The 534,487-nt window shown below is 40.8% G+C and overlaps 1 protein-coding gene, 2 long non-coding RNA genes, 1 other non-coding gene and 1 pseudogene across 10 annotated transcripts; 2 read left to right on the top strand and 3 right to left on the bottom strand.

The window, feature by feature from the left end:
- Positions 1–113,807: 113,807 nt before the first annotated feature.
- On the top strand, positions 113,808–130,732 carry LOC143686504 (uncharacterized). 2 transcript variants are annotated; one of them, XR_013177204.1, is made up of 5 exons: positions 113,808–114,117; positions 114,458–114,556; positions 123,355–123,457; positions 128,520–128,579; positions 130,182–130,732. It is a non-coding gene; the product is annotated as an uncharacterized LOC143686504 (long non-coding RNA). The 2 variants fall into 2 exon arrangements; XR_013177205.1 differs by lacking the exons at positions 113,808–114,117; positions 114,458–114,556 and adding an exon at positions 118,501–119,000.
- Positions 130,733–131,439: 707 nt separating this feature from the next.
- Positions 131,440–137,738, bottom strand: LOC143686889 (dynein light chain Tctex-type 1-like; annotated as a pseudogene).
- Positions 137,739–151,228: 13,490 nt separating this feature from the next.
- Positions 151,229–175,928, bottom strand: LOC143686505 (uncharacterized). The gene is made up of 3 exons (XR_013177206.1): positions 175,259–175,928; positions 174,194–174,434; positions 151,229–151,401 (listed from the first exon to the last, which is right to left on the bottom strand). It is a non-coding gene; the product is annotated as an uncharacterized LOC143686505 (long non-coding RNA).
- Positions 175,929–270,792: 94,864 nt separating this feature from the next.
- On the bottom strand, positions 270,793–503,121 carry LOC143689045 (uncharacterized). Of its 6 annotated transcripts, XR_013178491.1 has the most exons (6): positions 502,959–503,121; positions 499,445–499,525; positions 493,315–493,375; positions 403,043–403,188; positions 395,232–395,333; positions 301,345–301,856 (listed from the first exon to the last, which is right to left on the bottom strand). XR_013178491.1 is itself a non-coding variant. In XM_077167652.1 (4 exons), the coding sequence occupies exons 1-4, from the start codon at positions 503,021–503,023 to the stop codon at positions 270,862–270,864; spliced, it is 279 nt and encodes a 92-aa protein (XP_077023767.1). In that variant the 5' UTR covers positions 503,024–503,121; the 3' UTR covers positions 270,793–270,861. The 6 variants fall into 6 exon arrangements, 2 of the variants coding, with proteins under 2 accessions (XP_077023767.1, XP_077023765.1); XM_077167652.1 differs by lacking the exons at positions 301,345–301,856; positions 395,232–395,333; positions 403,043–403,188 and adding an exon at positions 270,793–270,933; XM_077167650.1 differs by lacking the exons at positions 395,232–395,333; positions 403,043–403,188.
- Positions 417,706–417,812, top strand: LOC143689216 (U6 spliceosomal RNA). The gene has a single exon (XR_013178675.1). It is a non-coding gene; the product is annotated as a U6 spliceosomal RNA (small nuclear RNA).
- Positions 503,122–534,487: the final 31,366 nt, after the last annotated feature.

Genomic DNA, 534,487 nt, shown 5'->3' with positions numbered 1-534,487 from the left:
ACTTGCACTGTCTCCCATGAGTTTACTTGATGGGCTTTGGGTTTGTCCATATGACTTCCTTTGGCCAGTGGCTGGTGAGCAGATGTGGCTGTGGCCTATACTCTATCCAAGCAGATGCCTTTAAGAGTCATTATGGGTTTCTGCCAGCCCTCTCTTTCCCTTTGCCTTGAGGGTGGCACATCCCACAAAGGGGTGCTTTTTCTGCCTGGATTCCAGCATAGGACACATGTTACAGTGCCATAGTGGTGGACTGCAGCCATTAATGTGTAATATGAGCAAGAAATAAGCATTGTTCTTCTAAGCCATTGAGTTTTTTGGTGCTTTTTTGTTATCAAGCCGAAACCTGACAAATACATCCAAGGATGTTCTGAAACACATGGATAGTATAGATAATATTCTCCTTAACATGGTCTTAGATTTGATTCCCATTTGTGCCACCATGGATGGGTTGGTAAAAATATCTTTGAGAATCAATTTAAGTAAAAACACTTAGTGAATTATAAAGTTTTATATTAATATTCATTAACACAGTTGAGCAGTCCTTGTGGTGATGTGGAATTTAGTTCCACTATATTTTAAAGTCCATGCACTCATGGATTGTATTTGTGTCTATTTTGCTCAAAACTATGTAGTGTGTGGCACAAAGTTGACATCAAGTAACTATTTAATGAGTGAATGGATGTTAGAAGAGGTTAGGCAATGATAAGGTGTTCTGTGAGCAGGTACATTTTTGATATGATTAGTTAAGCTAGCTTATTTATTATAGGACCTCTCAGAGATTTGAGTGCTTCAATGTGAATTATGAATCTCCAAGGTAGGGCAAGTCTAGTAGGCAGCATTTCAGAAAATTATTTGACCACAGAACTCTTTTCTTCCCAGGAACATCTCCTAGGACCAATGTTCTGAGGAACATGCTGGTGAGAGAGTGGGAACACAAGCATAGTGCTCTGCTCCTTTCCCATCTTATTCCCTGGAGTGGAACTTTACCTGGGGTCAAGAAAGGCTCATTGGAATTAGAATCTGATCTAAAACTGAGTGGTTGCATTTCTGATCATTTTTGTCTGAGAAAGGCTTCTGTGCTGCCAGGAATGTCACATTGCTAATTTTTACTTCAATTTCCTCATCTGTACAATGAGGGGGAGCATCATCCCTTCCTGTCTCATACTTTAGAACAGATGGGATTAAGCAGTAGATCAAACTCCTTAAGAAGAGGGTCTGTGGCTGATTTAACTGTGTCTCCAGCACCTAGTTCATCGGCTGGCGTTTGGTAGCCAGGGACCTGGCCACTCCGTACAACAGACGAGTCCGTATTTACCTTGGTCTACCTTAGACATGTGTTCCACTGGGGGCAGCCAACCTGTTCCTCAGAGGAGTCTGCCTGTACAGTAAGAAGTCACAAGGGATTTGGCAGACACGACTGGTTTGTAGGCTGACCACTCCGGCCCTACTTCTTTGCTAACAGCCCACACTGTGTACACCCTCCTCTGAAGCTGTGTCCTTCAGAGGGAAAGAATTAGTCATTACGAAGGCCTCATTCTCCTCGACAGTGATTGGCTCAAGTATGGAAATGTAACACATTTTGGACCCATAAGATGTGAGGGGAAATCTGCTTGGATGACTGGGAAACATGCTTTTTAATTAAAATGAAGACATCAGAGAGGTGTTGTTTCCTCCATTTGTGACATTTTCCCTTTCCTTTGCTGCTGTTGTCGTGTCCGTGCATGATGCCTGAAACTGTGGCTGCCATCTTGTCATCACCAGGAAAGACGGTGCCAGCAGGGAGGATGGGAGGGAAGGTGGGAGGTAGCTGTGTCCTTCCAGTGTCCTCTGAGGTTCTGACTTAGGCAGTCCTGGAATTGCCACACAAAACTTTTGATTTTGTGAGATAGTGAATGTCTTTATCATTCAAACCATTTTAGTTGGGCTTTCTAGCACGTGCAGTTGAAAGCTTCCTTAGAGACCAAAGGCGATTCAGAAGTGAGTAAATGTGGAAGCTATTCTCAAAGATTGCAGAGCCTAGTTGCGGAGGCAGGGAGTGAACAGTGCGTGCCAGGATGTGTGGTGGGTACATTCATGCAGTTATAAGCAAGGAGCCTGAGGAGGGCATCGGACCTGCCTACAAGGGAGGGTTGGGGAGGCTTCACAGAGGAGGGGCTGGAGGGTGGAGTGTTGAGTCAGATAGGCAGGCAGAGAAACTGGTGTACTCAAAGGCATGGTGTCCTCAAAGACATCTGCAAAGGCATGGCTTGATTAAGGTTTGATTTGCCATTACTGGATTGCAAAGGAGGCAGATGAGACAGTGAGAACAAAGTAAGAAGAAGCAGCCAGATCACAAAGGACCTCTGAAGAAACACAAGAGGATTTTCCCTGGTGGAGTAAGGGGTACATCAAGGGCTCAGGAACCAGGGAGGCCTGACTTTCCAACATTCGCAGTCAACAGCATTTACTGAATGTCTGTGGTGTGCCAGATCCCGAGGTAGGAGCTGGGAATACATTGTTGAATGCAGGACAGTAAACTCCCCGAGGGCCTAATGTCACTATAGTTTCCACTGAATCTCTCTAGCAGCTAAAACAGAGCTTGGCACCTGGGGGTGGGGGTGGGTTCCCATATTAGTTAATGGAATGAGCAAGACAGACAGAATCCTTACCCATAGGGACTTTGTTAACTGTTGCTACTGATGGTGCAGATGGGGGGGAATAGGCATTTAACACAAAGTGAAATGGAAAGTTAAATGCAATTGTGAGGAGTGTAATTAGATGGCCATATTTAGGGGCTGGAGGACCACATTCTTAGGGGAACATCACAGTCAGGAAAGACCACCCTGAGAAGGATGGTCTTTGGAAGCTTCTAGCACATAGTACATACTCAGCAGTTTAAAGTGCTGTCCAGATAAGCCCTCAGTATGGGACCATTCTGCCTCTCGGAATTCTCTTGCATGTTAATTCACTGAGACTCAACCTGAAAGCCACTGCTGCAAATAACATGTGTCAATGGATCACAACTTATTTCCTGACAACGCTGGAAAAATAAAGTATTACTTATATTTCATAGTGAATAAAACCTTTTGTGAATCTGATTGATATCAGAATCATTCCTTTCTTGGCCTCTGGCGAAAAACAAACCAACACTAAATGTTGATGTCACACACAGTCATGAACTGGATTCATGCGTTAAAAGAATCATTTAACAGGGATAAAGCAAACTGACTTCCAGAGGAGAAAATGCAAACACAGATAGGAAGTGTAGGTGGCTTGTGTTGGCCCTTTGTGCATTCAAGTGACCTTTGGGGGTTCCCCAGGCACCAAGCCCAGGATAGCAGGATGAGGAGCCTGTCTCAGCTCAAGGTCCTTTGGTAAGTTGCCCTGCTTGGACACAACCCAGGGCTACTTCCCTATGTTCTGAATCCCACTTCAGGATGACCAGTACTGGAATGAGGTTCCCTGCGTGTATCTGGAGTCTCCGTAAGAGATGAGCATTCAGAAAACACCAGCTTGGAGGACCCTTGTGCTAAACGCTGGCTACCCTGAAGGCTGTGGGCCAATTGAGTTGAAAGGAGAAGGCAACTAACATGTTTTGAATGTGAGCTACCTCTGTGCTTTATATGCTATACACTTTGACAGCCACTTAGCAACCCTTCAATGGATGTGTGCAGATGAGAAGACAGCTTTAGAGAAAGAAACTACATTGTTCAAGGTGAAAAATCTAGAAAGGGGCAATGCTGGACTTCCCACTTGCAATTTTTGTGTGCTAGAATCAGTGTGAAGAGGAGACTTGTAAGCATCTTTCCCCATATTTAATTTGAGAACATGTCTAAAATATGTCATCTCATGTTATGTTATTTCTATGAACTCTCTCAATTGTGATCTCTCTGTGGTTGGGGTTGGCTGTGCCTCTGCTGCCTCCCTCTCTCTCTCCCCAATATCTTGAGACGATGTTCTCAATCTAATGTGCTGATAGGGGAATACATGAATTTCTTAGCTTTTGATTTCAAGAAGTCATTTATCCCATAAAAGCTATCCAGAAGAGAGGCCCATAGAAGTAGAGACTCCAGATAATTGCAGGGACCTGGAAGCAAATTCTGATCAGTTGCATGTATCTCTTGGTAACTCATTTGGGCCTTTACTTCACAGAGGACACAGGCCAGGAAGTGACAGCCCTATCAGACATCTGGGCCACAAGTAATTATATAGATTGTATGGAGAGTATTTGGCTGCGATGTCATAAGCTTGTCTAGCAAATCGATTGGTCGATCTTTCAGTGAAGGTGCTGAGTCACCAAGGAAGAGGAAGATTAAGAAGGCATCTCTCAGCACTGAATGGGAGGGAACGGCCAGGCCATGGGCTTGCCTGACCTGTCCCATGGGGGTAGGGCAGTCAGAAAGGCAGCTTGCCGATGCCTCTGATAGAGTCTCCTTGGTAAAATGGCTCCAGATTTGGAGATTATGAGAACCAGAAGGCAATGTAGAAGTCAGTTTATTCAGCTGCCCACCCATATGAAAATCTATCATTGATTATTCAATGGCTTGCCCATCTCTAAGTGGAAGTACCATAGCAGCTGACAATGCCTTCTGTATTGCTGGATATCTTCAATTGTTATATTATTAGTAATAGCAACAGCTGCCATTTACTGAGTGCCTACAATGTGGGGGCAATAATAGTGTCCCTTGAATTATGAGTAAAATTGAAAGGATGTAAATTGCTCAGTCAAGCCAGCTGTGCTTGTGCTTGACTAAAATGTGCTCCTAAAATATACTGGAAAATCATGTGAAACAAACCACCGGGCTTAGGGAAGAAATGGGTCAGGGGCAATGGCACTTCAAAAACTTTTCATTAATAACATATAAAGAACAAAGCTAGGGAATAATAAAAATGGTAGTAGTTTTATAAGTTAAATGATTAAGAAATGCAGAAGTACTATAATAAAGATGGCACTTTATCTTTAAAAAGGCCTAAAGTTTGCTTGTGGAAGTGGATGTCGGAGGGTTGTGGCTTGTGAGCTATGATGAAGCAGTGCAAGGAACTGTTATCTGGAATCAGGGGAAAAGTTGTTTGTTTTAGTTTCTTGGCTACTAAAACAAATACCATACAATGGGTTGGCTTAAAGAACAGAAATTTATTGGCTCACGGTTTTGAGGCTAGAAGTCCAAAATGGAAATATTTGTGGCATTCTGGGGTTGGCTCCTGGCAATCTTCGGTCCTTGAATTTTCTGTCACTGGTAATGCACATGGTTACATCTTCTTTCTTTTCCTAGTTCCATTGACTTCCAGCCTCTGACTACTCCTCTTGGCTTTCTCTCTCTCTCTGAATTTCATTCCACTCATAAGGAGCTCCAATAATCTGAATTAAAGCCCAGCCTAATTTAGTGAGGCCAAACCTTAATGAGTAACGTCTTTAAGAGCACCTATTTGAAAGTGGGTTCACGTTCACAGGACCAGGAGTTGGGACCTGAACATACCTTTTGTGGGGGATGTGCTTCAAATCCCAACATTGTTACAACAATGTGGGTGGGTATGGCATATAACAAAACCCCTGTGTGTCTAAGTGGTAGATTTATTTTTTGTATGCTATGTGGCAGGGTCACATTTCATTATTTTTCCATGTGTGTATCCCATTATTGCAGCACCATTTGTTGAACTTTTGTTTGTTTGTTTGCTTGTTTGTTTGTTTTTTGGGAAGTACATAGACTGGGAATTGAACCCGGGTCTCCCACATGGCAGGTGAGAATTCTACCACTGCACCATTCTACCACTGAATTCTACCACTGAACCACCTCTAACTGGTAGATTTTGAGGTTCATTTGTGTAAACCCATATGGCTTGGTTCAGCTGATTACACCTAAAGTTTCTCAAAGATTAATTCATGAATAAGCAAATGAGAAATTTGCATTATGCTCAAAATGTTCTCTAATATATCAATCTTGCTGGGACAAATTCCTGTTTTCAAAATAAACATTACGGCAGAACTGGCTGTACAGGATTTGATGCAATTGCTCAATAAATGGTAGTTGTAATTGTTAGGTCCAGTATCTTTCTAAACATACTGGATAAACCCAGCAAGAAAAATGTAAGTGCGATAAACCTAGTAAGAAAAATACAAGTGATCCCATTTTACAGATGAATAAAACTGAGACTTGTAAAGGTTAAATCACTTCTTGCTAAAGGGCACAGGTGTAGGAAGAGGCAGAACTTGGTCCATTACTTCCATAAGTCTCACCCTGGGGTAGATCTCTCCTTACAATCTAACAAGTGTGGCAGAGAAAGACACAAGATGAATGCACGCTTCTGGAACATCATCTTTACCGGCTTAAGATATTGTTGCATAGAATGCAAATTTCCATGATATTTAAAGACCAGACAAATTTCAAAGATATTTCAAGTCTGTGATGTCAGGGGATATCCTTACTCTCTTCTCTGCTCTTAGGAATAATAAAGTGGAAAAAGTTGAAAAGCACTGTGATGTCCCATGCTATGTCCTGATGTGGAGCAAATCCCCATCTTTAGCCAAAAAGTTGCCTCCTTGTAATGGTGGCTATGTCTTCACGTGTCTCCCCCTGATTCTTCTCTCCAAGCTGAACTTTGGCAGTTTATAGTTTGATAATGTTCCCCACAAGTTCTAGGGTCTAGAATTGAACACACTTCCAGGCATGTCTGGGCAAACTTGGGCACAGAGGATCCTCTTGGAATCTTGACCAAAGATGGGATTAACTTTTTCAGCAGATGCCCAGTTTGCTGGCTCCTATCGATCTCGTGGCTTACTAAAGCCCCATACCATTTTTATATGAACACTTGTGCTCCTAAATGTACTGTGCTTTGGAAAATCATGTGAAATAAACCTCGGGGCTTAGGGAAGAAATGGGTCAGGGGCAATGACACTCAAAAACACCTGGTCTGCCTCCCTCATTCTGAGGTCAAATGTAGGATTTACACTTATGCCCATATATTGAGCAAGATTTTCTTGTTGATAAAGCTCTTTGAGTCCACTTTACCCCAATTTCTGGAAGACTTCAAATATTCTTAAAAGTAGAGAGAATAATAGTATTAATGGACCTCCATGAATTTATAATTTCCCTGAACTTTATCAATTATCGACTCATGGACAATCTCGTTTCATGAAAACTCTTTCATTCGACACACTCTTTCCCTAATCATTTTCCAGCAAATCCTAGACGTCTTCCAGTTCATCTGTATTTCTGTACATATCTCAAAAAGATAAGGACTCTATCTTTTTTAGAAGCATATCCTTATCAGACTTAAGTTGACTCACAATATTTCACTGATATCATCAAATATCCAGTTGGTGTTTTTTTGTTGTTGTTCAAATTAGAATTCAAAAAATGTTACTACATCTGGATATTTCTTTAAGTCTCTTTTAATTATAGGTTCCTTCTCTCTCTGCCTTTTCTTCACAATTGATTTTTTTGTTGTTGCTGTTGTTGGAAAAAAAAAAGGTTGCTTGTTTGTTAAGGTTCTCAACTTGTGGCTTTTCCCAATTGTATTCAGTGGTGTCATTTAACATTTTACTCTGTTTCCTATTTTTTTCTATAAATTAGAAGTAGAATGTAGAGGCTAAATAAGATTCAGTTTTGATATTTTGACAGGAGTACTTCATAGGTGGTCTTTGTGCATTCATAAAGAAACACATAAAGTCTACGTCTCTCATTAAGATTTTCGAATCTCATCACTGAATTCCAAAGCAAAAGTTTTCTGGACCTCCAGCTCTCTTGTCCATCTGTATTTCCCCTCTACCTTCTATCTTTCTCTTCCTTCTTTCTCCCAAATCTTTCACTGTTTCATATCTCAGTCTGCCCAGTAAATACTCCAGCTCCTGCCTTAGAGAAAACCTGGTTTCTCAAGAGGACCTGATCCCTCTGCAGCTTCTGAAGCACACGCATTCATTTCCCCAAATTTCATAGCTCCTGGACTGGGGAGATTGGCTCCCCAGTAGTTCCTCATTGCTACTTTCAGACTTTGTTTGCTCCTTACTCCTGTAATAATGCCTTCACCTTTGAAGCTCACGTCATCCTGCAAAACCCTCTCCCTCTAACTCCAACTATCCTCAGCCATCCATTCCTCATCCTTGACTGAAGACAATACTCAGGCTCAGCATCTCCTTTCACCTCACTTTTTTCATCATTGTGAATGATCCAGTGTCCATGAGAACACTGCATCCAGCATCATTGCTTCTTTGTTCCTTGACCTTGTCAATACAGTGACCTTCATCTCTGTTCCACCTCAGCTGCCACCTCCCGTATCCCTCGGGATTCTTATTCTCTGATACCTTCATGCTCCCCCCTCTGTTTTCTCACAGTCAATAGCTCTGGCCCCACTGCTTCCCCACTCACCCTAGGCCATGAGATGGGTCATCAGAACAATTTTCTCACCAATGCCCTCCCTTCCCTTGAGCCCCTACCCTTCTGTCATAACCATTCAGCGAAATTCCAAACCTTGGCCAGTACCACTGTTCCTGTGTCCTGGCTTCTGAACACTTTCAGAGGAAGCTACCCAGTCGATATTCCTCATACTTGCCTTGGCCAGGTGTCTCCCTCATTTCACTCTGTAAGTCTTCTTCAGCTTCATCAATCTCCTCACTTAATTCCCAACTCTTGTGTTTTTGCTTTTGGGAGAAGGTGGAGTCCCCACTGTCTCCTAGAGAGATTTCCCTTTGGGTCCAGTATCTCTCTGTATAAACTAAAGTCTTACCTGCATCACACCCACCCTTGCCTCTGTCATTCATGTTTTAGGGACCATCGACCATTGTTACACTGGAGACCACTCCTGCCATCTGGGGCTAAACAGAGCTTCCAGGTAACATTGGAAGGTGGGCCTAAGAGAAATGAAGGAAAGGAAGGAGAAGGAGAAAAAGAGAAAAACACTATGAAGTTTGGAAAATTGAAGGAATAAAGGAGAAAAGTGAAAGTGGTATGGAGCCCCTCCCTTGAATGTTCTGTGGGTTTTTTAAAAAAATATTTTTATTGAGATATCTTCATGTACCATTCAGTCCATCCAAAGGATACAATCAGTGGTTCACAATATCATCACATAGTTGTGAACTCATCACCATGATCATTTTTAGAACATTAGCATCACTCCAGAAAAAGAAATAAAAAGAAAAAAACGAACATACATCCCATACCCCTACCACTCTCTGAGGGTTTTTGATTTACCTCTGAATGTTCTCTCAGTGGCCTTTTCTCTCCCTGCTTTCCTCTAAGCATTGGGGGTGAATTGCCTAATCTCATTTGCCTCATAGGGAAGTTATGAAGGTGATGTTTGTATAATGCTTCATGTTTTATCCTGAACCATTGGCCCAGAGGCTCTGGCCCACAGATCCTGGTGGTCCCAGGAGTAATGGGATCTGGCATTCACACCACAGGGCCATGGGACATTAGTCATACAGAATCTTCCAGCTTCAAGTTCTTGATCCTTTGAGTGATGGGCGATCCACAGAGAAGCCTGCTAATGCATTTTATCTCTTTCTTGATATAGCTAGAGAACATCAGCCAGAAACTTCTACAATGTATGCTTATCGTTAGTGGATTTGTGCAAGTATTAAGTTGTTCATTAGTATGATCATTTGTACTTTTGGGTTTTGATTTTTTCCATTCACATGCCAATGAAAGAGACTGAGGAATCCTGAAATACAAAGTATTCTAGCTACCTGAGAGTCATATATTCAAGGACTCTTACAGCTGGGAGAAATCTTTCCCTCATTGAGACCTCTCACCACCAGCCCAAACACCCACACAACTATCCTCTGGCATACAGTTATGTCATTCAGCTTCTCTCTGCATTCTTCCACAGCAGGAAGTTCACCACCTGAATAGAATGTCTGTTTCACTATTGGGCTATAAAGTTCTCATGGCTATAAAGTTCTTCTGAGGTTATCCAGCTCTGTGATGTTGGGCAAGTCACTTCCCCTATTTGGTTGGGCCTGACATTTCCATATGAAAATTAGGCAGTTGGATGAGTTGGCCTGACCTTCTAATTCTAGACGTCTATATCCTTTGAGTCAATACCAGTTTCTTTTCATGGTTTCTGAAACACCCAGAACTATGCTGGTTTTCAACTTTGGTCAATAATTGTTCCTTCTTGTTCTCTTCTTCCTCCTCTGCCCAGTCTTTAAATATTGGTGTTCCTCAGGGTTGGTCTACTTCTCATGCTGTGTTTAATACCACCCCCATCTTCCATGCCAAGCCAGGTGATTTTATATGTTCTCACAGCTTTAAATGTTACCCCTACGTGAAAAACTTCTTAAGCATGTCTCCAGCCAGCCCCTAACTTTCATCCTGAAACCTCCATTTGGGTGTCTCATAAGTTTTCAAATTAGAATGCCCCAACTAGACACATGCTTTTCCTCTCCATCTGATTTATTTATTTATTTTTATTTCGCCATCTGATTTTTATCTAGCTTTTTTTCTTCCGTGGACAGGCACCGGGAATCGAACCCCGATCTCCAGCATGGCAGGCGAGAACTCTGCATGCTGAGCCACCATGGCCTGCCCTATCCAGCATTTAAGGTCTAGAAAAAGCTCAAGTCAGGCACTGCATCTTGTTTTTGACCTCTCCCTAACCCTTCACTTCAATCCATCAGCAGGGTTTACAGGCCCTGTTTAACCAAATATTTCTCCAGCCTGCCATTCTACTCTATCTCAACTGCCCTCAGCCTGGGACCCAGCTGCATCAGCTTCTTTCTGGGTATCAGCTGTGGATTCTGCTCCTGTCCCTCTCCTCCAGGCCATTTTCTGCGTGACATCAAGATGAGATTTGGATCATTTACCTCCCTTCCTTAAAGTGTCCTATTATGCTTAGAATAAGATCCAAATTCCTTACTACTGCCCATAATCCCCTCTGTTGTCTGATCCCCATCTCCCCCCTGAGCTTTTCTTAGACCACCGTCCTTAGGCTGAGCCTCACTGCCCTTCTCTCTGATCCTCCAACACACGGGTCCTTTCTCCCTTCCCCATTCACATAGCAGCAAGTCTGCTGACTCCAGCTGATAATGGACTGAGAGGTCTCATTTTGGGGCTGTAAAGAACATAGCCACACAGAGATATACATAACTGAGCTCACAGGCCTCTGGGGAAAGACAAACAGTACTTAATTACAGTCCTGGATTTTGCAAACCCATGGGCTAGTTGTGAAGTGTAGGTGGGATTTGTTTGCCCTCCACTGTGCTGTAGAATTTTTGAAATAGTTGCTAATATTTAAAAATCATATAAAAATCTGGATTTCTACCACTTTTGAAAAATCAGAATATTGAGCTAATCTGGTGCCCATTTCCTTGGGAAAATAGGTGGTAGGATCTGAGTTTTAGTTGCTGCTTTAGTTAAGGAATGTTTCAGTTATTTATAGCTAGTTACATATCTACCCCCAAATTTATTGGCATAAAACAACCATTTTATTATGCTCATTGATACTGTGAGTCAGGAATTTGCTCCATGATGTCTGGGGCCTGAGCTGGGAAGACTTTCCAAATGTAACTCTGACAGCTGGAGGCTGGAAGAGCTGGGACTGGTGCATGTACTTCTCAGATGGCTTCTTCACTCACATGCTTGGCTCCTGGCTGGGATGCCTTGAAGGGGGACTCATCTGGGACTGTGATCTGGGCATCCTTGTTGTCCCTCAGGGGGCTGGGCTGCCCCTCTGGTGGCATGGCAGCTGGCTCTGGGAGGGAGTGTCCTGGGAGGGAAAATTCCTTTCCTGGCCTAGCTTCTGCCATGCAGACTGTTTTCTATTCAAGGAAATGAAAATAAGACTCTACTCCTTGATGGAAAGAGTGTCAGCAAATTTGAGGCCTTTCTTAAGACCAAAATCTTTAAAGAGATTTGCTATTTTAATTTTTACCTGAGTATCAGATGTAGGGGATAGAGTTAATCAAACTCTTTGGTTAATTGTACACTTGCTCTAACACCAATTGTCCCTGCAAAGCAAAGTCCCTCTCATTCCTCTCTCTCTTTCTACATATATCTGTCTATATCTGTCTATCTATCTGTCTGTCTGTCTATCTATCTATCTATCTATCTATCTATCTATCTATCTATCTATCTATCAATCATCTATCTATACATCCATCCATCTATTTATCTATCATCCCCCATCTGTACAATGAAATGGCCTCCAGAACTGTGAGAGAATACATTTCTGTTGCATCTTTCTATCAAACTACTTTTCCTTTTGATGTCCCTTCTCTTTTGTGCATAGGTAACATTGTAACATATTTGACATTTATCTTTCTGGTTGTAGGTATTCTGGTAAAATAAATAGGATTTGGTATTCACAGAGCTTAACTTACATACATGGTATTGGTTCAGAGGCCACATTCTTTTTCCTACTTTTCTGATTTAGCCTTATTGTTAAGGTCCTATCCATGTTGTGGTGGGTACATATGGGCTGTAGCTTCCAACTGCTGCTCGGGAAACCTGTGCAAGTGTCTGTTGTGTAGTCCTGTTCTCTCCTCCTCCAGAACAGCTGCAGCATTTCCACTTTTACTAGTAAGGTGTGGTGGGGACTTATAATGCCCAACCCCACAAACTCTGGGGGTTTTCCAGTTTTACTGATATCTCATTTTAATTTTCTTTTTTTTTTCCTGATTACTCATGAATTTGAGCAGCTCTTCACATGCTTGTTGGCTTTTAGGTATCCTCTTTAGTAAATTACCTTCCATACCATTTGCCCATTTTTCCTATTGTGGTTCCTTCTTTTTCCTGTTGATTTGCAGTTCATGTGCCCTTTGGTTTGTGCCAGACTCCATCAGCCACCTCATGCACTGCATTGATGTTACTTTCTGGCCCCTAGAGGAAGGTAAGTTTGCATTCCCTGGTGGAAGAACTCTGTTGGAAGGAAGCCCAGATTTCAGCTGGGACTACCAACCCAACAGTGGTGGAAAGTGTTGTCATAGCAGGTTTTCTAGAGAAGGTATATTAGTGTCCTGCAACTTCTATAACAAATGGCCACAGATGTGGTGGCCTAAAACAACAGGAATTTATTCTCTCATAGTTTTGAAGGCCAGAAGTCCATAATCCACTTCATTGATTTCAGATGCAAAAATAATGTGTCTATAGGACCATGCTCCCTTCAAAGTTTCTAGGGGAGAATCTCTTCTTTCCCTCATCCAGCTTCTGGTGACTCCTGGCATTCTTTGACTTGCAGCTGCATCACTTCACTCTCTGCCTCCATTGCCTCTCTCTTATAATAACCCTGTGGTGGCACTGAGGACACCAGGATAACTCTTCATCTCAGAAGTCTTTAATTTAATCAAACCTGCAAGGTAACATTTGCTAGTTCCAGGGATAAGGACCTGATATCTTTGAAGGCACTATTCAGTCCACTACAGGTGATGCTCAATTTTGAGTCAAGGAGAACAAGAAAGAGAAGAAGGAAGGACATCCTAGGTAGGGGTGGAAGAGGCACCTGGAAACAATGGGGACAACTATCAGGAGTTTGACATGACTGGGGCTTAGGGCTTGAGTAAGAGAGAGGAGGGGTTGAACTGGATGGGAGGAAGGGATGAGAGATTGGAGAGTCTCAATAAGTGAATGCCTGAGCAAGTAAAGACAACAGCAGGCTCCTGTGAAGCCTATTTAAGATGGGCTTAGTAAAGGTATTTGTTTCTTTTTTTCTTTTATCGTTAGTAAAATATACATCCAAGAAATATGTAGCCTCTCAAACAGTTTTGTGAGAGTAAAGCCATCTAACGTATCTGTGAGATAAATCCCAAACTCTGTAGAGATAGAGTTGAGAGTGTCTGAAGTGTTTGTAATTCCTATCATTAAGTGTTATGGTTGGGCAGAACCTGATTTTAAAAGATTGACCTCATAGGAATTTTAGAATTTCTTTAAATATTTGGTATTGTTTAAATAAACAGATTTTTTTGTCTTTCATTTGACAAATTATTCTTTTGAGCATCTATTGTGTACTGGGTACTGTTCTAGGGATAGGGATATAAGGGTCAATGAAACAGACAGACATTCTAAAGCTTTGAAAGGTGAGACTGACAATAAAGAAATAAACATTGTTAGGTTGTGATCAGTGCAGTAGAGAAAATGAAACAATGCAGCAAAGACAAGAAGTGTTGGGCAGAGAAATGTTATTTTATAAAAGGTAGTTGGAAAGTTACAAAATATAGTGGTTAAGAAGCCAGATTTAACATTTGCAAACTAGTTGTATGACTTTGGGCAAGTTACTTAACCTCCTTGTGTTTCCATTTCCTCCTCTCTGCAAAATGAGGCATGCAGGTTTTAAAATAAGGTCACAAATTCTTTGGCACTCATTCTTTTGAGACATAGGGTCTATGAATTGGGGTGGAGTTGTGACAGAATTGACCAACAGAGTATGACAGAAGTGACACTGTGACGCTTAAGGCTAGCTCATAAGAGGCTACGTGGTTTCTACCTTATTCGAGGGGCTTAAATGAGTTAATGGATGCAAATGTGAATGAAGATTTTAAATTTAGTGAGTACAGATTAGGATTGGAGGTTGCTAGAGGAGAATTTTCTTTTTTTAAAAAATAGTTTGGTAAGATTTTGAAATTTTAATCTTTATATTTTCCTTGTCTTATATATTTGCTCCATGAAAAAAAAAATTAGGCACCCACCCTGCTTTTTTTGACTATTGTAGATAATTGGTGTTCACCCAGCTCAGTGTGGTCTACTTTCGATGTGGCTTCTTTGCTTTTAACCACTGGCAGTCTGGTGTGTCACATCCAAGGAAGTGTTTCATTAAAATAGACCCCTAGATAATTAAACAGTCAGCATGGATCAATCAACAGATATCTCTTATATCCCTCAGAAATTAATGTTTCTTTTGTACAGCATTTATTTTTGAAAAATAATATTGAAAGACATAAAAGTGTGCCCTTGACTCCAGATACTGCTCTCCAGGAAGCCCCCATTTCCCTACCAACCTTTATAGAAATGTCCTCACAAGAGTTGTCTAGAGTGGAGAGGCTGGAGGGAATTGCCTGAAAATGTAGTGCTGTGTTCCAGTAGCCATGTTTCTTGATGATGATTGAACAATGATATAGCTTTCACGATGAGACTCTGTGAATGTGAAAACCTTATGTCTGATGCTCCTTTTAGCTACTATATCAACAGAAGAGTAGAACATATGGAATAAAAATAAATAATAGGGGGAACAAATGTTAAAATACAGTTTGAAATGCTAGTGGTAAATGAAAGCAAGGGGTAAGGGGTATGGTATGTATAGTCTTTTTTTTCTCTATTATTATTTTATTTCTTTTTCTGTTGTCTTTTTACTTCTTATTCTAAATCGATGCAAATGTACTGAGAAATGATGAATATGCAACTATGTGATGATATTAAGAATTACTGATTGTATATGTAGAATGGAATGATATCTAAATGTTTTCTTAATTTTTTTTAATTAATAAAAAAAGTTAAAAAAAAAAAAGAGTTGTCTAGACTTGCTGTTGCCATTTCCCCCCCCTTTCCACTAAAACCAACTTCTGCTGTGGGAACCACTGGCCTCCATGTTGCTGAATCCAGCCATCTATTTTTCACACTCAGCCTCCATCCTCAGGTTTGCTGGTCCATCTGCATCATCTCACACAGGTGATCATTCTTTCCTTGTGGAAACACGTCTCCTTTGGTCCTCCTCCACCTCAACAGAACTATCAGCATTGTCTGGTAAATCCTTCTTGTCCTCTTATCTTTAAATGTGGCCCCAGCAGGGCCAGTCATTTGTATTTCCTTCTCTATTTCCAAACAGTTGCATAGCTTTTAATATCATTTATATGCTAATGACTCCCAAACTGTTATCTCCAATCTGATCTCCTCTGAATTCCAGACACTTCCATCCAACTGCCTCCCTAATAGGCATCTCAAATGGAACATGATCAAGACTGAACTCCGGAGTCCTCTCTCAAGGCTGCTCCTGCCCATCTCCCTTTCTTAGCAGATGACAATTCTGTGCTTCCAAGTGCTCAGCTTGGAGTTTAGAGTTATCTCTGACTTTTCTCTGGTTCCCCACATCGGATTCATTAGCAAATTCCGATGAGCCAACCCGGAAAATCCATCAAGAATCTGACCACTTCTTGCCACCATGATTGCTACCTCCTGTTCTAAGCCACCCTCATCTCTCACCTTGTCGATTGCAGTGGGCTCGTCACTCTTTTCTGTGCTGCCACTTGGTTCTCTTTGAAACCTATTCTCTGGGTGATAACTTAAAAACACACTTAAGATTGTTTCGCTCCTAAGCTTAACATCCTCCAATGACTTCCAATTTCACTAACAGCAAAATCCAAAGTTCTTATCATGGCTTTCAAGGCAGCACTTGCCATGTGCCCCTGACACCCAGTTGCACCTCTGAGCTCACCACCCACCTCCCTCCCTCTCTCACTGGGCTCAGCCACACTGGCTCCCTTGCTGCTGCCCAGGGCCTTGCCTTTATCGCTCCCTTTCTGGAATCCTCCATTTCTACCTGGCTGCTTGTCACTCACTTCATTCAGCCCTCTGTTCGAATGTCGAATGTCGCTCTTTCAGAGAGATCTCCCATGGACATACCCCTAAAAGCACCTCCTCTCCCAGCTGCCATTCTCAGCCTCTTTTTCCTGCTTTATTTTTCTTCATAGCAGTTAACAGAACCTGACATATGAATGTTTATGTGTTTGTTACCTATCTCCAGCCACTATCTTATAACTTCCCTCAGACAGGGACTGTTTTGATAATGTTTTTATTTTTAAACAGCTGCTTTCTCTGCTCTTAGAACCATGATTGGAACATAACCAGCATGCAAAAGGAATCTGCTGAGTGAACAAATAAATGAGCCAATCAATGAAAAGATTCCTCTTTGCAATAGTCAGACTTCATGGAGTATTCTTTTAGATAAAGTGTGTTAAGGAGACCTGTAAACAGCACAGAGCTTTGCAAATTCCAGTTGTTATTCTTGCTACCTGTTGGGAAGAGCTACACTACCAAGTTGAAGAATGACAGAGTCTAAGATTTGAAAGCAATCACAGAGGGCATTGAGTGCAACTCTCTCTGATGTCCCTGCAGATCCAAAGATCTCCAGATAGTTCACCATCGCCGAGGAGCTCTTGTCCCCATTCAACAGCTCAGCTCCTTTATTCTTGTTCATTGGGCTGAAATCTGCCACCTTGCATAACTTCTATTAGTTGATCTCAACTCTGCATCCGGAGCCTCAGAGCATTAGTTGAATTAGCTGGCTTCATGATAATCCTTCAAATATTGAAGATAACTGGTCCAAACTAAACGCCTCCCATTCCATCATGGGATCCATGCGTGGTATGATTTTTTTTTGGAATTCTTTTTTTTTTATTAATTAAAAAAAATTAACAAAAAACAAAACATTAAGATATCATTCCATTCTACATATACAATCAGTAATTCTTAATATCATCACATAGTTGCATATTCATCATTTCTTAGAACATTTGCATCATTTAGAAAAAGAAATAAAAAGACAACAGAAAAAGAAATAAAATGATAATAGTGAAAAAAAAGTTATACATACCATACCCCTTACCCTCGCTTTCATTTACCACTAGCATTTCAAACTAAATTTATTTTAACGTTTGTTCCCCCTATTATTTATTTTTATTCCATATGTTCTACTCATCTGTTGATAAGGTAGATAAAAGGAGCATCAGACACAAGGTTTTCACAATCACACAGTCACATTGTGAAAGCTATATCATTATACAATCATCATCAAGAAACATGGCTACTGGAACACAGCACTACATTTTCAGGCAGTTCCCTCCAGCCTCTCCACTACATCTTGAACAACAAAGTGATATCTACTTAATGCGTAAGAATAACCTCCAGGATAACCTCTTGATTCTGTTTGGAATCTCTCAGCTATTGACACTTTGTCTCATTTCACTCTTCCCCCTTTTGGTTGAGAAGGTTCTCTCAATCCCTTGATGTTAATTCTCAGCTCATTCTAGGGTTTTTCTCAGTCCCTTGATGCTGAGTCTCAGCTCATTCCGGGATCTCTGTCCCACCGTGGGATGATTTTGAGACCCTCTCCCCTCCCCTGGAGGCACACTGGAGCTTGTTCCTGTCTTCCTCCATGTATTCACTCCCCAGAAGTGAACACAGCACTTCTGTCCTGGTCTGGGTGCTTCAGAGCTCCAGTCTTTCTGGTTTTACTTGTTAAGGGTCTGCATGTCTAATAAATATTGTCGACTTGCATTAGGTATGCACTTAAACCCCTCCAGTTCTCCTTCTTTTCCTCCTCCTCCTCCCAGCTCTCTTTTTCTCTTTCTTTTCTTCCCCTCCTCCTCCTCCTCCTACTTCCTTTTCCTTTTTTCCTTCTCCTTTTTCTTCTTCTACTTCTTCAGTGAAGAAGTATTAAGTTGCAGCCAGGCCCTCTCAGCCTATTCTTGAGCAGTTTTTAAGATTGGTGGGCAAGGCCACATTAACCCCTGACAATTTTACTATGTTAGTTTCCATTCTTCCTTCTTTTCTGCTTTAAAAAGTTATGCTGCTTTGAACCTTTATCAGTCAATCATTCCATATATTTGCTTTCTCTTGGAGTCTTGAGTAGCCTGCAAACTGGACAAGCATGCTTTCCCTGTCTCCTTCTGATGACTAGACTGAAGCCTGGCCAGGCCTTTAGTAGCTCCACACAGGGTTCCACTGATGGCCCTAGGGAAGCACATCCCTCAGCCTGCAGTGATCCACCTCCCAGAGCCTCTGGCCCAACCGCAGTTCTCCAAATAACCACCAGAATATCACAGGGGACCTCGGAAGCCTTGTTGACAGCACTTCTTGCTACGTCTAGGACATCTGGGTTTTACCCCATTAAGAAAGGGAAATCTGTGCATTTGCTAAGCCTTACTTTGGTAAACCAATGCCAGCTTCCTCCATTTCCCTGCACCTCCTTTGAGGCTTCTCTTTTGAAGAAGCTCCTAGTGGGAACATCTGGTCTTGGCACTCGGGAAAGTGGTCTCAAGCATACAGTGCAGCCCAGCAACACAATGATAACAGCAAAAACAGCACTTTTTATGTGCCAAACACTGTTCTAAGTGCTTCATGTATTATTAACTCATTTAATCCTCAGAAGAACCTTAGTCAGTAGTTACTATTATTATCCCATTTTATGGATGAGAAAACTGAGGGACAGGCACACCAGGTCACCTAGCTAGCAAGGAACAGAGCTGGGGCAGTCTGCTTGCAGAGCCCAGTCTCTTTTCCCCAACTTGCTTGCTGCTCACACCTCTCCACATTCTGGCCCTGTCTTCTTCTTGCCCTTCGCTTTAGCTCAGCCTCCAGACCTCTAACATGGTGTGATGGCTACAGATATGGGCTCAGCAGTCAGGTAGAACTGAATTCAAATTTAAACTTTACTGTGGCTAGTTCCGTGACCTTGGACAAGTCATTTAAGTATTCAGTGGTCTGTTTTTCATATCTTTATTATACTGGTGATTAAATTATCCACTTTGTAGGGTGGTGATAAGGATTAAGTTGGCTCATGTGGGAAAGTTTTCTGCACACTGCCTGGTGTGCTCTGAATGCCCCTCCCCCACAGAGATACGGTTGCTGTGGCTGTTATTGGCCAAAGAGGCTGGGGGTCAATTGACTGCGGTTCCAGAGGCTCCTTCCCTGTGTAGCCATCACTTCCCCTGAGTGTCTGTCTTGATGCTGCCTTTACAGCTACTTGTGAGCTGTTTTTACTCTTCTGGAAAATCCTTGTTCCTAGGTGTTAAAGCCAATCTGACCCCCATACACTCTCTGTACAGGACCCAGGCCATTTTGCTCTGCCACCCCTGTCCTGGCTGGGTTCCCCTAGGCACTATCTCTTCTGAGAACAGTGTTTCTCTTCACCTACCCTGCCTGGTGTGCCCACACTGATGGGCTGTCCTGGCTGGGGGTGAAAAGCCCTGTGTAGAGAGAGACCTTTAGACAAGGATGTCTGGAAGCAGGGAAGGTGAGCCGCAGCCAGCCAGGGAGCTGGGGCCCAGGGCTCTCCTTTTGAGCCTGGTGGTAAAGAACTGTAGGTGAGCAAGCGACTCCCTTTCCCTCTTGAAGCCTGGTGGCATGATCTGCAAGATGATTTTTTCCTAGCTACCATTTATTTTAGGTTTTTTACAATTGTGGTAGCATATATATAACATGAGATTTCCCATTTGAATCCTTTTTTAAGTGGACACTTTGGTGGCATTAATTACATTCATAAGACTGCTACCATCATTGCCATCCATTACTAAGACTTTTTCTAGTGACCACTGAAGAGCCTATTGCATACAAGTGTGTGTTGGGGGAAGGGAGGGGCCCAAAGCACGCTGGGAAAGCCAGCCCCCAGCGCCGCCCCCAACGCCGCCCCCAGCATGACATGGAGACCACGGCACATTGTGCCCCATGCACCCCCGACGATTTTTCAGAAGCACGCTGATACTGCTCATGATGATTAAAACAGATTCACTTTCGTATGACAACACTCAACAATTTTTTCCCCATTCTGTGCTCTCTTAATAAATCAATACTGTAAATACAAATAAAATTATGAGGAAATTCTGCTGAAAAGGCATTCTCTACTTGCAAATTTGGAGAACAGCTGAAGTAGATGGCCGGGAGATGTCTTCACCTTTCACCTTCTGCAGCGTGAACAAAAGGCCTTTACAGCGTTTGTCTGCGGTTTCTGGGCTGTCAGGAGGCCGACCGTAATCCCTGTCTTCTTTGCTTCAGGACTCCTTCATTCTCCTGAGGAAGAGCGGGTCGCATTTCTGACAACTACAGTGTGCCAAGTGGTCATTTCATGGTGAACCTTGCTTCTCTCTGCTTCAAACCGAGTCACACTCAGTCTTTCCTGTCCTGGGTATGCCCCAGGCACCCGTCTCGAGGAGGCCTTCACCAGCTCTCCAGCCCACATGACCCACCCCGCTCGGGGCTCCTCCACTTCTCACTGCCCAAGGAGCTCTCTTTGCCACAGAATTAGGAAAATCAATGTCCCTCAGACAGCCCCGAGCCCCCTCCTGGCTCTCTCCTTTTGCAGAAAAGCCAATCGAAGTGACATGCCCAAAGATGGTGAGCAGGTTGGAGGCAGAGCCAGGACTGAAATAAGGTGTCTGGCACCATGAACATGTGTCCTCTCCCAAATAAATCTGTCCACTCTTGCAGATCAGGAAATAAATAGATCTCGCTGTGATCTCTTTAGATCCATAGTAGGCTTCAAGGCTTCTTACGAGTACAGAAACTTGAAGATTAAAGAGCAGCAGCACAAAAGTGTCATGATACTTTATCCTTTGTATTAGTGGGAGTATCTTTCTCTCTTTTCCTTCCTTTTCCCTCCAATTTCCAAGCTAGGTTTTCTCAAGCTCAGCACTATTGGATATTGTGTGTGTGTGTGTGTGTGTGTGTGTGTGTGTGTAGGTTGTCCTGTGCATTGTAGGATTTTAGCAGCATCCTCAGCCTCTACCTACTTATGCCAGGAGTACCCTTTACTCCGAGTTGTGAAATAATAAAAAATGTCTCCAGACCATACCAAATGTTGCCCAATTGACAACTGTTAAACTTATGCATTGAGCATCTACTATGTGTCTTTCCATTTCATTCTCCAAACTGACATTGAGAATCTACTCTGTGCTGTGTCCAATGTTCTGCTAATTGCTGGGAGGTGCTCAGTTCTCCCCTTCCAAAGCACCCTCCCTCTTCTCTCTCCGATTACAAGAAATCATGACTTTGGGGAGAATGGCTTAATAGGAAACCATAAAGTCATTCTATGCTCAGTCACCTCAGCTGCGAAGATAACACAATCAGGTTGTAGAGGCAGGGTTTTTGGAACTTCAAAGCTGAGTGAGAGGGAGTGGAACGACAGAAGCTGAGGGCCAAGGTCTTATCTGTGGCTTCAGTGTTCTCACCCTTATCAGTCCAGAAGGAGGGGACCCTGGAAAGAGAACAAGTGGAGCCAAAAGGCCAGGTTGCTTTCTTTTCCCCACCTGTCTTTACACTGAAAGGCACCTGGACATAAGGAAGAACTGATGGTAGAAAAGCAAAGTAGGAAGGCTGAATGGGTGATGGAATTCTGGGAAGTGGGTGAGCGTGGAGGGGGCAGCCTTTTCTGATTGCTATGCTGGCTCATATTGGTCTGGACTGGACACCAGGTTCTAGAACCAGGGACCCTTAGACTGAGAAGGAAGGTCTTGGCATTAGCTTTACGAGCATCACATAGATGATACCTTGCCTTAACCCCTGGGGACTTTCATGGGTGGTTGTGGAATCAAGTGCAGCTCATTTTTGAGAACTTCTGCCATAGATAATGAAGGTTGGAACCCAGTGACAATGGGAATGGAGAAGAAGAATCTAGAAGGGATGAATTTGCTGCAGTTGAGGACAAATCATTTGTAGAGTTTGAAGGAGTAGGAGGAACCGAAGGTAATAATAATCACAAGTCCTTATACATCCTTCACTATGTGCTAGGTACTGTTTGATGCACTCTCTAGAAATATTAACTAACTCCATCCTCCTAACAACTCTATAAAATAGATATTATTAAAGTTCCCATTTTACAATTAAGGAAATGGAAGCACAGATGTTCAGGTACTTGTGGGTCACACAACAGATAAGAGGCAGAAGTAAGACTTAAAACCAGATAGCCAGTTGTCACACTTGTGCTTTTAAGCATTATGCATGTAGCTCTTGGCTGAGAGAACTGGGGCGGCTAAGTAGATGGTGATGCCTGAGTAGCTGAAGCTGTGAACTTTGACATGATGACGGAGGCAGCTGAGTTCAGTGAGAAAATGAGAGGACCAAAGAACCCTTGGGACAAGCAGCAGTTAAAGGCATAAGGAAGGAGAACCAGAGAAGGAGAATGAAAAGCCATCAGAATAGAGAGCAGTGCTAGAGAGAAGTTAGGGGCAAAGTGAGTTTCAGGAAGGAAGGCAAGGTCACCAGGGGCAAAAGCTATGAAGAAGTCCACTAAGATAAGAAATGAAAAGAGGTATTGTTCTTCAGTACTTTCACGGGTTTATAATTTCTTTCTCAAGATAGGACACTCCTTGAGGTGAAGATCAGCTCTCTGTTAGGGTCACCCCTGTTTGTAGTATTGGGCATACAGAAGGCTTTCAGCAAATACCTGTGGGCTGAGTATTGTTGAGAATCCTGTGTTTGTTCTCCTTACTCACATGTTGGCATTCATTTTGTCTCCACCTGGTGAGGAGGTGATGATACTTTTCCAAGTCTGAGATGATGTTCAGCAGCCCGTAGTCACTGTACTTGGCATTGCTGATCTGGGTGGCTGGTGGAGGCAGCATCTGGGTCCTTTCTTCCTCAGTAATAGGGACAAATGTGAAAGGTATTTTATGTGGACATTAAGGACCTTCCAGGTGCCCATCTGGGTACTGGACATTTGATATTTTTACCTCAAATCCTCCAACCTGGAAAAAAGGATAAGATGGGCACATTATCTTTTTTCCAGAGGAAGGGAATGGGTGGAAATCTTGTTGCCTTGCCCAGAGCCCCACCATTAGGACCTGGAGGCTGACAATGTCCAGACTCAGGACTCCCTGACCTGTGCAGGTAAGGCCATGGAATTTAGCATCCTCTTACTTAGCAGCATCTACCTCTGAGAGTTTACTGGCATGCTGAAGGGTCCAGGTCCTTGTGACTCTAAAACCTTGCCCTGAGCTGAGCTCCTTCCCATGACCTTTTCCAGTAGCCACAGCCACACCCCTACTGTTGCCATCATTTAGGTGCAGTTGACCTTAGCTTATGATTTGTTTTCCAATCTTCTATAGAACTTCCTTTTCCAGAATCCATCCTACAAACTATAAGCTGCAGCAATACATCTAAATGCAACCCTGATTGCATTTAAGCTTCTTCAGTGGCTACCTTTTAATAATATAAGCCCAACCTGCCTCAGTACATACAACTAGGCCTTCACAATCTTATGCCTTTCACTTTTCCAGGCTTTCTTTGACTACTCACCCTTCCTATCACCCAAAGCAACCTTCTTGCACTTCCCTGAAGCCACTGGACTCTCGTTTGCACATTCTGTTTCCTAGACTTGCAAAGCCCTTCCTCCCTTTTGTCCTGGGTTACCTCATATTTGTTCTACTACCCTCAGTTTACCTCCTCCTCTAGGAAGCATTCCCAGACTTTCCCAGGCCTTATTAATGGCCTTCTTCTATTTTCCTCCTTCGAGCACCTTAGCCCTCTGGAAGTAATTGCCTCTATCACTATGTGTCACTCTGCAATCTGCTTGCCATTTTCTTCTGTTTCTCTCACTAGTGCATGTGACCTTGGAGGACAGAAGCCCATGGATATCCCCAGCTCAGCTCAGGGGCTGTATCCCTGCTGGTTCAATAAATGGTTGGACTTCAGGAGGACATCAGGAATAGCAGGTAATTGGGCTGACTGGAGTGGGGACGTCACCTGGGAAGTTGGGATAATGCTTCTCCTACGTTTACTTCTTCCCACTACTCATAAAGAAAGCACAGGGGGTTACTCACCTCTGTTTCCAGACAGTGATAATCCTCCCGGACCTGTTAGGGCCAAAGCCTTGCATTGAGCCCCATCTTTGGAGCCCAGGTTTCTTTTGGCAAAGCTGAGACAGGAAACACTTGCACTGTGAAGTTTCCCTCTATGGAATGTGTGTTCCGAAAGAAGTGAAAGCCAGATGGAAAATGTCTCTGAAGTCCTTGGCCAGGCTGGAAAGATGGGTCAATGATAGTGAAGTCCATCCCTCCTTTCTGAAAATAGTTGGCTGTGAAAGTAATCCAGGCTTGTGTGTCTGAAGCATTGTAACATTAGCAAGACTGGGGGTAGGGGCGGGGGTGTGCCTTAAAGAAAAGCAGTTGAGATAGAGTTTATCTTCTCCATTATCTGCACCTCTCTACCTCCATCTTCAAACTTAGGGAAGCAGTTCTATGCTTCCTACGATGCCTGCCTAATAGTTTTCAGACAGCAAAACCATAATAATTTGGGGGGCAATCAGGCCCCTCAACACATGCCTAAGAGGCAGCCAATGACTTATCCACCCAAAGGGCCAGCCCTGCATAAGTGGATGATACAATAGCCACAGATATTTTTAATAGAGTTGTAGCTGGTGACATCACCTGATTTGGTGCTTACAACAGCTGGTGATGAGGGAATCATTAGTCCCTCTCCACCACCCCTATTCTGTAGAAGAGAAAACTGAGGTTCAGAGAGGATGGTGACTAGTCCAAGATCACACAGCCGGTAAATAATATTCTTTCATTCTTTCATCCATTCCCTCACTGTTTATCAAGGACTTACATTGTGCCAGACACTATTTTGGCACTGCTGTGTAAGATGATGCTACGTGAGACAGACTAGGTCCCTGCCCTTCGAGGGAGCTTGCATTCTTGTCGAAGGGACGGGCACTAATAACCAAGTGACTAAATAGACAACTAGTGCTGTACGGCAAATCCAGCATTAGAACTGATGGAAAGAGCTGGGTGATGGAGGTGGTGGTAGGGTGTGTGCTACTTTGGAAAGGGTGATTAAGGAAGGCTGAGGGAGGAGTTATAGAACTCGAAGGCAGGCAATCTCATGCTCCTCTCATTACACCCTCACTGCAGAGAGTTACTGTGGGATCCGCCCCTTACCACACCACCTTCATTTTTTCCCTAAGAAGTCCCCAAGAACTTCCCATAGGAACTGATGCAACCAGAGGCATGTTGCTTGGGGGCCTGTAAAGCGAACACTTGGGTTCTTACCCATAGTGGTAGGGAATAGTTCAAGTTCAGGCCCCACCCTGTGGTGTGTCAGCAGTTGTCCTGCAAAATAAAAACATAGACCGTTTACAGACTAAGGAAACAGAAGTGTTTTATGGGCAGTCATCAAAAGCAAACAGAGCTGGGTTTCTTGATAACATGTCCAGGAACTGGGATGGTTCACCTGGACGATAGAAGGCAGAAGGGTAAACGTAACTGTCTTCAAATACTTGAAGAGCTGTCATGTAGAAGACGTGTCTGTGGCAGCTGCACAGAATGAGAATAGGGTCAGTGGGGTGAGGGGAGAGGGAAGGAAGAGGTGTCAGTGTGGTACTGAGGAAAGATTTCTCACAATTTCAACTAACTATGGAATTGGCTCACCTGGGGTAGGAATGAGCTAGTTCCCTCCATTATCAGTTGTGCGCAAGTAGGGGCTGAAGGATCCACTTCCAGGAGTTGAGTGAATTATTTGTTGATTTATTCATTAATTTAACTAGTACTTATTAAGCATCTAGTATGTGCTAGGCACAGGAATACAATGGTGAAAAAGATATACATGATCCCTACTTTCATGAAGTTTCCATTGTAGTGGACAGACATTAAACAAGTGAACAAAAAGATACAAAGATAGTTGTAGCTAGTGATGGGTGCTTAAAACACAATAAAAGAAGGGAAAGTAAAAGAATGACCGCATGCTCATGTGTGTATGTATGTGTATGTGTATGGAGTGGGTTTATATTGGTACTTTATATTGGGTAGTTAGAGAAAGGTGCTCTGAGAAGATACCATTTAAAATGAGACTGAGTGATCAGATGGCCAAAAGTCCACAGATCTGAATTTAACTTGGTGCACCTAGGAAAGGAGAAAAGGTCAGTGTGACTGGGCATAGCGACCAGAGGGATGGGACGCAAGGTGGGCAGGACAGATAGCAGCCAGATCATGTAGGTCCTTGGCCCGCATGAGACAAGTGCAAACAGGGGAGACATCTGTTTTAGGCTGAAGGTTAGACTAAACGGGTGGTTTTCAACCTTAGCTGTACATTAGAATCACTTGGGGATCCCGAGTTGGGATCCAAAGGACTAAATGAGCTCTAAGATTTCTTTCCTGTTGAAGTTTCTGTGGGATTACACAATCTGATCAAGACATCAGAGAACGTCATGGCTCACTGGAAGTTTGCTAACATATGGATGATCTACAAACCAGTTCATTTGTGTAGGTGAGTTCTAAATACATTTAACACTTCTGTGGATTGTCTTTTATGTGCCAGGCACTTAGCAAGCACAGGCGCAAAGCACTAGGCTGGGCAAATAGTAGGTACTCCATAAATAGTAACTGAATAAATGACTGGATGAAGGTGCCAGACATAATACTGGGCACTGGGGGAAAAGTAAGATGCACTTCTCTGTCTTTGCTATTTGGGAAAAGAACTGCAGTAGGATTATTTGCAAACATGTTAGAATGATAAAAGGATGGGAAATACAAGGGAAAGGGCTTTTTGTTTGTTTGGACAGTAGGGTTCCATGGGGTGTTCATGAGGAAGGCAAAAGGCAGGAACAGCGCTGTGCTCTTGGCAAAGTCTAAATTTTTTGCTTCCTAATCTGGTGGGTGCCAGCTTCTGGTTTAACAGAGGACTCTTCTTCTTGTTTCACAAGAATGGCTGAGAAAAAAGCTGGATGCTCAAGAACAAGAACTCTTAAACTTCACAGAAAGACCAAGCAGCTTGGAACCACCAACCTCCTGGGTCTCTCCTTTGGCAGGAAAACGAATGGAACCTTGGCAACTACAAGCTTTTGTGGCCTGAAGCCACAGTCAGCCTCACCACTTTCTCTCTGTATTTATTCACCCTGGAGGGGAGTTCTGGAATTGCCCCTTGTGCTGGTTTGAAAGGATTTATGTATGCTAGAAAAGCTGTTTTATCTATTTGTTTATTTTTTAAATTTTATTTTTTAATTGACAAACCAAAACAACATACAAACATGAACATTCTTAACATACAAACATTCCATACATGGAGTACCATCAATGGCTCACAATATCATCATATAGTTGTATATTCATCACCATGATCATTTTTTAGAACATTTGTATCACTCTGGAAAAAGAAATAAAAAGAAAAGGCTCATATATACCATACCCCTTACCCCTCCCTCTCATTGACCACTAGTATTTCCATCTACCCAATATATTTTAACCTTTGCTCCCCTTATTTTTTCCTATACCTCTGTTGTAGTTTGCTAGCTGCCGGAATGCAAAATACTAGAAACAGAATGGCTTTTAAAAAGGGGAATTTAATAAGTTGCTAGTTCACAGTTCTAAGGCCGAGAAAATGTCCCAATTAAAACAAGTCTATAGAAATGTCCAATCAAAGGCATCCATCCAGGGAAAGATAATTTGGTTCAAGAAGGCCAATGAAGTTCAGGGTTTCTCTCTCAAGTGAGAAGGCACATGGCGAACACAGTCAGGGTTTCTGTCTCTGCTGGAAGGGAACATGGTGAACACAGTGTCATCTGCTAGCTTTCTCTCCTGGCTTCTGGTTTCATGAAGTTCCCCGGAGGCATTTTTCTTCTTCATCTCCAAAGGTCGCTGGCTCGTGAACTCTCTGCTTCATGGTGCTGCAGCATTCTCTGCTCTCTCTGAATCTCCTTCATTCTCCAAAATGTTTCCTTTTTTATAGGATTCCAGAAACTTATCAAGACCCACCCAAATGGGTGTAGACATGTCGTCACCCAATCCAGTTTAACAATCATTCTTGACAGTATTGAATAGGTATTATTCTACATTTACGAAATGAGATTTTGATTAAAACATGGCTTTTCTAGGGTCCATACATCCTTTCAAACCAGGACAACCCCTTACCAATCCCTTTCATTTATCACTAGTATTTCAATCTACTGAATTTGTTTCAACATTTGTTCCCCCTAGTATTAATTTATTTTAATCCATATTTTTCACTCATCTGTCCAAACCATAGATAAAAGAAGCATCAGACACAAGGTTTTCACAATCACATAGTCACATTGCGAAAACTATATCACTGTACATTCATCTTCAAGAAACATGGCTACTGGAACACAGCTCTGCGGTTTCAGTCAATTCCCTCTATACTCTCTAAAACACCTTAAACTAAAAAGGGGGTATCTATATAATGCATACGAATAACCTCCAGGATAATCTCTCAACTCTGTTTGAAATCTCTCAGCCACTGTCACTTTATTTTGTCTTATTTCTCTCTTACCTCTTTCGATTGAGAAGGTTTTCTCAATCCTTGATGATGAGTCCCAGCTCATTCTAGGATTTCTGTCCCACGTTGCCAGTTTGGTTTACACCCCTGTGAGTCATGTAGAGACGGGGAGGGCAGTGAGTTCACTTGCTGTATTGGCTTAGAGAGAGAGGCCACATCTGAGCAACAAAAGAGGTTCCCTGGGGGTGACTCTTAGGCCTAATTTTAAGTAGGCTTAGCCTATCCTTTGAAGGTTTAAGTTTCATATGAACAAACCCCAAGACTGAGGGCTCGGCCTTTTGATTTGGTTGTCCCCACTGCTTGTGAGAATATGAGGAATTCTCCAAATGGGGAAGTTGAATTTTCCCCCTTTTTCACCATTCCCCCAATGGGACTTTGCAAATACCTCTTTATTTATTGTTCAAATCACTCTGGAATTTATTGGGGCATCACTCTGGATGAACCTACAAAATCTCATGCCATGTTCAAGGTTCCATGTACTTATGGTATTCAATTAACCTGTCCATATAAGTTATATTAGAAAATGCACTAGTCAAAATATAAATTTTGGGGCCATGGTGACTCAGTAGGCAGAGTTCTTGCCTGCCATGCCAGAGACCTGGGTTTGGTTCCCTGCGCCTGCCCTTGTAAAAAAAAAAAATAAAAAAATAAATAAATTTTGTACCAAATAAATATTTTTTGCTCTAGTCTGACACAGAAGTTGAAGTTTTAAAATACGAATGACCATCTATTTTCAACACCCTGCAATGTTGACATTCCTTTGTTCTTCCTCGTGCAAAAACATTTAAAAATTTTTACATTTAGTCACTATCATTGTACACTCTAGGAATTCCTAGATTATACCATTTCAGTCTTTATCATTCTTTCTTTCCTTCTGGTTTCATATGTGCCCTCAGCCCTCTTCCCTCTATCCTTCTCACATTCAGCTTCATTCAGTGTACTCACATCATTGTGCTACAGTCAGGTAGTATTGTGCTGTCCATTTCTGAATTTTTAGTCAGTCCTGTTGCACAATCTGTATCCCTTCAGCTCCAATTACCCAATGTCTAAGCTATTTCTATCTCCTGATGACCTCTGTTCTTAATTGAAATTCTCCAAGTTCATTCACTAATGTTAGCTCATATTAGTGAGCCTGTACAGTATTTGTCCTTTTGTTTCTGGCTAATCTCACTCAGTATAATGTCCTCAAGGTCCATCCATGTTGTTACATGCTTCGTGACTTTCTTTTGTTTTATAGCTGCATTAATATTCCATCGTGGATATCTATATATATATATCACAGCTTGTTTAGCCACTTATCTGTTGATGCACATTTGGGGTGTTTCCATCTCTTGGCAATTATATATAATGCTGCTATAAACATTGGTGTGCAAATGTCCAAAAAACCCATATTTTAATCCTAATCAGTCTTATTGGAGCAACGATTTCTTTTAATCTGTACTTGGTACTATAGGTTGGAAACATGATTGGGTTATCTTCATGGAGATGTGTCTCAATCAATGTGAGAATTAAACTTGATTAGTTGTGACTCCACCCATTTGGGAGGGTCTTGAATAGTTTACTGGAATCCTACAAAAGAAGAGATACTTTGGAGAAAGCTGAGATTCTGAGAGAGCAGAGAATGAAGATAGAATGACAAGAGCCATGAGGAGAACTGGCACAGCCAGAGACCTTTGGCAATGGAGAAAGAAAACTCTCCTGGGGGAGCTTTGTGAAACCAGAAACTGGAAGAGAAAGCTGACAAACTTTGCCCTGTGCCCTTCCAGCCAAAAGAGAAACCCTGAATATCATCAGCCTTCTTGAACCAAGGTATCTTTCCCTGGATGCCTTAGATTGGACATTTATATAGACTTTCTTTAATTGGCCTTTGAACTGTACCAACTTATTAAATTTCCCTTTTAAAAAGTTATTCTGCTTCTGGTATATTGCATTCTGGCAGCTAGCAAATTAGCATAACCCAAATCGAGTGAACATTTGTTAAAGAATCTAAGCTGAATGATTAACCCTTTTTCAGGGCTGAAGGAACATTTGTAAAAGGTACGGTTTTGTCCTCTGCAACTGGATTTGAACTCTTTATAAATTCCAGGGTAAGGGAAGGAGAAGGGCATGTGACTTGCTCCAATCATGGGCCAGACACTGCTAGATGTCAACATCCATTACTGCTACACCCCGGCTCTGTGAGATAAATGTTCTCTCCCTTTTAAACACAAGGAACCTCCCTGAGCTTCAGGGAAGTTAACGGACATGGCCAATTTCACATAATTTAGCAGGAATAGCCCATTTCTTATAACATCTGCACAGGGGGTTAGACACAGGCTTGAAGATGATCTTGGGTATTATTTCAAATGCTTAGTATGGTTGACAGCATTCTTACATGCTTATGCCCTAGAGTAGGGTTCTCCATCTTAGCTGCCCACTGGAGCCATTTGGGAAACAAACAAATACTGACCCCTCAGTCCCCCTCCCTGAGAAATTCTCATTTAACTGGTTGGGAAGGCATGCTAGACATTAGATATTTAGAAGATTCCCTGTTGAGGGTGGAGGCATGCTACTGGTCCCTCAGCTACAACCAGGAAGATGCAGGGACTCAAATGGAAGGGTGGAGACAGGACTGTTGGGTTGCAGAAGGCCAGTTTTGAAAGGCACCTGGGCAATCTAGGACATCCAGTCCAAGGGATAAACCAAGATCAGCATCCCAGGCCTAATATCAAGAGAGTAGGCTAGACTTCAAATGGTTGGTGATAATGAGAGAAAGAGCAGCATAACCCCAGTGAGAATCCAGTTAGGAACTGGACTTGAGGGAATGGGGGAAACCAGGAGAAGCTCCAACCACCTAAAGTAGAAAGTAGAACATTGTAGTTTAGAACAAGCTGCAGTGAGCTGAAGATTACAACTGGACTCAGTCCTAAAGAGACACTGGGATATAGATGAGACACATAACATGGATTAAGAAGAGTGACAATGATAACAATGATGGTGATGATGACTATGAAATATTTGATGCACATCAAGTACCCATAATCTGGATTGTCTCCTGTGATGTTTGAATGGTGCCCCCCAAAAGATATGCCCATGTCCTAACCCCAAGAACCTGTGAATGTGACCTCATTTTGTAAAAGGGTCTTTGCAGATGTAATTAAGTTAAGGATTTTTAGATGAGGAGATCAACCTGGATTATTTGTGTGGGCCCTAAATCCAATGATGGAACCTTATGAAAGAAAGGCAGAGAATGTTTTGAGACAGAGAGGAGAGGAGAAGGTTATATGAAGTTAGGGGAAGAGATTCAAGCGATGCAGCCACAAGCCAAGGAGTACCTGGAACCACCAGAAGCTGGAAGAGGCAGGGACAGAGCCTCCCCTTGAGTCTTTGGAGATAGCATGGCCCTATCAACACCTTTATTTTAGATGTCTGTGCTCCAGAACTGGGAGAGAATAAAATTGTTTTAAGCCACCCAGTTTGTGGCACTTTGCTGAAGTTGCCACAGGAAACTAACGACCCCCCCCCTTAAATCTTCACTGTAACCCTACATCTCACATATTCTTTCCATTTCATATAGATGAGGAAACTGAGGCTCAGAGATATTGAATGTTTTACACAGAGTTTGCAAATGTGGAGCACAAGATGAAACCCAGGGAATCTGGCTGCAGATCTGAGGAGTACTCAGGACAGTCTATGAGCTCCACCGTCACTCTAATATGGCTCTGTAGCTTCTAGGATGAATTTCAAGCCAACCTAATGGTTATGGCTGGCCCAGGACTAGGAAAAACATGGCCTGCAGGGGAAACCTGAATATTTTTGTTAACCACATGGATTGAGTCATTACAAAATGGTAGTCACTCTGCTTTAAGGTTTTGTACATATTATCTAATTGAAACCTAGCAACAAGTCTATGAGGGGTATCTTATCTCCCCCATTTTACAGATGAACAGACTGAGGATGAGAGAGGTGAAATAACTTCTCCAGGGTCATGCTTGTAAGGAGCAAGGATGCAAACCTATTGTTGAGTCCAAAGGGTGTGCTCTTGGCCCCAGTGTCATATTGCCTCTTCTACCATTCCCACTGGTGTGAAAGTAAGTGCCTTGAAGAAAAGGACAGGGTCTAAGGCTGCCCTTATATTTTCTACAGCACCCAGGACAGGGCTGGATATTGAATAGTTCCAACAAACACCTGCTAAAGAGGGCTAAGGATCTATTTGATGTGCAATATGATATCTATAGACACTAGTTTTCTTCTGTGTTTGATACCTTAATACACCTGTATATCTTAGCATAATATAGGGCTCAGCTCAATTTTCTTGTAGGAAAGAGATCTAACATTCCAGAAGTGAACACTGGTTGATCTAAAATGCTATGGAGCAAGCAGCATTGTGGGGGGATCTGTCTATCATTTAAGATCCTGATGCAGGCTTGGGCTGATGCTCCTCCTTGAGGAGGCCTTAAAGGTTGAAGCTGGGGGTATGACGAGATCTCCAAGAGACACAGAGTAGGGGTATGGTAGTTAGGTTCAGGTGTCAACTTGGCCAGGTGAATGTGCCTAGTTCTGTTGCTGTGGACATGAGCCAACAGTACCTTAACCTCATCTGCTGCTCATTACATCTGCAGTCGGCTAAGAGGCATGCCTGCTGTAATGAATGATGTTTGATTTAATTGGCTAGTGCTTAAATGAGAGAATTCAATGTAGCACAGCCCAAACAGCTCAGCATACCTCATCTCAGCATTTGCAGCTCAGCCCAGGCCTTTGGAGATACAGAAAGAAATTACCCTGGGGAAAGTTGTTGGAACCCAGAGGCCTGGAGAGAAGGCCAGCAGAGACCATCCTGTGCCTTTCAAGTGAGAAAGAACCTCACTTGAAAGTTAGCTGCCTTTCCTCGGAAGAACTAATGAAATAAATCCCCTTTTATTCAAAGCCAATCCATCTCTGGTGTGTTGCATTCAGGCAGTAGCAAACTAGAACTTATTTGGTGCCAGAGACTGGGGGGCTGCTGCAGTTTGAAAATACCAGATATGTTGGAACGGTTTTTCTGATGGATAAGGGAAGATTTTGGAGAAAACTGTGAAGAGAATGATGGAGAAGTCCTGGAGTGCTTGAAGAGACTGTTGGTGTAAATGGAACCACTGCCAATCTGGATAAAGGGAGATGCAAAAGGGACAAATTGGAGTTTGCAGAGTGAGAACCATGGAAGCTCCGGTCTGAAGCCAAGAAAACTCAGCCAGGAGAGTGAACTCACCCATATACATGGAGAGGGTGAGCTTGCCCTGAGGGCAGAGGATGAGTCTCCCATCTCATTGCAGTGGAAGAGTCGTGCCGCCTCAGGCCTTTGAGAAGGTACAGCATGCTCCTTGGGGACTGGGGAGAGCCTGGCTGCCACCACATGGAAGGGTTGAGCATGTGCCCTGGAAATGGCAGAGAGCCCAGGGGTGGCCCTGATGCCTGGAGAAAGTGGAGCTGAGAAAAAGGTGGTCTCCAAATGTCCCCCGAGTTTGACTTTGAAAGAGATAGGCCACTGCATAGGCCCTTGGAAAAGGTGGGACTGCCACTTTCTAAAACTGAAGGATAAATGATCTTCAGATTTTGAAATCCAATGGTGCTTGCCCTGCAGGTTTTCCTTCCAATTTCACCCTATGGATCCTGTCCCTCCTTTGCATATTGGCATCAGATAACTTGTTTTTGAGATTCATAGGTCCACAGCCAGAAGAGAATTTGTGCCACTTTAATATCGTTTAAGGTGATGCATATAGTTGACAAGTTGACAAGGAATGGACATATGGTAATTAGGTTCAGGTGTCAACATGGCCAGGTGAACATACCTTGTTCTGTTGCTGTGGACATGAGCCAATGGTACGTGAACCTCATCTGCTGCTCATCACATCTGCAGTCATCTAACACGTGTGCCTGCTGTAATGAATGATGTTTGATTTAATTGTCTGGTGCTTAAATGAGAGAGTTCAATGTAGCACAGCCCAAACAGTTCAGTATACTTCATCTCAGCACTCGCAGCTCAGCCCAGGTCTTTGGAGATATAGAAAGAAATCACCCTGGGGAAAGTTCTTGGAACCCAGAGGCCTGGAGAGAAGGCCAGCAGAGATCACCCTGTGCCTTCCCACAAAAGAAAGAACCTCAATTGAAAGTTAGCTGCCTTTCCTGTGAAGAACTAATGAAATAAATCCCCTTTTAATTCAAAGCCAATCCATCTCTGGTGTGTTGCAGTCAGGCAGTAGCAAACTAGAACAAGGGGGAAAGTGGAGGTGGTTGGTTTTTGGCAAATACTCAGGTGCTATCCGTGACTGGGAAATTTAGAAGAAAGAGGAACTTACAGAGCAAGCAGAGATGGGAGAGTCAGGGAGGTGGGAGGTAAGTTGATGTCACAATACAAATAGGGCAGGTGGCCTCCAGTGACAGATGCTGGAGTGCAAAGAGAAAGGAAATAGATCCAGCCTTTGAGTGGCTCTAATCAGCTCATGTATGGCTCAGAAAGTCATCTTGTCCCTAAAATGCAAATCTGTTGTCACTCCCTACTGGCAGTTCCTCAGTGGTCCACAGTTGTCTTCAGGATGAAGTAAAATACCTACTTGGCTGACAGAGCCCTGCTCAGCCTGATGCCTGCCATCTTCTCCAGTCTTATTGATCCTGGCTCTCTCCCCAAACTTTCCAGACCCCATGCTCTACAGTCCCTTGTGGTTTTTTACGGCTTCCTGGTCAACATGCCTTGGGCTCCAGCCTTTCCTCCTGGGTAAAGTTATCTCCTTGCCCTCCACTGTCTCCTTGGGCTGGCCTTGGGTAAACCTTCTTTAAAACCTACATCACTTTCTACTGTGATCGTCTGCTTCTGGGCCATGTCTGTCGGTAGATGAGCAGGCAGAGCCTGCACCTCATAACTTTTTTGTCTGCTCAGTGCCAAGTTCTGTAATTAAGCCTTGGGTTAACACAGGGCACTTGCATATGACAAGCTGGCACCTGTCAGCCCCTCTTGGGCCTGTTCTGTATTATACACACTCAGCCATCTTCAACCTTGGACAAGGTCTGTGGTACTTTTTCCTGTCTCTCCAGATCACTTTTGTAAATGAGGCAGCTCAGGATGGCCAAGGCTTAATAAAAGGCCGGGGCTAAGGGCAGGCATGTTGGGGTTGCCTCGTTCTCTCTGCTCTGACTTTCCTAATCAAATAGGGATGACATCAGCTGCTTTTTAATCATTCCCCCAACAGTGATTGGGGGCTACTATGCTGGGTGCTGGGGCTGCAAAGACATGAGAAACCTACTGCACCCTGTAAGGTCTCCCAGACTTGGGGAGGGCTCATGGGTTGTTGTGAGAATGTGAAAAATGGCAACAACGAAGATGCTTCCCTACTGAGGGTCTGCGGTGAGCTGGGCAGTGCTCAGAGCTTGCACGTTCATAAACTATCCCATGCAGAGCTTACAGTACCTGTGCGGAAGTCTTCATTTTGCAGATGAGGAAACTGAGGCTTGACGACGTTGAGTAGCTTGACCACGGGCTCCAAGCCCAAGGCTGGCATGCACTCCACCATCCTGGCTTAGCCACCGACCTCTGCTGCCTCCATGTGCAAAGCAGAGGGGGCAGCACCGTGGCTGTTGCAGAGCTGAACTCCAGACCACCAGTTCTCAGCATCTCTGCTTTGAATAGGGTCATCGCACTTGGGGTTGAGGGGACTTATGAGTCCCAACTCCTAAGTCCTAGGGGAAATATTTATCCATAAAGGCATAAACCTTCTCTCCTCTGTGTGTTTTCCCGCTCAGTTTTTCCTTACCTTGCAGCTTTGCAGCTGAGACGAATTGCCTAATATGGTTCAACAGCCCCTCCCATTCCAGGATGTCCTCTATTAGGAGAGGGGAGCTTCTCCTTGCAGGTTTACGGAGAAATGGAAGTAATTGTTCCTGGCAGTGAATGAGAAACAGGAAAAGGGAAGGGGTTGTGGAGTGGGGGAGAAGAAACAAGTTCACAGCGTGAGAGCTGGACAATTGGACTTGTTGGCTGGGAGCTGCAAATATTTAGCTAAAAAGGACTAGGAGTGTGTAGCTTATTTGTATCCAGGCACGTCCCTGCCTCTGTTGCAAAGACCTGGCAGCCAAGGACCTCGGGAGAGGCATGCAGGAGGCTAGAGGACCGCTAAAAATAAGGCAAACCATCAGAGAATTGGAACCCAACCGGCATCTGACATATAAATGCTTCCTCAAGCCTCTGTTAAGTAATGGGGCAAGTAGGAGGGGCAGAGGGGAAGAGAAGAGGCCTTGGCTGTGAGTAGAACCTGGTGGGGAACAGACAGGGTTACTGATGGGGGGGCCTGGCCTCCAGCAAGACGCTCATGCTCTGCTGTGCGTACGGATCGGGGGTGGAGTGAGTGGCATTAAGAAGGCTGCAGCAAGGAGTGGAGGGGCCCAAGAAAGGGGACACAGCAGGCTGGGATGGGGAGCTTTTGGTCCCAACAAAGTTGTGAGGGTAGAGGTGCCCGAGTGCTCCTGCGTGCTCCAGGGGAGGGGCCTGGAGGGGGACGGGCAGGGCAGGGGAGGCGGCGGTGCGGGGGAGAAGGGGGCTTTGTTAGTCCAGTGCCGACTCTGGTCAGGGACTTGCTGCTGGCCTGGAATCCAGCCCCGTCCCAGGCCGGGGAGGCAGGGTCATCAGGACTGTAGCCACCAAGGCTCAGGTTTCCCGACTTGTCCCAGGTGGCATGGCAGGTGGGATGCCAAACTCCGAAGGCCACAGACCCAGCAGGGAATGTTTCTACTTGGGTGCTCCATCCAGGCGGCTATGGGGCCCTGGGGAGAGGCCCCCAACATCATCACCAAGGCACTGCCCCTCTGCTGGGAGGACTCTTGTCCCCTTCATCCATGCAGGAACCCTGTCATCCTTGAAAAGCCACCTCTGGCATCACTTCTGCCTTGAGGGGTTGCCTATGTTCCTAGGTAGATGCAGGGGTGCGCTCCCCTGAACACACTGCAGACTCGGCTCTGAACCCCATTTCTGTCCCCATCTATTCTCAGGTCTTGGGCCAACAAGACCATGAGCCCATCCAGAGCGGGGCAGAGGGGACATTTCAACATCCCCACACCACTCTAGAGTTAATAATTCTTAAAACTGGCTAGCAGTCACCGAGCACAGGGCATGTGCTAAACATTCTGAGCGCAGCAGCTCATTCAGTCATCTATTAGAGGTAGATGCCGTGTTTCTAATTTTAGTTACTGTGATGTTTATAAATGCAGGGATCTCAGTGGCTTCACAACATTGAAGTTAATTTATTGCTCACAGGAAGTTAACAAGGGGTTTCTGATCGGGGGGTAGGTGAGGGAGGGGGCTGGAATGGATGCTACCGGCTCCCCACCCAGATCCCGTATGGGGTAGAGCCCACGCCCCAGGGCTGGGGTATCTTGCCTGGGGGGCTCTACCTCTCCCCTGCTTCCTGGGGTGGTGGGGGCGGGCCTCAGCCAATGACTGAGTGGTTCAGGCACAGAGCCTAACCCAAGGCACGAGCAGCTAACTGGGGACTCCAGCTGATGGAGGTACCGTGTTGAACACATGCTTCCAAAGTCCCCTGGGGGTCCCCAGCCTGCCGGCAGATGGGGAAAGAGAGAGAGAGGAGGCAGCCTCGGAAGTGGTACCATTGCTTCCCCCCTCATCTTCTTGGGCAAAATGGAGCAACGGGCCACACCTGGATGCAAGGGAAGCTGCACCATATGGATCAGCTGGGTGCCAGGAGGAGAGGAAAATGGGATTCGGGGCCAGCTAAGCCAGGCTCTGCAATTATACCCTGTTTTAAAGGTGAAAAAACTGAGGATTCAAGGTTGTAACCGCCAAGGTGACTAAGTCAGAACTGAACACGCAGGCGGCGGGATGCCGAGCGTGGCCGTGCGTCACCCACCCTGCCAGGTGCACCGGCCACCGTCAGGGACGGGCTTGGGTCCCGCCGGCTGTAGGGCTCAGGCACCCCGCATTTGAATTGTAAAGCAAATTATAACAAAATGTATCTCTTCTACTTCTTTCCAGGGCCCACAGAACAGAATGTTGCCCAGATTTCCAAGGACTAAGGCACATGACGCCTGTAAAGATTGGAGTAGGAGCAAAGAGACAAAATAAACAGGACCTTTGAATGGCACCACTTACTACCCCTCTAAGGCCCTTAGAATTCCCCTGGGATCTTCCTCGTGCCACCTGCTGGCCCCATATGTCACTCTCATCCCCTGCTGACCTTGCAGCATGCGCCACTCTAGCCAAAGTAACTTCTTCCTGAGTGAGAAAGGTGATGAGTTTCCAGCCTGGACTGGGCGTGAGATTGCCCACTTCGCATTCCAGGAGCTGTGTGGTGTTGAAGAAATAATTTAACCTCTGTGTGCCTCAAGATTTTAATCTGTTATAGGGGTAATAATTTCCACCTGATAGATCGGTGGTGAGGATTAAATGAATATAATCTAGGACAGTTCCTCTGCCTGGCAAGCATTATGTACATGTTCGCCATTAGTATTCTAATTCTTTAACAAGCACCTTCTGGAACAGTCCAGGGCTGAGCTGTGGGCAGGCCCTCTACCTCACCATCCTGCTGCTTCTCTCTTCCTACACGTCTTAGTTGGTCACTTCCCTCACTCTCCAGGTTAGAACTGGGTCCCTCTACTTGTCTCTGGCAGGGTCAGGATTTAAGATGAGGTGAGGGAGTCACTCCAAATTTAAAAGGGCAGGTGCCCCCAGAACCTAGTAATCAGTATGAATAATATTTTAATGCAATACTTCAAAATATGAAAATCCATGCAAAATATCTATAGTGAACAAGATAACATTTCAAATAAAGACCAGTGTTCTGTGAAGCCATACTAGAGCTGGGGTGAAGGGGAAAATGTATGCTACTGGATTTTTTGTAAGCAAACTTGTCAATAATATTTCCAGCATCTGCTGCTTTGCTGGCCTTGTTTTCAAAGGAGAGGACTGCCATGTTTGGCAGTTTCTCTTGACCAAGTGACAATCTTAAATGACTGTCAATTAACTTGAGATAAAATTACAATAAATGTTGTTTGAGAAGAAATATTTGAACATGGAATAGCATTGTGAATTTTAATATACCCACTTTCTAACAGATCAGTCCTCTTTCAACTGCATTAATGTTCTCAGGCAAAAATAAGTATTAAGAAATGTACATTTTCCTTTTGTTCTGAGCTCTAATATGGCTTGGCATGGCATTTGTCTTTGTTTCTATCTTTGATATTTTGCAAATCATGGATTTCTTGGTATTGATTTTGATTTTGAAAAACATTGCCTTACCATACTTATCTTTTTTGGGGAATTTTTTTGGGGCAAACTTTTAAATTTAGCAATTGAGGTGACTACTTCATTTTTCTCCCCCTACCACCTCCTACCCCCAGTTTTTGGTAGCATTTATCACAACTACAATTAAACAGTAATTTGTGCCATCATTTGTTTGATTTGTCCCATGTAAGATCTCTGAGGGCAGGGATAGTCTCTCCTTTGCTCTGTGCTGTTTAATGAGCCACTTCTGTGGACCACATAATGGTCCTGGCAGAGATGCCATCTCAGTAGCCACAGGATCAGTATTTGACCCATAGAAGTTATTCAATAAATGCTTATTTAAACAATATGAGGAAGTGAACGAAACCACAGACCAGACCCAGAGCAGTCCTTTTTAGAGATCTCTTCATTGCTTGGTTTAGCAAATGTCTTTTGCACTAGTGAGGGGCCAGGCTTTGTAACAACACAGAAAATACAGTCCAGTCCGAAGGAGAGTTTGTCCCTGCCTTCAAAGAGCTTTTGTGGGGTAGAGATACTGAGTTTAGGACAGAAGATCCAGCCTGAGCAAAGGCCCGGGGGCAGGAAGCAGCATGCTACCTATGTGTGGGAACCACTAACAGTCTGATATTCTTGAAACATAGAATAAGGAAATAGAGGTCAGCTTAGGGAAACCTGGAGATAGGACTGGGCAGATTCTTGCCATGCCAAGGTCTTCCATGTATTTCTGGGGATGGGTGGCTCATGTAATTCCTTCTCCAAAATGGATGGAACAGGGTTCTCAGGGCTGGTCTGCTGAATGCATAGCCAGTTGTTTTTCTGAGATGGTGAGACACATGGCCACATGTTTGGGAATAGCAGGGAGTCACTTTCTATGTCAAAGAAGAAGGGCTGGAGTTAAAACTCGGCAGAAACAAGGACATACTGCTAAAAGGGGAAGCACCACTCCCCCAACTCCAAACTCAACTGCATCCAGTTCAACTTCTCTCCCCACTTTTCCTTTGATAATGCCAGAATTATCACTCGCTGTGAAGCTGTCACTCACACCAAGTAGAGATTTAATAACTTTGATTTCCCTCTCGAAGCAATCTCCGCTGGGTCCTATCTGTAGTTTTTGGACATCTTTCCAGGAGATAGAGGGTTGTTACAAGACCCGGGCCAAATATGTGTGTTATAGCTCTTTGGTCCAAAGTCACAATTGAAGCATTGGACACCACCCCTTTGCCAAACAATTTTCGGTCCCTGAAAACGGGCTTGGAGAGCTTATCAGTCTGGTGGGGCTTCCTGTCATAACTTGGCACAGGCGTGAGGTTTATCTTTCCGGAACCTTTGGAGTTGGGAGGCCCGCAGCAATCCCTTCCCTGCGGCCTATTTCATCTCGAGATGAGCTTCGCTCACAGGGAGATGAAGAGTGCCCAGCCCGGGTTATTAAGGTTCCCTTTATCAGCTCCTCCAGCCTGCATTAAAAAGACTTTTGTGGTGGCATTCGACCCCACGAAGGAATCTGGGCCCTCTGATGGCAATTGCATCGTTATCTGAATCTGTCCAACGTAAACTCCCCAAGGGCAGCAGCTTCCCACCATTGCCTGGTTGAGTCGAGCCATTTGGCTCATACCTGCTAGGCCAAGGGGAACTCAGTTGGGCTGGGAGAGAGAAGTCCTTTCCATCTCTCCCAAGTGTGTAGTTTGGACGTAATGCCACCTGTTCCTGTTCTTTCTAGCCACATACTTTGAGTAGCTACTTGGTCACTCTGCCCCTCAGTTTTCTCTTCAGTAAAATGGAATCATTTTGCCTACATTTTGGGATCAGTGATAAGGCAGCAGACAGCTCATTGCAATATGGTTGCTGGATCGGGGTTTGGGGACATGGTACATGGTTTCTTTCTCTGTACTCCAGTCTCTGATTCTGTGTTTCAGATTAGAAAAGAAAGATCACAGTTGGGGCTCAGATTCCAATGGCAAATACTGGGCTCTAGTTTGGGTCTTTCCCATGACATTTTCTTTCAAACAGTTCATAAACACTTTTAGATATTTATATGATTTACCTCACATATATTTTGCCATTGTAAAATTCCTAATTTGTTTTGTCTTCTGGAACTTCTGGGAAAAAAAGGTAGGTGTCATCATCCTCAATTTGTCCTCTGACCACAACCTGTCTCCAAATTTGCCCAAGGCCACTTGTGGAATAGGAATCCATCAGACCTCTTGCCTGCTTATCCACTGCCCTTCTGATGCCATCTCCTGCCCAGTTCTCATCTCTTGGGGTTGACAGTGTGTTTCCATGTCCTGCAGTTGCGGCTTTGACTGGCTAGATGATCTTGGATAAATTCCTCCACCTCTCAAGTTCTGCATCTCCACTTCTGTAAAATGAGAAGCATGTATGGAATATTTTTCAATGTCTCTTTCGTCTTCTGTTGAGTTCTTTTCTCCTATTTGTATGCTCTGCTTTACCCAGTCATTGTTCAGTGTTTTAAACTGAGTTCTCTTCCAGCCTTTGTATACGCTGGACATTTAAAGTTCTCCCCTACCCACTCAAGAACACGCTTCTTTGCCTCCTTCTGTATGGTGGCTTGTTAGAGTTAAAAAAGTTTCATTAATAGGCAAAATTTAATTTTGGCTCTTATAAACTGTGACTTTTGGGATAATTCATTGTTTTCACCTCACTGGACCTTGGTTACTTCATCCTTATCATGGGAAAGCAGCCATAAACAATATGAAAACAGAGAGTGTGGTGGTGTTCCAATAAAACTTTATTTGAGGACCCTGAAATTTGAATTCCATTTAATTTTTACACGGCACATTTTTTTTTTTTTTGAACATTAAAAAGTGTAACAACCATTGTTAGCTTGGGGGCTGTACAAAAACAGGTGGCAGGGAGATTTGATCTGTGGGCTGTTGTTATCTGACCCTGTTCTAGTCTGTTCTTCCTTTCTGGTGTTCTGTCCTGGGGCTGTAAAACCTGAACTCATCCTTCCAAAACTCCTTGTATTCAGACCTTGGCCCTTGGGGCTAGAAAGAAGGTGAGACACACTGTTCTCGGCACTATTTACACAGCTCTGAACTGCTGCTGTCAACCGCACAGGGAGAGCAGAGCCTCTTGGTGGAGCTGCACCCAGACACCTGGTGTCAGTTCGCACCCAAGTTGTTCGATGCCACGTTAGGTAATTTTGCTAACAGATGTCTTGTCTACAATACTCTCATTTACATAAGCTCCCTCTGTATCCAGGAGTAAAGCTTCAAGGAGAGGATCCTGAGGTTGGCTATTAGGCCTATAAAAATTCTTACTTCCAAAAAATAAAAGAAGATAGCTGATATGGAGTATATACACTGCATACAGTTATACCCACCCTGTTTTTATCATACCCACCCCACGAGCATGAAAGCTGCATGGTTTAAAAGAAAAGATCAAAGCCTCTTTTTACTACTGAGATGCAACTTCTTAAGAAGCTTGTGTCATTGGCATTATCTCCCTTATATTATGGGAAAGTGAAGGCAGGACTTGGGTATGCCTTCCTAAGATGGGAAGGGGAGTGGGGTAGGGGAGGCCCAGACCTAGACAGGGCCATTGTCATTTCCTCTGGTAACTGCCCTCGGCTCTCTCAGTTGGGGAATTGCCAGGGACAACAAGCTCGTGGTCCGGTTGGCAAAATCCAACTAAGCTCATTAACTGGGCAGCCTTGCTGGGTCAGCTCTGTGACCAGATCTTGGAGGAGGAGAAAATGCCCTCTTGTATTTGGGGCTTCTGATTCCTCCTTAGGTGGCCGTGGAAGCCTCATTTAGGACATTTCCAGGTGGGACACTACTGCACACTTGCCTGGAGTCCAGAACTAGAGTGACCAAAGCCTTGGTTTGCCTGGAACTAAGGGGTTTCTCCAGAAGTGGGACTTTCAGTTCTAAAAACAGGAACATACTAGGAAAGCCTGGGCAGCTAGGTCCCTTTATACCATGCTGTGGGAAAATAAGGTCTACTGGGCCCTTGGGGGGACATTGGAAACCCCCCACTTTGGTCCTCCAGAGCAGGCACTGGCAGACTTTCTGTAAAGGAACAAAGAGTAAATACTTTAAGCTTTAGGGGCCATCTTGTCTCTGTTGTGATCACTCAGCTCCTACTTGATAGTACAAAAGCTGCTATAGACAATATGTCAATCAATGAGCACAGCTGCCTCTCAATAAAACTTTATTTATAAAAACAGGTGGCCCGCTGCTCTAGAAAATATTCATTTTCTTTGCTTTTCCCTCAGTGTCACACACATATATGCACACATGCTCATGCCCTTCGTGTAGGACGTGAGACAGTCTAGTGGTTATGGAAGGCTTGAATTCGGCAGTTGGATAGATCGTGACTTGAGTCTTGGCTTTGCTGCTGCTGGCTGAGTGACCTTGAGGAAATCGCTTCCCATCTCTGAGCCTTGGTTTCCTCTTCTATACAACAAGAATAATAATAGTGGTATCTGCCTGCCCGGATTGAAAAGGAGGAGACATAGACCTTAACTCTTGATAGAAGTGTCAGAGAGTATGTGACACACTTCAATCACTGCAAGAGGAGCAGCAAGGGCATCCAGAAGCTGCTGGGGTTCAATGCTGGGACAGGTGGTTTCTCCTTGGCGTGGCCTGGGTGGGGCTGTTTGCTGCAGAAGGGTGGGGATCGGGCTCTGTGTGGGGCATGTGTTTGTTTGTATCCAGGTAGATAATCTGTGGGTGTGTAACTGTCTGACGACAGATGAAGAGCGACTCTGATGCAACGAGAGCTATGTTTCCATCTGCGGCTTTAGGACTGGCAGGGTTTGAGAGATGGCCTAGCCCGATTGCTCCCTCTTCTCCTCATTCTGCAGGAGACATAAATAGAGAATGGAGAGGCTGAGTGACTAGTCTAAAGTCACAAAGCTAATTGATCTCCTGACGCCATACCCAAATGCATCCGTGACATAGAAATGGTTAGATTCTGAGCAGACTCAGTATTTGAGTTCAGACAACACCAGCTCATCACCTGGCTCTGGGTTGACAGAAGAAGTCAGGGTGAGTATTGGGAAGACAGGGGTTCGTGTTCATGGCAAAGAACTAGGCAGAGTGCCAGGCACAGCTCTCAGTAAGCATTAGTTGAATTTGAACTTACATTTTGTTTATGCTTCATTTAAAGCAAATTAAAAACCTGATGATGTAAAATTTCAACTTAAATTAAAGTTCTTAAATTTTCATTTAAATAAAAAACAAACGAACCATTTAAAATTGCATAAACTAAGGTGCGATTTCAGGGGAGATGGTATTGTGTTAAACACATCCTTAATGTGTTTCAAGTATGAGTTGGTCTATGAAAATCTTGGAGGGGTTTCAGAAGATAGAATGGACCAGAATCAGGTTTGTTGGGTAAAAGGAGGCATGTACGGTTTAGTCTGGGGTTTCCCATCATCCCAACTACAGTGCCTGATGCTTAGTGAGGTCCTGGCCTCTTCATCCCGTACCTCCAACCCCTACTATCACCACATTTTCGGTAAGCATCAGTCCCTCTGCCTGCAGGGGAGGTGTGATATCTGCTCAGTCCTACAGTGTGGGAACCTCAGCTCGCAGACAACGTGCTGCCAACTCAAACCCTTGGTACGTGCCTGGCAGATGTTTGCTTGTGTTTCCATCCAGGAGATGTCATCACTGGGCTTACCCTGAAAACAGCCAGGTCCAAGGAGTTATTAGGCTGATTTAAGAATGCTTTATTAAAAAATACTTTCAAAGTATGAGCAATACATAATCAATGCTGAAAAATGAGAACAAGAGGATTCAGATAATAAAAGAAAATAAAAATCATGCTACTCGAAGACAGCTACTCTTAAGCTCTTAATGTATATTCTTCCAGACTTTTTTTACACCACATTTGTGGTGTCAATGTATTTTTTTTAAATGAAAAGGCTTAGCCTTCCTGAGAGTCAATTTACTCTCAAGCAAAGCAGGAGCAATAACGCTCAGAGAATGATTGTTCCCTTTCAGAACCCTGCAGCCATGCTGTGATAAGGCCACGATACACGGAGGGGCCATGCATAAGCCCTCTGAAGAAATGTCCATGCTGAGCCCAGCCTTCGAATCATCCCAGCCCAGGAACCAGCCACATGAATGAAAAGCTTTCAGATGGTTCCAGCCCTCAGGTTTTGAGTCACCCTTGGCTATTCGAGACTTGCCAAAGGAGACCCCAGATATTGTGGTTCAGAGACCAGCCATCTGCACTGCCATTGGTGACCCTGGAAGCAGGGAACATAATAAAATGGCTGTCATTTTATGCTATTACATTTGGGGTGATTTGTTTCACAGCAAGGGTATCTGTAACTGGAATGCCAAGTGCTTATGTTTGAGAAACACTTCAGAGAAAACCACCATGCATGGGATCCACCCCTGCCTATTTCCTTGAGAATCTTATTCCTTCAATTATTGCCTCTCTTTTTCCTGACTCTTCAGACTCTGAGCCCATAAGCATAGTCAAGTGTTCTCCAAGGGAAAATTCCCTTCTCTTTTCTCCACCATTCTTTTTACAAATTCCAAATTTGGAAGGACTTTCATACTTCCTTTCTTGACCCAGTATGTCTGGCTTATGCTATTAAACACATTTGTGCCAAACTCATCACAAAACTCCCCCCAAAGGCCATTTCCTTCCTATTTGGCCCCTCTCACTCACTGGAACTTTCTCCTCCCTCAGCTTCCAGGTTGCTCATGTCTCCCCTGCTATTTCTCTTTCCTTACTGAGTAGTCTTTGGCAGTTTCTTTCTCTTCCAAATTCTCCCAGAATGTTCTCCTCTAGCCCCAACATTCCGTTGATTGTCTTTGTGCAGATGATTCCCAAATCTAAGCTCCAACAAGGAGTTCACATTTGAGCTCCTCACAAGATATCTCCAGTTATTGCCTCAATTTCTCAAACTGGGAACAGACAGAATTTAATGAGCTCCTTTCTTCAAAATTGTCTTCAACTCTTGGGTTGTTTTCATGGTGGTGTTAGGTATTCTGTCAGACCTTAATCTCTGGAGCCAAGGAGATCCAGGTTCAAATGATGAGTTGGACACTGAATTGATGTATGTCCTTGAGAAGGTTTCTTCACTTCTCTGAGTTCCAACTTTTCCCCTGTAAAATAGGGATAATGATGTCTTTACTGTGCAAAATTGTGAGACTCCAGTCGTTGCTCAAAAAATGTAACTATCATTATTAATATTCATGTAAAAATAATGTTACATTTTCTGATCATAATATAATACATGCTCATTTTAGAATATTTAGAATATATTGGAAAATATTTTTTTCATTCAGAGATAAGCACTATTAATATACTAGTGTACTTCGATGTCTACTATGTTTCTTTTGTTTGTATGTGTGCTGTGTGTTTAGAAAAAGGGGTTCTCTCAATGGCTTTACTATTTTCTCAGCCTCTGAAGGTGGAAGGCTGGTGTCATCCTTTACCATTTCTCTCATATCCCCATCCAACAAGTAGGGATTAGCAGGTAAATCCTGCTAATAGTAGATTAGATTTCTCTCAGATGTAGTATTTCTTCTTCAATTCCTTTACAATTTACCTGATTTTTCAATCTCCAGGGTCTTTCCCCACTCTTTATTTTTAAATCCACATGGCTGGTTTCCCCAAATTACCAAGCTAGATGTGCCAATTCCTTGCTTAAAATGCCTCTAGGTTTTTGGGATCCTTTTGCTTCTGGGATCAAGTTCAGCTTCCTCCTCTCCAGCCTCTTTTCTCACTTCACCTGTCTCCACTCCAGACATGTTCCTTGGAAGTAAGTTCCAGACTGTGCCTCGGATCTGCTGTTACCTCTGCAGAGTAAAACTCCTACTCATCCATAGCACTTTTGCCCAAACGCCAGCCCCCATGGGAAGGCTCCCTATCTCCTGAAGCCCATCAGAAAGCTGTTGCTCCCTCTGCTGTGCACTCACCTCACTCCCTTACTCCTACTCTGGTTAGAGCCTCAGCCATGTGGTTCTGGAATGTATTGTGGTGCTTGCTCTGTGTGAACTGCTTGTAGGAACCTCATCTCTAGGACCTAGAACAGGGCTCAGTAAGTATTTGTTTCATAAAAGGATTGCTGGACGGCGTGGTGTGGTATCATATAGTAAAAACAGCAAAGGATTCTATGGAAGGAGACCTGAGCTTGTATTTGGTTTCTCCATTTTTTAGCCATGTGACTTTGGGCAAATGTTGTCTCTGAGCCTTGTTTTGTCTTTGCTTTTTCCAGGGTTGTTAAGATACTTGAAAGTGATAATGGAAAAGACAGTGCTTTGAGGGGAAAAAAAGGGAATACTATGCAAGTGTTCTTTATTATGGTTATCATTAATTGAAAAATACATGACAGGTGAGTCTCAGGTGAGTCTCAGTCTGGTCTTGGACAGGATCTTGGTTGGGGATGAGAAGTTCCAGGCCAAACCCAGCCATACTGCTCCAGAGCTGTGGGCCTTCAGGGCAAGTCCTCCTCTAGTCCCTTCTGGGATAACTCTTGCCCCTCCCACTTCCCCGTGATTGTTGAGAGGCTTAGATGAGATAACGGATGTTAAACATCTGCTGTGGTTAAAGTGTCTGGAAAAGGCACTGGAGCTGCATAAATGTATGGTGGTTCCTCTGACAAAGTTGATCCTCCTGGGAGGCCCCATCTGTGGCCCTTGCTGCATCTTCAGTCGCAATGGTGCTTTGAGTTCCTAGGATTGATATTATGTCTTCTGGCTCCCAATGAGACTGTAGGCTAGTTCTTGCTTTTGGTTTCACCCCAGTTCTCTAATTACTTGATACTAAGACCTATGTCTCTGAGGAACTAGCTGCTGAATTCACATGGATCCTGCATCCAGAAGAGGAAAACACCCTACTTTACTGCTCACTCTTCTCACTGGTAATATCTTGGAAGCTTGCCCTAACCTCCCAGACAAGGTTAGCCTCTGCAGCTCTATGATCTTGTGCTTCTTCTTGCTAACTGTGCCATTTCATCACAGTTCACCTGGTTTCAGTGATTGTATTTATCACCCTCTCTCCTGGACTATATTTTGTTCATTGCTTCATTCCCACTGCCTAGCATGGTGTCTGGCATAGAGAGGATGGAAATAAATATTTGTTATATAAAGAGGTGAAAGAATGTTCTGGACTTATTTACTCCCCTCTACATCCATTGTACATTCCTACCTCTGAACCTTTGCTCCTGCTGTTTGTTTACCATCAGGGAATGTACCCTCTTCTCCTCTCTGTGCACACACACACACACACACACACACACACACACACACCCCTATTAATTGAGATAATACTTGGAAAGCAATTAGCCCAATAAACACACAGGGTAGGAATTAGCAGCTGCTACTGCCTGTCTATCCTGCTGAGCCTTTGGCCCATGTCTCCTTCATCACCTGTGTACCACTTGCAGCCTAGCACATGAGGGATAGGCTCATCAATACTCTTTCCATAAATTTATCATCTTTGGAGTCTGGTTCTATTCCTTACCTTCCTTCGTGAAGATGCAGTAGCATTTGTGGAACCATGGGATGGATGCTTTTATACCCATTTCCCAGGGGAAGCCCTGGCGGTTCAGAGGAAAGAAAAAACTTATCCACTGTGTCTGGTTCTTACTGTCTTGTGCAGGAAGCAATGTATTATCATGAGTACCCACAGGAACCATGGCTCGAACCTGGATGCTGCCCCTTCCCATACCTGGGCCTTGGAGACATTCTTTAACCTCTCTAAGCCTTGGTGTCTCTATACCTAAAAGTAGGATCAAAGGGGCAAGACCTCACAGTGTGGGTGTTTGGACCTGCCTGATCAGAAGGGTTTAGTACATTTCTGTTGCCTATTGCTATGGATTCTCCTGTCTTCTTATGAGGAGAGGCGATTGGCTTCCTCACCCTCATAAAATGGAGGTGGAGAGATTTCCCCAGCAACCTCCTGAACTTCTCTCCTCTCCCCATCATGCGCTGGGAGCTCAAGCTCCTCCTTGACATTTTGGGCACGATTGCGATTGCAGCAGGGAAGAATTGCTGTGCAGGGGACTAATTGAGATGAGTGTGTCAGCAGTGGTCTCTGCAGTGACCTCTGCATACAGGTCTGCCAAACGGCTTCTGTGTCTTCATGACCTTCCCTGGTGTAGCTCGGACAACCCGTCAAATGATTACATAGGGACCTGCCCTTTCTCCCATTGCTCAGAACCAAAACTAAAGTCCTTGCCATGATGCCAGTGTGGAGAAGCAAAGGTGCTGTTTTTGGTGTTTGATGAGCAGAGTTATTACTTTAGAAAGGCTCGATCCAGGGGACTGAAGGAGCAGGAGAGAAGAGAACCCCACCATGATTAAATTAGTCATTGAATTGTCAGAAAATGACAGTGTTGCCACAAAAGAAAAGGGATGTTGAAGTTCAGAAGATTCCTAAGGAATCTTGCTGCCCTCCCGTCTCCAGTCCCCACCCCTTTCATCAATGAATATATTCCATACACCCCCATGTTAAGAGGTTCTTGACGTCTGAAGCAGTTTTTCCAAAGGCCAACTCCTGACTTTTCAAGTTATATTCTGAGCAATAGCTGAATGTTCTTCATACCCCAGTCAGCTCTGTTTATGGCATGGAGATGGTGGACAAGGTAAGAAGCAGAGCTGAGGTTTCCTGTGAGTAGAGGGCCTGGGCTGGGCAGCTGCCCCCACTCCCCTAGTCCACTAAAGCTGTCCTCACTCAGGACACTGGTGGTCCTCCATGAGAGATGCTGTCTCTCTGCTTTCTCCCAAGTTCTGAGCATTTGACTTGCAGCTCCACTGTTCTGAAAGACTTCTGGGAGAACAATTCTGACTGGTTCTTCTCCCAGCTCTCTGCCTTTTCTCGTTTGTCCGCTACTGCCCTTCCGTTTAGGTGCTCCCTTCAGGTTCGCTTTTCACATTGCTTCTCTTTGAGCTCCAAGCATTCTCACTGGATGATCGCCCTTATTTCCTGGCTTGTCATCAGTAATTGCCGCAGGCAGAGTAAAGTCACCCTTCCCTCCAAAGCTATCTACCTCCTACTCCCCAGAATCTGTGAATATATTACCTTCCATGGCAAAAGGGACTTCATAGATGCGATCATTTTCAGGATCTTGAGATGGGGAGGTCTTTCTGGATTATCCAGTGGGGCCAGTGTCATCAAAGGGTCTTATAAGAGGGAGGTAGGAGGGTCAGAGCCAGAGAGAGCTTTAAAGATGCTGCACTGCTGGCTTTTAAGCTGGGCCAAGAATGCAGGAGGCTGCTATAAACTGGCCAAGACAGCAGGACAGATTCTTCCCTTGAGCCTCTGGGAGTGCAGCCTTGCTGACACCTTGATTTTGGCCCAGTCAGGCCCTTTTTGGCTTTCTGATCTTCAGAACTGTAAGGAATAAATGTGTTGCTTTAAGCTACTAAGATTATAACAGCAGGAACAGAGAACGAATGCAACAATGGACATAGAGGGGAAAGAACATGGGTTTGGAGGCCATGGAGTACTGGGATTGAATCCTGGCTCTCTTACTAGCTGTGGGACCAGAGGCAAGTTATGTAATCTCTATGACAATAGATGTTTTTTCTTTCTTTTTTGTGGTTTTACTTATACAATGAGGAAAATAAAGTCTATTGCAACCCAGATAAAGCTGGGTTCCTCTAGGCCCCTCTCATTACCGTGTCAGAGTCAAAATACACACCTGCATGACATCTCACAAACTTGGTCACATTCTCCCAGAAATGCCAAAGGGGATTCATTCCTAGAACCCAACAAGTCTTCTTAAAGTGCCCTTTCCCAGTCTCACTCTCGGTCACATTTTTGTCACATTTCCTCTCTCCTCACTGTGTCCTCCCTCGGTGTGCGTGCAGAACAGGATGTTATAAAATAAGACTATTTTTGCCTCTCTAACCTCAACAAGAATGAGCAATAGGCCAAGGACCCCTGTGATCACAGGGAGGTGATAGATGATATTCACAGGACTTGCAATGGGTAAGGCTGAAAACCAGGATCTTGAACCTTTACCCATCCTTAGGGAAGGGGGTCAGCAAACAATGACCCAAAGACCAGATCCAGTCTGTACCTGTTTTGTAATGGTTTTATTAGAACACAACCATATCTTCTAATAAAACATGACTGAGTTTTGAGTTTTGTCTATGTCTGCTTTTTCTTGACAATAGCAGAGTTAACTAGTTGCCACAGAAACCACTTGGTCTGAAAAGCCTAAATTATTTACCGTCTGGTCCTTTGCAGTTAAACCTGGCCAAACACTGCTTCAAGATATAAAATAATTGAGTTGACAAGGCAGAGAATGGGGACGGTTTTGGAGTACTGCATCTTCCTTCTCACCCCCTGATGATGAAAGGGGCTTAAGGGAACTATGGAAGAGTCTGATATGTATTCCCCAGAGTCTACTTCATGGCTGAGAAATCTAGATGGCCAAGGCAATGGTGTTCTCACTGCCCTGGGGTGGAGGGTGCTTCCATTAGGGTGGTGACAAAGATGCTTGAGTCTTTCTCATAGGATGGAACCGGCTGAAGCTCACATGGTCTTCCTTGAGTGGAAATGGGACCCCCAAAAGGAAGAGCACTGTGAGGTGGACCACCAAATAAGGGCTTAGGGTTGGAGTCAAAGGCAGACCCCTGGATAAAAGGTGCATGAAGGTCATTGAAAGTTCCTAGTGGGGAGTCTCCAAGAAACCTGTGGAATGCCTCTTGGGAGAAAGAGCCAACCTCCAGGTCAAGAGAGTGCCAATGCCAGATCTCAGCAGTACCAACCACAGAAGCCTGAGAACTTCTCCCCTAATTCCTCTTCACATCGGCCTAATCCAAGGTAGACCAAAAGGCAGAGGAAAAAGCCCATGGCATCCACAGTGAGCAGTGAAGGCTCAAAGGAAGGTGCGGCCAATCCCGTGTGGTTGTCAGGAGAGATAAGGTTTGAGCACTGTTTTGGAGGAGCAGGGACTGGTGACAAGGTGGATGGGAGCAGGGAAGTCTTGTCAGGCAGAGGGAGTCCTTTGAGAAAAGGCCCCAAACATCCCAGAGCCTGGGGTAGGTGAAGAACTTTGAGAAGTCCAGTGTGGATAGAGCAAAGGATTCAAGGGAGATGATGGCAGGAAAATGAACCTGTGGGGAAGGGAGGGGCCAGGTCATGAAGAGTTTGCTTGCTAGACCAGGGAGCTCAGACTTAAAAAAAAAAAAAACCCAACATTTTTAAGTGCCAGGCATTGTGCTAAGCCATTCCATCATCTCACTGAATTCTCTGATGATCAAAATGATTATAAACCTCATCTTACAGATGAGGAAACTGAGGCTAAGGTGGGTAAATTGCTGAGGGTCACAGAGTCATGAGATGGTAGAGCTGGGACTCAGACATCACAGCTTGGTTGCAATGCCTATCCTCTCAGCCCTAATCACTTCTACTGCTCATTTGCAGGGCTCAGCGAGGGAAAGGATGAGCACAGATTGGAGCAACAAACTCCAGTCCACCAACTTCATAGCAAGCACAAGTGCTTTTAGCTTTTTTTTAAATGTCAAAACTAGAACATTTTATGGCCAGACTGTGATAAGAAATGTTAGTTTATTTTAAAAAGTATCCCATTTGACCATTGAACACTAGTCACACAGAAGAGGCATAAATATATTTGGAAGAAACCATCAGGAGACTGATTTCTTTTTGTTCCTTCCTGTGTTTATCTTTCTCTTGAGCAGTAAAAACAAGTGAGATATAATATAAAATTATTTTATAAGAAAATTGCTTGTTCAAGGCAGATAGTGCATATTAAATAGCTGCAGCTGAGTGTCAAAACACCATCAATCTGAAAATTGTTGTCCAGCTCTTCAAATACTCTGAGCCTTATGTGTGAGCACTTCCTGACAATCAGGGAAAGAGAAATAGCTCTAGATATGGTGGGTCTTTAAGACTCGAGTTCTTAAAGAGCTCATTGAACCTATCTTTCTATTGCACCATCCTTCAGATAGACTTCTATCAACTCAAGATAACCTGACACTCTAAATCTTTGCAGGAACTCTATCAGGCAATTATTCCCATCTCTAAATAACATATGACACGGAAGATCTTTAATTATCACTTAGTAAAGACTTGCTGGATAAATCATTTCAAAGCATGGTGTATATTGGGAGAAAATAATGAAAAGGGTTTCAGGGGTGGGAGAAGGTTGTGATCACATTAACATAGAGAATAGTTTAGAAAATATCTTGGACAAATTTTATTCTTAATAGCTCTTTTCTTTCACTTCTAGTCACTTTATGTCTTAGTTGTCTTCTTCATGCTCTTTCAATTTTTTCTACTCCTTTCCCTTCTTCATAATTTTCCTGCCTCAGTGGGAAGAGAACATTCTTTTGAGTAGGCTTACCGTTGTCTACCCTTCCTTTGTTGAAGGTACTGGAAGAGGGCTACTTGATGGTAACGCCCATTAACAATCATGTTCATAAGAGTAGTTGCAACTTGCATTGTTGAAAGCACATTGTATATACGAACATGAGTTAAGCCTCATAACAACTCAATGAGCTAGAGTTTATAATTGTGCTTATTTTATAGTTGAGGAAACTGAAATTCAGAGTGCCTGACTTATCTAAAGACATGAAGTTAGTAAGGGGCAAAACTGGGATTCCAACCCAAGCAGCACCTGACATCACGTTTTGGTAGTGGGATTAGTGCACTGTGCAGGCCATCGATGAGCCAGCCCATACTTGCTTGCCTGGTCTGTGTCTCTGCCTCCCCCACTTTTTTTTGCCACAGAATATACATTGTCAGGCACACAGTGTGAAATGTTTCCAAATTAGAGTCCCTCCCTTTTCTCTCTTTGACAGTCTGATGTCAAAATTTCCTAGCTCCAGGAATAGCTCTTGGAAAATTCTTGCAGCAATTGTAAAAATAATTCTTGCCCTTCCTTTTCCTCTGGCTGACTGCCAAGTCTTGGGTTATAGGGCTTAGGCTCGGAGTCTAAAACAGTGGGAACCTGTGGGGCAAGTCACAGTTCAGAGCCCTAAAGGAAAGTTATTCTTTGGAGATTGGACCAGAAGGGAATAAAGTCATGTTGCTTGTATCTCCCTAGATTTTCCTCTTAGACAGAGAAGATACATGTACTCTCACTCAGTGTCTTTCTCCACATGCTCAGCAGATTTCTTGTACAAAAGCTAGTGACATTACCTGAAGTAGAAGCTGAAATCCTTTTGCTGAGGTCCCCCGCAAAGGAAAATCTCTGAGCTTTGAAGTCAGGCAGACACTACCTCTCTTTCCAGCACTGCTTTCTCATCAGCATAGTAAATTAGTGTAGTTGTGCAACCTCCCAGGGCCTCATTTTTTTCCTCTGTAAAATAGGGTGAGGTTAGTTTTCTTATAGACTTACTTAAGGTGTAAGTCAGATATCATATATCAAGTACCCAGCTGAGAGCCTAGCATTCAGCAAGCAATCAATAAATGCTCCTGTCTGTCCTTTCAATAACATCCATATCTTTCTATTCTTCCCACATTCAGATCAATAGTCTTTCTTTACATGAAGAAAGTGGTTCATGTAAAACAAGGGCTGGGATAAAGGCATGCTGGATTTATCTACTTCTACAGGCATTCCTTGTGTATCTGTAATTGTACTAACTCCTGGGAGGTGGCGTAAGGGATTGAAAATGGGAGGTGATGTACACGTGTGCGTAAAGGGTTTGTTTTCTGACCTACCCACATATAAGGGAAATAAAAAGCAAACTTTGTTGTTGTTGTTGTTAAAAACTTCATATCAAATGGACATTGTGGAAATTCTATGAATTGTGTCAATAAACGATTGCTGAGTTGTCCCCACTCAGAACGCCTCCACAATGACAGGGAATTGCTTGTAATCAAGCAACGTTCCAGCTCGATTCATCTTGTGTGTTTTTTCTGAAAGAACACTGCTGCCCAATAGAAATATCATGCGGGGCACAGAGATGCTTCTAGATTTTCAGCTGCCTTCTTAAAGAAGAAACAGGAGAGATTCATTTTAATAATGTATTTTATTTAGCCCAGAATATCAGTTCTATAGGTAATCAGTGTAAAAAAGTATTAATGAGCTATTTTACATACTTTTATTCCTACGAAGGCTTCCAAATCTGGTGTGTATTTTATAGGGACCGCACATCTCAGTGCGGACTGGCCACACCGGTTCCAGTGTTGGGCAGAGGACGTCTAGACTGTGACCTCCTCAAGGGGTGGGCTCTGTCTTTTCTTTCACTTCGCATCTAATCCAACTCCTCGGGGGGCCCCTTTTGCCTATGTGATTCTTACTACTTTTGCTGCATGGATTTGAGCTCAGTTTTCACTCCTCTTCGCAGTCTATCTTACCTCTAGCTACTTCTCTTGCCACGGCTTGAGTGAGTGACACTGTCTTCATGTCGCGAAGGTGGCTCATACGCCCTCTTTTGACCTTCCTGTTGCTGGAACTGACGAGGAACCCACTCATGATATGCGAAGTAATTAGTCTACTCAATGCCGGTATGGCTTCAGGGTCTCCCAGCAGACTTCCTTCCGTCTTGGCTGCCCCACTTAATGAGCAGACACTGAAGGATAGGAACCAGTTGAAAAGAGAGCTGCAGAGAGGGATAAAAGGTTGCGGGAGGTTGAGAAATCCGGGCACGGCGAGTCTGCAAGAGAAGGCTGGGCCGGGTGAGGTGTGCGGCCTGCGGCAGGTGTGTGAAGGGGTGTGCTGAGCGGGATGGGGACCAATTATTCTCATTAGGCAGAAGACAGGGGCTTGCTCTCTGGCAGGACAATTGAGATTAATTATGCGGTAGAGAAGAAAGGACTGTGGCATTGAACACACCTCTATCTAGTCTGCTCTGTCTGCTTACGATTTCTGTGACCTGGCACAAATTGCTTAATCTCCCCGGACTTTGGTTTCCATATCTCTAAAATGAGAATGAGGTTTCCACTTTAGAGGTTATCTTGAGTATTGAGTGGTGGAGAATGCACACAGGCCTGGGCACTGTGCTTAGATTAGATCAAAGATATAAAATAAAATGACGTTCCTTTTTCAGCCCCATGGAATTCCATGCGGAGAACTCAGGAATAATGGTAGCTAATTTATATAAAAGGGCTGTTAAATGCCAGGCTCTATTCTAAGCACTTTACAAATATTAACTTACTTCAGATTCACTTTGTAGCATAAGTGCTGTTTTATTCCAATTTTATAGATGAGGAAACTGAGTCACAGAAGCGTCATGTGGCTGACTCACTGCTGGTCTCCTAGTCAGTGAGTGAGAGGTTGGGGACTCAACTCCAGACAGTGGGGGCCCCTCTCCACCTCTCTTTGTTGCTGTGTGAATGAGCTACAGACTCGGGGGGCAGTGGCTCCCGCTAACCCAGTAGGAGTTCTCTGTCCCCGGGTGTGAATGAGCAAGGCCTGCTGGCTGATGCACAGGGCTGCATCTGGGCAAAACTCAGCATGGGTTTTCTTTCCTTCCATGGACCTGGCCGGGAAGCCTTTCCCATTAGGCAGACGTCAGTGTCCGATTGAGGGCCACCCCATTCGCTTCTGGAACCCCTGTGGAGTCTGAGTCCTGGGGACTCAGGAGACTGGGGATGATGGGGCCACTGTGGATACCACCTGGCAGGGGTGGACACTGTGTGCTGCTGGCAGATGCTAAGGGCTCTCGGACCTGAACTTTAAAACCCAGGCCCATAGACCCCGACCGCAAAACCCAAGCCCGTAGTTGGTGGCTTGTGGAACTTGCAGGAAGGAGAACATCGTCAAATGTCCTCGCCTATCTCAGAAAAGAGCTAAAGCATCTTCACAATGAGAACAAGCCTCATTTGCTAAACGTCCTGAAGGCAGGTAAACAGAGATAGCACTAAGGAAGTCAGAAGCAGGAGAAATGCCACCTGGGAAGCCAAGGGAAGAAGGAAGGAGACTTAGCATATTGGGCACCCTCTAATATTATTCCAGGTACTCTTCTCATATGACATCTTTTTAATCCTTTAGGGTAGCTATTGTTAATTCCTTCTGCTTGTTCATTTTATTAGCTGAGAAACAGACTCAGAGAGGTTATATAATCTGCTGGAAGTCACACAGCCAAAATATGGTAATCAGGATCTAAATTCAGGCCTGACTTTGATGCCTAAACTCTAATAGTCTCCACTGGGATTAGCAAACATTGCATGAGACTCCAACAAGGAAACCAGAAGGATTCAGTACCTTCAGGAAAGAGGTATTTCTTATTTTCTCCCTCCCCACGGACTCTTTGGCAGACTCAGAAATTCTCATGTAATAGGACTCTTCCTCTGATTTCAGTGTTTCCCAAATGTTTAGGGGGAACACCACTGATACTTTGATATTGTGAGGTTAGTCCCTTTTTCATTTTCTTTCCCTCCTTCTAGAGAGATTCTCAGTGTTACAAAGTAACACCTCGCCAATATTTGCTTCAGTCTTTCTCAATAAAGAGAGAAGAGGACTCAGGGACAGAGCTTTGGTTGGGCAGTGTTATCTAGCCAGATTTTAATTACACTGTCATATTTACATGGTATTTTCTATGTAAGGTGAGTGATACTGATTTTTCCATTATGATAATGGTACAGTTTACTTGTACAGTAAATTAATTAAAGACAAAAGTGACCCAATTAAAAATATTAAGCAAATGCTAATATGAGCACTACACAGACTTGTCAAAATTGGAAAGGTGATCCAGATCCAGGCCAATAGTTTCCTTTTATGGGAGGGACGAAAGCCCCAGAGAGGAGAAGTTTCTCGCTTGCCTGCCAACATCCCTTCTCATATTATCATTGGAGTAAGGTGGGCATGGGGATCGAAGACTCGGGTGATCATTTCAGCTCTGCCACCACCCTGTGCTGCCAGCAAGTCACTGACCTTCTCAGAGCTGCAGTTCCTGCTGAATTACATAGATCTCTGGTGTTCTTTAGGAGTTCCACAATCCCTCTGGGGATATTACCCACCCCATCAAAAAAAAATTGATCTCAATAATTCCAATGGGTGGTTTTGAGCTCAGGACTGGGTATGGCCGATGTGGGGGAGGGGAGGGTAGTGGGTCAGGGGTGGTTCCTATGCAGCCTCGTCAACGGAGTGATGTCAGGGTGACCAGTTCATCATCCCCACGGAATGGGTTAAAGTGACAGGTCCTTTGAACCCACAGCGGTGACTTCTTTGGGGAGTGGCATGGGAGTAACCCCTGGGACAGGTAACTTTGGCAGGCTGGCTGCATGCTTTCCCCCTCATTTTATTTCACTGATGGCTTTAGCTTTATCTGTGACTGCCAGAATGCAAGAACAATGTTGGTCACATTTGTCCTGTAAATAGTTGAAAACTGTGAGTATTCTTTGGTCAGTTTTAAAATTCTTTCAGTATTTAAGCATGCCTAATGAGAAATGTTTCTTTCTTCTTTGCCTGGGACCTGAAGTTACAATCACGCTTTATCCTACCATGGCCTTATAGCACAGGGTTCAGCAAACTTTTTCCCTAAAGAGCCAGATAGTAAATATTTCAGTCTCGGGAGGCCATAGGTCCTCTGCACACTACTCAGCTTGGCTCTGCTAGTGTGAAAGTAGCCATAGACAATACATAAATGAGTAAATGGTAGCATTCCATAAAACTTTATTTGTATAGGCAATGGGTTGAATTTGGCCTGCAGGCCATAGTTTGCCATCCCCACTACAGAATGTTTTATTTTTCTACTCTTTCCTCTCTGCTGCATGCGTGTATACACACATCCACTCACAACCTCGGCGGCTTTGTCTGAGAATGCAGCATAGTGGTTAACGAGTGCTCAGAGAGACAAGACTCTCCTGTGTACCCTACACAAGGTCCTGGGTTCTTTTAATTTTAGGTGCATGGTCCAGGGATCAAACCTAGGTCTCCCGCATGGAAGGTGAGCTCTCTACCACTGAATAACCCATGCACCCTCTACCCAGTGTCCTGTAAATCATTACATGGACCAAAAAACAAACAAAACAAAACATAACTTTCAGAACTCTTATAAGAATCAAAAGAGATACTAATGTAAAGTGCCTGGCACATGGTGAGGAATCAGTAGATATTAAGCCCACCCTTACTGCCCCCAACATAATTTAAAGTGAAAATTGTGGCCTGCCCCTCCCTCACCCATATGCCAACTATCCTGTAGAGCAGCCTTCTCTTCCCGCAGCAGCCTGGGTCATGCTGACACAATTTTTTCAGGTGTGAGTGCAGGTGTAAGTGCATCACTGCTCTTGACTTTTTGGCCTCCTGGGCTCCTCTAAGTCTTGGGTGTGGAGAAAATCAAGCAGCCTCTTCCAGGAATTCACTGGAAAAGAATTTCTAGGCAGAGTGCCTAAAAGCTACACTATGTTCTTAGAAAGCAGCTGTTGTATCTGTTAAGGATAGAAGCTGTTCCTTGAGGAAAAGCTCTGAGACTCAGAGCTCCAAGTCCATGAGTGGCCCCGTCCCCACACCTTCACGTCCGGGAGCCAGCACCGAAACAATCCCGGGAAGGAGATCCAGAGATCTGACAACCTAACAGAGCTCCAAACTGCACCCTACAGACTGGGGCCTATCCCCTCTGCCTAATCCCAGGCTAAAGGCAGTGGAAGAGGAACAGAAGGGAAGACTGGACCTCAGCAGTAAGCTGGGCTTCCCTCCTAGAACTCTGCCTCAGGAGGACTCTGTTAGCCAAGCTGAGCTCCATTCTCACCGTCTGCGTTGGGACAAGGTCTCTGCTAAGCTTGCTATCTTGGTCGCTACCATTTCCAATGTGGAGTCTTTGAAAGTTACAGATGAAACAGCTTTTGAAAATATTTTAGACTAACTCCTTTGCTTTTTAACGTAGGGGTCCAAGGCCCAGGAAGGGCATATCGTTTGCCTAAAATCATGCAGTTTTAACACTAAAGCTAGGGCTGCTGGATTTCCCAATCTGGGGCCACAGTCACAGTGAGGTATTCAATTTTTAAATTTAAGAGTCTTGTAACAAGAATTTAAGTTTCCAAAGGCTTAGAAGAAATGTTTCTCCTCTTTTAATTCATAACCAAAATGACCAACCAGACTCTACCTGTATATATCCATTTCTTTTATTCATTAATTTATTTTTCATCCATTTCACAAATATGAATTGAGTGTCTTCTGTATTTCAAGACATATAAATAAGATCTGTGTGTGTGTGTGTGTGTGTGTGTGTGTGTTGGGGGTGGAGGCGATGGTACAATAGTGATCAGTGCACAGTTTGGGTCCCACAGGAATTTATAATCTTGTGGTTTCTGGGCAGATCTCACTTGCGGTCTCTCGTTGGATTGTGGGCAGATGTCGGCTAGAGCTGCATTCTTCCGAAGGTTTAACCGGGTTAGAGGATCTGCTTCCAAGTTGGGCCACTCATCGGGCTGGCAAGCTGGTGCTGGCTGTTGGCCAAGGGCTTTGACTCTGCCCCACAAGGATGCCTGCGTGTTCTCATGGTCTAGTGGCTGGCTTTCCCCAGAGTGAGCAGTTCAGGAGTCCAGGGCGGAAACTGCAAAGTGGGGGTGGGGTGGCCAGAGGTGGTGGGAAAAGGCACGGGCCTTTTCAAGAGCCTCCCGAGTTATTCTGATGTGCACTGGGGACAGAGAACCACTGCTCTAAAGAGCATGAGCTGCATGAGGGCAAAGCTGTTTTGTTTACCATCAACCCTTTACCCAGCACAAAGCCTGGCCTATAGTAAATGTGCAAGAATTACTTGTTGAGTGAATGGATGAGACACATCCTGAGCAATGATTCAGTGATAGATCATGTCTTTCTCCTCTCCTCCTGTACCCTCTGCATCCTGAAAATCAAGGGGAAAGTTTTCTTTGAAGGGAATAATCTATCTTTCAAGGTGCAAAAATCCGAAGAACTCTCACAGCACCATGGCCAGGAAGGATTTTTTCCTTTCTCCCAATTAACTAACAGGGTACACAAGTGATCTGCCTCAGGGCCTCTGAGAAGAATAATGACAGGTGTGTGGGGTCTCTGATGCGATTATAAGTGAGCTCATGGAAAGCAATTAAGGCTACAATTTAGAAACATAAGAGGTTAATACAAGCTAGATGTTTTGGATCTGACTTTTGATATCTGGGACAGCTGACCAGTGCTAGATTCACATTACCTCCGCTTTGGATGTATCTGTGTCTGGTGCTGCCTGGGGCTTCTCTCAAGCCCTGCCAGCTGCCCCCACACCAGCTGTTTCTCAGGAGCAACCAGTGAGATACAGATTATTCCTATCCTTCTAGACCTATAGAGGTCACAGTATCAACAGCCTTGTTTTAGGAACTGTTGAGTTTAGAATTGGGCTTCCTGTTGCATTATTCTTGAGGGGATAAAGTGCTGGTCTTATCCCCTTAAGAAGGGCCCATATTGTCTAATGGCCCTCTTTTGCTAGACCTCTAGGTCCTTGAGAATTAACCATCTCCCCCTTGGATCCTGTTCTTTCCCTCATTCCTCACCCTAGAAAAAAAAAATCCCTTGGCTAACTTTGCACACATCTGCTGCTCCCGCTACCTTGGCTGCAAGGCTGCGGAATTCATAAGAATGGAGTTGTACACCGTGCATTGATGTGGCTATTTGCAGTAAATCCCTGCCCAAATACATCCTTTAGAAGCTGGGATCCCATGCTCTTCCCTAGAGAAGAACTTTCTTAGGTCTTTGACAACTGGATTGGAGCTTAATTGCATTTTCCATGTTCCCAAGGGACGTGGACCCTAACCAGGGCTTTTCTCTGGATGCTGCAGCTGTGTTCATGTGCCCCATTTCAGCTAATTGTCCCCCTAAGGGTCCACTCTGCCTTTACTCCAAGAGGCAACTGCAGTACTCTGAGGAATTGCTCATAAGTGCCTGTCTTTGTGGCCAGACTGTAATTTCTCTGAGACCTGGGGCCACAATGGTGTTTTCAGCTGTGTAGTTCCTGGCAGACAGAAGGTCTCAATTCATATTTATTAAACGATCTAATTCTTTAACGGTGGCTGTAGTCAATCCTGACTGCTCACATGGCCATCTATGCACTGGGTACCAGGGAGACAGTCAGGAGACAAAGACAAGAAAAATAGTTAAACCTAGAAAAACTCGAGGATGTATGTGTTTATGCTACCAAAAGTTTGTGTAATCACAGAAGATAGTAGAGACTGAGAACACTTATTCCTAGTTACTCAAAAGGACTCAACATTCAAGAGTTTCATATTCCAAACAGGTTCCAAAGTTTTATCAAGGCTTGAGAGCTTTTCTTTCGCATCCAGGTTCATCAAGTGATTCCTGATCCTCTTAGAGCAGCCACTTAAATGGAGACTCTTCAACGAGATTGAAAATGCCTCCCTCACAGGATCAGGAAAGGCTGGTGAGATGCATGTGGAGAATATAGCACAATGCCCAGTAGATTAATAGTCACTCAATGAATTCTCCCTTTTTTCAGGTTGATGTATATGCCTCCTACTAAGTGCCACTCCTCCCTTTGCTTGTTCATTTATTTAGGCTCTGTTACCCAAGATCCACCACTAGCCATGTAACCTTGAGCAAGTTACTTGGTCTCTCAGTTTCTCAATTTCTGTATCAGGGAAATAGGAATAATAGTGGTGTGTCCCTTGAGAGATGCAGTGAGGATTCAGCGAGATAACATATGGGCCCGATACATATTAGGCACTCTGTATTATTACTCTATAATAACTAAGCCAAATTATTTGTTAGGTACTAAGATCAGAGTATTGAATGCCTCAGAATATAAGCATGGACTAGAATGATTCATATGAGAATGGAATTAAGGGGACATATAAAGGCAAGAGAATGGATATTTTTTGAGTACCTCCAGCATGCTCAAATTCTTTACTTGAAGCCTAACAAAATGCTAATCCCTGGATAATTTCTTGAACATTCAAGATGGGATAGATGGATGGGGCAAGAGAGGTGAAAGCATGGATTTGTGGGGTTGAACTTGAGTTTTGAAGTTCATGAGAGACAGGGTCAGAACCGTGCAGATCTCTAAGGAAGAGTGAGAGGACTCTGAAAGTGGGATTGAAAAGAATTCAATCCTTCCACGTTGGCCTGGTGGGAACCGAAGATGTTTTCCCTACTTTTCTCATCAGCATTGGCTTCTGCACTTCTGTGGGGATTCCTTGAAGGAAATAATCTTATAAATCTACCTTTCCTTTACTCTGGAGATACTGTGGAACATTGTCCATCCATCACATGGAGGCTTTTATTGAAAGTTTATCAGGAGAAACTTCCTTTGGAGGTATGTTTAAGGAAAACTTCTGCCTCTCTTTCCTTCATAGATGCTGGAAAGTGCAGACTCTGACTGCCTTTCCTCTTAGTTTCTGCACCAGGAAGCTTAAAACACACATCTCAGCTCAGAGCAAACAGGAAGGACTTCATGACTGTATCATATGCAGTCTATTGAGTCTTCCATATCGTATAGTCCTTTACTGTAGTAATTTTAATTTTCCCTCTGTGTGCATTTAAAATTTATATTTAGCATTTTATATTGGATATTTTCCATTAGTATTTCTCAAATCTTGTGTGAAAGGATTTGGGTTCCAAAAAACCAAAGAAATAAATGAGCAAACTTTTGTCCCTTCTGACAGGAGGAGGCGTGGGGGAAAGAGGTGGGGCAAAGGATTCAAGGAGAGAATGGATGGATAAGGAACATGGCAGCACCTCATCACACGTGGCAGGATTGTGTCCAGGCATATCCAGGACAACTCTCCACAGTTTTTGACCCTCGCCTCAGTTTACAGAGTTCTCACTTGTGCGCATCTGTGAATTTTATCAGATAGGAGCATGGGCTTGGTTTTTCTGTTTAATTCTTTGGATTCTGCTTTTGCTTTCCATTCACTCTCTGGTACTGGTCATTTCCAGCTCCGGGTCCTCACTTTCATATTCTGTATTGGGCTTATCTTCATTCCTCCATCGTGACCCAATTCTCATTACTGGCTCATGTGTGATTACACCTCTGCCTTCACCCGTAGCTGCGGATACCCTCCTGTCCAAGGCCCTAAGGTTGGACTCCATTCCTGTCCAAACTACCTCTGGCCACATACTTAAATCCATCCCCCCTTAGCAACTGGACACCTGCTATAAAGAGGAAACTAGGAGAGAATGGCTATTTAATTAAGGGTACTTGATAGTCCTTAAGCACCTTTCCAACTCAGGTTCCTTATTAGAAGGGTGAAGAAGCCAGTACATGTATTTCTTCAGTGCAAGCCCACCATAAATATTAATTCAAAAATGATATAATCATTTAGAATTTTAGAACACTTACATATGTTTTTGTCATTTGTTTACACGTGGTAGTAGACATTTACAGTCCCTTTTCATTGACAAAGGAAACTGAGTCCCAGAGACGTTAAGGATTCACTCAAGATTAACAGAAGTAGGAAGTGACAAATAGTGCATGAGCACAGATCTTCTGAGCCTCTTAACATTCATTATATGAACACATTTGTTTAGGAAAAGAGAAATTTGGTGAGGGGGAAGGATAACCACTTTATGACTTCCTTACAATGTAAGAGTCACTGTATAGTTTCCCAAGAGTGGATATTACTTAAACATAACATTTAGAAATGGGAAAAAGTCTGCAGAGCCTCAAGCAGGGAAGGCTTGCTTAGAGGAAAAATTTCTTGCTCTTCTTTAATTATGCCATTATATATATATATATAAATCAGCATACATTATTACACGTATACCTATACTAGCAATTAAGATTGTAATCTGGATGACTACCAGAGCTTGTAATGAGATTATATACCCCTATTAAAAGCATGATCCAGTGGTGTAATAAAGAACATTTCAATTCTACTCAGTATGCTACTGGTCTTAGAGGGAGCTGCTAAAAGTCATTAAAAGACATCCTAAATTAGGAAGATCCACATGGGAATGTTTATGGTGCTTGTGAGGTTCAAAGCATGTAGAATTAAGCCTTAATTTTTTGTATCTTGTTTTTTTGTTATTGATTGGTTTTTTTTTTTATCCAATTGAGTTGTTGCAGGTTTGGAATTTTTATTCTTTTCTTTTTATATTTCTCATTATATTCCTAAAAGAAAGTACTATAATTTTTTTTTTTTTTTTTTTTTTTTTAAAGACAGAGAGAAGGAAGGAAGGATAGAAGGAAGGAAGGAAGGAAGAAAGGGAAACATTTTTAAACATTTTCTTGTTTTATTGTATTTTGTTTTTCCGTTTTTTGTTACATGGGCTGGGGCCGGGAATCGAACCGAGGTCCTCCGGCATAGCAGGCAAGCACCCTGCCCGCTGAGCCACCGCGGCCCGCCCTTATAATTTTTTTAAAATGATCATAAAAAACAGTAAAGAACTGTAGACCTCTTTGATGCATTTGAAGATACTTTTGTTATTATTATTGTCTGGATTTATTTTAATCATCATAGCACGCCAAATATTATTTGATGTTTTATAATCTAAAGATGTCAAATTGTTATAAAAAGCTTCTCAAAGTTTCATTGACATTGATCTGTTGTCTGAGAATCACTTCCCATTTTACCCTTGAATTGCTGTACAACGTCCACAAAAAAGATTCTTTGGGTGGCAAATGAAAATAAGACTGTTTCATACTGGCTGGCTAATGAAAAAAGCTAATTTTTTTTTTCTCTTTTAGTCTCATATAGTGATGTAATCTATGGGTACAACCAATTTAAGGGATAGCTATACCCAAGCTATCCAAGGGCTCTCTCTCTCTCTCTTTTTTTCATTAGAGAATTTGTGAGTTTACCAAACAATCATGTATAAAGTACAGATTCCTGTACACTATGCTACCATCAGCACCTTGCATTTTTGTGAAACATTTGTTACAATTGATGACAGCATTTTAAAAATAATTGTACTATTTTTTAATAGTAGTTGCCTTTGTTACAATTGAAAAATTATGAAAATAGTTCTATTTATCATCCACTATTTATGTTAGATTTATCTTTTCTCATATACCATCTTATTATTACCAGCTTGTATTAATATTGTATACTTGTTATAATTCATGAAAGAACCATCTTATACTTCTACTATTAAGTATAGTCCATCTACAATAGGGTTCACTGTGTTATACAGTCCTATGTTTTATATTTTAAGTTTTATTTTAGCAACATATGCAACCTAAAGCTTCTCCTTTTAACCACATTCACCTATATATTTCAGTGCTGTTGATTGTACTCACAATAATGTGCTACCATCACCACCATCCATTTCCAAACCTTTACCATCAGCCTAAATAGAAATTCTGTACAGGTTATTAACTCCCTACTCTCTAACCCTAATCTATATCTCCCAGTAGCCTATATTCTAGATTTTAACTCTATGAATGTGCTTATTATAATTAGTTCATAAAAATGGTATGAAGTATTTGTCCTTCTGTGTCTGGCTTATTTTACTCAATATTATGTCCTCAGGGTTTATCCATGTTGCTGCATGCATTAGGACTTCATGCCTTTTTATGGCTGAATAAGATTCCATTGTATGCATATTCCACATTTTGTTTATCTATATATATCGGTTGATGGACACTTGGATTCCGTCTTTCTTTTAGCAATTGTGAATAATGCCACTATGAACATTGGTGTTCAAATATCTGTTCGAAGTCCTGCTTTCAGATCTTCTGGGTATATACTTTGTAGTGGGATTGCCAGATTTTATGGCAATTCTGTACTTAGCTTCCTGTGCAACTACGAAAGTGTTTTCTACAGCAACTGCACCGTTTTAAATTCCAACGGCAGTAAATAATTGTCCTTATTTCTCTACATCTTCTCCAACACTATAGTTTTGTTTTTTTAAGTAGTGGCCATTCTATAGGTGTGCAATGATATCTTATCATGGATTTGATTTGTATTTCCCAAATAGCTGTGGAGGTTAAGCTTCTTTTCACATGTATTTTAACTGCCTGCCTCTTCTCTTTGGAGAAATGTCTTTTCACGTCTTTTGCCCGTTTGTTGATTGGGCTGTCTTTTTATTTTTTGACTCGTAGATTTCTTTATATATTCTGGATATTAAATGCATATTGGCTATGTGATTTCTGAATCTTTTCTCCCATTGAATAGGTTGACAAAGTCCTTTGGTGCACAAAATTTTTAATTTTGTGGAGCTCTCATTTATCTATTTTTTCTTTTGTTGCTTAGGTTTTAGGTCTAAGAAATCATTGCTTACCACAGGATCTTGAAGATGCATCCCTACATTTCCCTCTAGTAGTTTTATATTCCTGGCCATTACATTTAAGTTTTTTATATATTTTGAGTTAATTTTTGTATGTGCTGTGAGATAGGAGTCTTTGTTTGTTCTTTTTTATATGGATATTCACTTCTCCCAGAACCATTTGTGGAAGAGACTATTCTTTCCCGGCTAAGTAGATTTGGCAGCCTTGTCAAAATCCAATTGGCCATAGATGAAAGGGTCTATTTCTGAACATTCAATTTGATTTTATTGGTCAATGTATCTATTCTTATGCAAATATCTTGCTATTTTTACCAATGTAGCTTTATAATATGCTTTAAAGTCAGGAAGCATGGGTCTTTCAACTTCCTTCTTAATTTTTAAGATGTATTTGGCTATACAGGGCCCCTCAGCATTCCAAATAAGTTTGGTGATTGGCTTTTCCATTTCTGCAAAGTAAACTGTTAGAATTTTGATTGGGACTGTGTTGAATCTGTAAATCAATTTGGGTAGAATTGACATCTTAATGATATTTAGTCTTCCAATCCATGAACATGGAATGTCCATTCATTTATGCGGGTCTTCTTTGATTTCTTTTAGCAATATTTTGTAGTTTTCTGCCTACACATCCTTTACATCCTTGGTTAAATTTATTTTTAGATACTCAATTCTTTTAGTTGCTATTGTAAATGGATTTTCCCCCCTGATTTCCTCTTCATATTACTCATTACTAGTATATAGTAACTACTGATTTTTGCATGTTGATTTGTATCCTGCCACTTTTCTAAATTCATTTATAAGCTCTTGTAGCTTTGTTGTAGATTTTTGGAGACTTTCTATTTATAGGAACATGTCATCTGCAAATAGTGGAAGTTTTACTTCTTCCTTTCCAATTTGGATACCTTTTAATTCTTTTTCTTGCCTAATTGCTCTGGCTAGAACTTGTAGCACAATGTTGAATAACAGTGGTGACAGTAGGCATCCTTGTTTTGTTCCAGATCTTGGAAACATTTCAGTCTTTCATCATTGAACATGATGTTAGCTTGGGGGTTATCATATATGCTCTTTGTCATGCTGAGGAAGTTGCCTGCTATTTCTATTTTTCAAAATGTTTTTATGAAGAAAAGATGCTGGGTTTTGTTGAATGCCTTTTCCACATCAGTTGAGATGATAATTTGGTGTTCCCTCTTTAATTTTTTAAAATGTGGTTTATTACTTAAATTGATTTTCTTGTGTTGAACTATCCTTGCACCCCTGGTATAAAACTCACTTGATCATGGTGCATAAGTCTTTTAATGTGATGTTGGATTTGATTTTTAGGTATTTTGTTGAGGATTTTTGCATCCATATTCATAAGAAAATTGGTCTATTATTTTCTTTTCTTGTAGTATCTTTCTCTGGCTTTGGATTTAAGGTGGTGTTGGCCTCAAAGAGTGAGTTAGGTAGTATTCCCTAGTCAATTTTTTGAAAGAAGTTGAGCAGGATTGTTATTGATTCTTCTTGGAATTACTGGTAGAATTCACCTGTGAAGCCGTCTGGTCTTGGGCATTTCTTTATTGGAAGGTTTTTGATGACGAATTCAATTTCTTTACTTATAATTTGTCTGTTGAGTTCTTCTATTTCTCCTACAGTCAGTGTAGGTTGTTTGTGTTTCTAGGAATTTGTCCATTACATCTAAGTTGCTTAATTTGTAGGCACACAGTTAGTTGTTCATAGTATCCCTTATGATGCTTTGCATTTCTGTGGGGTCACTAGTAATGTCCTCCTTCCTATTCCATTTCTGATATTATTTACTTGTATCTTCTCTATTTTTTTTATCATCACAATCAACTTTTTTCCCTTTTTTTTATGGAAAATAACATATATACAAAAAAGCAATACATTTCAAAGCACAGCACCACAATTAATTGTAGAATACATTTCAGAGTTTGGCATGGGCTACAATTCCACAATTTTAAGTTTTTACTTCTAGCTGCTCTAAGATACTGGAGACCAAAAGAGATATCTGTTTAATGATTCAACAATCATATTCATTTGTTAAATCCTATCTTCTCTGTATAATTCCACCATCACCTTTGATCTTTCTATCTCTCTCTTTGGGGGTATTTGGGCTATGGCCATACTAACTTTTTCATATTGGAAGGGTCTGTCACTAATATGGGGTGGGGAGATGGGACTGAGCCACCAAAGAGATCCTTCATCAATAATCTTAGGCATATCTATTGGTAGGTTAAGCTTTTTTCTACATCTTCTCTATTTCTATTCGTTGGTCTAGCTAAGGATTTGTTGATTTTATTGATCTTCTCAAAGAAGTATTCTTTGGTTTTGATAATTCTCTCTATTGTTTTTATTCTCAATTTCATTTATTTCTGCTCTAATCTTCATTAGTTCTTTCCTTCGGTTTGCTTTGTGACTAGTTTGCTATTTTTTTTCTAGTTCTTCCACATGTGCATTTATTTGGCTTTTGATTTTAGCTCTTTCTTCTTTTTAAATTTAAATATGTAAGGCTATAAATTTCCCTCTCAGTCCTGCCATCACTGCATCCCATAAGTTTTGATATGTCATGTTCTTACTTTCATTCACCTCAAGATATTTTCTAATGGTCCATTTTATAAGGGAGAAAAATGAGGCTCAGAAAAGTTAAAAATTTTTGTCAACAGTGTCCACAATAGTAATGTTTTGAATATAGGTATTCTGATTCCCAGACCAGGACTCTTGCCACTATTCCAGACTGTTTTACTTGCTGTGGTTGTTTTCTCCATTCTGCTTTAATTAAATCATGATTGCCTGGGGCAGGCTTTCAACACAGTTTGACCCAGAAGTCCTTTAATGTTGATCTGATTTAACTCTAATTTTCAGGAAATGGTTTTTGGGTTTCTTCACTTCAGAAATCAAGGAGCTGAAAGATTGGTAGGGAAATAGGATAAAGAATGTTCATTAAGCAAAGTGACAGCAAATTTCACTATCTTCATTTTGTAGAACAACCCATTGTTTATCCAATCATCTTTTAATTAATTAGCAATTAAGGTTGCTAAGGATGTGAATATGCCTAATAATAAAGCTGGGTGAATTATTCTTGTGGTCTGAGGGAAATTTCAGTCACCTTTTTTTCTCTCTCTCTCTTAAAATCAAAGTCCATTATCTTTCCTATTATAATTTATTGTTCATTATTGCCATGAGTACTGGATATGGCAAATACCCTGGTCAAAGCATGAGACCTCTCACCCCAGCTATGCTATACATTTCCTTTGTGACCTTGAGTAATATGCTTAAACTGTCTTAGCTTAATTTTTATAATCTTAGTTGCTGGTTAAGAAGACACCAGAAATAACAAGATACTAAAAGGAGGTATAATTATTTTATCACATCTTGGGACAAAATCATAGATGCTAGAATAACAAGGACCTAACAGATTTTTATCTCCAGCATTCTCATTTTGGAGAAAACAAAACAAACAAACAAACGAACAAACAAAACCCAAACTTACAAAAAACACAAAGAAAGAAAACCAAAACTGAGTGCCAGTTTGGTTATTTGGCCACCCAAATTGACCAATATTTTGGTTAAACTGCATAGACATTTCTCTATTTTTTACCATATTTAAATAAGAGTTAAATGCATTTGTCATAGGTTAATGAAAGCAATACACCATAACAAATGAGATTAAAGTTGATCATAACATAACACAATGATCCTTACTTTCAACTACCTTTGTTCAGCAGTGTGGAACCTAACATCACCAATTAGATTATGGTATCCACCTCTGGTCTACACCAGCTAGAGGTTTTGCCATCTTCCCTCCTCATCTCCCTGCTCCAAGAACAAGCTTTTCTCAGTATCTTGTCTTGTGGTTTCCCTAAATAGGTTATCTCCCACTCTCTCAAACCTGATTTGAAAGTTTCTGGTCTCATATCTGCGTAAATGTTTGCTGTAAGTTTTCTCAAAGCTTTTTGATAATCCAGTTGGTGCTAGATAAATGCTTGCTGGGGGCAATGAATGCAAAGAAGTTGATTGCAATGTATTCAATATTATTCTAAATTCTTGCCCGCTTTTTCTGTTCTGGACATGGTCAGAATGCCTACTGACCTTAGACAGGGATTCTGGGTCTAAAATTGGTTTTCAATGCCTTTGAGACAGTCTCAGTAGAAGAACTATTAAATACCAGCTGGAAATATGTTGAAAAAATGGAGAGGAATGCTCTGTAAAATTTAAGAATTGAGTGTATTAAAATTGGGGGTACTCCTGCTCTCTATGTCTTGCCAAATTCAGTTTCTGTTTGAGATCTTCTCTCTGTTTGATATTCCAATATTTATGTTACTTAAAAGGAGAAACATTTAGTATTTTTGCACCTACAATGTGCCACATGTTGTGGTGGGCATTTTAGATGAACTACCTTATTGATCCTTGCAATGGCCTTGAGTGGCAGATGAGAGAACTCAGGCTCAGAAAGTAGAAACAACTCCAAGGTCAAAGAGAAAATAAGGAACAGAAAAGAGAGTAGAATGCATGCATGTGAGGTCTGTGTGTCTTCATTCAACTGTGACACCCCTCAAACCTACAAAATCTGAAAACTATCCCTGTGGCCTCAGTCTGCTCCGTGGCAGTGTGGGTATGCTTCTCTCCATGAGCAAGGTGGGCCTATGCACTAACATGACTCATGGGCAGCAGCAGGAAACTGGTACCTGGGAAATCATAAAAAACAGTCTGGCTTTTTGCCTTCCTCATTACTGCACCTGGGATAATTATAACAGCCCTTTGTCTGTGGAAACTGACATCAAAGATCCTGACAAAGTGTATCTCTGGTGGGAATTTTTATCCCAGGATATTATTATCCCCATTTTATGGCTGGAGAAACTGAGGTATGGGTTTGTTAAGCGGCTTGCCCAAGGTCAGCTGGTGAGTCAAGAATTGAGTCTAATTCAGTTGGACTCCCAGGCTGCAGGAAGCCCTTAAACCATAATTCTGCTCTTGGCATGAAACACCTGCCACGTTCATTACACTATTAGCATTCCCTAGGTAAAAATTAAATCCTGCCAAACTAGAGCATCTGTATTATTGTGAAGTCCCTAGAAAAGAAGGTTCTGTCTTTCTGGGAACTAGGTCACCAGATCTAGCGTTTTGTTTAAGATCCTGGAGCTTCTGGAATCACATCAGTTCAAGACTTCCTCAGCCACATAACCGTGGCCATTTCATTTCCCAGAGACATTCAGTCTTCTAGCTATTCAGAAGACATAGGCCCCTTTGCCATTGAAGCACACTGAGTTGCATGCCATCATGTAGAGAGCAAGAGCAGATGGGAAGACACTTCAGTGTGTTGGAAGAATGGGCAGGCTTTATAGCCTGTATCATTCATTCAGTGGAGTTGCGTTCAAAAAGGGGCAGCATGGTTTGTCTTGCATAGAATTTGTGTATTTGAACATTGATGAGACATGCAACTACTGAGTGGTTTAATGTGTGATTTAGTTCAGGGTTCTAGATTTTGGTTCCTAGACAGGTTATGTGACAGAAGCTTATCTTTAAGGACCAGGGCTATATAAAATCCAATTGCAGGGATTCTGGTCCCAACTAGGGAGGGAGACTGTCAGCCTCTCTCATCCCTGGTCCAAGGGAATAAGAACAGGACTGTCACAATTGACCCATGAGATGTGGAGACTTGAATGGCTGCTTGGGAAGGGGCCATCCTTATTCTACTTAGATATGAGATCCCAGATGGCGATCAAATCTTGCTGCTACCTCTAAATAGATTGTCTTTTACTTTCTTTGCCTGCAAAATTCTACTTATCCTTCAAATGTCCCCACCTCCTTGATAAGGGAGAATTAGATACTCCCTTTCCTGTGCGTTTTGTTCATCCAGCTAGTGTGGTACCTAGCACAGTGTTGTTGCCATCTATCTGTTTATTAAATCTCTGTCTTTTACAACAAGATTGTGAGCTCCTTGAGTTCAGGTAATATACATGATACTCATCAGGTCCAGAGCATAAGGAATCAGATGACCCATGTGGTCTTGACTTGGCTGAACAAGAACTGCATGGGAGATCCATGGGGCTGTCTCAGGACCTGGCCCCAGATCCGATCTTACCCAGCCGTAGCTCTAACCTGACCTCTGCTGATCCACTATTTGGCCTTTTCTGTCATTGTATCATTCAAGGTCTATACAAGTAACTGATGTCCCACAATAATTCTGTAAGTTGATGAGTGTTTCATAAAGAGGCTATTTATATGAAAGTGTGGAAAGATGCAGGGAATTCACAGGGGATGATGTAATACCCCGGAGTTAGTTTCTCTGTTCTGAATGAATGAAGGTGGCAGAGTGGTTTCAGGGTACTGGAGAAAGAGAGCATCTCTGGATAGGCATTGTGGCCTTGGGTTGAAGAACACAGCCAGCCTTTACCCAAATATTTTGACCACCTGGAAGCCAGAAGCACAAGAGAGCTGACTGATGTTGTCCATGCTGGTCAGTCTCCTGGAGCACGAGCAGGTGGAGAAGGGGGGAAGGTGGAGGTGGATGGTACAGAAGGTGCCCAGCGCTTCACCCAACCCCTGTGGTCCCACTTGGGGGAGTCCCAGCAAGAAGTCTGAGTAGAGTGAGTCAGCTGGAACTAGTCTAGATGTGTAAATTTAGGCAAGTTACTGAGAGTTACCATCTCAGAGCCTCAGTTTTCTCCTCTATAAAATGGGAGTAGATATAAACATGTCCTAGCATAGCTGTGAGCACATATTTAAAAAACACTTGTAAAATGCCCAGGAGAGTGGCCGGCATGTAATGCGGTTTGCAATTCATCAATTACTGGACTTTGATTCCTTTTTTTTGGTCATTATAAGTCACTTTATAATGCTTAGTTCTGTGCACAGATTGTTTCCCCCCTGGATTTTGAATTTTATTCTAAAGAGTGAGTGATAGAATTGAACTTGCTAGGAATATTGATGTGTGTCTCCCTTGCTGCATCTTTCCTCCACTCTCCCCCTCCCATCGTGTTAGATCAGGGCATGACTGCATGGGGAGAAGACATGTTGGTCAGCCTAAGCAGAAACCTGGTCTTGCTTTGGAGGGGATGAGTCACACAGAGCTTGATCCTGTCTTGGATATCTGCTGGCATTTCCAAACGGGAAGGGGGCCCGTCCTCACTTTTTGTTTTGAGGTTCTGGAATTTAAGTGTGCAGGGCTGCCGATTTAAATTGATCTATTTTGCTACTTGTTCACTTTTGCCTTCTAGAAAACATGTGACAAATTCACACAAACACTGGGGGTGGTGGGGCACGCATTAGACATGATTTTACACAGGGGAGCTTGCCCAAGTAACACTGCTGCTGGATTACAATGCCTAGGCTAGCCCTCTTTCTATTTCTCCTGCACTGTGCTATGGCCTTCATGTAAAACTGTCAGAAATTCTTAACCTTGGCTTAATAAATATAGGATTAAATGAGTTTACCCAGCACTGAAAAATCTGGCATAGAGCTAACTTCGAGGTGTGTATAAATCATCCAGTGAGCTGGCGAGCCTTCCATCCAGGGCCCATTGTGTATGGGAAGTGCGTTTCATTAGCTCTCCGGAGCCCCATTTATTTAACAGCTTTCTCCCAGTGTAATCTCTCCCGTCTAATGGTCTGGCGCTATGATCATAGACATCGTGGAAATGCAGGGCGATGGAAAGAGGTAGATAAGCACACTGGTTTAAATGGGGTAAGCTTCACCTCAGAATGGCCCTTTCTCATTTACTTGGAAGTTCATTTCTTCACCTGATTCATCGCTTAAGTGGTGTTTCCATTCCAAAGCCGTCATGGGCACTGCAGAGCATTTGCAGGGCTTGATGCAGCTGGATTTTGGTAACAGGCTTATTTCTCTAAGAAAGCATTTTCCCCTTTAGAACAGTAGGCTTTGAGGAGTCATTATCAATACTCAAACAGAGACCCTCAAAACCCAGGGTAAAGGGGATTAGAGTTTATGTAGCACTCAGTAAAGAAGACATTAAGGAATTTGGAAAGAATTGACTTCCATATGCTTATCTGTTCTACTCTCTCTCCCTCTCCATTGCTTCCCCACAGCCACCCCACCTCCACAATCCTCTGTCATTCACTCCAAGGACACATTTTTATTTGACCAGGTTGTAGGTGAATGCAAAAGTCCCTATTTTTCTTTTGTTGTTTATTTAATTCTATAATTGCATATATATATACACACACATTCATATATTTAAATAAAGAAGAATATTTGTGTTTACACCATCTAGCTTAAGAAATCTATCACTGTTTCCTTAGAGGGCTGCTGTTGCCCCTCCCCTTTGCCAGCCTCTCCAGCCCCTCCTGTCAATCATTCCCTTGAGTTTCTTTATAACTTTGCCACCTACTTATAGTTCCCTAAGCAATATAATGTTTAGTTTTGTCTGTGTTGGGCTTTAAATAGAATCAGATTGGCTATATTCTCCTGTGACTCATTTCTTTCTCTCAACATTGAGTTTTTGAGACCCACCCACATTAGTGGTTGTAGATGGAGATAATGCCTTTAGGATCCCAGAGGAAGATAAACTGCCATTTTTTCCTACTGGTGATGAGCATGTGGGTGGGTTTCGGTTTGTTTGTTTGTTTGTTTTGCTGATGCACAATGCTCGCATGAAGACTCAAACATGTGTCCTAATGTATATGCATAGCGGTTGCTCCAGTCTTCCTTACAGGAACACAAGCACAGAAAATGAGAATACTCTTAAATTGTGCATATGGGTTAGAGAGAACTGAGTGTGTCTTTATGAGCCCTGATGGAAAGTTCATTATGTTTTATTTATGTGAAATAATTACAATAAGAAAAATAAGTTAAAATAAAATACTTTCAAAATTTTAATAAGAAACATGAGCCCAATTTTCATAGATATAATTTCTTTATATCAGACCTTATGCCTGAAGTGGCTATACACAATTTCTGATAAGGTCTTCTTAATGGTGACCTCTTCAAATTCTTTGTGCAGATAGGTAATAAAAGATGTCATCTTTTTCAACTTTAATATTTTAGAACAATAAAGGGTCTAGTAGTTTTTTTCTTTAATTGACAGATTCATCCTTGACCAAATCAATGAACCCAGGGAACTCATCTTGTGCAGCAAGCAAACCTTAACGATAGATACAAGATTTGGGGCACTTGCTAAATACTGTGCTTAGTATTTAGCAGGTGCATATGTGCATATGTGACTTAATTTAACTTTATAACGTTCCAGGGATATAAGAATTGTTGTCCTTATTTTACAGATGAAGAGAATGGGGCTCAGAAAGATTTATCATGTGGCCTAAGATGACAGAGGAAGCAAGTTATGGGATCTAGCAGTGCATTCACATCTAGCTGCCAATAAGATCCTTTTTGCATTGGATGATGTGACCTCTCAGTGGCACTAGTCCTTTGTGAATTTCTGTGCATGTCAAACTGCAACCTTGTCCTGTTCTTTCTTCCACACACCCTGAGGTTTCAGGAACAAAATAGGAAACTGTCCCTCTTGGTCAAGTGGTCCCATCAGCTGAGGAACCAGTCAGGGAGCATGAGCTTTGGCACTTTCTCCTGTGGACATCTTTCCCATGGCCATTCTTTCTATATTAATCACTTCCTAATCCTTTTTTCCATAAAGCAAAGAAGACACCACTAAGCTTTTGGGAGGTGAGAGAACAACAAAACTCTGACTCGTTGAAGAAGGCCAAATCAGGAAATTATCTTTGCCTTTTCATCCTTTCTGAAATAACTTGGTTATCTCTTCTTCTCTTTGGTAGATATTGACTTCCCAGTTCATGTTTGGAGAGGGTCCAGGCTTGGAGAATGTGAAACATGGCACAGTGGTAGGCACTGTTTCTCTTGTAGGCAGGTGTTCCAAGACCAGGGGTCAAGGTAAGGGGATTATTCCAGGGCTTTTCATGTGCTGTCATTCTTGTCTCTGGGCCAGCTTCTCTTTTCCTCTGGTTGCAAGGACAATGTCTATGAGTGGTGATCGTGGCTTGCCTGGGATGAGGAGGTCTCTGAAAGCTCTGCCATGGCTGACTGTATACTGTGGTTTGCTTGTCCTTGCAGGGAAGAGAAGCTGAAAACTCAGCTCATAGCCCATTTGACTGAGCCTCATGCCCCAACTCTGACCTTGTCCCTCCTGGATGCCAAACCTTTCAATGACCCCCCAAAGCTACAGATAAAGTCCAAGCTCCTTATTAAGATGTATAAACCCTTTCATATCCTATCTGCTTCTCCTGCCTCATATAGTTTAAACAACTTTGTGCCTTTGCTCACACTTGATGAAGAAAGCAGCTTTTTCTCCTTCCTTGGCGTGGGGGGATTTCCCCCCCTCCCCCGCCTTGTTTGAAACCCCTCCTCTTAGGACCTCTCTCCTGACAGCCGCACTGATCTCTGCCTACTTTACACTTATATGTGAGCTCTGGGAAGTGCTTTCGTGTGTTTATTTCCAGGCCCCTTTTCCTTCTAGACTGCCGTCTTTATCTCACTCATCTCTGAATCTCCTTTCATACAATTGGCACTCAATACTTTCTTTGTGAAGTGAGTGAATGAATAACCCCGACTTTTGCAAAGTATTTTATTCACTTGAAAAATGGTTTTTCCCTTTATTATCTCAGTTTAATCTTGACGACAACCTATGTGGTGAGACTGTTTCCCTCATCCGGATATTAGAACGCTAAAGGCCAGGGAGGTGAGGGGACACTCTAAATTGACAGACCAGTGGCCTGCATATAGTTCATCACTCTGGATGAATTGAGGTCAGAATAGGGCTCTGCCTACTGAACAGGAGATGGCTTTTCTTATTTTCTGAGTGCCACAGGGGCTGAGACCGTTGGGTTTCTTTGGTTGGCTTTGGATTATTGTTATGTGCAGAAGAGTTTTGTAGTTCAGACTGTTTGGATGACCCAAATTCTTTAGCAGATATTCCAGATTCTGACCCCAATCTGGAGTTTCAGTTTTATTTTTAGCCACTCTGATTACCATACTTCAGTCCCCCTTTACATAAGCTGGAATGGGCAAACCTCTTCTATAGAAGACCAGGCACTTTATATTATAGACTTTGCGGGCCAGATGAATTCTGTTGCAATATGTCTGCTACCATACTGTGAAAGCAACCAGAGATGTAACTTAAATGAATGGGTGTGGCTGAGTTCCAATAAAAATTCATTCAAAATATAGGCAGTGGACCAGATATGACTCAAGGGTCTTAGTTCACCCCCACCAGCTATACACGTTTCCTGAAAATGCCATGCATTATTTCATTTTTCACTTCCTCTTCTGTTTCCTCCTCTCCTCTATTATCCCTTCTCACTCCCTTCCTTACTCCTTCCTTCCTTCTTCTTTTTAATGTATACTTAACAGGTATCCATTCTTGCAAATTGTCCTTAAATCACTACACTTGCCCTGTTCCTGGTCCTAAGTAATGAGTAAGGGGGGACTCCAGCAAGGAATCGCATTTTTCATAGTCTTTGCCTCAAATCAGTCTTTACTCTGCATTCTAATTTGTCCCTGACTCTTTTCCTTCTGACCTCATGATTTGTTTTTCCATTTCCAGTTTTGTCTTACTCACTCCTTAGACTCAACAGCTTGCCCCACCTTCGCAATGACGATTCTGGCTCCCCCTTTTAGTAGGGTCAGATTCAGCCCTGTCCAGCTCTGCTGCCTCAGGCCAGGTTGAGTGAATTTCCTCCTGGTTTGGTCTGGCAGTGGGACCCCCTATCTTGGTGCCCACTTTTTCACAATATTCTAGGTAGCCTTTCTGCCTGATTGTCATGGGCTTTGCCAGCAGAAATTAGATGCTCTGCTTCAGCTCCTGTGCCAAGTGCCAAGGGGATGGAGATACAAGAATGCCCTAGTTGTGCTCTTGAGAAGCCTCATCTACAGGGAAGAGATGCCCCTAGATTTAATTCTAATATAATAGGAGAAGTGGACATCACTGGGAAACTTGACTTTAGAATAGGGCCAGAGATGGCTTCAGGATTCATCTGAGTATTACTCTTCTGCTGAAGAACCTGTTATAACTATCTATTATCTCTGATAACCATTCCAAGCCCCACTGCCTCTCCTTCACTGTTCTCTGGAATCTGTCATTGATTTACCAAACAATTAAACTATACTTCTTAGTAATCCCCAATATAAACTTCTGCCTCGGGCACCCTAACCTTCTTAATCTTCATTACTATGGCATGCTGATACCTACATACAGGCTTTAGCTTATGTGGCTCCTCTTATCAAAAACACAGTGTGACGTGGGGAAGGCAGAGAGGCCTGTGCCTGATAGCCATGTCATCACTCACCAACTGCATCTGCATCAAGGAAGGTCACTTAGCCTCCCCGAATCTCAGTTTCCTTAACTATAAAATGGAGATTTAAAAATACAGCTTGCTATTTTAAAATTTTTAAGTATTTAATGAAGCATTGTATCTAAAACATTTTACCTGGTTTCTGACATTGACAAGTGTTCAGTAAATATTCACATCCACTTCTTCCTGCCCGTATGCTCTTTCTTCCTTTGTACCTATCCAAATCTTAACTACACTTCACATTTTTTCCTCCCTCATGAAGATTTCTGCAAACATTCCAGTCAATACTGACTCTGTCCTATTCTCAAGAAACTCCTGAACTCACCTAAAGGATAATATATTTAATTGTTATGGATGTTATGGGGAGGCAGTGGCTATCTTATTGCTTTATGTTCAGGCAAAATTGAGTTTACGGCCTTGTTCTGTCAGTGTGTAGCTGTGTGATCTTAGACAAGTTGCTTAATTTCTCTGAACCTCTGTTTCCTCATTGGAAAAATAGACTAATAACAATCTCCCTCTCACCTAATATAAAATCACATTTGGTCACTGTTTGTCAGAGCAACTCAGAAAACTCACCTGTTGTGATTATTCTTTACTTGTCTGTTGTCTTTCTTTTCCCACCAAAAGGTAATATTTGGCATGAGACCAGAGATTTTATGTAGCTGATGCATTGAGGAATCCTGGCTACCTAGAATATCTCATGAAATAGTTATTGAATAAAAGATAAGGTAAGACCTTCCAGGTGGGTTGTGAAGATGAATGAGATGTGGGTTGGATGACTGGCTGTTACATGGTCATCAGTGAGCTTCCAATAAGTGTGAGTTTCCATAGCACAACCACACCACCACTTATTTCTACCACCACCATAGTAGCTACTATTACTATTTTTCTAAGGAAGGTGGCGCATGTTCCCACTCTAAGGCAATAATGCCAGTTGGGAAGCTTTAACCCATCTACAGCGCAACTGACCTCCTTGAATCTGTCAAACTCTGAGAGTAAGCTGTGTAGGCCTTTGAGTGAAGACAGATATTAATAAATAAATGCACAACCCAACAAATGATGGACTAAACAACATCTGGAAGCATCAGGAGAGTCAGAAAGGTCATGATTTAATTCAGTGAGTTCCCTGCCTTCTTGGATCTCCATTCTTCATCATTCTGGAACCAATGACCATTGGATGTAATTTTGAATTTATTACCTAGGTCATTGACCAAAAGGCTGGACCCTCTTCTTGTCCTAGTTGACATCATCTTCTTTCTCTCTCTTGACTTATTCTGTACCAATGGATCAGTGTTGCTGAAAGTACATGTTGAAAACTCCTTTCATAGTCATTAGTGATTTTCTGTTGACACATCCAACAAACTATTTTCTCCAAAATTTCTGTCATTTAATCCTAGCTTTAGTTATGTGAGGTAGACAAAATACTCTCACTTTCTTGATGAAGAAACAGATGCTTGCTAATGTTTCCACAGTCAGATAGTAGTGGATCTCAGATATTTCAGACCTCAGTTCTAGGCTCCTGCCACTTCCTCAGATTCCTTAAACCAGATTCTCACAGTAAAGTCACCATCTTCTCCAAACATTTATTGAGTGTCTACTTCATGTCAGACACTGTGGTAGGTATTTGGAGAAGAAGCAAAGAATAATTAGACACAGCGCCAGCCCACCTGGCTTCCCAGTCCAGTCAGGGTGACATACAGATAATTTCACAGACTGTGATGTATGTTCTAATAAAGACAAGACAAGGTGCTATCATTGCAAAGGGAAGAGATGGGCTTCCTGATAGCTGAAAGTTCCACCTGGAGAAACTGTCACATATGAACTGACAATAACACTTGAGTAGGGAAGGAGAAGGACAGTTTGTCAGGTGGTGGAGGTGGCAAAAGACATATCAGGAATCAGAAATTGGAATATTCTGATCAGGAATCAGAAATTGGAATCATGAGCAAGCCCAGGGACATGGTCAATAGCATGTCAAGAGCATTGTATTGGTGGGCCACAGGGAAGGAAAACGTGAGAACAGAAAGATTGCCCAGGGGGACAAAGGCATAGATAACCTCCTATGTCATGCTGGGGGTGTGGACTTTACTCCTTAGGGGTTGGGTAAATTAGACTTCATCCCGTTCCCATTTCCTTTGGTGGCATCACCTAAAGAGGACTTCTCTTGCCAAACTGATCCTTGTAAGTTCGAAGGTTCACCCTTGGAAATGCTTGGTTTGCATGGGCCACGGCAGATCTGTATTCCACTATGTTATGAAGAATTTCTGCCCCACTTGCCTCCTGAGAGGACCTGTGCCAAGGAGGCCAGAACACCACACAGGCGTGTGTGCCGGATACCAGATGCCTCCGTCATTGGTAATCACACAGTCCCAGCCACTTGTGTGTCAAGGTGACAAGTTGCCGGGGCCACGATCCCAGAGAGATGCCAGAGTCCCTCAGAGTCATTGACAAAGGGTCACTCTATTCTATATCAAGTGTTCTGTGTCTAATTGAATGTGATGGTGCTGACAATCATCACAGTCCCACTTCCTTTACCTGTCAGGATGGTTGTGTTGTAACTTCAAAGCTGCCTTCCACCTGGGAACCCGGATGGAACAGCCTCTGGGGAGAGCGCTCAGCCTGTGGTTTTGTTTCCCTCAGCCTTGGCTGGAACATCCCTGAGCCAGGAGACATTTCACTGTCTGTTTTTGTGGCAAGGTTTCTCCCTGTCTTTGTTTGCTTTGGAGCACTGCAGGAGCTTTTTATGGGTATCTCAGATTAAGTCTGTCAGAGGACACCATTTTATTTTAATGACAATATGTATTGTAGAAAAAGCCCTGGATTAGAAGTCAGGAAAAGAAAGAAGAGAAAATCCAACCCTTGTATTAGACCTGCTGTTCTCCTCCCAGGCTGTGTGAGCCACAGCAAGTCACAATTCCGCCCTGAAACTCCAGGAAAGTGGGTTAGTCCCAGTGACATTGAACTCTATCAGTATCAAAGGAGGACACGTAGTGAAAGTAACTTCTAGGCAGCAAAGTCTTTTACAGATTTTCTCAATCATCACTGTTATTTGATTTGTTAAAGTGAAAATGGTTGTAATTCATGGAGGCTTTTGTACCTTCTCGAAGAAGCAGGTTTTGACTACCCCAGTCTTCATGATATTTTCTCTCTGAGCTGATATGAAGAAAGAGCTGCACTTCTTTTGAATTTAGCTGTAATACCTCTCTTATTATTTCTGTATTTGTGTATTTCAGGCATAGGGTGCAGTCCCCACAGGCACTCAGGATGTCTTTCTTTCCTTTGTGCCTGGCACAGCGCTGGGTGAAGGCACTCCAAATTATTGAGCTAAACTGAATTTCAGTTTATACCCTTTCTTGAACTAAGAAAGAGTATAGAGCACTGAGAAAGTTCATTAATTAGAATCATATTTACCTTTTTATCAACTAACATAAAAATATGTTAAGCTCAGGGCTTCGTAGTTTGGGCTGGTCATTAATGCATCTCAGTGGGATATGTTTGTTTATAGCTATTTGCTGTATATGTGGACTTTCCATTCTAAGGAAGCCAAGGAATAATCAAGAAAAGGAAATTTGTCCAGAGCCATGGGAGCATGGACTGGCAGTGCTTACCCTTAGCCCCTTCCCGTCCACATTTCCTAGTCTCCCTTGCAGATAGGGGCCACTGGGCTGAGTTCTGACCAATGGAAGTGGCCGCCAGGAAATGGTATGCATCTACCTGACCTGGCCATAAAACGTCTCGTGCAATCCTCCTTACCTCATTTTACTCATCAGGTGGTTGAAACAGGGCGTCTAGTGGAAGACCCTGAGGAAAATTTAGAGCGGGTATTGGCAAACATTCTCTATAAGGGAACAGATAGTACATATGTCAAGCTTTGCAGGCCATCCAGTCTCTGTTGTGATTACTAAACTCTACCACTGGAATCCCATTGTAATATGCAGCCCTAGACAATACATAAACCAGTGAGCATGGCTGTGATCCAATAAAACTTTATTTCCAAAAACAGGCAGTGGCTGGATTTGGCCCCCAGGCTGTAGTTTGCTGACCCTTGCCTTAGGGGATGGTGGCCTCACAGGAGGCTGGGGCCCAGCTCCCTGAGTCACTACAAGGAAAATTTCTGGCCAAACACGTGATTGACTATGACACAAGCACAAAATTAACATTTCCTTTAAGCTGCTGAGATTTTTTAATTGTTTTTTAAAGTATGCTTTTTTAAACATGGTTAATACTGAAGCTGTCTAGAATTTTTGGTTTTGTTTTGCTCTTAAGTCCCCGGTTCAGTTTACAACCAATCCTGACAACTTGCCTTCAAAACACTTTTCATATCTTCTTCTCCATCCCCACTTCCACTGCCCAAGTTTAGTCCTTTTCATTTATTGTCAATATGACCGCAGCAGCATTGGGACTGCTGTGCCTTCCTTCAACTCACTTCCTATATCAAGGCTAGGGACGTGGTTAGAGAGGTTTCAAACACAGAGGTCAAAACCCACACTGTCTCTGAACTTTGCCTCCATCCTCATGCCCTTTATGACATCTCTTGCTTGGGGCATGATGCCAGATGGGTTAAAATGTAGCTTTGGGGTCAGAAGACCCGGGTGAAATAGTAACTCTACCACCTCTAAGGATAATAGCTTTGCTTCATGTTGTCCATTTGCACCTCCAGGGTAAGTGCTCCCTTCCTCACTGGGCTGTCGTGGGGATGAACTGTGACTGTGTCTGTAAAGCACTTCCTAGTGAGATGCTTGTGCTCCTCTGCTGTCTCTTTGTTGCTTATGTGATATCCTGCAATTCCTTCTAAGGTGGCAAGAACTGGGGGTGATTTTGACCCTCAGCATACATTTGGCAATGTCTGGAGACATATTTGATTGTCACAACTATGGGGGTGCCACTGGCATTTAGGGGGTAGAGGCCAGGGACGTGGCTAAACATCCTACAATGCACAGGACAGCTCTCCCCACTGCAACAGAGAATTATCTGGCTCAAAATATTAGTAGTGCTAAGGAAGAGAAACAGTTCTAAGGAGATTTACATGAGATATCAAATTCAATACTCAAATGGGGTTTATTGCCAGTTATGGAATTTAAAATGTTTCTGGAATGTGGGGCCTTGAAGAGGGTCCTGTACTCACTGGTGTCTCCCAGGCCCCTCTCCTTGGCCAGGATGTATGTTTATGGGTATCTGTGTGCCTCTGATGGCATTTGAGTTTGTTATCCCTGGTGGACTTTTATCTCTCCCAATAGACAGTAACTTCCTCAAAGGCAGAGACCTTTTCTTTGCCAAATCTATGGCTATTTAACTGAATGACCTGTTACTCCCTGAGGAGCCATTTCCTCCCTGTGTATGTTGGGATCCAGGCTGAAGCCACCCTGCCTTCCCCATGTCCTTAGCAGGGCTCGTCCTTCTATGACGTCTTTTGGGTTTGGGGTCTGAATAGCTGTACTCTGTCTGATTACACACGGAAAGCCTCAGAGATAGAAACACCTGACTTAAGAATATCCCTATAGGGCAATGGTGTGGAGCCATTCCTGGAGAATCCTAGAAGGAAATGCAGTTTTTAAGGAAACCAGTTTCATTCTTATTGCATCCCAGGCGTTCCCTTCCCTAAGTGTAGGTGGTGACCATCCTTTTTGTTCCTAGAGTCCCTGGGCTTCTTTTTAATCAACTGCCTGCCTGACGCTTCTTTCTAATCAGCTGCCTGATGCTTGGTGGATCTATGGAGGATAACTAGGGGGACAAAACATTCTCTGGGTTACTTCCCTTATTTTTTAAATATCATTAGAGAGGAGCACTTTTTTTTCCTTTTTTTAAATAGAAGAATGTTGTGGAGTTTTTATTTAATATAGTTCAAATATTCTTGAAAAGAAGAAGCATTTCTGGGTCCAGGAGCAGGAGAGGTCTCCCTGGATTGCCTATCAAGGACAAAGGTGGATCAAGTATTGGACACTGCTTCAACTCAGAAGCTGGTGAAGGATGGCCATGGTTAAACAGAGGCAAAGAATTGGAAAGCTCCAGAACACAGGTGGTGGAACAGGAAGGGAAAGTGCAATATCATATTGGGTGTATCGCATCCTTACCACAGCTCACTCTGCTTCTTTTCTTTGAGCAACCTCAGAATAAAAGTCCAGGAAGGAAAGAGGTAGAAAACTCAGCATTTTCAGCCATCATTCCAAATTTCTTTCTTTTTTATTTTTATTTTTTATTGAGATATGTTCACATACCATATAGTCCATTCAGAGTACGCAAAACGGCTCACAATATCATCACAGAGTTGTTCATCATCACCAGGAACATTTTTAGAACATTTGCATCACTCTAGAAAAAGAAAAGAAAAAGGAAAAAACTTTTACATCCCATACCCCTGACCCCTTCCTTTCATTGACCACTAGTATTTCAATCCACCCAATTTTTTTTACCCCTTACCCCCTCTATTATTTATTTATTTATTTATTTATTTTTAAATTTTTTTTATTAATCAAAAAAAAGAAAAGAAATTAACACAACATTTAGAAATCATTCCATTCTACACATGCACTCAGTAATTCTTAGTATCATCACATAGATGTATGATCATAATTTCTTAGTACATTTGCATCGATTTAGGAAAAGAACTAGCAAAACAGCAGAAAAAGATATAGAATGTTAATATAGAGAAGAGAATTAAGATAATAATACTAATAAAATATATATATATATATAAAAAGGAAAAAGAAAAAAAACAAAAGATACAAACAAACAAACAAACAAAAAACCATATTTCAGGTGCAGCTTCATTCAGTGTTCCAACATAGTTACATTACGCTTAGGTATTATTGTGCTGTCCATTTTTGAGTTTTTGTATCTAGTCCTGTTGCACAGTCTGTATCCCTTCAGCTCCAATTACCCATTATCTTACCCTGTTTCTAACTCCTGCTGGTCTCTGTTACCAATTATATATTCCAAGCTGATTCTCGAATGTCGGTTCACATCAGTGGGACCATACAGTATTTGTCCTTTAGTTTTTGGCTAGACTCACTCAGCATAATGTTCTCTAGGCCCATCCATGTTATTACATGCTTCATAAGTTTAGTCTGTCTTAAAGCTGCATAATATTCCATCGTAGGTATACGCCACAGTTTGTTTAGCCACTCGTCTGTTGATGGACATTTTGGCTGTTTCCATCTCTTTGCAATTGTAGATAATGCTGCTATAAACACTGGTGTGCAAATGTCCGTCTGTGTCTTTGCCCTTAAGTCCTTTGAGTAGATACCTAGCAGTAGTATTGCTGGGTCATAATCCATTCTGCCATTCTATGTCTTTTGATTGGGAAATTCAGTCCATTAACTTTTAGTGTTATTACTGTTTGGATAATATTTTCCTCTACCATTTTGGCTTTTGTATTATATATATCATATCTGATTTTCCTTCTTTCTACACTTTACTCCATACCTCTCTCTTCTGTCTTTTCGAATCTGACTCTAGTGCTCCCTTTAGTATTTCTTGCAGAGCTGGTCTCTTGGTCACAAATTCTCTCAGTGACTTTTTGTCTACAAATGTTTTAATTTCTCCTTCATTTTTGAAGGACAATTTTGCTGGATATAGAAGTCTTGGTTGGCAGTTTTTCTCTTTTAGTAATTTAAATATATCATCCCACTGTCTTCTAGCTTCCATGGTTTCTGCTGAGAAATCTACACATAGTCTTATTGGGTTTCCCTTGTATGTGACAGATTGTTTTTCTCTTGCTGCTTTCAAGATCCTCTCTTTCTCTTTGACCTCTGACATTCTAACTAGTAAGTGTCTTGGAGAACGCCTACTTGGGTCTATTCTCTTTGGGGTGCGCTGCACTTCTTGGATCTGTAAATTTAGGTCTTTCACAAGAGTTGGGAAATTTTCAGTGATAATTTCTTCCATTAGTTTTTCTCCTCCTTTTCCTTTCTCTTCTCCTTCTGGGGCACCCACAACACGTATATTTGCGCGCTTCATATTGTCATTCAGTTCCCTGATCCCCTGCTCAAGTTTTACCATTCTTTTCGCTATAGTTTCTGTTTCTTTTTGGAATTCAGATGTTCCATCCTCCAGTTCACTAATTGTAGCTTCTGTCTCTTTAGATCTACCATTGTAGGTATCCATTGTTTTTTCCATTTTTTCTTCTTTGTCCTTCACTCCTATAAGTTCTGTGATTTGTTTTTTCAGATTTTCTATTTCTTCTTTTTGTTCAGCCCATGTCTTCTTCATGTCCTCCCTCAATTTATTGATTTGGTTTTTGAAGAGTTTTTCCATTTCTATTCGTATATTCAGCATTAGTTGTCTCAGCTCCTGTATCTCATTTAAACTGTTGGTTTGTTCCTTTGACTGGGCCATATCTTCAGTTTTCCGAGCGTCATCCATTATTTTCTGCTGGTGTCTGGGCATTTGATCAGATTTCCCTGGGTGTGGGACCCGGCTGGTTGAAAGGTTTTTCTGTGAAATCTCTGGGCTCTGTTTTTCTTTTCCTGCCCAGTAGGTGGCGCTCGTGGCGCTCGTCTGTCTGCGGGGCCCACCAGTAAAAGATGCTGTGGCTCCTTTAACTTGCCAATCCAAATCTCGCAGTCGGCCCGGAAACCGTGCGTGGAGGGTGTTCGCCGGCCGCCGCGGCTTGGGGGAGTGCTGGTCCAAATTGCCCAGCTGGCCCGAGATGCCAAGCGTGGCGGGAGGGCCCTGCTATCCAACGTTCCCAGTCAGACCGGGGAGCCACGTGCGTGGAGGGGACCCCAGTCGCCAGCCACCCCGGCCGGGAAAACGCACGCCCCTCGGGTATCTCACTGCAGCGGATTCTCCCTGCCAGTTCAGACGTTCCAGAATGGGTATGCTGTCTTTTTGGTCTCTGTCGTGGCTCTGGGAGCTGTTTCGTATTGTTTCTGTTTCTTTAGTTGCTTTTCTGGAGGAGGAACTAAGACCCGCGCGTCTTACTAAGCCGCCATCTTCTCCGAAGTCTAAATTCCCCTTTTTAAAAGCCATTCCGTTTCTGGTATATTGCATTCCAGCAGCTAGCAAACTAGAACAGACCTGTATGTGTGTCCATTAGGGCATCCCTCGCCCTGGCACTCTGGAGTCCTAGGCCTGGGCGTGCTCCTCCTTGTTCTGCCTTGCAGACACAGCAGGAGTGGGAACAATTCCTCTGTCCGCCTCAGCCGCCCACCGGAAGCCTATTTATTTTTTTAATCCATATATTTTTAGTCAGCTCTCCATACCCTGGATAAAAGGAGCATCAGACACAAGATTTTCACAATCACACAGTCACATTGTAAAAGCTATATCATTAGACAATCGTCTTCAAGAATCAAGGGTACTGGAATGCAGTTCAACAGCTTTAGGTATTTCCCTGGAGCCACTCCAAAACACCATAAACTAAGAAGGAATATCTATATAATGCATAAGAATAACCTCCAGGATAATCTCCCGACTCTGAAATCTCTCAGCCACTGAAACTTCACATTGTTCATTTCTCTCTTCCCCCATTCGTTCAAGAAGACTTTTTCTATCCAGTGACACTGGATCCCTGCTTATCTTGGGAGCCTGGTCCTACATTGCCAGGAAGATTTACACCCCTGGGAGTCATGTCCCATGAGGGGAGGGCAGAGAGTTCACCTGCAGAGCTGGCTTAGACAGAGAGGCCAACCAGATGTTTTTTGCTGGCTTACTGACCGACTACCACTCTGTCCCTTGTCTTTAGCCATTCTAAATGCTAGGCTCTGAATACCAAATCCAGTACTGCTGATGGCATTTACATCTGGACTTTCCAACATTGACTCTCAGTTTTCTCTGATAATCTGTAACTAGCTTACTCTTCATCTCCTTGAACTGCCTTTAGTAATAATTCCCACCCTCATCCAGGTCTCTCTGGCCCTCACCATGGACACAGCCTGTCTCTGTGAGAGTGTGTGCATGTCCTCTCACATGTGTTCTCAATAATTTTTCTACTTGCTTTCTCTCTCTAAAAAAAAAAAAAGAACCAAAGGCATGCTGAGAATGCAAACAAAACCCCTATGAGGTAGATGTCATCATCTTATTTTGTCAAATTAGGAAGCTGAGGTTTAAAGAAATAGAGTAATTGCTAATTGCACATAGTCACAAGTCTAGTGGCCAAAATGGCCATAATCTGAACTATGATCCATCTGACTCTACTCCCAGTTTTCAGTCCACAACCCTTTGCTGCCTTGAAAGGGCAAAACCACAAGCACAAGCTCAGGGACAAGGGCAGGGATGAAGCTGGGAATTCTTCAGATTTAGATATAGGTTGTCTAGCAAATTTTGAGCAAACAGCATGCAAAGAGGAGGGATTATCTTTTAGTGGTCCCGGGCTTGTGGTGTACATCTTTCTACAAGAAGAGTTAAATGGTTAGGCAAGTCCACAGTCAAAGCGCAGCAAGAGGACAAAGAATAGGAAATGAGCCACAAGGAAAAGAAAAAAATGTCAAGAGAAAAAGGCCTTTCAGGTAGCAGCAGCTGGCAAGGCAATGGATTCATCTTGAGTCAATGGGCTAACACAAGCTAGTTTCAAACAAGTGTACTGCACATGGAATTTTATCTCCCAGTTGGTTTATAAATTGGAGGCTTGCTAGTTTACTACTTATGTGTGCTGTATTAAAAATTATAATAGATAGTTTTATGTCCAACCAATGTTTATCTCTCTTAACCACACAATTTCCAGCATAGCTGAAAAGTTGAAAACAAATCTTGTAAAGCAAAACAAGTTGTTCTCATATTCATGAATGTGGGAGTGTTGTTTTTTACCCCACATCCTCACTCTTAGCTCAAGAGCTCTTATTGGATGTCCATATATTTTATTGTGCAAACTAGGACAGTTCTGAGAGCAAAGTGGAGAGCTATTGATAATTGTATCAGGATATTTGGTTTTTCTTTGATAAACAATTCTGGTAAGCCTGCTTATCGAGTTTCTAAGCACTATCAGGTTATTATGAAGCAGAACAGCTTGTAAGAAAGGACATTCCTAGGGAACATTGAGTAGTGGGAAGATGGATAGTGGACAAACAGTGTGAAATGTGATTAAAGCAGCAGAAGGAAGTGTACAGAAGACTGGGGGTCATTAAGGGAGGGAAATATGCACCATATTTTAACAGTGAAAAATTAATATTAACAATGATATATCATTACCAAAATTAAAATCACAGCCATGACTTCTCTTTAAGATGGCAAGGAAGTGTTTCCTATACTTGAGAAGGATTAAAAAAATCAACTTTAAATCTTAAAGTCTAGTGAAATGACAAAATTCAGGCCAGTGAAGTTACTTACTCAAAGGGTATAACCAGCCTTTAGCACAATGTGGGGAACTCAATGAATGCCTGTTGATAACTGAATTGATTAACACAACAGGAATTATGTTTTTTGATTTAATGTTTCCAGTTTGCCATGATTGGCCCACATTTTCTTTATCTTCTGACACACAGAGAAGCCACATTCCTGACATGTTTAGCCTTTAAGCTTTGGCTGGCAATGATGGACACTTAAGGAAACTAAGCTAGGTCTAAGGTGGCTAGAATTTAGAAAATGAAGTGTTTGGCTAATTGGGATTGTCTTTTTAGAATCTGATTCTTATCTCTCTCATTTCTCTGCCTCATTCTAGCATTCTAGGGCCTGCTGTAGAGGGAGGAATTAAACGATCAAGGCCTCCTGCTTTATCTGTGATGTCTACCTAAACCTCCCATGACCAAAGAGAACATAACTCATCCCATGATGGGAGACCAGAGTCCTTTGTATGTTCCTCTAGGTGTTCTGGGAATACTCATCACTTCTCTCATTTTTTGTTTCTTTTGATTTTCCCCATTTGGACCCCAGTGCTTCAAGTCAGGGTCCAGGTTATGTCTTTGTGTCCTGAATATCTGTTAGGTTGACACATGGGGGGATATGAAAAGCTGCTCATCCTCATCTTAGTTGATCAAGTCAACCTCTCATCTTTGACTCCTTCCTTGAACAACTCAAGCAATTGCCAAATCCTATTAATTCTGCCTCTGTATTATTCTGCCAATCTATCATCTCATCTATTCATGCTACCCCTACCCTAGCCCAGCCTATTACCACTCAACAGGGGAGGGGAAAGTGGTTAGTTTTCTTACTGGTCTCCCTGGTTTCAGACTTGTTCCCTTGGTTGCTGGTGGTAGATCAAAGAGCTTTTCCCATTACACAATGCAGCCAACAAGGTCAGAATGTAATCGCAGTGATGATGGCATTCCCCACCTAAACAAGACTTCTTATGTGCTGGGCACTGTTCAAAGTATCTGGTATGTATTCACCCATCTAACTGGCATCAAAAACTCTCTGAGGTAGGTCATTATATTTCCCCATTTTTTTCAAGAGGATACTGAAGCTTAGAGAATTGAAGAGACTGATCCAGAATCCCATTGTAAGTGGTAGAACTGAAGTTCAGAATCTTTCCTTGAAGATTTCCTTAACCCTTGGACAACTTTAAGGGGGATGGGAATTGCCCTTGGTAATTGATTAAAGAACAATAGCTGTGTGATTTAGGGCTCTACTCATTCATTCATTCACAAATGCGTTAAAGACATATTTGTTAACATTGCCAGGCAGTGCTCTATGTGCTGGCATGCAGCTCTAAATAAAAACCGTCAAGGTCCCTGGTCTTATGGGTTTTCCTTTTTCATAGAAGGAAACAGACAATAGACACATAAACAATAAATTGGATAAATTAAACTGGATGATATGATGGAGAGTAACTGGGTGGTCAGGGAAAGCCTATTGGTGGTTAAGAGCTGAATGGTAAGAAGGAGACAAGTAAGAGAAAATTGGGGAGGAGAGTCTGCAGGCAGCAAGATTCATTAGTGCAATGGTCCTGAGGTAGGAACAAGCTGGGAGTGAAACCAGCCAGGCTGAAGCATAGCGAAGAAGGGGAGTGAAGGTCAGGGAGGAAGGTCAGGTCACATAGCCCTTTGCAGGCCAAAGTAGAGTCTGGATTTTGTTCTAAGTGTGAGGAAGCCATTAGATATTTTAAGCAGAGAAGTCACATGTTGGCCTGATGGCTGTTTCTGCTCACTCTCTCTGGCAGCTGGATGGAGAATGGATTCTAAGGGGCAAGAAGCAGGCAGTGCAGGAGAGAAGTGAGAGATGTTGATGCCTTGGCCCAGAGTGGGGGAATGAAGATTTGGGAGATTTTAAATCCACCTCTGTATACAGAAAATCTCCAAAATCTTCACTCCACCCACTCTGGTCAATCATCTCTCTCATGTGTTAGTTAATCACCATCTCATCTGGCCTAGGCAAAGGTGGGGAGTTGGGAAAGCAAGTGAGCTCATGTGGCTGCTGAGGGGGCCCCAGGGTTAAGTGTCTGCTCTATGGCCCCAAGCAGGGCTGTTCACAGCTGTGGTCCCCATGCCCAGCCTGCTGCCCACTCCGGGTTATGCCAGGACCTGAGTTAGTACGCTGAGCTCTGTGTGCAGCTTTACTTTTCATTGTATCCGATTATTACCTAATAGTTGCAGAAAAGCTGGAGAATACAGAAAAAACTGAGAAAGGAAGAAAAATAATTTCCCATTATCCTACTATCCAGAGGCAAACCATTCTGTATTTGGCATATTTCATTCTGGGCTTAAATTTTTTCCTATGCATTTTTTGTATCTTTATGGAGATGCGGTTATACTGTATATGCAATATTTTTATCCCATATTTTCCCACCTGGCTTTGTATACGAAGTCCTTTCCCATCATATTAAGAATTCTTGGAGACACGCTTCTTCAGCCTACACACAACTATTGTGCACCATCTGTAGGCACCTTGGACATTAACTTAAGGCTGAGCAACCCGAACGTGAGCCTGTTCCACAGAGAATCTTCAGTCTAACAACGATATGAACATTTTTACTTCTTCTCTCTTAACTCTTTTGATCTTTATCAAGTTCTCCTTTACCTATGCATCATCGTGCTGTAAGGTATATATAAAATGTACCATAACAATGCACATCAATGTGTTTCTCTCCACATGGGTCATCCTAAAGCTGAGCAGAAATTGCTATACTCCTCTTTGAGATACAGAGATGACCACCTGGCAGAGGTAGAGATTAATATTGAAGCACAGATCTGTGCTTAGTCAAGGTGCCATTTTTTCTTTAAAAAAAGATTATCTGAACAACTATCATGTGCCACGCATGCTGTAGGGACCACTAGGCTAACTGTCAGAACTGCAGGGGACTTGGATTAGCTCCTTCTTGCCAAGGAGCTTCTGATTTCAAAAAAATTGCCATATGCAAGGTGAAGGCATTGCGGGAGAAACTCCTTGAGCTTCTTCTCATTTAGAATGTTCTCTGATACATATGTCATCCAATTTTCTTCTTACCCAAACCAGAGATTTGGTGAAAAGCCTGGGCTTTGGAGTTAGGCCACTTAGCTTCAAATTTAAGCTCCACTATTCACTTAGCCCTGGGACCTTGGGCATATTGCTTGGGCTCTCTGAGCATCAAGGTCCTCACATCTAAATGGAGATGATGATGATGTCTGCCTTGTAGACTTGTTGTGGAAATGAAATGCAATAATACAGTGACATGCTTGGGGTGAAACACTCAAAAGCATCTGCTCTCACTAGGTTGTTCTTATTCTTTCATTGGCAAAAGGGGCCATTTCCACTTATTGAATGGCACTGAGCCACAATGTGCTCCAAGGCAGTTGATCCTTCTTCTTTAATACTTTGGAAGATGGTAGATATTATGATTCCTATTTTAAAATGAGGGGATTGAGGTGCAGAGATTCTTACCACAGTGCTGCTCTGGGAAGCAAGTGCCAGGAAAAGAGATGGACAAAGAGCCAAAGACACCTCCCTGGAATAGAGAGCAGAGGCTCCATGTGTTACAGCTGCTGTTGTCCTTGCCGTCCCCAATTCCTTTCACCTATGGTGAGTGTCTTCTGGAGAATGCATGTGATGATATTGCATGCAGTGTCAGAATTTAATTTTTGTTTTTAATGGTAATAAATAATAATCATATAATCCATTCTTTTCCCCATTAACACAGTTTTGATTCAACTGTTGGCCTCTGACAGTGGGTTGAACATATCTCCTACTATCACCCCACTGATGCTTTTTTTTTTCCTAAGACTATTTTTTAAAGTGGTTTTGGCTTACAAAAACTTAAGCAGAAAATACAGTTCCCATTTACTTCTGCCTCCCCTCCCCTTCCCACAGTTTCCCTATTAATAACATCTTACATTAGGGTGGCAGAGTTGTTAGAATTGATGAACAAATATTGATACATTATGATTAACTAAGTCCATAGTTTAAATTGGGATCCACTCATTGTACTGAGTTCTATGGATTTTCACAAATGCATGATATCATCTATCTACTGTCACAGTTTCATCCAGAATACTTTCATTGCCTTAAGCACCATTTGCACCCACCTATCTCTCCATTCCTTTCTCCATCACTGAATCCATGGTGACAACTAATTTTTTTATTGTCTCTGTAGTTTCTCCTTTCCCATATATGACAAGGTTGGAGTCATTGTGTAGCATTTTTGGACCAGCTTCTTTCACTTAGCAATATGTATTTAATGTTCCTCTATGTTTGTTCATGGCTTGATAGCTCATTTATTTAATTGATGAATAATATTCCACTGTACAGATGAATCACAGATTATCACAGATTGCTCATTGTTCACCTCTGGAAGGGTATCTTGGTCACTTTCAATTTTGGGGAATGATGAATAAGGTTTTTATAAACATTTGTGCACAAATTTTTGCGTAAATACCTAAGATCGAAATTACTGGGTCATATGGTAATCCTAGGTGTAGCTTTGTAAGAAACTGCCAAACTGTCTTCCAAAGTGGCTGTACCATTTTACATTCCCACCATCAATGCACGAGAGTTCCAGTTGCCCCACATCCTCTCTAGCATTTGCCATAGACAGTATTTTGCATTTTAGCCGTTTTAATAGAAGAGCATAGTGATAGCTTATTATTGCTTTAATTTGCAATTCCCTAATGACATATTATGTTGAGCATCTTTTTATATACTTGTTTGGCATCTGTATATCTTCTTTGGTGAGGTGTCTGTTCAGCTGTTTTGCTGATATTAAATTTGTTTTCTTGATATTGAGTTTTTTTTTTAATTTTAACATTTGTTCCCCCATTATCTATTTTTATTCCATATCTTCTACTCATCTGTTGACAAGGTAGATAAAAGGAGCATCAGACACAAGGTTTCACAATCACACAGTCACATTGTGAAAACTATATCGTTATACAATCATCAAGAAACATGGCTACTGGAACACAGCTCTACATTTTCAGGCAGTTCCCTCCAGCCTTTCCATTACATCTTGAATAGCAAGGTGATATCTACTTAATGCGTAAGAACAACCTCCAAGATAACCTCTTGACTCTGGAATCTCTCTGCCATTGACACTTTGTCTCATTTCACTCTTCCCCCTTTTGGTAGAGAAGGTTTTCTGAATTCCCTGATGCTGAATCTCAGCTCATTCTAGGGTTTTTCTCAATCCCTTGATGCTGAGTCTCAGCTCATTTTAGGATTTCTGTCCCATGTTGCCAGGAAGGTCCACATTCCTGGGAGTCATGTCCCAAGTAGACAGGGGGAGGGTGGTGAGTTTGCTTGTTGTGTTGGCTGGAGAGAGAGGGCACATCTGAGCAACAAAAGAGACTCTCTTGGGGGTGACTCTTAGGCCTAATTTTAAGTAAGCTTGACCTATCCTTTGTGGGGTTAAGTTTCATATGAACAAACCCCAAGACTGGGAGCTCAGCCTATAGTTTTGGTTGTCCATATCTTGATATTGAGTTTTAAGAGTTCTTTATATATTTTGGATACAAGTCCTTTGTTAGCTATATATTTTTCAAATATTTTCTCCCATTCTGTGGTTTGTTTTTTCATTCTCTTAACAATGCCTTTTGCTGAGCATGAGTTTTTAGTTTTAATGAAGTCCAGCATCAATTTTTTCTTTCATGTAGTTTTACCTAAGAAGTTATCACCAAACCATGGTCACATAGATTTTTCTCCTTTGCTATTTTCTGGAAGTTTTATATGATTTTGCATTTTACATTTATGGATATGATCCACTGTGTTTTGACTTTTCAAAACATTTTTCTGAAAGGGGCAAAGTCTGTGTCTAGATTCTTTTTTTTTTTTTTTGCATGTGGATGTCCAGTTGTTCCAGCACTGTTCATTGAAAAGACTATCCTTTCTCTGTTGAAATGCATTTGCTCCTTGTCAAAGATCAGTTGTGTAGATTTGTTTCTGAGCTCTCCATTTTGTTCTATTGATCTATTTGTCTATTCTTTTGACAATGCCATTCTCTCTTGATCACTGTAGATTTGTAGCAAGTCTTGACGTTGGGTAGTGTCAATCCTCTTCAGTGTTTTGTTGGCTATTCTCTTTTTTTTTTTCTCTCTCTCTCCATAGTATTTTTAGAGCCAGCTTGTTGATATCTACAAAATAACTTTCTGGGACTTCGATTGGAATTGCCTTGAATCTATACATCAAGTTTGGAAAAAATAACATCTTAATAATATTGAGTTTTATTCCTGAACATGGAATATCCCTCCATTTATTTGGATCTTCCCTGATTTCTTTTGTTAGAGTTTGGCAGTTTTCTGCATACAGATCTTGCACATATTTTGTTCAATTTATACCTAAGTGTTTCTTTTTTTTGATACTAATGTAAATGGCATTGTGTTTTTAATTTCAAATTCCAATTTGAAAGGAATATAAGAAAGTAATTGACTTGTGTATTTTAACCATGTATCCTGCATCCTTGCTACAATTGCTCAATAGTTCCAGAATTTTGTGGATTTTCCATAAAGGAAATCATTTCATCTATTAGCAAAGGCAGTTTTATTTTTTCTCTCCCAGTCTGTGTATCTGTTATTTCCCTTTCTTGTCTTATTGCACCACTGGTGGTTTTCAGCTTTAATAAACTCTTCAGTACCATGGAGGTTCCCAGAGAGTACAGTGGGTCCTTAGAACCTGATCAAAGGCCAGTCTACAGTGATTTACTGAAGAGTTGAGTGTGTTTCATTTCAGTTTGGTTATGTTCACTAAACATTATTTACTATGTGAGCATACCCTTTGTGCTCATCCCACATCAAAAGCTAAGGAATTAGAGATGGAAAACTCATGATCTTTCTAGAGGGGCTTGCAGTTTAGCAAGCAAGACAGAAGCAAATTGAGAAAAATAATGTTCTTGGCTGGATATGGCATAGGGGCTGTGGTAGCACCTGGGAGAGGTGCTTATCCCCAGTTTTGCAGCCAGAGAATGCTTCCTGGAGGACATGTCTTCATCTACTCATCCATCGTGTAATGTATTAATCACAAATTAATTTATTATGTGCCAAGCTCTTGGCTAGGTGCTCAGACACAGCAGAAAACAAGAGAGATGAAGCCCCTGCCTTCATGGAGCTTCTCTTATAATCTCAGGTAATCTTGGGGAAAGCCAGAAGGAATGCCAAGAAAGAAAGTGTTGCCAAGGGAATGGTACTTAAGTAGAGAGAACAATAAAGACAAAATAATGAAATGCCTGCTTCATGTGTACAGGGAAGTAGAGAGGCTTTCAATCAATATTTGTGGATTGATAAACCAGGAATATCTGACTATTGAAGGGCCTCTGCAGCTTGCAGACAGGTAAAGGCAGAAATTTCAACTCTACTCGATGAGGTTAGAGACTTTTCTGTCTTCCCTGTGGTTATCTCTGTGCTTAGAAGAGAACTCAGCACACAGCAGGTGGTCTTGAGATTCTTCTTGAACCATCAAATGAATTAATACTGAGTAGGGCTAATATAGGTCTTTGAATGGATAATGTTAGTTCTAATTCCCTTAGAGAGAAACACAACAAAAAAAATCTTTAATAATTAATAAATCAGGGAGATGAATGCTGAATTAGATGTGATCTCAGCCACAAGCCTGACACTTTTCATTCACATCTAAAATGTACCAGATGCACCAGATAGAAATTAGTAAGGTGCAAACCCAGTTCTGGAAGCATCCCTTCCTTTGGGAAACCCCAGGATCTCTTCTTGCTTCTCACAGAGCTAACCCCCCACCTCTCTGTACTACTTCCATATAGAAATTCTTTTGTAACTATAGCTTTCCTTCTCTCTGCATCCTTATATTGTGAGCTTCTCTAGTCCATGTTCTCTTTCTTATTCAAACTTCGAATCTTTAGTGGCTAGCCTCGAATGGGAGCTTGGTAAAGATTCTGCAACACTAAACTAAATTCCACTGAGGAGCTCTCAACCTGGCAGAGAAGACAGACAAGGAAAGTGAAAATGCATGGGGAACCTGGAAGACTGTGTGGATTGGGGACAGAGGGACTGGGGACAGGGAATGAATGAATGACTGAGTTTGTCTCCCTAATCCAAGCTGTGAAAGCTCCCCAGAAGTTGCAACATTTGAGCTGGGCCTGGGAGATGAAGATTTTCCTTCATGAGGGAGCACTGGGGTGTTTATTGTACTCCTGCTGGGTTCACTGACCCTATTATCTCATCGGTCTAGGGTGTGTAGGTGCAGGATCCTGCTGGAAGTGGTGGCTCGATGTTGACATTGTCCTCACTCCACATTACTTCTGACAGCCCATTTTACAGCTGAGGATTCTGGGGCTCAGAAAAGGGAAATATACAGTGATGGCAGAGCTGGAGCAAATTGTTGAATTTTGTGGTTCTGCCCACCTCCCCACCACCCCAAATGTAGCTGCCTCTCGTTCTCTTTGTTTTTTTCCCAGCTGTGGTCTTGGAGTTTCCTGAGTGGATTTCCTTTTGGATGGAATTCAGATGGTCACACATGTTGCTTCCTTATCTACCACTGTTATTGAGGAAAAGCCAACCGGGCCCCAGGGTTTCCAAGACACCTCTGAACAGCAAGAGAAGGCTTAGTCCCCTCTAATAGTAAAGTTCCTCCCCTTTTTCTTTCTCTCTTGCTCTCTCAGGTTTGTATTAAAATTAGGCAATCCTAGACCAAAGGAGACCAGGACCCCAGCAGATGATCAAAAAGATCTGGAACGAGGAGATTAAGGATGTCATAATTTGAATCTTCTAGCCAACTGTTTTCAGGTAGCTCTCATTCCAGATATGCACCTTTGCCACATGCAAACACGTGTGCACGTGTCCACATACATGCATATACACACACATACTACGCTGCATCTGAGTTTGGTCCTGAGTTGTTCTTGGGAAGTGAATTAATATTCAAATTAAAATGCAAAGTGAATTATGCAAACAGGAAAATAAGACAGTAAGAAATGATTTCGCTAAGCGCCTCTCCCCCCTGTCCCCTTGCAGAAGTGTGTTTCACACAGAATGTCATGAGTGAAGCTCCTAGAATCTCATCAAACTCCAAACAAGAATCTTGTTTTTGAGTTTTTCCTTATCTAGCCAATAACTGCGCAGTTACTATTTGCCAGTCTGACCACTGTCATCTAACTGGAGCTCACCACAATACCGTGTAGAGTACACTTTGTCCCTGTTTTACAGATGAGGGGTCTAAAGCTCCCAGAAGTTAAGGGGCATGTCTAAGGCCACTGAGCCCTAAGGGGCAGATCTGGACTTTGTAGGCGACTCGATTTAATGCTAAATCGATATGCTCAAGACCCCATTTCTCTCCATTTTTCATTTCTGCTTCCACAGTCTTAGGCTTTTCTCCCTCTCCACGCGATGCACCCAACACTGCTGGGATAGCTTTTGGACCTCACATTTCCAGCAGGAAAGCAAGGAAATCACCCACAGAACATGAAGGAAACTTCTGTTTCCCAGAAGCTGCAGCAAATGTCTCATTAACTCTGATTGGCTCCTGTTGCCAATGACTGAGAATGGAGAAAGGACGAGGGCCTCACTTGGAAATCAGGAATCTGCTGGGATGAGGAAGGGGAGGGGGAGTTTTCCACCATGGTAACAATCACAGGCATCTGCCGTTGGGCCATCGGAAGATACCAGCTGTCAGAATACATTCTGGGAAATAGATGGGAAATTATTCATTTTGCTGTAGAGGTGAATGTAAGTCATCAGTAACATAATACCTAAGTGAACAAATTAAGCCCCTTTCTACTGATATAGTACGCTTTTCAGGTTACATAACACGTCTGCATCACTTCCCTTACTTGAGCCTCACAGTATTGCTTTGGTGTACGTTTTATTAACTCCATTTCGCATGATGAAGAAAGCAGGCTAAAGGAGGTGATGTGAGGAAGCATGTGGTGTGAACTTGAACCGAGTCCTCATACCCATCCTTCACTGGTCTGTTCATGAACACACCGACTCTCCATTGGCGAATCGTTTTCCAATAGCTCCCCACCTGTCGTCACAGACTGATTATGAGGTGACCCTCCTCTCCCCGAGAAAGGTGGCGGCCACGTCACAAGAGGGCGAGAGCACAGACCCTGGGGCCACAACACCCTGGTCCTGTTGGGGCCCGGGCTGGCTGCGCGACTCGGGGCAGGTGAGGTGATCACGCTGAACTGGGTTTCCTCACCTTGCAAAGTGGAAATAATAACACCTACCTCCCATATTTGTTGGAAGGAATAAATGAAACAGAATAAAGTGCTGGGAACAGCATGTGGCACATAGCAGTCACTCAAAGAAATGTGGTAATTTAGGGCAACCAACTATCTCAGTTTGCCCGGGGCTCAGTGAAGTTGTAGAAAAGTCCTGCAGAGAACAGAGAGTCCCCACATATCCCCTCAGGGAAGCAGGGGTTCCTGGACAACCCAGGATGAGCGACTAAACCCCATGTACTATCAAAAACTGAACATCTGAGAAGGAAATGGCCAGGAAAAAGCAAAGCTCCTATTCTTAGATTAAGAGCTTTCGTTTAGAATAAGAAATAGTAAGCCCAGGCTGGCCAAGGTTTCCTATCTAGATGCTAATGCTGGACCCCTGAGCAGATCAGGCATCCCGCAGGCATGGGGGCAGCACCTTCCAGGACTTAGCCCCGTGCGGGGAGCTTGGGTAATCGAGGCCCTGAGAGGTGCTTCTGGGCCCTAGACTGGGCGCCTGACCTCTGAGGCAGTCAGACCCTTGGCTTTGGTTAAGTCTGTTCTCCGCTCTGGGTCTCAGTGCTTTACAGTTCAAAGGTGCCTTTTCATGGCCGTATCTCATGAGATCACCATGGCAATCTGGGGAGGGCAGAGTCCTCATTACCCTCAATCACTCTACCTAATTTACAGGCGTGGGAAATGAGCCTCAGGCAGATGCAGCACGGTGCCCAAGGCCACCCAGCCAAGAAGGGGACCTGTGACTCAGGATCCATCTTCTCTCCAGGATGCCTCTCCGCTGGGCTGAACAAAAGGTCCCTTCCTGGTTCACAATCGCATCAGACTGATACACCGGTGCCCTGCTTTCAGTCCACAAGGACGAGCCATCAAGCCAATGCCTTGGGCTAAAACCTCTCGGCTAAAGGTCTTTTTGGAGCACTCCCCATTTTCTGTCTGCTGTGTCCAAGCAGCAGGGGTTCCTCCATTAGAAGAAAAAAAAAGCGTCTGACGACGGTGGAGGAAAGCAAGATGGTTTTATGGTTAGTGGCTGCTTTGGGCAGAATTGAGCAGAATGCAAGCATATTGTCTAAGACTGTGACTTGGGCAAATTTTTCATTTAGCAGAAACTTAACTGTATATTGTAAACTTTCTCTTCTCCGACACATGCATGCACACACGTGCACACACATACAGCTGATTATGATCTAAAGAATCCTCTGGAAAGGTTGGAAAGGACGTTAATTGGTTCTAAAAATACCTCCATCAACAAAAGCAACCACACGCTCGTCCAGGGTTCTGAGGAGTCAGCAGGAATACTTGCCCATGAATTCTCAGTTGCAAAGTAAACCTTTATTTCAGTACAATATATTTTATAGTGCCGTAAAAGAGGACAGTCAATAGCTCTATCTAATACTAACAGAACTAAGAAAATACTCTCCTGATTCTATATTGTTTGAAGGGCAAGAGAATACGAATATTTGTTCTTAACCAAGGGCCTGAAAAATCTTAGAAGTAGAGATTCTACTTTTACCCAAGAAAATTGAGCCTGCCACATTGAAATAGGCAGTGTCTAAATACTTTTTCCATAAAAAAAAACGTTTTCTCCCATAAAACATGGGAACCAAGGCAGAATTTCTTTGCTAGAGAATTTTGAGGTGGCTCAATTCTCCAGTTCTTCTCAATGTCAAGCCTTTGATATTCATTTATTGAACAAATACTTATTCGCAGGAAGCCAAGCTTAGGAAGGGGTTATTTCCCTTCACAGAACCCCAAGCTTTCCCTGTGGGAACTATCTAGATATACCGCCAATGCATTCGCTCCTTTCCATCTTTCCATTCCCACTGTCATGGCTCAATTCAAGACATCATTGTTCCTGGGTCTACTGGGCCAGCGTCCTGTCTCCAGATCTGCCTCTACGTGCAAGCACAGTGATCCTTCCAAAATGACCCACCTTCTAGCATAAAGCTGTTCCCAGTTCCTCGTTGCCCTGAGGATGAAGCTGTTGGTCCTGCCTTCCCTCCCTGCCTGATATCTTCCCTCTCGCTCCACTTCCCTCTCCTCTGCAGCCCTGCTGATCTCCCTTTAGCTCCTTAAAACTTTGTCCCTCTGTCGCTTCCAGGGCTTTGCACCTGCCTTTTGCAACAAAATGGTCCAGTTGTGTCCATGCTTGTGACTCATGGGTGAGCCTCAAATGGTCAAATGGAAAGACTCAACGATTGTAGCCATGAAAGAGGGGGCGGGGCAGAGATTGACGAACGAAGGCAAGTGACACTTGTTTTGCTTGCAAAGTACTTAAAGCTAACCCTCCTTCCTTCTCCCTCAAAATTATTAACTAAGTCATGTACCTGGGGTGTCCGCTGGTCTCATGTGTAGATGAGCAGAGATCCCTAATTAGGGTGACTGGATAATTTCCCACTTTTAAGGACAACAGAGAACTCTATCAGTTATCAATCAGGATAATCTCAGGCAAAGCCTGAGATAGTCCCAGGCAAAGCAAAGGGGACAATGTAAGTAGCGTGTGAGCACCCTTGCTCTCTTTTCCTCACATCTCCCTTTGGCTTCATCCTGGGTGTGTCTATCCCACGAGTGGTGACAATCATTCCAGCAGCTCCTTGTTTTCTGTGACCCCATGAGGGGTGCGCTGATTAGCCAGGTCTGGGCTGCCCGCCCACTCCAGGAGTCATGGCACCCGAGTGACAAGGACTGCGAGGGGGGTGGCACAGTCTCCCAAACTGTTAGCCCACAAGGAGGAAGAAGTTCTGGGAGTTAAGACTTTACATGCCCACACCTTTGGTAGCTGTAAGTGCAGATAGGTGGGGAGGGATAGAGTAAGCATAATGACATTACAAAAGAAACGCTGTCATTTTCAAAGGCCTCTATTAAGTGACAGAGTCTTTTGTTCCATGTGAAATGCTGCCGTGAAGGATTGTGTCACATCAGAAAACAGCAGCCCTTAATGATAGGGGACACTGGTATGTGGGTCCTCTCTGTATTATTTTTTGCAATTTTTCTGTAAATCGAAACTGTTCTAAAATAAAAAGCTTATTCAGGAAAAGCTAACAACTCATATAAACCATGTCTTAGCATTCTAGCCAACAACTCAAAGGCATATCGCACAGCTCTCAAAGAGATAGCTCTTAAGTGGCATACTTTGTCAGGGAAGGAGAGAGGGAAAGAGAGATCTCATCTCAGTCGATAGCATGCAGCACTGTTTTTGAAGAAGGTAGTAGAAATGAAGAGAACTCCTAAAATTCAGCTCAATTTGTTGGAGTTTGAGAAATGCTCTCATTTTATTCTGTATTTTGGTGGATTGCAGACAGAGACTGAGCGTTCTTTGTAAATGATCTTGTAATGGTTAACCTAAGAAGGTGTTCATTCTAAAAGACAGCACAGTCAGGGCAAAAATGATGTGAGAGACAAAGAAAGATCAGAGAAACAAAACTGACAAATGCAGGGTGAGATATCTTCCTGTGATCAAAACTGAGAACTTTCCCTTATCCACACAATTCTGGAGAAGATGAATTGGAAATGAGTAATAGAAGCATTAATTTGTTACTTATGCTGTGTAGAGTAGACTACACTTGTAAGGGATATGTTCAGAGACTTTTCTTATCTCTGAATTTTTAAATATGGAAATATTTATATATGTTTCTGTTATCTGCAAAACTACATGTATTATGACACAATGTACCACTGACAATTCCTTAGGTTAAGAACTCATGGAAAAAACTACTAGTGGCCTATTTCAGCATCCATTGTTCTTTCTCTCCTCTGTAAGAGTACCTTGATTTTTAGCTGGGCTTGTTGCTACCTGGAACAAAAGACTACAATTTATTTTTACTCCATGCCCACCCCATCCTCTTCCAACCCTTGCAGCTAGGTTTGTCAAAGTTGGAAACATACAAACAAACATTTTTATGTCTGGGCCAATGGGATGTAAGCAGGATTGTGTAGAACTTCTAGGAAGGCTGCTCAAAAGGAACTGACTCCCCTGGGAGGAGAAATCTTTTTTCTCTTCTTTTCTTCCTTCTTCTACCCTACAACCCGTATTTGATGGCTGGAGCTCCAGCAGCCATCTTGCATCAAGAGGTGCCTGAGGGGACAGAAGCCATGTCCTAGAAGGTAGAACAGAAGCTGGGAGTCTAGATTTCTGATGATACTCTGGGATCATAATACTAACCTCACGCTGCCTACTTCCAGTCTTCTTTCAGATGAGAAAAATAATAATTGTATGTTATATAAGCCACTGTTTTGTTTTGTTTTTCTGTTATATGCAATTATACCTGATTTTAACTGATAAACTCCTTTTAAAATTGGAACTGAAGTTTTGTCTCACTTTTGACGTACACTTACATAAAGAAGTAAATGTTTATTGTACACTAAGAGACACAATAAAAAGTGGTCAGTAGAGAAGCTGTAGTGAGATGCAGACCCTGGAGAGCCCTAAATTCCCTCATCATTGAAGTGACTTACTAGCCCCTGCCTGCTGCTTTCAAGGCCTGAGATACAAATTTATGCCTCCACAAAAAACTGTTTTGCAGATAAACATTAGCCTCTTTTCCTTCTGTAAAATGTAATGAGTGTTGGGTGGTCAACGGTGACTCAGTGGCAGAATTTTTGTCTGTCATGCTGGAGACCCAGGTTTGGTTCCCAGGGCCAGACCATGCAAAGAAAAAAAAAATGCAATGAGTGTTGCTGGCAGCCCACTAAGCTCTTAATGTTCATAGGCTACTCCCAAGGATGTTCATGAATTATGCTCCCAAAGGTGAGTGGTACTCTTAACAAAGGAAAGTTGGTTTTGTGCGCTAATTTGTTTAAGCCAGCTATACAATTTCTTGTAGTTACATCACTTAATCATTACATAAGCTGAATGCAAAAAGAGAGCTGATGTGTCTCTGAACTTTAAGCTAGACACTTTGAAAAGACTTGATAAAACAATTTCCTAACAAAATTGTTGCTGAATTAGGAGTACATGAGGCAACTGTAAAAGACTGGGAAAAATTCATAAGAATAGATATTGAATCTATACTCAGATTTCTTCCCAAGTGTTTTTAGGTCAATTCACTTGAGAGAAAGGCTAGAAATTTTGGACAATGCACAACAGGTATATTTTACAAAAAATATATAATTTGAACTACAATCATGCAGCCCATAATCAAAGGAAAATCAAGTATGGAAATTAAAATATTGGTGACCAAGTGAACATTTGTATGTTTTCAATTAAAATAAGAACTAGAGTTTAAGAAATTTTTCAATGAACCAACCAACTTTTGGATCCAAACATATCGAATAAAAGGGTCCATTTTTGTTCTAGTTTGCTAGCTGCCGGAATGCAATATACCAGAAACGGAATGGCTTTTAACAAGGGGAATTTAATGAGTTGCTAGTTTACAGATCTAAGGCCGAGAAAATGTCCCAATTAAAACAAGTCTATAGAAATGTCCAATCAAAGGCATCTGGGGAAAGATACCTTGGTTCAAGAAGGCCGATGAAGTTCAGGGTTTCTCTCTCATCTGGAAAGGCACATGGCGAATGCAGTCAGGGCTTCTCTCTCGGCTGGAAGGGCACATGGCAGACACGGCATCATCTGCTAGCTTACTCTCCTGGCTTCTGGTTTCATGAAGCTCCCCGGGAGGCATTTCCCTTCTTCATCTCCAAAGGTCGCTGGCTGGTGGACTCTCTGCTTTGTAGTGTTGCAGCATTCTCTGCTCTCTCTGAATCTCTCATTCTCCAAAATGTTTCCTCTTTTATAGGACTTCAGAAACTAATCAAGACCCACTCAGATGGGTGGAGACATATCATCCCCTAATCCAGTTTAACAACCGTTCTTAACTAAATCTCATCAACCAGGGAGATGATCCCATCACAGTCCCAAATACACAGCATTGAATAGAGACTATTCTACCTTTAAGAAATGGGATTTATATTAAAACATGACTTTTCTTAGGGGGCATACTTCCTTTCAAACCAGCACATTCCACCCTCTGGCCCCTAAAAAAGACATGTTTTTCCCATATACAAAATACATTAATTTCATAACAATATCAGATATCCTTAAACCTTTCAGTAGCAATACAAACAAAGTATCAAATTAGAGACAGTATAAAATCTCATCAAATCAGTTACAGGCATGGTCTGTCCTAAGGCAAAATTCTCTCCATTTACTCTGGACCTTTGAAAACTCATGACAAGTTATTTGCTGCCAGCATACAAAGAAGGAACATTCACAGGATACATAGACACATTTCCATAGGGAGGAAGGAACACAGGGGTCACTGGACCCATACAGTTTCGAAAACCCGCAGGGCAAAGTCCATTAGATTTCAAAGTCTGAGACTCATTTATCCTCAGGGCTTTAGAAAGTGGCAGTCCCACCCTTTCCAAATGCCTACGCCTGCCTCTCTCTGAATGCAACCTTGGGGGATATTGGGGAGACCACCTTTTTCTCGGCTCCACCCTCTCCAAGCATTGGGGCCGCACCCAGGCTCTCTGCCATCTCCGGGGCACACACTCAACCCCTCCATGTGGTGGCAGCCAGGCTCTCCCCAAACCCCAAGGAATGTGCTTCACTCTCTCCAAGACCTGAGGCGGCATGACTCTCCCACTGCAATGAGGTGGAAGGCCCATTCTCTGCCTTTGGGGCAAACTCACCCTCTCCACGGGCTTGGGTGGGTCCACTCTCCTGGCCCGAGGCTTCTTGACTTCAGACCTCAGCCTCCACGGTTTTGCCTCTGAAGTTATTTTTCCTCCAATGTGTCCCTTCTCTGAACCCCTCAGTCCAGACTGGCAGCGGCTCTGTTTATACAGGTCCCACAGCACTCTCGTTGGCTTTCTATGCAGTAGCCTTGGATCATGCCCATCAGACATAAGGAGTTTCCACAAATCTTTCCTGGATAACTCCATGTCCAATCCTGACTTTCTCTGAAATGGCTGGCTGGTTCCACATTTGGTTAAATCCACACTATACTCTGTAGTCTCCCTTTCTGTAGGCCCAGAATTTTCCAGGACCTCAGTTTCTGGTTTCTTTTTACTCAAGAGTTCAGTTCTCAGCTTATCTCTTTCCTTTCGCATTTCACTATAAGCTGTGAGGAGAAACCAGGCTGCACTTTCAACACTTAATTTGGAGACCTCTTCTGCTAAGTATCCAAGTTCATGGCTTTTAAAATCTGCCTTCCAGCCAAAACTACCAGTCAATTTTGCCAGATTATCTGCCATTTTAAAACAAGGATCGCCTTCCTTCCAGTCTACAATAACACAGACCTCATTTCTGTCTAGGGCCTCATCAGAGGTATCTTTAGAGTCCACATTTCTCCCAACAGTCTCTCCAAAGCATTCTAGGCCTTCTCTATCAAGCTTTTCACAACTCTTCCAGAATCTTCCCCATATCCATTTAAAAAGCCGTTCCAACATGTTTGGTATTTGCAAACTGCAGCAGCAACACCCCACTCTCCGGTACCAAAATCTGTTCTAGTTTGCTAGCTGCCGGAATGCAATATACCAGAAACGGAATGGCTTTTAACAAGGGGAATTTAATGAGTTGCTAGTTTACAGATCTAAGGCCGAGAAAATGTCCCAATTAAAACAAGTCTATAGAAATGTCCAATCAAAGGCATCTGGGGAAAGATACCTTGGTTCAAGAAGGCCGATGAAGTTCAGGGTTTCTCTCTCATCTGGAAAGGCACATGGCGAATGCAGTCAGGGCTTCTCTCTCGGCTGGAAGGGCACATGGCAGACACGGCATCATCTGCTAGCTTACTCTCCTGGCTTCTGGTTTCATGAAGCTCCCCGGGAGGCATTTCCCTTCTTCATCTCCAAAGGTCGCTGGCTGGTGGACTCTCTGCTTTGTAGTGTTGCAGCATTCTCTGCTCTCTCTGAATCTCTCATTCTCCAAAATGTTTCCTCTTTTATAGGACTTCAGAAACTAATCAAGACCCACTCAGATGGGTGGAGACATATCATCCCCTAATCCAGTTTAACAACCGTTCTTAACTAAATCTCATCAACCAGGGAGATGATCCCATCACAGTCCCAAATACACAGCATTGAATAGAGACTATTCTACCTTTAAGAAATGGGATTTATATTAAAACATGACTTTTCTTAGGGGGCATACTTCCTTTCAAACCAGCACAATTTTGTTGGTGAATTGTAGTACATTAAAAACTTTTAATTAAAAAACATTAAAAAAAACAACTTTGTCATTTTTTTCTAGCTTGCAAAAGCTCTTCTAGCTGTGGTGTATTTTTCCTGAGTGCCATTAAACTAAACATCAGTGTGTTATTTTGAGTGGCATAATGCAGAAACTTGGAGAGATTTAGAAATTTGGGGCCTGTTGGTAATGCCGTGCTACCAGTATTTTGGTATATATTGGCTGGAAATACAATTTTTACCCCCAAACAGGTCAGTTTGAGCTGATTAGGGTCAATATAGTCTGGATAATTAAGGTAAACTATAGAAGCGTGGGACGTCACCTAAATCCTGCTGCTTTTATATTTTTTATAAAATATAAAAAATTTTTTATAAAATATAAAAAATATAAAAATCCTGCTTACCATACCTGGCTCTGGATCTGATCCATTCTGTTCAAAATTTATTTTTATGGATCATGGATGCAGCAAGTCATCCAATTTGGTTTCCTCATATGCCACCTCCTTGCCCTCATTACCAGTCATTGTTCTGAGTCTCTCTTTCTTGCCAACAATGAGGAGGCCCACAGATAACATATATGTGCTTGAGTATACATCTGGATTGTTGCTGTTGCCCCTTGATATTTCCTATGTGTGTAGTGCTTGTTTGGTTTACAAGTGCTTTTACATATATTACCGCATTGGAGTCATAACAAACCTCTTTAGGTCCTCTTCATAGTTGAGAAAACTGAAAGTCAAAGCCTGGAAGTCATTTATCTGAGATATCTTAATTCGTCATTAGTAGAGCTGCTAGTTGGTTTAGGAACTTCTGATTTCAGACCCGAAGCTCTTCTCTGGAAAACCAACACACACATAAAGTATTCCAATTTTATTTGAACTGTTGGATTATCCATGCCACTGAAATTCTTTATTACTTTTTATTAATGCATATAACAAATAGTTTTATAATGGGCATTAATTGTATATCATATGCTTAGGCAATTGAATATATATACATACGCACACATAATTAAAAAGCAGGGGACCTCTCTGGGGATGTTTGGGGATTGATGTGTGACCTCAAATAAATGTTTACATATGGGGTTCACCCTTGAAAGACCCCCTACATGCTTCTTACATGCACCCCACATTGTATGTGACATGTGGAGAAATGCACATCCATTGTAGCACACTGCCGTTGGTTAATTGCACAATTATCAGTAAACAATATGATGGTGTGAACACGGGCGCTTGATAATTGCCACCATTTCCCATGGAGTGAGCGTGTATTTATTTGCCACATTATTACTGAAAAAAAAAAACAAGTGTGTGATTTTGCTGGTAACTATGTAATTAACTTGTACCTCCCTATGTTATTTTAACTGAACTGCATCTGTGACTTTTAAAGAGCTGCTGGGAACAATGCAGGGCACGCTTCACTGTTCTGTCGGTGAGAATGTGGGTATGTTGGGCATATTTGTAGTTGATTATTTTTGAGCCAACTGTTGATGTCAATTTCAATTTATTATGTGCTCGTGCCAGAGAACATGTGCTTCTATATAAAACATCTCTTCTCTCCCTCCTGGTTCTATACAAGTTCTTTCTACTGACCATATTCTCCTCATTCAAATATTTGCTGGATTTGTTCAACCAAAGCAACAGTATCTATCCTTTATAGACTTCATAAATTTTGAAGTTTATGATGCAGTTTTATAAATGTTCAATATAGCCATCCGGGAATTGGGTTTTTTTCGGGTCCCGTTTTTAAGACCTTCTGTTTTACTTGTCCCGGTGACTGAATAGTTTTGTTATTCGTTTATTTTATATGTTTGGTGCAATGCTGCTATCATATAGAACATCGGAAAACAGGAAAAAGCCTATCCCTCATTCTGTTTTATGAACTCAATGCCTGGTAACATTTTGAAATATTTCCTTTCAGCCTTTTTTTCTTACATGCTTGTGATTTTTTTTATATATATGTTGTAATCACAACAATAGGCAGAAAGTTTGATATCTTTTTTTTTCATTTAAAGTTTTATCGTATTCCTCCAAATAAGTAAAGCTAAAAACTCTGGACATAATATATAAAACAACCTAAGAAAATTCTAAGAGGTAGGAAAGAAGGTGGCAGACTGTCTAGGGACCTCAATGCATGGCAATGGATTCCCTGAATTTTCTTTTTATCTCCTTTAGCTTGGCCTGGGTGCTAAAGAAGCTGGAAATGCTAATGAGCACAGACAAAAAGAGTCCCAAGGAAAGCCTGCTTTCTCTAACCAAGGGACCAAGAAAGGGGCATTATAATAAGAAAGACAATGTTTAGACTTCCTTTGCTCTACTCCAGCTGAACTCCACAGAAGGCGCTCAGACCCACGCTACCTTGTCAATAAAGACTGAGAGAAGAGCCTTGGCTCCCACCTCTCCAATTTGCCAGGCTATGAGGAGGTGCCTCCAACCCCTCAGCAGGGTGGCATCACAGAAGGCAAAGTCGGGCTCTTGGACCTTCACCCTTGCCGGGCTCTAAGGAGGAGACCCCGCCTCCACCCTCAACCAGGGTGGTGCCAGCAGAAGCCTAGACCTGCACCCCTGTCCGGCAGTGATGAGGGGACCCCTCCCCTTCCTGAGTGTGAATGGAGGCTGAGTGGGCACCCGGACCCTCCCCTCCATCTGGTAGTGATGGGGTACTGTCTCCTTCATCCCCTAGCTCGGTGGGAGAGGAGGTCTGCTAAAATGAAAGACTCAGATAAGATGCAGAATCTCATAACTCCACTCATGACGGGTTCAATAAAATATCAATCCTACAAAGAACCAGGAAAACCTTGAATGAGAAAAGACAATCAAGAGACAACAGCAGCTTATTGACAGACAAGCTGGTATTATCTGACAAAGATTTTAAAGCACCTCTCATGAAAATGCTTCAGTATGCAATTACAAATATGTTAGAAAAAAATGAAAAATACAAAGTCTCAGTAAAGTAATAGAAGATATAAAGAAGACCAATGGAGACTGTAGAACTGAAAAATAAGGTAGCTTAGAAATAAAAGCCCATTGGTGGTCTCAAGAGCAGAATGGAGGGACATAATAAAAATCAGTGAACTTGAAGATGGAAGAGCAGAAATTACCCAATATTAACAGCAGAAAAATAATAGACTGAAATATCAAATGAACAGCCTCAGGAACCTGTGGGATTGTAACAAAAACTCTAGAGTAAAGACAGGAGAAAGAGGTTGGCTAAGAAAACATTCAAAAGAGTAATGGCTAAAGTTTCCCAAATTTGGTAAAAGAAATAAACCTACAGTTGGGATCTAAACAAATCCCAAACAGAATAAATCCCCAAATAATAAATTCATGCCAAGACACATTATAGTTAAACTTTTAAAAACTAATTGCGGTAGTTAGGTTCAGGTGTCAACTTGGCCAGGTGAAGGTGCTTAGTTCTATTGCTGTGGACATGAGCACGTAAATCTCATCTGCTGCTGATTACATCTGGCTAGGAGGCGTGCCTGCGTTTGATTTAATTGGCTGGTGCTTAAATGAGAGAGCTCAATGTAGTACAGCCGAAGCAGCTCAGCATACCTCATCTCAGCACTCACAACTCAGCCCAGGCCTTTGAAGAGGCAGAAAGGAATCACCCTGGGGAAAGTTGTTGGAACCCAGAGGTCTGGAAAGAAGGCCAGCAGAGATTGCCTTCCCATGTAAGAAAGAACACCTTTCCTCATAAGAACTATACATTTTTCACTAAATAAATCCCTTTTTATTAAAAGCCAATCCATCTCTGGTGTATTACATTCTGGCAGCTTTGGCGGACTAGAACAGCAATGGTAAAGAAAAAAAATCTTGAAGGCAATGAGAAATGACATAACTTACAGGGGAAAAATAATTCTAATAACAGCATATTTCTTATAAGAAACCAAGGAAACTAGAGGAAGTGGCATGATATTTTTCAAGTGCTGAAAAACAAGAACTTTAATCCAAAATTCTATAACCAGAGAAAGTATCTTCTGGAATGAAAGGGAAATAAAGCTGTTCCCAGATGAAGGAAAACTAAGGGAATTTGTCACCAGCCAAGGAAGTTCTCTAAAGAAAGTCCTCTAAACAGTAAGTGAATGATGAAAGAAAGAATCTTGGAACATTAGGAAGAAAAAAAACTAAGGAAACAAAGGACTTAAGGGCAAAGACACAAAACTAAGGAAAGAGTAAAAAATATGTGTAAAAACAGTAGACTTTCGTTCTCCTCTTGGGTTTTCTATGCTGTTTGATGGTTGACGCAAACATTAAAAGTGTCTGATGTGGTTCCTAGGTATATGGAGGAAATATTTAGAGCAACCGTGTTACTGATGGGGGAGGTAAAAGGAAGTAAAGGCCGGGGGTGGGACTATGTAGGTTAGCATGAGGGAGATAATTGTGGTGATGGAGCGTTTCTGTTTCTCGATTGCAGTGATACTTACAGGAATCTACATGTGACAAAATGGCATAGGACTCTGCACACACATTGCACTGATGTCAGTTTCCTGGTTTTGAGATTTACTATAGTAAGGTAAGATGTAACAATCAGGGAACACTGAGTGAAAGGTATACAAGACCTTTCTATACTATCTTTGTAAACTATAATTCTTGTAAATCTTTAATGATTTAAAAAGAAAAATGTTTAGGGAACCAAAATGAATAGTAAGTGGATAAACAAAGTTTTGTACAACTGTGCAACAGATTACTACTCAGCAACAGCTTGGATGAATTTCAAATGCATTACACTAAGAGAAAGAAGCCATACCCAAAAGGCTAATAGTGTATGAGTCACTTTATATGATGACCTGGAGAAAGCAAAACTACAGGGAGAAAATCAGATCAGTAGTTTTCCTGGTGGTGAGAGGAGAGCAGAGACTCTTGAGGGACTTAAGGGAAATTTTGGGATGATGGAAGTATTCTATGACTTGATGGTGGTGATATTTACACAACTGTACACCTTTTTCAAAACTTATAAAATTTACATAAATTGTATCTCTACAAACCTGAAAAGGAAGCATCATAATATGTTTAACCATACCTATAATGATTGGATATATATGCTGTTTTTCATTTTTCATCATTAAAAATAGTGTGCTCTTTAATACCTGGTAGTACAAATTATATTAGCTTCTCCAGGACTTAGTAGTATTTCAGCAGAGCGCATTCCCAAAGCAGATGCATCGCAGGGATGGATAGAAGAGAGTGGGGGGATAAATGTTATGAACATTTTTAAAGCCTTTGACACATAATTGCAAAATTGCTTTTCAGAAGTGTATTTTTTAACCAGCTTATAAGGCCACAAAGAGGGTATGAAAGTACTTCTTTCCCCACACTCTTGTGGGCAACAGGATTTTGCTTGCAATTGTCAGTTGGTTCCACTTGGATCAGATATCTGTTCCTGATAATTGAAGGGTTTGTATTTACTTGTGGCTTTATAATTACGACATATAGGATTAGTTGAGCAGAACTAAACCCATGCTATTTACAGTTCACTAAACATCACCTTAAACATTCACACACACATATGACAAAATACAAATACTGGTAATTATCACCCATTTTCTTTACCAGAATAAGGGTGGCATCTGTATACAGGAGAATTAGGGTGATATCTTTGTCTGATTCTGGGGTGTACCCCCTGCCCCAATATTGTTATTTTTATGTCCTCTGCCTCTCTCTTATTCTTTTTCTCCCATGTAATCTATATATCACTCTCTTCTGCATTTAAGTGACCCTCTGATTCTGGTTTGAGCTGATATACTAGGTTAACTCACAGTTTCTCATAAACTGCTCAAAATACACATTTTTGGACCTAGTCTCTTCATTGACTCTTTTTTTATAGTCATTGTAACTTCTTTTCCTATTTGACATTGTTGGGTGTGTGCAACACTTTACCCCAAGGAGATGTAGTGTTCCCTAATACTTTTATTGCATAATATGCTTGCTGCAGTAGCTTGCATTTTGAAGTGCCCTTTCTCTCATATTGCAGTGATGAGCCAAGTTTTATAACTACTCTTGACTTTTGACTGAATGTGAACAATGTCTGGGTAAGCATTACCCTAAAAATAATCCTCTGCTAATGAGAAGCCTCCTACTCTCTTTTTACTTCCTCCTTGCCCTAATAGATGGGTCAGTTTTTATTTACTTTAGCTCTTTTAGTTTTCATATCACTCTCTGAGGGAGATTCTTATAGCCTCATTTTACAAGTACACAGTACGATGGCAAAGCCCTCCCACACCAGTGCCGTTGCTGGAAATTACCCTCCAAACGAGGTGCGACCCCAGCACATTATGGACACTTGGTAGGTGGGCTTCCCCTGGGCTCAGGGGCGATCTCGGTGGCTGTTCTGCTCTGGTCTAGCCTCAACCCCAAAACCCCCCACTCCAGACATCCTTGCCACTGACGCTCTGCTGGCCCCAGCTTTCCTCTACCTGATGGCACCACTACCAGTTAGGCGGAAATTAGTTCCACGCCACCACTGAGGAATGGATGCTCTTTTCTTCTTGCCTCTTTCATCCACAAGCCCTTCTCCAGTATTACCCCCTACACAGGGTGGAGGCTGGATGTGGCAAGAGAAGCGCTGTGTCACTTCGAGAAAGACACTGCAGAAGTTCAGGGATAACAAAGAGAATGTTTTACCAGCACCATGCAGGCAAGACCCGTCTCAATCTCTCTCATCAGAACGGAGCTCCGTCCCGGCTGTCCTGTGACTTAGGCTTACCCATTTGGAAGCACCTGGTGTCAGCCCCTGACAACTGGTAACTTTTCCATTCTTCCTAAACCTAGGGCTCAATTCCCAAGTCTTTTATTTCACAATGGAAAAATGAGTTTCTTCCCAGAATTATTGGCAATGGAGCCATTAGTTCCCTCCAGTGGGCACTGCATCCCCATTTACAGGGTATCTTTGGTCCTGGGGCCCTAGAAAAATCATGAAAAAACGTATCATCATGTATTTCTGAGAGTCTGGTAATGGTCCTAAATAGCACCACAGGGGAAGAGTAATGATAATGAATAGGATTTGTTGAATGCTCCCCTTATCCTGGGTTCTGTGGCCTTTGGAAGACTGGGAAGAAGGTAAAGCCTTTATTCTCTGCTGGCAGTTGCAGGTGGATGCTTGTGTACCTGCGGATGGCAGACATGGAATTCTGCTCCTGGCTTCTGGAGGCTTACCTGAGAATTCCCTACTATTGTGCCACAGGCAGCTGAGCTCATTAAGGACATCTTCGAGAGGCTCTGGGCTTCCTCCAATAACAGAAGTTACCCCACTTCTAGTAGCATTTTCTGTGTTAGGGAAATTAACACTAGGGCTCTGGGAAAACTATATGTCAGAGGCTTGAATCAATCAAGGTACATTTATTCCTTAGCCTGAATTTCAGTCAAGATCTTTCATAATGTAGTTCCAAATCACCTTTTATGCTCCTGCCTCCCTCCACCTATCCTTTGCTTTCATTATAATGAACAACTTCCTATTTTTTGTATAAATTGTCTGAGTATTCATGTCTTCCTACTTTCACTCATGTTGTCACCTTGGTTTGTTCACCATCTGTTGAACTTCTACTTAGCTTGCAAAACCTAACTTAAATACTACCTCCCCAGAAAACGTCTCCAATCCCTCTTTTGTGGTTGAACCAAATCATTTACTTCTCCACACTCCTACAGCTCCTTTTTATTATAGGAAAATGCGCATGCATCTCTTTCAACTCATCTGTTGAGGGCAGGTGTTATGCCTTCTTCACAACGACATGTGCACTGCTCATTCTAGAATCGTTGTAATAGATTCATAATAATACTCATAGCAGTGGTGATACTGGCAGAAGCGACCATCTTGAGCACCACATACAAGGCATACCACTAAACACATTATCTAATTCTCATTTAATGAGGAGTATGAATGAATTAAGTGCTTCTAGTAAAAGAAGTCTCTGGTGGATGGTGATTCTTAAAAACGTGAAAAATAGACTTTTTAGCTATTCTGTTTATTTAACTATGGCACTCAATTTCCCCATTTAATAGGTTAAAGGGAAATTAATTTAAAACTGCTTCAAGCACCTAATAACATTCCCAAATATCTACTTTAGTGTCCCTATGAAGAACCATTTCTTCGAATAATCGTTTTCAGATCCTTGTTGCTTGATGACTTCCAGGATTCATTTCGCCAAAGAATTCACTTGAAACAGATTTACAGTACTTTGAAATTAATTAATCTCCACTTATAATCTCAGTATGGTGCCAAAATAACTTGGGAGTTTATTTTGTCATATAAAAAAGCATGAAGGAACAAAATACAGATTAGGGCGAATATCACGAATAATCTGCTCAACATAGTTCTGTAACAATTATGTAAATCTTCTGAATGGTCTTTATAATACTCAATTAACAATTTAATGAACAGGGTTATAAAGCATTTTTACCCTAGCTGAATTCAAATTCAGATTGCACTGATGAATCAAACTGTTTGCATACAGTAGTTCATCTCAGGATTATAATAACTCTGTGAAATAGGTCGCATGATTTACACTCTACAGCTGAGAAAACAAGGCAGTCTTCAGGGAAGGGCCTGGGACTTGCTTTATGTAACAAAGTTGGATTTGAACCTAGATTTCTTAACTTCCATTCATGCTTTTCCCTAATGCTCATTGAGCAGCTGTTAAGTGCCAGCATCATTCTAGGACATTGGGATACATCACTGAATAAAACACAACTCTCTGCTCTTGTGATGTTTAAATCATAAATCATCATAAACATTATAAATTCGTGTTATAATGGCTGATATCCTTATAAGTAAAGGAAACTGGACCTAAAAGAAGCCCCAGGGAGCAGCTGGAACCTGGAAGTCAACAGAATCCAGAATAGGAAGGAGAAGACATTGCTATGTGCATTGTCACGTGATGGAAAAGCCAAGGACTCCCACAGATTGCTGGCTAGCCTGAAGACACTGACCCCAGGAGGAAGCCAGTCTTCTAGCTTCTGAAACCGTGAGCCAATCAATTCCTAATGTGTTGCATTTGTTTAAATGCAGCCAGGAAGCTAAAACAATTTGTAAGTGATATTGTACATGAGAAAGTGAGGTCTATGGAAAAAATAAAATTAGAGGAACTCAGTGGGCATCAGGAGTGTTGGAAGGTTGTGTGGCTGCAGTTTTAAATTGAGTGGTTAAGGGAGAACACACAAGGCAGAGACATGTGAGTCCAAGGCTTGATGCTGGCATGAAGAACATTCTGGCACAGAGAACAGGTGCTGCAAAGGCCCTAAAGTGGGAATGTGTCTGGTTTGTGACTAAGTGATGAGGGGCAGAGAAGGAGATGCAGAGAGATAACACTGAGACCAAATCACAAGGACTCCTGTAGACCACTGTAGGACTTAAATCCAGTGCCATCCCTCCATGCTATGGGCTAGCAAGTTCATTTTCACCAGCTGCTTCATAAGAAAATAATCAGTCAGTCAGTCAGTATGGGGTCCCCTGGCCAAATCCTAGTGCACAAATAAGCTAGAAACATTCCATCTTGTTTCCAGTGAGGCTCAGAATAATTTGGAACTATTCAATCAACCCAGTAAATATGAATTAAACATTTACGGTTGTATTAAATATTCGAAAGATCAGAACCAAAACAGTCTATCAAGTAATTGTACATATTTGTGCATTTACGAAATGCATATTCATGAGAACTATGTAAATATATATTTAGTCATTTCCTCTTCCATGTGAAGAGCCACTGCTGAACTACAGATGGTAACTTCCTTGCATATAATTATGAGAATGGCACAGTAAACAATTTTGAAATTGTTCTTAGGAAAGGATTGTTGTCCTTGTGGCAGGCATCTGGGAAGGAAATGACAGTTGCCTTGCAGATAAGTACCCTCTTGCTCCCCATGGAAGTGACTCTTACACTATTTTCCACTAGTCACAAAATGGAAGAGTCCATGTATGATTTACACCTCGGTTTATGAGCGGCTCTGACATTCCAGCCACAATTCAGTTCCTTCTCTCCCACTCACAAAAGCATATGGGAATACTACAGAGTGAGAATAATGATATTTTTGGATTACTCTTTAATTTATTCTACTTTATTCCAAAAAGTGCCCACACATCAGTATGGTATCTACTAATAGTAACATGACTGGCAACCCTCACAAGTGCTCATGACGACTCATGTGGGGCCTTCTGCCACTTCTAAGGACTCTCTGGGGAAGGGGATTGATGAAGGAACACACAGTCCATTTTTGTCTCCATGTGAAGGTCTTATGTGAAAATTGTTCTGGGAATCAGAATTGTTTTGAAAGGATCTCTATTTCCTAAGGTTCTGATATTCTGACTAGCACCTGCCAATTTATTCACTTAACAAAGATTCTGTGAGACCCAAGAATGTGCAGGGCATCTCTTCCATACCCTCTGCTGTTCTAACAAGCAGTTTAAGGAGGTTGGGATGGGGGAAGATAGAGATAGATGAGTTAGAGATGGAGATGGAGATGGATAGACAGATGAGAGAGAGAGAGAGAAAGAGATAGTGATAGAGATAGAGAGAGAAAGAGATTAAGAAATGGTTGGTCACCCAAACTCCTGAACCCCAACTAGCTGACCCCCAACTTCTCTGAGTCTTGAGAGAAATAGGCAGTGTCCACATAAAACACCTCCATATGTGGACACTGGCCTCACTGGTCATCACTAGGTGGAACTTTGGCCTGGTTAGTTGGACTGATGTCTGGGAAAACCTGAGGACTCATGACAACTCTAGAAGCATAAGCCACTGTGTCTTGGGTCCCCTCTTCTAGCAACAAGTTGAACAAAAGGATTCTGACTCTGAAACAAGCCCATGGTGAGGGACTTCCACTGGAGTGGATGGGTCAGCCTGACGTGACCTTTTGGCACCTTTCCAGCCCCCTCGGAGTGAAAGCTGAAGCCTTCCCTATGACCTACACGGTCCTTTGTGATCTGTGCCCCCACCTCCATGACTTCATGTCTAACTAGTTTCTCCCATCACAGTGGCCTCCTTGCTGCCCCTTGAGCCCCCTCAAGTTCTTGGCACTTGCTGTTCCCCTGCCCAGAGGGTTTGGCCCCAGGCCTGTGGGGGCTGGCTGCTTCACTTCCTTCAAGGCTTTATTTAAAACCCACTGTCTCAATGGGGCCTTCTGTGACCGTCCTGCTCAAAGTCCCAGCTACCCTCCCAGCGTTTCATTCCCCCTTCCTTGACTCATCTTTCCTTCTAAGCATTCACTGCTCTGGGACACATGGTACATTTTACTTCTTTATCTTGTTTGTTCCCTGCCTCCCCTCCCCCCACTACCATGTTCATTCCACAAAGGCAGGGACTTTATCTATTTTGTTCATTGCTGCATCCCCAGGACCTTGAACAATGCCAGCACCTGGTAAGACTGAGTAAGTATTGATTAAATGAATGAATGACCATATGCCTAAAAGCAAGAGTGCTCTTTAAAGAGAAGTAGGAAATGAAGCATTGCACAGGTAAGGGACTGGGTAATAAGGGAGAGAGAAAGGTAGGTGAGATGCTCACCTCACAGATTTTCTGAAAACTTTCCAGTTCCCATTTCTGGGTTCTCATAAACCTGAATTTTACTTCCTGCCTGCAGTCTATGCCTGAAAAATCCACTTTTTCTTAAGTGACTTCAGTGGATTTCTTTTACTGTTTTGCAAACAAGCCAAAGCAGCACACAAAGCAACCACTCTAAGCACAAGGAAGAGAGTCAAACTAAGAGTTAATTGTTCTCTCAGCACCAGGGTACTTTAAGGAAGGGGGTCCCCATGCAGGTGAGCACTTTGTGGGTTCTCTTCCCTACTTCCTCTCTCAAGTAACTGGGTCACAGACAACTGGTGTGTCCCCATGTGGCCTGGGGGAGCGCATGAGTCCCAGCCACCTCCCTCTTAGGCTTTCAGGCACTGCTGGCTGCCTGCTGATGATTTCATCTGCTTGAAGGTCTGCTGGCTTTTCCATTCCCCTCTGAGTTGGTGGTGCCGAGGGGCTGCTGCCTGCTCTGACTACTGACTTGGAGCCTGCTTTGATGAATTAGCGCAACTCAGCCAGCCATGCACTTTAAATTTTACCCTTGATTCTTCCTCTAGCAAACAATTAAGGAGCAGCAGTGGCTTCCTGCAGGGGAGACCAATGCCTTCTGTCCGCTGCAGAAACAGCTTGGCATTCTTCCAAATGATGAACGGCATGGGTCAGACACACCAGTTCCTCTTGGCCTCCAAGCATCCAAATAAATAAGCATATAAATGTGTAAAATAGCATAAATTCAGAACACATATGAGGAAACCAATTTAGGTTGCCAGTGAGCCCTGTGACTTGACATGGGGACTGGGGAATGCATCTTCAAACTAGTGGGTGCAGTGAGCCAGGGAGCAAAAAGAGGCCACATGAATTACTAGGTCCAGTGACAAGATACCACGTCCCCCTCCTCGCTGGGTAGGTAGGCGGGTCCAACCTCAAAAGCTCCTGAGTAAGAGCAAAATGTCTCTTTAACAGTATTAAGGGACAATTTATTATGTGTATCCTTCCAGGGAAGCACAATGTCAGTGCAGGCCCATTGCATTTGCATTATTTCCAGACAACAGCAGCAGCAGAAAGGGACACTGATTTATTTCAGAGCAAGCACAGGTGAATTTAATGTCTGTTGGGACTAAGCCAGGGAAGACTTAACCCATTCCAGGCTCCTGTGTGCTTTAAGGAGATCTGTGGGTATTTGGAATTGTCTTATCTGGCTCCTCTGGCTTAATTTGGCTTCCTTGTGCCCATGCTTTTCAGTCACTCCAATGAGAGAGCTTTTGAGGATAGAGGGGATGGAAAAAATTATGTTTCAGAACAGAAAGTAGGCTTTACATCCTGGCCCAGTCAATTCCTTTCTGTGCGGCCTGGCCAAATAATATAATCTCTATAAGGCTCAATTATATCTTTTGTAAAAGGGGTCAAAGACTATCTACCGTGCAGGTTGTAATGAGGATCAAATAAACAAATGTATTTTTTGAATTATATAAATGCCAATGTTTGGGGAAATTTGGGATGCCTAATGGGACAAATAGAAGCTTTAGGATTATCTTCAGGTGGGGTAGTTCTCTTTGATGAGGTAGCAGAGATTTTTCTCAGAAGAATCATGCAAAAGGAGGTTGTCACAATTACCCCTAAATCTTGGCATTAGGGAATTATAGAACTGCAAAATAGCCTGCTAGAAAGTGTGTTGGAGGCGTTCCTTTAGGCCTCTTGTTTGGCAGATGGGGAAACTGAGGCTTGGGGATGTGAAATAGACTGTGGATTTCTTGGGGTAGGGGTGGGAGGATGCAAATTTTAGGTATCTTTGCCCTCTGTTCCTCATCAGGGTGCTGCAGAATGCCGCGCACTCAAGAGTTGCTCAGAAAGTGTTGGTGGAAGTGACTGAATTCAGACACTGTCAAACATGAGGGGAGTTGCTATCGACAACGGTAGGTGGGAATCCTCTCCCTTCTGAGCCACATTCCAAGCATGTCTTATTTAAACATCCAGCCTGGCGAGGAATGTGTTTCCTGAAGAGGACATGGCGCCTGTGGGACCAAACCGTGTTCTGGTAAAGGTCTCATCTCTGGTTTCACCGTAATTCCTTGAAGTGTTGGAGAGCATTTCAATCTTCTCAAACCATCTTTCAACAGAAATTTTAACTCATCTAGCATATCAAATTTATAAACATTGCCCAGCACATTGTCTTATTAAATTCTGCCAAGGATCTGATGAGGTAGACACTAGTATTTCCATTTCCCAGAATAACAAGTTGAGGCTCTGAGAACCTGTGTGATGGGTCCAGTGACATACAGAGAGTGTCTGGACTGCATTTGAACCCAGAACTCTTGATTTTATGTGTATTTCATTAATGCCAGCTTATAAAATACCAGACAGGCATATCAACTTCTTTTTCTCCTTCCTTCTTTTCTCTCCTTCGCTTTCTCCTTTCTTTCCCATAAACTCTTCTTTAGCTCAATACTAGATGCCTTGCTGGACACTAAGCAGGTGAAAAAAAGAATAGAGCAGACTGTCTTTGATGAGATGGAAGCCTCTGAAGAGGATTTATAGGTAAAAAGAGAATTCCAAATGCAGGTGATCTTAGTCAAGGACTAACACTGATTGATTACATCTTGAAAGGGTTAATTGACAGCTACCTAAGGGCCCAGAAGATGGGAGAAAGAGATAACCCCCTGTCCAGGGCAGATTGCCACTTTAGTCCTAGAAAAATGTTCGCTGGAATCCCAGGCTGCCCCTTTCACAATATCTAGGCTTTCTAAATCCAGGACTTCACTTTCTCCCCTTCTGTGGTGCGATGAATGAAAGATGGGCATGACATATCCAAATGGAATCTGCAAATTGCTGATCCTTTAAAACCTACTTTTGTAGCTACCAATAAAACAAGTCTCGACACTCGTTCCTAGGTTTAGGGAATTCATTCAACCTAGAGCCCTGGAGGAAGGAAGCTACTCCCTAATAACTTTTCTTTCAGAAATCTCACCTGAAACTGAAACTTGTCTCCCCTCTCTTCCTCTTTTCCTGACTTTTGATTATGAGTCAATTATTCTGTAATCCCTTCTGATTTCCTTCCTTTGCCTGCCTTCTTTTTGTCTTAACAACAGAAGTGGCTATAATTGCCTACTGAATTATTACACCTCAAAGTGTCAATGTTTGGAAATAATATCTTGCAGATGGTCAACAAATATTTGTTCAATGAGTGAATGATTTCTGGGTTAAAATACTGGCTCTATCATTTACTAGTTGCATGCCTTTTGGAAAGGTTTTTATCTTGTTTGTGCCTCAGTTTCTTACCTTGCAGATTTTTATGTTGGGGCAGGTATAAAAGTGTATGTATGTGATAAACAAAGCACCTCCAACTCAATCTCATGCTCAAAAATGGTAGCCATGATGATTGGTCATTATCATTGTCAAAGAGACTGGTGTGTGACTTGGAGTCACAGGAGGAATGGTCCAAAGGATGAGACAGGTCAGGCGATGCTATCTGCAAGGAGTAATGGGTTTAAATAAGTAGAGAAAAGGGTACAGGAGAGGGATTTCAGGCAGAATTACTAGGGTAAAGGAGTGAAGTCTTGGAAGTTAAGAAAGTTAAAGTGAAAGGTGGTGATGCAGGGAATGCAGGGAAAGTGGCTGATCAAAGGGTCCCTAAAACTAAATAAATAGTGGAGTAGTCATCGTATGGTTATTATGTGCTGTTGATACAGAAATATGACCCAGACGCTGTGCCCCATAAGGGAGGCAGTGCTCCACACCATGTGGAGTGATAAGGGTGATGGCGGAGGGATATGTGAAGTGCTGGGGGAGCACAGAGAAAGGGGTATGGAGTGGCCCTTGCACAGCCAGGAGAGGTCTCATGGAGAAGGTGCTGGCTTTTTAAAGATTCATTCATTTTCTCTCATGTTCACTCACTCAATGTATATGCTTCAGCACCTGCTTATTTGCTAGGTATTAAGCTGGGCCCTAGGGGTAAAGCTGGAACAAGACAGACGTGGTCATGAGCTCAGAGTTCAATAAGAGTTCTCCCAGTATTGAGTGCCATTCCAGGCAGAGAGATGGCATGTGAGAAATTATGGAGAATTTAAGAAGAAGCACACTGTGTCAGGCTTTCCAGCAGTAGCCCAGTGGAGATGGCATGAATGGTGCATGGTCCAGGTGTTATTTGGGATGGAGTTTGGCTATAATGTGCCAAGCTCAGGAAGCAGATGGTAGATGGTAATATAAGGGAGGGGCCTGGACAGATGAACTTTTTAGAATGAGGACATTGGTAGCAGGTGGATTGGAGAGGAATGGGATAGCACTCACAAACAAAGTATAATGGAGTGAGTGGAGGAGCCCTGGGGTTGGGGAAGCAAGGGACATGCCAGAGTCTAATTGGCCAGGGAAAAGGATGCTTCTGGATGCAGAGTTCTTTCTGCATTCAGGGGTGAAGGGAGGGGGTGGGAAGTCAATAAGCTCCTAAGTGGAAGGAGGTTGAGGGTGAGGAGGAGACAAACCTGTTTCATAATTTGCTGGGATCATAACTGTGACCCATAAAAGGACTAAAACAGATGCTCCATTTTGGCCAAGTACCAATACTATGGCCTCTCTGCAGGGACTCACTCTGGGTGGGTTTATTGGTGTCAGTTCCACCCTCTTGTAGAGGAGTCATTTTCTGATATCTCAAGCAGAGTCAACCAGTCTTCCAAGGCCAAATGTGAGATTCAAAATTGCTTTGTATGGAGAAGCTGGAGGACTGTTACATCTCAAACCACCCAGAATTTCATGGGTAAAATAAACCAAATACATTTCAATTTATCTCTGCCTTTGTTGGAGTCCATTCTATCCAGTTAATGTTTCTTATGCCAGAGGAACCAGCTTGAAGAGTAGTCAACAAAAAGAAGTTTGAAATATCTGTCCTTCTCTTGAATTACCATCCCAACTAGATTTCCTTTTTGTGCACCCACCCACATTCCCTTCCAAAGAACACAGACAGAAATTATTCAAAGACTTCTCTCTTTCCTCTTTCCATAACACTTTCCACATGTCTTCCTGATGGTACCTCCTCAATTGCAAGTCATTGTTATTATTATTTACAAGGAGGAAGCACTGTGTCTTTTTCTTCAGTGTATGGCTTGGCACTGAATAAACTAATGACTGCTGAATAAACTATCCCAAATGTAACTGTTGGTGGCTAATAACTGATGATGTGCCTGCGTCCTGTGATGCCAGCCTTTTCAAAAGACATTCGTGGACACCAGGGGAAGAGATGTGCTCCCCTGTGCGCTCCTCACTTTGCTGCCCCTTTGTAAGCTTAAAAAGAATTCATTTCAGATGAAACTGCATGTGGTGTCCTGCAGTGGCTCATAAATTCCAACTGGCAGGAACAGCTGGGCTAGCTGCCTAAGAGTTGTCAGATCCCCTGTCACTAGGTTTTGGAGTGGGCCTCTGAAATGGATTTGCAGAATGTGTATCTTCCCAGATCACTGCAAAGTTTGGCCAATACCAAGACAGAGGGACGAGCTCTAGGGTTGGAATTTGAAGACCCAGGTTGGATTATGGAGGCTCCATCACTGTTCAGTAACTGAGAAGGTAGTAGTTTCTTTAAACTTCAGGGAACCCATCTACAAAATGGCACAATAATCTATGCCCCAGGGCTATCTGGAGATACCTATCAGTAATATTTGTAAAATTGAGGGACACGCACATAAGTGCCCAGTAAATGTAAGTTGACTGTGAATCTATGTGACAGTAGAAAATGCAGGAAGACCAAAGTTTCATAAATATTAGGGAAAAATATAGGGTTTGGGTGCAGATAGAATGTGATGATCCATTTGCTGAGTTCTAAATTGCTCAGGCTGTGGCAGGGTGTTAGGAAGCCCCAGCCAGAGGGTCCCTTCCCAGAGGGTGTGAGGAAATCCTTCTTTGGCAGTTGTCAGTCCAACCCAGAAGGTAATAGGATTAACTTCCAGAGAAGTCAAAAGCAGAGAAATCCATAAATCCCAGCGTGAGAAAGTGTCTTTGCTTGGGAGGGAGGAAGCCCATGCCTGTAGGTGCTGCCAAAGGGCAGACTGGGTGGGGCCAGGGGTGGGGAGGGGTGGAGGGGGCATGGCAGACTGGATCAGCCTACTAGAAATGATTAACCAGAAGCCTCAAGCCAAGAATAGGTCAACCTGTCTGTCCTTACATGGAGCTGCAAGGCTGGCTGTAACCCAGTGCTTTCCAAGGAACAGAAATTCTGCAAGATTACGGCAAAAGTAGCATGGCTCTATCAGCCAAAACATTTGCTGAACACTTAGAAATGTGCAAATATAAAAAGAACTGGAGTTGATTCATTTGGGTTGGGTGTCTCCCTCTTTTTTGTCCCTTTGTTTCTATTTCAGACTTGGTTTGTTTTCTCCACTAGACCATTTGTTTTGTTTTGTTCTTGTTTCTCCAGCACTTTGAACAATGCTTAACACATAGGAGATGCTGAATGCATGTTTGTTGACTCACAGTAGCCCCAGTGGAAGGGGACTATGTGTGAGGCACTTTCAATTTGGGCTTGTGTATCTGGTAATATAGCTTGGTGACCCAGGATTTATTCTAAGCTCCAGAGTCAACATGGGCACATCCCGAATTCCTGATTGTTCCACAAAAAAAAAAGGGTGAAAAAGGCAAGCAATGTAACTGCAGAATTGAAAATAAATAATAATGTTAAAATGAACCTTGATATGTTACACAGTAGAACATCAAATTGGTATGTATTACTTTTAAGATAAAACACTTGAAACTTAAAGGCCCCCTCCCTCTTCTGTGACTGTACTGACTTGTTGAATATGCCACGTTCCTTGGATTATTATCGCTATTATGCATCATGAGCTGGATGACAGCAAGGGTGGTTTTTGCTTTCTGTTGACTTTCCCACATGGAGTCCAGCACCTGGCACATAGGAGGTACTCAATGAATAATTGCTGAATAAATGAGACAATGGTGTCTGCCCTATCCTTCATGTGTTTCTTTTCTCTTCTCCAATAGAGTGTCAGCTCCTGGATGGAATGCCCAAGTTGTGTTTTCATCTCTGGTTCCTGATACATAGTAAGTTCTCACCATGTGTTCATCTCATGCTTCATTGCATGTTCATTGGGCCTAGAACCATGTTGTACAAATACTAGGTATTCTGTAGATTCCAAGCACATTTTTATCAATGACCCAGGCTTTGAGGTTGTGGAAAGCTGTGATCCCATTTTGGCTCTGCTATTTTCAGTTTGAGCACCTACTTACTCGAGCTCTCTTAGTCTCCTTTTCTGTAAAAGGAGGATAATTCATATTCAACAGGATGGATGCCAAGCATTAATGATATTTTTTTACATAGGAAAATTCACACATAGCAAGTCTTCAACAAGTACTAGTCTGCTCTTCTCTCTTGCTTCTGTCTCTTTTCTAGACAATTTTTCTTAAGACTTAGGGTGGGATTTAACAGGACTACGTTCATTGGTAGCTCTAAGCCATGGCCCTGGTTTTGCAGATTTAGGATCTGAATTTCCCTGGTTCTGAGAAAACCTTTACTGTCTTTGAGGTTTAATTTTCTATCAGTAAAGTGGGTACAATATTTGGAGCCATTGCCTGGTGGCGTTCTGTGAAGGGAAATGAGGTAATGTCTGAAAGGAGCCTTCAGCTTCAGAGATGAAAGGTGCTGTATAAATTTAAAGCCCGAGAGCTGTAGGCTATTACTCTTCAGTGGTTTGTTGGACTCCTTTAGGGCAGAAGACAGCCTGGCCCACAGGCTCAGTGGTCAGCTCTGTCTCCTTCCTAAAAACCTTATGAAATAGTTTGAAAACACCTCTGAGTGATATTGCTTTGATTTTGTCACCCCTTCCCACCTCATTTGCTTTCTTTGAGCTTGAAGGTGACTGATTTTAGGGTGGGAAGAAAAATGGAGCAATCCCAAGGTTAGCTTCCCCTTGGTTAGCAGATCAGGGCTCAGGTCCTCACTCTGATTCTCATGAGCTTTGAGCAAATGGCGATCTTTCTCTGGGTCTGATCTGAAATCAGTGAGATTGGACTACATAATCTCGAGGTTTCCAACCAGCTTTAAGAATGTGAACCACATACCTTTCAGAAGAGCACAACAGGCCTGGAAGTAGACCTAGAAATTGTGGCAGAGCACAAAGAGGACAGAACTTCCTCTCTAGGAAGGAAGTTCTCATGTCTCATTGCATGTCTCATTGCATTCTGAGACATGCAATGAGACATGAGACATTGGTGAGGACTGGAAGAGTACAGGGTTGGAAAGGCCATGAGCAATCAGATTATGCAGGGCCTTGAAATCCAGGCAAAGAAGTTAATCAGTGGTGCCACACATAGGCTTTCCTTCTTCTGGGAAGTAATATGGGGCATCAGAAAGGGCTAAACCAAGCCAGACAGACTGGGTTTAAATCTGGGCCTTACCACTTTTTAGTTATTGATTTGGACAATTTATTTCATCTTCAGAATCTCAGTTTTTTGTTTTCTATCAAATGGAGATAAAGCTGGATTGTTATGAGGATTTTGTGATATAGCACAGATGAAGTATTTGGGATACGATCCTTGTATTGGTTAGCCTCTGATAGGTTATACTGCAGAAACTAGCAATCACAAATCTCAAAAGCTTAACCTTTAAAAAGCTCATTTCTCTTTCCTGTTCTATGCCAACTTCAGGTCATCTGCAGATTTGTATCAGTATCATTCAGTGCGGGGTCAAGACCAAGAGAACAGTCTTTATCCAGAACATTCTAGTATCATGGCAGAAGATAGAAGCCAGAGATGGAGCTGAACCGGGCAATCCTTTTACAGCTTCTTCTGAGACATGCACACACCATGATGCTCACCCACACTCTATTAGCCAAAGCAAGACCAGTGGCCAACCCATGGTCAGTGGGACAGGAGGGTCTGCTCATCCCACAGAGGCATGTCAGGCACTGTGCAGGGATAGATAATTCTCTTACATATATAAGGGAAGGGAAGACTAAATATTTAGGAACAAAATTCTAATACAATTCATCCCAGTTCCCTTTTCTTGGCCCTATTAACTTCCTACTGCAGGATTATGATTAGGCAAAGGAGAGGATGAACATTTGACCACAGAAGCATATTTGTACCAATCCCTCAGGGGGAGGAACTTTTTATACATTGAGCTAATGGCCAAAATTGTTAGATAAACTGATGTGTGTGCACACGCATGTGTTTTTTTGGGTGTGGGTTTGAGGAGAATATTCATAGATTCAGTAAAAAACATTTTTGGGGGTGGTGGTGGAAATAAATATTTCTCTTATGTGAAAGGGCTCTTCAAGTCTTTTGTGTAACACTCTTATTACATAGAGGCAGGGATTAAGGCCTGTTCTCACTCAGTAGCAAGCACTTCTCAAAAGGAAAGAAACATTTTCTATGCACTTTTAAAGGTAGCCCAAAGACCCTTTCTAAGTCAGGCTCTTCAAGACAGAAAAGTGAAGTGAATGTGAAAATACAATTTTCATTGGTTGTCTGTTCGGTGCCAGGCCAGGACAAGAAACTGGATTTCATTTCATGAGCCCTTAATGATATTCCATATTCTGTTCAAAGCACTGTAGCTGCTGGTAGGACAAGATGGACAGTGAGTGATCCTATGACCAGGAGGGAAGTGTTGATTCACGAATATGAGGGGTGGAGGAGACAGTTTGGAGGATGGGCTTGAAGGGGAGTAGAGGGGAATCATGAAATTGCAAAAACATGACTAGCTTTGGACCGAACAAACCCCACTAAGATATTAATGTGGGACCTCAGGTAAAGCCTCCCAGAACCTAGTTCTTTCCCCAGTAAATGGCACTAATATCTGCCCTAAGGGATTGTTGTGGAGATTAGAGATAACATTAGGGAGTAGCTGGCACATACCAGGCACAAATAAGATAACTGGTTGCCTTGCTTGAGTATGATCATGATTTTAGACCGCACTACTTGGACAACTGTGTCGCTGCTGGGGGACTCTGCTGTTGTGCAGACTCCCAACCCCGTTAGGACACTCGTAGTTCTTCATGGACTGTGAGCACAAGCCTGTTCCCATACTGCCTCTCAAAGTGGCAGAAACAAGATGAAAGTGGCACTTGTCAGTGGGCTGTCTTGTCTCCATTTATGTGGTAGGGCATGTCTTCAGCAAGCCAGACATCATAAGCCCCTTGAACTAACCTTCAAGGTAGCTCAAAGGCAATCTGGCTTTAAAATCTTTATGGAGTTTCTTTCTTTTTCTTTTTTTTTTTTTGCATGCACATTCTTTCATTCTCTTTCCTTCTCTTTTATCTTGATGTGAAAGGATGCATAGGTGGCTAACAATTCCCATTTCTTGTGCTTGCAAAACAGAGACACAAGCACGTGGGTTGCCTTTACAGCCAGGAGAAATTCCTGGCTGGCTGGACACATCAGCTACTTTATAGGGCTGAGAACGAGGTTTCTCCTTTTTGTGTTGATGAGGTTATTAAATCTTCATGGCAAGTTTTTTTTTTTTTTTTTTAATGCAGTACACACTAGGATATTTTATTATGTCAGTGGCCAAGGTGCTTTTCACCCCCAAATTAGGTGATTGATGTGAGAGCAATGAATCAGATCTAAATGAATGGTATAGTACTTCCCTTTCAGATCAGAGATCAACAGTGAACACTTTTCTGTTCAGTATTATCAGACAGTCTACACAGACAACAGAACCCTTTTAGTGAATTTAAACAGGAAAAAAAACTTGTTAAAGAATATTGGTAGCTTTCCATATCTCTGAGATAGCTAGGCAGTCACACTCAGAAGCCCTATGGACAAGGACCACATCCAAATTATATCATAAGAATATTTCAGCAGAAACATCCTCACCTTTAATGAGCACAAATACTGCAGCTCACATTCCAGACTCACTATGCCTGAAGTCCTACCCCCTGCTGCTCCAGAAAACTGGCCATAACTGGTGCTCAAAAATGGTGAGCTCTAGCCAAAAAATGGTGCTCATTCAGCATCTGCTTCCTCATCTTGTTGACTTCTCATTGATTTTTTTTTTCATGGGGCATGATTGGTGGAGCCCGGGTCAAATGTTGCAAGGGAGGATGAGAAAGTGGGTTTCTTGTTTCTCCCTTGGTGAGGTGGGAAATTTTTCAGATATGGGAATGTTCAAAAGGTTCTGGGCAGCCAGGAAAACCCCAGATGTCTCGTATGTGCCGAACATCATTTAAGAAAACCTGGGAAAAGTATAACTCCTACTGGGCCTGGTCATTAGACCTAGACTATAGTTGAGAGTTTCCCAACCTTGGCCTTCTGGACACTGTGGACCAGGTAACTCTTCACTGTGGGAGGAGTTCTGTGTACTATAGAGTGTTTAGCAGCATCCCTGGACTGTGCCCGCTCAGCGTTAGTAATACCCATCCCCCACCCCGAGTAGTGATAGCCGAAGCGTCTCATAGGAGTTTGGCAAATGTCCCCTGGGTAGCAAACTGATCTCTGATTGAGAACGACCGCCTTAGGCATGGGGTGTTTGATGCTGTGTGGGCAGAGTGTGTATGCAGGTGCACTCCCTTATGCTAAGTTGGGTAGGTTGATTAAACCAGAGATGAGGGGCTGTAGGGAATGTGACTGAGGGGGGAGGAGGCCTCCTAAACCCTCCACTCAAATATAAACGTTACATGTGCAGGCATTGGTCTGTTGTTTTTTTTTAAATCATGGCTTAGTCTTTAGTGTCTCATGTCCAGTAATGCTCATTAAGTACTGGTTGAATGAATGAAGAAAAAGAAGACATTATTTTAGGATAGTCTCAATTTAGACAGATATCCTTTAATCAGACCAAGATTTTGGTTCCAAAATGACAGCCATTCTATTCCTAAGGCTTAGACTGGCCATTGGGTAACGGCCATTGGTAGTAGGAAGCCCGGGTGTCAAACATCCTGGATATAACGTGCTCAGTACTCACAAGCTATTTTACCATGGGCACACCCTCACTCTTCCTATTTTGCCACAAAATATGCCTCCTGTGCATACTGATGCAGTCTGTGGCTGAAGCTGGGCAACCTTCAACAAGCAGGATGCTTAGCAGACCATGGACAGTTAAGAGCCTCAAGTTGCCATTTACTGTTGATCTTCAAGCTGGATCAAAGTTTCCTGAGAAACTCTGGTCCCTTTTATTCATTCTTCACCTATTTATTGAGTCAAATGCTGAGAATTCAGCCATGAGCAAGACAAAGTACGTCCCTGTCCTTACCGACATTCAAATAGTAGACAGAGATAATGCACAGACACCAAATAAGTATAGAATAAACTAAATTTTAGATAACAATGAAACAGAGCACTAGAGTGAACTTACAGGGGCCAGTGAATGCTGAGTAGCACCAAGGAGTGGGCTGAGGAGAGAAGACTGGCTAGAGAAGATCTCTTTCTGAGGAGGTGCCCTGTGAGTGAGCCATGACCTTCAAGTCCCCAAACTTTGTGATTTCTCCTTCCCTGAGTCCTTGAGAACAGAAAGAGGCTGTGCATGGAGGCTGAGGAGGGGAGAGAAGTACCAGTGGACACATTCCTATGCCGTGCACAGGGAGAATATCCCTAGTTGTGCACATATCTTTCTACTGAGAATCTTCCGGAACTTGCCATGGTTGGGAGAGTGTTGACTTAACTTTTTTTTTAATTTGAATAATTTATTATTCTAACAAAAGTACAAAGTATGGAAAATTAGTGTATTTGAATCATTTCAGAGTGGAGAAGATTTCACACTAGCAGATACCTGTTTTTAGCACCCTTGGAAAGAAATATTCATAGTTAAGACAAGAGGCAATATAAGCTTTTGACTATTTACAGTGAATTACACATCTGACTCATGGACTGCCATTCATATAACCGTGCAGACATTTTAATTTTTTCTCTACAATTTGAGAGTGCCACAAAAACAAAAGCAAAAAAGCAAACAAAAAACCCCACACACTCACTTATAGAGAACAAGAAAGGTGTTCACTGAATTCAGAGTTGGTGGTTAGAAGAGGGAATAGAAACACTGAAGCAAAAAGAGAAAATACATAAGTTGGACAAGAAAGTTAAATGGAGAGTCCAAAGGCACTGACTATGCAGTACATGATCTTGTTTTCCATCTCACAGTGCAGTTCCCATCACAGAGCTGTCCCAGAAGCAAGAACTTGCTGTGTGTTATCTAGCTCCATTCTTTCGTATGATGGCACAGGTCAAAATGTATTCAAATGGTTTCCCCAGCTTGGTGAGCTGGCTTAAATTTTGTTCTATAACATCTGTGGTCCACTGATTCATTTTGCTGTGTTGATAAGCTTTGCCATCAATTGCACTTTCTATAGCCTTTTTTGCATTGTTGGTCACTTCATTAACAGCAAAAGCAGTCTCCTCCGCAGCCTGGCAATCTTCCACCGTCCTTCCTGTGTGGTGCCTCCCCTTCCACCTCGCCAGAGTAGGGCCATCCTTAACGTTTTTGAGTCCCTGTTCCCTTAGGGAATCTGAAATAAGCTAGGGAGGTCTCCCCAGAAAAGTGCATCTTAAGCACAAAATTTGCATGTGAGTTCAAGGAGTTCATGAGTCTGTTGAAGTTCAGAGGGGTTCCTTTGTTCCAGTGTTAAGACATTCTGGGGTAATGATAATAGTATAATAGCCACTAATTGAGAGCTGAGTATGGGTGATATGTGGTAGTAACTCGTTTACATGCATCATTCCAGTTAAACCTGTAATGACCTTCTGCCACCAGCCCAACTCTACAGATGAGGCAATGGAGTGGGTGAGGAACTTTTCCAAAGTCACCTGGAGTATCTACCTGACTCATCTCTCTCTACTTGGCTCAACAACCTACCAGAAGACATTTGGCTGGGGACTTCATCCATGTAAAGACTTGGGTAGCTCTGGATGCACTATCTGGGGAAATTTCTGTTGTAAATCTCCAGGTGAAGATGGTGTCTTCTACCAGCACCTGTTCTGGTTGGTGGTATCCCCTGAGTGCCCAGAGTATCCGTGGTCACAGATTGGCAGGTCACGCTTACCCAGATCCAGTTTCAGTGGTGGGAAAGTATGATGAAGGAGCTATCCTGCCTGACAGTACATGATTTGATACTGTTTAAGTTGCAGATTGTCTTTGCTATTACATGTAACAAGTTCGCAGTTAGAGAGGCAATATCTCCCAGTGGTTAAGATGCTCTAGAGCAGGGTTGGCAAACTTTTCCTGTGAAGGGCTGTGTAAAAATATTTTAGGTTTTGAAGGTCAAGAGGTAAATATGAGGATTTTATTTAGGGACTTACATATTATTTAAAATATATTCATTTAAAAATATAAAGAAAAAAATTAAAATTAAGGGACCATACAAAATCTGGTAGGTTGAACTTGGCCCACAGGCTATAGTTTGCTGACTGCTGCTTCAGAGCCAGATTATCTGAGCTCAAGCCCCAGCCCTGGCACTGGCTGACTGGATGACCTTGGAAATGTTATTTAGTCAACCTGTGCCTCAATTTCCTCATATGTAAAATGAAGGCAATCAGTGCTCTGACTTTAAATGATTAATATTTGTAAAAACCCTTGAGGACCTCTTGGCACCTCCCTTGATTGTTTGGTAAAAGGTATATCCTAAGACATACCTGGGCTTTGGAATCCTTGCTTGAACATGGGATGTGAGACTCAATAGAATACTACATTAGATGACTTTTTAAAAAGTTTCTAAATTCAGAAAACAACCCACTAACACAGTTTGGTCAAAAGAAAGTTTATTTGTGTTTTGGGTTGAACTGCCTCACTTGTTCTAGTTTGCTAGCTGCCAGAATGCAATACACCAGAAATGGAGTGGCTTTTTAAAAAGGGAAATTTAATAAGTTACAGGTTTACAGTTCTAAGGCCATGAAAATGTCCCAATTATAGCAAGTCTATAGAAATGTCCAACCTAAGACATCTAGGGAAAGAAACCTTGATTCAAGAAGGCCGATGAAGTTCAGGGTTTTTCTCTCAACTGGAAAGGCACATGGCGAGCATGGCATCATCTGCTAGCTTCCTCTCCAGCCTCTTGCTTCATGAAGCTCCCCCAGGGGCATTCTCCTTCAACTTCAAAGGTCTCTGACTGGTGGACTCTGTGGTTCTCTCAGCCTCATGGTTCTGCTCGGCTCTGCTGTGGCTTTCTCGTCATTTTCAAAAGGCATTCTCTCCAAAACATGTCTCCTCTTTTATAGGATCCCAGTGAACTATTCAAGACTCACATAGAAAGGGTGGAGACACATCTCCATCTAACCAAGTTTAATACACACAGTTGATTAAGTCACATTTTCGTGAAGATAACCTAATCAAATTTCCAACCTATAGTACTGAATAAGGATTAGAAGAAACTGTTGCTCCCACAAATTGATTAGGATTAAAACATAGCTTTTCTAGGGTACATAAATCCTTTCAAACTGGCACATCACTCAAAAAAGATATGCTGAAGTCCTAACCTCCAGCACCTCAGAATTTGACCCTATATCCAAAATGGAACAGATCAGATGGAATTACGTCAAAATGAGGTCGTCGTGGTGGAGTAGGGTGGGCTCCTCATCTAACATGGATGATGTCCCTATGATAAGGGGAGAGGAGGTACAGACAGATGAGGAGAGCAACAGGTATGGCCGAGGCAGGAAGTGCCAAGGAGTGCAGGCCAGCCACCCCCCGAAACCAGGACAGAGGCATGGAACAGACTCTCCCATGCAGACTTCAGAGAGGGCATGGCTCGTCCAACACCTCAATTACGGGTATCGAGCCTCCAGTACTGTGAGGCAATTAATTTCTGCTATTCAAAGCCATCCAGTTTGTGGTACTTTGTTATAGCAGCCTTCAGAAACTAAGATATCTTCTTGCCTTTTGCCTCTCTATGCATAAAAGAAAAATTAAATTCAAGGGCAATGGAGGACCTTGGTGGATGAGTCCTTCCATGAGAAAATCATTTCTTGTAAGCTTCTCCTTCTCAGTCACCTCATTATCCTCGATCCCATTCAACCCCAGTGCTTTGAGACCTTTGGGGTGTGGGCAGGAGAGAGGTAGGGGCTAGAAAATATAAGTGGGGATGGCATGGAGTTAAAGCTAATTGAGCACCTATTACTTCTCAGAGGTCTGTTAGGTACATTACAAAATGTAATCTTAGAGGCATAACAGATCACTCAACCTGACTCAGGTCACATGGCCAGTAAGTGGTCGACCTGAGATTCAAACCCGCACTCACCTGACTCCAAATCACTTGAGTCCTTGCTTTTCCCCTGCAGCATACTGCCTCCCAGGGCAGCAGCCCCAGGAGTATGCTCTGGACAAGCAGTTGTCTCTGGGTGTTTGACCTTCCAATTCCAACCACAGTCCTTTAGTCCAGCTAGAGCAGAGTCCAAGCCTTCTACTGCTTCCTGTTGGGGCATCCCCCCTGGGGAGGATGGGCTGTATTGGAGGAACAGGTATAAGAAATATTGCAGCAGCTTGAAAACACAGAGGCGTAGGGGAGTTGTGTGGTTATTGCAAGAGGAACTGGCCAATGGCAGCAAATAGGTGAAGCCACACTGAGAGGCTGGGATGGTCAGTGAGTTTCTCTGTTTTCCTCAGCCCAGGATCTTCTAATAGCAAGGTCTGGACACTGAAAATACAGCCCTTCTAGTAAACATTGTTCTTATGTTATTGACTCTCTGAAAACAGCATTTATGCCAAATTCTGGGCATAGACCTCTTGAGCACATGTGAAATACCTTGCCATAGCTGTATTTATTGCAAGCTGCTGTTTTATTGGTCCAACTGTTTTAACAAGACCCAGGCCATGCAGGGAGGGTCTCGATGGTTGCTTCCCTCCCCACCACCATCATCTACCCAAAGGCCCTCTCCCTGCACCTTCTTTGTCTGCCTGACTTTCAAACGTCGTACCAGATGTGGTTGTAGGAAAGGACAACTGTATGCTTGTTACATGTGTTTTAATCTAATAATCTATTTTTATGGTTATATTATTAATGCTAATTTTATTTAAGAAATTTAGAAACAAAATTGGGAAAAATATAAGAATCAAATATAAATGAACTCTAGTCCCAACAACGGGAAATAAATACTGTTCATGTTTCCATGAATAGCTTTCTGATGAATTCAGTTTCTTTATCGGTGCACCTTATATAATTTAGGGCTCTGTGTGGTCTAGTCTCAATTAAAGTTACACTTAAAGAGTCTCTAGTCTACTAGCCAAAGATAATTATTAGGGAAAATGCAGACTTTTGCTGTGATTCTATAAGAATGTTAAATTGGACTTCGTTCCTAACCCATGGTGAAACTTCTTGAACCCTCCTTTTCATTTCTCTCCTAGTTTTCTGCAACTGAAATCTATGTCGGAGCTTATACTTGCCACCTTACCTACACCACCCCAAATCTGCCTCAGCTTCCTTGCATCTCTCTCATACTCCCTCCTTTCCCTCATTTCTCTGCTTATTTTTACATTGTCTGATGTGCTTGGTTTAGCCTCCTTTTTAAAATTTTAACTCTTCTTTGCTCATTATCTGTAACTTCCACAATAAAAGAATCCGAAACTATAGCTAACAAGAAAGAATTTTATCCAAAGTTTCTCCTTCCTTTCCATCCCAGTCTTTTTCCATCCATTCCCTTACTCGTGCCATATAAAAATGGCAGGAATCACAGCTGTTCCCTTGGAGGATGTTCTAGTTTGCTAGCTGCCAGAATGCAACACACCAGGGATGGATTGGCTTTCAATAAAAGGGCATTTATTTCATTAAAAATGTATCATTCTTCAGAGGAAGGACAGCTGACTTTCAACTGAGGTTCTTTCTTATGCAGGAAGGCAGGGTGATCTCTGCTGGCCTTCTCTCCAGACCTCTGGGTTCCAAGAACTTTCCCCATGTGATTTCTTTCTGCATCTTCAAGGGCCTGGATTGAGCTGCGAGTGCTGAGATGAGGTGTGCTGAGCTGCTTGGGCTGTGCTATGTTGAGCTCTCTCATTTAAGCACCAGCCAATTAAATCAAACATCATTCATTAGCCGACTGCAGATGTCATGAGCAATAGATGAGGTTCACGTACCATTGGCTCATGTCCACAGCAACAGAACTAGGTACCTTCATAGGGTCAAGTTGACACCTGAACCTAACTACAACATGTCCACTGCTTGTCAACTTGGCGACTATATGCATCACCCTAAATGATATTAAAGTGGCACAAATTCTCTTCTGGCTGTGGACCTATGAATCTCAAAACAAATTATCTGGTGCCAATATGCAAAGGAGGGACAGTCACAGGATCCATAGGGTGAAATTGGAAGGAAAACCTGCAGGGCAAACACCATTGGATTTCAAAGTCTGAAAGTCATTTATCCTTGAGCTGTAGAAAGTGGCAGTCCCACCCTTTCCAAGGGCCTATGCAGTGGCCCGCCTCTTTCCAAATCAAACTCATGGGACATTGAGGAGACCATTTTTTTCTCAGCTCCACCCTCTCTAAGCATCAGGGCCCCACCTGGGCTCTCTGCCATTTCCGGGGCACATGGTCAACCCCTCCATGTGATGGCAACCAGGCTCTCCCCAGTCCCCAAGGAGCACGCTGTATCTTCTCCAAGGCCTGAGGCTGCACAACTTTTCCACTGCAACGAGGTAGGAGACTCATCCTCTGCCCTCGGGGTAAATTCACCCTCTCCATTTATATGGGTGGGTCCACTCTTCTGGCCAGGTTTTCCTGGCTTCAGACCTGAGCTTCCACGGTTCTCTGCAAATTCCAATTTGTCCCTTTTGTGTCTCCCTTTGTCCGGATTGGCAGTGGTTCCATTTACACCAACAGTCTCTTCAAGCACTCCAGGACTTCTCCATCATTCTTTTCACAGTTCTTCCAAAATCTTCCCCTTATCCATCCAAAAAACTGGTCCAAAATGACTGGTATTTGCAAATTGCAGCAGCACCCCACTCCCTGGTACCAAAATCTGTTCTAATTTGCTAGCTCCCAGAATGCAACACACCAGAGATGGATTGGCTTTGAATAAAAGGAGATTTATTTAGTAAAAAATGTATAATTCTTCAGAGGAAAGGCAGCTAAATTTTAACTGAGGTTCTTTCTTACGCAGGAAGGCACAGGGTGATCTCTGCTAGCCTTTTCTCCAGGCCTCTGGGCTCCAACAACTTTCCCCAGGGTGATTTCTTTCTGCATTTTCAAGGGCCTAGGCTGAGCTGTGAGTGCTGAGGTGAGGTATGCTGAGCTGCTTGGGCTGTGCCACCTTGAGGTCTCTCATTTAAACACCAGCCAATTAAATCAAACATCACTCATTACAGCAGGCACACCTCCTAGCCGACTGCAGATGTAATAAGCATTAGATGAGGTTCACGTACCATTGGCTCACGTTCACAGCAACAGAACTAGGCACCTTCATCTGGCCAAGTTGACACCTGAACCTAACTACCACAGGGGGCAAAGGAGAGGAAGGGAGGATATGAGATGGGAAAGGAGAGACAGGGTGAGAAGTTAGCAAGTGGAGACAAAATTCACTTTATAAGGTGTGAGCACATAAACATGAGGCTCAGTTTATACACTTGTTTTGGAATGTATTTCATTTACCAAGATACCAGGAGCTTTTATAAAAAAAATAATCTTTGAGAATATGATTTTTAGTGGATATTTAATATTTCAATTGCATAAGTGTATATGGTAGACAGAGTTATGTGCTCCAATTTAGACATCTGGGTATTCTTGTGGTTTTGAGCCCGTTATAAATAGGATCTCTTTAAGATGGGATTTTTTTAGTTAAGGTGTAGCCAACTGAAGCCATGTTGGCCTTAATTTGGATTACTGAAGACCTTATAGATACAAGAAACCAGAAGTCAAGGTCAGAGAAAGCCATCGGGATAAGCAGGAAGTCAGTGGAAACCAGACGAGCAGAAGAAAGGAAGGACCAAGTTGCCATATAATGGGAACATCAAGGAATGTAAGGATAAGCAGCAGCCAGCGCCAGAATGTGAGACTTTGGGGAGAATGGAAGCCTCTCCAATACCCTGATTGTGGACTTCTGGCCTCTGAAACTGGCAGCCAATGAATTCCTATTGTTTAAGCCAACCCATTGTGGGGCAATTCTGATAGCTGCTCAGGCAAACTCTGACAGTATACCATAAGGTGCTTAAACCATCCTCCTTTCTTGGACATTCAGATCAATGTTACTTTAACATGAATACTGATATGATAAACATGTTGACTATATTTTTTATATTGTGTTCTAGGTATATCTTTTGAAAATGACAGGGGCAAGATTTTCACCTGTTGACTGATTCTGATAGTCCTTACGTTTTGCTAGATGTGTTGCAACTGATGTGTGTCCTCATTCATAAATTATACTCAAGAACAGAATAAATCCTCAAGGTTTTTTTTCTTGGAGGTGTCCTTTTAAAAGGGAACAATCTTTTATTCTCTGTTTTCAGCGGGAATATGAGAACATGGTTCACTCCACTGCTTCAAGCTACAGACTAAATGGAAGTAGGAGGCAGGGAAGGAGAGGGGAGCAGAGCCTGACAAAAAGTGCATGACAAGTTTTTACAACTTGGCATTCTATTCTGAACTAGGACTTTCTCCCTAATTCATAAAACCACATGAATTTCAGGACAGATTAATCTGCTTTTTGAGTCATTGGCACTTAGCGAATATAATATGGTGTTGTAATACTTCAATACACTTTACAATCTCTTAAGTGCTCTTTATTTGGAAGGGGGTATGTGCTAAAACTGGTTGGTGGGTCATGGTGGAAGAAAAGAGAGAGGGAGAACAGAAGGAAGAGGATGTGGGATTTGCCACCCTGAAATTTGGCTGAAATTTGCAGGAAAATAAGGCTGTGGGTAAACTTTGAAGGAAACAAATAATCCCGGGATACATCACATTTAAATGTACTCAAGAGAGCAAATGAGATGAATCATGAAAACAAATGCTGGTCCACTGGTTGAGGACTTAAAAAATCACATGAGAACTTTTATTATTTGCCATCTCTTAAAATCCTCCACCTCTTTTTTCCAACTCCCTTGTATTCTTCATTTGTTCAACACATATTTATTGAGAGGCGTCTATGTGCCAGACCTTGCTTTAGGAGCTGGAGACTCAGCTATGAACATATCAGAGAAGGTTCCCTCTTCGCATGGAGCTTTTATTATGATGTAGGAGACAGACAAATTAATAAATAGATAAAATCTTTCCTGTTAGTGAATAAAAGGTAATTATAATAAAATGGGCTAACAGACTGGTTTGGGGGTTCGTCAGGGAAAGGATCTCTGAGGAGGGGACATCTGAGCTAAGAGGCTAAAGGAAGGCTGAATGATGGAGCCAGCTATGTAACATTTGTGTGAAAGGAGAATTCCTGGCTGGGGGAACCACAAGGGAAAAAGCCTTGAGATATTATTTATTGCTGCATAACAAATACCCCGAATTTTCATGGCTTAAACCATAAACACTTATTATCTCACAGTTTCTGTGGGTCATTACTCTGAGCATAGCTTAGTTGGGTCTTCTGGCTCATGGTCTTTACAAGGCTGAAATTAAGGGGTTGGCCAGTGCTGCGGTCATCTTATTATTGAATTGGCAATGGATGGGCTTCCAAGCACACTCACATGGTCGTTGGCAGGAGTCAGTGTCTCCTGGGTTGCTGGACTGAGACTTTCAATTCCTTGCTGGCTGTTGGCTGGAGGCTGCTGATAGTTCCTTGCCATGTAGATCTGTCCAGAGGGAAACTCACAACATGGCAGCTTGCTTCCTCACAGTGCACAAGCAAGAGGACGAGAGAGAGAGCACTCCCAAGATGGGAGTCACCGTCTTTTGAAACCTGTCATGGAAGTTCCATCACCTTGCTTTGTTCTGTTCTTCAGAGGCCAGTCACTGGGTCCAGCCCACATGCAAGGGGAGGAGATTGCATGAAAATGTGACTATCTGGAGTTGGTAGGAATCACTGATCATCTTAGAAGCTTGACTGATGCAGGTGGAAGGAAGCCTGGCATATAAAAACATAGACAAAAGGCAGAAAAACTATAGCCTAATAAGGGAGGGGTGAGAGTGGTGCAAGAGCTGGTAAAAGAGGGAGGAGGCTGCCAGGTCATACAGGGTTGATCAGCCAAGGTAAAGCATAAAGGAAGCCATTGGTGGGTGTTGGGTAAAGTAAATGTATTTGGTTTGAATTCCAAACAGATCCTTCAGACTACTATATGCATATGGGTAGTAAAAGGGCTAAAAGGGAAATGAAGAGATCAATTAGAGGTGACTGCTGCTGTTCATTGAGAGACCACAGTGGTTTGTACTGAGTGGTGGCCTAGCTATGGACAGAGAGCAGATAGCATGGGATGTATTCTGGAGGTAGAGTCGAGAGAATTTGCTGTGGGTGATGAAGGAAAGAGGAATCAAGGATATCTCCAGGGTTTTTGGTTATTATTGTAATGGATTTTCATTGTATACTGTGTTTGCCAAGCAACTCAAAGCAAGTGAAAGCTAGGAGACCTCTTGGAAGTCATTTAATTCAATTTCCTCATCGAGCAGAGGAGGAAGCTGTAAGCCATGCCACCTCTGTAGCTCTTGGCTTCCTCTGCTTTAAAGTGGGAGACTGGACTACATTTTCTCTGAGCATTAAGGGATGCTCTCTGAACAAAACTGAAGCCCAGGTCTGCACTGACTTCTACTTCATGCCTTTAACCATACCCCATAGATCAGCCTTGATGGAGAGATGGGAAGAAAAATTGAAATGGAAATAGGGCAGCTTGCACCAAGATGGGTGGTGGGCTCAGTGTACATCGGATGGGTCAAAGGGGCTCTGGGCGGCCAGTGGGCTCAGAAAACCATGGATGGTACCAAGATACTGTAGTTCATTTGCTGGTTGCAAACAGTCCAGCTGTGCGTTTTCTGTGATACTTAGATGTAGATTCAAAGGTCAGCAGAAATGGTTAACCAGATGGAGCAGGTATGTCTTGGTTTGCAATCTGCTGGAATGCAGTATGCCAAAACCAGAAAGGCTTTTTAAAAGGGGAATTTAATAAGTTAACAGTTTACAGTTCTAAAGCCATGAAAACGTCCAAACTAAGCCATCCAAGGAAAGACACCTTAATTCAAGAAAGATTGATGGGTCAGGAATTCCTCTGTCAGCTAGGAAGTCACCTGGCTGGCATCTGCTGGTCCCTTGCTCCTGGCTCCATTGCTTTCAACCTCTGTTCCTGTGGGAGTTCGTCACTTCGCTTCTCCAGGGCTGGCTTTTGTCTCGTGGCTTCCCTTGGCTCTGTCCAGGTTCTGGCTTGCTTAACATCTCATGGGAAGGCACACGGCAACATCGGCTGGGCTCCAAGCATCTCCAAACATCCGTGTCTTTGCTCTCTCTGTCCACTCTGTCGTTTCTGTAGGCTCCTATTGTTTCTGTTGCTTTGTCATTTCTGACCCTCTCCAAAATGTTTCATTTTTTAGAGGATTCCAGTAAACTAATCAATACCCACTTGGAATGGGTGGAGTCACATCTCCACTGAATCAAAAGTCACACCCACAATTAGACATGCCACATCTCCATGGAGATGATCTGATCAAAAATTCCACACTACAATGTTGAATCAGGATTAAAGTGAAAGGGCTGCCCCCACAAGATTGGATCAGGTTTAAAACATGGCTTTTCTGGGGTATGTTATATTTTTAAATCAGCACAAGGTGTAAGACTATTAATGATAATATCTAACTGCTCTGGAGCACAGGCTGGGCCAGGCACTGCGTAAAGTATCTTGCCTTTGCTTTTGCAATTCACCTTGACAGACCTGCTCTTTCCATAGTCTCCCTATCTCAGTGAAAGGCAACTTTTTCTTCCAGTTACTCAGGTCAGAAAGTTTGAGTCCCTCCCCACAATAACCCATCACAATAAATCCTGGCTGCCAGCATTTCCCCATGTCTACCGCCGCTGCAGTGTTCCAGGCTGCCATCAGCTCTTGCCTGGAGAACTCCAATCACCTCCCACTTGACTGCGCTGTTTCCACTCCTGACCCCTTCTGTAGTAAGAGGGATTCTGGTTAAACTTAAATCAGATTATGATTTTCCTTTGTCAAAAGTCTCCAGTGGCTCCCAATTACTCTCAAGAAAAAAGAAACAAACCCTTCATAATGACCCTATAAAGCACTGCATAATTTCACTCTCCCTCACCTCCCTCCAGGTCCATCTCTGCTCCTTACCCCTATTTCTTTCTCCCTTGCTCATGCCAATCCAGCCACAATGGCCCTCCTGCTGTTCCCAAACATGGAGGCCTTAGTTTGCAAGCTGCTGGAATGCAGTATACCAAAACTGGAAAGGTTTCTGTCTTCTTGTGTTGGGGCCTCTGCAGTTACTGTTCCCTCTGCCTGGAAAGCTCTTCTCCCAGATTTGAAGGTCTTCCCTTGGATGTTGTTTCTCAGTGAGGTCTTCCCTGGCCACCCTGTCTTAGACTCAACCCAGCACTTCTTACTCTATTTCATCCTTCTTGATACTTGCTACTGTCACTGTCACAATTTTGCTGTCTATTTCCCCCAGGTAGGTTGCAAGCCCCGTGAAAGCAGGGATTTCTGTTATGTTCATTACTGAATCCCCAGACCCTGGAACATAGTAGCTGCTGAATAAATATTTGTAAAATGAATTAGCAAACCTAGGGGGTGGGTGCTTTTCTCCCACAATTTTCAGATGTCAAACCTCTTTGGACTTGAACCCTCACTTGTTGACCCTGGGGCACCTGCTAGAGGCAGGTGACCTCAGCTGCTTGGCGCCGTACCTCAGTTTCTTCATCTGTAAAGAGGGTTGGGATATTTACCCCATAAGCTTACTGAGAGAGTGGAGTGGGAAGAGAAGTATGAATGTGTTTGTAAGGTGTCAAGTGGGGAGTGTTATCGGCTGTTATGAACGGTTCAGGGACTCTGTGGTGGCCATGAACTTGGTGTGCTCCCAATCAGGAAGCAGCTCTGTGCAGATAGAGAACCAGACAGAACCTGGGTAGAAAAACAAGAAAATCAGGAAAACTGGCTTTCACTGGTTTCAAGAGCTGTGACCCTAGGCCAGGGAAGCAGCCTCAGTTTCCCCAGTTCTAGAATAGGACGCTGACCTCCAGGGCAATCATGAGGCTCGATGCGAGAGTGAGGGTGAGGCAGGTCTTTTAGCTCCGTCACTGTAGAGTACGCAGCCTGTCTCAAGGCACACTTGGGAGGAATTCCCAGTGTCCCCTCAGCATTTGGGAGGGGGGACTCAACACTTTAAGGGGCAGCCAGAGGGATGGTCTGGGTGGTCTGCTCAGCCCTGATGTCCTTATTCTCAGGGCCAATCCCAAAGTCCAGGGTGATGTCATTTCCCACGTCTTCCTTCTGGGTAACTGCTCTCATATGTACTCATTTCTCCATCAAGGAGGTATGCTCTATTCTTTTTTTTTTTTTCCTAGAATGCAAACCCATTTTGGAATTCGTGCACCCTGCCCGCCCCAGTGAATTTTTGAAATTTGAAATCTTCTGCAAATCTCTACTTACCCTCTTAGCCAGAAAGTTCCCCTGACGCAAGCTGCATAAATAAAGTATTTCCAAAAGCCTAAATAAAATGCAACACAATAGAGAATTTGCAGCGATAACAGAAAGCAATGCCAGGCAAATCCTCGCATATAGGGCAGAATTGTTTCTCTTGAAAATGGAAATGATATTTTCCTGAACAGCAGAAGAGATGAAAACTAATGGTAATAAGGGGAGCAGAAAGCCAGTGATGGGATTTGTTTGTTGACATTCAGGCTGGGCCCTGGGCTAAAGGACATTGGTGTGGAGCAGGCTGCTTGGGGCCGCCGCCTGGCTGCCCTTTAGGATGTGCGAGGGCCAGTGCAAGCTGAAGAGGAGCTTACGGTCATTTCCTGGTGTGTCTTAGACAGGCCGGCAGAGGCAGACTGAGGAGACAAGTCCTCTCCATGGGGTCCAGAGAGCTGGATGAGGCTCAGATTAGCATGGAAAAGAACAGACAGCTGGCCCCCGACTCAGCCTGGTTAGGGAGGGGCTTTGCCAGGACTTTCAGAGCTGTTGATGAAGGAGCATCTGGGGGTGAGGGTGGAGGTAGGTGCTGCTCCATGCCTAGGACTGACCCATTATTTCTTCATTTTGCCATTTTCTACAGCCTCATACAGCAGTATTTATTATGGTAAGGAATTTTTATCTTGTCCTTATGGATAGGCTATATATTGTTGTTGTTATTATTATTATCTATTCTACACAAGGCAATCAGATCGGTCCATTTATAATGCAAATCAAATCATGTCACTTCCTGCTTTAAAAACCCTACAGATGACTTCCCTGTCATCTAGAATAAAACCCTAAGGTGACTAAGGCCTCACATGATCTGCTTCTGCTGTCTCTCAGACCTCATTTCCTCTGTACCATCCCTTGTTTTCTCTCATTCCAACCACACCAGCCTTCTTGCAGTTCCTTAAATATATCTAGCACACTCCTGCCTCAGGGCCTTTGCACTAGCTGTTTCTCTTCCTGGAATGCTCTCCCTCTTGAGGTTTGCATGGCTCACTCTCTCACTCCTTTCAGGTCTATATTTAAACTTAGATTAAATCTAATTTAATGAACTCTTAAATGAACTCTTCCTGCGTTCTCTATTTCAGAGTCTTCACTGAACCTATTTATATATATTCGTGTATTGACTTTTCAATTTCTCCAATCAGAATGCACACTTCATTATGTTAGAGACTGTCTTTTCCAGTGTAGAACCCCAGATGCCAGGCACTTTGTAGGAATTCAGTAGATATCTATTGAAGGAATGAATGAATTGGATGTCGCCCAGATTTGAAGGCCCAGGAACAGAATGCTTATCTTGGGGAGAAGACATTTCACCACACCAAATTCATACCCCTCAGCGTGGCTATCCCAGGGACCTTAACTCCAACTGCATATTTTCAAGTTGGCTCCTACTCTCTCATCCCCTGCTGGGGCCTGGGGAGCTGAATGATAGATGGCAGGTCAAAGGCACTCGGACACTTGATGAGTTAGAGAATCAGGGTGGCCGTGATGTGAGCAGCCATGGGACTGAAATCAAAGGTCCCATACCACAGGATTGGGCAAATCTGGGTTTCTAAAGTCCTGAGGGCACGGGAGGATTCCCCAGCAGACGGAAGAGTGATCAAGGTCAATAACCAGGAATATTAACAATAACCAGGAATGAGAGCTGTGGTAGTTAGATTCAGGTGTCAACTTGGTCAGGTGAAGCCACCTAGTTCTGTTGCTATGGACATGCGCCAATGGTACATGAACCTCATCTGTTGCTCATTACACCTGCAGTCAGCTAGGAGGCATGCCTGCTGCAATGAATGACATTTGACTTAATTGGCTGGTGCTTAAATGAGAGAGCGCAAGGTAGCACAGCCCAAGCAGCTCAGCATATCTCATCTCAGCACTTGTAGCTCAGCCTAGGCCTTTGGAGATGCAGAAAGAAGTCACCCCGGGGAAAGTTGTTGGAACCCAGGGGCCTGGAGAGAAGACCAGCAGAGACCATCCTGTGCCTTCCCACGTAAGAAAGAACCTCAGTGGAAAGTTAGCTGCCTTTTCTCTGAAGAACTAACAAAATAAATCCCCTTTTATTAAAAGCCAATCCTTCTCTGGTGTGTTGCATTCCGTCAACTAGCAAACTGTAACAAGAGCAAACATTTTTATGTTGCCGAAAAGCCTCACAATGTATAAAACCTATTGATATCCAGTACTCATGTGGGCCCCAAATGACCTCATCTGATTCAGTGTTACAATGTGCAAGGGACCAGGGCAGAAGGGACCCTGCCTTCAAAAATCTCAACCAATGGACAGAGACTGACACAGTAAGAGATAATGCCTCTAAAAGAGGATCACAATAGAGGTGAGCTGGCCAACTCTGGAGGAAAGAAGAGCTCAAGAGAGGTTTTCTGGAGGAGGCAACAGCTAAAATGAAGGAAGGAAGCTTCTAGAGTTGGGCTGTTCAATATAGTAGGCTCTAGTCACATGTGACTTTTTAAATTAAGATTAAAATTACTAAAACTTAAAATTCAGTACCTCAGTTGCATTAGGCACATCTCAGCTGTTCAACGGCCACATCGGGCAAGTGGCTACTGTGCTAGAAAGCGAGATAGAGAACATTTCCAACCTCACAGGGAGTTCTATTGGACAGAACTGTCATAGAGTTTGATTATTTCAAGGTTATTGTCCAGTTAGGATTCTCTCTGTTGCAGGTGGCAGAATATTTTAAGTCAAAGTGGATTAGACACTGAACAGAATTTGCTAATGCATGTGAGAGACGAGCCCAGAGATAGGGGGTCCTTTAGGTGAGATTTGATGAAGATTCTAGCTTCTTTCCTATGCTTCTTTCACCTTTGCCTTTCCGTGTGCGAGAACTTCATGCACATGCTGGCTTTTCTCATGATGACAAAATGGCTGCCACAGTTCCAAGCTTCTCATTTGTATTCTACATCTGCCAAAGGAAAGAGGAATCTTTTTCCCTTTCCACAGAGCAAAAGTCCTAAGCTTCATTCTGCCCCACGTGTACACTCCTAAGCTAAACATTGTAGCCAGGGGCACATCATCTGTTGACTGGTTTAGTCCTGAGTTAAGCACTCAGTCACTGAGGGCAGTGGGATTTAATTGTGCTGATTTGCTTAAGCCAGTCCAGGCAAAGCCTGGCCCTGGAGCTGAGGCTCAGGTGCAACCTTCAAACCTCTGGATGCTGCCCAGTGGGGAACAGGTACAAAAGATGCTGGAGTGGCAATCACAAGTCCACTATCATCACTCAGCAAATTAGATCTTGGTCTGTCCACATCTTTCTTGGTTTCAGTTTCTTACAGGCCATGTAAAGAGCCCATACTTAACTCTGATTTTTTCTTGATGCCTTTCTGTGAGGAGTTTTCTTAGCAAGTCTGAGACTAGAATGGGCCAAGTGAGGCTCCTAGGAAGCAAAACGTAAGGAGGAGCTTACTTGCATGGTCAGAGGGAGCAGGTTGGCACCTACAAGTGAGTGCCCCCTCACATTTGTGGTCTCAGGGCCCCATTTGCCACATCCTTGTTCCCATCCTGTTTCTTAGGAAATGGGTTTGTTGAAAGGTAGATTCTTTCCTTCCCTTTGAATTCAGTGAAGAGTTTTCTCTTATCTAAAATGGGGACGATTTTCAGGTTAAAAAATGTACACAGCTTGTTGGGAAAAAAAGTCACTGCTGTTGCACCAGGCCAATCCATCTCCCCAATGGTTGCTCTGATGAGTTGGGTGATATTACAACACGATAGAAAAACATATTACCCATTACAAATGGCATTGCATTATAAACTATAAATAATTGATAGGCAATGATATAGAATAATAACTTTCCCTCTGAGCTATTTGTCTGAGGCCTTAACAATTTCACCCTGTTGAGTCATAGACTAACTCCAGCATAACGGGTATAATAATACCCTCAGGAATACAGCTGATGGGGAAGAGGGAGGGCTGTGGGGTCTCAGGGTCTGGGAGTGGGGGTAGGTAGGTTAGGTCTGCCATATTTAGCAAATAAAAATATAGAACACCCAAATATTGCGTGGAGCATACTTACGCTAAAAAATTATTTGTTATATAGATTTCAAATTTAGCTGGGCATCCTGTATGTTATGCAGCAAACCTAGTGTGCTAGTTTCCTGAGCTGTTGTGACAAATCACCACAAACTTAGAGGCTGAAAACAACACACACTTCTTATCTCACTCCTCTGTAGGTCAGAACTTGGTTTCAAAGGGCTAAAATCCAGTTTCTGGCAGGTCTGAGTTCCTTCGGGAGGCGTAGGGGAGAATCTGTTTTCTTGTCTTTTCCAGCTCTCTGGATTCCTTGGTGCGTGGCCCCCTCCCAGCTTCAAAGCCAACTTCAGCAGGTGAGTCTTTGTCTCATCACATCACTCTAACTCTTCCTCCCCCTTGTCTAAGTTTAAGCACACTTGTGGATTAGATTCGGCCCACCTGTGTAAAACAAGATACGAGCTGATTAGCAACCTTAATTCCCCCTTGCCGTGTACCATATATAGTCAGAGGTTTTGGGGATCATGATGCGGACATCTTTCAGGAGGCATCTTCTACCTACCACACTTCCCACCAACCTGCAGCTTGCTAAGGACAGAGACTGAGCCTTTCCTGCTTGACATGGCCTTCTCAGCACCCAGCACAATGTCCAATGCAGAGCGGGTTCAGAGTGACGGCAACTGTTGAGTGATGAACACATGGATGACAGAGACAGATGATGAATAACACAGATGGCTGGCCTAGGTATTTTCATTTTGGGTTTTAAACAGAGAAAGGGAGAGAGTTCTGCTCACAAAGGAATGTGTTGGCTATTCATGGGTGTCTTGAAATTGCTTCTGAAGGCAGTGCAGAAGAGGAGACCCAGAAGCACTGGCTGAGTAAAGTCAGAGGAGTGGACTGTGGAAGTGGATGGACAGAGCCTATCAGTAATGAATAGATAGAGAGACCGTGTCCCTGGATGTATGATATCTGGTATGCTATTTTAAAATAAAGTCTCAGGACAACACCCAGTCATCTTCTGCTCCCTGCCATGTTTCCCACCATCTCTTCTCATCCTGTCTGGCAGAGAGATGTGGAGAAACCCAGGTATTTATAATTGTAACCCAGCAGGAATGTCTTTGAGACTCTCCTCTTCCTGAATGGACCTGGAGTCTGTTACAGGAGTGGTAGAAGGAATTGCACCTGATGGAATCCTGCATTCCCACCTGTGGTGAGCCAATTTTTTGTCATTAAGTCCAAGTTACCAAGCATGAAACTATGCATTGTCTACTACAGAATCTGGAGAATTTTTCAGAAAAGTATCTGGAGTCCTCGTATTATCTGACATTAAAATGGCCATCATGTGAAATACATTACATGTAAAAGATTAACCAGGGTATATGAATATTCTGCAGGGGTTGGGCCCAGCAAAGCTACTACATTTTGCTCTAAAATCCTACTGAAAATACCTTAAAAGAATCACTTAACCTTTAAGAGGCAGTCACCCTTGATCTCTCTCTCTCTCACACACACACATATACATTCTTTCTCTATGTCATATTCTATAGGAAACCTATCAGGAATCTTGCAGATCAATTTTATCTCCATAGTAGCCTGTGCATTTGCCCCCAAATTAAATGCCCATCTGATCATGTCTCCTTTAACTTAAAATCCATTAGTGACTCCCGTGATTTTCTGAATGCAGTCCACACTCCTTTTTACATAATGCCAAGCTGCATGGTCTCGTCCTTCCTCACCACCCCTTCTCAGGCTCTTGCTGGCTCCACAGGTGCCCTGAATGCCAGCCAATGGGTGCAGCAAGATCATTTGTGGTCCCCATTGTTTCACTTCTTGCTTCCTCTGCCTCAAACAGTTTGCACCTGTTCTTCCACCTGGATGGCTACATTCGAAATTTACGTCTAGCATCACCTCCTCCAAGAAGCCTTCTCTGAAACATCCACATCCTCCAGCTAGGATGGGGTCAGATCTTCTCTTCACATTGCTCCCATAACCCTGTGCTTATCTTCACCCTAAGTCTATGCTTAAGTGCTGCCATACTCAATTATTTAAAGTGAGTAACTCCCACAGGGAACACAATATCTCGTGTTCATTTACATTTTCAGTGGTGAGCATAGGGCTCGGCATACAGCAGGTACTCAATAAGTGCTAATTCATTAGGGAACAGCCAGCTCATTCCCAGAATATATGCTTCCTGAGTTCTACTTGGCCACAAAACTGTTTCTTTTCAGCTTCTGTCTTAGTTTTGCCGGCTGCTTTGACAAATGCCACACAGTGGTCTGGCTTTAAACAATGGGATTTATAGGCTCACGGTTTTGAGGGTCAAAGTCCAATACTGAGGTGTCAGGAAGGTGATGCCTTCTCCCAAAAGTCGGTAACGTCCTGGTACAGGCAGCCGGTGATGCTTGGGGTTCTCTGCCTATATCCCCGTTTCCTGACACATGGCCACGTCCTCTCCGTTCTCTTCTGTGTTCCATTGATTCCCAGCTTCCTGCTCCTCCCCGTGTCTTTCTCTTACTCTGTCTGAATTTCTTCTGCTTATAAAGGATTCCAGTAACCAGATTAAGGCCCACCCTGCTTCAGCTGGCCACACCTCAACTAAAAATACCATCACACCCACAGAAATAAAAACAAAAAACAACAAAACCCACATAAGACTTCGCAACACAGAGTGAGCTCTATTGTAAGCAATGGGTTATAGTTAATCATTCTTTCATGAATTGTAAAACATGGATCACATAAATGCAAAGTATAAATAATAGGGTGGTATATGGGAACACTGCATTTTATGCATGATTTTTCTGTAAACCAACAACTTCTCAAATAGAAAAAAGATTAAGCACATATTTTCTTTTCCTGGCGTACATAAGTCCATCTACTATAGACTCTGTGTCTCTCTCTGATGTCCTGAAGGTGATAGTTCAATCTTCATGACTTCATCCCTTTGATCCTAAATGCCTCTCCAAGTGGCCATTCTGTTGTCATCGTACAACTTAGTGTGAATAAGGAATCTGAGTTGAGGATTTGATGGGAGAGAAAACAGCAAGGAACGGTTCAATGCTTGGATAAAAAAGGCCTTGAATTGAAAAATCAGGGATGTCACAGTCTAACTCCACAATTTTCCAATGCATGCCCCTGTCTTTGTGCCTGTTGCTAGCCCCCTGTTTTGATCTAGATTGTGCTTCCCGACCCCCCAATTAAGGGAGTACTGTGAACAAATGCAGCCCCCACAAAGGGATTTCTGTGGTTCAAGTGTTAGTATCACACAGATCTGCATTTTCCTTTTCTACAGACATGGGAATCTGCCCCATGAAATCAAATCATCAAGTTCCCCAGGCATTCGCCCACTTTGAAGGCCAACCTGGGGCAATCTTGAGGGTGGTAATGAAGCTCTCAGGCAGACAGGCCTGGAGAGCCTATTGGTTCAGTGGTTGGGAGACACAAGTCCTGTTTCTGGTTTTTTATTGACCAGCTATGTGGTCTTGGGGAAGCCCCTCCATTGTGCTGCACCTCATCTCTGATATCTCCACAATGAAGGAACTTGGTTAGATTGTTTTGGAGGTTCCTTTGGTCCTGCAGTTCTATGAGTCCATAACTCATCCATCCTTGAGTTGAGATTGAGTGATACAGCACAAAGTTCTGCAGCTCTGCCCCGCAGAGTGGGTGGGCTAGAGACTATGTCTTGGCTGGAACGAGAATCAGAATTTTCCTCTCTCCAATGGGACAAATTGCATGGATCTAAGCCATGTACCAGCCTTTGGCATTCATGTCTGACTATGGTAAGTGCTGAGCAAGGGTGCTGCCTCCCATTTGGAGGCCCTTGAAAGGCAAAGTAGGCAGGCCCTGGGAGAGTTTATCAAGGTGGAAAGGTGTTGAGATTTCCTTGGAACTTACTTTCTTCCCTTGGCAAAGGATCTAGATGTTTCACAACCAGGGCTATTGTTGAGAGGCTCATACTTTTCAAAGGTGGGGAACTATTTGTCGTATGACAACTACATTTCCCGGAGGGTTGATTGGTTTCCTAATTGTTCGATAGAAATCAGTGATAGTAGAATAGCAAACTGCCCTTAAATCTCCATTCAGCCCTGACTTTCTTTTATGCACCAAGTCTTAAGTTCAGACTGCATCTTGCCTTTACTTCATGAGCTAAACAGAACCCATTCTTTTCTTCTGGAGTGTTTCTGAACCCCTTTATTTCTTTTGGAGGAGGGTCCTCCACAGGGCATCTGGACTGTTGTACTAGCTAGGTGACTATCTGCTGTGATCTAATGGATGTCAGCTAGCTTGGCCACCAAGCTATCCCAGCCATCCCTACACCCCCCATCCATTCATTCATTTGTTCACTAATATTCATTTAGCAGAAAACAAAAGAGAGAAAGTACCTTATGAAATTGCAATTCAACTCCAATTCAATTCGATTGAAATCCATTCAATCCAAACTATTCCTATCTAGCCTAAACCAGTTCAATTTGATATTTGCTGAGTAAGTAGCCACCCAAGTGCAAGGTAATATGCTGGTCATGGCCTCGTTTCATTAGTATCCCTAATGTCTGCAATTTTATCATTCATGGATCACAGCTTTGGTTGTCAGGCATTCCACATCGCAGTCAACATTTTTTGTAAATATGTAGATGGCTATGGTAAGGAATAATGCCTAGTGATTTAGCCCTTTATATTATAAGCTTTATTTCTCCAGACAACTGTAGCATTGGATAAGTCAAGGATATCTAGGACAATGACATTTTCTTTTCATTTCAAGTCTCAAATCCTTACTTATCTATTCATTTAACTTTCTTTATATAACTACAGTGCTAGCCACTGAGAATGCAAAGATGAATAAGACAAAGTCCATGTCTTAAGGCACTGCATATCTAGCAGTAAGGGAGGGAAATCTCTAAGCAGATAATTACTATAATAACAACAATTTTTATAATAGCTACTATTCATTGGATGCCTACCATGTTCCAGATGATGTGTAAGTCACCGTTACATACATTATCTTATTCAATCTTTATAATTCTAAGAGGTAGGTTTATTTTTTCCCATTTTTACAAATGAGGAAACTCAAGCTTTAAGAGACCAAGTAACTTGCCCAAGATCACACACTAAGAAGAGGTGGAGCAGGGATTTAAACATAGCATAGACTTGTCTGACTCCAAAGCTCATGATCTTCCATTACAGCAGGCCAATTTATAAATGAATTTCAAGCCAAAAGGGGTGAAATGCTTTTCTAAAAGTCAACCACCCTTCCTTCCTTTAGTCATAAAATAAGTTTACCCCTTCATGTGTATGTATATATATATATATGTATGTATTTATTTATGCATGTTTGTATATATAAACATCAGAATTTCTGATGAACATTAAGTAAGAAGTATTAACATAATGAGTTGATATAAGTAGAGAATGAATTCAACAAATAATCATGGATATATATGTACATGTGAACATATAGATATAATTACCTTATGTCAGGTATTGTACCAGAAGCTAGAGATTCAATGGTGAAAGAGGCATAGCTTCATGATAATGAAGGTGTTTGTAGCCTAGTAATCTCAATAATATGATATTATAAGTGTTAGGTTTGAGAGGCTCTGGAGATGATGGAAACAAAGTTGTTGACATCAGATTAAACTGGGGTATAGGGTGACCAATGAATTCTTCTCTTGGGACATGAAGTAGAGGTCTGAAGGTTGAGTAGAGTTAGCCAGGTAAATGTGAATGGGGGTGAATGGGGGTATTTGTATCCGTTAGTCTAGGCTAGGTTATGCTGCATAACAAACAACTCTCAGATCTTGAAAGATTATGATAGGGGTTATTTTTCCCTTATGCTCTGTCCCTTAGTTGGAGGATTTGCTCTCTATCTCTTCACTCCAGGGCCCAGGCTGATGGAACATTTACCATCTGGAAAGTGGCAGAGCAAAGAGGAAATGAAGTGAAAACAGGCACTGACTCTTGAAGCTTCTGCTTGATGGAAGAGGTGTAGCTTTCACTTACATTCTATTGGCCAAAGTAAGCCCCATGGTCTAGAAGATGAGTTTAGAAGATGGTGTGATACAATGCTACCATGGGCCCAGAAGGAAGGGAATGCAAAAACTGGGGAAAAGCCAAATGAGTATTCCCAGAACAGGAAGGAGAGGAAGGTATTTCAGACCAGACTTCTGCACATAGAAAGGCCTCACAGGCCAGAGGGCATGCCATGTTCTTGGAACTGCAGGAGGCTCTCAAAGGCTGATACCCAAATAAACATCACAGTTTAATTGTTCTAAGCATCAAGAGATATAGTCCATCATCTCCATCTCACCAATACCTAGCACTATGGCTGGCCCAAAAATCACTGAAACCCAATTGAGTATCTGAACCAGGGTTAAATATGTCTGATTCCAAGACTCAAGGTCCCACTTGTGCAGTGAGGTCCACATTTGTCAAACAAGGGTCTTTCTCATCCCCACACTCTCCAAAGTCAGGGTAAAAGACATTTACTTTCTTGGGTAGTCAGGGTGTTGGAATATAATTATTATTTATGTAAAACTCATTACCTGCAAGTCTTTTTGCATGGAACCAATTAAGAAATCTCTTAAAGAAAATATAATATTATATTCAGTGTAACACTGTTTTTTTGGGCGCTTCTAATGTGTTAGAAAGCCCCATAGGTCTTGACAATTTTTACATGTCTTCCTTTTAAAAGCATGGCTGCTGCCAGGAAACTTGGCCCATGGTGATGGTGCAGGTTATGGTTTTCCCCTAAATAAAATTATGGGCACCTTGAAGACGGCTTTGAGGCAGGCAGTGGGAATTGGGAGGGAATGTTGAGTTCTTATGTTGGTTAAGGTGTCACATTTTACATGTCTGGATTTTGTTTCCACCAAGCCCCACTCTGAAATCACTGTTCTGTTATACGTACTTACTGGAAAGGCTGGCTGTGTTTCAAAGAAATCTCTCTGAATTGGGGACATCAGAGTGAAAAGTAGATGGTAGGGCCAGGTTTAGATGGAGTGAGCAAAGGTGCTATGATTTGTAGAAGCAAAAGTGCTGAGACTCAGTAGCCTGGAGATGGAGGACTTGGATACAGGGTAAGAGAATTTGGTGGACCACTGTGTTGTCATCCTGGAATCTCCCTGGGCTGCAAGTCCCAGGAGAAGGGTTGGATTCAAAGACATTTAAAGGTACAAGGTTGCTGCTACATAAAACACTTGCTGAGTCTAAGTCATACCATAGTGGACATACCATAGTGCCACCATTCCTGCACTAGAGACTCATTTTCAGATTAGGATCTTCTGTTAAAGATAAAGGACCTTATTATTAGCCTTTAGCAGCATGGAGTAATCCACAGGACAATACAACTTAATGGACTTCGTGGAAACTTATTGAAGCTCTGACTGGAGAGGAGTGGAGAATGTGGTCCAGGAAATGTGTGCACACAGGCCATGGCTGGCTGAGTGCTCCTCTGGCTTCCACAATTCTACAACGGTCTGCCAAATGCAGGCTCTGGCACACACAATGCACTAACACTTCATTCTCTGCCTTAAGACTTTTGTGTGGCCTTATCTTACAATGTTGGCAAGACTCTACACAAAAGGTAAGGTATACAGCTTGATTTCACTTATGGCTAATCTTTAAGAAGCTTACAACCAGATGGAAAGACAGGGCTATACATTAAGAGAGTTAATATTACAACAAGGAGGTGGCTGTATTGGAAGATGATACTGCATAGTGTTTCTGAGTTCGGGAGCCTGCTTGAATCCAGCTCCCTCATATGCTAGCTGGGAGATCTGGAGCAAGATACTAGATTCAGTTTTGTCATCTGTAAAATGTGGGAGATAATAGTACCTATCTCAAAAGCTTTGGTGAATATTTATTAAATGAATACACACACATTCACAGTGCTTGGCATAGGCCTGGCCCATAGTATGACCTTGATGAATATTAGCTCTTATTTGTTAAGTCCTTATATTATGAGGCAGGAGCTGAACTAAGCCCTTTGCACCATTTGTTTTTTTCAACAGTCTCTGAGTTGGTACTATTATTATTATTCCTCTTTTTACAGATAATGATACTAAGGCACAGAGAAATTAAGTAATCATTTTAAGTGACAAGGCCTCTGCAAAGTAAATCCAGGCAGTCTGGCTCCAGAGCATGTGCCCTTATTCTCCCCTTCTGATAGATGTCAGCTATCAAAGCTGGTACACGTATTATCTGATTTGAACCTCATAACACCCTTAGAGAGTAGTTACCATAAGCCTCTTTTACTGATGGAGACAGTGAAGGTCAGAGAGGTTAAAGAGAGCTCAGGGTGTCATGGAGTAGGGCAAGATCAGTGACCTTTGCATTGCCCCCCAGTTTTAGAGACAACCTATCAAACAAGGCAAGTTATAATGAATGCCCAACATGCCTAGTCTCTAGAATGCAGCCAAACATGTGCTTTATGCTCAAGAATTGGAGCACTTCATACCCCTCCCTAGTGGTGCTCTACAGGTAGGTAGTCACCTGGGATATCCACAGCTACCTAATGCTGGCCCTGGGACTAATGGCAAAAACCCTAATCCCTGGGGCTCACTGCATACCCACTGAATCTGAGGCGAGGTTACGAAATCTCTCAGGGGATGCTGATGTACAGCCAATGTGGAAAGCACAATAACCACAAAGTTGAGTCCCCATTGCTTGGTGGCAACTCCTCACCAAGAGACAGAATGAGGTTGTGAGAGAAGCTTGGTCACAGAGTCAACAGTTCAGAGTTCAATTTCTGAACACTTCAGGACTTGTCAACAATAAGCAACAGCCCCATCTTCACGGAGCCTTGGTTTCTTCGTCTGTAAGATGAGTCTTGTAGTGCACAGGGTCACTGCAACATGCATATGTGGTAATACCTATGTACACCTAAGTGCAGAACTTGGCCCTCAATTGTGAATTTTTCCCCCTACAACATTTTCTGTACAAGCACATTCTCAATTGTAAAGAGCTATGCAGAGAGAAGAGAGTGATTACCCTGAACAATTCCAGAGACTCATCACATACCTCTGGGTTGAATCTTTGCTTTCTTGTGGCCAAATCTGAAATCATCATGGTTTCTAAATGCTTCTAATGTTTCTTGATGATGCTAATTTTTAGGCATTTTCATTAGTCTTTGAAACTAGCTGTCTGAAACTAATTATCTGCAGATAAAGATTGTTTCTAGGACATTTGGGTCCTCAATTTACCTTCTTGAGTCAAAACTCAGCTCAGAGGTGTATTTCTTCCCAAAAAATGCAGAGAAGAAAAGAAAAACCTAAATTAGACCCTTTTAAGCTACAGCTAATGTAGAGTGAATCCCATATGTGCATTTAACCTCATTTACTGGGCATCTTTTTCAGCAAAAGGAGGCTACTCTGATAAGCTCTAGTGGGTGCCATGCTCAGTTACAACTTGGAAGAGAGTGGGACCCTGTAAAATACATGGGAAATGTCATAAGGTTACCCAGGTTGAAGAAACAGCTCCATTAGTTGCAAATGGCAATTTATATTGCCATGATTCTTCTCATAGAAACCATACCATGTCGTAAGGAGCTCAATTATTTTCTGGTTTCTGCGAAAATGACTTCTCATAGCAATAAAATAAAATAAAATGGTTTCCAATGATGGCTTGGCTCCTCCTGTGACTTGGCTCCAGGGAGGGAATCATGCCAGCTCAGTACATGCCAACTAAACATTTCAGTCTATTTCTTTTTCCCTCTGGAAATTAATAAAGTGACTTTCTTGTATGCTTCTTGGCCTCAGGGGCATCTTGGTTAGCCTGAGTCAGGTTGAGCTCCCCCAGGCACTGACAACATGATTTTCTTTCCCTTCAAAGTGTTAGGCTAGATCCAAACACCCTTCCCTCTTAGGTGGTGTGGTTGCTGTCTTTAGTTTACAGTCTCTTAAATCTCTGAGCATTTGATATCGTGATGTGTGTTGCTTGGGATATGCATTGCAGAGCATGGCGTTAACCCTGTCTTCAAGGAGTTTACAGCCTTGCTGGGGAGTAAACACTAATGCATAGGATAATTTTCAGAATAGGACAAGACAATACATGATCAGATGCTGAATAAAATATATCCAAACGGGGTTGGAGAGGTAGATTGGAGCCGAGGAATGGGGTTCTTCTATAAGAAGTGTGTTCAGAGGGAAAGGTCACTGCTGTCAGAAGTGTAGATGTTTCCTGTAGGACTGATATAATTGGTATAGGGAGTTAGGGAGGTGAGAAAAGTGCCTGCCTTGTGGGGATTATGGGCTGACAAGGAGATTGAGCATGGCCTGCCTGGACTCAGACAGGTGGTCATCCCCTCTCCCAGGGAGGAGTGGTTGGGTAATAAGCCTGCAAAATAATGGGTGGTCTCAAATATGATGGCCAGACCCTTAAAAATCTCTCTCCTCTGCTGCAGTCTAAGCATACATCCTGCAGAAGCTTGGGAAGCAAGTCTCCCAAATTATACTCAAGAATATGCCAGTGCTTTCCCACTCATAAGTAAATAAATGTTTGAGAAACTGTTTAATGGCTGTCCCCCTCTCCAGACAGTAAGCGTCATTAAATGATAATACATGAAAAATACTTAGCACGGTGCCTGTATTCTGGTAAGGACCCAATAAATGTTGGCTTCTTTCACTCCTTGAGTTTCATGAGTTCAGAGCCTATCTCTATCCAGTTCATCACTGTGTTCCCAGTCCTTATCTAGCACAAGGAATGGCACAAAGAGAGCCTCAGCCACATGTTTATTGAATGAATGAACCCTTTATCCCCCTCTCCCCATAGCAACTCCTCCTGTAGCCTTCTACACCTCAGTAAATAATTCTATTCTAGGAGTTTCTCAGGTCAAAAAAGTTGGTGTTGGCCTCAAGTCCTTTATTTTGCACCCATATGTGTTCCTTCAGCTACTAGAGTCAGCTCTGTCTTTAAAAATTATGCTAATCAGATGACTTTTCACCTCTCCTTTTATTACCGCTTTAGTCCAAATGACTATTATCTACCAACTGAATTGTCACTGTAGCCTCCTAACAACCTCTTCTTGGACCTGCCAGTCTCTTCTCCACAGAATACCCAGAGTGATTCCTTCAAAACATAGTCCAGAGCATGACATTACTCTGCCCAGAAATCCTTAATGGCTTCCCATCTCTCTCACTAAGAAGAAAATCCTAGTTCCTTAGCCTGGCCTGTGCAATCCCATGTGGTCTGCCCTCAGCTGGTACTCTGACCTTCTATCCCTGTCCCTCTCATTCTCCCTGCTCTGGCCACTTGGTCTCCTTACTGTACTCAACTAGCTAGGTAGCACCCTTCCCCTAGGCCTTTGTATTTGCTGTACCCTGTGCCTGGAAGTTTCCTTCCCAGATAACCCCATGGCTCCCTCCCCTTGTTCTTACACATTCTCCAGTCAAATGGCACCTTCTCAGAGAGAATATTCCTCTAACCACTCTAACTGAGCACCTTGGCCCCCTAGCACTTTTTATGCCCTTTCATGCTTCATTTTTCTTCAGAGCTCTTATTGGCACCTGTCATGCTCTATGTTGATTTATTTATTGTCTGTCTCCTACTCTAGGACATAGGAGAAAGTATTTTATCAGTTTGGTTCAACATGTGTATATCCAATGTCTAGAAGAAGACTGGGCATTTTACAGGCAAGAGAAGCTTACTGAACATGTATATGAATGAACAAGAAGTGATTGACTGACTATACACGCACATACACACACACACACACAAACACACTTTTATATAACTGGTCTTTATAAATCACTTACTCTGTGCCAGACAATGTTGTAGGTATAAGTCCTTTATTCTCATGATGCTTTTTAATCCTCACAGCAATCCAATAAAGTAGGCAATATTATACCCATTTTACAGAGAAGAAAAAGAAACTCATAGGATATCTTGATCAACATCCCAGAGCTGGAAAGTGGAGAAGCTGAGGTTCTGTTTCGTTTGAGTGCCTCCTGAGCTGTTGCCTGTCACTGCACCAGAACTCCTTCTCCAGGCCCCTATGAACGGACAACAGGTACTTGTGACTTGAGGTTTCTGGAGGGAGGTTTCCAAGAGTGATGTTGAAATAACGCATTCGTATGTCAGTCACAGAGCATTAGGATGGAGCACTATTTACTGTCGACAAGTCAAAACGGCTTACTCTGGGTGACTAAACTGAACACCCACCTTTAGACTTGCCTTTTAGGAGGAAAAGGGAAGCAGAGAAGGAGAGTGTGAAGAAAAAGCAGTGAAAGATTCCTCTGGCACGTAGCCAGGCTTTCCTGTCAGGACATTTTTGACTCGCCCCTTGCAAGATTTATTACTCACATGGGGAAAGATGAGTCGCACGATGCAGACTCTTGGAATATTCCCAAGTACAGAACTGGGAGAGGAAGGGACAGAGTCAGCAATGGGTGGACCCAAGTTGGCTTTGAGAACCTAGTTTTTTAAATCCCAGGAGTCTGTTTGTAATGGAACATTTACTTAAGATCAATTTTATTGCTGTACTGAGTTGGCCATTCTTAATTTTGGACTTGAACTTCTCTTGCCACCCATGAGTTCTCAGAAATAAAAGGGTTATAGATTGAGGTTCTGGGTATGACATGTGTCAGAGAGCTGGTTGATGGCTCAATCAGAGGTCTACTTGGGAGTAGAATTCCATTATCAATGGTGAGCAGGATTTTATGGCCTCATGGGTCTTAGAATTCCATTATGATCAGTCACTGAGGAACCAGGAATAGATAGCGAAATCTGACAAAGTCTAATGCATGGAAGAATGGAAGGTATTCCTGAAATCTGAATGGTTTCCTAGTTTCTCCTTCCAACTTGGCTTGGGATGTTTTCTTGGGCCTCTTGACCAGAGATTTGCAAACTCCTAGATGTTGGCTGTGCAAGAACAACTGTTTAGGATTTCCAGGGAGGGTAATGTATACCCTACACAGTTTAGATGTGGCAGAATTGTTGATTGGCTACTGATATCCATCCCTAGGTCAATTTCCTTTTACCTGTCTTCAGTGATATAGATTGAAAGAACCAGATTCATACTCTCCTAGACTCCTTTGCAGCAGGGCAGGCCATGTGACCCAGTTCTGTTCAATGAGATGTAAGGGAAGTCAGAGGGCCATCAAGGAAAGGGGAGTCACAGGCAAGGCTCTCTTGCTCTCTCTCCCATCCCTACACTTTGGCTGACTCCTACTTCTTGCCTTTAAATGTGTTTATCTGAAGTTATGATAACTAAAAATAAGACAGCCAACTTGAGACCATGAGTAAAAGACTGAGAGAATGTAAGACAACAACCTAATGGCTTGAAGTCACAAAACTATTGAACCAGCCCTAGAGTCCCCACCTCCAGAATCTTGCTAATTACATAATATATGTCCTTCAGGTTTAGATCATCAGACTGATATTCTCTTAACTTGCAGTATTTTTCTCCTCAGAAAGCACCCTCATTTTCCATCTGAGGCCTCTGCAAAACAGCTTTGAATGTACACGTGTCCCGTGGGAACTGGCACATGTTAGAGGTTAGAAACTCTCCATATTGTGATACAGGCCAGCTGGGAATCGACTCCCCAAGATTCCACACTGGGAGCACACCAGGCTCAGATCCAGGTTCAAACACAGACTTCCCTCTCAGACCAGGCTCAAACAAGAGTAGGGAGCACTGTAGCAGCTCACCTGCCAAGCTCAGTAAAGTCTGCTAGACTGTGAAGTTTTTGTGGGCAGGGTCTGTACTATTTACTCTCTGTATCTCCAGGACTGGGAACATTAATAGGCACTCAGTAAATATTTGCTAATAGGCTCTGGGCTGGGTATTGGAAGTTCTGAGTTCTACTTGTGGCTTTATCATTAACTCACTCTGTGACTCTGAGTAAGTTTCCTTAATATTCTGGGCTTTATTTTAGCTTCTTCAGGGTAAAAAGAGATGCTTGGATTAGATCATCTCTTTAACTCTGTGATTACACCTAATAGGGACTGGAAGTGAGATTAAGAGGCTCAGCTTCAGAGTCATACAGACCAAGTGATATCCAGGCAGGTTCACCCTGAAGTCACCTGAGAAGATGATTGCCTATAATAGATACATCAGCCTACTTTATTCTCCAAACCAAATAAAACAGGCAGATTGGAAGTCAAATTGAGCAAAGGATGAACTGAAGCATTATGAGGTGCATATGAAGATCTAAGTGTATAATGAATCTTCTTGAGAGTGTGAACCTTACTCAAGAGTCACTGCATGACAAAAGCAAATATACTAAAGATAGCTGCAATCGAAATCATGACATCATTTATTTCTACTTTCATTGGTTCAGATGGTGCTGAAAATTGGACGGCCACTGGGATTTCTCACTGAGTCATTGCCATTGACTCTAAGAAAAAGTCTGTTGAAATCAAATGACTTCAGGGGTACAGAAGTGGTGGTAAGAGAGTGGATTTTTATTCCTGAAATTCTTTGATGCTTGCTAAAGAATACCTTGTTGGACTCCTAGCCAGAAAACATCAAAGATAATATCAGGGAACACTGGATTTCTCACTCTGTGTTAAATCTTGTCAGGGAGGATGCAGAGGATTCAATAAAGAATAAGATTTCACACCTTCTATATCATGAGATAGCAGATATGAAATAGGGAAACCTATGTTAAGGGTGAAAATGAGTGATAGAAGCAATGTATACGAAAAACATTTCCCTAGATGCTACCATTTGGACAACCTAGAAATCGAGTTTGTGATCCTACAAATCTAACTCTGGAACTTCTTTGTTAAATTCTTCCAGAGTCCCTTCTTTAGGCTTATGGGGGTAGATGCTAGGCTCTGAGGCACAATATGCAAGCTGTCTGTAATCAGGATCTGCTGACTTCTCCAACCCTTTCCCTCCAATTTTGCCTTTCCTATTTGTTCTGATGAAATGCATGTGCTTTGTTGTCATGCTGTCCTAACCCTCTGTGCTTTTGCTCATGCTGTTTCCTCTGACTGAATTGCCCTTCTGACTCTTCTTTAGCTCTTATTTGTATTTCAAGTCTTAGTCCAGTTGTCATCTTCTCCCAAAAGCTCTCCTGATTCCATATATTGGATTCAATGCCCCTCTCTTTCTCCTCAGAATTTCTTGTGGATTTTCTCTCTCAGCCCAATGTGTCCTGAATTGCAATGATCCATTCGTACTTTGGTTTCTCCTTGCAGACTATGAGTCTCCAAGGATAGGGACCATATTTCTTTTTGCACATCTGCCACCTAATACATGCTTGCACTCATCAAATACCCATTGAATAGAACTAGCACCAGAGCGGCTTTTTGAAAGTATGGGGTTGGGCAGCGGTGGGTTTTCCACCATATTGCAGAACAACTTTCTTAGTTGCCTCCATTTCAGGCACAGGAACCCTTTTCATCTAGTTCCAAGGCTCTAAATCTGAGAATCATCCTTAATTCTTTTCTCACTTTCCTTCAAAGCCCATGCCACATTCATCAACAGATCCTGACAAATCTACTTTCAAATGGGCTCGCAATCTGACTACTTCCCACCACCTACAAATCTTCCCCAGTGGTCTAGGTCATAATCAGTTCTCATCTCCTAATTGGTCTCTGCTTCTGCTTTTGTCAATCCCCCCAAATAACCTGTTCTGTACACAACAGTCTGAGTGATTTTTTAAAAACAAAACAAATCATGGTTCTCCCCTCCTTACCCTCCTCTCCCCCAAATTTTGCATTATGCTTAGAACACAATTAAAATTCTTTAGGCTACAGCCTCCAGGTTCTACAGGCCACTGAAACATCCTGATTGCCTCTCCACCTCTCCACCTCATGTGCAACATCTCCTTTGCTGCCTACTCCCCACCCCCACCAGGCTTATGCTGTTCCTTGAACTTACTGAACCTATCCTGACGTCAAGGTCCTTGTGTTGGCTGTCCTTAGGCCAAGAATACTATTCCCCTGGCTTCTCATCTAGCTCATTTCTTCACATCAGGGAGGTAGGCTGGGTAACATGTTTCCTGAAAACACATTTAAAGTAATGTGCCCCCATCTCAGGTCACCTGAGTATAATTTTCTTCACACCACTTAGTGCCATCAATAATCATTTTGTTCATTTATTTGCTTATGCAGTTCTTGTTTGTCTATTCCATGGAGGGTTCTTGAGAGTAGGGACATGAAATTGTTCATTGCTATAGCCACTGTGTCTCCCACTCAATGATAGACAGAATAATAACTCTGATAATGTTCAAGTGTTTGAAATTTCTTTACCTCCACATTCATTCATTTGGGCCACATGACGATGAAAAAGAGTGCTGTGGGAATGATCAGCATTCTGAGAGTGCACGAGCTTTTTACTTATTGTTACAGGATTAAAGTAGGTTGTTTTTAAATCTGAAGATAAAATAACATTAGTGTTAGCCCATTTTTATGTGAGCTCCCCAGGATACTGTCTTAGGGAGAAGTTAACTTTCTGTGAATATTCTCTTTCCAAATTCCTGTATAGTTGGAAATGCTTACAAGGAGGGAAAAAAAGGCAACGTCAACAGGACAATACTTATTGAGTGGCGAATCCCAGATTTACATAGGCATGCAAAAAGTTCCACTGTGTCTGGATTATCAGAGGGTGTGTATTAACGCCATAAAACTCGCAAGCAGTAGAGAGAAATCCACGGAGGTGTGAGTAGGGAGAGTTCTACAGTCTGGATAGTGTGTACAAAGAAGTTACATGGGGGATAGGTTCTGAATTTAGTGAATAGGCAAGCAGGACATAGAATCAGAAATACTTTTGAAAATTCCAAAAGGGACTATGAACCATAGAACACATAGTTTTGTTTATATAATTCTGTACAATAATGTTTATGATTAAATGTTCATAGTAATATATCTGTGTATAATATATAATATATATTATTATATATTATATAATAAATAATAAAATAAGCAGGGGCTCACAATATAAAAATGTGTGTCTTTAAACAGTCATGTGCATTGAGATGCTTATATTATAAAAGGCATGTCGTCACTGAAGCAGACCAAGGTAGCAGCAGTTGATGGTTCCCATCTTTTGTTTTTTCCAGCAGATACTCACCAGTGAAATCACGGGCTGAAACTATCACATTATTCAGATTGCTTTCTCTATCTCTTTTTCCTTCTGAACTCATACAATTGAATCTTGTAATTTAATACAACTATTAAATCGATGGTATACACTGTGTACTGATAGCCTTGGGTTTTGAATTGGAAATCTCTGGGTTTGAGCTTATACTTCTACACCCACTTCTTGAGACAAAGACTGACAAGCTACTCCCCAGCCCCTTTCCTTTATCCTTCTGGAACTGATCCCCTTTTCCAACTTGAAGATTATGAGCAATGTGACCTTAGAAATCACATGTTGAATATGGTGGAGCCACGAGATGGAAGAAGTTCTTGGACCACCCACCTCTAAGGAATCCCCATTTTTGGTCTTGAGTGAGTAAAGGATCAATGCATATTGCTTTAAGCTACTGAGATTTATTATAGATTTGTTATGGCATCTAGCATTGTTTTAGATAAAGCCCTATTATGTGATCTTGGGCAAACTACTTAACTCTTCTGTGTCTTAGTTTCACCATCGGTCAGGATTCCTCCTGACTGTGAACAAATGATACACTCAAAAAAGGCTACTGAGGAAAGCTGAATGATGGAGACACTAGTTAGAATGATTTGGACAGAAGTAAGGAAAACGGACAAGAGATGGTGAAGCATCTCAGAGCTAGTGACAGCAGAGAGCCACTGTTGCTTGAAGCTTGAGATGCATGGGGGTAGGGGTGTAAGCATTTACAAGAGCCCAGAAAAATGCTTTATGTGGGATAGGACATTCTGTGAGATAGGGCATTCTAGAGGGAACTGCCGTTTTTGATGGAAGACTGCTGCCAATCCAATGCCTGGCAGAGAAGGAGTTGGAGCAGTAAAAAGCCAGATGCCATTCTCTCCTGTATTCCAGTCTTTCCGCTTTTAGTTCCTATTGACCAGACCCAACTAAACCCAGAGGACAAGAGCTTATTGATATGGTCCATAAATATCAGCTTCCCAGGGCATAGGCTAGGTGTAAAAGGTTGAAGAAAAGATCTGGAAGGACAAATGAATAATTTCAAGCACAGTTTCCTTATCTAAAAATTTGATATCCTTAGTATCCACTTTGTAGGGGGCTGTTCTATAAGTTAAGAAAATTATATACATAAAATACCTACTAAGTAAATCAGTAGATAAAGGATCTTAATAAAATATAACTGTTATTACTCTCTATTATCTATTGCTGAACCAGTGTCTGCTAAACTTTTTTGTTGTTGTTTTATTTTAACCTCCTGGCAATTGTTGGCTTGCTTCTTAATTCCAGGAGATTTTCCAGCAGGAATCTAACTCTGGCATTTCCTGGAGGATGGGCTCTTCATTTCATCAAGATTTATTTTTGGCCATAGGTGGGGCTTGAGAAAATATCCAGTTTCATATTCCTTGGAAGATTCTACCTTCTCAGTTTTAGCCATTCATTGTTATTTTCAGGGTCCACTTGCTAGGAACTTCCCTGCTCATCATTCCAGACCACAGCCAGGCCTAAAGTACTCTGCTTGCTTTCTGTCTGGTTTTCATTGTTTTGAGTTTCATGCCTGCTTCTGGGTCTATTGAATAGAGCTTCCTCTTCATGAATGGGAGAAGAGTGGGCCTCTCCAAATTAATAATGGAAGATTAGCAACCTTGTGAGGCAAGGTTGGTACAATGAAGGAAATCCAGTAATCTTGGGTTAGAATATATCCTCTGCCTCTTACTTGGAGTATGACCTTGGGAAATTCCTTCTCTTTCTCTGAGCCTTAGTTCCTCATCTACAGAATGGGACACTTTATACCTATCTTACTGGGTAGCTGTGGGGAGACAATGAACAATGCACATATGGCAGTCCAGACACTTTACTTGGCACATAGCAGGCATTCAGCAGTGCTTGTAAAAAAAAAAAAAAAAAAGATCAAAATCTCTAAGGACCAATGGGCATCCTGACATTCTGATTATACTGGAGCTAAAATTGAGCTGAAGATGAACTGAGGCCAAAAATATTCTAAAAGCTGTCCCGTGTACATGGAGTCTCATTTTTTCTAGTTGATACCCTTTACCCTTTATATTTTAACTGTTGTTAAAACTTTTCTCCAGGATAAATTGAGTCCAAAGATGTCAAGCCGATTCCCTGAGACTTCTCAATAGTAAGATGGACAGTGAAAAAAGGATCCTATTAAAATGTGCTTTTTGAATAGTGCAATGAGAAAAACACACATTGAAAGATGAAAATGCCAGGAACAAAAAGAGCCTAGATTTCTGGGAATCCATCAGCTGGATATTACTACCTTTTCTATTTTTCCATGTGTGATAAATAGCACCAGCCTTTCCCTTATTATTTCTGTAATAACTTTTCATTTGGTTAGTCCAGGAACCAGGATCACTTGGGTGAGAGCAGAACCAACCTGGGGAGTTTGTCTTTTACTCACCAGTAATTAACATAGTGTCAGAAGCATCATTAAATGTTTTTTGAATGACTAAATGTGGTAGGAGCTCTCTATAAATGATCTTCTAAAATTATTATAGTTACCTAGTAAATGGGGAGTTATCTCCACTTTGTGAATGGAAACACCAGAATCTGATAAAGTTAAATAATGTATCCATTGTGCCAAAGGCAGGGCTGGAATTCCAATCCAGGTGCCATGATTACCAAGTCCATATCTCTCCATGATGGCACAGACTTGACCCTGCCAGGTTCTTCACGGATGCCATCTTTACTCATGTTCTGCTCTATGCAATGACGAGTATTTCTTTCTGATTCTGTTTTCCTTCAGATTGAGGGGAAACACACACACACACACATGCACACAGACACACAGCCCACAGATTAAAATATAATTCCTTGTCACAAAAGTTGGATTCTAGAATTGGGATGTAAATTTGAAAGATAACTTAAAATATTCTCCTCCAATTTTCCCCCAATTCTCATGCTTGTTTGCTATTCTTGAGTGTTTCCAATGAGATAGACATCAATTTAAAACCTTATTCTGCCACTTGTTATCTTGATCACCTTGAGTCCTTTTTTCTCAGGGTAACATCTACCTCTCAGATTTAAGTCACATAAGGCATGCAACTTTCTCAATAAACAGTAATTATTCCTCTCATAGTAATTATGGAATGCAGGTTCATAGGGTGACAGGTTGAAATCCATGACCTGCTTGACTATTCATTTGCCTATGTGGTATAACTAAAAATTGATAATTTTCCAAGTCGGTTTTTGAGGTTTAGCATAATGATAATTTCTGGGGATACTACAGGCCAGACACTGGGCTAGATGCTGGAGATATAGAAAGTTGAGGGGGATTCTATAATGATACAGGGATGGGGGTGGGGCATTAACCATCATAATGTTCATTTTTGTCTCATCCAGATATGACAAGCCGACAGCCACAATGGGTTGGATGATGGATGGGAGCCAACTTGTTTTCCTTAGATACACCACTGGCAGTAAACAGTGCAGACTGACAGCTCAGGGTCTGATGAAACTGAGTTGGGTGATTATTGAGTTGAGCTGCTTGAAATCAAGGTATTACAGTAAAACAATTTCTTCTGTTTTGCCATTTCATTTATCACCATTGTTTGTCTTCACTGTTGTTATTAACATCAATTATTTATCATAATGCCCATTTTCCTTCCTAGCCCTGTTTCCTGTCTAACATGCTGAATCTCTTGCTATTAAGTCAAGAGGCAGGTGGAAACATTAATCCTTACATCATTGTTCCTTCTGAACTAAGAGCTTTTTCAGTTGTGGAAGACAAATTGGAAAAAGCCAGTCCAAGTTGGATAAAAACTGTTTTCCTTACCCTGAACAACTTAGGCCTGTTGCTATTTAAATTGATATTTCTCTGGAGTGGGGCTCCAACTAAAGCAGTAACAGTGGGGATATAGAGGAGCAGACTGACATGCCAAATCTTTAGCAGGTCAGAGCAACAACACTTGGGATGGTGGAAGCAGCTAATTGCCTCCCAAGATCCATTTTCCCGTCCTGCCTTGCTTTCATGACCTCATTTTGAGCCAATCATCCCACTAAAAAACTGTATTTATTAGTCTACTATGGCACTAACTTATAGCCAGTGAGAATTAGAAGGAGTTTAATGTTGGAATTTTGGGAAGGCTTCTGAAAGAAAGCTGAATAAGCTGGTAGACCTCCTCCCACCCCACTCTGTGGCCTGTCTTTCTGGCCTGCAGCATGGCTGTGGAGGTGGCATGCCAGCAGGCATCTTGAACTGTGACCTGGCAGCACAGAAGTTGCAAGCTAGATGGTGGGTCAGAAAGAAGGAGCTTGGATCCTTGGTGACCATTATTCCACTATAATAAATGTAGATTTCCTACCTCTGGGCTTCTATTATGTAAGAAATGTATAAAATCTGAGTTATTTAAATTCTTATTTGTTTGCTTTTCTAAGTTTTCTGTTATATGCATCTGATGCTAATCCGAAAAGATAAACATGGTGAGTGGCTAGAGGAGGGCAGGCCTGGAGACGGTGAAGAGAAGTGGAAAATCAAGGACTTGGGCTCTTGGTTTGGGTGGCTGAGTGGACCGTAGACCATTCACTGGGGCAGAAGACTCAAGAAGAGAAGCACGATTGGAAGAGGAGAGGAGGGGTTTGGTTTTGGACCTGTTCAGTAGGAAGGGGCTTGGGAAACTTAGGTGAAGAAGTCTTGCAGGCAGCTGGATATGGAGGTTAGGTGCAGTGAAGAGATATTAGGGAAGGAAATGCTGTCTTGGCCATAATTAGCATGTGTGTGATATGGAAAGTCACTGGAGTGGAGTAGATTACCCAGGAATATAAATGGTACTGAAGACTAACAGAGAAAAGCTGAGTGAGCTTTCTGTGGGAAAACTGAGAGTGGTGTACATATCATTATAATTCCAGGCAGGATGTGGTAAATGCACCAGCAAGGACCCTTTTTATAATTTTTCCCCAGGTAGTCGGGTTTTGAGAAGGTGCCAAATAAACAAAAATTGTAAAGCAATTAGTTTCTGTGTTTCTAATGAATCTAAGGCAGAGATGCTGCCAGAGCCTCTAATCAGCATGTGATAACAAGGTTGCTACTCTAGATTGATATAATTCCAACCAAGTGAAAGCCTTATGTGTCCACATCGCAGGCATAGAAGTGATTTCCATTAGGGGTGTAAATGTTGATCCTGGATAATGGAACCCCCTTAACACCTTCAAGGGATCGTCATGTAGAGGATAGTGCATGGATTTAGGGATTAGCTAACATCGGATGATATCATATATAGCTCCAACAGCTTCTATCTGTACTACTTTAATAGCTTAGTTCTATTTCTTCAGAGGAAAAACACAGGAACGTTCCCCACCTCGTTCGATAGCGCAAAGATCATTTCTATGGTTCCAGGAAGTGTTATTAGAAAGCACTGCCTTGGATTTTTTGAATGTTTGAAGGAAAAATTGTCTTAGAGTGTTGTTACTCAAAGTGTTCTCTGCGTGTCTGCAGCAGCTGCACCACCTGGTTGGTTGTTAGAAAGCAGAATCTCAGACCTACTGAGGCAGAATCTGCATTTTAGCAAGGTCTAAATGCATTTTACCACAGACCGTCCGCGTGCACATGGAAGGCCAAGATGGCTGCCTTAGGGACCAATGACGGCAGCCGCCCCACTTTGGAGGTTCTCCAGGTTTACAGTTTTGGCTATACACTGGAAGCCCCTGGAGAGTTTTAAAACTGACTATGCATATCCCCAGAGTTTTGGACGTAACTGGTCTGGAGTGTGGCCTGGGTATCGGAAGTTTTAAAAGCTCCCAATAGCTCCCAATACCCAGGCCACCCAGTGCAGCCAAGAGAGAGGTAGGAAGGCTCTGAGAGGAAGCGTGGTGGACTCCAGGGTAGGCAGGCCGCTCCTCACAGACTCCCTTCATTTCCTGACTCTGGGTCTGATACCCTCTAGCCTCATCCTCACCTCACTGAATTCTAGAAGAGCCTTCTGGACTGAGCATGTTGGGCTTTAAAAAATTTTTTGGTTGGTTTTTTTCCCCCTGCCTCTCTCTCTCCACTTGAAACAGTAACCCAATATCCCCAAGTGGAGGTAACACTGAGACTGCATTGTAATTGCTTGTTAATGTCAAAATTGGTGCTGGGTGGATTTGCCATTGGCAGAGGCCTGTCTGTATTGGCTGGTGCCCTGCTGGCTGGGCAGCAGCTCTCCCGAAGGAGATCAATACCCTATTATGGGATGCATGGGCAGGGATAAACTGTGGGGGGCTTACCTCTTGCCTCCAGGCACACTGGTTCTGCACAGAGCTTGGGGTCAGAATCTTGGGGGCTGTGGGTGAGGGAGCTGCTAATGAAGCCACCAGAGCCCCATAGCCGCCCTGTACAGCTTGTGGTGCCAGCCAGTGGCCCTGCACTGTGAAGACAGCCTCCAGGTCAGCTAGGCAGTGTCTTCCCGTCAGCCAGCAGCCTCGTCCTCAACTGCAGTCAACCTCAGTCAAGGCCTGCAGAAGACTGCTGGGAAGGCAGAACGAAAGAGGTTACTAGAACTATCCTTATCCTCTGCCCACCCCACCTGTCTCTGTCTCCAATCTCTCTCTTTCTCTTTCTCCTTCTGTGAATTTACCTTCCTCCAGGTGAAGTGAAGCAGAGGAGAAGAGTAGCAATAGGGATACGATAAGAACCGATATTTATTGGACTTTTATGATGTGCCAGAGAGTCTGCTAGGTTCATTTATGCCTTTTTCACATTTAATTCTCACAACACTCTGATCTGTAGGTAGACTTTACAGATGAGAAAACTCAGGCTCCGAGAAGTTACACTACTTGTCATACATGTGGAAGGGGTAGAGCTGGGATTTGAACTCAGTCTGGGACTTGGCAAAGTCCATCTTCTTTACACCTATGTAGTTTCCTCTCCCCAAATGTTTATGTGAAGGCTCTTGGGACAGCATGTGGAGGAGAAAACCATGGGGAGGACAGCATTGTATGATTATGTGTGTCTCACTGAAACAGTCTAATGAGATTGTTTTAAAATTGGGGTATAATTTATATAATATGTTGCACCAATCTTAAGGATATCAGTTGATGCATGTTTGGCAGATATTTACACTCATGTAACCACAACTTAATTCAAGACATAGAACATTTCCACCATCCCAGGAGTTTTTTTCAATGGCTCTTCCTAGTCAATAATTCCATTGAGAGAAAATCAGTATTATAATTTCTATCAATGTAGATTTAGTTTGCATGGTCTTAAACTTCATGTAAATTGAATCATACTGTATGTGCTCTGTTACTGATTTCTTTCACTTGATAGATGTATTTTTGAGAATCACCTACCTTTTTGGTTTACCCATCAGCAGAGTGTTTCCTTATATTGCTGTTTAGCTTTCCATTTTAGGGATGCGTCATGACATGTTTTCCATTATCCTGTTGATAAGCGTTTGGGTTGTCTCCCTATCAGACTCTTTTTTTGCATGGGCAGGCGCTAGGAATCAAACCCAGGTCTCTGGCATGGCAGGTGAGAATTCTGCCACTGAGCCACCGTCGCACCGCCCTCCCTATTAGATTTTACATCTCCCGAGGGCAGGGCAAGGCTTTACCTGCGGTTGTGTTCACTCCAACCCTAACTCCAATACTCCCTGCCACCTCAGTCTCCCCAGCCTTGAGTGCAGTATCTTACCCAAGGCAGGGCTTCAAAATGTTTGTTGACAGATGGACACATTGAAAAAGTACTTGGATTGGTCTTTAATGATCTGAACCTAAAACTGATACATTTCCCACAAATAGCTCTGCAAAGAGATCATCGTTTTTGTGAATTTGCTCTTCAAATGGCAGGCTGGGAGGTGGACCTAGACTCCTGGACTCGATCTTTGTATTCATGGAACGGAATCCAGGGGAGAGTTTTTTGCTGAGCCTTGTGAACTAGGATGAGCTCTGTGATAGCTCTGCGTCTTCCTCTGGAAAGTGAGGAAAATGTGACAGCCCTGCCCTAATGCACATATGTGGTGTAAGAACAGTGGATGTAAAAACAAAGTGTTTCCTAAGTCACAATGGGCCTTTGCCATTCCTTAGAACTATACATCAAATCTTCAAATGTGCTACCATAGTGGGCTTTCTCAAAGCTCATCCTATGAGATGCTCAGTAAATGTGTCTGCGACCACATCAGTTTGGCATCTGCTGCCTAGTAAAAATAGCTCTTGGAGCATCTGAAGCACATTAGCATGTTAAAGAATGTGAGGTTCTTCCAGAAAGCAACTCAACTATGTTTCTTCTATTTACATCACTGATGTCCTCTCCAACCTCCTCCACCCTGCTCTATTTCCAGGAGACTGATCTGTAGACTGGCTTCTTGTTGGGTTCGGAAAATGGGACTACTAGCAAAACATTGGAGGGAGGCAGGAGAGTGGATTGGGATGATATTTCCCTGGCTCCTTCCCTACTGGGTCAGCCCCTGTCTGGCACCCTCCCAACCAAGCCTTCTCTGACTCCAGGCTCCAGTAAATGTTCCAATCCTTTGCTCCTTCTTGCCTTGAGCTAGTAAATCTATAACTAACCCTGAGGTACTGTATTATCCCTTAGGGTTTCCCAACATCCTTTCCATATCTTTGTCAACAGTGTTTTTATTAAACTGGCTTCAAATTACCCTAATTTGGATGTGCCGTTTTTTTTCCCCAATGGGAACTTGATTAGCTTTTTATTATCTAAGAGAATTTGTTCATTACCTAAGAGAATCTTGTGGAATTAGTGTATCCTAGGAATACACTTCTCTTTCTCTTATTATTTTTTCTATATACCAACTCTAGTAGCTCTGAACCCAGTTTCCTCAGAAATTTTTAACTCTATGAAGACAAGACAACTGTTTTCATCATAGTATAAAGCATAATAGAAACTGATTGTAGACCAGTCACAATCTTACCTTTGGAGACAGCCTCTCTTTGGTCGGGAGTGGAGTCACCATAAATGCGGGTACATCTTTACTCTGTGACATCCTTATTACAGACAGAATGTAACCAACATTGTGGAATAAGACACAGGAACACCGTTAACACTAAAGTAGCAGTGGCCCTTTTCATGGGGCGATGTAGAAGCATTACTGACCCATTTTCCCAGTGGTACTAATGAAATATTCCTCAGAGTTATTTTGCAATTAAAAGTGGTTGTCACTGACGGCTGGGTCTGCCCAAGGGAAAACATAGCCAATAGATATTTGTTCATGTGATGATATTCCCATGCCATTTCCCTATGAAGATGGTAGTATTCTCCCATATAGTTGAAGAAGAATCTGATGTTATGAGAGGGTAAATAATCTGTGACTTTGAGGAGGTGGCCCAACTCAAATGAATTAGGAATCCCAGGAAAAACTGATTTTCACAACAAGGTCAATGCAAAGAAATGAGGGAGGCAGAGGATTGTATCTTTAGCTCCATTTCCTGTTTCCCTCAAACCTGTTTCTTGATTCCCGTTCCATCTGGCTAGTGTCTATTTACATGTCAATTTCATAGCATGTAAATGCCTGGTCAAGCTGACGGGCTGTTTAGCTGCATACATGCGTAGTTTCCACCTGCAGAAGGGATGAACTCTGCTCAGACATCTACCCACCGACTTCATGCATGAGCAGAGATGTTTGTGGAATGTGACAGGGAAATTCCTGGTATAGACATCCATACTAGCTTGACCCATCCAGTTAACAACTAACATTTGAAGTCATCTGAAGTTCAGAAAATTCAGATAAGGCTGGTTTAAAGAGATGGAGAAATCCCTGAAGGATTACTGTCTACGGAGAAAGACATAAATAAGTGATTGCAATGTGGTATGATTGGAGTTCTGAGGGAGCAGGAAGGTTGGGGAATGAAGTAGTGTTTTTTGCCTTACCATAGAGTGGCAAATACTGTGCTCCCTGCATTACAGGTATTCTTGTTTCATCCTCACAGCACTCTTGGAGCAAAAATATACTTTCCCTTTGATTCTCAGAGGCTAAGCAATCTTCTTGTAGTCACACAGCAGGGTTAGGAACTGTTATGAAAGCTGCATTTGCCTGGGTCTGACACCTCAGCTCCTTTTGCCCAGCGTTGCTGGAGGGTCTGAGATTGGCCTAGTGCACATGGAGGCCACATGCTGAGGGCAGAGATGGGACTTGCCGGCCTGAGCAGGTTGAAGAGCATTGCAGGCCATGAAGCAGGGAGGCGTGGAGTTCGTGGAAGGTGATCAGTCCTGGTCTCTGGCTAGGGAAGACGGGCTGGGGGTGGGGTGAGGAGGGGACAGGGCTGGAGGTGGGAAAGGAGAAGTGAGAGAAGCATCATCTTACACTGCGTTTTATATATGCCATGGCGTCATTTCAGTGATAGGGAGGATATCAGCTTTGGGATTTTTTTTTTTTTTAAAGTTTCTTTTCTCAAGCTCATTTAGGAAAATTAAGAAAGGCCATGGAGACACAAAAGGCTGAGGACAGAGGGGAAAGAGCCCCAGATTTGGATTCAAGAGATTCAGCCTTGTTTCTTTATCCATCTTTTAGACCCTTGTGACCTTTGACTGTGATTTAACCCCTTTAAGCTTTGGCTCCCATGTTTGTGAGATGAGGGCAAACTCCTCCTAATAGAGCCAGGGCTTCAGAGAGCATTGTGGACACTATCTGCCTTGCCAACTAGAAGGCATTGGGCAAGCATTCACTTCCCAGCACTTGGCATAATAGGAGTTTATAGAAACAAAGGTAGTGCACTTCTCCTTGACTGAATTTCTAAAGAAAAATGGCTTTTGTAAATATTTCATCATTTCTTTCATTTTTCCACGAAGGTTTCTCTTTTGCTCTTCAGGCCTATCAGAGACGAGTCTGGGGAAGCCACTCTTGTCCCTGAGGAGGAGAGATGAGTGTGAAACTGTAGGTCCCTCACCCTGTCCTGTTCACGGATAAGGAAACAGGTTCAGAGACCAAGGAACATGGATCACATGGCAAGCGAGTCCCAGAACCTGACAGAAGCCTAGGTCTGCTGAGTTCCAAAGCCTGTGATCTTTTTGCCACCTTTCCGTGCTTCCAGGAAAAGCTTCTCTGCATGAAGAGGTAGATCTGTCAGCTAAGTTCAAGCCAGGAGGTGAGGTGGAAGTCTACACAAGGTGAGGAATGTCCTGTCGGGCTCTTTGCTGTGGCTTTTACTGGCCAAGCCTTGGAATAAAACCCACCCAGAGCTAGTTGAGATCAGCTCGGGCTGTAATGAGCTAACAGCTTCCAGAACGAGAAGGCCTCTCTTGTTGCCTTTAGTTGGCAGCAGGAGAGCAAGTCAGGAATGAGGAACAAGGAAGCTGCTGAGAGAAGATTTTGCTACTTGGACCAGTTCCTGGAATACAATAGTCAAATAAGGCGAACTCTGATGATTTTTTTCACATTGTGTGTGTGTGTGTGCAGATTTAAGGGAAGCCATATTCAAATACATCAGATTCAAGACACACAAGGAAAGCCTTCAGCTTGGCGGATTCTCCTTGAGGACAGTGGCCACTTGGCCTCTTGGAGGCATCTGCAGGTGGTACTTCTGTCTACTGGGAATTCTCTGTCAAGCTGAATTAGTGTCATCTGGGCTGATGTGGCCCACGGTTCCCTTCCCAGATTAGAAAGGGGGAGGCTGAACACCTCGAGGATATCTCCGGAATGACATTTAAAAAGCCACAGCTGTCCCGGCTGAGCTGGGAGCCTGGCAAGCACTTGGAGCATACATTATTTATGTCAGCAATCCCTGTCAGCGCCACATCCGGGGATGAAGGATCAAACCCAGACAAATTTAATTAAGGCTCATCACGTAGATGAAATTGAGATGCTAGACTAGGCAATTTGTAATGGTTAGAAAATGCCCTTCTAAGCCCTAATCTAATGCATTGGCTTCTTGGCATCTCCCAGAGAAAGCTCTCACCAGATACACCCCAGAGAGATGACACCTTTTAGAGGTTCAGGGACTGCATAAAGGTTGGTGATGAATGTTTTCCTCATGGGTGATTATGGCTCTTTAGTCTAATAGCTCCCCTATTCATGCCATATTAAAGGCTTAATAAGAATTGAAATGGTGCCTGTAGCTTTAAAGGCTGATGCAAACTCAGGAGCTCTTCAGAAAACATAATATCCCTGGGAAAATAGATGGCATAAAACCATAAACAAAACATGGCTCACCGATGCATTGATAAAGGCCAAACTGGTATTACAGCATGCTGGGAAAAAAAAGGGCTCATTCCTGGTAGTGACACTTGTACGTTTTGGGGGTAGGTCAGGAACCAGGAGTGAGAGAATGCCTTCTTGTTGGGACTTGCTCGTAGAATCTATGTAGGGCATGCCAAACCCTTCCCTTATTAACTATTTGACTCTTCCTACAGGCCCAAACGTATTACCTGGGCAGTTGCGAAATGAGAACAGTTGGGGGACAAAGAGCGCATTGTTAAATTGCAGAGTTGCACAGTTATTGCCTGGAGCGTCAGGTTAAAGGAAACTGAGCTGGGGGATTGGCTGGCCTAGTCTGTACACACAGCCCAGTCTAAGGCCCTGATCCTGAGAAACTTGCTGGGTCCTTGCCCTTTGATTCAGAGAAAGCAGCTTTCCAGCTGGAGCAGACTTCCTCCTCCACAGAAAATAAAGTCAATAGCACATAAAAATTCTTTGTACTTCTCTCAGTGCCTTTCATCTGCTGACCTCAAAGGATGATGAAGGTATTAACTCTGGCTACATCCCTTAGTGGTAGGTGGAGAGTTTGCTTGTCCCTCCATTTTATGGACAGGAACCTGAGATATGGAGTGGTTAAGCCATTTGAGCAGGACCACATAATTGGAGTTGAGGCTGGGAAATGGGGTTTTTGCATTCATAGTCTAGTGGCCCCTGCAGGCCATATTGAGTTGAAAAATGCAGGAGAAACATGGATGTAGATTCACACATTAAGGGCAGGAAAAGAGGAATTGAAATCCTTTGGCTCAGGCCCTCATCTCACAAAGGAGGAAGATGAGGCTTGAGAAATTGGTATAATTTTCTAAGGTCAAATATGTACTTAGTTATGGAGCTGAGTCTAGAATTTGGCTCTTGGCTTCCAGTCCAAGGTGCTTTCTGCTTCACTGAGCTATAGTCTTGGCTGTTCCCTTTCTTAGTGTCCACAGAAGCTTTTCAAATGTTAGAGTACCTGGTGATGATTGGTTAGTGTCAGACTACTTCCCTTGTCTCTCAGCCTTTGTATTCATTTCACCACTTAGTTTAAGACCCGGAATATCCTGGAATCTCTGTCTGATCACCCCTGACCAGGTTTAGCCATTATCGATAGAATCACACATTTGGCCTTACAATCAGGCATCACTGCTTACTCTAAATCATACCTGTCCCATCCCTTCAGTTTCCAGGTTCCACAGGCTGTGTTGCTGTAGCTCACAAAGCACTTGTTGTATGTACTTCTCTCCCTTCTTCACAAGACAAGTGATAGCAATTTGGGTTGCAAATTTAAGTCCCTTTTTTACAGATGAAGAAAGAGAGAGGTAAAATAATTTTGCCAGGGTGTCACTGCTAGTGACTCATTTGGAAACCAAGCCTTTTAAACTGTAATTCTGGGCACTTATTTCACTTATTCCTCTTTTGAGGACACTGGCCATGTTTTTCACTTCTTTCTCACCTCCATAAAGGATAACATGATGATGATCCCTGATAATATTTGGGATGGTTTGAAAAGAAATGGATCAAAACACATACTTTGCCACTACTGGTTGGCCGTGATTCATATTGTATCTACTTTCTGCATCTACATACATAAGTGAATGTATGTTCCATACAATCACCAATCCTCTCAACTAGTCAAATATACCTTAAAATCCTGTCCTGCTTTCACAAGGTGTAGGACAGTGATTATAGTATGCGGGTGGAAGTATCATAGTCACTTGGGAAGCTTTTTCCAACCATCCCTTCTCCCATGAGATTCTAATATGGTCTCCTACATTTTTCTCTAGTTGAGAATCCAACAATGCTAATGGCTATAACAAATGGACTCAAGTTATATAATGGCTTGCACTTATTAGAAGTTTATTTCTTGCTTCACATAACCAGAACGCATGAGTTGTTGGGATGTCTCTCCTCCAAGTGGTGATGATGTGACACAGGCTGACAGAATTCTGCCATCCTAAACTTTTGCTTCCAAGGTTGCCATTTCAGCCAGACAGAAGGGAAAAGATCATGTATTGGAGATGGTTTTTGGAAAAACCTTGGAAATCATATTTTTACTCTAAAAGTCACATGACCACATCTTAACAGTCAGGGAGGTTGGGAAAGCAACTCATATGTGTGCCCAGAAGAGAGACATAATTTTGTTCTGAGCCCAGATCACTGATACCATTTTTTAATATGCCTGTGTTGGGAGCACATTTCCATCCACCATCCATCCATCCATCCATTCATCCATCCATCCATCCATCCATTCATCTTTACACTTAACTATTAATCCAGGGCCTACAGTATGCTAAGCATGATCATCTAATGGACAGAAGCCAACCTTCAGGGAGCATACAGACTAATTCTGAAAACAAGCATATTCAAATAGCCATGCAAATCCATGGACATTTATATTTCTCTCAAGTTCTGCTTTTGAAAGAAAGGCAGATAGTGCCATGAGAACTTATATCAGGGGCCTGTGACTACTTAGTCCGGCATGTCAGAAATGGTTTTCCTGAAATTGTGTTTTCTGAACTGAAATCTGTAGGGGAAAGAGAGTTAACCAACCAGTTAAAGGGGGAGAGCCAGGAAATACGCCTTCATTGCCATTTCCTTATAAAACTGTGCCAAACACCCAAGGCCATTTCTATACTGGGTTGGGGAGAGATTCTACAAACGTATTTTTTAATTCAGTCAAGCAGCCAGTGAGTCTTGAATGAAATCAGTAGCTTGACTTCATTCAACTGATGGCTTTGGGAATGACCAGTGACAAGGCCCTCCATGCATGGACAATCTGCCTGAGCCAGGAGAGGATGAGCAATCTACCTGAAGACCTACCTGAGCATGTTGTCAAGGGACCTCCTTGGGCTCAGAGGAGTTCCTGCCCCTGTGCCAGGAACAACGCTCAGCTGGGGCTATTCAGGAGTCCCTGGTGGACTGACGGTTAAGTGAAGACGGTGTAACCTGGCCTTGGGCTGTTCTGCTACCAGAATTAATAGCGAAAGTCTTTGCTCTTCTTGGGTATGCGTTTTGGCCGTGGTTATGGCATTCTAGTTGTGCCAATACTCGTTGAACTATGGTGTGTCATAGCATGTCAGGACAATACCCTACAATAACAGGGTATAGGAAGTCTGGCACAATGTGAGGGAAAAATAAGCCTGAGAACAAGAGGGAGATGAACAAAGTCATTTATTTGTAAGATAATGAGCAGGTTGGACATCTTTCTTTTTGGAAGTTGCTGGTTTCCCAGGGCTAACCCCCACAGGTAGTAGCGCACTGTGTACTGCTTGAAATGAAGTGTGATCCCATCAAGACTATAACTTGATACATATATTTTTAAAGGTATGCTTGCCAAGAAAGATATTAATAAGGTATTGCATCATTTCTCCTCATATTATGTGGAAATGAGATTCCTTGGGGCTTTGAGATTTAGGCTGAAGAAGATTACCCACATACCCTTTTGCTTAGAACATGTCCCGTGGTAGAAATGACAAAGTTTATTTAAGAAGAGCACCCAGTCAGGCTTCCTTTTCTATAGATAAATTTAGTCTAAACCAGGGAAAGAGTAATGATATATTTACTCTTTGTGGGCCTTGATTTCCCCATCTACAAATTAAAAGGATGTTTGTAGATAAGCTTTTGAGGTCTTTAGACCAATACCATATAAAGAAGTCCTTTCTAACTGTTGAGTGTGGGACAGATGTATTGGAAGGTACTTGTCAGGAAGGCTGAGGGCAAAGATGTGCCTTTGGTTTTGATGGTCTTGACCATTAGTTTCCCCCTCTACTTGCTGGGCATTTCTTTCTCAAAGGCTCCTTCACAAGAGAGCCATGAAATCAGAGATCCCTGGTTACACTCACCTTAGGGGATGCCTTTCCCAACTTTTGCAAATTATTGTAGCACCTCTTACAAGATTTGCTTAGCATTTCTTTTTAATGAAACTTACACTAAACAAAACAAGCATATCTATGAAATGACAGTTTGCCAATGCCAGAAATTTAGTACTTATGCATGTTAAAATATGCAATTATTAAAATTTAAAATATTCATCTACACACTGTGGAAAATTGCCTCAGTGGCATGGTGGCCACTCTCAGGAATTGAATTAAGTCCCATGGAAAGTCATGTTCAAGTCCTAGATGAGGACTTAGATGAAGCCAGATTGAATCAAGGTGGGCTTTAATCCAATATGACTGAAGACTTTATAAGCAAAGGGAATTATGAACATGGAAGTAAAGGCCAAAGGAGACAGACAGAAGTTCATGTGATGAAGACAGAGATTAAGCCACCTCTGAAAGGCTTTAGAGAAAGCCTGCCAATACCTTAATTTTGGACTTCTAGTCTCTGAAACTGTAAGACAATAAATTCCTGAGTGTAAACCAACCAGCCCGTGATATTGGTCATAGCAGCCCTGGCAGCCTAAGATGCTATGTTAATGGCATCAACCCTGAAGTTTCTGTTATAATAGCAGAAATTAGGTCTTCTCATAGTGGTAAATGTATCCCAGTGGATACATTTGACCACCAAAGCTCCTCCACAGTCCCAATTCAGTTATTTTTTTTCTTTCCTCTCTCTTTCTCTTTGTCCCCCCCACTCCCACTCATTTTTTCTTTCCTGGCCTTTCTCCTTCCTTCCCATAGCATATTTCTTGTCAGATTTGGGGAATCTATGAGAAAGGAGGGAAGGAGCTTTGAAGTGGCATGACATCCTTTATTCATATTACCATAGATTTTAAAATTATTTTTTTTTGTCTGCATCTTGGGGCTCCGTGGGGCTACATAGGAGCTGTGCTTCATCTGTGTGGTGTCCTTAGGAGCTGCAACAAGTTCTGGCGCAGGGCAGAGCTCAATAAGACTGTGCTGGGTGCATTGACATCATCCCTGGGGTCCTGGTGGTCCAGATCGAATGGAAGAAATGGACAATCAATCAGCATTGGTAACTGCTACATGTACAAGCTTTAGCAGTGATACAAATGGGAAAGGAGTCACCTTTACCTGAGTGAATGAGATGTGGCCAGTGTTGGGGACTTGAGCTTCATCTTAAAGAATTAATAGACAAAGGGGAAGGACATTCCAGGGAGAGTAACAGCACAGAAGCCTGAGCAGAGAGTTCAAAGGCCACAGAAAACTTGCTATGTATGGTGACCATGGGGCCGAGTAGGAAATACCAGGAATGGCAACAGCAATATAGCAAGGACATGTAGGTACAGTTAGCATCTACTGTGTCAAGAATCATTCCAAACACTTATATATATTACCTTCCTTCTGCCTTTACAATCAGCATGTCAGGTAAGTATTATTAGGATCCCCATTTCATGGATGAAGGTTGGCCAGGCACTTGACAGGTGCTAACTGGTGAAGCTGATGTATGAACCCAGGTTCCCTGACTTCAGAGTCTAAGCTCTCAGAAACTATATAATACTGGCTCAGAAAATGATGCTGGAAAGATAAAAAGGTGTGAGTTTACATATTGCGGGAACAGGGTGGTGGCTGTGGTAAAATGTTGCAATGGGAAAGACCCCTCAAATGCTGTCAAGGTGATTGGAGTCACCTTGTCCAATCCTTGCAATGGGTCAGAATGGTGAAGTGGCTTCTTTGGAAATAGGGGTTGAGGTTGGTGACATCAACAACATTTATAGGAGCCTCCAATGTGCAAGGCAGTGAGTTAAGGATAGAGAGGAGAATATAATGCTCTGCTGCCCTTGAGGCTGACACAACCTCTGCCCAGCCCTTTCATAAAAGAAACATGTGAGCAGTTAGTGAATGTCCAATACAGTTCAATTCATGGTCTGTCTGGGCAGGTGGGTGGGTGAGTGAGGATACAAAGGAGAGAAACTGCCTGGCACCTGTGTGTGTATGTGTGTAAGTTATCTTAGACAAGGCTTCACAGAGGAGACACCAAGAAAGTCTGATGGAGGAGGAAAAGATTTTCTAAGCAAGGAGAACATGGTATAAGAAAGTGTAGTAGTGACAGGGCAGAGAGGGGAGTGTGTGGTAATAAGTTCAGCATCGCTGTGCATCCAGCAGGGAGGTTGGTGCAAAGTAGGTGCTTAATGTTTTTGAATGAATGAGTGAAAAGTTAAATGAATGGCGTCAGTGGTAGGGGAAGTCAAAGGGGAGACTCTATGGAGGCCCTGGTAGGTGTGACTGTGGAGAAAGTTCTTCATCTAGTTAGACAATGGAAGCCCATTGTGTCTTTTGAACAAGGATAAAGCGAAATCAGATTTGTGCATTAGAAAGGCCATTCTTGCAGCTGTGTGGAGGTAGAATAGAGGTGGTGAACTTTGCAATGGCCTTGATGAGAGCAGATGAGGAATTTGCCCTGGCCAGAGGCAATGGAAATGGAGAAGAGAGGAAGGATTTGAGAAATACTTGTGGAGTAGAATTAAAAGGAGAATAAGGATGTATGGAAGGTAAAGGAGACAGAGAAGTCACAAGCTGTGTTTTATCTCATTAAGTAGTCATTTGTAAAACATGGCCCAGGGCATTTGACAATTGACCCATGTCTTACATATGTACCCAGGGGAAACAAAAAGTGAGTTTGGCTTATCCCCTGTCTTGTATCACCACTTATTGATCAAACAGGAAGACTTAATTGGTGATCGAATTTGAAAAGGGGCAAAGTCAGTATTTAAAAAAATACCAAGAGACTGTGTGTGCATGTGTGTGTGTGTGTGTTTAAGGTTGGAACATTTCAGAAATGTATTTTGGCAGAAGTGTAGTGACAAGAAGTTTAAGGAAATAAAGGCCTTTTTACCAGAACTTAGTACTGGAAATTCATTCATAGTTAAGTGAAGTTCCTATGGTGGGGAACTGGGGCCTCTGTCTCACAGGGTCCATCCATCTTGCCTGGAGTTCCACCTGGAGGTGGGGAGTCTGAAGCATCAACACTGACCAGTTGTGGTGTATTGAGCTTGTATTTTTTCCTGTTCCTTGCTTTCTTCTTTTCAAACTGACTGCTACCAGCTTCAAAAAGAACTTAGAGTCCGCGTGACTTTTGCCTAACTGGTTAAAGCTTTGACTTTATTTATTCCTTTGCCTTTAATTTTATATTTAGCAAGTAATTGTTGCCTTATACTGTTTCATGAAATGTTCTAGAATTGAAGTTAGATTTTGCTTTGAGATATGCATCTCTGACTCCTGTTTGATAGTGTCCATGATATCATATTTTGAGCTGAATAGTATTTTCACAGCAGCCAGCCACGCTTCCATGCATGGATTTTTCACCCTTACCCCTTCTGGGCCACTACAAGGCCCTTTGGGGACTAAATGGGACTGCTCACCAGTCTCTTCCATTCTTTCTTCTCTAATACCTGGATTAAACCTTCAAGCAGTTAGATATTAGGAGGGAAGCAATGTGAACTTTGGGTTAGAAAACTTTCTCTGCCACTTGGGACCAAAGTGATGCTGGGAAATTACTTAAACATTATGGCTTCTGGAACATGGTACTAAAAAGCAACTTCCCTAAAGGGTTATTTGATGATTAAAAATGTGATGCTTAAAGAATAAAAACATGCAGAGTTTAACACAGCATCCAGTGCATATTAGATGTTTAAACATTGGCTAGTGTTGATTTTGCAATTACAAGAGATGTAGACTGGGTAGAGGGCACCCTGGGTTGATATTTTCATAAAAAATTCCTTAACTTAGGTGCTGAATGATGAGTGGAATTGACTGGGCTGAAATGACTCCCAGACTGGGAATGATAACTTAAAAATGCCACCTGAACTATGGGCTCAGGACTCTGGGGACCAAGAAGCATCAGGTGTGGTTCTATTCTCCGATGAGAAATTGTTTCCGTTGTCATTGCCATGAAGCTTAGGACACAGGCATTCCTGAGTGAAGGCTTCAGAGGGCCGAGGACGCAGTTCTCTCTCCCCTTCCCCCACCACTTTCTTCTCCCATCACGTATCTTCTCCCAGTACATTCCTCTCCCACTTTTCTCCATGGGCCCAAACACTATAGTCTGGGGACTGAAAATGAGCATATGAATCATGTAATTCTATGTTTAGCTGTGTTCCAGAGTTGCTGAAAGTGCCTGTGTTGTTTCCTTCCACTCTTCCTCCCTTCCATTCTTCCTAATATGGTGAGCTCTGGACTATTTCAGACCTAGCTTTGAATTATAACTCCATTACTTGTGAATAAGAAAGTTTTCATATCTCCAAACCTCAGTAGCTCAGTTTCTTTCTCTCTAGAATGAGAAAAAAATAATTATACTTAAACCATAGAAATCTGAGGAAGATTAGATGTTCTAATCTATATGTCTAGGCATCCATCATCATTTCTGGTCTGGAACAGGAACTCAAAAGATGTCTCCTTTAGTCATTATTCAGTAAACATTTGTTTGTTGAATATCTCTATATATTTGTTGGCTATCTATCTATCTGTCATCACTATCTATCTATCTATCTATCTATCTATCTATCTATCTATCTATCTATCTATCTATCTATCTATCTATCTATCTATCTATCTATCTACCTATCTATCATCTATCTATCTATCCAATTAGAAAGAAGAGCTGTGGGTGTTCACAGGATTGAGATCCCCTAAAAACAAGAAGCTCCAGAGAAGAGCTTGTATTTGATCTGTGTATTTGCTCACTTCTGTACCCTTCTGGAAAGCCATACTTACTCTTCCCGCCTCTTGTCAAATGCTTCTGATGCTACAAGGCTGCAATCAGCCTTGAAGCACTGCCTGAAACTCCCCTCCAGCTCTATCTCCCCAGTACAGAGACCAGCACAGTGCCTGCAAACAACAGAAGCTTAATGCAGAATTCTGCAACAGCTTACCTTGAGACAAAAATAAGTAATTGTCAAACTCTAGAAAATGTTGACTAGTTTGTTATCTTAGTTTAAAGGCCAAGGTCAATGACCATGGTCATTGCTAGTAGGAATTTGTTGTGTATGTCTTACTCTGTATCCTTTGTGGACAGCACAATTCTTGGCACTCAGTGGACTGCTGAAAGACACTAGTTGAATGAATGAATGAATGAATAGGCAGTTGAAGGAAAGAGATTCAGCTTAAAAGGACTGCTAAAATTTACTGAGTGCTTATTTGTGTGCCAGAAACTTAACATATATTATCTTATTTAATCTAAACAATGGGACAGTATGGTAATTATTATTTTCATTTTTCAAATGAAGAGATAAACTTTAGAGAAGTTAACCCCCTAAGTTAAGGCTACATAATCACATTCTGTGCCCTTAAACATTATAATATACCATTATAGTATACAATGTTAGATGTCTTGTTTTGCTCTCACCAAATGGTAAAAGAAAAAACTTCAACATTAAAGTTTTAATTTAGATAAAATCTGATTAAATATTTCAGTGATTCTGCAATAAGGTAGAGCATGATTTCACACCCCATTATATGAAACTGAGGGCTCTGCCTCGGTTTCTCCATTTGTAAAGTGGAAATGATGAAACCTGCCTCCTCTCTGGGAGATTATGGAATTTAATTAGAGCAATGGTTATAAAAATTATTTGAAGTTAGAGAGTGCTTATTAATATCAAGTCTCATGATTATGTTTCCAAATAGGATATCCTTGTCTTTAAAGCCAACAGCCTGGGATGAGCCCCAGAGGTCTCCCAGAGGGAACAGTCAGAAGCATTAGTGCTGGATGCCTAATTCAACCCATATGGTTCTGCAGTGATTCTGCAAATGAGGAGAGCGAATAATCCCAGCTCTTTAACATTCAAGTGTGAGAACATTAGAGTTTGCTCCTTAATGATTAGAACACTCAGGAATGTTGGCACCTTTTCTTCCTGACTTCATGTTATGAAACCCAGGAAGCGTTGAGTAACAGGATATATATTCATGCCATTTTAAGTTTCTTTGGGGGTTCATTTTGGGAAACCTTCCTTCCAGCAAGAGCTTCAGTGGTTAGATGTAGGATAGCCCTTTAACCTCAGGGCTGCTGCCTCCAACTTGGTGTAAAGGTCCTAGTGTGTGGAGTAAGAGTTGGACCTTGTTCTTCATCAGTTAGGAGCCATTGTGTGCGAATGTGTTCCCCAATGGAAAAGAATCAGATCCTGGACAGTAGGGAACATTATGTTCATATTGCAAAACTTGGTACAGTCTAGTCTTGGGCTACTGGGGATTTGATAAAGAATTCTTCTTCTTGGCTGAAAATGTTATTGCATGGCTCTGTGTGCTGCTGAATCCCACCTCACCAACCTCCATCTGCATTGTAAGGAGATTTCTAGAGACCCCTTGGGTTCTGATGGAGTTGCCTCAAAGTGATGTGAAAACCACACGACTCAGGTCACACAACTGGTTTGTCTCACTAACACTTTACTCTGGGCAGATTGCTTTAACTCTTGAGCCTAGGTTTTCTCATTAAAGACAGTGGCACCATAATACTTAACACTGTTTATCATTCAGGGTTTTGTGATCATTAAATAATCTAATTCTATTTCTATTGATGCTCCTGTCAATCAATCCATAACAGATCAATTGATAGATCAATCTATAGAGCTAGATACAGATACATATGGCAACGAAGGCAGTCTAGCATGGTAACTATGATATGGATTCAAATTCTGTGTGACCTCAGTTTATTACCATGGAAAAGAGGGATAAAATAACATGGCCGACCACATAGTATTATGAAAATTAAATGAAATAATCTATGTTGAAGCAATTCGTTCAAAACCTGACACATTGTAAGCTTTCAATAAATATTAGCTATCATCATCATGTTCGTCATTATTGGGAAAATGATTATAAAATTGTAACAGTTAGATATGTGAAGAAAGTGCTTTTGTCTTTGCTCTTTATTTTGGCACAAAGCTATTGTGAAGCTCACAAGTTGTTCCCTGAGAAAATGAATTATTCACCAGGTTATTGGCCTCAGCACATTTCATCCTCAGCAGGAAAAAGAAGAGTGCAAAATCTGTTGGCTGCAGCTGTGGTCCACTTACAGGGGTGCACTTGAGGAAATTCAGCACAGTGAGACCCTGGCTGCAGTTGTTTCTTGTGAGGCCAATGTCTCTTGCAGACTAGGATCAATGTTGAAAAGATGCCTGGGACGTGACTCTCTGTGTCCTGAGCAGTATCTTCTTAAGCTTCCTTATAAATGTACAAATGTGTTCTTCCAGAAATTGGGGCATAAAAACACACTGGGAAACCTAACTGACACTTCCAGTCACATCTTTGATAGGAAAATGTTAAGAGGGTGCTACTGAGATAAACTATCTTTGTAAAAGAGCTAGGTTTTCCTTCCATTGTAATATCTTGAAAGCTTAGGAGAGGCAATTAATGCTGACAGAACATTTGTCACCTGTGGATTTTTTTTTCTTAATATAAGTGCCCAGCCATACCCCATAAGCTTCTGATTTGCAGATGTGGGTGGGGCTTTTTTGTTTGTTGGTTTGTCTTATCTATCACATGTGATTCTTATGTACAGCCAGTGAGAACTGCTGGAAGGAAAGACTGGGGCATCCTAACTGAATAGAATCCAACTGCTAATTTAATAATTCGACTCTTAACCCCTGCCTTGACCGTATCTCCATTTGGTTGTTCAGTCCTGTTTTCTAGCGCTTATTTTAGAGCTGACATTTTCTTCCCCTATACGTCTCGCTGAACGAATGAGAAGGAGATGTGGTGGTGGAAGGGGGAAGGGGACAAGTGGCAGAAACCCAGAGATGGGAAAAACAGAGACAAATAATTAGAATGCACAGTGTTGCTTCCTGTTGAAACGGAGCTCGAAGGATGTTAAGGAATGATGAGAAAGAAAGAAAGAAGGAGAGAAAGACACAGATGGTTAGAATACACAGAATAGCTGAAAGAAAGAGAAATGGGATTATATTTTTGGAACAAAAATGAGACAAGGAATTCTGAAAGTGCGCTTTCAGATAATGAATATACAAGCCCTGAGCTACAAAGGCTTGGCTTATGGATTTTTTACTTTACTTGTTTATAATTAGTAAGACCTGATCTGCTTTAAACAAGACACATAAATACATATACCTGAAGTCATTGCACTAAAGAGAATGGAAGGCTGAAGAGCTAGCAAATGTCATTTCCCTGCAGAACCCAGTGGCCTGCCAGTTGAGAGGCACGGTGGAGAGTCTCCAAGATGGCTGCCACCAGTGCTGTGTCTCACTGCAAGAGGTGGAGTCTTGAGTCTAGGCTGACATTAGTGATTGCATAAATAATCGCATGTGACAGAACTGACATCCTGGGACTTTCAAGGCTAAGTCATAGCAAGCTTTATAGCTTTTGCCTGAATTTCTTGGAACACTCACTCCTGGAACATAGTCTCTCAGAACCCAGCCACCATATTGAGAGGAACCCAAACCACATGGAGTGGACAAGGGTTGGCTCTCCAGTTGACAGTTCCAGCTGAGCTCTCAGCTGATAGCCAGCACTAATTGACAGCCATGTGAGTGGACCATCTTGGGTGTTCCTATCAACAGAGCCCCCTGATGACTGCAGTTATCCCAGTGTGCCCATCAGCACCACGTGGTGTGAAGAACAATCTAACCAACTCCCTGAATTGTGAGAGATAATAAACTATTGTTTTAGGCCATTAAGTATCGGACTGATTGTTATGCAATAACAGATAACTGAAACAACATGCTTATACCCCTATAAGTGCCAATAATGGAGAGATATTAAAATGGTTCATTTGACATATTTATCCAGCCAGCCAGCCATCCTTCCATTCATTCTTCCCCTCTCCATTCCATCTGTCCAAAACTTATTGAACATCTACTGTAAAAAGGAAAGTGGGAGACACAAATTTATCATTTCACCCAACAAACATTTATTTAGAATATTCTATTGCCAGATACTGACGGAGGAGTTGTTGACTGACAGACAAATGAGCTGAAATAAAATTAGACAGATATGGACCCTGTTCACATTCTAGTGGGTCAATATGGAAAATACAGAGATACCTAAATAAATAGAAGACATAGTTTAAAACAGAGGATTGAAGGAAATCACTGTTACCGGATGAAAACTGCCTGAAGTGCCAGATAAGTGTGGCTGTTTTAGGTAGGATTGACAGAGAAGGATTCCCTAAGAATAAGATTTTCAAATTGAGACTCAACTGGGGAGAAGGAGATAGCTGTGTGAAGTACTGGGAAGGGGGGTGAAGAGAACTTTCTAAAGAGGGAAAACCGCATAAAGTCCCTTGGAAGGAAATAAGCTTGCAAAGGAGGAGGCACAGCATAAAGACGAATGGTACTAGAACATTTGAGCAAAAGGAAATGTGGGAGAGGAGAGGGTGGAGAAATTGAAGGGAGCAAGACCATGTAGGACATGTAGCTCATACTGGGGATTTTGAATTTAATTAAAAATATATTGGGAAGCCCTTGTAGGATGTTAAGCAGGGAAGAGCTATGATGTGATTGCATTTCTAGAAGATCACTCTCACTCTCTCACTGGAGAATGAACTATAGCAGGGCAAGAGTTGAAGCAGAGAGACCCAATTGGAGGCGCAGACCCAGCTGGAAGTGAGATTTGATGTCAACTTGCAAAAAGTTGGTAGCACTGGAGGTGGTGAGAAGATGTCCTATTTGGAATGTATTTTTCAGGTAGAATCAACAGAACCTCACAATGGCTTGAATGTGGAGTATTAGGAAAAGAGAATAATAAAGGATGCTTGCTGGACTTTTTTGCCTGAACAACTGGGTGAGTAGTGTTATCATTAAATAAGTTGGAGTATATTGGATGGAAAAGTTAAGTTAGGAAAAAGTTTATTAGGCATGCTAATGAAGGTTTTCAATTGCCTACTTGACCTGCACTTCTACCTTCCCCAAACTGTATCGATTTTTTTCCTAGTTTTGCTCTTATCTTCCTGGCTACTCCTTCTGAGGATCCTTTGCTGGATCCCCCTCTTGTTCAACATTTTCAAACATAGCAATATGCTAGGCTCTCTTCTCACTCTCACCTTCTCTGGGAAGGCTCATTCATAGCTTTAAATAAAATTTATCTGCTGACCACTCTAGCATGAGCTCCAGGTTAGGATAACCTAGGTAGAAGGGCAAAGTTGTGTCCAATGGTTCATAGACATCAGCAAGATGAGGAGAAGGAACTGCCCATAAAGTCTGGCAAGATGGAGACACTGCTACCTTTGATAAGGGTAGTATCTATGGAGTGGTGGGGACAAAACACAGTTAGGAGTGGGTTAAAGACAGAAGGGAGATGAAGAATTGGAGAAAGCACAGTTGACTGTTTTAATAAGTTATCTGTAAAGAGAAGTAAAAAAGTGCAGTAACTGTTAGAGAGGTCCTTGAGATCAAGGGAATATATATTTTTTCTTTTAGATGGGAGAAATGATAGCATATTTGGTGTTAATGGGAACAATCCAATAAGAGGGAGAAACTGTTAATAGAAGAGAGAGGAGGGGTCATTTCAAGTGCAAATCGTTGAGTAAGTGCATGGGGATGGGGTCTAGAGCTTAACTCACCAGACTGGCTTTCATAAGACCAGGCAATGTTTACATATTTTAATGGGCTTGGAGGCAAAGTACACAGGGAGAGAAACAGGTGAGCTAAAAATTTTATTGATGAGAAGACAGAAGTTCTTATCTGATCTGATCTCCAGGTACTCATGGCTTTCTAGGGGAGCTCAAATAAGTTACCAAGGAGATAAGGAGTATAAGGGGGTTACTTACGAAATAATATGAGAATTCAGAAAGAGGGGCAGAGGTTGCACTCAACAGGTCATTCAGAAAATAGATTTTTAATTTTTCAAGTATTAAAAATTCACTTAGATTCAAAGGGCTTTAAAATGAGCCTATTAATAGATATAGATTTTTTTTTTCTTACCCAACTTCCTTTCTCAACACACACACACACGCACGCACACACACAAATTGTCTCTGCCTTCTGACTTAGAGATGGACATGTGATCCAGCCTGGGCCAATTATAATATCCCATACTCGTGGCCTTTGTGTTTGAGCACCTGCCTAAGCCAGGCCAATCAGTGCCTTTGCCTATGGTTATTCAAGCAGGAGCTGGGGGAGAAGATTGTTTGCTCTATCTTTATCTCACATTGTACTTGAGAATCAGCCTCTGGCAGTGGTCTCCACTGTATGGAAAATGAGGATGAGTTCTACATCAGACAGAAGTAGAGTTGAAGTATGAAAGGAGAGAAAGTCTTGACTGCACTTGAAGACTGAGATCACCTTTTGTGCTTTAGAGGTGCCAATAAATTCCTGTCATTAAACTAATTCATGTTGGATTTCTGTCGTTGGAATTGCAAAGAATATCAACTATTAGCCTATCCCATGGTTAGGAAACCCCCAGGGCATGTGGAGACCTGATCCTCCTGTCCCCATGGCGGCCATTTCACTTCTCCTGGTGTCCTTTCCACTGAGTCTCTTCCAATCCCAACATTCTTCCCAATGCAATGCCCAAGCCAGCTTTGATTGGCAATGAATATTGGATTGTACATGAAAGTCTTTTCCCATCCATGGCCTATCATTATGTGTGCATTTACACATGCCTCTTAGATTTTAAGAATATTTTTGCTCTTAAAATCTCTCCCTTGTTCTAGGACAGAAACCCATAATTGCACACGCAGGGGAAATAGACTGTCCATGGAGCACTTGCTGCCAGTATCCCTTCTGTGGACATATATTGTAGTGTCAGGCCCTGGGAGGAATGCCTGGAGTGTGTGTCGGCTGCTCTTCTTCCTGCAGAACCCCTGGGAAAACCCAATATTACCTTGCTTTTATATTGTATTTAAGGCATTTTACCAGCCTCTGACATTTGGTTTGGATCAGGAAATTCTGTCTGAAGGTCACCACCCACCAGGAGGCTGTGGCTAAGAGGAGCAAGGGCACGAGAACTGGGCAAATGCTGGAAGTGGGAAAATCAGAAGTTCTTTCCTCATTGATTCCTCCAACACGTTCAGGATTTGAAGGAGGAGTGGGAGCTACTGGTCTAGGAAGGCAGAAAGTCTTTGACTTAGCCTGTGTCCCTGAGTGGGAGTGGGTTCACATCTGAAGCCACACCCTATACTACTTACAAGGAGTTGCAAGGAAACAAGCTGTGGCTCCAGAGGTGCTGGCCATCTCCTTATCTTGTTTTTGATATTAAGCTCTCATTTCACTGTGGACTGCTATCTGCAAGAAAATTAGTTCTTCTTTCTCCCATTCCTTATGGTTAGGAAAATTAAGAATAACTTTTTGATAGAAAACTAATGTTGGCATCCTTTTTTTTAAAAAGGAATATGGCCAATATATACAAAGAGATGCCAATTGTCAGAGAGATGATGCAGCCATGCTTCTCAAGGTCATCTCCAAAAGTTGAGGAATCAGATCCTGGTCTCTTCCACTCTGCTTAGGTCTGAATCTAACCTTGCCCAAATCTGATCTCTCACCACTCTCTGTTCTGTACTTTGCATCCTTGAAAAGTTGTATTCCTTGTATCTTTTTTTTTTTTCTCTTTGCATCATATAGTGAAAGTTTTTTTTTTTTTCTAACATGGGCAGGCACCGGGAATCAAACCCGGGTCCTCTGGCATGGCAGGCAAGCGTCCTTGCCTGCTGAGCCACCGTGGCCTGCCCTCTTTCTTTATATACAGATATACAGGCTGCTTTCTACCATGGGGCATTTGTATAAGAAAGTGGCTCCCACTTCCACTCCCATTCCATCTCTCCCTAAACTTTTTCCAGTCCACTCCTGGTCACCTTTCAGGATGCCTCTAGTGCTTCCCTTCCTCTAGGAAGTCCTCCTTGGCCACCTCAGGGGGTTCTTTCCTCTAGGTGTTCATGATATCTCACCATGTTCTACAATAATCACTTGGGCTTATGGTGCTGTCTCCTAGCACTTCATTTGAGCCTTGATGAGGACAAACTGAAGACGAACTGACCTGTTCTGGACTATTTATGTCCTGTGTTCCAAGAATCAGGAAATGTTCAGATGCAAACCCAATGTAGTGGTTATCCTTCTTGGGACATAGCATCAGATTATACTCCTATGGGTGGAAGAAGCAATCATCCTGAACCCAGGAGCAAGGACTTGTGGATTGAGAGTTCATCTTGATGAGGAGAAATATGACTCCTTTCTGTTGGTGTTCAGGTTCAGGGAGTGGACACAGTTTGGGCAAGTTTCAATGAAATTAATTAGAGAGATTCTTGTGGGAAGAGTGTGCCACCCCAGGTGCCATGGAGAGAGGCTAAGAGTAAGATTGAGAGCTTGGAAGGGCATGGGTAGAGTCATTGGTTATCTTTAGTGTCCTTGAAATATCAGGAAAATCTAATGAATGATATGGTTGGCTGATCATCTGGTCAACCATGTGGAGTTAAAGAGGAGGCATGGCACATACTTGAGATGAAGCTAATGAGGAGAGAGCAGTGGTATCTTCCAAGGCAGGTGGACATGGTCTCAATGGTCACCAGTGGAAAGCCTGGAGCATGTGTTTGGTGAGGCAGCTGTTTCTCACCATCAGTACCAACCTGGAGGCAAGAGCGGATGTATATGAGCATTCTATTCTTTAGCACATATGGGGTAGCTTGGGAATTCAAACTTCTGGCAATAAAATGGGTAGAAAGCTGTGCCACCTTAATTTCGGGCACACTATTATGGCCTCAACTTACTGATTTAAACCAGAGATTCTCAATTTGGGACAATTTTATAAGGATAAAATTGGCATTTGGCCATGTCTGGAGACATTTTCAATTGTCACAACTCTGGGGCAGGGGATGCTACTGGCATCTAGTGGGTAGAGACCAGAGATGCTGCTTAACATTCTATAATGCTTCAGACAGCCCACTCACAACAAAGAATTATTCCATCCAAAATGTCAATAGTGCCTGACTTAACTTGAAAAAAGAGAACATGGAGGTCAAAGTGATTCCAGCTCCTGTTGAACCATTAGCTTTCATAACTGGTAAAGCTCCTCCGCAACCCCTCCCAGGCTGCAGGAGAGTCAGCTTTCTCAGGGAATTCTGCTTCATAATGGCAGAGCTGAATATAGAACCTGCCAAGTGGAGAATCAACCTTGTTTACATTCTTGCTGGCAGCTAATGAAGAAGCTGTTGTGTACTCAGGCCATTATCTGAACCAAAAATAACATATGAAAATGATTAATTTCATCTAAAATGAAGCAGGCGCTAGCTATGCCAGCCATGATAATCAGGCTCTGAACTGATTGTGCTGCAGTGCTGGTGTGAAACCTGGGGACAGAGGGGAGGAAGGAATCTGAGCCAATAGCAAGCTTCTCCTCTCCATTCCCTTTCCTCCTTCTTTTCCATCCCTTCTCTCTTTCTACCTTTTTCCCTATTTCTCTGTCTCCTCTTTGTACTCCTCTTTCTTTTCTGTTTTTGTTTCTTCCTTATTCTCAATGGTACCTTCTGGCATCTCCTTCCTTCCCTTTCTCTTCCTTTTTAACCTTCCTGCCTTCCTCCTTCTCTACAACGTTTTGTGTCTATCAACATCATTACTTTTCCCAGCCTGCAAGACCACTATTTCCAACAGCATGACTGCATCTATTGTTAGGTGATACAGGGATGACCACTAATTTTTAAGAATCCTATATTCATCTGAATGGTTTTTTTTTTAAGGGAAATAAATCAGTATCTCTAATCCATCATCTCATGTAGGCTAATACTTAAGATGAGACCAGAGTTAGATATCTGAGCTAAAAAGTATTCTGATTTAAAGAAAACTATTAAGTAAATAATAATACTGACTAACATTAGGATGCATTCTATGAAATTGCTGAAAATCAATCATTTTGAATTGCAAAAACGGCAATTTCATACGCTTTTACCTAATACAATAAAGTCTATGCTCCTCTGCACATTCAAAGTCTCTTTTTTGTCTGGCCTTAATTTATCTTTCAACTGAGTTCACAATATTCCCCTAGATGCATCTTCTGCTCTAACAGAGGAGGAAATAACTACTGAAGGCCAGCGGTAAACTAGGAATGGTGCGAGATTATTATGATGCAATGATGGTCCCTGTCCTTTAGGAGCTTAGTGTTGAGTGAAGGGCACAGATACAGGGCAAATTTTTGGCTGCTACATGATCAGGGAGTGGCACTGATATTAAGGGAGTAAGAATCAGGGATGCTAAAACTTATTGCAGTATGATTATTCAATGAAGAATAAATTCACCCAAAATGCCAATAGCAGCCCCTTTAAGAGATTGATGGGGGCTACAAGGTGCAAACAGGAACAATGAGGAGTACTTTGCCAAAGCTGGGAGAAGAGCAAAGTCTTCTTGGAGGAGGTGGTATTTGAGCTTAGACTTGAATGATAAGTTAGAACTGGTTAAGTGACTCACAGTGGAAAAGGTCTTCTAGGGAAAAAACAAGAGTTTTTCAGTGGCCTCTTGAACAAATGGTGCTGGAAACACTGGATGTTCACATGCAAAAGAATGGACTTGGATCCCTACCTTAACCATATACAAAAATTAACTCTAAATGGATCAAGGACCTAAACATAAGAGCTAAAACCATAAAACACTTAGAAGAAAACATAGGGGAAATCCTTTAGAATCTTGGATTTGACAGTTATTTCTTAGATATGCCAACAAAAGCATAAACAAAAAAGGGGTAAAATGAATTCATCAAAATTAAGAACTTTTGAACATGAAAGGACATTATCTGGAGAGTGAAAAGATAGTCTACAGAATGGAAGAAACTGTTAACCAAATATCCAAAATGGTTTAAAAGCAGCATGTATAAAGAACTATTACAACTCAACAACCGAAAGACAAATAACCCATTTAAAAAACAGATAAAGGCCTCAGGAACAGACATTTTTCCAAAGAAGATATACATATGGACAATAAGCATATGAAAAGATGTTCAATATCATTGGCTATCAGGTAATTCAAATAAAAACTACAATGAGATATTATTTCACACCCACTAGGAGGGCTATTATTATTATTTAAAAACAAACAGAAAATAACAAGTGTTGGTGAGAATGTGGACAAGTTGTCACCCTCATTCATTATCAGGATCGTAAAACAGTGCAGCCGTGGTGGGGATCAGTTTGGTGTTTTCTCCGAAAAGTGAACATAGAATTACCACCAAACCTAGCACTCCCACTTCTTGGTATATATTGAAAACAGGGACTTGAATAGATATTTGGACAGTGATGTTCATAGCAGTATTATTCACAATAACCAAAAGGTGGAAATAACTCAAATGTCCATCCACAGAAAAATGGATAAACAAAATATGGTATATACATAGAATGGACCATTATTCAGTCATATAAAGGAATGACATTTTAAAACATACTACAACGTGGATGAACCTTGAAGATGTCATGATGAGTGAAATAAGCCAAACCAAAAAGAAAGAAAGAAAGAAAAATATTGAATGATCTCATTTTTATGGAACATCTAGAATAAGCAAATCAAAGAGACAGGTAGTAGATTACAAGTTACCAGGGGCTGGGAGCTAAGAGGAAAGGGGAATTATTTCATAATGGGTGTAGAGTTTCTGTTTGAGGGTTTGAAAAAGTTTGGGTAATGGACCTTGTGATGGTAGCACAATATTGTGAATGCAATCTGACGTCACTGACTTGCACACTTGAAAATAATTAAAATAGGAGATTTTGAGTTTATCTATATTATGGAAATAAAAACTTAAAAATAAGAAAGAGTTATTTCAGGAGACAGAACCAGCTTAGTGATTGCCTTTCCCTCAACCAACTTGGCTGACTTTGTACATACCCGTTCTGATGTGAGATTCCATCTTTGTCTGCAGAAATTGCTCTCATCCTTCAATAAGTGGCTCAGATCCTATTTCCTTTGTAAAATTTCCCATATTGACTCAATTGAGGGTGATTTCTTTCTAGGTCCTTAACCCCAATGATGCTTGTTGCCTTTGTTAACTTTTTCCTGTCTTATCTTGCAACTGTTTTGAAGAGAAGAGCTGTTTCATACTTTGTTTTTAGCACTTGGCATGGGACAATTAATATGTAATATTCAATTTGTCTCCTAATGGTATCTTATTTGACAAACTCATTATTTCTTTTATAAAGATTAAAAAAATCATTTATCAAATTTGCTTCTCAGAATGGCTCTATCAGGCAATTTCACAAGTACTGTAATCTTGTTGTGTAGATGATAATTCTCAATTGGAGACAGTTTTGCTCCCCAGGAAACATTTGGTCATTTTTGATTATTATGACTGGGGAAGTAGATGGGGCTGCTGGCACCCAGTGGGTAGAGGCCAGCTATGCTGCTAAATAGCCCCCAATGTGCAGGGCAGTCTCCCCACAACAAAGAATTAACATTATAGAATGCTAATTATACTGAGGTTGAGAAACCGAGAAATGCAAGTGACTTAGTGAGGGCTGCACTGCAAAGTTGCTGATGGATCAACGAAGACCCTGGAGGGTGGAAAAAGGGATGGGCTAGGGAGCCAGCCAAACAGGCTCCCCAGTTGGCCTCCTTACGAGAAGGTTCCAGGCTTGGCTTACTCCTCGTACTCCTGCCTTGTTCACTTTTGGCTCCTTCTTGCCTCAGTTGTGTCTCCAATTACTAGACTGTTTTATTTAGTCTATGACATTGAGTACATTTTTAACTGCCTTAAGCCTCAGATACTTTATCTATTATCAATGCTGTAAAATTGACATCATAGAAGGGTTGAGAAGATTAAATGTGGTAACATACATGAAAGTACCTGGCCAGTATTTGTTACTATTGTAATAAATACTATGTATTGGGCAGTGTTCTAAGCACTTTAAGGCATTACATCATTTACTTCTTACAGTAACTCTGTGAGGTAAGATGAATTATAGTCCCATTTCACAGATAAGGCAAGTGAGGCAGAGGGAGGTCACGTAACTTTATTTCCACTTTATCCTTTAAACCTAAACTGGGTCTCAAGTGTCAGATTATTCCTCTGGGGTCTGTGGACCAGGAAGACCCAAACTGTGACCAGGTGCACCGGCCCGAAGGATAGGCTAGGAGGGGTGGCTGGCTCAGACCCACTCAGCAAGCCACAGGGACTATTGGGGCAAAAGGCCTTCTGTCTTTGTCTGTCCCTTGGACCCCAGTGTCTGCTTGGGGCTTTGCCACTTCTGAGTCTCACTCCGCTTCCTCAGGCTCTCTTTGGAAGACAGATACTGCATTTACAGCTTTTTAATCTTCAAGGAAATGAGGTATCACATGTCCTTGTCAGAATCCCTGCTATTTCGTACGTTAGTTGATCCAAATAAATGAGCTCTTGAATAAATACCATCTGGCCCTGCTGAGTCAGTCTCTCAAGTGGCCTCCGTTGCCTCCTCCCTTCAGGGGCATCCATCTCTCCCCATGCCAGGGTTACCAGTGCCCATGGGTGGGGCACGGCCTGCTTCCGGCTAGGATCCTGCTCTCCGTGTTGTTGCCTTGCGGCAGACCCCTGGACAATGGGGTCTAGTCTCCCCCACATGAAAAGCTGTTGCTTGTGTCCCTAAAAATGCTGCAAAGATCATTCCTTCCCCTTCTTTTTCCTTGTCTTCCTTTAAAAAAGTCATGTGCCTATTAGTAAAACAAAGTTCCATTGCAACTTTAATAGAAATTAAAACAGAAAAACAGTCACCCATATTCTCCCCATGCTTAACAGAACTCTTAGAAACTGTATTCCAATCTTCAGTCAGAGGTAATCTTTAGTCAAATACATTAATTGCGACACACAGAGGATGTTCTGTTGTCTTTTTTTACTTTAATATGATTTTAAAAGCAATTTTGCACATTGCAACACGGCCATTTTAATGGCAGTAAGATATTTCCATTGGGTTAATTAGACATAATTTAATTAATCAAAATGTCTTATCAGACATTTAAGGTTTGGGGATTACAAAAATTACTTTAAATGACAAATAATAAATATGCTACAATGAACAACTTTGGAAGAATTTCTTTTATCTTTTCAACTTACGCCTTAAAATAAGCTGCCAGGTGTAGAATTCCCTTGTCAAAAAGGCCAAACTATGTTGGCTTAATTTATTTTACTGATTTGGTTTCTAAAACTGCTTTCCCAATGTATCTGTGTGTCTTTTTATTCCCCTGGTCTTATAAGCACCCAGCTTTGTCATTTTAAGTTTTCTTTTTTTAAAGTGGGTATACAGATCCTAATATAGCCTTAATTTGCCTATCTTTGGGTAGTAGTGGGGAAAACACCTTTAAAATGCATCTTAATGTGTTATTTTAGCTTTTCTGATGTATTTACAAATTATTGGCCTCTGCTTTGGTCCTAGGTTCTCTCTAGCACTGAACTCTTTCTAGCAATCCACACCTCTCGCAAGAGCAAGCCACGTCTCCCCCACCTTCTCTTCTTCGTTTTGCTCTTCTAGGTAGCTGCTCAGGAACTCAGATAGCTTCTGGCAGTGGACCTGTCTATGCACATTAGCTCTGCTCCATCTGTAACCCGGGCTCTCATGGCCCACAGGGACAGGAAAGGAGCCATGTAAATGTATGTTTCCAGGGCTTTCGGTGTTGGGGGGGGGGTCAGTATTCACTCAAGATTCTTCTCTTACACTGACCTGAGGATGCTGCTTAGAAAAGCAAACAGCGGTAAAAAGGGTTTGTATCATGAAGCTGAGGACTAAGTATTTCGTGTTTCCAAATCACAAACCCAAATACAGAGGTAACTAAAGGCAGAACGACAGGTTCCACTTAACCATATTCTAAATAGAAACATTTAATAAAGTTTTGCTCGGAAGAAGGAGGGAAGGCAGGTGTGTAGGAAGGATGGAGGGATGTATTGGACACTTGGCTGTATACCAGGCATTGGCAGACATTTCGGAAAGACTCAGATTGTAAATATTCTAAGTTTGCAGACCCTATGGTCACTGTAGCAACTACTCAGATACTTGCATTGTATCAAGAAAGCAACCAGAGACAATACTTAAAGACTGGGGGTGGCTATGTACTAAACTTTATTTATGGACACACATTTGAATTTCATATAATTTTCATGTATAACAAAATACTATTTTTCTTTGGATAGTTTTTTCTCAGCAATTTAAAAATATAAATACCCTTTCTGACTTGCAGGATTATATAAAAAACGGTACGGTGGCTGGATTTGGCCTGGGGGATGAGAGTTTGTTGATCTCTGGGCTATACTATCAGAGAAGGAAGGATGTTGTTTTGAAGTGGTTTTCAAATGCAGACATATTTATAAAATTGTACATTTAAAGCAGATAAGAGTATAACTGCTCTGGCCGAGCAGAAGAGAGCATGGACGCTGCTTCTTGGCTTCTTCCTTCTCCTTTCCCTTCCCCTATCACCTTCCATGTCCAAGCAGCTCTGGCTGTGGATAGCAGGCTGACTTAGCAACCCTGAGACTCACCTCCTACTCTTCAGTGCCAGAAGTACAGGAAAAGAACAACTGGTATTGATCAACATAGGCTGGAGGTTCATTACCTTCATTATTAAATTCATTAATCCAATTAATGGAAGAAGGACTGCTGAACAAACTGGTTTCTAAAGCTCACTGGTTTCAGTTTCTTCTTTAAAAATCTACTCTGGGGTGAAGAAAGAAGGACAAAATGATCTCTAAGGCCTCTTCTTGCTTTCTCATGATTCTGGGTTGTGTATTCTCCAATATTGGAAAGGTCCTGGCTCATTGAATTTGATAAATATAAAGCATGGCCCTGGATTCACTCAATTAATTGGTAGTTATTTCTCAAATCTTTGTTCCTGCACTGATTAAACATAATTGAAAGTCACACAGGATGGGCGGGCCACGGTGGCTCAGCAGGTAAGAGTGCTTGCCTGCCATGCCTGAGGACCCGGGTTCGATTCCTGGTGCCTGCCCATGTTAAAAAAAAAAAAAAAAGAAAGTCATACAGGAAGAAGAGCGGACAAGGTAAAGGGAATGCATTGCTACTGAATTATCTAGACTTTCTTTCTTGTTCTACTAATTGAAAAGCATGGGATGTTTCTTCAACTAGAAGGTAAGTTCTTTGAAGTTAGGAATGATATGCTTTGATTTCATAACACCAATAAGATGTTGCACATAGTAGGTGCTTTAAAAGTGTTATTGATGTTAATAATGATACCCACCCTTTCTCCCCATCTGATATCCCTCTGCCTTGCTGGTTCTGCTACAACCACACTAGCCTACATTCTACTCTCTTCTTCAAATGCACCAAGGTGTTTCTGCCTCAGGGCCTTTGCTTTATCCTCTGCCTGAAACTCTCTTACTTTGTCAGGAGGCTGGTCTCTTCTGTTCATTTAGGTCTCAGTCTGCGTAGTGCCCCCTATACATATAGAAGCCTACCTCCATTCCTTATCATCGCCCTATGTAGTTGTTAGTTTCTAATGGTCCCCAGCTCCTGGTGTTCACATCCTTGTATCATTCCATTCCTTCTGAAACTATGATCAATTGATATAGATTAGATTATAAACAACTGTGACTTCCATTTGGGTGTTTGTTGTCTTTTTTGGGCCATTTGCTCTGAAGGAAGTCAGTTGCCAAGTTTTAAGGACACTTGGGCATCCTATGAAGAGGTCCACATGGAGAGGAACTGAAGTCTTTGGCCAACAGCCGGTGGGGAATTAGGGCTGCCAACAATCACACAAATGAGCTTGCAAGATAATCTTCCCCCAGTTGAGCCAGTGCATGAGGCTGCAGCCCTGGCTGACAGCTTGGCTGCAACCTAAGGTGAAACATTTGGCCAGAACCATCCAGCTAAGCTGTTTGTTCCTAGATTCTTGATCCACGGGAACTAAGAGATAATAAAAGCTTGCTGTTTTAAGTTGTGGCGTAATTTGTAATGCAGCAATAGATAAGCAATATACTCTGATTTGTCTCCTTTATAATGCTTTTCTTTCTCTGATATTGCCTTATTACCTGAATACATTAGTTTTGGGGGCATGGACTCATAAACGCGCAATTTACAACTCATGCTATAAGTGTGAAGAGAGAATTGTGTTTAAGGTAAATGTAGGCCAGTGGTTCTCAAAGTGTTGTTCCTGAGCCAGCAGCACCAGCAGCACCTGGGAATTTATTAGAAATGCACATTCTTGGTTCCCACTCCAGACTTCTAAATTAGAAACTCGAGCATGGAGCCCTGCAAACTGCGTTGTGACAAGTCCTGCATGTTATTGGATGTACACTCAGGCTAGGGTGCTATTGGGATGTGGTATTATGGGAGCATTATGGAAATGAGGAAGACTTCCTGGAGGAAGTTATAACTGAACCAAATATTTAAATATGATTTAATCCTAATATTCTGCAACAGGAGCATTATCAGTAGAATTATAAAAGTGAGGAGAGTGATATCTGGTCATCAGCTCAGCTGAAGGCTTCATATCAGAGTTGCCTACTGGGTAAGAGTTTGTCAAGAGGAGGATGAGAAGAGAATTTCAGGCAGAGGGAAGATGTGAGAAAAGGTCATCAGGTAAGGAACCTTCTGGAACAACATTGTAGAGTTATTGCTGCCTGTAGTGGTGAATGATGAAGCTGAAAATGTAGGTTGGAACCAAATTGCTCCAAGCTGGGCTAAGGATCCGGTGTGGACAGCGAGGTGAATGTAGAATTCCCTGAATTCTAACATTCTGAGGCCAGATGGTGGGACAGCCTGTGTCTCTCAGGTGACAGGGATGCACCTGTTGCCAGAGCCATCAAGGTGAGGGGAAGGAAAGGTAGCTGTTCCCTTCCCTTGGCTGGCTGCATGTACTGCCTCGGGCTCTGGATGCCTCCCTTTGTTCTGGAGATGACAGGCTCTTCCAGTCCTTCAGGCAGGAACTGCTGGCATATCGGATCACAAAGGGGAAGTTGTTCTTGGGACTAAAATGACACAGAAACTCCTTTTATTGTGCCCAGGAGGCAAAGCCTGCTCCTCCTACCAAGGCTGCTTTTTCTCTCTCCCAGGAGTTCCTTCTCCAGCAGGAAATCCTACCACTCCCCCTCTTAAGTCATATGGCTAGAGTGGGTTCTAGTGCATTTGCGTGTAGCTTGCCTTTCAGGTTAGAAGGTTGGAGTTGACGTCTCACACCATGATTTATGTGGCCAGCCCTTCTGTAATGTGGCAGGGCTGGTATTGTGTCCAGAACACTGTGTTAGCAGCTTGAGGTACTGGGATGGCTTAAAGCTAGTTTATTCCATAATGATTTGTCCTTCATTCCAAGTCCATGTGGGCATGTTGCTAAAGAGATATATAGTGTTACTGTGGTCATTCTTCATTTCTGGAGAGTTTTGTGTTCCAGTAGCTAAGCTACATACTTTCTCTAAGCGTTCACTGAAAGAATGCCATACCTGACACATGAATAAATGAATGAATGGATGAATGCTGTGGCAAAAAAAAATTGGCCTTTGGAACCAGACAAAACTGGGTTCAAATTCTAGCTCTGTCACTTACATGGTTCATTTTGGGCAAGTTAGTTTTCTAAGTTGTTCTGATATTTTTCAGAATAGCTAACTGACATTTCTGTGTTTAGACTGGGGCTCATTTGATTTGAAAGATCTTTATGAAGAGCTGAAGAAATCGGGTATATACGATTATGTATAATCAGGTATATATCTAGCATGATTCTTAGTGCATGGTAGGCACTTCCAAATGATGGATTCCCTATAGATAATGGTTTGCAACCTTGGCTGCAAAGCCCAAGGTGTGCCACCACCACCAGAAAACTTAATTTTTTAAAGCAAAGAGTAAAAGGGATTAATTATACAATATGAATAATTATTATACAATTATGGATAATTATTCTCTTCTATTGTTCTCATCCTAATCTTAAAGGAAATTCAATATAAAGAATCCTCACCTGAACACATGCACATTTCAAAATACCATGCTGCTATGAGATGTTATTGCTTCAGGTATTAATGATGGAGAGTAGTGATTACTCCCAGATCCTCCCTGACCACTGCCTGGCTTTGAGCGGAGGCAGAGACACCGTGTGGTTCTAATTTCCACAAAGTAAATATACAGGAGATGAGATCATTTATCTTTCCATCCATCATCCATCATCATTAATATCCATCCATTAATAATATCCACCCATTTGACCAAAACTACCCTACTACATGTTTTGGGTACTAAGCTTTCTGAGATGAAAAAGACAAAATCCCTTTCTCCGAGGAGCCCTGAAGGGACAGACGTTTGTGAACTAACCATGACTGGGCATGATAAATGGTTTGTTGAAGGGATGATCAAAATGCTGTAAGAGCATAGAGTAAGTGGAGGACTTGTGAACAGTACAATAAAGCAATTTGATTCTCAGGAGAAGAGAAGCTGAGTTCATTGGTGTAGATGGTACTTTATGGGACTTTAAAAAATCTTACCAGTTTGTGGTTCACTTAACTAGGATGAGAATTATAGTTTTTCCTTTTCCCTGCAAAGCCCAACAACATATGTGAGTTAGAAAGAAAATTCTAGTTTTTACAAAAGAGGAACTTTTAAAAAAGAAAAAAGAACAATCAGTGAGTCTGTGCCTTAAATAGATCTCTGGCTACGGACTAGGTATTGTGATACAGGGGGGGATGGAACCCAGGACCTATCTGGACAAAATGTGCAGTAAAATGTTACAAGGATGGGCTATCCACTTACAAAGTCCGAGAAGGGCTGGCTCCTTAAATTCCGTCATCAAGTTTATTTCTTTTTCTTAACGATTTCATATATTCACAGATACGCCTGGACAATACAGTGTTTTAAGCTGCTATCAGCTTTTCCTACCTCAGGGTGACTGAGGGAACTGATAAGAGGTGAGTTTGGAAAGGGAGGAGTATTTTCATTCAATTCAACATTTATTTAGTGCCTTCTAAGTATTGAACCTTTGCTGGCATTGGAAATACAGAGATGGATAAGATAGAGGTGCGTTTGTGAGAAATTTGTGGTCTAATGGGGAAGCAGCAATAAACGGTTGATAAACAGCAAGACAGGTGACACAGCATCATTGGAGAAGGGACATGTCATCCTCATGGGGGCTAGTCTACTGAAAGTGATGATTGACTCAGTTGTCTACAGGTGTTGCCATCTCTATAGAATGTTGTTGAGATTGAGCCTAGGATGAGAGCCTAAGCTAGTTGCAGTACACTGAAGAATTGGGGTATTTTCCTAGAGGAGTGATTTCTTGACTTTTACATGTTTCATTAAGGAAAGTACATTTCTCAAAAATAATCCTGAAAATGACATCATGATATAGATTAGAAGTTTTAACTTATGAGGCTAAGATTCAGTAGATATCCATCATCAACTATAGAATTTCAAAAGGAATGTCTGAGAACCAGTCTTATTAATCTAAAAAGGCCCTTGATCACAAGTGGAACATAAACTGGTCAGGAATGAATGGAGAGGGAGTATGATATTAGGAGAATTTAGATAGGAAAGAGCGGTCAAAAGACTATGTGTCTCTTTCTAAAGAGTTTGGTAGGTGGGTGTTTGCACCTCAAGCCAAGTGAGAGGGGTGCCTTCATTGGGACTGCTCAGAGAGCTTGATGTATGTACACAGGAGTTTGGGCTGAGTCGTGGATTGATGTCCAACTTATGCCAGGAAACCCTATTGGGCAAGAGAGATGGGCTGGTGAACTACTTGGTGGCAGTATGAAGCTGCCTCATCTCCCTGTACTAAGCAAATTTATCACAGATGAAAGATACATGAATGTTTCCTTTGGCCCAGAGGTGGGCATATATCTGGCCTTGAAGTCTTTTGTCACCCATCCATGCTTACTGCCTGTTTGTGTGTGGGAGTAGATGGGGGGTCTAGAGTATAGAACTCTATCCTTGCATCCACGTGAATCTGCGATCATGTCACTGCAACTGCAGTAGAAGGACCCAGCATTTGGCCCATTTTGGAGCTGGCCAAAGTGAAGAATCCATAGAATATGTCTGTTGAGCCCAAAGAAATCAAAGCCATTTTGCATTGGTACCAGCTAAATAAAGACTTTCTTTCTTCCCTTATCACTCTGAATGGGAGGGAGGGTTAGAAACAACAACTAGCAATGGGGAAGTTGGCCAAAATGAAAGCAAGAAGTGGCCCTTCCCCAAGGTAGACCACCTGCCTTTTACAGGCCCTCATTGCATGGGCCAGGAGAAGGGATTCTTATCCTTGAATAAAGATAGGAGTTTTGATTAATATGTTGAGCTGAATTTTTAAAGTTTCTGAATGGAGACTATATTTTGAGACTTAAAGTGACAATGGCACTTCTTTTACTTTATGAGTGATCTGAAAAGCAAGAGGGGGCTGCTCTCCCTAGGCTGCAATGGCCACATTTTAGGGTCCATCAGAGTCATCTGGGAATCATGTTAAAGTCCAGGGTCTCAGCACTAACACAGAATTCTGTTGCAGAAAGTCTGCGGTGGGCTTCTGGAATCTGAAATAGTAACAAGACCTAGGAATTTCTGAACCAGGTGGCCAAGTGGCCGCACTTTGAAGACTACTCGGGAGTTTAGATTCTGAAATAATCTGGCTTGGGCCATATTGTGTGAGGCCTGGTACAAAACAGGTGACTGGAGCCCATGACTACACAGGAGCCGACACCATGTACTGTTGTATGTGTCTTGCGATTATTGCCCCACTTGGTCCTTATAAAATTCTCCAAGAAAGATATTATCATTCTTCCCATTTTGCAGATGAGGAAATGAGGCACAGCAAGGTTATGTACCAGCCTAATGTCACACAACTAGGAAGTGAAAAAAAATAACGAGATTGGAACCCCTGTGATCCTCTGCCAGCTTTTGAAGCCTTGACTGTGGTATAGCTCTACATCTTGCTTTCTGAAAAAAAAGTCTTGCTTGGTTCCTTTCTCTTTCTTTCAGTGCCATTCCATAGAAGAATTCCAAACAAGTCACACTTCTCTCTTGTTTAAAGGGCCTCTTCTGACTTCTGGTCCCTGGTGTTTCAGAGGGTGATCCAAGGCTCTGATACCCAGAAAGTCATCCCATGAAGAGAAAAGGTGCTTGGAGCAAGCTCCATTCCAAGGCTGGGCACAGTCCAACCATTGGAGAACACAGGGAATTTACTCTCCTAACAAAAGAAACAAATGGCTGTATCAATCAGAAAGCTTAGAAACGCACCTCAGCACGTTTGGAGCGTGCTGATGAAAAGTGAGGGTCCTAGTAAAGATTTGGAGGATCTGTGCATGTTAAAGCACCTTCTCAAGACAAAAAATATCATGTTCAATAATAATGGGCATTATTATTACTATAGTTCATTTCTGTGTAAAGCAGAGGTTGGCAAAGTTTTCCTTAAAGGACTAGATCATAAATATTTCATGCTTTGAAGACCATACAGTCTGTGTTGCAATTGCTCAACTTTGCTTATGTGATATGAAAACAACCATGGATGATTCATAAACTAATCACTGTGATTGTGTTCCAATAAAACTTTATTAATAAGAACAAGTGGCTGTAGTCTGCTGCTCCCTGGAATTCAGCATTACAATTTAGGCAATGCTCTTCAATCTCTTACCGTGTTGATCTGGAAGAACAGGAGGCCTACAGAAGTGAAGAACTGACTCAGGGCCACCAACAATCAGTGACAAAACTGAAACCCATGCTCAGGGCCTGGGATTCCAGGTCTAATCCTCCTTTAATTCCACCCCAACTACTACTGGAGACAGAGAATTATAAATGCTTTTAAATGGCTACTTGCGTATGGTAGCTGTCATGATAGATGTGAAATGGCTTTACTGTACAGAATCTTTAATAAACTAGAAAGCCTAATTTTCCTACTTTGCTAGGAAAGTGTTTACTGTAGTAAAGACTTACGCCACTGTGAGTACTTTAAGGCAGGACTAGAACCATATTTTTCCACTTGTTTTGTGTGCTCAAAATGGAAAATAGGGCTCTCCAACCGGAAATCCCACAGGGCCCAGCTTGTTAGCACTAACGAATGAAGGAGTGGAATGGTGGAGCCAGGGGCAAACTTGGGCACCAATGGCCCATCGCCAGGAGGGAGCAGCTGCCCAAGTTGAGAACACTGTTACCCTGCAGAAATCCCAGCCCAGTGCTATCAGAAATCTAATTATTCCAAGAGATGCTAGAAGTCTAGATTTTAATTGTGAAATCTGATTTTTAAGTAATGGCAATTTGCTTCCAATTTTAACAAAAGCACAAAGCAATTCATCTGAGCACAACACACAGGCTGAATCTGAGAGTCATCTTCAGCCTATAAGACAATCGGCGTGGTCTGTGCCCTAGCACATAGCTGGGGCTCCGCAAGTGTTGACCAAAAGAAGTGCATTTTCATTTTATACACAGGGATATGGAATTCAGTAAATGGCCCATACAAGTGCTCCTTCCGTGAAGGGAAATACAGCTTCTGGAACCATAGCAGTCTCTCTTCTTCACCTTGCTCTCTCATTAGAAAACTATTGACAAATGATTTCTCAATCAATTACCAGGATCATTCAGCTGCAACAACTACAGGTCAAGAAAGCACATCAACCACTGTCATTGGGCCAGACAAGCACTATTCCCATTTGTCAAATGAGCAGTTTCTCCATTACATATGCAACTCCATACAGAGGTGCAGAACCACAGAGGAGCAGCTGCTGCAAAGCACATGAAGACAATAACCAGAAGAAACAAGATCAGAATGGAAGTAGACCCAGTTGAAAATGTTATGGTTCCTCAGCCACTTGAAACAGTGACTTGTAATAGAATAATTAAAATAGATGTGGGGATATTAGGGGAGCAACTGAACTATCTTTGACACAGAAGAGTAATATCCAGTGTGAGAACCATTTATCTTTCTAAAGATATTTTCATGTTATTTTATCTTTTTAAAATGATAAATTTAGACTAGCTAAATTTGGTAGTTTTTAAGCACCTACCAGACTGCTGTGAGCTGTTTCCCTCAGTATTCTGGGGTGCCGGTGGCAACAGAAGGGTCAGGAGAAGAGAAGTCTGTCTTGTATTTATTTCACATATGAGACACCTTCAGTCTGTATTTCTCGTTGAGTGACAGAATTTCTGGGGAAACCATATGGTGATTATTAAACATTTATATAGTGCCATCTGTATACTCAGTGCCTCATGAATCATAAATGAGATGAGGGTATTTCTCAGCAAGTTGAGGACTTCTGTAAAAACTAGACAGAGAAAATGGAAGGACCTGTCAAGTGGGACAGTGAAGTAAAAGCAGAAAGGAAGTGATGGGATCCCAAAGGAAATGTCAGAACCCTGGCTGCTGAGTGGGTTTGGGTTTAGCAGGGGCAGGAAATCGATAATGATTGTAATAATAGCAATAATAATTCTATTAATTACAATTTTTATTTCTTTGAGCTCTTACTTGGGACAGACACAAAGCTAAGTGCTTTGTAGCCACAATTTAACTTAATGTCTACCTCAACCATAGATGTGAAAACAGGCTTTTCAAAATGGTTACCTGATTTGCCCAACCCCAAGACCTAATATGTGGCAAAGATCGAATTTAGGTTCAGGTCTGTGAGGACTTAGACAGCTTCCAGTGAATCTTAAGGGAAATGGAAGCCTCAGGATACCTCCTAATTCTTTTACCCTGTGCTGACTCTGGATCTATGGCTATGAATAAAATATGAGCAAAGGCTGTTGCAGGAACGGCACCTCCTCTCTGAAGTATGTGATTTTCACCCCACCCTGCTTTTAACAGCCGGTATTGTCTAGAAGATCATGAAAATATTGATACTAATAATTATTAAAATAATAATGACAACCAGAATTTATGGAGTGCTTACTGTGTGCCAAGAATTGTTCTAAGTATGCTGTGAATGTTATCTTGTCTAATCTTTGTGGCAATTCTGTGTAATGGGGGATATTTACCCTCATTTTATACTTGGAAAATTGGGGCTCTGGTGGAAGAAGTAACTTGTCAAAGGATTTGAATTTAGATTTGTTGCAGTCGAAACCCTAGGTTAAAGTGTGTTTTAGTTTCCCACCTGCTAACATAAATACCATACAATGGGTTGGCTTAAACAATGAGAATTTATTGGCTCATGGTTTTGAGACTAGGAGAAGTCCAAACTTGGTGCATCAGCAAGGCAATGCTTCCTCTCCAAAGACCTTGGTGCTCTGGGGCTGGCCGCCAGATGTTCTTTATCCTTAGCTTTTCTATCACATGGCAAGGCACATGCAATGCTTTCTCCAGGTTCTGTTGACCTCTGTCATATTCTGTGGCTTTCTCATTATGGCCTTCTCCAGTAACAGATTAATACCCATCCTAATCAGTTGGCTTCACCTTAACTCAGAAGGTCTTATCTATAATGCCTTCACACCCACCATAATGGTTAAGATTAAGAACATAGCTTTCTGGGTTACGTTGTTCTATCTACCACATAGAGTCATTAACTATTTAATTGTCAGTGAAATAATGGAATTTAGGAGTCAAATATGCCAATCCCTTCAGTATAAAGATCCCAGAGAAGGGGAAGGAATTTGCCCACCATCAAAGTTAGAGAGATGCAGTGGCCAAAATGAACTCTGGGTCAGTCAACCCTTCTCTAAGTGCATTTCCCTCCCATTTCTGTTCTGTTATTTTGGGGGAAAGAAAAGTAGAAGCCAAGAGCAGTCTTTTCATTTAAGTAAACACACAAAGAAGAACAGAGAACCCAGAATGATATTTGCATCAAGACTTTGGAAGCCACATGATTAAGATAAACATACTTGCTCTGGCCTTAAAAACTACAACAGATCACCTTCACAACTGAACTGATGCAGGTCATTCCAACAGTGGTCATTAAGATGGGCAATCCCCACCCTCTGTTTGACAGAAAATAGAAATAAGTGCTGATTAATTGGTCACATAGACACAGACTGTAACAAACACAAATGCATAGTTCACTTGGTGCATTTTTTCAAGGAAGAAAGTCATCAGTCCTAGAGCATCTCTAATTTATTGCATATACATCTTAGGCTGGATTTTAGAGAAATATGATTTTTTATTTATAAGGGAATTTAAATACAGCATTTTTCAAAGTGTAAACTTCAGATCTAGCCTATCAGCTGGAGTCATAAATCACAGCTGTTTCATTTCCCAATCGTTAGGGAGACTGAAAGCTTAACGTATTTAATTTATCCAAACCACATGGGGTAGTTTATCATTGTGCGTGATGGACCATTTTTTGTATTTCAATGCTGACTAGTAAAATTTTGAACAAATCATGCCGAGTTTTGGGGGTGTATGAAGGCAATGCAAATCCTCTAAACCTCCAGGGAACAGGTAACATGGGAGTTATTAAGAAAATTTTTCAGAAATGGAAGTTTATATAATACTTAGGGCATCTCCCTGATGTGACAGGATAGCTCATATTAGAAACCATTTTGCATGAAATAAGTTGAATATTTTCTTAAGAGAGAAAAATCTGGAAGTTTGAGTGATAGAAAGGGATGAAATGAATGATAAGATGAATGTGAAATGGACTAGTCTCTTGTTGGTAAGTTTCCCCCCAAGTTATAGGTTTCACCTTGTAAAAAAGTGATTCCTATAGTATCTGTCTTGAGAATTACCTTGCATAAGAAGGTAATTTGATGAGTAAGTGTTTCTTATTTGACTCAAGAGTTTCCTCCAGCTTCAAGTTCAAGATTGGAATAGTTGGGCTACTTATCTCTTTTTAAGCCTAAATGTTAGGTATTCATTAGGTTAACAAAGATATGATATTTTAACAGTACTAAAATCTGGGATGTGAGCCCAGAACTGTTTGGGCTCCTCAGCCCCCACGGCAAAGCAATTCTGGCAGCACCCAGTGCTTTACTTGTCAAACAGCAGTAAAGGAGAGTATTTGTACTATAATGCTGACTAGTAAAACTGGTGAGAATGCACTCTTCTCAGCTTAAAAAAGGTTAGTTTGATGCTGTATTAGTTTGCAAGCTGCTGGAATGTGATATACCAGAACTGGAACGGCTTTTAAGAAGGGGAATTTATTAAGTTGCAAATTTACAGTTCCAAGGCCATGAAAATTTCCAAATTAAGCAAGACTATTACAAATGTCCATATTAAAGCATCCAGGAAAAGATAACTTGGTTCAAGAAGGCCAATGATGCTTCCTCTCTCAGCTGGAATGTCACAGGTTGATGTCTGCTAGCTTTCTCTCCAGAAATCTTCAACGGCTTCCCCAGGACTTTGACTTTTCTGTTGGCTCTGTTAGTTATTGTGGCTCTAAAGCTTTTTTCCAAAATAGTTCCCTCTTAAAAGGCTCCAGTAAGCAACCCACCTTGAATGGGTGGAGACATCTCCATGGAAACCATCTAATCTAAGGTTACCACCCACAATTGGGTAGGTCACATCTCTATGGCAACAATCAAAAAGATCCTACCTGGCAATATTGAATGAGGATTAAAGGACATAGCTTTTCTTGGGTACACAACAGATTCAAATGACACGTTCTAATCTTTGGGCCCCAAAAAGAAATGTTCTTTCCAAATGCAAAATATATATTTTTCCCATCACAATAACAGAAAGCCATAGCCATTTCGGTTACAATACAAATACAACACAAAGTCAGAAACAGTACAAAATCACCTCAAAGTCAGCTACAGGCATGGTCTGTCCTCAGGCAAAATTCTCCTCTGGCTGTAGACCTGTAAAACTCAGAACAAGTTATTTGCTGCCAACATACAAAGGAGGGACAGTCATAGGATAAATATCGCTATTTCTATAGGGATAAATTGGAAGGAACACAGGGGTTACTGGACCCAAGCAATCTTGGGAACCTACAGGGTAAAGCCCATTAGATTTCAAAGTCTGAAAGTTATTTATCCTCAGGGCTTTGGAAAGCTGCAATTCCACCCTTTCCAAGGGCCTACGCAGCAGCCCAGCTCTTCAAATGCAATCTTGGGGGACATTGAGGAGGCCACTTTTTCTCAGCTCCACCCTCTCCAAGCATTGGGGTAACACCAGGGCTTTATACCATTTCCGGAGCACACACTCAACCCTCCAAAATAATGGGGCGGCAGGCAGGCTCTCCCCAATCCCCAAGGGATGTGCTCCACCCTTTCCAAGACCTGAGGAGGCACAACTCTTGAGCAAGAAGCCCCACCCTCTGCCTTTGAGGCAAACTAACCCTTCCCAAGTGCATGGGTGGGTCTGTTTTCCTGTCCCAAGGTTTCTTGACTTCAGTCCTTAGCTTCCATGGTTCTGTCCCTGAAGTTATTTTTTCTCTGCCTTTTAGTCCAGAATGGCTAAAAGTACTTTTGTTGGTTTCCTTTGCAATACACTGGGATCATGTTCATCAGACAAAAGGACTGTCCACAAATCCTTCTTGGAAAACTCCATCTCCAATTCTAGCTTTTTCTGAAATGGCTGACTGATTCCATGTTTGGTTAAATCCTCACATGGGGCACTCAGGGGTCTCTCCTTCTGGAAGCCTAGAACTTTTCAGACCATCAGTTTCTGGTTTCTTTATCCCCAAGAGTTCGGTTCTCAATTTATCCATTTCCTGTTGCTTTTCATTATAAACTACAAGGAGAAGATAGGCTGTCTTTTCCACATTTAGTTTGGAAATTTCCTCTGTTAAGTATCCTGGATTGTCTTCTTTAAATTCTAACTTCCATCCAACAGCAGTACTCAATTTGGCTAAATTATTTGCCATTTAAAAACAAGGGTCACCTTCCTTTCAGTTTGCAGTGACATATTCCTCATTTCGGTCTACAGCCTCATCAGAGGTATCTCAAGAGTCCACATTTCTACCAACAGTCTCTTCAAAGCATTCTGGGCCTTCTTTATGAAGCTCCTCACAACTCTTCCAGAATCTTCCTCTGATCCATTTAAAAAGCAATTCCAACATGATCGGTATTTGCAAACGGCAGTAGCACCCCACTTCTCTGGTAGCAAAATCTGTATTAGCTTACAAGCTGTTGGAATGTGATATACCAGAACTGGAATGAATTTTTAAAAAGGGAATTTATTAAATTGCAAGTTTACAGTTCAACGGCCATGAAAATGTCCAAATTAAGACAAGGCTATAACAATATCCAAATTAAGGCATCCAGGGAAAGATACCTTGGTTTGAGAAGGCCTATGATGTTTGGGGTTTCTCTCTTAGCTGCAAGGGCACATGACAATGTCTGCTAGCTTTCTCTCCAGGAAACTTCAAAGGCCTCCCCTGGTCTCTGTCCATTTTGTTGGCTCTGTTGGTTCTGGTGGCTCTAAAGCTTTTTCCAAAGTGGTTCCCTCTTAAAAGGCTCCAGTAAGCAACCCCACCTTGAATGGGTGGAGACGTATCTCCATGGAAACCATCTAATCAAAGGTTACCACCCACCATTGGGTGGGTCACATCTTCATGGCAACAAGCAAAAAGATCCTTCTTGGCAATATTGAATGAGGATTAAAGGACATGGCTTTTCTGGGGTACATTACAAATTCAAACTGGCACAGATGCCCAAATGGGACTCTAGGTTTATCCATAATTTTCAATTTTGCATCAAAGCCTATACTCAAGAACCAGTCTTAGAATGCCTGAAATGAGCCTGATGCTGTGCTGGGTGGTGCACATTCCATCATTGTCCTATACTGGTTAAAATGCAGATTTGTCATAGACTGGCTTTGAGGTTACTTGCCAAGGTTGTCATCTATAAATTCAGGCCAACGTAAAACCTTTATATACAAAAATCTTTCTCCATAACTTTATAAATTGAAGAAGTTACAAAACCTTCCTAAGCCTCACTTTCCTTGTCTGTAAATTGAATGTTATAATGCTTTCTTCTCAAGATTGGGAAGAGTAGATGAGATAGGGTAATGTAAAATAAAAGTACAAGGAATAACAGCAAAACCAATCATTGTGCTTAAAACAAACTACTATCTGTGAGCACTTTGTGTGATTTAAACAATTCGTAGGCTTAATTTCAGGTAATTTTCATTAGAGCCTGAGGAGAGAGGTAATATTATTCCCATTTTATAGGTGAGGAAACTGAGGTTAAGGACTGCCTTCATTTCACAGGGCTGCTGTAACAAACTAGGTGGCTTAAAACAAGGTAAATTTATTCTCTCATTGTTGTGATAACTAGAAGTCTGAAATGTAGGTATCAACATGGCCATGCTCCCTCTGAAACGTGTGGAAGAGACTCCTTCCTCATCTCTTCCTGACTTCTGTTAGCTTACCAGCAACCTTTGGTGTTACTTGGCTTGCAGATGCAGCACCTCAGTGTCTGCTTCCATTGTTACATATCTGTCTTTGCTCATGTTTGCCTGTGTCTGAGTCTGGTTTCCTCCATCTAATTAGGACACCCATCATATTGCATTAGGACCCACACTAATCCAGTTTGGCTTCATCTTAACTAATGGCAGCTTCTGTCCACTAAGGTCACATTCATGGAACCAGAGGTTAGAAATCAAACATATCTTTTCAAAGGACATAATTCAACACCTAACAAAGTCTTAACCCAAGTTCATGGCAAACTGGATATCAACAGTGCAGAAAGCTTCATAACTATGGTGCATCCTTAGAGGGTGTTGGTATATGATGACAGGAACTGTCAAAGACCTGGTCATGGTTATGGCAGGGTATGCTCATGTGTCTGTGAGGGTATTTTAGCTGTGGCTTTGAATATCTATAACTCAGCTCTGATACATTTGATTTTCACCAGGCCTCATGTTAGTCCCTCTTTTGCATTTCCTAAGAGGAAAGGGGAACATATTTACCAGGCCCCTGCCATGTGCAAATCTCTGCTAAAATTTTATGTATTTTGTCATATTTCATCCTCATAACAGTACTAAGGGGTAGGTACTTATGTTCTCATTTATAGGTCTGAAAATGAAATGTCCTAGATGTTACTTATGTATACTCCTCTTTGCTTTTTTTTTAAAACTTTTTTTATTAATTAAAAAAAATTAACAAACAAAACATTTAGATATCATTCCATTCTACATATACAATCAGTAATTCTTAATATCATCACATAGTTGCATATTCATCATTTCTTAGTACATTTGCATCGATTTAGAAAAAGAAATAAAAGGACAACAGAAAAAGAAATAAAATGATAACAGAGGAAAAAAAGACTATATGTACCATACCCCTTACCCCTCGCTTTCATTTACCACTATTTCAAACTGAATTTATTTTAACATTGGTTCCCTCTATTATTTATTTTTATTCCATACGTTCTACTCTTCTGTTGATATAGTGGCTAAAAGGAGCATCAGACATAAGGTTTTCACATTCACAGAGTCTCACTGTGAAAGCTATATCATTGTTCAATCATCATCAAGAAATGGCTACTGGAACGCAGCACTACATTTTCCGGCAATTCCCTCCAGCCTCTCCACTACATCTTGAACAACAAGGTGATATCTACTTAATGCATAAGAATAACCTCCAGGATAACCTCTCGACTCTGTTTGGAATCTCTCAGCCATTGACACTTTGTCTCATTTTACTCTTCCCCCTTTTGGTCGAGAAGTTTCTCTCATTCCCTTGATGTTAATTCTCAGCTCATTCTAGGGTTTTTCTCAGTCCTTTGATACTGAGTCTCAGCTCATTCCAGGATCTTTGTCCCATGTTGCCAGTAAGGTCCACACCCCTGGGAGTCATGTCCCATGCAGAGAGGGGAGGGTGGTGAAACTGCTCGTCATGTTGGCTGGAGAGAGAGGCCACATCTGAGCAACGAAGAGGCTCTCTTGGGGGTGACTCTTAGGCCTAAATTTTAAGTAGACTTGACCTATCCTTTGTGGGGTTAAGTTTCATGTGAACAAACCCCAAGACTGGGGGCTCAGCCTATAGCTTTGGTTGTCCACACTGCTTGTGAGTATATCAAGAATTCAACTTGGGGAAGTTGAATTTCTCCCCACTCTCACCATTCCCCAAAGGGGGCTTGCAAATACTTTTCCAGTCCCTGATCAAATCATTCTGGGATTCATCGGGGTATCGCTCTGGACAAACCAACAAAATCTCATGTGCTACCTGAGATTCCAAGTACTTATGACATTCAATCAAACTATCTACATGAGTTATATTAGGAAATGCTCTAGTCAAAATATAAATTTTGTAACAAATTAAAATTTTTTGCTTTAGTCTCACACATAAGGTGACATTTTAAAGTATTAATTATCATCTGTTTTCAGCACCCAGCAATAATGACATTCCTTTGTTCTTTCCTCATGCCAAAACATTTTAAAAATTTGTACATTGTACATTTCTCTATTATTATACACTCTAGGCATTCCTAGATTATACCATCTTGATCTTTAACATCTATCTTTCTTTCTGATTTCATTTATGTCCCCAGCCCTCCTCCCTCTATCATTTTCACATGCAGCTTCATTCAGTGTTTTAACATAATTACATTACAGTTAGGTAGTATTGTGCTGTCCATTTCTGAGTTTTTGTATCCAGTCCTGTTGCACAGTCTGTATCCCTTCAGCGCCAATTACCCACTATCTTACCCTATTTCTATCTCCTGATGGTCTCTGTTACCAACGACATATTCCAAGTTTATTCACTAATATCGGTTCATATCAGTGAGACCATACAGTATTTGTCCTTTAGTTTTTGGCTAGTCTCACTCAGCATAATGTTCTCAAGGTCCATCCATGTTGTTATATACTTCATAAGTTTATTCTGTCTTAGAGCTGCATAATATTCCATCGTATGTATATACCAGAGTTTGTTTAGCCACGCGTCTGTTGATGGACATTTTGGCTGTTTCCATCTCCTTGCAATTGTAAATAATGTTGCTATAAACATTGGTGTGCAAATGTCTGTTTGTGTCTTTGCCCTTAAGTCCTCTGAGTAGATACCTAGCAATGGTATTGCTGGGTCATATGACAATTCTATATTCAGCTTTTTGAGGAACTGCCAAACTGCCTTCCACAGTGGTTGCACCATTTGACATTCCCACCAACAGTGAATAAGTGTGCCTCTTTCTCCACATCCTCTCCAGCATTTGTCATTTTCTGTTTTGTTGATATTGGCCATTCTGGTGGGTGTGAGATGATATCTCATTGTGGTTTTGATTTGCATTTCTCTAATGGCCAGGGACGTTGAGCATCTCTTCATGTGCCTTTTGGCCATTTGTATTTCCTCTTCTGAGAGGTGTCTGTTCAAGTCTTTTTCTCATTTTGTAATTGGATTGGCTGTCTTTTTGTTGTTGAGTTGAACAATCTCTTTATAAATTCTGGATACTAGACCTTTATCTGATATATTGTTTCCAAATATTGTCTCCCATTGTGTAGGCTTTCTTTTTACTTTCTTGATGAAGTTCTTTGATGCACAGAAGTGTTTAATTTTGAGTGGCTCCCATTTCTTTCTTTCTTTCTTCAGTGCTCTTGCTTTAAGTGTAAGGTCCATAAAACCACCTCCAATTATAAGATTCATAAGATATCTCCCTACATTTTCCTCTAACTGTTTCATGGTCTTAGACCTAATGTTTAGATCTTTGATCCATTTTGAGTTAACTTTTGTATAGGGTGTGAGATACGGGTCCTCTTTCATTCTTTTGCATATAGATATCCAGTTCTCTAGGCACCATTTATTGAAGAGACTGTTCTGTTCCAAATGAGTTGGCTTGACTGCCTTATCAAAGATCAAATGTCCATAGATGAGAGGGTCTATATCTGAATACTCTATTTGATTCCATTGGTCAATATATCTATCTTTATGACAGTACCATGCTGTTTTGACCACTGTGGCTTCATAATATGCCTTAAAGTCAGGCAGCGTGAGACCTTCAGCTTCGTTTTTTTTTTTTTCCCTCAAGATACTTTTAGCAATTCAGGGCACGCTGCCCTTCCAGATAAATTTGCTTATTGGTTTTTCTATTTCTGAAAAATAAGTTGTTGGGATTTTGATTGGTATTGCATTGAATCTTTAAATCAATTTAGGTAGAATTGACATCTTAACTATATTTAGTCCTCCAATCCATGAACATGGTATGCCCTTCCATCTATTTAGGTCTTCTGTGATTTCTTTTAACAGTTTTTTTGTAGTTTTCTTTGTATAGGTTTTTTGTCTCTTTAGTTAAATTTATTCCTAAGTATTTTATTCTTTTAATTGCAATTGTAAATGGAATTCATTTCTTGATTTCCCCCTCAGCTCGTTCATTATTAGTTTATAGAAACACTACCCATTTTTGAATGTTGATCTTATAACCTGCCACTTTGCTGTACTCATTTATTAGCACTAGTAGTTTTGCTGTGGATTTTTCAGGGTTTTCGATGTATAGTATATCATCTGCAAATAGTGATAGTTTTACTTCTTCCTTTCCAATTTTGATGCTTTGTATTTCTTTTCCTCACCTAATTGCTCTGGCTAGAACTTCCAACACAATGTTGAATAATAGTGGTGAGAGTGGACATCCTTGTCTTGTTCCTGATCTTTGGGGGAAAGTTTTCAATTTTTCCCCATTGAGGATGATATTAGCTGTGGGTTTTTCATATATTCCCTTTATCGTTTTAAGGAAGTTCCCTTGTATTCCTATCCTTTGAAGTGTTTTCAACAGGAAAGGATGTTGAATCTTGTCAAATGCCTTCTCTGCATCAATTGAGATGATCATGTGATTTTTCTGCTTTGATTTGTTGATAAGGTGTATTACATTAATTGATTTTCTTATGTTGAACTATCCTTGCATACCTGGGATGAATCCTACTTGTTCATGATGTATAATTCTTTTAATGTGTTGCTGGATTTGATTTGCTAGAATTTTGTTGAGGATTTTTGCATCTATATTCATTAGAGAGATTGGTCTATAGTTTTCTTTTTTTGTAATATCTTTGCCTGGTTTTGGTATGAGGGTGATGTTGGCTTCATAGAATGAATTAGGTAGCTTTCCCTCCACTTCAATTTTTTTGAAGATTTTGAGCAGGGTTGGTACTAATTCTTTCTGGAATGTTTGGTAGAATTCACATGTGAAGCCGTCTGGTCCTGGACTTTTCTTTTTGGGAAGCTTTTGAATGACTGATTCAATTTCTTTACTTGTGATTGGTTTGTTGAGGTCATCTATGTCTTCTTGAGTCAAAGTTGGTTGTTCATGCCTTTCTAGGAACTTGTCCATTTCATCTACATTGTTGTATTTATTAGCATAAAGTTGTTCATAGTATCCTGTTATTACCTCCTTTATTTCTGTGAGGTCAGTGGCTATGTCTCCTCTTTCATTTCTGATCTTATTTATTTGCATCTTCTCTCTTCTTCTTCTTGTCAATCTTGCTAAGAGCCCATCAATCTTACTGATTTTCTCATAGAACCAACCTCTGGTTTTATTGATTTTCTCAATTGTTTTCATGTTCTCAATTTAATTTATTTCTGCTCTAATCTTTGTTATTTCTTTCCTTTTGCTTGCTTTGGGATTAGTTTGCTGTTCTTTCTCCAGTTCTTCCAAGTGGACAGTTAATTCCTGAATTTTTGTCCTTTCTTCTTTTTTGATATAGGCATTTAGGGCAATAAATTTCCCTCTTAGCACTGCCTTTGCTGCATCCCATAAGTTTTGATATGTTGTGTTTTCATTTTCATTCACCTTGAGATATTTACTGATTTTTCTTGTAATTTCTTCCTTGACCCATTGGTTGTTTAAGAGTGTGTTGTTGAGCCTCCACTTATTTGTTAATTTTCTGGTGCTCTGCCTATTATTGATTTCCAACTTCATTCCTTTATGATCTGAGAAAGTGTTGTGTATGATTTCAATCTTTTTAAATTTGTTGAGTCTTGCTTTGTGACCCAGCATATGGTCTATCTTTGAGAATGATCCATGAGCACTTGAGAAAAAGGTGTATCCTGCTGTTGTGGGGCGTAATGTCCTATAAATGTCTGTTAAGTCTAGCTCATTTATTGTAATATTCAAATTCTCTGTTTCTTTATTGATCCTCTGTCTAGATGTTCTGTCCATTGATGAGAGTGGGGAATTGAAGTCTCCAACTATTATGGTAGATGTGTCTATTTCCCTTTTCAGTATTTGTAGTGTATTCCTCATGTATTTTGGGGCATTCTGATTCGGTGCATAAATATTTATGATTGTTATGTCTTCTTGTTGAATTGTTCCTTTTATTAGTAGATAGTATCCTTCTTTGTCTCTTTTAACTGTTTTACATTTGAAGTCTAATTTGTTGGATATTAGTATAGCTACTCCTGCTCTTTTCTGGTTGTTATTTCCATGAAATATCTTTTCCCAGCCTTTCACTTTCAACATATGTTTATCTTTGGATCTAAGATGTGTTTCCTGTAGACAGCATATAGAAGGATCCTGCTTTTTAATCCATTCTGCCAGTCTATGTCTTTTGATTGGGGAGTTCGGTCCATTAACATTTAGTGTTATTACTGTTTGGGTAGTACTTTCCTCTACCATTTTGCCTTTTGTATTTTATATATCATATTTAATTTTCCTTCTTTCTACACTCTTCTCCACACCTCTCTCTTCTGTCTTTTCGTATCTGTCTCTGGTGCTCCCTTTAGTATTTCTTGCAGAGCTGGTCTCTTGGTCACAAATTCTCTCAGTGACTTTTTGTCTGAAAATGTTTTAATTTCTCCCTCATTTTTGAAGAACAATTTTGCTGGATATAGAATTTATGGTTGGCAGTTTTTCTCTTTTAGTATTTAAATATATCATCCCACTGCCTTCTTGTCTCCATGGTTTCTGCTGAGAAATCTACACATAGTCTTATTGGGTTTCTCTTGTATATAATGGATTGCTTTTCTCTTGCTGCTTTCAAGATCCTCTGTTTCTCTTTGACCTCTGACATTCTGACTAGTATGTGTCTTGGAGAACATCTATTTGGATCTATTCTCTTTGGCGTGCGCTGCACTTCTTGGATCTGTAATTTTAGGTCTTTCATAAGAGTTGGGAAATTTTCAGTGATAATTTCTTCCATTAGTTTTTCTCCTCCTTTTCCCTTCTCTTCTCCTTCTGGGACACCCACAATATGTATATTTGTGCACTTCATATTATCATTCAATTCCCTGATTCCCTGCTCATATTTTTCCATTCTTTTCCCTATAGTTTCTGTTTCTTTTTGGATTTCAGATGTTCCATCCTCCAGTTCACTAATCCTAACCTCTGTCTCTTGAAATCTACCATTGTAGATTTCCATTGCTTTTTCATCTCTTCTGCTTTATCTTTCATTCCCATAAGTTCTGTGATTTGTTTTTTCAGACTTTCCATTTCTTCTTTTTGTTCATTCTGTGCCTTTTTCATGTCCTCCCTCAATTCATTGATTTGGTTTTTGATGAGGCTTTCCATTTCTGTTGGTATATTCTGAATTAGTTGTTTCAGCTCCTGTATCTCATTTGAACTATTGGTTTGTTCCTTTGACTGGGCCATATCTTCAATTTTCCTGGTGTGATTTGTTATTTTTTGCTGGTTTTTAGACATTTAATTACCTTAATTAGTTTATTCTGGAGATTGCTTTCACTTATCTTACCTAGGGTTTTCTTGCTAGATGAGTTTGTTGTCTATCTGTTCTTTGACCTTCAGTTCAGCTTTTTCTGGGCCTCTAGCTTAAGTTTTGTTTAACAGAGGGTAATTTTTCAGTTCTTGTTTTCTTGTTTCTTGTCCTGCTTGTAAGGTGCCTTTTCCCTCCCCACCTTTAGGAGGGTCTACATAGGTATTACAGACTCCAGCTGGGTTTTCCCTGACTAAACTGGCCTCCTATCAGGGAGAAGGAGTCACCTGCGTCAGTTTTCCCTGAAGGTGAGACTCAGCAGGTTGAAGACTTTTCTGTGAAGTCTCTGGGCTCTGTTTTTCTTATCCTGCTCAGTATGTGGTGCTTGTCTGTCTGCAGGTCCCACCAGGAAAAGGTGTTGTGGCTCCTTTAACTTTGGAAGGCTCTCCCTGCTGGGGGCATGGTGGAGACAGAGGAGAGGTTGTAGGCTGGTTTTAATGGCTTCAAATTGCCAAGCCCTGGGGTCTGAATTCCTTGAGAGGGGTATTCCACCTGAGTTGTGTTTCACTCCTCCCCTGGGGAAGGCTCAGGCGGGAGACAGCCCTGAAAGCAGTCCGTTTCTGCGTATGCCCGGGGCAGTTGCATCCTGTGTAGTCCCGCTGCTGAATCAAGAGGCAGCCAAGCCTCCATAGAAACAGCCACAAAAGCCTCCATTTCATCCCCTTTCCTCTTTTTCAGTTAGTCCAATAAGCAACCTCTGCCTTGACCAGTTTTGCCTGAGCTGGGGGCCTATTTTTAGTAGTCAGAATTTGTTTATTAATGCCACAATTGGTGTTTGGTTGAACTCAGTCCCTGTTACTGTTAGAGTCTCTTTCTTTTCCCTCTGGGAAGCCGCCTGTGGGGGAGGGGCACCGGCCACCGGCCACCACGGCTTGGGGAACTCACGGTTCTAGAGACTCACAGCTGGTCCAGCTGGTCCAGACTGGGGTACACTGTGTGTCCAGTTACTATCGTGGCTCTGGGAGCTGTTCTGTACTGTTTTTGGTTATTTAATAGTTGTTCTGGAGGACGAACTAAACGCTCACATTGATAAGCTGCCATGTTGGCCCCTCTCCCTTTTTCACTCCTCTTTGCTTTTAAAAATATTTAATAATATACATTTATAGCTCACTTATTAAAAGGGGAAACTATAACAAAATCATAGAAAATATGAGTAGAGGAGAAGATGAAAAATAGAGGAAAACTTAGGGTTGATATAGATATCACTGGATCATATACTATTATTTAAATTGAGCCCCAGACAAATTTGTGAGCTTCCTGGTGGCCAGGGTAAAAAAAGGAAAATGTAGTCAGTTACATGATCTGGCTTGTCCTTATGGGGAGGAAATATATATATATATATATATATGGAAAGAGAGAAGGAAGGAAAGAAAAGAAAATGAAAAGACAGCATCTGCTGTGGCTTGAGCACATTCTAAGTGGAGAGGAAGGCTGCAAGCAGGGAGTCCTCAGGGGTAGCTTCCAAATGGGAATAACTGGCTTGCCTTTGGACCAGGAAGAACTCAACACTTCACCCATTGTCTTCCATTAGCTCAAGTGCATGCCTTCCAACTCTCTCCAACATAATTTCAAACAGAATCATGACCATCTTACCACCATTTGAGGGCACAGGGTGGGATGAACTGTATAATTAAACACATCTGAATTCCAGTGCCAGCACTGTCATTTCTAGCTTTGTGAATATTATCAAGTCACTCTCCTTTTTGGATCTCAGTTTCCTGTCTTGTGGTGTGGACATAATCATCTATTGGCTTCCAAATGTGGTTAACATATTCATGTAAATAAAAGCCTTTGGAAAATACCAAAGAGTGATGGGAATGTAGTCTAAGGAATCCATGATTGAGTTTACTGCTTTCCACAAGAATGAAGAGGTGAGTTTTGTGACATTCATGCAAAAAGTAAGCACTAATAAAACAAAACACAACCAGGAGGTGATAATTCAAATGAGCTAGCCAGTCAGTAAATATCAAGTGGTGAACAAAGTAAAAACTCTCTGCCCTCAGAGACAGGGCATTCAAGTCATCTAAGCTCCATGCCAGGTATTTTATGGACATTCTTTTTATATATCCCAGGAAACAGTAGGTATTGGGATTCCCATTTTACAGATTAGGGAAATGAGCTGACAGAGTTGGCTTGCCTTTCCAAGGCTGGTAATTGTCAGCCATGATCAATCCCAGCCACACTCTATCCCTCAAGATCTTCTGGCCCAGAAGTCATTTTAAGATCCAACAAAGCACTGGCCATCAGGCTTCCCTGAAAAGGGCTTGAGCTGTGGAAGGAGTTAATGCCTAGATTGCATGTTGATATTATCATGAGAAAAGAGATTGACTGAACAAGAAATGATTCAAAAAGCCTCCTGTTTTTGGCATGTCAACTAATCTGTTCTTGAAGGGGTAGGGAGGAGTGTACAAGACCAAGAAAATGAAGTTGCCTGGGCTGCCACCTTTAGAATGGGTTACTGTTGGTACTAAGTGTGACATTCTGACAGGGAGGACATGAGAACCCCACTTTGATTTTCCGTTGCAATGTCCTGTGCTTTGAAGCAACTTTGCATACGCTATCTGATTTAAACCCACTCCTTCCACATGCTCCACCACTGCCTTACTTTGGCCCTCATTAGCTTCCACGGGGGTCCCACCTCCTTCCAAATCCAACCTTCCTCTGAGAGTCATGGTAATCTCAGAAAAGGCAGATCTGAACATGCCATTTCTTAATCAATGAATCTCCGTTACCTATGGGAGCATAGGGATCCAAATTCTTTGCCTGCTACCCAAGCCCTCCCTGCATCACTCCTATATCTGCCCATCTGTCATGACTCTGCAGAACTATTTATCTTTTCCTGGCATTCTGAACACTTGCATTTCTCAGGGCTTTTGCTTGCTCTACTGCCTTGGCCTCCACCCAATCTGTTCCTCTTTCCCTTAAAATCCCACTGTTTTTTCAAGCAGCAGCTCACTTGTCACCACACCACTTCATTTACAGTACTTGCATTTTAGCCTGAAGCCTTGCCTGATTAGGTTTACAGGCAGAGATCTTGAGGTACATCTGTCTGTCTAGCTCATTCGCATCCCTAAGGTCAGGACCCTGCATTTTTCATCTTGATGTCCTTAGCACTTAATATGGCACCTGGTACATGGCAGAGCCATGAAACATACTTTTGGAAGTAAACATAGATTGGTTTTCACAGCATCACTCTACCAGTCAGGATCCAGTGTAGAGATTAGAAACCATACTAGTTATTTTAACAGAGAGAATTTAATAAAGTGAATTTGTTAAATAAGTATGAGAGGATAGAAAAGGCTAAAAACAAAACAAACCCACAAAAACAACCCATAAAAGGCAATTAAATAACCCTAGGAAGCAGTTATTATCTTTAGGTGTGGGGGAATAAAAAGAAGAAGGTGGGGTTATCAGATCCAAGAAATATGGCAGAGGGACCCTGTGGGGCTGGGACCTATGCCCGTGAGGAGAGGTGCTGCTTGGCTGGTGCTTGTGGGTCTGGGAGGGCATGAGGCTGGTTGGAGGTGTGGAAAAAGCTGGGAACCGGACCCAGCAGTGCTGCTGCCAGATGAAGAGTGTTTCTAGGGTGATCCTCACAAGAACAGCAAGCAAAGCAGAAGAACCATGTCCCTTCTTCCTGAACTCTTGCCTTCTACTTTCTCTATGCCTCCTATTGGTGGAACAGAGCAAGGAACCTGCAGGGAAAGGGATCGTGCAGTTGTCAAAGTCCTAGCTCTAACAGGGAATGCAAGGGTGTGTTTGGAGCTGAGACACAATAGCTTGTCAACCAGTGTAATCCCGGTGAGGTAAGAAAGATGAAATTATTATTTCCTATCTTACATGGAGCAACTAGTTTGCAAATCATTCAAGTGACTAGTTCTTGTCACTTGTTCAACTGACACGGTACCTCGGTGGCAGAGTTGGTCTCCCACCTTCCTGCCACAAGAAAGATCTATCAACTGACCCAGCTAATTGCAAATCATTGAGTAAGGACTGGGTCTTATTCATTCCTGAATCCAGAGTGGATATTCGCAATTAACCACAGGTTAATTAACCATTAATTTGTGTACCCAGCTCCCCAGAATAGAAGCCTTCTATAATATGCTGGTGCATGCCAGCAGAGAGGCAGTTTCTGCTTTTCTCTCTGAGCACCTGAAACACAGTTGTCACTCAGTAAATGCTTGCAGAATTGAATGAAAAGCCATATCAAAAGTGTCTGATTAAAAAAGAACATCCCAGGACAAAGCCCTACTGCTGAAAGCATTTCTGTAGTTCCTTCTGTCCCCTTTCACACTGATAATAATCATTATCTATTGAGCACCTGCTATATGTGAACGTATGTGCTACAAGCTTTGCATATACCATATAATTAAAATTTAAAGGTTAGAAATTGAGGTTTTAGAAATCCATTTGTCCTTGAGCTCCTTTGGGCTGGGTTCTAGCTCAGAAAGTTTCCTTGGATGAAACTCTACCAGTTTCCTTTTTCTGGGTCTTTTCATGTACCTTTTTTTTCTGCCACAAATGGCAGCACCACCTCCTCTTGGGCCTCGCAGGTTCTGATGTACACAGGCAGGAGTGTCGAGGCATCCTCTCCCTCTGAAGCCTGCCCTCACCTCCCTTGGAAGACTTAGCATCACCTTCTTTGTGTGCGTTTCCTAAACATTGTGCCTGTATATGTCATTCCCATGTAAATAGGTGCCATATTATCAGTTTAGGGAGCTGTCTCCCCCAGGAGACTGAGGGTTCCTCAAAAGCACACACTGTGTCCTCCCATCTTTATAGCTCCGGTGTCTTTCTCAATGTCTGGCACAGAGTATATGTTTTCTCTCGACTGAGTGATGCTCGCTTAAACTTCTGGACCGCAGGTGTACAGTGCATTCCTGACCACAGATAAGCAATTGCTGCTTAGCTGATCTATCAGATAAACATTGTTCCCAGCTCATTTTGTTATGACCACACTGTAATAGTTTGCACATCTGTAGCATCTTTCCTCTCAGGTTCTTAGGGCGTTTCCCATAAGCCTTAGAACAGAATGGCTCTTTGAGATCTCACAGTCATTTTCTAGGTAAAGAAACTTCTCAGATCCTCTCTCCTGTTCTTCCTTCTTGTCCTCTTCCTCTTCTCTGCCCCCCGCACCCTTCCACACCCCCATGGGCATCTGGAACTGGGAGGAACTCAGAAATCATGCCGCCTCCCTGGGATATTTGCAGATGGAAACATCAAAGACCGGAGAAGTTGGGACCATTGATGGTGTGAAAGTTTTAGCCACTTTCCCTTAAAAACAATATATGTAAAGGCTTTATCATTTCCACTTGAGTGGAAAAGACTGGTCACTGCCACCCCCTCAATTAGTTTGACTTCCTGAACTGGCTGGTTGCCTTTTCCTTGGAGAGGCAGCACCACACGCTGGCATTCTCCTCCCACCTCCTTTTATGCATTCCCTTCCTGCATTGTTTATCAAGTGGGTACAGCGATATCACTCAGAATTGTGGCTTAAAAAACAAAGCAAAATCAAACCTTCATTCCAGGGGCATGCTCATACATTTGGATTGGTAGGAAAGGGCAGCAGGTCGACATTATGCTCTAATACAATGACGTCATCTTTGGGGACAGAGGGAAAGAGGCTCCAGCCTGGGTGTCTACTGTGTGCCAGGTAATTTATGTGTTAATAAAGCTAAAAGAGCAGATGTTGTTATTCCCATTTTACAGATGGGCAACTCGTGCTGAGAAAGTTTGAAATTTAGGATTAGACTACACTGAATCTAGTGTAGGGACAAAGAGTTTCAGCTCTGGAATAATAAATAGACATGAAGACTTTCATCTCTGAGATATGCTACTTCCTTGCCCTATAACCTTGGGCAACTCATTCTTTCTGTACCTTGGTTTCTTTGTCAAAGCATCTAGATGGATAGAACCTTCCTGACAGAGGTGCTTTGAAGATTAAATGGCAAAATTAATGTAGAGAGTTTTGCACTGTGTCTGGCATAAGCTAAGTACTTCATAAATGTAAACGATGGCTGCCGAAGATGTAGGAGCTCCTCCTAGGGTGAGACAGAGGGCTTGGGGGCAGGAAGGAACTGGTTAGTGCCCTGATTCTGCCGTTTTCCTGCAGGACTGGGTTGGCATAAAGATCACAGGGAATTCATGTTAAGAACCCAGTACAATAATTGCGCTGCAATAAATGGAAACAGCCTTCTTCCAGTTAGGCCAAAAAGATTGGAATCATCTTTGAACTGCCTCTTTCTCTCACACTTCACAAATGACATCAGTAAATCCTGGGCCTCTGTCTTCAGAGTCTGCCGACATTGGACCCTTCTCCCACCTCCCCTGCTGTCACTCCCATCTCACCTGGATTACTGCAGGAGGCTCCTACTTCCTCCCTGACCTCCACCTGGGACCCTTTCAGCTTAGCTTTCACCCAGCAACCAGAGGGAGCTTCGAGAATGTGAGTTAGAACAAGTAACTTCCCTGGGCACCTTCCCATGGCTTTCCAATTCACTGAGAGTAAGAACTGAAGTCCCGACAGAGGCTGATGAGGGCCTCTGTGAGCTGCAAACACATGCAACCCCCCACTTCACCTGTGACGATTCATAGCCCTTATATCCTGGCCTGCCCAGAACACCCCAGCCTCTGCGTGGAATGCTCCTTCCTCTATTATTAGCAAGGCTGACTCCTCACATCTTTGGGTCTTTGCTTAAACATCGTCTTCTTGGTGAGCTCTTTCCTGATCACCCCATTAAAATGGAATGTGCCTCCTCTCTTCACCACCACCAGCACACGAAGCCTTCAGTCCCCTCCTTTGGCTCTTTTTTCCTCCATCACACTTGCCATGACCTGACCCACCGAATAAGTGAATGGTGAATTGGTGATAGAATGACCATTTACTGTCAAAATCTCCTGCCGTCTAATCCTGAATTTTTGTTTCCCAGGCTGTGGGACTGTGGACTCATCACTTATCCTTTCCTTGGCAGTGAAATACGGGCAATGATACCCACTCATGCTGTTTTGCATAATTTTATTGCTTCGTTTTGTGAGAATTGAAGGAAACATAATTTCCAAATGTCCTATAACAGTAGATGGCATGAAATAGGACTCACTTATTGTGCATTGTTTTCCATTTGATTCTATGAATTCCATTCAATTTGGTTTGACCAGCATTTGTTGAGCTGTATTTTTAATTAAAAACATATATATAATTAGAGGGACCTCCGTTAAGGAGCCTACTCAATCACAAGTACAGAATTAGTTTTGAAAATGAATATTAAAATAAGTAAAGAAATCACAACTAACCACACAATTGATAAAAGTGGCAAATAAAATGTCATAAAAGTCTAAACGAAATAATTGAATCAACTTATTTATTAAATAACATTATGATTCTTTTCTATTTTGGAGGCCTCCCTATTTTCTTTCCTAATGACAATGAATTCTCAAGGTCACTTTCTTTAGAAGGGATTGGAAGCTAACTCAGTCTTTGCTCTAGCACGGTTGACTGGAATTTGTTTTCGGTTTTGGGTAGTTGGGGTATCTAACCCACAGGCAGACTTGCTATTTGTAGAACTGCTAGACATTTGTGCCCTACCAACACAGGAGTACAAATAAATTTTAATTCGTGATTCCAATCAAGGAATTAAAAATGCATGATGTGTTTATAATTGCATCTTTGCATTACCAAGTAAATCTTGTCAGGAGAGCAGTTCTGCTTAGTGGGCATTGTGACAGCTCTCCATGACCACCTCACCTTTCTCGGTTCCCCTCACCCCACTCCCCACTTTCCAGATCAAGGCTTGCCTCTCGCCTGCCCAGAATCATATCATGAGGGGTTGTCCCAAGGTGTTGCTAAGAGAAATAATTTGAAATATTGTTTGAAAAAGGTTCATGTAATCAAAACATCATCATTTGCTCTCTCTCCACCACTTTCATAATGGAGAGATGTATTTCTAATAACTTTTTTAGTTAAAAACTATTTATAAAATGTATAATGTATTTTAGCTCAGCTCTTTATTTATATTAATTGTATCAGCAATTCAATACAGAGGGAACATTTTAAACAACAGAGCCTTATGGTCACAGGAAATTAAAATATCTATATAGCTGTATCTGTAATTATCTATAACTATATATGTATGTGTATATATGTTTATATTCAATTACATTCATTTTGTCCATTCAAATTATATATATATATATTTTGTTGCTGTTCCATTTTAGGGGTGATCCAAAAAGACCCTCAAGCATAAGAAATATAAATTTAGCATTCTGTGGAGGAAAATGGGAATGTAATTCCAAGGAAAAAAGGAATGAGACATAATTTCAATTATTGAAAAATTTAAAATATTTGTGTATTGAAAATGTTTTTTAAATGGATGGTGACTGTATCAAATCACTATTACATTAAATTCATTTAGGTATTTTTGAGTGTGAAATAAATATTGGTACTTATTTGAGAAAAGACACCTTTTCCAACTCAAATGAAAAATGTGATAACTTAACCTAAAAAAAATAACCTAAATAACTTAAAAACATGCAGAAGGTAAATAATCTTTTTAACTCTTGCATTAGAGTACATGAGTATGTAGGCTACTCCAATATGTCCACATCCTAATCCCCAGAACCTGTGACTATGTTAGGTCACACAGCAAAGGAGAATGAAGGTTGTAGATGGAATTACGCTTGCTGATCATGTGACCTTTAGATAGGGAGATAAACTAGATTATTCCAATGGGCTCAATATAATCATACAGATTCTTAAAAGTGGAAGAGGGAGGCAGAAGTAGGAGAGCCAGAGAAATGTGACATGATGAACGCTCAACCCATTATTGTTGGCTTTGAAGATGGAGGAAAGCGGTCACCAGCCAAAACATGGGGGTCCTCCAGAAGCTTAAAAAGGCAAGGAAATGGGCTCTCCTCTAGAGTTTCCAGAAGGCACACCTTCATTTTAGCCCAGCAAGGCCCATTTCAGAATCCTGACCTCCAGGGCAGTTAGGTGATAAATCTGTGTTGTCTGAAGCAATGAAGTTTGTGGTAATTTGTTATTGTGGCAATAGGAAACTGATCAATGTATTAACCCACAAGACTTTCACTATCATGTTTCAAAAAAAATGGCATCCTTTATTTCAATATTTCTTGGAGTAATTAGAATACCTAATGTAAAAAGAGTAAAGGAATCTTTATGCATCCCAGGTTTATATATATACTAGCTTGAATTTTCTAGAACAGTGGTCCAAACTTTAGTTTGAATAGTGGTCCAAATTTTAGTGGACATCAGACTCACCCAGAGCAGAACTTTCTAAGCTCTAACACCCCCTCCTCCACTCCTACCCCCCACACTTGCCCTGGTCTTCTGATTCGGTGGGTCTGGGGGGTGAAGACCAAGGTTTCACCCTTCTAACAGGACCCCAGGTGATGTTGCTGCTGCTGTCGGGGACCTCACCTTGAGAATCACTGATCTAGAATAAGGTTGAGTGAGAGGAGTGAAAGGCTTCTGGGGAGCCAAACATTTGTTAGAAATGCCATATATTGATAGTTAAGCACTTTATTCACAAAATGCCTCTTAAGCCCTTATTCAGAAACCATTAATTCTGTTTTTGGGCAAAGTTGCTTAATTATCAATTTTCTTAGCTTATATCAGACTATAAGAGTAAATGAAAAATGGAGAGGGACTGGAATTCACTAGGGAATTCAACCCCAACAACAAAGAAGGACAGAAGACTATCTGAGAATGAAGGGGAAAGTGAGAAACAATAAAAAGCAGGCATATGAAGTTAAAGCATGTAAGTATCTGGTCTCATCTAGTGAAGGGGCAATTAATCATCAATGCTTTATTAGCTCTAGAACTGTGATGTCCAATACAATCCCTCCAGCCACATATATCAATTGAGCTTTTGAAATGTGGGTAGTCTGAATTGAGATGTTCTCTATGTATAAAATATAGGCCAGATTTTAAAGATTAAGTATGAAAAAAGAATAAAATATCTCACTAATAAGTTTGAAATACTGGATATGTGTTGAAATGATAAAATTTAAGATAAATAGGTTTAAACATATGATTAAAATTAATTTAAACCTGTTTCTTTTTAATTCCTTTTTTAGCATGGCTACTAGAAAGTTTAAAATTACATGAGTAGCCTATGTTAGATTTCTCCAGGTCAGTACTGCTCTGGCATATGTCACTGTCTTACAGCATCTGCAGTACACTTGTACTATTCTGAATAATAAAGGCAAGAGAGGATGGTAGTTGGCTCAAGACTATTGAGTTCCTCAGGGCAGGATGATTTATTTGTCTGATCCACCTCAGAACCTTTCAGTGCTGGGCCCATGTAAGTGTTTACTTTATATTTGTTGAAAGAATGAATTAATCAATGAATGGACGAAAGAGTTAATATGTTTTAAGTATTCTGTTTAAGAAAATGGGAGTGTGTTTATAAATATTTCCATTGAAAGTAGATACGATTTTAGAATTCTTAGTCTTTTACAGTTACAGTAAGCTTTAGTTTTCTGAAAAATACGTGAACAAGAAGTGCCTTGTTCTCTAACAATTCAGGATGGCTGATCTGCTACTATCTTTAGATTCAAAATGTTCCTTCCTCTCCAAACAACACATAAATATTTAAACAACAATTGTACTGTAAGTTAATGGCTTGTGAATTTGAAGTACTTGAATCTGACGTACTTATCATACTCGAATTAAGAAGGGGTAAGATACAAAGTAAAAAGATCATGGACTTAAACTCAGATTATTTTATTCAGAGCTAATATCCAGCCATCATCTTCAACCTTCCTCCCCTAATCAAGATAATGACAATATTTCTCCTTAATAGAGCACTTGTTAAACACACTCATGGATATTTGACTCACACAAAATCTAATAGTATAACTAAGGACTGAATTATTAGTCTTCCCTTTGTGAAGCTAAGGAATCTGAGTTCAGAAGGGTTAAGAGAATTGTCTCAGGCAGCATTATCCAAAAGAAATTTCTGTAATGAGAGAAATGTTCTACATGTTTTCCAATAGGGAGCCGTGAGCCACTTATGGCTTCTGAGCACTTGAAATGTTGGTCTTGTGCCTGAAAACTGAATTTTAGATCCTATTTCATTTTAATATTATTCTAACTTAAATTCAGGTGGCCACATATGACTGGTGGCTACTGTTTTGTACAGCATAGCATAGACATTTAACATGTCTTTTATAATATTATATTCTAAATCTTTTTACTATTAAAGTACAATGAAAGAAATGTGTTGACTTTCTTCATACTTCATTTTTGTTTACATATTTAGGCCTAAATAAAAAAGAATTTGAATCTCTTAAATCCCTCATTTATTAATTACAGATGTCCCCAAGTTATGGGAGTCTTACCATACACAAATTTTACCTTTAGCACGTTGTTTCACATGGCATATACATACCATAATTTTAGATGTGTTGCATATTTTGTACTGTGTGGGAGCAAGAAGAGATCTTGAGTCCAAGTGCAAACTGAAAAAGTGAATGCAAGGTGGGTAGAGGAGGAGAATAAGCTCTCCTTTGTGTTTTTGCAATTTCCATGAAAATTGTTATTACATAAGCTTGCATTATTTTTTCTGTCCTGTTTCTGGGTAAGTCCCTCCTTTTTACATTATACTTATGACTGGAAAGCAACGAGGTGAATGTTAAATGAATGTGAAATAGTTTGATTTAGGCCTCAATATGTAAACAAAAATGAAATATGAAGAAAGTCAACACATTTCTTTCATTGTACTTTAATAGTAAAAAGTATTTAGAATATAATATTAAAAAGACATGTTAAATGTCTATACTATGCTGTACAAAACAGTAGCCACCAGTCATATGTGGCCACCTGAATTTAAGTTAGAATAAATTAAAATGAAATGGTATTTAAAATTCAGTTTTCAGGCATAAGGCCAACATTTCAAGTGCTCAGAAGCCATAAGTAGCTAATGGCTTCCTATTGGAAAACATGTAGAACATTTCTCTAGTTACAGAAATTTCTATTGGATAATGCTGCCTGAGACACTTCTCTTAACCCTTCTGAACTCAGATTCCTTAGCTTCACAAAGCGAAGAGTAATGATTCAGTCCTTAGTTATACCATTAGATTTTGTGAGAATCAAATGTCCATGAGGATGTTTAACAAGTGCTCTACTAAGGAGAAATATTGTCATTATCTTGATTAGGGGAAGAAGGGTGGAGATGATGGTTGAATATTAGCTCTGAATAAAAGCATACACCTCTTCTTGGTGCTTGGTATACTTGCTCTTTCCTTGAATGCTGGTTTGACAGAATATATACCCAGGGTTGAACTTGACATTACTTAGGCCCACTTCACATCCTCTTGGTCCACATTTTCAAGCCATTGTTGCAGTAACTGGCTACTGTTAAGGTCAACTCTGACAATAGCCAAACTCAGCTGTACCCTATAATGCATACTTTCTGCACTGGGACTTGTATTTCATGGCCAATGCTGGGTACCTAGTAGAATCTCTTCAGCCATTCTTATGCTTATGCAACCCTGGAAGTTGGAGGAAGGTAGGACCTCCTGAGGTAAAGCTTGGTCAATGGGTATGGAAGCCATTGCATAAATATCCCCCTCCTCTATCTCTTGTGTAGCAATTCTGGGTGCCTTCTACAAGGCTTTTCAGAAGGTCCATAATCAGGATTGCATCCCACTTACCCCAAGTGGTGATGAGGTCAGTGATGCCCTTGGACATGCCTTACTTCATTCTGTTTCACTCTTCTCAGCTTTCTTCTCTTCTTTTGTATTATTTCTCTAAAACAACCTCCTTGTATGAAGATGCTTGTTTGAAGCTCCACTTTCCTGGGGAAATCTAGATTAAGACAAAGCATTGGGATGGTTTCCTGCTCTTCACCCACAAACCTTTTCAAAGTCATTGAAGACTTGGCATTTGAACAAGTTGTTTTACTATTGCCCATGATTTTGATCCCAAAGATAAAATTGGATATGTCAATTAACCTGCAAATTCTTACTACATCAGCAATGAGAAGGGTGGTTGTAGAAATAGGAAGACAGGAATTTGTACCAGCATCCATGATAATCCAAGTTCCCCTACTATGTTGTGAAAGCCAGCATTTCTTCAGTGAAGTGATTACTGTGTGCCCAGAACTGTGTCTGCCAATATGATTTAGGAGAAATAGAAGATTTATTCTTCTTCCTCAAGTACCTTATAAGCTATTTTAGAAAAGACTAGCCATGACCTTTAATGTCAGATGACCTATATTTCGTCATCTCAGAACCACATTTATTTCCTTTATATTGCTTCACATTTTGCAATTACTTATTTAGAAAGTAGACTCTAAGCTCAGTGGGAGTAAGAACTATGTCCTTTTGCTTAACCCTTTGTCCCAGCACCTAGGATAGGACCTGGCACATAGATAGTACTCAGTAACCATTTGTAGACTTTATGAATGAATGATAATATTTATTGAGTTATTACTTTGTGCTAGACAAGGGTTGGTAAACTGCAACCAAAATCCAACCCACCACCTATTTTTGTAAATCAAATTTTATCGGAACACAGCCACACCTACTCACTTATATATTGTCTATGACTGCCTTCATGCTGCAAAGGTAGAGTTGAGTAATTGTGATAGAGGCCATATGTCTACATGGACTCAAATATTTACTATTGGGCTCCTTATGTAAAAACTATGTCAGTCTATATGTTAGGCCATTGTGTGTCATAGATGCTAACATCTTCTGTGTGTGCCATGACAGAAAAATGTTTGAGAAGATCTATGGTAGAGCCCTATAGAGTGGAAGTCGTTGTTTTAGAATATCACAAACCAAGACACAGAGAGGATCCTTTGTATATAGAATTTCAGGGTGTGGAGGAGAGAGAGCTATGAGCTTTTCAACAGGGCCTAGAACAAGGGCCTCTCCTCTCAATGTAGTGACTTCCTGACCTCAGCAATGTGCAGGAGAAATAGCTCTTTATTTCTCCCCCAAATCCTTCACATAGAATATCAGGGCTCTGATTTCTTTTGATGAAATAATCATGATTACCAATTCATTGTGAGAGTAAATGCCCATGATTGTATGCTTTGTGTTATATCTGTACTGAATCCCCAATCCCAACCCAGTGCTTATGCATGATAGATATTCACAAATTTGTAAAATCCTTACCGTATTGTAGATGAGGAACTGGGGTTCCACAAGGAGAGGGAGTTTCCCTTGATGCAGATACAGAAGCTATGGCTACTGTAACACAGCTAGTGAATAGTAGAGGTCAACTCAAACTCGGGTCCACTTAACTCAAAACCTAGGCTCTCTGCCCAACAATCTGTCACTGGGTAGCTGTGCTCTTGTGCTTGGACCTTTTCCAAATAGGGTTTACTTTGCTTGTCCATAAAATGGGCAAAGAGATTGGAACCAACTGGGTGGTTGCTACACTTATTTTGTATTTTTGGAAAATACTAGCAAAATTCAAGTACATGCAGTTATAAACTGAACTGAGAAGACCAGTTTAACTGAGGGAGGGAAATCTTTTAAAAAATAGTTTAAAAAAGCAAATTAATGTAAATTAAATAAGTTCTGTTCTTTAGAGCTCCAGGTCCTCGTGCCACAGCTTGGCCAAAAATCACTTGAGTAAGATTCAAAATTCAAGTTAACAGGAAAATAAAAATCAGATGGACAAAGCCACTTTTGCTTTCAAACTAACACCCTCTATTCAGAGTTGGAAAGGCCTTATCTCAATTGCCTCATCCCATGACAATACTTTGCCTTGGGTCTGTTTGGTTTCGTTAGTGTGGTAAATCTTCTAAGTTAAAAATATATACATTATTATTATTATTTTAAGTAAGAATATTTTTTCTTTTTCTGTTCATTTTTAAGTTAAAAGGCATGCTCTTCAAAATCTTCTACAATCAGGTCACCTTATCTATGACCTGCCATCTCATTGGTTTTATTGCCAGATCCTCTGGGTAGCTTCAGAGCACATGGTTTATTTTTACTTTTACGTCCTGACTTGCCCTGGGACACATGAACCATTCAGAAAAAGGTGGCCCAGGGACATACAGGCCATTCCCTTTAGTTAATTCTCATAATTAATTGCTTTTTAATCAGTGGAAATGACTCTTTGGCAAATGAGCCTGCCAAATATTTGCTTACTCCCCTTGTGAGCCATTCAGCTTTGACCATTGAAGCCACACAGCTAGTTGCAGATAGAGCATGATCAGCTGGCTGGGGGATATACAGCCAGGTCTTGCTCTTGCTGGGCAATACAGGACTGTTCATGAAATACGGGAGCTTTTGTGATAAACCATGGCTGTACTCAACAACTTTAAAGACGTGTCAACAAAATTTTACTGAACAGCCGTTAATTCTTTTTCACCCTGAAATAAAATTTACTATGTTTTCTGTTTTAAGCGCTAAGGCATGAAAAAGGCAAGATATGCAGGTTATGCCCCTACCCTCACTGACATCCTAGTGCAGAGAGACAGAAAATATACAAGAAACAACCAATTAGTGGTAAGTGTGTGAAGACATTAAAGTTGGTGGTAGGATAGGCTAGAGACTGATATTAAAGGTCAAGCAAGGCATCTCTGGAGAGGTGACATTTGAGTAGAGATTTAAGTGATAAGAAAGAGCGAGGCATCTGAGGAACGAGTGTGTGTGGGGTTGGCCAGGCACATGGGATAATAAGTACATCAGCTGTGAGGGGGTGATGAGCTGGGTGGGTTTGGGGAACCAATACCCAGTGTGGCTGGAGTTAGGTAGGCCTGGCAGATAGCTCAAGGTGAAGTCAGAGAGGTAGGCAGGGGCCAGAAAATGCTGAACTTTGTCCTCATAAAGAATACAGGTGCCCACTGTGTGCTAGAAACTATTCTGGGTGCTGAGGTTATGTCTTAGTTTGCTATGGCTGATGAAATGAGTATCATAAACTCAATGGCTTATAGTGACAGAATTTATTGTCTCCCTGTTCTGGAAGTGAATGCCAAAATAAGGTTGTTGAAAGAACCGTGCTTCCTCTGAAGTCCTGAGTGTTCTGGCAATGACTTGCAGCAATCCATGGTGTTCTTTGGCTTGTGGCAAAACTCAGTCTCTGCCTCCATCACATGACTGTCCTCTCTCTCTGCCCATTTTCCTCCTCTTGTAAAGACATCAGTCACACTGGATTGGGGCCCACCCTAATTCAGTTTGGCCTCATTTTAACTAATAACATCTTCAAGGAACCTATTTGCAAGTAAGACCTCATTTATAAGACCAACATTAGGAATTGATCATACCTTTTTGGGAACACAATTCAATTTGTAACAGTTTATAATGACCAAAAAAAGCATATTTTCAGACCAGATCAATTGCTCTGTTGGATTGATCTCTTTGCGTTTTCCCAGTAGTCACTATGCCTCAGCAGTGGCAAAACCCTCAGTCCCAGTTTATCATGATAAAGCCGACTTCCCTGCTGTCCCCTCAGGACTTCCATCAATGATACCCCCAGATGGCCAGGCTCATCCCATCATGTCTCTCATCCTTTCCTCCTTAGACAGCACTGCAGAGCCAGAGCTCCCAGCTAATCCTTCATCAGTGGGTGTGTCTGTAGGCTTCCAAAATCTGCGTCTTTCTGGAATTCACAGTGAGCTGGGAACAAATCCCCTACACTCTAAACTTTCTCTCTGAAAGTTTCCATCACCTCCTTTCTCTAAATGAAGATTTTCTGTGCTATGGTGATGCAGCTTCCCTGCATACCTCTCATTGGTGGCTGTTTCATCTCCCAAATCACAGATAACAGGGCCTGAGGGTGAAGCAAATATCCCTTTTATCCTTACTTTTCCTACTTCAAAAACCTGCTGTTTTGAAGCATATCATTATTAGACTTCATCACCTGAAAGTATGTGACTCAGAGAAAGTGCTTCGGAGTATTGGTTTAACTGCCTACTTCATTTTATTAGTTTATTTTATTTTATTTTATTTTTTTAAGGCAGCAAGAGAAATTTCCTGTTAAGAGTACGGACTCTGAAACCAAATTGCCTGTGTTGAATACAGGCTTTGTCATTAACTAGTTGTGAGATTAGAGCAGGTTAATTAACCTCTTTGGGGTTCAGTTTCTTCATCCTTAAATAAGAATAACTGATAGTACCTGATTTAATATATTGAAGAACTTTGAATGGTGCTTGGCTATTTGTAGTGCTATATAATTAATTAATTAGTAACTTGCTTACTTCTTCCTCTCCTCCTTGCTGTCTGATATCATTCTTGGCAAACTCAGCATCCATGAAGGTGGAACATCTATGATTGTGACCTCTCAGTCCTTTGGCCTCCTTGACTCTAACCATTCCTTCCTCCACCCCACCTCAGCCACCTACTCACACGGTCATACCCTAGCCTTTGTTATCTCCAGCAGCTGCATCATCTCCAAAATCTTGATTTCATAATCCCCCTTGTGTATGATTACTCCTTTCTTCTGAGCTTATTCATTCCAGTGTTTGCACTCCAGAAACTGACATCACTGACCTAGCCATTGACCCTTCAACAACATTTTCACCGTCTTTCTCCTCTCTTCTGTCCTCACTTCCCTTTCATCCAGCTTGTATTTTCTGACTCATCATTAAAAGCACTTCTTTGTAAAACTCCTTAAATTCCTTTCCTTTCTCTCCATTTGTCATTCTTGCCTAGGAACATTCTGCATAAACACAGTAAGTTGCTTATTCTGAGCTTGCTCCTAAGAAATTAAAAAGTTGCATAATGTTGCCTTAGGACTCACTTCAAATGCATTACCTCAAAACTGAAATGTGTACTCAGGTATAGATAATCCCACATTTCTCTACTTTCTCATTCTCTTAAGATGACTACTGCTACCTCTACTCTGCTTAAGTCTTCAGTACTAGATTTTCTAGTTTCATACTTTATTGAAAAAATTGGGTGAAATTGGATAGGTTTTCCCTCCAATTCCCTCCACTGGTTCCACACCCTGCCATCATCTGTACCTTCCCTCCTGAAACAATCTGAGACTTGTCACTACTCCTTTCTAATATAAGCCAAACTCCTATGTTTCTCTTTGGATCCCAATACTCTTACATTTTCAGGGAACACTTTCTCCAATTATTCCCTTTCTCTCCAACATGTTCAATCTCTCCCTCTATATGGGATCAATTCCACTGGCACTCAAAGGTGCACTGGTAGCATACATCTTACCTCCGCCAAAAAAAAAAAACTTCTGTCTCTTGGATCATTTGTCTTTATGCCAGATATTTTCTCTCAGATCCTCTGGACTCATCGTTGATTCTTCTGTATCCTGGACCCTAAATCAATGGGCTCTGTTTGCTTGGGGTTAGGTTGGGTTTGGAAAATAGGCAGTCCCAGCAGGAGATGGAAGGAAAAGAGGAAAGTAGGGTCAGGGGACTTACTCCCTTGGAAATTGCCCTCTCAACATCCTTAAGGTTGCCTGTGCTCTGTACACACCTTCATAAAAGTCCCAGAGTTATCCAAATTTGACTGTCATTTGCTTTACATTGGGGATTTTGATTGATAAGGTCACCCTCTATCTACAAATGCATTTATTTGACATAATCTCTTGTTTTTACCTTTAATTTACTGGCTTCTCCTTCTCAGCCCCCTTGCTGGCTACTCCTCTTTCTGGAACCTAGCAAGTCTCTACATGTAGGAAATGCCAAGAACTTTATCCTAACGCCTCTTTTTTTTTTCTCTATACTCTTTCCCTCATGACCACATTTAGTCCATCACTTGAGGTCTTACTTATATATATTGATAACTTCAAACTTACCTCTCCAGATAACTCATACTTGAAGTTATAGACATTCATGCAAATGCCCATTCTATACCTTCACATAGAAATGTAACACACATCACACACTTAACATTGTCATAAATGGCACCAAAGATCCCTTCTCCCTCCATCTCCTCCAAAACAGCCTCTTTGCAGACCTTCCATCCCAGCTTCCAAGGCCCCAAACTTAGAAGTCATTATTGATTCCTCTCATTCAATATATCCCAGTTTCAATCCATCTTAAGTCTAATAAACTATGCCTCCAAAATATCCTGAATTCAACCACTTTCCACCATCTTCATTGCTATATTCAGAGTAGAACACACCATCTCCTCTCTCTCAAGCTCCAAAAATTTAGCTTCCTCTTTGGAATCCCTCTGCCCACCTTTAACAGTTCAGGCTCTCCTCTGTAGCTGAAGTAATCTTCCTAAATCTTAACCCACCCTCTGCTTTATACTCACCAAAGGCCTCTCGTTACTCACAGAATAAAATCCAGCTTTATACTGTTGTCTGCATGACATTAAATGATCTGGCCCCTGACTATTTACCTCTGTGGTGCCCCTCCTCTATCTTTAGTCATTCACTAGGCCCCAGATATACTAACTCTCTTTCTGTCCTTCGAGCATTCCAAATTCATTCCCATCCCTTGGCCTTTGCTCGTGATGTTGCCATTTTTGGAGGGCTCCCCTAATCTTTTCTTGGCTTACCTTTTCCCAGGACTAAGGCAATACCCTTTCCTCTGTTACTCTCAGTCATATCACCCTATTTTATCCTCTTCATAGCAAATGTCAGTTCCCCTATTTATCTAATTTATTTGTGTATGTACATTACCTGTCTCTTTCTATAGCTGAGAAGATAGTCACTGCACAATTTCCCCCAGCTCTTAGAACAGTATATGGTTCGTGATGTGTGCAGAAATTATTTGTTGACAAAGTTGATGAATGAAATAACAGACAAAGGAATATAGAATTAAAAATGGTGATAGGTGCTGTGAATGCAAGCAAAAGATGCCATGGAAGCAATATCAGAGGGAGCTACTTAAGATTGGGAGGTTGGTGAAGACCTTTCATAGGAATTGATGTTTAAGCTAAGATGTAAAGCATTGTTGGTTGGAGCAAGGCAGGTGAAATATGAGAGAAAAACTGTCCAGGTAGAGGAAATGTCATGTTTAGATGATGAGAGGCTATGAAGAACTTGGTGCATTATAGAAGTAATAGGATGCCAGCATGACTGGAGGGGATGGAGTATTGCATGAGAAGAGTCTGAAGATGTAAGTAGAGGCCAGTTCATGGTAGTACCTTCTAACATTGTGAAAAGTGCTGAAGCAGAGTCATGAACAGAAAAGGACATGGTTTGGGGAAGGGCTGCTGCTGGAGCTGAAGAAATGGAATTCAAGGAAGCTCTAGAGGCAGCAATATTGAGGCTGAGCCATAAAGAATGTGTAGTTGTTTACAAAATGATGGGAATGGAGAGTAAGGGGGGGACATTAGTGAGGCATATGCAAGTGCCAATCGGTACAAAGATATCATCATGTTCAGGGAACCCCAGATACAGTGTGTCTCGAAAGGCATACCTGAAAGGAAAGCTATTGTGACTGTTGTGTTCACCTCTATATCTCCAGCCCATGTGGGCACTCAAATTTTGTTGAGTAAATGAATGAAAGTAGGAGAATGCAGGAGATGATACTGGAGGGTTAGAAAAGGACCAGATCCTAAGAATCCTTATGTCCTTTCTAAGGATTTGAAATTTTATCCAATAAGAGACAATGAAGACATTTAGTTCCAGACTAGATGAGCAGAGAGCCTGCTGACACCTTGATTTCAGCCTTCTAAGACCCTGAGCAGGTGAGGGAACCTGGTTACTTTCTGCTGTCTTCTGAGCTAATAAACAGGTATTGTTTTAAGCCAAGTACCGAAGTAAATGCTACTTAGCAATAGAGAACTAATACACAGTGTTTTCCTATCTGGAGTTTCAGAGTAGTAGGTGTATAGAAAAGCTCATGAGGGTTTTCTGGTACCTGGTGGGACTCCAGTTTGGACTGTCTGAATGCCATAACTTCAAGAAGTTCAAGAAGTCTCCCCAGAGGAATGGCGATCATGAAAAGCTGCACCCACTGAATATCTCCCAGTTGAAGTCCTGGTAGCCTTTCTTAAATATGTAATCACTACACATCTCACATGGGTGTCAGTGATGCAGAAGATGGATACCATACTCACACTGGGTAATGGAGGAGAGTTTTGTGAAGTGATCATATGCAAAGGTTTGGAGAAGTAAATATGGGAAAGTGCTGTTCCCTAGGGGGTGAGCCATACAGTGAGTGGTCAAAACTCACAGTTTTGAAAGCCAAAGAAAGGATCAATGACCTGAACCCAGAGAGAGGAGCTGAGTGCAGAAGCTGCTTTAGTAGAGGACTAGAGATGGTAGAGCAGGAGAAATGGCGGGGTTGTGGTGGAGGGTGGAATCCATAGCCTGAGCTCCACTACTGTTCTCTGCCTTCCTGCTGGTGGCTGTCACAACCTGATAGCAAAGGAGCAGGCATCCTTTTCCATACCTGCTGGGTAGGTTAGCAGGTATGGAAAAGTATTGAAAGTAGATCTGAAAAGGAAGACAAATAATATCTGACATAAAGACAACTCTCATTCTCCAAGATGTATGACTCAGAAAGCTGTTTTTTGTCAAACCTCCCACCAGGTCTCTTCATGACTTTTACAGACATCAAGATCTCCAGGAACTCCTTCATTAGTCCTTAACCCAGAGAACTACCCATGTCATGCTGAAAATGTCCTTTCCCCACTGGTGAAATTCTTGGGATCCTCGGGAAGACGCTTTTCATCATGTCCCTGGTATTTCAAATTGTTTCATTGTTCTTTTAGAGGGTTTTGATAGTTTTCATTTTTATTCCTTCCCACTCTTATTGTCATCACCCCATTCAAGGTCCCCATAAGATAATATCTTGGAAATTCAAGTTTCTGGGAGTTGGGGACTTGTTGAAGACAATTCAGTGGACTTGGTATGAGCATTAAGATTGTGGTTGACTCTTGTCCTTGGTCCGTGAGTGAGCGAATGAAGGTCTATTCAAAATTAACATGCAAAATGACTTTAAATTTGCCCCACTCTAACTTCTGAACCTCAGATTGAGCTAACCTCACATAAGTAATTCATTATATTTTTCATTCATTCATTCAATGACTGTATTTTGAATACCTATTTTGTATGGGGTCTCTGCTCTGTTGGAGTGCAGATAGATGACAGTGGCATAACAGAAAATGAGACATAGTCCCTGCTCAGACAGTTTACCAAGAACCTGGTATGTGTTCAGTGTTGAATTACTTGTTACCTGACAATTCATAGCTAGCTCTGGGGCTTATCACCTGAAAAATAATAACAACAATAATAATAACTAATACTTTGTGAGTCATTTTTCTGTAGCATCAATATGTTAAGCTCTTCTAAAATTTTCTTACATTAAAAAATTCAAACAATAGGTGTCACAAGTTTTTGAAAAGTCAGAGAGTGCTATAAGACTTATTATAAAACTCAAGAGCCATTATTTTAAAACCACCTCACTGTTCATTCTACTTAGCACCATAATTCCTAAAAACATGTTTATATTGTAATTTCTCAATTTTTAATTTTTGATATATGTCTTTTGGCTTCTCATTTGGAAGATGAGGATTTAGTTTTCTTCCATACCTCCTTCCTCACAACAATAAACATCTCTCCCCACAGGTTCCCAATATACCAATATTCAGGGTTTACATTTGTATATACAATATATTCTTTATAGCTGAGCCACACAGAGTGCTAGTGCAACATTTTCCCTTTCTTTTTTCTTAATAAAAGCGTCCTATATGCTTATTTGCTTCATGTAACTATCATAAACTCATCCACAAACTCTATTTCAAGTGGCAAAGCTCAGCTTAATGTTATCAAATGTATCAGGTAATCTTGGGTTAGTTTTTCTCCCTTGGAGGTACCTTCTGAGCTCTCTGCTCCTATGCTGCAATCTGTCCTTGTTGCATTCCATGCTGGCTGCTGCATCACAGTGACCTTGTACTCATCTTAACATCATCCTGGAATTGCCTTCTCTTCTCCCCAGAACTGGATCTTCTGTTTTCTAGATCTCTTTCCTGGCTGACACCCTCATTTTTATAGAGGATGCCTTCCAACAACTTTCAGAATAAGCTGCTTGGTGGATGATATTTTGGAACTTGGAAAAGTCTAAAATTATCTTTATTAATATGACTGATAGTTTAGAGAGTTATGAAATTCTAGGTTGGAAACATATTCACACATATATTTGAGGACATTTTGTATTTCCTTCTAGTCTCTAACGTTGCTGTCCAGCCCAATGCCATTCTTATTCCCTAGCCTTTTTAGGTGACTTAAAAAATTTTTTTTATTGTAAAATAAAACATATATACAAATCAAAGAAAGAAAAAAGCAATAATTTTCAAAGCACACTTCAGTTACAGAACAGATCCCAGAGTCTGTCATGGGCTACCATTCCATCAACTCAGATTTTTCCTTCTAGCTGCTCCAAAATACTGGAGGCTAGAAGGAATATTAACATAGTGATTCACCGGCAGTACTCATTTGTTAAATCCCATTTTCTCTGTTACACTTCCTCTTTTTTCTTTAATCCTTCTCCCAAACTATACGGATCTTTGGTTAATGCCTATTGAGAATGGGTGTCCACACTAAAGGACAGGGTGGGTGTACTTAACTGATAATCCCGGAGAGGCTGGTCCCTCTGAATTTCAGGATTTATGTGCCCTAGAAACCCTCCAGGAATTATATGTTCCAGGAAGGCAAACCTAGTGCATGAAACCTTTACAGAGTCTAGTTCAAGCCTAGGTGTTCTTAAGAGTCAACAGGAGTGATATTGATTGGGGTTTAGCAAACCATGGCAATTAGCCCTATCCAACTGAAGCTTGCATAAGAGCAGCCTCCAGAATAGCCTCTTAACTTCATTTGACCTCTCCTGGCAACTGAGAGATTTTTATTACCCTTATTGTGTTACACTTCTTTTTACCCTTTTGGTCAGGAAAACATTGTTGACCCCACGGTGCCAGGACCAGACTGATCCCTGGAAGTTATGCCCCATGTTGTCAGGGAGATTTTCACATGGTGATGTTTTTTCTTCTCTTGAAACATTTAATTGCCTTTGATCCATGGAGTTTTCATTTTTGGTCACAGTGCCCTTGGTGTGCATCTTTCTTCTTTCATGGTGTAGGACAAACTTGTGAACCTCTCAAGTCTGTAAATTCATCTATCATGCTTCTGTGTATATTTTAAAAGATTATTTCCTCCTATCTGTTCTCCTTTATTTTTCCTGGACTACTATATTAGTTAAACATTAGACCTCCAGGGTTAATTGTCTGTTTTAACTTTTCTCTTGTATTTTCTATCTCTCCAAATTTTTTTTCTTTTAACATAGGCAGGTACTGGGAATTGAACACATGTCTCCAGCATGGCAGACTAGAACTCTGCTTACTGAGCCACCGAGGCCACCCCATCTCTCCAACTTTTAATTTTCAACTTTCTGAAGAGTTCTTCAACTTAATATTCCAATTCTTCTTTTTTTTTTTTTTTTTTAAAGTATTTTTTTATTTTATTATTTTTTGTTTGTTTGTTTGTTTTTTACATGGGCTGGGGCCGGGAATCGAACCGGGGTCCTCTGGCATGGCAGGCAAGCACTCTTGCCCGCTGAGCCACCGCGGCCCGCCCTCTTCTTTTTTTAATGCATGTTTTAATGTTTGCTTTTGAATGTTTAATTCAAAGAGTTTTTTCTTCTTTCTCTGAATATTTGTTCTGGTCCCTGTTTTTTTTTTTTTTTTTTTTTTTTTTTTATGTTCTAACTGTTCCTTCATTATTTGATGACCCTCAGTCTTTCCCTGATAATTAAAAGTAGGGCATGTAAACGTTGATTGGACATTCTCTGTATGTGGTTGAGTCTTCACAATCAGTAGCCTTTGACACAAGATAACAAAAGGAGGATCTGCCATATATTGTAACATTATCTGAAGTTTTTCTTTTTCTTCATAGATGGATCATATCAAAAAAGGGAATAGAAACCTGGCTGATAGTGTTTGGGAAGGATCATAACTCTTACTTTTCAATATGCATGTTTTGATTTAATTCTCCCATTTTCAGTATAATACCTCATTCTTGCCCTCCAAGTGCTGGTCTGCTCTGACACAACCTCTGCAGAGAATAAGACTCCTGCTTTCTGTAAGGTTGCTTGGCTATTAGGGCTGGAGAGTGGTTTTAGCTCTTTCTTATACATATTTTCAATCAACCTTCTTATTTTCTTCCTCTGCAAGATACCTGGTGCCAATAAGTCATGATTTTTTCTTCCTGACACTAAGGAACTCACTTCTTTTTGGTTTTCCCCATAAGTTTCAGTTTGCTTGACCTTGCTCAGCTGGTTATCACTATCTCTGTTTTCCAAATTAAAAAAAAAATAGTTAATATTGTTTATCTGATGCCATTACCTTTCTAGCTTTCTTTGTCCTTATGAATTTATATCATTTACTTCCTTATCCTTACACTTATTCTTTACTATCATTTTAGGGGACTGTGGCAAGGACCAGAATAAAAGTATAATTCGATCTGCCATATATAATTAGACATTTTCTGTGCTAATATTCTTAGAAGAATGGTCTCACTTACTTGTCACATAGGAGCTAGGTATTATTATTGCCAGCTTCTTAAAAGTGAAGGAACAAGACATAGAGAGGTTAGGTATATCACCAATATCACACAAAAGGTAGGTGAGAGGGCTGAGATTTAAGTCTGTGCCAATTCTGACTTGAGCACCTGTGCTCATCATCATGATTTCCTAAGCCCTCTCCATAAAGGCTCAGGTTTAATGCCGTGCTTTGTCAAATGTCATTTGGGTTTGTGGACACAGTTTCTCCCCTAGGGTCCTAATCTACTGTTGAGTCAGTCAATCGGTACAATTGGTTCTTTCAGTCCAACCAATTCCTGGTTCTTCTCATTCTTCTCTCTCCACCACCCCGACTGCCAATGTTTGAATCTGTATTGGAGCCCAGTGTGTGGCGACTATCATAGTCCTAGAAATTGACTCAATATACTTGGAATCTGCATTTTCCATCATGGGGAAACTTTCCTTTCCCAACGTCTGATATTTGAAAATGCGGGAGACTTATGTATATCATTTTCCTGGAGTTAAATTTGTGTCCTATATTTCTACCACACTCTAAAAGGGAATCTTTTTTATATTTCAGGGATTTATAGTCTTTTTCTTGATTGTAGATCATACTGTTTCTTAATTTGACACAAGCTCAAACTACCTGAGATGAATATTTATTTTATCCCTTTTCTTTATTCCTGGAAAGTGTACTTTCCAAAGGCCCCTATCTGTCATCCCTATGGGATGGAAGAGTGTCACTGTCAGAAAGTATGAGGAGCCCTGAATCTGCAGTCAGTGGGCTCTCATTTGGGTCTCAGAGCCACCACCTGCTAGCTGGTCTCAGCTTCCTCATCAGAACAGTGGGTTAATTATTCCTATCCCCTCTTCTATTATAGGATGTCATAAGGGCAAGTGAAAAAAAGATATGTGGGAAAATCTCCTATACTTATAAAATAGTCTGCTGTCATTCATTTACAATCTTCAAAACTTTGACCGTATCTATATATCACTTGCACTATTGGTAAATAGCTTTTCTTTAAGTCAACTCATGACCCCAGAGAGAAAATTGCTCCAATTGTACATCCTAGGGAAGAGCAGACAAGAGTGAGTCTTGGGCTTGGGGACTGGTTTCCTGTGTGCTAGATCAAAACATGGACAGGAAATCAGTAAAATGAGTAAGGGAGAGGAAGACCTGAAGATTATGCTGAACCATAAGAAGAGAGCTCTAATTTGGAAGGAGAAAATTGGATAGGAAAGGATAGAAGAGAAACTGAGAGCTGGGGTATCTGAGGCTTATGACTGAGGCTAGGATGAGGCCTTGTGGGTAGGGAGAGGTTATGACTGAGGAAGACTGGGGACCGAGAGAAAGATTTTATTTAAGGAGGTCATACAAGGGTCAGGGATAAAAGGATGGGGGTTGGGGGAGGGGACCTGAGAAGGCATAATGATGGTTTGTGGAAAAGGGATGAGGGGGCATTGGGAAAGTTAACTTAAGGGAAAGGATGCCAATGAAACATGAAGGAAGATGAGCAAGAAGTGGTCATTTGGGTAGGGCCATGGCAATGATGAGGTGGCTAAACCAGGCCACCCATATGGACTTGGTCATCAATTTGGAAGTGGGCAGATTACTGAAGAGAAATGGTAATTGAAAATATATCTTCATATAGTTTTCTTCCTGAGATTGGCCCCTGAGAACAGGGCTGCCCACTGACAGGTGACAAGTCAACCTATCACACATATCCCTACTAAAATAGTTTTATATTCTAGCCTACTTTGGAAACATGGCTTTAAAACATTCCAAAAATATACGGGCTTGTTTATAATTAACTCATTGAACACATATTGTTTTCTATACAATTCTTCTCCATTCTTCCCTAGTAAATGTACCCTGGTCTCCAGGAACCCAAAATGATACCATGGTGTGTATTTAAATGGTGGTCTTCATAAAATTAGAAATTTGTTAAGTTCAAACTCAGCACACCTTTTAACAACCAGCAAATGTAACCCCTGTCCCTTCACCATTTTGATTTTCATTCAGGCCTTTCTCAAAAAACAAAAAGTTCTTGCTTTAAGAATCTTGGCTTAGATAGAAGAAAGTCTGAAATCAATGCAGTGGAAATAGTTACATCATAAACTATTTCAAGACTTCTCCTAAAATGGGAAATCTGGGAGACAGCTCAGTGCTCCATCTTGCTGGATTCCCACCCTGGAAAGCACAGGACAAAAGAGGATTAAATGTCCTAAGCATTAAATGTCCTGAGCATTATCTTGGGATTTGGGCTTCATGCCTGAGAGGCGCTATTATGCAGTTCCACATAAGCGCAGACAAATAGCAGCAGTTCTAAGCCTGACCTATTCATCTTTAACTAGGAGCAGGGTCATTTAAAAGGATACTGGCCACTGCTGATTTTGAGCAGTTGTATCAACAGGGGGAAACAATGAGGAAATGGTTTAAGAAAAAAAAAAAACTTGAATATCCTTCACGGTTTTTCCCTTTCCTTTCCCTACAGGGAGAATTTAAATTTAAATTCTGGGTTCCTTTGCAGAATTCCTATAAATGTCTGCTGGTTTAATCCACATTAACCACTGTCCTTTTGAGGAACTATGACCAGTGCTTGGACCCAGAATTTGCAGCTGGGAGGGAGGTCAGAAATCATCTAACTCAGCCTCCAGCTTTAAAATGAGAAACACTCAGTCCAGCAAGGTGAAATGAAGTGCCCAAGGTCACCCTTCTAGTTAGCGTCGGCGGCAGGTAGGGTCACCATCCCTATCTCCATCTGTTGTAAATCCTCTTGGACAGGATTCATGGCAGCCTACCAGGGAAGCTTATTGGAAAGCATTTAAGGACGTTAGCCTGTCTGCAGATGTGATTTTAGAGGTTATTTATTTGTTTTACTGCAGATCATGACTTCCCCTCCATCCGTCTTCTTGCTCCAGGGCCAGATTCTGCCCTTTGATGTTCTTTGTGGCATTCTCCTTGCCTTTGGCCCGAGTCTGAAGCAGGTCTTGACCCAAAGCTACTGGTGCCTTTGTTTGCTCTCGGAGGACTTCCCCTCTCCCCACGAGGCTTTGAAAAATCAGTTGTCTTAGAGTTCCTTTCTACACAAGACACGTCCTGCTGTGTCTGTGTCATAGAATCTTTGAGCTGGAAGAGACCTCGAGGTCAACAGCCCAAACACCCGCCCCCCTGCCCCCACTGCAGGAATGCCTTCCAAAAATTCCCTGGCAGATGGTCACACAGACTTATAGCTAGAAGGTACCTTGGAGACCAAAGAATGTCTTGGCTTCTTTTTGTGGGTAAAGAAGCTGAGATTCAGAGGGGTGAAGAGATGCATTCCCAAGCAAGTGGCAGAGCTAGAAATGCCGTTCAGGTTCCTAACCCTGAATCTGCAGTTCTTTCCAACTCCTGATTAAATGCTTCCAAGAATGTTCAGGGAATCGTCCATTTATTTATTTATTTGTTATGCATCATTAATTTAATAAGTCCTCATTTTATCCAGCACTAATAGTTATAGGCAAATTGACACTTTAGCTGCAGGGAAAATCCACACTTTACTGTATCTTTATTTCCCTGAGACCATCAGTCTTTTGGAGGTTGTACTAGTTTCTTATTTCTGCTGTAACAAATTACCACACACTTGGTTTAACAACTCAAGCTTATCATCTTACAGTTCTGGAGGTCAGAAGTCTGAAATGGGTCTCATTGGGCTAAAATCAAGGTGTTGGCAGAGCTGTGTTCCTTCTGAAGGCTCTAGGGGAAAGTCAGTTTCCTCACCTCTTCTGGCTTTTAGAGGATGCCCGTGTTCCTTGGCTGCTGGAGTGGCCTCTTCCTCCATCTTCAAAGTACATCCAATCTCTGCTTCTGTCATCACATCTCCTTCTCTGATTCTCTTTCCTGCCTCCCTCTTTCTCTTATAAGGTCCCATGACTACAGTCACCCCACCTGGAGAATCCAAGCTAACCCCATCTCAAGATGTTTAACTTAATGACATCTGCAAAATTCCCTTTGCCATATAAGGTAACATATTCACGGATTCCACAGAGGCCATAGACAAAGCAACCTGGAGATATTAGTGGCAGATGTGAAAAAGGGAAGTTTTTGCAGAAAACAGATGCTTGAGCCAAGTTGGGAGGTATGGGAAAGGTTCACCAGCCAGGGCAGGTGAGATGAGGCATGGCAAAGAGAAGGAAGAGCATATTTAAAGCTGCCCAGATATGAGAATGAGCACACGGCACCTCCAGGAAATGCCCAGGTATTTGGTATGACAGCCCATTAAAAACTCTTTCCTAAAATCTCAACAACTTGTGCACAAGAAGCAATTAGGATAGGGAATGCAATGAGATATCTGAACTCACTCAAGGTAGCATTGCAGAACGTGCACTTATAGAGGTTGAAAGAGGAGAGGTGTAGAGAGGGAAATTCATGCTTTGAGTCTGTTGTGGAGGGATTTGGATAATCAGAAAGGGCCAGATGGTGGGAACTGCCCAAAGTAGGTTGTCTGGAGAGAAGGGAAAGTCCTCAAGGAGTAGAAGTACTTATTTTAAAAAGGAACAGGACTACTACAAGTCTAATCTCTGTTGGGGTTTTCAACTACATGATTTCACAAATAAGACACATTCATTGTTGCCACCCAAATAATAAAAACTGCTTGGTACAATCCAACACTATTTTCAAACTCTAACTTTGTAGAACACCAGTATTTGCAAATTCATCTTGGAGAGTCCTTGGCTATATTTCATCATGATGTCCTTTTCCAAGTTCACAGGAAAGAGAATAAACAAAGTTAATAGAGTTTTCTTCAATTTAAAATTTTTCTTTTATATATGTTTTGTTGAACCTACCTCTATCTTCTTGCTAGCAACTACACACCCAAACTGAAGGATAGTAATAAAAAGAAAGACACAGATTTGGTGTTAGGTTTTGGGATGGGAAGAACTGCAATATGTATAAAAGAGCCTGATTTCTGCTTGTGCCACGAATATATGTGCCCATAATTCATCTGGTCCCACAAAGAATACCATGATCCCTATGTGTCCTGTTATCACAATTTGGATGACCACTACATTTGATTAGCAAGTAATTACTGGTACTAAATATATTTTAGGTTGTTTTATAAACTCAAGGGATATAGGAACATACAATATTGCATTCTGAAGGTGCAGTTTTAGATCTTAGATGTAGGACTTAGGGACAAATTAGGCAATAGAAATTTCTTTGCCACAACCCAATTCACTACCAAGTGATTTTACTTGTACGCTTTAGCTCCTTTAATCCTCTTAGTAAACAATTGAACACCAAAAGCATTCATTATCCCAATTTTCTATAAAAAGGACCAAGAAGAATACCTAGCACACAGTAGGTGCTTGTGCCAGTTTGAATCTGTGGTGTACCCTAGTAAAGCCTGTCCTTTAATCCTCATCCAATATTGCTGAGTGAGAGCTTTTGATTATTCCCATGGAGATGTGACCCACCCAACTGTGGGTGGTAACTTTTGATGAGATGGTTTCTGTGAAGATGTATCTCCACCCTTTCAAGGTGGGGTTGCTTACTAGAGCTCTATAAGAGGGAATCATTTTGGAAAGAGCAACCAGAGCCTGCCCAGCCAGAGACCTTTGGAGATGAAGAAGGAAAACGCCCCTGGTGGGATCTTCATGAAACAAGAAGCTGGGAGAGAAAGCTAACAGACTTCACCATGTGCCCTTCCAGCTAAGAGAAAAACCCTGAACATTATTAGCCTTCTTGAACCAAGGTATCTTTCTATGGATGCCTTAATTTGGACATTTTTATAGCCTTGCTTTAATTTGGACATTTTCACAGCCTTAGAACCGTAAACTAGCAACTTAATAAATTCACCTTTTAAAAAGGCATTCCATTTCTGGTATATCACATTCCAGCAGCTTGCAAACTAGAACAGTGTTCAATAAATTATTGTGGAATAAATAATGCAGACAATGAAGTGAAAAGCTTGAGGTGATTTACAGTCACAGAGCAACTAATTGACAGTGCTGAACTGGAACTGAGATGCATCAAGTTCAAAGTCCCATGCTCTTTGCACCCCACAAATTTGATGATACCTGGTAGAAATAATGGGTAATACCTATTAAACTTTTATTTTGTGCCAAGAACTGTTCTAAATGCTTCACAAATTTTGACTCACTTCTTCATGCTGAGAAATAGCTTTATGGTAGATACTCTCAATATCTCCATTTTTCAGATGAAGTAAAAGAGACTTTGAGAAATTATACCAAGAGTCTACAAACAATAAACTTACTGCTGCAGGGCCCATGCTCTTATCTAGCTACTTTATTTATAAAACAAAGACTAGAGAAGTTTTAAAGGGGACAAGGGCACAGTCAGCTCAAGAAGAAGTGGTGGGTGATGACTGTGGGCCATCTGAGTTGGAAGGTATTTTAATGGGATCATCAAAACCAAACTTCCTCCACAGCAGTTTGAGACCATGTCCAGTGGTGCCATAGAGATCTTGTGGTAATGCCTCAGTTCTCCTTTAGAGTATGGTCTATCAACTGGACTCTTGCCTCATCCTGGTTCTCCTTTGATGTGTTAAACATTTTAGGCTTCTCTATGGTTTAATTTGAGTTCTATAACTTTAGAGGACTGATAAGCCACTCTTCTATTTATAATTTTTTGAGTATGCTCATTAAACCTTCCTTGCATACTTTCAGTGGTAGGGAGCTCATTACCCAGAAAGCATGTTTATTCCAATTTCTGATATTTCTATATGTTAGAAAAATCATTCCTTTATATGCTTTTATCTCTCTGTAAGGCCCACATTTCCAACACAAATAGCATTCTTTTGTTGGCCTGGAATATGGTCTATATTGGTGAAAGTTCCATTGCATTTGAAAAGAATGTATAGTCTACTTTTGTTGCACAGAATGCTCTATATATGTCAGTTGGTTAGAGTTGGCTGATAATGTTAATCAGGTCTTCTATATATTTATTGATTTTCTGAATACTTTTTCCTATCAATTACTGAGAGAAAAGGGGTGAAGCCTTCAACTTTATTTATGAATTTGTCTATCTCTTCCCTAAGTTCTATCAGCTTTTTGTTTCATGTATATAGAAGTTCCATCATTAGGTGTATTAACATTTAGTGTTAACGTCATCTTAGTGAATTGATTATTTTATCATTATGTAATGTCCTCTTTGTCCCTGGTAATGTTTCTTATTTTGAAGTCTACTTTATCTGATATTAATATGGCTACTCCAACTTTTTAATTAATGTTTGCATGTTATATTTTTCTACCCCTTTACTTTAAGCCTTCTTTATTTTTCCATCTAAAGGTGGTTTCTTGTGGAAAACGTACAAGTGGGTTTGATTCTTTTATGCCATCTGATAATCTGTCTTTTGTGTTTAGACTGTAATAGTTACTCTAATTATTTGATACAGTTTGATTAGTATCTACCATCTTGTTAGCTCTACTATTTGCTCCAGCTCTCTGTCTTTTTCCAATTTTTTGTTTTATTTTGAATTAATCAAATTTTTAAAAAATATTCCCTTTTTTTTCAGATGGTTAAAACTATTTATAGCTTCTCACTAAGAGCAAACAAATAATCCAAGAAAACATTGTCATTTTAACAGAGTGAAAATCAAATTCTTGTTTTGCATGAAGATACATCTGATAAGAAAACTTTTAAAAATCTTAGCCAACCTTAACCACAACCAATAAAATTCACTTCCAATAAGAATTCCACAGCTTTCTATATCCATCCATTTTGCCCTACACATTACTGTTTCTCAGGCAACAAGTTATTTTACCTTAGGGGAAAAAGTACTCTATTTTTCCTTAACAAAAAACACTTCCTGCATGCTTCGCATGTTTAAATTACCAAAAAAATCTTGAAATCAGTGTGCAAACCAACATCCTATAAAACATAATTCTTTTTTGTTTGCTTTTCTTTCCTTTTTTTTCTTTTTTATGAAAAATAACATTTATAAAAAATTAATTTCAAAGCGCATCACAGCAATTAGTTATAGAATAGATTTCAGACTTTGGTATGGGTTACATTTCCACAATTTTAGGTTTTCACTTCTAGCTGCTCTAAGATACTGGAGAATAAAAGAGCTATCAATATAATGATTCAGCAATCGTACTTATTTGTTAAACCCTCTCTTCTCTGTATAACTCCGCTATCACCTTTGATCTTTCTCCCAATCTTTAGGGGTATTTGGGCTATGCCTATTCTAACTTTTTCATGTTGGAAGGGGCTGTTGAAAATATGGGATAGGGGGATTGAACCAGTTGATGTTCTGGAGAGGCTGCATTTCAGGACTTCTCTCATTCAGGGACCCATCTGGAGTTTGTAGATTTCTGGAAAGTTACCCTAGTGCATGGAAGCTTTATAGAATCTTACATAATGCCCCAGGGCATTCTTTAGTATAGGCAGGAATGGTTGGTTAGGGTTTGGCAAGCTATGATAGGCAGCAATGTCTAACTGAAGCTTGCTTAAGAGTGACCTCCAGAGTAGCCTCTTGACTCTATTTGAACTCTCTCAGTCACTGATACCTTATTTGTTACACATCTTTTCCCCCTTTTGGTCAGGCGGGCATTACTGATCCCATGGTGCCAGGGCCAGACTCATCCCTGGGAGTCATCTCCCATGCTGCCAGGGAGACTTTCACCCTGAACGTCATGTCCCACGTAGGGGAGAGGACAATGATTTCACTTGCAGAGTTGGGCTTAGAGAGAGAGTGGGCACATCTGGGCAACAAAAGAGGTCCTCTGGAAGTAATCTTAGGCATACCTATAGGTAGGCAAAACTTCTCTGCTACATACATAAGCTTCACAAGAGCAAGCCTCAAGATCAAAGGCTTGGCTTATTGGTTTGGGTATCCCTAATGTTTGACAGAGTATCAGGGGTTTCCCTTGTGGCAAAGTTTAATAGTTCCATAGTTTTGCTCCCATCTCTCAAAAAATATTCAATTTAATCCATACTATCGGCTTATTCTTTAAACCTCTTTTAACAATGATTTTAATAATTGTTTTAAGGTTTACCATATACATTTCAGGCTAATTGACATCTAATATTTTATCACTTAAAGTGTAGGTTAAGTACCTTAAACAATACTATACTCCAAATTCCCCTGTCCCCTCCTTTGTGCTTTTACTGTCATGCATTTTGCTTCTACATATGCTATACTAACACAAGACATTGCTACTACTTTGATTTTAGATTTTCAACAATTTTTTTGAACAATAAAAATTAGAAAAACTTAATTTTATATTTAATTTCAGTTATACCACGTCTAGCACTTTTCCTTTCTTTGTGGAGACCCATATTTCTGACTTCATGATTCCTTCTTTCTGAAGAACATTTTCTAGCATTTGCTCTATTTCAGGTCTGCTGACAATTAATTCTTCCAGGTCTTGTTTGAATGAACAAGTCTTTGTTACACCTCTATTTTTTAAAATATTTTCACTTGATATAGAGTGATAGGTTTTTTAAAAACATTTTTTTTTAATTGCGAAGATAATATAAATACAAAAAAACCCAGTAAATTTCCAAGTACATTTTAACAAGTAGTTATGGAACAGATTTTAAGTTTGATATGGGTTACAATTCCATGATAGTTCATATTTTGACAGTCTTTTTGTTTGTTTGTTCCAGCACCTTGAAGATGTCATTTCATTGTCTTCTGGTTTGCATAGTTTCTGACAAAATGTCTTTGTTTTTATGTATGCAATGTGTTTGCTTTCAAGATGCCTTTGGCTTGCAACAGGTTGAATAATATTTAGGCATGTGTGTGCATGTGTGTGTGTGTGTGTGTGTGGGGTGTTGAATTTTTCCTGCTTGATGCTTTCAAAGCTTACTGGATCCATGGTTTGGTGTCTTTTATTAGTTTTGGAAAATTTTCAAGTATACATTATCTCTTTAAATATTCATTCTACCTCTTCATCTTTTATTTTGAGATTCCAATGATATGTCTGATAGACTATGTAATATTGTACCACAGCTCCAGTGATCTGTTCTTTATTTTATTTTTTGTTCTCTTTTTTAGTTCAGATTGTGTTTGAATTTCTATTTGTCTACCTTCTAGTTCTTTAATTATTTCTTCAGCTGCATCAAGCACAATAAACCCCTATCAAAAGCTTTCTTCATCTCTGTTACAGTGTTCATTTACATTTGATTCTTTCCTATAATTTCCATCTCTCTGCTGAAATTATCCATCTAATCATGTATCTTATGTATTTTTTCCACTTGAGTCTTTAACATCTTAATCAGTTGTTTTAAATTTCCTAATCATTTAAATGTCTGTTTCATTTCTGAATCTGGTTGATTGTTTTGTATTTTGACCTTTTTTTTTTTTTGGCTTCTTTTTACATTTAATATGTATATATTTTTTGTATGACAGTAGAGACTGAGGTATATAACTTCTGTGCCTGGAAATGGATATGCCTTGTCTTTTGCTAGGCCTGTCAGGGTAAAAGCAGAGAGAAGGATTGAGTTAATCTAGTTAGGAATTTAGTTCAGTTTGAGATTTATTTTTGCTGTGCTTCCCTTCCCTACACCAGAGGCTTCACATTCTTACATTATCTTGTGTTTAGGGTGGAGGCTGGCTTACTATATGTTTTTTTTTTCTCTCAAGATCTGCTCCATTCTCAGCTTTAGATATTCCATTTTATCTAGTGCCATGCCATGAGATAATCTCTTTCAATTTCTGTCCTTCTCTTAATAATAAATTATTGGAGGTGGCTGGAATGGGGGTGGGGGCAGAGGGTGTTCTTTGTTGCCCTGCTTGAGAGTCAATCTTAAGTAAGTGCTGTGCCCCTCAGTCTTGGGGATGGAGTCTTCTCAGTGATCCTGCCCATCACCCAGCTAAAAGAGACTTCTTGGTTTTAGATCAGGATATATTCCTGCCTTCTTCCAGGGAGACAGTCTTTTCCTGTTTCCTACCTCCAATTGCAGTGGGTCTTCAGTACTGAACCAAGGGGTGGTATGACTTTTTGCCCTTTCTCCAGAAACTTAAGGATTTTGTAGGAGAGATAGGATAGAATGATCCACCTGAAGGAGGTTTTCTAATAACTCCTTCTTTGTCTTCAATCTTTCTTGTGAGTACACAGGGTACTTTATCATCAAAAAGATCCCATGAATGGGTAAAAAATCCCATTTGTCTGTGTCTGCCAGAGATTCTAAAATCTCATGCTAACCCACACTCAGCTTTTAGCAAGTTTTTAAACATTTAAGCTGAATTCTTCTCTATGACTTCTATCTCTTGGTATCTTCCGCCAAGGGCAAGTAAACCAGTATTCATGCCTCAGCTCCTTTAAAGGCATCTGTCTTTCTTCTCACACAAATTAGTTGGATGTCCTGAGACCTCAGCTTGAGTATTGGCAAGTTGTTCTGCAATTTTTTGTTACATTTTTGAGTGTGACACTCTTTCTAGCTTTTATATACTAAGCAGAAACTGGAATTCTCAGAATTCTCTTTGATGGAGTCACAGTCACTAAATACATAGTTCTGGGCCTCTGGGATTCCAAATCTTACCTGAAAGCAGCTCAGAGTCTATCAGGAGTGTTAAGTGAAACAACATGTAAATTTTGAATAGCTCAGTAAGTGCTTAGAATAATCTATACCAGCAAATAAAGGAGGCAGGGAATGGATCACAGCCTGGGAACAGGGCAAAGGAGATTTCATAGGGAAAATGACATCTCCATTAGTTCTTTAATGATAAACACTTTCCAAGTGGAGAAATCTGTGTAGAGCCATTTGGACAGAGGGAACAGCATGATTGGGTATAGAATTAGCATAGTTTGTGTCTGAAAAGAGTTCCTCCTTGCTGGTATGTAAGATACAAGGCAGACATCAGGAGGAGATGAGGTGTGAGAAGATAGGAAACTATCAGTGGAAGGCTTCCTAAGCCAGGTTGAGGTCTTCCATTGTGGAGCTAGCCATTATCGCCATGGTTGCTGCCTAATCTGCAGCACAGTCTTCCTCGCCCCTATTTTTATATCAAAGCAGAAAATTATCTTTGTTGACATTTTTTCAAGTCTCAGACATTTTGAACTTTCAGCTTCTTGACACCCTTTTTAGGGTTTAAGGTGCTCAAAAAATAGCTTCTCCTTTTGTCACTTGCGTAGATTTCAAGAATCTGAGTTCAAGAGAGAGCCTCAATGTAGTCAACGCATCTTTCTGTAAGACCTCCCCTACTTCTTTTTTACTTGGGATCATTTGAACTCAGAAGTGTATGCTTCAGACGCTTCCACCATCTTGATTCTTCTTGTTTATTGGCTGGTTTTTTTTTTTTTTTCGGTCCAGAAAGAAATATAAGCTTGCTGTAGACAATCTGGAAAATTATGAAAAACATAAAGCAAATTTCTGTCATTCATAATTGCTGCGTCTAGAGATATTTATTATTAATGTTTTCAAGTAGTCACTTTGTCTTTTTTCTATGCTGATCTTATTGTTTAATTGATAATAAGCCCTCTCTACATCATTTGTCACTTGCTTTTTCAAGTTTACATGTCATACACATGGTCCTATGTCAAGTGCTTTGAAACATTATCTACTGTGTGATTAAAATTAATATTTTTTTCTTATTACAAAAGCAATATTTGGTCAGTATAGAAAAACTGAAAAATAAAGATACTTAAAATGAATATAAAATGCCTCACTCACAGACTTTGTTGTTAACAATTTGGCTTAAGGATATTTAGATGCTTTTCCTGGGATATATATTTATATGCTTGTGTGAAATGAAATAATATAGTAATTCAGAAAGATTTGATAGTTGCTTAATATGACACTAAATAGTTTACTTTTCCTGTTGTTAAATATTTGGCTTGTTTTAATTTACTTTGCCTTTGTAAATGTTATAAATATCTTTAACACGTGGTCTTTTTGTATTATTTTGTTGGATATATTCCTAGAAGGGGAATTTCTGAATCAAAGATTACTGACATTTCCAAGGCTTAGATACATGCTGCCAAATTGCTTCTCAAAGTCATAGCACCAATATTTATTTTCCCAAGAGTTTATGCAAGTCACCATCTCAACACATCCTCATAGACATTATGTACTTGTATTAAAAAAAACAAAAACAAAAACAAAAAACTTGACTAATTTGATGGGTAACAAATATAGCACATCATTAATTTTTAAAAATTTGAACCTGAGTAGGGCTGAAAATTAAAACTATTTCTATTACTGATTTTGTTTCCTCTTTTGTGAATTCTCCTTCTATCTGATTAGCCCATTTATATATTGAAATGTTTGATTTTGGGCTTCTCCTTTAGCTTCTTAGATAATGGTATCATATTTGCTGCCTTTAAATATTGTGCAACCTGTTTTCCAAAGCCTAGAGCAAGGAACTCAAACCTGACCGCTCAAAACTGTCTTTGGAAAAAAATTTTTTTTAATATTTATTTCTGGGCCTCACTTATAGAAATTTTAACTTAGAAGCTCTGGCACAATATTCCCATGAATGCATAAAGAGTCCAGAGGTTTTTTTGGCCCTGCCCAATCTAGGAACTTCTGGTCTTATTTTCCAGATGCTCTCCTTGGTTACTACACTGAGTCCTTTAGACTGCTCTTCGTCTGGGAGTAAGATGGGTGAAGGCTGGTTCCAGAGGATTAGCCTGAAGACCACTGGCTTTTTGGTTGGTCTTGGCTGGAGTTCCAACTTTGGCTCTTACTAAGCTAAGCAACCAAGGTAACATTTGGCTGAGTTTCATTTTCTTTATCTTTAAGTGGGGAGAATAATATTATTCATGATTACTACTTTTATTACTAAATAAAGACCACCAGTTAAGAGACTTTTATGATTGTCCTGGCATAAGATAAAAAGAGCCTGAAAGAAGAGGAAACAAAAGTTGGTTCTAAGAGATATTAAGATGGAAGAATTGAAAGGTTATATTTTAGTCATTTACTCTTATTGAATGCTAATTGTGGAAGGTACTATCTTATCTCCTTTTTTCTTACACCAACTCAAAAGTGCCATGTTCATTGTACAGATGAAGAGAATGAAATTCAGAAAAGTTTAATGACTTGCCTAATCATGGACTAAGATGAGGATGGCTATAGGAAGAGCAGATTTGGGTATCAAGGTCACAAGCTTAGACTTGTACTTGTAAAGTTTGAGATGCCCAATAAGCATATGTGGTGATAGTAAGAATACAGTTGCATTTGTAACTGTGGAGTTTAGGAGACAGGTCTGGATTTGAAATATAAATTTAAAAGACCTCAACATGTAGATGTCAGTAAAAGCCAGGGGGCAAGAATGAACTCTAAGCATGGAGTATAGATGGAAAAGAGAAGTTGTCCAAGGTCGAAGCTCTGGATCTGATGTTAAGAGGTCAGGGCAATTAGAAGCAGCCTGCAAAAGACCAGAAAAGAACTGGGGAGTGAAGAAAGAGGAAAACCAGGAGAGGGTATCATCTTGGAAGTTACAGGAAGAAAGCGTGCATACTTGATAAGTATTTGTCGAATGAATGAATGTGATGTCTAGGCAGAACTCAAGTCCCGATCTCTAATGGAAGAGCCTATACAGTGTTGGCTTTTATACCAGGGAATGGCAACATTTGTTAAAGGGCCAGATAGTGTATATTTTAGGCTTTGTGGGCCAAGAGGCAACATCAAGGCATTTACAGAAGTACTCAGATAACCATTTAAAATGTAACTATTTAAAAATAGAAAAACCATTCTTAGTTCAAGGACCATTAAAAAACAAAACAAAAGAAAAGGCTGCAGGCTGGACTTGGCCCAGGGCCACAGTTTCTTGATCTCTGTCTTCACAACACTATATTATTCACTTTAATTCTAGAAATACTTATTACCAAAATTATAATATGCGGACATCATCTTCTTAATCAGCTATCTCAGTTTCACACAAAATTCTGCAATAACCCAAATAGACTGCTTTTAGCAGTAGCATAGATTAACTTTTTTCTTTATATAAAGGTGGCCTGTATCTAATCAAGCAATTTTATTTCTCCCAAGACACTATTTCTTGTTCCATTTTGCTTAGCTGCGTAGTTGGTGAAGAAATAGAGCGCGGAAGCAAGCACAGAATTTGCATGAGTGTATTTGTCATAGACTGTGGCCTCTAAAGTGGGTTTCTGGCCTGAGAGGATGACTGAAGGGGAGAAAGGGTATTTCCCTCCTCTCTTGTTTTCTCTCTGCATGTCAAAAGAGAATCCGCTGAAACCTCAACGAAAGCACAGATATTTTCCCGGGGTCACACGGAGGGGTGTCATTATGATTCATTACTTTACTGTATGAACTCTGCCCACAGAAGCACTGTTTTTAGGATGATAAAGTTCAAATTTGGTAGAAGTATTGACTTCGATTTCTTCTTAACTTTCTTTTTACCAAAAATGAGTTCTATCACCTAAACCTATTTTTTGCATTTACTCTCTCTTTCCTCAGTGCCTCCTGCCTATGCTGTCTGCTTCTCTCCCCCAGCTCTCTAGATCTTAGAACTGTGGAATTCACTTGCAGATAGAGCTTTCTAGATCCCCATGCCATTTTTGTTTCCCCAATGCTGTCCTCCCCTCAATTGTTCTACAAGGACAAATAGATTCATTGGGAAAACAGCCACAACACACATTTCTCATTCACCTCTCAGGGCACGTGTATTTGCAGATATTTTCAATCAATCACAAAGTGATTGCTAGTAGAAATTCTCCCAAAGGTCAACCTGCATTCTTGGAATTGCATCTATTTAGAAAAAAAAAAAAAATTATCATAACCAATGACCTTTGCTCAATGGCCTCTGCAAGCAGAGGGTGATGAAAGGACATTAAATTCCTTGTCTCACTGACAGGGCAGCCCCTGTCCACTGCAGTTTTGGGTCTTTCTGCTGTTATAGTGCATCTTTCATTGCCCTGGAGTTGGAAATGTGGGCTCTTTCTCCCTTCTGTCTCTTGTAGCCATGCAAGTGACTGGTGGATGGAGCCAGGTCTGGGGTGCCAGCTGCTGTAAGGAGTTTCTTTAATTACCATTACTGTCTTCTGGAAAACCCATCCTTCTATTCTTGTTGAATTGGGAATATCACTTTTACCCAGACTTCTTACAGCCAAAGCAACTGAAGTTTCCTATTTATCCCCGAAGGCTTTGCAACTTCAGTAAAATGCTTTATAAACTATGAGGCTCTGTAAATTTGTTACTTTTCTTCTCTGGCACCCAGAACAATGCCTGGCACACGGTCAGTGAATGCGGGTGAAGTTACACTAAAGAAGTGGCTTATTAATGTTGGATTGACTGATTTGAAAGGGGCTAGAAAGAGGTGGCAAGGCCAATTTAAGGTCTGAATGATAGACTGTGAGTTCCTTGCAGACTGGGAATACATTTGCTGACTCAATGCATGATGTTGAAGGAGCTTAGCCTAGTGCTGCGGTTGTGGGAATAAAGCAGAAAGAGTTGTTCATCTCTGCAAAGTAGAGTGGAGAGAGAAATGTCAAGTTGGCAGCTGGCCTGCATGGACAAAGGTAAGGGGAGTCAATGAGAACCCCAGGGTTATCGATGTAGGAGGCAGGCATTCAAATAGTTTGTGAAACGGAGAGCCATCTGAGAGTTAAAGGACATGGGTTCCAGCTCTGTCTCTCCTTCTTATGAGATGCTGGACAAGCCACTTAATTCTCTTGGCCTCAGTTTCCCCTTCTATAAGATAATGCCTGTTTTTGTTGTGAGAATTAAACATTGGCATATTAACAACTCGCTTTGATGCCTAACTCAACGGTCTGACAAATGTGGAAACTCAGAGGCAAAGGTAGAAGTGAGGTTATTTTGATGGGAGGGGAAGAGGAGCCATTCCCAGGGCCTCTGAAATCACAAAGCATGTACAAGGCTTGCCCTGATGGGATGTGAGGACTGGTAACATATACAAAAGAGCATTGTCTTTCCAGAAGCTGCTTGTAATCTATGCACAGGCTCAGATGTCATTCTAAATGGTTGACAGGAAACTAAATGTCATCTCGTCAGCCTTCCTGATCTCTTCCAGCTGGAAGCAATCCTGCTCCGAGCACCCACAGCCCTCAATCTGTACTTTCCTTGCGGTCTCTTTCTACCTCAGACCCTGGTATTAACGCATATGGCCTATCTGCTTCTGTAGAAGTTAGGCAACTTGGAGGCAGGGGCCATGGCTGGGTAACCAATGAACTCTGTACAGTTCTGCCAACATGTTTTACAATAGTAGACACTCATTACATGCTCATTGGGTGGAGGGTTAGATGGTGAACTGATGGAGGGATAGATGCTCCATCCATCTTGCTCAGCACTGAGTCCTGCGTTCCTTGTACAGTGCCTGGTACATGGTAGACAAGCAACCCAGTCCTGCTCACTGAATGGATAGAAGGAAACTCTGTCTACCTTGCTCTTCCTGATTCTCCAGGATCTAGCACAGTGCCTGGAACTTAGAAGGCCCTTAAGAAATAGTGGTTGACTTATTTATTCACTGTGTCTCTGAACCACAAGAAAGAGATGTCGGGGAGGTTGTCTCACTTAATGCATTCCTCTTCAAAAGAGAATAGCACCCTACTTTTAGTATTCATTGTATGCTTTTACCTAAACCTCAAATCTGTGCTTTAGAGCATGGGGCAGCCAACTCCAGCCTGCAGACGAAATCTGGCCCACTACTGCCTGCTTTTGTAAAACAAAACAATCCCTCATTGTATTGTTTATAGCTGCTTTTGCACTACCAGAGCAGAGTTGAGTAGTTGTGACAAAGACTATATGGCCTACAAAGTTGAACATATTTACTATTTTGTCCTCTACAGAAAAAATCTGCAGGTCCCTGTTTTACAGAACTGGTTATATCATCACACAGAGTAGTGCCTTCTGTGAGCTGCTGCTAGCCATAAGCTAATAAATGGATAATATTTATTAAGTCCCTACTGTAGGGGAAAGGCACTAAAGTGCTCCCTCTTTAGGAGCAGAGATGGTTACATTTGCCATCTTCCCTGTTTTCTTCTCACGGGTAGTACATTTAGCATTCTCTATTCCCCACATAACCTCCTCACCCCACCCCACAGGAAGGTGTCCACTTCTGAAAAACCATCACTTTCATTCTACGCAGGCTTTTATTTCTAGACTAAAGCTGAATACGTTTAGTCTAAACTAAATATGTCTCAGCTGATGCAGACTTTGGGGAAAGGACATAAAAAGTTATGAAATATGACTTGGTGTAAAGTGGGCCTCCTGAAAAATAATTAACTTAGGGAAGAGATGGTCCCTGACCCTAAATAGCTCACAGTCTTGGGGAGTCAGACATGATGGCCCCCAATTACAGTCCGGGGCAGATGGATAGTGATGCTTATGAGGTTTAAGGCTCAGGGTCCCTATTACTATGGCCTCCTGCTTTCAAGGCCTAGTAATACCTAGTAAGTCACCACATCCCACAATCCCTAGGGCTTCCCCTGATTCTACTGCAACCTGACATCACACGTGTGAAGTTGTATCTAGAGTACGGTAGGGACCTGGGGAAAGGAGCACCTACGGGTGACTGGGGGAATTGAAGACGGCTTGAGAGCAGGTGACACTTGACCAGAGGATGAGCAGGATTTTTCTAGGCAGATAGTGACACCAGTGGAGGGAAGGAACAGTGGGGTCAGGATGGGGATTATTCCAGGAAAGGGGAACAACATGTGCAAAGGCCCAGGGGTGAGAGAACTTGCCATGGTTTTGGAAATAGAAGTCATATAGCACGGCATGGGCACCGGTGCTGTTGGAGAGGCTAGATCGGAAAGGGAGTCTTGTTTAACAGGAATTGAAGAGGGGGAAGTAGTCAGGGACTGGTGATAGGCATAGCTGTGGAGTCTGTATTTTGACCTATTGGTAATATGGAACCATTGGAGAAGATCCATCAGGTGAATGCCTTGATTACTCCTTTTCATTAGAGAGATCCCTTCAGTAACAATAAAGTGTTGCACAAAGGAATCACTAGTCATCCTGAAAAATCCCAGGTAACCCTGTCAACAAGAGAGACAGTCAATGGGATGACATGTTTAGAGGGAGGAGGAGGCGTTGAGACACATCGCCGTCTCCATACCCAAAGAGAGTGGGAAGGCCAGGCCGTCTTCAGTGGTTGTCAGCCCTGGGCACAAGAGGGAAAGAAAAGACAGGAGCCCATTCCCGAGAGCTTCCTTACCTGGACCTTGCTGTTTGCAGTTCTTTCCTGGAAGGCCTCCACACATCCCACTTTTCCTCAGCCTATGGGGGTCTCTGCTTCACCACTGCCCCTGCACAGCGGCCACAACCCGCGGGAATAAACGGCCTCTCCATCGGTGGACCATGCTGCTCTAGAATGGCAAATGAGACGTGCAGGGATGAAAAGTTAAAAAGAATGAAGCCAATAATAACAATGCAGTTTTTTTTTTTATCCAAAAACTCCCAAAGAAATAGAATGAAATATTTTTAAAGTTATGTTTCTAAACCTGTATAAAGCCTGAGGCATGATTTGTCAATAGCCTTTTACCAGGAAGCTCTTTTTCCCAGTCTCGCCCCACTCAAAGCCATGATTCACATAGTGACCCAGAAAATGCCAATTTGTCCTTGTCACTCCCCCCATTAACTCTCCGGTGCTCCGGACCGCCTGCAGCCTCTGCGGAGACCGTCCCCAGCTCTGCACTCACTGCCTCGGCTTCACACACCCGGCGCGAGGGGCGGCTTACATTCCTCTCACACCCCACGCCCCCGTCATCTCGGTGGCCCTGTGGCTGTCCTCCCCCTGGGACACTCTGCACGCTGCCTCCTTTTGTCCACCCGTGTGTGGCTCCTCCAGAAAATGTCCCTTCTCCTTTCCCTCTTGCACCACTAGTTTCCCGTTGGTGGTACAGGCTGGTCTGTCCTCAGGGCTCCTCCCTCACCTGGGGTGCACATTTACCCTGAACGCCCCCCCTCTGGCTTCCCTTCACTGCCTAATTCTTAACCTCTAAGTCTAATTAGAAGTATACTTCCTCAGAAAAGCCTTTCGTGAATCCCCAGTCTACACGCCAACCCCTGATCTATGTTTCTCTTAGGCACCATCCCAGCGCAGTTTAGGTTATCATCAGCGTGATTATTTGTTGGTGTCTTCTCCCCATAGGCAAGAAAGACATCTGCCCTACCCGCCAAGTTGTCCCTTGGACCTGGTGCACACCAGGAAATAAAAAACTTATCTGGTGAGTGAATGGCATGGATTCCATTCCTCTAACTTAAAACGGTTGGTTGGGGTAGGTCAGTTAGCAACAAAGCACTAAGACAGAAATCAACCTTTGCCCCAATTGGCATCAGAGTTGACCGACGCAGGTACTAGGTTTTGCTCTGAGAATAGGGCTTTGTCCTAGTCAAGAAAAATGGTAAACAGCAACCATGGGGGCGGGGGGGGGGGGTATTTCTTGGTAAAACTGAAACGCGGCTCTTTCTAATCAAAAGTGAGGCATTTGTCCCCAGTTTCCTCTGCCCCCACCCCAAATGATGAGAAGAATCAAAACATTTATAGTGCACTGCTGCAAACCAGCTCACAGCCCCGACCTGGAAGACTGGCTCCCTCCGATACACAGACTGGGCTCACATGGTTTCAGATAATAGCCCTATATTCGGAAGTTTTGTTTCAAATATAATCAGATTCCAAAGGCCTATGAGGATTTATTTATTTATGAAAATGAGGCCCCGGCGCCTTCTGGAATAAGCTCTTTAGCATGGCTCTTGGTGCTGGAGAAGCATTACTCTGAAAAATAACGAGGCTTCTCTGACCCAGGAAAGTTACCAGGAAATGCTTAGTCTTGAAGCAGCATTTATTTTCTGCTGCTTTAGAACATGCTCCCTTTAGGAATAACCTTCTTACGGCTCCAGAAATGCTGATACAGGGGTTGTGTAAGTCAGACCGCCCTGCCCCCCTGTTGGTATCTCGCTCCCCCCAGAGCCCTTCCTGGTCTTGCTCTTTTCTGAGAAAAGAAAATTATTCCTGAGAAGAGAGGAAAGAAATATGCAGAGAAAATATTCCCAGAGCATAGGGGAAATCCAGGGAAGAGATTAAAAAAAAAAAAGAGAGAACACTTTTTTTTTTTTTTTGCCCACCCCCCACTCCAGTCCCTCCCCACCCAGGTTTATGTTTGCTGAGGGCCTTTGCCAGGCAGCCCCACTTCCTGGGCTGCTTTCAGAAAGAGAAGAGAGGGGAGCTTAACTCATGTTTCCGTGTTTGCTTTTTAAGAAAGGGCAGGTAAGAAGGGGCCCATTCACAGGGGCACCTGCTGAAGCCAAAAGAGCAGGTGGAGGCTGGACGGAAAGACATGAAATTCTAGAACATTTCAGCCCTCGTGATCCTCTTATCTGCCCTCCTGATCAGAACGGGACTCCTGATTGATTTTGAGGGAAGTTCCGATACCCCAGGCGATTTGCATCCTTCCCTTTTCTCACAGGGTTCACTCAAGTGTGTCCAGTCACATGGCTTCGGTTGACCCGGGCTCCTGCTTCCTCTTTCTCGGGAGGAGGCCTTGGTGGACTCGCGAAGGGATAATCACCTCCGCTAAGCGGTTAGATTCGACTCAACACCCTGTACTGAGCACCTCACACGTGTCAGGTTGGGGGCATCCAGAGGGAAAGGCAGGCACTTGCCTCTTTTCCTAACTAGGTTTCAAATAGCACAAGGTGAGGCTGAAGATGTGGGGCCCCAGTGTGTTCAACTTGAGAGTGTGACCTCACCACTGGATGACTGTAAAATGGGGTAACCGTCTCTCACTCACCTGTTGTACTGGGGACCAGGTGAGATGGGGAGGGTAGAAGCCTTCTGTAGACTCTGCGTCTCTCTGCAGTGCAAGCTACTAGGACTGGCATCAAGAGAGTGGTGTAGGCTGCACGTCAGGGACACGGGGCGCTGTGGGAAACACACTGATGCCCTGGCACCACCTGCAGAGCTGGGGAGAGAGGGGAGGGGATGGGCCTGGGGCCATATTGCTGTCGCTTTCTTAAGCTCCTCATGAATATTGCTGTACAGTCAGAAGTGGAATCTGCTTGCAAATAAGAGTTGTGGACGTTGAGAGAAAGGAGAACTTAACGTGGGCAGGGAGGGTAGAAAGGTAAACACTTGAAGGGCAAAAGCAGGAAATTGATAGGCAGAAAGGACCCATTCTAGGGGAAATGGTGAAGGGAATGGAGTGAAAAGTGAAGTGAAGGGAGGGCTGTGCTGTATGCGGGGCGGGGGAGTTTGCAAGTCAATTAATGATCAAGTAGGTTGGACAAGAACTGGGAAAGGCAGCACCTCCTCCAGGAAGCCAGAGACTTTGTGTATCGCTCAGTAAGAAGAAGTAATCTTGTACTTCTCCCTGTCTCTGCATGGTCATGTTTTGTTCTGGTTTTTTTTTTTCTCTTAATTTTCTTTGTTCCTGTCTCCCTCAGTGGCTCATGAGTTTTGGAGGACAGATTGTTCCTGTCATCTCTGAATCCACAGCACCTAGCAAGCCGGCTGGAACAGACAAGGACCTTTGTACATGACACTTGAAAAAAGATGACAGAGTTGGGCATCTAGTAAGGACTTATTATGGATCAGACACTGTCACTAATTTACTGTGTTAACTCTATCTCGCCAGTTGTGAGATTCAATGGCTCTAGAAATCGAAGTGCCTGAGTGGCATTGTGTCTGGAAAGAGGTAGAAGTTCAGGAAGTACCAGGTTCGAATAATTAGAACACTTTCACTCAGGCCAGTGCTTCTCAAACTTTAATGTGAGAAGATCCGCTAAGTTATCTGTGGAGCCTGTTAAAATATCGATTCAAATTCAGTAGGTCTGGGTGAGGCCTGAGAGTCTGCACTTCCAACAAGCTCCCAGGCAGCTGCCCACACCTGAGTAGTATGGGTCGGTTGTACTTCCAGGTGAGGCCAATGCTGCTGAACCATGGACCACACTTAGAGTAGCAGGCAACTAGACTTTGTCTATAGGACACCAAAATGACCTGCTGAAAATTTCTTGCCCCATACCCTGAAATAATGGATTCTTTTTATTTTATTTTATTTTTTTAGTTCTGGAAAGGGGTACTTCACTGGTTAAAAAACAGGATTTAGGTCAACTAAACCTGTGCTCAAATCCTATCTCCCTCACTTCCTAGACACGTGAGTTTTAGTCAAGTTAGTTAAAACTCAGCCTCGGTGTCTGAATCTGTAAAATGGTATTGTTAGCTTGATCTCAAGAATGGAGGACTCCTGGACATGGGAATCCAGTATGATGATGTCAGTACTGGGTTAGCTCACCGCGGATGCTCTACACCTGCTGGTTCTTCTCTCCCTACTGACTCAGCGACACAGGAAGTAATGAGGTTTCTGGAACTGTAGGAGGGTCTCTCTTAACATCAAGAAAGGAAAGTTAAGCTGTATAGGAAATGGAACACCTTTCACTTCCCTTGTTTAGGGACATGAAACCCCCAGGTGTGTCTTAGTACAGGATGGGCGGGAAGGAGAGAGTAAAAGTGAAACGCTCTCAGAGGGAGCTGACTCACACCTCCTCGGGGAGATGCGGTCAACCTGCCAGGTTCTGGAGGGAAGATGCTGAGGCCAGTTTGGGGAAATAGAGAGTCCACAAGGTAAAGGAAAGAGAAAAGAGAAAATCACAGAAACCTCCCTACTACTCACAGCACAAGCTGTCTCCCTTCAACTTTTAGTGTTGATCCCTGATTCCTGCTGGACGTATCTTTAGATATATTCTATTTATATAATTAGGGTGAAGGAATTGGAGGTCAGACATGAAGAAGGTATTGTTAGCTGGCTTGGTCTTTTCCAAAATCACACATAGAAAGCTCTAGAATCTTTCTTCAGCCTCCTAAACAACGAGCCCCAATGGAAACCCCTGGGGTGACTGCTAGAGTCTTTCCATCAGAGTAGGTGTAATCAGCCTTTGTTAATCTTTCTCTGTCCTGTTTACAGCCCTCTTCCAGTTTCTGGGCATCTGTGAGAACAGGCTGAGCCTAGACTGTTCAAATGCCATCTCTTAGGGACCCCAGACAAGCATCTCTCTGCTCAAGTGGGTACATGCTATAGATTTTGTGTGCCTAGACTCTACGCCTGCTAATCCTAGCCAGGGGTTAGGAAAACCATCCAATTAGGGTTATAATCCTGTGACCATCTGTTGATTTATCTTCCCCAGGAGTTTGCATTTTAAAAGAGGAACTTCTTAAATGAGTCTTTCATTTTTGTAGGTTACTACAATGACTGCTCATTATACATATTTGGAGAATTGAAAAACATAAAATGCACAGGTCTCACTCTAAGAATTTTGCATTCTGAAGATGCTCAGTGGGCTTTCAGCATCTGAGGCTTAGAAAGTTTTCCAGGTGATTCTGATGCATAGAGTTGCATCAGGAGTTGCAACCCCCTGGTCATTGTTACATTATGCATAGGATATTGGAACAGCTTTTCCTTCTTTGTATTATTCATTTGAACATCCATTCAGTTATCCGTAATAAAATACCCCAAAACTTAATGAATTTAAGCAAAACTGATTTCATATTTCTCATAATGCTGGGGGTTGCCTGGGCTCAGCTGGGTAGTTCTACTGCTCCACATAGTATTAGCTGGATCACTCATTTGGCTGCATTCAGTTGGTGACTGGGCTGGGTTGGAAGAGCTGAGAAAGCTTCACTCACATGTCTGGTGCCATTTTCACCTTCATGTGGCCTCTCCATATAACTAGTTAGGGTTTTCTCACAGCCTGGGGATCTCAAAGAAATCTGATTTCTCATATGGTGGCTGGCTTCAACAACGAAAGCAGAGATGTCTATGTCTTTTAAAAGTTAGGCTTGGAAATGGCAGTGTCACTTCTATCACATTCTATTGTTCAAAGCAAGTCAAGCGTCCAGCCCAGATTTAAAGGGATAGGAAATAGACTACAACTTTTGATGGGTAGAATATCACATATATATAGGGAAGGAAGGAATTGAAGGTGGTCAGCTTTGGAGACTAGATACCAAAACATCCTCCCACCAATTTGCTAGATAGTCAGTGCCTGTAGCATAGCACCCTTCCTCTGAAGACTGTCAGTCCTTATGCCGAACAAAGCAGCACTCAATAGCCACTTGAATCATATGCACATTTACTATCAACAGCTGTCCATAAGGACTCAGGCTCCAGGCCCCCCACCCCCACCCTGGTTCCATTTTGAAAGCAAGTCACATAGTCATCTACATGACTGGGACAGATGTTAAAGGTTAAAGAATATAAAACCCCCTGCCCCTCACAACCAAACCTTGTAAGAGTCTGCTGAAACCCCGTTGTAACCAAATCTTGTAAGATGATTCAACTTTATAAGCCTTTCCCTGCGCATGCCTCTCTCTATTTTTCTTTCTTGGCTCTGGGCAGAATGTAGACTTTCATCACCCAACTGGCCGCCACTGGGACAATCTTCCTTATGTCCATAAGCTCCTAGTTAAACTCAAGAGTAGTCTTTGATCTCAGGGTTGTGTTGGACTGGACAATTTGGCAAGATGGCCAGGAGACCAAAAAGCTGCTGGCCATAGAGAGCATGAGTCTGGGGAAGGGTGACTTTGTGGGGACAATCCTGGGGCAGGGGATGCTTCCTAGGAAGAGGTCACCCAGTTGCTTTACTGTGCTGCAGTCAGCTGGCAGTTGTGTGTGGTGCAGCCGGCTATGGCAGACTGTCTTGAGAAAGGGAGGGAAATTTACAAGTCTGTAGGGGCCTTTGCAACAGACTGTTTCAGGAAGACAGAGAAACCCACATATTATGAGGATGCTTTGAATGAGAGGCTATGTCTTGTAGATAAGAGTTTAGAAATATTAGCATGCCAGTATGCTGGAGTAAGAGGACATACTGCCCAAGGGATGAGAGGTGTACCCTAACTTGCCCTGACTAAGATCCAAAGGCTTGGGATGCCGTAGCTTCTTTATCTGACAATGTCATGTTAACCAGTAACTTTTTTCCAGAACTAAAATGTGTCTCAAGCTCATTGCTATTTCATCTTAACAGCCAGGATGGACAATTCATCGCTGTGAGCTGCTTTGCCTTGGCTGCCCTATCAAATTCTTGGGTATTATATGGTTGGGAAAGGCAAAGTTCATTCCTTTTGTAGTAATTGATAAGGTACAAGGTTTTCCTATGCCACATATTTTTCCTATGCCAAATAACTTATGGCTTTCTTGGGATTGTTGGAGTATTGGAGATCTTTCATTCCTCACTCAGCCCAAACGTTAAAATCTGTGCATGTTTTGATTAGGAAGAGCTATCCCCGGGAATGGGACACCTCCCAGCAGGCTGCTTCTGAAAAAGTCAGATGGGCCGTTGCACTGGCTCAGACTTTATGGGAGATAGACACAGATATGCCTTGTGAATTAGATATGGCCAGTACCAATATTGGCTTTGGGTGGGGCTTGTGGCAAACACAACAGGCAAAAGGAATTTAAAAAGCTGAACTGTGTCACAGTCCCTTAGAGAAACAACTATGTGTTGCTTATACTACCTTACTGCAAGTTGAAGGACTACCTCAGAAATGCCCTGCAAAATTAAGAACAGCCATCCACATACAGGGGTGGATATGGGACACTGTCACTAAGCCTCACACTGGCAATACACAATTGAGCATGTTAATGAAATGGAAAGCTTATCTGATATAGCATAGCATTTTCAACAATAGCCCTTTAAGTGATACCCTAAGACTGGTTTCCTATGTGGAAGAACAGTGTTTGCCCCTCCCTGCTGATCCTCCCATGGTGGCTATCTCTGTGCCCAGCGTTGATGGATATGGCAGTATACCTAAGTCTGTCTGGTATACTGATGGATCAGCCCATGGGCAGCCTGACACCTGAATGGCAGTAACAGTGCACCCTAGTATGGACACTATATAGTGGGAAACTGGGACTATGCAATGCAGCACTGGGCTGAATTAAAGGTTGTATGGATTGTCATTGTTCACAAACCCAGAGATGCATTAACTATTTGTACTGAAAACTGGACAATGTATGAATCAGTGTGGGTGGCCACATGGAAGCAAGAGAAATGGACTGGGGAAAGTAGATGTGGGAAGACACCTGGACTACCTGTCACAAGTAAAAGGTAACAGTGTTTCATGCCTCTGCTCATAACGCTGATTCGTTACCTGGCAATATTGAAGCAGATGCTTTAGCAAAGATTCCTATCCTAAAGCCAATAGTGCATGAGGCTGCTGAATGGTTGCGTAGAAAGACAGGCCACCCAAGGTACCAGACTTTGGAGACTGGAACAGCGATTCCAGCTGTCCATCACCGGACAACAGCTAAAAAAGTCATGGATGCTCAGCCCTCCTGTTCTCTGTGATGCCTAAGAATGCTTCACATTAGCTGTGAGCAGATTCACATCACCAGGTGGCAGGTAGAGTACATTCAGCCCCTTCCCTCATCTGGAGGTGCAAAATATGCTTTTACAGACAACTGATATGGCCACTGCACTGTCGCTGGCCTTCCAGAAGGGAAACCTAACCAAAGTGCTACAATACATATCTCAGAGACACTCAGGATGCTCTTCAGGTTCCCCACACATGTGGACAGTGGTGGGGGACCCCCTTTATCAGACAGCCAGCCCAAGCCTGGGTTACTGATCATGACATCTTATGGACATTTCATTTGCCTTACAACCCCACACCGCGGGGTTCAGTGAAAGGATGAATGGGCTTTTAAAAGAGCAATTTAAAGGTGATAAGAAATCTCTGCAGCAATAGGCACATACCCGCCCTTGCCAGCCTCAATTTGTGGCCCCAAGCAGCTGCTCCTGCCCCTGTGAACTGGTAATGGTGAGGCCCATGCAGGCACTGCAAACTCAGGTAAAAAGACCAGCAATGATACAGCCCCAATGAGATAATGAAAATAACTTGCTCTTGCCTTGCCACAAGCATTAGAAATTGGGGAAAATACAATCGATTGGTCATGGTCCCAGACAATGCAGCCATGCTGGTTGGGAACCCTAAGTCCCTGGGGTACTGGGGTCATCCAAAATGTAAGGAATAGACCACAGTTCATAAAAAAAAAAGCCAAAAGTTGTATGTGACCAACCTGGGAACCTTCATACCCCAAGACACAGTATGTATGATTCTGTGGACATTTACTATGCACAGGCTAATTGTAGATTTGACTCAAGAAAGTTGCCTGCAACTGCAGGGAGGAAAAAATGTGGCATCCGTCCACTAACAGAAATTTAGCTTGTATTCTTTTTGCCTTTAGCATCATAACAAATATCTCCCTGCAATAGGCTGCTGTGATAACCTACATGCACAATAGATCTCAGCACTGAGTGTGCACTCAACTGCCACTGCTGGGTGCCGCCAGACTGCTTTGGACTGCGACCCCCTGTGACTTGGACTGCATGGAATACCCTGCTGACCTGGCAGAATTCAGCACATCAGAAAAATCTGGAAGAGAATCTTCTCGTGTAGGACTGAAATCGCAGGTTATATCAGTGTGTTAGTTAGATTCAGTTGTCAACTTGGCCAGGTGAGCATACCTAGTCTTGTTGCTGCGGCCATAAGCCAACAGTATGTGAACCAACCTCATCTGTTGCTAATTGCATCTGCAGTTGGCTAGGAGGCGGGTCTGCTGCAATGAGTGACGTTTGACTTAATTGGCTGGTGCTTAAATGAGAGATCGCAATATAGCACAGCCTAGCAGCTCGGCATTCCTCATCTCAGCACTTGCAGCTCGGCCCAGGCCTTTGGAGATGCAGAAAGAAGTCACCCTGGGGAAAGTTGTTGGAACCCAGGGGCCTGGAAAGAAGACCAGCAGAGACCATCCTGTGCCTTCCATGTAAGAAAGAACCTCAGTGGAAAGTTAGCTGCCTTTCCTCTGAAGAACATACAAAATAAATCCCCTTTTATTAAAAGCCAGTCTGTCTCTGGTGTGTTGCATTCTGGCAGCTAGCAAACTAGAACAATCAGTTATCAGTAGAATGATTTAATCCCCTTTCTTAGCCATGGTGGCCTCACTTTGTGGCCTTGTTGTCTCACTATAGGGGACTCCTGATGTTCTATTGTTTCTTATACTGTTAAGAATGCAATGTCTGTCCTATAGTTAACATAATCTGCCATGTGGGAGTGGACTGTAAGGACACTGGGCCCGGGCCCCATCTCGTCCTCCATTTTGAGAGCAAGTCACACAGCCACCTTTCATGGCTGGGACAGGCATTAAAGGTCAAAGAATGTAAATTCTCCTCCCCTAATAACCAAGTCTCACGAGAATCTGCTGAAACCACTTTGTAACCGAATCTTGCAAGACTGTTCAACTCTATGAGCCTTTCCCTGGGCACTCTTTTTCTCTCTCGGCTTTGGGGGGAGTGCAGACTTTCATTTCCCATCCCACTGCCATTGGGAAGATCTGCCTCCTGTCTGTAAGCCCCTAATTAAACTAGTGAGTCATCTTTTATCTAACATGTTCTTCAGTCTTGGGGTTGTGCTTAAAAGTATTTGAGGATTTTTGGCCCCTCCCACTCTAATGTTCCTGTAGAAATGCCTCAGTTGACCAACTTTAACTAGAAGAAACTCAGGCAGTCACCCACATGGCCTTTGCATGCCCCTAAAACCTGTGAGAGCTTTGTGGGAGGACAGCACAATTGAATGGAAAGAACATTCCATTTCTAAACCTAACAGAAGTGCTTTAGACTTCTAGATCTACCAGCTGTGGGAATTTTGATGGGTTCATTCTCCGAGCTTCAGTTTCTCTTCAGTAAAGAGCACATGATACCTTCTCTGGGGCTTTTTTGAAAGCTCCAGGTGATGGTGTATGCAGGCGCCCACGGAACTATTCAACAAATGTTACAGTTATCCCTACCAAGCAATCTTTCTCTTTCTTAAAAGACCTAACTTTGGGGAGGCACTTAAACTCACAGGAAAAGAAAACATTTTTCCAAACACTTACAGAAGAGGGAGGGGAAAGCAAGCAAGCAGCTAAATGTTTATTTAATGAGCAAGGGTACATAGTTTGAAACGTGGAGGCTAATTTGTTGGGTAAGTCACCAAAAGAATTTCTTTGATATCGATAAGCATTGTGTGTTCCAGAACAATGATTCTGCCTCTTTTGGGGATAGTCATAGCTGCTGGGAAGTTTAGGGAGGAAGCCTTGAGAAAGCATCAGAACTTTCAGCCAAATGGGCTGCTGAGGAAGATTCTGCAGGGGAGAGAAGCAACGAAGAATAGATTACAAAAGATGGGCAAGATGCCTGGAGTTTCACACCTATGTCATTTCCTCTGTGAGAAGGGGAAATCCCAAGATTCATGGCTGCCCTATACACACCGGTGCATCCCTGACCTATTAGAGCACATGGTTTTTCACAGAATGCCGCTCAGAATGCTATTTTCCACACTTCTGTCAAAATAATGTGGTTATGCTCTCATTGTATCTCCAGTAGAGATTTTTTTCAAACATATAGGTGAGTAGTTAATAGGAAAGGAGACTCCCCATAATTTGGGTTCTATGGGCCCTAAACGGGAAATCCGGAGGCCTTTTCCCTTTCCCAGGAGTTTATTCTTAGGTCTGAGCAACAGAGGGCTTACTTAAGAAGGGTTGGAGCGAAGAAAACTAAAGTGGGTGACTGTGTGGTGCCTGGAGGGACTCTTTTGGGAATTTCATAATATTTCTCTTGCATGTCTTTACAACAAGTCTACATATAGGCATCATGACTTCCATTCTATGGAGGAGGAAAACTGAGTCTTCAGGAGTGGGTCCATTAGGTAAAGAAGAATTCGAGGTCATTAGAGCCTTATTATGTAATAGTAAGACAAACAATTCAGGAAGGAGATGCATCATAAACCTTTTTGGCTCAAACAGAAAAATATCTTAGGAATATATGGAATAATAAAAACACTGCCTATTTTCAGAAAAAAATGACAGAAATTTCAGAAAGGTATGGATGACTTGAATGCTACAAATAGGCTTGATTCATTACATGGATGGAGTCTATGAGTAAGGAATATTGATAATTCCCTTATATTCAAGTATCCACTGTTAAAACTAACCTACATTTAGCCATAATTAAATAATAATTTAAAATATGTTCCAAAGTAAAGACTTTATGGCCATAATTCACTATATCTAGGAATCAAGAACCAAAAGTCCTATCTCCAGGGAACAGGAAAACAAAACCAACAGACCAAAAAAAGGTTTGACCACAGGAAAAATATGTAACACTCTGCAGTATAAGCCTGGGAGCAAAGAAGAAATAAAAATAGAAATTAAATCTTATCGGGGATCAGTGCAAAGGTGAGTAGTTGCTTTCAAAACCTATTGGATATAAATGCAATCAGCGGAAATGTACAGCTGAAAATGCTTTCATTATTGAAAATAAATGAATGGTTACAATTAAGAACTTAGAAAAGAACTACACATTAGATCATGAAGGCATTTGGAAATTGATAAAGGTGGAGGATGGAATTTGTGATATAGGAAACAGCACAGCAGAAAAGATAGAGAGGAACAAAAGCTCTGCTGGCAAGGCCTGCTGAAGGACAAAAGAGAGTCGAGTTCACCTGCTCCAGGGCACACAGTGGGAAATGTGTAATTGAATCCCGCCTGCCTGTGACTAGAGCCCTTCATCCACTTTAAAAAGGAAAATATGCTATTAAACTGCCTTAAAGATGATAAGTACAGGTTTTCTAGGACTTGCCAAAATGCGTGGGCTTTAAGTAATTAAAGGTACCCATTTTCTTATTCTTTTCCAGTTGATGCCTGGTTAACACTGAGGACTCGTGTGTGGGCAGTGACTGGGGCACCATGGCCTTTTCCATTTTGGAATCATTTCTGTATCTTCCCATCAATCTTGAATCCATGAGCTCTAGAGAAAGAGGAGAGAACTGGAACTAAGGGAAGCACTATGACTGGTCCAAGGAAGTCAGAATTGGGCCCGAGGGGACTTACCACACTCGGTTTATGTATCAGACCCACTTTTCCAAAGATGACCTCTGAAGTAAGTTTTCTTATTATCCCTGTTTTGCCAATGAAGAGACTATAAGGCGCAGAGAGGTTCAGCAACCTGCCTGGGGTCACACAGCCAGTAAAAAGCAGAGAACGATTTGACCCCAGGATGTCTGCTCCTGGAGCCCATGCTTACAAGCATTCCACTGGACCATTTCCTAATAGCTGCTGAATGATTTCAGCTCTCCTGCTGTTCTCAACTCCACCTCATTGCCTCCCCTGATGGGCCTCACATTTCCTCTCTGGCCCAGGATCTGTGATATAGTTTCATGAACTGATTAGGCTAGGACGGGTGCAGCCGTGTGAAGAGAAAACACACATGCCCCTTCCTCTGCTGCACTGTTCTTTCCTTCAGCTGATATTCTCTCCTGTTATATAAATGGAATGTTATACAAATGTTTCCGCCATGAGTTTCCTTTCAAAGGATGAATAAAAGGAATAGGCATTTTGTTTTGCTTTGTTCGCCGGTAGCACCTATGTTAAGAATTTGTGCTAAAAACATGACTCACTAATTCTTGGAGCAAGGCACAAGGAAGTGAATAGATCTATTACCTCTGTGAGATGAAAGCTTGAGCTTGTGTGGGAAAGAATCAACTGGAACTGCTTATGCAGAGTTTCAGTAAAAAAAAAAACACAAAAAAACCCACCAAGCTCCCCACCCCCCTACCCCTTCCCAACAACTCCCAACATGACTATTTTGTTCATGCAGCCCCATTCACTTTCATGTACGATTATCAAATATGTCAGGCAAGTGATATCTAGTTCCTTTGTATGTGGGTGTGTGCTGAATTGTTAGGGTTTATAATGATTAACTGAATCATTGGTGTGTTGTTTGATAGGCAGTCTGGATTTGGGAATAGACCTTTCCAGAACAAAGGTAGGAGGGAGGTGGTTTAGATACAACTCAGAGTAAATAGGTTTGAAAAGTACCTAATTTTTGTGGACTTAAGTTCACTAAGTTCCAATGGAGACTGTGTGTGGTGTGGGCAGAGATCCCATGGGATCATGGGACCCAATTCTCAGCCTGCAGAAAGAGATTCTCATAACCTGCTTTCTAGAAAGTGACCTAGGTGGGCAGCCCCCACTGTCCCACTCCGGGCATGTTCTCATCATAAGTCCTTGGCCAGAGGGAGCTGCCTGACAGTCTGTTGAGTCAGCCTGCTGGCTACTGGGGAGCAGCCTGCCTGGGGCCGCAGGATGTTTTCTTTGGACAGTACCCTCTTCCTTGAATTTCTTTTCTTTGCATGAGACAATGAGGAGTGGGAAGTCACTTTGGGTGTGACTCTTCACTTCTCTTCTTTCATATTCATTGCTCAATTCCTCCAAAAACAGAAGTCCTGTGGCAAACAGGCATTTTGGAAATCGGTCAGCCTGAAGGACCCCGGAGGCCATCTTGTGTGTTGCTTACAAAATTTCTCCCAGTGGCCTCTACTTATCTATCCAGCAGATCCCAAAGACAGCCAAAGAAAGAAAGTCTCCTACTTCTCTCTGTGTATTTCATATATTGAAATTCAGCATTGTCACCAAATTGTCTCTCATTATCAAAATCACATCTCTCCTGGATAATTTAGGGCCCCCCGCCCCCACCTCTGATCCGGGACTTAACATTAGCACTGCCTTCACGTGCATCAATGCTACAGCCACTAGTGCCACCATGACCCAAAACCCCACTGTCACTTCCATCAAAAGGACCCTCACTGCCACCATAACTCCCACCAGCCCACCATCAGTATCATCACCCCACAATCACCTCTACCAGCCCACTGTCAGTATCATCATCCCACCATTAACATCACCCTACCATCACCTCCACCATCCCACCATCAGTATCGTCATCTCACCATCACTCCCACCAGCCCACCATCACTTCTACCAGTCCACCATCAGTATCATGACCTCACCATCAGTGTCACCCCAACCAAAAACTACCACTGTGGCTTCCCCAGCACCACCCCCTCCACTGCCACCAATAACGGCACCATCTTCACTACCTTCTTTAGTTCAGTAGTCATTTACTAAGTAGCTATTTATTCAGTTATGTCCTGAGAACAGCCTGGAACTGTACTAGGCCCTGGGGATATCCAGACAAATACTCCTTGATTCTTCCTCCCCACCCCCTGCCCCCAGGACAATAGTTTATTAGAGGAACTGAGAAAACCATACAAATGACAATAATACAAGTTGTGGGGAAATGCGTACGAGAGATATAAACAAAATGCTGAAAGAGTTGGGTAGAGATTTTAGTAATTCAGGAGGATTAGGTTAAATGTCACTTTCTCTAGGAAGCTGGAAGTTAGGAATACTTTCAGTTCCATGTAACACGACAACCAGTCTAAAACCAGACATAATTATTGCACATACGAGTCTAGGACTGGATTCATGGCTCAAGAATATTGGTGCTCCAGCCTACCACTGCTGTCATTCTCCATCTCTTCTATTCACGGCTGCAAAATAGCTGATCTCCTGTGGCCACAGCATTCAAAAGCAAAGGGAGGCCAGAGTAATGAGTGAGAGCTTTCCCCTTATACCTACGTACTTTCAACTAGAAGGAAAAATGTCTCCCGTAAGTCTCTAGTCAAGGTTCTTTAATTTCTCTTTGGCCAGAACTGAGTCATGGTCAACCCTAGCTGCATGGGAGGCCTGGAAAATGGGAATCTTAGCATTTCCAACCTCTCTAGTGAAGGTAGAAAGAGAAAAAGCAGAAAGGGATTGGAAATTGCTTGCTGTTGTGAAGCCAAAAATACTAAGTCATATGTATAATTCTGCTCTGGAAGTCTCTGAACCTCTGGAAAGGATTTGGCACTCTCTTCATAACATGTTGTGGTTGGTTGACAAAATTTGTTATAAATCATGCGCAAATACTAACAAAAAATTATGAAAATCAGCTATTTCTCTAATGTCTGTTCACCAATAGATTTTAACATCTAGGAGAAGAAAGCCAATGGCTCTCTTGTTCACGTTCATCCCAGTATCCAGCACAGGTCTTGACATGTCAAAGACAAACAGCATTTGCTAAATGAATAAATTTAAGAATGAATGAATAAATGAAGATAGTCTTTGAGATAAGTTGAAGAGGAATTCAACAATGGTAAAGGCAGAGATGGGGACGAAAGGGAACCATTTATTTATCATGACTGCATGTATGTATACCTGTATGCATATATGTATATATCTGATTCTGGTATTTTATTTCTACAGTAGTATACAAGGCATGTTTAGTGTTTTTGGTTTTGTACTCAGTCTTTACGCTTCCTAGGCTTTACTTCTATAATATTGAACTTAAAATGGTAGGGAGTAGAAAAACTGAAGGTTAATGTTCCAAATAATGGTTTGAAAAACAGGTAAGAACTGTAATATATTACATTTAAAGTAGCCTTCCAACTTTGGAATTGTTTTTTTTCAGTTAAGATTGTTTATAAACTAAGGGAAATGGATAATGTAGTCTTGACCCTTTTTCAAATATGAAAAATATTCTTTATTTCAATGTTTTACGTTCTTTAATCAATTTCAAATTATAAACATCAGGCAGGGTTTGGTTGAAGAGAAAAAACTCAAAATAACAGATAATATCTACTCTTTCTTTTTAAGGAGCATCTGAGAGAGAAATGGTCTTTATTATAAAAAGTAACTTTAAACACATTTACCAGGAAGAATAAACAATATTGATTACCTTTTACATTATGTGAATAAGCTTTTAAGTATGAGATCATTTAGAGGCCCAGCTGATTTCTCTATTTTGTGGGTCTGGAATTTGGGTAGGGCATGGCTGTAAAATCATTGCTCTAGGTGGCATTGACTGAAGGCACTCAGTGTATTCAACTTATGGATCAGCTGATCTGGTGGTCTAAGATGGTTTCCCTCACACATCTGGTGCCATGGAAGGGTTGGCTAAAACAGCTGGAAGATGGCAGGACATTAATTTCTTCTTGGGTCTATTCTACAAGTCTGGCTTGGTCTTTCTGACAGCATGGCAGCTGTGTTTCAAGGGAGAGCATTCCAAGAAGCACCTTGAGAGCATAGATTCCAAGAGGTCTAAGCAGAAGCTCCAAAACTCCTTATTACCTAGCTTCAGAAATCCCAGAAAGCCATTTCTACTTCATTCTGCTGGTCAATCTAATCACCAAGTTTAACCCAGATTCAAGGTAGTCTGTTCCTTTAAATGGTGGAGAAGAAGCAAAGAATTTATGGCCATCTTTAATATCACATAGAAGGAATGGCAAAAGACAAATCAGGGAATGAGGAAACAGAAGAGCATTTTTAAGATAACCTAATCATATGGACTGGGTAGATTATAAGGTACATGTATTTAAAGCTGGGAATATGGCATGGAAGGCTTAGAAGGCAAGAGGAGAACATTATACTAATAGAGTAGAAATGGGGAATATATGAAAGGATATGTTAAAGGGAGTGACTAGATCACAGAAGATGTGAGCATTGGTGAGGGGAGGTCCTGAGTGGGGCTGATGAGGAATGGATTGGAAATGTGAGATACAGAGGTAAGACCACCAGAGTGAAACCACTAGAGAAGGCTTGGGGAAAAGTTGACCAGACTTGAACCAGGTGTGTCACTGGGGGACATGGAAAGGAAAGGCCAGATAGGAAAGTCAGCATTTCCAAAATAGAATTTACACATCATTATCATCTGTAGAGTTCATTATAACACACTTTCTTAATGACATGCAAAGTATAAGAAGCACTTCAGATATGTTACATGACAAATGAATAAAGCCCCAACTCACACTGGCCTGAGAATAATGGAATTTATTGGCTTACATTAATTAATAGTCTAAGGTTGGATCCATTTCAGGAACAGTTTGAGTCTCCTGGGATCATTTTTGTCTCTGATTCCTCCATGCTGGCTTTATTCCTTGGTTATTTCCTTTCATGCTGGCAAAATATCTGAAACCTCTGTAAGTCTCATATCATCACACTGTCAAATCCAGCAGAAAAGAATATCCTTCACGCTCCTAGAAACTCTAGAAAGGTTTCCTTGCATTTCATTGGCTCTGATTTAGTTTTTGTTTTGTTTGTGGGTTTGTTTTGTTTTTTTTTTTTTTCTTTTTTAGGTGCATGGTCCGGGAATCGAACCCATTTGATTGAGTTTTAGGATTCATACCGGTGCCCTCTCTTTCTCTGGCCCACTCCTCCATACTGTAAGTTTTATAGGGGCAGGCACCTGTGAATTTACCAGAGCTGCCTGTGAGCAGGGTAATTACTCAATTTCTGGGGTAGAATATTAGGAAACCTGTGGCAGAACTGATTTTCCAAATGTGGTCCCAACATCTCTCTCTTACCACAGACTTTTTAGAATCTTGCCACTCCCCCCATAGAGTTTCAAAAATACAAAAAAAAGAAGAAAAAAAACAAGTAAAACAAATAGAGTCTCTGTCCCATCCCCTTGAATCTGGGTGTGATTTTGTGACATTCTTGACTAATAGAGAATGAAAAAAGTGATACATTGTCCCTTCTAAGACTGGGAAATAAAAATCCTATGCACATCTTCCCTGATCTCTTGCAAGGGTCACTCTTGGAGTCGAGCCCCACATTGTGAAGAAAGCCAAGTAGCCCACGGAAAGGCCCAAATGAAAAGGATTTAAGGCTACAGTCAATAGCCAGAGTAACCTTCCAATCATGTGTGTAAGCCATTCTGAAAATGGATCCTGAAATCCTAACTGAGTCACTTCAGCTGATTCAACATGGAGCTAAGACAAGAATCCTTAATGAGCTCTGCCAAAGTTGGAAATGCATAAACAAAATAAATTATTGTTGTTGTTTTAAATCACCAAGTTTTAGGGTGGTTTCTATGCAACAATAGATAAATGGAGCAAAGTCCAGTGCCATGATACATCTAAGTCAGATATTCCATTCCAGTTTTTTAATCGGTAATACATTTTATTCTTTGATTTTCAGATACAACTTTGAATTCTTTGTCCAGTCAATTATTTCCAAACCCAAGGTGAGAAACTCAGCCTGTATGTGTGCACAGGCTAATGGGATGGTGGTTGAAGACACAATTGTGTAGTCTTTCTAAGAACAGAATAGTATTGGAGACCTGGGCAATGAAAATTCCCTATTCATTTGAGAAGGCTTCATAGATAAAGCAAAAGAGCATTTAGAAGTACTCAGCCAGTGAGAAAGGTCACAAAATCTTGAAAGCATTTTCAAATTCATCATTCATTTATCCATCTATCCATCCATCCATCCATCTATTTCCAGCTCCTTCTCTTATCAGGAAATCTAGGAATGAGCCTGAGCAGAGAGTTTCATGGGACAGAAGAAGGAAGAGAAATTTCCCTTATTTAGTGTTCTTGGAGTTTGTGAGTAATGGATTCTTATTGGATAAGATTAATAAGAAAGTCCAAAAGCTTTCCTAAAATTCAGAGGCAATCCTGGGGGAAATATTGAGACCAATGGCATAAAGTCAAATGATCCATAGCCAGGAAATAAAAAAAAGGATTATTAAGTTAGATTGGTACCTGGAAGGGTGCTCTGGGCTAATTCATTCATTCCACTATCATACATTATGTGCTACTAAGTACCAGCACTGTATTATGGACAGGGAACTTATTAGTGAATAAGAGCAACTAATTTCCTGACTTAATGGAACTCACACTCAATTAAAAAAACAACAACAGATGTATAGATAGATAGAGAGATGGATAGATATATAGATAAAGATAGATACATGTAAACAAACAGAAATAAGATTATTTAGAGAGCACTAACAGCTATGACAACAATAAAGCAATATGATTTATAGAACAGGACTGAGGGGCAATATTAATAGATAATGAGGAAAGACCCCTATCAGGATAGAAGAATTGATATGGAACCCAAATGGCAGCTAGGAATGAGTAAGGTAAAGAAGTAATAGAAGTGCCTCTAGGTAGAGGCAAAGCATGTGCGAAGGACCTGGGCAAATACCACTTCATGTGGCTTCCCATGATGGGTGTGCAGTGCAGCTTCCTTTAAGAGCAAAGCGCAGAGAAAACCAGCTTCATTAGTCATTATTTGCCCATCCACCCAAGCTTCCATCCATCCATGCATCCATCCAACATGCGTTTTGGGTGCCCTCCACATACTGGAAATTATACTCTACATGGCAGCTGCAGGGATGAGAAGATCAGCCATTTCTGTACTTGAGGGAAACATTATTGACTATCTCACCAAAATACTGTGAGATAAACTGGCCTGTGATCGAACACTCACTTTATTGGTAAGGAAACTGAAATACAAAGTTTAATGACTTAACCTGACATCACCCAAGTGGTTAAGAATTTTATCTTCCTTTCTTATCAGGTAAAGCATTATTTAAATTAGCAAAAATTAAAGTTTTTTCAAACTCTCTTCTTCAGTCGGTTAACAATTAAAGTTTATCTATTGCTACTGCTTATCATTTTAGGTTTCTTTAATTAGAGTATTTAAAATTAGTGTTATTTTAATTTTACTTATCTCCTCAGATATTCTAAAGGGAAGATGAATAGTAAATGAAATAATGCACATGAAAGCAATATATAACCCATAAAACATGATAAAGGTGCGAATTATATATAGTTCTATATTTAAGGGTGTTGCTTTATGCATTAAAACTGATTCTTCTTCAGGAATATCTTCAGAGGAATTCAGAGTAATATAGACTTCTAGCCTGATGTTTTAAAAATATTTTATATTTTCTTTTTAAATGAAAATCTGAGTTCCAAAATTAGCCAATCAGTAAGTATTCAATAAATATTTATTAAATGAATAGGTAAGATGGTCTGATGATTAATTTTATATGTCGATTTGACTAGGTCATGGGATCTAGTTGTTTGGGTAAGCACTGGCCTACCTGTTAATTTGTGAGGGTTTTTTTTTTTTTTTTTAATTTTTTAATTTTTTTGCATGGTCAGGCACCGGGAACTCTACCCAGGTCTCCAGCATGGCAGGTGAGAACTCCGCCTGTTGAGCCACCATGGCCTGCCCTGCGTGGGTATTTTGAGATGAAATTTGCATCTATAATTAGTTGATTGAATCTAACAGTCAACAAAGCAAGTTGCCCTGGGCGATAAGGGGTGTGTCTCCTCATCCAATTAATTGAAGGTCTTCAAAGCCAGAACTGAAGAATTCAGAGGTCAGAAGAATTTGAACTCAATTTCAGCATTGGCTCTTGCCAGAATTTCCAGCCACCCTGCCTGCCAGCCTCCCCTGGGGAATTCAAACTAAGGATTTTTGCATCACCCTTATCCCTTTACAGGAGTTTCCACCTTGTGAACTGCCATACGGAGTTTGGACTTGCTAGTCCCCATAGTCGCATGAACTAATTCCTTATAATAAATCATATATATTTTCACCAACATATTGTGAGATAAACTGGCCTGTGATTGAACACTCACTTTATTGGTAAAGAAACTGAAGCACAAAGTTTAATGACTTAACCTGATATTACCCAAGTGGTTAGTGGCAAAGTTTAAGAATTTTATCTTTTCTTATCAGGTATATATATATAAGATATATGTTGGTTCTGTTTCTTTGGAGGACCCTAATTAATACTGATGGAATATACAAGAGACATTACAGTGTGGTGGATTTCAGTGTGGCTACTAACTGTACATGAAGTGCCAATTTGTGAGTATATTGTCATCCTAAGGGAACTCTGTGATTAATTTAAACATTTGTAGAGAGAATTACTATTACCCTACTTGGGAATAAGAAGCATATGGGTTAGGGAAAGAAGATCATTCTTTAGGGAGAAGGAAATAAAATTATCTGGGTGTCGATTGCCCAATGCTTTCAAAGTACTCTTAATATGTATTTTTTTAACAGCTGATTTTAAAGCCCTATGTTGATATAATATTGTGTTTACTTTGGTTTCTCTGGCTGAGCAGGTGATCCTTTAAATTGACGACCACAATAGCCTATCTTTGTTTACAAACTACACAATGATTGAGAGCTCAGGCTTTGCAGCCAGATTGTCTGGGTTCAAATCCAGGCTCTTTCTGTTATAACTCTTGTGAATCTTTGTTAGTTTGTGAAATGTTCTGTGCCTAAATTTCCTTTTTTTGATAAAATAAGAATGATAAGTAGAATCTGCTTTGCTAGGTTATTGGGAGGACTAAATTAATTAATACATATATCTAGAACAGTGCTTCATATACTTAATAAATACTCCAGATATGTTCACTAGTATGTGTCTCCCATTAGTTTATGAAAGCTCTGTCCTATTTCATTTCTGTGTTTCTCAGTGCCAGGACCAGACTGAGGTGAGTAAGGTGCTTGTTTTTGGCACAAAATTGCTGGTGAGGGAGGTGGGAATCAAGATAACATTTTAATGCAATATTTTTTAAAATATCAAAATTAGTGAAAAAAAAATCTGTATTGTACATAATGGCCCATTAAAATCCCTACTCCATCCCCAGATTTGAGACATACTAGGAGAACTGTGCATTCTCAAATGTATCAATAAGAGATAGCATGTGGGGAGTTATGCTGCATAAACCGCTGTGTGAATGCTGCTTGCAGGCCTTCTAGGCTGAAGGCTTCCATACATTTCTGATGGTGATCTTTGTAGAGCTATTGTTTGTATATCATGATCCAGTATACACATATACATCTATTTACATGATTGAAGCAAAAGTGTCATTAAAGACTTACTCATTTATGTAAGATGCAGTCTATATTTGAAATTTTATCCCATATCATCAAAAACACATTCATGAAGACCTCAGATTGGTTTCAGGACTCACTAAGAATCATGATCCATAGTTTGTAAAACACAACATTGGACTGTAGGCTTTCGGAAGTAGGGTATTGCATGTCTCTCTGCCATAGCATGTTGGTATAGCCACTGGAGCAGAGCTGCATGTTTTGAGGGAAAATGCAGAGACTTTGGAGGCAGATTGAACTGGATTTCAATTCAGGCTTTGTCACTAGCCTGCTATGTGACTTTGAGCAAGTACCTTTAATGCCATGAGCTCATTGTCGTCATTTGTAGTAAGAATGTTAAAAACAGCAGCAACTATTGCTTTAACTAACATTTATGGATGTTACAATGCACCAGATCATATGTAATAGGGCAATTGCCACTTGACATAGGTGTTATGGGATGACTTGGGGTCAACATGTAAAGCACCTGCCACATACAAATAAATTAATCACTGCTGGGTCCTCTTCATGGGTCCTCTGAGCCATGACTGCCTACTGGTAAAGCACATGATGCACAACTGTCCCCACTTCTTTGGCACATATGAGTCAAGAGTGTGTTGCTTGCTCCTTTGAGAACTGGGCATGTTCACAGCTTGGGAGAAGCCAGCACTTTGAAGAGCTCTGTGAGAGCACACCACCAGCCTCATTCTCAGAGACCTCTTTCCAACTCCTCCCTGGCCCATTTGTAACCCTTTGGTCTGTTTGTGTGGTGGTTGGGTCCAGCTGGCCTTCATCCACATTCCAACCTTTCTAGAAGGCCAGTGGCAGCATTGTTGAGGTCTGAGGCCCTTGGGACATAGGGCTTATGTCCTCGGGCTATCTGTGGTGATTCTCTCCCAGGACATTTATTTCCTCAGGGTTCTCACCAACACACAAAGCCAGAGAGGAGAAAGGGCTGGGCAAAGTGCCATTATAAAATCAAACCACTGGAAACAGATGAATTGCATGAACCAGTCTGTTCTGATCAGGTTTTATGTACAGGAACAGTCACCTGAAATGTTGTTCTCAACTTTCCCAGTTGCATTGGCCCAGCTTATGCATGTTACTGAAGAGTGTCTTGGTCTTAGCATCTGTTTCAGTTTGCTCAAGCTGCCAGGTTGCCAACATACCAGAAATGGATGGGTTTTTTTTTTTTTTGAACATTTTTAAACATTTTCTTGTTTTATTATATTTTGTTTGTTTGTTTGTTTTTTACATGGGCTGGGGCCGGGAATCGAACCGGGGTCCTCCGGCACGGCAGGCAAGCACTCTTGCCCGCTGAGCCACCGCGGCCCGCCCAATGGATGGGTTTTTATAAAGAGGATTTATAAAGTTAAAGCATGCCCAAATTTAAGGCATCAAGAGGATACCTGGACTCTGAAGGAAGGCCATTAGCATCTGGAACACCTCTGTCAGCTGGGAAGTCGTGGCTGCTGTCTGCTGGTCTTTGCACCCAGTTCTTTGCTTTCAGCTTTTGATTCCAGTGGCTTTTCCTCTGTGTCCTTAAGGTCTTCTCTTAGATTCTCCAGGGCATTTCTCTCTTTAAACATCTCTTAGCATCTCTGGGGCAAATTCTGGATTTCATCTCTTAGCTTCTCTTGGCTTTCTCCAGTTTCTGGGATCTTCAGGTTGTGTGGGTCCCTGCTTAGCATCTCCTGGGGCATTTCTGTCTTAGCTTCTTTAAATTCTCCTGGCTCCCTTAAAGGATTCCAGCAAGCTGATTAAGACCCACCTTGAATGGGCGGGGTTACATCTGCATGGAAGCAACCTAATCAAAAGGTCTCAGACAACAATACGTCTACCCCCACAAGATTGGATTGAAAAAAGGCTTTTCTAGGATACATGACAGATTCAAACCAGTACAGCATCTAAGCAGTCATTCCTTGCTGGGGAAAGAACTTGCTAGTAATTTGAGTTTAATAGAGATATCTTCTGTATGTATTCATCACTTTATAATTACATAGAATAGCTACTCTTCATTGAAAACATACCATCTCCCATTTACTTGACATAGGCCATTTCAAATCTTCATTAAGAATATTTTCAACAGTTAATTATCATGCTCAGTTTACAAATTAAAAAAAAAAAGGTACTATGAGGAATTAAGTCACTTGCCCAAATCATCCAGCTCGTAATGGTGGAGCTTGCATCAGAGCGTAAATATTTGATTCTGAAGCCTAAGGTGTTTGTGCTTCCCATCAATCATGTTCTCATTAATAATCAGAGCTCACGTTATATTTATTGAATAGTTACTCTGTGCCATGTTCTGTAGTAAGCATTTCATTTTTATTGCTAGCAATTCTTTTTCCTCACGCAATGCCATGAAAAAGGCATCTTATTCCATTTTTCAGATGAGAATGCTGAATAAACAGATACGCTTATACTTATGCCCCATACAAGCAGTGGATCTGAGCTTTGAACCTAGGCCATCTGTGCCTTTCGCCATTATCCTGTGTGACTTCAAGTTTATCTTGTCTAGATCTCACACCACTTACAACTAAAGGCAAATATTTTTACCACTTTACACATGAAGACTCTAAAGGTATTTATTTGCAGAGAATCTTCTCAGTAAAAAGGGGTCTTGGATCAGGTCTTCTGGCTCCTGGTTAGTGTTTGCTCTGCAAGGTCAGGATTTCACTGTCATGTCATTGAGGCATGCAAGGTGTTCCTTCCTTGTCCTGCATTTGGTGCTCAAGGTGGCTGAGCAGGTGTAGGACAGCATCCATGAGCTTTGGGATTTGGGCAGATCATGCAGCTTGGGCTCAGATGGAAGATTCCTCCTTGCCAGTGTGCTGTCAGTTCCTCTCACCTGCCCATTACTGTCCTCACCTCCCCCCTCCCACCCACACATTGCTTCTCCCTTCAGCTTGTCCTGGATCCTTTTGCTTCCTTCCTGACCACCATGGCTCTTTGGCGGACTTCCTGAATTCCAGGCATCTTTCAGTATAGCTGAAAATCTGGCTTTTCTGGCTGGTCGGAGACCTCGAATTTAATTCTTGCTGGTCATAGTTAGTAGGATACACCTTGGGGAAATCTCAACCACTGCTTTAAAAAATATCCCTCCTCCACTTCTTGCACATAAAGCATGAAGCAGAGAAGTGAATGGTTATATCCTTTCCCCTGCAATTCTCTATTTGGCTAACAATTTTGGTTCATCAATGAAATTGTCCTAGAGAACAAATACAACTTTGTCTACTTCTTTTGGCCCTTTCAAAGGGAATAACTTAAAGGCTAGATTCATAATAAGAAGGAATAGAGACAATAAGAATTGGGAGGTAAATAACCTGCATGCATGTTCCTGTGAATCAGTCATCTCTATATACATTGTCTCATTTATTTCTGACATTATTGTAAGCTAGAAATGATTATGATTATTCCCATGTTTACAGTGGAGAAAACTAAAGTTCAGAGAGATAAAGTAACTTTGGTTGGAAATAGCAGAGCAGGAATCTGTATCTAAGATTATATGGCTAGAAATCTTATGCTTTTGTTATGAAATCACTTTGTTTTTGGAGTACAATATATGTGTATATATAGACACTTTCTTAAATTTTTACTGGTATGATTATTTTGGACCCATGAAGACTGCATAAAGTTCATGTAGCTTTTTTCATAATTATGTTGTACATATTTATACACAGAATCACCATATTTCCTATATTAGCAACAGTCCAATTTCAGGTAACTTCACCCTTTTCAAATACATATACTTAAATCTGATTAATGTTATTGCATGCTGAGACACTAAATTTAAAGAAACTCCTAAATTAACAGTCTCTTCTTTAACTGTTTATCTTGGTATTGGATCTGGAAAATAAAGCTCATATATCTGTACACATATATATGGGTATATTCAATATTATGACTTTATCACATCTATGTGTGATGAAACAATAATTGCCAAATAAGTCTGTTTTAATTGGCATCAGATGGCATTAATTTAGTGTATTAATCATTCTTAAGGGATTAGATACAAAACTTTTTTTGTTTCCAAATAAGTAAAGGGCTGCATAAATACCTCATTTTACCATAATATAGCTGCATCCAATACCTCTTCCTCTAACTTTCTTATAATATAAAGGAGAAGAACTAATATGTAAAGATTTGGTCTCATGTACACTTCTCCTTTCTCATCTTCTGTGTTTCATTTCACATTTGCCCTCTATTCAGGACCTCTCTCTATAAATTTTTTCCTACTTTGGCCTCAGATAAATTCATGGTTTTGGAGAAAGTTGGACTTATGGATACATATATTAATATATTAAAAAGCAATCTCTGATTTCATATCCTCTGAAACTTATATTGGAAAGACTAAGTAAATTCTAGCTGTTTAGAATCTGAGTTTCCTAAATTAAAGGTTGGATTCTCATTGATTTTCTAATTGTGATCATCTAAACTGAAAGGGATATCCACTCTATCATCCAAAATCCTGTGAAAATTCTACCTTCAATAGCAAATAGTCACTGAGATACTCTTACGTGTCAGAGTCTATGTTCTAAGCTGTGTAGTTAAATCAAGATTTATCTTTTAGAGCCTATATGATTATGTGCCTTATGCATGCATTGCTGTGTAGTATTAAAAATGTGTGGAAGAGATATTCCTCAGCTTCAAGGAACTTTTCAATTAGTTACTTGGAAGAGATTAAACAGTACAGACTAAGAAGTGGTGATCACCAATTAGAATTGGTCCTGGGAAATCATTTAATACGAGAACTCCGCTTGGCTCTTCGTGGTCAGAAGGCTGGACAGAGACACTGGTGGTAAAAAAAAAAAAAAGAATCACCAATGGAACTCAAGGCTATATTAGGATGTGTTGAATGATGGATTTCAATAGGTTTTTGTGACACCAAGATCTTCTTAGACCACAGGACAGGGAAGTGGAAATGGCACAGGACTTGGAAAAAAAAAACAGTTTACATTCTGGTTTTGTTACTTGATATCCAATACTGAGCATCAGGAAATTATCCAATCTCTGTGAGCCTCAAGTGCCTAATCTGTAAAATGGGTGGAGATAGTAATAGTATCTATACCACATTATTGCTATAAAAAATTAAATGAGACAATCTATTTGCTACAAATTAATTTGGCTGCACACATTGCCAAATTATTTTGCTCAACAATGGTCTCCAGCAATTGTAGACAAGTGGAGGTTGTGAATCTGCTTTCTAACAACCTTAATTCTAGAAATAATTTTTTTGATGAAAGCTATTCTCAGGCATAATTCCACCATTTATATAAACATCCATTATCAAATAGACCCTGTTCATGTAAGATTGGTGAACTTCCCACTTTATCCTTTTAGCTATTCCAACAAGCAATTTTCATGTGATTCTTAATCTAAGGTGCATCCAGATTCAGCAAACCATCCACTGGGATAGGGTGATGGAATCTCTCATTAAGTGTGAAAGAAAGCGAACCAAATGGGATTCCATATCTCACTATGCCAAAGGTGTTAGGCTGTGGGGCGTCTAAAAATCTAAAGCTTTAAAAAAAAAATCTTGTGCTTTAATCAAGCAACCATAGAGTTGTCTTCAAAATCTTTCTAATCAACTAGACATCTTGATTATTCATTTCACCAGTGAATAATTATTTCTAGCATATTTTATTTTAATCAGCAGAATCTCTGATTCAGCTATGAATAGTGCTACTAAGGTTCTTGAAAAACTCTATCTGGAGTGTAAACTCCCTTCAAAAATAATGATGCCATGGTGTGATTTCCCAAATGTCTGTTCCTCTGATAGAATGTCTGTTCCATGAAGGCAGCTGTTATTGTTTGTTTTATTAACTATTATCTATATCCTCAATCCTTATAACAAAGCCAGGCACATAATGAGTGATCAATAAATATTAGATAAATGAATGATCAAATTAGTGAATGAATGAAATTAGTACTCTTAGGTTATAGAATAAAATTAGTACAATTTATAAACTTTATAAAATTTATATACGTGCATATACTGATATATATTAAAGTAAATTAAAGATGGCAGAGTATGCACAGTACCTGGCACATTAATGTCCTTGTCTTCTCCCTTTTAAAACAAGTTTATTGGGCGGGCCACGGTGGCTCAGCAGGTAAGAATGCTTGCCTGCCAAGCCCGAGAACCCAGGTTCAATTCCCGGTGCCTGCCCATGTAAAATAAATAAATAAATAAGTAAAAAAAAAAACAAATTCACTGAGAATCTCATTTATCTATGTGATTTTCTAACACTTGCAGACAATATTAATTAGATTTTAATGCCTTCATTTTCCTCATGTGGAAATTGGAGATAATAATTCTTGCTTTTTATTTGCAAAATGTGATTCATAAACTGTTTTAAATCAGAAAAATTTGCATTGTTTTGAACATTCTGAGTTTTGGACTTATCTCAAGATTCCTAGCATGGCAAAATGTATTTTAATTAGAGGAGAAGATAAAAGTTGCCAGAGATGATTAAGGAGATGGGTGGAGGTAACAATAATGATGACAAAGTAAATCACACCAATGACTAGACCAGGAGGTCTGTAAAGGAAAGGAAGGATATTGACTGTTGCTCACCATGATAACCATGGCACCTTGCATAGTGTCTGTTCCATAATCAGAGCTCAATAAATGGCTATGATCTTGATGATCCTAGGATGAATGATCTTGATGATAGTAATGCTGCTTTTTTAACTCTTTTTGTGGTGCTCAACGCAGAGGAGATGACTCTTGATTCTTAAGACAATAGATGCAGGTCAAACATGTAAAGTTGTGTGTCTTGCCAAAAGGAAGAGGATTTCCTTCTTGTGCTTTCTTCCCCTCCCATTTGAACAATGTCCTCAAGCTGGGAGAAGATATATAAACATATAGACTGTTTGCACACCCAGCACTGGGTTGATAATGGCCACATTTCCTGTCTTATGAAAACTTTCAGAATCTCCGTTGTCAAAGTTCTTTGTGCCCAGCCTGTAATTCATTATCCTTCCACTGAGCTGAGGAGGGTGTCCAGAGATCTCACCCTATATTTTTGGCCTTTGACCATCTTCTTTCAATCATTCCCACAGACGTGCAGAGCAGGCAATGAGGAATTCCATGCAAATTGTGCCTAAAACTGATTGCATGAAGAGGTAGATGATTGCCTAAAAGGTAGGCTCACTTTTCTTCACTACCCCATAAGGGAATCAAGACATCCAGAAAACTCTTATGGTTTCTAAAACAGACAGGAAATAGCTATGGATGTATTGACTATTGCAAAGATGTTTCAGTCCCCCTTTCAGCATACATGGAGATATAAATATATGTTGCTGTCTGTCAGCTTCCAATATGGAGCAGCTGGAAGGGTCCTTGGGCTTGGCTTTAGGTAAAAGTTCCAACTCATTACCCATATGTGGGCTCTGTGAAGCCACCTGTTTTCTTGTGTTAAGTGTTCCTCAGCAGATAGCACTAGTCTGGAGGGCAGAGAGGTGATTGGGAACAAAAGGGATAAATACTGGACCCTGAAGGTGGAATGGACCCCTTGATGGCTGCTACCACCTGCCAACCCTACTGTTTTCTTGTTAATCCACATCATCAGCCTCTTCCCATGTCTGTACCTAAACACACTCAGAGGTCAGTATCTTTCAAAAAGAGGGGAGAGCATACAGAATACCCCAAACACTGGAAGGCCCCCACCCGAACTAAAACCCATGAACATCCAGGCATACAGCTGTTCAAACTCAGCCAATCAGGACCTGCCCAGACAAACAAAGGACCCCACTGCACACAGCGCATAGCTATGCCCGCTGCACATGGCCCGTAGTTATGCCCCTTGGCCAAGGCCCGTAGCTATGCACCCGGTCCTAAAGTGCGGGAAACTCCTAACCTACCACAGGAGCCCTGTAGGCATCGTCAGCACCCCCACTAGCTAGGCTATATCTAGCCCCACCACTCCTAGGGGGGCGTGACTTCCCCGGCCCGCACTCTGAGCACCCAGACCCGAGAACCTCGCCCCGGGACAATAAACTTTTTAAACTCGGACTCAGTTTCTCTGATTTCTCAGTTGTCTCCCATCTAAAACCTGACAATTATCTTCCTACCTCACTTTCATTTATCACTTGTTTGATTTTTAATTCAAGCTACATTTCTTAAGCACTGATCATGTATCAGAACATTTGCTAAGAATTGGAGATATACTGGAAAGAAATCCTCTCTCAAGGAGCTTAAGAGGGAAGGAGATACAAAAACTAGCAAGAGTATAATACAGTGTATATATGCTTTGACATAGGTATGCACAGAGGTTTGGGGATCCCAGAGGAAGAGAATCTAACACTGTCTTTGGAGTTGCTCTTCATTTACAGTTCTCCCAGAGAAGATGCAGAGTATGAGGAACTCAAGCCTTGTAGGGTGGAGAGTTACCTGCAGGCTTGTCTATGCAGAGGGACATCAAGCTTAACCTAAAGAAGAGGTCCCCTATTGGTAAAGGAGGCTAGAATCAGCTACAATTGTGTCCAGGATAGGGTGGCTGCAAGAGTTTGCCAGCTTGAAGTTGACACCCAAACCACATCTTGGTTTGGAAGACTGACTGCAGTGAAATCAAGCACAGTGGATGAGTTCATGCTTGTAAAACTCTGCCTCCTTCATCAGAGTTGGTCCAGGCTCTTGGTTTGAATTGATCTTCAGATGGAAAGACCATCTGATCCAGTTTTGGTGAAGGCTAGGGAAAAGAAGAGGAGACTGGTAAATGGATGTTTTAAAAACCTTATGGGTTAGGGAAAAAAGTAGAAAATTGTAATGCCATATTATAATTTGTTTCTTTGAGGAAGTATCAATTAGGATGAAGCCTGAGGGATGAGAAGTTCCAGAGGAAGTGTTTTCTAGGGACTTTTTCAGGGCATTGGAGACATTTTTGAAGTAAAAGCAATCCACCTGCAGAAATCAGAGCCCCGCCGATGAGCAGAGCTGTTCTCTGGCGCCACAAAATTCCCTGAGTTGTGCTTGTCTTATAGGGTAAGCAAAATGGTGACCACATACTCTTATTGTCTAGTCTCCTAGCCTTTTTATGAGTCAAGATAATGAGGTGCAACTTTAGGTTGTTAACAGTTTTCTATTGTTGCTTAACACCCTGACACAAATTTAGCAGCTCAAAACAACACAGTTCTGTAGTTCATGAGTCCAGGCAGAACTCAACTGAGGTCTCTGGTCAGGGCATTACAAGGCTGAAACCAAGGTGTCAGTCAAGGCTGTGATTCATCTGGTTCTAGGGGTCCTTTTCCAGCTCATGTGGCTTTTGGCAGAATTCAATTCCTATCTGTTGTTTGACTCAGGCCCCCATTCTTTTTCATGCTATGGGCTGGGGACTGTTCTCCACACCCAGAAACCACTTGCAGTTCCTTGTTACATGTCCCCCTCCATAGGCCCTCTCACACTCCAAATCTCTCTAAGAAGGTTCCAGCCCCCTATAGGGCTCTCCTGGTTAGTTACTTATATAATCTTCTTTTTGGTTGATACAAAGTCAATTGATTAGAAACCTAATCATTGAGTGATAGCCCATCATGAACACGTCTCTGCCTGCACGCAAGATCAGGAGATGAGGCAGGGCTTTCATAGGATTGGGCAGGAATCTTGGGGACCATTTTAGAATTCTGTTTATCACAACCAGTGCATGGCCAGGAAAACTCAAAAGACCAGCTTCATATTTTTCTGGCCAGTGAAATCAAGTTTTCCTATTTATAATTTTTCCTATTTACAATTTTTCCTCAAGATAAAGCCATTCATAGACAAACTGTATATTTGTGACAGTTTCAGTAGACATCTGAATGAATAAACTAATACTGAGTGTTTACCATATACCAGGAATCATCTTCAGTGCTTTAAATGTGTATTTACCCATCTGTTCTAGTTTGCAAATTGCAGGAATGTGATATCCCAGAAACAGATTGGCTTTTAAAAAGGGGAGTTTATTAAGTTGCAAGTTTACATGTTCTATGGCCATGGAAATGTCCAAATTAAAGCAAGGCTATAGAAATGTCCCAATTAAGGTGCCAGCAAGAGGTTACCTTCACTCGAGAAAAGCCAATGAAGTTCAGGGTTTCTCTCTCAACTGGAAAGGCACAGCATGGAGACATCTGTAAGCTTTCTCTCCAGGCATCTTGTTTCATGAGGCTCCCCCAGGGATATTTTCCTACTTCATCCAAAGGTCTCTGGCTGTATGGGTTCTCATAGTTCTCATGGCTCTCAAGCTTTTTCCAAAATATTTCTTCTTTTAAAGGTTTCCAGTAAACTAATCAAGACCCATATGGAATGAGTGGAGTCATTTCTCCCTCTAATCAAAGGTTAATACCCACAATTGGGCAAGTCACATCTCTGTGGAATAATCTAATCAAGCTTCCAACCTACAGTACTGAATAGGGATTAAAAGAAATGGCTGGGGCCACAGTGGCTTAGCAGGCGGAATTCTTGCCTGCTAAGCTGGAGACCCGGGTTTGTTTCTCGGTGCCTGCCCATGCAAAAATAAATAAATAAATAAAAATAAAATAAATGGCTGCCTCTACAAGATGGATCAGGATTAAAACATGGCTTGTCTGGGGTACATAATCCTTTCAAACTGGCATACTATCTGTGATCCTTAATTTTATGTGTCCATTTGTCTAAAATATAGTGTCCAGTTGTTTGGTCAAACACTGGCCTCAATGTCGCTATAAAGGTATGGGATTAGCTGGGATTAGCATCTATAGTTAGTTGACTTTAAGTAAGGAAGATTACCCTAAAAAATGTGGGTAGACCTCATCCAATCAGTTGAAAACTTTAAAAGCAAACAACTGAGAGTTCCAGAAGGAAGAAAAAATTCTACCTCAAGAGTTCTCCATCTAGTCCTCTTTGAGTTTCCAACCTGCTGGACTCCCGTACAAATTTTAGACTAAAGATACTCTTACTAAAATCTCCAGTCATTTGGCCTGCCTACAGATCTCAGACAGGCCAGCCCCCACAATTGTCTGAGTCAATTCCTTAAGAAAACTCTCTTTACACACACACACACACACACACACACACACAACCTATATCCTATTGATCCTGCTTCTCTGAAGTACCCTGACTGATACATAATCTAATAACTACAATAACCCCATGAAGCAAGTACTATATGTATCTCTTTTTTACAGATGAGGAAACTGAGAAAGTCATCTGAAGAGAGGTAAGTAACGTGCCCAAGCTTACACAATTAGTAGGCTGCAGAGGCAGTTTAGAGTCCCAGGCTGTTAAACCTGCAGCATGTTGTCCTGGGATATTGGATTCTTCAACATCTCTCTCTGTATCCTGAGATACCTGCATCATCTCACTGTCCCCCCACCCCTCACCCGACATACACAAATTGGCATTTCTAATAAAGCTTTTAATCTAGTAACTAATTTATGATGTTTTCACTGAGTTAAGAGAACCCAAACAAGATAAAGAGATCTGAGTAGCAAAATTGCTATTTCTGTATTGTGGAGAAAAGATAATTTCCTCACATTTTCATGAGTGAATAATTATATTTTCATATGTGAGCTCCCAACTTCTTGAATGTTTCTAAATTACTTAAACTACTTTGCCACAAACAGCAAATGAAGTTTTTAAAAGCTCCCTTGCACTCAATATTAGATGGGAGGGCAAGGAAAGAAACAAAAAATAACATAAAAGTGTTCATAGGGACCAAAAAGAAATAAGCTCTTTTTAACCAGAATGTATGAGCTTTTACTAGCACTACTTCCATTCCATCCACAGAAGACAAAGGTTTCTTTACAGAGAGGTAAGTTAAGTTCCAGGTTCTTAATCATACACATTTCTATAAAATGTTTCTTACACTTTGAAAAGAGGTCATGCGATGATTCACCTATAGAAAAGAGTCAGAAGGAAATGATGTTCTTTCAAATTTTGTCTTAGAGTCTGTTTCTCTAACCACTAGATTGTTTTTTCATGTCCTGGAAAGAGAAGGGAGGTAGTGTGGTTTGTGGAATCAGCCCCACTAAGTTGATAACTTGATTCAAACCAAGGGAGCAGTGACTCACTGGATAATTATATATTCACAGATAGATTCTACTTTCCTCTCTGTTTGACTAATTTCATTATGTGAATTTGACCAAGTCATCTGACCTTTATAAACCATGATGTTCCATTAGTCTACAATGACAAGTCACCTGCCATTTACCTTTCATAAGTGTGTCACCAAATCTTGACCTGTGTACAGCTTGCTGAAGTAAGAGATAAGATAAACTACATTATATAAATCCAGCTTCCAAGGAAAAGTGCATTTTTACCAGAACAGGTCAGAGATTAGTCTGATGATTTTATAAAAATCATGGTTAGGCAGCAAACATGTGCAAAAAGCATGAGGCAATTAAGTACCATGACCAAGAATCTAGAGGTTATTAGCAGTGGGTGCCTTTTAGACACTCTGGGACATGCTTATACTAGGTGAGTGATTGTGCTGTGACCACTGAAGACTTAGGTTGAATCATGTAGTACTGTATTTTCTTTAAACAGAATCTTTTCCAACTTTCAAGAAGTATCTACTCACCCTGTCCAATTTTCTGAAAGTCACTTAAAAAACACTTATACTTATTTTGATTCGTTCACATGTATTGTCACTATTTTTAGTATTCTGATTTGAAACTTTATTTGCCTACCTGGATAATAAAAGTGTTGAACTAGATAATGGAGTCCAGCTCTAGGGTTCTTTGGAAATTGAGAGAGCATTGTAGCTGGGGCTCTAAGCTTCCTACCCTCACTTCCAAACCCAAGTACCCATTTCATCTCTTTTATTTCATGTGGTTTTGAATTATTTTTACAATGCTTTCATTTACTAGTAAGAAAAGATCCTATTCATAGTGTCTTAAGCATAAAAGAAAATCTATTTATTTACATAACTGAGAAGTCCTGAAGTATAGCTTGATCCAGTGGGCTCATTCCATTTACATTAGAGACTCACTTCTTTGTACTTTTCATGGATCTACCTCAAGGTCCAGTTTTAGCCTCAGGTTGGATCTTCATTGTTAGCAGTTATGGCTCCTGGCAGTTGCAGTCCTAACCTCCTCATTCTTGTAGCCAGAAGAGCTGCCCCTTGTATCCTGGCATTCTCAGCCAATTTCCCAAGGTTCACCCTGGAGCAGATGAAATCCTCGCCTACCCCTAAATGAATCATGATTCCAGAAAAACATTCCATGATGATTGGTTTAAGTCAATTTGGGCCCAACCCTGGAGCTGGGTTAGAGTTAATCCCACACAATGAGCATGGAGTAAGGCTATTTCTCAAAGGAAATGTAGAGGTATTTTATCAAAAAGGAGTGATGGTTCTGTGCAATAAACAACAGATGCCTACCCAGGGCACTGTTTGAAGGAATTTCCGTTGCAAAAATAAGTTTGGAAGTCCTAAAGAGGGCTGTACCTAAGAACTCTTTGGTTCTGCTTTCCTTGTTCTACCTTTCTCTCATTTGATTCAGCATCAAACTTCTCAGAAAGTTCTAGGTCCATAGTTGATCTCATTAAAGCTCAGAATGAGTTAATATGAGTTAATATGCATAAAGCAGAGAACACTGAGTATTGCAAATAATGTTTCCTGTGTTCTCGGCATAAGTCCTGGCAGTGCATTCCACTGGTTAATTTGCATTAACCTGGAGGCTGATGTGTACTTATTTAAATGAGAATCTTATTATTATTTTTTTTAAGATGAATGATTCCCTAAGGGTTGGTGTTCATAGCTTATTGCCATTTGGTGAGAAGAGCCAATTATTGCTTTAAGTTGACCTTTTATTACAGGCATCACTGAAGGAAAATAAAATCTTCCTTTCAATATGGAGGGGTTTGGGAGGCTTGAGCATTCAGTCCATTGGAGCCTTGCTCATGAAACAAACTCCCTGCTTGCCTGTTTGGGGATTTCCTGATGCCATCCCTATCACCAGGACATGAAGCAGACTTTAAGAGCTAATCCCACATGTGGAAATGTGGGGACCTATCTCCAGAAGCAAGCACTGTGAAATCAAGCACCCGAACCACATGCAAGAAGGCAATCAATAAGTATATACTAGGAGCCTATTCTGTGTAAGGGCATAGTGAGAAGAACCTGGAGTAGGAGTCAGGTGATCTGCTTGTAAGAAATATTCCAAATGCAGTGTCTCCTTCAAGAACCTATGCCTTTTCTTTGTGCTGTTCCCTTGGTCTGTAAGGCCTGCCCTTCTTCATGCCCCCTTTCAAGGCCCAGCTCAGAAACCAGCTGTTCGTATAGGCCCCTTTCCATCAACTGGAATCAGCTGCTGCTTTGTAAAGATTCCTACAGTAATTTCCAAGTACAGCAGCTCCCACTAATGACTTCCTTGGTCACCTGTTTCCCCGGGGAGGCAACATTTCACCCTTCAATTTCCTCATCCGTAAAATGGAGATCATGATCTTCAGAGTGATTCTAAGAATAAATGAGAAAAAGCATGAGATGTGCTTCATACATGTTCAGCAACCAGGAAGTATTCAATACGTACAACTTATATTCATATAAAAAATTTAAATTGAAAAGGAGCACGAGTGGTTCAGTGGTAGAATGCTCGCCTTCCATGCGGGAGACACAGGTTCAATTCCTGGACCATGCACCATCTGCCCCCACCCAAAAAAATATTTTTTAATTGACGTTAAAAAGTTTGTAACATAAACTGGGTGAGGTCTTGACTCAGCATTTTTAGCAGTATCCACATAACTGTAACTGAAGAAACAAATTCCTTCAAACTTCAATAAACCATCAGCTCAACCACCTGGGATTAACACTGCCTTGCAGATAAATTCCAATGTTCCCCAGGCCTGCTCACTGCCTGCCGGGCATCTGCATTGCTCATGCGGAATATTTTCTTTGAAATATGGATTCCCACCGAGAGGAAAAACACCTTCTCTTCTTTGGATGTTCTAAAGCCTGATTTGGAGGACAGCTCTCTAGGGATGTACTACAGAGGATTCTCCTCTTGGTGACAAAGTTAAGGCAATGTTAGATGAGACATCCAATAAGGTCTCTTTGAGGCCTGAGTTTCTAGGTCCCTGGATGACTTCTTGTTTTTCTTTTTGGCCTTTTTGTTCCCCAGACTTGGGTTTACTTAATCCTTGGGCCTCAGTTTCCCCACTTGTATAGGGAAAATAAATTCTAGTCTCTATTTTCTTTCCTTGTTTAGAGATGGTAACATGTGAGCTAATAATAGAAGATTTGTCTCATGAAATCTTTGGAAGTAAAACTGAAAAGAAATCTCAGATTTTTTCCGAGGGTATGAATGATTCATATGCTTAAGCAGCAAATATATTCTAAATATATTTGCACCTTTCTCCAGAAAATACCAAACCCTCATAGGGACCACGTTGACACAACTCAGCCTTTTATGACAGAGATCACAGCTTGGCACAGTCAAAAATGAAAACTAAGAACAACAACAAAAAATCTCTTTCTTCCCTTATTTAACAACCAAGACTGAAGCTGGTGATTGAAAGGGTATTTATGCAAAGCTTTGAAAGCTGTCTCTGATATTCAGCTGTGCTGGATTCCCTCCAACTACAGAACATTCCATAGTGTCTGTCCTTGGATGATGCAAGTCTCCACTTGCTGGCTGGGTGGGCTCAGTTCTACCTGTTTCAGTGCCCTTGGTTCCTCTTACCTCCTGTCACAGTACCCAAGCCGAAACACAAGCTAATGACTGTGTTGGCTTCTTGGCAGTTTTACGGATGGGGCTTGAAATTGACAGATTCTCCCTTTCCTTTCATGCTTGGTGCAGGAAGCCAGAATGCTAAGCTTGCAATGCTTTGCTCCTTATGAGCAATTGGGCTTTCTCTGCTTCACAGAGACAGGGTTAGCCCTGGGAGACAGAGCCCAGAGTTTTGTGTCACTGCGCTGAAATTCTTAGCTGTATGGTCATGCACAGCTGTGCCTCAGTTTTCACATCTGTAGGATGAAGATAATAATTCCAGACTTCCTAGGGGCTTTTGTAATATTCAAATCATACCCCCCCTTTTTTTTTAAGTATTTGAAATATAGCAGGCACTCAGTAGTCATTAGCTTCCTTCTTTGTTTGCTTCCTCATTCCAGGCTTATTCTGTTGATGCAAGAGGAAATGATCAGCTGCTCTTAAAGGAATAGGAGTCTGGCTTTTGTGTAACTTCACAGATGCAAAGAACTAGGAGCAGTGCTGGACAAAATCAGGGAACTGTGAGCTACTTCCCTTCCTGTGCTATCTTCTCCCCTGATGTTACCTGTCCTTCTCTTCCCCTTTGACACCTAGAGTTCTCATGTGCCCTTCCCCTTCCTCTTCTCCAACCTTGTCTCTAGAAAATAAGCTCATTCCAAATTAAGGCCCAAAGGACTGGGGAGATTCAATATATATTTGGGGTTAAGATTTAATCCAAACAATGAGCTGCTTACTCTGAAATATCAGGCAATTGCCAGAGGAAGCCTAGATTTCTACATCTGCATTTCTTATTATTCAGTGATATCTACCAAGTTACTTCTAAGTGCCAGGTTGTGAGGTTTGAAATACATGGTCATCAACACATGGTCTCATGGGACATAGCTGTATAAATTTAAATAATAATAGCAAACCACCCAAAAAGTGCTTACAATGTACCAGGTACTGTTTACGTGCTATTCACTCTTTGCGGCAACCCGATGAGTTGGTCGTTACCATCAGCTACAATTTGCAGTAAGGAAACTGAGGCTCAGAGAAGTTAAGTAACCTTCCCAAGGTCACACAGCTAGTCAATGCAGTTTAGCTCCAGAATTTTTGTTCTTAACCACTATTCCTTTCTGCCTCACTGTACACAGAAGAGAGTATGACAGCCATTTCTAGAATCCTATTGTTAGGGAGTAATCAGTAATGCCAACTGTGGACCACATATTTGAGAAGGCAAAGGGAACAGGAAAAATTGTGAACCTTCATCAAGGTTTATAATTTTAGCTGTAGAATGCTAAAGCTTACGATACATTCATATGATGAAATATGGCAACCATTAAAAGGACCGGGATATAATGTTAAATTCCAAGATAATTTATATAGTAAAATAGCTTATATAGTATTATTCTAATTTTATTTAAAAAGTGCACATAAATGTATATAAATATCTCTGAACATCAGAAACTTAGTGTGTACAGCACTTAGCACCAAAACAAATATAACACTGTCCCTGTTCTGGGGGCATTTCCAGTTTGGGAAAGCGATGGAAAAGTCAATAATTGACTTTTAGGGTGCATGGGGAAGTGCTGCTCAGGCTTGGGTTTTGCTGGGGCAGTGGAAGGGACAAGGGAATCCTCACTGAGAACAGCCTTGACTCTTTCCCTCTGTAGCTTCACCTTCAAAGGACATTCTGGCTGGTCCTGTTTGCTTTTGCCTCTCTAGGATGGAACCAGGGAAAGTCAAAACTAGTCTATCTCCTTCCATCTCCCAGCAGGTTCCAGGGAATCAGTCCTTGGCTCCTACTCCCAGGGTCCAAGTTCAGAGGCCCAGTCCCTCTCCTCGATCCCCCAGGGTGTCTTGCACTGTCACTTTAATCCAGATGCCCCTCTAGTTTCTAGGACACCCAGGGAGTTGAAGCCCAAACCCTACTTGCTGACCCCAAACTTTCTCTAGCTGGGGCTCTATCTGAGTTGCAGCTGGGTATGTGAACCTCAAACAAATGGTTCCCACTTTCCAAGATGCCCTGCAATTAGCTTTTCCCAGGGCTGCTACCTGCATGCTGACTGTGATCCAGGCATGGACCCTGCATTATCTCCTGTCCTCAAAGAGTTACAAGGAGCAGAATTTCACCATCCCTGTTGTACAGGTGGAGAAGGTCTAGCCCAGTGCAGGGGATGGCAGAGCCTCCCTAGATCTTTGAATGATTATAGCCTCATGCCTTGACACATGGAAAGGACTCCATTGGAAGTTGAGTTTTTGACCCTCACAGCTGGTAAGTGGCAGGCTTGAGGCTTGAAGCCAGCCCTATGTGGTCCCAAAGCCTTCTGTCTCGCTGCTGCCATGCTGTTCCTTGCCCTGGGTCTTCCTTCACCTCCGAGTGCTTCCCTGGAAGCGATTCCTACCTTCAAAGCAGAGGTAAGTGTGCTTGCTCTGCACAACTATCAGGAATTTGCCATGGCTCCTAGATCAAAGGGTTAGGGAGCAAGCCCAGGTGGCATGTGAGAGCCCTCTGGAAGTCTGCAGGAACACGGTTTCACCCTGTGTACATGGGAGTGTAATCTTTCATCTTTTCTGAGCCTCCCTTAGAAGCCTATCAAACAACACCGGGCTTTTTCCTTCTTTTTATCACCCTCTGGAACAAAGTTGGGACTTGTGCAACTGCTGGTTTTCTTTTTTTATGGAAACAATAATCTCATTTCAATGTGTGTGGGTGGATAGATTACAAGTTATGGACTTAGAGTGCAAGTGTAGGACTAGGGAGGGACTGGGTTAAATAGCTGTATGATTAACAAGCTGCTGAGTTTTTATGGTCTAGAAAGAAAAGGTTGCTGTGAGGATTATCGGTTCAGACTGGGAATGATTAACCCAAAAGTATTCAATCACTTGAGTGGTAAGAGTGGGGATGGGGGAAAAAACTCATTCCCCTACCTCCTGAAAAGAAAGCATATAATGTTCTCAGAGAAGCTGAATCCATTTTTAAATGTTAAGTCCTCCCTCCTCTGTAGGGAAGGTGTCTCTATAATTATAGAGAGAATGTGCTGTGTGCTTTCCATTTATCTGGGTGTGGCATTAGGAGGGTGTGTTAGAAGGAGAAGGAATTTGGCCGCAGCTGAGCGATCAACTCCTGGGGTTCCACTTGCCTTTTATGTGAAGGTGAGTTGGATTAAATGATCTTTCTGGTGTCCCCCAGGCTCATTCATTCACTGAGTGTTTACTGAGCAGCTATTAGGACTGCACCCGCTGGGGTTGGGGCTGGAGGGCAGTGGGCTGTCCACCTCTCTTGTTCCTTGCCTGAGCTCAGAACCAACTGAGAGCAAGAGGAAGAAATTGGGCAGATGGAGATTAGCCTCTCACCATCATTACAGAGAAACACTGGAGAACAAGCAAGACTTAAGGGGACAGCAGTGAGGACAGTCTTAATATCAAACCTCACAATAAGCCTCATTTATTCAACCATTCTCAAGGACTGTCAGACTGTCATAAGCACCCTCCCACCCCCTTCCCGTGGGGGCTAAGCCTGCTTTTGCGGAACTCACAGCATGGAGGAGCAGCATAGAGTATCCCTCTCTGAAGTTACAGACAACTCAAGGAACAAAAAGGAGGAAAGAAGGAGAGGGGCTGGGCCAACAATCTTAACTGCTTTTCCCAAATGAGCCCAGAAGTAAGTCATACAACCATCTGATGAGAGGTGAGAGAGGGAGTGGGGAGAGGCTTTTAGGTTTAGGGTAAATCCTCCCCAAGAGAACCAGAAGAGTTGGGGATAATTATGGCAGAGTCAGTAGATGCTCTCCAAATATTCATTATGCACCCCCTTGTCCTAGCCTCCCTTGCTATGAGACTGGGGTCAGATGACTAAGTCTGTTCAATGGACTTGAGTGGCAAGAACGTGTGTCACTTGTGAGCTGAAGCAATGAGAAGCCCCCTCTGACCCTCTCATTTGCTGCCTGTGACTTTGGAGGCTTTATATTCCAGAAAGCATGGCTACAGGATGAAGGAAACTTCCCAAACTGAGATTGACTTTGTGTGTATATAAGAAACAAGTCTTTATATCTCTTAGCTATTGGGATTTGGGAGTTTATCTGTTACCAGAGCAAAGTTTATCCTATTCTAACTAAAATAATGCTCCTCCCAAAACTTCAGGTACTGGGTATACTATAAAGACCAAAGCAGATATGATCCTTGTATTCTTGGGGCAGTTAGTCTAGTGGGAAATACAGACAACAAATAGGTCAACAAATAAAAAATCACAACCCATGGTAAGGGCTGGGAAGAAAGTGAAAAGAATAATTGGCAGGTGAAGATTCAGATTTGATGGTAAGAGTAGGTGTCTCTGAGGAGGTGACATTTTAGCTAATCCAAAATGGCGTATCTCATCAAAAAATGATAGCCATATTAGTCTTATGCCATTAAAATTCCAGTGTGACCCTATCTTAGGGAATACTCTCCTAGTTCTCCTTCTGTTGAGGCTATTCTGGCTGGTGAGTATATACCAAGTATTTCTTCAACCCTTCGCTACTGGCTAAGAAAATACTATTTTCCTTTTCCTGTTGTGGTTTCTATTATAATATAAGGCTTTGATTTTTATTTGATAAAGATGAACTTACAAAATTGAGTATACTTTTCTGAACCACATCAAAAACCCCTTCCCCACAAGTTTCTGTGGCCTGTCTCCTCATCCCCACCCTTTGTGATGAATATGCCCTGCCTGGTTGGAAAACCACGGATCCAGAATGTGCTTTTAAAATCTTAGGATTCTAACCACAGTGATCAGTGTAGTTAGAGAAACAAACTTACAGGCACATCTGTCAAAGAGATTAATATATGCACAGTTTTAATGAAAACCCATTCTTTTCTTCAGTGGACGGTCCAAACATTATCTGGATACGACTGTGGTAGACAACTACCTTAATGGGCTGTCCAGGACCCCTTCTCCCTTATTTGGGTGATTACTCTCTGATTTTTCCTTTGGGGCACCACCACATCACCACTCTTCATCCTTGAGCTTTGGGTGCACAAGGTAACTCAGACCTTGACCAGTAAAACATGGCATTTCTCTATTTCCAGTGATTGATCCAAATGTGGACATGTGACCCAATTCAGTTCACTGGAATCAGGCCCAAGACTTTTGTGAGGCACTTAGGAGGAGAGAAACTTTACCCTGCCTGCTAGATAAAAACCAGAAGAACATGCACTATAAGGGTTAGCTTCCATCTTGTCCTTCTAAGACAAGATGGAAGCTAACACTAAGGAGAGCAGGGTTGTATCAAGCCAGGGATAAATCAGTCCCTTATGCCACCTTCCTTCCAGCCTCCAAACCAATTTGAATCGGATTTTCCATGGCTTGAAATGAAATCTAACTGATGTGGTGGTTAAACTTTACATGAGAAAAGGAAACACGTGAAGTGACCAAATGTCAACTGTTTCCCTCTGTTTTCTCCAAAGTCCTGGGTGTTTCACTGTGGTTCTAATAACTGCTCAAGGGAGGAGTTCACTTTCTAATCACTTTGCCTTTTTTACTGGGGAATGTATTTATTAAGAATAAAGAAGAATAGCTTCTATCTAATTTCAAGGTTTTATTCAAAGTATGAAATGGGAAAAACCTGTAATCATTCCAAGAAAGGTACATGAAAGACTTTCAAAAGTCAGACAATAAAAACAAAAGCAAAACAAAACAAAATAAAAGCCCAGCTAGTTGAAAGTTGTTTACCCAGTGGGAGCTTATATTAATGTTAACTGTTTGACTCCTTAAAGTAAACGTAGCCAATGCACATAACTGTTTTATTCCTTTCTCTGTCTCCCACTGCATTCTTCCTGGAATATAATTTGAATTTTACGTGGCACAAAGGAGAGGAAATGGTTCAAAATTGATAAGTAAGTCAAGTTTGATCCTCAAGTTCTTACTGAAAGCCATTCCTCACTTCCCCATTCTGAAAGAAGCAAGGAAGGAAGGAAGGAAGGAAGGAAGGAAGGAAGGAAGGAAAGAAGGAAGGAAGGAAGGAAGGAAGGAAAGAAGAGTGGGAAGGGAAGAGGAGAGAAGAAAGAAGGGAGTAAAAAATTATGAAACATTATTTAGAACCTAACTGTCACTATAACCTTATGAGCTAAATGATATTATTTAAATATTATACAAAGAAATGAGAAAACTGAGGCTCAGAGAGGTGATGATTAAAATGAAGGTTTTTACAGTGCCTCATATGTCACAGGTGATTTTCTAAGTGTCTAAAATGAATTAGCTTATTTAATGCTCACAGTAATCCCGTGAAGCAGAGGTAGGACACATTATCCTCAGTTCGTAGAGGAGTAAATGGAAAAATAAGGGACTTGTCCAAGCTCACAGAACTGTTAGAATCGGAATTCAAACTCAGGCCATCTTGCTCCAGAGTCCCCTCCCCTAACCTCTGGGCTGCTCCTCTTGATCAAGGGACCTGGGCAGGTTGACTTGTTCAAGGTTGCAAAGATAATTGGTGCCTCTATTGGTTATAAGTCCTTAAGATAGACATGATGAAATCTGGCTGCTTAGGCAGAAAGGGACCTATTAAAGGATGGGGAGAGCTCCAATGAGTGATGAGGAGACTGAAGAAACAGACTCTAGGCTAAATTTCAGGAAAACAGTCCCAGAGCCATGCCACAGAACTGACCCACCGAGAGAGATGCTATCCCATCCTGACAGGGTGCTGTCAGCCAGGAGCTGCTGCCACAGCTGAGAACTCCACCACCGGGTTCCATCTGCAGCAATCTCTGCCATCAGAATGGATTCCCTGTACAACCCCCTTTCTCCTTTTATCTCATTGCCCAAAATATGTTTTCCAGGGCCCATCTGATGCAGAACCCATGTATCTCAGTCTGCCAGGGCTGCTGTAACCAAGTACCACAGAGTGGGTGCCTTAAACAACAGAAATTTATTTTCTCATGGTTCAGGAGACTGGAAGTCCAAAATCAAGGTGTTGGTAGAGCCAGGCTCCCACCAAAGCCCATAGGGTTTTGTCAGTGGCTGGCAATCCAAGGCCTGTGTCTTCTTTTCATTTTTTTTAATTTTTATTATAAACAATGAACAAACATACAAACATTCTTGACATACAAACATTCTTGACATGGTTACAACCAATGGCTCACAATATCATCACATCGTTGTGTATTCCTCACCATGATCATTTTTTTGAACATTTGCCATCACTCCAGCAAAAGAAAGAAAAAAGAAAAAAAAAAAAACCTCATGTATGCCATAACCCTTACCACTCCCTTTCATTGATCACTAGTATTTCAATCTACTCAATTTATTCTAGCCTTTGTTCCCCCTATTATTTGTTTATTTCTTATTCATATTTTTTACTCATCTGTTCACATCTTGGATAAAAGGAGCATCAGACAGAAGGTTTTCACAATCACACAGTAACATTGTGAAAGCTATATCATTATATGATCATCTTCAAGAAACATGGCTACCGGAACACAGTCTACAGTTTCAGGTACTTCCCTCTAGTCTCTCTAATACACCCTAAACTAAAAAGGGAATGTCTAAATAATGCATAAGAATAACCTCCAAGATAACCTCTCTACTCTGTTTGAAATCTCTCAGCCACTAACACTTTATTTTGTCTCATTTCTCTCTTCCCTCTTTCTGTTGAGAAGGTTTTCTCAATCCCTTGATGCTGAGTCCCAGCTCATTCTAGGATTTCTGTCCACGTTGCCAGGTAGGCTTACACCCCTGCGAGTCATGTCCCATGTAGAGAGGGGCAGGGCAGTGAGTTCACTTGCTGTGTTGGCTAAGAGAGAGAGGCCACATCTGAGCAACAAAAAAAGGTTCTCTGAGGGTGATAGTTAGGCCTAATTTTAGGTTTAGCCTATCCTTTGTAAGGCTAAGTTTCAAAGGGACAAGCCCCAAGATTGAAGGCTCAGCCTACTGATTAGGTTGTTCCCACTATGTCTTCCTTATTTTGCTTTTTCAGCCCCCAAGAAATTTGCTGGTACATTGTCAGTGCTCAAATAAATACTAGCTGAGTAAGATTGGAGCAAAGTACAGATAGTGGAAGAACTGTCTCAATTCTAAATAGCTGCTCAAAGAGAAGGCATATTTAGTTAGTTTAGGGAGAGCGTTTGTGGAAAAATAGAGGCAAAACTCAGGGCAAAATTAATTCAGAAGACCATATTACCCTCCAAAATAAGCCATAATCCTACCACTGCCACAACCTCTTCACACACCACAGTAAGCCCCAATTATATCACCCCCCCACAACTTCACACGACAATTCTTCCCTGCCACAATCAACTCACTTTGGTATGTATGTTAAGCAAAATTGTCCCTCCCTGTACTTCCAATAAGCCCCTATCCCTCCTCCTTAAAGCATTTTATACTCCTTAGCACACCTCAGTCTTCTCATACCCACAACCAAATCACCCTCCATAACAACAGTGGCCCTCTAATCTAGACCCCTATCCTCTCTCACACAACCACGCCATGCTCCTCTGTAATTCCTAATCCTCCCTCCCCAGAATCAATGTCTGTTCCTCATTTATGTAACTCCATTTCCTTTCTTCACACTCTGTAGGAATGACAATCCTCTCCCCCGCCACAAAGCTTCCATGCTCCACAGTCATCTGCAGTCCACCCACGTCCACTACCCTTGCACTCTCCCCATCTTCTCTCCCCAGAATCGTTCATATCTCACAGTAAATGCAAAATGTACCTTCCCACAACCACTTTCCACTCCATGTTAAGCCCCAATCTTCACTCCCCACTACCTTCTCGCACTCCACTGTAAACCTTCATCTTCCACCAGAGCAGATAGACCGAGCCAGGGAGGGTGATCTATGTGCTGCCACCAGTAGCGGAGAACCAGGAGCTGTACTGTCAGCTGCATTCTCTGCAGGTCCTTCACCCAAGCATGGGATCTGTGCTTAGAAAAGTGCCTCACCCAAACTCACTTGGCTTGTAAGTGATAAAAGGAGCACTGCGGGGTTGGTCTTGTTGGGCATTTTTCCAGGGCCCTTCCATTAACATTTTGGTTCCCAAATATTCTTAATATGATTAATTGTAGCATTGCTTTTATCTGATCATTATCCTTCCAACAGCCTCACTTCTCTGAAATGTCATTTCTAGCCAGGAATTGACAAAAATTTATTTGAATGATTGGAGTCACAGGGCTGCATAAATGTGTAAATGTATTGACATTTACTAAACACACAAATTACAGAAAAGGTAACTAGCACTTCATAATATAAAGTAAGCATATTTGTACATTGTTTGAAGAACACATTTACTAGGTCTGGAGAGAAATCTAAGACTGAACACTTGTCCTTGAACTCAGTGGCCCCTTATGCAGAGAATTTGCTCTTATCAGACATAATTTTAAAAAAGCAAGCTTCTTTGCTGCTTTCTGACATCCTAGACAAAGAGGAGGGTCCTCAAGAAGGTACAGGTTACAGCTCTCACTCAGCGGCAGGGTTGGTCCATGCATCTACATATGTGGGGGATGAGGTCATCAGCATCCTAGCGGCTATGGGGTCAGGTTCACAAGGGATGACTTGACGTCCTCTTCAAGGGAGGGACAGTAATTCCATCAGCATGCTCCAGAAAGTGTGACAGAATTGTATGGACAAGACTATGCCTGTACCCCAGGCTGGCCCATAGAGAGGACAGTGCATCTCTTCTTTCTCTGGTATATTGACTCTTATCAGGAGTGGTAACTCTTAATTACTCATCAATCCTTCAAATCATTTCACAAAAATACAATCATATTCTTATAATTCAAACAGCATTTTCACCTAAATATAAACTATTCCAGTATAAGATATTGCATCTTCTTATTTCAGACAGGATCTCCCTCATAAAAGAAAAGCTTTTCAACAAAGAAAGAATGCCCTGACACAAGGTAACATTTGTTGGGTAAGTCCAGGACTCAGAAGGCTGATTTTCCCTGGAACCACTGTAAATGCAACAACCTAATCTTAATAATAGCCTCATGAGTTCAACATCATTAATCTTTATTCAAAAGACAGATGGAAGGAGATGCTCAAAGTGGTTGAATGGCTTGCCTATGACCAATGGCTAGAAGTTGGACTTGGGTTTCTCTGACTATTCAAACCATGCTTTTTCTGTAGACCTTGATGCTTTGTGTTTGAAATAATGGGAAGGCTTGGTAATATTTTCTCAATTAAATAAAATCAGAAATGTTAAAACAGATTAGCAATGGTTGGCTAGAACGGAGATAGGGAGACAGTTACAGGAAGAGCAGAAAAAGCGGCAGCTGTTAACCCTGACATCAGAGGGAGACAGAAACTCCATAAAATACACACAGAGTTCTAAAGGAAACAGAGGCAAGTAGCTTTTATAATGGCCATCAGGAAAGTTTGATAGGTTTTGTACCCTCCCTTTAAGTGTATAATATATTCTAGAAAGATGGTTTTAAATGAAAAAAAGTCTTTAAACATAAAATGTTTGTGTTTCTGGTGATGTTGGTTACATGGGTCATTCCTTTTGTCAATATTTTACTTCATCAAATGACCATTTTCTTTTGAGGTCTCAAATAAATAATCCATTAAGCTATGATTTCTTCACATGAAGATTTTCTCTTCCTTCTTTTAGAAAAGATAATATGCGAGTGACGGCTGAAAGAAGTCTCACACAGTTTCTTGTTTTTGAATCCTAATCTGATATCCTAATCTTACCTGAGTCTATGAGATGGACCTGTAGAGCTGCTCCTGTATCTGTTTGCAATTTCAGGTGGAGAAAGAGTGCAATAATAATAGTATATTCAATATACAAGGGACCTTCGGCTTTAGTCATAGGGGATGAGTGGTTTGTGTTTGAAGAGCATGCTTATCTTCATATCTAACAGCTGGAAAATCAGAGGCTAAAAATACAGTGGATGCACTATGTACTGTACATGCCCTAGACTTAAAAAAATCCATAGTGAAATAAATTGTTAATATTGAAACTAAACTATCAGGAATTTTGAATTAAAAAACAAGAATAATGTGGTTATAAAAGTCAACCAAACAGAGACTCTTGTTAATAGTAATAAAAAATGGCTCTTCTTGAAAATGGTAGAAATTCTAAGTGTACATATAAACACAATAGGAGCTTTTCAACATTTCTAGGTTGTGTACCAGCCAACATTTAGGACGCCATTGAATGAGTCCTCAGTAATTGCAAGTAAGAGGCAGGATTTAGTCTCATAAATACCCAACTTTGGTAACTCTTGAAGAGCTCCATAATGGGTTAGAAGAAAGTAATAAAAAAAATCCAAATCTATGACCAAAGAGACAGCTTGATTTTCTGACTATACACAGGCTCCATCACTGCCCACTGAGCCTACACATTGAGGGTTCAGCAAAAGTTATATTCAAATGGGGGCCATGACCACTCCTCAAAACTGCAGAAAGCCTAAAAGAAATGCCACATAATTTTTACAAAATAGGTAAAATATTAAGTAAAGTGTGCTCCAGGCTGAGATTATTGATTTCTGTTGATCAGAAGACTTGATTAGTAATTTGTAGTATCAATAAATTTTTTAAATGGAAAAATGAATTCCATCCTTATTTAAAAATGCCATCATGTACTTTTGGGTGAAATTCTTTCAAAACACTGGATCCTTTAGGGCAAAAGCAATAAAAGAGATGTTCCTTGCACTAAAAAGGCTGGGCACCACTGCTTTAGTCCAACTTTAGTACCTTTACTATGAAAGAGGAAGTGAGCCTAGACCGGTGAGTGAATTCTCCAGGCTCTGAGGTGTTCAGGGGTGGATGATGGGTGATGAGGGTGGGAGGTATGGGGAATGTCTTCTTCCCTGTTTTTATTTCCGCAATACCTATTTATTGACTAGCATTGAATTAACACTTTCCAATTTAATCTATTGTCCCAGATGGCATTTTTTTTTTAAAACCAATCTATTAGAGATGCTTCTGTTTTCTTTTTCTTTCCCTTGCAGCTTACTGGACACTGAATACTGTTAGAATTGGTCATTTGTTGAGTCTGTCAGCCAGCAGCCTCATAATCAGAGCCTTGTCACAGAGCATGGCTGCTCCAATGACTGGAACACAAATGGAAATAAATGAAGTATTATTTTTCCCATCCTGGAACATGAGAGAACATAAGCAGGCTTACAAGCGTGAACTTAGGGAAGAAGACGTTTTCAAGCAGAGGAAAGTCTTTACAGTGAGTCTGGCTGGAGGCTGGGTAGATCTGGTTTTATGGGTTGCACAGTGCATCCTAATTGGGCCACCACAGAGATGACTCCTAGAGGGGAGGAGGAGAGCAGTGGGAATGGAACAGGAGCTTCATGACACTGCTCTTCCAAAGGAGGATTGGAAGGGTAGAGTGATGTCTGGAAGTGATAAGCCCTTGGCTTTCTTTGTACCATACTGGAAAGCCATGCAAATTAGTGGAAACTTCCTGGCAAAATACTTGGGTGATAATCCAGAGAGGGGGTTTGCCTACACCCTATTCACCTAAGACCTAGAGGCAATTTTTCTCCTGGTCACAGGAAAGTTCATGTTTGTGAATGGAAACATGAACGCTTTGGATATGGCATTTCAGTTAGATACTATAGAGAAATCCTTGTATGAGCTGCCTCTCAGCTCTTTCAAGCCATACCTACAGGCTCTAGTCCTTTCCATCAGGAGAATCACAAAAAGGTCCAGAATCACCCTACTATATCTAAGGCCAAATCAGCAAGCAGCGATTCACGGTCAGCCTCGGGCCTGCCATGTGCTTCGATTCCTGTGTTAATTCATAAAGATATTCAGTCAATCAATAAATGTTAAGTGAGAGTCTGTTGCTCACCAGGCATGGTACTAGATCCTTGAAGATATGACCTAAACACAGCTGAGATCCTGTCCTCAAGGGGCCCAACATCTGATGGGGAGAAACAAATATGGAAAGAAAAAATTGTACCAGGGTGTAAAGACTCAGCCCTGAGCTTCAAACCCAGTATAGTGGATAATCAGGAGAGACTTCCACAGGAAGTGGCATATCTGAACTTAATTCAGAGTTGTAAGACAGTAGTCCAGTTAAGAAACAGGGAGGGAGGGGGAGGACAGATTACGAGCAAAAGCACCGATGTGAGAAACTGTCCGGTGTATGTATGTGGTGGTGTGGGGGCTGAGGGCGGGGATGGGTGGTGCTGCTTGTGGATGGGAAGGAGGGAGGGGCTAGGTTGAGTTGCTTGGGTGCTAATGAAAAATAAAAGTAAGAAAGTGGCAGTCATCATTAGGTAGACAAATAATGTAATTATATATATATTATATATATGTTTATTAACCTCTGAAATAGTGAGTGCTTGTCACAGGGCAGCATAGACTAAACTGGGGAGGGAATCTAAATATCAGCCTAGTGGAGTGCAATTGATTTTATGTGCCCTTTCAGTTCTGAGATATTGAACAGAGATCTTCAGTCTTCTCACCTGGAAATGGAAATTATCATACTGCCTACTGTGCAAGGTTGAGGCATTTACTACTTAGTTGAGGCACATTTTAAGCACTCAAAAATTTTGGCTACAGGCATATCTTGGAGATAGTGCAGATTTGGTTCCAGACCACTGCTATAAAGTGAATATCACAATAAAACAAGTCACAGGTTGCTTTGGTTTCCCAGTGCATATGAAGTTATGTTTACAATTTACTATAGTCTGTTAATTGTACAATAGCATTGTGTCCACCAACGTACATACCTTTGTTAAAATATGCTTTATTGCTAAAAATGCTAACCTTCATCAGAGCCTTTAGTGAGTCTAATCTTTTTTGTTGGTGGAAGGTCTTGCCTCAATGTTAATGGCGGCTGGCTGAAGACATTTATTAAAATAAGACAACAATGACGTTTGTTGCATTGATTGACTTTTCCTTTCACAAAAGATTTCTGTGTAGCATGTGATGTTGTTTGATCACAGTTTACCCACAGAACTTATTTCAAAATTAGAATCAATCCTCTCAAACCCTGCTACTGCTTTGTAAACTAAGTTTATGTAATTTTCTAGATCATTTGTTGTCATTTCAACGACGTTCACAGCATTGAACTGGAGTAGTTCACTGGAGTAGCACTTTTAATTTCCTTCACAGCATATTCACCAGGAGTAGTTTCCATCTCAAGAAACCATTATTTTGTTCATCATTAGAAGCAGCTCCTCATCCATTAAAATTTTATCATGAGATTGCAGCAATTCAATCATATCTTCACACTATTCTAATTCTTGTGCTGTTTCTACCACAGCTGCAGTTACTTCCTCCACCGAAGTCTTGAGCCCTCAAAACCATCTATCAGAGTTGAAATAAATTTCTTCCAAATTCCACTAATATTGGTATGCTGACTTCCTCCCATGAATCATGAATGTTCTTAATAGCATGTAGAATGGTGAATCCTTTGCAGAAGGTTTTCAGCTTACTTTGCCTAGTCCCCTAGAGGAGTCACTATTGATGGCAATGATAGCCTTATGAAATGTATTTCTTAAATAATAAAACTTGAAAATTGAAATGATTCCTTGATCCATGGGCTGCAAAATGGATGTTGTGTTTAGCAGACATGAAAACAGCAGTCATCTCATTGTACATTTCCATCACAGCTCTTCAGTGACAAGGTGTATCGTTAATGAGCAGGAACATTTTGAAAGGGATCTTTTTTCTGAGCAATAGATCTCAAAAGTGGGCTTAAAATAGTTAGTAAAGCATGTTGCAAACAGATGTGCTGTCATCCAGGCTTGGTTATTTCATTTATAGAACACAGGCAGAGAAGCTTGAGCATAATTCTTAAGGGACCTAGGATTTTCAATATGGCCAATGAATATGGGCTTCAACTTAAAGTCCATTAGTCCATAACAAAAGAGTCAGACTATCCTTTGAAGATTTGAAGCTAGACATTGACTTCTCTTCTCTAGCTATGAAAGTCCTAGAAGGCATCTTCTTCCAATAGAAGACTATTTTGTCTACATTGAAAATCTGTTGTTTATTGTAACCATCTTAATCAGTTATGTTAGCTAGACCTTCTGCAGCTTCTATGTCAGCACCTGCTGTTAATGCTGCACTTTTTTGTTATGAGAAGGCTTTTTTCCTTAATTCTTATGAACCAACATTTTCTAGCTTTGAACTTTTCTTCTACAGCTTCCTTACCTCTCTCAGTCTTCATAGAATTGAAAGGTGTTAGGGCCTTGGTTTGGATTAGGCTTTGGTTTAAGGGAATGCTGTGGTCCAGACCACTACAACATTCTTCGTTTTGGGAATAAGTTTGTTTTGCTTTCTTATCATTTATGTGTTCACTGGAGTAGCACTTTTAATTTCCTTCATGAACTTTTTCTTTGCATTCACAACTTGGCCAACTATTTGGCAGAAAAGACCTAGATTTTTGCCTATCTTGGACTATCTTGGATTTTGACATGCCCTCCTTACTAGGCTTAGACATTTCTAGCTTTTGATTTAAAGTGAGAGACATGGGACTCTTCCTTTCACTTGAACATTTAGAGGCCATTGTAGGGTTATTAACTGACCTACCTTCAACATTGTTATGTCTCAGGGAATAGGGTCACCTGAAGAGGGGGAAAGAGCCAGGGGCAGCCAGTCAGTGGAGCAGTCAGAACAAACACAGCATTGATGGATTAAGTTCGCCATCTTATATGTGTGTGGTTCTGGCACCCTAAAACAATTAAAATAGCAACAGAAAAGATCACTAATCACCATAACAGATATAATAACAATGAAAAAGTTTGAAATATTGCAAGAATTTCCAAAATGAGATATGGAGTAACAGAGTGAGCACATGCTATTGAAAAAACGGTTCTGACAGATTTGCTTGACTCAGGGTTGCCACAAACCTTCAATTTGTACAAATCATAATATCTTTGAAGTGAAATAAAGTTATTTGCAATAAAATGAGGTATGCCTGTTTTATTATCCTTGACTGAGCAATTGGGGGCCTAGAAGAGCTGTATATTGTGTGAAAGAGGCTCAACAGGGTGGGAAATGATATTGGAGAATCCTTGCTGTACAGTACACTAAGGTTCCGGGAGAATTAAAAACATGATGGAGATCATGGTAGGACTCTCCAGGGTATTTTCATGCAGGAGGAAATGGTGAACCTTTAAGAACAATAGGGCAGAGAGGAGTAGATTGAGAAATCCAGGCAGGAGCAATAGTATGATACAAATAATAAGAGATCCAATTATTGAGCTGCTACTTGCTGCATAAACTACCCATTTAATTCTCACAACAATTATGTAAAGTTGATGTTATTGTTCCCAGTTTTCAGATGAGGAGATAGAGGCTCAGATAAGTCAGTGACTTACTCAGTTTACACAATAAGGGAAGAAGTGGGGTGTCAAATCTAGAGTTATCTTGATCCAAAGTTTAAGTTTTTAACTCCTCTAAGTCATGCCACTTATGTGATGGTATAGAGCCAAGGTGAGCATGTCAGTTGTGGGCAGTGAGCTGGAAACTGCTTTGCCAGGAATGGCCAGACTTTCTGGTGCACACTGAAGGTGTGATTTAACAGAGACTTTTGGGCTGAGTTAGCTGAGCACCTTTGATATCAGCTTCAGGATGTCAGCAAGATTTTGAATGAAAATGAAGAGTTGTTGAAGGCTGGGAGCAGGGCAGTACTGAAAAGGTTAAGAGCAGGGTTTCTGGAGACAGAGGTAGGGGTTCAAATCCAAGAGGTGTCATCTTTAAGAGAGGAAATATTAGAGAGGAGAAAGGTTGAGTCAACACACAGAGAACACAGCCCACATAATGTTTACCTGCCCTACTTCCTCAGATGGAGAATTAGTGTTAGGAAATGTGCCTTAGCAAGTACAAAACTTGCCACTTGGACAAACAGAGGGAACAGAGAACAAAGTACTTTGATGAACTAGGCTGATAAGCCCTCTGCTAGGATAAGAAGATGAGAACAAGAGAAAAAAATCAGCTTCATGATGCAGCAGGTAGGACAATGCAATACAAAACAAACCCATGGTTTGTCTCCATGCATAGTGATTTTCCATGGAGCACCACCCCAATCTTTCTCATCAAAAGCCAAGCACTTAGCTATTAATCAAATGCTGAATGGCGGCATGTGCCCTGGAATTTGCAACACAGCTTCTACCATCAGCTGATGATGATGTTCACCAAAGTGGTTCGTGTCTTTGAGCTTCAGGTTTCCTCAGTAAAATGGGGCAACAACATCTCATTTATCATTAGTGCAGAAGTTCCATTATATGCAACAGAGGAAGGCATCTTGCAAATTGTAGTGGATACCAAAATTGGTGTAAAGAAGAATTATAATTATCATTTATTATGATAACAACCTCAGCATAAGCAACAGCATCCCTGAATCTTTTTTTTTTTTTATCACATACCTAGTCATTAAGTACACACAGGAAAGAGAAAAGTAAAGTAAATCACGGACACAACTGTGAGCCCTTTCCCTTAAGCACAGAGTTGAGCAAAGTAGGTTTCTGTGGGTCTAGAGCAGTGGTTCTCAAAGGGTGGTAGGGGGCCAGCAGTGTTAATGTTAACATTAGCTAGGAATTTATTAAAAATACAAATTTGGGGAGTAACACCCAAGACATACTGAATCAGAAATTCTGGGGGTTGGGTCCAACATCTGTCTTAGCAAGTGTTGGGAGAAAAGAGAAGGTTGTTTCCTAGGCAAAAGGCATGACTGAATGACTCTACTACAAGATTCATAACATCCCTAAAGAGGAAGAAAAGGAGACTTTGCTGATGAGGTCAAATTAAGTGATCTAAAAACTGGAAGGTACTAACATCTAATCAAGTTGGGATATAAAAGAGTTTTGTTACAGTTTCATCTTCTCATCCCCTTACCCTTTAAAAACAAGCCACCACTTCTTAACAGTTAATATTTCAAAATCACTCCAACTTCCCCAAATTTCTCTTAATAGTTCTTCTCTTCTTAGAGTCTCATCTTTAGATCATATTGTCCCTGATTATGATGCAAATTTTTATTTCCCATCTAGGTCCTTTTTCTGAGCTTTATGTTAGATATTTAAGAAGCCCTTCCAGAGATGGTATAGAATAGTGATTAAGCAATAGGCTTTGAGAAGGATTCTAGGCATATGATCTGGGGACAGTTATTTAACACTCAGGGACTCAGTTTCTTGCTTTGTGCAATGGGATGGTATTAGTATCACCCTTGTCGAAATGTTATGGGAGTCAATGAGTTAATACCAGCCAACCTCATAGGTCAATGACTGGCATATATTAAAACACTTTAAAATATTAGGTATTATTACTTTATGAAAACTACTTTAACTCTTTGGATAGCCCAACAGAACTCCTCATTCTCTTCTCCCAAACCAGGTCATCCTAGTATTCTCACTCTCAGGATATGACATCACCATTCATCTGGTTGTTTAAGTCAAATCTGTGGCAATTGTCTTTGTCATTGCCATTTCCCTCATCCCAAATTCATCACCATGTCCTGGGGATGATACACCTCACAAATATAGTTTTAATCTGGACCCGTTTCTCTACCCTGTAACTTGTCTTTAAGTTCTCTTGCTTCTCATTTGGACAACAATGACCTCCTAACTGGCCTTCCTGCCTCTACTCTTCCCCTACTTGCATCCATTTTCCACAGTGCAGCCAGATGGATCTTAAAGAGAAAAATGCAAATCTAATCATATCACCCTATAAATATTCACTGAGCGAATGAATGACTGAAGTTTTCTCCCATAATCTGAAGGTTCCATGAGCGAAATGAGGGAAGAAACTGACTTTTTCCTCACTTTTGTAGTCTACTATCTAGTGTTCAGATTTAATAAGCCCCAAAGAAATATTTATTCAAAAAATTAATAAATGAACAAAGCAAAGAACATGAGCAAGAATGAAGAAGGGGCTTCAGGTCCATTTCTGGTAGCACCATTTCTTCCTGGGTTTGCACATCACATTAGCAGAAGGCAGCAGAGGGTGCCCAGAGTTCTGGATTCTCTGGAAAGATACCCACCCCTACTTCCTACCATACTCACAATGTCTTGGAGGCCATTATGTCTGGATTTCCATTTCTGTCAGACACTGTAAGAAGCAGAAGTCTTCTAGGTCATCCTTTCGCTCCTAGATCTTCCCCTAATATAATTTAGTATCATGTGGTATGACCCTATCTCCACCTCTGCAAACTTCCCCACTGGGTTCTCTGCATTCCAGGGCATTCATCAGCAAAATCCCTTATATCCCCAACCTCTTCTTTATAAATTCCTTTCCATTTTTTTTGCTCTATCTAAAACTCAGAAAACTGCCTCTCCTAAAAGCCTTTTAATGTTTTGTTTTGTTTTTGCCTCCCTCTACCATTAGCCTGAGGGAGCTAATGGTAATGTGGGAGAATTGTCCTCCTGGTTCTTCATTACAGCCTCCAGGCTCTTCTCCCTCCTTCTCTGAAAACCCACTTTGAAATTATGTCATCCATCCATGCTATGAATTACCCTTCCTTGTTGTAGGCATCTCCAGATCCATGATTTGCTCCCAACCCTCTTATTCTTTGAAGTTCTGGCCCCTGAATTCATTCTTGTAAACTCAAATACTTTCCATAACATAAACTTTGAATTTCAATATCAGTTGAGGATAATCCTTCCAATAGCCTGACTTCTTGATCTCTAAGCTTTACTTTCTCTTTCTACTCTATCTTCTTTGTCTCCTCCTCAAGTATTGGCATTAAAATAACTGACATCTATATTCTCAGTTTCAAGATCCCATTCTCCCATTATTAAACTGTTCATTTCTGATTCACCCATTCTAGGGCTCCAAATCCGAAAAACTTTGACTGCCCAGTGACCTATACTCTCCTGATCTTTTTTCCTAGTTAATGGGAGTATAGAAGAAAGTAGAAGATAAATTTCTTACGATTTCTTCACCACATCTCCTCTACCTGTGTCTGCACCTATATACTCACTTTTCTACCAGTTGTTATGACAGAGAGACCTGTGTCCAGGACTAAGGTCAACATTTGCTCCTTTGTGCTAGAACCCAACCTATTAGAACCCATCATTGCTCCAGCAAGCACTCCTTCTCTATCCTGCCTCATATATATATATATATTCAAAAAACATATATATATATATATTTTTTACATGGGCAGACTCTGGGAAATGAAGCCAAGTCCCTGGAGTGGCAGGTGAGAATTCTGCCACTGTGCCACCATTGCCCACGCCCTCATAATGCTTTTATCAACAAATGAACCTGGTGTGTAATTCCTTCTGTTTTCAGAACTCCCTCTCTTAATCCCTATTGCCACATTTCCCTGCTCCCCTTTTTAGTAAAATTCCTCCAAGGAGTTGCCTATTACAGTGGTCTTTAAATTTGTCTTATGTTCTCTCTTGAACCCCTTCCATTCAGGCATATATCCCCACCACTTCGTCAAAATATTTTTTGTTAGTGTCACCAAAGACTTGCATGCTGCTAAATCTCATTCCTTATCTTAGTTGTCCTATTGGCTACATTTTGCCAAGTGACCACTTGCTCTGCATTGAAAAGGTTTTTCTCCTTTCTTGGAGGAAATCATTCTCATATTCTCACCTGGTCACTCAATCTCCTCTGCTCTTTGCTTCTCAAACCTGGACCTCTAAACTTCGGCATGCTCTAGGATTCATTCCTGGAATATCTCCCTTTCTCCATCTATAATCACTCCCATGGAGCCTCAAGGCCTTATTGCCATCTGTAAACAGACTCCTCAATTTACATATCAAGTGCGGGTCCCTCCTGCGGAGGCAACAAAATGCTCTCTGACTGCTTGTTTGACTTCTCCGCTTGAATGTCTAAAAGAGCTGTTCCTAAACCAACTCCCAGTTTCCTTCATCTCTGACTTGCTCCTTATAAAAAGCCTTCTCCACCTCAATACATTGCAACTGCATCCTTCTGTTAGAGCAAAAATCTTAACTCCTTTTTTGCTCATATCTCATATCTGCTTTATTAACAAATCTTGTTGGTTCTGTCCTCAAATATGTCCAGGATCCGGCTACCTACTTTACCAGGATCATTCTGACCCAGGCCACCATCCTCTCTTATTCAATAGCCTGGTGGCTGATTTCCTCCCTTTGCCTTTGGCTCACCTACAGTCTATTCTTTTTTTTTTTTTTTTTTTTTAGAAAGAGGGAGGAAGGGAAGGAAAGACAGAGAGCAGGAAGGAAGGAAGGAAGAAAGGGAAACATCTTTAAACATTTTCTTGTTTTATTGTATTTTGTTTGTTTTTTACATGGGCTGGGGCCGGGAATCGAACCGAGGTCCTCCGGCATGGCAGGCAAGCACTTTGCCCGCTGATCCACCGCGGCCCGCCCCAACAGTCTATTCTTAATGTATCATTTGAAGGATTCTTTTAAAATATAAATCCTATCATGTCACACCCCAATTTGAACCCTCCAGTAGCTCCTCCTTTCACTCATTTGCTTCTCAACTCCCCGATTTAAATTAAAGTTTAAATTCTTAAAATGACCTGTAAGTCCCTATAAGATTGGCCTCCAGCTATTTCTCTGACATTATCTCTTCTCTCCCTTCCCCCTTGCTTATTCCCTCCAGTCACATTGGCCTCTTTGCTATCCCTGAAACAAGCCAAGCAAGTTCCTGTGTCATGATCTTTGTACTCAGTATTTTCTCTACTTGGAACATCCTTCTCCCAAATCCCCTCACCTCCTTTGGGTCACTATAGAAATGTCTTAGAGATGTTTTCTCTTCACCTTATTATAAATTGTATCCCCTTTCCAGGAAAGGCCCTATTCCTTTTATCTGTTTTCTTTAAAAAGAAAAAATTTCCATAGCACTTACTATCATCTAACACACTTTCTTTGCATCTGCTTGTTTTATTTAATGCTTGTTTTTTTCCACTTGCAGATCAGCTTCATAATGCCAGGACATTTTGCCTGTTTTGGTCCCAATTATATCGCCAGTGCCTTGGACAGCCTATGGCACATAATAGGTACTCAATAAATATTTTTTGAGTGAATAAATGAAATCTCTTGCTGTTCTTTCAGCATCTTAGACTGGAATATATACAGGAAGAGAGAGATGAACTCATTCAAAATATTTAGCTGCTTTCTTACTGAAAGGTTTAAGAGGTGAAAGGGTGAGAAAGAAGAAAGGTAGACCAGGAAATTTAAAATGGGCAAGTTTATTTCTGCGCTTCTAGGTAGAGCTCACAGAACCCAAGATGGAGAGAGATGAGTCCGCATGCAGGCTTTGGTGTGGGCAGCTTTTAAGGATGGAGGTCAGATGACGTCCGGAAGGGGCGGTTCATTAGTTCTGGAAGTCAGGTTGGGAGGGGCGACACAGCCTCCACAACTCCAGTTGCAGTGCCCTTCCCCATTCCCCCGACCTAACACTTACTATTTGTGTCACTCAGGTGCATGGGTCTGTCTTAGTCACTTATAAGTCCTTTCTAATGGGTTGATGAACAATTTGAGAAACAAAGTAATTTTGCATCTTTTCAATCTCCTGCTAATGGTTTACACTGAACTCTCTGATTCTAGTGGGGTAGGGGATAGGGTGTTGCCCCAAACCAGAATATCCATTTTCTTTATTGTTTAATTTGGATTTTATACTTCCAGACAAGTGTCAGCAGACCATTTTACTTTGCTTTGCTTTGCTTTGCTTTCCATTTTTTTTTCTTTTTTTTTCCCCTTTGTGACTAGATTGGCATTTGGTAAACTATCCTTCTGCTGTTAAGAGTTTTGATGACACTGAAGGAAATTGAAGAAACCCCATTAAGCCTTCTGGAAACCTTCACGTGAATAATGTCATTCTCTTTGCCTCTTGGATTCCTTGTTTATTCCTTGGCATGCCAAGAATATTTTCATGGATTTGATGGGAATAAAATATTTTCAAACATTTTTATTATGAAAATTGCAAACATATACAAACATGAGGATAGTCTCATGAACCCACAGGTGCTTAGAAGACAATTTCAGGAATTATCAATCTATGGCTTATAGTTAATTTTGTTTTATCAATATCCCTACCCATTCCCTCCAACCCTTGGCTATAATTAGGCAAATTCCAGACCGCATATTTCATCTGTAAATATTTCAATAAATATCTCAAAAAAGATAAGGGGCTTAATATTTAGAGGTGTGCATTTTTTTCCTTGGTCTTTGGTAAACCCTTAGAGCCCTTCCCCCCTTTTATTTTCTCTGCTCTTATAAAATTAGTGCCTGTAAAAATTTCTCTTCATGTGAGAGCAAAACCAGTGTAAAACAGGGAATCCTTGTTTTGAGTTCCAGAAAACTGTTTTAAAGACTAGCGAGAGAATAGTATGAAAGCAAATGCTTTGATGTGTAGAGGCATCGTTTTTCTTGACAGAAAGAAAACAAAACAAATGATTATGATTACCCTAGAGGCAGAACTTGAAGGCTGTTTATAGAGCAGATTATAGACCATAGAGGAATGCTGAATCTGTGCAGAAGAGTTTCTACAAGCAAGAAGGAAAGGGACCCTTAGTGCTTGGGAACAGTTGAATCAGAGAAAGGGAAGAAGAGGCTTGATACGAATATCAGGTTCCAGCCCCCCATCCCTTACCCCCCTGATGTGAAATGTCAAGTTGGAGGGTAGAGAAACCCTGATATCATTTAGAAGAATTAGAGAACATCAAAACTTGATTGTTTGCACCCTTTAGGCAAAGCCTAAGAATCAAAGAGCCCCTCTGAGAAGCTCCATGGTCAGCCTGAAGTCAGGCAATTGTCTATAGGGAGACAATCCTCCCTCTATAGGGAGGGAGCAATAAGGAAGTGAAGCTATAATGGCTGAGGCCACCTCTCACATACCACCACCTAGTGCAGAGAGCCACAAAGCATTCTTGTTCCTTGCCCCCAGAGGTTATGGAGATCCACGGACAGGAAGAGAGCTGGAGTTGAGATGAGGGCCCTGCAGACTGTGGATCTCACCATGGGAGATCACAGCAACACCTGAGGGCATTGGCTAAGGATACCAGCATGATGGTGAGGGGCCAGAAAAAAACATGTACACTGCTGAGAAAGCTTATAAAGGAAGACAGCGTGGGAAGCAGTAGGTCTTCCCTTGACTGCACATGACTCTACTGCAACTCTATTCAAGCATCCACTTAGGATGCAGAAGAAAGTTCTGGGAGAAACCCTGAAAGATAAACATGCACCTAAAAGAGCTTGAGGTTTTCTGAAGGAGAGTGCTTTAAACTAAGTTTCATCCAGGTAACCGCAAGCTTTCAAGGATCAGTGCTAGACTTCACCCATTTCTGTGTCCCAAGCAGCTAGCACAAAGCCTTGCACTGAAATTGTTCTTGGTAGAGGACCATTGCATGTGCTGCCTAGCCAGTAGCAGCAATGTTGACAACCATTGCAACCAACTGGAAGGATAGGCCTGAACTCACAGAAGAAATGATGAAGGGAGAAAGGCAGACACCTGCCCTTTGCTTTGAAAACAATTGGCATAAATATAGGGGTGAGAGCTCTCTTTCAATTGGTTATTGGGCATGAGAAAAATATCAATTTAATGCAAAAAAAAATGAGATTCAATTCCAAAAGGAAGAAAGAAAAAAATACAAAACAATTTGGGGCTGTATAAACAAAATCAGAGTGCAGAGATTAAAGAAGCAGATTGGTCCACTAGAGTCCATCCTTGTAAGACAGCATTCAGAACACATGGCTCTCGGTTCCACATGAGGAAGGACCATTAGCAACATGTGTACTCAAAGTAAAGTGATTTTATGTTTATTTCATCTGAGAAGCAAGTCTGAAAAAAAGAGAAAGAACTGATGAAGAAATTGATGAGTGACTTTGGATATAAAAAGCTTGTCATTAGAAGTCAAAGATTTGTTCTTGCCTTCTCCAGGGGGCATGACAAAGAACAAAGAATGGAAGTTACTGGAAGGAAGATCTCAGTTTCAAATAATGAACAATGGAACAGGCTGCCTTGAAAAGAAGTGAGCTCTCCATTACTGGAAGTGATCCAGCAGGTATCTGATGCCTCCTTGAAAGGGTTTCAAAGAGGAGATTTTGGATTTGGGTAGTAGGAGATGACATACCTCTCGACACTGACCATTCACAGACTCTCTTTGCTAGAGTTCTATTCAGGCTAAGCCAAGGTGAAGAGCACCTGTAGACCTACTTCTTCCCCATACAGATGGAAGCATGCAGGAAAGGGTGCAGTGTTAGAAACACAAGCATCTGTGGTAGGTTGATTGTCATCTTTTTTCCCCTCCTTCTGCACATACCCTTTGCAATGTGAGTTTATAGCTCCTCCCATCAAGAGACATGGTCTGTTTCTCTGTCCCTTGAAGTTCGACTGGCTTTATGATTTATGTCAGCCAATAAAATGTCATGAAAATGATTCTGGGTTTGTTTGGGCCTAGAACTCTAAAACCTTGTACAACTTTTCTTACTTTCCTGGAGCCCTATCATTGCCATGAAAAAAAGCCCAGGCTAGCCTGCTGGAGGAAGAGAGATCAGATGAAGGAGAGCCCAGATGTTCCAACTGAGAACATCTTAGACCAACCCTTGCCAGTTGACTTCCAGTTCAAGCAAAGATCAGCAGAACTGTATATCCAATCCCCTGCTCGCCACAGATTCATGAGTGAGCCTAAGAAAGATCAGAAAATCTGCACAGCCTGAGCCACAGACATGTGCAATATATTTGCCTATTGTTTTAAGCCACTGAGTTTTGGAGTGAGTTGTTATGTAGTAATAACTAACTATTATACCATTGGAGATAGGGAGAATGCAGTGGACTGTGGTGTGAATTTCAGCAAGACTAACTCTGTAAAATGTTGACATGATACATGCTTAAACTTTCCTTGGGAGGATTCATTATAATGATTTAAGTTAATTGCTTTTCCTAGTGACCAGAACATAGTCAACGCTAAATGAATTCTGTCTATTAGTATTTTTATGAGTGAGCTGGAAAAAAGTATCACTGCAGACATAGAGACATTGTTCGGAAAGAAATCCCAGATGACACACATTCTTTTGTACATCAAAAAGGTAAAATAGCTATTTTCTTTATCATTTTTCTTTTTTGACTGATGTGTTTATTTTGAGAGAAATCACTTCCTTTACATTTCTGTGTAGCAGGCACATATCCAAACCGACACAAAGAACTTTAGATGCAACACCCTCTCACCTACTTCTTCATGGTAGCCAGGGCCTTTGTTTGATAAATTCTCTGGTGAAGACTCTTTCTCTGTTTGGATGATGGTGCTGTCAGAATTTAAACTAGTTAGGATCAAGGAAATGACAAACTCTTATGAACTTGAACTCCTCCTGAGATGGGAAAAAAAAAAAGCAGCCAACAAAGACCTTTTAATGACAATATATTGCAATAGAAGAGGAGACTGAATGTCATACATTCCAACAACCTCTAGAATAACCGCGCCTATGGAAATCTATTATGAGCATATAATATGCATATATCTATAAATATGTATACATAGGTATGTGTGTGTATCCTTTTATATATTTCAGAATCCAAAGCATGAACTTAAGGTATTTTTCTCTGAAAGAGTAAGTGAGTTCTCACAAGTCAGACAAATAAAGATTCAACTTAGTAATGGAAGGACAGCAATTCAATCACCCATCTTGCTTTTGACTTTTCCCCAAAAACACTCTTCTTTTTATGATTGAATGCTTCTACTGCTGAGACTATCAATGCTTCATAAAGCAGCCTATTTCAATATTTTTGACTTGGGGAACAAGAATTCATCAGCAATTATTTTATTTGGGAGATTAGCCCATAAAATATACTAGGGACATGGAGAAATGAGACAGAGAATGGAAGGAAATCAATAGGGATGACTTTCAAATGAAGTTACTGCTTCAGAGAACTAGAATTTAAACTTTCTGTGGAACTTTAGAAATCAAGGTTGAACACGAACTTAAGAATTATCTAACTTGAGGAGTGAGGGAGCTGTGGCATGTATCCACCAGTTTGCACAATTGCTGTACTACTATTGAAAGAGGTTAAATCCTGGCCTTCTGCTTTTGTGGGCAGAACAAATGTCAACCCTGGGCCAAAAAAGCATACACTAGCAGTATATGGTTGGGCTGGTGTGCACAGACATAGTAAGAGCTGAGCAGATATGGTTAGGTTTTCAACAGACTGTGCTGCAAAGTTTAACTAGATACTCTACTATAGAAATCTCCTACAATTTTTATCTTCTCAGCATCCCTCCTTATCCTCCTGCTAACCTCTCCTTTGGAGAATCTTCTCCTTCCCAGTCCATGTAATTTGGAGGGAACTGATCCTACCTCCTAATTTGAAGGTGTGCACCTAACTTAAGGTATGTTTCTCTATAAAAGTGAGGTGTCACAAGTCAGGCAAGTAAAGCAATGGAAGAGCAGCAATTTCATCACTCATCTTACTCTTGACTTTTCCCAATGCTATCCTGTCAGATAGTTAGAAAAAGTGTATCCACTTTTGGCGGTATGTACAGTGATTAAAAACATGAGCTTTGGAGTCTGAGAGACCAGGATTTGAAACTTAGCTCGGACATTTATTAGCTGTGTAACCTAAAGTTATTTAAACCTCATAAGGCTTATTTTTTTCATCCTCAAAATGAGAGATGCATGTGTACTGTGCAGATATCTTGGGAGAAAAAGCTTATAATTTGCTCAGCAATGTGCTCCCTGAATGGTAGATGCCCAGTGAATGTTGGTGGTATTTGAAGAAAACATTGCATAATTAACGGCAAGAGTTGTTTTTTGAAGGTTAAAAATCTAATAATGTAGGTATATCTGGCATAGAGAAAGAACCCTACAAAGGTAGTGTTTTAGTTTCCTGTCTACTAAAACAAATACCATACAGTGGGTTGGATCAAACAACAGGAATTTATTGGCTCATGTTTTTAGTCTGGGAAAAATAAAAAATCAAGGTGTCAGCAAGAAGGCGCTTTCCTTTGAAGACTGCAGCATTCTGGGGCTGGCTGCTGGCAATCTTTGGGTCCTTGGCTTTTCTTTCACATGGCAATGCACATGGTAGCATCTTCTCCTTTCTGCTTCCAGTTCCATTGAGTTCCTGTGACTTTTCCTTTCATGTCCAATTTCCTTGGTTTCTAAGAACTTCTGAATTTGTAAGACGCACTCTCATTAGTTTGGACACATCTTAGCTAACAATGTCTTCAAATGTCTTATTTACATATGGGTTCACACCCACAGGACTAGGGGTTGGAACATGAGCATGCCTTTTGTGGGAGACATGATTCTATCCTCAACAGGTCACTACAAGTATTTCTTGCCTCAAGCCTTCTCTGCCTTAAAGTAAACTTTTCCAATCCTTCTGCCATTCTCAGGCGTGTATTTTCAGATTTTTCAGTATAATCTTACCAAGGCTATGGCAATGAGGTAAAGCATTTGAAACTCTGAGTGTGAAAGTTTAATAATAGGGAATGTTTATTTCCCTATTATTGATTTGGGAATGATTTGGGGTTCCCAGTCACATGTTCTTAGCTAAGCATGGTTCAGAATAAAAATACATCTATTTAAAATCTTGGCTAACTTGTATAGTATTGGCTTATTCTAGTGAGAATGTGCTCTTCATTTTTCTTAAAGCAGAGACTGCCAGTAGACATGCAATCCCAGGGAGAGGACAGGTTTGACTGTGGAGACTTTGCAGAGTGGCTGATATTCAAGACCTCTGTCTCTCCTAACCAAAGGGCACACTGTAAAGCTTGCCTGATGCTGTGCTGGAGTCCCATGCATGAACAGAGGCTGAGGAAAGTTACACAACCTAGACCAAGGCAGAATGAACCAATGGGGTAATCACATCAGGATCTTATCCTTCATCCCAAGACAAGTCAGAGTTCCAATTATAAGGAACTTTTTTTGGGGGGTCAGAGAATGCACTTTGAGAGATTTGGCATTCTTTCTGAACCATGCATTCTAGGATTAAACCATTGCTGAAGGGTTGTTTGCAAATTCTTGCTCTGCTATTGTCTTACCACCTGCATGTGGGTTTTCTGAGAAATAGAGCTGGAGATTAGCATGCGGGAAGTTTATTGGGCAGTGCCCTCAAGAACAACCCTTGAAAGGGAGTCAGGGAAGCACGATTGGGCAGAGGGAGAAGTTGAGCTTCACTGTAGAAGCAACATAGGCCTCTGCCAATCCCACAGGGAGTTGTGGAGCGGGGATAGTCCTCCAGATATTTCCTGAGTGGAGGCAAGGAGGCTAGCCTTTCTCCTCCACATCAAATAGTCATTGGATCAGCTCAACCTCAGGAAGAGGGTGTAACCTTGGGCAAATAACTGCCTGCAATAGAGGGCAATTCCCATCAGCCATCACCACTTCCAGTAGCTGGGAAAATGAGTGCCTTAGTCCTGAAGGGGGATTTGAGGAGGGGATCTGAATGGCACAGCATAGTACCTATAGTTCCCTATTCAAGGAATGTGAAAATGCATTTGGCCCTTGGCTCGATTCAAACAGACAAATAAAAGGGAAAACATGAAGCAGTGGCAATTTGGAGTCAGGTAAACCTGGGATTGAATTCTAAGCATCCCATTATTGGTGTGATCTTGAGACAATTTGTCTCAATTACTTAGCTGTTCTGAGCATCAGCTTTTTAATATATATAATGACGATTTTGGGAATAATATCTGTGTCATGGAATTTGGGGATGATATGATGAGCAAAGTCATTTGAAGTACCAAGCAAAGTACCTGGCATATTGAAACACTTAATAGATAGTGGGTTTCTTTCTTTCACCTTAAAGAAACCGAATGGCTTGTCTATGAGTCATTTTTTTAATCCAGACATTATGAAGCTGAATGTATGGAAATGCTTGACAAGTTCACCAGTGGTTGAATTCAGGGGGCACACAGTCAAGAAATGGGAGATATATTCTGAGATGTATCTCAGAATACAGCCCAGGGAGCCCTCAGAACAGTCTAAGCAATCAGGGAGAGCTTCCTGGAGGAGTGGAAACTGACCTGTGTATTGAAGTTTAGTGAGGGGTAAGAATGGTGATGCAGCAGTGGGGAAAAGAACTCCTGGATGGAAGCCTCAGGTCTAAAAGTGTGGAGGCAAAACAGAGCATGGTACATTGGGGGAGTGCAGGGTTTTTAGAGCAGCAAAGAGTGGGTTTTATTTCATATGCTTTATAATGGCAGCTCGAAATCCTTGGGGTCCTCTTCCATCACTGTGGCTTGGAGTCATCTGTTTCAAATTCGCTAAGAAGCACTAAAGATCAGAGGTGGCTATGAGTTCAGAGCCATGTTTAACTAGAATCTACCTGGGGCACAAAACCAGTTGGAATGGGTCCTCCTTGCTCCACCTTGTTAACTGCCCTAGATTTCAGTGTTAATGGTCCAGCTGGGTTAGACCAATCTTGTTAAATAGCCCCTGTTTCCCTTGGATGGTTGGAGGTGTCACCTCCCAAACCATTTGGGCAAATGGAATCAAGCTCTAAATGGTGTTCTAAGTTTGTTCCAAGCCCAGGACAGTTCATGATGCAGTTAGCATGAAAAGCCGCAGACAGTGAGGCAGGTCTATTCTCAAAGGCCATCCTCTGAGGCCAGACTCCATCTTCCATTCGTCCAGCTCTTGGCGATTTGGTGCACAGCAAATAGCCTTTGTATGACATGACTTCCACTAAAATCTTTGTTTTTATTCTCTGTGAAAGAGTATTTTATCCTTGAAATTTAGGAAAGTAAAAAAAAAAAAAGAAATCATTTCCATATGAAATTTTTCAAGTTTGAACTCAGCCCAAAGGGATTTTAAAAAATTGGCAAGTAGAAGTAAAATGTTCCAGGAGGTTTTAGAAATGCAGAATGCTAACCAAAAAATAATTAAAACTTCTGAGTGCATGGTATGCAGACTTCGATGCAGGTGGTGGGTTTAGTTATTCACACACTCAGCCCTGGGCCACTTATACATTTCCTGAAACATCATACCAATAGTCTAGGTTTAAACAGGGCTTTATGATTTCATAGCTCCTTCCCATAATTAACTCATATATTTATCATATTACCATTGTGATGTCAGCAAGGCCAAGAGATGAAGAATTTGAGGCTCAGAGAGGTAATTTTCTCAAGCCGAGCAATATTTAGTGGGGAGAATATAGTCAGGACAAGCCAAGGCTGGGGCTCCTAGAGCATCTAGCTGAGTGTCTTTGCCGAGATTACTTACAAACTCTAAGCATGGCTTGCTCATCTGTAAAATGGGGCTAGTAATATTATTCAGAGCTGATATGAAGATCAAATGAGATGGTGAAAATATTCTTTGTAAACTATCACAACACTTACTTGTTACTTAAATATGATTACACATCTAGGAGCAAGGTCTCCTGAATCCTGGGTCAGCATTCCTGTTTGCAATGAGCCATCATCAACCTCAAATCACAGTCACCAGTTTATCCTGGAATTATTAGATTCTAGACGCCTCCCAAATTTAATAGAGATTACAGGATCTGTTTCAGAGTTTGCTATTCATTCCCCAATCACTTTTGCCCATTCTTGTGTGGGGTTGAACAAGATCCAGGTGGAATGTATTGTTTTTTCTCACACTGACTCTCTCCGCTTCCTGCTGAATGGCCTCTTATGTAATCTGGAGTGACATTGTTAACACTCACGAAGTGCATCGCTATTAGTTACAGAATAGGACATATAGAAAGACATCAGCCAAGGCCTGGAGGACACTGTGTTCTCAAAGACATCAAAAGCAAGACACACCCACTCTTCTAAACATCTGCCAAATCATGTCTGCTTTCAAAGCTGTAACAAATATAAACCTAACCATACCCCACAGACAAAAAATCAAAACAGTGATCAACCATGCACAAAAAGATCTGAAGTCCCCAGATGCACAGTATCAAGGAACTGAGCATGTAAACATGATGAACTTCCTATAAATAGATGCTAGTTCTTCATCATCACAGGTCTCTAATACACAGATTTTTCAAAGAGGAAGCAATATAATATGTATGTCTGTGTTTTTTATTTTCTCAAATAGACAATGGAAGCTGGGATGGGTATCACTTACTTTTATACTCCCACAGCAGACTGGGGGAGGGGGAATAACACTTATTAAGCCCCTCCTCAGTGCCAGGTGCTTCGCCACATTCTTCACATATAGCATCTCATTTATTCTTTGAAACAACCTTTAAGTGACAGGTATTAGCATCTCCATTTACAGATGGGGAGAATAGGCTGGAGATGGGTTAAGGATATTGCCCAAGGTCACGTATTTAGGAAAGAGTGGAGCCACAATTCACATTCAAATCTGTTTCCTATTATACTCCTTTGCCTTTCACATAGTACAGTGTCTGGTAAATAGTATGTACTTATACATATGTTATATTACTGTGATTAAAATAATGTTGTATAAGATGTGGCTTCCTGGGTAGATTAAGAGGCCTTATTAAGATAGAATTCTATAAAGGCTAACTCTAACATGGGCCCCAGATTTAGGATCTTGTTTATGGTCATCATCTATTAGATCATCTATCTCCCCAATCCAGGTGGGAATGGAATGATTAGTAGTAGTCACAGCTTTACATGAATTAATTTATTTAACCCTCAAAAACATCCTTATGAGGTAGATATTACTGTTACTCCTATTTTACAGATTAGGAAATTGAGCCACAGGAAGTTCACCAAAGCAGAGCTGTTACATACAAATAGGGGGCTAGCTCTGGTTCCCATTCGGCTTATGGTTTTCAGCCTTGATTGCACTTTAGAATCGCCTGGGCAGTTTTGGAATGCTGGGAAGCCTGAGCCTTCCCCTAGAGAATCAGGATTGATTGATTTCAGGCGGTGTCTTGACGCTCCTCTCTTTTGCAACTGTGCAGATGATGCCACTACAGAGCCCACTTGGGAAGTGGTGGCCTGGATAGACCCTTCTCTGTGTACTGCAGTGCAGAAACCTTGCCCTCTGGCCACAAGCCAAAAGGACAGGTATACAAATAGATTGCCCTTTCTCCTTGACTTCTACAAACCAGATTGTCTGAAGTTTAAAACTGAATTAAACTTATAAGATAACATGAAAAATGAGCCCATTGCTTGAAATGAGAACTAGGATATGGTTCAGGTGGCAGGCACTGTGCTTTGCATAGTTTATTTCAGTTACTCTGCATGAGGTAGGTGCTATCACTGTAGATCAGATGTGTCAAATAGGTATCACCTGACCTTCGGCCAATCTAGTTGATGGCTGGAGGTTATGGCTTTGCCATGCAAAGTGTGGTCTGTCGGCATCATCTAGGATCTTGCTTAAAGCAGACCCTCAGGGCCCACCCAGACCCACCTAATCAAAATCTGCATGTCAACAGAATCCCTGGGTGATTCAAATGTGTGTGAAAGTTTGAGAAGCTATGGGTGAGACCAGTGTCTGCAGCTGGCTCTCTATTCTTGTGGAAGAAGAAATCAATGGGAAAGTGCTCTCATATGTTTGCCCATCTCCCCAGGAAGAGGATGGATAGGTGGTGGGCAGGTCAGGCATTTATCACTGCAGCTTCACATTCCTGCACATAGGGCACTATGAAGAATATGGAATGGGTTTTCGATCTAGTCACTGAGCAATGGTTGATGTCCTTAGCCAGTGTGCTCCAATCTGGATAATTGTATGTGCAGCCTTTCTTTTGACCTGCAGTGTCTGTCCTGACTAGGTGCTCCTTGCTTTCAGGGCTTGTATTACTGATGACAAAGTCTTCCAGTCTTGGCTTAATAAGTGATGGTAGCTTCTACTGCAGCTAGGGTGACCAGCTGTCCCGGTTTACTCAACTCTGAGGGGTTTCCTCACATGCAGGACCCTGGTCAGTCACGAGGGAACCGGGAACTGGGAGATTTGGTCACCCTGAGTTGCCAGCCCCCAGTCTCCCTCACATACACACACTGGGGCTGTGTTTTCTGTTTGTTGCAGGGCACCTTATTTCTCTATTAGATTGCTATTCTCCACTTTCTGACAGGAGGCTATTCTTTTCATCCTTCTTTGAGCAGGTATAGCATTTCCAATCTGTACTCCTTATTAAAAACAAAATACCCCACAAATGTTCAAAAGTGAGCACCATAGTTCCTGTGCAACATCATTACATTAAACACCCTTTTCTCTCATTCCATGTGCCCTGGGAGCAAGAACACACAAGAGTTTGTTAATTCCTTTGTGCCAAATGTTGTGTGGTAGGGAACTGCTTGCTTAAGAATGTTATAATTACAATTTGAATGATTTCTGTATTTCTGACTTTTGTGTAATCAATGTAAGTTAGAACTGATTACCTATTTTCTAGGCTCTATCCCAGGGCAACCAAACTGCTTGTCCAGGTAATAGGGTTGATGACACTGGAGATTTATTTATCTCTGTAACATATTTGATTTCCTTTGATCCTTTACTGGGGAGGTGTATAGTTAAACTTCCTGATCTTTGGGAGAGAAAGTGGCAGAATAGGATTGCACCATGAAGGTGAAAGGATGGCATAAAGTAAGCTCTAATGTTTCCTTCAAATCTAACATTTTTATACTGTGGATGATGGGCACCATTTTAGATTCTTGGGTTGGATATTTTCCACCCATGTACTGATACTAAAGCCTGGATTTTCACTCTCCACCATCTCCATCTCTTTCCCACTTCATTGTGTAAAATCTCCCAGCTCCTCCTCTCTGCACTCCAGCCACCTTTGTCTTCTTTTGGCATATTCAGTCAGACCAAACTTCTCTCCAACTCAGTCCCTTGTAAACTCTGTGCCCTCTGCCTGGAGTTTGGTCCTCCACTTTTTTCAAATTTTGTTAACATTTAGTTACTTTTCATCATTTGAGATTCAGCTTAGACGCACCCTCCAGGGAGAGAAAGCATCTGACTGCCCTTCCATCCTAATGAGCCAGCCACCCCACGCAGTTCCCCATACCACATACTCCCTATGGCAGCCCTTCAGTATGTCTTGTTCTCCACTACCCTGAACATTCCATGAGGGCAGGTACGAAGTCTGTTTTGTAATCATTGCGTCCTTGGCCCAAGCAAAGGGCTGGACATGCAGGAGGCATGAGAGAAATGTGCTCAGGGAATGGACATCTCACCAGGGCTCTCTGTCACTTAAGGATTCTCTGAGCAGGAAGGGAACCAACAGGGCCCCTGTCAAAGCCCCTCATTTCACAGGTGAGAAAAATCAAGATGCAGGCGTGGGAAGGAGGTCTCTTGAGGCCCCACATTTAGTGCCTCCTCCATACCTCTTGGTTTTCAACGGTGTTCTTCACCAAGGCCTCTGGAAACTGTGCCACAACTATAGACTTGTTAATGAAATGATCTGATAGGAAAACTAAGTGCTTAATGTGTTTTAACCTCTCACCGAGAAAGGAGAGCAAAGCTGAAGGAAATGCCATCTGACTAATTTCTAACCAAGCGAGTCTTCTCTCTTAGTCACCCCTAACAAAAATGTCAATGTTCTACAAAGCACAGTGAAAGCTGCCAAGATCCACAGCAGCTTTCTAGATCTGCTCTGCTCCACAGGGGGTGGGGGCGGGGGTGGGGGGGGTGGGGAGGGGGAGGAGGCCTTGGGTCCCACTGCAGGGTAGAGAGGCTCAGGGCTGAGCCTAAGTATTTCTTGGGCAAACAGGGACAATTTTTGAGGTTCCTAGATTCTAGGATCGCCTGGCACCTTAAAGAGATGTCCCTTTTCTTCTTACTAAGAAAGGCTGTCTATAATCAGCTGTGACATAGCTCTTAATTTTCTGTCTCTAGTTACATTTCTACTTCTTTCTCTCTGGGTCTCAGTTGTGATGTCTCTAAATTGGAGTGATTGTGTTCTGTGCTCCCTTCAGCCCTGGCATTCCACAATTCTGCTATATGGAGCTAGTTCACAAGCTTTAGTGACTGTACATATGATTTGCTGAGCACTTGACTCAGAATCCCCTGTGGAATAGGTGACTATTTCAGCTCCTATTAGCATCCTATTAGCCTCCTCTACTGTCCTGAGCAAGTATGACACATAGTGGATTATGGAGCTAACACCTTCTATTTTCTGCTCCTTAAAGACTTTGCTGTCTGTACTGGAAAATATGTTGTTGGGAAGGGGAGGCTGTTCTGAAAGCTGATATTAGGGCTTGTGGCAATGCGGGATAGCTTGACTACCTGTTCTTGGGGAGCTTTTCAGGCCTGCCAACATCGCCCACCCAAAACCAAGTCACCCAATCCACTTTTTTTTAAATTTTTCCTGCTACAAATATGTATTAAGCAACTATTATATATACTATGCATGGTTCTCTGTACCAGGCAGTTAGAAACCATCAGAATATGGTCCCTGCCTTCTAGAAACCCAGAGTCTAATGGTGAGGTTAGGAAGATAAGCAGTTGCAATGCACTGAGAGTCATACATTAATAAAGCTGCTGTATTTTTTTTTGTTGTTGTTGTTTTTTAGCAGGCTCATATTAAAGGCAGCTAACTGAGGACATCAGAAAGAGATTTGCAGAGGCGGGTAGTTGAGCTCGCTCTTGAAGGATGAGGAGTTTTCAGTGGAAATAGAGGAGATGATAAAATAAAGCAGAGGAGCTACAATATACCACACTCTGAGTTGGGACCTGGCATCCTTTGGAAACAGGTGATTTTGTGGTAACACTGGGTAAGAGAGGTGAGGAAGAAGAGAGGAGTGGAGATGAGGCTATAGAAGCAGATTGAAGTCAGATTGCAGAGGGTCTGATGTGTTATGTTAATAGGCACGAATTCCATTGCACATGCTCATGTGGAGATTTAGATTTTAATGCGGGGTGTGTGTGCAGGTGTGCATGGGGGTTGGAGTATAAAGGTGACATTGTCAGGCTTAGAATTTGAGGAAGATAACTGTTGTCAAGAGAAAGACGGAAAGCGTAAACGAGAGAAGAGTGAAAGAACACAGCTGTCTGGGGAACAGGGAGCATTTTTAGTGGGTACACCACTGTTGCAGAAAGGAAAGTGAGTTTTGGAAGAGAGTTTGCGACTAATCAGGGGAGGACCACGCATTCATCCTAAGGAGTTTGTGTTAAGAGTTGTAGCTAGGGGATGTTACTTGTAGCTTTTTTTCCTGTGGTTTAGATAAGAATTGTAAAGGAGCATCTACTGGGAGTCTTCCATGGTGTTGAGCAGTGTAGAGAGAAATCTATGCTGAAGATGGGATCTAACCCACCTTATGCAAAGGCTTACGGCTAAAGTCACATCATGTCTCAAGAAGTGTGTGGTTGATTTTCTTGGACTATGTGGCTTTGATTGACCTTTGGCCTCTTGCAGCCTCCATTAGCCACTCAGGCCAGGGTGGCTGTTCCCATGTCTGACTGCAGCACTGATGGAGAGAAGTTGGCTGCATTCTCAAGCAACTGGCCAAACACAATTGTGCTCCTGAGTGCAGCAAAGGACAAGAGAACATGTACGAGATCTTGACCTTTGGAGGAAAGACTGCACATATTTATAAATAAATCAACAGAATTCTTCTCTGTTCTTCCCAGTGGCAACCTATCTGAGGCCCTGACTCATCACTAGTGGGTCATAATGCTTACACTTGTCCACCCGTTTGGCAGTGATTGCTTTTATTGTTGGCTTGTTTGCAGGGCATGAATGTGGGATCTTTGGAGCGCCTAATTCCTTCTAAGTTCCATTTGAGGGTGGAAGAGTTAGAACAAGCTGTAACCAGGAACAGCCCAGTGACTCAGGAGCTTAAGCATCTAACTAATTAGCAGAGAAAAATGTGGCAAAGATTTGCAGTTAAGAGTGAAAGAAGAATCAGTGGGGTCTGAGTTATGCAAGCTTCTATTTCCTTTTGGGACCGTATCAGAGCATCCGGAGAAGAAAGGCTACCTTTTACCTTTGAGGAATTTTCAGAGCCTTTTTTTTCGTTACTCACTGACAAAGGGAACAATTTCAACACCTCAGAAAAAAATGCCTCCTCATTTCCTCTTGTGAAATCTGGGTGCTTTTAAGTAAAGGCAGTTTAGGAATGTGGACGTCTCTCCATGAAGGCCAGTGCTCAGCTTCATTATAGGTCAAAGGCTGCTACCAAGTTGCTGGTTAGAAAAGAGCAGAGCAATTGTCCTAACCAGGCAAACCAGAACCTCCATTTATCCTTGGAAAGCAGGAAAATGTAATAATTAAGATCACAGCCTTTCATCAGATGGGTTTAAATCCCAGTTCTGCTGCTTGCTAGCTATGGGACTGGTTTCTCTGAGCCTCAATTTTCTTGTTTTTAAATTGTAACCAATTATACCTACTTCTTAGTGGGGGTAATACCGATTAAATAGCAATGTGTGAGAAATGTTTAGCCTAATCCAGGTACTCAGTGTGTATTCAGTGTTATAGCTATTGCCAGAAATAATAAGAGAGAGTGATAGAAGGTGTATACATACTGCTCGTTAATGTTCAGAGCAGAAATCAATCTATCTGTAGATGGGGTTTCTCCAAGTACAGGGAATTTTTTAAACTTCTAATTGTATTGGGTCAGGTTAAAAAATGGTACTTTAAAAAATCATCTTTGAGAATGATAATTTCTAACTTTGAAAAAAGATGACATTTTAACACCTAATTTTAGACTTCAGTTTTATTTAGTTTTTTTAAAAAAATTGTCCTTGCCTTGTTTCAAAAAAGGATCAAGTAGCTTAACTATAAATAAGACAAACTAACTGGTAACTAAGTCATTTTTCCACATAAAATCATACTGATATCTAAAACATTGTATCACACCCAGATTGACATATAGGAGTTGTTCAAGAGTTATTTATTGAAATGAGAAGAAAGGAAGGGGAAAAAAAATCAATGCCCCTCATTGAGACCTTTTTACTTTCTTCTGTTAATATGTATTTCTTACATTGAACCATTGCATGGATTTGAACTCAGAAATGACTAGGTTACTCTTTTTGTAAAAACTTTTTGTTTATTAGAGAAGTTGTAAGTTTACAAGAAAATCATGCAGAAATAGTTACCATATACTCCCCCTCACACACACAGTTTTCCCAATTATTAACATTTTGCATTAGTATAGTGCCTTTGCTACACTTGATAAAATATTATTATTATAATTATGCTATTAACTGTAGTCCATAGTTTACATTAGAGTTAACTCTTTTTGTTGAATATTACTGTGTTTTTGTTTTTCAATTTTTTTTCTAGTAACATCTAAATACCCTAAAAATTTTCTTTTCAACCACATTCAAATATATGATTCTGTAGGTTTAATTTCATTCACATTGTTGTACTTCCATCAGCATCAGCCTTTACCAAAACTTTTCTATTACCCCAAACAGAAACTGTATCCATTAAGCATTGACTCCCATTCCCTATTGTGACCCAGCCCGGATAAACCATAATCTAGTTTTTGACTCTATAAATTTGTTTCTTCTAATTATTTCATATCAATGAGCTCAGACAATATTTGACCTTCTCTGTCTGCCTTATTTCACTCAACTTGATGTCTTCAGTGTATCCACGTTGTCACATGTATCAGAACCTCATTCCTTTCTACCGCTCAGTAATACTCTTGGGCATGCATACCACATTTTGTTTATCCGTTCATCAGTCGAGGGAAACTTGAGTGGCATTTACCTTTTCTGTTATTGTGAGTACAACTGCTACAAACTCAGTGTACAAATATCTGTTCGAGTCCCGTTTTCAATTCTGTTGGGTACATACAAAAATTAGGATTGTTAGGTCAATCAAAGTTGATTCTATGTTCAACTTTCTGAGGAATGGCCAAATTGATTTCCACAGTGACTACACCATTTTATAGTCTCACTAATGTATAATAGTTCTTCTGATTTGTTTACATCCTCTCCAATATTTGTTCTTTTCTTTTTTTTTTTAAATAATAGACATCCTAGTGGTTGTGATATATCGCATGTTTTTTTTTTTAAGGTTTTTAAATTTTATTTTAATGCATTCTTAGTGTTGTGTTTCACCAATTGCATGACTGGCAACAACATTGTGTTTTTGATTAATGATGTTTAGCATCTTTTCATGTGCTTTTTGGCCATTTACATATCTATTCAAGTCTTTTGCCCATTTTTTTTTTCGTTTGAGCTGTTTGTCATATTGATTGTAGGATTCCTTTATATATTCTGGATATTAAACCCTTATTAGATATGAGGTTTCTAAATATTTTCTCCATTTCTGTAGCTGTGTTTTTACTTTCATGATGAAGTTCTCTGATGCATATCAATTTTAAATTTTAATGAAGTCCCATTTATTTATTTTGTTTTCTTTTGTTGCTCATGCTTTGGGTATAAAGTCAAAGCAATTATTGTCTAATACAAGGTGCTGAAGATGCTTCCCTATATTTTCTTCTAGGAGTTGTATAGTTTTGGTTCTCATATTTATGTACTTGATCCATTTTGAGTTAAGTTTGTATCTGGTGTGAAGTAGGGGTCTGTTTTCATTCTTTTGCATATGGATACTAACTTTCCTAGCACTGTATATTGAAGAGATGATTCATTCCCATTGAGTGAACTTGGCCTTCTTGTCAAAAATCAATTGGCCATATGGGAGGGTTTATTTCTGAACTTTCATTTCAATTCTATTGGTGTATATGCCTGTCCTTGTGCCAGTACCATACTGTTCTGATTACAGTACATTTGTAAAATCTTTTAAAACTGTGAAATGTGAGACCTCCCACCATGTTCTTCATTTTCAAAATGGCTTTAGCTATTTGGTACCTCTTACTCTTCCATATAAATTGGGTGATTATCTTTTCCGTTTCTGCAAAAGAAGGCTATTGGAATTTTGATTGGGATTACATCAAATCTGTCAATTGCTTTGGGTAGAATTGACATCTTAACAATATTTAGTCTTCTAATCCATGAACACAGACTGTCTTTCTATTTATTTGTATTCTTTGATTTCTTTTTTGTTTTTTCTTTTTTTTTACGCTGTATGATGGGGTCACATTTCATTTTTTTTCCGTGTGAGTATCCTGTTATTGCAGCACTATTTGTTGAATTTTTGTTTGTTTGTTTGTTGTTTGTTTGTTATGCTTATTTGTTTGTTTTCTGGGAAGTGCATAGCCTACGAAGCAAACCCGGGTCTCCTGCATGGCCTTTGATTTCTTTTAACAATGTTTTATAGTTTTCTGTGCACAAGTCTTTTACATCCTAGGTTAGATTTATTCCTAGGTATTTGATTATTTTAGTTACTATTGTACATGGATTTTTTCTCCTGATCTCCTCTTCAGAATGTTCATTTATTAGTATATAGAAACATGGTAGGGTTTGTGTGTGTGTGTGTGTGTTAATCTTGTACCTTGCCACTTTGCTGAATTCATTTATTATCTCTAGTGGCTCTGTTGTAGATGTTTCAGGAATGTATATTTAAAACTTTTAGACTATGCATTTGAATAATTGAGAGATGTTGAAATATTTTTCCATCTTTCCTTTCCAGCGTTGCTGCATGACTGTTGCTGCAGTAATCCATATAGGATTCATGGGTGGAGGGCTTTCTGTGTACTCCCCACTGGCATGTGTCTGTCTTTCCCTTGTGGTCCCCTACCCCAAGCAAGACCTCATCTGTCATATTGTTACCCACTCAGTTCCAATCCCATAGTCTTTAGAAAATCCTTCCCTTGACAAATGGAGTAGGAATCAGATTTCCCTCTGTACTGGGCTCATTTTTCATAGAAATGTAATGGGTTCTACAATTTCATGGTCAGTTTCATGTGTCAACTTGGCCGGGTGGTCATGCCTGGTTGTGTGGTCAGGCAAGCACTGGCCTGTCTGTTGCTATGAGGACATAATGGACTTAAATCATGATCATGTTAGCTGCATCTACAGCTGATTGCATTTGTAATCAGCTAAGGGGAGTGTCTTCTGTAATGAGTGACACTTAATCTAATCATTGGAAGGCATTTAAGGAAATTCAAAAGAGACAGTCACTGTTCTTGCTTCAGCCAATGAACCCCTCCTGTGGAGTTCATCTAGACCCTTCATTGGAATAGCCAGCTTGCAGCCTGCTCTAAAGACCTTGTACCCTACATTCCCATGTTATGTGAGACACTTTTATAAATTTTATATCTACAGATATCTCCTGCTGATTCTGTTTCTCTAGAGAACCTCGCTAATACAACAGTGTCATGTGTATGTGTTAGCTTCAGAGGTATACAGACTTGTGTTGGAATCTGGGCTCTGTCACTTTCTAGGTGAACAATCATGGGCATATTACTTAATATTTCTGAGCTTCAGCTTTCTCATCTGAAATATGAGTTTGATGATGAAAGTAAATAATAAAGTTAAAGCACCTGACATATAGCAAGTGGCCAATAAATAGTGACTTTGTAATTACTGCTCTGAGACAGGAGAGGCCTAGATCCTATCCAAATATTCTGTCCTCTTGACTCTGCAAAATGGCAATTGGACTTACAGATATGCAAACAAGCTAGCATTTAATAATGATGCTTGATTGAAAAATGGTGTTTCCCTTTACCATTTGTATTTTATTATACCTGGTGATCTTAAATACATCACTGAATGAGTGTTTACTTTCTCATTCATATGGACAGGGTTGGAAACCAAGCATAGTCAAATGCTTCTGTGTTGAAGAAAAGTGAATCAAACCTATCTGAACACTTAACTCCTCTCATACTATAGTCATATTTTTCTTTTTTTACTTTTTCATTCCTTCCTTCCTCCTTCTCTTCCTCCCATCATTCCTTTCACTGTCTTATGTCTATTATTGGTAATAAACAATAGACTGTGTTCTCTTAGAGAAGTCATAGGGGGGGAAAGCAATCATTTATTAACTGGCAGCCATACATAGCCAGGCCCTGGAATAGATATGCTGTCTACATGGACTCATTTATCCCTCAAATAAGCTTTGGAGGTATTAGTATTCCAAGAAAAGGTAAACATGTTTCCAAAGTCACATAGTTACTAACAAGCAAATTTGTGATTCAAACACAAGACTGTCCAATTCCGAATCCCACACTTGTATTTCCTCATGTTTCCCTATTGGAATTGGTAGTTGTCGGGGAGAAGCGGAGAAGCAAGTGTGTGTGTGTGTGTGTGTGTGTGTAAAATTCCAAACATCAGAATTCCCTATAGATGATAATCTCACTCTTTGGCTGACTAGGATTGGGTCCCTAGTCCCAGACTCCATCTTGCCTTCATGTGATGGTTCGGTTCTGGTGTCAACTGGTCAAATGATTATGCCCAGTTGTCTGGTCAGGCAAGCACTGGCCTGACAGTTGCTGCAAGGATATTTTGTAGCTGGTTGATAAATCAGAAGGCTGGTGTATTAAGTCATCAGTCAGTTGATTGCATCTGTGGCTGATTACATCTGTGATCAACTAAGGTGTGCCTCTCACAACAAGATAATTCAATCAGCTGAAAGCTTTTAAGGAAGAGGAGCGACCCTTTCACTACTTCTTCAGCCAGTGAGCCTCTCCTGTGGAGTTCATCCAGACACTTCATCAGAGCCGCCAGCTTCACAGCCTGCCCCGTGGATTTTGAACTCTTCCATTCACACAGCTGCATGAGACATCTTTATAAATTTCATATTTACAGATCTCTCCTGTTGCTTCTGTTTCTCTAGAGAACACTAACACACTTCAGTTCTGAAATTTGCAGAAAATGAAGAAACTTCGGGGACAACCAGCCCTTATAGTGCTTCCCCTTGCACTGATGACTGGTTAATAATCTTTGTACCCTTCCCACTGGGCTTCTAGTCTTTTCATCTACCTAAACCACTGATACGTGCATGTCTCATTACTGAACCTAGAGCCTAGCTGTGAACGAAAGAATGAGCAAATGGGTGAGTAATTTCTTATGGCTGGCATCAGCTGTCTACATCTTGGCCTTTGTCTTGTCTTTCTGGATTGGTGATATTGCCTTCCAGCAAAAGCTTAAGGCCTCTTTTTCTTTCTTTGCTCTTCAGTTTACCATTTACAAAGATGGGGAGAGGGCAGATCTAAGGTCATATTTCAAGATGCTAAGTGGGCTGTTTTCTAGGAAACAGATTCAATTAGATCGTTCTGGGTAGGTACGGATGTGGCCTTCATAACGCAAAGGTCCCAAGTCCAAGAGAGAGAGAGGAGGAGTCTGTGGCCTGTTTTAATTTGAAGCTGGTTGGAATTAACATATACAGAGAAAAAAAGGAATATTCCAGATAGTGTTGTCAGTTTCATTAGCATTTCACACTGGAGTTTGGAGTCAATACTTCAGCTAATACATACTACTTTACTTTGTTTTCAGAGATCTAATGGAAAGTGGTGGTCATGGGTGAGGGCGAAATTCAGGCACATATGCTTTCTGGGCCTAATGTCCTATCTTTCCACACTGGCACTCCAGACTCATCAACACTCTCAACAATGAGTCCTTGTTGTGACTCACTGTTTTGATGCTCATTTTGATGCTCTATTTGACCTCTTGGAAGTCGAGGAATACCCCTATTCCCTACACCTAGATCCTTATCTTACTTCTGCTGAGATGGTGCTAGGGCTTTTTCTGTGGGCTTCTTTGAGTTACGACGGTGATTCTATTGACTAGATGATTCGGGTCTCAAAGCAGTTTCTTAATGTTTTTCTCATTTTGACTCCTTTCTGGGTGGGAAACTTCAGGGAACCTGCCCCATCTCCATTGCTCTTCTCCTGCCCCTACCCTCACCCCAATATCCAGGCTTAAAGGAACATGGTAACAGGGAATTAATTAATCCTCTTAGTCTCTCATGATGTGATTCCTGAAAATGTCCTATTCACCAAACTAATCTTGGCCAGGTGCATACTTAGCACTGAGCTCATTGGGTCCCCAAAGCGCGTCAGGGTTCAGGATCATCATTCCCAATAAATATGCTAAGAGAAAAGCCTGGTGAGTTTGCAAAAATTGCTATGGATCTGGTCTGGGGTACATGGAAAAGCCCTTAATCGCACACCCCGTCTAACACAGTGCTTGCCATTTATATATATTCTCTATAATCATTTGTTTTGTTCTAGGTCAGCGATGCTAGCATCCCTTGTCTCTGAATGACTGAACATGTTTAATTCCAATTTTAATCATATTACCTGGATGAGCAAGTGTCGCTCCAGACTGATTTATGATTTTAACTGCCAAGAAAACCCCCCCGGTCAATGTGAGGCTACTTTGACTGAGGGACAAGCCAGGAGCATCGGCACTCTTGCAAACTAGGAGGTATTTTACGTTCCGAATAGGGATTAAAAATCCCTGCCTCAAATGGCTCCCTATCACACCAAGATCTCACAATAATAACACTACTGATTCAGACATTAATCTTAAATATCCAGGGAGCCCTAAAACAGTACAAGCCCCTGGCAGAACTATGGTAATTGCCGCGTAAATTCCCTCTATTACGTGGCCCTTATTATGACCAGCCCGCCAAGGCTTGCCCTTAAATCATCCCAATTGAACAGAACCTTGTTAGAAACACTATCACCTACACATACCTCTGCTACTTTCCATTAACCTGCTATCCTCTTTACAAATGGGTTTCTTCACTCACTTCCTTCCTCCAGATTCACAATGCCGTGTGAAGTGAACGTACATGAAATTTCAGAGGGAAACAGGAGCAATAATCATTACCAGCTGCAGTGTTAAGCATTGCAAAAATGCTCCCCATTCACAGAGAAAAATCCATGCTGTTCTTTGAAGGTGTTAAGGCCTTCAGAACTGGATAAATGTATAACTTCCAGGCACCTCTCTGTCCCACTGATAAATCCTGTGCCTTGGGAAAGGTGTCCAGAAATGAACTTTGATCACTTCCGTGATCCATGTGGAGCATTTAGTGATGACTCTGACTTTGAAGTTAGACTGACCTGGCTGACCCTGCCACTTACCAGCTTAGGTAAGTTACTCATTTCTTTATTCAGTCACTCAGTCCACAAGTAATTTGTGTCATACACTTGCTAGGTACCAGCTACATTTAAAATCAAAACAAAATGGGAATGCAGAGGAAAAGTAACTTAGCCAGCCTTGGAAGATCAAAGAGGGCTTCCTGGAGGAAATGGCATCTAAGCCAAGACATGGAGGTTGAGGAGCATCATCCCAGTTTTCTCATCTGTGAAGTGGGCCTGATCATACCCACCTTGCTTGTGGTCATGAGGCTAAATGTCCTTAAACTGTGCAACTACTACAGATTCAGATGGGGCATTTGGTAAATCTTACCAGTTTTTTAATCTAGTTATGCAAATTATTATTTTTTATTTTACATAATTTGAAAAGGACATAAAAACATAAAGAACGACAAAAATCAATCCCATCTCCTAAAGATGTCCCTTCCATTTTGGTTTCTTTGTATAGTTAAGTTTGGGGGAGCATCCTTTTTATATATGTTGAACCTTGTCTTTCTCAATTAACTATATATCATAATTTTTTCCCATACCTTTAAATCCTCTTTGTGGACATTATTTTCAAAACTTTATTAAATGGATTCATCATAATTTAGTTAAACATTTACCTATTTCTGATTTCAACTTGTGTCTATTATAAATCAGTTTTCTGTCTATAATAATAAATCATGCTGAAATGAACATCTTTGTGCATATATCATCATGCCTATTTTTGATTATTTCCTTAGGCAGGCTTCCCAGAATTGGAATGACTGGGTCATAGGCTATGAATATTTTTAAGGCTCTGCAGTCATATTGCCAAATTGTCTTCCAAAGGGGTTATAACAATTTATGCTCTGACTGGGGCTGAATGAACAGACCTGTCTCCCCACACGCTGGCCCGCTAAATTGAAGTTATTATTCTGCTATTCTTATTACAATGTGACATTAGGTCCTCAGGGGCCTATCAAGTTTCAAAATTCAACTTTGATTTTTTTGTTTCTAATTTTAAAGGCAGTGCCTGTACATTATAACTACTGGGAAAATGGAGGAAAAAAATCAGACAAACAAACAAAAAAGAAAGCAAAGCATACATAATTCCACTGATAACCACTGTTTACATTTTGATGTATTTCCCTTATAGACACATGCTCATTTCTGTAATTGTTTAACGCTGTGTTTTGCTTTTTTCAGTTATATTTCCACGTGATTAGCTTTTTTTTTAATTTCATTTTTAGCAATTGCCTCCATAACAGTCATCTGATAGATTCATTTCAACCCCCCCTCCCCACCCCCTCTAGCTTTGGAGATGTTTGAAACTAAACATCTTTATCATACTCCTTAGATCTGTATTTCTCAACCCTGGCATATCTTGGGCCTGATAATTCTTTGTTGTGGGGAGCCGTCCTGGCATTGTAGGATATCTAGCAATAGTCTTGGCCTCTAGTTACTAGATGTCAATACCCAACCCCACCCCTCAAAGAGTTGTGACAACCTAAAATGCCTCCAGACATTGCCAAATGTCCCCCAGAGTCTAACTCACACTGGGTTGAGAGCCTCTACCTGAGACCCACTCCACTGAGTTGTCCGAGTCTCCTCAGTTAGTCTGGACTTAGCTCCGACAACAGAGCTCTCATGATCAGTAGACATGGCAAATTCAAATTTTAGACAGACTTGCCCAAAAAGTTTTCCCTTAATGGATCCAAATCTTCCTGAACTTTCTGGTCACTGTTCTAGCATTTCATTAGAAAAACAATATGCTGAACTATTTTGTCTTTTGCACTTATCTTTCAAATAGTAGAAGGCTGCTAATATCTCCAAGCTTAAGAGCCCCCTTATTTTTTTCCTAATTCCCTGGACAGACATGCTTTTAGGTCCCCTCCCAATTTGGTCTCCATCTACTGAATGTGTGTGTGTCCTTCCTTTCCCTTCTTCTTGCGTGTGTCACTGAGAACTGAGCTATGGCTTAACGCAGTATTGGAAAAAGAGGTTTTTACCTTCTCTATCCTATTCTACAAACTGCGAACCATAGGAAATTGTCTTTATTTAACCATTTTTTTAGCTATCAAAATGGGGCTTCTATGTGCTCCAAATATATTTCTATGCATTCAAAAACCAAACTTCCTTTTTTGGAGGTTGTAACACATTGATGACATATTTGCTGTCAACTAAAGACTCTAAGACTTTGTTTACATCGCTCCCAACGTGGCTTGCCTGATGAACCTTAGGAGACCCATCTGACATACTACAAATGATCATGTGCCGCATTGAAGCTACATAGAAAGTTACAGAAATATGGAGTAATGGAGTGGGAAAAGAACAGAGAAAGCATTTGGTTTCACATCCTCTTTAATAGATGGGGGAACTGAGACCCAGAGATAAGATACGTGCTGAAGTTTCACTGCTACTTACTAACAGAGAGACTCAGTCTAGAAGACTGAGGATTGGGTTGGTGATCTGTTCAGGGATTACAAGAGGCTCTGTCTCAGTTTCCTAGGCTGCTCAAAGCATATGCCATGAAGTCGGTTGGGGTAAACAATGAGAATTTATTCACTCATGATTTTGAGACCAGAAAAATGTCCAAATCAAAGCACCAAATCAAGATGATGCTTTCTTCCCAAACACTGGCTGCTGGTGACCCGTGGCTCCTCTGTCACATGGTGGCAACTGCTAGTCTCTCCTTTCTCTTCTGGGTTTCACTGATTTCAGTTTCTTGCTTTCATGAATTTATTCTTTTTATAAAGGACTCCAGTAATAGGATTAGGACCCATCCTGACTGAGGTGGGACACACTTTAACCGAAGTAGCCTCATCAAAAGGTCCTCCTTACATTGGGTTTCCACCCACAGGAATGGAATGATTTAAGAAGATGTTTTCCTAGGGTACATACAGCTTCAAACTACCATAGGAACAATAGGATAGAGTACGGAAAATAATTTTTAAAAAAATATATGCACATGCGTATGTGTCTGTCTGTGTATGTACTTGTGTTTATATTCTGTTAGTGTAGATAGAGAAATAGAGGAAATTGGGATTGAATAATAACCACAATCTATAATAGTGACTTCTGCAACAATAAAGAGTTGATGAGAACATCAGACAATTGGCTAATAATGTTTCAATGACCATGGCCAAGGACAATGTAATAATATTTGACTGGGTAAATCTGCACAAGAAAAGGAATGGGTCCGTTGACTATTGCCTACTTCTAAGTGTCTGGGTTCTCCCATTCAATACCGCCACTTTAAGTTAATCTCATTAATTAACCACAGGAGTTTTGGACAGACACCAGTTATTGCCACTCTCGATTTCTGAGTAAATTAACTCCAGTCACATGAGCCTAGTTTACTTCCCCATGTCTACCACTTCTCTCTTTGACTTCCTCTAGCTGGTCAAGGCTCTGACACTAGAATAGATTCCACTAGAAAGAGAAAATGATTTCTAAAATGAGTATGTGATGAATTTAGCCAAAAGTCATAACCACCAAACAACCCACACCATTTTGCTAGTTTCAGTTTCGGAGCACAGATGGAGCGCGATAAATGGACCAAAGAAATAAACAATGTGTATATTTCACAAGACACTTGTGATTACCCTGGGCAGACTTATCTCTTCTCCCTGTAGCCTTTTCCCTGTCAGTTCATAAAGTTTGTGTTTGCTTTGTGACTCAGCACACCTATAACAATAACTATATGGCTCTTTATAAATATCAATAGGATGTTTGATTCGGGTAAACCATGAATAAATACTGATATCCCTAATCTTAAAAATCACAGATATGATAAAAGTAAAGATTCTGACCCTGCGGTGAGTGAGTGATTGGATATGAATGACACTTTTCTGTTTGATAATGATGCAAAACAGAATGGCAGAACAAGGTGACATCCTGTATGTACGGGCTTCCCACTACATTGAGTAATTAAGTAGAATTGAATAGTTTAAGGTCACACTGTGGCCTCTGCCCTGGGTTTGTTGCTTTCAGTAGGATGACTGAAACTGTAAAGGTAAACAGCACTGGCCTCCAGTGGCAAGGACCTAGAGGAGTGGGGGTTGCTGCCTTGAAATTTTGAATAAAGGACCTGAATTTTTTCATTTTGCACTGGGCTCCACAGTTTACATTGCTGGTCCTGCCTTGAGGTTTGCAAAGCTGAAATTCAATCTCCCCCAACTTTTCTGCCCCCTTTTTACCCCTAAATTTTGTTCTATAGCACTTATTGTCATTTCATGTACACTTTTTGCGTGCTTAGTGTTTATCTTCCTGCAGTACAAACCCACGAGGGCAGGGCTTTGGTTTGTTTTATCCTCTCCTTTTTTCCCACACCTGGAACACTGTGGGGCCCAAGCCAATCCTCCATAAATATCACTTGAATGAATGAATGAATGAATGAATGAATTCAACCCAGGCACTTTGAGGGCAGCACCTACTTAACCTTAACCAGTTAACCTACTTAACCTCTATCCTATACTATTACGGTCCCCCACTGTACACTGGAAGAATGAGAATTCCCTGGGGCCAGCCAATTAACATGATTCTCCTGAAATAAGAATCAGTGTGTTTGAGTGGAGGAAAAATAGCAGACATTTTTATTGAAAATAAATTTAATTTTCTTGCTGGCATGCTAGATTACTGGAATATTAATAGGAGAAAAACCTAATACTCCTTCAATACCTACTCTCTGCTAAGAGATAACTATTAATGCATTTTACCTTGTTGCACATACTGATCTCTCAACACTCTAATGCAGGCTTTATTATCTCCATTCTGCAGAAAAGGAAATCCTTGGTTCAGAACTGAGCCCCCTTCTCCCAAGCTTCCTAGGCCATCAAGTGGTGACTACATAAATCAGCCATCAGCCCTGGTTATTAGCATGCTAAAGATATATCAATGTGTATAACTTGTGAAGTTCATGACTTCCTGGAAATAAAATAGAGTAATTCTTACTTACAGTGATATTTAGGTGTGGGAACCATCCCTTCCCCTCCCCCAACCGCTGGTTGCTTTTCTGCTGGATTTTGTTGTCTTTGGCAAGAGTTGAAGGAAGGGGGTCAGGAGGCAATGGTGTCGGCCACTCACTTCCTCCCTTACCCATTTACTTAGGACTTGCTGTGCCAGGCTCTGCACTGGCCCCTTGGGGTGCAGGGCTCGGGGTGGGGAGGTGAAGCAGTCACTGTCTGGGCCTCAGGGAAGTCACGCTTCCTGATGACCATGGGCACATGGAGCCATCCCCTATGCATCCCCTTAGCACCCTGCCTTTGCCAGCACAGGCTAAAGGGAAACTCACCCTTGTCTCCCCAGTGTTCCCAGGCTGGGAAGAGAAACTCTGGCTTCAATTAACATCATGGTCAAAATGCAGGACCTGGGGTGTCAGCTGCGAGAGAAGGGAGGCGCTGCCTATCTCACTCCCTGCTGTGGTCCTGGCACAGACTAGATGCTCACTAAATACTCATCCTGTGACCAAAGTGCTAATGGGGAAATATATAAAGGGCTGCAGGCTGGGTGAGGGGCAAGGTGATATCAGAGGGGTGATAACTGGGCTCATCTTGAGTACCATATTGGAGAGGAAAGAGCATTTGGAGAAAAGTGACAATGACGAGCAAAGGACTAGAGGTGCTAAAACATGGGATGGGAGGCAGCTGAGTTTAGTGGGAATATGGGTTACTTGGACAGACGGGAGAGGTAAGCACAGTGAGAAGCTGGTGGGCAGGTTGGAAAGGCCTTGTGACTTGGCCAGGAGAGACGGACACAGGCTTATTTGTGTTATAATGGTTTTGGTCAGAGGCTGGGAGGATGAAAGGGAGTGGGCAGCTGGAGTTACGATAGGAGTGTGGACTCATATTTGCTTCTCTCATCAACTCCAGGAAAAAGGTGCTCTTATTCCCATTTTACAGATGAGGAAATCGAGGCTTAGGGAGATTCAGTGACTTTCCCTAGGTCACGTAGTCAATCACTGGTGCGGCCAAAATTAAAGCCTAGTTCTCCTGCCCCTAGCTCAGCTTCTAGAAGAAATGGAAATCAAATATCAGGGAGGAGAAGCTAATTAATTAAAGCCAGGATTGCAAATGCAAGACCCCAGAGTTCTGCTCTTGTCATTTAAACCATCTTGCTTGGCCTGCACAGTGTTGAAAATCTAATTTGAATCCCTGCACCACAGACCCCACCACCCCTTATTATCCCACAGGCCCTCTCCACACATTCATGTGAACTGCCTGCCCCTAAAGACTTTTGTGTTTGCAGCCCTTGAGCAAGAGTGAAAACAGACAGAAATGGAAGGAAGTTAATTAGCCAAGAGGGGCCATATGGTGAGCCTTAAATAGGCAGAGCCCTTAAAACCTATTTGAGGACATAACAAAATGTCAGTAAATGGTTTGAAGTTGAAGGGAGACAGAGAAGCAAAAAGCCAAAAAAGGGTTAATTGGAAATTGACATTAGGGACCTTCTATGGGGAGAGAAACAGGAAGCCAGAAGATTTGTATCCCATCCACATGTGGGCTGGACAGGAAGAGGGAAGAAGCATTCAGAAAGATAATGGGTTCCATCCTCTGCCCTCTGCCTGGGGCGGGGAGTGGGAGGAGGTGGGTTTGGAGGGTGCAGGAAAGGAAGAGGATGGGGCCCCTGATCTGTCAACAGTCCCTCCTGCTGGGCTCTTTGACCTCTGTGAGTGACCTGAGCACCCTGTTTGCATAGCTCTTCACTTGCCTGAGACATCCTGGCTTTTACCAAATTATCAAACGTTTTCAAAATGGGAAGGTTCAATGTTGGCATGGATATGGAGAAATGAGCACTTTCATACACAGCTTTGGGAGTAAATCGGTAAAACCTTTTGGGACAAGAAAGTGGCACTATTTGCCAAGAGTATTAAAACACATCCTGCTTCCTGAACTCTATCCTACAGAAATAACTTGCCGTGCAGACAGGAATCTAATGTATGCAGATATTCATCACAGTATGGAAAAGAGCAAGAACTTGGAAAACTTCTAAATGTCTGATGGTCATGACAGTCTTGGTAGAGTCATGAAATGGAATAATATGCAACAATGTTTTGTGCAGAATACTCTGTAAAAGGACATTCAATAGCATGAGAAAGTATTTATGACATAACATGAAGTGAAAAGAGCAAGATACACAGCTGTGCACATGATGTGATCTGTGTGGAAAAAAAATACTAGATTCTACACGCCAGGGCTCAGTCGCCTGTTTTTGTAAATAACATTTAACTGAACTCAGCCGCACTCATTTATTTACAGATCGTCCATGGCTGTTTCTGCACTATAATGGCAGAGCTGACTGGGTGAGACGGAGACCACAAAGCCAAAAATATTTACTATCTGGCCTGTTATAGAAAAAGTTTGCTGACTCCTGAATATGTGAATAGTGATTTTTATAATTACCGAGCTCTATTCTATCTTTGAAACAGCATCATTATATTTATCTTTTATTTTCATAAGAGGCATGAATTATTTTTATCATGAGGGGAAAAAATGGTATTTAAAGCTATCTGACTACAAATGGGAACAGAGAACCCAGGATGATTTTGATCAGTTCTGAGTTTAGCTATGCAAAGTGTGGCAGTTTTGCTTACGTTTTCTCTGAGTGTTGGGAAGTCCCAAAGCTGCCCCCAGGGGTGATGGCCTGCTATACATGTGTAGTGCACCCTTTCAAACGTGGGTGGAGGGGGATCCCCACGTTTTCCATGGCTGTAGGCTACAATGCAGACACCAGGTTCCTTGCTGATGAGACAAGGCAGTGCCTGAGTGATAATGTAGAGGACCCCTCTCCACCATCAGAGTTCTGTGGCCCGGCACCTGGAGCTGAACCTGGGGCCTGGGAGTGATCCCTAAGCACCTCTGGGTCCAGATGCCTGATCTCCAAAATAGGCTGAAAAACCCATACCCATCACACACGGATGGTCAGAGGTCTTCTGGCTCAGCTGACCCCTTGACTGCTGCCCAGCCTCAGCACTGGGGCTCTGAGACTCCTCCCTGACATGTGATGAGCTTTCAGACCTGAGGATCTTGCACACTTGTCTTCCAGAGTCAGAGATGTGCAGCGATGGCAGCTGATGTGGAGTCAAGGAGAGAAACCCTTTCCCCCTCTCCATGAAACTTCCGGGTACCTGCCCCTCCCAGTGCTGTCTGGAGACCTCAGAGGCCTAGGTCCTCAACTGCGGCAGTACCTTCTCTCCCTCCCTCTCCCCAACTCATATCAAGTGGCCCGTGATGCTGTGTGGGAAATGCCCTGTAAGGGGTTTCATTTCTCAGATTGCACGAGGAAATTCAGCATCTGTGGGAAAGAAACATGGCCCTATGTGCTCTGCTTCAGCCACCAAGGAAATGTACTAGAATAGGTAATAAGGCAGCTGACCGGAAGAAAAATTCAAATAGATATTTTTCTTTTAGTTCATAGTTCTGGTTTCTGGTTTCAGTGGGGATTTCATGGGGGTGGGGAACATCTATCCTGAGAGCTGGACATTTTGAGAAAAGAGTTAGGGCAGCCACAGAGCTCTTCACTGTTGTCATAATTTCCCAGCTGGGTTCAGGCTCCATCTCTTAATGCAAAGACTTTCCTTATCAAAGCATCATGTGCAGATTAGAGTGTTCTTTAATAAGTACAGAATGTAGCAGATAAGAAAGCTGAGGGCTAGATAAGCGTCTTGGAGAGAAGTGAAAATAAAGATACTTTAACTATCCCTTCTATGGGTTGTTTACATTTTCCTCTTCCATATAAATATGTTCTAATGGGTGACTTTCTTGATCCCAGCTCTGTCTGCCTAGGCTTTGTCTTCTGAGACCCCTCAGCAACTGCAATGGGAGGGCCATAGCTTTAATCCCATTCACGCTCACGCCTGGCTGATGAAGTCAACCACATTTCTGGTCAGCTTTCGATCATACTTTTGTGCTCAGCCTATGACTTTATTGTCTGTCCTACGATCCAGAGCCCTGATGCTCTTGCCCACCCTGATGCCTTTGCTGAAAACACATTGGAATGACTTTAGGAACTATTTCCCAAGGTTGCCTTTGAGCCGCACAGGCAAACATGCCTCAAAACTTTGCAGGTACCTGCAAGTTTTTGACTTACCTGTTTTGACTAAACATGATAACTGTCAGCAGGCTCACCCAATTTATTCAAACTTTCAACTCTTAATCATTGCATTGTCTCAAATCCAAAGACTGAGACTCTCTTCAGCATTGAGAAGACTGCCTTCAAGGCCTAACTGAGAAAGTGTCGACTCTTTGCAACCTCATCTTCACCAACCCCCTCCACCAGCACCCAACCTCACTGGGAGGAGTCCATCTTTCTTGAATGCAGGAAAGGTGCTTGCCGATGAGCATTGGCATCCCACCAAGGGTATAATAGGGACTTTTGTAATTCTGAGATTCTTTGTAAATCCTGTCCTCTTGACCTGGAATGTCTTCACCTCTATTCTCTACCTGCATGCTCCTTTGCATCCTTCAAGACCCAGCTAAAATTATGCTGCACCAAGGGATTTTCCTTAAAGTCCTATGTTCATTTAAATGACTTTATGCTACGTCATTAATTTTCCTTTCCTAGCACAGCAGTGAATGCTGTGATTTTGTAGACAGACTGTTTGAATTTCAATTCTGAAGCCCTTACCAGTAACTTGACTGACTGGGCAGGTTAGATAATTGACTTAGCCCTCAGTTCCTCATCTACACAATGGGACTAATGAGAGTACCTACTACATGGAGATTAACATTAAGAAACTTGAAGCCTTTGCATGGTGCTTAGAACAAAGGGAAAGAAACATCCTGCTAGTTGTTATAATAAATAAATCGTTATATCTGGTGAATTTTGGTTGGAAAGTATTCTGCCTCATTTGTTGCTTATCACTGAGTCCTAAGTTCCTAACCAGTCTGACATAAACTTGCTGTGGAAAGAATATTTGCAGCAACATTGAAATTAGGTCACTCCAGGGATTGATGGACCGGTCCCTTACCAAGAGAAAGCTGGGCCACAATGATTGCAAATATGTTAGGCAAGATCTGGGTGGCTGAATCCAAGCAGCATAGGAACTGGGATGGGAAAGAGGGTATGTGTGTGGCAGCAGTATGGTGGAATGGGGAGTCTACCCTCCTGAATTTAGCTAATCATCTAGAAGAACTCTGAGTATTTGGGTTACTTATTTGGAAAGCTAATGCCACCCTCTTGCCCAGGTACAATTTTATCCTAAAGGAACACTTTGAGACAGTGAATCTTGAGATGTGTTTTCCATCAAATTGTATGTGTTTTAAATGACATACAATGGGTTGGTTGATCAATAGGAATTTATTGGCCCACAGTTTCAGAGACTAGAAGGTTTGCTTCTTCCTGGGGTCAAGAGGAAGGAGTACAGGTGTCATGGGTTCCAAGCAAGTCTGAAACCAAGGAGGACATTTAGAAATTAGAATTTCAGAAATTAGATTTCAAGTTCTGAAAGTCAAGCCCAAGGGTGGACCCAATCTTTCCACACTCATGGGTGTGTCTGCTTTTTTGACCTCTGGAAGTATTTTTAGTCTAAACCTTTTGCTTCTATGATTCTCCTCTTGGAAGACTCTTCCTTCAATTTGTCTCTTCTTTGTCCCTTTCAGTCCAGGCTGGCTCTTCAGCTCAGGTTCTACTCACACAAATTTTAATAAAACTCTTGTCGATTTTCCATGCAGTACATCTGGGTCCAAACCATCATACAATAGAACTTTCCATAGATCCTTCCCAGATAACTGCATTTCTAAACCTGATTTCTACTAAATGGCCGACTGCATTCATGTTCAGCCACACCCTCCTTAGCAAAGTTTGTTCAGTTAAGCCATCACATGAAGCCCTGTCACCCGGGGACTAATTTCTCAGAAGCTCAAGAAGGTCCCTGACAGAACCATTCTGACCCCAATCTCAGAGTACACTATCTGGATAGGCCAAGATTTTTCCATATTATTAATTGCTGGCTTCCTTGTGCTTAATATTTTAATCCTCAGTTTATCTCTTTCCTCTCTTATTTCACTATGAACTTCAAGGAGAAACCAATCTGCATCTTCCATGCTTAGTTTGGAAATATCAAGTGAATATACAACTTCATTGCTTTCAACTTCTGCCTTCCATCCAACACCAGAACTCAGTTTCTCAAGTTCTCTGCCACTTGATAACAAGGATCACCTTTCTTCCAATTTTCAATAACATATTTATAATTCCCTCCTAAGGCCTCACAGGAAGTATCTTTAACATCCATATTTCTACCAGCATTCTGTTCGTGTTGAATATGTATTCTTCAAGATGATACAAATTTTCTCTACAGCTCTCACTCATTTTTGAGCCCTCACAAGTCTTTCTCTCTCTACCCACTACCCAATTCCAAAGCCATTTCGACATTTTTAGGTATTTGCACTAGCAGAACTTCACTTTCTGGTACCAAAAACTGTGTTAGTTTCCCAGCTGCTAAAACAAATATCATACAATGGGTTGGCTTAATAATAGGAATCTATTAGCCCACTGTTCCGAGGCTAGAAGAATTGCTTCCTTCTGGGGTAGGTATCTTCTGCCTAACAATCCTTGGGTTCCTATGGCTTTTCTGTCACATGGCAATTCACATGGTGGCATCTTCTCTTTTCTCTTCTGAGTTCTCTTCACTTCCACATTCTGCTGGCTCCTTGTGCTTCTCCTTTCATGTCCAATTTCCTTTGCTTTTGAGGACATCAGCCATTTTGAATTAAGGCCCACCCTCATTCAGTTTGGCACACCTTAACTAATACCATCTTCTAAGGTCCCATTTACAAATGAGTTCACATCCCCAGGACCAGGGGTTGGGACTTGAGCCTGACTTTTGTAGAGGACATGATCATATTTTGTATAAATATAATCCTACTAATATGAACCACCTTTTATTGAGCACCAGGCCCTGTTGTCCATTTAAGAGTTGAGGTCTTGGGCAGGCCACAGTGGTTCAGCAGGCAGAGTTCTTACCTACCATGCTGGAGACCCAGGTTCGATCCCTGGTGCCTGCCCATGTAAAAAAAAAAAAAAAAAAAGTTGAAGTCTCATACCCACGAACTGCTAGAGTGGGACTATGAATTTGGGTGTGGCTGATCTGTAAAGTCTTTTCCCAAGGTATAGGGCAGAACCACATTACATCATAGGAGGGTCATCCCCTGCTTGTTGATTAATACAAGTGTGTTTGAATGAGAAACCAAGGAATAGGGACAGAATAAGGACTTAGAAAGCAGGGCATTGTGGCAGGCAGTTGGGAGGGAGCCTGCATTCTGACACACTATCTGGACTCAGGCTGTCTCAGCAGTGAGGCCTTTAGCTCCCACCCAGACCATCACCTTCCTTCTCTGCATCATCCTCCTTTGGAATCTGTGTAAAATACAAATTAGAGCAATTGCTCCTAATTTCTTCTATGTCCACATTATCATCAAATGTTTATATAATAGCACTTATGGGTTTTATTTAAAAAACTGCCATGTTTTAAGTATTTATTCATTTAACAAATATTTTGTGGCATCTATCATGTGCTAAGGGCTGTGAAGAAACCAGGCATGTTTCCCACTTCCATGGAGCTTGGAGCTTTACACAAGCTATGTTCTTATGCTCATCTGATACTTGCAGCAACTAATTTTGAGAAAAGAATTAGTACACCCATTTGACAGATGAAGAAACTGAGTTCATTTGGTGAAAGAAGGAAGAAGTGGAGTTTGGCTTTTTCCTGCACTACGCATTGTACCACACAGGAAGACGTGAGATAAACAAAAGCAAAAAGGTAGAAAAAGGGGATGTTAAGTATAGATCCACTTATTTCCTCTTAAAGTCATTTCTGAAGGAGGGGAAAAGAATAGTGGTTGGACAGGAAGACGGAATTATGCCCTCGACTTCAGGTTTCCACCCCCACCCCCTTCTCTTTTAAATGCCTGGTCATTTTTTGGCCACCTATCAAAATCTGGGAAACACTCTGGAATTCCAGGCTAGGAGGGGTTTCCTTTACAGCCCTGGCTATTGAAACTTGACGAGAAACTGCTCAATACTTCCTCTCACCAGTTACAAACCACAGTTTTCTGAATGAGTTTCATCTTCATTAAACTGTTAACCCTTCACCTCTCTGAGTCATACATTTTCTACTATTACTCTGCTGTTGAGTAAGGTAAAGCCCAGGGCTGCTTTCATGTGCAATTCTCACCCTCCCCGACACACACCGTGTGCCCAAATGTGCGAACAAGTACACACACCACATATCTATAGCCTTACGTGTAACCACCAACAAACATGTGCACATAAGCACACACACACACGCAGGTATGGCTTTCTTTGTCTTTGTACTCCTTCTGGGAGGAAGTAAATAGAGAGATCCCAATTCTCAGACTCCCAGATACACACTTCACAATGCTGTCAGTCAAATGTGTGAATTTGGGGCTTTTTTCTCTTGTGAGGGAAGCAGAGGGTCGCTGCTTACCTTTACCCTTTGAACCCTCACTTCCTGACACCCCCCTCTACCGTGGCTAGGGTGCAGAGGTGCATTCAATGAGTAATATTATTTTTTGTTTTGTTTTCCATGAAATAAATCCTATGTACTTTTTTTTTTTTTTTTTTTTTTTTTTTTTTTTAAAGGAAAGACAGAGAGAAGGAAGGAAGGATAGAAGGAAGGAAGGAAGGAAGAAAGGGAAACATCTTTAAACATTTTCTTGTTTTATTGTATTCTGTTTCTCCGTTTTTGTTACATGGGCTGGGGCCGGGAATCGAACCGAGGTCCTCCGGCATAGCAGGCAAGCACTTTGCCCGCTGAGCCACCGCGGCCCGCCCAATCCTATGTACTTTTGAATAAAATAGATATGAACCCCTATTCCAACCCTGATACAGCGTACCTGGTTCGTGGCAGGCACACTGTAAATATTTGCTGTATGAAAGATGAATGAATACTGTTTGTATTTTGTCAGAACAAAGCAAGCTATCTAAGAACATTCTGTCCATCCCCTTCCTGTTTCAAGCAAGGATTCAGACCCAGAGGGTTATGTGATCTGCCTGGAGCTGTGAGCTACCACAAGGAGCAATGGGACTGAGCCATGTTCTTCAGGCTCCATCCATGTGATGAGTCAGGGCTTCACTTAAGGATGCTGTTCTCCTCCAGAGCGGCCCCAGCCTTTAGCAGTCAAACCAGACGCTGGTAAGGCTCACCACACGCAGTGAAGTGGGCTTTTAGGCACTTATACAGTGAGTTTCCTTTTCACAGATGTCCACAGCAGATAATCAAGTCCCCAACTTGATTTTTAAAAAAAAATAGTTGTATTCATGCACCACACAATCCATCCCAAGTGTACAATCAGTGGCTCTTGGTATAATCCCATAATTATGCATTCATCACTACAGTCAGAATGAGAACATTCTCATTTTCTTCCAAAGAAAAATAACCCCATATCCCTTATATCCCCCTATTATTGACATTTAGCTTTGGTATAGTGCCTTTGTTATGATCAATGAAAGAATAGTATAATGTTTCTGTTAACTATGGATCTTAAAAAACATTAGTTGTATTTTTTCCCATATACCGCAATATTATTAACACCTTGTAATAGTGAAGTATGTTTGTTCCAGTTCATGTAAGAACTTTCTCATAGTTACACAATTAACCACCATCCCTGTCTATTCTAGGTTTTGCTAAGTTATAGTGTCCCAGCTTTATCTTCTAGCTTTCCTTGTGGTACCTTACATGACTCTCACCTTCCTCTTTAACCATATCAACACTCAGCTTTGCTAATTATATTAACAGTATTGTGCTGTCCATTTCTGAACCTTTACAATCAACCTTATTGAACATTCTGTACTCCTTAAGCATCGATTATCCAATCTCAGCTCTCTTTCTATCTCCTGATAACCTATGTTCTCAAATTTAACTCTCAGAGTTTGCTCATTATAATCAGTTCATCTTAGTGAGACCATACAATATTTATACTTTTGTTTCTGGCTTATTGCGCTCAACCTAATGTCCTCAAGTTTCATTTACATTGTTGCGCACCCCAAACTGATTTTTGACTTTTGAAATAGTCTACTAAAATCCAGATTTTCCCATGAGAATTTCCTTTGCGCCTCTGTATTTGACTTTTCTTCAGGAAGAGAGAGACAGAGAGATAAAAATAAAAAGAGAGAGATAGATGATACATTAGATACATAGACTTAGAAATGAGACCTACAAAGCATCTTTAAAGGTCTTTCTTTTTTCAATTTTTAAACTAAGGTATAGTATACATTTAGTAAGGTATGTAAAGAGCTCAAAGAAATCTTAAGTATCTTTCTAAATTAATTTTCAGATATATGGACATCTGTGTAACTACCACCTAAATAAATGTAGGGACTATTTCTTTCACCTTAAAAGGTTCTTATGTGTCCCTTTCAGTCAATACTTCCTGGTGCAACAACTATTCTGACTCCTATCACTATAGATTTGTCTGGCCTGTTCTTAAACTTCATATAAATGTAAATATAGCGTATGTATTCTTTCGTGTCTGAACTTTTGCTTAGCATGATATTTGTGAGTGTAAACTATGCTGTTGCATAGTCAGTACTTTGTTTTATTTATTGCCTAGTACTATTCCATTGCATGAATAGACCATAATTTATCAGTTTTCATGATGAACATTTGAACTGCTTCCAGTTTTTGGTTATTGTGAATAAAGGTGTTATGAATATTTTTTTTACAGATCATTTAGTAAAATTCATTTTTCTTGGGTATATATCTGGGAACAAGATTGCTAGGCCATAGTAGAGGCAAATGCTCAGCTCTAGCAGGTATTGCCTCCAGTTTTTCAAAGTAGTTGAATCAATTCAACTCCAACTAGCAATCAAGAGTTTCAATTGTCTTCCATTATCTTCATCAATACTTGGTATTGTCACCTTTTTTTTTTTTTTAATTTTAGCCATTCTCATGAGTATGTATGATGATGGGGTTTTTTTCCATTTTAGAAATGGGTTGTTTGTTCTTTCATTCATTTGTAAGATTTCTTAATATATCCTGGGTATGAGTTCTTTGTAATATATAAACATGCATGTACAGTATTATGAAAACCTTGTCTCAACCTATGGCTTTCCATTTCACTTTCTTGTGTCCTGTTTAAGAAATCTCTGTTACTCCAAGTCCATGGAAATACTCTAGCTTTTAATTTAATTTTATTTTCTAGAAGCTCTTTTATTTTACCTTTCACATTTGGTGTATGCTTCATCCATAATTAATTTTTGTGTTTTATGAAGTAGAGCCCAGATTTATTTTTCTCATGCACATATCCAATAGCACAATTTATTTAGAAGACCGTCCTCTTCCCTCTGAATTGCCTTGGTACTTTTGCCATAATTCTGGTGACCATGTATGTGAGACTCTATTTCCAAAATCTTTTCTCTATTCCATTAGACTATTTGTCTGCTCTTGTACAACTATACACTGTGCTAATTATTGTAGAATTTTAATAAGTCTCATCTGATAGCATAAGCTTCCAATTTTGTTCTTCTTCTACAATATTGCCTTGTCTAGTGTAAGTCCTAAGCATTTCTATATAAATCTAGGAATTGGTTTACCTATTCCAATGTAATACGGTTTGGGAGATTTTGATTAGGACTGCATTGAGTTTATAGGTGAGTTTGGAAAGAATTTGGCTCTTAGCAATATTGAATCTTGCAAACCTAGTGACAATATGGTAAGTCTCTCCATTTATTTAAGTCTTTAATTTCTCTCAGCAAGGGTTTGCAATTTTCAGTATAAGTCCTGGGCACCTTTGATTAAATTTATTCCTATTTAGTTGATATTTTTGATGCTATTGTAAGTGGTAATGTTTTGAAATGGTTTCCATTTTTGATGTTAGTGTTTAGAAGTACAATTAATTTTCTTTCACATGGGCAGACACTGGGAATCGAACCTGGGTCCTCTGGCATGGCAGGCAAGCATTCTTTACAATTAATTTTTGATGATTAATTTTTATCCAGTGGCCTTGCCAAATTCTATCATTGGTTCTAATGGTCTGTAGATTCTTTTGGGTTTTTGAGTATACTATGATACCATCTGTGACTGAGATGGCTTACTAACAGGACAATCTGTCTGCCTTTTCTCTAGTTAGGACCTTGTGTTGACTACAAAAGGTGATGGGGAAAAAGAAATAAGGTAGGTAGAGATTGAATGTGAGGAAAATATAATGTGAAATAGAGAAACTGAAGGAACTAAATGCAGTGTCTCTGATTCCATCATTGCCTCTGTAACAATTTTGGTGAGGCAAATTTTGTGTTGTGTTAACAAACCTCTATTAGTCAGGACTGAGTTAATTGTTCTGGCAAGGTCTCCAGTTCCCTATGTGACTCCTCAGTCCTGCCTTTGAAGGAGTGATGGATTGAATGATAGGCTATCTCAAAATTCCTTTTCCTACAACCCTTTACCAACCTATGCAATTTTCGTTAATTCCTTCCATCCTTTATTCTCTCATTAAACAGGTGTTTATTAAGTAGCTCTTATGTGCCAGTCATTTTAGTAGGCATTGGGAAGTCTGTTTTTAACAAAATAGACACAATCCTGTTTCTATTGAGCATATAATCTTATAGCTTTCAGCTGTAAGTAATAGAAAGTCATTCTTAATTGTTTTTTTTTTTAAAGATGAATTTTCTCATATGACTGGAAGTCTGGAGGTATTTAGGTATTCTAGGATCAGCACCACAAAAATATTATTAAGGACCCAAGGCTTTCCATCCTTCCTCTCTATTATCCTTAGACTGTGCTTTTTATTGTCAAGACCAGTATGGCTGCTGCAGTTCTAAACATCCTAACTTGCCACCAAAGTGCTCAAGGAAGAGACCATAAGCACAGCTTCCTCTTGTGGTCATCTTTGTTAATGAAATGCAACAGGCTCTCCTGAAGCCCTCCTCTATGTTTCAGTGGCAGGAACTGTGTCACACCATTACCCCTAGCTGCAAGGGAGGCTGGGAAATGAGTATCTGGAAACAAAGAGTGGATTTACCATGATAAAGTTAGACCAGCCATAGTGAATCCTCCAGAGCTTTATATATTGTTCCCCCAAACCAAACTGGATGACTTGTGCAATGAAAATGGAAAAATTACCAATAGATAGGCAATGAGCAGTGTCTGCTACAGAAGACACTGATTAATAACCAATTAGTTTAGTCATCCATTGTTTTCCTTCATAGTTCTTAACTCCATTTGAACTCCTGCATTGAGGATTATCTGCCTATTGGCTCTCTACCCACCAGATCCTAAGCTCCATAACTGCAGAAAGCATATTTGTTTTGTTCACTTCTATATGCCTACATTCTAGCCTAGGACATGTGACACAAAAGGAATTTAACAAATATTTATTGAATTAATAAATTGGTTATTGACAAATAGTGTATATCATAAACAAATGATTGACTAATAAATAAATTAATTTTAAAAATTGTAGCCTTTTACAACAATATTGTGGCTTAATTGGTTACATACAAAATCTGTTAAGTCTTTAACTTCCCCAAATAAACCAATGTTTATTATTCCAATGTATAAAAAGCACTTTGGAATATAAGCAGGACCTTGAGCTAATTGGTAGACAAAATTGGATTAGAAAAGCCCAATTAAGTTAAAACTATTTATTCGAATGTGTAAATTTATTCCAGGTTTTCTTTTGTTTGTATTGCCACTGCCTTCTTTTCTAAATCTTAACACATTCCAGGAACAATGAATTTATTATGCTTTCCCAAATGCTCCTTCATTTGTTCATACATTTATTCATTCAAAAAACAAATATTTAAAGTGGCTATTCTGGGCAAATTCTGACACATTTTAAGACTCACTCAATTATTTCATTCTCAATGAAAACTTCTACACCCATGGAAAGAGTGAGTCGTTTTCTCCGTCCCCCATGATCACATTGCACTTTCCATAAAGCTCAGTAAGAATGTTTATAATTTTTGGCTAAATTCATCATTTGCTTTTATAATTTTCTTTTGCCAGACTGTGTCTCCTTGATGGCAGGGACTTGTCATCCATTCTTTGTATGCTCATGTCCTGTTTGGGCCCTGACATGTACAGGAGTTGCTCATTGAAGGCCCATTTAGTGAACAAGTAAATGAATCAACAAATACATGGATGCTAGGTGACCCATATTGCAGGTGAGAAAATTGAGTTACAGGCAATCCAGCAGGCGACAGATCGTGGGATACAGTTTGGGTCTTTGGACTTCTCACACTGGTATCAGGCTAACAAAGGAAGGGGTGGTCATCCCCAAATGGAATAACATCTTGTTTGTCAACCTTATTTGTATCTTATTGCCACCCTACCTAGAAGAGCATCTGCCTGTAGTATCTGCGGATTCATCTTTTCTGTCTTCTGTGGGTGTCTGTTCACAGGCAGGACCTGAATAACAATGGGGCCAACCTAGGGAGAGGAAGAGGGCATTTTCTAGTTCTGAACATAGATAAGCATCGCTAGCTTCTTCCTTCTGACAGTAATAGCCTCAAAAGCTTCTACTTAGGAGATGAAACATAAGAGGACTTCTAAAAATCTATTAAAAGTTAGAGCAGACCTTGATTTTTCCAGAACCACATTTCTCTCCTCTGGAAATCCAGACATTCCTTCTTTTGTACAAACACTAACAAATATTACAGTTCCTGGCTCATCATAGATGCTCAATGAACTTTAGTCCCCTCTTGCCTTCCTCTAACGAGGTTCTAAACTAGAAAAAGCTCCATGTAAATCTGAGATTTTCTTTGTGAACTAGTTAATTTCAGATTCTAATAAAAATATCTAGCATTGTGAAAGTGTTTTGCTATGTATAAAACAGAACATGATTTGACATGTTTTTGTTTTTGTTTTGTTTTTTGCACAAGTACTCTTGTTCTATCATTTTCCCCACTTCTAATGAGTGTGGACAGACTCAGAAAGGTTAAGTGGCTTTTTATTCAATAAACCTTCATTCAATATTGATTCCAATAGCATTTACTCACTGCCCACTATATAATGCTAAATGTGATGTGTTTTCCTGTGGGGAAAGAGCAGTGTTCTGGATTAAGTGAACCAGGGGGAACTCAGAAGGGTTCTCTGAGAAGGTGACACCCAAAATGAGGCTTGGCTATGGCTTCATATGGCCACTAATAAGTGGCTGAGTTGGGATTTGAACTTTTGCCTACTTGACTCTAAACACACTGCCTTTGGCTCCCCATTCTGCTCTCTCTCTCTCTAGGCAAACTCTGCTCCAAAATCATAAATGTCCATCTTTATTCCTGTCCAAACACAATTGGCATGACATGACATAAGGCCCTGTGGTTTCTGATGCCCAATGGCCTCATTGTGTGTTAGACCTGGGCAGAATGCCAGGGCCTTACACACCCATCACATTTGGTCTGGCGAGAGTCTTTAACAGAGAGAATCAGTCATAGCAGTTAAAAGCAACAACATAAGGATGAAGCAATTTGTTGCTCTAAAATAGAATAAACCATTTACAGGGCAATAACCCATAAAACAAATGAATGGAGGAGAGAGAAGAGGCTTTATTTTTCTAGGCTTCTATTTATACATGTAAAAATTGAGATTCAGAGAAGTTATGTAAAGTTATTAGTGTCACTCAGCCAGATAATAGCAGAATCAGGATTAGAACCTAGTTCTCTTCATTTCGATTGAGGGAGGAAACATGATGTGTGAAACCAAAATATAGGCTTAGGACTCAAATGTGACATTGAATCTAGACTCTTTTAATTACTAGCTGGGTGGCCTTGCCCAAACTCCTTAACCTTGCAAAGCCTTCAGACAGAGCATCTGTCTCTATCCACCCAGGTATTTTCACCTCTTACTCTTTGATTCAATGCCCATCTTCATTAAAAAACACCCTAAAGCTGTTACATTTATTGGTTTTACATGTAGAGTAGATATTATTTCTAAAGAAATTGAAAAGAAAATGTCCCCAAGTTCCAATCAATGGTCCACTTTGCTAAGCAGTAATTAATGACTAGGAATTTCAGAGCAGCCCAGAGAGTTTGCCCATGTCCCCAGGACTGGGGGATTTGCTCTTGCAGCCCATTCAGGGATACTGGCAATTAGGGATCTAGAGAGAGGTGCAGAGATGTGACAGACAGTTCATAAATGCCACAGATGCCCAATTACTTTGCCACCAGACATTTGTCTCACAAGATGGAAATGGGCCTCAGCAGTGAAGAGGTAGCTTAGCCTTTGGCATTTCTCCAGGGAAGGGGACACTATTGGCCTTTACAATAGGAGAGTTCCTCACTGTGGGATGGTTCAGCTGGCTAAGAGAAGTTTACTCCCCCTGGTCCCACCCAGATCCCCAGTCATTGGGATGGGTTGAAAATTCCCTTTTCCAAAAGCTCCCTGAGGTTGTAGCAATCCAAGCAGAAAACCACTAGACTTGGTTAAGAGAACACAATGAGCCTGGGAACTAAAACACTTAGTTTTGTGATCTTGGGCAAGTCATTCAAACTCTCTATGTTCCAGTTTCCTCATTTAAAAAATGGTAATCATAATAGCAACCTCTCTCCTAGGGTTGCTGTAAATAAAATGACCTATGTGAACTTTAGAACCCAAACCATGAAAAATGTATGCACTTGGTTTTATTATTTTTCTGTCCTTAATTGCAGATTCTAAGAGGGCAGACAGGATTGTTTTATTCTTCGAGTGTTATAGCAACAGTGGTAAGTATTAATAGCTTTTCAGAGGCCTATCTGAGACCTGAAAAATAAATATATTGTTCCAAAATTTGGAAAGAAATTTGAAGAATTGAAAAGTAAGAGACACTTAATAAAATGTATACAAAATACCATATCACGGTCAACTCAACTCAGTCCATCTCTTATTTGTTCACATAAAAATATAGTGAGATTTAAATTATAAGAACATATGGGGGGCAGGCCGCGGTGGCTCAGCGGGCAAGAGTGCTTGCCTGCCATGCCGGAGGACCCCGGTTCGATTCCCGGCCCCAGCCCATGTAAAAAACAAACAAACAAACAAAATATAATAATAAAAATAAGAAAATGTTTAAAGATGTTCCCCATCCTTCCTTCCTTCTCTGTCTTTCTTTCCTTCCCTTCCTCCCTCTCTCTTTAAAAAAAAAAAAAAAAAAAAAAAAAAAAAAAAAAAAACATATGGGAAATTTTTATTAATAAATCTCAAAACCATAAAAATTCTTGCAAATATTTGAAGCAAAACAAAGCTGTGAGCAGAACTGTTCTCCTTAACATCTTTCCCACCAACTGACCCCTTTCACTTGCTCAGGCCCAAACGTGGGATCACTTTTGGCATTGTTTTCTCTTGTACTTGCCCATTCTTATACACACGTTCCAGTCACTTCTCACCATCTCCACTGCCAACACCCTGGCCAAAGCCCGCCAAGCCTCTTGTCAGGATTATTGCAACAGTCTCTTCCTTGGCCTCCCCTGCCTCCACACTTGCTGGAGATGATACAGTTAAAACAGAGTTTGGTCATAACGGCCTCTGCTGAAAGCTCTCCAGTGGCTTTTTTGTCCTCTCAGAGTAAAAGCAAACTTTGTCTCAGTGACCTAAGAGACCCTTTCCTCTTGTTGCTTCTCTGACCTCATTTCTCACTACATTTACCCTCACTCACTCTGCTGTAGCCATAATGGCCTACTTGCCGCTACTCAAAGTCACCAAGCACATGCCTGCCATAGGGCCTTTGCACTGGCTGGAATGCTCTTTCTCCAGAAATCATCTGGGCCAACTCCCTCATCTCCTTCAAGTGTTTGCTGAAACAACTTTCAGGGCAAACATGAAAATGCATTTTCAGTGTGATCTTTCCAAACATTCTATTTGATTTCATAATTCCTAATTGGCATTCCCTACCTTCTTTCCTGATGTACCTTTCTGCATAGCATCCATCATCTTTTGAGATAAAATGGAATTTACTTATTCTCTGTACTGTCTGCTGACACTAGAAGACTGTTCTGGCTTGAAGCTATTATGTACCCCAGAAAAGCTATGTCCTTTCTCCTGATCCAGTTTTGTGGGGGCAGCCATGTTTCATTTAATCCTGATTCAGTATTGTGGGGTGGGAACTGTGGATTGTTTCCATGGAGATATGACACACCCAACTGTGGATGTGACCTTTTGATTAGATGGAGAAGTGATTCCACACATTCAAGGTGGGTCTTGATTAGTTTACTCGAGTCCTTTAAATGGAAACATTTCAAGGAAAACTCAGAGCTGACAGAGATGTAGATATTTAGAGATGCTTGGAGTGCTGACAGATAGAGCAGATGACTAGACAAGGATTTTTGGAGATGCAGAACCCACTGGACATCTCCAAGTGCCTTCCTATGAGATGCTAAGCAAGCCAGAATCCAGAGTTGGGTCCCAGAGTTGCTAAGTGAAAGCCCACAGAGGCTTAGAGAGGAAACCACTGACATCAGAAGATAGAAACCATGGAACTGGCAACAAGAACCAGCAGACACCAGTCACATGCCTTCCCAAGTGACAGACATTGGCCTTTCTTGAGTCAAGATATCTTATTCTGGATTCCTTAGTTTGGACATTTTGGGCCTTAGAGCTGTAGACTTGTAACTTATATCTGGCATGTAGTAGATGCTTAACAAATATTGAATAAATGGGTCAATGTATGATAAGGGTCCATTTTATCCATTTGCTAGATTGTTTGAGATGATGCAGGAGGCTCCCTACAAGTATAGGAGTACTTAATGAAATGTCTACAAAATAGTCTTAGAATATTCTGCAAAAGTCATAAAATATTCCTGAGGGCAGCATATATATACAAGCTTTTCTTACATGTATCTTTACAGCAGTACCCAGAATTTAGCCCATGTGGGACCCTTTGTATGCTGACTCCTTGTATGTGTTCAGTCTTACTTCTTCCCAAGTCCACCTCATGCTTTATTCTCTAAGATAACTAGAGTATTTGTAATTTGCCAAAAGATTCCAGGCAGTTTCATGCCTCTTTGCCTTTTTGTGCTGTTACTTCTCTCTGGGATTTCCTTTTCCTGTTTCTTTATGTAGCTAATTCTCATTCACACTTTAGAATTCAGGGCTTTCTCCTTGGGAGGCTTCCATGAACCCCAATGTTGAAGTAGGTATCCCTAATACTCTGTTCTTCATAGTAAGCAAAGCATTTCTCTAGCTTTGCATTTGCTGTAATAGACTGAAATTATTTTCTCATGTGTTCAACTATCCCACTAGATTGTAAATCTGTAGCAGTAAGTGCTGAAGTTGTGCAGAGGAAGAAGGCAGAGCAATGATGGAAGGCTTCATAAGGAGATAGTTTCACCAGCCAGACTCTTTATGTAGGATCCATGCTTTCACATGTAGAATTTCTAGAGAAGCATCTTATGTAGTTACAGAAAGAACAAGGTCTTGGGTACCAGGGTGACATGGATTGAAATCTTGTTTCCTATCAACCAGATATTTGATAAGCAAGTCACGGAGTCCCAATTTCCTCATCATCAGAGTGGGGAAAATAATGCTGTAAATGCCCTATATAATGCAGACAGCACGTAATCCATGTTCAATACATGCTAATTCCTTCACCCCCTTCTCATATCTGGCAAAGAAGTGGAACAACTTCCTTTTGATGCCCATTCATCTTTCCCTACTAGGAGCAGGAAGAGTTGGGTGCAGAGATGCCTGGCCTGGGGGATGGGCAATGAGCAGTAGACATTGTTAGGTGTGGTGGAACTTGCTGACTTCCTCCAGTGGGCCCAGCTAAGGACTGTTTTGTTCCTTGATAGTCTGATTCAACTTTCACCTCTTAGTTCCTCAAAAACTTAACTAAAAGTTAGTGGAAGTTAATTTCATCTGGGAAACATCTTTACCAATGCCCATTGCCTTCCAAGCCTCATTCCTGCTCTTCCTGGTGAGCATCCAAGGATCTCCAGGCTGCCGCTGCTCGTCTTCCAGCAACACTGAAGAGCAGGAATGCCCAAGACTGTATCGAGCCCTGCATGTGATAGAGCTGGGCCCAAGATACTAAGACAGCAAGATCCTGTTGAGTCTTCACAATGATGCTCTGATTAGAAAGGGATGCTAAGATCATTTGTATTTTGCTCATGTTCAGCCTCAGCAAATTTAAATCACCTACCTTGCCCGTCACTAGCACCATCAGTCTTTCTAATACTGGCATTCAGAAATCCTGATCACAGGCCTTCATTTGCAGGCACAAGACTATCTCTCACAGTTTTCTAAGTATGCTGCTGGCAATAATGGGAAAAATCAAAGAAGGGAAAGGGAGGAAGGAATCTTCTTTGTTCTTCCTAACTCTTTATCCTGTTCTCTACTAAAGCTATAAGGATGAAAATAATGTCTATAATGGCATGGAATGGATTTGATTAATTTGACTCTGGTGGCACACAATGGATTTGGTGAATTTTTTTTTTGAAGATACAGAAGCCCTATAATATAGAGGTTAAATTCATGGCTTTTGGGGCCAAATTCCCTGGGTTCATCCTCCTTCCTTTCACAGGTTTTGATCTCTCATAAAGATTTGTGAGACGTTTCTTCTCACAAATTTTGGAGAAGCCAGTTTGTGACAACTAGCTATCTGCATTTGCCCTTCTTTCTTTTATTCCTTTACCCATTGCCTTCATTTCTATGGACTGAACTGCAATACTAATATTTGATTTTCAGTGTTTACCTTCTTGGTCTCCTTGCTGCATTTGACATGGTGGACCACTCACCCCTTAAAACTCTCTACTCCTCTGGCTGCCACCTGTAATGCATTTTGACTCCCCCTTTAGTCTTCATGTCTTTTTACACCCCTTTAAATATTAGTGATTCCCAGGGGGTATTTTTGCTGCTCACTGCTTTTCTGAGTCTACATACTTTTCTTGACGAAGTTCTTCTAATTTCATCTATTTTGATGACTTCCACAATCTTCATCTCCAGTCTTGATCTCTTTTCAATCCAAAACTTAAATATCCAAGTTCCCAATGAATAATGCTTCCTAATTCTTCCCAACTTCTCAAAGGCAACAGATTCAAAGGAGCATGTCATCAGTCTCACTACACATAAGGAAGACCTTGTGTTTAAGCCAAAAACAGAAAAATCATTCTTGCTATCTCTCCCTTTCTTATTTCTTCCCAATCAATCACCAAGTCTTGTGGCTTTTGCTCCTAAATATTTAACTTTTTTCCTCTCTTATCTGTCTCCATTGCTATGTACCTCAAATTCTCAGCATTTCTCACATTGTCTTTGTTTGTGTTCTCAACTCCATAAGGCCACCTGTGTCCTCTGTAAGTATGAATCTGGAGAATCTAGGGCAAAGGAATCTCTTGCACTGATCATATGTGTGCAGGTATAACATCGAAGGAAGCTGATGACTTGCAGAGCCTTTGACTAGAAATATATCCCAGTATATATTAGAGAAACTCCAGCACCAAGAGATATACCCAAGAATGCTCAGAGCAGCATTAGTTTTAATAGCAAAATATGGAGACAGGATAAGAAATAAAGAATTGGGTGACAAAGGTTAAAATAAATTGAGTAGATTGAAATAATAGTGGCCAATGAAAGGGAGTGATAAGGGGTATGACATGTATGAGTTTTTCCTTTTTTCTTTCTTTTGCTGGAGAGATGCAAATGTTAAAAAAAAAATGATCCTGGTGATTAACACACAACTATGTGATGATATTGTGGTTCATTGATTGTAACCATGTCAAGAATGTATGCTTTTTTGTTGTTTATGATAAAAATATTAAAAAAAAGATCATTGAGGAATCAAATCTAGGAAACAATATAAAGGTTGAGAGGTAGAGAAATAAAGGAACCATAGCATATAATGAAAAATATTGCAGTCAAAATGAATGATCTAAAGATGTATCATTGTTAGCAATCTCAAAAACAAGCTTGAGTAAAAAAAAAAAAAGTTGCAGAAATATTTTAATCATTTGATACCATTTATATACAGTTTAAAAACCTGAGAACAATTCTATATATTATTTATATGTAAATACAAATCTGACATTAGCATTAAAGCATGCATGGCATGATAAGTATCAATGTCAGAAAGTAGTCACCCGTAGAAAAGGGGAATGTGTTAGGAGCAGGGCATATAGAATGTTTCAGCCGTATGTGTAGTTTTTCCTTTCTTTAAAAATAAATCTGAATCAAATATGGCAAAGTATGGCATCTGATTAAGCAAAGTAGTGAGTGCATGACTGTTATATAAATTGTTCTCTGAAATAGCATTTTATAATTGAGAAAAATCTGGCAATAATCCTCCCTTGCTTAAAACTCTTCAGTGGCCTCCAATGGCCTAACAGGGCATTCACTTTCATTAATGGAAAATCCTTCCTGACTTAGAACTTGACAACTTGTGGTGAACATTTGTAGATGTTTTTTCAAGATCTATTCTCTCCTTCTCAACAGACCTCGATTTCCACTTGAGTATCTACAGTATTCTAAGGAGACTGATTCCTGAACCCAATCCCAGGTGTGTACTGGGTGACCATGGCTAAGTCAGTCAGCATATTCCACGCCCCTGACCTAAGTGCTTATTTCACAGGTGGTCACATGAACTAAGCCAGTTTGAATGGAACGACTCTTGGTCTTCTTGATGGAACAACCAGAAGAAAATGCTTTCTTTTGCTCTATTCGATTCAATTTTGTATTAGATAAGGTAAGGTAAGGTGCAGAAAACAGACAAGGACTTAAACATGATAGCCCTTCCAATTTCCATGTGCAGCTTCTAAGTTTGTTGTACTCATTGGCATCCAGCAGATGTTCAGCAAAAGCCTAGGAGATGCATCAGGGGGGCCTTATGAGCAAGGTCTGCTGGTGGGGGGTATCGGTATAGCTCATTCCATTAGCTGGAGCTCGGTGACACGACTGCACCTTATTGTAAGAGAGGCTTGGGAATGTGGAGTGTGGACTCAGAAAGAGAGGAGCAGAGTTTAGGGAAGAGCTAGCTGGCCTTCTTCACATATGTGAAAAAAGCTTTTAGCTATGAGAATCTAATAGAAGCCATCTTGTGTTCATGAGGCAAGCCAGAAAACAAGGAAGTGGAAGCCATGAGGAAAAGAGGAGATACTGAAAGAAGCCAGGTCTTTACGTACATTCGTTCATTTCATGTAACATGAACTAACTGAGCACCTACCCGACTTCAAGGTACTGAGAATACAGTAGTAAAAAAGACAGAAAAACCCCTGCCCACATGGAGGTTACATTCTAAAGGGCCTAGGGCTACCGAGCCAAGGCTAACCTGAAATCTACCTTGCCTCAAGATATTTTAGTACTATGAGCCAATACATTCCTTTATTGCTTAAGCTAGTTAGTTGCTCTATACATTCTGTTGCTTTACGTTGAAAGCCTTCTTATTCATATATTATGACTGTCCCTCATCTCTCATTCTTCTCTCCTTTATATTTCACACTCCAGCCAAGCAAAGCACCTTGTTCACTGCATATGCTACGGCATTTCTCATCTGGCTATATGCACACTCTACCCTCAGTTTGAAATGCCCTCCTAGGCTCAAAGTCACTTAGCTTATTAGCAATGGCAGACATGGAATTTGAATTATGGTCATAATAATTTCCCTAAAATTTCCCCTTTCCCTTCTTTCTTTCTTTCTTTCTTCGACTGGTGCTCCTTCTGGAATATATTTCAAGGGATGACTCTGCATTTGCAGTGATGGGGATATTTATATACACTCATGAATGTTACAAAAATCAGGGGCGCCAGTAGAAGGTCTAGCATCCTAGAGAAACATTTTTAAAACTATTCTGTAGAGATGCTACTCAAATTTAGCTCTCAAAGCTGCAGCATCAGATCAGCTGGGAGCTTGTCCGAAATGCAAATTATCACACTGCACCCAAGACCTCCTGAGTCAGAATCTCTGGATGGGACCCAGGAATCTCTGTTTTAAAAAACTTTCTAAGTGATTAAAAAAAAAATTTGGTGACATATATAATATAAAAGTTCCTACTTTAGTCATTTTTAAGTGTGCACATCATTTGTATTAAATCACTTTCACAATATTGTGATATCATCACTTCCATCTATTACCAAGACTTTTTATGATCCCACACAGAACCCTGTATCCATTAAGAAATAACTCCCCATTCCCCCTACCTCCAGCCTCTGATAACCTCTCATCCTACTGTCCCTACTAATTTCCTTATTTTTGAGATTTTATAGAAGTGGAATCATACAATATTTGTTCTTTTGCCCCTGGCTTATTACATTCCACACAATGCTTTCAAGGTTATACATCTTGTACTAAATGATTCTTATGCACACTTAAGTTTGAGAACCACTCTGCTTTAGGATACCAGTTCCTCAACAAGATGTTGTGAGTAAACTTGCATCATGATGAAATGTCTCATCATGAAATGTGGGCTCAATAAAGCTGAAAGGATTTTCATTTTTCCAAGACTTTTATAACCTGTGATGAGCTACTCTGCATTGTGAATCTCCACGAAGAAGATGGCTTCCTTCCCTATAGCATTCCTTCCCCCCATGAATCACTCCTTCCTCCCCCCAATTTCTAAAGGCAGAACAATTATCACCACCTGGTAGAACGAGAAACATAGTTTATAGCTTGGGAAAAGTTGGACCAAGTAATAACAAATTCCTATATGCTATCATTTTGTTATCCAGTTTATATTCATTTCCCTAACTAAATTGTATGCTTCATCTCTATAAGTAGAGACTAACCTTATGTTTCGTATCTGCCCCTGGACTAGTGTTTGCTTATATAATGTGCTCAATAAATATTGTTACATGAGTGGTATTTTATAAATAGATGACCCAATTTTTAAACCTTGGACCTAACAAGAGAACATGTATTTCCTATTGCTTAGCTGTTATTAAATGTCATCATTCTTTAGGTTGCAAGAATATAGTGTGAAGTGCACAAGATTTGGAGAAGGAAGACTGTATCATTCCTGGTTCTTAGTCTCACTGATTTGTTGATCTTTAGTAAGTAATCTCTCTATGGCTCAATTCTCTCCTCTGTAAAACATGAATACAGTATTGCTTCCATTGAGACCTGGATGAAATAATGCTGAAAATATTTTGGGAAGTGATTTAGAGAGGCTAATTGTAAACTTGATCTGAAGCTTCAATTATTTGAGATAGGTAATCTTATCAAAATATTAAGTGCAGAAATCACCAAGGTTAAGTGACTCTTTCCATGGTACAAATCAGAGAGCAGACAGGGTGGGACACTCTCCGGGAACCCGCCCCCCCTTGCTCTCCATGCATTCTCTTTACTGTTTCTATTCATTGGGATACAATGGTGCAAAGTTTTATGGCATTTAATGTTGTGGGAGAAATGAATCTGAATAAAGAATCACAGTCAAATCATTGCAAACTTTGATGAATTAGCCCAAGGAGCTCTTCAAGATGTCACTTTTAAAGCTATTTGAATGATTGGTTTTCAGTGGTTCCCTCTAAAGAATTTTAATTTTGAGAGTTGCATAGACAAATGCACATACACAAATCATTTAATGTCCACCTCCAAGGAAAAAGAAAAGTGCTTATGAAGTGAAATTTCACCTTTCTACCTCATCAGTTTCCTGCTTGTAAAGGGATTTTCTTTATTAAAAATCTAATGTTGAAGAATTTCTTTTCTCAGTAAGTAGCTCCAAGAGTAGGGAGTGTAGGTTTAAAATGATGAAACTCTGTGTAAGAATTATCTATTTTTCCTTTCCACTAATGTAAAAAAGTAAAAGCAACTCCAGACATAGTGGAGATGCCTATGCTAGTGATGGTAATGATTTATCATAGAACTGCTGTGTGCCATGCACCCTGTTATTCTATCTAAACAACCTCACAATGCTTCAACAACCCCATTACGTATAAACTACTATGATCCCATTTTACAGGCTAGAATTGGTTTAGAGAGGTGTAGAGAGGTTAAACAATGGGCTTCGTATCTTATAGCTGTTGGTGGTTAACCTCCGGTGGTTAATAAGGGATTCCTGTTTCTAAGGCTCTTTGCTGAGTGAAATGCATTAAGACCCTGGAGCTCTTTGAGCCTCAGTTTCTCCCACTGTGAAATGGGAGGATTAGGACCCATCTCAATATTTATGCTAGAAATGGAGACAGAGCAAGCTTTGTCTGCTGCAAAGAGTATAAAAGCCTTTTGTTGTAATGCATGACTAGTGCTAGTCTTTCGGGAACTCAGAGTGGGGCTGGCTGTAGAATCAGAGTGGCTGGGAGAGGCTTCTGCCTGTACCATCTGTTTGCTGTAGGACCTTGGTCAAGTTATTAGCCCCACTGTGCTTCAGCATAGTCATCTGTAAAATGGAGATAATAATACATACCCTTTAGGATAGATATTAGAATTAAATGACCATATCTATAGAAATTGCTTGCTCATGTGTGGTGTTGTATTCTGTGTGAGGCAGAATAGTGCAGGCACGTAACAAGTGATTCATACATGTTACCTCTTATTGTTACTATGGTGATATGCTTTCCCTTATACTTTTAACGTGGACTTGGGAAAAGACACTAGAAAAAGAAGCAGAGAACAGGAGAACACTCTAGCTTCCCCCCAAACATTCAAGGTACTGCCCCAAAGTGAATTTTCCCTTAGGAGAAAACTTTATGCCCCTCTTTTATGTTTCATTTCCCCCTTGCCTACTTCTGTTCACATCCCGCAAGGAAGGACCAACTAGAAAAACCCCAGGAAGGTCACTATCATGAGGATAATCATGAGCTTCCCTTGCAATGTTTGCTATTTAGGTTCTAAAGTACAGATGATTAAACAACCATCAGCATCTAGTCTCTCCATAGTAACAAACTGGTCTGCAGAAAAACTCCTACAGGTGCGGAATTGGGCACTTACTTCTTTCTCATGTCCTTTTAATAAATCTTCACCCTCGTGCTCTCCCTGGGGCATTTCATGAAAATTGAAAACCCTTAATGTTGCAAATTTACATTTTTCCTGAGTTTGCATATTTTTATTACTTTGTTCTTGTTGTTATCAATGTGGCCAGTCCTTACACATTCGCACTGACTTTACTTCAGTTTGGGATGGTTTATCAGATATAGGACATTAAAAACCCTAGGATGTGATACTGAAAACCAGAGAGAGCTTCCCTTCTCTTATAAGCTGGTCAGGCATGCTTAGAATTAGTCTGAGAAATGATTTTTCCTCATATCCTGAGATAGACACCCATATGGGGGTAATAGTGATGTGTAAGAGTTTATTAAAGAAACCATCTTGATTGCTAGAAACCCAAGCTAGCGGTGGGGAAAGAGCTGTAATGATTTATTCCAGGAAAAAAAAAAGATGTAAATGTGACTAAATACCTTCAAAGTGCTAGACTTTCAGCCCTAGCACTTCCATATCCCATGTCACATGTGATTTAGTCTAAATTAATCTTAAATATAATTCTCACAACTAATTTTGTGAAATTTCACAAAGAAATGGAGTCCAAGGGAGGCTAAGTAACTTATGTGACCTTATAACATCTTGTCTTTTGCTGATGTTAACATCTATTATTTCACAGTTTCTGAGGGTCAGGCATTCAATTATGGCTTAGGTGGCTGGTTTTGGCTCAGGGTCTCTTGTTAAGGTCCCAGTCCAGGCACAGGCAGGGTGGCAGTCTTTGCCAGGAGCTGAAAGATCTGCCTTCAGAGAAGGCTCCCTCACTTGGCTGTTGGCGGAAGTCCTTGGTTCCCCTCATGGGGCCCCCTCCATGGGGCTGCCTGAGTGTCTTTACACTCTACTCTCAGAGTGAAGGATCCAAGAGAGAGGGCAAGGAGGAAGCCACACTCTCTTGTATGACTTAATCTCCAATGTCAAACTTGCCACATCCACTTTATTTTATTCATTAGACGCTATCAACTATGTCCAGCTCACATTCAAGGCAAGGGGAATTCAGCTCATCCTCTTGATGGGAAGATGATCAAAGAATTTCTAGATATACTTTATAACTGGCTAATCTCTGAGCCTGGATCAGAATTCAAGACTCTCTGATGCTAAAGGTCATATTATTTCCACGACAGCAGGCTGCTTCTCTTTCAAAGACTGATGGCATGGTTAGGGATGGCAACAGAGATAAGATGGAACCTGTGTGGACCTTTAAGGTTGGAGATATGGGAGAGCCTCCATTTGCCTTATCCAGAGCCACTCTAGCCTTCTCTACCTTGTTGTTTGTCCAGGAGGCTGAACTCCACAAAGGGCACTTCTGTCTTTTCTCTGGATTTTGCTAATGGAGGTTCGGTAGAAGATGGGAGGGAAGAAGGTGAGGTCAGGGGATTTCTAAGTCTTCCCTTGGACTGGCTGTTCCTCATAATAGAAGGTCACTGTTTCTATCAAGCATTCTCTCAAGGATCCTCTAAAGGAGCCTTTCTCCTTTAACTTCTGGTAACCTCTCCCTCCCCTTGACTCTTTATCTTAGAGATGGGAACAACTCTACCACCTGGAGTCCTGGATATATGCACTATTTCTTGCAATTGCTTTACAGCCTATACATTACTTTATAATTAGACTCGTCGAATATAAACCATCTTCAAATTGCTCTAATTGAGTGTGTTGTCTGCTTCCTACTGGAACTCTTGTAAAATAAATAAGATTTATGCAAAATGGAGAAGTTGGGGCATTTTTATATAAGTACATATTCTGAGTAAGGAAAATAAGCACTCTTCTTGACACTGAAGGTACAAAATAAATGATAAAAATCCCATAAACTAGTAGGAGAGACAGATACATAGGTATGTGTTAGAATGAATTCTGAACAAACAGCTACCAGCAGAATAAAACCAAGAGTGATTAAGTGTGAGGGAATCAGGGAAGGCTTCACAGAGGAGGTGACAGTGAGTCAGGTCTTGATGGATGAATAGAGATTAGCCATAAACCTGCAAGGCATGTGCAGAATGACATGCACAAAGGCACAGAATAATAGCGTAGTAATTAAAAGCCCAGACCCTCTGGGTTGAAACTGTATTCTGCCATTAATAAGCTATGAAATCATGGGAAAGCTTGCCCAACCTCTCTGTGCCTCAATTTCCTCATCTGTTAAATAGGGAAATGAGGAGAAGAAAATAAATGTGAAGTGGCTAGAGCGGGGCCTGGCACATAACAAGCACTGGGTAAGTAATAGCTACCCTTGTTGATGATGTGGCTGTGCTTGCGTTGTGCATCGCTGACTCAGGTGTGTATCAAAAGGAATCATGGTAGGGTACGTCACAGAATAATAATCCAGGCAAGTATTGGCTGTTCTAAATGCTTTAATATATGCTGTTAACCGAGTTTCACAACTTCAGATAGCTATTGATATTATCCCCATTTCAGAGGTAAGTAAAGAGACTCCTAGGGATTTCAAGACTTGCCTAAAATTACATGGTCAGTATTTGGCAAAGCAAAACTCAAACCCTGGCAGTGTGATTCTAGAGTTCAAGTTCCTAATCTCTCCATCATACATCCTAAGGGCTGGATCAGAAAGAAGCCTTTGTTACTTTATCAGGTAGTAAGTGGAAACTATTGAAGGACTTTAAGCAAGGTAATGAGATGATTGTGTTTATGTATTAGAAAAATGACCCTGGCCTCTGTGCAAAACATAGATTGGAGAGATGGGAAGGCAGGAGGCAGGGAGACTAGATGAACATCGTATTTTGGAGGACAGTAGGAAAGCTGATTTAATTGAAAGGTAAGGGTCACTATGGGAAATGATACTGGAGAGCAAGTCTTTTAATGAAAATTTAATTTTTTCCCGTGTTAGATACTATTTAGCAAAACCTATCTTCCTCTTCTTCCTTGTTATACAGTCATGGTATATCCCAGCTTCTCTTGCAATTGGTTGTGGCATGAGACTGTGCTTTGGCCACTGGAATGTGAATGGATGTGATGTGGTTGACTCCCATACATGCTTCTTTTTCACCCTTTCCTCATCTAGCTGACTGTGATGGGAAACGCCACAGTGGCTTTGGAAGCCACATGTTGTAGATGGCAGAATCACTATCAGCCTGCATTCCAGAATGGAAGAGAATTGTCCATCCCCAACATACACATCTGCAACTCCCTGGACTGTTACACGAGTGATACAATAAAAAACTTTTGTTGTGCCGAGCCATTATATGCTTGGGACTATTTGTTATCACACACTAACCTAAACTAACAAATGCATTTCTGATTCAAGTAATGCTGAGATTATGGAAGCCTATTGCCCAGAGATATTTTAAACCTTTTGCATCAAGTATGTCTCTTCAATAAAACCATCTCATGCCTTTTGAAACCTCTTTCTGCCACACTGTGCTTTTTGGGAAGTCCTTTTGGGACCCATGTTGAGTGGGAGATATTTAAAATAGAGAGAAAGAGAAGAAGAAAACAGTACCTAACATTGCAAGATGTTCAAAAGATGTCATGTGGCACAATGAGAACAGAACAATGAACAGTCATTTGTAATTCTTGAGGCATTGGGTTTTCAAAGTCAGAGTATTTTTAATTTACGAAGGTCAACTATGCTGGAGAGATTAGCGTGGTGGTTGCCCCAGATTATGTAAAATCCCTATTTTGAATGCGACGGCAGGAAACCAGAAAAGGTTTCTCTCAGAGAGTTCAAAGTAAAGAAGGGCCCTGAAGGCTGACACTGCTGGAAAAACAGAAGAAACACGTTTGTTTCTTTTTGAAAAGATCAGTCAACCTCAAACTTACTACTGATGACTGTTTCATTTCAGTCTACTCCCGTGGTTTTGATTCTCATACTCTACAGAGTGCGAGCTTTTTTGGTCATTTTGACAGATTTTCCAGCACTAAAAATATCAGGGGTAAATTGACAAATCACTGGGTATTTTGACAAGATGTAGATTACCTGGGGAATTCTCTCCACCTGCTAGAAAAAAGGACATGAGTCACCTGAGAGTTACAAAGTCTTTGTCAATGCTTGAGCCAAAGTTTCTTGACCATTTCATCTCTGCCCCATGCATGCATACAATGGCACAAGATTAGTTCAAGCACTATTTTAAAATGTTCTGCTATTAATGACTCAACAAAGGAATTTACAATTCCCTGTTCTTCTGTGGCTTTTCATGTATTCCAAATATCTGGGAATGAAATTTATATTTATTTTTCATTAAAAATGAAATGATTGATCTCCTGTTGCTTTCAAGAGGCATTCACTGGCACCTAGTATTAGTGTACACCCAGCTTGCTGATGTGAAAGTTGAACTGTAAAGTGGTTATGCAACTTGATCAAGGTCCCAGGGCTAGTAAATGATAGATTGACCTTCTAAACTCCGCTAGTCACAACTTACTTTCACATTCACGTGTTCAGTCAACAAGCCCTTAGGAAACAGTGACTTTGGGCATGTCTTTGTCATAGATACTAGTGATTCAGACTCAACCTTGCTCTAATGGAGGTCACCATTCTATAGGGAAGCCAGATTTAATTTAATAACCCCACAAATAGATATTTGGTTACAAAATGAGATTAATGCAATGAGAAAATAGAATAGAGTTATTGGAGAGCATAAAATAGAGGGTTTGGGCCTATCTGGTGATCTAGAGTAATGCTTTCTTGTTGAGGGGTATGGGAACTGACATCTGAAGCATGACCATTAATCAACAAGGTATGGTAGATGAAAGCTGGCCAACTTCTCTTATCAAGAGATAGAATGGATTTCCCCACACATTAATTCTGGGCTGGCCTTGTGACTTGCAATGTCAAACAGAATGCAGAAGATGTAAGATCTTCTGCTCTCACCCTCTTTGAACACAGTCCTGAGATCATCAATTGAAGAATTCCAGTCTAGTCAACAGGAGAAAAAAGAGCTGTCCCAGCTGAGTCCCTTAAGTCCAACCAGTTGATGGCCAGCTCCAACTGCCAGATATGTGGGCAAGGCCACCTTAGACCATTGCCCCAGTTGAAATGCCAGGTGAGTGCAGCTGCAAAAGTCACTCCAGGAGAAATCAGAAGAAGAAAAACTCCGCCTTTCACAGCCCATAATTCTGCTGACCACAGAATTATGAGAAAATTAAGTGGCTGCACTTTTAAGCCTAAGTTGGTTTGTTACATGGCAATAGATTACTGTAACACTAAGTGTAGGTGCTGAAACTGAATTCTAGGCAGAAGGAAAGGCATATGCCAAGGCTCAGGGGAAGGAAGAAAGCACTTGATTGTTATTATTATTATTAGAGAAGTTGTATGTTTATAGATAAATCAGGCAGAAAATACAGAGGTCCCAAATACCAAGAAAGTACTTTTGAGGAACTGAAAGAAAGGTAGCAAAATAGAAGATTTTGGAGGAACTGACAAGGCCCAAATCAAACAGGGTCTTTTAAAATCTGTTAAAGACTTAATTTTAAAAGTTTTAAAATCAGTGGAAAAGGAAGGATTTTTTTTTTTTTTTTTTTTTTTTTTTTTTTTTTTTAAAGGAAAGACAGAGAGAAGGAAGGAAGGATAGAAGGAAGGAAGGAAGGAAGAAAGGGAAACATTTTTAAACATTTTCTTGTTTTATTGTATTCAGTTTCTCCGTTTTTGTTACATGGGCTGGGGCCGGGAATCGAACCGAGGTCCTCCGGCATAGCAGGCAAGCACTTTGCCCGCTGAGCCACCGCGGCCCGCCCAAAAAGGAAGGATTTTAAACAGGGAAGTGATAGGATTAGATTTGTACATGTGCATGGCTTTTTTCTTTTACAAGATGACAAACTCATCTAGGCAAGGATCTACACTGAGCATACATGGTAGATGCTCTGTAAATTTTGTTTTTCTCTTTGACAGATACCCAGTACGAGAAAATGAAACAGAAAGTAGAACAGCCCTGGTATCAGGGGATGTTCAGGGGGTACATAGAGTCCAAAAGCTGAAGACATCACCCTAATCAGTTTGAAACCTTTGGGGCAGTTACCCATGACTGAAAAAGTCATTCTTTCTGCAGCAATTTCCCACTGAAACTTTCTCTGACTCATTTATCTCTGGATCGGCTGACAGCCTCTGCCTTCCTTGCATTTGAAGTTGAGTTCCTTTAAATAGGTTCGCTGCTAAATAAGGAGAAGAGACAGAGGGAAAATCAGATGAATCATTGGGCCAGGTCTCTGTCTCTAAACCTGTTAAATACTAATGAAAATTCCTGCTGCTGAATCAATTACTTCTATAGGTTAAGAACCTGGCAAGGGTCCAACTGCTAAGGCTTTGGCCCTGGTAGTTTATATGACATGAAAAGAAGAATTTGTTAATGAATCAAAGGGGATACTTGAAAGTCCCATGGCTGTTCTGAATCTTAACCAATATGAATTCAGCAAGATGTCATGGAAAATACCTATGGTATTTGGAGTCAGACAGTTTTAGGCTTAAATCTGCACTATGCTAGTTCCAGTTTATGTGATTTTTAAGAGAATTAACCAATTTTTGCTTCAGTTTCTGAAACTATAAGGGGCAAGGGGATAATAAAGTCTACCTTTCAAGTTGGGGAAGATGTGGGTGTAGAGGAAATGAAATGTATTTATGAAGTACCTGCACAGAAAGTTATCGATGAAAGTTAGTTTACTTTCCATTACTATTGAGAGTTATGCAAGACTTTTGTAGGATAGATGTCAACAGGATTTTAGTTTTTTTCTGCATTCTTTTCATTTATCTTTGAATTTTAAATTAGCTTCATTGTAGTTTTGCCTTATTTTAAGCAGGAAAATAATTTCTCCTTGGCGCATGTTTCACTTTATTCTAGTTAAGTGATTCTCAACATTGGCTGTACAGTGCAATCCCTGGGAAGCTTAAAAAAAAAATACTGATGCCCATTTCCATTCCCAGAGATTCTGCTGTAATTGGTCTGAAGTGTGGCTTGGAACTGGTGCTAGCTTAGTAAAATAAATCTTTTAAAAATAAATATATTCAAGAATCCACTGAACTTCAGAGATGTTGAAGGGTAAGGGGTAGTAATCTCAGAACCCAGAGCTGGAGCCAACCCACAGCCCGTGTTGTTTCTACTCCAACATGCCTGTGGAAGTGATATAATAAAACATTGTTTCTCACCTTTTTAGTCAATATGGCAACTGACTAGGCCTGGGTCCACCTCATGGGTACAATGGCTTTGTGGTTCATTAAAATAGCCCTTCTAGATAGAGCCAAAGGGAAATCAGCCTTATACCAAAGTAAGTTCCATGATTACCTGGGAGTTATATTTCTCTTCTTCAGAGAGAAAATGAAAATCAAATATTGTGTTCAGATTACAGGGGCTTGCGACTCTCTATTAATTCATTTATGTAATATTATCTCATTTGATGCGATTTCTGTCATTTTAAATGTTTAGGCTTGTCAATTTCACTAAGAAACTCATTCTTCAATTAGGGTATGCTGCCACCAGGTGGCAATAAGGGCCTCTCTTGAATCTCCATTTTGGACTAATTAATTATTCATTCACACATTCATTCACTGATGGTTACTTGAAAAGGTTGTTATGCCTCTTCACTTATTATCATTTAAAATTCCAAATGTAAACCTTACTTGCACAGCTTAACTTCTATAGTTAATTTTAATAATTATTAAGATTGAATATATGGTTGTGCACAAATAACCACATATCCATGTGAAACTCTATATACATATCTATATATATATATATGAATGCCTTTAGAGAAATTAAAGTTGAAGATAAAAGTTGGTACCTTCTTCAGTTTCCATTATTAAGTATAAGTTACGGTATAATCATACATGCCCATTTCTCTATTCTTCAAATTTTGCTTTTAGACCTTTATGAGATTGAGTATTACCATAGAACTTCAGAGCAACTTGATGTTAAAACGCTTACATATAGATTCTTAAACTTTCTAGCAATGGGTATTTCCAATTAAGAAATTATTAATCTAGCTGCTTTCCCACAGCCTGGTCATGAAGTTTTTTCTATCAACAGTAGCTCCTGAAAAGTTATCTTTCCTTTCTTTCACATGGAAGAAGATGTAGAGGGGACAATCACATAATTTTGTGTTATTCCTGGGTATGTGGAGTCCTTATAACTGATTTCTCCTCATCAGAAAAAAAGAAACTTGCTCCTGTCCATGGATGAACAAACCATCATGATTAGGTATGTGTTTACTTGAACTTTATGTGCAATGATTCTCATATATCAGATGAACTTGACCTTAGAATTACCTTGAGCCTTTGACAGATCATCTTTGGCGTAATGACTTCACAAAGAAGCAAGTTAGAAATTATTTCTGAAACATTTTTGTCCATAAAAAAGAATTGATAGCAGCTTAGTGCCTTTCCTGTATGCAGATACCTTGCAAAGAAAGTGACCCCAATGATTCCCCGCCCCCCCCCCTTCTAGTTTAAAACACCTATGCCACGATATATTGTCAGAAGCCACAGCAAATTGTAACTATGCATTTGTATGAGCCAGAAATTCCCCATCTGTGGGCTGAGCATAGGATATTTTCAGTGCTTCTGAGCTGATTGAGTAGAATTTGGACCAACAGAGCCATTTCATGTTAATTGTTGGTAGTGAAAGCCAAACACATCCTTTCTTGAATAAATGTAAGTAGACAAAGGCATGGGAGTGCCACTTAGCCTAAGGTGGGAGCCTGAGCAAAGCTGAGCAACTTTCTAGGTAACTTTGAAAGACCATGCAACCAAACGTAAGGGGAACTGGGCACAGGGAGATGTGCCACATGACTCTTTTCTTCCATCTAATACATTTATTGCCCAATTAAAAGACCTGACTTAGGCTGCTGAAAGTGGACTTTGTGGTTTGCTGAAACTGTTACTTACTCTTTAATCTTTGTATTATTTAACCCTTCCTATATTTCTGCTACATTTCTTCCATTAGTTTCTAACTTCTCATAGGGCCAGGTCTGTCTGTATCTTGGTTTTCTACTTTGGTCTATTCCTGATTCAAAGTTAGTTACCACAACTAACTGCTGAATGGTCACTGAACAGGATCACTAGTTGTTTAAAGGTTAGTTACCTGAGTGTGGGCATCTCTCCTTCCTCCTTTACATTCCTTATGATAGAAGCCACTCTAAAAGTATTTCTTATGTTTCTTCTCAATTCTTTTTCCATCTATCGCCTGTGTTTTGAGGGAAGAATTGGGGGACAAGGGTTGAAGAGTTTCTTCATACACGTCGCTGATTCCAGAAGCTCCAGTTTACTAAAAGTTTATAGCATCAACACAGCTCAGGACAACCCAGACCCTTGCTTCCCTTTTGCCATTGGTCCTTGAGCCTATATCTTCCTTGACCACATAGAAGGTTGGTTGGGAAATGAGTAGGATTCCGCTGTAATTCATTCTCAGTTTCTTACCAGAAGGACCCATCTCAAGAAATATTGGGGTGTCCCAGTTATTTACAGAGTGGCAGTCATTTTCCATTTCAGTAACGCTCCCTAGAGCATCATCCCACAGTAGAGAGCACAGAAGTGAGGCTGGCTGGGGGGTGGGGCCACCACAATACCACCATCACCTCCAATGGGTGTGTGACTTTGGGTAGGCGACTGTACTTTTCAAGTCTTTACTTCCCTTCTCTGTGAAATGAGAGTGATAAACAAAATTTCTACTCTAGAGGATTATTGAGAAGGTTAAATTAACAAATGCATGTGATAAGTACTTCATAAAACACCATGCAGATGCTATTGTTATTAGCCTTTTAATTGTGCTTTAAGAGGTATATAGGAAGCTTGTTTTTTTTTTTTTTTAAAGATAAAGACCCTCAGAGAGCTTATTTGTCATCACAAATGTCCACAGTTAGTAGGTGCTGGGGCTGAGGCTTGAACCAAAGCTTTCAACTCTATTTCTTTCCTTCCCGTTTTATTGCCTCTTGGACACATCACACAGACATCTCATCATTTATGCTCTGAAATTTAAAAGACATTCTCTCCATCCTCCATTTACTTTTCCTTTTTACATAAAGACATCTTCTCAGATTCAGCCCCTTAGGGATGAGCTTTTTGACTAAAATCGCTATTGATCTGCTTCTTGCAGAGTTGGAGGGGAGGCAACAACTGAAGTGAAACAGGCTCTTTCTTATTTGCATTTTAGGTGGGTCAGCAGAACATGGTATTACAGTTATGCCTGAACTGTAATGAAACAGCTTGAATGCACACTGTCTCTGTGCAAGTCCTGTGCTCACCTACAGGCCAGGCCATCAGGCTCCTCATAAATCGCCCAAGTGAGGCCCTTCCTGAAAAAGTTAAAAGCCAACATGGAAATGCCCTGTGCACACCCCTAGGCCTTGCCTGTCCTCAGCCTCTGCCCTTTCTGTCTTCTCCAGCTTCATGGGCCACTTGACACTCCACGGAAGACTTGCTTCCCAGCCATTTCCTCATCACTGAAAGCACCTTATCAAGGAGGTGTTTGCGATGATTCTCCAGGTGAAAGGAAGTGGGCTTGGACCAGGGTGTTGTCGGTGGTGTTAGTAAAGATATTTTGAAGGAAGAACTCTCAAGATTTGCCAAAAGAACAGACCTGGGTGTGAGAGGAAGAGAGAGGTCCAAGATGACTCCAGGACTTGTAATCTAAGGCACAGGATGAATGGATAAATTGATACATATCTGCTGATATAAATCAATCTTACAACAGAGGGTACAGTTAAAAATCAAAGTTAGGGCTGAGGTTGAAAGACTCTGGACCTAGTCACTTCTCAATCTCCCTTTCATCCCTCTTCCTTTTGCCCTTTGCCCTACTGCTAGTCATGTTCCCACTGGCCTGAGTTGGGGGGTGGGGAGATCTCAGGACTTTGCAAATGATGCTCCTTGTTAAGGATTTTGGACCTTATCTAAGAGTAATGGAAAGCAGCTATTACACAAAGCAGGACAATGATCATACTGGAGCTTGGAAAAGCTCACTTTGGCTGCAGTTGAAAATGGATTGGGGATATGTAGCATGAATGGAGAGACCAGTTAGGAAATAGCTGCAGAGATCAGGAGCAAGAAGACGGTGGCTTGGACCAGAATGACGTCACATTAGATAAAGTCTGACGTTGCTGGGCCATTCTGGAAGTATTAAGTTCAAGGGTCTCCCTAAGTAACCCAGTTGCCATGAAGCTTATAGTTGGTAGGCAAGAAAGGGCTAAAATGTGCATGGTAGGGGAATGGCAGAAGGTAACCTGTAGGTACAGATTTTAAGTGCAGGAGGAGGTTAAATGTGGTCTTTGGGTGGGGCCCTCAAAAAACCATAAGCTATTTCCAGGAAGAGATGGTACATCTCTTTGATGCTCCAGTGGTTTTTGTAATTTTTCTGCATGAAGTTTACTACTTTCTACCCATCTACTTTTTCCCCTTCCCATGCTCTTACCCTCTCCAGACCGCTTGAAACACTTCATTTCTGCCCAGCTCCTAGATAGCCTTCTCTATGCTTCAACAAATATCTCAACAGCTTGAAAGCAAGGCAGCATTGCATAATGGTTAAGAATGCTGGCTTTTGATTTGGGCTGACTTGGTTTTGAAATTCAGTTCTACTCCATACTAGCTATATGGATTTGGGCAAATTACTTTCTTGGAACCTCAGTTTTTACAACTGTGAAATGATGGAAATCAAAATAGTTACCTCCTACTTTATAGCCTATAAAAAATTAATTCCAAATGGATTAAAGACCTAAATGTAAGAGCCAGTACTGTAAAATTTCTAGTAGAAAATGCAGGGAAAGATGTTCAAGATCTAGTAATAGGAGGTAGCTTCTTAAACTTTACATGGCAAACACAAGGAGTAAAAGGAAAAATAGACAAATGGGAACTCCTTCAGATCAAGAGCTTCTGTGCCTCAAAGGACTTTGTTAAAAAGGTGAAGAGACAGACCACTCAATGGGAAAAAATATTTGGAAACCATGCATCGGATGCAGGCTTGATATCCTGTATACATAAAGAAATTATACAGTTCAACAACAAAAGAACAAACAATCCAATTATAAAAGGAGCAGAGGATATGAATAGAAATTTTTCTGAAAAGCAAATCTAGATGGCTAAAAAGCACATGAAGAGATGCTCATTTTCATTAGCTATAAGGGAAATGCAAATTAAGACAACAGTAAAATATCACTTCACACCTATAAGAATGGCTGCTACTAAACAAACAGAAAACAACAAAGTAGGAGAGGATGTGGAGAAATAGGAACACTTATTCACTGTTGGTGGGGATGTGTAATGGTGAAGCTGCTGTGGAAGACAGTTTGGCGACTACTCATAAAACTAAACATTGAGTTGCCCTATGACCCAGCAATACCAATACTCGGTATATACCCCGAAGACCTGAGGGCAGTGACATGAAGAGAAATTTGCAAATCAAGTTCATAGAACCACTATTCACAATTGCCAAGAGATGGAAACAATCCAAGTGCCCATCAACAGATGAGTGGATAAACAAAATGTGATATATACATGCAATGGAATATTGTGCAGAAGTAAGATGAAATGATGTCCTAAAGCATATGACAATGTAAATGAACCTTGAGGGTATAAAGCTGAGTAAAATAAGTCAGACACAAAAGGACAGATACAGTATGATTTTACTATTATGACTGTGGTAAAGGTAATCTCAGAGGTTACACTGTAGAATATAGCAGTCCTAGAGGTACACAGAAGCTAAAGATAGAGGAAAGGGTACCCAAGAAGTTAAATCTAAATGCAAGAGAACAGATAGAATTGATGGTAACTAGTTTATAAGTAACATTGCCATATTGAAAGTAAATATGATTGAAAGGGGATGTATAGTGCCATGTATCCCGCTGATTAAATTTACAATTATAAATAAGTTTGCACATGAACTATGCCAATGGTTTGATAGTGGATAAAGAGTCAATGGTAGAGGGATTTGGGGGAAAACTAAAGATGCATGCTATGGCCAATAGTTTACAGGAAGACATCAACAGTAACACTGCACTATCAGGACAACTAACTGTGGGGGGAGGACAAGTGATAAGGGATAGTTTTTTGGTTGTTTTGTTTTGTTTTTGCATGGGCAGGCACCGGGAATCAAACCCAGGTCTCTGGCATGGTAGGTGAGAACTCTGCCACTGAGCCACTGTGGCCTGCCCAATAGGGGGTAATTTTGATTTGATAGTGATACTGTGTTTGCCAGTTCTTCACCATTATGGACCAGTGAGAATTGTCTGGGATTGAGAGTGCTGCTGATTGTACTACCAGGCAAAGATATTATAAGACATGGTCTGTTTGTTTTGGACATTGTCCGTGATGTCCAGTGGATGGAGGGAGCCAAAGGATACAGTGACTGAGATGGCGCATGGTGATACATTTATATGATAAAATACAGTGTGGCTACAAAGAGGAGGCACATTGAGGGGAACAGGATGAACTGAATAAACCTTGGGGACAATGTGTTGTACAGAGTGATCCAGAAACAAAAGAACAAATATGCTAGGGCCTCTCTCTAAAAATACTTATGGAACAATGGGGCCTGGATTGTGGGCCCTGATAGCAGCCACATTTGGTCTGAAGTTGGATGTAGTTCTGGATTCTGAGACACTGAGCCATATGTGCATCAGCTGGTATTTCTCTGGAAGTTTGAGTAGCTCTGTGATATCTAAGACCCAGAAATGGAGTCTGTAGCCCTGAAAGTTAGCATAGCTGTATACAGTAGCAGTTAAAGTGACTGAAAAAGAAATTGGACCTCAATTAGAGTTTAAAACGAAAGCAATCTGGCTGGGCCTAAAGTAAATTCGGATGCAGGGTAAAGATGATAGTGTATGCACTTTAGACCTTTAGCTGCTGTAGGAGATCAAAGGCAGAGAGGTTTATTATGTCTAGAACCTAGATTTTCTATAATACATAATCCAAATCAGTCTATCTTGAGAGCCCATCTAAGAACCTAAACTCCTGGAGTACAGAATGGTAATGAGGCATTGTAATTCCCTATAACTTGATGTAATAAAACCAGGATGCATCTCAGACTATGGTGCGCTGAGAATCAAAAGCTACTGGTAGAGGGTGCACAGGTGTTTCAGTGGTAGAATGCTCTCCTTCCATGCGGGAGACCGGATTCGATTCCCGGAATATGCATCCCCACCCTCACCCCACCCCTGAAAAAAAGCTATTGGGAGAGTCCCTTGAAGGCAATATATATATTATTAAACTATTAAACTCTACCATCTGGGAACCCCCAGGTACCCTCTCAACCACTGGGAACTCCTAGAAAAATGAACCAAGCCCTGGATTATGAGACTTGCCTTTATGAAACTATTTCTGTAGGGGAGAAACTAAGACTACTCATAACAAGACCTCAGAATTGCTTCCAGGAAGCCTCTTTGTTGCTCGGATGTGGCTTCTTTCTTTCTAAGCCCAACTCTGCAGGGAAAATCGTTGCTCTCCCCTCTATGTAGTACGGACCATTCGGCTGTGAAAATCTCCCTGACAACGTGGGGCATAACTCCCAGGGATGAAGCTGGCCCTGGCACTGTGAGATGAACAGCATCTTCCTGACCAAAAGGTGGAAAGGAAGCTTAATAAAGTAAAGCATCAGTGGCCAAGAGAGATCTAAAGGAGTCTGCAGGCAATTCTGGAGGCTACTCTTATGCAAGCTTCAGTTAGATAGGGCTAATTGCAGTGGTTTGCTAGACTCCAATCCACATTTCTCCCTGATTACTCTTTAGAACACCTGAGACTTGAACTGAGCTTCTATTAAGGCTTCATGCACTAGGTTTGCCTTCCTGGAACATATAATTCCCAGAGGGTTCCTAGGTCACATAAATCCTGAAACTCAGAGGGACCAGCCTTCCCAGAATTTTATCAATCAATTAACATTCCCCTCATTTAGTGTGGACACCCCTTCTCAATATGAAAAAGTCATAACAGGCATTGTGCAAAGATCTCTACAGAGTGGGAGAAGGATGAAAAAAGAAGGAGGTATAACAGAGAAAATGGGATTTAACAAAGAGTATGGCTATTGAATCACTATATTATTATTCCTTCTACCCTCTAGTGTTTTGGAGCAGCTAGAAGGGAAAATCTGAGATAATGGAATGGCAGCCCATGTCAAACTCTGGGATCTGTTCTGTAACCACTTGTTGAAGTGTGTTTTGAAAATTATTGCTTTTTTCTTTCTTTGCTTTGTAAATAAGTTATTTTTTTACAATAAAAAATGTTTTTAAGAAATACCTAGAGGATGGGCATAAGAAATAAAAAAGATAAAGCCCATGAAGCACATGATACAAAGCCTGGCCAATAAAAATAGCTGATATTATTAAGTTCTTAATTTGTGACAAGACAAGAGTGTTCTAAGGGCTTTATTAGTATTGATACATTTTCTCCTTCAAACTGTTCTATTTTCCCCATTTAGGAGATAAACAAATTAAGGCACAGAGAGCATAAGTAACTTGTGGAGGGTCACAAAGCTATTTAATGGTAGAGAAAGGCAGTCCCTCTCAACCACTAGGCCCTCTACCAGTAGACTAGACAGCTTCTCTCAACAAACCTATGGGTATCCATGCTGAGGCATTCCTGAAATGGGGCATCCTTGGATCTGAGGGCAGATTCGAGCCCACTGATTATTAACCCCACGCCACTTCTTGCTTTGTCATGTTTCCTTGTTGTTGGGAATCTTTCTACAATAACTGAATCTACTTTCTTAGAAACCTAAGAGAAAGAATAGGTGCTCAAATATTAAATAAATAAATAGTTTAGTTGTCTGCAGCAGGTCCTCAGGTAATATTTGTTGAGCCAATGAGTACTAGGTTTTGGTATCTTTAATAGGTGCAGGAAAACCTCCAATGAGATTTGCTTTCAAGGAGGAAAGGATGAGTGAGATTTTGGATGTGTTCAGTGTCACGGCAGAGCTAAGAGTCTCTGGACCATATCTGTTTCATTGTACCTGCACTGGGACAGTATCTCTGCCAAGCTCTCCAGCATTTTTGGGGTGAGATTTTGTGGCTAATACGTACTTTATACCTATCTTAAGTTTGCCGTTTGCAGGATCATGGAGTGACTGAGTCTGGTACAATGAGAGACAGTGTATTTAGTGACTTAGACACAGGAGCCTAAGCCAAAGTGCCTGATGTTTGAATTCTGGGTCCACCACTTTCCAGCTGTGTGATCTTGGGCAAGCAGCTTAACTTTTTGGTGTCTCCATTTCCTCCTCTATAACATGGGGATCAAAATAGTATTCATACCATTTAACTGATGTGAGAATTAAATGAAATAATATATACAAAAGGACACAACAAAGTGCCAAGGTTCATAATAAGCACTCAATAAATGCTGGTTGCAGTTATCATGGCATGACATTCTACACTCATAAGTTGCTAATATTAAAGAAGAATAAGCGTAGGAGGATAACAGGCCTTTAGGTTCCCAAGTGTCCGGTCATCTGAGCTGGCAATATGATAGCAATTTCTTAAATCAGCTAATAACACTGCTTCTTTATACGTCGCAAAGCATTTAATATAAATTTATATTGCAGTGTATGTTCTATTTTACAATTTTGACACAATAACCTATTTTATAATCCAGTCTATTTGATCTGTTTCATTTCATTTAATTCTGTTCGCATCCCATAGCACATTCCATACTCCTCCATCCATTGTACATCATTTCCTATTCCATTCCATTCCATTCTATTCCTTTCCATAATTCATTCATCCCATTCCATATTCCATCTTATCTCCTCTGATTACAAGCCATTCTTTATTACATTCTCTGTCAAATTCTATGACTTCCTACTACATAGCTCTCCATGTTTCATGCCATTCCATTCCATCCAATTCTTCATTTCCAGCCACATCAGCTTGTGAATAAAAAACAGATAACAATTTAAATATTTATTTGTTCCATCCCTACCTGTTTTCTGTAAGTCCATTCCCCTCTTGAATTTTTCCTGAATAACTCCAAGGGTTCCTTGGAGATTGTCTAAATTAGCAATCTGCTGTTGGTAATTTGTGATCTTTCTCCCCTTCTGTTCCAGTTTATGTAGTGGCACTTCCTGCCTGAGCCAATCAGAAAAGGGGACACCCATTAGGGACAGTGCAGACACTTAAAACTCAGGCTTTCTCATTCTAACAGTGAGGCTCCTCCATGACAAACCTGTTTCCTAAAAATGGAAACAATTACAATGCCTTCCTCCAATTTACCCCTTTGTGGTTACAGTCATATCCATGGCTATATTTGGTAATTAGGTCATCAAGAAAATAAAATATTGGCGTTTCTGGGTGGTCCATTCAGTCACATGACATAGTGACCACAGAGCTAATTTATTTGGTTATGTAAAGACTCAGTAGCGGGTCTTTACCAGTCTTTTCAGCACCCAAATAATGAGACATACGGGGCATATCTGTATCGCTCAATAGTGACACCTGTTGACCCAGATGGAAACATTTGCATTCCAATTGGAGAGAGGGCAGGCATTTAGATTTAACAAAACAAATAGCAAGAGCACAGACCAACAAGAAAACAAAATATGTAGGAAAGCCACCTGCTGTCATTTGAGTTTATTTCCCTGCTGTAAGTGTTGAGTTAACTTCAACTCAATAAAATCAAATGTTAACAGAGTTGATGAGTGCAAGGGTCTGCAGAAAATTAATCAACATTTAGAGACAAGCATATCAACCTGGTTGGTTTAGGGAAACTGAGGCTCAGTAGTGGCAAAAGCTCGACTGGGAATCAATTTGCTGAATTAAAATTCAGGAACATTTTTATTTCAGAGCAGTCATTCTTATTTAAACCTCTTCAACAAAGTACTTATGAAAATTGGATCATGTCAGGAAGTCTACATTCTTCCACCCTCCCTTCCACCCTCCCTTCCACCCTCCCTTCCTCCCTCCCTCCTTCCTTCCTTCCTTTTCCACCTACAAACATGCAGCGTATTAGTGTTTTGACACCATGTGGGCATCAGGGTACGGAGATGAGAAAGACATGACCTAACATGAAGGAGTCCATCACAGAGCCGTATAGCATGATCACTGACTCGAAAGATCCATCTAGAATGTATCACAGAATTGGGAAGGGAGGATCTGGCTGTGGGATACAGACAACAATGCTGGGTCAACAAAAGCTTCACTAAGGATGGAGCTTTTTAATTAGGTCTTGAAAGTTTGGTAGACATTTCCCAGTGGAAGTAAACAGACTTAACAGCATGCATATAAATTGTGTTTTGGGGAATGTCTTGTGTCTTTGATTCTGGCTGCATTTTAGGGAGTAGAAAATGAGCTTAGAAATGTAGGTTGCCAATAGGTTGCTAAAGAATTTTCTATTTTTCTAGATGGCAATGGGAGCTTTTGCAAGGTTCTTTAATCCATTAAAGATTTAAAAGTACGTATATTATGGGGATAACATTTTGGACATAGTGTAGAGGACAGATTAGAGGAGAGAAAAACTGTAGGTTTAAGAAACAAATTGGGAAGATGTTCCTTTTCTTTGGTGTTTTCAGGGCAAAATTTTGTTTTTAACATAGATTTCTTCTTGTTTATCATGTATATCATGTACTATGTATTTCATAGGGCAGGAAAAAGAGCATAAGCTTTTGAAGAAGTCAGACCTAACTAAAATACCGCTCAGTAGCTTTGACCAGGGTGAAATAGTGACTTCTTTGGGTCCATTTATGACATGGAAACAATAACATCTATTTCTTGGCTTGAAGATAGGGGAGGTAAGGCTTTCAGTGCATCAGTACTGAACTGGTGTGTTGAATGTACTAGAGAAATGGAGTGGTTTCCTGACTCATGGGTCTGATTCTTTCTCCTCTTTGGTCTCCCCTGGGACACACTAGTTTGTCATGGAAAAAAGATTCTCAAGAGACCATGGTAAGCAGTTAGAAGGCTGCCTTAGTATGTGTAAACTCACGTGATTGCCTGTTGTCACACAGACACAAATACACAATGACTTGAGTAGAAAATCTGTGGAATATTCCAGAGAGAAATAGGGTAGCAGAGAGGAGATCCTTTCATGAAAATTTCCATATGTACCAGTTGGTACACGATAGAACACCAAGGGTCAGACTTGCATTTCCATCACTCTTTTGGCCTCCAGTTTCCTGTCATGGAAGCAGACATTTTGCCGCCTCCATTTTAAATTTAGATTTTGACATCACCTCCTGGACTGAATGGGAGTTATGGGGATGGCCAAGTTCACTTGGCTATTTTCTCCAACTTCAGCTTTTCTGTAATCTGTGCTCTCCTGACAGTTTTAATTCATCCTTATGCAGAAGAGCTTACCACCCCCTCATATTTTTTTCAATTCATGGAAATGAATCAGGACTGTAGTGGCGTCATTCAAAAGAGAAAGCTAATTAAAAAGATCCCCTTTCCTTCCTCTTAGAGACCTTGCAGTAGTTTCCCCTTTTAGGAGACACAAGCCAGGAAGGAAGCTCTTCAGTGCAGCTGTGAAGGGAGAAGTCCTGGTTGGATTTTGGGGAAACTGGATGAGCATTCCCAGTTAAATTGTTAGCTCCCTGAGGATATGTTTTAAATTGCTTTGTCTTTTCCAAGGTCAGGGTAAACAAAATGACATCAGACTACTCTAACCAGAAGGAAGATGTTATAATGTGGCACAAATACTAAACATAGAATAAAAATAATTGAATTGCTACTTGAGAAAGATATTTTCTAGGCAGTGCTCATCATGGGATGAGAGATGTAAGCACTGATGCTTATATATCTCTCACTATATGTCAGGAGCTATTCTACGTGATTCACATACATTAATTCACAACCCTCACCTCCATCTTCAAGGATAAGGACTGTTATCAACTTCCCCACCCCCCACCCCAGCATCCCATTTACAGATAGGGGAACTAAGATAAAGAGAGATAGAGGGACTCGTTGAAGGCCATCCAGCTAGTTCACGCCAGAGGTAGTATTTGAATCCAGACCTTTTGTTAAACCACACTGTCTTTCCTTTACATACTTATGTGAGAATACCTAAGTTTGGAGCAATGTGTGAGAATAGGAAGCAAACTGTCCAGAGCATGTGGGCCAGAGACGCATTTTATTTGGATTGAATGATGCTGGGCCAAAAATATATCATGTTTGGTTAATTGTCAATGTTTTCTAATTGCTACAAATTTGCATAAACATCTGGATTTCTAGCTTCTATAGAAACACTGGGAGTTCTGAACACCCTATGTCTAATGTTACATGGCATCTGGTTTGAGATGAGCTGCTCCTCCCTCTTTTAACTGAGCCATGCTCTCACCAGTTCACTCACTGCAGGCCCTTCCCTCCTTATTGCTTCCCCGACTCTAGGTCATTTGCCATCCTATTTCACCCAACTTAATTCATTTATGTTCCTTAACATAAGCCCTAAAGGTATTTGAATTTGTGGATCCTGCACCGGAGACAGAAGACTTTGCTCTAAGTTCAAGGTCAGTCTATACCATGCTGACCTTGGGTGAAATCTGTTCTCATACCTAAGCTCACTTACTCTCCTTTTAAAAATTAGAGGTAGAAATAACACTTCACATTTACCTCATGTGTGTCTTGACTAGGGTTTTTGTGCAAGTCCATTTGTATAGTGCCTGTGAATATACTCTGTAAGTCACAAAGTGCTCTGAAGGATTAAAATAATTCAGGGAGTTGTGAAGCATTTTATATCAAAGCCATTTTTATCAGTACCGTCTTATTGACTGCTTCAAAATGTCAGATAAAGGAAAGTAGCAGGCTTTGTTCTCTTTCCCAACTGCAGCTTCCATTCTATAGCTTTGGAGACTGAGGCTGACACAGGTGAGATGACTTGCCCAATGTTGCCCAGCCATGTAGGCCAGAGTTGAGACTAGAACCCAGATCTGATTCATAAAGGATGCTCTTCTTTCAAGATACAGTGATGGTTCTCCCCAAGTAGATCCACCTTCAGATTCAAGCTCCCATCTTGAGTCATGATTTGACACAGGACTTTTGTAATCATGGAGGCAAATCTCAACAGTCATCACAGCAGAATGGGAAAAACACTAGGCTAGGAGCCAAGGAATCAAGGGTTTACACTAGCTTCTGCCTCTCATTGCCGTTGTGACCTCGAACCTGGGACTCAAATTTCTCAGCCTCACTTTAAGCATTTATAAAAGGGGGGTAATGTTACCTGCTCAGTCAACCTCGCCAGGCTGCTATGAAGCTCAATTGAGATAATGTCAGTGTAAATTAACATCAGGATATATGGATCTCTTGGCCTCCCAACTAAAGAATAAACTTGAGGCCATGTTGTAGAACATGTTTCCTCTTCCAAATGCTTTTCTAGTCTTCATATAAGGTTTCATAGGATGATGAAACAGTAAGAGCAGCCACAAGGTGGCTCCAGCCAGGGCCACAGAAGCAGCAGCCATGAGCAAATCTTTTGGGGAATTGTTATCCAAAAATGATGGTAGGTGTTCAAGTTGAGGGTTGTTTTCTTCCTATTTATATGGGGACCAATCTATGAAGTTCCACCCAGTGCATCTGCCCCAGAGATCCAAAGTCTTCCTGCCCATCAGCCCATTCTGTCAAAAGCTAAGACTTAGTGATAGGGGAGAGAACACTGGATTTGGGGTCAGAAGACAGTCTTCTCACAAGCAGTGGGGAAAACCAAATCAAAAGGCCAAGCCCTATTGAGGTTTGTTCATATGAAAATTATCCCCACAAAGGATAGGCTAAGCCTACTTAAAATGAGGCCTAAGAGTCACCCCTAGAGAACCTCTTTTGTTGCTCAGATGTGGCCTATTTCTTTCTCAGCCAACATGACAAGCAAACTCACCGCCCTCCCTCTCTCTATGTGTGACATGATTCCCAGGGTTGTAAACCTCCCTGGCAATGTGGGACAGAAATCCTAGAATAAGCTAGCACTTAGCATCAAGGGATTGAGAAAATCTTCTCGACCAAAAAGGGGAAGAAAGAAATGAAACAAAATAAAGTGTCAGTGGCTGAGAGATTCGAATAAAGTGGAGAGGTTACCCTGGAGGTTATTCTCACATATTTTATAGATAACCCCTTTTTAGTTTAAGGTGTACTAGAGAGACAAGAGGGAAATTTTCTTCCCCTCAGGGTGAAAATATCAAGTGAGTAAACCCAGGTTCCCTAGCAGTAGAAAAATCAGATCCACTTCATGTAATCTGGTTTCTGTCCTGGAGTTAATGCCTCAGGAAGTATTTGAATAAGCTCTGATGTCTTTTTTCCTTACGGACTTTCAGACTAGATCCTAGAAAAACTCTGGTCAAGTTAAACAAACAATCCATTGAAGAAAGGAAGAAAAACCTTGGCTGCATGTTCTCTCTTTCTAGTTAATGAATTGAATTGATACAGGAACTTCATCATATTCCCAGGGAAATCCAGTTGGCTGGAGCTCCCTCCTCAGTACCACTAAATTTAGGTCACAGCTCAGTAAAAAACTGTTACAGATCCTTAATAAAAGATAATTTACCCAGTCATCAAGTGGGACAGCTGGGCAGGCTTTCTTATTTTCTTGTTAGTGTTGTGGTTTGGGAGGGATGGAATGGGGCTGCACATGGACAGAAAGTCATTTTCTGACCTTGCATTATTTGTTGTGGGCTGGCCTGCTTTGTGGCATGTGCTAGTTTGTTCTATCACAGAAGGTGAAGGCTAACCCTAAGGGAACTCTCACAAAACTGTTCCCTCAATTGGGTAAGGACAAGGAAAAGAAACTGTGAGAGAGGGAGAATGGGAAAGGAATTCAGAATTCTTGCATTTGAATGCTGGCTGCTTCTACCTCCTCTTGATTAATTTTCTGTATCCTCCTGCTTGCTTGCTCTATCGCTCACTCTCTCTTCTTCAACCACATTGAGTTACTCTGCACGAGCTCCATTTTCTCTGTCCTCTGTGTCCTTGTCCACTCTTTTCCTCCTGGCTGGAATGCTTTTCTCTATACTTTGAATTGTGTGTTTTTACCATCCTTTAAACCTGCATCAGTTGTCACCTCTCCCAGGAAGCTGTGATCTCCAAGGCTCGGTTGATGCCTTCCACTCATTCTTCGCTTGACTTCTTCATTAGACTAAGCCTCAGCAAGCAGGGACTGTGCCATAGCATTTGTGGCATCATCATGGTAATTCACACACATGAAGTAAGTTTTCCATAGGCCCTTAAGGGTGCACATCCACCTATTTCTTATATAATAGTCTTCCTGTAAGTTGCAAAATACATCTGGAGTCCAGAAGTCAGTCCTGGATTCATCTGTTTACTAGTTTCACAATCTTGGGAACGTCCTTTTCCCTCTCTGAGACTTACAGTTCACATTTCCAAAATGGAAATTAAAATACTTAATGTTATTTTGAGGGCTAAAGAGGATAAAGGGTGTGAAAGAGACTACAGGGGTTGATCCATAGTAGTAAATTTCAACTTCATTTTTGCCTTTTCAGAATAGAACAGGCCGGGGGGGGGGGCAAAAAGAAAAAAAGAGAGCAAATTTCAAACAAATGATCAATGCAATTAAAAACATATTTAGCTTAGGGGACAAATATGTTAAGAACAGCTTTAAGCAGAAACCCTTTGTGAGATGGAAGAGCTGTTGGAATTTGGAGAAGCTTTTGTAAATAATTAGGGAACACTTTGGGTCAAAAAGTTTCAGTCTGAGAGAGAACAATTTAGTTTAAATTAAACAGCAGTAACTGATCCTTGCATGCATAAGCAGTGCCATTAAACTTGCTCCTAGGCCAGCCTTGATTCTGATTGGCAGCACTCAACTCTAATAATGAATATACATGGCCTATTTTAGTTACAATTTTGATTTTAAAATTTTTCTCTAAAGCTTTCCTTTTTATGCTACTTCAGTAGTGTATGTTTGCAATCAGAGGTTGAAAGAAGAAAAAATTAAAAGTAATACTCTCACCCACCCTGAAACTACTATTAATATTTTATGTTTATATTTTTAGACCCTCTTCAAGAACATAGTTACATATTTTTGTAAAGGGGTCAAACTGTATATGTTGCATTGAAATTTTTATTTTTATTTTTTACTTAAAACCCTATGAACATTGCTATATGTTGGGTGAACTTCACCTGCCAGTCTTGAGGGAGAAACCATCTTCAGACTTACTTTCCTATCATAACCAACTAGAAAACTGAACAAAATACTTAGAACAATAGTTTTCAGCTGTTGGACAATGGGCAGCATAGGACTCTGGTTCCTGAAATAAGGGGAACACGGTGAGCCCTGCAATTATCCTTACTCTCAACTGCAGGCCAGGGGGCAGGATGGAAACAGCCTGGTGGTCTCCTAATTGTAAGAGGAAGAGATCACTATGGGAGGAAGTAGAGGTGGCTAGAATTTGTTAGAGGAAAGTATGAAGAAAATGGAGTACTCAGCAGCAATCTGTACAAGCATAAGGTGAAATTTTAAGAGGCTGGACAAGGAACAAATTTTAGAAAGAAAAATCATCAGGGGACTCTAATCCTAAAAGTTGTCAGAACTCACACAGGGGCTGGGGAATTAGTTAAATTCATAATTATAGAGATTTTGCTGAATACACAAGGATTTCATTACAGATGCCAAAAGGATCATACCTTAGGAGGGGTGCTAACCTAGTCCTAGATGAGCCCTAATAAGGCTTAAAAACAAGCTTAGAAAAGGAGAAAGAACTCCACAGATCTCATCTACTTTGGACAAGTAATTGACTTTCTGAGCCTCAGTTTCTTTATCTATAAAGCTGGAATAATAACTATATCTTCTTCCTCGTGTTGCTTGGGGATTAATAAAAGCAATAAAGCCCTATAATAATAGGTGAATTTTATTGAGCATTTATTTTCTGCTAGACAACTCTAATGCTGAGTATATAACAAATACCCAGTAATTGACTGACATTATTATCCACGATTATATAGCATTCTGTTTGCAGGCAAGAGCTGTTTGGCCAGCATCAAAGATAACACAAAGCATTTCACTATAGCCACCAAACAAAATCACAGCAGGTGAGTATGAATTAGCCACATCTAAAAAAGAATGTATTTCCTTAGCAGTCAACTAATGTAGGATTTTCTGACAGCCCTCAATGACCTCTAAGGCCACATTAAACTCTTATCAGCTTATTATAACTCCCATCAAATAGAATGGTATTTACCTACCTGAGACTTTAGCCAACTGAACTGAGAGCCCTCAAGGATATTCATCTTTGTGTTCCCTAGTCTAGCACAATGTCTGCTGCAGAGTGGACTCACAATAAATATTTGTTTAGTTAATATTGAGGATACCCAAATCAATAGACCAAGTCCTTGAACTTGAGTTTTGCTCTTGTGAAGCTTATGTATGTAGCAGAGACGCTTAGCCTACCTATAGGTATGCCAAAGAGTTACTTCCTGTGCTGGTTTGAAAGGATTTATGTACCTGAGAAAAGCCACACCTTAATCCTAATCCAATTTTGTGGGAACAACTATTTCTTTTAAATGCTATTCAGTACTGCATGTTGGAAACTTGATTAGATTATCTCTGCAGAGATGTGACTTGCACAATTGTATTAGGAGATGTGATTCCACCAATTTCAGGTGGGTCTTGATTAGTTTACTGGAATCCTTTAAAAGAGGATGCATTTTGAAGAGAGTTCCCTTTTGAGAATGAGGAGGAAGCTGCAGAACCCTGGCAGAGCCATAAGACCAAGAGTCCACCAGCCAGAGACCTTTGGAGATGAAGAAGGAAAACACCCCCAGAAGAGCTTCATGAAACAAGAAGCCTGGAGAGAAAGCTAGCAGCTATCACCATGTTCACCATGTGCCTTTCCAGTTGAGAGAGAAACTCTGAACATCATCAACCTTTCTTGAGTGAAGGTAACATCTTGTTGGTGCCTTAATTTCTACAGATTTGCTTTAATTTGGACAATTTCATGACCTTGGAACTATAAACATGCAACTTAATAAAATCCCCCTTTTAAAAGCCATTCCATTTCTGGTATATTGCATTCCAGCAGCTAGCAAACTGGAATACTTCCTGAGGACCTCTTTTGTTGTTCAAATGAGGCCTCTCTCTCTCTACCCAATTCTGCAAGTGAAATCATTGCCCTCCCCACTATGTGGGACATGACATCCAGGAGTGAAATCCTCACTGGCAGCATGAGAGATGACTCCCAGGGATGAGACTAGCCCTGGCACCATGGGATCAATAATGCCATTCTGACCAAAAGGGGGAAAAGAAGTATAACAAATAAGGTATCAGTGGCTGAGAGAGTTCATATAAAGGCAAGAGGCTACTCTGGAGGTCACTCTTACACAAGCTTCAGTTAGACATTGCTACCTATCATAGCTTGCCAAACCCCAACCAAAACCACTCCTACCCATCCTAAAGGACACCTAGAACATTATATAAGATTCTACAAAGGTGCCATGCACTAGGATAACTTTCCAGAAACCTACAACCTCCAGATGGGCCCCTCGGCCAGTTAAGTCCTAAAATGCAGAGGTGCCAGCCTCTCAAGAATATAAACTAGTTCTATCCCCCTATCCCATATTATCAACAACCCCTTCCAAGATGAAAAAGTTAGAGTGGGCACAGCCCAAATATCCCTAAAGGGTGGGAGAAAGATCAAAGGTGATAGTGGAGTTAAACAGAGAAGGTAGGGTTTAACAAATGAGTATGATTGCTGAATCATTATGTTGATATTTCTGTTAGTCTCCAGGACCTTAGAGCAGCTAGATGTGAAAACCAAAAATTGTGGAATTGTAACTCATACCAAACTCTGAAATCTGTTCTACAACTAATTGCTGTGATGTGCTTTGAAATTTATTGCTTTTCTGTATATATTATTTTTTTTAAAAAAAGAAAAATGTCAATTGTGATGATACGTGCACGGCTATATGATGATATTATGAATGATGGATTGTACACTTTGGATGATTACATGGTATGTGAATATATACTATGTATCATTAAAAATAAGTAAATAAAGACATGCATAAAAAGAAAATAATAAAAGTAATAGGTTGGGAAAAAAATCTCTAGTAAACTATGGATGTTAGTTAATAGTAGTACTTTAATAATCTTTCATCGATTGCAACAAATGCAACTACTGTCAAAAAAATAGTAGAATTACAAAAAAATGGTATCATCAATTGTAAAATTTTCTATGCCAATGCAAGTGTTGGTGGCGGGGTAGTGAATGGGAATCCTGTATTATTTGTATGATTGTTCTTGAAACCCACAACTTCTCTAATCAAAATTGTTTTAATCATATATATTATATTATTATATATAAATGTTTAGTTAAATTAAACCCAGAAAGTGTTCATTCCATTGCAGAAGAAATTAGTTGTTCATGAAATACTATGTCATGTCCATTCTGTGGAAGAAAGGGTAATCTGCCATATGAATGCAATGAACTTTCCTGTTTAACATATGGTAAGCAAATTCTACCTTTTCCAAAGCAAATCAGTGCTAACCCTTTGTCCACCACATTGAACATTTAACCCTTAAGACACTCTGCTGGACCAATGTTTGACATGCAAGCTGAATATTGTAATTTGCTCAGAACGAAAAGTTGCTGCACCCAGAAATTAAAATAAGACCAAGTGGAGAGAATGGTTGTTAGAATATGTTCTAGAGAAAAAGCTCAAAGATGCTCTGTGCCACCTCCTGAGAGAAAAGGAAACCTGATTTGGGTAAACTCCCTGATACTTTAACTGTCCCTTCACCCATTTCCTCCTGGTAAAGCAGGAGAAAACCTACTAATGGGATCCATTTCATTCCCAGCTTTTGCCAGTCTCTCAGAGCACACAGTTGCTCATTCTGGCTCCTGGTTGACCACATCTTGGGCTTTGTACTCAGATCAACTTGGGACTGATCCCGGCTCTGCCTCAGATAAACTGGGAAATGTTAATAAGTCCTTCACCTGTTCAGAGCCCCATCTCCTTATCAGTAAGATGGAGAGGTTAATGGAACTTCAGGCATTATAAGGATTAAACCATAAAGCATTGAGCGTTGAGTGAAAGATGGTGCCCTTACTTCATCTTACTTGAAAGAAGAATAAATAAAGCCCCATTTTGAAATGCACATGAAGGGTGGATGTCATTATCTTGGTCTTCCTCTTTATATTTGCTCTGAATCTCAGCCAAAAATTCTTTCCTTTCTTCGATGAGTAGAGGAGAAGATGCCCTGTCAAACTTTTTATGCCAAGGGAGGCACAGTTTTCCTTCTGGCTCTCTGCAGCTGCTCTTACATAGGCTTCCCTTAGAACTCACTTAGCACACGGCCACCTTCACGACCTTTCTGACGTCACATTAGCCTGTAGTCAGCATTCCTAGACGTTCTGCTCTGTCTTTTCCTCCGGGTCATTTGATGGCCACTCTGCAAAGATGCATCATGAATCAGACAGCAACTCTGATGCCTACTTAAACCAGGTTACCAATGTGAAAGTCATGAGATTCTATTGCCATTCAGCTAAACAGTCTAGCTTTTGACCTACGTTTCTGAGAGATAGTTATAAGCTCATTTGTAACATCCCGCTATGTGCAATTTTTTTTTGCCTGAGATGTCCATTTCTCTTCCCCCTACCCCAGCTCAATTTGGAAAAAATATTACTCTCCTTTTTTGGTTTGTTTTGGCTTCACAAGTTATTGACACCAAAAACCTTTCTTTCCCAACTAGAATAATTTGATTACCATTTTTTGTGTTCATATAACTACAAGTGGAGCTTTCTCCCTATAAAATTTGTGGTGCAACTAAGGCATCTCTTTCTAACTTGAGGAGGAATATAATGGGACCCCTACTTATCCCATACCTGTCTCATAGCAGAAAGGCCAACTTTTCAGGACTCTCTGATCTTCTTTTCCTCCTTGCTATGAGTTCTAGGGTGTTCAGTGACTCTAAGTATCTTGGGGTGGGAGGTGGCTCTCCTGGCTTGGTCTTATTTCAATGTACAACCCCTATGGTGTAGAGATGCTGGTGATTGAACAGAAGCTGGTCTTGGGAGGTTGTGGTCCAGAGTCCAGTGTGGGAGAAGTCTGTAGCTCCAATGGCAATCACAGATATCATCTAGGCTCACCTAAATTAGACAGGGATTTTTGGATTTAAGACCCTGCATATTCCTGTTGCTTTAGGGACATGAAGCAGTGGCAATTTGGGCTGTGGCAGGACAATCTCCAAAGAGACTGTGGTACTACTTGTGTGCTTCAAGTCCAATCAGAAATGCTTGGTATTCAAGTCTCTTCTGCAGAGTATAAAAAGGACTTGGGATGTTGAACAATGGATTGGGGAAATGCTTAGGGGAAGCATGGATTACTTGGAAGCATGGCAGGGACAAATGTTATGTGTTCATCACCATTTCTTCTACTTGGGAATACAAGAAGACATTTCCCACCTCTATTGTAGATAGGGCAAGGTCATGTGACTGAATTTTGGGCCATGCAATAAGGTCAATGTGATATGAGCCACTTTTGTCATGGTCATTAAAAACTTGACCCTCTAGCTCTCTTTTCCCTTCCAAGGCAATGATGCAGGATGTGTCTTCCAGGAGGCAGAGCTTCAGGACTGGGGAACCCTCATTGGACTGCGATGTGTTTAAGAAACTTCTGTTAAGCCACTCAGATATTGGATTTTATTGTTACCAGAGTATAACCTAGTCTGTTTTGAGAGGAGATAAGAAGCTTACCTTTAAAGCTGTTCTATAGGTAGGTCCAGGAATTAATAAGTAGCCCTAGGAAATTCCAGGAAGCATAATTTTAGGGGCAGTAGGGGGAAGCGTACTTGACTACAGCCAAAAATAATGCATCTCTAGCCATTAGGTCTTTTAGTTTGCTCATAGAGGCTGAGGACACAGAATAGCTCCAGGGCTCGTGAGTGAGGACTGCTTCAAGAAACTACCACTCACCAATTCGGAAATAATCCACTACCCTTTTCCCATGGTGATGCATATTCTACCAGATCTCTTCTCTTCTTCTAACACATTCAACCCTCCTCCTCCTGCTGTACTTCCCACCAACCCCCACTTTGAAAAGAGATTGCCATTGATGACACCAATCTGCCTTGAATTATATTCTTCTAAGGGAGGCCACACTTGTGAATCTGGATGACTTACTAACCCTAATTATTCTGATGACAATGACCATTTCTCTTTCTAAAGAGATGGAAAAAAATCACTATTTTAATCTGTAGGTGAATACCCATGATATTGTATTAATTAGTAAGATTGTCTTAGTTGCTGTCTACCTGTCCTAGTAAACTCATTGCCTTAAAAGCAGGGGCCACATTCTTGAGCTATGTCATCTTTACTAGTCCAGCACCCAGCACTTTGCCTGGCATAGTGCTAGTTGCATTCCAGAAATGAATGATCAAGGTTTTCTTCCCCCACACACAGCTTGTGGTGGTGGTTTGCCTGGAGTTGGAGGCCACAGCACTGCCATCTATTTCTGCCAACAAGATTTCTCTTCATTGGGCCTTTACCTAAGATGACCTCACTGGGGTTGGGCACAAGGGAATGCCCCAGGACACACCTCTCACCCCCATATCCATTAATTGTAACAAAGTAATTGCCTCATGGCTGGATCAACCCTCCATTCCTGCTGGCAACAGCTGATGGTTTCACTGGGCCAGCAGGCTGAAGTCATTTTTGGACCACATTTTGCTCTTGGAGATTAGTCTCAAATGCCAAGTGCAAGGGTGACTGGCCACTGCTCCCAAAATAAACCTGGTCACCAGCCCTTCTCATGATTATCTCTCAAATGAAGGAAATCTCAGGAAAGAGAATTCTGGGATTCAGATAGTGAGAGAACATAGAATAATGGGTGTTCAAAGGTGAAAGGGGCCTTTAAGAACATTTTCCAATCTCTACACTTTATAGGTGAGAAAACTGACATCACCAGAACCAAGCAACTCAACAAAGATGAAAACAATTAAAAATAGAAAAGCCGAGATTAGAATTAGATTGCTGAGACCCCAGCAGTATTCTTTTCATCTTACTTTTAAGCTGCTAAAACAGCTTTCTCTGATAAATGTGTGGGAACCAAGGTTGGGCATAAAGACAAGAGCTATAATACCCAGCATACCCCATGGTCAATGCTTTGCCCAAATTACGCAATCTTATCTCAAAAACCTGACTCCTTATTTTACAGAGGAGGCAACTGAGTCTTGGTGCAGTGTGGCTACTTGCTCAAAGTCATCCAGTTGCTCAGGACAGATTCTGAAAAACTTACCTACCTGTTTCTAAAACTCAGGCCCTTGACCACATTGCATGGGAAAATGCATGTGGTACCACTGAAAAATGAACGGGCAACTTACAAACCTCAAATATGAGACCTTACTTTCTAATGACAGAGTTTGGCCAAATTTGAGACTCAAAGTTTGCCTTTGGGGTACACAACCACATCCATTCACCCTACCCCCACCAAGGCTTCTGGAAACTTTCCCTTGCTTTGGGTATTCCTTTTCTTAGTGAGGATCAGGATTCCTAAGCTTTGGTTTTAGCCCTGATACCAATTTTGTTTGACCTTTGTAAAGTTTCTTTGCCTCTCTTTCCTCCAATTCCCTTATATCTGTAAAAAAGTAGATGAAATAGAGATTGAGTCCAGTAAACTGTGAGTCAACATCTGGATTGCACTGTTAAAAATAATCCTGAAGTGCTCACTTTGGCAGCACATGTAGTAGAATTGGAATAAAACCGAGAAGATTAGCATGGCCGCTGTGCAAAGAAGACATGCAAATTCATGAAGCATTCCATAGTTCTTTGTGGAACAACAACTACAACAACAAATCATTATGAAGCCATGGATAGGCTCAGCAGGGAAGGATGAGTGATTAGCCAGACCTGTCATAGGTAAGTGAGGAGAATGGAATCAGCTAAGACAAAGATTTTCTGTTCGTAGACCAGAGGATCTTTACAGTCCCTTCAAGATCTTAAGAAGTTCCAATGAATTAGAAACCAAAGACTAATTGGTAAGCTACCCCCTCCCTTCACTCCAAAAAGTTGCTGCCTGTGGAAAATCTTTGCTGGTAACTCACAGGAAATATCAAATCCAATATTTTTCCCTATGAGGAAGCCTCCTTCCACCACCAGTCAGCTATTGCTATACAACATGGGGAAATCTACAAAGTGTTCAGAACACAGAAGCAGACAGAAAACTGATATGCTACAGGATTTGGGTGATGGTTTAAAAAGGTAACAGCACATTGTAAAATTTATCTGAGGCCTAGACAATCTCCCCATAATTGAATAATTAGGAACAAAGAGAGCTAGAACCAGAGAAGCATAGTTTCAAGCCATACTCATTTATTGAGAACCTCTTCTGTGCTAGCACCATCCTAGGCAGAGAAAACAACCAACCAACAAGACAGTCTTTGCCTTCATGGAATTTACCAACTGTGGCAGAGAAGACTGGCTGTCCACCAAAGCTCTGTGACCCCCCCTTCCAGAGAGCGGAGTTGCTGCTGGCAAGGGACTGTTCTGGCACACACTACTTTTCTCAGATTCTTTTAGAAACCCATGGGACTCTGGGGTGAGTTCCTGCTGATGATTTGAACAGAAGGGATGAGCCTCACTTCTGGGTAGATGCCTTAAGGAGCTGATGTGCCCCATTCCACTCACTCTTTCGCCATATGAAGGTTGAACACGGAGGGGGCCTTGGAGAACTTGGAGATCCTAAGTCCCTGAATCACACATGGGAGACTACCTGCAGACCAGAACAACATCTGCTTCAGACAGATGACATGATCTCAAAATACACTTTCCCTGAAGTAAGCTACTGAAATTTTAGGGTTTATTTGTTACATCAGCTAGAGTTTCCCTAACAAATACACCATATAGGGTGGAAGGCAGATGAACAAACCAAAGATTATAATGTCATTGAATTTGGTTTCATTGTAGAACTGAGTTCTCTGTGTTACAGAAACATACATCTGGGGATCTAAGGATCTGAGCAGACTTTCTCCTGAAGCCTATATAACCAGTAGGGATTAGCTACGTGAAAGGGTGTGGGTAGGGTGGAAATGGGGGCAAGCAGAAGAAATGGTAGGTTCAAATGCCCAGAGGAAAGAAGGAACATGGCACTTTCTGTGAAAAGCAGAGTTGAAGACTTGTGGCAGAGGTTCCAGCAGGGAATGGGGACTGCTCAGGCTGCAGAGATAAGTAGGGACCAGATCACATACAGGTTTTATGTCATGGTGGGAGCTTTGATTTGATTCGATGGTAATAAGGAACAAAGGACAAAATATTTTCAGATTGCTCTGGATTGGGGAGGCAAGACTAAAGGGAAGAGTTCATGCCTATCCAGCCCATCACTGCTCCCACTGTATCACAGCCCAGCACTGCTCCCACTGTATCACAGCCCATCACTGCTCCCACTGTATCACAGCCCAGCACTGCTCCCACTGTATCACAGCCCAGCACTGCTCCCCATTGTCTAGTCCAATGGGAGGAATGGATTCATATTTGTTACATGTGATGGATGAATCAAATGTGTAAACCAATTAAGAACCTGTTGTGCTAATTCAGGTGAAAGATGATGAACTGAAACAAATGTAATGACTGCAGAGATGATTGATGAAGATACATTTGAGAGATTTTTGTAAGCAAGTGATCTATTAGATATGGGCGTGGTTTGTGGGTTCATTTAACTAGATGAGCTGCTATTCATATTTACAATTCCTATATGCCAAGGGCTGTTTCAAAGATTTTTACATATGGCAATTCATTTAATCCTCAGGACAGACATATAAGTTAAATGATATTAATATCAGATGATAAAACGAGGCACAGAGGGGTTAATAATTTATCTCAGGTCACACAGCAAGTATCCAGCAGAGACAGAGTTGAACTCAGGCAGGCTGGCTCTGGAGTCTATGATTTGACTTCAGATTTATATGAGATTTATATCTACTCCATGTATGAGATTTATATCTACTGTTAGAAGACGTAGGCAGAGAATCTGCATTGGCAAGAAGGAGTTCAGATTTAGACTTGTGAAATTTAAATTGACTATGGGACATGGAAGCAGAACTATCAAGTAGACACGTGGATATTTGTGATAAAATTGATGAAGGCTTCACTTAAAGTGTGAACTTTGAGAAACTGAACACAGAAAGACTGAAAGTTCTTTGTAGGTCATATAAAATGGCTGATAAAGGAAGCAACCTTCTTAGGGAAAAGAGTCTGAGATGAAAATATTGTGTGACATGGAAGATATCAGTAGACAATAAATGATGTCATGAAGGAAGTTGTAGGAAGATTGACAAGAAGTCAGGACAGAGGCATTTCCCTTAGTTAAAAATAGAATTGGGCCACTGATTTTCCAAGGAACACCCAGAACTTAGCAGAGCTATGGTACATCATGCATGTGTTAGTCTCTATGCACGTTCTGGGCAATGGCTATAGTAAATATCTAGGATTTTCATTCTACTGATGTATTTGGTTATTTTAAATTAATTTTTGTTATAAAAGCTAGATTTAAAAATACTGCCACATGTTATAAGAGAAGAAGAGACAGTACCTGAATCAAATGAAATAACAACTGTAGTCACAATTTTGGTGTCCAGCACCTCTTACAGAGTAGCTGAAACAGGGTTGAGTCCTAACTGAGTGTTTTGCAGGTTATATTAATATTCTATGTGTCTGTTAGTCAAAAAACCAACTGTAGTGGGATATTGCTGGAGAAATGGTAAATTAGTAAATAAATTAGCAAAAAGCATCTAGGCCCTATAGAAGATACTCAGTAGATAGGAGCATTACTTATTCTTTCAGTCTGTAAGGTTGTTTGTTCAGACTGTTCATACTGAAAGGTTCTGAGCTAAAGTTATGAATATATTTTGGGCCCTCTTGGCTAACTTTTCACCCTTAACTTCTCATAATAATAGCAATAACAATAGTTTCTCAATTATGCAACGTTTTACATTTAGGAAGTGCATTTTTATATATTACCCTATTTAATCTTCTTACGACTCAGAGACAGAAATGAACTCCATTTTTTTTATATGAAATGTATTAGTCAGGATTCACTAGAGAAACAGAATCAACAGGAGAGAACTGTAAATATGAAATTTGTAAAGGTGTCTCACCCAACCATGGAAACAGAAGGGTCCAAAATCTGTAGGGCAAGCTGTGAAGCTGTCAGCTCTGATGAAGAGTCTGGATGAACTCCACAGGAAAGTCTGGCTGGCTGAAGAAGTGGTGAAGGAATCTCTCTTCTTCCTTAAAAGCCTTCAACTGATTGGATTATCTCCTTGCAGGAGGCATTCTTTAGTTGATCGCAGATGTGATCAGCCACAGATGCAATCAACTAACTGATGACTTCCAGTTTATCAACCAGCCACGAAATATCCTTGCAGCAATGGTCAAGCCAGTGCTTGCCTGACCAAACAACTGGGCATCATCATTTGGCCAAGTTGACATCAGAACCTAACCATCAATGAAGAATCTGATGCACTGAGAAAATTGGCCTACCAATATTTTAACTATAAACCATAGTTAATATTTACTGAATACTTAGCCTGTGCTGGGCACTTGGAAAACATTCCATGCATATTTGCCATTTTAATCCTTTGAGTGAATCTATGCCATGCATATACTTATTATTCCCATTTTATAAATGGGGAAAGCAAGGCATAGAGAGGCTAAAGAAGCTGCCTAAGGACCTAGAGTGGAGGCTGTTAGAGTGGCACGTCTACTCTTTACTCTGTCCTGTGCTCTTTCTCCTACTCCTACCTGCAGGCTTAGTCTAAGTCAGATTGTGCCTCTTAATTGTAAAATTTTCCAATTCCCATTGCATTCTTTATGTATGCTGTTCAAGACAAGCCATTGCCTTGTAACTGCCTTTTTCCCCCACTGGCTTGTGTTTGGACTAACTGGTAGGCCAAGGACACTGTACTTATATTTGCAAATTCCAATTCATAACCTCTTTGTGAACCTGATTTCTCATTTTGGGGCCCAGGAGGGTAAGCCAATTGCTTCAGAATATTCCAGTTTATTTAAGGCAAACTGTATGGAAGGTACATTTTGTCCTTTCTTCCTTTTGCTCTATTTCGGTGACTTCTTTCTTGCCTCTTACTACTTAAATTTCTACAACTTGCTCACAATTTAAAATACTTCTATTAAACCTCTACTATAACCTGGATCCATGCCCCTTTGGGGCCATATAAAGATAAACAAGATACATTTTATTGTTGGATTCAGGCATATAAACAGGTAATGTGTGATATGATAAATGCTATAAAAACAATATTATACCCTAGAGAGAAGCACCAGGCATGGCACATCCAAACATTTTTGGGAATGAAAGCCTGATAGGTAACGGTTAAGTTCCCAGTGCCAGGCTTAAGCTGGATATTGAAGGGTGACATTTCCCTTGACTGAATTTGGAGGTCATGTTGCACAGTGGCAGAAGAATCATTCTCTCCAGCATGCAAGGGTCTGAACAGACAGGGCACATTGGGAAACTGAGTGCTCATTATACCTGAGGCATAGCCTATGAGAGGCAGAGAAATGAGAATGGAAGCTTAAGAGGATGCAGGCAGAATACAACTTATAGAAGGTTTTGTGTAATATGTAAATGTGTTTGGACTTTCCCTGTTCTGCTGACCAAGAGAAAACAATGGGAGATTTTAATCAAAGAAGGAGCATTGTGAGATTTGTGTTCTGAGAGTTCATTCTGGAGGCCTTGTTGGAAATCATAATCTAACAGGACCGAGTCTGGAAACACAGTTTGAAAGTGGGGCAAACACTAGAGATGATGAAGGTCTAAGTAAAGTAGATAATGTGGGAAAGTGTTCTAGTTTGCTAGCTGCCAGAATGCAATATACCAGAAACTGAATGGCTTTTAAAAGGGGTGATTTAATGAGTTGCTAGTTTACAGTTCTAAGGCCAAGAAAATGTCCCCATTACAACAAGTCTATAGTAATGTCCAATCAAAGGCATCCAGGGAAAGATACCTTGGTTCAAGAAGGCCGATGAAGTTCAGGGTTTCTCTCTCATCTGGAAAGGCACATGGTGAACACGGTCAGGGCTCCTGTCTCAGCTGGAAGGGCACATGGCAAATACAGCATCATCTGCTAGCTTTCTCTCCTGGCTTCCTATTTCATGAAGCTCCCCGGGAGGCACTTTCCTTCTTCAACTCCAAAGGTTGCTGGCTCGTGGACTCTGCATCGTGGTGCTACAGCATTCTCTGCTCTCTCTGAGTCTCTCATTCTCCAAAATGTTTCCTCTTTTATAGGACTCCAGTAAACCAATCAATACCCACCCAAATGGGTGGAGACATGTCGTCCCTTAATCCAGTTTAACAACCATTCTTGACTAAACCACATCAACCAGGGAGATGATCTCATTACAGTTTCAAATATACAGTATTGAATAGGGATGATTCTACCTTTATGAAATGGGATTTATATTAAAACATGGCTTTCTTAGGGGGCAAATATCCTTTCAAACCAGCACAGAAAGGAAGATGAGTGTTCTGAGGGCTGCTTATGAGAGAATCAAAAGAATTCGTATACAAACGTTGGTGATAGTTTTTGAGGTTTCTGATATAAATAACACCATGGATGATGATATCATTTACTGCAAGAGGGATTCAAGTTTGGCCAGATTGGAGAGATGAAAAGAAATATTAAATTTGGCTTTGAACCTTTTTCACTTGACATTCCAATGGTACATCAGGTGGAGATAATGAATGGAAAATCAGAGATACAGGTCTGGAATTTAGGAGTGCAATCTGGACTGAAACAGAGTCGTTGGCACATAAGTGGTGAAGAAAACTGGTTGAAAAATGTATAAGAACTTTAATTTATGGAAGGATAACAGACAGGTAAAGATGGAGCCTCACCACATACTAACATTTAAGGACAAAGAAATGAAGAAGAGACAGAGAAATAGTTCCCTGGAGACATCAGAGGAACTAGGGGAGAAAGAGGAGAGGTTTCTAAGTAGTTAAATGTCAACAGAGCAGCAGGAAGTAAGATAAGGAATGAAAAAGGTCAGTTGGCTGTGGCAGTAAGTAGGGCACTCGAGGCCTGGCAGAGTAGTTTCAGTGGCATGAAGAAGCCTGTAGCAAAATAGCAGTAAGTTAAGAAGTAAACAAAGTTTGGATAATCGAAGGGCATAAACCAGACTCCTAACTCGAAAAGCTGAAGTTAGAGAGGGTAAACAACTTTGCTGAAGTTCATCAGTCTCCTAAGTGGTCTAACCAAGACTTGATATCAGGTGGCATGACTCCTCAAAATAAGCATCTCTCACTTATCATTCATTCATGTACTTATTCAAGTATTTGTTGTTCACCTACTGTATTCCTGGAGTTAGGAATCTTGGAGTTTGGCACCTCATACCAAGCAAGTTATGGATAATTGTCAAGAACTGTGAAAGGTCTGAGATTTTATTCTACTTGCCTATTCACAATTCAGTGTGCCCCAGTTTCATGGATGCTGGTAGAGGACATGACACTCTTGTGTCAGAGACAAGCACAGTTTTATTACTTACAGCAACAGCAGTACCAGAGTAGCATAATTTTCTCGAACTAGATCTCTAAGCCCCACTTCCCACAGGGTAATGTGAATAGACCCGATTATATTCGCACACACTGTGGTGGTGTTATGAGAAAGAAGCCCTGAGCTTGGGGAACTTGAATCTTTTATAATGGTCAGTAAGTGTGCCTGACTGCAGGGCAAAATATCTTTATTATATTGGACAATGAAAAAACTTCCCTCTGCTCTGGAGGGAGGCGTTATTTCTAGCTTCCAAGGCTGTTTGCTGTACAAACATCCTTGGAAAGATAGTCCAGAGCAAAGGGAGACATGCAGAAATGTTAGAGACCCGTGGAAAATTGTCTGCCAACAATAATGCAGCCTAGTTTATGAGACTTGACTACCTGATTTTCATTTTTCCACATACTTAGTAACAGATCACTGAATATATGCAGTGTGTCTAATTAAAGACTAGATAATAGCTGGGTTCCAGCAGTCTTCCTGTGACCTTCAGGACAGTAGCTACATACCAAGGAAGATGTAAAGCAGAATGACAGAAGGAGCTTGGGTCCCTAAGGAGTTTGTAGAATGACTATAGAAGCTGTGGACAGCTTATCTTTGAACTTCAGATGAGTGGATAAACCTTCATATGTTTAAACCATAGTAATAGGCTCTATATTAGCAACTGAATGCAAATACTAACTAATATAGATGGTAGAAGAGCACAGTGTAGGAGTTAAGATACCTGGGAGACTACAATCGTAGTCTTGGTTTTGCTGTGTTAACTTCTCCTGCCAATTGTCCTTTGTAAGCATTGTATTTCCCGGCCAAAAAAATGAGGTACTCTTTAGGTCTAATATTTTTGGTTCTAAGTTCTTAATATATCCTTCCTTTAACTCATTCAAAACTCATTTGTTCTGTATTCCATTTCCTTTTGGTCAGTTGCCCATCTGAAAGGCAACTGGATAATAAAAAATTTAGATAATGGATTAATTTGCTTCCTTTCTTCCTGTCTACACATGCTCCCCCATCCCCACCCACCCACCCACTCATAACCTCTATCTATGTGTACTTTGAAGTATTTGATTTAACCTGTAGGTATGAAATCTAATGGAGTTATAGGTGTCTTTAAGCTTGTAAGGGGAGTGACTTAAATTGAAATGTCTCACAAAAATGCAGATTGTCTGTTACCATGTTTGTATTTCGAGTGCTTAGCACAGAGCTTGACATGCAATAAGTCCTCAATTAAGAGTTGTTGAATGAATGAAAAAATACCTTCATTTTAAAGAATAGGCAAATAAGGGCCTAGCCTCCTTTGATTATATCTGGTAAGCTGCTGCCTCCACTGCAGAGTGTGGCCCAGAGGGGTTCATATAAAATAAACCCTTGATAATCCAAAAATATAAGGGATCAAAAAGAAAAAGAAAATGATCTTCAAGTTAAATCCTTTCTAATTATCTTTTTTTTTTTTTTTTTTTAAGGAACGGTAGTTCCTCTGTTTATCAGAAACACAGATGCCACTTTAAATTATGTCCTTGTTTGATGAAATTGGCATTGGATAATGGGTTCTACTGAACAACTATATAAATTTTTTTCTTTGGACAAAATGATTCCAATTCCTACAGACTTTTCTCATGATTTCTGTGTTCTAGGTTCTTAATCACTCTCTTTGTTCTCCTGTGAGTTTAAAAAAGAAATGTTAACCCAAAACAAATACCACAGGACAATTTTATATGAATATTAGCCCATGTTCACCTTTAAATGCATCATGCCATTGTGGACATTAGCATCAGATTCAATCTTTAATGATACACTAGACTATATCCTACCATATAATATATGGGATTGCCTTTAAGTTTAATGTTAGTCTGTGGGCCCATGATGCTAACTATCTAGAAATTACAGAGTATTTATTTAAATAATTTGTATCAAGCAAATCAAAGAGCCAATCAACAGATGGGACTTTCTCATTTTCAATATGTATATTTCATTTTGTCACTTATCAATCTATCCATTCATGTATTCAACTAATGCGTCTTTTTCCTTCTTCTGTGCCAGGTTTGCTGCTGAATGCTGGTGTGATGTGAAAAAGAACCCGGAATAGCTCCCAGGCTCCAGGGCCAAGACCAACTATAAAGATATAAAGATAGAATATGCTATGAAACATAGAAGAGTGTCCCTCTAATACAGTCAGTTTTAGGTGCTTTAACGGACAAGGAATTATCCAGGCAAAAAGAGTAAAACAAAATTGCTCCATTATGTACTAACTTAAGCTATATGTTATGTTTTAGTTTGCTAAGTTTGCTAAGAGATGGACTGGATTTTAGAAAGGGAATTTATTTAGTTACATATTTACAGTTCCTTGGAGGAAAGGCAACTGACTTTCCTCTGGCTTTCTCAGTCACATGGGAAGGCACACGCTGACATTTGCTGACCTTGTCTCCCTGCTTCTGGGTCCAAATGGCTTTCCCCAGTGCATGTCCTTTCTGCATCTTCAGATATCTGGTTCTGAGATGCTCTGAGCTCTCTTCTGACCCGTCCTTTTAAGCCTCACTCATTGCGGATGGGCACTTCCCTAGCTGACCATGGATGTAATCAGCTATAGATGAAACTCACATGCTGATGATTTAAGTCCACAGTAACAGAAAAACTGGGCACCATCACCTGGACAAGCTGACACCTGAACCTAACTACTATAGTTAGTCATGACAATGGAGGGATCAGAGAGCTGGGGGAGATGATTTATCTACTCTCTTGCCATGACACAGGACCATGAGTGAATCACCCTGAGTTGAGAACCTTCTCTGTGTCAAATTCTGTGTTAGGGACTGGAGATAGAGCAGAGAATAAACTAAATATTGCTGGGAGCTTAACATCTAGTGGAGAAGATACACAAGTTAACTAATGGTTAAAATTTAGAGTGACCTGGTTGTTCTTAGGACAAGCCCAATTTATTGTTATTTTCTTGGCCTAATTACTAACCATTCCCATTTCACTCTTAAAAGTATCTTGGTTTATATGGTGAAATTATATGGCCATCCTTGTTATGAAACAGTGTGGTATTTCCTACCCTAGAGGTAGTTGCTAGTTTTATGGAGCCCTAAAGGAGGAACACCAAGAAGCTTTTAACACAGTCCTTGGACCAGTTCATTGATGTTAGAGATTATTTATTCACAGATATTTATAAATGATAATGATGGAGTAAATTTCTTATCAGATAAGAAACAAACAAACAAAACTCTCCAAGTAACTGTTTTAATAACCTCTTTCAAGCAAGAGTTGATAACACTGTTAGACTAGTGTGGAAATGAAGCCATCAAAATCAAAGTCAGGTTTGTTCATGATAAGTCAGCTTTTCTCATACATAATTAAGAAAGATGTACAATCAATATAGTGTGTGCCTTCTGAGAGGTGACAATATCAATGGCTTTACAAGTTTAAGCAGGTCTCAATAGCTGACCATTCTGCAGGATAAATATTTGGGCTGCTCTCAAAATGAATCTTGAAGTCAACAAAATGGAATGTACCTTGAAATTTCCTGTAGGGACTGAAGATATCCAAGCTAAATGTCTGTATATTTTTGGAAAGACAGAGCTACACATACGATGACCTAAGGTATTATTTTTTTATTAAACACACTAAGATAGTTATGCAGAAGACACATGAACATTTAAACTTCAAAAAGCAAAATACATCTTGAGATTGGAGTGAACTGACAAACAATACATTGCATAAGAATGACCCTTTCTCCTGTGTGTCTGAGGAGGGGGAGGAGTTCCTTGAGCTGACTTTGGAAAGCTAAGGCAGTGTTTGGGGTTGGGGGTGGGTAGGGAGTTGGGGTCGGGGAGGGGGTAGTTGCAACACCTGTTGCCAATTCTCAATTAACCAGTCTCAACTGTTTGTATCTACAGTTTTAGGAGAAAAGACTCCTGAGAAGGTGGTTAGCATGCCTTTTGCCTCCTAAAGGGCCATGGTTGAAGGAAGGAAGAAAGACAAAGAAGTCAACACTGTTAGCATCTCTACATGCCAGCCACTGTGCTGAGTGTTTAATGTCTGATTTCACCGCAATTCTAACAATGATCCTGGGTGCAGGTATAACCATGGAAGCCTAAAGCTCAGGCAGGTTAAATAATCAGTCCAAATTCACAAACAATTGATGGCTACCCCCATTAAAATCCAGTCGAGCTCCAATGACTGTGTGATTTTTTTCTATTCATTCTTCAAGCCATTTCTTGTACCTAAAATAAGGGACATTTTTGATATGTAAAAGTTGAGCAAAGGAGACAGGGTTCCAGATGGAGAGAGCGGCATGTATTAAGGTGTTATTTTAAAAGCGAACATCTTATTATCATTTACTTTTGTTCTCATTTTGCCTCCACCATCCCCCCAGTTGACATGGAGTAGAGACACATATAATGCAACAAATATGTAGAAAGTAAATGATGGGGAAAAAATACTATAAAAAAAAAAGTGGGCAGTGCAATGGCGACCCAATGGCAAGAATTCTTGCCTGCTGAGCTGGTGATCTGGGGTTGATTACTGGAGCTTGCCCATGCAAAAAAAATAAAAAATAAAAAATAAATGATGGGGGGAAGAAAGAAGAAAGAAGAAAAAATAAATGATGGACTTTCTAGTGGCCAGAACAAAGAAAATATAGAAACAAAAATGAAACTAAGCAGAGACCATTAGCTATGATCTTCGTCTATAAAAGAATAATCAGAAAACCATCATGGGGTCCTGTATCAGTGTCCCTTGGTTGCAAGCAATCATCGCCACCTTTGGGTAGTGAATGAAGAAGGAAAAGCCAAAGAACCAGGTTTCAAAAAGCTCAAGGAGGGAGGAAGCTCCTGGAATCTGGGAAGAAAAGCTATGTTTTGTTCCATTAGCTATCTTCAGATGCAAGGGAGCATCTGAAAGCTCAGCTTGGATGTTGTCTCACCCCCTGGTGAGCCGAGCAAGGACCCTGATTGATAATGAGTGAGAAGTAGTGCCCACAAACAATCTGCATCCTTACCACAAAACAACTGATTGTATCTTATTTCTCATTACTATGTCTTTAATGCCCTTGCTGTCTTTCTTTGGAATGAATTGCTTCCGTCTGTCAGAAACTAACTGTACTGCTCTCTAATTGCTGATTTAATGTGTCTTTATACATGACTCCGAGTCTTTAAGAGTAGGAATGATGTCATGTTCATCTTCATCTACCCAGCATCTAGTACAGTGCCTGGCACATTGCAGGCACAAAAGTAGTTTATTGAGTGAATGAATAAATGCATAAATATATTAATTAATTAATAGATGACTTGAGAAAGAAATAAAAAAATAAACTACAAAGAACTCTGGAAAGACACTTGGCAGGTAGCCCTGTGCAAAATTACAAAGCCCTATGGCTCTGCCATATTCCAGAACAACAGTTACAGAAACAGGAAATGAAAGCCTGTCTCTCATCCCCCTGGAGAGTTTATAATGAACTGAATATTGAGAAAGTTGACTTTGCTTCCACTGTGATTCTTACATGTTCTCAGATAAAATGGATAATTTATAACATCCATGAATTTTCCTTATATTTCTCACCTAATTTTCCTATTCATAGTGTGCTTACATCAAACAATCCTGTTTATCTCTTCCTTGTTTTGGTCAACTTCCTTTACTTTCACACCCATTGCAGAGAAGTTCTGCTTTTCCTTCAAGAATTTTATTTTATAGCCAGCTTGTATGAATTTAGTTTATATCTTCTCTTCCAGCTTTAAAAGTAGGCTGGGGCTGTGACTTAACCTCTTTAACAGTGGTCAGTTTCTTCTTTGAAGTTGAGTTTTCATTGGAAGGGAGATGCTGTGTCTTTTGGCTTCTTCTCTTCATCCATGCTGTCAGGAGATAAAGGGAAACCACAGTTGCCCTAATGATTTCACAGGATAAATCTGATACTTTCTGGACATAAGGAGCTAGCCCACTTATGCTATGACTCGAAACAAGAAAAAAAAAAAGATTCTAAAAACTTTAGGCAAACAAAGGCTTTGTTCTGTAGGCATTGCTGTGTGGTGGGAGCTCTATGGGCATAAAAAGGTACATGCAGAGACCCTCCATTCAACCAGGTGAGCCTCAGGGGGCCTTTCACTCCCCACCCTCAATTTCCAAACATAATCTTCCTCCTTTGCTGTGCCAGCCCAATCCCACTTCGAATTTACAAACCAAATTTGTTTTTCATCCTGTTCCATGTCCTTTGGGAGAGCTCCCTTTGATGAGAGTGCCAGGAGCTAATTGCAAGGGGGGAGCCAGTTGTATGGGAGGATGGAGGCCATGGAGGCCGTAATTCCTCAGCATCCTGAACAGAAGGGAGGTGCCGTAAAGGGATGGGATTCTAGCAAAGATTCCAGACTTCCTTTACTTGAGACCCCTTAGAATAAGATGTACAACTCTCCCACTGGATCATTGAATCTCATGTTGGAAAGAGCCAGGGAAGCCATGCAGTTCAAATGCTAAGATTGTGAATCTTTGGTCTATAAAATCCATGCTGTAACCTAAATAATGGAACCAAGATGATGCTCTAGAAGGGATGCTTATATGACTTAAAGCCATATAGACCAGGGTTAGAATCTTGGCTCTGCCTCTGGTTGAGTTATTTAGGCTAACATTAACAATATTAACTCAATATTAGCATTTATCGAGCACATATTATGGGTAAGGCAGTAGTCTGAGGCTGTACACTCAACAGCTTGTTTTCTCCTAATAACAGATCTGTGAGTAGGTGTTATTATTATTATTATTATCATGTTTTACAAAATAGAACAGAAATATACAGAGCAACGAGGTACAGCTCCTAAGGGCTTAGAGTTAGTATGACAACATCTTATGTCCAAGTCTTGCAAGTACATGTGCCTAACAGCAACAGAACACTGTAAATAAATTCAATTTACCCAACCTTAGTTTTTCATATGGAATATGGGGATAATAATTGCTACTTATATATTAATAAGATTAAATGAAATTTTGACTGGGCTATGAAACCAACTAGCTGGTTACCTAGAATAGAGGTTTTCAAATTATTAGTGATCTCCTCTTTATTCCTTTCTCTCTTCCAGAAACCACAAACCTTAAATTTCATCCTGGGAGACACTGGACAAAAGATAGCATGAACTTCAGTGGCCACTGGAGTCTTGGGTGCTTTGGTCAGCAGTGGCATGGGGCTGAATTGTCCATTCCAAGTCAGCCCCATGAGAGCAAAAGCATGGAAGATACTGGCTGTCAGGGAGTCCCTCTCCTACAGCACATCCTGCTTGGCACAAGGTTGGGACGCATGCTGGCCCGAGAAGCCTCCCTATTGCTCCTGTTTTACAACAGCTTGATGGAAACGAAGTTCAAAAGGGCACCACTGAGAGTTATACAACCTTCCACTCCTTCAGGATTAAGAAGCGAAAGCATCCTTCCACTCCTCTGCAGCCCAACTGGGAATCTGATCTACTCTTCAGCCCTTCAGAACCCTCGGTGGGGAAACTTAAACATGAGCTTCACTTTGGCTGTATTTCCCTCCAGAGCTCTCAGCAGGTGGCTTCATGGACTTCTCACAGTGATCTGCCAGGGTTTTTACCCCGCTTCACACACAGGACACTGACACTTGGCAAGAGCCCGTAACTCACTCAAAGACAGGCATGAAGGATTCAAACCATGTCTACCTGGTTCCAAACCCTTCACATTATTCCACTTTCTGTCATGGTTCTGGGCTGATAGACCGGGGCAATATTTAAGAGAACGACTCATTCATTCATTCACCTCTTTTTATTGGAATCTACAACATGCCAGATATAGGTGTTGCGGTACAGCAGTGAATAAACATAAACATTTTCTGTTCTTACAGAGATCCTACAGCTGATACAAGTGAGAAACGGACAGCAAATAAAAAATGAGATATGTAATGTCAGGTGATAGTAAGTGCTGAGAAGAAAAAAAGGTCGAGCCAAAGGAAAGCGTCTCTGTAAAGGTGACAGAGAGCAGAGATTTGAATGAAGTAGGGTAAAGATTCATGGATATCGGTGGGAACAGAAAGTTCAAGGTCACTGATGCAGGGGTGCGCTTGGAGATGAGGTGGGAGAGGTGACAGGCCAAGTCACTGTAGGGCCAATGTGGGAACGTGATGTTGTATTCTGAGAGAAATGAGCTGGTGCTGAGGGGTCGGGCTCTATCACATCTTAAGCAAGTTCCCTTCAGTCTCATACTGATGAATTAATAGGCTGGACTCTATACTTGATCCCCAACCTGGCCAGAGCGAAACCCCTAAAGATTCTGTTAAAAATGTAGTGGCCTGGGCTTCACATCCAGAGACGGTGGTTCAATGGGTCTGGGGCCTCGGTTCCACTGGCTGTCTGATACCCAAATATATGTGACAGGGGTTACCCCAGCCCCAGCCTAGGACTCCTTCCTGATCCAACCTTCTATTTGTGAACCTGAGTGCATATAGGGGAAAGGAGGTATAAAAACCATATAAAAATTAGCAGGTATAAAAAGCTTCTGTGAGACCATTATCGATGTAAATAATCACAGTATGATCTCACTACTTCCCTCTCTCATCACTGCTTCATTTTCTCCTCTGAACATGAGGAAGAGATTAAATAGCAAAAGAGAGAAAATTACTACATTCTAATGCAGAGTGTACTTGACCCCCCAAACTCACTTTTCTCTATGTACTTTTTGATAGCCTGCAAATTGACCTGATAAAACTGGAAACTTAAATGCAATCTAAATAATCTGCTTGATATTCTGTAACATTATTCCAATTACTCATCCTTTCAATAAATTTAATCTATTGATTTGGATGCCTTATTCTATTTCACACTTTCTCCCTTGCTCAAGAGAAGCCTCAGTGATCTCGTAATGAAAGTGAAATACGTTTAAAACACGCAGGGAATTTTCCTTCCTCCACCTGCTTTATACCAAACTCAGACATGAGGATAGGCATGGAAAATAGCTGTTTGGTTTTTTTTTTTTTTCAGGTGAGTAAGTTTTGAATCTGGGAATTGACATGGGTAAGTTTACCTCCTGATTCGTGCACCATAATTTAGATTTGGAAGAATGCATTTCACAGTGTGTAGTCACAAGTAGAAATTTTGATGCCCAATCCTTCACAGGATCATTTTAGACTGTGGATTTCTTATGCAGGAGCTCAATAAACGTTTTCTGCAAAGAAGATAGAAGTAAGTACTTTAGCCTTTGCAGACCATGCAGTCTCTGTTGCAACTGCTCAGCTCTGCCATTGTAGCACAGAAGGAGTCATGGACAATGCTTAAATGGGTGGGCACAGCTGTATTAAAAATTTTTTTTATGCAGAAACAGGCAGTGGGCTCAATTAGGGCTTCAGATTGTAGTTTGCTGATCCATGATCTGGTCTAATTCCCCTGATTTTTTTTTCCTCTTCATTTTAGACATTCAGACGTTTGATATCTGATCTTTGACTAGTTTTAGCATGATTGGGATGGGAACTTGGGTCTCTTGACCCTCAGATCAGTGTTCTTTCACTCTCCCAGACTGCCCTTTCCTAGTTGTCCAAGTAATGCTCAACCCCAACAGTCATCTTCAAATACAGAGCTGGCCCTGACTTAGAAGCAGCTGGGGAGTTCTTCATTTGGACACTGAGTCCATTGCTAGTAGTTCTTATGGCTATTGCCTAGATATCCTCTTCCCTCTCACATATGGGGCTGTGGAAGGCACTTTTCAGCCTTAATCTCTTTTAAGAATATGTTGACACCTTCTGCAGCCACAGAAGGCAAAAAATGACACTAACAGAACCAAGAGTAAATCTTTGCTGATGTGCTATAAAGATGGCATTCATACTGATGCCAACTGCACCTACAGATCTATCCATTATCCTTCTCTAGTAAACAACCTGTCCTCTTCGACAGCTTCGTACTTAACTTTCCTTTGAGAATAATGCGTACTTAGATGGTGCCATTGATTCCAGCTCAGCTGTCTCTCTTTGAGCCTTACTACCCCATTTGTTTTCCATTTTTCAGAAGTGAGATATAAGGTAGGTACATTGTTTATCTTAGGGGACAGGAAGTTCCAAACTCCATTTTCCTGCAGAGGCTACAACTTGGTCCCAAAATGTTGGGTACACTTTTGTCATCTTGTGGTGTTTATCTTCTTTTCCTCTCTTTTGTAATTATATAGACCTTACATTTATTCCTTATTTTACTTTGACTTATAGGAATGTCTCTAATCAAGTTGACTTTTGAGCACAACCTAAAGAGTTCTGGAATTCATTGTGAGATTGCCATTTGCTGTTTATTCATGAAAGTGAAAGGACAATAGTCCTTCCCTGCTAATTGCAACTCCCTTTAGCTATACTTATGATGCCTCAACACAATTTCAGGGTTAGTTGTTGCTCCTTTCCCCTAATTATAATGACCACACTCATATTTTATGTTTAACTTCAAGTCCTGAAGTGGTTTATTTCCTACTAATCTCAGGAATGCTATAGAAAGAAGTGATTTTTGTGGATATTCGTGGAAGTGCTTTGCAAATGCAAAAGATTATATTTAGTTATTACTTTCGTTATTTTTATTTTCAGCATTATTTTCAGATTATTCTATTTTCATACCTTCTTCTAGATACTAGAAAAAGAAATTTCAAAGTGTTTCCAGAAACTGGTAACTGAGCCTACCATTTCTTACATCTGGAAGTAAAATATTCTTGCCTCACTGTTACTAAAAAATAATTCTCTTTAGTGATTTAACAATTTTTGAAGGGAAATATAGCACTATCCTTTTAAGGATCAAAAGACATTTGGATCAGCAGAAAATAAGGTATGAAAGTCCCATGAATAAAAGCTGTAGTTAAAAGGTGGTATTAAATAATTCTGTGCAAAATAAATTCTACCCAACAAAGTAGTTCAAAGGAAAAATATGGCATTGACCTCTGATTTCTTACAGACTTTTCTCTAAATTGGAATAAGAACTAGAATAACTACGCAAAAACATCAGAGAGGAAGGGTGAGACTCTAAATCGTCTTTCACTAGCTACATGAGTCCTTGAAAGGACAAGCTGGGGTTTTGGGTAAGATATGCAAGATAAAAACAAAACATAGGTGTGTATCTCTATCAGTAGCTATCAAAGAGGCTTACTTACTCTAGTAGTAAAATAAAGGCTCTTATGGCATATTGATTTCAAAGTTTGTGCCAGTTCCTACCCCAGTACCTGGTGGACTAATTGATTGATCAATTGCCAAGTATGTACCAGGTCTTGTCCTAGGCACTATAATGGTTGTTTCCACTTTATGGATCGATATTGCTGTGACTAATATTTGGCTTTGCTGTAGCTGCACTGAAGTTATGTTCCTACCACTCCCAGGTATCTAATCGCTTCTCTCTGTGCCAGTCATTTCTAGGGTCATAGTCCATCTGCTGACAATAAGGGAAAGGGATACCATATGCCCACAAATGTTACATGGGGTGAGCTTGCTTTCTCCTATTCCTAAACTCTCAATCAGCATCTGTAAAGCACATAGCATAGAGCCCGATGACATGTCAGTGCTAGGAATACAAGATGAATGAAATAAGTTCTCCCTGCTCTAGCTGGAGAAACAAATACATGAGAAAAGAAATGTCATATATTGTGATATATACTTCAATGAAACACAAGAGTCACTAGGGACATAGAGGACAGATTCAGCAGCTTCATCACAGAGAAGAATCTTCCCAGAAGAAAGGATGCTCAATTTGAATCTTGTATATGAATAAGATATGCAAATTTTGTTTTATTTTAAACCTAGCTCCACTATTTATGATGCTTCCTTCTTTCAAAAATTTAAATTCTTACATCCCCCCACTGCCTCATACTGGTTGGAAGACTTTCAAATGTACCTTCTATCCAAAAGTCCTTCCTTGATAACAATTAACTACTTTTTTAAGATTAGACCAAGTACAAAATTTCCTTAAGGCAGATGTTTTTACCTACTGTGACACCAAGTATTTTGATCACTCTCTGTTTAAGAGACCCAATATATATCTTTATTATTTCTTTGGTAAGTTCTATTGGCTGTCTTTGGAAATAGATCTCCTTGCTTGCCCTGCCTTACTGGATTTCATCCTTGTATGATCAATTCTATAGAACTCCTGATTGTATGATAAATTCTATACAACTGTTGATTCCTTACCATCTTTTATGAGCTACACGTTCTTCTCTTCCTCTATCTGGTCACATAACAAGATTAAGGCATTCAATACAGTTAAACAGCACAAAAAGTATGAAAAGGAATCTTTTCTTTTTGCATAAAGAAACACAGAAGGGACCAGAAGAGGAATTTCTCTGACATAAATGGAAATAAATGAGCAATTTTGTTAAGACCTTCAGCTCTGTGGCAGGAAAAAACAGAAGTTCTAACCACAAGCAGAGAGAAGAGCTAGGCAAAGGCTCTGAAGCATGAGAGGATGTGGTGTGCATACCAGAGCAGCTACTTAGGTATGTCTGGACTCTGAGTGTGCCTGGGGAGAAGGAGGTAGGAGATGAAGATGAAGTAACTTTTATGCCATGCCTGAGGATTTTAAGCTTCATTCTTAAGATAACAGGAGATACATGAAATATTTTAACGAGAGAATGTGTTGAGAAAATTTTTTTTTGAAGTGACTCTGGTGACAATATTGAGGATAAATTGAAGGAATTCAAAAGGATCCAACAGGTTTGAAAGTTATCAGAAAACCCTAATGAGAAGGCACGAAATTGAGGTCAGAATATAGGGGATCAAACATAGGTAGGAAATGAAGATATAAAACTGTCTTAATTTAGTCCATAAAGCCTCTGCTGACTGAACTGTTTCATTCATTCACTTATGTCTTCAAGCATTTGTCCATCCAGCACATAGTCTGACCACCCTGTGCCAGGCATGCAAGTGCTTGGCAAGGAATAAAATGGGTGCTCTGCTCTCTTTTGGTTTAAAGCCTAGTGTGGAGAGATGACAAGAAGTAAAATAGATATAGTTACAGAGTTAGAGATTAAAAAACAAATATAGGCTTTGATGGTGCTGTTGCTTTTCTGGGGTGGGTAGGAAGACTTTTCTGATAAGGTGGTAGTTGAATAGGCACTGAAAGTAGTGAAGGGATCAGTCCTATAATACATTTAGGGCAAGACTGTCCCAGGCCAAGCCAATTCTAGGTCAAAGTCCCAAAGCAGTGCATGCTGGGATAGAGTCACACGAGGAGAGGCTGGTTGGTGGGTACTGCAGTCTCAGAGAGACTCCTCTGTCTGCGCTGTTCCTTTTCCTTGGAGCCCTAGTCATGAGGCTTCTGTTGCTTTCTCCTCTGCCATGGTCTCGAGGGTATGGAATATTCTGCTGGTTTATTCTAACTGAGGCCTCTAACGACATGGCATCACGTCTGTACTTGACCCCTGTAAATAGCAGGCATTTGAAGGGTCTTGATGCTTCGTTTTTGTTTCTAGTGCTTTCTTTAAAAAACTTTCCCACCAAGGCTATTTATTACACAGCAGCAGTCAGCATGCACCAGGCGCAATTGCTTTTCATAATAAACCTATTTATCTTCTGGCCTATCAGAAATTTCTCAAATTGATACTTATAATAAATATGATTAATACTATATTGTATTTCAGTTGTTGCTGTAAAATAATTGGGAACAAATATCGTATTGTGATGTTGACAGTGTTGGGTTGGTTGGTGCCAAATGGTGGGGACTGCCAACTGTATTTCATAAACAGCCACGTTGCCGCCCTGGCCTTTACGTTTTCATAATCCCTTTACCCAGGGTTGATCATTCATGCCTTTAGAAAAATTCTTGCAACATTTGCACTGGAAGTAAATCTGCTGGCATCAATCCTAGCAAGATAGGTTCTTGCAGGTCTTTTAGGCCCCGCCTGTGAAATATGCTGGGGCTTCGGGGTTAAGGACTAATTGGAGGACACAAGAAAGGATCTAAAGTTATTGGAAATGTAAGCAGTGAACCTGTATTTGGGGTGGCAGGAGGGAGAGAAAAGAGCACGATTTTTTAAAGGAAGGCAAGATATTTCCTGGTCCCTCAGCTTCCCCAATCTCACCTGCTAAGCCCTTTCTCACATCTACTGCTCTGCCATATAGTTTCTAGTAGCTCTTCATACATATTAAACTGCTCCCAGGCTCCTGCTGTTGCATTTGTGAAATGCTGTCTTTCATTTCCTTAAAGACCCTCCCTGCCTCTTAAGAGTCTGAAAAACTCTTATTCATCTTTCCAAACCTGGCTCAAGTACCATTTCCTCCTTGAACACTTACTTGCTCACTCCTCCTACTGAGCTACAAAGATACTGCATGTATATGCCAACTCCTAAACATCTTACACTGTGTTGTAATTATTTGGTTTCATGTGTGTCTTCCCCTATATGTTGAGTTCTCCTTGAATGCAGGACTTTATCTTTTTTTTCTAGCACCAGCCTGAAGATTGCATGGCTCAGACTAAGTGCTCACTAAATAACTTGACTTGAACTGGACTTCAGGGGACTTGGACACAATCTGGGCATAAAAGAAGCCAAAGTTAGTGTCCACTGTGATGATGTGACATAGGGGCACACATTATCCCTCCCACACAAAGTGCTGAAGTCTTGCCAAGGGCCCTAGGATGCTTTAAGGTACTTTTTTTTTGGAAATGCCCATGAGCATGTACACATGAAATATGGAGGTATAAGATATTTGTCTAGATTCATGGGCTCTCAGTTTGTGAAAATCTGCATGGAGTCACTTGGAGAGGTTTATAACAATAGAGATTCTTGGGCCCAACCTTTTACTTTCTGCATTACTCATGCCTCTATCTGACACTCCTGTATTGAACACTTGTCATTAGTCAGGACACTGACTAGGTGTTGGGAACAAGTAAGTAACACAGGCCCTGCCTTTGCATAGCTTACAGGCTGCGGGAATAGAGGGTGGGGATGCCAGGCAGCCATCAATTGAGTAATTGCACAAGTAAACATATTATCATGAACTGATAAGAAAAATGTCGAGGGGCTATGGGGTGTGTCAATGGCAGGATTTGACCTTGTCTGAACTGAGTTTCAAAACATGAATAGAAGTCAAATTGGTGAATGGAGGTAGGGGGATGGAAACATTCAGGCAGAGGGAAACTTTGTGTCAAAGCCAGCTAGAAGAAGTATCTGCATTTGAAGAACTGAAGGCACGTCTGTATGGCCGGAGCTCAGAGACCCTTGAGAAGAGGGTAGGGCTCCATCAATGAGGAACTTCTAGACCCTATTAGAGATCTTAGTCTTTGTTGTAAAAGCCATGAGAGGGCTTGCAAGAGATTTTCTCAAGGGAGCAGATGTTTAGTGTGACTTATGTCTAAAAAGATCCCTCCGGCTACAGAAAGAAGAACCACTGTTAAACCGCTTGATAAGTCAGGAGGCTCTGGCAGTGTTTCATGTGCTTGTATTGGATATTAATAGAGGGGACTGAGAAAAGTTGGGACATGAATGGCATATCTAGGAGGAACTCTTGACAGGAATTGGTGATGGGTTGAGTAAGGATGGAGAGGAAGCAAGAATACTAAGAACGACTAACTTTCTGGAGCAAATAACTTGCAACATTAGTTGCCTCACTTCCTTCCTTTTCCTTTTCCTTTCTTTCTCCCAAGTTCAGATCCAATCCTGTCCTGTCTCTTTCAGCTGCTATCATTCTATTTCTAGAAAATGTACAGTTTATTTAGTTCAAACTCCTATTGCTTCCATCTTATCCATGCCAAAACATGTTACTGCACCTTGGTTTTCGTCTTCATATTTTTCTGAATCTTCAATCGTCTTATACTTCCTATAATCATCCCTCCTTTGTTCTAGGATTCATATTGTCATTTGTAAGCCCAGGAACTTATCTTGACCCTCAAATTCCAGCTTTTAGCTACAGGTTAGTGGAAGCACTCCCTTCTATCAACAGACTCTCTTTCTTTGGGAAGAGTAGGACATGTATTTTTAATCCATTTCCCCACAATGATCAGAGGGATTAAGTGACTTTTAGTAATTTGCACAAGTAGTGAGAGGCAGAACTATTACTTGTATCCAGATTTTTGGATTACTAGTTCAGTCCACTTTCCATGCATCCTACGATCTCAAACTATAAACATCACACCAAGGACACCACCCCACAACAGAGAACCCCTACTATCTTGAGGGCATATGTGGCTTCAAAGGCATTTGTTAAACTTTTTACTTTGTATCATTTAAATTTTTATTTTTATTTTCAGAAGTGGAAACAGCTGGCTTTACTAAACCCTTGGGCCGTTTCTCTTTCCTATGACTGTCTCCACCAAGTGGAGCTGAACTCTCTTGAATAAGTGTGTGAGCATGAGTTATGTGCCTTCTAATGATGTCACCCTAGAGGGAAATCTGGCTTCTCTAACTCCAGTTTGTTCTTTTACTAAGCTATTGTGTGCAATCACTCCCCAAACTGCAGCTTTGTTTCCACAGTCTCCTAGAGGGGATGGGTGGGGGCGGGTATGGGTTGGATGCAGTGTCTCAATCTGGGCAGACTTCCCGACCTCAGCATGGGGGATAGGCATCCTTTGTGATGGGAGGGATGCTGCTGAACCTTCCATTTCAAGCACTCTGGCCCATAATCATTCAGGATATGTTCTCCATGTCAGGGTCTGCCTGTGGTTTCTTCAGGAAGTGCTTGGATGTACAGCACACTCTTGGATCCAGTACTGCAAGAGATCCTGTGGAAATTCTGCAACTTTAGCCCGAAGCCTCTCTACTATTGCTTGCACTTTTGGAAAATACCATTTTTCCTCTTTGCTCAAGCCTCCTTCCAGTAAGTTACGTGAGCATTCAGTCTTGTCACAGGCCAATATAGTGGTAAGTCTTGTTTGAAACATGGCCCCCATCCCTCTCTCAGGTACCATATGGTCCATATGATTTACTTTTCATTTAAAGGGAATATAACTTGTGGGTGGAGGGATCACATAGAACAAAGGCAGGGATTATCAACTGTATTGTCATGCTATATTTATATATTGCAAGTATTTTAATTTAAATTTTATTAAATATCAATAATATTTTTGAGTGTGTGTCCATAATTAAGTTATTTCCATTCAGTTCATTTCTATATTAATCACTCAGCTGATTTCCTTATTAATCAGCACTGTCTTTATGACTCATGATAAAACCTACGTGAACCGATTTAGGCAAAAGGGAACATTTGTGGGAAAAATATTGGGGGAATATCATGCAACCACAGGTTGGGCAATATATACCTCTGTCTCAGCGTCCGATGGACTTGGGATTTGAGCTGTTCATCTCCTCCATCTGTGTCTTTCCACAGGCTGCTTCATACCCTTCCATATCTGGTTGACTTCCAACACGTGAAGTCTAGTGAGGACTAGTGTTGCAAACAAGTCCTGAGATGTGCCTGCTTTAACTTCTACCACCAGAGAATGTCTAGGTCTCCTTTCTACATTACTGTTTGAACAGTGGTTGGGAAGGACTCTGTCGATCTCGAGTCAGATACTCACTAGACCAACCACCTGTGACCACAGAGGGAAGCAGGGTATGGTTGCATGTATAGAGACACAAATTCCACCATCAGGCTTCTTGAGGAGGTGAAAAGGAGACAGAACTACCTAGATCAAGCACACTAGGAATAGAATATTTAGGTATAACTAGTAAGTGAATTATCTAACTAACAATCATTTATACTGTGTGTCAGGGTCATTAATTTGTTCAAAAATACCTTTAGGGTACCTTCTTTGAGCCAGCACTGCTCTGAGCACTGAGGATACCATGGTGACTAAGACAAAGTCCCTGGATCAGGGAGTTTATATTTTGTAGAGGAGGCTAAAATAAAATGTAAATGAATAAAGAAAGAAGAGAATTATAGAGATAAATGCTATGAAAATAATACATTGAATATTGAGATTAAAAGTAGCTAAGAATTGGTGGGTGTGTAGTTTAGCTGGAATTGGAGGAAAGCCTTTAAAGAAGTGACAATGAGTTGAGATCTGAATAATCTGATAATCTGAGAAAAAGCAAACCTGGCAGAGAGAACAATCTGTGGCTGGAATAAGCCTGGTCTGATCAGAAATGAAAATACGGAAGTGTCTAACGTGCTTCAATAGCAGTGCTGGGATTCAAACACAGAATTCAGGAGCTCCAAGAGTTTACTCTATCTATTTTATCTCAGCTACCTCTGCTCAGAGTTGCCATAAGAAATAGCTGGAGGAATGTGCTTCAGGGTCGTGTTGGCCAGAATCTAACATTCCAGGCATGTAGTCCATCACCCTACTCCACTTGCATATTTGCAGTGACAGAAATCTCACTATCTCACAAGACCACCATTTAATTTTCAGATAGGTCTAGCTGTTCAAAAATCCTTTCCTCTTTGGAAAATGTTAATCTGCTCCTATCTTCTCATACTTTCTGCCTACTGGAGCTCGTGTTGCTTTCCTTAGAAAGACAAGATAAAGCTATTCCCTTTTCCTCCCAACTGTCCATCAAATATTTGAAGTCAATGATCATATCCCCTTCCCTGTAAATTACCCCTCCTTCAAGTGGTGGTGTATGGAACAAGTGGCCTAGATTGTCCAATGCCTCAGGATTAATCCCTCTCTTGGTTAGCACCAAAGGCCCTTATGAATGTGGCCTAAGAATTGCATTGCTGTGCATTATTGACACATTTTTGCCCCACATATCCTTCATCATCATGGATGTCTGGAAGAGCCCTGCCTCCTTTATCTGGTTCTTGAATGCTTGGTTTTGGCACCAGCAACTCTATCAGGCATCTGCCTCTGGAAGAGCAGCCCAAATATCCTGCAGCTGTGATGCATGCTCCACTATCCCATATAATCAGAATCATTTGAGCATGGGAGGTCCTCAATTGCATGGACCCAGGTCTGCTGTTACAACTAGCCAGGATTATACACACACACACACATAATTGTACATGGCTTAAAGTGGATTTAGCCTTATTTATTATTCTATACAAGGAACGATATAATTAAATAATTAAAATTGCAAACTTGAGAATGTCTAAATTCATTAATAATAAAAAAGAAATTTAGCTGTCTTCAATCTAGCACACAGTGGGCTTACTGGACTTGGGAAGTAGAATGGTCCAACTTTAAAAAAAAATTGTAGCTGCAGGGGTGAAAAGGACAAAAAAATGATTTTTGGATTTCTGGTATAAGCCCAAATATTCAACTTAATATTGTATGTTTCCGCATAGAGCTGGAACTACTGCCTGAATCCATTCTGTGACTGTAAGTCAGGGTGAGGCAAGGGGAAGGTAACTGATCTTAACTGAGCTAGACGCGGAGTGTTCATGTTCGTGATTTCATTTTAGCATACTTGCCCTTTGAGGGAGATTTTATATTCCCATTTTCTAGATGATAAAACTAAGAATCAAAGGGGCCAGGCGCTTCCAATCATGTCTTCTCACAGGCCTTTTCCCAGGACCCCCAGCATGCCAGAAGCGTGAGTGTGCTCATACCTTTTAAACCCTCCATTTGTCAGTTGGTGGAATCCTCCCCCAGGTGCCAGGTCCCCCTGCCTCCTCTGCTTTTGTTGTTAGAGATGGGCTGGATGACTTCATTTCCAATTTCTAATGTTTCTTTTCCTTTGTCTCTTTCCTCTTTCATTTCACCTTTCAAAATAATTTCTCCAATCACATTTCCTTTCCAAATTTCCTTTTGGTCTGTGCACCATTTCCTTTTTTATGATTGTAACAAATAGCCCTCATCCTAACTGGAAAATTAGAAGAAATGAGTTACTATCCGAGAGTACTTAACTCTTTGTTAATTGTATATTCAGAAAGGAATAGAGAGAAGCCTTTTTAGCCTATTTATCGGTATAAACCTAATTTATCAGTTAAAATTGGTTTCAGTTTAGTGGGTATTTTAAGAATGATGCCTAAAGGGGCAAAAAAGCCCCAATTTCTCAACATTAAAAAAATGCAATATTGAAAAAATACTCTTAAGGAATCATATATTGGAATATCTTTGAAATATATTCCCTGAGATTTCTGAGTTCCTACATATTTTAAGTATTTATAAGTTGACATACTTTATCTTCATGTTTGATAATATGTTTTTGAAAGTCCTAATAAATAGATATAACTTCACAGAAAAAGGAAGCTTCTAAAATCTCTTTGCTTTTATGTACCGCCTACACCGTCTGGTAGACTCATTCATTGATTTACTCATTTGCATAATCAATACATATCTGCTGGGCATCTATTATAGGCCAGGCAGGTGCTAAATACCAGCAAAAGGGAAGTGACAGGAGAGATGCATTCTTACTTTCACAGAGCTTTCAGCCCATGAGAAGGACAGATCATAAGCAAGTAAATAATAATGATAATGATAATAATATAATAATAATAAACACTGCAGATAAAAGTCCTGCAGGAAATAAATGGGAAGCTGGGACAGAGAGTAAAGGGATTGGAGACACGTCACTTTATATGGAGAGTTCAGGATGTAGCAAGTAGCAGTTAAGTTAGAGACCTTAAGAATGAAAAGGAGTCAGTCATGAATGAGTTGAGTGAGGAAACAGCCTTCTCTCTTCTTGAGGACTAGGATAAACCCTCATTTAACAAGGGATGATGCTGGTGCCCAGAGACTACCACTGAGTTTGTGAATCCCACACAGCAAACCAGCTGCGAACTGGAGATTAGAGAGGTTAGAAATCCCGCTTCCTGCTTCTGAACATTTTTTTACTCTTCTCAGTACTGCTGTTTCCTGTTTTCCCCATTTTGCCATTTTCTTGTCCTTCTCTCCCTCTCTGCTGTCATTTCTAGCATCCAGTCAGGTTTCCCATTTCTCTGCCCTGACAATTTAGTTTGAATAAACAAACTGAACAGGACAGACTTAACGATGTTTATAGGGTGTGCTGGACAATGTCAACAGTGAAGCGTCACTGAAAATGGCGACCTTCAGCCAGGCAGGCTTTACATTGTTTCTGGACGAGAAGGCGGGTCCCCTGCCTCAGCTGCATTGTGCCTGCTTCCCTAATAATGGAGTGTTACCTAATTGGTGCTTCCTTTACATCAGTGGAAATAGGAGCTCAAGACACGGAGACAAAGACACATGCCAGCAGTTAAGTATAAGTGAGGGCTCAGCGCCATCATTCCAGGGGCTTTGTAGTAATATTTAGAATACAGTCTAATGACTAAGGCATATATCCTTGGGCGGGTCAGATTCATATAAGAGACATCTGGTGTGTATTTTCAGTTCTAAAATTATGGCACTCCCTCCTTGAGCGATTTATATTTCTAAGAACATGGGAGAGAGTGATGATGAAGTACCATCTGACAATTAATTTGTCACTAAAGATAAAATAAAAATTAAAAGCCCAGAACTGTTATTACATTGAGGTACAGCACACACACACGAAGGAATTTTGCTGAAATGTTAACTGCAGATTTGTTTTGTTTTCTTACCATCCTTGTGAATATTGTGCATTGAGAATGTGGGCTGGAGTCATGCTTTTGTTGTGGTTTTAATTAAACAATTCCAAAGTCAGGGGATATTTTCTGCTACATGAAAAGCTTGACGCTCTCATTCCTCATTTTTAATTACCTAAAAATAACCAAGTTCGATGGTGCCCCTCCATTTCTCCCTAAGTCCTTATGGGAAACATCAGAGCAGAAGACAAAGAAAACCAACCAAATATAACACAGAACTTTGTAAGGCTCTCTCAGAAGCTTCTAGTAAATCTTTCTTGGGAGCAGCTGCCAGATAGGAATTTATCTTCATAAATGTTGGAAGTGGAAAAAAGGGCAGGCTCTTGCCCAGGATACCAAATGTTGGAGGTGAAGAAAGTGGAGATTCCTCTGGTTGTTACACAATGGTGGGCATCACTTCCCATGGCCAGCCCAGCTCACCAGGAGACCCACACTGAGAGGGGGCTGGCTAGCTGATAGGACACTGCTCTTCCCCAAGGCATCTGAATTATTTCCCCAGGAATCTTGCCTTGCTTTGTACTAGCTCACAATTATCTTGGTTTGCATCAGCTAATAAGAGGGAAAAAGGGTGTGTGCTTCCCTTTGTTAAAGTAATAACTTTCAGATGCTTCTTCCCTTCAGAATCCTATTTCCAAATCCTACACAATACACTCACATATGCTCAGAGAATTGCTGAACTGCCCGGTGTGAGGCAGAGGTATGTGGCTCAGCCTCATTTCCACTCCCTCACTTCTTATGGTGACCTTGGGGGGCACCTTTGGAACATAGTTCAAAAACCATCACCTTAAAGAACTGTTGGCCGTCTGCTTGTAGCATTTTTAGCCAATTAAATCAATGAATATTTAGTGAGTATCATCTACCTCCAAAGCATTAAATGAAGGTCTTGAGAACAGTCAAAAATGGAAAATAGTCTAGACCTGCTCATTACTGCTTCCTTTGCAACCTGGCTGAGTTATGAACTTAGTTCTACTGGAATGCTAATCCCCCTCTTCTCCGAACCAGCTCTTCCTTGTGCCCCCAACACAGGTCACCTTCTGTGTTGTATCCAGGTGCTTGGTATAAATGCTCCTACCACAGGAATCTTTTTCCTTGGCATCTTTCCTAACTCCACTCTCTGGACCAGGTAGCTCCTTCTTCCCTGCTCTCTGACCTTGGCCCTGCCCTCTGGATCCCCTTTCTCCTGTCCTTTCTAGTGGCTCTCTTGGACTTTGCAGTCTTTGCTTCTTCATTCTACTCTCTCAGGACATAGACACCAATTCTTCTCTCCCTGTTTGCCCAAAGAGCTACACTGCCCTTTCCCACAATTGCTTCTGGCCCCAAGGACACCAGCATGAATCATTCACATTATCTACAGTTTCCTCAGTGTTTATACTTACGACATTCCCCTGAAGAAACAGTGTAGAATGGATCAGATCTAAAGATTTGTTTCCCTCTTTTTCCAGGTTTAAATCTCCCAATGCCGAGTTCCTGAACTCAGCACAGACTCAGAACAATGGCTCAGCCTTCATGGAGTAACCCACATCCACAACAGACAATCTGCCAAGCAAAAACCATGGTCATATTCTTGTGACCTTAAGTGTGTGAGTATGTGTGTGTGTGTGTGTGTGTGTGTGTACAACTATCCCCTGGTCTAATTGTACAAGTCCTCAGCACATTTTCTTTTGCTTCTGAGGTGACCAATGGCTGGTAGGATTAGCACTAGAAGATATCAGAACTTGTCTCTGGCTCCACGATAGATAGCATACCCACCTCGGGCATGATCAGTCCACCTCTCCTGAAAAGGTTGGGATTAACTGCCCTTAGCCCTGACGCTTGGTGTTTGAAGTCTATGTAAAATTTTATGATTGCATGTGCCTACTCACAGATGTTCCTTCAGTTCATGCCATTATCCTAACTCCTACGGGGTGCGACCCCCTTCAACCTCTGCATCTTCCTCTTCCATCTCGCCCCCCACAGTCCGGTCACCCACCTCGTCTGTCAGTCCCTAGAACACATCAATCTTTGTTGCTCAAGGCTGTCAGGTTTGCTTTCCATCTGGAATGCGCCATGATGCCTGAGCCCTTTTCTTCCATAAAATTTTAGTTCAAATGTCACCTTACCAAATGGCGTTTTCAGATCATACCATCTAATGTAGACAGCCCACCCACATTTTTTATTAATCATAAGAATTAAACACATACATATATAGTGGAAATTTTGAAAAGAAAAAATATATGTAAAGAGAAATGACCCCTAACCCCACCACCCAGATATATACACAGTTGTTTTGGTATTTATCATTCCTTCTATACATATTACTATGCAGAATGGGTATTCAAATTCAAAAACAGGCATGTCCCATTTTTTCACTTACCATTTTATAATGACTTCTTCCTACTTTATCAGTAACCTTTTTGAACTTAGAATTTTAATGGTCTGTAATATGTATCTTATGGAATTATTATAATTTTAGCTGCCCTGTGTTTGACATTTAAGTTGTTTCACATCTTTTTTTTTTTTTAATATAGCTTTGCAGGAAATACCTTTCATATAATAAAAAAGCAGTTAAAGTCAGAGCCTGGTATCTATATATTGCCAAGATTTGAACAGGATTGGCTGTTTTCTAGATGAGCTTGGTAGAACTATCTTAAGAATAAGGTAGTCCTGAGAAAGCTCTTGAGCTTGAAAATGACTGTGTGTGTGTGTGTGGAGAGAGAGAGAGAGAAAGAGAGAGAGAGAGAGAGTAGAACATCAGTAATTTAGAGCCAGAAATATTATCTCTGGTTACAGATCTGATAATCTAAAAGATCAACCTAACAATTACATATGCAAATATATTGAAAGTAACTGATTTTCAAATGTAATTTTAAAACAGGTTAATTTATTAAGGAGACATTCAATCTTTGGAAGTCAGTTGAATACTCATATATTACTGGAAGTGGAGGAAAACAGAGAAAGACATGCTTTCTATGTTAGTGATGGTGCAACTATGCACATTTACAGGTATACACGTTCACCCATGCAAAGTACTATGTCTTCAGAAAAAGAGATGTTATGCATTGTATTTCAGTTTATGGATGTCACTTAACTGAAATATAATTATGGTATAATGACTGGGGAATAGTATATAAACTGGAGTCAGACTGTCTGGATTCAAATCCCAGCCCCAGATAGCTCAGCGAATTTGGGCTGGTTCTTTGATTTCTTCACACTCCAGTTTCCTCATCTATAAAATGAGATTTAATGTAACATAGATCATAGATAAGTCCTTGGTGTAGATATAATGAGATGATCTATGGAAAGCTCTTAGCCCTGGCTCATGGGAACCTCTCAACTAATGGAGACTGTAATGGTGACTGGAATTGTTGTTTTATTAGACTGACTTCCTCCTTTTGTTTTCACTTCAGTCTGCCCTTTGATTGCTGTAAGGTAAATCCTCTAAGCATTAAATAAAGGTTTAAGAGAAGTGGCTTTGATAGAGATGGACAGCTGATCTGCCCTTGCTGTCTTAAGTGTCACTTACTCTTAGGATCTGTATTAGTCAGGGTTCTCCAGAGAAACAGAGCCTACAGGTTATATATGTATGTAAATATCATGAGATTTCTTATAAGGATTGGCTTACATGACCGTGGGAATTGATTGGCAATTCCAAATTCCACTGGGCAGGTCTCAAGTTGGGAATGCCAATGAAGGTTTCAATGAATTTCTCAGAAGACGCTGGGATGGCTTAAGTAGGGAAAGAAATTCTTCTACATGACTGCTGAAATCATCAGCTCTCTTTTGCAGGCCTTCAACTGATTGTTGCCAAAGGCAATCTCCTTTGTGATTAATAGATGTAATCAGCCATAGAGACAGTCAACTGACTGATGGTTTAAATCCATAAAATACCCTCACAGTAACAATCAAGACAATGTTTGCTTGACGAAACAACTGGACATCTTAATCTTGCCAAGTTGACACACAAACTTCACCACCATAGGAGCATTCATTCCTTCATAGGCCAACTCTTGGACATCTACTGTATTCCAGGCATGGTGCTATGGCTAGGGCTTTAGAGAACAATGAAGACATGGTCTCTGGTGTCATGGAAATTTAAGCCTCTTAAGGATTTTAAAAAAAAATTCCCATTACACAGCTGCACATCTATCTCTTGGAATCATGCCATGTTCCCTTTAAAAGCCTGGCTTAAGCTTATACAAAATTTCTGTTTCCAGGTCAAACATAAAGTGCAATGGAACTAAGAAAAATATTTATTAATAAAGAAGATAAAATAATTGATGGCAGTGAGTGCAAGCACTGTCTAGTGAGATACCTTTTCAAGAAGCGGACTACTGTATAGAAGAGAAACATTCTGAGTCTCTGTCTTGGGAACAGCACTCTGTCCGGTTCTTGACTGCTACACTATCAGCTGATTACTCAGAAGCCATTGATCCTTGCCTCCCTTTCAGTCTTCCTGGCCTCCTTTGGCTCTTTTTTGCCCTGTCTCAAGAAAGATGTAAAAGACATTTCCTCCCATGCATGCATAACATTTTTCTGAGGTCTTTCTTTTAGGACTTCCCTGGGTTTTCTACAGTCAGGGAGAAGTGGTGCCAGACATTCTTTGAGTCCCAATGACCCATGCACCTCTTCCTCACCTAGCTCCCTCCACCTTTAAAACCAACCACTACCTATGACAGACTTCTCCATCCCATTAGGGATGTGGCTTTCCCATTGGAAGGCCAAAGGCAGTGCTGCCCAATAGAGATATCATGTGAGGCACAAATGTGAACCACATATGAATTTAACTTTTTTTAGTCTCCTTATTAAAAAAATAAAAAGGCGTGGGTAAAATTAACTTTAAGAATATATTTTCTTTACTCAAAATAAACAAAACTTTATTTCAATATGTAATCGACAACAACAAAAAAATAATGAACTATTTTACATTCTGTTTTTCCTACTAAGCCTATGAAATCCAGTGTATAGTTTACATTTACAGCACATCTCTATTCAGACTAGCCACATTTTAAGTTCTCCATAGTCACATGTGACTAGTGACTGCTATGGTAGACAGCACAGGCCCAGGGATGCCCAAGACCTTCACCACACAAAAATGCTTACATGCACACTGCAAGAATTCTCCCACCCATGGTTATATGAGGGTCATTCTCTCATAACCTCTCATTTCCTTTCTCCCATGCACCCTTCCAATACTAATAAATCAACTCCTTGTCTAAGTACCATACCCAGCTGATGTTTCCCACAATGCTTTTGGGAACTTCCGTCTATACATCTCTGTCTCCATCCAATTCTCTCTATTATAATTCACCACTTAACATTTCTAGCAAATGCCTAAATGCATCATCTTCAGCTGACACCGATAAGAATCTTATTGTATATAGTTCTGGTGTGAATATGGGTTAAAATAAGTGAAATTGGGATATTCTCCACCTACTTTGGACCTGAACATATCTTTAAACATAGTAGCTTGGCCTGTGTCTTTGTTAACTGCTTCATTCTGCTAAATACAATTTTTGTGCTGTGAAAAAACTGATTAGAAATATGTAAGGAGCAAACACAGGGAGTTGTCTTGTTACTTGGCTGAACTGATTGGTCCATAAATACAAACAATGAAGCCATTCCCATGAGCAGATAAAAATTAATACTACTGAGAGAATCTCCTTGGATTTTGTTTTTCTTTGATCTGTTTTCACCTTATTTTTCTATGGGAAAAATGCACTGGTCAAACAAGATCATCTAGCAGCATAAGAGAAATTGTTTAACTGCCTCAAATTAAACTTCTCCTCTTCTGGGAAGACTTCCCTCACCTGCCCTAGGTGTGGCAGATAACTCTCTTTTGTGTTCCTATACTTTCAGTGCTTACCCTCAGAATCTCATCCCATCATAATATAGTACTAGAAAGGGGGGCTCTGGTTAGACTCTTGGATTCAGGTCCTGCTTTTCCACTTTTAGCTATGTGACCACAGATCTGTTGTTTTATCTCTCCTGTTGCCACATCTATTGTGCCTACTTCTTAGGGTTGTTAAGAGCACTGAATAAGTTAATATACACAAAGTATTTAGAAAGTTGTCTGGCAAGCATTAAATGTTGGTTATTTTTATACTGTAATTGCTTTTTTGGTTTTTGTTCTCTCAAAGACCACTGTCATCTTCAAAAATAATCTAAATATTAGCTTATAATATCCTTCCAAAGTAAGTTCTCCAACTTCCTTTCCAATTTCTACCAATGTTGTCATCATTCTCCCTTTTAATTCTACTCAGAACTTTGTAGGTGACTTCTATTTCTCTCAGTGTTCTTTCATGGCCAATGTGTCATGGTGTTTGTTGATGCCTTGCCTTCATAATTGCTCCAGGAGAAATCAACAAGAAGATCACAGGATTTAGAATCCAATGAGCTATCCTAGCTCTGAAGCTCATGAGTGGATTGCTATGGGATAAATCTTCAGCCTTTCATCCTTGCTCTCCTCCGAAATGGAGATTATTTTAATGTCTATTTCATATTGTAAGTATCACATCAGCAATCCATGTGAAAGAGATTTGTAAAGCACATGCACTGTACACATTTGGAAATTGCTCTTTGTATCTCTCAAGTTCTTAGAATTCAAGGCTGGGCATGTCACTTTGCTCATCACTTTTCAAACCATTTTCTTTCCTTCCCTCAGAATCCTAGAATCTCAACAATGATGGTGAACTTAGAATTTATCTATTACAACTTCCGTTTTTTAAGCATTGTCATTGTAAAGAAGTTCTTCATTGCTTGCTGGTGGAAACTCCTTCACTTTAACTCATCAATGAATTGGTCCACACTCTGTTGGATGTATTTAAAAAGGACATCGCACACTTTCATCCCACCATATCACCACTCCAAGACCACCTGGTGTCATCCTAATGCACCCTGAAGTCAGCCCTGCATTGAGCAATTACAGTCAGAAGACACAGCACTTGGTGTGTGTATAATCATCAGTGACAAGCAATTGAATGAATGCTGAGCTGAGCCAATGAAAGTGAAATGGCTGATCTATTAGTCTGAAACCTTTTTAGTGCCCAATAATTGTATTTATTCTTCAAAATTTATGAAAATATTTTAAGAATGTAGCCAAGCTGAATAACTCGTTGAAACCTTGATGAATTAATCCTACTGTCCAGAAAACATTAAAATACAGTTTTCTTTCACCCAAATCTCATTAAACTGCCAGATATCTTTTCTGTTTTCTCGAGTAATGTGTGTCTATGTATGAGTCTATATATCTTGATGGGAGAGGAAATGCTGTGAAAGCATTTGACAGTTTAATGAGAGTTTGCGACAGCTGTTTTCCAAGGCTCCACCAAGTGTTGAAGTAGCACATTAAATTCTGGTGGCACTGCAAATTCCAAAACTTCTACTTTGGACCATCCTGGATAGTGTCCTGAGGTGGGTGGTTTGTCTGTGGTAGCCTTAGTGTTTTGAGTATTTCAGTCCTGCAAACCCACCCTTAAATTCCTAAGTCCTCACAATGTTATCACCTCCTTTGACCAAATCTCTGTGGAAAAGGTTGATATTGCTGTACATTTTGATGTAAACATTGACATTTAATAAACATCCCAATAGGACTGGTGCTGGCATGATGGAATTTCAGGCACAGGTTTCATTGTGTCTTCTTGTGCTTCTACCATTGAATCATCAGCACTGGCTATAAATAATCCTTCCTTTGGCCCTGTTCAATGACCCTATTTCTCAGGAAGTTTCTAGAAATCCTGACAGTACTTCCTTTGGGTTGAAGGTACAATTAATCACTTCAGGTGAGAAATTCCTCTGTTCTTTGACATTGGAGGTGGGGCGGGAGCATGATGAAGGAAGGCATGATGATGGAAAACCATAAAGAAGAGAAATGAAGAAAATTGACTCCCCTGGGTTCCCGTCAGACATCACAGCAATGCTTAATTAAATGTTATGTCTTTCAAGCTTTGCATCCCTGACAAGTGAGCATTATCATCCCTATTTTATAAATAAAAGGATTGAGCTTAGAGAAGTAAATGACTTGCCTAAGCAGTAGAGTAGAGACCAGGAAGCAGGTCTGATGGATTCATTCCAGAGCCTGGATTTTCCCCACCATCCTTTGAACTCTTGGCTGGCACTCACCTCCCTGTCCTCTACAAGGGTTCATATGATACCTAGACGGCAGTCCCAGCAACTTCATGCCATGGCCTCTCCTTCTAGCCCACAGATACCTGCAAACTTGGGAACAAGAAGAGGATCTGCTACAGTTTCCTTTCTCACCAAATCCACACTGCAAGGGAGCATTTCACATGCCCTTGTGCTCACGTGGGGTGGGAATTAAGAGAAAAGGCAATAGACCCAGGACTAAAAGGATGTTTTTGCTCTCATAATTAGGTTCCTCACCTAAAAGGGGGCTTACTGTTTTACTTTGTTATAAATTATCAAGCAGGTTTGCTTTGAGATAATGAAATGAGCAATAGCAGCATTGTGTATTGGGTTCATACTTATTTTCTCATTTGTAAAATAGAGATTAATGTCCACCTCAGGCATACAGTGAGGCCTACAGGAAACACTGTATGTAGTATAGGAGTATGGCAGATTTGAGTTATATACATCAGAAAACACAAGGTTTTAATTTCAACTCACATTCCTATGGGTGTGAAGCCATTGTAAATAAGACCTCTTGAAGATGTTACTTTAGTTAAGGTGTGGCCAACTGAATCAGAACAGGTCTTAATCCTATCACTGGAAAGTACTTAGAGAGAAAGCTACAGGGGGGGCCCAGCAGCTGGAAGTTGACACAACCCAGAACAGAAGAAGAGGATATCACCATGTGACAGGAAAGCCAAGGAACCAAAGGTTTGCTAGCCAGCCAGATGCTATGGACCCCAGGAGGAAACAAACTTTCTAGCCTGTGAAACTGTGAGCCAATAAATTCCTTTTGTTCAACCCAACCCACTGCATGATATTTATTATAGTTGCCTAGAAACTAAAATAGAGGGATTTAATTCATGGTAGAAATTATTAATAATGCAATTATAATAAAAATGCTGTGCTTACTATGTTTCAGGTTCAGTACTTAATAGATATTAACTCATTTAATCTTTTCAACAACTCTATGAGGAAAGTACTATTATTAGCATCATTTTTAAATCAAAGAAAACATAGACGCCAATCATTTGGAATGAAGGGCTAGAAATAGTAATAATTTGCATACCCTCTCATATATGATTAAGTGCTTTTCCCCACATGATCTTATTTAATCATCACATAAAATCTGTAAGAGAGAAAGACAGTGAGTTCTACATAGCACACCATGTAGGAATTCCCCTTGCAACATCTCGGCAATTGGCCATTTGAATCTCACCAGATATCACTCTCGCTTTGGTTCATCTCCCAATCTTAGGTTCTTCCCTCTAATGGAAGCCGGCCTCCCTCTAACTTCTACCCAGTCCTTCTGAATCTGCCCTTTGGAGTGCTATATAACTTCAGTTTAATCCCTTGTCCGCTTGATGCCACTTAACACTTGAAGATGGTGATCCCATCTCCCCAAGGTCTCCTTTTCTAGGGGCCAAGTGTTCCACATCCCTTCAGCTGTTCCTCATGTGACATGGTTATTGGGCTTCTCTATATGCTGGCCACACTGTTCTGGATGCAGTCCAGTTAGTCATGCCCCTCTTCATTTGAGATAAACAGCACTGAGAGTAATAGTCTAAGCAGGCAGAATGGGCCAAGAGGAGGAAGGAGGCTATGACATTTACTAGCTTTGTGGCTCTGAGAGCAAGGTTGGACTTCTCTGAGCCCAAGTTTTATAGACTTTATACTGAGATTAATAATAGATTTACTGTTCACATGAGATGAGTTAATCAACCATGTAAGCCCTTGATACAAAGTATTCATATGCAAGTTCATCTATTTCTTCTAAAATAATTGAATAAAGACTATTCTACAAAGAATCTAATGAGCCAATACTATATGTCATTGGGAATACAAGACTGAGAAGATAGATAGAATCCATGATCTTGTGGAACACAAATTCAGATATATTTAAGGTAGACTAATTTTAGTACATCAAGTGTCCCAGATATGTAGCTACTATTCTACTATTGTAATTGTTCTATATGTTCTATGTCTGCAATTCCCTCTTTTATATCTGGATTCCAAACTTTATGGTCCTTCCCATTTCACAGAACCTGGCCTCTGTAGACAGACCACCTGAAATGAATTTCAGAAAAGTAACTATATTATTCCAGATAAGTTCCTTCCCTAATATCTATAAGTTACTTAACTTTAGAGTGTCGTGAAAATTAAATAAGAAAATATGTTGAAAGTGCTTTGATCAGTGCCTGATACATAATAAACACACAATGGTTAAAGTGTTAGCCATTGTTGTTGTTATCAATATTAATATATTGGTCAATTATTTCAGTCTCTTGGTTCATTTTTTACAAATCCAATTGCTAAACATCTATAGAGCATCTTTGGGAAGTCCTGCTCTTATGCTGGTAGGATAATTGCTTTGTTCCTAATCTCAATAAACTCATAATCCAATGGGATTTTATCTCTCTCTCTCTCTCTCTCTCTCTCTCTCTCTCTATATATATATATATATATATATCATGCTATAAGGCAGTGTTACAAGCACAATAATAGCAATATGTGTAGAAACTTAAAGGAAACAGGGAAAGGGATACTAACTCACAGGGTGATAAGCAGAGTCTCACTGTAGGATGTGATGCCTGTTTTGTGTTTTCGGGATAAAAGAGAGTTAACCCAATGAAACTTTGAGGCAGAAACTATAATAAGAGAGGACAGCTAAACATACACCTGGGAGCAAAAAACAGCAGTTTTTGAGTTGGGAAAGAAAGGATTAGCTATGTAGCTGATACTTAGGAGGAATTATGTGCTATAAAGGCACATGGGCAATAGTTAAAAACTCAGCGTGGGTGAAATTGCTCTAGTATAGGACAGCAACATTTAATGAGAAAACAGAGAGCAAGGATTCAGCTAAGAAGAGAGAAGATTTTTTTGTTTTTCACGGGCAGGCACCCGGAATCGAGCCTGGGCATCCAGCAGGGCAGGCGAGAACTCTGCCTGCTGAACCACCGTGGCCCACCCTAAAGAGAAGATTCTAACAGAGAGGTTAAGAAGAACCAGAAAATAAAAATCAGTTTCACAAAGGTCTTGGGAGTATAGCGTTTTAAAGTGCAGTGAAGGTTCAACCATCAAATGTAGCCAAGACATCCACTTAGATAAAGTCCACAAATGTTTACTGGAGTTGGTAGTATGGGGGCCATTGGTGAACTTTTTGAGGCAGTGTCTGGGAGATAGTAGAATCATAAGTCCCACTGAAGTGAGTCAAAATTAAATGGGACATTTCAAATTAAACTTGGTGGACTTAAAGCAAGTATTTGCTTTTTTTCACTCTTAAATGGGTGGAGTAAAGGGATAAAAAAAGCATACATCCACAAGAACAGAAAAGATAACAACAACCAACTTTTGAGACCTGAGGAACAGATTATCAAATGACAACTGATTTAAGTAACATGAACAAACTGGACATGAAGGAAGCACAGGTATAAGCCAATTGTACTTCAGAAACCCAGACAAACTCTGGAATTGGTATCTCTTAAGTATTGTCTGAAAGTGAAGGGTAGAAGCATTAGTTGAAAGAGCCATACACCAAGCAATTATCCTTTCCCATCCCATCCTCCAGCCACGCCATGAGGCAATGCTCCTCCCTGGAAGTACTGTGAACTCAGAAACACCCAGGACAGAGTACAAGGAGAATAATTTACTAAAAATGAATATTAAGTGATAGAAATGCATACTGAAAGATCAGGCGCTTGCCTGCTTCTTCTACTCAGCAATGAACACACCATCAGTCAAGTTTCACACCCAACAAAAGTAATTATAGGAGTCATCTCTCAAAAATGGATTGCCCAAGAATAGACATATACAGAAACTAACAACTGACAGCTGACAATTGGGAAGGAGTTGCCCCCCAGTGGGAAAACCAGTCAAATCCCCAGGCATTGAGGGTCACCAGTTAGCGAGGCCTTCACAAAAACACTGAACACCATTCAGCTTTATTATGCCTCTCTTAAAATGCGTTGACATTTAAGGACACTAGATATCTGAGAAAAGCTCATGAAATAAAAACATAGACATGATAAATATACAGAATGAAATTAGATGAAGCAGGGCAATGCAGAGAACAGAAGCAAACAATTAACTACAAGTAATATCTTCAAAAAATAAGTGAAATGTTGCATCTATAAAACAATTAAAGTGTGATAAGAGCTCTTGGACATTAAAACTATGATGGCAGAATTGAAAAATTCAATAAGAGGATAGAAAGATAAAGTTGATGGCATTCCATACAAAATAAAATTAAAAAAAAAAAAAGACAGAATTGGAAAATAGATGAGAAAAGACAAGAAAATTAGATAAGTCTTCCAGGAAATTCAACATCCACATAATAAGTGTTCCAGAAAGAGGAAAAACTGAATCTGAAGGTGGAAAAATATCAACAAAAATTCAAGAAAATTTTATAAAACTATAGGATGGATGTTTCTAGTTTGAAGCTGCCAGGTATCCAGTGAATAAATAAAACACATACACACAACACAATAAATGATGAAATTTTATAATATTGGGGAAAAATAAGATCCTAAAAGCTTTCAGAGGAGGAAATAAAAAAGGCCCCATAGAAAGGATTGGGAATGAAAATGGTATCAGACTCCTTAATTACAACACCCCCTTCAAACATCACAGAGCAATGCCTAGCAAAATAATGGCAACCTATAGCAGTGAAGCCGTTAATGGAAGTGAAAGAACAAAAAAGGCATTTTCAAAATTCCAATTCTCACATAGTTACCTTCAATGCGTTCTTTCACTGGAATCTATGAAATCCTGTACTCCACCAAAGTAAAGGAGCTCACGAAGAAAAAGGAAGACAGAGTGTTCTAGTTTGCAAGCTGCCAGAATGCAATATACCAGGAATGGAATGGCTTTTAAAAAGGAGAAATTATTGGGTCATGGTGGCTCAGTAGGCAGAGTTTTCACTTGCCATGCTGGAGACTCAGGTTCAACACCTGGTGCCTGCCCATGCAAAAGAAAAAGAAAAAGGGGGAAATTATTAAGTTGTAAGTTTACATGTGCTAAGGCCTTGAAAATATCTAAATTAAAGCAAGTCTTTAGAAATGTCCAGTCTAAGGCATCCAGGGAAAGACACCTTGGCTCAAGAAGGCTGATGATGTTCAGGGTTTCTCTCACAACTGGAGAAGCACGTGGTGGACATGGTGAATCTGCTAGATTTCTCTCCCTATTTCTTGTTTCATGAAGCTCTGCCAGGGGCATTTTTCTTCTTCATCTCCAAAGGTCTCTGGCTGCACGGGCTCTGTAGTGCTTTCCGAGATGTTTCCCTCTTCAAAGGGCTCCAGCAAGCAGCCCCACCTTGAATGGGTGGAGGCACATTTCCCATTGAAACCATCTAATAAAAAGTTACCACCCACAATTGGGTGGGTCACATCTCCATGGATAATCAAAAAGCTCCCACCCAGCAATACTGAATGAGAATTAAAGAACTTGGATTTTCTGGGGTACACAAGATTCAAACTGGCACACAGAGTATCCTCAAAACCACACTGCAGAGGGCAGAGAGAATGGCTAGGACAGTGGTAAAGGGAGATTCCAGAATGACAACTAAGTACAGGTCTAGAAAACAGTATCTCTGTAGAGGTGTAGATTTTCAAGGGGAAAAGAAATGATATATTAACTACTGTAATTGGATATATTAGAAAATTTTCAACTCTCAGGGAGCTTGGGGATGCATCAATGTGAGGTTGACAGAAGATGAAACAAATGTAAAATTAAAATTAGTATCTGCTGAGAAAACAAGAAGCTGGTCATAAGTGAAATTCAATCATAGGGAAATACATGGTAAAGCTGTGGGTGATTCTTCCCTCATCAGGATAATGTAAACCCTGAAGAATAATCTAATTTAAAAATAGTACATACCCACTTTGAAAGGGCAGGGGAGGGGAGAAAGAAACTATTGGTAGTGTGTATCACAGCAAATTCTTCTATCAAAGATTAATAGATGATGTTCAAATTTGAAAAATCAAAAACTGTGATATAATTATGCAATTTGTGAATAAGAAGAGTAATACCATCTCAAAAGTTTTGCCTCTGGGAGCAGGCATCAGCAACGTAAGGTATGGGCAGAGTTCTGTTCGTTAGTATAAAAAGCCTTTAGAACAATTCAATATTTAAACCCATATGCCTAAATTACTTTTATACAATGAGACAAAAATAGACAATGGAGATGGAGCACTATTTCAAGATGCTGAAAGGGAAGGATATCTGTAGCCAGAAGGGGTGACCTCAGTTCCCTTAGTGAAGGGTGGGATGTAGGCACTTGTTGTGCAGGGAATTTGAGGTGAATGGTGGATGATGGAACAGTTTCTAAGGAGACGTTGGACAAGGGGAAGGACCGTCTACTAGCATCACAGGCTTACTCGTTTGGAGGTTAGGGGTTCAGTGGGAGGCCATCTGCACACTCAAGAGTTATCATCCATCCATGTACACTGAGCTGGTTGCAGGATGGAACAGGCTGGTTGGGTGACTAGTTGTGAATTAAAGTTTGACTATAACGATGAAATGAAAGGAGAGATTCGTTTATGCCAATGATCTTCAACTCTCTTGAATGAGCCCCTCCCATAAGTAAAAATCTAAATTATATGCAGATACTATCTTTAGAAATATAGGTATTTTAAAGACTGATATAATGGGATGCAGCTTAATTAACAATTATTCTGTTAATGGCTTATAAAACTGGCATGCTGCACATTGAGGGCAATGCAATAGAATGAGTCTCATTAGTTTTAACTGAGATAAAATTTACATAATGAAATGGACAGAACTTAAGTGAAAAGTTAGGTGTTTCGATAAATGGGGACACCCACATTACTACCGTTCCAATCAAAATGTAGAACATTCTCATCATGCCAGAAAGGTCCTTTGTGCCTGCTGCAGACAGTCTCTGTGGATTGCTGCTGTCATCTATCACTATAGATTAGTTTTGTGTTTAACAATGAGTTCATATAGTGAACTCATATCGAGTATACTCTTGCATAAAACAGAAGTCATTTAGGGTATACTCTTTTGCACAAGCCTTCTTCCAGTCAGAATAATATTTTTAGATACATCCACATGTGTATGTTTATGGGTAGCTCATTCTTTTCTTTGCTGAGTCATATTCCATTATATGAATACACCACAGTTTATCCATTCTCCTGCTGATGGGCATTCACAACTGCTGTCTTCAGCTTAGAGCTAATAGGAGCACAACTGTATATACATTTTTGGACAAGTCTTTTTTAATGGAAATATGTTCTCATTTATCCTGGGAAAATATCTAGGATTGAGATTGCTGGGCCCTAGGGTATGTTCAGCTAAATAGGAAGTTTCCAACATATTTCTAAAATATTTGGACCATTTTACCCTTACACTAAAATGACTAAATAGTTTTACATGTGCTTATTGGCCATTGTAAATAATCTTTAATGAACTATTCCTTCAAGTCTTTTGCCATTTATTATTTTTTATTGAATTGTCTGTTTGCTTTTGGTGTGTAGGAGTTCTTTACATCTTCTGGATACAAGTCCTGGGTCATATTTATGCATTACAAATATTTTCTTCCTATCTATGACTTGCCTTATTACTTAATAATGTTTCTTTTTAAATTTGATGAAGTCCAATTTGTTCACTCTTTTATATTTGTGTTTTGTATTTTCTCCAAGAAATGCTTGTCTATCCAAAGATTATAAATGTATTTACCTACATTTTCTTCAAACAGATTCATAATTTTATCTTTTATGTTCAAGTTAATCTTTCATTGCTAGTTAAATTTCTGAGGTGCATGTGAAATAAGGTTTAAAGTTTATTTTTTTCCTATATAGTCAGATATTCTAGCAATATTTATTGAAATGACTTCACCTTATTGATTGCTTTGGCACCATCGATTGAACATATATGTGTGTATTTATTTCTGTACTCAATTCTATTCCATGTATTCTCTTACCCATCCTTATGCTAATATTGTGGAATTGTAACCCATTTCAAACTGAAATATATTCTATAGCTAATTGTGGTGCTGTGCTTTGAAATTCACGTTTTTTTTTTGTATATATGTCATTTTTCACAAAAAAAGAGAAAAAGGTCAATTGTGGTGATAAAAAAAATATTTAAGCCTTCTAGCCTCCTATATTCTGGAGCAGCTAGAAGAAAAGACCTGAGAGGATTGTATGGTAGCCTATGACAAACTCTGAGATCTGTCCCATAACTATGTGTTGAACAGTGCTTGAAAACTATTGCTTTTTTATTTCTTTGCTTTGTATATATGTTATACTATACAATAAAAAAGTTAAAAAAAAATTGCGTTGCCTATTTCAGGTTGTTTGCTTTTTCCATGTACATTTTGGAATCACCTTGTCCATTTCTGAAAAAAAAAAAAAGCCAGGATTTTTATTGAGGTCAAGTTTAATCTGTAGATGAATTCGAGGAGAGTTGACATGTAAAATTATTGAGTCCTTGAACCATGCTGTATCTCTCCATTTATTTAAATCTTCCTTAATTTCTCTCAGCAATGTTTTGTAGTTTTCAGTGTAAAGGTTGCAATCCATTTTTTTTTCTAAATTTATAACTATGACAATTTTCATGTATGGTTTTATACTATTATAAACGGAATTGTTTCTCTTCAGCTTTTGAAATCTTGTTTTGGCCTTTTAAGAAATAGCAATTTGAAAGACTGATTCTAAGTGCAGTTTATTTCTACAATTGTGTTCAATTGGTATTATAGGTTAAAAATTCATAATGCAATGATACATAGATGTGAATGAAAGGAGTTTATTGTGGCCACTTTTCTAAATTATGTTTGCTTTTTCATTTTCATCTACCTAGTTGACAATAGGCCAGTACTTTCCATCTTACCTGATGTCAATTTGGTGTTTTTGCTATTTTAAAAAATATGCCATTTTTATATTTTTAATTAATAATATATTCAGAACCCACTGAGATCTTTCATTTGGATGATTTTTAAGTAAGTAGGGAATTATATTTTCATCTCCAGTAAATGTGCAGATGGAAACTTTCTTTTCTTTTGGCATGAGCAGGCTCTGGGAATCAAACCCAGGTCTCTGGCATGGCAGGCAAGAATACTGCTACTGAGCCACCATTGTACTGCCCAAACATTTTTTAATGATAAAGTATAATTATATTCCTTTTTGACAAAAAAACACTAAGCTTTGTAAGTATTTCCATACAGGCATTTTCAGAATGCTCCCTTCATAACAGGATTTTCTCCTGAGAGCAGTTCTCCAATTTCACCCATTGTGAAAATGCTACTTTTACTTTGTAGGGAGAGAAAAATGGGGTTTATTTTATATATATATGCTGGCTACCAACTGTCACGTCTCATCACAGAGAAATAGGCAAATTTGGAACACTCGCCTTTTTGTAAAAGAGAAGCATGCATCTTTACTGTTCTGCAGTCCAGTTAAAAACTGTCATGAGATCATTTCCATTACAAAATCTATAGTGTAAAAAAAGATTTCTATGGTCATTTCCTATCTCACTGAAAGTACTGCAAACATTTTACTTATAGGTTTTTCATATATTTAGCAACATTAACCACATTCACTGAATTCATAGTATTTTGCATGCTTTCAACTTCAGTTTTGGTGCAATAGTTTATCTATGGATTATGCAGCAAATAACTTTGAGGTGTGGTGCTGTCCATTAACTTAACCCAAAATCTTTTCTTTTTTTTTTACTTCTAAGGAGAGCCTCTGCTTCAATAGTGTTATAGTTACACACTTATTCCATAAAGCATTGTTTGTACTGTCAATTACTGAGTGGACACCTTTCCTAGAGCATCACATGAAAAAAATAACTTTTTCACATGCTTTAATATTAAAACAGAGTCTAAAAAATTCTATGAACAGAAACATGTTAGAGACATTTGTACTTTCATTTAACCACACAATATATACTCTATTGTGTAATTGTTGGAATGTCTATCTCTTTAAATTTTTAGCCATCATGCCCTTGTATGCCATCATCATATTTGCTGACATTTTGGCTGTTACCATATTGTTGTGCATCTGTTGAGTCAACCTCTTTCACTGTACCAGGGAGATAAAAGTATATCCACAGGGATGTGTGATTTTTTATTTCTTGCTTTTATAGATCATCAATGTTGGCATCTAAATAAATGATCATTGAGTTGACTAAAATTTCAGGAAGTATTAGCTTGAGTAATACATGCTTTTAAACATTCCTGAAAACCACCGTTCAGATTTGTCCTAATAATCTTCATGATTTTTGACTGAATGTCTTGCTCTTTGAAACAGTTCTGTAAATTATTAGTGAATATCTCAAGAGACAGATATGCTTGAGGTGAGACTCATAGTTAATGGTAACGGATTTAAACCCATATTTCAAGTAGAAATTTTGACCATTTCAATGCTCTGGGCTGACTTCCTATCCAATCTGATTAGATCATCATTGCTTTTCCCTCATAATGTGGCCAATTAAAAGCTGACGCAGGATTAGAAGTGTTGCTCTCTGTGCTATTTTCCTGTTGATGTCCTGTGCCTGCTTTATTAGAGTTTTGCTATTTATTTATCAGAAGCCTTTAAAGCCACTCATCCATTTTGTGAGTATTGGTTCAGTTAAAACCAGATACCATTGTCTCTAAATCCCCAGAGCAGAGCACAGGTAGCTTCAGTAGGCTGGAAGCAGATCTGCTAGAAGTAGGCAGTTGTCTTCCTCCCCTCCCCATATCCCCATGCCTACTTCTAGCAGATCTGCTTCCAGCCTACTGAAGCTACCTGTGCTCTGCTCTGGGGATTTAGAGACAATGGTATCTGGTTTTAACTGAACCAATACTCACAAAATGGATGAGTGGCTTTAAAGGCTTCTGATAAATAAATAGCAAAACTCTAATAAAGCAGGAGGCTCAAGGGGAAAATCTGTTTCCTTGCCTTTTCCAGCTTGTAGAGTCAGCCCATAGTCTTAGCTCATGACCCCCTTCTTTCATCTTCACGGTAGCAAATGCATCACTCCAACCTATGCATCTGTAATCACACCTCCTGCTTTGATTCTGACTCCTTTGTCTCCCATTTGTAAGGACTCTTGTAATTACACTGGGTCTACCAGGATAATCCTCCCATACCAAGGTCAGCTGATTAGCAACCTTAATTTCACCTTCTCAGGTAACATAGTCTCAGGTTTCAAGCAGTAGGACATGGACATGTTTTGGGACATGTTTCTACCTATCACTTAAGTCTGGATTTGTCTAATTCTAGTGCATAAGAAGCTTAAATTTTACATTCATTTATTCACTCAACATTTTTATTCATTACCCACTATTTGCAAGACTATTTATGGAGTCCTGAGGATACAACATTGAACAAGACAGTCATAATCTCTGCTGCTCAAGTATATCCAAGACCAGCTAGTACCTCTCTATCTCCCTCCAATTCAATCAACATATTAATCAATTAAAATGCATTGAGGGAGTTACATGAACAAATCATGTCGGATGGAAAGGAAGATCAAAATGGGGCAGGAAAGAAATATAAATTAAGGTCAATGAACTCAAGGATTGTTTACTAAATGGAAAACTGAAATGCACACAATAGATGAAAAATAAAGGCAACCAGATAGAAAAGAAAAGCATAATGGAGTTACCTTCTGAGAGAAATCCCTTTGTATGAAAACAATCCCTTAGAAAGCTTTTTTGAGTAGAGGAGGGATACTCTGAGGTTGTTGAGGTCAACAAGCAAAAGGGTTCAGAGAGTGAAAAAGTTACTCTGCATGAGAAAGAGAAAAGAATTTGTTAATTTTAGTGTCAAAAGGAGGGTAAGAGGAGAGGAAATTAAGGGGAGAATGGAAGATCAAAAATCCAAGGTGATGAGTCTGGGATTATTCAGGGCTAGTGATATTCTACATTGCTGAGGGCAAGGGGAGGTGGTATGGGCAATGGACATTTCAAGGTATAAGGAGGCCTAGTTAAAGGTTAAAGTTGTGTGTGCTACTGCAATAAAAATGTACCTTCACTTCTATCTGACATTCTCAATTGTGTGTTCAGGAATTTTTGGTGTGAGTGGACTTTGGGATCAAGGAGAACATAAATAGGTGCTGAGATGCACATCTAGGTTAACGAGTGATAGGAAGTAAATTAAATAGGAGACCTGGTAGAAAGGGGGGCTTTGAATTTGCAGACATTTTAGGGGAAGGTTTTGAGAGGTCTCAAGGGCAAAGGATGCCCCCAGCTGGCATCTGAGTCTTGTGAATGTACTGGAGAGTGTAGACTGCCATGGTTGACATCCGGCACAGCTAATATGTGGACTGGAACTTAGAGGAAGGAAAGAGAATATCCAAATAGACTCAAGGGTGGGCAGGGATGGAGGTCCAAATAAAAAAATAAAAGATCTATATTTATTTAAGTGCCAAGATCTGTGCTAGTAGATCTACATAAGCTAACTCTTTAAATTCTCACTCCACTAACCTAACGTAGGAAATTGCCATCCTCTTTCATTAAGTTATTAGCATATTTATTAATTCATCAAATAGTGTGCATTGTGATGGCTAATTTTATATGTCAACTTGGCTAGGCTATTGTCCCCAGTTATTCAATCAAACACTAATCTAGATTTTGCTGTGAAGGTATTTTGTAGTTGTGATTAAAGTCCATAATCTTTAATGGACTTTATGCATTTTACAGTTATCCTAGATAATCGAAGTGGGCTTAGAGCAATGCTGAGGCTTCCCTAAGGAAGAAACAATTCCAACAATTCAGCTCTTGCCTGAGTGTTCCAGACTGCCCTTCCAAATGGCCTGCCCTGTGGATCTTGTTCTTGCTAAGCCAGCCTCCGTAATTGTACAAGCCATTTCCTTGCAATAAATCTCTAATAAACTTGTTCTGTTTCTCTGATTGAACCCTCCTGATACAGCTGCAGTGATACTTCTATTTTGAATTGACAACCATAAAGTTCCTTCATGGAGGGAACCAGAAAGTTTCCTCATTCTGTATGTCCATGTCCCACAATGAAAATTTGGAAATCAACAATTTCCCTCTTTCTTTCTCCTTTGCATTTCCTAGTGTGTCTCATTGGAAATTTCTTCCACTTACACTTACAGCTCCCCAAAATTCATTCTTTGGCTGTATTTATTCTTTAATAAATCTAACTACAAAGTGCTTTATTTCAATGATTGTATTTTTATGGCCAATGATGTCAACCATTTCTTCGTCAAACTTCCTTGTTTCTGTTTCATGCTCCCCATAGATTCTATATCACCTTGAGCACATTTACTATGATTATTATAATATTTAAACATTATATTTCAATATATTAGCTTTAAATTTGTGGTCATTGTTTATTCATTTTTGTATGCCAGAAGCATACTTCATACACAGTAGATGGTTATAGTAGTCAGGGTTCTCTAGGGGAACAGAACCAGCAGGAGGTATCTGTAAATATGAGATTTTATAAAAGTATCTCTCTCACTGTGGAAATGCATGAGTTGAAATTCTGTAGGGCAGGCTATGAGCCATCAGCTCTGATGAAAGTCTTCGATGGATTCCCCAGGAGGGGCTGGCTGGCTGAAGTGGAAGGATTGATTCTTTCTTCTGACATCTCCTTTAACGTCTTCAACTAATTGAACTAAATATCACTCACTGCAAAAGTCACTCCCCTTAGCTGACTTCAGATATAATCAGCCATAGATGCAATTAATGTGCTGATGATTTAAATCCACAAGATGTCCTCACAGCCACAGGCAGGCCAGTGCTTGCTTGGCCAGACGACTGGGCACCATCACCTTACCAGGTTGACACATGAACCTAACCATCACAGTGCTCAAAAACCATTCATCTGTTTTAGGTTTAAATATATTTCTTCAGTTAGGTCATGAACTTCTTAAAAACAACCATGGTCTCATTCATCCCTGCATCCCATTGCATGATCTCACAAGGCTGCAGAGAGCTTGTTGAGGGATTGAGGGGGTGCTCAAGTGACAATGCAGATGTAAAGATATTGGAGCTAAAGCTAGTTAAGTCTTCAGAGCCTATGATATAGAATAGCCCTCGGATTGGTTTCAGGGATGTCTCTACATTTGGGGCTAGAAGACCCTAGCTATGGGAAAAAAGAACGATGAAAAGATGTGACATCATAAAGGTGGAACGAAGTTAACTTTGCATGTAAACAATCCCTTCGTAGCATAAAATGTATTCATCTGAAGGACTAGAAAATCTGTTCTTCAGATGTAATTAGTATTAAAATAATTTTAATTATAAGCATTTACAAATCAGAGTCTATTAGCAATGTATGTCATAACTGTACTACTAGTCTTCCCTTAGGAGACAAATTGAGGACCTCAATTTTCAAATTCCTTATATGATGAAGAGAAAACTTTGGTAGGATTTCCATGGGGAGGAAGTGGAATAGGCAGGCTGAAAACTCCCAGCTTAGTACACTCCAATCCATAGTAAATCCCAAGAGCAAAGCCACTTCCAGTTAAATACAGGCATGTTGCCAAGTAGGGCTCAGAGTCTGCTCCTGACTCCAGGCAGAAGTGTTAGCTCATTTCTCTCCCTGATGATTGAAAACTCCCAGAAGTTAATGTTGGGCTTGACAATCAACATCCAGGTGGAGAGCAAAAGCAGCTTCAGGAAGCCAGCTGTTCAGAATACATGACACCAAGCATCCAGATGTTTGGAGGCATCTGGTATTTGGGGTGAAGCTTTTCTCTCTCTATCTAGCTATCTGAGAAAGATCAATCTGGCCAGGGGATATCTGTCTACCTTAGGAGATTTTGCATCTGGCATCTGGCCTGCAGATAGGTGCCAGGTGGTGGAGGGTGCTCAGCTTTCATCTTTTTTGGAGGAGTTCAAGCTCATTGATACTTTCTATAATTTTCTCAGCTAAGCTCAGGCCCACTTTTGGGCTTATATCCATGAAACCTCTGTGAGGAAAGACTCCCAATCTTCACACCCTTTTAAATTACCCTTAGACTCTAGAACTTCCTGAGTTTCAGGAAGCTTTCTATTCCCAACCTCTGGCCTGCCTTACTGATTTTTCTCTTTTCTCGCACAAACTTTTGCCCTTGATTTTCTACTGTCACATTTCACTTATTAATATCTTCTATACGCTTCCACATCACTTCTTGCTGTATATGGCTTCCATTAACTCACATTTTCCATTTAGATTTTTCTTTTAATACAGGTTTCTGATGTTGTATCTGGGAAGAGGACAAAAACCATGATCCAAGCACATTGGTTGCCATCAACATATTGTGGTATTGCAAGCTTTGATAGTGCAGCTGGCCAAAGTATAGCCCCAAAGGAATTCCCAACATCTCCAAATACCATATGTAGCATGTTTAATTTTTCTACTTTGGTCTTATTTGCTTTTATTTTAAAAATCAATGAAAACACCAAAAAAGTAAAAACCTTGTCTTAATGCTCTATCCCCAGGATAGATGCTAAATAAATATTTGTTGAATTGATAGGAAGCATATTAATTTATTTATTCTCTCTTAATTATATTGTTATTAATATAATATACATATTATTATTAATTTTCTTTACTGATGCAAATTATTACAGCTATTTAAGCTAAAAATATAAAAGTGGCTTGCCTGGGTATTATGAATGGTGTCCTTCTAACACTTTCATTATAAAATTTTGCTTTATTTGGATTTGCTTTGCATATTTTAAATTATATGTTTAACTCAGATATTAATTTTATCATTCATCAGTATAGTAGTCTTATCTATGCATTAGTCTATCCCTTTAAGTAGTTTCAAGAATATGCGAGGTCCTCCTTTTAACTTTTTAATCATCTGCCATAGTGGCTCTTAAATTCTCCTGGATATTGACGTTTTTTTTCTGAAACAATCCATTTTTTAATTAAAATAGAATCACTTTAACAACCAGGATTATTGGGCTTAAAAACATCTGAGTTGACTTTTTGTCTCAGACCAATGAGATACCTAGTTTGTTTTCAGCAGCCATTAAAATAATTACCTTTGATCCAAAAGCAGCAGGAACTGGACCAAAGAGATGAGAAGCAATTTTTTTTTAAATTTTGGGGGGGTTCATGGTCTGGGAATTGAACCTGGGGCTCCTGCATGGAAGGCAAGCATTCTACCTCTGAACCACCTGTGCACCCACAATTTACTTTTATTGATAGTCTAGTATACGTTAAATTGTATTAAAGGAAATGTCTCAGAAAACTATCATAACTAATATATAAATGAAGAAGTAGATGGAAAAAGGCAATGACTATAAGGGGCACCACTATATGCGCAACCCCAGTCACCATACGCAATATTCTTACTGTTCAGCATGAATCATAAAAAGCTAAGCTCAAGTTTCATCCCAGTGTTGAGTTAATTTGATGAATCCCCTCAGCATTCCTTTCTATGTCTCATTTCATCCTGCAAATTGAGATCCTACACATAAGGGATTTATTTTCCTTTGTTCCTCATTACCGGGGTTCAAGAGCTGAGACTCCAGCTTCAGGTTACCCATTGTTTATGGAATTTGGTCATAGAAACCTTTAATGAAGAATTCTCTTCAAAGAAAATTAAGAAAATTGATTATTTTGCATGCCATCACAGACAACCTTCCTGTCCTCTTGTTTCTCCCCTAGCCAATGTACTAATCTTATTTAAACAAAATGAGATTCAGTTCGCTGAAGGATCCAGATCCTACCTCGCCAGCCTTCCCTTCCTCTACTCTCTATCCAATGTAACCTCTAGTTTGAATAGTCTACACACTATTTTCTAAACTCGGTTCAAGCATTCCTTCTACCATGTTGTGCTCATATTTATTTCCCTTTCTTTGAAAAACTGCTTCCCTTCCAACCCCATTAAGTGTTTACTTGTCGAAATTTCATTTTTCTTTCAAGACCCAGCAGAAAAGCTCAACTCCTCAGGTAGACTTTCCTAATACTACATTACCTTTAGGAAGTAAACTCAGGGGTAGAGAAGAACCAGCAGTGACATACCACCATCATACACTGAGAACAAATGCAAAGTAAACTTAACTTTGTCTCTTTTGTACAATTTAAGTCCTATGTGGGTAAGGGCTATAAGATTTTAAAATATTATAGCAATCATTTATTAAAAATATTCATCTACTTTTAAATTACATAACCAATTTTAATGTAAGCCTGCAATCGGGCATATTTCCCATTGCTTCCAAGATTTTATGTCTTTCTGCTACTGTAGGCATAGACGGCATCACTGCTTTCTTTCTTCTCTGGATCATGACAGAATTCTGGCAATTTCTGTACTTCAAGAAGTAAGTGGAACATTTTTCCCTATCATAGTGATTTTCATCCAGACATCTGGTAGAAGCATCTGATTCCTTTAATACATAAGATAGGCATTATTTTAGGGTTGGAATGGGATCAACAAGCAAGGATTTATGTCAGGATCTCTCAGTCTCCATGAGACCATGGGCATCTTAACAGTCATCTTTCTCCTGATGCCGCACAGCCAGTGCCCCGGCCTTCTGGCACTCCAAACACCAACATTGACTTTTTCAATGCAAATTTCTGATCCCCACCCCCTGAGTGTCTGATTCCATAGTTCTAAGGTACGGCCAAGGACTCTGCATTTTAATAATCCAAATTATTCTGATATCACCCTAGTAGAAATGCCATCGCATGATATGACATCTCGTTCCCTCATACTTGTACTAGAAGCTCAGTACGCCTCGTTTGTGTGTTGTTCTTTTTATCTTCTGTTCAAAGAGAATGTTTATAAAATGTTAAGTGACTTTTCAAAGATGTAAAAATAAATACATGTTAAAGACATTATTTGATGGGGAAACTGGCAAGTTGTTACAACCAATTGGAGGGAGAATCCACAAAAAGGTATAGACTAGGAATATAGAAATGAAAGGGGAAATGGAGGCAGAACTGGCCTCTTACAGAATGGGAGAAGGGAAGTCAATTAAATGTCAACTGCATAGATTGTATATGTCCACAGATAAGAATTATTTGCATTGATATTAATTTACAGAGTTACAAAATGCCTCAAAGACAGTGAAAAGACTAGAATCAGATCATTTGGAAGGGTGTGACTTAAACAATGTGCAGTTTTCCATTTGAAGCATGATATTTTCCCTTTTCATGCTGAAGAATAGCTTGAAAAAAATACATCAAGAGCAGAGAGCGCAGACTGTGGAGGGAAAGCTGAACTCTCTCACAGGAATGGAACTCAGGGGTAGAGGTCAATGGTGCAGTAGAGAGGAGGTGGAGAGGAGGGGAGATAGCAATGGTGTGAAGTTAAGACTAGAGTGATCTTGGGGCCCAAGTTGATGTGTGGTCCTGGACCAGCTAGGAATTGGACGGTTTTGTGGCATTGTGAGCTCTTACTAAGAGAAAAACCAACTTGTGTCTTTTGGACATTGAATGAACCCTATTCCCTCAGCAATTCCTTTCCACAATTCTCCTGATGATGATGAGGTCACAGCTTTCCATTTTTGAAAGTTTGTGGTTTGAGTTATTTTTGTTCAGAAACCCCACCCAGAGGACACAGATGGTAGCAAGAGATTAACTTTTGAGACACATGACTTGGTCATCAAGAACCCATTTGCATTTCAATCATCTTCTTCCTTTCAAAGGCCTGGTGTATCTGAATCTTAATATGGCCAGGTAATGATAACGCGAACTTGTGTCCATGTTGTGGGCTCAAGACATTGCAGAAATAACGCTGATGGAAATAATCACATGGGATGGCCAAATGGTACCATCAGCCTCGTCATTCTCTACATCCCGAATGTCATTAGCTTGGAGGGGCAGCTGCTGAATGGAATGCCGCTAAACATTCCTTTGAACAGGTGCCTTCTTTTCTGGCCCAAGCAAGAGCCTAAGATAGTTTCTCTAGTGTCAGAAAGCATATGCTTAGAAAAACATGTTTGAATTGCCAAACAGGGACTTTGGACTCATTTTCCTAATTCACTTTTAGTTTGGATTTTTCATCAGAAATTGTGGCAATATTTAGCAAATAAAGCTTTAAAAATATTGAGAAAGGAACTGTCAGCAAATTAAAAGAAAAAGTGTATGAGGAAACAACGTATCATTGCATAATAAAACTTGACCACTTAATTCCTCTGCTTCAAACTCTTAGGGTATGTTCATTTTATTTAGGGTAAGATCCAAACTTTTTGACATGACTCGAAGAGCACTGCATGCCAAGGTATTTATATGCTCTCTATCTTGCAACTAATCACTCTTCTTTCAGTTGCTGGATCACTCCATTACCCTCTTGCACTGCCTATTCCCACCACATACCCTGACCCTAGCACAGTCTGTTCCCTCTGTTTGAAACACTCTTCCTGCCCTCTTCTTGACCTGGTTGACTTCTACTTATCTTCAGTTTTAGAAAGCATTCCCTGCTGCTCTGACCTGGCTTGGGTGCCACTCTGTATTCTCTTGCCAGCCTCAGACATGGGTATCTCCCTTCTCTCTGAGAATGTTCATTCCATGCTTTTTGTACCTTATGGAGGCTCCTCCCCCTGTGAGATGGTTCTCCACTTCCTTGCCACAGTGCATGCCATCCTATGATTTATCACTCTTCCCACTACCTTTCCCTTACCCATCCTTTTGCCTCCTGGAGATTAACCCAGGATGAAAGTAAGAATCCAGAGACCTTCATGCATGAAAGTTCTGGTTCGTGAAATTTACAAGGACTCTTTAACATCCATTTTGAAAATAGCTCCTTCTCATAGCAAAACAAGTAGCTTGTAACAGTATTGAATATTTTAACCCTGAGCTCCCTGATGCTGGAAAACAGCCGTGGTTAAGGAAAATCCCCCACCCTTTTATGTTCTAAGAAATGGCTTATTACATAGAACCACCTTTCCCTATATGACTTTGTAAGACTCACAGATTTCCACCCCACTGACCTATGACAAGGCAAGGTACAGACCCTCCAAATTTCCATCCTTTACCTCGTAAATGATTAGCTGAACTTTTACTGATCCAATACAACAAAATGCCCACTAATTTGACTTTATCAAACTTTGGCTAAGTTTCTCTCTTTCCTCAGACCCCAGAACTTTGTTCTGTTCTCAGCTGAGCCAGAATACAATGCCTTCTTAAAAGCCCCTCCCAAGAAGAGGCCAACCTCAGGGTAAAACATTTTCTGACCTACTACTGTCTAAACACATTACCTCTACCAGTACCTCCCAGTTCTCCACAATGGGTTCTTTCTAGCCTTATTCACTTATCCCTAAAAAAGAAAACCCTATTTTGGTTGGTGTGTGAGGCATTTTTGGGATCTTTCAGTTGGAGTGTTCTCTCTATTGAAATAGTCCTTTTCCCCATTCTTACAGTATAATCTTTTTGAATAAAACCTCTCCTTACTTAAGTCCAGATTTGTTTTGACAATTGTTAACTGGGAACACTGATTCTGGGTCAGGTATTCTAAAGCTCTAAAAGGTACATTCTGCAGATGGCTATCAGGGAGCAGAGCTTGCTACATTTGCTAAGGCCCTATGTAAATTCTCTTTAGTTAGAAATGTGCCTGCCTGCTGTTTAATGTTTCTACTAGAGATTAGCAAGGGAGATTTCCTTTGAGTGTCAAATGAAGACAGTATTTGTGACTGAAGGATGCTTCACAGCTACCATGTCTGCCCAGGGGGAGAAAATAAAGGGATAATTAGACACAGCCACCAGGTCTTATCCCCCCTCCTTGGCTATGGGCAGAGGTAGATTCACCAAGAGACTAGTAAAGCTTAATATTCAGGGCCTCTGATTTCATAGTCATAATTTTGCATTCTTTTTCTTAAAGAGCTCCACCCCCACCCTCAACTGTGTAAGCTTCAGGTTCCACAAAACCTGAGTCTGTCCCAGGTTTTAGGTTGTAGGAAGCTCTTTGTTTCTTCATTCCTGTGAGCTCTGCCAGCTCTTCTCAGACAATCAAAATAAATCCCATGTCAGCATTGAAAATATAGGGAATGCTGCATAGTGCCATCTTTAAAACGGAATAAAGGGAGACAATAAAACCTGGTGGGAGTTCTAAATCTTCCATCTTACAGCATTTGAAAGCATCAAAATAAGACCCTACCCAGGGAGGACTCATCTCTATTTCATGTAGCACCAAAATTGATTACAATTTAGGTCTATTAAGTTAAGATAGGGCCCTGGGATAATTACAACCATAAATAAGCCAGAAATAATCAAATTAAGAAAAGAACTGTTACTGTGGCTCATGTAGATTCAAAATCTGAGGAAGCATAGATAAATTTCAGAATAAAATCAGAGTAGATGGGACACCCCTGAATTTGGAAATGTAACCAAAACATCAACATTGGTCTTAGTAAATATGATAGTTACAGAGTCCCTGTCTTTTACAAAGCTTTTTACAAAGCTGTCACACAGTAGCCCATTCTGGAATCTGCCCCCAGGCTACACTCATCCTTTCCTTCCCTGAATTCCTCTGGTGCCTGTAACTGGAGGCATTCATTACATGAGCAAACTTGATAGTGATAGTTAACATTTATTGATACTGATAATGTTCCAGACACAATGATTGATATTTTTCATGTATTATCCATTTAATCTGTTGAGGCTGAGAAAAGGTACAATAAATATACCTCAGTCTTTTTCAACCAGTTTAGAACCCAATGAGAAATAAAACCCAGGAAACAGACAGAAGGAGCTTTATTGTTTCGTGTTGTTCGTTTTAATATCCATTTTATTACCTATAGGGCTGATTTAAGGGCATGGCTTTAGCCCTCCAGCCACAATAGGCTTTCTAAACACTTTACCCCTGCACTCACCAGGCCTGGTCATTTAAGAGACTGGCTCAGATGGTCAATTGGTATCTCCCTGCAGGGACTGAACCTGCACTGTCCACATACTATGTGGCTGAGAAGAGCTGGCCTCCCTGGAGAAAGAGAAAGCACTGGAGGGAAGGGGCAAGGGAGAGGGAAAGGAAGGAGAGCACTTCTCCCACAATCACTCAATCAGAAAATTTGCCCCTCATTGGGAGTGAAGGAGTGAAGGGCCAGAGAGAAGTAAGGATTAAACCCTAGCAAAACCCACTCCATATGGACATGAGGAAGCCAAGAAAATGGAGACCTTCTCCTCTTATCATAATCCTGTAAACTAGACCATGAGGTAAATATATATATATATATATATATTAATTTCACTTATTTCTATATAAACTAAGGCTAATGTGAATTTAAGGAGTTGAAGGGGCAGAGGCACTCAGGCTAGCTGACCCCAGAGAGCAGGCACTCACTACATGGCATATGGAAAGCACGTTCCTGGAATAAAACTCGCTGCCACTGTTGGTAGCCGATTTCACTCTGTTGAGCATCCTTGAGGAAGCTCACCATGTCAGAGAACACCCAGGGCTGAATCCCAGCTCTGCGCTCACTGTATGCCTAGGCGAACTACTCCTTGTTCTCAATTTCTTTATGTGAAAACTGGGAAGGGGACTGCTTATTTCATTGAGGTGTTGTGCCAATCAAATGAGATGATGAGTATTATACCCCTAGCACATACTACTAAATAAGTATATTGAGGCTGGGAAAGTGGGAAAGACTGTGTACTCTGCTCACAGAATGGACACCCAGTATTTGAACTTAGAACCTTTTATTCTAAGACTATTTTTTTTTTCTTTCCATTCAGTCAACTAAAAGCAAAGATGCATCCACTTATAGGGAATGAGGCTTAAAATTGGAAAGAACTTAGATGATCAGATAATAATGATCCCTGTTTTTAAGGAAATTCAATTATGGGGAGCCAAAGCAAAAGGCCTGTTTGGATCCTGGAGGCTCTCTTTGCCAAGCCACAACATGCAGGGATGTTAGATAACTCCATGACCTTGGAGTCCACCTGGTCTGAGTCTTGCGCATGAAGTCCAGATGTTCCAGCTGAGAAAGGACAGAGCCTAAAATTCAGTTGCACCTTGTATCTTCCCAGACCACTGGGGTGCCTATTCCTCCCTTAGGGGATCATATGTCGGGGACATCCCTGGTTCATCCAGGGGCGTATGTGGTACTCCTTCCACCAAACAGTCCTCTTCCTTCAGGCGGGAAGTCTGGTACATTTACCTTTGGTTTCTCTGATTCAGCCCAAGTTACTTCAACTCCTCCTTACTCTCATCATCTCTTTCCTTAATGCTTCTCTACTTGGGATAAGACAGATCATATCAAATTAGATTAGGATGCTTAAACACATTATTTCCTAAAATTAAACTGTGAGGCTGAAGCCTCCTCTGCTTCCACCAGAGTCCCCTACCCCTCCCTGCAATCAGAGCCATCCTTATGGGTTCCAATGCATTCTAAGGTGATAATAATAATAATCAGATGATAATCTTATGTTAATTTGGCTTCAAAAACAGACCAGATGTCTTCAGTGCATGAAACACCTCTGATACTCTGTTTAGCGCTGTGTTTCCATCATTGTTGAAAACATCCGTTGCAAAACTGTCCCCATGGACCATTCTGTCATCATGAGGCAGGATCCAGAGAAAACAGATTAATCAGAAGACCAGCAGTTATGGGTTTCTCTGGGTAGTTCTGATACTTCATGAGGAGAGGAGAAAAAAAGCTGTCCAAGAAATTGTACAATGCCATCTCTTTGGAGGGAGAAAATATTCTCTCCAGCTCAAATAATTGATAACTTAATCTCCTGGCAATGTAAAAAATCAATCCAAATATTCTGTGTTTCATAGTATCAACTGTTAGGGATTCAAAGAGGTGATACAAGAGGGGGATATGTGACTTGTACTAGAAGTTACTTGGTTTAGCAGAAAATGCCATAGGCATGGGGTGAAATAGACTTGGGGTTAGCACCTAGCTTAAAGGCTTTCTGACCTTGAACAAATTTCAATTTCATCATCCCTAAAATAGGTTTATTAATAGCTTATTTCCTCTGAGCTCCTGGGGGATGGTATGACATATGTATATTAAGGGCCCTGCATATGGTAGGTCCTGAAATAATTTTAGTTTCTCCTCTTTAGAAAGATCCCAAACTATTCCTGAGTTGAATATGTTCTACTAGTCTATTATATTAATTATTATCTCTCAGTTTTCCTTTGATCAGGCTATGGAGTGAACTGGAGAAACCAGGGTAGTGTTTCTTTGAAGTGCAAGCTCTTATTTCAAGTCTGGAATTACTTTCCTTGAGTCTAGCTTACTTTGTGCTGAGCATTTTCCCTGAGCATTTTGCAAATATTCATATGTTTAATCCTCAAACAACTCTGAGAGATAGGTACTTTTACCATACCCATTTTTTTTAAATGAGGAAACTGAGGCTCAGAAAGTTAGTCACTTGTTCAAAGTCACCCCAGTAAATAGTATAGTCTGGATTCAAGCAGATTTTGCTGCTTTACTTGAAATTTTACTACAAGAAAATTTAAAGTTAATAGCTTTCTCTACCCAATTAAACCATTTTAATGCTACTTCTTTATTTATAGTGCTACAAGTTATCTTTAGTTATCCACCATATGTTGACATATCCAACTATTTTTCCATTTACCTAGCAGTCTATCAAAATCACGTAGAATTTCATTCCTTAATATCTATTTCTATCTTTGTAACAATCTTCATTCTAGAAGTGTAGAGTTAGCTCCATTGTCCGAGACCATACTAGGGGGGTTAGTCCAGCAGGCTCTTGCCTCTGAGTGGCTGGTAAGTGGTCACAAGCACCCACAAGCTAGATGGCAAGGTGCCCCAACTTGCTGCACTTCAGTCTCCTCATCTTGAAAGTGAGGGTAATACCTATCCCCATAGATCTTTAAATGATTACTGAGTATGCTGGCTTGAAACTATTGAGTACCCCAGAAAAGCCATGTTCTCTAAGCCCCATTCAATATTGCTGGGTAGGAACCTCCTGATTCAGTTGTTTCCATGGAGTTGTGTCTCCACCCATTCAAGGTGGGTCACTTACTAGAGTACTTTAAAAGGGAAACATTTTTGAAAAAACTTCATAGCCCACACAGCCAGAGACTTTTGAAGATGCTGAAAGAAAACACCCCTGGGGAATCCGTTTGAAGAAGTAAGTAGAGAAAGCTAGCAGATGTTGCCATGTGCATTTGCAGTGGATGGAGGTGTTCCAGACAGCATCAGCCTTTCTTGAATGAAAGTAACCTCTTGCTGGTGCCTTGATTTGGACATTTTCACAGCCTTAGAACCATAAACTTGCAACTTAATAAATCCCTTTACAAAAGCCATTCCATTTCTAGTGTATTGCATTCTGGCAGCTTTAGCAAACCAAAACATTGAGTTAACACATTTAGAACTGTGCTGGGCATATTGATGGTCTCGATAAGTGAGTGTTCTGATTATTATCTAATATCTACCATGTTCTCTTGCTATTTACTTTTACTGCCTTATTTTTATATAGAAATACACAGCTTACCAAGTGCTTTTACATACATTGGCTCATTGCATTTTAAAATAGCAGTGTGAGCTAAATATACCAGTTCTTCGGATAAGGAAACTGAGTATCAGAGTAGCAAAATAAATTGTTATGCTGAGAAGAATTCCTTAAAGAACCAAAATAAGCCCCAGTTTCCTGATCATGTCTAAGGTGCTCTTTCCAGTAACTCAGATGTTTTCTAACTATCCATTAGTCCATCTCTCCTTCCATCTTTTAATCTATCCATTTTTAAAGTTTGCAAGAGCTTCCTGCCTTGGCATCTTGGGCATAAGGCAAATAGCCCACAACAAGGTAGGAAGACACATTATACCCTCCCGGATACCCATGCCAGAGTGGTGCTTTCTAATGTATTCTCAAGTGAGTTGCATGAGTATTCTAGTTTGAATTCACAAGGATGAGATAATCACGGTATCATAGAGCTTGGACATCTGCAAAAACAGTACCATCAAGCCAGTCTGTTTGCTTTTTTCCACTCCCTAAGATGCCCAGATGCTCTTTGAGGTGGGACCTCTCAGAACCTGATTCTCTACCAGTATCCCACTCACCCAAGGGACAACAGATACAGTAAAGGAGTTAGACCTCTTCTCCTAATTGTTTCAGGATTTGGGCACCAAATGTTTTGTAAATAAAATTGCTCTACACATGTAACACATTGTTTTCATGTATGCAAATCTATGCCTTGACAATTATTGTTTATAGACAGACTTAGAAATGATAAATGGTAGACTAATGAGATTGCTTAAGTATGTAGTCCATGAATAGACCCTTATGAAAAATGAAGTGCTGGGTAGAAGATATTGCATTTTGCCAAACATGCCATTCCTTTAAGGGCATCGTCTCCCATTATCAGCTCAGCAGTATCAATCATGCCAACACCATTGTCAAAATTATCAGTAGAGTGACTCTAAATTCTGATAAGCAAACTGAGTCCCTTTGCAGTGTTTATTTTAAGCAATGTTGGTTCTTTGTCTCATTCTAGATCTTGAGAGCCTTTTTTAGAAGAGCAATTTTCTCACATGGATTGAGGCCTAAATCATGCTATTGTCCAGAAAAGGTCTCCAATCCTTAAGCATAGCCTCTCTCATTCTAGAAGGACATTCCCCATGCCCACGTGGGACGTGACTTTGACTTCTAGCCTTTGTGAGCTGTATCTTCAAATGGAAGAGAGTCAGTCTATCTCTGTGTCATGACCCTTGGCTAGGAGTCAGAAGCCAGAATTCTCTAGTAGCCTTAGGTCCACAACCTATGGTTTAGAGCAAGAGTGTATGTCCTGACACTAGAAATCTTGGATTCCCATCCCAGGACTGTCATATTTTGACTCTACAAATTTAGGAAATCATATATATATTTTGAACTTTTTCTCATCTGTTGCATAGATTTTTAAAATACAGTTTGCATTCTGACAAATTTTATCTCTATCTCTATATCTTTATCTATCCACCCATATAACTCACATAGATCAGAGTATAGAACATTCCCATCACCCCAGAAAGTTCTCTGCTAGTCAATCCCCAATATCCGCAAAGAAAGAATTACTTTTTCCTTTCTTCTGATCACCATAGATCCATAGATTGGTTTTACCTACTACAAAACTTCATATAAATGAAATCATATAGTATGTCCTCTTTGTGTCTGGTTTTTTTGCACAACATAATGTTTGTGAGATTGAACCAGGTTTTTTGCATGACCAGGTTTTTTTCCTTTTAATTACTGAACAAAAGTCCTTTGATTAAATGTATACATCTGAACTTTTCTTAATAAAATAAGTAGAACAATCTGGACTTGAGACTTAGGTCCACTGCTAACTAGCTCTGTGACCTTGGATCTTCTGATTCATTTCCTTATCTACACAACATGGAGAACAGCTCTCGATCCTCCCTCCCTGCTTAACAATTTGGTACAAGAATTAGACAAGCTGAAACTCCCTCACCACAGTCCCCAGGCTAGTCCAGTCACCATCCTCTTCTGCATGGATGACCCACACAAATCAAAATATGCAATGTATGGAAGTCAGTGTGGAGTGCAGCATGTACTTATTTGTGCCTGGCCTTTTTTTTGGCTCAACATAATGTCTGTGAGGTCAATATATTTCAGTCTACCAAGTGAACTTCCAGCTTCCACCATTCTTCAAACAGCAGCCTGGATAATTCTTTAAGAATGTCAGGCAGACATGTCTTCCCTTCCTTAAATCCCTTCAAGAGCTTCCCATTGCACTTAGAATAAAACACAGATGCGTTACCAATGCCTGCTTGGCCCCACCTCCCTCTCCATCCTCATTTCTTGCCCCCCCCTTCACACACACTATTTAATGATAGTGTCCCCAACATGCTCCAAATTTTCCTGCTTTGGAGGCTGAAAAAGGCTTCCCCTCTCTGCCTGCACATCTAATTTAGGTCTCAGCTTACATGTCACCTTCCCAGAATGGCCTTCTCTGATAGCTCTAAATAGGTAGAAAATCAAAATGGGTATGCAGTAACTGTTTAAAAACTATTTGGAATAAAGGTATGTTTGGAGTATGTTTTGTTTACTACAAAGCATAAAATGTATGGGGGGAGCTGTTTATTTTTTTTTACAACAAAAATACATAATAAATTATATCCTCATAAATTACAGCATGTCTTCATGGTCAGTATGAGAAAAGATAGCCTTGAATGTTACACTGAGTTTCATTTAAAATGGAGAATAAGAGAGAGGAAACTGGAAATTATCTAAGATTTGAGAATGAAAACTATAAATTACATTATCCAGTGTTCTTAGGGTAGTTGATTGGCAGGTATGAGGCTTCCGGGGAAGGGAAGTAGTGGGAAGTCTTGGGGTCTATGAGAAGATTGGATTTAGGTTTAAGAGGATGATAGGAGGGTAATGATTGCATTAAATTATTGTTAGATTTCCTTTTTTTCTTTTTATATATTAGAATGTCAATGTATTAACTATAAGTGAAAAAATTTTTGTAGGATTGCTCTTAAGTAAATTCCATCCTTTCTTTCCAGATTAACAATGTACAATTCAACCACTAAACATGCTGGCTGATAGCCATGGCATATGCAATACCTCCAGCCAGTAGACCATCGCTCTCTACCCTTCTTCATTCCCACCACTCTCACCGAGTGGGTGCTCTGTTTTTTCGCAAACATGTTCATTACTGTGTACCAATTACTTTACACATTAGTAAAATATGAGCAGTAAAAAAAGAATTGTTTCTACGAAAACTAAGTTGAATATCTTGGAAAAACTTGAAAAGAGTGGATTGCTGTGTTTTTTTTTTCCCCCCTGTTGAAGTAGACATAGCTAATTCAACTGTAGAAGATCGGGAAGACACTGTAAAAATATAGATTTATCCTACAATCAGATGGCTATAGGGTATCTTCAGTTTCTCTCCTAATTTAAAGAAACTGAAACAGAAACTCAAATTTTGCTTTCAAGCAAGTTATTTCTATACTGAAGAAAGCCCTGGATCTACATCAAAGATTATCAAACAACTCCTCTTGTGATTAATGAACCAGCTACAGGTTCTGACTCACAGGACAAAAAAGGGCTTCTGAGCTTGGGTCCAATACGGAAGGTAGTCCTTTCCTGCTACTTTTGAAGTGTTATCAGTCACTGGAATACAGGAATCAGGGTTCACCGATTCAACTTAACAATTGACCACTGCTGACTTCACTCTGCATTTCACAGTCTTCCTCTTATTTAAACCTTAGGCTTTTCAAACAACTAATTTTTCCCTCTTCCTTGAAATTCCTTCCTCACTTTGTCCCAGGAACCATCTCTTATTTCTCTTCCTACCTGGTTGCTTTGTCCTTTCAAATCCTATGTTCTGGTTCCTCCACATCTCCTCAACCTCTAACAACATCAATGCTCCAGGGTTCAATTTTCTGACCTCATTGTTCTGCTATCTAGTCTGGTTCCCAGGTGATCTCATCAAGCCTCACGTCTCTGAATATCATCTATGCACTGAGGATCCCCACCTTTGTATCTCTAGCCTAAAATTTCCCCTGAACTCCAGATTTGTATATCCAACTGCTTCTTCACTATCTCTGCTTGGATGTTTAATAGATACCTCAAATCCAACACGTCAAAAACTTCATTTTTCATCCTCCTCTGCTCCAAACTGCTTTCTCATAGTCTTCTCCTCTCAGTAAACAACAACTCCATCCTTCCAGTTATTCAGTCCAAAAGCTTGGAGTCGTCTTTCATTTCTCTCCTTCACAGCCCGAGTGTAATCTATCAACAACCTCTTTGGTTCTACCTTCAAAATTCTTCTAAAATCATCCTAATCTTCGCATTTTGACCTCATTCAATTCACCACCATTTCAGAACTGCATTTCTGCAAAGCCTTCTAACCAGTCTCCCTTCTTCTACTACCTTGGAGCCCCTATAGTCTATTGTCAGTATAGCAGCTAAAGTGATAATAAAAAGAGAAATAAAATAATATCTCTTTTCTAAGGTTGTTGTGAGGACTAAGTACAAAGAAACTAAAAGAGTGTCTGGGAGAGCAAGTGATCAATATTCTTCATTGCCATTGTTGTCATTGTCGTGGGACGTAATGACACAAGTTTAGTCTCCCCCATCGTTCTTTTTTTTAAATTTTTTGTTCATAAAAAAATTACAAGAAAGAAACACAAATATTCTTAATGTATGCTCATTCCGTTCTACATATATAATCAGTAATTCACAATATCATCACAGAGTTGCATATTCATCATCATGATAATTTCTTAGAACATTTTCATCAATTCAGAAAAAGAAATAAAAAGACAACGGAAAAATAAAATGAAAACAGAAAAAAAAGATTTTATATACCATACCCCTTACCCCTCCCTTTCATTGATCACTAGCATTTCAAACTGAATTTAACATTTGTTCCCCTATTATTTATTTTTATTCCATATGTTCTACTCGTCTGTTGACAAGGTAGATAAAAGAAGCATCAGACACAAGGTTTTCACAATCACACAGTCACATTGTGAAAGCTATATCACTATACGATCATCATCAAAACATGGCTACTGGAACACAGCACTATGTTTTCAGGCTGTTCCCTCCAGCCTCTCCATTACATCTTGGATAACAAGGTGATATCCACTTAATGTGTAAGAATAACCTCTAGGATAACCTCTCCACTCTGTTTGGAATCTCTCAGCCATTGACACTTTGTCTCATTTCCCTCTTTCCCCTTTTGGTTGAGAAGGTTTTCTCAATCCCTTGATGCTGGATCTCAGCTCATTGTAGAGTTCTTCTCAATCCCTTGATGCTGAGTCTCAGCTCATTCTGGGATTTCTGTCCCACATTGCCAGGAAGGTCCACACCCCTGGGAGTCATGTCTCATGTAGACAGGGGGAGGGTGGTGAGTTTGCTTGTCGTGTTGGCTGGAGAGAGAGGCCACATCTGAGCAACAAAAGAAGTTCTCTTGGGGGTGACTCTTAGGCCTACTTTTAAGTAGGCTTGACCTATCCTTTGTGGGGTTAAGTTTCATATGAACAAACCCGAAGACTGGGGGCTCAACCTATAGCTTTGGTTGTCCACACTGCTTGTGAGGATATCAAGAATTCAATTTGGGGAGGTTGAATTTTCCCCCGTTCTCACCATTCCCCCCTAGTTCTTAAATCTCTTATTGCTCCCTTCCTTTTATAAATGTTATTCATGTCCCCAGAAATGTCCTTGAACTAATATCATTCTTCAAGCTAGTGGAACAACTCTGGACTTCTAGTAACAAACGATTTCTTGTAATACTAATTTACTCTCCCATTAATGCCTGTTTATCTTACATTCACTTTTCATCCAATTTTCTCCTCATCTCTTGGATGAGCTGCCTTTCACCAAGTCACTGATGATATTACCATGAACAAATCTGCCCAACATTCTCAGCTTCTGAAAGAGGAGACTACACCTTTTACAAAAACTCTTCTACAGTGATTTTCCTGATATTGTGTTCTTCTGATTCTTCTATTCTCTGACAGCTCCAGACCTTCAATGTTAGTGTGTGAGGGTTTTGATTCCAATCTTGTTTCTCCTCCATATGCTTACCTTGTTCATCTCAATGAAGTTGGTGGCTGTTAAATGCAACCTGTTCCTCGGACACTTCCAACTGCAAATATCTAGCTCAGACTTAACCCTGAATGCAACTTTAGAACACCTGTACATGAGTCGTAGATCAAAATGTCCAAACCCATGAGATATGTACAAGAATATTTATACCACCATTGCTTGCAATAACAAATCATTGGAAATAATCCAAATGCATCACTAGGAGTGGGGATGAATTGCAATACAGTCAGTCAATGTACTGTTAGATAGCAGGGAAAATTAACAAACTACAGCTACACAAATCAACCTGAATGAATCACAGATAACAATAGTAACAATATTGAGGGACAGAATCAAATCATGGAATGCTACATGCTCTAATAAAATTTAAAAATTAATTGTGTAAGAATATATCCATAAGTGGTAAAACTTTGAAAAGAAGGGAATGATTGTGGGTAGTAGGATGGGATTGGGGAGAGGCAGGCAGATAGCATTAATATTATTGAGAACATTCCAGTTTTAGAATTGTATAGTCAGTTTAGAAATATTTAGTGCATTATTATGATTCATGATTCATAGCTTGCAAAGTTTGTATATTATTTTTGCTTACATAATAACTATATAACAAGCCAAAATAAAATTCATATTATTTCTAAACTAAGAGGTTTAAAGAATTTTTTTCAAGAGTTTTCAGAATACTCATGCATAAAATATAGGATTCCATATACCACCGCACCACTAACACCTTGCATTAGTGTGGAGCATTTGTTAAAACTGATGATAACACTTTTTAAAATTGTACTATATATTTTTAAACAGTAATCATCTTTGTTACAATTAATGCAAAATTATTTAAATAGTAATATTAACTATCTTCCATAGTTTACATTACGTGCATTTTTTTTCTATGTTCACAAACTTGGTTTATGTCAACATTATCCATCTATGGTTCCAGTCAGGAAATTTCACTACTTTTTTTTTTTTCTCTTACTTCTTTTGTCTCTCACATTAAATATGTGATCAATTTGATTCTACTCAGAGTAAGCTCTGAAATCTAACCACTTCTCTCCATTCCCAGAACAATTGCCACAGTTAAATCTCATCCCTTCCCCCACAGAAAATTGTGAAAAACCATCAAATAGTCTTCTTCCAGTCATTTATGCAAGGTTTGCTTCCCAAATACAAATTTGATTATGTCCCTTCTCTATTCTGAGTCTTAACTAATTTTCCACTACACAAAGACTAAATCCAAATAGCAAAATGTGACACTAACGTATCTTCTCACCCTCATTTTTTACCACTTGAGACCCATTTCTATCTTTAATTCCCAGACTCTATACTTACCGTTTCTCAAACAAGGCGTGAACTTTATACCTTTGCTCAGGTCTCTGCATCTTTCGGAGTACCTCTTACCTCCCCCTGATCTGCATGGCATCTGCTTTTCATTTAATGCTCAGATGCCATGTAATCTCCATGAAGTTATCACTGACTACCCAGGAAGAATTCATCATCCACCCTCCTGTGTTCCCATAGCAATCTGTACATATCGGCAAAAGGCATTCACATCATTGTGTAAGTTTGTTTAATTCAGATGGTGGCTCTGTCTATCTAGACTATTAGCTTTTGTGAGGACAGGGAGATGGTCTTATCTGGCTTATTTATCTGTGCATGCCCCAATCTATGTGTCTGGCAAGGTTTCCCTCACCTGCAGTGAATGTTCTAAATTGCAAGATGCTGTAACTCCAACTGATCCACTGAGATGCTTGATGTCGTAACTGAGAAATTAGGATTTAAGGGATGATTTTGATTGCTGACTCATTATATAAATATTCCTTTTTGCTTTCTGGTATATTAGAGCATACAGAGGGAAATCTTTGAATAGTGATCCCGCTGCCTTGATCTCTGATAAGGGCTTTCTCTTATGCCCTTGTGGCTGTACAAACATTGTGACAAAACTTTACTTGTACCTATTTATCTGGTTTTTCAAAACTTTAAAGTGCTGTAATTACTAAAAACAGCCCCTAATGTTTATTAATGAAGGGCCCTGGGTCAGCCCAGAACCAACTCACCCCAAGTCCAAAGTTTTCTTCATAACCAAAACTGGATCTAACCAAGATAGGCCTGCCTGATATGCATAGTAGCTTAGACTTTGACCTGTAAGTCACCTATATCTCATTACAATACTAAAAATCACACCCATTATCATATTAAGGTCACCATTTTCTTACATACATTCTGTGACTAAGCATGTAATCAATCTGCACATGCTCAATAATTAAACCACCTCTAATCATATCATGTTGGGGCCATTGTTCTTATTATCCTAAAATCTGCCCATCTTTTAATGTTATAAACCTATCAGAATTACTGTAGTTTAGGGGGACAGATTTTCGGGCTGATAGGCCATCTGATCTCCTGCTACGTGCCTGGTAATAAACTTTATCTGTCTTTGAAACACCAGTGTCTCAGGAATTGGTAATTTGAATGTATGGGCAAAAGAATCTACTGCCTTTTTCCATTAACAGTATCACATAATAAATGCTTGTATCATCTGATGCATCCTTTCAATAATCTTAGTTCACTTATTTACAAAAGCAGTTACTCCATTTAGGATCACCCTAAGAACACATTAAAAAATATGATGAAGGTTTGATCTTATAAAAACAATCAACACAGATTGGGGAGAGAGACTCTGGGGACAAGGAAAGAATGCAACACCTATTGAGTGCCCATTATGTGTTAGGAGCTAGGCTAGGCTTTTTTGTAAAATTAACTTTATTCACTCTTTACAACAACCCTTTACAATCAAGGGTTGATAGATGTAGTTTTTTGTTGTTGTTGTTGTTGTTTTTAATTTAACAGGGATGCTAATGAGACTTAGAGATCTTAAATCCCTTCCCAAAGGTAGCAAAGCTAGTTAATATTTATATAAGTCAGACTAAGCTAGCTTCTTCTGCCATAACAAACAACGCCCAAAGATGAGTGTTTTGAAACAAGCAGTTCTTTCTCATTCACTCCACATATCACTTGTGGGTTAGCAGGAGGTCTGTACGCGTCACAGTCAGTCTGGAATCCTGGCTGACAGACTTGCACCATGTAAAATGCTATCACACATGGCAGCTCACATTTCACTGGCCAAAGTCTCATCTAGCCACACCTAACACCAAGAGGCCAGAGAAGTACAACCCTAACATTTTTCCCAAAAGGAGGAAAGCAAGAAATATTTTGGAAATAGCACTAATGACTGACCCAAAGGTAAAGCTGAAACTTCTAACAACATCTGCCTGATTTTAAAGTTTATCCCTTTTCTACACACCAGTCGTTTCAAAAATTTTTTTTATTTGAAATTAGATTAAAATATATTTTGCGGAGAAACCTAATATATAGTCCTTTAGGAATGTGTACAGGAGCTCTAGACTAGTGACTCTCAGGTATCAGAGTCCATTGGGATCACCTGCAAATTCCAGGATTCCACCTGCTGAGTCAGAGTCTTCTCTGGGGAGAGAGCGAACCTGCATTTGGAACAAGTCCCACAGGTGTTTTGGTTGCTGGTGGGACACCATGTTTTGAGAGAACATTGCTCTAGGGCTGAGGTTCAAAACTCCCAAGTTGTCTTGCTGCTTATTACATATTTCCTTCCTGAGGACTCTTCAGTGCAAAGCATAACACATGTTTCTGATGAGCACATGATCCCCTCAGATTCTCTTCTAAGCAGAGTCTCGGCATTGCTTTGGGTACTGGAGAGTACAAAGCTTATTGAATAATACATTTCATCCCTTGGCTACTTGAAAGGGGTTCTGCTTAATGCAGTAGAAAATTTTCACATGATTCATCCCAGAGCCACTTATCGAAAGTACAGCTAACTGGAACAGGTGAGCTCAGGTGATTGATATCTTTCAAAGGGACAGTTAAAATCCTGATCACTAGGAGAGAGGCTGAATAATGAAAACAGTGTCAGAGAAACTTCTCCCTCCATTTAGATTTCAGCATAAATTTAGTCACAGGCCCCTGTAAGCCTCAGACCAGACGTTACTACGTCTAAATGGATTCTACAATGCTGGCATCATGTTTCTGGGTCTGAGCTGATAGCGCCTGTGGTGTTAGTGAATGAGACCAGCTAGGAATGAAATTGACAGGGCCAGGAAAACATCAAAAGTCCCTCAGAAACACAGCGAAGGGAAGAAAGTCAGCCCTCATCAGAATGAAAGGAGGCAATTCTTGCAGAGCCACTGCACGGATGTCCCTCTGAGGGAGAGCTTCATTTCACTCAGCTCCCATGCCAATCAAAATGCCCTCTTGGCAGTGGATTAAATAAAGTAAAGAAGGCAGAAATAAATGCCAAAACAAATTCATGCCCAGAATGACCTTCCAAACGCTTCAAGGCCCAGCTAAGCTACCCTCTTCCAAAAATGAATTGAAAGGGCAAGGAAAAAATATCTATAATCTAGCATTAAGCAGGAAGAAACTTCGAATCAGTTGAGGAATCAAAATATTGCCCAATCATCTGTTTCTGAGGTGGCCTAACATGTATTGACTGTCTCGTAACATGTAGGACATTTTATACTCATTTTCTCATAAAGTTTCACAATAGTATTGTGAGATGGATGTCAGTGTCCCCAGTTCACCTCTGAGGAAATAAGTCAGAGGATAAGTTAATTGCCCAAGGTCATATTGCAAATAAGAAGGGAAACAGAGGCTTGTGCTCTGTTTTACTCTAAAGTTCACTCCATTTTTGTATTATTGATACACACAAGACAAACCCTCAGGTCTGTTTTAGAATAAGAAAACTCCATTTGGGCGGGCCGCGGTGGCTCAGCGGGCAAAGTGCTTGCCTGCTATGCTGGAGGACCTCGGTTCGATTCCCGGCCCCAGCCCATGTAACAAAAACGGAGAAACAGAATACAATAAAACAAGAAAATGTTTAAAGATGTTTCCCTTTCTTCCTTCCTTCCTTCCTTCTCTCTGTCTTTCCTTAAAAAAAAAAAAAAAAAAAAAAAAAAAAAAAGAAAACTCCATTTGATACTTATAAAATTCCAAGTTCGTCTCTCCTCTTTGTTTGATGTCAAGAAATGTGCTTCATTCAAAATGGTTGACTGGCTGCAAAATGGCTGTTTTTAAATGCACATAAACACATCTTTGCACCTTTACTTTAATTGGGGTTTAAGAAGCTTTGTTCACAAGACTAGGCTCCAGGCAGATGGCACTGCCATCTTCAGAAGTTATTCAAGAGAATCAAGCCTTCAATTCACCCTGCTTCAGTGCTTACCAGAAAGGATAATACAGTTGAATTCCCAGGGCCCATGGCCAAGGCATACAAGAAGCTTTACATAACCCCTGTAGACACAGCCATGATGTGCCCAAGGGAAACTAGAGAAAGGAAAACTTCCTGTCACCAGATCTATTGCATCATGTCAGCCTTGGAAAGGGAAAGCAATAGCTTTCTCATCATTCCAGTATGAGAGCTTGGCAGATATCAGCCCTGAGAGGAGAGAGTGCCCGCATAGCCTCTTCACTTCATGGGTTCAGATGGGATCAATCACTTTAGTTCTGGCCACGATGATGTTGGAACTGACACAACTGAGCAGGCCTCTCCCCAAGACTCCCTGTCCCCCATATTTTGTTGTTAAACAAGAAAAATTATTCCCCTGGCAGCACTAAACTAGAATAAAACACAGAGCAAGAAGTTTGCACAGTGAAATAACTCAGAAGACTCCAGTAGGATGGGACATCTCACCTGCAGAGTGATGGGTTATTGGATTCTAAAATGGAAAGCATGAAGGTTCAGGGATGAGACAGACCAGGGCTACAATCTAAGACACTGACCCACTGGCAGCTTTGCATAAGTTACTTACCCTCTGTGAGTCTCACAGGGTTGTTGTGAAAACTAAATAATGTAACGTCTGCAAACAGTATAAGCAGAGTGGTCAAAAGCATAATCCTCAGAGGGAAACTTACCTGAACACCAGCTCCACAACGTAAAGTCCTTATAACACCAGGCATTTCATTTCACTTTCTAAGCATCATTTCCCTCATTTATAAAATCAGGTAAATAGATATACACCACTCATTAGAGGTATACAGAATGGCATCAATGGATCTTAAAAACATAGCTCTTAATGAAAGATTAAGAAACAGAGAATGTGCTATTACAATTAACAATGCACATTATATAGGGACACATTCATATAAATACAATTGAATGGTTATCTGCAGACTGGGCTAGGGAATTGGGTGAGGAATGGATATAAAAATGGATAAATACATTAAATGAGGGGGGCCCTCATACAGACAAAGAATGAAAAAGTGCATTATACTGAGGAGTGTAATTAACTCCAATCCTTTCAACCAAAGGTCTTAACAGATCAACAATAAAGAGGGGCATAATAACTGGGTTTATCTCCTGGGTTGTTGGGCCATTTAAAGTGATAAAGCTTGGAAAGGGCTTAGCAGAGTATCTGCTACATACTCAATGATGGCAATGGTTTGACAGGTGCTTAACTGCGCAGCGATTCCCTCTCTTCCATTATGAAGATTTGAACTATTTTCTGAAGGGCATCCCCAGGTCCCCTTTTTTTGAGCTTATTACCTCAGCAGGCTATTACCAAGAAGGTGTGCAGGATCTAATTTGATATTTTCCACAATTCATGTTTCTAAAAGTGGGAGCTTGTTTCTAAAAGTGGGAGCTTGTTTCTAAAAATTCACAGTCCCTTTTGCACAGTACACAAGTAAATAGTTCTCTGGCAGAACACAGAAGATAGGACTCTGGCCTGTAAAATTATGTAAATGATATCAGCTAAAGGAGAAGTATGTTAGGTTGATCATCTCTCATCTTTGATATTCAAAATGATGTGGCCAGGTTACGTTTATTTATGCATCCAACCATTAAGGGGGCAGAGTGGTCTTGTCTCATCTAATCCTTTATTAAACCAAAATTTAAAATAATTCCTGATTCCATTATTAATATCCTCCCTCTGTGAGAATCATCGCCTTCAGCAGACCTTATTGACATTCAGTCTAGACATTGCTGAAGGGCCTCACTTCATGAATATCAATAAATATGCTGCATAGAGATGGAGGGATATTAAATTATTTCCCAGCATTTGACAGTTGACAAAATATTAGTATAATAATTAAAAGGGTAGACTGTTCAAACGTTAGGCAGGAATACCTCAGTGCAGCAGTGCACATTGGCTAGAAGGTAACTTAAGGAAGAAACATAACCTTACCTTCATTCATTTTTGCATTAAACCTTCAGTAAACACTACACAGGGAGCAAAGAGCTGCCTTTCAAAGGGCCAAAGACAGCTCAGGTCATGCTTTTGATTTAGAAAACAAAATACAAAACTATATTTATGTACGATAACTTCTTGCCCCGATTTTCTTCCTCTGTCAGTAGCAGACAAATTTCAATGCTAATGGGTAAAGAGAGAGCAGAAAAGATTTAGTTGGGTGCTGTTCTCTCCTTCCCTTCCAGCACCTACCCTAACCCACAACCAGGGCCCAGGACCTACCTTCAGATAATTCTCATTCACTTGTTCTGGGGAGGGACCTGAGCGTCAATATTTTTAAAGAACCTGGATCTTCCACATGGCAGGTGAGAATTCTACCACTGAACTACCCTTACACCCCCTGGACCAGTTCCATTTTTATCGTTCAGTTTAAACAAGTCGTTCACCCCAGCTTTTGAAAGAATACAGATGAAAGGACAAGGCTGCACTCCACTGCCCTCAATCAAGAGACTTCTAATGAAGACAGCTAAGTACATTTTGCTGATAACATTTGCATCAACCAGCCCAAAAGAACATGGGGAAAACCATGACCCACTTATGAATTGCACATTGTGCTCCAGGTGCTTTAGAAAAGTTCCCTAATTGAAGTCTCAGTACATCAACAGGTAGAGAGAGGTTACTTACATTTCCCTGTACCCCACCACTGGGGAGCGGAGAGGAGAGTCCATCTCTATACCCAAAGTCCCTGGAATGAAGGACAACAGATAAGGGATTGGGAGGTCTAAATTCCAGTCTCCAATTTAACTCTTTTTCCTGCCTACATGTTATGGTACAAACAACCAAATTTTCCCAGTTTCTATTCCATTCAGGAAGGGGTACCTTTCTCCATCTGCTTCAGAAAGCTCCTATAAATCTGAGGAGAAAAATATAAGTGAGATAAGATTTAGCCTGTGAAAAGAAGAAAAATGCAAATGTTGACATAGTGAGATACACTCTGCAATTCATTCATTTGTAAAGCATTACATGAACACCTACTGTCTACAGATTGCTGAGCAGAGATTGGAAAAGACACAGGCATTCTGCAGATGAAATCTTTTCAATTTGGTTGGGAGAAGGGGAGGTAGAGTGGGGATGAGGGACAGTGGGAAGAATGGGTGGGAGAATGGGGTTGGGAGAGAGTAGTACAGGAAGAGAATACACATTTGCATTTGCATAAATATTTTACAGTTCTTAAAATGCTTTCTTATCCATTGCATCATTTAATTTGCTTCTCAAACTACTGTGAGTCACCTAGAAGAATCTTGTTAAAACAGATGCCTGGGCCCCACCCCTAGAGATTCTGATTCAGTAGGTCTGGTGGCTATACAGAAGATGGTGGTCCAAGAACAGACCCTGCTATGAGGGGCACTGGTTAGTTATGAGTACAACACGATGAGGCAGGTGGGGCTGGTATTTTTATGGCCATTTTTGTCCATTTGATAAAGAGAAAAAAGGAAGAAACTGAAGTTCAGAGAAGTTAAAGAACTGGTTAAAGTTCTCAAAGCTAGTGGACTTTTGATGCCAGCTTTGGGCTCCTTCTCATCTGTAAATGAATGATTTAAGCTCATTGTTTTTTGAGTTGCACATGGGGAATTCTGAATGATGTCTGTTGCCTTCAAAGTTCAAAGGGTTGCCATGGACACAAATATTGTTTTAATGGATTGTAAGGAATTTCCTTCAACCATAAATTCTCTAAGAAATAGTCCCAGTAAGATATAATCTATTTCTGCCACTTAAACAACCAACATTCCCACAATAGGGGAACCGGATAACAGAAGTTCTCTCTGTAAAAGCTGCCTCCTTGCAGTTGAGTTTTAAACAACTCTTTGGGACTGTTGCAAGGATTAAATGAGGATTGAATTGATCTTAAGTGTTTTGGCAGTTCTTGGCACATAGTAGGTGCTCTATAAATGCTAGTTTCCCTTTCTTTCCCTTTTCATTCTTAATCCAGTGTATAATAATTAAGCACTAATAAAATAGTGGGAATCTACATATGCCAAGATCCAAACCAGGCACTTAATTTAATTGGCTCACTTAATTCTCATATTACTTCAAGGGAGGTGGATTTGTTAGTATTGCCATTTCACAAATGAGGAAAGAGACACAGAGAGATGAAGGTCTTCCCTTACTCAAGATAATTAGCAGTAGAGCCAAACCCAGGCAGTTAGTCTCCAGAGCCTGCACTCTTAAATACCTCATGTAGAGTCACTTCCCCACATTGGTAATCAAGATGTTCCCATTAGTTTAAAGGTGAAAGCAAAGAGGTGAGATGACAAAATGAGGAATTGAGTTTGATTGTCAAGCATGGTTGGTGAGAATAGTGCCCAATGGCTCCGTTTTGTGCCACAGACATGAAACTATTAATTTTTCTGGGACAGGGACCAAGAAGAAAGGCTCTCCACTTACTCCAGTCCACACTTCCTTTGGCCTGGGGTCTTTTTTTAGCAAGAAATAGACAATTCTGCTTGTAATCCTTGCAATTGCTTATTACCATGCTCTTGTTTTGTAAAGTCCTCTCTATGCCGTTTCCTCCTTCATCCAACAAATAGATGTTGAGTACTTCCAGTGTGTAGACACCATATGAGCTTCTGGTGATGTAAGAGTAGGTAAACACAGACACTGTCCCTATCTTTATGGTGCTTTCTATCTGTTAGGGGAGTTAAAGAGAAATACTAGCCCAGCAATTGCACTTCTGACTATATAATTTCAAATTTGCACAAGAGTTCTGAGATATAGAAACATGGTCCTATGAGAGGATATGAGAACAGAAATGGACTCAGGTTGTCATGGCAGCAGACTGGGTCTGTGACAGATGTGAAGGAACATTTCTATGGGTAAGTGGTCTTTGAGCTGAAATGGAAGGGTGAATAGGAGTCAAGTAAACTAAGAAGGGTGTGAGGAGAGGAACTGAGAAGTGTAACATTCCTACGGTGGGAAGAACAAAACTAGCAAGAATGTCTAGCTACATAAAGTTCCACTGACAGACCCTAAATAAAACCAACTCAACAGGAAAGCAGTAATCTTAGAATAAATATATTCTGCAGGAAGAATATGAGGTCACATTGATTTAACCAATAGGTACTGAATTTCTACCAAACACCAGTGTCTGTGCCAGATGCAGGAGATGTTACGAAGATGAATAAGACATGCTTCTTGTCTAGTGTTGCAAGTTATTGTAAATTCTTCTGGGGCAGGGGGTACATTTTACTCATCACAGCACCTTTCACTGAATAGGCATTCAGTGAATGTCTAGTGAATGAAGGAACAATTTTAAGCCACTACTTTTATCTTGATTATTGATCAAATAAACATCAAATGCAGGAGTTATCTGTTACTAACTTTTAATTAAAACTGATATATTTATATAGACCTCAAGGCCTTACCCCAAACCTAATGAATTAAAGTCTTCATAGGAGAACCTCTGGTTCTAGATTTTTTTTTTTTAGTACCAGAGATATACCATATTTGCAGCTATGATTGAGAATTTGTTTTTTGTTTGTTTGTTTGTTTTGTTTTACCAAGTTTAAATGACTAGGTCTAGGGAACCAGTGTGACATGCAAAAATTGAAATTCATAAGTGTTTCAAGTTTAGTGGTTGGCCACATTTTTTCTTTTCCCTAAAACCTAAGGAACACCATTACAGAATAGTGAGATCACTATCCAGCTAGAGAGTAGAAAGCTAGACAGCCTTCCTAGATGCAATAGAATAGTTTGAACTCTATACCTCCAACTCCTACGTCTATTAAGTCCCTCCAAAAGGCACGTGCCTCAGTTAGGAACTGTTACTATAGGAAGACACACTTGATTTTTTATTTACTCATGTATCTTGATGGCTTTAATGAAAGCAACCTTCACATTCTAACTGCACAGAAAAAGGGCAAGCTTTGATAATAGACCTATAAGCTGAATCTGACCAAACGAATGTGCTTCTCTGTTGGTGACCTTCAACTCCTTCACTTGGTTTTTAGACATGACAGGTGAATGTTTATATGTAGCTTAATGTGTTAACAAACAGGTAAGTGCTTCAAAAGCTCATCAACTTGGCATTAAAGGACAATTACCCATCAGCATTGGATTCCCAGGGTACTTGAGAAAGCTGTGAGTCACACACTATCCATGAGAGAGGGAAATTAGGCAAGGGTAGAATGTTTTGCTAAATCCCCGAAGCACTCATGAACATATACAAGCTCTGCCCAGACACTGAAGCCCGCAAGCAATGCCAAGGAATCAGTTAGGAAAGGGAACAATGAGGAAAAAGAAAAAAAAAAAAAAAAAAACAAGCAGAAACTTTTTTTGCCCTCCTTCACCTGGGCCATGTGAGCTTTTGTAGTAATCTGAACCTCCTTTGCTGATAATTGGCTCCCTTTGTTTCACAGGAAACTCTTCCTTTTTAAAGGGAAATGCTAAGCTTTTCAATGCCTCCAGCAGAACATGTTAGTGCCTTGATTCCCTGGGTGTGGATCACATAAATCTGAGGTATCTCTGGTTTCGGTGGGAATACTGAAACCATTCTCTGCTGACGCATCCAGGAATTAAAGAGGCATGACGGCTTTGAACTGTTGTCAAAAGCTGCATGGAGCCTAATTTCTGGAGTGGGTGTTCCATTTCTCAGGCTTTCAACTGGAAATTTCTCCTTCATGAAGCCCTCCCTTGCTCCCCTCACCCACCTTATTTTCACCCCTCTTCTGGCTCTTCCAGCAAAGGTTACTATGGCAAGGGATGTGGCCACATTACACTTTGTTGGCCAAACACGAAATTGCAATATTTTGTCAAGAGCTCATTTTTGAAAAGATTTATATGTCTACATACACACATATATATATACCTCACATACTCTGGTTTTTAGAACAGGAATTTGCAAGCTCAGGAAAGAAAGCTTGTCACTACAAGTGACAGGAGATCTTTATTCTAATTGGTATGCTGAGTCTCCTGTGGGGGAAAGGCATAATGTTGATAGTAAGTACTGGCTTTCATAAGCCCCATCGTGTGAGTTTCCAATCTGTCATAGAGAGCTTCGGTATTTTCTGTTCATTTGCTCATTCATTCATTTGGCAAATATCCATTTAGGGCCTATGCTGTTTCAGGAGTAGTAGCTAGGATATAAAGAGACAAGACAAAAAGTGAAAGCTCTTTTTAGACCTCACAAACTTGTGAAGAAGAGCTCTGTACAATATGCTCGAAGGGAGAAGGCTCAGATGTCCCATGACAAACAGAGAGGGATGCTCTGGGAATTGGCAGGAGGTATTGATTATGATTGGGGTTGGCAGTTTGAAGAGCTGCTTCAGTGAAGAGATGCAGTTCAACTGGGCTTGAAGCCCAGTCAATCCACGAAGGTGGTGAATGGTCAGGGCAAGAAGGCAACTGGATAAATATCAGGTCAAGGAGGACAACTGAAGAAGCAATTGTGGTTGGTCATCCTGACTTTATAATGGTGGCCATTTGCTCAGTTATTGTCATTCATTCTTGGCACTCTTCAAATGTAGGGGGCAGCCACCGAAAATATATGGACAGGGTGGATATGATTGAAGATCAAAGGAAAGCTCAGGCAAATGAATGTCTGGAGAGCTGGAATACGGACTCTAAGATAGGGAGACTCTAAAAGATGTGGGTATGCATCAATAAAACTTAGAAGATTATAGCTAATGTGGTCATCTTTAAGGAACACCTAGATATCTATCAAGGCAAGGAGGTAGAGGAACAGAAGCTTGTGGATGTAAATTGGCCAGGTGGTCAAGGAAGGCAAATTTAACAAGACTGTCCTAGTCCTGGGAAGCTGTGAATGTTAGCTGACACAGCAATAGAAATTTGGAAGATGCAATTAAGTTCCAGGTGGTGAGATGGGGAGATTATGCTAGATTTTCCAGGTAGGCCAAATATAATCACAAGGATTCTTATGAGGAAGAGACAGGAAGTCAGAGAGGTGAGATGTTATACTCTACTGGGTTTGAAGGAGGAGAAAGGTGCCCGAGCCAAGGAATGTGGGGTTTCTGAGAAGCTGGAGAAGTCAAGGGAACAGATTCTCCCCCAGGGCTTCCAGACAGAACTCAACCCTGTCAACATCATGATTTTAACCCAGTAGGATCCATTTTGAACTCTTAAACTTCATATCTATAAGATGGTAATTTTGTGTTGTTTTAAGCCACTCAGTGTGGGGTATGTGGAACAGCAGCATAAGAAATTATATTAGGTTTAAGCATAATATGGAAAAACACATTCTCAAGTAGCAGCTGTCTGGATTGGCTGGAAGCAGGTTAGGCATAGATGATGGTGGCCATATCCTTGGAAACATCAGGTAAGGTAAGTATAGAGGCAGTTGAAGCAGAAAGGGAGAAGATATGATAGACAAGAGGGTAAAATTCAAGAGCTTATCTCAGTTTCTCTGAGCAAAAGATGAAAAAGGCATTTTTACATGCATCCCACAGCAACCTGGAATATAATAAGTGCTTAATATGTGGTTTAATTTTGTTTGTTTGTTTGAGCATTGACTCTCCTATAGGCAAGGCAATCACTTGGAGGGTATGGACCACAGAGAACAAGGGCTTGGTACAGGTAAAATTTGATTATGCTAAATATAAAGAAGCTTTGAAGTGGGGAAAGGATTTGTGTATGAACAGGAGTGGGGAGAATGAAGGAGAATAGGTGATAGGCTATAACTTTCTCACCCTGGTCCCACCTGTTTGCCTGGCTGACAGTACTTAGAAAGGCTTCAGGGCTTTTTAGCAACAGCTGAGCCTGCTACTTCATCCCACCTCCAGCTGCCACCCTGAGTCATTACCTTGTCTTCTTCTCTGTAGCAATAGCCTCTGATCTCTTTGAGATAGATTCTAGTGCGTACTCATCTCCATATTTCCAGCACCTAGTACAATGAGCAGCAAGGCAAATAGCAAGACCCCAATAAATTTTTGTTAAGTGAATGAACAAAGAAACAGTTTCTCCTCTTAAACCACTCATTGCAATGAGAGAGTATTACAAGATAGTGAGTAATCTTGCACTTAGATTTGTGGTCCAGATGAATGGTTTCCTAAAACTGGTCCACACCAGCCCATGAACGGATGAACTGATGCCAGGCTAGTAAAGATGCCTGGTCCACACCCTGATGATTCCTAATCAGTGGGTCTTGGGTAAAGGCCTGGGCATGTGTCTCTAACAAGGTTCTCAAGGATTCTGCTTTTCAGGCAGCTCAGTGAACTGTTGGTCTTGACCCCAAAGGTGGCAGATATTGACATGGATAGAGTAAACTAAGAAAGATTCATTGAAAAGTTGGGATCTGAACTGAATCTTCAAGCATGGGCAAGTTTGGATAGGTGAAGAATAGGAGAAACCACCAAAGCAAAGTCAAACATAAGAAACAGTATTTGGCATCATTTGGCCTTTCTGCTAGAAATAACACATTCAAAATCTATATTATTTATTTTTGTGTAACAAGTCACCTCAATACTTAGTCTCTTAAACAGTCATCATATATTATCTCTCACAGTTTCTGGGGATCAATAAATCAGGAGCATCTTGGCTGGGCTTTTCTGATCTGGGGTCTCTTAAAGTGCGGCAATCAAGTGGTGGCTGGGGATGGGAGACTCAGAAGACTGGGATTTGGATTAGGTGGGGCTCCCTGGACATCTCCCTCTCTGTGCTGTCTCTCTATGTGGTCTCTGCAGCATGGTGGCTTCAGGATAGTTGAGTGTCTTCCACAGTGACACAGGGCTCCGAAGGCACACGTTCTGAGACAGTGTACTGGTAAGGAGCGCAAGAGGCAAAGGGAGGGAGAAGCTAAAGAGCTATGCACTTGCAGAATCCAAACCAGCATCCAAGTGGGCAATTGACAGCAGGTGGGTAAGGGAGCAATGCTGTTTAGAATTGCTTAATTTAACTTTAGCCAGACACTATGAAATTATTCAGCGCTTGTTCTGGCCAGCAATATGGATTGCATATCACACAGAAGACCACAAAAGATACCAACTTCCAAGGATATGAAGTACAATAAAGCCTTCAATTTTTTCAGCAGTTTTCAGTGATCCCTAAAGGTCGAGGATTATTATTTTTTAAAATAATTTAGCTTTGTACAGTGAAGAGATTCTTATAATCTGAGGCAAAAGTCCTGAGTCCTACACCTACAGCTTAACAAATTGTTATACCGAGCACAGTCCTCAACCTCCTTCCTGATATGGCTGTGTATTTTCCCAACTTTCCCTTCTGTCTATTCCTCTAACTTCATAGTTCAACATTTTGGGGATTACTTGTTCTTTCTCTAAAACCCAGAATTCTTTCATGTCTCTGGCGATCCCTCTGCTTGAGATACTTCCCTTCCACTCCTTCCCCCGAGGAGCTGCCCATCCTAAATCTACCTTTAGATCTAGAATGGTCACCACTTTTTCTCACTGGTATTGTTCCACTACCCCTGCCTGGGGCAGAGCCCACCCTCTGGGTTCTCCCAGTCCCCTGCATATACTTGCATCATTGCCAAGGTCTTGTCATTTTCACTTCCAGACTAAGAATTCCTTAAGAACAAATCCACGTCTTAATAATCTCTGCAATGTCTGTAACTAGCAGAATGCCTGACATAAAATAATAAATCTTATGCACAAGTGAATCAATGAATAAATGCATGAAGGAAGGTATGAATTGTGTTCAAAGGTGAACCATTCATTCTTTGGCTTGACTTGGCACTGACACACTAACTTCAGTCCCTTTAGAGGGCACTGAAAAGATCGAAAAACAAACAGTTTGGAAAGACTTATTGTGACGCAATGATGTAAGAAAGGTCTGTATCTTTTGAGTCTGTCTTTTTCTTTCTGAGAATCCTGTGCAAAGATGAAGGCAAGCTTGGAGATATTCTAATGTTTATTTGTTTGAATCTTGTGCATGGTCCCTTCTACATTTTGCCTTCTAGAAATGATGTATATCTTTTTCTGCTCCAGTAAGAAGGAACTGGAAGAGAATTCACCCCTGGTGGGTTGTGAATTCCAATGCAGTGGATGTGAATGGAAATCTGACTCTCCTCTCATCTCACACTGCCTTCCTGATACAGGACCCAGCAGGAGTGGAGGACTCTCCAGGCCTCTTTCCCACTGCAGCAAGATGCTGGGCTAAGACATACACCTGTGTCCACAGAGTGGCTCAGAGCTTGCTGCTGCTATTGGCTAGCAATTTGATCTCCCTTCTCTGAGCTTCAATTTCCTTATCCATGATTTAAGGAGAGTGACCTCATCATGCTCAGCTCCTAAACTGGGAACTGTTGTGAAGATTAAGATAACCTTAGCAAAAATCACACAGTCTGTTTTCTAACACATAGTAGGTGCTCACAAATGTGAATCTTATCTTCCTTTCTCCCACCTGGCCCTCCTTAGAAAAGCACTTTCTAGTCACCCATGATAGGGGGTTGTTTCTAGCTTTTCCTTTTCTGCCTAGTAAGGGTAGGGTAGGGCTCTGGATATCTTCTGTGTATCTCTCTGGCTTACATACTCAGGCACACCCATTCACAGGCCTTTGTTTCCTTAACCTCAAGTTATGTAATGAGTAGGTGTAGGGGCCTGGATTCATTTCCACAAGGACCTGTTTCAAAATCCCTGCTGATTGCTCTAGGGCTCTGAGTGTGTGTGTGAAAGAGAGAAGCCCACGCATGTTTCCGCTTGAAGCGCCAGGCCTGAATTAGGTCATGCTATTCATTGCATTTTTCACCATTGCACAAGCTGCTGCTATGGCAGCAGGTTAAGGCTACAGAGAATAAAGCAAGGGCAGGCAGTTGCTTAACCCTGGTCTGTATTTACACATACATGTTGGCAGGGAAATGGGGACTCATTCCCCTTGCTGGACTGTAACTGGTAGGCCAGCCCTTAACAACTTAATTTCAAAGGTTACTCTCCACCCCCGATTCCGCCCCCCACCCCCACCCCCACCCCCCGTCCCCATCTTCACATGCTCCTCTACAGCTGAGTTTAAGCTCTTTGAGTGTGGCACCTGTTAGGAAGAGTATTAACCTGTTCTGACCCCTAGGGTACCACTGGTTAACAGTCAGGGAGTATCCAAGCAATATCAGGGAACCCTCCCCAAGCTGTGAGAAGCGAGTTAAACAATAGTTGATGATTCGAAGATCCCCGATGATAGTGCCCAGAGAAAGTTACTACTTACTATGTGCCAAATGTTTTGTCTACATTTTCTGTAATTCTCACATCAACCCCAAACATTTTGTAACCGATGTTCGGACAGGTTAAGTTACTGCTCTAAAGTATCATTGCTAATAAGCAGAAACTGGGGCTCAAATCAAGACATGTCAAATTCCAAACTTCGCATACCTTCCACTGTGTAACACTAGCTCCCTGGAGTTGAAATCAGATGTCTTGCTTGTTCTGCATCCCATCTTTCTCTTGGTAACAGTACTTATTTGAAAACTGCCACTAGAAATGGACTTACTGGGATGGTCCGTCAGTGCCAGTTCCTTTCCTCTGACACTGGGAGACCGAGTTCTAGAATTCTGACTCCTAGTGAAGTCATATTGCCATAAGAGAACATCAATTTTAAAATACTCCGAGACCCTGCTTCCTTAGTTACTCTTCTTGAGCTCTGATTGTTCCCCTCTTCCTTTGATTCTAGAAATTTTCCATATGTAAATTTCCAGTATATTTCTTTCTTCCTTTTGTTTTCCTTTAACTTAAGTCAGCCTGAGATAGTTACTGCAACCACAGACCCTAATGGGTAGATAAACTGTGGGTTATCCAGATAATGCCTGGTTGAATGCAGCAATTCCATATCTTAAGACAACATTTCTTAAGCCTTAGCAAGCATGAGAATCACCTTGCGAGCTTGCTGAAACACTGATGGCTAGACCAAATCTCCCAGAGTTTCTGATTCAGTAGATGGGAAGTAGGGCCTGAGAATTTACATTCCTAAGACGTGTCTAGGTGATGCTGACCCTGTGGTCCAGGAACTCATGTTGAGAACTACTGCCTTAATTCATCCAAACAAGTAAGCTCTGATCAGCCGGGGACTGGAAATAATTGGCACATATGGCTGTGTCATCCACGACATTAGCTCCTGTAAAAGGCATTCATAAATAGGTACATTAATGGAGTTCAACTGCCAGAACCCATAGTCACTGTTCTCAATTAAAAAGTTTGGAAATTGGGGGGAAAAGGTTAGCATTTGTTGAATATTGTGGTATGCCAGGGATTGTACCCAGCATTTATTAGTATCATCTCATTGAATACTCTTGACAACTCTCTGGTAGGAGTGCTATTATTGTCCTCATTTTACACAGCAAATCAACGTTCAGAGAGATTAACATGACTCAAGGCCCACCGCTAATAAGTGGTGGCACCAAGAATCTAGCCCAGGCAGTCTGATTTCAAAGCAGCACTTCTGCCTAAAACCCTATACTGCCTCCCATCATAACCATCATCTTCCTACCACAACACCCACTCCCAGAAATAAACAACAACAGTATACTGGACTGTTATTTTTTCCTGAAAACCTTCTTTATCACTTTCCTAAAAGAAATCAAGAAGAGAAAAAAAAAAAAGCTCTCAAGTTGTGGGGTCATTACTAGAATTTGCAGGGACATGCATTTTTGTTTAAAAATATATATTGAGCACAACTCTGTGCCAGGCACTACTGCAAGACCAAGCAATAGACTAAGCAGACAAAAATCCCTTCCCTAATGAACCTTGCCTTCTGGTAGTTACTAAACTTCCTTTTCTGCATATCACTTGCAGAGTCATTTTTGCACATCTCTGGATACATTTTTAGTGGTTAATCCAAAAATTCTACTATAATTCGTAATTTTTCATCATCTACTTAGAGTTGTGCAGCTTATAGCACATGGAGACATTATAAATACATGAGAACAATGGTTGAAGAGAGAAACAGATACAATTGGTTGTAAGTTTTCTGTATTTATGTGAACTGGGTCAGAATGAACTCTAAGCACATGAAGAAGTGTTGAGATGAATCATACAGAACTAAAGTTAAGGTGTTGGCAGAGCTGCTCACCTTCTGGAAGCTCTAGGGAAGAATCTGTTCCATGCTCTTGCCTTTCCCAGCTTCTAAAGATTACCTGAATCTCTTGGCAGTTTGTGGCCCTTTCCGCCTTGAAAGTTGGCATGTCTGGTTGACTCTCTCTCACACCATGCTGCTCAGACACCAATGCTCAGGCCTCTTTCTTTCACTTATAAAGAACGCTTATGAGGACATTGGGCCCACCTGGATAACCCAGAAAATCGCCCCATATCAAAATCAGCTGATTTTAATTCCATGTCTAATCTTAATTCCCTTGACCATGTCACATAACATATTTACAGGTTCTGGGGACATCTTGGGATGGACATTTTGGGATTGATCAGTAGTATTATTCTACCTATCATGCTAACCTTTGCATAGTTTCTAACAAATAATAAGCATTCAATAATTGAGAGCTATGATTACTTTTATTTGATAAATATAAACTGAGTACCTATATATACCAAGTACGGAGTTGGAAATACAATAGAGAATTAGATGTATATGGTCCATGTCCTCATGGGTATTAGAGTCTAATAAAAGATATGGTCTATTACATGTACAAGGAAATACAGTGAAGTAAGTGCTGTGGAGGCAAAACATCCCGAAAGCCTATGGAGAACGGACCTAACCTATGCAGGGCAGCTCAGAGAAGAATTTTGAAGGTGACATATCCAGACTGAACTACAGGATGGGTTAGGTGAAAAAGAGGGCAAGACTAATCTAAGGAGAAGGAAGAGGCCTGGAGGGAAGCCCATGTTTGGCCAGGTGGAAGAACTGAAAGGAAAAATGGGCTAAATAATAGCAAGAGGCTTCAGGAATGGTGAGGGAGAAGTATGCATAAGGCATATCAGCAAGAGCTTTTAAACTGCATTAAATGCTTTAGATTTTATTCTGTAGGGTTCAGGAGCTCTTGAACAGGTTTTAATCCTTGAAATGTTGTGAGCAGTTTTCCATTTCAGGATTATCACCTTAGTTATAAGCTAGCGAAGCAATTGCAGATGCTATTAAATAGGACATAACTAACAAAAATATAACTATAAAATTGCCGTATGTGTGGAAATTTAGAGATCAACTTCTAAGTAATTAGCCACAGTCAACCAATAATAAAGATAATATACTATATGTTAATAAAGGCAATAATAAAGATATTTGCATCAAAACTTGTAGGATGCCAAAGGTAAAGCAGTATTTAGAGGACATTTTAACCTAAAATGCTTTTATCAATCAGTGAATTAACTAGCTAAGCAACTACCTTGAAACTAGAAAAAAAATGGAAAAAATGAAGTAGAAAAATAATAAAGATGTGTTGAAATGAGATGATTCTCTGTGCAAATCCCTTCAAGGAAAGATTCATTTCTCTAACTGCTGGGAATGCTGTGAGCTGACAGTTTCCATTTTAGCTCCAGACGTCCCTCCCCACAGGGCTGGTGGAGTCTGTCACAAGGCTGGCATTGCTGCTTAACTTCTCTGCCCAATACTGGTCTTTTACCCCATGCCACCTGTAGGTGTGGGTCCCTAATAAACATTTGACATGCTAAATTAGGAAATAGGTATACAATAGTGAGAATCAACAAAGCTAAAAGGCGGTTCATTGAATAGATAAAGTTAATAAATATCTGCCAAAATTGATCAAAACTGAAAAGGGAGATAAAACTGCAGTGATTGAAATAATTCTTGTGACATGCTTTGAAATGTATTGCTTTTTTGTATGTATGTTATTTTTCACAAAAAAAAGTTGATTGTAATGATCTAAAAAAAGTATTGGCAGAGACCCTTGAGGGATTGGAGAAAAAAATACAGAGCTATCAAACTTTATCCCAGGGGTAACTCCTGATACTGTTTCAGCCATTAGGGACTCCCAACTCCTGATACTGTTTCAGCCATTAGGGACTCCCAAATCAATAGGCCAAGCCCCTGATCTTGAGGTTTGCTCTTGTGAAACGTATTTATATGGAGGAGAAGCTTAATCTACCTTTAGTTATGTCTAAGAGTTACCTCTAGGAGACCTCTTTCGTTGCTCAGAGGTGGCCTCTCTCTCTCTAAGCTGAACTCTGCAAGGAAAATTATTATACCCTATGTGGATTATTATCTCCTATGTGTGACATGACATCCAGGGGTGAAAATCTCCCTGGCAACATGGGATATGACTCCCAGGGATGAGCCTGGCCTAGTACCGTGGGATCAACAATGTCTTTCTGACCAAAAGGGGAAAAAAAATTGTAACAAATAAGGTGTCAGTGGCTGAGAGGGTTCAGAGTCAAAAGGCTACTCTGGAGGCTACTCTTCCATAAGCTTCAATTCAATGTTGCTTGTTATCATGGTTTGCCAAGCCCAACTAAAACCATTCCTGCCAACCCTAAAGAACACCTAGAGTTTTCTCTGAGATTCTACAAAGTTTCCATGCACTATGAATACTTTCCAGAAACCTACAACTTCCAGTTGGTTTCTTAGGCCAGATAAGTACTGAATGCAGAGGGCCCAGCCTCTCCAGGACATCAACTAGCTCCATCTCCCTACCCCATATTTTTGACAGCCCTTTACAATATGAAAAAGTTAGAATGGGCATAGCCCACAGACCACTAAAGACTTGGAAAATGATCAAAGGAGAAGATGGAGTTTATCAGAGATGATAGGATTTAACAAATGAGTATGACTGCTGAATTGGTATATTGATATTTCTTTTTGTCTCCAGTGTCTTGGAGCAGCCAGAAAGACAAACCTAAAATTGTGGAATGGTAATCCATACCAAACTCTGAAATCTATTCTATAACTAATTGTTGTGGTGTGTTTTGAAATTTATTGGTTTTTTTGTATATATGTTATTCTTCACAGTAAAAAAATTAAAAAACGTTAAAAAAGATAATGAGGACATAAGAACATCTTTATATTGATAAATATTAAATTTTTTATATTAGCTAAGTAAATTTTTTTATATTATCAAGCCTGACTGAATAAGAAATGGAAACCTTGATAATTTCCATAAATATTAAATAAATCAAACTGATAGTTTAAAATCTCCTTACAAAGAAAATGCTGGTACAGAAGGTTATCTGGAAAAGTTTTAATAAATGTTCAAGGAACAAATAATTATGATCTTAAATAAATTCTTTTGGAATATAGAAAGGGACTACTTCTAAACGCATAGCTAAGGATTATCTTGATTTAAAAAAGAAAACAAACAAAAAAACTAACTAAGGTAATAAAATAAAGGAAAATTAGAGGCCAATCTAACTCATAAATATAGATGCAAAATGCAAATAAAATAGGAGCTGACCTAATCCAGCAGTGTATAAAAGTTAGAATATATCATGACCAATTTGATTTTTTTTTCCTAAGGCAGTTGAGATTGGCTTAACATTAGTATAACAATTAATATAGTTTATGACAGTAACAGATTCAAGAAAAGAAATTCTATGATCATCTCCATAGATGAGGAATAATCATTTGATGAATTTCAGTATCCATTCATGGCAAACAAACTCTTATCAAACTGCAAAACCCTACTTCCATAACCTGATAAAGGGTGTTTATCAAAAACTTAATGCAAATGTCTGGTTAGGAGACTGGGCAATCCACATAAGGGCTGGTGGTGTCCCACGGGAAGGTGGTGGTCTTTATTAGGATGTTGGCCTGGATTGGCGGTGGCAGTGGGAGGGAGAAAGAAACAGACATGTGAGCAGTTACTATGTCCTTGGAGGCAGAGCTCCATTACACATGCTTTTTATAGCTCTGCATGTCAAAGATGTTCAAAACCTGCTTATCGAGTGATAGATAAAAGTGTGTCATAAGGATTTGGTATTATTTCAGAGTGGCATGGCTTGAAGCTTATAATAAATAGCACCTGGAAGATTTTTCCTTGAAGTTGTGTTTTGGTCACCATGCATTCAAAGGGCTCTCTCTCCCAATTAATACATTTTTCATATTCAGCTGCCAAAATATGTCATTTGTTCAAAATCTAAACTAGGATTTTTCTGTATAAATTTGTTCTGGGCAATTAATTTCTTTGAATAGTACTCATAATAATAGATTGCTCTAAAACATATGATTTTTCTTCCAGCAATTGAAAAATATGGAGCAAACACTTGGCCTAAAGAGATGGAGTGGGAAAAGGACTAGATCAGGACCAAAGAAGCTGAGCTTTTAGCCCTGCCTTTGTTATTAACCAGCTATGTGGCCTTGGACAGGATTCCAAATTTTAAACCTGTTCTCTATTCTGAGATGTACTACATGACTTATTCATTGAATAAATACTAAAGAAGTTATTACATGCCAGGCATTGTGTTCCTGCCATGTTACATGGGTGCTGAGGAAATCAACAGTGATACGAGATATGAAAGTGCATTGTTAAAGGGAATTGGCTAAAGGAAGGCTGACAGGTTTGGGATGTGCAAATTCCACAGCTACTGATTTTTCAATAAAGCCCAAACAGCACTTATGTGTTTGCCCAATGCTGGGTGTGAGGGTGATCGAGGCAAGAAGAAAGTACAAAACTCAATACCAGGATCATGCTCCTTCTTTGCAATATAGTGGCAAAAAGATGAATCCTAGTTTGCCTTAACTATATGGACTGCCTTGATCAAGTCACCCAACTGCCTTCCCATAAGTTCCTGAAATAGATTTTGAAGCAAAAGCTGAGTTCAGGGAGAATTATTTGGAATATGATCCTAAATATGGGGGAAGGGGGGAGCTGGAAGGAGGGAGACCAATCAGTAAAGAGTGTCTGAATGAGTCGTTACTGCTCTGGGCATCTGGCACACCATCCTTTAAGGAGCCATCTGAGTAACCAGGTAAAGTGCATCTCAGAATTGTCCTGACAAGGGACAGGGCAAACCCTAGTGCTGGAGGTGAGATGCTGTCAGCCTCAGGTGAACCCAGTGGTGGCTTTTGGGGTGTGGGAATGGGAAATCAACAGCATCTGCTATAGCAAACAATCTCGGTTTTGATTTCTTGGTCTAGAAAATAAAACTATATTCTACCTTTCAGGACAGCTATAAGCACTGGCTTTTCTCACATCCATTTTTATCAAGAGGGAATGTCTGCCTTAGGAGCTGCTGGGTGGGGTGGGGGAAGGGAGATAGCATAATAGCTCGGAAAATACGCAGCTCTGTGGCTCTCATAGCACATGATTCCTATGACCTGGGATGCAGGAGCAATAAGCCTGCCTTGTTCTAATAACCTCCTCTGGGCATGATCCAAGAGAGGAGGATTTTGATGAAAAGAGGCCAGGGAGAAAAGCCTGGGTTCACTGTAAATGTTTATCTAACTCAGGTACTTCAAAAGCATTTATTGGAGAAACGGGTCAGGTGAATCAACATCCCTCACCCATATCAGAGTCTTAGCCTGGGGAACTGAATTTAGTTAGGGCATTTGCTCACCTGTGGCTCATAGGGCATGAGACCTGTTTGAGATGCTTTGACAATCCTGTGTCAAGTTCCAGGGCTGCCTTTCCCATCCTGGTGCAGAACGGGTGGTCTGAGCTGGGCTTGGTGAAGGGCAGTGGCTCTTAAGCTTGAGTATGCGTCAGGATCACCTGGAGGGCGTATTGAAGCACCATCGCTGGGCCCTACCCCAGAGTGTCTGATTCAGCTCTCCACGTTCTCATGTGATGTGACACTGCTGGCCTGGGGACTGCACTGTGTGAAGCTGGTTTAGGAAAAGCTACAGCCATATGAGTGGGCAAAGAAGGGTAGGGGTGTCTCCAAGTGTTTTGGTGAGTTTTGCTTTATAGACATGGGAACAAACTCAGGGCCAACCTCATCTCCTTGGTGTTTGGTGAAATGTCACTGTAGGATTATCATCTCAATAGATGTTTCTATTTACTCTCCATGCAGCATTTTGCCCCATTCCAAGCCGATAATTAACCACACAACTTTACCACCTCCCTGAATTCACACCAGCATTCACATCGGCTTTGCTTGGAAGGGAGAGTGGATTTCACTAGCAATTAGATTTTTCATGAAAGGAAGATAGAAAGACAAAAAAATGGGGGGTGGGGTGAGTCAGAAGGAGGAAGGGAAGGGAGAAGAAGGACAAGAGGAAAGGTAAGCAATGAAGAAGTAACATGAACACCTATAATATTCCAAGTCCTATGCTTCAAATTTTCACATACTTTGTAGTGTTGATGCCTCACAAAAGTTCTGCGAGATATGTATTATTACCTCCACTGAGGCAACTGAGTCTTAAACAGATTATATGATTTGCTGAAGTAGGCAAGTTTTGTCAGAAGTATAGAGAGGTCTTAAATCCAGAGGTGCTCAACTCCAAGTTAAGTGAAATTTCTACTCTTCTCTACCACCAGGAAAATTGTATCTTTATGGGAGCTTTGGAAATGATTGGGGATTGCTAAGCAAAGTTGTTGATTGTGTCAAATGTGCAAATCATTCCTTTATTTACAGTCGAGGTATGACTGGTCTAAGACCCTTGAACTTGGCTCCCTGAACTTGGAGTAAACTGAGGGTCCCTTTTATACTGTTGTTAAAGGTGAGCTAAGATTAGGTCATCTCTCTGCCTTTGGATCTGTTGATCTGGCAGCCTTGGAAGCTCCATTCTGGGTAGAAGCCATTATATCGGAGATACCCTGGGAGTAGCATACTTGATCTAATTCCCCCAGCATGGGACTTCTCAAGTTCTCCTAAAATACAGAATAGGCCAAAGTGTAACATCCTCTTGTCTCTGAGAGGAGAACAGATTGAAGCAAGGAAAGGCTCCTTTGAACTTACAGGCAAACACAAAGCACTCAAGTGCACCTTTCTAGTATCAGGCAGTTTTTCTAAGTACAAACCACCACCAAATTTAAACACTAAATCATAAATGTGGTTCCTGACCTGGGTCAAAGGGAAAAAATAAGAAAAGAGTTTATGGAAGGGGGTAAAAAGGGAAGGGATCAGTAATACCATTTGTTTAAAGCTCATTTGCATAGAGATAAAAGAGATTTGACTATGAAGTCCCTCACATATGTAAATAAGAACAAAAAGGACACGGATCTTATTAAAATTATATAATCTGATCTAACCCTGCTAAAGTTTAAATCTGGGTCCACTTTCCTTATGTAAATTATCCCAGAAGAAAGGACTGCACACTGACAGGAAGATGGTGTTTAATGAAGAGGTTTAAAAGAATCCAGAACTCCTTCCTTGAAAGAACTCAAACATTAAAAATGTTAAAAATCTAATTCCACGTAGAAGGGGCTTACCATCTGAACCTTGGCCCTCCTCTCCTGGGGAGGCTTCTGGAATCCATCTAAGGTCCTGTGTGCATGTGTTTCTATGTGTGTGTCTGATTGTGCATGCACAATGGGAGGGCAGGGGCTGTGCTCGAAGGTGCAGCCCAAGAAGCCCATCCACCAGGATCCCCCACACCCAAAGTATAAGAAACAGACTAAGAAATAGTGCAGGGCCAAGAATCCCAGGGAGTAGAGGAAGAAGGCAGTGAAGTCATAGCCGCCCAGTGCTTAATGATGGGCTTAGCAGGCAGGCACACGTGGGTTCTAGCAAGACAATGCACTACCACGTCCAAGTCATAGTGGCCAAGGTGAAGGATTCCATTTCCCACAACCTTCGCTTCTTTATAGGTGCAGTAGGAAGAAGGTCCATCCATATCACGGGGTTATTGTGAGTTTAACTGATTTATTACATGTAAATTATTTTACACAATTCTTAGGATCGAAGGGCTTGATAAATGTGGGCTGCCGTTATTGGAGGGAAAATCGGGTTATGGTTAGGGCAAAGACAAACTAATCCATCTTTTGAACTTTGTTTTCTGTGCTATTCAGCATAAATGGGATATCAGCCTAGGTTGAAATTCTCAGATAGCATTATAATGTCACTGTGACATTTACATAAAACTATAGGCAGGCACACACACACATGTCTGGTACATGGTAAGCGTTCAGCAAATCATAGCTTTTATCATTAAGAAAATTTCTCTCACTCACCCTACCTAAGATTATTCATGCCAGAAAAGGCCTCATCATGCATATGCAGGTCAGAGAAGGAAAAAAATAAATGGATGATAAACATAGAAAACAGCCCAACAAGAAATGGAAATTAAAACAATGTTACCATTTTTCCCATAATACAGCAGATATTTTTTCTGTTTGAAAATAAACCCCAGTGATGCTGAGGGTTCATTAAAATAAAGATATGTTATACATTAGACTATACAGCAGATTGCAATAACTCCCTTGGAAAACCACTTGGCAATATGTATTAAGAGCCTTCAAATGTTCACAACCTCTACCCAATAATTCCACTTCTTAAAGTTCAACTTAAAGGATAACTGAAAGTACAGGGGAAAACAGATATAAATGTGCTTCCCTGTAATATTTAAATAGAAGTTTCAAACTATATAAATCTTATTTAAAAACCAAAAGAAAACATAGTCACTTAATATGATTATCTGCCCATGATAGTAATTTTTCATTATATTTTCTTTGCAATGTTTTTCTATAATAAGCATGAATTTTATATAATGGATAAAAATCCAGTGAAATTTCCTTTAAATATTCCAGTCAGTAAGATTATCTAGCCAAATCTAGCTTGCCACCTGTTTTCATAAATAACATTTCATTAGAACATTGCTATGCTCATTCCTTTACAAATCATCAATGGCTATGTTTGCACTAACATGGCAGAGTTGAGTAATTGCAATAGAATCTGTGTAGACCACAGTACCTACGATATTTACTATTTGACTCCAAAAAAGAAAAAAAATTGCCAACCTCTGATTTAAAACATTGCATACAGAAAATCTGACCTAAGCCAATAGTTTGAAAGTTAAAGTTATTCAACCCAGAGAAACATTTCAACATTCCAATAGTGAGGACCTGTCAGATGATGACATGATCGCAATTGTAAGGTAATTCTTCCTTTCCAATTTCACAACTCCTACGCAGATCCCTTTAGATTTCTCCATTTAAGTCAGGCCCTTTTTGCAATATTTGCAACTATTCAGTTTAGCCAGGCAGTCTGTGGAGTTTAAAAGAAGAATGTAGGAGTGAGAACCTGAAGGAGGATAGCTTTCACTGAAAGATAAGGATAAACCCTAGCAGTTAAATTATCCAGGCAGGGGATGATGGTCTTCCTCAGGCTTCCTGATTCTCCTTGAATGATATTAAACCTGGGCCTGAACGAACACTTAGAACACATGATATGGAGACACCGGAGCAGGGCTGGGTAAGCCCTGAGCTCTTTCAACCTTGCAGTCTAGGCAGAGTGGCTGAAAACATGGGATCTGGGGTGAAACAAGAGTTAAATAGAGGGTCTGTCACTGACCAGTTGGGGTACTGAACATCCCCCAACCTGCATCATCTGTTTTCACTCTACCAGGGAGAGAGAACTCCTTTCTGCAGCAGCCACTTTCACATCAATCACTTGTTCGTAAATACAAAAGGGCTCACCTTATCTTTTTGTACCCTTTATCCCTTGGAAATATCTTAGGAAGTTCCTATAGAATTCTCATTTACAGTGATAAAAGGTCATTTTAAGGTCCAGTTTTATTTCCTTCCTCCCTCTAGCTTGACCTGTGGGGGCTGCCCTGGGACTTAGGGTGTATGGTAAGAAGGATACAAATGTCTCTTAACTATACTGGTTTCTCTGCCTCTTTGACAAAATGCATTGGTCTTCATGGCCTTATCCAACCAACATCCGAATGCCCCTTGCTGGACAGCCAGGAGTAGGTTGTTCTTCAGGTCCTGCGGGGCTTCCACGGGTGCCTGATGTGAAAATTACCAGTCCACATCTGTGCTGATTTGAATCTGTCGTGTACCCCAGAAAAGCCATGCTCTTAATTCTAATTCAATATCGGTGGGTGGATTTTTTTATTGTTTCCATGGAGATGTGACCCACTCAATTGTTGGTGGCAACTTTGGATCAGATGGTGTCCCTGGAGATGTGTCTCCACCCATTCAAGGTGGGGTTTCTTACTGGAGCCCTTTAAGAGGGAACAATTTTGGAAAAAAGCTCAGAGCCAATAGAGTCCACCCAGTCAGAGACCTTTGGAGATGTGGAAGGAAAGGGCCCCCAAGGAAACCTTATAAAATGAGGAGAGAAAGCTCCCTAGCTGCCATGTGCCTTCCAGCTCAGAGAGAAACCTTGAACATCATCAGCCTTCTTGAGTTGGTATTTTTCCCTGCATGCCTTAGTTTGGACATTTCTATGGCCTTGGAACTGTAAACTTGTAACTTAATAAATTCACTTATTAAAAGCTGATGCATTTTTGGGATATTGCATTCTGGCAGCTTAAAAAACTAAAACATCTAACCCCTCAGGTCTGCCAACCCCTGCACACACACGCGCGCACACACGCGTGCACACACACACACACACACTAGCTGTCCATCTCACAACCTTTGATGTAATGGCCCTTTGTGTTCAAGGAAGACTCTCTTCTTGGTTCTTATTGGGCCTGTGGGCATTTATACCTCTTAGTATTATTAAATAGTGGGGTATAGGCTGCTTTCTCCATCCACTGTTACTCTTCTGTTCTCTTCTACTTGCAAAGGTAGACATTAGTGAAGGGCACTGTCTAAGCTGACACCAAGTTGAGCAATGGGACATTGATCTGTCTTCTTTTTGGCACTTCCAATATTTACCTGTGGTTCCCTTGGAGCCAGTCCCTTCTTTTGGCTTCAGAAAAGTATAGGAAGACTTCAAAGTACATTCTACTGTCAAAAACGCATGACTGACAAATTTCCTCCCCATCCTACCCTTCAATCAAAGTGTCTTTTTACATTATTTGATATGGGAGACAGGTGAGGGTGTGGGCTAATGGTGGGAATAGGACACTGCTTAAGTCTCTCTTAATAAACCCCCAAAGGAGGCTTCTCTCTCTGATTATTTATGATTCTATACAGATTTAGGCCACCTAATGATTCCTGACCTTAGCCTCAGGGTCATACAATTTTGGAGCAACAGGGAAAATCCCATTCAAGAGATTGTATGCCATCATTGACCAGCCTGATCATTATTAGCTCAATGTGTGTTCTAAGACATCTAATCATAGGAAATTCTCCACTAGAATCTCCTTCTTTGAAAATCACTATAAACATAAAATACTTGATGAGTCTTACAGTCTCACAAATAATAAGGAGCACTGCTGTTGTGACCTATATAACAGTGTAGAAAAAATGCTTTCCTTTACATATTGCACTCATTAACTCATCTATTTATTCATTTAACCATCTATGATGGTTAATTTCACGTGTCAACTTGGCTAGCTTGTGGTGTTCAGCTGTTTGGTCAAGCAAGGACTGACCTGATATTAATGTGCAGGTATCTTTAAGGTGGACTTGCATCTATGCAGTTGATCCTCTCCACAGCTGATTATATCTATAATAAACAAAGAAGATTGCTCTCAACCAATTTGTTGGAGATCTCAAAAGCCAAAACTGAGGATTTCATATGTCAGAAAGAAGACGAATTTTTATCTCTATTTCAGCCAACCAGCTTCTCTTGGTGAATTCAACTTGACCTTCATTGGAGATTCCAACTTGCGTCCTGCCCTACAGAATTCAGAGTTGCCAATCCCCTTGGTTGCATAACCCAATTCCTCGCACCTTCCCTCTCTCTTTTATGTGTGTGTATATATATATATATATATATATATATATATATATATATATATATATATATATATATATATATATATATATATATATATCAGTGCTGTTTCTCTGTAGAACACTGACTAATACACCATCCAACATTTATTGAGTGCCTGCTTTAAACCAAGTTTGCATTAACTACATTTATTGAAAAAGTTATACATTATCTCATTTATTCCTCATAACAGTCTTTAAGATAGTTGCAGCAGAAAATTTGTTCACCTCATATTACATATAAAAGATACAGAGATCAGAAATGTTTAGTAATCTTTCCGAGACCACACTGCTCTTAAGGTCATACAAGGTGCTAGAAGAGAAGGAGAAGGTGATGGGACTAAACGAGTGTAATGTGGTATCCTAGCCTACAATGTTCTCTGACTCAGCAATGTTTAAGAACAAAACAAATCTACAAAGAGAGAAAGGAGACTAATTTCTCTGGGTTATTACATTATTCGACAACATGTTTGCATGCCAAGACCGCATAATATTTTCAAAGGTAAATTGAGGCACCTTTTGTATGTTGCAGTGACACCGTTGAATAAACACTGGCTGAATCTCACATTGTTTTTGTTGTTGTTATTGCATGCTTTTAAGTGCCAGAATGCTCCCTTGGGACAATGGTTAGGCTGACAGACTTGCAAAAGAATGACAAAGAATGGACCTGTTTAATTTGGCCAAACTACAATAGAAATGTCTCTCAGCAGTGTGAGTCTAGCTGGTGTCAGGTTATTCTGGATTTGGTGAGAATCTTTGTTCAAGCATCTATCAACCGTAAGAGAATTCCAGAAACTTTCTTTATTTGGAAGTATGAGTATTGGAACTCAGCTACAAGGGTTGAGTATGTCTGAAACTGGAAAATAAAGTTTCACACAGTACTAAATATAATTTTCTGCCAGGCAGGTAGGGGCTGCCTGCCAAGTTTTGATGGTTGTCAGAATCCAAAAATCTTGAAGAAGGCCAATGTTTTGACAGCCAAAATTGCTTTCAAGATGGGTGGATTTGTCTTATTTAAGGAGAGACAAGGGTAGAAGGAATTTGTTAATTTATCTTTACCTCCAAACTTTCATATCTTCAAATATTGCAAGATCATCATCTGCTTTAGTATAAATAGAAGCTAAATCTAGATAACAAAATTACCTCTTAAGCTCACAGAATACAAGCTCACTTACAACTCAGAAAATCCTTTCACCAAGGCAATTTAAATGGAGGTAAATATGAAGAGACAAAGGAAAGCTCCATTCCATCAAATGACCTCCCACCACACATTGAGTCTTGAATTTCTATTCCTGTACTTGACTAGATACTAGGTAATCCCTTCAAAGGCAGGGACTAGATTTGTCTTCTTCCTTGCTGCATTCCCAGCACCTGGTACAAGCACGCTGCACAGGAAGAAAGAACTCTTAAATTTGCGTCTGCTGGATACTATGAAGATGCAATTACTCATTCCAAAAGCAGCAAAATGGTTGCTATGACTGAGATAGTCATAGTTACAGGGTAAATGTGTAGCACTGAGTACGGAGACAAGGTGATTCTGCATTTCTTTGTGGCTAGAATTTGGCTCTCCCCAACATGAAGGCAGGGTTGCTCAGAGGTTGTCAAGCCAGAATTGCGGCAGAATTGTGAGGTTTGGTGATTGTTTTGGCTACATTTCTTGTGAGACTCCTTCTGCCTCCAAGCACCTAGCTTTGGCATGACATCCTCCTTCGTCAGATCCTCCAGGACTGAGAACTGCATGACCTCACTGCCTCCTGGAACAAAAATGGATCCATTTTCCTCATTCCTTCCAAGGCCTTGCTAACTCATGGTCTCAAATTCTAGAGTGACAAATTCTAGAGAATATAATCTCAAATTCTAGAGAATATAATCATTTTGCTAGATGGCAATATTGGGATAACACAATTATCTGGACAAGTCAGGTTGGCACATGTTACATGGAATGAACCATAAGACCTGCATTTTGTTTAAGAAATTTCATGATGTGCATTCAAGAGGCTTGGCTTATGGGTAGGTTACAGTTAGTACCTCCATGTGCACACACCTTTCTAAAAGGGGGAGTAGTAATGGGGGTATTTCCCATAAATTGAAGTTGAGCCTGGAGTGTAATGTAACTTAGTGGAAACAGACATATGGGAGCCCCCAAAAGAAAATACTCAGAGGCATTCAAAGGAATTTAATGTTCAGACATGGGAACATCACAAGGAAATTTATTATGCCACTTCCTGTGTATTTTAATATCTCTAAGCCTCAAGGTCTCTATCTATAAAATAGAAATGATAATGGTGCCTGTTCTCAGTGTTGCTGTAATGGTTAAATTATGTAATGTGTGTAAAATTGTTCTGATTATTGGTGTGATTTTTTAAAGTACCAGTACAAACCCAAAGTTTGAGACGTATGGGAACATCTAAGACATAATAGAGGGATGAAGATTAATATAGAAGCTCCAGTTTAAGAGTGAAGAGCTCTATAGAATCTTCAAATTATGAAGGTAAATACACATAATACAAGTCTAATGAATGGGAATTCAACCACACAACAAGAAGAATTCAGTATATTTTAGACATGGTAAATCTGAAATAATTTTTGACCATTGATTTTGGGTTTCTCTGCTTCAGGAATAATCTAAAACAGAGTTTCAGATTCTTAAAGAATGAAGATACAACTTCTTACCAGTGAGAAGCCTGGGGAAATTCTGACTCAACATTTCCTGCATGTAAAATGGCTGATTATTTCAGGCAGAGCCCTGGGAGTAAATCTTAAGAGCACCTTTCAGCCAGAGATTTTAAAGCACGTTAGTAACATGAATACACTTATTCTTATTCATAAAACACACATATCTATTGATGCCGATCATAAAATCTTTTCTCAAACATTCCTATGTACCCACACTCGCGGATGCATTTTCTCAATGGAGTCTAGCTTCCCTTGTGGTCTCCATTTCTGGGCTGTAACTCAGTAACTCTACCCTTCAGAGTGATCTTTGGCTGCTTTTAGGGGAACAGCCATTTCTCTGTTCAAATCAAGAGAGCATAATGAAACATTGTCTGCTACAATATCAAACATGTGAGGTTTCCGCTGAACTAATTGGTAGGGAAAACATTATGCCTTCATCAAGTGGCTGGGCCAGAAGTCAGAAAAATTGAAGTGGAAATTGGGGTGGGTGGGGAAGGAAGGGGAGTATGGAATCTGAATGGGCCTGGAAGAAAAGATTGCTGTAAACTGAAAAGCTTCGGTTGGTGGCTGAAATGAAGATCGTGTTTGGGTTAGTTTCACAGTCTAGGAAGGAGAAGCAGGTCAGGGGTGAGGAGTCTTGAAGTCTAGACAAGACTCTTCCACTAATTAATTTTGACTCAGTTTACTCATTTGCCAAATTATGATAATAGTAGCTGTTGTGCATGGCTACTCTTAAGCATGTGTTCTGCATAAAGCCCAGGGTGAGGCACCTAAAATAGACATGAAAAAGCAATACACTTGCAAAGCAGTTGTTTTTAACCAGGTTGAAAGAGAAATAAAAAGGAATTCTCACCAGGAGCTTTATGCTGCAGAGCCATATGCCCCAATTTCCTCCTTTCCTTCTTCACTGCTCCCCTACCCTGGTGATAGAAATTAAAACAATTTATTTGAAACTCTATATGCTAACGTAAGGAGAAAACAGCACAGCAGCAACACAGTAAGGCAGCCACGAACGTGAACATTGGGTGTTTTCCATGTGCCCGACAGTGTTTAAATCACTTACATATATTATGTCATCTAATTCTCACAGAAGCCTATGGATAGTGCACTATTATTCCAATTTGACAGTCAAGAAAGCTGAGCAAATGAGGAAGTATGTTCAAGTAAACTTTAGCCACTCTGCACATAGCAAAAATGTGGGAGGGGGAGGTTATTGTCATATCATTTCTTAAGAATCCCATACCAGAGAAATTATTCTAAGGAACAAACTCAATCGGAGGAAAAAAAATAAATACATATGCACATACACACACAGAATGTCCATCCCTCCCCTAGTTCCTATTCCCAGCTGATTCTGTCAGTTTAAGAACACTGAGAAGTTTGTTTTGCTATAATCTATTCTGAGGACTAGGTCTGTTTTCAGCTAGTTTCAACCTACAGGGACCTAAAGCTAATGCATTAAAAGATACACTTAGCAGCTCCCTGGACTGGGGAACTGGCAGACCTGATGTTGGTTGCCCTCACCTAAAGACTGTATGACCTTCAGTGGGTTGCTTAATCTATCTTAGCCTTTGGGATTTCCTCTTCTGTAACAGAAGGGAACTTAGCTGGATGGGTCTATGAGCTACTTTCTATACTGACAATCTCTGTTGGGGATTCATCTTTTTGAACTAGATGGTAGGAACAATTCTGTCCCTGTTGAAGGACAATACTGGTGGCAGAGAGCTTTCCAGGTACCCCCAAGGTCTTACCAAATTGGCAGTTTTCAGGTCTGATTAAGTGACTCTTGGTCATAACAAATAAATAAAAAGGAAGGACAATGTTTCAATCTAAACTAAGTTAAAAGAATGCTGTGAATTTCAATACAAGCAAATCTCTCGTCAAAGCAAGATATTAAAATTAAGAAAGATTTTGAAGATACTGTAGCTTATAATTACATAGTTATTTATATTATTATTTAATTAATGTTGCTTTCCCTTTTTAAACTATTAACTCCATGTGAGTTGGAACTATAACTGCTTTGTTCACATATTCCCAGCACATATAAGTGTCTAATACCAAAGTATTGAATAGATGAGTAATGATTCAAGTCTCAGTCTTCTTTCCTACTGTCGGTAAGAAACTCCACTAGTTATATAACTTCTGCTATGTTCAAGCTCAACTGTAAAATCGAGTAATAGCAGGGATTACCTTACAGAGATTTTTCAGAATGAAATGAGATAATACATCTAAAGTATGATACAAACAGTAGGTAAACTTAGAATAATAAGTTTGACATTTAAAAAAATTAGTCTTAGTCTCAAGCCTCCAGACTCTGAACCAACAGAGACATAGACAGTGGACCCATTACTAGTAAATGTGGAATGGAGGACCTAATGGCTTAGGTCCACAGCCAAAATAGGCCCCCACCTCCTTTCCCCAGATTTGAATGAACTCAAGTCTGGTAGAGCCATGAGTCAAGCACTAGCTTCTCTCAGCATGGCTGTCAATGCACAATGCCCAGTTGAGGAGAATGTGTACATCCCAAGAGCTGGCTGGGTCTAGGAGATTGGAGAAGACCAAGTGGGCTCCTCCGCCAGCCTCTGTAGTCCTATTCTGATGATGCACAACTCAGGCCTTGGAGAAGAGTAAGTAAGTGGGGAAAAGGAAAGCAAGGATTTTAGGAGGCTCCTGGTATTTCAAAGAGGACTGAAGTCCTTACTTTATGGGCCTATTCAGAAACACTGGAGAAGAGAGAGAAGGAATCCCTCTCAAATAGTAGTGCCAACCTCAGAGCATTGTTGTAAGGCTCATATGTGGAGTACAATAGAAGTTCTTTTAACTGACCCCCACCCCCCATCCCTCCTCCTCACTCTCTAAGCCATTCTGTTTGAATTCCATAGTAATCTGGTACTGGTATCTAGTAGACCAATATATGACAATCCCTTATACATCTCTTCTTAGCAGTTGACTATTACACATACTGATTATCAGTTTTAATGACTCCCAAAGATGTTTATTCTATTTTTCCTTGTTATTGTAATTAATAGATTAATAAAAAGTTATGTGAACACATGGCATATAATTTTGAAAAGAAAAAGGGTTATTATATCTATGAAAATAAGTGAATATTTTGAAAGGGATTATAAAAGCAAGTGGAATAATGGGATGGAATATACAAGACTATTGCAAAAATCTTAAAAATCTCTAGGGATTTTGCCCTCAGATTTATGTTCACATCCTTTAAATTTTCTCTGGATTCAAAAGAAGCACAAACTAGAAACAGGTTTATGAAAGAGAGATGAAATAGTGCCCCATTCCATAGACTCATAGCCAAATGCTAGGCCTTAGCCCTCCAATCAAAGATTGGTGAAAAAAGTTTCACTTATGTGTTTTACATCAATTATTTAGATATATTTTCATTTTTATGAGTTGGTTAAGATGGCTTCTACCAAGTGGTACAAATCAATTTCAACATGAAATTACAAATATTGCAATAGGTTCAGTAAAGTGACTTTCTTGAATCACATTCAAAACATTATCACATGAACATCTGGCTTAGACCTATTAACAAATGACGAAGAGAAACAATAAGAAATGATAAACAAGTTCTAACATCATAGGAGATATATAAGCAATTGGTCTGACTCTCAATGATTTCAGAAAAAACCTTAGGAAAATTCATGACAACTGAAATATTTTTTGCAAAAAATGAATATCGTAATTATGTTGAAAAAGCTCTGATTATTTCAGAAAAATAAAGGGCTTCTACTCTATTTTTAGCAAGGCCTTAATAGTGCCATCTATTCATATATGAACACATTTCTATTAGTAGTTGCGATTGCTGTATTTAACTTTGTCCTCTACCCAAACACAGATATTAAGGAGCCAGTTTGCCATCATGGCTTCTTTCTTCACATGTATTCACTAGCACCATTGACTGGCTGCTTGGAGTAAAAATGATCCCTAACAACTCTATTTCTGCAGATGAATGACCACTCAATTCTTTTCCTAACCCTTCCCCACAAATGCCCATGGGTCCAGCAATGAGCAACATTAAAAGCTGTTCAGCTCTAGAGCTCTATCTGAGATTCTATAAAAGTTTTACATACCAAGATTCCTTCCCAGAAACCTACACCCTCTGGATGGTTCCTAGGCCAGATAAGTCCTGAAACCCAGAGGGGCCAGCCTCTCCGGAGCATCAGTTAGTTCTATCCACCATTCCATTGTTGATCCCCTCTCCAACATCAAAAAGTTTAAATGGGCATAGCCCAAATACCCCTAAAGACTGGAAGAAACATCAAAGGAGAAAGAAGAGTTATAACAGAGAACATAGGATTTAACAAAATGAGTATGACTGCTGAATCATTATGTTGATTTTTCTTTTAGTCTCCAGTGTCTTGCAGCAGCTAGAAGAAAAACCCTGAAGTTGTGGACCTGTAATCCCTACCAAACTCTGAAATCTGTCCTATCACTATTTGTTACAATGTACTTTGAAATTCACTGCTTTTTTTCCATTTTGTTATATTTCACAATAAAAATGTTTTTTAAAAAAGCTGTTCTGATACTCTTAAACTAAGGTGCATTAAATTCAACTAAATTTTGCAAGTATTTGATGAGAATCATTCATTCAGTTATTTCTAGGCTCTTGCATTTTAAAAATTGAAGGAAGGAAGGTAGCAAAGGGGGGAGGAAGGGAGAAAGAGGGAGAGAAAGGGACAGAGGAGAGAGGGAGGGGACAAGCGAGTTGGAGAGAGAAGGGACGGGAGAGAGGAAGAAAGAAAGACAGAATAGACTCCCTGCCTTCAAGGAGCTTATAATAGAGCTAAGTACACAGACACAGAAATAAAAACCTCTAATTTAGGGTTTCAAGGAAGAGGCAGAATGAAGAGTACACAGAAAGCTGTCGGTAATTCTGACACTGGCTGGGTGTGTTGGGATTAGAATAGTTCTGAGAGGGGCCAAAGTTCTTTCAAGAAGAGTGCTGGTTGTTCATATTTGAGCCTTTATGTGTAAGTAGAATTTGACAGATCAAAGTTGATGTGGAAACAGACGTAGGGAAGAATAAGGATTACCCAGAGAAGGGGTGTTGTTTTGATGTGACTGGAAAGAAAGCTGTGTGTTCCCGGAGTGAAAGAATTGAAGGAAAGAAATAGTAGAAGATGAATCTAGCAAAGTAATTTGATATAGTTTGAATATAGAACATCCTAAATGGCTCAGTAAGTTTCTCACTGAGATAGTATAGTACCATAAGCTAGTGGTTTTCAAAGCGTGTCCTAGATCAGCAGGATCCACATCATCCGGGAACTTGTTAGAAATGCAAATTATCAGGCTGTACTCCAGCCCTACCCAACCCTACTGACTTAGAAATTACAAGAGTGGGGTCCAGCAATCCAAGGTTTAACAAGCTCTGCAGGTGATTCTGATGAAAGTTTGAGAACTACCGCTATAGGCAAGAGGGACTATTCATGACTTACTAAGTAAGGAAACAACATGGTCAATTTGATCTTTCAAATGACCACCCTTAAAAAGATGGATTGAAAACCCCAGGGACCCTTAGAAGGCTATTTTCTTAGCCAAAGGGAGAAATGAGCAGAACCTGAGCAACAAAAATGGAGGAAGAAGAGACAGGAGAGAAAGGGCTGGTAGAAAAGTTACAAGTGGTCATATCCACCAAACTTCATCACTATTTGAATGGGAGTGGAAAATTGAGGCGGTGCAGAAAATGGAAGAGTTCGAGTTCGGTCTGTTTTTCCTAGTCTGAGGGATTGGGTTAGTGGGGGGACCCTTTCAGGTGCTAGAGAGGCAGAGGTGGGAAACTCTTTCAATAGGCAATTACAGAGCTTCTGATTAGGCAAGCCTCATCAGATGTACAATGAAGGGCAACCTGCCTCACTATATTCATTCACTCATTCATTGAGGATCTATTAGGTCAGGCCCTGTGATGGTCACAAGAGAGGAAAGATGGATTAGATATTTTCACTTTCTTCAAGAACTTTTTGTGTGAGTTGGGGAAATACGTGTGTATGAAAGAGACAGACACCAAGGGAGATCCATTTACTTGAGGATGAACCCCATTTGCCTGAATTTTGAAACTGCTCACATCTCTGTATTTTGATTTTCATCAGGCCTCATCTCTAAGTTGATACATTCTCCCAGGTTCTCTGAGTAGAGACCTTGTCTGTGGGGAATTGTCTAAGGGGGCATCAGGCACTCAGAGATTTCTCAGCTTTCCTAAGGATGGATAATGGCATCACATATCTGTGAACTTCCTTTGAGTGATATCTCAGAAATGTGCTTTCTGTTTTCGTCGCAGTAATTTCTCCTTCTCCATTGAGAAGATGAAGAGGTGGAAAAGAGGGATGGAACTTGCTCAGGTTCATAGATTAAAGTCTCTGGAAAAATGTGATTTCTCATGTGCACATCTGTCTGGAGTTCATATATCAGCAAACAAATGGAAAGATCTTGTATAGAATGAAAAATTCAAGCTTGTGCTCCTGATTTACATATATTAGAGAGTGTTCATTAAAATGCTCTGAGCACTTCCGAATGTTTTTTCAGTCATTACAGTGAAGATGTTGATATATATCCACATGAAAGATGACCATTATAATTTGTAAAGTGTGAAAAATCAGATTACAAATCAGACTGTAGTGTGAACCTCCACATGCATATTAAGAGGATATTAACAGTAATTACCTTTAGGTGGCAGATTGCTGAAAATTTTACTTTCTTCTTTATAGCTGTCTGTATTGACTGATTTTTTACATTGAGTATACAATATATTTATAGTCAAAAGAAGCAATTAAGCTATTTCCCTTCTGAAAAATGAAATATACTAATAAGTTCTAAATTTATGCTAAAAAGGGATAATGTGTCAAAGTACTTAAAAGGGTCAGTATCAAAATTAGAAAAAAATTAGATTTTTTTTTTACATAATATCGTTACGGCATCTGTACAATTTCCACACTGACAGTATTTGGTATGTAACAATGGTACTAATGTAGAGAAATTTATATTTCAGTGGGAGACTATGAAATGTCTATCACACGTCATTTCAAGTTATCTAATTTTGCTTCTATGGGAGGTATTTTACAGCTCTGTAAGTTATGGATAACTGATAGCAGTGCAAAGTGATTCTTATCTATAGACAGGCAAATTCTGTCTGAACGTTCAATTGATTTGGAAAAGGCCAATTTTTTCCTTCACTTGCACATTAATTTCAACATTTCTGATCTATCAATGTGTCTGTTTTCTACAGTCTCCTTTGAATGGTTGTACATCTCACTAATTTCCTCATTGATGAGTTAAAATCTTTATCATGTATTCATTTTTATTTCTGCATGAGAGACATGATTTTACCTCATTTGAAAATTGTCTTGCAACAATTATCATATATCAGCTAATAGTTACTGAGAATTTCTATGTGCCTAGACTTAAGCCATTTCTATACCTTATTTCATCTTCATCATTCCTGTGAGGAGGTGCCATCCCCACCACTTTCCAGATGAGAGCCTAGGGGTACCTAGAGAATAAGTAATTTACCCAAAGTGAAAAAGGTGGACCAGGATTTAAACTCAGTCTGAGTCAGATATGTACTCAACCATACAGTGTCATCCCAATTTTTCCAGATGAGAAAATGGAACCTCAAAATGGCTAAAATATCTCTTATTCTTTCATTTATTCGATAAATACTTATGAACACCTACTATGTGCCAGATGATTGGCAGGTTTGGAGAAAATAAAAATGACAAAGCAGACAAAACCTTTATTTTTATGGAGCATAGAGTCTTGTGATAATTGACTGCAAGTTCAGCGCTGGTATGGCCAAGAGACCTAGTTCACTGAAGACAGTGTATCTTCTTTAAGCTTCTTTTTATATTTACTTCCAGTCAAATAGGAATACCCAATCCATGAAAATATAATGGCTAGTAAGAATGCCCTGTTATAGCCTCTTGCTGTAGGAAGAAGAATGTATTCAAGTACATTCCTAAAAGGAGATGACCAATAATTTCTTTGCATATCTCTAAGAAAAGCATCCTACCAGATATCTCTTTGAAAATGCCATGTCCTCTGTCTGGAATGCACTTTCCTACTGAATGGATCCCTGCTCAACTTCTAAAACTCTGCTCGGCTTTCAGAGCCTTTCTGAGTCTTCTTTGACTTCCCTCCCCACAAGCCTTATGAATTAGCTCCTATTTTGACTCTAGCATCCCCTGCCTCCTGGGTGTTTTTTAAATTATTGCATGTAGCAGGTGCTATGGTAATCAGGGTTTTTTGCATATCTGTTTCCCTTATTAAAGCATAAGCTCTCCAAGAAAAGACATTATGGCTAATGTATTTGTATTTCCAGCACCTTGTATGTTAAGCACTGGGTGTAGGATGTAAGCAGTGGTTTGCTGGTAAAAATTCTCTCCATACAAATTATGAACTTGTTCCCATGCACAAAGTTCTCTCCAGGCATTTGCACTTTCTCTTCTTTGCCCAAACCCTGTCTCCATTTTAACTCCTGGGTAATACCCATACTTCCTAAGGATCTCTTTTAAAGCATCAGTTCTTCCCAGAAGAAGTCCCTAACCCTGAGTTAAGTGCCCCTTCTGTGTGCTGTTTTACTCCCTCAAACTTCCTCTATCATATCACTTTTCACTCTGGAATGAAATTGCCTGTTTACATGTCTGTATCCTCCATTCATATGAGTAAGTATTGAAGGTGTAGGCTATATCTATTTGTTTCACTGCTGTATCTTCAAATCCTAAATCAGTTATAAGTATATATAAGCATGTTAAATATATGTAAATATATGCTGAAAGAGGAAAAAGCCAATTTTTTCATGTTTGCTCTACCCAGAAGGAATTATTTTCTCAAGGAGTAGCATGATGTAGGAGAAAGACCAACTTTGGAGTTAAAAGCATGAATTTTACCCTGGCTCCGTCATTTATTAGCTGTGTGACCTTGGGCAAGTTACATCAATGTGTTATACTTTAATTCCCCTCAGTAAAATGAAAATAAAAGTCTTTACCTTGCCATATTGTCATGAAGACTAAATGAGATAATGTGTGCTGATGCCCTAATGCTAAACAGGTTCTCAATAAATATCCATTTCCTTCCCCTTCTATTTGTGGTCAGGGCTAAATTATAAAGACAGCATTCGGACACATAACAGGATATCCTACATAAGCAGCAATGGCTTCCCAGGGTAATAGATGGTATTGCCAACAATAGTGAAGAGAATGGGAGGAAGTAGCCACATAAATGAACCTTCTCAAGGTTTCACCCTTAAGGGTTCAATGTAAGGTTCAAAGAATGACTTTGAACATTAAACAGCATCATGACCCACCCAACAATATTCCCAGCTGTGGTGCTTATCAACACACATTCCTAATGACAAGGTGGCTCGGTGAAGGGCAGCAGATTTGGAGTCAGCACAGAGTGAATAGTTAACGCTGATGTATGGTATGCAAAGTATGTGCCAATAACAGTGTTACATCTACCTTTTTCCTACTCAACCCCTGCCTTGGAACAGGGTCTGTGGAGGGGTGGGATAACCTGCCTGCATGGTAGCATGAGGTAGTGTCCTCTTCCCCCAGGGGTATTTTAACATCTTCACGTTGCCTTAGATCATGCTGGCTATAGCATCTATAAAATATATCCATATATTGTAGCTTCAAGTTAAGTGGTAAGCTAAATTTCCCCTGGACAATATTGTAATCAGGACCTAAATAAAGGATGCAACTAATGCAATGCTTTGGGGCTACTGAAAGCCCACCTTAGATTTCTGGAGAGTGATCTGATTTTTCAGTTCTCTTGTTTTAAGAGACAGCCCATTTCTATGCTGAGAGGGTGATTTGATCCACTGACAGCTGGTCAATCAAGTGAAACATTGAATTCATGCTGAACAAGTCCTATCCTTATTTTTGGGTGATCAAGGTCTGGGGTCTAGTTATAAAATCTATTCCAGATATGAGGAAATTGAGGTTCAGATTGGTTGATTAATGGGTCCAAGGTCAAAACTTGGGTGGATCAGATTTTGAACCAAATTCCACGTTACTTCTGCTACATCATGCTGTCTACCATTTTTATATTGTCCTTTAAACATGAATGACCACCTTACAACCAACCTTCAGTAAAGCTGTTCTAGTCCAGTGAGCATGGACTAAACAATGATAAAGTGGCCACCACACATTTTCTACCTGCTGGATGCCATCACATGTTTTATCTCATTTGATTTTGGACAAATCACTTCTGCTCAGAACCTTGCTCTTCACTTCTATGAAATGTGACATTTAAACTAAGTGATCCTAAGTCCCTTTCAACTCTCAAATTCTAAAATGAGAAGTAACCAATGGCATGTTTCATATATACATTTATACTTAGTTATATGGTTCCTATTATTTGCTTTTTTTTGGACATGGGCAAGCACCAGGAATTAAACGTGGGTTTCTGGCATGGCAGGTGAGAACTCTGCCACTGCGCCACCATTGCCCGCCCTCTATCATTTGCTTTTAAGAAGAACTAGAACCCTTCTTCTAGTGAAATGGGTCTCATTTCATTGTCCTTTGTTCATTCTCCTTCTCCTGGATGGAAGTAGGAGCTCTTATATCTGACTCTCTTGTAATTTTATCCATACCTCACTTCTGGAACTTCTCATCATCCTCTCCTGTGATGGTTAGTGGTGAACACATCTTATCCTCCCTAAAGTCCTGAAAACACCATGGCTTTCCTCTACTTCCTTAGGAAGGTGGGAATTCCCCAGGGTTCCCAGCCCAGTGTCGGCCCCAGGGGTATGGTATTGATATTTTCTGTTTTAGTTGAAATTGAAATTTGAAGTATCACAAGATTTTATCTAATTTAAACTCGAGTTCCTTGCACTGTATTTTGAATAGGAAAACAAGTAATCTGAGAAGTTAGGAAGCAGAAAGTTTGTATATCAAATAACACATCTATGTTGTTTTATAGCATGGATTTTCCTGCTGCCTCTGTTGAAAACACAGATTGTTAAAATTAATTTCCAATCTATCATGGTCTGATGCTTTTGTAAAATATAATAAAATGAATTACAAGGAAAATTAAATTAAATTGATATCAAAATACAAACAAAACTTGTACTACTAGATTCAACAGAAACAAATTACTCTGTCAAATTGCTTTAAAGTTTCTAAACACCCTCCACTGCTGTGCTAATCTCATGGACAGGTAACAGTTTCAAAAGGCTGCCATCCCTTCCCCACCTCTGGAGGAATATTCTTTACCATTTATACAGCAGTTTTGAATCCTAATAGGGGTTGAACATTTTAGGCATCAGATGGGAAAGACATCTTGAGGCCACATATTTATTTTAAACCTCTCTCTGGTCTTTGAAAAGTCAGACAACATAAAGGGTGAAAAGACAAGGGATTTGCATGATTGTTGTATAAACCCACAACTTCTCAATAAATGAAAAAAAGGTCTTTAAGTTTTGCACTCCACTTGAAGAAAACAGAATTGGCATCACTTCCAATGAAACCCATATCTTGGAAGATAAGTACAACCATCAATGCCTCCAACTATTCATATTCTTACAAAGGAGAAGATTATTTATCATCCATTTGTGATGAATAAATGGATCTTGACCTACCAGCCCATTTGTATACTTTCTCCTGTTATTAATTTGTATGCATTTCTACTGTTTCAGTCTTCAGAGCACAGTCATGATCATTATTTTATCAACCCTTCCCAACAATCCAATTAGGTAGGTACGAGTGTTGTCCTTACTTTGCAGATGAGAAAACTGGCTCTGAGAGGTTATGTGACTTACCTAGTCAATCAGTTACTAAGTGGATGAACTGGAACTCACACCCAGGTCTACCTGACTCCCACACTCCTGCTCTGTCCATCAAACCTACTGCTTCTTCAGTTAATCTTCCCTTACAATACTTAAGGAATTTAATGTGTACAAGGAGTTATGAGAGATGTGCCTTCTTTGAGTAAGCTATGAGAAAATATCTCCCTACAATGCTCAGGGATAAGAACGTTGGAAATGCCTCTGTTCAACATTAGATAACTTTATAATCACTGCATTTACCTTATAACACTAATGCTCACAGAGCATAATCAGATATAGAAATATCAGGCACAGATCCTTAATAATTAAGTTGTAAGCACTATACTTGCAATCTCTCATCTATAAAATCTAATCATCACTAATGAATAGTTAAGAGTATTCAATATGATTTCCTAAACAATTGCAAAATGGACCTATTCATTATAATTATTCACCTGCTGCAAATAAAGAAAATGTAGAGCATTTTAACATCCCTAAAATTTACCACATTATCCCATCAGAGAGGAGGGATGAGTTCTTGAGTTAAACATGTATTACTATTGATCTGTTCTTCTGTTTCTCTCTGAATAAGTCTCTGGTTAGCTTTATGGTGATACTCTCTCTTCAGAGCCTCTCATGAAATGGTGAAGCCATAAAAGACACTACCTTCCATGATAATCCGAAGAAACAACCTCCAAATATGTATTGCTCCAAGAGCATGAACAGGCTGCTATGTCTTCAGATACTTTCAACCCAGGCTTCAAGTCCCAGTTTCATCCTTAGATACTTTTACAATAAAATAAACTTTAAGCTCGAAGACACTGAAAGATGGACAGAAGCACAACATATTTGGGTCCCAAATGGGTTCCATTTATGGGTGAAGAAACTGAAGCCCAGAGCAGTGAGCTAACTTGTCCAAAATCTCATGTAGTTAGTACTAAAGATGAACTGGAACCCCATCCAAATCTACTTGCTAGAAAGAATCCAAATTTATCCTACAGCATATAATTTTATTGCACATGCCTCTGCTTCCTATTTCTAAGGAAAGATCATAGTTACTTATTCATTTCTCTAACCCCTGTACTTGGCATGGTGCTTGATATTTATTAAATGCTCAGTAAAGTTCTGCTATATTGAATTAAATTAGCACAAGTACCAAGGTGGAATCTTTTGGAACTCATTTGATTATGCACACTTGTAAGCCTTGTCTTCACACTGATAAGATGGGGTAATTCCTCTCTCTTTTTATAATCTTTGCTGTGAAGGAAATATAATAGCACTCAGGATTCCTATTACCACTGTCAGTGGGATGAATGATCCAACGACCTATAAAGCTTAATATACAATTAATATCATGTCTTGCTTTTGTCACTGGTTCATTGTTCTACATTTTGATTGTCTAGACAGGTATCTCAACTTTGACCTTCTGGGCTAATGAGACTACAAAAGAGAGGGTGCACAGAAGAAAGAAAATCAAAATTATGGCAAATTGAAAAGTCAAAATGCAACAGCCTATTACTGTTCTGTCAGTCAAAGAACGTGGAGGCATCCTTCTTTCCTTGCCTCACAATTGAAATGTAGGCAAGGTTGAGCCACTGCATATATCAGATGGGATACTTCATAGTAGTGATTTTAAATCAAGGTGGTATTTGCCCCGAACAGCCATTACGGCTTGTCCAGTTCTCATGTGCTTCCCATAAAATCCAATATCACATGAGAAGACACCTTACCCTTCTGACTGTGCAAAAGGGCTTTTGAGAATCCTTTTCAATTCTGCTATCTTCTTGATCTAAAGGGATAAATCAGTAAGTGTAGATACACACACACACATGCACACACAAATACCAAAAGTATTGTAAGGAAACACTTATAGTAAGTCAAAAGCATTAAAACAAAGCATCCAGTGAAAAAGCCTGTGGCTTCTACCTGCTAATAAAGCAGATAACACCTTTATTCCTATTATTAGAAACACCATGGAATCATATATTGGAGCAATAGCAAAGAATAATATGGGGCAGTGTTATGGAAAGCATGAAAAAAGTCATGTCATCTGAGTCTTGAAGAAGGCTTCAGGTAATTCCTTACATATTCAAAAGGAGTATTTATCAAATCATCCATCCATTCATACATCAATTCAGCAATTTTTTTTTATTCTCTCCCTATATGGCAGTTACTGTGGCTTGGAGTTATATACCTCAGAAAAACATGTTCTCAACCTTAATCCATTCCTGTGAGTGTGAATCTATTGTAAATATGACCATTTGATGAGATCTTCAGTTAGGTCAGTGCAGCCCAACTGAATCAAGATGATTCTTATTTCTGTGACTGGAGGACTTTATAGGAAAGGCCACAGAGAGAGAAGCCATGAGGAACAGCCAGAAGCTGGTAGTCAATGGAACCTGAAAGAGAAATAAGAACATACTGCCATGTACATAGCTATGTGATGGAAAAACCAAGGAATCCTAAAGATTGCAAACCAGACAGAAGATACTGACCCCAGGAGGAAGCAAGCACTCTATAGCATCTGAAACCCTGGGCCAATAAATTCCTGTTGTTAAGCCAACTCATTTTATGGCAGTTGTTTTAGCAGCTGAGAAACTAATATAGTTTTGGGCACTAGAAAGCAGGGTGCCGTTATGACAAATATCTAAAAATATGAAACAGTTTTGGAAGGGGGTAATGGGTAGAGGCCAGAAGAACTGTGAGGTGCTTGATAGAAAAAAGCTATGATTGCTTTAAAGAGAGTATCAGGAGAAATATGAACATTAAAGGTAGTTTCAAAGAAGACTTAAAAGGAAATGAAGAACATATATTGAAAATTGGAAGAAAGGTGAAACTTGTTATAAAGTGGCAGAGAACTTGGAAAAATTGTGTTTAATGATATCAGATGGAAGACAGAACATGAAACTGATGCACTTGGATTTCCAAGCTGTGTGTGGAAGATGTAACCTGGTTCCTCCTTGCAGCTTATTGTAAAATGAAAAAGGAAAGAGATAAGCCAGGAATTGAACTGTTTCTTTGTAAATACAAATAAACCAGCAATTGATGACTTGGAAAATTCTTAGCCTATCCAGAGGGTGTGCTCTGAGAATAGGGCCAGACATGGCAGCTCTATCAGGAACCTTCCTGAGCTTTCAGGAAGTGATTCCCCCAAAGAACGAGTTCCATGTGAGGGGGAAACTGAGCAGCCCTCCGCTAAAGAAAGTGTGGCTGAACAGGGATTCAATTGGTCATTTCAATGGGAGTTAGGATTGGAAATTCAGCAGTCCAGGAAGAATCTGTGGAAAGTTCTATTGTCTAATGGTTTGGACCCATTTGAACTGCATGCAAAGCCAACAAGATTTTTGTAAATTTGTCTGAGCAGAACCACTACCAGCCTCATTTGAAGTGGATAGAGAAAGAGTGGATTTAAGGAAGAATGACTTTAAGGGCAGAACTGTTGAAGTGAAGGTCTGGGTCAAAAAAATCTCCTTGGGCCAGAGCCTACCCACATGTGTGAAAAGAGCACTCTGCCCCTGTGCTTGGAGGTGGCAGGCCTCATGCTCCATTTTTTCAGAGAGCCTGGCTATCATCCCAGTGCTTAGGGCTGGTAAGGTCTGTGCCCTGACATTCATGGAGAACTTGACCACCATCCCAATGCTCAGAGAGGGTGCAGTGTTCACCCAGTATTTGGGGATAACATGGCCACTGTGCAAGTACTTGGAAGGTACAAGGCAGCCACTCTATCCAGTCTGAAGGACAAAACATTGATCCATGGATGACTCTCAGACCTTGAA

Source organism: Tamandua tetradactyla, chromosome 6 (assembly GCF_023851605.1).
Source record: "Tamandua tetradactyla isolate mTamTet1 chromosome 6, mTamTet1.pri, whole genome shotgun sequence".
NCBI classification, from domain to species: domain Eukaryota; kingdom Metazoa; phylum Chordata; class Mammalia; order Pilosa; family Myrmecophagidae; genus Tamandua; species Tamandua tetradactyla.
The sequence above is the reverse complement of the archived record's forward strand: the minus strand, read 5'-3'. Positions and strand labels throughout refer to the sequence as shown.

Coding starts and splice junctions, on each gene's coding strand:
- LOC143689045 (XM_077167650.1), bottom strand. CDS start 503,023: ATGGGATGCAGAACAAGCAAGACATCTGATTTCAACTCCAGGGAGCTA. Junction 493,376..499,444: donor GCTACAGAGAAGAAGACAAG/GTAATGACTCAG, acceptor CCTTCATTCCAG/GGACTTTGGGTATAGAGATG. Junction 301,857..493,314: donor GTGGTGGGGTACAGGGAAAT/GTAAGTAACCTC, acceptor TCTTTTCCCTAG/CCTTCACCAAAACTGGATCA.